Source organism: Ursus americanus, chromosome 4 (assembly GCF_024610735.1).
Source record: "Ursus americanus isolate L20-20 chromosome 4, mUrsAme1.1.p, whole genome shotgun sequence".
Classification (NCBI taxonomy): Eukaryota; Metazoa; Chordata; class Mammalia; order Carnivora; family Ursidae; genus Ursus; species Ursus americanus.
The window spans coordinates 20,136,825-20,713,540 of record NC_142130.1 but is presented as its reverse complement, the minus strand read 5'-3'; the positions used below and the strand labels follow the sequence as shown (position 1 = coordinate 20,713,540).

At 41.1% G+C, this 576,716-nt stretch overlaps 7 protein-coding genes, 1 long non-coding RNA gene, 6 other non-coding genes and 1 pseudogene across 50 annotated transcripts; 6 read left to right on the top strand and 9 right to left on the bottom strand.

Moving 5' to 3' along the window:
- Positions 1 to 26,394: 26,394 nt before the first annotated feature.
- LOC123778979 (small ribosomal subunit protein eS17 pseudogene) lies at positions 26,395 to 26,797 on the bottom strand (annotated as a pseudogene).
- Positions 26,798 to 33,515: 6,718 nt separating this feature from the next.
- On the bottom strand, positions 33,516 to 33,619 carry LOC123778984 (small nucleolar RNA U13). Its single transcript, XR_006776050.1, has one exon. It is a non-coding gene; the product is annotated as a small nucleolar RNA U13 (small nucleolar RNA).
- A 16,010-nt stretch (positions 33,620 to 49,629) lies between these two features.
- Positions 49,630 to 101,429, top strand: KLHL6 (kelch like family member 6). Its single transcript, XM_045776641.2, has 7 exons — positions 49,630 to 49,980; positions 69,987 to 70,152; positions 84,922 to 85,371; positions 92,186 to 92,423; positions 97,139 to 97,341; positions 98,995 to 99,208; positions 100,533 to 101,429. Exons 1-7 carry the CDS (start codon positions 49,688 to 49,690, stop codon positions 100,832 to 100,834), a joined length of 1,866 nt encoding a protein of 621 aa, XP_045632597.2. The 5' UTR covers positions 49,630 to 49,687; the 3' UTR covers positions 100,835 to 101,429.
- Positions 97,923 to 98,026, top strand: LOC123778983 (small nucleolar RNA U13). Its single transcript, XR_006776049.1, has one exon. It is a non-coding gene; the product is annotated as a small nucleolar RNA U13 (small nucleolar RNA).
- A 22,108-nt stretch (positions 101,430 to 123,537) lies between the features above and the next one.
- On the bottom strand, positions 123,538 to 143,566 carry LOC123778955 (uncharacterized). Of its 7 annotated transcripts, none has more exons than XR_015724142.1 (7): positions 143,360 to 143,566; positions 140,115 to 140,302; positions 135,160 to 135,282; positions 134,669 to 134,734; positions 134,321 to 134,402; positions 132,168 to 132,319; positions 123,538 to 123,957 (listed from the first exon to the last, which is right to left on the bottom strand). It is a non-coding gene; the product is annotated as an uncharacterized LOC123778955 (long non-coding RNA). The 7 variants fall into 7 exon arrangements; XR_006776041.2 differs by lacking the exon at positions 123,538 to 123,957 and adding an exon at positions 135,525 to 135,637 and having other exon boundaries at positions 131,396 to 132,319; positions 143,360 to 143,542; XR_006776040.2 differs by lacking the exon at positions 123,538 to 123,957 and having other exon boundaries at positions 131,396 to 132,319.
- LOC123778989 (small nucleolar RNA SNORA4) lies at positions 134,155 to 134,289 on the bottom strand. The gene has a single exon (XR_006776054.1). It is a non-coding gene; the product is annotated as a small nucleolar RNA SNORA4 (small nucleolar RNA).
- LOC123778986 (small nucleolar RNA SNORA63) lies at positions 134,470 to 134,600 on the bottom strand. The gene has a single exon (XR_006776052.2). It is a non-coding gene; the product is annotated as a small nucleolar RNA SNORA63 (small nucleolar RNA).
- LOC123778985 (small nucleolar RNA SNORA81) lies at positions 134,929 to 135,107 on the bottom strand. Its single transcript, XR_006776051.2, has one exon. It is a non-coding gene; the product is annotated as a small nucleolar RNA SNORA81 (small nucleolar RNA).
- LOC123778987 (small nucleolar RNA SNORA63) lies at positions 135,366 to 135,496 on the bottom strand. Its single transcript, XR_006776053.1, has one exon. It is a non-coding gene; the product is annotated as a small nucleolar RNA SNORA63 (small nucleolar RNA).
- An 8,130-nt stretch (positions 143,567 to 151,696) lies between the features above and the next one.
- Positions 151,697 to 400,675, top strand: MCF2L2 (MCF.2 cell line derived transforming sequence-like 2). Of its 8 annotated transcripts, XM_087861432.1 has the most exons (29): positions 151,697 to 152,316; positions 183,123 to 183,206; positions 192,272 to 192,386; positions 225,016 to 225,106; positions 227,447 to 227,566; positions 249,317 to 249,433; positions 253,714 to 253,863; positions 260,866 to 260,990; positions 261,569 to 261,683; positions 262,179 to 262,298; positions 271,192 to 271,383; positions 273,829 to 274,020; positions 281,625 to 281,802; positions 286,838 to 286,917; positions 302,918 to 303,003; positions 340,304 to 340,370; positions 341,311 to 341,426; positions 342,597 to 342,666; positions 346,836 to 346,928; positions 347,572 to 347,664; positions 351,640 to 351,708; positions 353,775 to 353,900; positions 362,846 to 363,061; positions 364,179 to 364,271; positions 364,444 to 364,522; positions 388,383 to 388,480; positions 396,756 to 396,800; positions 399,942 to 400,030; positions 400,421 to 400,545. In XM_087861432.1, exons 1-28 carry the CDS (start codon positions 152,241 to 152,243, stop codon positions 400,026 to 400,028), a joined length of 3,093 nt encoding a protein of 1,030 aa, XP_087717558.1. In that variant the 5' UTR covers positions 151,697 to 152,240; the 3' UTR covers positions 400,029 to 400,030; positions 400,421 to 400,545. The 8 variants fall into 8 exon arrangements, with proteins under 8 accessions (XP_087717558.1, XP_087717556.1, XP_087717561.1 ...); XM_087861430.1 differs by lacking the exon at positions 399,942 to 400,030 and having other exon boundaries at positions 400,421 to 400,675; XM_087861431.1 differs by lacking the exon at positions 388,383 to 388,480 and having other exon boundaries at positions 151,698 to 152,316; positions 400,421 to 400,675.
- Positions 305,257 to 323,096, bottom strand: B3GNT5 (UDP-GlcNAc:betaGal beta-1,3-N-acetylglucosaminyltransferase 5). 12 transcript variants are annotated; one of them, XM_045776668.2, is made up of 4 exons: positions 322,885 to 323,096; positions 318,861 to 318,974; positions 311,652 to 311,778; positions 305,257 to 309,175 (listed from the first exon to the last, which is right to left on the bottom strand). In XM_045776668.2, exon 4 carries the CDS (start codon positions 308,859 to 308,861, stop codon positions 307,716 to 307,718), a length of 1,146 nt encoding a protein of 381 aa, XP_045632624.2. In that variant the 5' UTR covers positions 308,862 to 309,175; positions 311,652 to 311,778; positions 318,861 to 318,974; positions 322,885 to 323,096; the 3' UTR covers positions 305,257 to 307,715. The 12 variants fall into 12 exon arrangements, with proteins under 12 accessions (XP_045632624.2, XP_045632623.2, XP_045632625.2 ...); XM_045776667.2 differs by having other exon boundaries at positions 318,868 to 318,974; XM_045776669.2 differs by having other exon boundaries at positions 305,257 to 309,172; positions 318,868 to 318,974.
- A 12,117-nt stretch (positions 400,676 to 412,792) lies between the features above and the next one.
- On the top strand, positions 412,793 to 446,914 carry LAMP3 (lysosome associated membrane protein 3). 5 transcript variants are annotated; one of them, XM_087861429.1, is made up of 7 exons: positions 412,795 to 413,028; positions 419,491 to 420,236; positions 421,103 to 421,231; positions 431,085 to 431,142; positions 434,376 to 434,546; positions 439,777 to 439,880; positions 446,362 to 446,448. In XM_087861429.1, the coding sequence occupies exons 1-6, from the start codon at positions 412,980 to 412,982 to the stop codon at positions 439,878 to 439,880; spliced, it is 1,257 nt and encodes a 418-aa protein (XP_087717555.1). In that variant the 5' UTR covers positions 412,795 to 412,979; the 3' UTR covers positions 446,362 to 446,448. The 5 variants fall into 5 exon arrangements, with proteins under 5 accessions (XP_087717552.1, XP_087717555.1, XP_087717554.1 ...); XM_087861428.1 differs by lacking the exon at positions 439,777 to 439,880 and adding an exon at positions 436,481 to 436,647 and having other exon boundaries at positions 412,796 to 413,028; XM_087861426.1 differs by lacking the exons at positions 439,777 to 439,880; positions 446,362 to 446,448 and adding an exon at positions 438,095 to 439,131 and having other exon boundaries at positions 412,793 to 413,028.
- A 6,413-nt stretch (positions 446,915 to 453,327) lies between these two features.
- MCCC1 (methylcrotonyl-CoA carboxylase subunit 1) lies at positions 453,328 to 511,916 on the top strand. 2 transcript variants are annotated; one of them, XM_045776603.2, is made up of 19 exons: positions 453,328 to 453,539; positions 457,221 to 457,267; positions 458,506 to 458,642; positions 461,965 to 462,060; positions 470,303 to 470,424; positions 470,851 to 470,998; positions 471,086 to 471,207; positions 472,593 to 472,629; positions 479,146 to 479,227; positions 486,775 to 486,902; positions 490,068 to 490,251; positions 492,564 to 492,673; positions 496,152 to 496,368; positions 498,061 to 498,147; positions 504,636 to 504,685; positions 507,575 to 507,712; positions 509,041 to 509,148; positions 510,744 to 510,815; positions 511,576 to 511,916. In XM_045776603.2, the coding sequence occupies exons 1-19, from the start codon at positions 453,451 to 453,453 to the stop codon at positions 511,702 to 511,704; spliced, it is 2,103 nt and encodes a 700-aa protein (XP_045632559.2). In that variant the 5' UTR covers positions 453,328 to 453,450; the 3' UTR covers positions 511,705 to 511,916. The 2 variants fall into 2 exon arrangements, with proteins under 2 accessions (XP_045632559.2, XP_045632558.2); XM_045776602.2 differs by lacking the exon at positions 472,593 to 472,629 and adding an exon at positions 477,212 to 477,323 and having other exon boundaries at positions 453,329 to 453,539.
- A 24,536-nt stretch (positions 511,917 to 536,452) lies between these two features.
- On the top strand, positions 536,453 to 566,900 carry DCUN1D1 (defective in cullin neddylation 1 domain containing 1). Of its 8 annotated transcripts, none has more exons than XM_045776612.2 (8): positions 537,198 to 538,060; positions 548,034 to 548,149; positions 548,839 to 549,055; positions 550,207 to 550,375; positions 552,602 to 552,732; positions 563,629 to 563,711; positions 563,965 to 564,061; positions 565,383 to 566,900. In XM_045776612.2, exons 3-8 carry the CDS (start codon positions 548,881 to 548,883, stop codon positions 565,460 to 565,462), a joined length of 735 nt encoding a protein of 244 aa, XP_045632568.1. In that variant the 5' UTR covers positions 537,198 to 538,060; positions 548,034 to 548,149; positions 548,839 to 548,880; the 3' UTR covers positions 565,463 to 566,900. The 8 variants fall into 8 exon arrangements, with proteins under 8 accessions (XP_045632567.1, XP_045632562.1, XP_087717550.1 ...); XM_087861425.1 differs by lacking the exon at positions 548,034 to 548,149 and adding an exon at positions 542,377 to 542,483; XM_045776611.2 differs by lacking the exons at positions 537,198 to 538,060; positions 548,034 to 548,149 and adding an exon at positions 536,453 to 536,735.
- On the bottom strand, positions 558,120 to 559,443 carry LOC123778970 (L-lactate dehydrogenase B chain-like). The gene is given in 2 exon segments (XM_087861422.1): positions 558,120 to 558,524; positions 558,526 to 559,443. Coding segments are annotated over 2 exon segments (939 nt in total). The 5' UTR covers positions 559,168 to 559,443; the 3' UTR covers positions 558,120 to 558,227.
- Positions 566,901 to 576,716: the final 9,816 nt, after the last annotated feature.

The following is a 576,716-nucleotide window of genomic DNA, read 5'->3' as shown; positions in this document are numbered from 1 at the left end:
GGCAACACGGGATGCTCGGTAAGACTTCGAGGAGCCGAGGGAGGCAAGGGGACAAGGCTGTGGCAGCACGGGGCTATAGCTTCCACCGCAGACGCTCGCGATGCCCTAGGCTTGCCCATACCGCACCCTCGCCCACTGCCCCGGCGTCTCTAAATGCCTTCCCACTGGTGGGGACAATCGATGGCGGTGACGTGCGCTCTGAGAAAGCCTTCTCCACGGACCTGAGGGCGTGCCCTGGGGTGCCGGACTCCCCAGGGCCTCCCCTCCTCCGCGGAAATGGCCGCCGGCCACTACCTACGCTAGGATGTGGGCCGAGACCCTCCGCTTCCCCGGAGGGGTCCTCCCGTCAGGTGGGGCCCAGCTCTGTTCTTGGCCTGATAAAAGAAAGAAAAGAAAAGGAAAAAAGACCTAACATTTGGACATCGGTCCACTTGTTAGTCAAGAGATCACAAACTGTACCAGCCTAGGTTACAAGACCCTTCCCTCAACCCAATCCCGCAGAAGCCAGGAGAGGTGGATGAGGTAGCCAGAGAAATGGCAGACCACAGGTGCCTTCTTACCCAACGTGGATCCTCCAGCCACAGGTCGGGCCTGAGGGGTGGGGAGAAGTATTGAACTGAATGTGAGTTTTTTTTGTTTACTATGGACTGGATTTTTTTAAAGGGGTGCAGATGAAGCTATTCATATAACCGTTGGAGACCCTGGAAAACTTCAAGATCTTACTTGGATGTTGGTTGTCCGGGGGCTTAAAAAGGCATGTTAAAAGACATTGTTAGGAGACAAAGCCATTTCCTGTTTGTACCTCTGGAGTGTAGTCCATTGTGTGTGTGTGTGTGTGTGTGTGTGTGTGTGTGTGTGTACCCTTTGTTTCAGCTGGGGTGTGACAGGGTGTGAATTTCTCCTCCTCTATAAGGTGCACTTTTCCAGAGATTAGAAGTCACCAAGTCTTGTCTGTCTTCTGTGGACAGTCCTAGGTAAATGCAGGTAGATCCTCTTCTCTTGCATTATCAATCACTGAACTATTCTGTATGTGGAGCTTTTCCTAATGACTCTGTTTAAAAATCTATAGTTCTTCTCCCACCAGTTGCATTTTAAATTCATGCCTTCCACATAGTGAAGGCATCCTGGGTCCCTTTGTAATCTGTGATGCAATTACATTCATCAGCAACACATATACAGGTTAGTGACAGCATGATGGCAATATTGGTATTTCTGTATTTATCTCAGAATTTGTAAAATAAAATAAAACCCATGGAAACCACATACTTATTGTATTTCAGTAGAAAAAATTAAATTTATTATATATCATTCCTCTGATCACTCCTGGTGTGGCTCTTCCCTTGGACTTCAGTCCCCTCTGTCAGGGAAGTGGTCTCCTGGAGTTGTCAGACCCACCCTCTTCCGTATCTTTCTGCTCTGTTTAGCACTCAGGAGTGAGCTTTCTGGACCACTTGTTTCATCAGTTTTGAATTTTCTTTCCCAGCTGGAGGGATGTGCTTGGTCCCTTCCACAGCAGAGAGATTGGCCTCTTTGCAGGAAAGGCATGGGAGATGGGTGGAAGAGATGAGAGAAGGCAGGAGACTGGCAGAAATTGATGGAACAAGAGGAAGGGTTTGTGACAAGGATGTTAAGGAGACAGAAAGAAGGTATGGAGGAAGGGTTTGGAAAGAGGACCAAGGCAGGTGCATGACTGAAAATGATATTACATCAACTAAAATACATGGTACTTAAAGAGTACAGTGTTGAAAATTTGTATTGTAATCACAATTACAAATTTTCCTGAAAAGATCTCTTTAGGTGGCCAGTAATAGAGCATATAATTTTGATTACTGCATCCTGTGTTCTCAAAGGTTTATGTTTCCTGATTTTTTTCTATGAACTTTGGGATTTGCCCTATTTGGATCCTGCAACTCCATGATAAAGTGGAAGGAGTTTGTTTTTTTAAAGATATCATTTTTACGAGAGAGTGAGCGCAAGCATGAGCGGGGTTGGGAGGATGGGGGAGATGGGGTGGGGGGGTACAGTATGGGAAGTGGGGAAAGAGGGAGAAGCCAACTCCCTGCTGAGCAGGGAGGCCAATGTGGGACTCAGTCCCAGGACCCTGGGATCATGACCCGAGCTGAAGGCAGATGCGTAATCAACTAAGCCACCCAGGTGCCCTGGAAGGAGTCTTTGAATGGTTTTAGAGTCAGACAGATCTGAGTTGTCTTCTATTATTAATGGCAAACTTGAGCCTATTACATAATCTCTCTGAGCCTTAATTTCTCCATCTGTAGCTGTCTACCTAAGGTAGAGACTATTAAGCAATTAAATGCAAATACAAAATAGAATACTCAGGACATCCAGCACAGTACCTGGCCCATAGCAAGTGCTCAATAGGTGGTTAAAATTGTTAATATTGTTGTGTATAGTATTCCACTGTGTTAAAATATCTTAGAGCAATTATTTCTGTAGCTGTAGCTTTTGGCATTTCTAAGGTTTTGAAGGTTTCTAAATTTTGTTTGTCTAAACTATTCAAAACCATACTAACATAAAAGCTTTTGCCCAGAATGCAGGTTTCCTTAGTGCTATATTCCTAGAAGTGAAATGATTGGGTCAAAGGTGTAAACAGCTTCGTAGCCTGCCAGTTGGTGCTTACACACATTGGACCAATTTGAAATGCAAATGCAACATCTGGGTGTATTTATTTCCAAGGTCTGGTCAATAACAATATTTTTAAAATATTTAAATTTGTAATGAGTGCTGACACCTTCTCTTTTATATAAGATTCAAATCTTCATACTTTTAATGAGCTTTTTCAGTCATATTTGCCTTACGTATTTTTCTGCAGTCTGTGTTATTTGTGGTAGAGTCCTATTCCATTTCATTGTTTTGAAGTTTTTGTATATATCCTTCTGTAAAATGTATCTATTTTATAACAGAAAATCCATTTTATTTTTTTTAGTAGTCATAAATCTATCATCCATTAAAATAAAAATTTAAAAACATTTGGTTCTCTAATACATCTGCAGCTTTAAATAGTTAACAGTGGTTATTAAAGAGTTATTATTAATCCCCAAGATTTATTACCTAATGTTTCATAGGTGTTACTGATTTTGTGCAGTAGGTGCTTATGGTCTGGTATTTTGAGTCTATTTCTGAGATCTTGATTCAATTTCATTTGTTATTTTTTTCTTTCTTTTTAAAAAAGATTTATTTATTTATTTGAGAGATAGAATCTTTTTTTCTGATTGTAGCCCCGTATCAAACCGATTTCCTAATTATGATGTCTATTTAAATGGTCATTCATATTCTTGCTGGGTTTTTTTAAATTTTATTTATTTATTTGAGAGAGAGAGCACACATGAACACAAGCAGCGGGACAGGCAGAGGGAAAGGGAAAAGCAGACTCCACACTGAGCAGGGAGCTGAAAGCAGGATCCATCCCAGGACCCTAGGATCATGACCTGAGCCAAAGGCAGATAGATGCTTAACCAACTGAGCCACCCAGGTTCCCTCATATTCTTGCTAGTTTTATTTCATTAAAATTCACCAAGGAGTTTTAGTTTTTTTGGTATATGATATTTAAATTGTTATCTCCTGCAATCTGTATGCAAACTTTGGGTGAATGTTCATTCTATTTTTGTTCATCTGTATATTCTAATTTTTTCTATAGTGAATATGTAGAAACAGTATACATTTAAAAATAAGAAAAGTATATAAAGGATCTTTAGTGGTAATGAAATGTAAGAGGGCAGCATGATTGTAACTTCATAACTAACCATTGATTGAAATAGGCAGAGAAGTGTGGGTCATTGTTTCACTGGTTTCTTTACATAGATTTGCCAAGCTCTCCTGTTTGTTGAGGGCTGGAACATTTTATTCCTAGCTGCAACTTTCAAAGAACTACATTGCGCCTTGTAAGACCAGGAATAGTCTTCACACAATATAGGTAGTTTGTTTGAATTTGCTTAATACATAATAATATCACCTTGATATTTTTTCTTTTCTTCTTTTCTGCTAATAACATTTGCCATAAATTAAATAAAAGGGGTGACTCCTGTCTGATTTCTGTTTTTGATTGAAGTGAGCTGACTTTGGGGTGCCTGGGTGGCTCATTTAGTTAAGCATCTGCCTTTGACTGAGGTCATGATCCCAGGATCTTGGGATGGAGCTCCGTATCAGGGAACCTGCTTATCCCTCTCCCTCTGCCCCCCCCCTTTGCACATTCTCTCTCTCTCTCAAATAAATAAATAAAATCTTACAAAAAAAAAAAAACGAAAAAGAAATGAGCAGACTTTGCTTCCATACGTGATAGAGTATAATAGGGACTGGATTTACCCCCCAGCCTTAAACAGCTAGAACTCTGGACGAAATATATAACAGTTTTTGAAGTGTGGACAGCAGGTGGAACAGACTTGTGATCCCTGAGAGAAGAAAAACAAATGAGATGAGTTTTATAATTGACTCAGTCTACTGCCTGGATGGACTCAGTGCAGGGAAAAGGAACCAACTCTCTAGGCTATAAATATAAATTGGAATTCAGAGAGGCCAATGCAGCTAGAACTTATAGGGCTGAGTAAAGGAGAGGAAGAAACTTCACAAAGAGAGAACTGGATATTTACAGAAAGACCCCCTTAAGTCTTTGCTTGAATGATCTGCACATTTCTGAGAGGAAACTACTGAGGCCATGATAAGGATCTCCACAAAGCTGTAAATTAAACAATTCCTGGAGCTTCCATGGAGCTGGGAATAGTTTGTGCTCCAGCAGCTGGAGTAGAAGGATCTTATAATTTCCAAGGCATCAGGGAGACATCTCAGAAAGGTATTTCCTTAGTAGTAAGGCTAAATTAGCCCTAGACTAAATTAAAGGCTGCTCTGGCTTCAAAGGAGGCTTTGAAAAGAATAAACTGATTCTAAGTGATGTGATTACAACAGAACACAATCCAAAACTAATTGAGGAAATTCAACAAAAGCTAGCACCAGAAGGATAAAATTCGCAATGTCAGGCATCCAATAAAAAAAATTACCAGGTATGCAAAGAAGTGGAAAAATATCCATAAACAAGAGAAAAGTCAATCGATAGAACCAGTCTCAAAAATGACAGACATGATAGAATGAGAAGACAAAGATATTAAAACAGCTTTTATAAATAGACTCCATATTTTCAAGAAGGTAGAGGAAAACCTGAGATAGAAATGGAAGATACAAAGTGGATCCAAATGGAACTTCTAGAGATGAAAAATATATGAAATGAAATATATAGTATGTGAGATTAGTTACTGAAGAAGAAAATCAGTGACTGAAATCACAGTAATTCAAATTCAAAGCAAGGCACAGAGAGAAAAAATACTGAAAATATATGAACAAAGTACTATGATCTGTGGAATAATATAAGCAGCCTAGCATACATGTCATTGGAAGCCCAGAAAGAGAAGTAAGGAGGGGTTAAAGGAGGAAACAGGAAAAAGTATTTGCAGAAATAATTTCTAAAATGTTTCCAAATTTGATGGAAACTATAAACCCTTGTATAATGAACCCCAAGCAGAACGAACATCAAGAAAAACCACACCAAGGCATATAATAAGAAAATTGCTGAAAACCAGTATGAAGAGAAAAAATTTTAAAGCAGTCTTAGGGGTGCCAGGGTGGCTTAGTCTGTTAAGCATCTGCCTTCAACTCAAGTTGTGATCCTGGGATCCTGGGATGAAGCCCAGGCTCCCTGCTCAATGGGGAGTCTGCTTCTCCCTCTCCCTCTGCCCCACTGCCAGGTACATGCATGTGCTGTCTCTCTCAAATAAAAATAAGTAAAATCTTAAAAAAAAAAAAAGGGCAGTCTTAAAAACAGAAAAGGGACAATTATACAAGAGGAACAAAGTTAAGATTGAGAGTAGAGTTTTTATCAGAAACTACACAAACGAATATCTGTATAACTACTTACAAATTTTCTGTTTTAAAAAAGATTTTATTATTAATTTGACAGAGAGAGAGAGAGAGAGAGAGAGCGCTCACACAAGCAGGAGAAGTGGCAGGGAGAGGGAGAAGCAGACTCCCCGCTGAGCAGGAAACCCCATGTAGGGCTCCATCCCAGGAAGCCACCTAGCACCCCACCGCTATGTTTTCTTTAGGAGTTTTATGGTATCAGATCTTACATTTAAGTCTTAAGTACATTTTAAGTTGATTTTTGTGAGTGGTGTAAATAGGAATCCAATTCTTTTGCATGTGAATATTCAGTTTTCCTAGTACCATTTATTGAAGAGACTGTTCTTTCCCTATTGAGTATTCTTGGCGCTGTTGTCAAACATTAGTTGATTGCATATGTATAGGTTTACTTCTGGACTTCTGAATTTTTTAAAAAAGATTTTATTTATTTATTTGAGAGAGGGAGACACAGAAGAGAGAGAGCGAGCACGAGCAGGGCAGAGGGAGAGGGACAAGGAGACTCCTGGCTGAGCAGGGAGGCTGACATGAGGCACGATCCCAGGACTCTGGGATCATGACCTGCGCCGAAAGCGGATGCTAAACTGATTGAGCCACCCAGGTGTCCCTTTCTGATTTTTTTTTAAGGTAATCTTTTTTTAATTAAATTTAATTTTTTTAAATGTAAAGTTCGATGATTCATTAGATGCGTATAACACCCAGTGCACCATGCAATACGTGCCCTCCTTACTACCCATCACCAGCCTATCCCATTCCCCCACCACCCTCCCCTCTGAAGCCCTCAGTTTGTTTCTCAGAGTCCATAGTCTCTCATGCTTCATTCCCCCTTCTGATTACCCCCCTTTCTTTATCCCTTTCTTCTCCTACCGATCTTCCTAGTTTTTATGTTCCATAGATGAGAGAAACCATATGATAATTGTCTTTCTCTGCTTGACTTATTTCACTTAGCATTATCTCCTCCAGTCCCGTCCATGTTGCTGCAAATGTTAAGAAATTGTTCTTTTTGATAGCTGAGTAATATTCCGTTGTATATATGGACAACATCTTCTTAATCCAGTCATCTGTTGAGGGGCATCTCGGCTCCTTCCATGATTTAGCTATTGTGGACAATGCTGCTATGAACATTGGGGTGCATATGGCCCTTCCCTTCACTACGTCTGTATCTTTGGGGTAAATACCCAGTAGTGCAATGGCTGGATCATAGGGTAGCTCAATTTTTAACTTTAAGGGACCTCCACACTGTTTTCCAGAGTGGCTGTACCAACTTGCATTCCCAGCAACCGTGTAAGAGGGATCCCCTTTCTCCACATCCTCTCCAACATTTGTTGTTTCTTGTCTTGTCAATTTTTGCCATTCTAACTGGCGTAAGGTGGTATCTTAGTGTGGTTTTGATTTGAATTTCCCTGATGGCTAATGATTTTGAACATTTTTTTCATGTGTCTGTTAGCCATTTGTATGTCTTCATTGGAAAAGTGTCTGTTCATATCTTCTGCCCATTTTATGATTTGTTTATTTGTTTTTCGTGTATTGAGTTTGAGAAGTTCATTGTAGATCTTGGATACCAGTCTTTTATCTGTAGTGTCATTTGCAAATATCTTTTCCCATTCCATGGGCTGCCTCTTAGTTTTTTTGACTGTTTCCTTGTCTGTGCAGAAGCTTTTTATCTTGATGAAGTCCCACAAGTTCATTTTATCTTTTGTTTCTCTTACCTTTACATTTAGAATTTTTACATCCTTTTGATGAATTGACCCTTTTTTTAAAAATACAATGACCTTCTTTGTTTCTTGGTACAGTTTTTGACTTAAAGTCTGTTTTGTGTGTTGTTAAGTATAGCTACGCCTGCTCTCTTTTGGTTTCTGTTTGCATGGAAAACCTTTTTCCATCTTTCACTTTGAGCTTATGTGTGTCCTTAAAGCTTATGCGAGTCTCTTGTGGGCAGCATATTAAGCAGGACCTTGCTGTTTTTGTTTAAATCCATTCAGCCATTCTGTGCCTTTTTTTTCCTTAAAGACTTATTTATTTGAGGGGGGAGGGGGAGAGGGGCGGGGAGAGGGAGAGTGAATCCCAAGCAGACTCCCTGCTGAGTGTGGATTCCCAAGGTGGGGCTCCATCCTATGATCTTGAGACCATGACCTGAGTCAAAATCAAGAGTCGGACACTCAACAGACTGAACCACCCAGGCACTCTGGGTGAAAGAAAAATCGAGCATGTCAGCCGGTTGAGGGGGCAGAGACAGAAGCGGGGGAGAGAGAATCCTAAGCATGCTCCACACTCAACGCAGAGCCCAACTGGGGGCTTCATCTCATGACCCTGAGATGATGACCTGAGCCGAAATCAAAAGTCAGATGCTTAACTAAACCACCCAGGTGCTCCGTGTGCCTTTTGATTGGATAATTTATGCATTTACATTTAAACTAATTATTGATAGGTAAGAACTTACTAATGCCACATTGTTTTCTGGCTGCTTTGTTCCTTTTTTCCTCTTTTGCTGGCTTCTTTTGTGAATTGATGGTTTTCCATAGTGGTATGCTTTGATTCCCTCCTGTTTACTTTTTGTATATCTACTGTAGGTTTTTGCTTTGTGGTTACCATGGGGGTTACATAAAACATCCTATAAATATAACATCTTGTAGATATAACAGTCCACTTCAAGCTGATAACAACTTAACTTTGATTATATATAAAAACTTGATTTTTCGCTCCCCCCATTTTGTATTTTTGATATCACAATTTACAACTTTTTGTATTGTGTATCCTATAACAAATTATTGTAGTTATAGTTTTTTTTAATACTTTTGTCCTTTAACCTTTATACTTAGAGTTTAATGGTTAACACTTAAACATATTATAGTATTAGAGTGTTTGGAATTTGACTATGTATTTACCTTTACCAGTATGTTGTATATTTTCATGTTTCCATGTTACTAATAGTGTCCTTTTATTTCAACCTGAAGAACTCCTTTCAGGATGTATTGTAAGGCTGTTCTAGTGGTGATGAACTTCCTCAGCTTTTGGTTGTCTGGGGAAATCTTTTTCTCTCCTTCATTCCTAAAGGACAGCTTTGATAGGTAAAGTATTATTGGTTGGCAGTTTTCTTTTTTTCTTTCAGCACTTAGAATATATCATCCCACTTTCTCATTGCCTTCACAATTTCTTCTGAGAAATCCACTGGTAGCCTTATGGGAGTTCCCTTGTATGTGAGGATTTTTTTTTTCTCTTGCTGCTTTTAAAATTTTCACTTTGTCTTTGAATTTAAAATGTTTTATTATAATATGTCTTGAATAAAATCTTTTTGAATTGAAATATTTTGGGAACCTATGATTTTCATGAACTTGTATGTCTAAATCTCTCCCCAGATTTGCTAAGTTCTCAGTTATTATTTATTTAAAATAACTTTCTTCCCTTTTCTTCCTCTTTTCTTCTTCTGGGACTCCAACAATGCACAGAATGTTTTTCTTAACACTGTTCCATAGTTCACTTAGGCTTTCTTCATTCTTCTTTATTCTTTTTTCCTTTGTTTTCCTCCAAATAATTTATTTCTTTTCTTTTTTTAAGTTTTTATTTACTTTTTAAGTAATCTCTACACCCAACATGGGGCTCGACTCACAACCCTGAGATCAAGAGTCACATGCTCTGGGGTGCCTGGGTGGCTCAGTCGTTAAGCGGCTGCCTTCGGTTCAGGTCATGATCCCAGTGTTCTGGGATTGAGCCCTGCATCGGGCTCCCTGCTCAGCGGGAAGCCTGCTTCTCCCTCTCCCACTCCCCCTGCTTGTGTTCCCTCTCTTGCTGGCTGACTCTCTCTCTGTCAAATAAATAAATAAAATCTTAAAAAAAAAAAAAAAAGAGTCACATGCTCTTCCAGCTGAGCCAGCCAAGTGCCCCTCCTTTGTATAATTTAAAATGACCTGTCTTCTACTTCACATATTTTTTTGTTTGATTCAGTATGCTATTGATGCTCTCTATTGAGTTTTTCATTTCATTCACTTCATTTCATTCACTGTATTCTTTCATAAGAATTCTTCTTTAATTCTTAGAATTCCTGTTTGTTCTTTTCTGTGATTTCTGTCTCTGTTAAACTTCTCATTTTGTTCATGTATCATTTTCCTGATTTTGTCGAATTGTCTTTCTGTGTTTTCTTGTAGTTCACGAGCTTCCTTAAAACAACTATTTTGAATTCTTTATTGGGCAAATCACAGTTCTCTATTTCTTTGGGGTCAGTTACTGGAAAATTATTGTTTTTCTTTGCTAATATTATGTTTCCTTGATTTTTTAAATGTTTCCTAAAGTCTTCCATTACTGCCTTCACATCTGAAGAAAGTCACCTTTAGCCTTTACTGACTGGCTTTGGGAGAGAAACACCTTTTGTCAGCCCTGTTAAGGATCCCAAGGCTTTCTCAGATCTTTTCTGTGGATATCCCTGTTTCATATTTCTTGTTCTCTCTTGGGAGTGGGAGGGATTCTTAAGATTGTATACAAAGCCAGACTGGGTGCTGACAGCCTCCCCTTTGCTTTCCCTGGAGTGGTACTGAATGCTTAAGTTTGTTTACTTTCACCTAATCCTTCAGGGCTTGGCCAGCTTTCTGTTTGTGCTCACTAGATTTCTGCAAAGGCTCATTCTCATTGCCCTTCAGGACACACACAGGGAGTTCGCCAAAGAGTATGGGTGTATGTGGATGAGGCATGTTGAGCTTTGTTATGGGTCCCTGTGGACAAGTTGGGGGGGTCCTCAGGTCAGGCATCCCCAGGAGCTCATAGTTGGGCTTCTCGATGGAATACATGACACAGTTAATAAAATCTCTGTCCCTTTGATGATCTTCAAGAGCCCTGTCTGCTGGTCTCTAGCCACTCTCTGACCCAACCTCCCCCACTCCCACCCCTGGGTCATGCAGTACTCCTCAGTATTCTGGATGGGTGAGAAAGAAGTGGGTCTCTTGGCGGCATCATGGACATCTAGGGATGCTGAGCACTTACTCACACACTCTCATTTTCCCCTGTGGGAGAAATCATGGGCTGAGTAGGTAACTCTTTGCACTGAGATGTGCTGCCTTGGGGGAGGGGTGACATGGGTAAGGAGAAACTGTTTCCTCTTACTCTCTTCAGTGTGTCCAACATCAGATATTTTTTTGCTCCAACAGTGTGCTAGAACTTCTCCATTGGATTCCTGGACTTCCACAAAGGCACTGTTGTCTATGGGTGATTGTCAGAGTCAGTGTTCTTTAGGGGTAAGATGATAGAAAACTCTTATTTCACCATTTTGATGACTTCACTCTGTGCGTTGTGGTCAGAAACATTTGAAAGCATTATTCAGTCTGTATAGGTGCTTAACACATCAAAGAAAGAAACAGGCCCAAGAACTCAGCAAGCAGAAATTGTGGAAATTTAGTGTTATTGTTGTTGCCAGTTGTTCTCCATAATTTAGTAGGCCCTGAGGTTATTTTAGAGGAGACTTAATTCAGAGTTCCAGAAACTCACTCAAACTTGCACAAGCTAAAAAGAGACACAAGACTACGTGTTTCATAGAACCAAAGGTCTAGAGAGAGCCTCATGAGGCACCAGACTGGATTCCGGAAAGCCACCAGAAACCAAGTTGTTTCTTCCTCTTTACCTCTCTCTGTGAGGCCTCATGGCCTTTTATTTCTGTTGTCCCTGAGAGCGTGCTTCATTCTTTTCTTTCCTTTGCTTTTTTGTCTGCTCAGCCTCTCATCCATTCTCTTCAGTATCCATATAGCCTGACTAGAATGGCTATATCCAATTCCAAATTTCCATAAGAGACAATCTGATCAGCCCAGCTTGCCCAGGTGCCTATCCTTGGAACAATCAAATATGGTCAGGAGAGTGAAATCAACAAGAACATACCTATGGAAATTACCCCCATAGGAAAGGGGAGTTCTCAGAGGAGAATCCCAAAAGAAGTCTCTTGCAACCATATGTCATTGATGTTCATTGCAAGGACTCATCAACAAGAGAGAGATTATTACAAAATAATTAATTAACAACTGCCTTATTCTGAAAAAGGATATGAGACAGCTAATTCTTAAAGTATGGACAGGTGCAGATTTTAATATAATAAGCCTAGAAAATACATAAATTTAGTATTAAAATACTTTACTTCAAAATCATTTAAAATGTCTGGCTTAGTTTAAGTTATTGTTTTAAGCGAAAAGTTTATTCCTAGTGATTACAGGTAAGTGTGGAGATTTTAAAAAGTGAGTATTTGGCTGGTTTGTTTCTTTTACTTAAACACAGTCTGTATTTTAGCCAAAATTAAATTGGTAAGAAAATGTGATAAAACAAGAACTAGCAAATCAATTTGAATTTAAACAACAGAGGGAGCTAGTTTTAGATATTTAAAATATCTTGGTTAATTGTAATGTTTTGGTTAACGAATTGTTAAAATTTCATAAGGAAATGAAACTTAGTTGTCTGGCTTTACCAGGTGTTTCTATATGACTATAGCTAATTGTACCCCCTAGCATGGGTATTAAACGTTTTAGGCTACATATCTTGTCTTACTGCTAACTGAGTAGGGGAAGTAAAATGCGGAACAAATCATTACTCTGGACAGGAAACAATAGAAAGGCAAATCAACGTTCTTGACTTGGTCCTTTGCATTGTTTTTATATTTTTACTGGAAATGCTTTATAGTAATACCCTTTTGGATCACCATTTAGTTGATCAGTAATGGGTGTCTGATATAGCGCAAGCCCCCAGCTGGGACTGAATGTTTCTTTTCCCTTGAGGAAAGGCCCTATAGCCGGAGTTAATTTGCATATGATTCAGGTGGCTAGGAAAGGGAGAGAGTGCTGACTTGGGGACGAGGCTTCCCACAGTTGAGAAGAGGAGCTATATTCTTCAGCAGGCGTGGGTACATGTCCTTTTGTGCAATTACAGTTAGAAAGTAGGAATGTTATGGGGCGCCTGGGTGGCTCAGTCAGTTAAGTGTCTGCCTTTGTCCCAAGTCATGATCCCAGGGTCCTGGGATCAAGCCCTGCATCAGGCTCTCCGCTCAGCAGTGAGTCTGCTTCTCTCTCTGTGATCTTTCTCGCTTTTGCTCTCCCTCAAATAAATAAATAAATTCTTAAAAAAAAAAAAAGGAGGAATGTTAAGGAGGGAGGGGTTAAGTAACAACAAGCTTCATTAAGTTGATCTGCCTGCAGCCCTGGGTAAAGGGGGGCTTACAGGTAGGCTCAGCTTGGGGGATAAACAAATAACTGTAAGCTAGGCTCTTAGGTAGCCTAGCCTCTTGAGTTTCTTTGTGAGGGGAAGTAAAAATTTGGAGGATTGGTCCTTCCTTTGGAATAACCTCAAGAGGATAAAAAGCTGGGCTCTTACTAGCCTCACTTGAGCTCAGAGTTTGTCTTGAAGAGCCCCGCCCTGCAGGGATCAGCCATTGACTTTCCTCCGAAGAAACAGCTCAGAGATGGCTGGAGGGATTCTACCAACAGACCACCAGGGAGGGAGTACGCAAGCAGTTGTAGTCAGACAGTGCAAACAATAGTGTTAGAATTGGTGGCTCTTCCTTGTTGGGGCATCAGCAAGATCAGTGATGGAGACTCCAAGAGTGGCTATGCACAGTAAGTGAGGTGGCAAGAACACGCTTATACCTGCAGCCTGCCCTCTCCCCTTTCTACTGGATCATTCCCATCTACTTACAAATTGGGTATAGTGTCTCCCTTCTTTAAAACAGCCTACACTAGATCCTTCATCCCTCTTCAGCTGTCAGACCATCTCTCTGCCTTTCTTCCCAGAAAAAAATCTCAAAAGAATTACCTACACTCTGCCTTTGATTCTTCAGCTCCCTTAAGACTGTTGTTTATCCTTAGGATGCTTTTGGCATTAAATAACAGCAAACTCTGGGGTGCCTAGGTGGCTCAGTTGGTCAGGGGTCCAGCTCTTGGTTTCAGCTCAAGTCGTGATCTTGGGGATCTTGAGACTGGGCCTGACATGGGGCTCTGCTTGTCCTTCTCCCTCTGCTCCTCCCCCCACATGTTCTGTCTCAAATAAGTAAGTAAGTAAATAGGTAAATATTTTAAGAAAAAAACAGAAAATGCTGATTCAACTGGGGATTTATGAGTTTAACAAAAACGCCACAGGTAGAGTAGGCTTCAAGCATGAGTTCTGGCTCTGCTTTGTGGCAGTTCTCTTGAGTCTGCTCTTCTCTTTGGCACTGGCTTTATCCTCAGGCTGGTATCAAGGTGGTTTCTGCAGAGCTAGGTGTCATATGCAGAAATGACAGTAGCCAATGGAAGAAGAGAAGCTGTCTTTTCTTTATGTTTCTTTTTAAGGAAAAAGAGACCTTTACAAAAATCCTCCAACAAACTTCCCCTCACATTTGTTAGACAGAATTATATCACATGCCCATTCCTAAATATTGTTACAGGAAAGTAGATTATAGTAGTTGGTTTGGACCAATCGGGATTTACATTGGAGCTGGCCATAGGATTCTGTTTGAAGAAAGAAAGGGAGAACAGATTCTGTCACAGTACCTAACATGTCAGTTTAACTTTTGTCCCCACACTACACTGGGATGAAATTGCACGAGGCACCAAATTCCCATGAGCATTTCTTTGTCTTCATCTTATTCCACCTTTTAGCAACATTTGTCTACTTGAGTACACTTTAGCTTCTGCCACATCATGTTCTCTTGGTTTTTCTATTCTCTCTAGTTGTTTTTTCTTGGTTTCCTGTGTACACAGGATTGTAAAACAGGACTCATCCTATTTTGTCTTCAACTTTATCTTCCCAACACAGTCAGATGGTTCCAACATTTCAAAGTAAGGAATGAGATGATTATCCAGGACTTGCAAAGGAGGTGGCAAAGAGTGGGTTTTATGTCCATTAGCTTATAAAAATCCAACCTTTAAAAGAGATTGAAGAGACCAAAGTGCATAAGAAATTAGAGAAAAAATTACTTTAGAGGTCTGCAATATAGTAGCCACAGTAGGGAAGCAGTAGGGGTGCTTGCTCTTCTCTCTCCGTTTAGTGAAAGGGGCTTTACTGGGGAGCCCTTGGAGAGTGGGGGCACAGAGGACTGGAGTCTGACCGTGGCTGGCTAGCTCTTCTGATGGCAGGGTAAAGAGGTAATGCTGTGTTGGAGATGGCTGCTCTCCCAGAGTTTTGGACAAATGGTGCTTCAGAGCTTTCCGTAAACCTCATGTAGTACACGCATAGAGAGCAAGTATGGGGTTTTCTTAGATCCTGCCCGAGAGAGCTGCTTGGGGAAAAACACAAACACTGGAGATGTACAGTTAGATTCTGGGGTAGTGAGGGGAGAATTTTAAGTGACCAGCTGTAGGAGATGCATTTACTTACAACAAGGGAACTGCCATTGTAGGATTTCCTGAGATGATGGAACTCTGAAAAAACCACAAAATAGTCCCATGAAGTAAAGAGTAAGCTCTAAATACCTGCCAAACCTAAGTAACTTTGTTTAGTTCATAAGTCAATTAAAATCTTTCCTGCCGCATACTTTTTCTCCCTCCCCAGTCTGTTTCAACCCTGATGAAGTAGAAACAGAGAAATGGGGCTGAAAGTTTTAGGCGAGAGGCATTAAGAGCCACCTATACCTTTTTCCCACTAGGGGCAGCCAGGTTGGAGTGCACTCAAGCTGGGGGTGGTGGAGAAGCTTCAACTCTTCATCTGTTTGGAAGTTGTTATTACTTTGGACCGCTTGTAATACTTACTGAAATGAAACTGTGTTTGTGTGTGTGTGTCTGACCAGAGGTAACTTGATGGCTTTTTATTACTTAAGAATGTCTAGAAAAGTCACAAAATTGCCTTTGATTTTATTTAAGGAGGAGGGAACAGCCAGTTCCACTGAGGGGATGATTTGAACAGGTAGTGGAGAAAAAGAATAAAATGGTTTTCTGATTATACCAAGTGCATCCCTCTTGCTCAATGCATCATTAAGATTGACTTTTTCCTCTTCTATCCAACCACTAAATGAGGTTGTGCTCAAGACCTGTCCTCGGTCTTCTCCTCGTCTTTGTCTACATTCTTTTTTTTTTTTTTTTAAAGATTTTATTTATTTGACAGAGAGAGCCAGCCAGCGAGAGAGGGAACACAAGCAGGGGGAGTGGGAGAGGAAGAAGCAGGCTCCCAGGAGAGGAGCCTGACGTGGGGCTCGATCCCGGGATTCTGGGATCATGCCCTGAGCCGAAGGCAGACGCTTAACGACTGCGCCACCCAGGCACCCCTGTCTACATTCTTGATACGTTATCCTTTTCCATTTTATGGCTTTGACCCACTTTATGCTGCCTTTCAAATGTGCACCTTTAGCCCAAACATTTTCTCTGAGCCCCAGAATCATGAATCCAATATATTGGCAACTCCACTTCTTGCTTGTCTAATAGACATCTTTACATGCAAATTTCCCTGTCCCATCTCCACCATTTGTTTTTCTCCAGCTCTTTCCCATAAAAATAAAGAGTATCACCTTTCAACCAATTGCTTAACCCCTAAATCTAAAAGTCATTTTGGACTTTCCCCGTTTCTTTATCCCCTACTTCCAGCCCGTATTCCAGTTCTACTTGAAGAATATGTCCCGAGTCCATCCTCTTCTTTCCATCTCTACTGTCATCCCTTCCTCCAAGTTACCATCAGCTTCTCCTGGGCTACTCCAAGCCCTTCTTCCTGGTCTCTCACCTTCCATTCTATCCCTGTTTAGTCTGTTTTCTACATCACCAGAGTCAATTTTAAACATATAAATCCAAACATACCACTAGTCTGCTTAAATCCTCTATTATTTTCCTATTTTGTAAAAATAAAATTCAAACCCCTAAACGTGGCCTACAGAAGCCTTTATGACCTGGTCTTTGTCTTCCTTTTTTTTTTTTTTTTTAATTTTATTTTTTTTTGTCTTCCTTTTTAAGTTCATATTGACCACCCCCTCTTTGTTCACTGGGCTGCAGTCACTCTTCTCTGAATGGTCCAGTCTTCTGTTATCTCAGGGACTTTGTACTTGTTCCTTCTGTCTGGAATGCTCTTTTACTGATTCTGATAAGGCTGAATCCCTCTTAGCCTTCATGTCTCTGCTTCTAATATCATCTCTTTGGGAAGGCTTTTCCTGAGCACTCTGTCTAAAGGAGCTCCTTCTGAGTCCTCTGTTACTCTCTATCTAATCACCTTATTTCTTGTATCCATGGCACTTATCACAAATTTTTTAAAATAGATTTTATTCATTTATTTGGCAGAGAGAGAGAGAGCACAAGCAGGAGGAGTGGCAGGCAGAGGGAGAGGGAGAAGCAGGCTCCCTGCAGAGCAGAGGGAGCCCGATGTGGGACTCAATCCCAGGATCCCGGGATCATGACCTGAGCTGAAGGCAGTCTCTTAACCAACTGAGCCACCCAGACACCCACTTATCACACATTTAAATGATCTTATCTATTTACTTATTTTATTTTCTATTTATTTTACCAAAATGTAAATTTCATGAAGACAGAGACCTTTCCATCTTGTTCACACCAGTATTCTGGCACCTAGAATAGTGCCTAGTAGAGAATGGATGCTCAATAAATACTCAGCAAATAAATGAATGAAAGGGGAACCATCCAACAATGAGTAGGTATCCTCCGAAGGAACCAGGTGGACCTTAGTTAGAGCCTGGAGTGAAATCACAGGGGCCCTAAGTTTGTTCAGAGGGGAGGATGTTGCTTCAAGGTGGGGTTTTATCCAATTGAGTGGGCCACTGCCCCACTCTGCCATGTTACCTGGGAAGAGGGGCATAGTATCCTCATGGTCCGGAGAAGATAGATGTTAGCAGTAGTTAGTTTTCTCTTTTCTGTGGCCAGAAGAGGATAGAGAAAGAAACTTACTTAAGGCTTGCACAGCCTCTCCCCAAGAAAGTCCTGTCAGAATGGCAAAAGGGCAACACTTTAAGCATTCCACTCTGTAACGGCCAGACTGAGTAACAAATCCTTCAGTCAGAGGGCCCGGGTGAAGATCTCCCTTCTCAGGGACAGAGTGCTTACCTCTATTGGAGCCCTCAAGATCTCCTAAAGCTGAAAACTCATTTAGTGTGCACCCAACTAATAGAGGATACAAGGTGACTTGGATAAGGTGCAGTGACTCACAAAAGTGATGAGAAATTCTGGGATACCATCCTATGTTTATAGTTTCCATGCCCTCCTCCATAACCAAATTCAAATTGCAAATGGCAATAGATGACGATGAGTATTTGATCAACATGGTATGGTGGAATACACATGAGCATGTGGCCAGACATCTGGTTTTGAATTCTGCCTCTGTCACTTACTGGCTTAATGATCTTGGGCAAGTTACTTAACCTCTCTGGATCTTAATTTCTCCATTTAAGGAATAATTACCTTTGTTAAGTTGTTCAGGTTTAAGGCTCCAATACTTGGAAAGGACCTGACAAATGATGGTATGATCATTATGGTGGGAGATCTTCTGCTTATATTTCACTGTGCTAAAACACTTCATAGGCATAATAAAATGCAAAGCCTGTCTTATCTTTCTCCTCCCATCTCTGTGCTAAACCTGGGAGGATCTGAGCCTTTTAGAGAAGCTGAATGCTGTAAAGCAAGAAGTTGATTTCAAGTAAATTTGGGTCAAGATTGACATCCAGCATATCATTGGTGTATATTAAGACATAGAGGTGCCTGTGATCCATGCTGGAAACAAAAGGTAATCTAATTCCAAGGGATAGGAGGTTACCAGGAAGTAGCACGGTTACAAGGTGGCAGGCTGAATCATAAGAGATTAAGTCTAAACAGAGGAATGACAGTCTAGGTCAGGTCAGCTTCTCAGTAGACAAATGGAAAACCATTTGTTTTCCAATCCAAAGGCCATGAGACTATGTTAATTCCTTCCCATGTCATTCATTTTCTTCAAAGCCTCTGTTTTCTAGCCCTTTACCAATGACATCTTACATATCCCCTCAAGCACTGGGTAATTGTTTGCCATGAGAGATAAGACAATTGTACATAAGTGTGGATGGTGGTAGCAGTCATATTTTCTGTTGTAAAGATGAAGAAGCTAAAAGAGCCAGTCTGAGAAAAATAGTAAATCAGATGTTAGGAGAAGAGAATGTTTCCTGGTTCATTCTCTGCCCTGGGAGAGTCTGGGAGTATTCCTGGTCATGGGTTCAAAGTGATCTCTGTGTATCTGTAACAGTTTCATTTTTCACACCTCTGTCAATTTGAGTTGGGTTTTGTTACTTGTGACAGCAGGTAACAATTTTTTTCACTGTTTTATTCATCCCATGCAGATACCACTTTTATAACCATTATTATTACATGTGTTTGTAAACACTTCTTGAAATGCATTACAGAAGAGCTATCACATTCATGCTCTGAAATAACACTCTTCTCCTAGTTTTTTGCACAGAACAGGCAAGAGTCCTGTGTAATACAGTGTACAACACAATACTTGGTACATAGCAGCAGCTCCTGACAAAAATGATCGCTATCATTATTACTATTGCTGTTGGTACCACTCCATGAGGATCATACCCTTAGCCTCATTGGGGGCATTCCTGAAAGTCAAATGTCAGTGTGGTTCTCTGAGATAGTTTGGGGAGGGTGGTAAATCCCAGCCTTAAACTGAATCCTTGTAACTGGTTCTGTCTACGGAATACACCTGTTTCTACTCCTCTCTCTCCATCCATCCATCCACCCACCCATCCATCCATCCATCTATCCATTCAGTGTGGCACAAACTAGGGAAATAATTTCCTGTTAGTCAAATCATCTAACAAGAAACAGGGCTTCTTCAACCTTCCGGAAGGAGCCCCCAGTAGAAGCACTTGGGAGTGAGAGAATGGATCTGGTGGTGGTTCTATGAAGGAAGACTTGTCAGATCCTTTCAGTTAGCATTTTCTTGTCTTTGGACAGTGCTTAGATGAGCCATTTCTGTCTGTAGGCCTCTAACAGCAGCTACAGGCCTGAGCTGATCCATGTCCTGCCTGACCTCGCATCAGCTTTGGCAGCCTCTGCGTTTTGCCTGACTTTAATTACCCTGTAACAGCTGCTGCCTCCTTCCCTGGTGCTGCCCCAAACCCGGCCTGGCTTCCAGCTGGCTTCATGAGAGCAGGCATCCAAGGAGCTGTAGAAAATTTCTACATGTCTTCACAGAGGGGCATTTGCCCTGATAGCATGACCTCTCTGAGTTGCAGAGTCTTTCCTCTGTAGTCCTTGCTGTTAGCAGTGGTGTTTTCTGTTCTTGAGTCCACCATTGCCAGAGATAGCTGGAAAAGCAGTACAGATCAAGGAATGTGTCCTTGGATGTGGATCACTTTCATCAGGCAGAGAACCAAAACACCACTCATTCTGTCTCTCTGGAAAGTCACAGTCATGAAAGCACAAACTGCATGGAGAAGCTAAGCAGTTGCATTAATATGCCAGAAAATGCCCCAGCAAAAACATCATGGAAGGAAGTGGCCCTAGGACAGTGCTCAGCCTACAGGGCTGAGGCCTCTTCTCAGGGCTGTGTCACCAACCTTGGGGTATGGAACTGTTAGGAGTTTTAAGGGAGTGGGACAAGGGAACCAGAGAGGAGCAAGTGCTCCTGGGCCTGGGACTGTGGAGTCCTGATGGCCTGATGCCACTCTCAGGACTAGAGGGTCAGTCAGCCATTCCAGGACACAAGGGTCATAGGCCGGTCAGATGGGGGAGAGCTGTTTGCTTGAAGCAGTCTGAGTTCACATGACCAGGGTGGAGCATCAAAATCATCCCCCAAATAAGTAGCATAATCAGAATAGAAGAAAGCATGAGGACTGGGTCAAGAAGACTGGTTCAAGTTTGTGAGGAAGTCTCCTTTCCCTGTGGGGCCTATGTGATTCTGGGGGGTGGATGTGAGGGCTTGAAGTAGCTGTTCAGAGTGTGCAGATGGAACATGGAGCCGGGAACCTGGTGAAAGGGGAATCCTGCAAGTTCCTAGGGCTGTAGAGTGTGGGATTGATGGGATTCCTCATACAGTTGACCATCCTGACTGTAAAACTTTGTCTTATATGGATCTGTGGAATTTTGTTCATTTCCTTTGTCCATAATGTGTACTGTTCTGACAGGAAAGGCACCTATGAAATTTGCAAGCCTATGAACAATCTCCCCTCTTTCAGATGTTCTTCCTCAGATGCAAGATGAAGGCTTTCATGTCTCCCCTAGGCTGAATTCTGATTTGTCACAGGATACAGCCTTGCTAGCTTATAGGCGATGTCTGTCTTCCTATCAACATTAGGTGGCTTCTGCAACCTGGTAATTCACAGCTTAGGTGCCAGCATTTGGTTAAATGTCTTCCATTTTTTCTCTGCAACTGCTCCACCATGTCTTTCTGAAATATTTTTTTTTGTCATGTCATCTAATCATTTTGTCCTCTACTAGCAGAAAAGGAAGCCTCTGAAAGTCTTACTTTTTTTAAAAAACTTGATCCTTAAAAAAATAGAGGCAAGTCAGAGAGAGCTATGATAAACTTGAGAAAGACTATATTACACACATTTTGAGGACTACTTAACTATTGGTTAAATCTGAAAAATACTAATGTAATGAAAATAAAGGAGAAGGAGGAGAGGTCTAGTAGGGTCTCATTTGAGTCTCCAGTTGACAGAATGACACCTTGAAGTCACTGGTCTCTTGGGGCCTCATGATCAAATAAGAGAGAAGCCAGAGCAGGGCTTCTCAAATGGTGGCATGCAGGTAGAGTACTTGGGATCTTACTGAAACGCAGATGCTGATTGAGTAGGTCTGGGTGATGCTGCTCTGCCATTCAGACTTGAATAGCTAGGGCTTAGAACTCTATGGAGTTCTCAATCCTGGCTCTACCTCAGAATCTTCTTGGGAGTTTAAAAAGGACTCATAGAAGCTACAGGTACCCAGGCTCTACTCCCAATGATACAGTTGGTCTGGGATGGGCCAAAGCACAAGACTTTTTTAAAAAGCTCTTGAGGTAGTTCTAATATACTGTCAGGGTTTAGTATTACCATGATGAGTTCTAGGAGTCTATGAAGAAAATGTATATACATAGACGTACATATATATGCATATGCATGTGTATGACTATATGCTCACACAAGGTAAGAGAGTGTTCCTTTTCATTTTTTCAGAGAATGTAGAAAATTAGAATCTGCCCCTTTCTGCTTCTGATGTGTGAGTAGGGATAGCAGAGAAGAATCGGAGGAAAAAGCAAAATGACTCTCAGCCAAAGAAGCCACAAAACTAAGCAAATCCCGTCCTTTGCCTTGAGTAACCCACTGAACGTGCAGGCAGGCATGAGCCACTGTATGGAAACATTGCTGAGACAGGCTGCCTAACACAGAGCTTGTCAACCAAGTGGGCCTGTCAGACCTTGGACCATGGCCGGACTGAGATTTTATACTAAAACTCTTCCTGTCTTTAAGCCTAAGTAGCTAGCTCAATAAACCAGTAGGGCTAAACCACCTGCCAGTTAGTGATTTGGGAACCTTATTCTAAGCTTGGAGAATTTGAATGCATTGACCATAGACCAAACACCTGCAATAAAAGGGAGGGGAAAAAAGGTTTCCACTGTTTATTCAAGCTGAAGAAGGAGGTTCAAGTACCTGATTTCCATTGCATCATTCATTAGAAAAGCAAAAGCAAAGAGAAATGGCTCTTTGAAGTCACAGCTGTCTTCAAGGATGGTGAATATTGTTAAAAAAAACAACTGTAAGTCAAAGCCTCTGTTGAAAGAGTACATGGCCTGTTTGTTCAGCTGAGCCCCTTGAAGGGTTTACTTGAAGTTGGGGCTCGGTGACTTGGGAAGGAGGGGCTGAATGGCTCACCTCAAATTGTGTGGAAAATCTGGACCTAGGGTGTGGTGGTGACAGGAAAGGGGGGGGAGGAGAAGGAGGAAGACGTGTGAGCAAGGCCAGGATGTCCCAGGCTAGGTGTGGGTAGTGAGATATGCCCAGTGCTGAGTGTTTGAGAGACCTTTGAGAACAGGTTGTCTACATGAGTGTCAGCTGATGTAGGGCAGCCCTGTAATGTCTCCCCACAGCAGCCTTATGTTCACGTCTTGGAGTCCCACATGAAAGTGCTGGTCCTGATTGAATCACACCAGGGCCAGGGTAAAGAACAAGCCCAGGGGGACAGAATGGATGGCCAGGGAGCCTGGGAATCAGAGCCGAAGTTTCTGTGAGCACTTCCTTGCTCTGTTTGCCGAAATCTCAGGAGAGCCTGGACTTTCCACAGGGCCCAGGATTGGGATTTGAACCAGTCCTATCTAAATCTCAAAGGGGCATGGCTACCCCAGCTGCCGTGGGGGTCACATTTCAAGTGAGGGTTATTGAATGATGTGATGGAAAAAAATGACTAAGTTTGTGTGTTTTTCTTATGCCTGTGCTTTGAACTGCTACCAGTTTGCAGTTTATTTGGAAGTAGCTGAACCCAAAGGATACAGGGAGTGGGTTATTTTAATATGATACATGGCTAGGATGAGGGGATTTCTTGACTTCCTACTTGAGAAAAATGAGTTATTGAGAATCTAAACTCTGAAAGACTCAAAAACTACTAGACTGCACTTCCTTAGTGATAAGACTTTGGCAAGTTGTGGGAACACTGACCTTGATATTTGTCCAGGGAGGTGCAAGGCTTCAGTCCCAAACCACACAGCTGGAGACTGTGCTCATTTTCCATTTCTGAATTGCTCAGAGCTCAGTTGAAGTCACAGGTTTTGAAGAGTTACAGAGTTATTTGGCAGAAATAAGGTGCATTCTTGGAAAAAGTTTAATGCCTTTGAATCATGTTTAAAGTTCCTGTGGCTGCTGCTGGGTTTTAGGAAAGGATTTCCATATAGTTCAGTAATTTTACAGAACTGTTTTCCTTAGTTATAAGGATAATTTAAAACACATAGAATATAAATGCACTAATGCATTTTGTGCCCAGTGCATTGACCAGGGAGATGGTAGCATGGCCTGGAACTATGCAGAAGGGGCAAGCTGGGATCGAAATCCTGGCTGAGTTCCTCTTATCCAGCTGTACACCTACATCTGCTGGGGAGAAAGGGATGCCTTTTTTTCTAATGCCCCTGCCAAGAGGGTGCACCTTTCTCTAATTTACACAAGAATGCCTCATACACAGGCAACTGAGAGACCTTAGCAGATGATGCTACGTGACACCGTTGTCTCCCTTTGGCTATTCTGAGATGGCAGTCAGGGTGGGATATGCCTGTCCAGGTGCCCACGTTGAAGGCAAACAAAAGGAAACTTGGATGTGCCTCAGAATGGATCCCTTTAGACTGATCAGTTCTCAGTTACCTTGGGAAAATTGAAATACTTTAGCAAGTTATTTAACTCTAGACAGCAAGCCTCCAGATGTTCCTGAATTAGCTTGGGCTTGCCTTATCGGTGTATTACATTTTCAAGAGCTTAAAGATAAAAATGTATTATGCCCCTGTGGCATCCTCAGACTCTTTAGAACTTTGGAGGTGAGTGGTGGACACCAGACTATAAGCTCTATGAAGTCATGGGCCTGGTTCTATCATGTTCGATGCTGCATATCCTGCTTTAAGCACAGTGCTTGACATAGAGTATGCACTGGATAAATATATTTGAATTAAACAATGTACGAATGGTGCCCTGCGGAAGTGGACCAGAGCAGAGGAGAAAAGACAAATTTCATGCAGTGGCTGACTGAAAACAAAACCACATTTATTTGGGGGTACCTTTAAAATAAGTCCTTCTTAAAAATAACTTTTCAGGGAGCTGGGTTTTATGTTAGTAGAAGAGCTAAAGGGTCAATAAGATTTCATAAAATTACATGCTTATTTGTATTTAACTCTAACCACTCAAGTGTCTTTATTGATGATAGAGTTGCCTGAGAAACATGTGTGTAGGGCATTCACTATTTTTTTTTTTTATCAGATTTTACTGAGTATCTGCTGTACCTGACACTAGGGAGATACTATTATCCAAGACATAGTTTCTGTCCACACATTGCACACCAGTGTGTGTAGTATAGAAATGGTCACTGGAACAGATATTTCTCATAGGGGGTGTCAAGTGCCGTGGTAGAAATGCCCAGGGTTCTATGTGAGCAAATTTGGGACACATCTAAACCAGCCTGAGTAGGATGAAGGAAAGCTTTCTAGAGGAACCAGACTTTTTGAATCCCTGTCAATATATATGGTTCCTTTCGATTAGGTAGGCTGTGGCTTTTCTGTTTTCTCAGTCTTCAAAGGTGTAGTCCCACTAGAAGTTCTGTCCTAGGCTTGGTCACCCCTCCTTTCATGGGAAGCAGCTCCCACCTGGGAGAAGCTTACACCTGAAGAAACTTCACTATTTCCTCTCCTGCAGCATTGACCCTTGTGGAGGAGACCAGAACTACACTTACATATCTTCCAACACTGCCAAAATTTGTTGAAAAGAACCTTGTGTGTAGGGATTTCTGAATGAAAAATAACCAATTATTTAAATGTTTTAGCTATAATGTTTTCTTTTTTTTTTAAGATTTTATTTATTTGACAGAGAGAAAGACAGCCAGCGAGAGAGGCAACACAGCAGGGGGAGTGGGAGAGGAAGAAGCAGGCTCCCAGCAGAGGAGCCCGATGCGGGGCTCGATCCCAGGGCTCGATCCCAGAGTCCTGGGATCGAGCCCTGAGCCGAAGGCTCAGCCGAAGGCAGATGCTTAACAACTGAGCCACCCAGGTACCCCATAATGTTTTCTGATTCCAAACTGGCTACATTCTCAGATTAAGAAATCTGATTTGATATTGTAAAGTTTAGGATTTTCTTTTCAAGAATAAAAATTCAAATAACTTGTGTTCCATTCCTTAGTGTTTATTTTTTGTGAAGAATAATATGACAGGATGACTTTACAAAAAATGGACCTTCTATCCTTGTTGGTGGTAGCAAAATAAAGAGCAAAAAATTTGATTTGGGTTTGAAAATTTCTATCAGTTGTATAAGAATGGTCTCATTTTAAACAGCTTTCATAGTATGTATATAATTATCTGTTGGTTACACCCACATCCTGTTCTCACTTAGGATGCATTTTGGAGGGGAAGAAAATTTAAATGTATTGGTTATTAAAACAAGAGGCTAATAATATTCTCCATAGCAGGTGGTACTCAAGGCACTTATTGGTTGGTTCATAGACAGCAATGCTGCTTGGCGAGGCAGGACTGTGGTCAACGGTTGAAATGGAAAAAGATGTGATGGTTTGCTTTGCTATTACCTGCAGATCATCTCCCTCTGGATGACCCTTGTACACTTTAAACTCAACCCTAAACCTAAACCTAAGCCCATCAGCTTCCGCCTTAAACCTCCTCCGCCTTTGTGCTCCCTGTCCTGGTAAAGGGTATCACCAGCCATCTCGTTACCCAAAGAAGAAACTTGGGCATTTTCCTTTATTTCTCTCTTTTCTTCTTTTCTTTTGCCCCTCACTCCTTACTTCTAGTTATCTACCAAATCCTGTTTGCTCTACCTTTTATTTATTTTTTTGTTTTTTATTGACTTATTTTTTGTTGTCCAAGGATTATTGAAGATATTGCACACAGCAGAAAGATTCATACGGCTCCACGTGGTGTTTGAAATTCATCCCACCTGTAGGCCAAGTGACCTGCAGGCTGGACATACTGCCACAGCCCCAAGAATTTCAACATTTCCTTAGTGTCAGGCTCTTACTTCAGTGATGGCCTGATCCAGGCCTGAGACCTCAGGCACACAATTATCTCTGCTTTCTGTCTCCTTCGGCTGCAGCTTGATGGAGACACCTCTCACTGAGCCTCTCTGAATCTGCTTTATCTCACGTGTGACAAAGGCTGCTCTCTTGTAGCAGGGCTTCTTGCTAGGAATAATGGCAGTCTCCTCACACACGTTGGTGTGTGCATCATTGCCCAGGCATGAGTCATACTTCTCAGTGATGACCCAGGCTGTCTTCTTCATGGTTTTGGTGCGAACGTGGCCCATGTTGGCAGTTCTGATAAAAGATGGCTCTACTATGTATGTATGTATTTATATTGGGAATACATTTCATTTATTTGTTTTTCTTTCTTTTTTTTATTACGTTCATTAGCCAGCATATAGTACATCATTAGTTTCTGATGTAGTGTTCAACGATTCATTAGGCTCTACCTTTTATTTTTTTTATTTTTATTTTTTTAAAGATTTTATTTATTTATTTGACAGAAAGAGAGAGACAGCCAGCGAGAGAGGGAACACAAGCAGGGGAGTGGGAGAGGAAGAAGCAGACTTCCTGTGGAGGAGCCTGATGCGGGGCTCGATCCCAGAACTCTGGGATCAGGCCCTGAGCCGAAGGCAGATGCTTAATGACTGAGCCACCCAGGCGCCCCTGGGCTCTACCTTTTAAATGCTACTTGAATCCGTTCGTTTTTCTGTATCCTTAGGAGCACTTCCCTCAAACCTCCATCATCTCTCATCTGGCTTGCTGGCAGGTAGCAACTTTCCGATTTCCCTACCTCTTTTCTTACCTCACTGCAAGCCATTGTCCACGTGGCATTCAAGCTGATCTTCATAAAGTATACATCTACTTGTCCCTCACTTGCTAAAACCCTACAGCGGTCCTATGCTGCTTCCAATTAATGTCCAGGGTCCTATGGCTCACATAGCCCTTCAGGAATAGGTCCTAGGGGTCTTCCCAGCTCTGTCCGTTGCCCGTCCCAATTTCCATGCCACAGTCAGCTTCCTTCAGTTCTTTGAATATTCCTTGCTCCCTCCTGCCTGTGGCTTTTTCTCTTGTTTTCCCTTGTGTTTGAAATGCTTACCAATCTCCTATTTGTTCTTCAGATTTCAGCTTAAATGTGACTCTCCGAAAGCTTTTTCTGACTTCTTCAAGTCTACATCAGGTTTCCCTGTTATAGGCTCCTGTACTGGATGTCGTTGATCCTAGTCCAGATTGTGTGTTGTCATTGCTTGACTAAGTCCTCCAGTAGTTGATGAGACACTTGAAGGTAGGGCTCTCTGTGTCTCAGTGTTGTATCTCCAGTAATTACCCTGTGGCTGGTGCTCAGTAAACATTTGTCTATAGTTTGTGGGAGTCCAAAATGGATGATTGCCCTCAGAAAGATTTGATAGCAAATATATTATAATAAAAATTTTTTAAAGGAATTTTATTCCCAGCCCCATCTCGATTCTTTAAAGTTCTATCCTCCAAATACTGTGAAGTTTTGACGAGTGCATGGGATAGGATAGCCTGGTATGGTAGAAAAAGCCACAGACTTGGCCAACTTTCAAATTTTTTTTATTTTAAAATTTTCATGTATTTATTTTTTTTTAATTTTATTTATTTATTTTAGAGAAAGAGAGAGAGAGAGACAGCACAAGTGGGAGGGGCAGAGGGAGAGAGATAGAGAGAATCCCTACTGGGGATTCAGACACAGGGCTTGATCCTAGGACCGTGAGATCATCACCTAAGCATCCAAGAGTTGGACGCTTAACTGTGTGACCCAGGTGCCCCTTGGCCAACTTTTTTAAAGCTCTTAGTATATGTCAGGCTGTGTCTGTGTTATGCACATTTCATATATTATTTCATCTAATACTCATAACAGCTCTATTGGATAGATGTTATCTTCATTTATTAGATAAAGAAATTGAGGCACGGAGAATCAGAATTCAGTTCAAAACAATACTCTATCACTTATTAGCTGTGTTACCTTGGTCAAACAACTTCACCTTCTGAATGTTCACCTTCTCAGCCATAAGATGGAGAAAACTCTTGCTAACAAGCTGGATTCCAAATTTTTAGTTTACTGATACACCATGCACATTACACCTTGGCCTCCCCTAGGAAGGCCACTGACTCAGTGCCATATGTCAGTGAACAAATGAACATGAGCTGCGGCGTGGTGATGTTCCAGCCCTCCAGCCATCAGGACAACTTCAGCAGAGTAGCCAGTATGTTTGTTCAATTAAATATTTTATTGCAACTTTTCTTATTATATTATAAAAATATATGGAAAATGAAAATAAAAGTTCTGATGCTAGTTATTAATAAGAAAGACTCAGTTATTCAGCACTGTGCCAGTTACTAACCTATTGGCTCTCAGCTTCAAACCCATTCTTTTATATTCTGCTTTGTGATGCAGGGACTGGGACTCTGCCAACCACATTTTTCCTTTGCCAGCTGCTTCCTTTTAGGCTCTATTAATAAGGAACATTAGAGGGAGACTGCATGGCAGGATGAGGAAGAAGGGATTTACTCTTTCCTCTTTGCTTCTGGTTTTTTTCTGGTTGGCTTCCTGTTCCTGTCATCAGCGTCCAGCAATGCTGCTTCTTCACTCTGGTGGAGCCAGTTCATTGCAGGAGCAGTTTGTTACAGGTTCAGCTGTGTCCCCTAAAATTCATATGCTGTAGTTCTAACCCTCAGTACCCCAGAATGTGACGTTATTTAGAGATAGGATCTTTAAAGAGGTAATCAAGGGGCACCTGGGTGGCCCTGTCAGTTGGGCATGTGACTCTTGGTTTCAGCTCGGGTCATGATCACAGGGTCATGGGGTAGAGCCCTGAATCAGGCTCTGTGCTCAGTGTGGAGTCTGCTTGTCCATCTCCCTCTGCTCCTCCCCTGCCCTCAAAATAAATAAATAAATAAATAAATAAATAAATAAATAAATAAATAAAATCTTTAAAAAAGATAAAGAGGTAATCAAGTTAACATGCAGTCGTGGACCCTAATTCACTATGACTAATGTCTCTTTTTTTAAAAAAGATTTTATTTATTTATTTGAGAGAGAGAGAGAGCATGAGAGGGGAGAGTCAGAGGGAGAAGCAGACTCCCTGCTGAGCAGGGAGCCCGATGTGGGACTCAGTCCTGGGACTTGGGATCATGACCTGAGCCAAAGGCAGCTGCCCAACCGACTGAGCCACCCAGGCGCCCGACTGTCTTAATAAGAAGATATGCATTAGAGGGAAGACAATGTGAAGAGACATAGGGGGAAGATGGCTGTCTACAAGCCAAGGATAGAGGGCTGGAACAGATCTTTTCTTCACAGCTTTCAGAAGGAACCCTCCCTGCTAACACCTCGATTTTGGACTTGCAGCTTCTGGACCTGTGAGACAATAGATTTTTGTTAAGTCACCCAGTCTGTGGCACGTTGTTATGGCAGCCCAAGCAAATAACACACAGTTGGATCTAGTTTGAGGTTTTACCAGCTTGCAAAGGCAAACTCATTGTATCCCTGCAGAGACACCAGCTCACCTGACTGGCACCCCTTTTCAGAAGCCTCGGTCCCAATCCATTGGGACTCTCCTTCAAGCTTCTACGTTTTAATTACAACCTCTTCCCTTTGTTCCCGCAGCCCTAGGAACTGCTTCCTGCTGTTGCTACCTGTGAAAGCTTAGTGTTCTTTTTGCCTTTTCAATTACTTAGTTAACAATTCTTTATTACCTAGTTAAACACTGTCTATTTTAAATTCTCTTTGTTAACATAACTGGAGCCTAGGGGGCAGGTTTGCTGCTGGCAGAGCCTTGGCATCACGACCCTGGCCTGGCAGAGCTGCAGGGTGGGGCCACTGCCAAAGTGGGTCTGGAAGGCTAGGCATTGAGCCAAGGAGGATTATTCTCAAGACTGAAGATCTGATGGAATTTAGCATGTTGGGTTTTGTACTTAATTGAAACCTATCATTCCTTCCTTTTTTCCTATTCCTCCCTTTGGAATGGGAATGTCTATCCTATGCCTGACCCACTCTTGTATTTGTGAAGCATATAACATGTTTGATTTCACAAGCTCATAGCTGGAAAGGAATTTTGCCTCAGGATGAATCACAGTTCTAGTCTCACCTATAACCGATTTACATATTTAGATGAAGAGTTTGGATTTAGACTTTAGAGTTGATGCTGGAATGAGTTGAGACTTTGGGGGTTGTTGGGATGAAATAAATGTATTTGGTATGCAATAAGGACATAGATTTGGGGGGGACCAGAGGCACAATGCTATGGACTGAATTATGTCCCCACAAATTTGTATGTTGAAAGTCCTAATCCCCCGTATGACTCTCACAGAGAGTGTAGCAGAGAGATTTTCTGGCATAGCCTTCTCCAGATTGTATTAGATACCCTTCCTCTGATGCTAGGGATAAGAATCATAGAGCTGACAAATTTAGCACAATTGAGACACAGATGGCAACTTTTTTTCATTTTAAGATTTTATTTATTTATTTGAGAGAGAGAGAGACAGAGAGAGCACAAGCAGGGGTGTGAGATCATGACCTGAGCGGGCGATCATGACCCGAGCCGGCGATCATGACCCGAGCCAGAGATCATGACCCGAGCCGAAGATCATGACCTGAGCCGAGGTCAGACGCTTAATCAACCTTATAAGCCACCCAGGCGCCCTAAAGATGGCAACTTTTTAAGCAAACTGAAAGTGGTGAATTTTGTTTTCTCATTTGAATGTGCATTGGACTTAGGCCTATTTTCCGAGTGTTTAATTGTTAAGGAAAACAAAGTGCAGAACGGAATAAAATGTTGAAAATATATAAAGATCGGGTCAAAAGGCTTCATAAAACTTCGGGTGTCTTATTTTCTCACAGTAGCCTGTATGTTCTATATGCTATTCAGTTTTCCTGTTCACCTGTTGGCCTCATTAATCCGGGAGCTCTTTGAGGGCAGACTGGGGGATATTTAGTCACCTCAGTATCTCCTATTTTCCAGCACTGTGGCTGGACCATGCTTGACATTTAATGCAAATTCATTAAGCTTAAACTTAAATTCTGGAAAAGAACCTGTTTCAACTCCCCATTGTCAGTGTCATCTCAGACCTGTCGAAGATCCAGGACAGAGCAGGTTAGAGAAAGGGGCAGCTTGGTGAAAGGGGTGTACTTTGTCCAATTTAGACATAGAAATTACTTTCCGTTATGGTGGGTTATTTTGAGAAGGTTAGACATGATTTACATATTAGTCAGTGCCAGAATGGTTCTCATGTCTGGAGGAAATTTATGTCTCTGCTCTTCTTTGCCTAGGTTTTGAAACTTTCGTTATTTAATAATAGTTGCTATTTATTTAGCGCTACAGCATGTCAGGTGTAGTGTTGGGGGCTTTAAATAATGAGCTCTCCTTCAGTAACACACAACGCTATGAGATGCGTAATCCATTTTATAGATAACGAGTCTGTGGATCTGCAAAGTTAAGCATATTGCCCAAGGCCACACTGTGGGAAATGCAATAACTGGGATTAAAATTCCGGTCTTTCTGACTCTAGAGTTTGGTCCTTTGCAGTAGTCTTCTTTCCTGCTCAAGTAGAACCCCTAGACCCTTAGAATGGGATGATGGATCTCCTGACTCACCACACAGGGATCCTTTCTCCAGGTATAAAAACTCAAAACCCCAGTTACCCCTCTGAGAAAGTGATGGCTAAGTTTTCCAGTCCCCAGTTTGAACTGTCTAATACACCTTCCCTTTCTTACACACCATGCTGAAGGAGGCAGTTTGCAAAGTGGCAATGTGAGATACAGAAATGAACAGGGAACTTTACTTTGTGTGCACCCCCCCAACATCTCTTGTCGTATCTGTACTTGGAAGGGTTGATATGATGTTTAACTATGTTACAGAAGACTGTTGGTTATATAGGGCACATTTTATAATATTTTCTCTTTTCATGTATATATATCCATAGTGCTGAGCAGCTGTGTTGTTAACCCAAATTGGGGATCGTGCAAAAGTCCTTCCTAAATGGCTTTGGAATGTGTTAAAATATGTCTATATATATTTAAAGAATCATAAAAGATAAGAGCTGGGGCACCTGGGTCGCTCAGTCAGTTCAGTTTCTGACTTGTTTCAGCTCAGGTCATGATCTCAGGGTCGTGAGATTGAGCCCCATGGGCATCAGGCTCTGCACTCAGCAAGGAGTCCGCTTGAGATTCTGTCTCTCTCCCTCTGCCCCTCCCTCCACTGCACTCTCTCACACACACTCTCTCTCTTTCTAAAATAAATAAATAAATCTAAAAACAAGATAACAGCTACTAGATCATATTTGTTTTATCAGGTTTCCAGTATGTTAAGGCTAGAAGAACTTAAGTTAATACAGAAACCTCTGGATAACATGGATAATACACCCAGAGGTAGACATGAAAACTTCCCTTGAAATGGAGATGTAGAAAAAGTAGATTTTATTAATACAGTGTTTTTCTTATTTTTCATCTGTCATCTAAAGGTGTTTGAAATTCTGTAGCTTGAAACTTCAGACTTGATCACATTTCTTTACCCTGGAAGAAGTGTCTTAAGGGTGAGAAGGCCACCTGGCTGTTTCAGAATGAGATTGATTGGAAGTCCCCGTCCCCCAGCTCCTCTGCCCCAAGCTATGCCTTGTCTTCTTATTGTCAGCTGATCAGGTCACACTTTAATTTTAATGGTACATCCAGAGGTGACCATATCTGCTGAACTTATTTACTCATTTGGAGGGTGTTGTAAGGCCGCTTCCTTGGGGGAGGCTATGGCGTGGGTGTAATGGTGGCATCCCCATGCCCTGTACCAGCAATATTAGTGCTGAACGCTGCAGCGTCTCATGCTCAGGGGTGAGGAGAGTGCTGTCTTCACCAGGCTGATCCTTCAGAGCAATTTTGAGCCTGTTCTTAACTGCATCTTTCAAGCCTTGTTCTCCTTGTAAGCTGGAGATTTTGTGCTCCCCATACACCCTCCAGACGTTTTTAATTAGTTAATAAATTATATTTTTTCACATCAGACGGATAATGTGTCATGGTCAAAACAAGGTTTGAGGAAGGCACATGTCACACAATGGTGTGAACACCCCATCATCATGCTTCTGAACTACAACAGGATCCAAACATTTCAAATTTAAAATATAAAAGAATATAGGGTGCTTGGCTGGCTCAGTCGGTGGAGTGTGTGACTCTTGATCTTGGCGTTGTGTCTTGAACCCCACGTTGGGTGTGGAGATTGCTTAAAAATGAAACTTTGGGATGCCTGGGTGGCTCAGTCGGTTAAGTGTCTGCCTTCAGCTCAGGTCATGATCCCAGGGTCCTGGGATCTCTCTCTCATCCTCTGTCAAATAAATTAATAAAATCTTTAAAAAAAAACTTAAAGAATAGTATGATGAGCTCCCATATACTCTTCTTTATTTCTCTGTTTCTATACAATATTTTCTTTTGCTGAACCATTTGAAAGTAAGTGGCAGGTATGATGCTTCACTCTAAAAATCACATGTATCTCCTGAATACAAGGATGCTGTCCTACGTAGCCACAGTGCCATTATCATATGCAAGAAACATAACCTTGATATAAAATCACTGAGCATAGTTCATGTTCAGATTTTCCTTAGTCCTTAAAACGTCCTTTATAGCTACATTTTTTGGGCACTGTAATCAAACCTTTAATACCACTTTTGTGCTAGATGAATTCACACATAATTGAAAATATCTCAGATCATCTCAAATATCCCAGGACTCAACTTTGATTAATTTTCTATTTCAAACCCAAGTCCATATTCAATAGTGTTTCATCTAAGGATATTTTGAAACGTGTGACTTTTGATGTTAATACTTTTGGAACTCTGGAATAACCTGTGCCCAATATTCCCAATGTGTTAAAACTAGAAAGAAAACTCCTTTCTTCTAGCTGTTTTTGTTATTCTTGTTGCTGGATTTTGTTTTGTTTTGTTTTTACTGTGTTAACCATTTTTAAGTGTAGTGTCTGGTGTTGTTAAATATATTCACATTGTTGTGCACCAATCTCTTTAACTCTTTTCATCCTGAAAAACTAAAACTCTGTGTCCATTAAACACTAACTCCTCGATCTCCATCTCCCCCCTCCAGCCCCTGGCAACCACCCTCCTACTTTCCATCTCTATGAATTTGACCACTCTACGTACCTCATGTAAGTGGAATCATGCAGCATTTATGTCTTTTCGCAACTGACTTATTTCATTTAGCAGTTTCCTCAAAGTTCATCCATGGTGCAGTGTATGACAGGATTTCCTTCATTTTTCAGGCAGAATAATGTTCCATTCTATGTAAATACCACATCTTGTTTATCCATTCCTCTGTCAATGAACTCTTGGGTTGCTTCCACCTTTTGACTATTGTGAATAATGCTGCTATGAATATGGGTGTTGTTTTTCTTTTTGAATCCAGGATCCAAACAAGAATTATACACCCAATATTGTGCTAATAAATTCAGTTTATGCTAAAAAATAAGCTGGTGTTGACTTAGTGCTAGTCATCAGGGACTCAGACCCTATCCAAATGCATATGGATAGCATCTTGTATATGACTGAGGTTGATTTATAAATCTGATGCTAAATACAGAAACTCATAGTGGGTGTTGGTGAGTGTGACTGCACCTCACTTCTGGGATTAGCCTCACACTCCTGGTTTTTCTCCACCCTTACATCCGTCCTCCCTCTGTCTGCCTCAGGGAAGATGCTGAATGAGGAGATAGAAACTGTGTGTGCATGATCCAGAGTCTTCCTCTCCTCCTTTGGTTGCTGGCTACTCTCAGGTACCTTCTTTTTTGCAATTCTGGGGATAAGGTGGAGTTAGGGGCTGGCTCTGTTTCAGTGTTGCCACAACAGGGTGGGTAATATGTTGATTATATGGTTTGGCTCCCCAGCTCAGCTAGTACACAAATATTTGGCCCTCATCTCCTCTTTGTTTTATTTATCAGTTGGTTCATCCAGGATGAGGGGGGGAAATATTGCTTTTTATTGGACTTCTTAAAACACCTCAATTATCAGGAAGACACCTGAATACCAGACTGGACCATCTACCTGCACAGTGGACCCCTCCTGTTGCATAAGTCTACTCAGGATAACAAGTTACAGTTTGGAAGACGGCAGTTTCTCCGTAGACCCATGTAAAAGAAATCCAGTATTGCCAAAGAGATATTAGCGTTAAACTAATTTGGCTTTCCCCACTCTAGGACCTTCCTGTTGAGGTTATTAATGCTAGTTATGAGAAGTAGAGTATTCTTCTTTGCTATAAGCACAGGGAAAATTTTACTCTTTTTAAAAACTCTATTTAGAAAAAAATTTTTTTCATTGTTGAAAACATGAGAAAAGCAGAAAAGTACATAGAATAAAACAAAAGATACAAGAGCTTATCACCCAGAAATAACTTTTCATGTCTCAGTACATCAGTTTTATCTCCAACACACACTTCTCCTTTGAACTCCAGACCGTGTATCAAACATTTCACTTGATAGTGCATCTCGAATGTCTCAGAGACTCTACACTCAGCATGACCAAGAATAAACTCCTACTCCTCTCCCCCACACCTGCTCCTTTAGCAGTGTTCTCTATATCAGAATGTTGGTATCTCCATTCATCCAGCTGTTCACACTAGAAACCTAGGCCATTCTTGAAAATTCTTTTTCCTTTACATTCCACGTCCAATCCTTCAACAAATTCTATTGATTTTAACTTTACTGGTTTTTTTTTTTTTAGGTGGGCAGCAAAGCTAAGTTTATTGAGCGATAGTAAAGTGACAGTACCCGAAGCTCCCAAAGAGAGAGGGGACCTGAGAGGGTTGCCCTGCTTTTAACTTTTCTATATGCCTCAGATTCATTACTTGTTTCTCTCTCCAACACTACTGCCCTGTCCATGCTGCCATCATAAGCCATCTGGATTATGATTGATTCACACTGGTCCCTTTCTCTTCTAGCTCACACATGCTGGCCCCTAGTAACTTGTTCTCCATACAGAGACAAATATTTTCAAAGTGCAAATCCAATGGTATCTTCCACACCTCACCCTCACTTGCTTCCCCTCATCCCTCAGATGTAATGACTTCTTAACCTGGCCTACAAGGTCCTGCATGATGTGGCCCTGCTTACCCCTCCAGCCCCATCCCACACCGTTCTTTGCCCAGCTGTCTTTACTACAACCACATGGCCTTTTTCTCAGTTCCTTATCCTTGCTGCAGTCCCTTGTACCACTGGGCTCTGTCCACTCTGTAGTCTCTGCTTAGACAACTCTTTGTGTAGGTATTGTACAGTTGTCCATCACAGCTCAGTCAGCAGAGAAGCCTTCAACGACCTCCCTGACCAGGTCACACTGCCCCTGACAAAGGCTCTCCACTAAGTGCATCTCCATCACAGTGCTTAGAATGATTGCTATGCATGTGTGGTTTTTTTTTTAAGCTTTTATTTACATTCCAGTTAGTTAACATCAGTGTAATATTAGTGTCAGGTGTACAATATAGTGATTACACACTCCATGCATGGGTGTTTATTTCTAATGTTGGTCCTCCCTCACTAGACTGTGAGCTTTTGGCGGGGGGCTGTATCACTATTTGCTCAGTATTGTGTCCTGAGCACCTGGAACATACTCATTAAATATTTGATGAATAAGGAAATGCCTTTCCTTCTGGTATTTTATTACACTCATATTTGCGAAAATGAGAGCATAGTGTACCTACTATTTTATAGTTTTTCTCCCCACTTAACAATAAGTGAATATGGGGCTGTTCTTATTGACAAAACCCACTCCCTGGAATTTTTGCTGTGTCCAATTTACTTCTTGAGTCTTCATTTGGAAAGTCTGCTTTGGAGTTGTATATGGATAGCAGATCTGAATTAGCGCTGGCTACAGCTATGACATCTGATCCTTTTTCAGGGCCCATCTCTGCACCTGGTAACTTCCCTGGTCTGTGGAGAAAGGGTAGCACAGTGGTTAGTATGTGGGAATCAGACAGATGAGCTTTATAGAACTGCTCCGCTTCTGTTCCACTGAGGTCCATTTGGATGTAAGAATAGTCTCAATCAAGCTATGTCAAGAAAAGTGGGATCTAGGCAGAAATCTCTCTGAAATCCAAGAGCAGAGCCCTTACTAGAGCTAGAGGGTGGGTTCAGGATCAGAGTGGCCTCAAGACTTCAGCAACAGGAGCCTATGGTTTTTCTACCTAGTCTCAGGGTGACCTTTCCCAACTACTCTCTTTATGTTGGCTTCAGTCTTCTCTTCTTGCCTTCCAGGTCTCTCTGCTTACTTACCTTCCAAGTATCTTCTGCTCTTCAGAAGCTAGCTTGCAAATGGCTTTAGTTTGGTTCTGACTCTATCATCTGGCATCTCTTGATGCTTCCTTTTGCCTCCTATTTTTGCTCTCAAATGGCAAACTCCGTGTTTCTTATTTCAAATTAGAGAGTCTCTAATTGTCCCATAGGATCTTTTTTAAAAAATATTTTATATATCATTTGGGAGGGACAGAGATAGTGACAAAGAGCATGAGCAGGGAAGAGGGGGAGAAGCAGGCTCCCCGCTGAGCAGGGAGCCCAATGTGGGACTCGATCCCAGGACCGTGGGATCATGACCCAAGCCAAAGGCAGATGCCCAACTGACTGAGCCACCCAGGCGCCCCCCCCCCCCATAGGATCTTTTTGAGCCAGCTGTATGTGTCTCTGAAGTAATCTCTGTATACAATTGGTTGTCTTTGGATGGGTGCACCCACTCTAGTACAGTTAACAAAGGGGAGCAGCAGAGTCATGTAGTACCACAAATGGCTTCCTGGCAACAGAAGATGTGGGCTGGGAATTTTCCATTAGAATAGGGCCTGGGCAAATCAGATGCTTTAACGGACATACCTAATACAGCCTGTGTAACTTGGGACAAAGTATCCAACTTCATTTTGGAGCCTCTCTTTCCTCAGTTGTAAAAAGAGGAAAATAATCCATTTTATCAAGGTATCAGGATAAAAGGAAATAGGATGACACAAAGCATACAGAGCACTTAGCCTGATAACATCTCAACAAATGATGCTCTTTTAGTAATAGTGTCATCTATAGCATATTAATATACAATTGACCCTTGAACAACTTGGGTTTGAACTGCATGGGTGCACTTATATGCAGATTTTTTGTAGTGCAGTGCTCTTTTTTATTATTTTCTTAATAACATTTTCTTTTCTCTAGCTTGCCTTATTGTAAGAATATAGTATATAATACATATGATTTGCAAATTACATGTTAATCAAATATATTATTGGTAAGACTTTTGGTCAACAGTAGGCTACTAATTAAGTTTTGGGGGTGAGTCAAAAGTTATATGTGGATTTTCAACTGCACAAGGTTTGGTGTTCCTGACCCCTGTGTTGTTTGAGGGTCAACTGTATTTATAATTAACATATATTGTATATTATATATATTAATATAATTGAAATAATATATTTTTAAATTGCCTCTGATTAGACCGGGTTACTTCTGGGAAGAATTTTCCAGTAGATAAATTCTTCTATGAATTGTTGTGACTCTGGGTAGAATAATATTTTTGATGCACAGGGTAGAGTGATGGGAATGTTTATTTCTCTGGGGAGATGGTGGTCTATGGACCTCTCTATACTGATTATATGGAAATTATCCAAGATAACATGAGGACAATAGATAGCCTGTAGGTACTAACAAAGGCCATTGTGCTGAAGGAGTTTTTGGTCTGAAGCCAGAAGCCAGATTGAGACTGAAATACACATACTTTGTTTTATATAGAAAGGTTTGAATAATAATATCTAATGCTTACGTAGGGCTTCATATATGTCAGACATCATTTTTCAAAAATTTTATTTATTTAATTTTATTAATATTTTTAGAGAGGGCAAGAGAGAGGAATGTGGGGGAGGGGAAGAGGGAGAGAGAATCCCAAGCAGGCTCCATGCCCAGTGTGGAGCCCCACACGGGGCTTGACCTCAAACTCTGAGATCATGACCTGAGCCAAAATCAAGAGTCAGACACTTAACCTACTGAGCCACCCAGGCACCACTGCCAGACATCTTTTTTTTTTTTTTTTAAGATTTTATTTATTTGACAGAGAGAGACACAGTGAGAGAGGGAACACAAGCAGGGGGAGTGGGAGAGGGAGAAGCAGGCTTCCCACTGAGCAGGGAGCCCAATGCGGGGCTCGATCCCAGGACCCTGGGATCATGACGTGAGCCGAAGGCAGACACTTAACGACTGAGCCACCCAGGCGCCCCTGCCAGACATCATTTTAAAGGCTTCACATATATTTATTCATTTCTCCTTCTTCACAAACACATGGAGGTGGAGACTACTATCACCAGTTTATGGAAAAAGATACTGAGACATTGACCTATTTTTTAAATCCTTTCAATAAACCATAATCAACTGACCTTGCTTTAACCTTATGCCTATCTCTAGTCCTTAGTCCTCTAGGTACCATGTTTGGTATTGCTATTCCTTCAGGACTGGAGTTTTGCCTCTCTCCTCCAGCTTATTCCCAGGGCTAACATTCTTTCATAAACCTCAAACCTGAGGGCTGCCACCAGAGCCCTTGATACCTTTTTTTTTTTTAAACAGTCCAGAGATTTCTTTTTTTTAACACCTATTATGCCATAAGGAATGGGTTCTAGAAGTTCAGGCTCCTTTCCATTGATTTTCATAAAGTATACTTCTCTGGTTGGAGCAGGCTAGGATTTCAGTTTGTTGGGGCTCAGGGCAGGCCCCAAGATGGGCCACAGTGGCATATTGATTTTTCTGAACTGAGGTTACTTAAGAAACAGCCAGTGCTAGAGAAACAGTCTGACCTTACTTTGTCTCCAGACAGCAGGAAATATCTTTCATGTGAAAGGTAACTTCCTTGTACCAGGAAGTATAGAGACATCTTTAAAGTCAGAGGTTTGAAATTGAGGTCCAAGAAGACCATGTAAACAAACTCTGCATAGATTCTCCACTAATTAATACCCAAACTAAGTTTGTCTTATCAATTTGTCAGAAATTTATTATTTCTTTGTCTAGAAAGTATAAAGTTGCCTGTTACGTCTTAGGTCCCATGTCTATGAGTCTCCATACATATGAATTAAATTTGTTTTTTTCAAAATATTTTATTTATTTATTTGACAGAGAGAGAGCACAAGCAGGGGGCGTAGCAGGCAGAGGGAGAGGGAGAAACAGGCTCCCCACGGAGCAGGGAGCCTGAATGCGGTTCAATCCCAGGACCCTGGGATCATGAGCCTAGCCTAAGGCAGATGCTTAACCGACTGAGCCACCCAGGCACCCCTAAATTTTTTTTCTCCTGTTGATCTGTCTTATGTCAATTTAATTATTACACAAGCCAAAAGAACCAAGCAGGCTACTGATAAAATTTTCCTCTTCTCCAACAAGTTGACCCCAAGTATTTTTCTCTATGGTTTCCTTCTTTTTCTGATCATTTCCCTTCACATATTTCAGGATGCTATCTTGGCTCTTAGGGTACTTGATACGCTCAAAATATACATTAATTCTCTTGTCAAGAATCTTGCCCTTAACTTGTTTGTTTATAGCAATGCCAGCAACATGCTGGGTAATATTGTAGACTCTTCCAGTTTTGCCATGCAAACATGCCCCTTTTTGAGCATTGCCATTCCTTTAGCCACATACACCCAAATCTAGAAGAAAGGTGATATTGTAGACATAAGGGAATGGCACTGCTTCAAAAAAGAACAAGCCCATGTTTTTTAAAGGCCTAGAGAACATATAGTGGGAGCTGCTCTTCTTTCCTTTTGTGTTAGTCATTTTGGTGAACTATTGGAATACGGCAGTTCTGGTAAAGAAAATAAAAGAAAAAAAAGAAAAAAGCCTCTTAATATCTTGAGCAACCCCGGCTAAGAGGTGAGTTGGGACAGAAAACCACAATGGGACAATGAGTGAGAGGCTACATGAAGTTAAGTGGTTCAAAAATAAGTGTCTGTTGGGAAATTCCCCATATGAGAAAACTGGAATTGCCATCAGGGCAGGTGTAGAAGCTTGAAGGGCTGCAGATGTGATTCTATAGTGAGTGCTTAGAGGTGGGGCCAACATTAGAATCTAGAGGAAGGGTGATATGGTGGTAAGTGTGCGGGTCAGACAGAGGAGCATCCTGGTACTGCTGTTTCTGTTCCAGGGAAGCCCATTTGGGTGTAAGGAGCAGAAGATCAATCAAGCTACCTTGAGAAAAGGGGGATTTAAGTAGAATTTCTCTGAAATCCAGTAGTAGAGCCTTAACTGGAGCTGAAGAGTGTCCATATTCAAAGTAACCTCAGGACCTCCACAGTCTAAAGGGAAAGGTGGTATATCATTCAGGGGCTGGTAAATGTTTAATAACTGGATTTCAAACAAACCAACCAGCAGACAGACAAAAAGGTGCTGATTTATAGCATTTACCAATTTCTGTGGTGTAAATACTCCTATCATGGCCAATTTCAACCAACATAATATCTCTGAATTTGAAGTTGGGAAGAAATACATGCAACTCTATCTCTCTAGTCAGTTTAAGTCTATTTCAACACATCAGATGTTAACTTTGATTTTTTTTCCTGAACTTTCCAAGTTTCAAGAAGGTGGTTTATTATTGTTTTATAATCAGAAAAAAGTAACAGAAGTTATTTAAAAAATAGAAACATATGGGATATGGACTGGCGTATTACAGATAAACTTCTTTGATTTTGCCATTTGTTGAAGGTCAGTCTTAACTTTTGCCATTGGCTCCTGGGTCCACCTAAGGGCTTACAGCAGGTTTGGTTGAGCTCACTTCCAAATTTTGACTCCTATTTTGTGGACATTGTTTCAGAGAGAGGTTGCTCAGAACTACCCCACCAGGTAGATCTTCCTTAAGTTCAGGTCTGCAGAAGACATTCCAGAGTGATGCCCAGGGACCTGGCTAGGTGGCTTTGAATAGAGTTTGGGAAAACTATAACCAATACATGACCAGTCTTTCATTATGTTGACTAAAAACTGTAAAGTTATGCTATGGAAAGTGTTTGCTGTATGTGGCATTTGTAAGAGAAAATAAAACCTTGACAGATCTTTTAAAAATAATCACCTCCAGATTTAAATGATGAAACAGGTGGTGTTAGACTTCACCCTGTATTCAGATTTTGGTTTCTGGACTCCCCACTTAGATCAGCCTTTTGCTCCTTCTCATGCAACTTCCCAGCTTCCTGTTTCGGACTCAGGCAGGCCCCCAGCTCACTGTTCTTTATGAAAGCTTTTATCTTTTGTTATTATTAAGCTGGGGCAAGGTTGTCAAGAGGAGTTGGCCTCAGAGGCCCAGGGCTAGCGTTTGACAGGCAGGAGTCTAGGAGACTTGGGCAGCTTTGAATTAGGCAGGGAAGAGAGACCAGGCCACGGTGTCTGCAGGATGGGAGTGGGAGAGGCTGGGGTGCTCCACCCATGAGCTGGGGATTCACAGGTGAACCTGATCTGAGGTAGAAGCTGCAGGGTCTCTGTCCTCTGGATCCTCAGCCATTAAGTGGAACCAGAAGACGATCACAGGACAGAAGGTAAGGCTACTCTTGTTTGAGGCATGGGTGGATATTCCAGTTACCTCCCACTTACAAGCAAGATACAAAATCTTGATCATCCTACTTGAGCCTGGGGTGGATAAAGCACTGGCTCAGGAGCTGCCAGTCCTGAATTCTTGCCCCATTTCAGCTACTAACTAGCTGTGTGACTTTGGGGAAGTCACTTAATCATCTGGGTTTACTTCATGATCTACAAACTACTTGTTTGAAGTAGTTGTAAGCCAGACGGGGACGACTCTACGGATATGAGAATTCTTCAAGTTGGGCTCCAAGTGGCCTTCCTGTAACTGTTTTTTGTTGGCTCTTATTTGATTCACTGGAGTCATCCTCTAGTTTCTTCCACGCGATGGCCTTCCAAATCCCGTATCAGAGTCCTTCTTTTCTCCTTTATTAAACACCTGCAGAGCCTCCGACAGATTCACATATGACAATGGTTCTCAAAGAATGGACCTGGGACCAGGACCAGCAGCATCTGCATCATCTGGAGTTAGAAATGCAAATTCTCAGATGCCACTCCAGACCCACCAAATTAGAAAGTCTGGGGTTGGGGCCCAGGTTATGCTGATGCCTGCTCCAGTTTCAGTATCACTGCCAGAGAGCATGAGTCCAAATTCCCTCACTAGCTTGCTCTCTCTCTCTCTTTTTAAGGAAGGAGATTTTATTTTATTTATATTATTTTATTATTAAACTATTTATCTTTTTATAAAGCTGTTGCTTCATTGTATAAAAATGGCACCAGCAAGCACAGTATATTGCAAAATTAAGATAGTATTGCTCTTTATCTGATGCTATGCAACTAACAAACCTTTCTCCACTGCCAATTATTTCCAAGGGAAAGATCATTTAAGTATTTTGACCCCAATCCAGGGATAGATGTAAGCAAGTTACAATATTCCCTAAGGTTTAAGATTGCAGTGTTATTCTTGAATTACATAATTTTTATAACGAGTTTTTAACCACACATAATTTCAGGATTCTATTACAACTGGAGCCTGGCCTAAAAATCATAGGGTGTCGCAAAAAGATGCATATTGTGTTTATCTGCAATCATTAGAAAGTCAAGGGGTGTTTTCTTCCATGAACATTGTTGCAAGTAGTTTCTTTTTCCATTGGCAATGCTAGAAGTTGTGATTTTTAAATCCTCCATGCACCACTAATTTAAGACTTCTATGCTAGATTAAGTTTATTTAGGGGTTCCATTTTCACTCAATAGATTTTATGTATTTCTCATATGCTTCTTCACTTATTAATTCATCCAGTTCTGAAAGATTACTGAGTGTATCTTGATCAGCCAACCATCTTCATAACAAGATTTGTTGACATTCCCAGATTTTCTGGAACGGCTTCATTAATTTCAGTTACTTCTCCTCATAGAGGAGAGAGTTCACTAGCAGCTTTCACAGTTTCCAAAGCTCCAAACTCATCTTGTTTGTCCAATTTTGCCCCAACTTCAGGCAGACTACAATAAACAACTTCCTGTACAAAATTGCTGATTCGTACTGTTCCAATACCATTTTCTGTTGCTGTCCATTCATGTTTTCCTGGGAGTTAATGCACAGAGAGCCCAGCGGAGCCCGCATAGTATCAGGCCAACAGCACCTGCCCTCAACCCCCCAGATGGTGGCAGGCAGGCCCTGGGTTGGGGGGAGGTGCCGAGGCGGTGCCCAGGCTGCAAGCCCACAGCCCGCATGCTCCGCACCACCACTCGCTCATTCACAGGGATATGGGGGTCGCACAGCAACGACTCAGGAACCCGGCCCACAAGAGAGGGGCCGGGGAGGCTCCCTCTGGTCTGGTGTCTTACTGTCGTATCTCATTTTCCAACCCTACCCTGCTCACACACTTTGTCTTCCAGTTGTACCTAATGGTTTGTAGTTCTCCAGATACTCCTTGTTCTTTTACACCTTTGGTGTGTTCATTCTTCCTTTTTCCTGGAAAGCCTTTGCCCTCTCCCTTTTCTCTCATAAGTTCTTCTTGTCCTCCCAGGTGAGCTCACACATTATTACCTCAGCCATGCAGGAACTCCTGTAGGAGAGCCACTGGCTATCAAGGCAGAGCTCTTCTTCCAGTTTTTGATTATTCTCTCATCCAACCATGAAATTCGTCTATCCCCCCTCCCCCGTATTTCTTGACTGAAGCATATGTAACTGCACTTGTGGCAGGTTCTGGGATATAAGATGACTTCACCTGAACTCACAGCTTGCTGGGGGAGGCACACGAGTAGCCGGGTAGTGATAATACAGTGCTTTAGTGCATCCATACAAGCATGAGCAGGGCAGGGAGTACACATGCAAGGTTTGCAATAAATGTAGGTATATTGGGGAAACTTTATAAAAGCAGGAAAGACATTTATCCTGAAGGATAAATTTTGCAGGCAGCAGGAAAGTATGAAGTCTAGGTCTCCCTCATAGTATTTAGACCCTGAAGCACTTTGTTCCTTCTGCTGGTTCTACCCTCCCACACCTGTTGTGGCTCATCCTGGAGAAATCAAATTAAAATGAACTGCATGTTGGGGCACCTGGGTGGCTCAGTCGGCTAAACTTCTAACTTTTTTTTTTCTTTTTAGATTTTATTTTTTGAGAGAGAGAGAGAGAGAATCTGAAGCAGATTCTGCACTGAGTGCAGAGCCCCACGCAGGGCTCCATCCGACCACGGTGAGATTGTGACCCGATCCAAAACCAAGAGTCAGACACTCAACCGAGCCATCCAGGCGCCCTTAAGCTTCAACTTTTGATTTTGGCTCAGATCATGACCTTAGGACTGTGAGATGGAGCTCCGTGTCAGGCTCTGCGCTGGGTGTGGAGCCTGTTTAAGATTCTCTCTCTTCCTCTTCCTCTGCCTCTCCCCTCCCCACTCCTAAATAAATAAATAAATAAATAAATAAATAAATAAATAAATAAAATGAGCTGCTTGTTAAATGTGTATGTATGTATATATCTTAATTTTTTTTTCTGACAGGAAATACAAAGTCTCTGAATCAGAGAAAAGATCATTTATTACGCACAGACCATCTTCTTACCAGTTCCCTGCATCCCTGTCTCTATAGATAATGGGACAAAAGCCTGATGTTGCCCTGAGTGTACAATGGGGTTGCACCATAAGAGGTGAATGCTGAAATTATGAGACTCAGAACTTAGATAGGGCAGCAGGCACATGGGTCTGTTTCCTCCTCATATTCTTCCTCCTGAGAGAGAAACCTTTTTTTTTTTTTTTAAAGATTTTATTTATTTATTCGACAGAGATAGAGACAGCCAGCGAGAGAGGAAACACAAGCAGGGGGAGTGGGAGAGGAAGAAGCAGGCTCATAGCGGAGGAGCCTGATTTGGGGCTCAATCCCATAACGCCGGGATCACGCCCTGAGCCGAAGGCAGACGCTTAACCGCTGTGCCACCCAGGCGCCCCTGAGAGAGAAACCTTTATTCTGGAATGTAAACAGAGCCTCTCTGGGGAGGGGGAGCAGTCTTTACTTTTCCTTTCCTTCCCTGGAATTTAAGCAAATGGCATCAGAGGCTTCCTTCCCTTAGAGGGGAATGGGTTACTACTGTGGGCAACTAGAGCTCAAACCTCTGAGAGTCTTCTGATAGGGCAGAACACACTTTAGCATTGTCCCACCAAGAGACAGGACGCTACTGTTTTTATCTACCAACTCCTGGTTCTCAGTTGCAGGTCACTCTTGGGAGCACTTCTCATGAGCCCACATGCTCTTATAGCTGGAGAACGCTCTCAGGCAGAGTGGGGCTTTTGGTGTGCTTATAGGAACTGTCTGTGGGTGACCTCCAGCATGGACTGAGGGGATATGGACATGATACCGATTATGTGATCCTCTCTGTCTTCATGTCTCTAAAATGGAGATCATAACTGCACTGGATTGGTGGCAAGATTAAGTGCATCAGAGTTCATAAAGTTCCTCTCATAGTTCTCGAAATGTAGTCAATACTCAATAAGTGGTTGCTTTAGTAGTAATAAGTTAACATGAGGGACCAGAGGCTCTTCCTTTGTAGCTGACTTAAGACTTGTTTCTATCAATATAAGTTGTGTTAGAGAAGGCAGTTGACTAGGGTCAGAAGGGGCAACCTGTGGTTTTAGGAATAGAGATTTCCCTTGAGTGAAGCTACCCATTTGCATGGGGACAGAACCTATTCCCTTCAAGCACTGTAAAGCCAACCAGCCTAGTAAGTTATAATTAGATTGTTTTCTCAGTATGAAAGCTTTTGCCAGTGGCTTGTACATTTTGTTGCTTCGTAGGGAAAATAAAACTTCCACAGAACAGAGTTATTTTGCTTGTAGCTATAAAGAATATTTATCAGTTCATACTAAATCTCAGAGCATATCCAGGTTGACATGGATGCCAAACTGGTTGTGTTTTTTTCCTTTGCACTAAATCTAATTGTAGACATTATCACACCTATGGTACAAGTCTGTACATGAATCCCTACTAGGAAGATGTAGGGGTGGGGGGGGACAGTAACAGTTATCTGCTTATGTCAAGGGAATGGGGCAGGTGGGTTTGGAGTTATATGAAAAATAATAAGGGAACTTGGTGAACAAGATCCATCGTGAATAGAGAATTGAGTTTTATTCTTATTTTGTTTTAATGGGGGGGGGCGGTTGGAGTGGAGCTGAACATGGTCAGTGTTGTTTATACTTTGAGGTGTTCTGGGTGACGAGATGCCGTGAGAGGGATTGGGTCATGTGTTAGCCTCAGTTCTACCAGAGGTGGCAGTGAGAGTCATGGAGATGGAAGTGCTGAGTTCCTCCCAGTCGAGGCTTGTGGGAAGAGTCAGTGTTGCTCTTGTTCCCTGTGGGGGGCTTAGGAGGCTAAGCACACACCAGCACTTGCCCCTCCTCTGTGCTAACAGGCCCTGATTTTGTTTGGCTATCAGATCCTTGTTCTTGGGGAAAGTGGACTCAAGCCAGTAGATGAATCATGTTTGGTGCAAGGCAATCATGTTATTCCATTTATATTTCCTGGAGCTTGGTCTAAGGTGGTCAGGTGACCTAGGAGAAGTCTGATGGGGATTTTAGGAAATATCCTCTTTCTGGTAAAAACAGCTGAAGGAGAAGAGACCTGCCCTTCTTTCTGCATTTGGACTGGTTGGTACTGTGACAACTATTATGCGATCTTGAGGGGGCATCTCCATCACACTGAGAGTATGACAGAATGGGAAAATGGAAAAATTCTGTGTCCTTGATGACACAGAAGGATGAGCATCTGGATTAACCTGGGACTCCATACCTCTGGCTTCTTATAATGTGAGACTTCTATTGTTTAAACCACTTTTGATGGCCTATTCTGTTCTTGAGGCCAAAGCGTCTTGATTGACAGAGCTCTGGATACAGCACAAGTCTGGCGGAGGGGAGATAACAAAGGTGTTGACATTAGGAGTGAGCATCCATGGAAGAGAAGAAGAGCTGAGACAGAACCAGGACCCCTGGGAGGGCTCAGTCAGTGCTCCCCACTGCTAGACGGTGCATGAGAGCAGGAACGAGACAGCAGAGGCCACTTCGGTGAGGCGCTGTGGACTGGAGCAGCCGTGGCAGGCAAGCCCTGCTGTTCTCTCTGTGGGAGATGCAGGAGTCAGGACCAACATGATGTTACAGCTCTCGTAGCCTGATGGTGGTGGGGAAACGGGCTTTGCAGCCAAACAGATCTAGGTCCCACCACTTGCTTGAGCAGAGCTTTAGTTTCCTTCTCTGTAAAATGAGGAAAATCCTATCTGCTCCATTGAGTTCTTATAAGGATTAAAATACATTAAAATAAGTTAAATTCTCTAATCCGTAATATAGTGGGAGTTTATGAAAAGATAGTTATTATTATTTAACAGAGACCTGCAGAGATAACGAAGATACTTCATGGTGGACCACTAGATATGTGGCCACTAGATGCTGAGTGAGATCAGGCCAATTTGAGTTGAGACTTGCTAGGGTAATCTGGTGTTGACCTACCCTGATTAGTCTACTAAGAGAGAAGCCCCTGGGGATGGAGTTTCTGGAGACCATTTCTCCTCTGTCCCCAGAGACATATCTGAAACAATAGACTTTCTTGGGGGGGAGAACATTAATATTTGCCATGACATTGTTTTCCCCTGCGCGGCAGAGGAAGACAAAGGCAGAAGATGCGCAGTGCTGATATAAACGAGAAGGCCAGCGATAAGTGGGTTTTCCAAAGTTCCCAAGGGACTGGGTGGGGACTTATCGTGGGGTCTCAGACTCCTAAGAAGAGGGAGGGGGAAGATCATAGAATGTTCCCTGCCCATCCTATCATTGACAACTCGGTTATAAAACACCAGAAGTACAAATGTAATAACCAAAATCAGAGGCTTCCTGCTCACGGATATGAGGGGGAGATGGACCAAAATAACCTCACAGCCCTAATTGTAGACTCTGAGAAGCCACCCCTTCTCTCCTGGAGCCCCTTTCTACACACCCGTTCTAAGTAATTTCTAACCTTTTGTTGACTCACAGAAAGAAGAAGAATAGAAGTTACTGGCGTTTGTAGTAACAGGATGAGAAAGTACGAGACTTCCTGTTGTGTGTGTGTGACAGCTGGTGATAAGTGGAGGGCTCTGCACAGGAAATCCGCTCAGCTTCTGCAATGTGACCTGCCTGAAGCTTGGGCACTCCTTCAGTCTGGATGTTGATGGCAGGACAAAGGGGCGCCTGGACCATGGGTGATGTGGTAGAGAAGAGTTTGGAAGGGCCTCTGGCACCTTCTACAGATGAGCCCTCCCAGAAAAGGGGAGACCTGGTAGAAATCTTAAATGGCGATAAGGTAAAATTCGATGACACGGGACTCTCCTTAATTCTGCAGAATGGCCTGGACACCCTTCGCGTGGAAAACGCTCTGACAGATGTCATCTTGTGTGTGGACATTCAGGAATTCTCCTGCCACCGCGTGGTGCTTGCTGCGGCCAGCAACTATTTCAGGTCAGCCCATCTAGGATTACGGTCAAATTGGGTGCAGGTTGTAAGGAAAATCAGTATCGACGTGAGAGCTCAATCTAGCTAGGTTGCCGTTGTCGTATGTATGGTTTGTATATCTATTTAGGTTTGTGTGTCTATTCGAGATACAAGAAAGGAAGCTATTAAACCTTAGATTTTAGGGTTGGAGGCATATTAAAAGAGAGATTGGTATCATTTAAAAAGCAATGTTTATATATTATGGTGAATCTTCTGTATATGTGTCTTTGTTCCAGAGGATGGAAAATTACTGAAGTCATGGGGATTTTTTCCCCCTTGGTCTGACTAGTGTGTTGGAAACATGATGTTGTCTTTGTTCACCAATAGAGGTAGAGAAAAGGTTGTGTCCCCTCTTTTGGAATTATCAAATGACTTGCTGAAAATTAGGGGCTTCTTGTTGTGCACAGGGGGTAGATTGGAAAAGAAAGCAGTAATAAAGGTGCTTTTGCAGCGGGGGGCTCCCAGTTATAACACACTTTGGGACCTGAGCTCCGTCCTATCCTGCCCTTCCTGACACTGGGATTCGAGTCAAGTCACTGCATGCTCTTAGTTTCTGTTTTGTCATCTGTAAGCTGGGAACAATGATTACCTTTCTGGATTGTTGTGATAATTAAATATGAGGGGGAAAAGGCTTATACAGTGCCTAGAGTATAGTAGATGCTCAGTATGTCTTTGTTGAAATTCTTCACCTCATTCTGTTTGGCTCAGCTTAGAACCATTTATTGAGTGTTTACCACGAGCAAATGCCTGAGACAGGAAGGTGGGAGAATCAGAAATGCAGTGAATAGGGCTGGATCCAGAGTTCTCCAGATCACTGTAGATGTGGTGGGAACCAGTCCCCAAGGGAAATGAGGATGAAGAAGGTATTTGGGGAACTTGAAAAAGAAATGCTTTTATAATTCTTTTTAATGAGATTCTTCTTAACTCTTGGCTCAGGCTGAGGAAATTAAAAAACATTTACCTATGTAAATATCATGAAAACTATTTTGTTTTTTCATTTTTCTGAGATGCTTAGAGGGAAATTTTTCCTTGGGTTTTAAAGAGCAGGGTCAATGGGTTGTTGTGAAATTGATTAGGTCTCATATGTAGACAAGACAAGGGGACACCTGGGTCAGCGGGAAGTTGTGCCCGCTATGTGCCAGACAGACGTAGTTATCTGATTTTATTTTTGCAGCAGTGCGGTGAAGGTGGCTGCTGTTCTCTTTTACAGATGAGGAAATGGAAACCCAGCTTTACATATGTAATCATTGCTAGAGCAGGGATTGGGCACATTCTAGAAATCCTTGTTTTTACTGCAATACAAATTGCCCCTAAATTTGGGGCTTCAATCCACAGGAAGTATACAAAAGGTAACGTGTAGGCACAGCCATAAAGATGGGTTGACACAGATAAACACATTACTTACCCACCAGTTTTGGAGCATGGCTTTTACATTCATCACAACCACTTTCAGAAGTGAATGAGAGTCAACTTGGCTTGAGGTCCTGAGTACCCATTTTTAGGTTTATTCATTCTGTTTTGAATCACTGGAAAATGGCTGTCACACAAAGATATACCCGATTAGCAATTTAGTTAGTGGCTCGGCCTGGCTATGGAACACGACCGCTGGCTGTGTGCTCTCAAATACATCGCTGGTTCCTCTGGTCCTTGGGTTTCTCATCCTAAATGGAAGGCGTTTGGCCCCAGGTCCTTCCCGCCGCGCTGATGCGGGATACATAGGGAAAGTGTCTACTGGCCCTCAGAGGAGGTGGTGGCAATGAGATGCTGGAGGCTCCCACATGGTGTGCATGTCCGCCTGGGGATGAAGAGTTGCTTCCAAAATTGCCTGGTCATGGAGGGAAATTCCTTCTATTCTCTTCTTCAGAGCAGTGACTTTTGATTCTTACCTTGGTATTCCCAAGATGACTTTCCTCCTATAATGAACACAGTCCTGGAGACAGGATTTTTTTTCCAGTACTACTATTAATAATAATGTCTGTCATTGAGCACTTACTGGGAGCAGAACTCTGTGCCACCGGTGTCACACACACTGTCCCACAACAGCCCTGCGAGGGAGGGAATTTTATCCCGTTATAGATGAGGAACCAAAGCGCTGAGTGTCTCAGTTAATAAAGTGACCAAGTGGGATTTGGACCTAGGACTGGTATGAAGTCAGACATTGCCTCACCGCCTGTCTTGCTTTGTTTCTAAGGTTTTGAAAGGGGTTGGGAGCCAAGTTCCTTTTATGCACACACTTCGGAAGGGCAGAGAGTCTGCTCTGTCTGAGAGGCTTCCTACACAGCTCCCCGTGCTTGGGAGGGCCTGGGAGCTGGCTGTTAAATTGTGTAAGTTTTCATTGAAAACATAAATATTTTCCATGGAGTGATTGAACCATAGTTTATTTAACCAGTCCCCTGTTGACAGACATTTGGATTGTTTCTTATCTTTTGCTATGTAACAATGTCGTAATGAATAACGTCATTTTATATGCGTGCAGGAGTATCTGGGGGCATTTCTAGAAGAGGGTTTTCTGAGTCAAGGAGAAATGCATCTGCAGTTTAAGTGGATATGCCAGATTCTCCTTGATAGGGGTTCAGTCGTTTTATACTCCCCACAGGCTTGCCAAAAGAGGATGGCTTCCAACTTTTGGACTTTTCCCAATCTGACAGATGAGAAATAGTATCTGTTTTAATTTGCAATTCTCTTATTTTTTTAAAAAATATTTATTTATTTATTTATTTGAGAGAGGGGAGGGGCAGAGGGAGAGACAAGAATCTCAGGCAGACTCCCTATGGAGCTTAGAGCACAACTTGGGGCTCCATCCCACAACCCCGAGATCACGATCTGAGCTGAAACCAAGAGTCAGAAACTTAACCAACTGAACCACCCAAGCAGCCTGTATTTCTCTTATTTTTAATAAGCTCAAACACTTTTCCATATGCTTAAGGATTGTGTGTAGTTCTTTTACTGCAAGCTCTCTCTTCACAGCCTTTCAAATTTTCACATTTTTTAAAAATTAAAATTTATTTTTATCAAAGTACTACATGCAGATAGTTAATAAAGAGTCAAATACTATTTAAAGGCTTATAATGACAAACAAAAGTTCCTCTTCACCTCCTCTACCCTTCGGTTTTGCTAATCAGAAGCCACCATTTTTGACATTTAGCTGTTTCTTCTGGTATTATATTTACATTTCTTCAAAATATGCTTATACTACTCTTTCCCGATTTCTCGATGTTAGACATCGTTTATTGATTTCCTGGTATGTCCGATAAGGACTTAGCACTTACACCTAACTCCCTTACCATACATTTCCCTTCCCTACAATCTCTCAATATAATGTTATCACATTTTTAAAATTTAGTTTGTATCAAGAATTATATTATGTCCATGAAAATATTGTTCCCTGTTAAGCCAAGTTGTGTGATAATGTTACACTCTGTTTCTTGTAGAACTTTTTATCTTTCCTGCAGTTAAAAATTCATTCTTTGGGGCGCCTGGGTGGCACAGCGGTTAAGCATCTGCCTTCGGCTCAGGGCGTGATCCCAGCGTTCTGGGATCGAGCCCCACATCAGGCTCCTCTGCTATGAGCCTGCTTCTTCCTCTCCCACTCCCCCTGCTTGTGTTCCCTCTCTCACTGGCTGTCTCTATCTCTGTCAAATAAATAAATAAAATCTTAAAAAAAAAAAAAAGAAAATATTTAAAAAAAATTCATTCTTTTCTCCATTTGCTTAATTTTGGGACTATCTTTCATTTAAACCTCTCACCGTTATCAGAGAATCTACCAGTTCCATTTTCCCCCCAAAGAATCTTCCTCACTGATATCATTTTATGCATGTTCTTTGGACCTGCTGCCTAGCTATTGCTGAGCCGCATATGTAACCATGGTGGCTGTAAACAGGGACTTTATTAGTAACTCAGACAATATAGTTCCCTTTGGGGGCCTATTTAAAAGTCTTGACTGGAAGGAGGAAGTTGGGAAGATACATAGAGTTGAGGCTGAGAAAAGGGCAAAGGAGAATAAAGCTTTAAAAGTAGCTCATGACATATATTAAATGTCAAACAACCAAATGGCAAGGTGTCCGAATATTCTCATGGCAAGAATATCAAGGGAAGCATGATTTAACATTCATAATAATGTTTTTTAAGTGTTACAAGACTACTAGCATCTTTTATAAGACTACTAAGAGAGCTGCTATTTGTCTTATGCCTTTGGACATGTCCCCAAATCAAAGTCTTTGGAACCGGTTATGCATCCTGCATGCTGAACCCCACCTCCCAAAGGATCTCCATCTAAACCAGTGATTCTTGCCATTTTGGGGGCAGGGAGCAACTCACTGCAACTGTGGGACACCCCATAGGTGATGTTGACCCTGAGGGCAATCATGTTGTGAGTCCCAGTGGTGATGTAGGGAGGGATCCTCAAGTTATTCACAGTCCTATCTCCTGACTGGCCTTCCTACATGAATAAAAAAGCTTGCAGACTGAGGCTGAGTCAACAGCAAGCTCCTTTGTTGCTGCTGATGCCCCAAATCTGCCTGGACCTTGGCTCCTGCCTTGTACTTCTGTACCTCGGTCTCTGGATCTGTTTCCCTGAGGCCCTGATGATGGGACTTTGACCACTGGCTACAAAAATCAAGCCCAGGTCAGGAATGGGAATGGCATTGTGGGCCCAATCGATTAATATCATTATATATTATTATGTACTAACCAATTACTGTATGGTAGAAAGTGGGGTGAGAGGCTACTTTTAAACCATGTGTAGATGTTATAAGTCTTTGCCTCTGCTACATAATAGCATAAGGTGTCTACAAAGGAGTCAGCAAGCAGGGATGATAGAGTAAGTGCAAAAGAAAGCAATGAGTTAAGGCTGTCTGGGTCTGGATTAGATATCTGGCTAATGGTGAAAGCATTGAAAATTGCTGTTGCCACAGTAGTGAATTCAAGCAAACTGGTGATTGTATTTCTAACATCAGTTCCTGCATTTTATGCTTTTAATATTGTTCATTTGGCAGAACCAATGTGGTGGTTAATATTTAAGTACTTTAGGTCTATAATTTCTTATCTGCAATTCTAAAATCCCCAAAGTGCTAGTAATTGAAAAGCTTTTTATAACGTATTTGGTGGACAAATCTGTGTCTTGAACTGCACTTTCTGATGGAGACATCTGTCCTGAGCTGAGGGGAGGCTACTTAAGGTCTGTTTATTCCTCTTAGGACCACTATTCATATATTCACTGCTGAAGTACTAGTGCATTGGATTAAGGAGTGTTGGAGGTGCTATACGGAACTCCCCCAACAATTCTGAATGCCAGAGCTCATCTGATTGCAAGATTCTGGGGTAATGGATTATGGGACTTTCTGATAAAGTTTGTTTTCATTTTGGTGTTATTCTTCTACCTTGTTTCATAGGAATGTTTTACATATTTGTAAACATAGTTTGCATACAGTTTTGCATCTTTCTTGCATTATAATCTTTCCCCCATAGTTTTTATAACTCTTGTTTATTTATTTTGCTACCATTTTTAATAGATGCATAATATGAAAATCATTCTCTCATTGTGGCATGTAGGTTACTTCTAATATTTTGTTTTCATAAATAATGTGGTAATAAGCATCTTCGTATTAAGTATTTTTCTGCAGTTTGGAATCTGGAAGGGCCAACATTTTTTGAGTACTTACTGCATGCCAGGAACTTTGCTGGATTTTCTTTTTCGTTTGGTTTTATCTTCACAATATCAACAATCAGGTAGCAACAAGACGGTAACATTGTCTCCATTTTACCCTCTAAGGAACTCACTTTGATAGGAAGAGTGGCTTCCCCACTGGGATCCAAATTGAAAACAGATCTTTCCATTGGGCAGAAATGTGGCTGTGTAAGACCATTAACTTCCTCTCCCCACCATGCACTGGTATGGTTTATGTAAGCTGAAAACGAGGAGGAAATGTAAAAATAATTGCCTCTATGTGCATACACCCCCACACACAGGCAGGATACTATGGGAACATTCAAGCCAATTTGTATCTGGGCGCTGAGCTGCAAAAACTCAGCATGCCTTAGGACACCAGTCTGGGTCAAAGGATTAAAGAAGAAATAAGGAAGCAGGTCAGGATGTGAGGTGAAGAGACAGTATGCTTTGAAAGTATAGGGCCTCAAGAACCTATAGGTTGGGGCAGGAACCAATGACTACTTGGTATGATGGAAAGAATAGTGTGGAGATCTTATCACTAGCATTTGATTCTATACCCTTCCACTTACTGGCTGTGTAAATCTCGGAGGAATTGCTTGGCCTTTCTGATGTTTGGTGACATCATACAATACAGTGAAGTTAATGATTTGTGTTTATCCCTGTAAGTTTGTGAAATACACATAATAAAATAGATTCATTTGTGAATTTATTTGGCTAAACATTTTATGCATGATAATGACTCAGATATCTTCATTCTAAGGAAGAGAAATCAACTGGATTTATGTAGGTAACTCACAGAATCCCCCAGAAGGCCGAAGTCAGAAAACAGATGGGAGCCAGGGGGGGGCCAGGCAGTGGCCAGCACCACAGCCCAAAGCCACTCAGAAGCCATGTGGGGAGGACTCCCCTGCTGCTGCAGGATCCTGGAGGCCAAGGCTACACAGTTCTGGCCACAGTTGCCCTTGCAGTTCCTGGAAACTAGAGGCTGCCTCTGCTCCTGCTACCCGCCTCCCGCCCCCCCGCGCACCCCGCGCCATACCCCCCCCCCCCCCCCCGCGACGGGGCTGTCTTCTGTCCCTGCTTCTTTGCGTCACCAGCTCCCAGTTCCTAGCCTGGAGTTAATTTATCTGATTGGTCAAGGCTGACCATGCCTTATGGTCATACACATGCTAATGCCTTAGCTGTGAGAGAGGCTGGGAAAGTGTGCCTTGGGCCTTTGCTGCTTCTAGATCAGGAAGTGGCTTCTGCCACACACTACATCTCATTCTGAAGGAGAATTTGCCATACCTAAGAAGGGCCTCAGATGCTGAGCAACCAACAACTGGCAGGAGCCAATTACATGCAGCTACTATGTGCCAGACCTGCATTAGGTGCAGAAGAAGGGTTAAGGAATCATGAAAAATATGCAAGTATTAGAGAATTCCATGACTCTTGTCTCATATGTATCAGAGATAAGGATCCTGAGATCTTACAGGCAAGAGGATAGTTCTTTTGCACTTTTAGTTCTCTTCTCCCTTCAAATCTTGAGTAGCCACCAGTACACCTGCAAGAGTGTGTGGCGTGCAGGCCTCATCCATCATGCAGGGTCTAGAAACTGGCTGAAAGCGCGAGCTATGAGAGGGTCTTTGACACCATTGCAATGGCTGGCATTGCAATGATTTGTGTTTATCCCCATAAGTTTGTGAAATATACATAATAAATAGATTCATTTATGAATTTATTTGGCTAAACATTTTATGCATGATAATGACTCAGATTTCTTCATCCTAAGGAAGAGAAATCAACTGGATTTATGTAGGTAACTCTACATTTACATGTAGACAACATGTAAATATTTAATGTAAATAAAAACTTGATATTCCTCCTGCAGTTTCAGTCACTGATTAGGTAGCATCCTGGTCAGAGTAGGAAGTCCTCACAGAATAGGAAGTTGGGAGGTTATTGCACAACTTTACAAAAGGAAAGGATGAACAAGTGTGGTCACCATAGGAAAAATTAGAAGGAGCAGTTAAAAAATCTAAAATGCTTCAGAATGCTGTGGATTCAATAGGTTATTCACATGACTGCACACAAATGTGCTATGCCTACATAGTGACTCCTGCAGAACTTTTTTTAGGATTGGAAGGTACTGGGCAGGAGTTGCTGCCCCAGGGTAGAAGTACAATTGGGTCCTTTGAATTTTTAATGAAATATCATTTCTGGGGGTGTCTGGATGGCTAAGTCAGTTGAGCATCTGACTCTTGATCTTGGCTTAGAGCTTGATCTCATGGTGGTGAATTCATGCCCCGCGTTGGGCTCTGCACTGAGTGTGGAGCCTACTTAACAACAGCAATAAAAATTCATTTCTGTCATCTCCGCCCCTGGTGTCTAGGGCGTGTGTCTAGGGCATGACCCCTTCAGTCAAGACCAGAAAATCCATTCTTCTCCTGTTTTGAATAATGCTCCACGGAGCTCTCAACTAAAACACAACAGAGAAATACTTTCATCATTCACATCTCAAGTTCGAGCTTTACCCCTCTGTCAGGTACACAGATATGTAACTTTCCACCATGAAAATGCCTTTATAGAGTAGATTCTAATATAGTAAACACCAAACAGTCCATGAGAAGAGCTGCCACCATGGAGAACATCTATGTTTTTGGTAAAACTGTCTTGGAGCTCACCATCCATCACATTGCTCAATGTTCCTATATCCTATATTAGTCAGCATTCTTTTGGTTGCCAGAGATAGAAACTGAGGTCAAATCAGCTTGGACAAAAGAGGAAGGTATTTGGCCACACAGCCAATTCATATGAAGGGCCGGGATGCAGGGGAGCCTGGGGAGAAGCAGAACCAGGGCCTTGAATGCAGTCAGGGTGTTTCTTTCCAACCTCCTTCGGCGGCTTTCTCTGGTGGGATTTCTTAGATGGACTTCTGCCACACGGTTGGGGGTTTGCTTGTTGGCAGCTCTGAAACTCACTTCTCTTTGGTTGGTTCCAGAGAGAAACTGAGGGGCTAGCTTCATTGTGAAAAGCCCTCAGGACAGACTCTAATTGGCCCAGCTCCATTCAATTATGCAATCCTAGACCAATCACTATGTCAGGGAGGTGGGGCACAATGATCAACCCAGTTTAGTTCAGGAGTCCAAAGTTGGTCAAAGAGGGTATGGGGAGAGGGTACTGAAGAAGGGGAGATTGGTAAAAAGGTAGAGAGCTTCTATTTGAGCCAGATGATGTGGGTGGGACTTGGAAGAGCATTTCCCAGAAGGGGAAGGCACTAGGCAAAAGGAACAATAACTGTACGTTAAAGAGGGATAATAAATCCTGGTTTACTTTCTTTTATTAGCTGACTTATTATACTTCTGTCTTTGCTTTGGCTGTCAGGAGGCTCAGTGCATGAGCTTTCCTTAGCCTAGGTTTCAGTGATATATTCTCCTCCTACTTTAAATACTTAGATCTTACCTTCTTACTTTTTATTGTTACTGGTTTGTATTTTATAATACCTCTGAGGCTTTAGTATAAGCCACTTTAAGTTCTTTTGCGGAAGCTTTTTGTTTTTGTTTTTGTTTTTGTTTTTAATAAGCTCTAGGCCCAACATGGGGTTTGAACTTACAACCCTGAGGTCAAGCTAGGTACTGATGGCCAGCTAGGTACCCCTGGAGAGGCCATTTTTGTATAAAGATAAGTCTCCCTTGCTATGAAAAAATATCATTTAGGCCACCCACACATCCTCTACAAGCTGTAAGAGCAGACATTCTTCTATTACATCTAACTTTTTTTGGAAAACTTTAAGGCCACGGTAATTACAGGAGTGCTAATACTGCTATGACTTTAAAACACAATAAAAAAAAAAAACCACAATCAAACCAAAAGTTGAATCATAACCCTTTCTGAGGAGACACTTAAGGATCTATACATTTACCTGCAAGCAGGTTTGCATATGATGTATCAGGTCCAGGGTCAAGTAGAACTTACACTGACATTCACAGGGTGCCTGGGTGGCTCAGTCAGTTAAGTGTCTGCCTTCGGCTCATGTCTGATCCCAGGGGCCTGGGATTGAGCCCTGCATTGGGCTCCCTGCTCTGCAGGGAGCCTACTTCTCCTTCTCCTTCTGCCTGCTGCTTCCCTTGCTTGTACTCTCTTTCTCTCTGACAAATAAATAAATAAAACCTTAAAAAAAAAAAAAGTTCTGTTTGGGAAGACCAGTTAGAAATAGATGTCCTGGGGCGCCTGGGTGGCACAGCGGTTAAGCGTATGCCTTCGGCTCAGGGCGTGATCCTGGCGTTATGGGATCGAGCCCCACATCAGGCTCCTCTGCTATGAGCCTGCTTCTTCCTCTCCCACTCCCCCTGCTTGTGTTCCCTCTCTCGCTGGCTCTCTCTATCTCTGTCACATAAATAAATAAAAAAAAATCTTAAAAAAAAAAAAGAAATAGATGTCCTCTTCACTGGGGACTGTCGCAGTCCACCTTAGGGCACGAGGCTTAGGGGGTGTAGCAGGGGCTGGATTTCAGCCCCAACTCTAGCACCTATCTGAGCAGTCCTGAGTATAGCTCAGTCTGTGGTAGCTCCTTCTTCATCTTTGGCTTTAAAACTTCTCTCCACTCCCACCTGGAGGATCTCCTGTCTTCCTCTCCCGTCCCTCTGGATCTGTATCACAAAAGCCCAAGGACCAGGCCTGGCAGTCCAGAGTCCTCCATGGCAGCTAGTGGAGGGAGAAGTCTGGAACACATAGATGATAACATTTGCTATGTCACAATTGAGATAACCTTTATGACTTGGGAATACCTTGGGGTGAGGATTGGGGCCAGTGCCAGTTCACATGTTTCCAAGTGATCAGAACAAGGGAATGCTCAGAAAAATCTCAAAGAAGAGGCTGATCTATGACTCCTGGATAATGACATGGAATTCATAAGGAAGCCAGCATGGGATCCTGAAGGTTGGGATGGAACATGTTTGGAAAAGGGGGGTGATAAGGAGCGTCTAGGACAACAGCCTGGTCAGGATGTGGCAGTGGGCTGTAAGCACAAATGCTGACCCTGCTCATGGCCTAGTGGGAAGTGAGAATCAGAGCAGACCTCATTGAAGAGGGAAGTGGTGTTTTGTTAGGGGAAACCAGGTTTCATCTCTGGCAAGGAGATGGAAGATTTGCCAAAGCAAATTAAGACAAAAAACAACCACCATGTTTTGTATTGTAAGATCTAAGGCAGGAGGGCTTAGGGTAAACATCGTGGGATGAATCTAGAATAACTAGATAATACAGCTCTCGATACACACACTTTGTACCAGGAGCTCATTGTTATTTATTCTCATGGCAGTTAGAGGAGAAATATGGGTTTGGAGAGTATGGTATAAAATAGGCAAATCCACTTGGCTGGCAGGACCAAGTACAGGATGGCACTGCATGTGTAGCTTCCTTCTCTCCACTTACCTTACCCACCCACCCATCCACCAGTCCTCTCATCCATCCATCCATCCATCCATCCATCCATCCATCCATCCATCCTCTCACCCATCCACCCATCCACCAGTCCTCTCATCCATCTATCCATCCATCCATCCATCCATCCATCCATCCATCCATCCATCCAACAAATATTAAATGTCTACTATGGGCCAGCAAATAATTGAGAGAGAAATAAAATCCAGCCCTTGCCTTTCAGAGCCTTATAAATCTAATAGAGGAGAAGACTCATTAAAAATAGCCCATAGGGGCACCTGACTAGCTCAGTTGGTAGAGCATACGACTCTTGATCTTGGGGTCATGAGTTCAAGCCCCACGTTGGGCTTAGAATTTACTTAAAAATAGGCTTTAAAAAAAAGAGGCTATGTGGAGTATACATAGAGAAGTCTGTCTAGCCCAAGGCTGTTGAGGTAAACAGAGGCACATGCTGGAAACTGTAGTTGTTGGGCATAGCAGCATCAGGGGATGGGGTAGGGGGTGCACAGACCAGACTCTGAGGGGCATTGAATGGCAATATTGAGAGTACATTAACATTTCATTTACTGGGTACTTTTAATACAGTCTTCTTTAGCATTTGGGCCCATTTGTGATTCATTATCCATTTGTCTAATTGTGTCAGTCAGGACTCCTCATTGCAAATGGCAGATACTCAGTTCAAACTGGCTCAAACATATTAAAAATAGAAGTTATTTGCTCACATAATTTAAAAGTTCAAGGGGATTGATTTTAGGTCTCGTTCGATCCTTGTGTTCACATAATGTCATAAGGACTCAGTTTCTTTCTCTGTCTCTTGTCTCTTGTCTCTACTTTTTCTCTGTGTTGGTTTCTCTGTCAGGGAGGGTCTTCACACATGGAGGCAAGAAAATACCCAGTAACTCCAAACTTTTATTTCTCCCAACTCAGCGATTACAGCAGAGAACTTCTCTTTTCCAGTGGTTCTGGAGAAAGTTCTAGAATTGGCTTTGGACTGGCTTCTTCCTGTGCCCACTCATGAACTGCTCCCTGCGGCATAGGAGATTAATATGTGACTTGGACTATGCTCACCCTTGGTCTAGGAGGTGGAGCTGGCTCCCTCCAAACCTCCCGGACTGATATTGGAGGAGAGAGAGTTTCCCAAAGGAAAATCTGGGTATGCCTACTAAAAAGATTAGGAATGATGTTGGACAGGCAAAATAAGAACTGCCTGCTATATTTTGTAGTTGAATCATTGCTGAATCCTGGCCATAAGCATTGCTGTGATTGATGTTCTATCCTGCTTGATCTTGCAGGACAGAACAAGCCCTTCTTTCTGTTATACATTTGGGTGGACTGAGTTACATGGCACACTGAGGCCTCAGCAACGGTCCAGTGTGGCTGGGAGGAACACGGTTCTGTAGAAACATAGCTGGAGTTCTGGTCTTCAGAGGGTCCATGTGCAGTGTCCTTGAGGGGTACTGAACTTAGGGAGTTTGGCAGACGGCAGTTCTTTTCAAGGCTTGATGTTTAGAGTCAGGTAGGGGCAGCTCTAGGATTCTAGCTCCTCTGTTGGTTTAGAGCCAAGACTCAGCCAGCAGCTGGGGGCTCAGGGAGCTGACTCCAGGCCCCAGGTAGAGATGGCAGCATGTGGTTAGTCATGTCTCTAGAGATGGCCATGAACCCCCAAATTCATCTCTGAGGGCTCCCCTCCAGGTGTGTGAGAGTTACATGTGAGCAGCAGATAAGAACAGAGAGTTACACACTATTTATTATTAATAGGGCTTTGGCACCACATCCTGTTTCAGAACTCCTAGCTCTAATGAACTGTGTTACTTGAATATAAGCTGCAGGGGCCCCATCTATACACCTAATCAAGAGAAAGACTTAAAAGGCCAGCGTGAGGCCAGCTTCCATCTGAGGCTGTGTGCCGCCCCCCACCCCCAGTTTGGGAGGCAGTCTTAGGCCTCATGGAATTCTAGGAGGCTGGAGCTCAGAAGGTGAAAGGGAGAATCTACAGGGAGGGAGGATTTTCAAGGGCACGTCTGTCCCAGCGCCACAGTCAGTTATTTCTTTGACCTGGAGCTTTGTGCAATCTCCTCCTCCTCAAGATGAGCCAAAGGGGCTTGTGTTGGGAAGTGAGGGGACCTCTCTCTAGGGTATTGGTTCTTAAACATTGGTTTGCCAAAGAATAGTGGGTGGGGTTCGGGGAGTCTAAGAAAATTCATATTCCCGGCCCCAATGCCAGGGATTTTGATTCAGCAGGTCTGGGGTGGGTGGAGTTCAGGCTTCTGCATTCTTAACAACCACCCCAGGAATTCCAATGCAAGTGTCCAGGGACATACTTTGAGATCCACTGGCTTTAAGGCTGGAGTATCTGTAGGCCAAGGATGTGGGCAGAACTCTAGTGTTGGGGGGCACCTGGGTGGCTCAGTTGGTTAAGTGTCAGACTCTTGATTTCAGCTCAGGTCATGATCTTGGGGTGTGAGACTGAGTCCCTCGTTGGGCTCCACGCTCAGCGTGGAGCCTGCTTGGGATTTTCTCTCTCCTTCTCCCTCTGCCCCTTCCTCCACCAACCCCTTCCTCAAACTGCTCATAGGCTCTTTCTCTCTCTAAAAAGGAAAAAAAAAAAAAAAAAGGAACTCCAGTGTTGGGACATCATAAGGCTTAGGGAGCACCTTGAGGTCAGATGGGGCTGAGCCAAATGTTTATGTCCTTCTCTTGGATAGGAAATGGCAGGTGAAAGGTTTTGGTGCCCTCAGCTTAGAGGTGCTGGGGACAATCAGAAGTGTTGTCATCCCAAGCTAGGTCACCCCTGCATCTTCTGACTCTACTTTTTTTTACAGTAGAGACCCCTTTGACCATCCACATTGGGTTTATATCCAAAAAATCTCTTCTTAATGGTAGTGATCATTGAGCAGCACATGATTACTAATTAAAAAAAATTTAACCAATTGTATACACATCAACATTTATATTCTTTCTTTTTTTGGTGGGGGGAGTAGGGGCAGAGGGAGAGGGGAGAAAGAATCCCAAGCAGGCTCCATGTTCAGCACGGAACGCAACGTGGGGCTCGATCTCACAACCCTGAGATCATGACCTGAGCTGAAATCAAGAGTTAGACACTTAACTGAGCCACCCAGGTGCCCCAACATTCATATTCTTAAATAGAATTTAACTCAGTTAACCAATGTTAGAGCTATTCCAATGCAGAATGTCTCACTGATGCAGAGTTAGTTTCAGGGATAAATGGGATAGTGAGAGGATTAAAGGAAGAACAGAGCAGGGGGCAGCATGGGTGGAACTAATCTAGAAATGAGATAGTGGGGATGGTGGGGTGGGTGTTGGTCTATGGGCCTGTGATTGGGGTTAGAGGTATAGGAGGCAGGGGGTTCAGAGGCAGGTGTGGAGGCCCAGGGAGGGCAATGAACCGTAGTAATGTTGGAGTGGGTGAAAGATTCTGAGTTGGTAACATTTAGGAATTGCAGGGGCATGTCAGCACTCATCAGAGGTCTAAGTGGAATGTTCCAGTGTGGCTGTGTCCTTTCCAAGCTCCAGACCCTGGACTTGGGGGTGTGATGGGAGTTCTGTATGGGGGTGGAGGGCACATAAGGCAGGCCTCCTCAGCCTGATTCTCCCAAGGGTGTTTAATATTTTTGGAGGGGCAGATTCCTGTCAAAGGCAAACACATAGGGGTTAGGAAGGACAAGTTCATTTGTTCATTCATTCACTCATTCATTTTCTCTCCCAAATATTTACTGAGTCCCTTCTAGGCTCCAGGCACTGTTCTAGCCCCAGGGATACAGTGATAAGCACGGCACAATCCATGCCCTCACTCCACTCATGTTGTAGTGGGGAGACCGCTGTTAAACTAGTTAATTTCAGGTTGTGACAGGTTGTAAAGAAAGAGAAAGGAAGTGAAGATATTAGGGAGTGACTAGATTGGGGGCAGAATCAGGGAAGGCCTCTCTGGGAGGTGACTTCTGAGTGGAGACCTGAATGACTGAAAAGTAAGGCTGGCAGAGCTTGGAAAAGAGTGTCGCCCAGGCTGTGTTTGGGGCCACACCCTGACTTCATTCCAGGAGACTCTCGGGCCCATGGAGATTTTTATGGCTATTGTGGGAGAGGAGCTCACTCGCCCAGCCTCTATTTTAGGATTGGCACTGACTCACTGCTGAGTATTGGGCAACTGGCTCCCTGCTTGAGACTATTTCTGTTATAAAATGAGGATCTTAATAGCTCTCTCTGTTTTACAAGAATCTCATGAGAATTGGTCAGTGTCTGTCTAGAAAGTATTTTTTATTATAAAAAAATTTTCTTTATCTTGAGCATAAGCCAAGGGGTAAATATTAGCAAGTAACTCAGCTTTTTTTTCAGAGAGTGAAACTTGGTCCAGTTCACATGGTGCTCTCATTCAGTTGACACCCCCAAAGGTGGCCTTGAACTCCTGCTTATTTTCTTGATTTCAGCATTGTTGAGCTCCAGACTAAGAGCCCAAAGTCCTAGATTCTCATCTCCATTCTATTGCTGACAGCCTGTATGGCCTTGGCCAATTCATTTAACTTCTGCCTCTATAGTCTATCAGCTATAAAATGGGTATAGTAATCAAAGAAGGTATTGTTCTTTGTCCTACAAAGTGTTACAAACATAAATCTAAGAGATTACTGTTATTAAAGTGGAAATCTAGGGTTGACCCATCTTACATAGGTTGTATACCTTTTATGGGGTCCCAGCTTTGCCTAAGTGTTTCCATGGACTGCCCAAGAGAGCAGCAGGAGGCCTGGGAGTTTGGTTTATGAGAAATATGTAGATCTCTTCTAGTTTCACCCTGTTGGTATTGAGCATGATCATGGCCCAGGAGAGTGTATTTAAGTGACAGAAAAGCAGTGACAAAGTCTCAGAGGAGAGCAGAGAAATGTTGGGACTTTAGGAGCCAAAGCAGGCAAAAAGAGCCCTAGAGAGAGGGCTCTGTCTTTAGAGCACTTTTTTTCTCTCTCCCATGAACATTTATTGAGCTCCTACTATGTGACAGGCACCGTGCTAATGTCTCTGGACCAGACTGTGTGTAGCCCGAGCCCTAACTCTATTCTGGAGGGGCAGTGGACAGCAGTGCAGTGACTCTGACACCCACTTACCCGATAGGCACCAGGCCAAATGCTGGCGAGTCAAGAGTTGCAAGGCAGAGTATGATGGGCCTGCCTATTCCAAGTATCTCCCACTAGCCTGCCAAGATTCCTCTGATCTGTTCTAAAATGCCTTCCCTTAGTAAGTGCTGGGTATTGTGCTAACCACTTTGTTTATGTTATCTTACTTATTCTTCCCAACAACTCAGTGGGGTAGGGACTATTATTATATCAGTTTACATACAAGGAAGCTGAGGTTTGCTCACTTGTACAAAGTCATGTAGTGAGGTAGCATCAGAGCCTAGACTAGACCACAGCGCCCTTTGCCTTCCAACAGCCAGCACAGCAGGCTCTTCTTCCTGCCCTCTCCTAGGCTCCTGGAGCCCCTTTGCTTGTGCACACATCCACTACACACACACAGAAAGCCAGAAGTGCCTGAGAATTTACCTACTTCTGGGCGGCCCATAACTAAGACTGTCAGCAGGTGCTGGCGAATCACAGACCAGCTTCTTTGCCTCTTGTGGGGACAACTCTGAAGTGTGTTCTCCAGTGGTCCCACGCAGGATCAGGTGGATGTTACTTTGTATACAACTTTTATCTTGCTTGACCTCCTCCCTTCCCCTGTCCTGCTCTTCCTATATCCCTAACACATCACCATCTCACAAGGGTCAGCTTCTGGGCAATCAAGTCCCACTCAGGTAGGGGCTGAGCTGGAGCAGGATTATTATTCAGTGACTGATTCCAAGAGAGAATTCAGAAGCTGTGTCTAGCAGTGATAGCCTGATCAAGAGTCCAGATGACCCCAGAGATCCCAATAATTGTGTCACATGGGAAATACATAGACTTCAAAAGAGCCTCTCAAAGTGCAAGGCGTTGAATTAGACATTTATATACCTATCTTATTTAATAATAAAACATCTCTCTTTTGGGTTTTTCCAGTTTTCATTGGAACATACAGGTTCAAAAAATTCACTTTTTACTAATCTTAAAATCACATTGTAGGTGAAATAGCATTTCTGTATTTCACTTGGTGGGACTCTGTCGATATGGTACCTCACTCAGTTATGTGAAGCTTCATTCGACCCCATCAGCACTGCCCACACTCTCCTGCCAGATGTCCTGTTTTCCACGTTGATGTACATGACATTCATGTGGGTGGCATTCACTTCACCCCCTAAGATGGTGGCTGGGTGATGCTCTAGAGCTGTGCTATCTGACAGAATAGCCGCTAGCTGCATAAAGCTGTTGAGCATTTGAATTATGACTGGTCTGAATCAAGATGTGTTTTAAGTACAAACATACATGAAGGATTTTGAAGTCTCAGTGTGGAAAAAAGAATGTAAATTATCTCATTAATAATTTTAAAATATTTATTACATGTTGAAATGACATTTGAGGTATATCAGGTTAAATAAAATTAATTTTATTTCCTTTTACCTTTAAAAACATCATTACTAGAAAATCTGAAATTACACATATGGCTTGCATTATATTTCTATTGGGCGGCGCTGCTCTAGGGACTGAAAAAAAGGGAGGTTTAGCAAGTGAAGTTGTCCAGATCCTGGACAGGCTGAGTTGGGATGAAATTGTGTGCTTGCTGTGATGTCCGGGTTCTTTATGGGATCAGGAGGCAGCAAGGTGAGTCCTGTGTGATACCACTTTAAAAGGCACGTGGTTCTGCAGATGGCTCTTTGACTCTCTGGCCAAGAGGATTTATGGCTGACAAAAGTGGTTTGTAAATCAGTCATCTGCCCAAATGACATCACTGCCTCTCTGCTTCCAAGTTGGGATTTAGTAACTTTGCAGAATTCTCATTTGTTCTTTCTTGCTTGCTGTCATATTCTCAAGGAGAAAGAGGCCAGTTGAGGGAAGAGGAGGAGGGAGAGAAGGGTGGGAGGATTACTGTTGATTATAATAAGGATCTGGGAAGGACATAAGGAGACCCTAGGAGAAGATCTCATTCGTTAAAACAAAAGGTTCAAAAGTCAGCTAGTCAAGTGATTTCTCTCTCTTCTTTCTCTCTCTTTTTCTCAATCTCTCTCTTTCTGGGGACTTTTGACTTTTGATGTCTATGATTGTTCCTGGGAAAGCAGAAGCAGTTACCTTTGTTTTGCAGATTAGGAAATGGGGGAAGGAAACTGATGGGGGATCCCCAGAGGTGAAAAGGAGGTGCGGAGAAGGGAGGAAGAGCAGGATTTAGGGGTAAATCCCCCTGTGTTGGCATGGAAGTCCCAGTTTGGGGAAGTGCATTCTATCATCAGGGCTTGACCCTGGGACCTTCCCATTTCAATGACTTGGTTGGGAGATAATGGCTTTCTAAGGGTCCTGTTTACCTGTCAAGTTCAGGAGGTCCAGTTGCCTAGCAGGATGAGGACTGCCTCAATTAGTACGGCTTCTGGGACGAGGGTTTGGCATTGTCGCAAGCCTCCCAGCTCTGTTTGGGTGCAATTAATGCTTTACTCTAAAGGCACCTGTCACCAACAAACTAAAGTGAGAACACACCTGTTTAAAATGTTCTTTTTGAGTCTGCTTCTGCTCCCTTCAATGGCTCCACGTCACCCACTGAATGAAAACCTAACTCCTTAGCCTGCCTCCAGTACCTTCCACAATCAGGACCCAGATTATCTGGCTGCACTGATCTCTCCCCACCCTCTCTCATAGCCCCTGGGCTCCAGCCAAATCCAGCTAGATCCTCTGGATGCCCCACACTCTTGCATCTGCTTCCCGTGTTTATTACCTGGAAGTCCTATCCACAGTTGTCACATAGCTACATTTTCCTTCTCCATGAGCAGCCATCCCTGGCCAGCACAGCACTTTGTAAGTCTTTTGACCCTTGTAAACTATTATTTGTGTGTATGTGTCCCTCCTAGATTCTGTAGTACGAGAGGCTAGGGGAGAGAACGTCTGTATAAGCCAGCCGGAGCTGTCATTAAAAATACCATAGACTGGGTGGCTTCAACAACAGAAATGTATTTTCTCACAATTTTAGAGACTGAAAGTCCAAGATCAGGGTGCCAACATGGTCAGCTTCTGGTGAGGACTCTCCTGGCTTACAGACAGCCACTGTGTGCTCACATGGCAGAGAGAGAGAGAGTTTTGGTATCTCTTCCTCTTCTTTTAAGGACACCAATCCTATTGGATTAGGACCCCTGCCCCCCTGCAACTTCATTTAACCTTAATTATCTCCTAAAAGCGCTATCTATGTTGGTGGGTTAGGGTTTCAATATATGAATTTTAGGGTGACACAACGAAGTCCAGAGACTGCCTGATATTTAAATCCCTTCCAGCATTTGAGCCCCAGCTGGCAGGCCTGGGTGTGGGGCCAGGCCTCCAGGCCAGAAGAAAGCTGGAATGAGAACTGAGAATGAATTCAGAAACCCTGTTTTGGGGTACCTAATCGTTGAGAAAGTACAGATAAGGCCTGGGCAGGGGAGGGACCCCACACTGCTCCCAGAAGAATCTCCAGCACTCTGAGCCATTGCAGGAGTTCTTTGGTGCAGTAAAGTAGTTCTAGATCCCACCAGCTTGGCCAGTATGGCTCCTACTGCCCCTTCAGATCTGGGACTGCTGTAGGGACCACAGCTGGGCATAGCAGGGCAGGACAGTTCAGGAAGTATCGATTGAATGTCTGGTGCGTGCTGGGTGTTGGAGGAACAGAGAGCAATCATCCCAGGCCCTGACCTTGGGAACCTCGCTGTTCCATGGGGGCAGATAGGTGTGAGGGGGATCTGTTTAGACCTAGAACTAACAATCAGGGTAGGACTCACATTCACTCATCTCTCTTCCAGGGCCATGTTCTGCAACGATTTAAAGGAAAAGTACGAGAAGAGGATCATTATCAAAGGTGTTGATGCTGAGACCATGCACACTCTTCTGGATTACACGTACACCAGCAAGGCGCTGATCACCAAGCAGAATGTGCAGCGGGTCCTGGAAGCTGCTAACCTCTTCCAGGTGTGTGAACAGTCTCAGTGTTCTCCTCTGGAGCAGGGGAAAGCAGCAACTCCTCAGAGATCTGCCTGGACTGGCTCCTAAGCTCATACCTGGCCCACATACATACACCACACCCCCTCCACACACACACACATAGCCAGGCCTCTACTTACTTGAAAGTCAGAAGAGGCTTCTTTGGAAATTTTCTGAAGTGGTGAGACGTGGCATTATCTTCTTAATGCCATCAAGCCAGGACAGCATGGTGCTTGGAATCTATACTTGGTTCCTGACTGCAATGACTACAGTTTGCAGAAGCCTAATCGGAACCAGGGGTTCTAGCCATCACTTCATATCTGTAACTTTTTTTTTTTTTTTTAAGATTTTAAAAAATTTATTTGAGACAGCGAGCGAGCAAGAGTGTGAGCAGGGGGAGGAGCAGAGGGAGAGGGAGAGGGAAGGAATCTCCAGCAGGCTCTGCGCTGATTCTGGAGCCCGATGGAAGGCTCGATCTCGCAACCCTGAGAGCACAACCCCAGCTGAAATCAAAAGCCAGATGCTCAACCAACTGAGCCACCCCAGCACCCCTCATATATGTAACTTCAAATCCTTAGCACAACCTGGGGAGATAGTTACTTCTCCCTACTTTACAGGTAGAAAGAATAAGGTGCAGAGTGGGGGTTATTTGAACCCTGGGCTTTCCGAGGCCAGGAGCTACATTTTTGCAGTACACCATGCAGTCTCTCTGGGAGCGGTGTCTAGATTTTGAGGCACACAGGATCTTGCCTGGTCAGCACTTTGTGGTGGGTGTGGAAGAAGAGCTCTTTTCATGAGGGGTCTTACAGAAGATAAAAGAGAGAACCCTCAGGATTAAGTTTTATTGTTTCCATTTGACTATGTTTGTTTCAATCCGATTACAATTATTTAGCTTCATGGAATAATTAGACCCATAGATTCTATCGGTTGCATCTGTAGTTATCATAGGGGCCCCATCCCCGGTTACCGTCTTTGCCTAGGTCTAAAAGTACACCTTGAACTTGGTTTTGCCGGGTTAAGCAGAGTGTGTCTCACTGAGGATGCTGAGATTTATGACAGAGTCCAGGTACAAGCCCGGTCATTCCCAGAGACTAGGACAAACATCAGATCTTGTGCATGGTTTGGGACTTTGGGAGGTGGTATCCTCTTGAATAGGTCAGTAGTGAGGGGAAACAAAACAAAGTCTGGGACGGTGGGGAATAAGGGGCCATGAGTCAAGACCATGGGCGGTGGGATTATCTTTGTTGAAGCTGGAGCCTAGGCAGGATCTGTGGAGTCCAGCAAGGAAGGGAGAGTAGAGGGAGGGAGGAAACTTTATGAAACAGCACCGATGAGTTCTGAATAATTGTTTGCCAATTTTATTGTCTCAGTTTCCTCAGGGCATTTTAAAGATACAGAGCAAGTTACTTCCATCAGGGCCGGTCACGCCTTCTGGTGATGTGTCCAAGTCAGTTACTCCCCCCCAACACACACACACAGCCCTCCCCCTTTCTCTGTCCTGACTGCCTACCCCTTCAGCCTTACTAACCTGCAGAGGAATACTCTGCTTTCTGTGGAAGGAGGGACTGAGCAGCCTCACGCTCAGCAGCCCTGTCTCATCCCGCTTCCCACCCCAACCCCCACTGCTCCAACAATCTGACCTCAGGGAAATCCTTCCCAGATAGGGCCTCAATCTAGTTCAGCTTTTGCCTGGTGGCTATAAGACAGCCGCCTGTATTCTACAGTGGGTGTGTGGGTGTGGGCATATTTGTAAATCTTTACTTAGCCTCCTTATTTTCAGTGTGATGTGCTCATGTGTCTTCCTCAGTTTCTGGCATCCCCAGTCCAGAACCTCTCTGGTCTGGTTTCTCCAGAGGATAAATCTTCTTTTCTAGTGGGAGTGGTGTTGTTAGATCACAAGAGGTGGGGAGGAGTCCCAGAAGGCTTAAATCCTTCTTAAACCTACCCCTAGTACCAGCCCCACCTGTCCTGGCCTTGCTCTTTCCCTGGGACTTTAATATTCCTGCTTTCTGGGGTTCTGAGGGACAGACTCCTTTGTAGGCATTTGGTCTGACCTCTTTCCTCTCAACAAAGCCGTTTGCCAGTCTTCATAGTCTGTGGTTTGGGGTTACTGATAACTCCCAGTTTCATGGAGGAGGGAGTTTGTGTTTCTGTTTCTTGTTCTCCTTTCAGTTTTGGGTGATTTTAATAAAAACTCTTTAGATAGTAAAGAGTTTTGTAATGTTGCAAATATTTTCCATTGGTTATTTGACTCATAATTTTTGGTTATGACTTTTTTAATGTACAAAATTTAAAGTTCGTGTTTCATCAGATCTATTGATCATTTCCTTGATGTTTTTGCCTTTGTTATATGTTTTTAGAAAGACCTACCCCACTGCTTAATTATATACTTATTCACTTATAATTTCTGTTAGTTTTGTTATGTCCGCAGCTTTGATACTTAAATCTTTAATGTATCTGGAAATTATTTTGGCATAAAGTTTCTCCTTGTCCTCGTCCTCTTCCTCCTCCACCTCTTCCTCATTTTCTCTCAAGTGGTGAGCTTCAGTAGAGATTTTGGTTTTAATCAGAGGTGGAAGGAAGAAGAAGACAGACAGGATAGAGATAGAGCATGCTCTGTTTATTATTGATTCCCCTATTCTGGTAATCCCTCACCTCAAAATTTTCCAAATCTCATTCACTTTCTAGGCAAAAAATACCAGGTTTCTCTTTGAGGCTATTTTACTCATTTTCCTATGAGTGTTAATTCTTATGAAAACAAGAGAAGAGTGCTGTGGGAGTCTGGGTATCTATTTAACCCACTTTCTGATTTCTATTGCTTCCGGATGACTTGCTTTGAAGTTTCAGATGTAGAAAACTGGGAATATCTTCATGCTTGAAAGCACCACAAGGGACAGAAGTTTATAGGTTGTTGAAATCACTTTGTGGGTTTAAAGAGTATTTATTCATTTGAATGGATAAAACATATCCATGTTCCAAATTCAGAAAAACAGAAGGGGAGACAGTGGAACATTTTGCCATGTTCACATTTAACCATGTCTTGCTGTCCTTCATATCCTATGCACAGTGTAAATGTGTGTATATCACTCCCACTCATTGTCTACAGTTTTTAAACATGACTGTTGGCACACTATACACCCTATTTTGCATGTTGCTTTTTTTGGCTTCACAATATATTTTGGAGATTGTTACAGATCAATATGCATAGAGACTCTTTCTTTCTTTCTTTCTTTCTTTCTTTCTTTCTTTCTTTCTTTCTTTCTTTCTTTCCTTCCTTCTTTCAGATTTTATTTATTTATTTGAAGGGCGCCTGGGTGGCTCAGTCATTAAGCATCTGCCTTCAGCTCAGGTCATGATCCCAGATGATCCCAGTGCGAGCCCAGCATTGGCCTCCCTGCGCAGCAGGAAGCCTGCATCTCCCTCTCCCACTCCCCCTGCTTGTGTTCCCTCTCTCGCTGCCTCTCTCTGTCAAATAAATAAATAAAATCTTAAAAAAAATAAAAGGTTTTATTTATTTATTTGAGAGAGAGAGAAAGAGAGAGCAAGCACGGGCAGGGAGGAGGGGCAGAGAAAGAGGGAGAGGCAGAGACCCCCAAGCGGATTCCCTGCTGAGCCCGGAGTCCAACCCAGGGCTGATCTCATGACCCTGAGAGCATGACCCCAAGACCACAACCCAAGCTGAAACTGAGTGGGACGCTGAACTGACTGAACCACCCAGGTGCCCCTGCATAGAGCCTTTTTGATGGCTGTATAATGTTGTTGGGGTCTCCTGAGAAGTGAAACATGTCAAGTTATCTTAATAGTCTCTTATAAGGCAGAGTGGTAGAGTGGAAAGAATGTGGGTGCGAGTCAGGCGGAACCTGGGTTTAAATCCCAGTTCAGTCATTTATTTGCTGTGTGGATGTGGACAGGTTACTTAGATTGTCTGAGCCTCAGCTTTCTTATTTGTAAAATTAGGATGATAATAATACCTGCCTTTTAGGGAAAGTTATTATGAGGATTCAATAGGATGCTATTTGTAAAATGCCTGGCACATAATAGATGCTGGATAGAATTTTCTTCCCATCATTTGTGCATTAATTTTAACTTTACTTCGGACAATTTGTGCCTTGAATAAACTGGGCTGACATTGAGCTGTGAGAACATTTTCCTGTGCCATCCCCAAATCTTTGCTTTTTCCTGGATTAGGATTATAAGAAACCATGATTTAAGTTTTGTTTTATCACGTTCATATGACACTTGGTTAGTAGAATGAATTGGACTGGTGCTATATTTAATTAACTCAAAATTATAGATGGAGAAAATTGTGCCAGAGTTGACATTTTATCTTGTTATTTTAGAACATTCACAGAAGCCGATACCACCTTTGTGGGACTGAAATCAATGGGAATCAGAGTATGTTGGTGTTCTCTACCCCATCAGGTGGTAAAGGTTTTTAGTTGTCACATCGTTGCTGATCTTCAGTTGCTCCCTCACTTTCTCCTTCTCTTTTCAGCTCTCTTGCTATTATCCATTGATTGCTTCTGTGCCAGAATTTCCCAGTCCAGAAAGAGATCTTTCGATTGACCCAGCCAGTCACCACGATTGCCGTTTGAAAAGAGCTTTCCATGTGAGGCAACTTCATGAGTTGCTGGCCTCATGAAGACTGCTAACCCAGGGGTCAGTTACCATTACCATTGTCAGTTGTCATTGGTCCAATCAGCTGGGCCCAGGGTGGGACAGTTTTTTTTAGGAGGAAAGTTAGTGTGGGGCAGGTACTGAATGAACTGCCCTAGAGAGGAACTTTGCAGTAATCTAGCCATAATTTATTGGTGAATTATGGGGAGAAACATATTTTCTCCAAGTAGTTTCTAGAAAGGTAAGAGTAAAAGAAGCACCTACAAGGAAAGGCCCGAGTGACCGTTCACATGGGAGGCAGGGTTTTTAAGATGAATGTCATCCAGGGGGGGCCCCAAGAACTTACTTTAGTTGGAACTTCAGGCTCTAGATGAGCGAGGCAGTCAGAAACCAGAGACTGTAGACCTGGGACAATGGCTCTAAGAACTTGGTAAGATTCTTCAGTTTTTGGAGAACTGCTGCATTCATTTGGAGAACTTTGTCGTATTTGTTACTTTCATTTTTATTATTAAAAACTCATGAGAGAATAACGGCTTGTGAGTTTATCAGCAGGGCAGCAAAAGGTGTGAGGTCAGGGAGACCAGCTCAGCCCTCATTTAGTTTTGGGACAAAGGATGCCTAAGATAACAGAGCAGCTGATTAGAAGAAGAGCTTAGAAGCCGAAAAGAGGTCAGGCTGAGTCCTGAGGGCTGACGTGAGGAGGGAAAGGAGGCTGCCAGAGTGAGAGCCTGGCCATTTGGCCTGGGCCTGAGAAGACACAAGCCACAACATGCTCTGAGCTGAGATCTGTATGGACGAGGTAGCCATGTGGTCAATGGCTGACCCTGATGGCCTGGGTTGGCTTCTTGGCTTACTCAGTTTGTGGATCATAGTACATAAATATTTGTTGAATCAATGAAGGCATGCGTTTCTCTTCTTCATTACTAGCTGAATATGAGGACTGCCTCAGAAACTGCTCAAGACCCCATCAAAAATTGCCTGACTTGCTTTAAGAGGACACTAAGAAGCCCACTACTGGCTTAAAGAAACGTGGGCTAGTAGAGGAGGAAGTATTCCACAGGTTAATACTAATAACTGCTTCATTTTTAAGCACCTACTAAGTGCCGGACACCTAGCAAAAGCAGGTCTCATTACTGCAAGTTACAGATGAACTTCTGTTGTCATTGACAGGGACCCACAGATTGTATCGACCCAACATCAGAGTAGTCCGTCGATCCAAGCAAGGAAACCAGCCCAACTATGTCTTTGCTACTAGCTAGATAAAATCCATCTGTTGACTGATGCACCCTCTCCCACATACCCCCTTTGTCAACCAGTATTGCTGTGTGGCCACAGTCAGTGATAAGACATGAGGGTTAATTTCCTGGTCCACATCACGGTGATAGCTGTGCTTTTCAGAACATTCACTGTGTGGCAACTCTTGCCAATACTGTTTCATTTAAAATGAGGTCGGTATTTTTACCCCCAATTTAGAGATGCGAGAACTAAAATTTAGTGATATAAATGTTCAAGGTTTCATGGCTAATGAGAGATGAACCTGAATTTCACTCTTGTCCGCTTATGCTAGCCTGTGTGTTCTCTGCTCCACATGCTGCATCCGTCCCTTGGCGTGAGGCCTGAAACAAGCCATGATCCCGAAGGCAGCTGGGGCCATCAGCAGCCTCAGAGAGGGCTGCCCAGTGGAAAATTCTGGGAACCAGTGGGGCCCTGTAACTGCGTCAGGGGGCGAGACTGGCACAGCTGTCACCCCTCATGCCTAACTCCCTCTGGGGAAACTAGGACACTTGGGGCCACCAGGTGTCCCCATCTCAACAGTGAGCCTGTGGCTGTCCACGCAGCATCTCTTTAGTCTTTACAGTTCTGTGTTTAATCTCAATGGTGACTCTTTTTTATTCTTAGGTATAAGTTACATTTAGTAAAATGCACACATCTTAACTATAGTTTTTTATTTTTTACATGTGCTTACAACCATTAACTGCCACCCAGATCAAGCTCCAGAACATTCTTGGCATCCCAGAATGCTCTCTTTAGAATCTGGGTTGCTTATATGGTTACAAGGGGTGTTTACAGAATGCCAGGTTATAGTAGAAAGAGGCATCTGGCCCAGGCTTACCATGGTTATCTGCATCATTGGTCCATGCTGGCACCTGCTGGAGCATCTGTGTTCCCATCAGTCTCTCTCTGATCATTGACACCCCCGCCCACCACATCAGCTGAAAATCCTTAGGCCCGCCTTGTTCTGGCCCTCAGTCCTTGTGGATCACTTTGCATTCTCTTTGTCCCATTTGCAAAGCCTCCTCAGGTCTGCCAGTCCTCTCTGTGGCTTCTTTGTCCCTCTCAAGGACACACAAGAAACTTCCATTTGCTCTCCTGTGCCAATCTGGAACTATAGGGAACTTGGAGCTACTGCCATAGACCCCCTTCGTCTAGAAACAACACATTCCAGCTTCTCTTCTGTGGCTGCTCTACTGGACTGCTGCTTTTCTGATTTCATTTCGGCAGTCAAGGCACACATTCTTTTGCTCTCAGATCCACAACTCTAAGGAGCCTTTTGCATCTCCCTTACTCTAGAGTTTGACCTGGGTTGGGAGGCAGGACATCATCCCAGGGACCCACACCTGCTTCTCACTCTATTACTAGACTCTTTCTCCTCTTTCTTCCTGGCCTGGGAATCAATGTTGGAAAAGCTGGCTCCTACATTATCATCCATGCTCCTACATGTACTGCTTTGATGCAAACTTTATGCCTAGACTTTTTGGTATTCTGGCTTTTCCAGTTCAAAGGGCCCAGTTATTACCACTAATTGGTAATAACCACTATTATAAATTCTGAAAGTGTATTTAGAAACTCAAAAGCCAGGGCGCCTGGGTGGCTCAGTCATTAAGGCGTCTGCCTTCGGCTCAGGGCATGATCCCAGAGTCCTGGGATCAAGCCCCGCATCGCTGGGAGCCTGCTTCTTCCTCTCCCACTCCCCTTGCTTGTGTTCCCTCTCTTGCTGGCTCTTTCAAATAAATAAATAAAATCTTAAAAAAAAAAAAAAAAGAAACTCAAAAGCCAAAATTGTATTCTTTTGTCTATCCTATCACCCCTTCCCTGGGTATGAAAGCCTGGAATGCTCTAGTTGCTGCCTGTAGGTTGTAGAATATAGGAAGTGAGATATGGGTTTTAGTTGTCATGAAAACCAGTGTTGCTACCAGATTCTGACTTCTACTTCTATCTAATTACCACAAATTACTAACTATTTTCTACATGCAAGGTACTTTATAAGAAACTATCAGGGGAAATAAAGATAAAAGTTATGAATACAGATCACATTTATTTAACCGTTTATTGTATTTTTTCCCCTACACGATCCCATCTGATGTTGACAATATTTCTGTGAGTGGGTTGGCCAGGGAGTACCCTCACAGTGAGACTGCAAGATGGGCTTTATTATTCTCAACATTTTCCAGAAGAGGAAACTGTGGTTCACAGAGAGTTCAGGTCATCAAAGAGCAGGTCATCAAAGAGTGAAGCTATGATCTGGGGCCTAAACCCAGAACTACTTTTTTTTTTTTTTTTTAAGATTTTATTTATTTATTTGACAGAGAGAGACACCGAGAGAGGGAACACAAGCAGGGGGAGTGAGGGGGGAGAAGCAGGCTTCCTGCTGAGCAGGGAGCCCAATGCAGGGCTCGGTCCCAGAACGCTGGGATCATGACCTGAGCCGAAGGCAGATGCTTAACGACTGAGCCACCCAGGCGCCCCTAAACCCAGAACTTCTGACCCCACATACCTGCCACCCACCACTACACCCAAAGCCTCAAAAGCAAGAATTTCCACTGAGCTTTCAAACCACAGAGCAATCCAGCCAGACCCCAGGGCAGAGTGCAGGAGTAGAAAAAAGTTCTGGGTCTGGAGGAGGTGGCATTGAACTGGACTTCATAGAATGAGTAGGATTTTAACAAATGGCAGCTAGGTTGGATGAAACATATTCTAGGCAGATAGAACTTGTAAGCAGAGGGGCGCCTGGGTGGCTCAGTCGTTAAGCGTCTGCCTTCGGCTCAGGGCGTGACCCTGGCGTTCTGGGATCGAGAGGTATCACCTGAGAAAGAGAGAAAGGGGCAGGGTTGGAAGATTACGAATAGTGGTAATTTACAATTTTTAAGTATGAAGACTCCTTTTTTTTTTTTGGTGGGGGGGAAGAGCAGAGAATCCTAAGCAGGCTCCACTCCCAGCGTGGAGCCTGACACAGGGCTTGATCTCATAACCCTGAGTTCATGACCTGAGCTGAAATCAAGTCAGACACTTAACCAACTGAGCCAGCCAGATGCCCCTGAAGACCCCTCTTTAACATCAGTACACACCTCAAAGGAGAACAATTTTACTTTTCATAACTACTGTTTGAGAAGAAATTCACAAACAATTCACAACAATTTCAAATGATTTTGATTTGTTAATCTCATCAACAAAGTATATGCTCTTCACAAACACTGATTTGTTGGGACTTGAAGGTAAGAATACCAATGTCTTTACACACCCTTTGCAATAACTGTAAGGTCACTTGGGGACTCTGGTCAATGGAATTGCTGATTTGGGCCAAAACAGGGCTTCAGTTTTTCTGGAGTGGATTTGAAGGTACCTCTAGGGAGATGTGGAATTACACTGGTTAAGTCTGTTAAGACCCATATTCTGGAGAGCATGAAGGGAAGCAGAGGAAGGGCAGTGGAGATGGGGAACAGGGGGTACATTCTCATTGAGGCAGACACTTCTCATGGGAACTGCAGCCATGTCTCAAGTGGTTTCTTTGATTGTATTTTTAGTCTCCCTATTCGAGAGTCAGGTGCCTGACTGTAACCTTTTGCTCACATGTCCCCTCAAACAGGAAGCTGGCTGGCTGTTGCCATTATCTGTCATAGCTCAGCTTTAATAAACAAGTTCATATGTCATTGGGACAGGCTGAGAAAGAAAATCTATGCTAAAGTCCAAGTAATCTTGAATATGAAGAAGCAAAAAGCATATATATTGTAAAGAAAACAATTTCTTGTTCCCATGACCGCCCTGCACACCAGCAGTTTCCCAGCCACTGGTTAGGATGCTGTCTACACCCCTCATGTTCAGAAGTGTTTCTTGAAGCATATTTTAGGGGGAAATGTAGGCTACTTGGAGATCCCCGCTACCCTTGTCCTCATATGGTCTCTTCAGACTCTCCTGGAAGTTTGTTAGCTCAACAATGTGACAGTTACAAAGGCAGTGTGATGGCCAGTGAGAAGAGTGAGCTAGCCATGACCTTGAGTGTCATCTGTACCACCTAGTGGCTGTGACCTTAGGCAATGCACCTAACTCTTTCAATTCTCTATTTCTTTTTCTGTGCAAATGGTCTGTACTAATACCTACCTTATTATTACTTACTAAATAAAATATATTCATTAAAAAATAAAATTTGATCATTAAATAAAAAAATAGATGGGAAAGTGTCTAGCACAGATGTTGGTACATACGAGGTATCCAAAAACTATTTTCCTTCTCTCTCTTTCCTTCCCTTTTGGCAGAGTTTGTGCTAGGTGCTATTGGAAATAAAAACACAAGTATGACCTAGAATCTGCCCTTGAGATGGTTGACCATAGTACAAGGGAGAAATGTAATCATGCTCCATGGAGGGGCAAGTGAGTTGCCCAGTGGAGCACAGAGGAGGGAGGAGTTGATTCCATGTTGGGCAACTGGAAAAGCCAAGAAGGAGGGGAAGTGGTTCTTGAGAAAGAACCTCATAAATGGGTAGGATTTCTCCATTTCTTTTCCCTTCCCTTTTATTTCATTCTCCTCCTTTCTTCTTAAGCAAGTATTGGCCCAGAATTTAAAATGTCCAGCGGCAGGGAAGGCTTAAAGCACAGTCTGGTTAAGACTCTCTGGTCCTGTCAGCCTGGTTCTCCCTCTTGTGTTGGCTTTGTCCTCAGGTTCACGGATACTAGAGAGCAACTCACAGTGTCTCTTGTAAACTCAATTTCCAGAGAATTGCCACACGTGCAAACAAATGTTTGCACACCATTGTAGGAGTTCACACACTCCGGAACCCATTGTTGGACCCAGATTTAACACTCTGAATGAAGAAAACAGCCCTGTGTAGATAAGGTGATGGTCATGGTACTCTTCCTTCCCCCCCTTTTTAGGTTAACTTGAAAGGGCCTTTTAAGTTGAAATTGGGGTGAGCTATCCTGAGTCCTTTCTTAAAAAGTGGAGCTCTGGAATCCAATTTCCCTGAGCAAGGAGAGCAGGATTTTAACATGCTGTTGAGGGAGAAAGCTGGTCCAGGCTGATGAAACAGCATGAGCACAGAAAGGCACTGTGACAGGCAAGCTTAGGAACATTTGGGGAAGGTGAGCAGACAGGTCTGACTGTGGAGGGGTTCCATCAGGGCAAGTCGTGGTGACAGTGCACAGCAAGGGGTAAGAATAAGGCTATGTCTTCACTTTCAGACAGCGGAATCACTGAACTTTGTTACATAGCATTTGTCACAGTTACAATTTGACAATTGTGTGATTACTCGATTAACGTCTGCCTCCCCCCGTGGTCTGTCAGGTCCAATGAGCACAGGCACTGTGTCTCTTTCTCTTCAGCTCTGTACCCCCAACACTGGTTGATGGCTTACTACATAACAGATGTTCAATACACATTCTGGAAATTAACAGGTGGATGAATGGAGGGATGAATGGTTTCTGGGTGGGGAGGGACACTCTGAATCAATGTTTCTAACAACTGTGAGCTCGAGTTCTTGGTTTGATTCTTTTTCATGGTTTCCTTCTTTGCTCATCAGTAGTCATCAAGCAGGGATAGGAATTAGCACCTTGTCGGCCAAGGCTTCCTTTGGGCAGATCAGATAATTGGAGCTCTCCTTGGTGAAGTGTGCAAATCATGGTTGACCTCTGCCAAGCCCTTGTCCTGTGCATACACTATTTGACCTGAGGTAGCTTGAAATGGTCTAAAAACATGCATTTTTGGAATCAGATAAGACTGGCTCAAATTTTAGTTCTACCTCTTACTAGCTATAAGTTCCTGAGGAAATTGCCTCACTTCTCTGGATCTCCTTTCCTCACCTATAAAACAGGAATGACAATAAATATCTACTCTATAGTGTTGTAAGGATTAAATTATCCAGGTGATATAAAGGGGCTGGCACATAGGAGGTGTTGTTTTATTTTTTACATTTTATTTTATTTTCTCATTGTGTACTTGAAAATTGCAAGGAAGTATTTATTTTATTTTTTCTGATTTTAAATCAACCTCATGTTGGGGCAGTTTGGTGGCTCAGTTGGTTGGGCGTCCAACTCTTGATTTCAGTTCAGGTCATGATCTCAGAATCATGGGATCGTGCCCCACTTTGGGGTCTGCTCTGGGCGTGGAGCCTGCTTGGGATTCTCTCTCTCCCTTTCCCTTTGCTCCTGCACCCTCCCCCTACTCCTGTGCTCTCTCTCTCGCTTTAAAAATAAAAAAAGAAAAAATAATAATAAATAAAATAAAAAAGCAACTTCATGCTCAGTGTAGAACATTTGTTCTGAACAGCAAAGTCTAAAAGACAAATTAATAACTTTATCAATAAAACTGCATTTGAGATAAACGTGGATAGCATTTTGGTGTGTTACCTTCTAGTATTTTCTCCATTCATGAGAAACTTAATTTTACTTATTTATTTTTATCAGAAACTTTATTTTAAATAGAGAATTCTAACACATGGCACACAAAGCAAGGAAGTACTAACAGGTGAACAGTGAAAAGTAAGTCTTCCCCTCCACCCCAACCCCCGCTACCAGTTCCCCTCCCCAGACTCAACCACTGTTACCAGTGGTTCTTAGGCGGCCTCCCAGTGACAGTTTATGTATTTAGAAAATCTATTTAATTTTCATATCATCATCTTCTCACACAAACACTGGAATCATGTACGTGCTGTTTGGACTGGAGGATGCCACAAAAGTGAGTTCCCTTTCAGTGCTCATAGACGTCTGTGGGCAGGGCCACATAGGGCTCTGGTGACAGGTTCTGAGGGCTCAGCAAGGCTTGGTCTCGGTTGTGTATTTTTACTCTTTGAACTGAAAATCTGCAAACAACTAAACAGGTGTTAGAATTCTCAGTCTCAACCGTTTCTACAGTTGCTCATGCGAGCAGTAGATCTGCAGGCAATGGCCAGGGCCGGCAGACAGGGTGGTCTGAGGCCGAATTCAAGCTTCTCCAGCATTTCATTGACCCTCAGTCAATGTTTTCTAAACTGACGACTGGAATGAGTGTTCTGACATAGAAAGATAGTATGTTGCAATTGGGACTGACCCAAAAATCAGAGATGTGTGCCCCCTAGAATGCTCTGGAGTGAAGGCCAGAGCCTAAATCAATATGGTTCACTCTAAGACCAGTTCTACACCAACCCCCACCCTTCAGGCCCCACACCCCTGCTACTCTCAGCTCGTCACTGGGGCATCTCCTCTGTAGTTTGCACCCCATCGGATGCAGGTCTGTCCCATCCATACTCTCACTGGACTATTTCACTGCCTTCAGACCAGCCCTCCCTGCCAGGTCCTCTCCACTCAGCATTTGTCTTTCCCTCCTGTTAAATAATGCATCAACCCAAGAACACTGAGAACTTGACCCTTTACTGGCCCAGTGGACAAGGAAGGCGGGATAGGAAATTGGACTTGTTCAAAGCTAAGCTCCAGAGATCAATGAATAAGAATGAACTGATGCATTTGAATATCGTACACCTGAAACTAATATAACACTGCATGTTAACTATATCGGAATTAAAATAAAAAATAAAAAAAGAACGAACTGATGCATTTGAAACACCTCATCTGTAAAATGAATATCAAACAATATAATGGATATGACAGTGTTTTGTAAATGGTTAACTGCTATATATGCATAAGGGACCCATATTTTTATAAGAATGATGATAACTTAAAACTAAAATATGGAAACCAACAATTTTACAAATGAATTTTTAACTTACAAAAGTGCTACTTATTCATTTTAGAGGATTTTTTAAGTATGTAAAAAAAAGTAAGGGAAATTCTCAGAGTCTTATTAGAAAGTGTGGTTCCTTACATTACATATACAGTATCTTCCCTTTCTCTCCCTATGAGACTGTGTCTATGGGAGGATTATTTTTCCCTTGGCAACAAATTTTGCCACGTGATTTGCCCTGGCCAATTAAGTATGAGTGGAAATGGCACGTACGACTTGTGAGCTGAAGTTTTAAGATCCTTATGAGACTATGCCATCTTTTTTCTCCTCCTGTTACAAGACTGGCATATCTCAGCTAAGGGCTCTTCTGTCATTCTGGGTCTTGGAATGAAGACCCCTGTAGGACATGTAATGTGAGTGAGAAATAATCATTTATTCTTGTCAGCGCCTGAGATTTGGGGGTTTTTACTGCAGCATAAATTGTCCTAAGATACCTGATATACTGAGATATAATAACTGTTAGTATTTTGGTGTATACCCTTCAGTCTTTTTTCTATGCCTATATTCTATATTTTTTATAAAAATAGGATCTTAAGGTACCTATAATTTTGTGAAGTGCTCTTCTCATTTCATCTGCAAATATTTTAGTATATATCTCTAAAAGACAAGGATTCCTCTTGAAACATAATCACACCACCATTATCACACTTAAAATGAATACTAATCCAAATAAGGTCCAGACTTTGCACCAGGTTGATGTGTCTCTTACATCTCTCCTCGTTTCTAGGTTCCTCCTCCCCATCTCTCTCTCCTTTACCCTTGTGATGTATTTGTTGAAGAAATTTGTTTCGTAAAGTTTCTCACAGCCCAGACTTCACTGATTGTATATTCCCAAGGTGCCATTTAACGTGTTCCTCTTTCTGCTACATTTCTCGTAAATTACTGATAAAATAAGAGGCTTGATCGGATTCAGTGAACAGATATTTAAACTCAATACATTGTGAACATTTTCTATATCATTTAATATTCTTTTACATGTCATAGCAATGACTACAGAGTTGTCAAAAAGAAGAATGTACATCATTTCTTTAGCTGGTCCCCTACTATCATTCATTTGGATTGTTCTAATTTTTTGTCACTACACACAACTGCTGATAAGACTCCCTGTGGACTAATGGGTCTCTGGCCTGATTTGCCTCCCTTCTGTTCTCTTAGTTCCTGCGGATGGTGGATGCCTGCGCCAGCTTCCTAACAGAGGCCTTGAACCCCGAAAACTGTGTTGGAATATTGAGGCTGGCGGACACACACTCCTTGGACAGTCTGAAGAAGCAGGTTCAAAACTACATCATTCAAAACTTTGTGCAGATTCTGAACTCTGAGGAGTTCCTCGAACTTCCTGTGGACACTCTGCACCACATCTTGAAGAGTGATGACCTCTATGTGACTGAGGAGGCTCAGGTGTTTGAGACTGTGATGAGTTGGGTCCGGCACAAACAGTCAGAACGACTCTGCTTGCTCCCCTATGTCCTTGAGAATGTGCGCTTGCCACTTCTGGACCCATGGTACTTTGTGGAGACGGTGGAGGCAGATCCTCTTATCAGACAGTGCCCAGAGGTCTTCCCACTGCTTCAGGAAGCCCGGATGTACCACCTTTCAGGCAATGAGGTGAGCTGACGGTGAGCGACCCTGTAGTTAAGCAGCGAAGTAGAGGAGTCAGCGGCCTCACAGAAATATACGTGAGCCTGGCTTACCAACCCTTACGGCATGAAGAAGAAGACACTGCGCTGTTCATGGTTTGAGTCAGGCAGTTCCAGAAGCCCTGGATTTCTGATCTGTAAAATGGGGCTGATCATGAACAGCTACTGGGAGGACTGAGTGAGATAGGAAATCACTCAGCACCCTGCAGGGCACATCCTTCCTCTTCCCAGTGTGTAAGGGTGGAGGTTGGCAGGGGTGACACACACAGGATAGAATGTGCCCTGTCCGGTCACCATCCCATAGGAGTACCGCTTTCCTAGTTTGCCCGCTCTGGAGAACCTCAAGTCTCTTGGATATCCTGTGACGTTACCTTGGTTCGGACTGCATTGTTTCCTCCCTGAATTTCCTCAAAACTCACCTTCCTGCCTTCAGTCTGGCCCCTCTCCAATTCATTCTTCAGCTGGATGATCTAAAACTCATGCCTAATTATTGTGCTCTTGGGCTTACCCTCTTCATGGCTCCCCATGACTCTGAGGCTAAAGCCCACACACTTCCTGCCTGAGCTCCCAGAGCCTCGCCTTACCTACTTCACCTCCCGCTCACTTCTCTAGTGCCGTCTCCAGCCTCTCCCTCCTGCTGGGCTCCTAATGCACTGCTTACAGTTCCCCAAAGTGGATGTGCTTTTTCATCCACTAATGCAGGTAATGCAGGTGCTGTTCAAGTACCTTTTTCCTCTCTCCATCCAGCTGACTTCTACTCCAGCTGCAAAAAGTTAAAGCATCACCTTCTTCAGAGACCTCTCTCACTCTCATAGCACCTGGTGCATTGCTCTGTTGTAGCACCAACCGCCTCATCTGTAAATGTCTCATTCTGGCAGCTTGTTATGGTCAGAAATATGTCTTATTGGACTTTTCATCTCCAGACCTTAGGAGAATCCCTGGTATAGAGTAAGCGATTAGTAAGTGTTTGTTGAATGTATAAGTGGGTACCAAGATGATGAATACACATATCATTTGGATGTACCTGGTTCTCCTTAACAATTTCTGAAGAAATGTTTTATTCAAAACTTCGTAACGACAAAAATAGGCTTAGTGGAGAGGAACAAAACCATCAGAAAATAATAATATAGGGACAGTGTGTTAAGTTTATATGCATGAATACACACACCTATATGCCATTGTACAATAGTTCTGGAAGAGGCTCCCAAACCTTCGTTAGGCCATTGATAGAAATCCTAGCCCCAAGTGGTTTAGAAATTATCTGAGACCCCTAGAGCCTCCTTCTTTTCCTGTGTGTCCTTTTCTAGCTCTGTGTTGTCCTCAGATTTGCTGTCACTGATTCACTCTGCAAATACATCCTTAAATGTTTGGTAGAATTTACCAGTGATACTATCAGAATCAGGAGGGTTTTTTTTTTTTTTTAAGGTTTTATTTATTTATTTTAGAGAGAGAGAGAATGCAAGTCTGGGAGGGAAACGGACAAGCAGATTCCTTACTGAGCGTGAAGCCTGATGTCAATCTCACAACCCTGAGATCATGACCCCAGCTGAAATCAAGTCTGACGCTCAACCGACTGAGCCTCCCAGGCGCCCCAGGAGTTTTCTTTGTGAGGTTTTTAACTACAAATTGTATTTCTTTAACAGATACAGGGTTATCTATTTCTTCTAGAATGCACTTTGGTAGCTTGTGTCTTTCAAGGAATTCCCCCATTTCATAGAAGTTGTGGAAATTACTGGCATAAAGTTGCTCACGGCATTCCTTTATTATCCTTTTAATATCTGTAGAATCTACAGTGATGTCACATCCCTCACTCCAGATTTGGTAGGTTATGTCTCTTCTTTTTTTTCCTGAGTAGTCTGGTTAGAGACTGATTTTTCAATTTTATCAATTTTCTCAAAGAAACAGCTTCTGGTTTCATTTGTTTTTAGGATTTATTTCATTTATTTGTATTCTGATTTTGATTATTTTCTCTTCTGCTTACTCTGGGTTTAATTTTCTCTTATTTTTTTTTAAGCGGAAGCTGAAGTCATTGATTTGAGAACTCCCCTTTTTTTCTAGTATCGTCAGTAATGCTATAAATCTCCCCCTAAGTACTCCTTTGACAGCATCCCATATATTTTAATAAGCTGTACTTTTACGTATGTATATATTTTTTGCAAATAAATTCTGAACACCAACTGTGTGCCAGATATGGCACCAGGCACTACAAAAACAGTCTCTGCCTTATGAAATTTATGGTCTGTCAGAGAAGCCAAGACACTAAGCGAATGAACGGTGATAAGTAGATGGATGGAGGGAGTCCAGGCAACCATATGGGCGCTGCCTTCTGCTGGGTGTGTGGGTCGCTGGCAGATGGCTCAGGACTGGGTATCAAAGCCCTCATAAAACTGCAGACAGTGTCTGTCTCTGCAGCTGCTCTCAGTTCAGCATTCAAAGTACAGAGTCTTGATCAACTACACTTCCGATATTCTAGCTACTTTTATGTCTGCTTCCTGTTTCCTAAGTCCCTGAAATGCAGGTGATAAAGGTTTTCTGCTGATATAAAATATCTCTGCTATGCGTTCTGCAAAACTGCTGCTATGAAGTATGTGCTCTGACTTTGGTATTTGCAGTGTGGGGGAGAGTGGCATTATGAATTTTGGATTTAGAAAAAGAGAGAATTCTGATAGCTGGAAGAGTTTCCAATGGCAGGACTTGGACTTTGCATTTAGGCAGGTCTGGGCTTTAATCTTAACTACACAATTTACCGAGAGAGTGTGACCTTGGGTAAGCTACTTAACTGCTTGAAAGCTCCGTCCTGACCTGTAACATGGAGATAATAATGCCTACCAACTGATACAATTGTTTTGAGAATTAAATAGGATAATGAATGAGATGTGGTCAGCACAGTGTCTGGTGCATGGTAAGGCCCCACAAATGAAGACTGTTCTCATTCTTTCTCAATTCCTTTATGGTGCACCATTTCTCACAACCAAGCATTTTCTTTCTCTGAAGCTAAGATTTCTTTTTTCTTTTCACTCTCTCTCTTTTTTTAAAAAGATTTTATTTATTTGTTTTTCAGAGAGAGTGAGCACAAGCAGGGGGAGCAGCAGGCAGAGGGAGATGTAGGCTCTTCACTGAGCAAGGAGCCCGATGTGGGACTCGATTCCAGTACCCTGGGATCACAACCTGAGCCAAAGGCAGACACTTAACTGACTGAGCCACCCAGTTGTCCCAGATTTTTCTTTTCATTGTGTCCAAGGGTTGCTGCTTTATTGTCCTAAATTCTCCTCAGGGTTACTGAACTAACCGATCACTGTGATCTTCGAATTGGGGTCTCATTTCCAGTTCATTCCCTGAAACTCCCTGTCTGCTCACTGCTTGAATGATCTTAGGTTCCTCCAGATCATAGTGGTCGAAGTCTAGAGGCCACTGTCTGAACATGCTTCTCCCCTTAACCTTCCTTTTCCAAACTTAAACCCTTCTTGTCCTTTCATCATCTCCCTCTTTTAACCTTATTCCTCCTCTAAGCTCGTGGAGGTGGCAACAGTGGGATATCTTAGAACCCTAAAAGCAGGTGTCAATCTACATTTGATTTAGGAGTGGTAGCTAGTACCTTTATTGAGAGAAGTCTTTTGGGGTAGAGATAGTTTCCCCTTTATTTCATTGCCTCCTAAATTTCCAGCAACCACCTTGATTTATACCAAAGGCTGCTCTGACATGTGTGGTGTCGCTCACTCCTGAGCGAGGCAGAGGCTCAACCCTGAGGACAGCTTTGTTGAAGCAACACGATCACTTCTATTGGTCCGCTAGTGTAGGCCCTGTTAATGAATAGTCAGCAAGGTGCAACTGTCTGTTCTATTTTTAACAATCTGAAAAGAAACTGATTAGGACTGATTGTTGCATGTGATTCACTGGCAAACACTCTGTGTGTCTGCAACAAACTTGCACATCTCTGACTTCAAGACTGGCCCTTGTCACACTTTTGGGGTTAATATTTTGTCAAATGTAGCTGAATTTACAGTTTGATAATAGTGCCACCACTTGGGAGTTCTGTGGTGCCAAGTGATAAGGCAGGTCTTAATACCCAGCAAATCCATCAACTAGATGGTTAAGTATTAGTTATCTTTTGCTGTATAACAAATTACCCCCAAACCTTATAGTTTAAGACAACAAACCTTTATATCTCACAGCTCACAGGAATCTAGGCATAGTTTTGTTGGGTGGTTCTGGCTCAGAGTCTCTCAAGAAGCTGTAGTCAAGCTGTTGGCAGGGGCTACAGTCATCTCAAAGCTCAAACAGGGTTGGAGGTTGGATCAGCTTCCAGGCTCACTCACAGGATTGTTGACAGGTGTCAATTCCTTGCTGGCTGATGGCTGGAAGCCACAGTTTCTTGCCATGTGGGCCTCTCCATAGCAGCTGGCTTTTCCAGAGCAAATGGCCCCAGAAAGACAGAGAGCCATCAAGATGAAAGCTGTAGTGCTTTTTATAACCTGATTTCAGCAGTGGTAGACCGTTGCCTCTGCTGTCTTCTGCTGGCATAGAAGCCTACCCTGGAGAAATGTCGGGGGGACAACAGAAGATATGAATACCTTGAGGTGGGGATTGCTGGGAGCCGCTGTGGAAGCTGGTTACAACAGTGATCTAGACTGGGAAAAAGTCTGTATCGGGTACTGGGTTACCCAGCTCATTCATTCATTCACTCACTCACTCACTCACTCACTCACTCACTCACTCATTTGGCAAATGTTTATAGAATCCCACAACCGCCAAGCACTGTTCTTGGTGCTGAGGATCCATTGGAGAATAAGGACTTTTTCTGTCATCAGGGACCTTTTAGTAAATTATAAGGAAGTAGGAAAAGGGCTGTGATGGGGAAATTCAGGACTGTGGGAACATGTGTAGAAAGTCAAGAATGGCTTCTTAAAGGAAAGGACAAAGGGAATAATGCCAATGACTTAAAGGGTAAATGGATGGGGAGGTGGTGTGGGAAATCAAGGACAGATATTATGGGGGGATCCAGATAGCAGATTAGGAATGCAGGGGTTTCAGTCAATGGGAGCAGAGTCTTCCACAGCCCAGGACTCAGAAATGGGGTGCCAGGCTGAGAATCAGGAGTAAGATCCAGTCCCCTACTGGCCAGCAGGCTATTGAGGCAGGAGGGCAGCCACTGTGAAGAAGATGGGGGGCTTCAGAGGAAGGCTGAGGCCTGGCTTTCAGAGCTGGAATAAAGGTCACTCAGGGACCAATTCTAGGAGGCTAGTGCTATCCTCTAAGCATTACTCCACAGTCCCTAACCCTTTTGAAAGGACCCGATTAGTGCTAAAGGTTGCATTTCAACTGTGGAGAGGGGAGATTTAGGGGCATGAAGCAGGGCAGATAATGGGAAAGAAAAACACAGAGTGGCAAAATTTGTCTTAGCTGGCAGTTCATTGCTCAGATCCTGTCCTGCCAGCTTGGTTTCTTATGATGCTTCCAAGTTCCCAGGACCACCCCTCCAACCCTTATCCCAGCTGTCTTCTCCACTGTCAGTGTTCTCAGATTGTGCCCATTGCCCCACACATCCCCCTCTTCTTTCTGCCAACCTCCAAAAGAGAGTCCTGTGACACACTTTATGGCCATGAATTGAGGGTGCAAAATTTACCGTATCTGTCTCTTTGGTACAGAAAACCAAAGTCTCTTAGAGAAAAGTAGGGGTTGGGTGTTGGCTGGTCTGCTTACCTGCGACCATTGATTGGATTCACCACTTGAGGGGGCAGTTTTTGCTACTGTAACTTGTCATATCGGTGGTCAAGATTGAAGTTTCAAAGCCTGTGTGAGGTCAGTCTGACCTTGCAGGATACTTTGGTCATTGGGAAATGGGTGCTGTCTCCCAACAGCCCACCTGCAGAACCTTCCCCACTGAGCCCAGGGGATAGATGGAACCAGGAGGAGGGCAGCTCTCCCTTTTCCCTAATAATGCCAGTATGACATCTCTAGCTGTTCCTACTGCCATGCCTGTCTGTTAAGGGCTGTGCCTATGCCAGGTCCTCTGCTCATCTGTCTACATCACAACCGCATGAATGCTCACAATGACTTGATGACACGGAAGTGATCACAGGAATTTATGGAGATTGTGTTGCTTCTCCAAGGTCACATAGCCACGGGTGGTGAAACCAGGACCAAATTCTAGTGTTTTTGACTTTCAAACCTCTGTTTTTTCAGCTAGGCTCAAATGTTTGTGGTGTGTATTTCTTTGCTTGTTAAGGATCTGAAGGGTCATATCTTTGATGTTGGGACCCAGTCCTCCAACGTCCCTGGCCACACCGTGCCCTAAGTCTCTAAGTGCTCTTGTGTGCCTACTGTCAGGACTTCTCTTTCAGAAGAGGCCTGGTGGTGAGCAAAGTCTGGGATAGCATTAAGAAATTGAAACCATAAGGGGGTGGAAGGTGGCGGGAAATGAAATTCCAGGGTTCAAGCCTTTAGACTGGGCAGGAAGGGTGAAGTGCATTTGATGGTAAATGGACCTGGACTTCTTAGGATAGCAGCGAAAACAACAGTAGGTAAACTTTGTTGAGTATCTATTATACACCGGGCCCCTTGCAGGCCAGACACACTACGTATGTGATACCATTTCATCCTCACCACAGACCTATGAGGTGGTTACCACTAAAGTCCCCGTTACACAGATGATGGAGCTGAGGCTCAAAGTGAGGTCACTTGGTGGCAGAGTTGGGAACTGGGCTCTGCTCTGTCTGGCTCCATAGCCTGGGCTCTGAACCTCTATGTCATCCTGCCTTTATGTACTCCCATTGGTTTTCCAGATCATTTCGGAGCGCACCAAGCCCAGGATGCATGAGTTTCAGTCTGAGGTATTCATGATCATTGGTGGCTGCACGAAGGATGAACGGTTTGTGGCGGAGGTTACCTGCCTGGACCCCCTGCGGCGCAGCCGCCTGGAGGTGGCCAAGCTCCCCATGACGGAGCATGAGCTGGAGAGTGAGAATAAGAAGTGGGTGGAATTTGCATGCGTGACATTAAAAAATGAGGTCTACATCTCAGGTAAGCAGGAGCCACATGATGCCAAAGCAAGTCCCCAGTGGCACTATGTACTTCCTGAGTGAGAGCCAGGCAACCGACTTAGAAGAATTACTGTGAATGGCGATGGTCTAGCCCTGGCAGGGTCAGCACGTGGAAACCAGGAGCTCAGGTGGTCTTATCTTGGAAAGCACATTCTTACTTAATAGACGCTAACCTGTGAGCAGTATTGTACTATGATCTGGGGGAGCAGGCAGACAGGTCCGGTCCTTCATGGAAAAGGAAGAAGGAAAGTGATACTGGAGTTTATTTGATATTTGCTAGAGGTGTAGGACACTGAGCTAGACACTGGGAATACACCCAACCTGAACCCTCATCTCAAATACACTGTCATATTTTTGGACGCTCCAGTAGCACACAGTACTTTGTCATTTCTCACTTCTAAGTTATTTGCGTATTTGCAGTTACACTGCACCTGACTCCCATTAGTCCTTAAATTCCACGGGAGTCAATACTGTATTGCCAGTTCCTAGCACTGTGCCTGGCTAGTAGTAAATGCTTAATAAATATTTATTAAGTGACAAAGTCTCTACCATCTTTACAGCACAGTAGATGAATTTACACTTTGGTGGTATTTAATCATTTGTCTCTCACATTAACTCTTTAAGGTAGGTGATTTTAATCTCCAGGTTACAAATGGAGAAAATGCAGTCTCTGAAGGATTATAGAATGTATCTGAAGATAGGTCACACACTGGTAAATGTCAGGCAGGGTCTCAACCCAAGTTCTCTGAGTCCCATTCTCTCCCCAAGACATCAAAAACCACCTAGCTCTTCTTGGGGCCCCAAGGGAGGAGACAAGCCTCCCTTGTCCTCTCTCGGAGGCTTTTCTAATCTGAACTTGTTTGGGGAAGAGCTTCTTCCCAGAACTGACATCCAAAATCAAGGGCAGGTCAGTTCTTCCCTGGGTATGTTAATACCATAGATTAGGTAATAACTTTCATTTATCTTTAGAAATATTTTTTTATTGTTGTAGAAGATTCAAATATGGAGAGTATGAAGTAAAATATGGCAGTTTCTCTGTGCCATTGCAATCTTATATGTTTTAACTTTTTTACAAAAATAATTTTATATTGGCTTAGAGTAAGTAATGCTAGTTGCTGTAACAAACGCTAAATCTCAATGAATTATTGCAATAGTATGTCGGGGGAGTGGACCTGCTTCACTCAGTCATTCAGAGACCTAGGCTTCTTCCATCTGATGATGCTGCCATTTTCCCCTGGTGGCCTTCAAGGTCGATGCATTTCAGGAAGAAGGAGATACTGGATGAGTTGAGAAGGCACGCCTGCTCATAACAGCCTCAGCGTGGATGGGAGGCATCAATCTGCTCACATTCTATCGGCAAGAACTAGCCACATGCCCCCCGCCCTGCACTGCCAGAGCCCATGCAGGTGGGCTAGGAAATGTAGTTTAGCTGTGTGAGCAGGAGGAAGACAGGTTTGGCAATCATAGTTAGTCTTTGTCACATACACGACACATGTTATTCTATAGCTCGTCCTTCCCCTCATTTCGATTTGTTGTTGTCTATTAAAAAATGATACAAGTAATACATGAAGTCATGCTTGTTACACACAGTTAAATCACAGAAACTTGTACTTCAATTAACAATCCATTTTGGACATAATTACATGTTGATATAATGAATCTATCATATGGATTAAGTCTGTTGAATGAATGAAACACAATTTTTTTTAGCTTTTATTTTCCCGCTGGAAAAAGTGCTGCAATAGGCATTTTATTTTATTTTTTTATTTATTTTATTTTTTTTTAATTTTTTTTTTTATTTATTCGACAGAGATAGAGACAGCCAGTGAGAGAGGGAACATAAGCAGGGGGAGTGGGAGAGGAAGAAGCAGGCTCACAGCGGAGGAGCCTGATGTGGGACTCGATCCCACAACGCCGGGATCACGCCCTGAGCCGAAGGCAGACGCTTAACCGCTGTGCCACCCAGGCGCCCCTATTTTTTTATTTTTAAAAGGATTTTATTTATTTACTTTGTGGGGGGAGGAACAGTGGGGGATGGAGAGGGACAAGCAGATTCCACGCTGAGTGTGGAGCCCCATGCAGGGCTTGAACCCACGATCCTGAGATCATGACCTGAGTCGAAGTCAGAAGTCAGGCGCTCACCCGTCTGAGCCACCCAGGTGCCCCACAATAGGTATTTTAATACACATAGGTTTATGAACTTGTGCTGCTGTTTGGAGAGATTCCTGGAGGTGATCATAAGAGATGTCAATTTAGAATTTTTGTAGATATTGCTAAATTGTCCTCCAGAAAGTTTGTACCAATTTACAGTTCAACCAATGTTGAAGGACAGTGCCCATTTTCTACATCCTGGCTAATGTTTGTTATTATCAATTACATTTTTAATAGCCTAGAATATTTAATTCATTAATTAATTCATTAGTGATGTTAGCATATTTTCATATATTTATTAGGTAACACTTTATTTTAAAAAAATTATCTATTCCTACCCTTTGTTTTTCTATTGGTTGTTTGTCTTTTTATTAATTTTTTGGAGCTTTTATTATATATCCTTTGCTATTTGTTTTGTAAATAATTTCCCTCAGACTATGATTTTCTTTTAACTTTGATTTATATTTATATAGTAACTTTCTTTCCTATGTGATCCTATGTTTCATGTCATGCTTAGAAAGCCCCTCCCCACTCCAGGATCATCAACCTCTTCTCCTATATATTCTCCAGTTACTTTTATATCATTTACTTTTGAATTTTATTTTAACTGTAATGTGAAAGAAGGATCTAACTTAATTTTTCTCCAAATAAATAGCCAGTTGTTCTAATACCATTTATTTAATGATCTTTATATCTTTCAGTCTCTTCTGTATTCTTGTTTTTCATTGGTCAGTTTGTCTCATCTTATGCCAGTACCACGCTGCTTTCATTATCATAGCTTTTTGGTGTATTTTGATATTTGCTGGGAAAGGCTTCTTATTCATTCTTTTTCAAAGTTTCTTAGAAATTTTTTCTGAATTTACTCTTCCAAGTGAAATTTAGGATGATCTCTTCAAGTTCCCTGAAAAGTTCCGAAGGCACTGAGTGTATCTTAATTAACTTGGGGAGGGTTGACATCTTTGCAATAACCTGTCTTCTCATCTAGGCACATGATATGCTTCCCACTTAATCAGGTCTTTCTTTACATCTTGAAGTAAAAATCATAGATTTTTCTTTTTAAGACAGTGTACATATATTTCTTTGAAAGCATATAGTTATTTTATAACTTTTAAAAAAAGATTTTATTTATTTATTTGAGAGGGAGAATGCATGCTTGTGTGTGCGAGGGGGGAGGGGCAGAGGGAGAGAATCTCAAGCAGACTCCCCACTGAATGCAGAGCCCAACATGGGTGGGGCTCAGTCTCATGACCCTGAGATTATGACCTGAGCCAAAATCAAGAGTCGGACACTTAACCAACTGAGCCACCCAGGAGCCCCTATTTTATAACTTTTGACACTGCCTAAATGGGATCAATATCATACACCCTGTTTTGAATAGAGACCTCTAAAAGGTGTACAACCCAAGGGAAAATGGCTAAACTATATGAACAAAAAAATCATGGAAGAGGAAGAAGCTCAGTCTCTCTCTAGCAGCCAGGAAAAACCAAACCATAACATTATTTTTCTCCATCAGCCTGTAAAAAGAAACAAACCCCAAAAACACTCTTAATAATATGCTGTGGGTAGGGCAGGGGAAGGTCAACCAGGACAGCTGTGGAAGGCGCTTTGGCAACACCTATAAAAATTAAAAAGCGTGTGTGCCCTTGACTTAGAGATCTCACTTCTGGGCTCTACCCTGGAGAAACACTTACCCAGGATACAGAGCATTATAAGTGATAGGCATTGCCCTACTAGTCTATAGTTATCAGTCTGAAAAGTACATCTTTTGCTTTAAGTAGTTGGTGGTACTCTGTGCTGATGAGGAATGGAAACACAAGGCTGATAAAATATTTCATTAAAGTCACAAAAAAAATCAGTTCTCCTTTGTCTTATTCTCTCATCCTAACTGAATTATGTATTTTCTGTTTATTAAGAGAGTGGTGTTGAAAAAAATATTTACCAGCTCATTCTCAAATTATCTATTGTGAGCATCTCATTCTTTTTTAATAAAAATTATTTAACAATAAGACAAATCCCACCTAATGTTTTTTGTATATATAGGAGATTTGAACTGAGACCATTTTGTAAGATTTCTTGGTGATTTTTACAGGTTTGTATTTGTCTAAATAAGTAAGCAAACAGAACTTAAGGTGCCTTCTAATTTGGCTGCCGGTCAAGGCCCTATTATCCCCACACGTAATGGTTCAGTCTTACCTGTCCTGCCTTACTTCCTGCCCCTTGGCTGCACAGACACTGAGTCCAGGTGCCTGCTGGCCCCTACCCACTCACATGGACTTGGGTGCCACTTCCCTGAAGACTTCTCTGGACCCAACTCATTCAGCCACCTCTTCTCTGAACTCACAGCACAGAGGTAACACATGACACAGTCTGGTGCACAATTCACCCCAGCCTTACACTGGCTCTCTCTATTCCCCTGTGTTGGCTCTGTCTCCCCATCCAGACCACACACACCTTCATGATCTCTTAAGGACTGTGGGAAATTATGGGAGAAACTGCATTTCTGACACATCTGGTGGTTTCTTAAATGCTCTGTATCTCTTCTAGGTGGCAAAGAAACACAGCACGATGTTTGGAAATATAATTCTTCAATCAACAAATGGATTCAAATTGAGTATTTGAACATAGGCCGCTGGAGGCATAAGATGGTGGTGTTAGGTGGCAAGGTCTATGTGATTGGAGGTTTTGATGGCTTGCAGAGGATCAACAATGTGGAGACCTACGACCCCTTCCATAACTGCTGGTCAGAGGTATATGAGATTTATTTCTATGAGTAACTTTGTATTACTACTTCAAAGCTTGAAAAAAAAGTATATGCCCGTGTAGGCATATGGCTTTCTGATCTCTCTGCTCCCACTGAGAGCATTGTTGGCGGCTCTGAACTTCCCTCCTAAAAGGAGCCATGGCTTCAGCATTGCTGATCAGGTCACAGAAATAACTTCCTTCCAGGTGGGGAAGCTCTGTGTGGGCAAGAACCTCAGGTGTAGAGGGGAGGCTTTGACCTAAATTCAAGTCTGCACATCTTAGCTCAGAGTCTCTGTCTCCTCATATGCCACCTGTTGTCTCCACAGTGGGCATACAGGGATCCCTTTACTACACTGTTTACTGAGTCAGAATCATTTGGTAGTGTTTAGAGGTTAACTCTTACTTACTTGCCTATTGATGATGAACCATTTACATGCTGCTTGCAAGACTGTAGCAATTCAACCTCAGGTGTATATCATTGCTAATCAGTGGGCATAGAGTTTCAATTACACAAGGGGAATAAGCTCTGGAGATCTGTCTACAGATAATAGTACCGCATTTTATGCTTAAAAATATATTAAGAGAGATCCTTTCGTAATTCATAAGCATGATGATTGCGGGTTCACACTGTTGTGTGACAAGTGCCTCCCTCAAACCTTGTTATGACCTTGGCACATTACCCATCTGACGTGGGAAAAAAATTTGCTAAAAAGAGTAGATCTCATGTTAAGTGTCTCAATAATAATAATAATAATAATAATAATAATAATAATAATAATAATAAAGTGATCTCACTTCCTGTATTTTCAGGTTGTGCCCAATTTCAAACTTTCTTCTTATCAGATCATATGTCAGAGTATGTTCCACTTTGGGGACTGTAAAACATGATCATCAGAGGCACAAGCAAAGGTAGCCAGGTTGTCATGGCATCCAGCCAATATCTGTCAACCTGAAAACTGCTATATAGCCCTTAATATTTACGGGGGTGTGCCCCAGATCTGCTCAACTTGTCAGTCCTGTTACAGAGTTGCTCCATGACCCCAGAGGGCCATGTCAATGGATAAGAGGCTCTGGGAAGTCCCCTTGAGTGCCGTGGGGTTCACAGGGTGGGAGCACAAGTCTGGCTTAATCCCCAAATCTTCATTTTGCCCCAGAGTGGAAGTCTGCTTACCTATGGCCACCTGAAACCCTTATACCAGCTTTTCTTCCTAGATAGAAGCAATAAGGACAATGCCTGGCACATAGTAGGCACTCAGTAAATATTTTTCGAATGAAAGAATACATGAGTGAATATAAATATGCACGTTTGAGAAAGCATTTTGCTCCAACATTGGCTGGTTTCATCTGTATAAACACTTATTCCTACGTACACCTTTCCTCCTCTGATAACTGAACTTTGGAAGAAACAGGCTGGAAACATCCATCATTCAGCCTGCTCTAGCCTGTCCTGAGCCTGTACGGATGTTGGGAAATGTGTGCTTTGACCTCTCTGCATCTCAAAGGGAGTCCAGCCCACAGGCCTGGTGACTTCAGGCATAGGATGCCCAGGCTTGTGTCCCCTAGCTCCTTGCCTATGTCCTGTGAGCTTCTCTGGCAATCTGGGAGCAGTCTGCAGCTGTGTGACTGACAGCCACTCCCGGTGCTCTGTGCCTCTGCAGGCAGCGCCCCTTCTTGTCCACGTCAGTTCCTTCGCAGCCACCAGCCATAAGAAGAAGCTCTATGTGATTGGAGGCGGACCCAATGGGAAACTGGCCACAGACAAGACTCAGTGTTATGACCCTTCAACTAATAAATGGAGTTTAAAGTCATCCATGCCAGTGGAGGCTAAATGCATCAACGCAGTCAGTTTCCGGGACCGCATCTATGTTGTTGGTAAGTGAATGAATGGCATCTCATTTATCTGAGGCCCCCCACCCATGCAGCCTTGCAGGTATATCAGATAAGGCCGTCCTGGGAACTCAAGGTTTCCTGTGGGTGAAGTTGAAAAGGAAGAGAAGATGGGATTGGTCCAGGCCTTGGTGGAATTCATCCTGCAGTCCTGGATGCAGAAACAGCCCACGTTTAGGGGACATAGAAAGCAGACTGACAGCGGGGCCCGGTGGAATAGCCAGAAGTTGCTACAGGAACAAAGTGTATTGTAAACATTAGCAAATGTACAGAAATTGAAATGTGCACAGTATATATGGGTAAGTGAACGATAAATGGTAGCTATCATCATTTCTTATTTTGTGTTCATAGGAGTTTTACTCTTTCCACTTGCTTTGGGGGCTCTGAAAAGTTGCATTTAGCCCAAAGGAAAGCTTGGCTGGCCAGACCACAGTTGGCATGTAATTGTTAGGGATGATGGATCTCAATCCTGACTACTCATAAGAATCACCTAGGGAGTTTTTACAGAAACGTGCATAGCTGGAGCTTACCCCAGACCAATGATATCAGAATGAGAAGGAGGACACTGGCCAACAGGGCAAGGTATTTCTAATGTGCAGGTGATTTTCCTGGGCAGCCACGATTGAGAGTCACTGATTTAAGGAGATGCCAAAAATATGTAACTCCAGCAAACAGCTTATCAGAGAAGGCTTCCTGGAGAATAAAATACAGGAAGAGATCAAGGAAAAACCCCTTCTCTACCTTGCTTCAGGTTTCCTGTAGCTGTATGGTCAGTCTCATAACTTCAAAGCTCATCTTAATTAAGATGGTGTCTTGGACTGGTGTCCCAGGTCATGCTCAGTCTACAAAGAGATGCCACTGCCTCTAGTCACTGCCATGTGTTGATAGCTTGTATGCACCAGGCCTTCTGCAGGTGCTTTATGGGCATGCTCCTTCTGATACCTTAAAACCACCTCTGTCTCAGGGCTTATGGTTACAATAAAAACACGGCAGAGCTGGGATGAGCTGAGTGCACCTGATGCACCAGGTGGTATTTCTTCTAGGGAGCAGCCTTAGGGTACATTCTCGCACCATGTGAAGCCAATTGTCCTTTAGCACCTGATCAGGGCCTGGCTGTAGAGTTTCAAGGGCTCTGCGAAGAGTGTGAGACTTACTGCGCCTGTACCATTGGGGCTTTCCGGAGAGCCATGAATCTACCCTTTCTATTGGCAAGGTGGTAGATTTGACCTACCAGAAGTAGGACTTTTGTGGGTAAAGGGGAAGAAAACCAGAACAGTGAGAGGCCCACCGTGTTTCCCTTCCTCTTCAGGAGGGGCCATGAGAGCGCTGTACGCCTACAGCCCCCTGGAGGACAGCTGGTGCCTGGTGACCCAGCTCAGCCACGAGAGGGCCAGCTGCGGCATCGCGCCCTGCAACAACCGGCTCTACATCACCGGGGGGCGGGACGAGAAGAACGAGGTCATCGCCACCGTGCTGTGCTGGGACCCCGAGGCCCAGAAACTGACGGAGGAGTGCGTCCTGCCCCGGGGCGTGTCGCACCACGGCAGCGTCACCATCAGGAAGTCTTACACCCACATCAGGAGGATCGTGCCCGGAGCAGTGTCGGTGTGACTCGCGAGGGCGCAGGGCGGGGCCACCGGGCCGCGGGGGCTCAGGACCAGGTGCCGGGAGACCTACCTCCGCACCTGTTGCCCGGCTTCGTGCCACTAAAGACAGCAGGATGGGCTTGAGCTACAGGCCCTACACCTGGGCTCCCCGCAGCTCTCCGTGGGGGCTCCCTGGAAATCACAGCTTTGGGACACTCGGGACCAGCCAGGAATGTTTGCGTGACCTACCTCAGGAGGAAAGAAGAAGAATATTTAACATTCAGGACACACCTGTCCCATGCCAGGTTCTGTGCCAGGCACTTGTGTCTATCAATTCATTTAACCATCATAACGGCCCGGTGACTGGATATTATCTCTTCAGTTTTACAGGTGAGGAAACTGAGTTTCAGAGAGGCTGAGGGCTTTGCCCCTGCTTACTCTGATTGTAAGAGGCTAAGCCAGGAGTCCAAACCCAGCTCTTTCCATTGCAAGGTCGGTGGCGTTCTGTCATGCTGTCTGTCTCTGAGTAGGAAACAAAAACTGGCTTATTTTTTGTTCTGACAAGTGTGCTAAAGGAGTCACTCAGAAAGGCAAGGAAATAAAGTTATTTCTTTTTTTTTTCTTTTCTTTTCTTTTTCTCTTCTATTAGAGCCTTCGGCTCCTTGCCAAGAGTGTCTCATATGTTGTTCTATCGGACAGGACTTGGAGATGGGTCTGGGAAGACTTATCTGCTTTGAAAGAGACAAAAGACTTTTCTCGCATCAAAACCTCTATTTCTTATATGTACCGCACGGTGGTGCATTCAGACAGACCAGAACTGTCATTGCCAGACAGAATTGTACCTTCAGCACAGGCCGGTGGCCTGGCCTCCACATGTCCAATGCCTGTAATGCAATGTGGAAAGGGTTTTCCAGAGACTCGGAATACTTGTTTTTTTTTTTTTTAATGTAAACATCCCTCCACCGCTGGCCACTGCAGGAATGGCTGACTCTTCTTGAACCGTATACTTCTTGTCTTTTAGACTGTGATTTGAGTCCATGTCCCTGAGGCCCCACCTTCCTGGAACCTTAGTTTTCAGGATCCTTTGAAGCCCTTCTATTTGGTTTTTGGATCAGTCTGGCACAATTTGGACTCAAAGAATGGAGTCTGTCCTTTCACTCTAGGAGATAGAGCTTTCAGAGGAGCTCACTGGAAATTCATTCTAATCCCCAAATTAGGGAGACAGATTAAGAGATTCTGTTTCATGTGCCGTACTTAAAAACCAACAACAATGGTAACAACATAGTAACTGCATTACCCAATGTGTTTTATTTTCATCATATGATTTCAAATCTCTTTACAGAGTTTTATTTCATGTCAGATGCGGCAGATCATGCTTGTACTTCTGAGTAGTTTGGGAAGTTAGAGGTATTAGAGTTGATAGTGAGTTGAATTTTCATAGAAAAGTTATGGTTAGAAGAAGCTGAAGTTCAAGGTGATTTAAAAAAAAGACTTGGAACATTACAAATGAGATTTCTATGTATTCTTAGGTCATTGAGGATAAATATAAACACATGTCGGTGTGTGAAAAGCTCTGTGCCTTGGGGTCAGGTTAGGTTCAGCTCCCTGCTCTGAAAAGCAGGATGGGAAAATACAAACGTATTCCTGAAAATTTAGAACACATTACAGCAAGTGATGTACTTACTCCTGAGACTAATAACCTTAATGAAGCTTTCAACTGAAACAATTTAATCTAGTTCCATTTAGCAAACATTCAAGGAGTTCTGTTTGTCAAGACTTGGGGACACCAATGAATAAGACAAATTCCCCCCAACCAAGAAACACTCAATAAAACAGTAAACAGCCCACTAGTTAACATCATAAGTTTTCTTTTCATCAAGTTAGAGAAAAATGAGATGTACATGAAGTTATGAGGTTACATCCATGTCTTTATTGCCCTCCCAGTGGTCGTTTTGAAAGCTGTGCTCTTGGGTCAATGATGTGGCCATTGCTTATATATTTGACTTTTTTGAGATCGCCTTCAGAAACCATTTATGAGCTATAGGAGAAATCATTTTCCCAAGATCATTGCAGGGAAGAACTTCCAAGAAGGATATGCAATGACAACATCAATGGCATATGCAGAGAGCTCCCCTAGGAAAGAGAGTGTTCCTTGTCATGGCAGTCCTTTGATAAGAGCAATCAGCAAATTTTGTGCCCATCAGTGGATCAGCCCTACTTTGGGAAAGTGAGGATTTAGGATCTCTGTTATAAATCTGGTTCTAACTGCAGGACTCAAGTATCAGGACTAGTTCAGAATACCTAGATGAAGGCAAGGGAAGGATTCTATGTGATTTTTATGTCCCCAGATATGCAGGTGAATTGTAAAATCTCCAGTGCCCGGCCCTCAAGAAATAGGATCTCAGTAACGGCATGGATTGGCAGACAGTTACAGCTGTTAAGATGATACGGAGTTCTGCACTTAAAGCTGCCAGTCATCAGCTTTTAGGGAAAGAAAAGAGTTCAAGTAATTTAGAGAAACTTTATAAGCATATCAGGATTTAAGCTTCTAGGCACTAGCCAGGGATGGAAACTCTTAAAATCTAGTTTCCATTCACAAATAAACAATGAATCGAAAATTTAGTTTGTGTAGCTGTCATAACCCATCCCACCAGCAGGGGGATGAGGCAGATGGGGGCCGGATGAGCCAGAGGCAAAGGGCCGGAGGACTGAGGCAGGGCACAGCTGACTGGATCTGGAGCCCGTTGTGTGACAGAACAGGGCTCCCCTTGTTGGAAGGAAGAGGATGAGCTAGGAGGAGGAAGAGGAGGTCGTTTAAGGAAACAGGTCTAGAAAATGATATCATGGTCCCTAGAGTTTGTGAGCATGACTCCATTCTCAAAAGCAAGGGAGATAAGGAACACGTGGTTCAGGCAAGTGGGTTCCAGGAGAAGAGAGGCACAAGTTTGAAAGGACTGGCAGCCAAACCCACTTGTTGGCGGGGGGGGGGGGGGGGGGGGCTCTGAGCTGCTTGGCTGTGTCTCCTCTATTTTACTGGACCTAAAAAGAATGAGGCCCAGAGGCTCTGATGGGGTGGAAACTGTAGGAGAGGTTGAGGGACCCAGTTGCCAAAGCTAGTCTGCAATGGGCAGGGAGCTAAGCTCACCTGAACATCAACAGATAAATGTTCTCTTCTTAGCCTTCACCACATTCTGCAATCAGTGGCTTCAGGAAACACACACACACACACTGCCCTTGAACTCAAACTGTGATCTCAGGGAAATACAAATACTGTTCGCATATAGCTGTGAACCTATAGCTTTGCTATTTATAAAAGCACTTGAGGTACTGTTGTCACTTACAAATCCTACTTGATTTTGAAAAAGAAAAGTACTCAAGTAGAATTTTCAAAGTGAGTTGATACCACTGTAATTTCTTATCTAAGGTCCTAACTTGGGGTTGCATAATCATTTTTTCCCTTAATATCTGATTTGAGTGTTGTATTAGATCTCATAATCTGAAGAGCTAACCTTCATGGAAATCCACAAATATCTCAGATTTGGCTCTTGCAAAACCAATTTTGACAGGCCAGATTTTCACATTTATAGGTAAAATAGTTGATGCTTAGTTGACCAAATCCTTTAAGCATTTTGGTTATGTGAATTTGTATTTTTAAATTATCAAACTAAGGATATTGTTTATACATAAATATACAAATAAAGTTTGTATTTATTCAGTAACATGTGTGGAATGGATAAGAATGTGTTGACACAATCACTAGGTGATTTTTTTTTTGCTTGTTTCAGTTGATGTGACTAAGCAGTATCTGAATAGAAATTATTGTAGGAGGTGGAAATTTAAAACATTTCAGTTGGTTCAACAGGGTTTTGATAAAATCATAGGATAGAATTGATCAGAGGTGGTCTATAAAATGGCAAAAAAGTAGACAGCTTTTCCCTCCCTGAAGTCTGATTGCCTCTTTGAGCGTGTGTTTACCAGCCCACTTGCAAGCTGTATGACTCTCATCCTGCCTGCCTTACCCCTTCTTGCAGGAGGCCCCCTTCTGGGTTTCTGATTTCTGGTCTGACTCCTAACTGTGCCTTCACCAATGTCGCTGTGTTGTTTCTGAAGCCTTAACCGACCTGTGTTTCTCAAATCAGGGCATGTGGAACTTGGCATGTGAGACAGAGAGCTGTAGTTTTCAGCTACTGGAAAACTTGTCATCAGTTTAGTTTTGGATAACATTACAAAGATCCTATGCCACTGAAAAGGAAAACCTGAGGTTTTAAAGAAATGGGGGATCACATGCATAACTTTAGACATTCCTCCTGGTCTCCCTGGAAATAGAGGTGCTGGCTCCTCTGCTTTGGGGACTCTGGGTGGAAAAGCTTGGGAAGCACAGCCCCATCTCACGGGTGGGAAGTGCTCTGGAGTTAATCCTGGGCAATAGCTCCGACAGCCAGTGCACCAGCTGGGAGTCAAAATGGGGTTTTGACCTTAAATTCACTGCTGAGCCCTCCAGTTTCCCTGCTGGGTCTAAGTGGTAATCTGATGCCTGTGCTGCTAGGCCAGGGCCTGGCATCTGCCCAGCTTTCCTTGGCTCCTTTCCCCACTCTTGGTGCTCTCTGCTGGTGTGTGGCATCCTCTGGACCTGCCTCATTTTCACTGGAGCTGTGGCCTTTATACAGGATCTCAATTCTCCTCTACCTCCTGTGGGCTCATGTCTTACTTTCTGTTCTGTTCTTTTTTTTTTTTTTTAAGATTTTATTTATTTATTTGAGAGAGAGGGAGAACACTAGTGGGGGGAGGAGCAGGGGGGAGGAAGAGAGAGGGGGAAAGAATCTCAAGTAGACTCCCTGCTGAGTGCAGAGTCCGCCGCAGGCATGGGGAGAATTCTCACCCCCCTTAGATCATGACCTGAGCCGAAACCAAGATTGGACGCTTAACCAACTGAGCCACCCAGGTGGCCCTCATTTTCTGTTCTTTTTTCCTTTTTTTAAAAGATTTTATTTATTAATTTGACATAGAGAAACAGCCAGCGAGAGAGGGAACACAAGCAGGGGGAGTGGGAGAGGAAGAAGCAGGCTCATAGCGGAGGAGCCTGATGTGGTTCTCGATCCCGGAACGCTGGGATCACACCCTGAGCCGAAGGCAGATGCTTAACGACTGCACCACCCAGGCGCCCCTCATTTTCTGTTCTTATACGCTGCCACAATTCAAGACCCTTGGTGCTGGGAATGAATTTGGGTCAGGTCCCCCCCCCACTCCCAAGCTGCCCAGTATCTGCCTGCCTAATTACCAACCACTCTGGGTTCACTTCCATGTTTGTTTAACTCCTAGGAATTTTCCTTTTCTTCTTGTGTGCTCAGATAACTCCTTTGTTACTGATTCCTGCATGGCAGGCTACCTGGACACTCATGCCTTCCCCCATCTCTGATCATCAAGTCCCTAAACTACTGCCCTCCCCTGGGGTCTCCAAATATAGAAACCTCATCACCCTTCTTGTGTTGACCTCTAGCTATCCTAGCACCATAGTATCTCTCAGGTCCCCTAATTTCTGAAGTTTGGAGAAAGAGCAAAAGAAGATAGGAGACCTCCTGGCTATGAATTCTTTAAAAAGGTTTGTGTGTAAGGAAACTTTCCTTTTCCCTTAGTAAAACTAACCCAGTTCCTCCAAGTTTGCGGTAGAGGGAGAAACTCCCAGTGGGGACAGAGAGTTGGATCCCGTAGACCCAACTCTTTTCCCTATAAGGAAAGAGCCCTATACATGGCTCTTAATTTCCCAAAGGACATCACAGACCAGGCTGGAACAGTTGAGTAAAACTTTACTAATGACTGAGAGATGCTATAGGGAAATAAGCACAAAAAGGAGCAATGCTCTGGGTGATGAGGATGACAGGATCCAGCTGTCTTGGAGCAGCGCGTTATCCTTAGGAGGGGAGTGTGTGTGCGTGCGTGTGTGTGTGTGTGTGTGTGTGTGTGTGTGCGTGCGCGCATACATGCTGTCAACAATAAACAAAGCTGGACACAATTAAAGCAGAGAAAACAGATTTTATCCGGTAACTACTGACAGTAGAGGAAAGAGCTGAGCCCCGTTCTGCTTCATGCAGAGCTGACTTGGTGCTTTAAAGGGGAAACAGCGGGGGAGAGGGAGCAGGTGGGCACTGAAGTAGAGGCAGGGAAGTGAAAAATGAGAAAGCATCGGTCCGTAAGTGTGATTAGCCCTGCTGTGTCTGCTAGCTGGCAGTGTTGAAGTTAGGGTTCTGTCCTCCCACAGACACTGGCAGACAGAGGCTCTCTACTTCCTGATAGTTAAGATTCAAAGGAATGGATTATCGGGTCCTTGAGAAAGACAGTCCTAGGCTATGGGAGGTACATACATGTATATCTCAAAGGGACAGAGGTTGGATTTACAGTTGTAAGCCCCCTTTAGTAAATGCTTTAAGAAAGGAAGGTCAGGGGCCTATTCTCAGGTGTTGGCTACAGCAAACGGTAAATTCTTTTGACAGTCTTGAGCTTTTCCAGACAGAAACACAAAAGGAGGGCTGGTTCATCCCAGGGATGTCTTCTTAGGCAGCCTTGCTAGGGTTGATCACGTCTGTTAGTGCAAGGGTTTGAATGGAGTGTTCATGCGAAGAACTTTCGCCATTTTCAGTGCCTTGGGTGTATTTGCTTTATGAAACAGATACAACTAAAGGAACAAGTGTGCCCACCACTCATACTGCTGGTGGGGGAATTTTAAAAGGGGACTGCCTGTTTTCTACAACTCAACACAAGCCCACTGTGAGACCAGGAGTGCCAAAACCCCTCCTTGTAGAATATTCTAAAGACAACTACAGAGAAAAATAATGCTGAAACTTCTTTCAACCTAAATAGGCCAGAGTGGTTCTCTCAAACTTTCCGGACTATATCCCACAGTTTCAAAATGGAAACATTTTCAACATTTTCTATTCTAGTTTTTCTTAAAATGCTTTTCACAATTTATTAAGTTAATTTCATCACCTACCAATGGGTCATAAACCACAATCCACATCTGAAAAATACAAGGCTTCTGGGCACAGACCCAGACAAAGACAGGGCAGGAGCGAAGAGAGAGGAGGTTGGGAAAACCCTTTGTTTAACACAGCAGAAACTGGAGGGAAACATCTGGCTGCACGAAGAAACCCATGAGTCTGACCTTAGACAAACAGAATTTTTGCAGGTAATAGTCTATTCTTTTATAACAAAAGTATAGTATTGGGAGTATCTATTGTGTAATTTCCCAGAAACATGGCCCAGAGCCAGAAGTAGTCAAAGAGATTGGGACAGTGACAAAACCAGTCTAGGTAGAAATGCTGGGGTTTTTCTTTATCAAAGTGCATCCCAGAAAAGGTCACCGTAGAAACCTGGAGGAAACATAATACATTAGACTTTCTTCTGACTGAGTCATAAGTAGACATTGGTGGAAGGAATAATGGGGTTAGTCTTTGTGAAACAATGCAGCAAATGTTTATTGAGCACTTACTACATGCCAGGCATGATTCTAGGTTCTAGGGCTCCACGTCCACAAGTAAAACGATGTCACTGCTCTCATGAGCTACCATTCTAGTAAAGAAAGACTGGCAACAACCAAACAAGTGTATAAATAATGCCAAGTAGTGATAAATGCTGGAAAAGCAGGGTAAAGGACACACATGCTACTTTAAACAGAGTGAGCAAATGTGCTTTCTGATAGAGACAATTATATAGAAACTTGAGTGAAGAGAAAGTGTGAGGCCTGTGAATATCTGGAGGAAGCATGTTTCAGGTAGAGGGAACAGGCAGTGCAAAGGCCCTGAGGCAGGAGGCTCAGTTCTTCAAGGAACAGTAAAAAGGTCTGTGTAGTTGAGTGAATTCTGAGGGATGATAGGGAGTCTCAAGGCCATTGTAAGCACTTTGAGTGTGATCAGGGTAAGATGATAAGGCATAAGACAAATTTAGAAATGCTAAAGATTCACAAATGTTACGTACCCATGCCTGTGGCTTTTACACCCAAGTCTGTTGCATTCCCAGTGGCAGTCAGGAGCTAGGATCTGCTGAACGCAAGGTTTCTGTGAATGCAACAAACGTCAAGCTCTTTCTCCAGATCCTTGGTGGTGCCCTGTGCACTCACATCACAGTGGGCTGGGCTGCCTCTCCCAGCTGCCTAGTTACATGAGCCTGGGGCAGGGGAGGGGTTGGGGAAAGCCTCTCGAATAACTAAGATGGATCAGTCATTCTCTGCAGATACAGAGTCAGCAGCACTCAGATACATGGGCATCCTGGTATCAATGAGATCACTAGTGGTGATGTTGGTGGGCGGGGCAGGGGGATGAAAACCGGAACTTTTAAAGTCAATGACAACCCCCCGCCTCCAGGGAGAAGCCTAGAGATATTTGGAAACCTCTCATCAGTAGGCCAAAACACTGTGGCTTGTGGTCAGCACATTAAAAAACAAATAAAAATCCTTAGTGTCCTTAGTGGTTAAGTGCAAACCAAGAAGCTATTTAAAAAATCTCTCTAAAATGTGTGGCAATTCAGACACCAACTAGAAATTAGGCGCGGAAAGCATTATTCCAGATGACTTTAGAGATTGCGTCTTCCCAGGGGGTGGTTGGAATCTTCAGTGGAAACTGAGGCTGGAGATGAGGTGCTTTAGACTAGGTTCCAGCGTTGTCGCAGAACCTCCCTGACTCCCGAGGAGGATGATGATAGGGACTGGGTTTTCGTGGCCTTCGGGACTAGAGCATCTTGCGCAGAAGCTGTTGCCTGGCAGGAAGAATGGGGGGGGGGTGGGAGGAGGGCTCCTGAGAAGTTGCCACCCCAGCAATTGCCACCACGTTATTGATCCCCTCCCGGACCCTGTACACACATTAGAGGTTGAATGATGAAAACCACTATATCTTTTGTTCGGACTGTGCAATATTTTTAAAAATTGGCAACATGGGGGCCATATTTCCACTTAACAACTGGACGGAGCAGAATAGGGAGTGTTCCCTTGAGAAAGGGGCCGTGCCCTCTAGTTTATCAGACTCCACTGACCTGCTTGGCCCCAAAGGCATTTGAGTTTGTAGCATCTGACATATACTATCTTGTGTAATGCACCAACTCTGCGAAGTAAATTGATGCTTTATGGATGCAAAAACTGAGGCTCAGAGATGTTGAATAACTTCTCAGGGTCAGGGCTGGACACAGGTCTGTGTGTCTCCCAAGCTGGCGATGCTTCTGCTGTGCCCACTGCTGCTTGCGAGGAGGGGCTATGTTGGATGCAGTGATGACACGGGACCCATGTAACTCCATGATTGTTTGATGTGAGGATTTAGATCATGCATGTCCCAATTCCAGAGCCACCCTGAAAAATCTAGAAATACATATTGCTAACTCACTATGTGATCTGTGCAAGGCCAGAGACCTTGAACAAAACAACAAGGGGTTGGAGAGGATTCTCAGTTGACTTCCCGCCCTGACAGACTCTCCAGCAGGAGGTAGGACTGCACTTTTACAGGCGTCCACGTGGGGGCAAAAGATGATCATGAGTCCCTTAAAAGTGGTGCTGGGGCAGAGCCAAAGACTCCCGGGGTTTATTGTCTTAAAAGGAAAAGTCTGGTGGGAACTACCAAGCCCTACGTCTCTGTCCTGTCCTTCTAGTTCCCTGTCAGGCCCCCTCCTTAGAGTGAGCTCCTAAGCATCTGCGGCCTGTTCTTTTTTTTTTTTTTAAGATTGATTTATTTGAAAGAGAGGGTGAGCACAAGCAGGGGGAGGGGAAAAGGAAGGGGGAGGGGCAGAGGGAGAGGAAGAAGCAGACTCCCTGCTGAGCAGGGAGCCCAACAAGGGGCTCAATCGCAGGACCCTGAGATCAAGACTGGAGCTGAAGGCAGACACTTAACCCCCAGAGCCACCCAGGCACCGCTGTTGTGTTCTATTCTATTCTATTCTATTCTATTCTATTCTATTCTATTCTATCCTATCCTATCCTATCCTATCCTATCCTATCCTATCCTATCCTATCCTGGGAGACAGAGGAGGAGAGGGGCTGTGGAGGTGGTGGGCTCACCCACAATCACATCATTAGACCCTACAAGGGAGAATTTCTTCTGACACAAACTGGAGCTGCTCTGGGTGAGCCCTCCTATGTCTCCCCCCTGGGTCCCGGGGCTCTTGGCCAGAGAGACTATGTCCTATTCACCCAGTATCCCCCCCGGCTCCTGGAAGAGACGCAGCATTCTCAGAACCAGCAAACCTTGGAGGACGTCCTTCAGTCAAAGCTGGAAGTGCAGGCGACAAAAGCGCAGCTCCCAGTCTGAGTTTTGCTGCATTTTTGTCATCTGCATATTGAAGCCCTTCCTCCAGGATTCACTGGCCATGGGCTCTTAGGGGTCTTAGGGACTAAGTCTTAGGTCCTATAGAGGTGACAGCACTCAGGAGACCCCAGAATCTTGGGCTCAGGGTCTGGCAGATCCTGTGAGTGAATAAATGAAAGGCTCATTGTCCAGTGGTAGGAGCAGAGGCTTCGGAGTTAGTGAGACCTGAGCGTGGTTCTGACTTTGTCGCTCATTCGCTAGCTGTGTGATGCTGGGTAAGCCACTTAGCCTCTCTGAGCACCAGTTTCTTTATCTGTAAGACGGGGGTAATACTGCTTATTTTGCAAGGTTGGTGTGAGGATTATCAAAAATGTGTCTAACTCAGGGTGCTTGGGAACACGTGCGACAGTCATTGTTAATCTTAATTACAACCACACTCACTAGAGGGTCTCAGAAACACTCTGAATACGTCGGGTGTTCTTCTGGGACTGAATTTTGGGGGAAGCTGGGCTACCATTGTTTTCAATTTCCTAGACAGAAAGGAAATACTCATAAACACCTAGGGGAGGAAGCTGGTTGTTTGTCATGAACAAACTTAATAATAAAAGGAGAGGAAACACACACACACACACACCAAACCAAACCAAACCAAGAACACGGGCCCTTGCCAAGCATTCATCCTGGTTACAAAGGATAGTTGCTTTCTTGGAAAATGAACAGAATGACTCTCTGGTCCTGGCCAGTGTCCAGCAGTCTACAGGGAAGACATAACCCTGGTCTCTGGGGGCACTCCCAGTCCACGCGCAGAAGACACACGAAGTGTGTTGATAGGGAAGGACCAGGTGAATAGGAATGGTGGGCCATGAAAATTCATGCTGATAAGACCTGGGGAGCATTCTCTTTCTTAGGTAGAACTTCATCACCGTGTGGCTTAGAAAATTTAGTGTTTGAGTTTAGTGTTTAGATAGCACTGTCGTTTTACTTGAACTCATTGAATAAAATCTTGTAACTAGCGAATATAATAGGGAATTTAAATTATCCCTATTAGAAAACACATTTTCAGTGAATTAAAGACTAAAACAAACGTCATGACTAGGTGAATTACTTTGTTCTAAATTCGGGTTTTCCCTTATTGTCCACTAGATGGCGGGATGGGACCACGCTAGATAGCACGAGCTCCGCGGCCGCTCTCCCACACAGGTTTAAAGTGAGGGAACCTATTTTTGTTTTGGTTCCACCTAAAATTTTTTTTCCTTTCAGAAAATAAAAGTAAACAATTTAAGCACAACTTTTTAAGGACCCTCTCTAACACATACAGGGAGGTATGGCATTTCCCTGTCTGAAGCTCTAAGCCCAGGTGTTTTCCTCTTATCTCTGAGCAACAGTTGACGGTACCAGTTAGTAGCGCCTGAAATCGTACCCTGAGCCACATGCTTTGCCAAGAGCTTCATCTCGTTTATTCTGCACAGAGACTAGAAGATGTTGCTTCCATTTTGTTTAAAACACACTATCATTTTGTTGCATGGACATTTTGTAGTTAAGAGCTCTGGTGTAAGAATTTCAAACGCAACTATATCAGCCAATGGAGAATCTTGCTGAGAGGATGTCTGGTGAAGCCGACCTCCAGAAAGAGACCACTTTTGGGTGCCCAGGTTTTCATTCCTGGCAGTGACAGCAATGTGGCAGAGCTGTATACTTCTTGCACAAAGAAGGAGGAAACATCTGGATAAGTGGATCAGCACAAAGCCAGTCCAGAAACAAAAAGCAGAAACTGTCATTACGATCACTAGAAACAAAAGGGTTCCTTCCTTTCCAATCAGATCAAGTATCCAAATGAGTCAGCCTAGGGCCCTTTACTCAGCATCTCCCAGGTGCCAGACACGGTGCTGGGTGCCTTTGTTATGATTTAATCCTCATTTACTCCTCATAACCACTCTTGATGTAGGTGTCTTGAGTGTGGGAAGATGCACAGGCAATCCCACGGAGTCGTTAAGATTATTTACTCTGCCTTACTCCACAGCCAACATTCTGCTCAGGGAAGTGGAGACTGAATCAGAATTGTTTGGGGGGGCCCCATTGGGCAGAACCCAGCGGCCCAGGTATTGAAGTTTGTTGAATACGCTGCAAGGGATCAGCCCAGCAGGACAGCAGAGGAGAGACCATCTGCAGGAGGCAGTGGTGGGGGGCTATAGTTAAGTGGGGGAGTGAGGCAGTATGGGAACGTATGAATTTTTCCTTTTTTTGGTACCTGTGCCCAGTGTTAAGTAGCCCATTGGTCAGCGGGGGCCTATGGATATTTTGAGGTGGGTCCCTTACTGGGGCTGTGTGCATTCAGCCCGGTGGTCGCTGTGAGCCCTTTGACCCTACTCAGGTTTCCACGGCTCAAGCCTGCTGCCTAAAAGCAGCCTCTACACAATGACGGGTTTTGTATAGAACTTGCAATAAAAATCCTTCCATTGCTGGATCACACAAACTAGTCCTTGAAAAGAAAAATAGTTTTTTCAGCATGGGTAGTCAAACTTCAGAACTTGTTTGTGACCAATCAGGATCTAAATGGAATCCAAATGCATTTCTTGTTTTGTTTTTAAGATTTTTTTTTTTTTTTTTTTTTTATTTAGAGAATGAGCAGGGGAAGGGGCAGAGGGAGAGGGAGCGAGAGAGAGAGAGAAGCTCAAGCAGACTCTGAGCCTAACACGGGGCTGGATTTCAAGACCCTGAGATCATGACCTGAGCCGAAACCAAGAGTTGGAGGCTTAACCAACTGAGCCACCCACATGCCCCAAAGGCTTTTCTATCGTGCATTGGTTTCAATAGAGAAAAGATTTTGACATATGGAGAGAAATCAAATTCATCCCAGTTGAGATCCATAATGACAGTATCTGAAAGTGTTTCCCCGGTGATTCACCTAAGCCATGAACTAATTGAGCACACATATCTGGGAGAGAAATTAAGTATTGGAAGGGAATTTTCCTTAAATCTTTTCTTTGTGAATTTATTTACTCAAGTTCAACTAATTCCTATTACAAATAGGAAGTTGAATAGATTAAATTAAGACTTCATAATTTTAAAACTAAGTCAGATCATGGCATTTTTCTGCTTAAAACCCTTTAACGTCTTGCCACTTCCCTAAAGCCAAGGTTCTCCCAAGGCGGACAGAGCCCTACACACTCTCATTCCTCATGATTTCTCTTGATAACCTCATCTCCCTTCCTTCCTTCCTTCCTTCCTTCCTTCCTTCCTTCCTTCCTTCCTTCCTTCCTTTCTTTCTTTTTTTAAAAAAGGATTTTATTTATTTATTTGAGAGAGAGAGATAGTGACAGAGATAGCAACCTGGGAGGAGAGGAAGAAGCAGGACCCCCGCTGAGCAGGGAGCCCTATATGGGGCTTGATCCCAGGACCCAGACGCTTAACTGACAGAGCCCCACAGGCACCCCTGTATTTCTGTTTCTAAAATATTCTACCATGTGGTTTTTGGTCTACTCACACATGGCTTTTCATTTCCTTCTGCAAGCAATGAAACAAAACTTGGAAGACCTTCTATTCATCACATCCTCAACGAACTAAATAGCTACTGTGTAACTGGAGAGTGCACCCGACAGCAAGGACAGGGGAATCCACGTGGGCTGAAGATGTCCCGGAGAAGGGGAAATCTGAACTCTAGAAGGGGTGAGGGCTTGGCCAGGAAGACAGCAGGGTGTTCCAGGAAGAAGGAAACATGAGCAGGGTCTGGGAGTTCTGGCCACACAGGGGCCTGGCAGGAACCACGGTGCTAGGGAGGGGGCTGGACGGGGAGCCAGGGAGGCAGGGGGACCCCGGATGGAGGATGCTCGTCCTGCCAGGCTACAGTGTAGACTTGATGCAGGAGCCCAGGGGAAGGGGTAGGAGATGCATTTGGCCAGCAGGGCAGGCAACTCGCCAGAAGACTGTTTCATTAAGCACAGAAGAGGCCCTGAGGGCTCGGACTTAGGGAAAGATGTTCTTGGTTCTCCATCCTTCTTCTGTTTCGATTAGGTGTCCCGTAATGACACAATCGATTCTCAGAACTGTAAATGGTAGCAACGTGAACGCTACAGACTCGCACAATGATCCTGTTGAAACCAATGATATTTTAAGCAGTAAGGAAAGGTCTGATGACTAGAAACGTTTCCCTGGTTTTAGGAGGCTCACGGTGAGACTTCTGCTCACTTGCTCCTTCTCTCATTGGCTCCTTCCTTCCTCCTTTGTGTCTCACTTTCTATCATTGTGATGATTGGACTTGGTCTTATATTTCTGACTTTTTTCACATACCAAACTACTTCAAATGCTTTTCTGGAAGTGGGTAGGATATAAATAAAGTATTAAAATTTCTCTAGATCTATTTTCTTCAATATCTCATTATCCTAATAATTACAAAATAGCTCTTCACAGATAGAGCCCTTTTGGACAGAGAACCTGAAGTCCTTAGTAAACTCATGTTATTAAACCTAATTCAAGTTAATTTACATTGTATAGAATTTTCAGGATCAAAAAGGTGGAGTTTTTCCTTGATGTGCATTATTTTATTTGAGTGACAATCTCAACAGTGAGCTCTTCCATCCTGATCCAGTTACATCAGAAATCACTGCGTGAGCAAGAATGTGTTCTAATCATTACTCTGGTCTCGCCGAAGAGGAAGCAGCGGTGTGCTGGAGGACCGGCTCAGGAGAGCCAACGGCACGTATTTCTTCCCAGCTCCACTCGGCAGCTTGGCATGGGCCTTGGTGGGAGTACTTACACCCACAAAATTAGCAAATACTGTAAGTCAGGACCCTTTCCTCATCCCTTGAGAGGCAGTTTGAAAGCATTTACCAGCAGACTACTGAAATTATGACTCATACTAGTGAAAGGACTCAACTGAGGTTAAACCGCAGACTAAGAGGTCGACTCCAGGTTTTAAGAGAAACCATTAGGGAAACTGACGAGAGTCAAGGACAAGAGAGGAGCCAGTTTCTGGCTCTGCAGCAGAGCTCTGGGACAGGGTCTGCGCAGCAAGGACACAGGCCAGCAGGCTGGAGACAGGAGACCGCACCAAGCCCTCACCTGTTTGGGCCTCGGATTTAAGGAACCTGGCCTGGAACCTCAGGGTGGGAGTGTGCAACACACCTACCGTCCATGCACAGCAAGACACTGAGCGAGAGAGGTTCCCCATACACCATGGAGATTCCTGGAATGTGCAGACCGGAACTATTGGCAAAACCGTCGTTGCTTCAACACACAGGAGAGAACTGTGCTGCCAGTAATTCCCAGCAGAGTATCCAAGGAACTAGATAATCTTCAATGAAGAAAAACACGCTGACGTGATCAATGTGCTCTCAGTTGGGTTACATAGAAGCAGAAGTGGATTTAGGACAAAAATTCTCATGGGTGAAAAACATGACTATTTAATATTACAGGAATGTTTAGAAGAGCCTGCTACCTTTTCTATACCCATTGTCATCTTTATGGAACCAGAAGGTAGTCTATTATTCTACTAATCGATCCCTTTACACCGAAGAGAAATGGGGAGGGGCCACGGGCAGGCTGCTCCAAGATGGGTCCCTTTAGTACAAAGATTGTTTCGAGTTAAAAGTAATAAAAACCCAGCAGATGGAGGAAAAGCTCTCTGCCTCCCCCTAAGTGCCTAAATTTAAGTTGGAAAGCAGAGCCTGCAACAGGAAGAGAGCTTTTAACAGAGACTCTCTACCTCAGGACCCTATCTGCATAACAGGGCAACCTTGTTTTTCCAAACATCTCACTTCACCTTCTTGCTAATGAGCTTTACAACTTTTGTGTCCTCAGACCCCCGCCTCCCCTTAGCTCGCAGAAGCTTCCTGTGGCCTCCTTGTCTTTGGAATCTCTTATCTGTGTGGATTCCCCCTACAGATGCGATTAAATTGGATTTTCTCCTGTCAATCAGTCTCCTGTCAAGTTAATTCTAAGTCCAGCAAGAAGGACCATAGGGCGGAGGAGGGTCTTCCTCCCCAAGATGGTACCAAGTCACCATCCCTGGGGCCCTCTGAGCACTGGCAGCATGGAGGCAAAACCCTCGCCAGTCTGCCTCCCACCCCCATAATCCTCTCCCCTCCTCCCCCAGTGAGGCTCACCCTATCAGCTGTGCTGGGCCAAGGAGGGTCCCAGAAAGTAGGGCCTGCCTCCAAGACCGTCCCCACCCCTGTGGGGCCCCCAATGAGGGTTAGATGAGCACATCAGAGAAGCCTTAGCGTGTTGATGTGGAAGGAGCTCACCATTAAGGAGGGGGGAGCTCCCCAGTGCAGAGAAGAGAAAGGAACAAGATGGGTTCTGAGAATGGCCTGCAGGGGAGGGCCACTGTGTGCTTGTCAGTCCCCTTCAGCTTCCAGTTCAGGGCAGACTGACAATGCTTTCACCTGACTGCCGAGCTCCTGGAATTGAGGGAGGATGCCGCCAAAGGCAGCCAAACCACAGGAACAGAGGCGAGAGCTGTAGGAAAGGGGCTAGTGTGCCTCCAGTGTCCGCTCTGGGGCCTTGACGGCTTCAGGGGAGAAGTACACAGGGACCTTTGTACTGTGGGCGAAGCTTCTTGGAAGGAAAGTTTGAACATGTGATGAATGTGGGAAGCGTTCAGCAAAAATTCAACTCGGCTGGCAGTTAATGCTCACTTACTCTGTGCAAGGCATTGTGGGAGTTTCTTCAAGGGAACTGGAGATGTGCAGGATGGGGTCTCCACCCTCAAGAGGTCTCGGGACTCTCAAGAGTAGGGAAAACAGATCCACGGACAATGTCTACAGTGACAAAAGGCCACTGCCTGTTGCTGACACGTCACTTGTTGGGCTGGGTCCACTGGTGAGAAGGAGGAGGACTCTGGCCTTTGGGGCCTCAAGTCCCGTCCACTCACCGGCTCACTAGCATGCGTTTGGGTCTTCCGTTCACATATGCTCAGCTTAACTCTGATGTGACACACTGGAGTGGACACACTCAAGTCTGGAGCCCAGAATCTAGACTAGAAATAGGAATCAGGCACTAAAGGCAATGGATGGGATCATCAAGGAGCAAGGGTAGAGAGAAAAGAAACTCAGAAGGATATGTGTGGGGTGGGAGGGGGCTGGCGGGAGTGAGGCAGGAGGAGGCAGGCAAGGAGATGCTGCATTATCTTAATGAGTGATGCTGTGTTAACAGAAAATATGTTCCAAGATGTGAAAAGAAGCAAGCAGGTCCTTTTAGAGCGATGACGGGTGCAGCATGAAGACCACTTCTGCTGGCTCTTCGTATGAGAGGGGCTTTCTGCAGCCTGGGGTGGGCACAAGGATGATGGTTGGCCATCCGCCAAAAGGACTGTGTCTTTTGTAGAGGAGTCAAACAAACTGAAAGCCCCTAAATTTGAATTACTGAATGATAGAATGACTGAGAGAACACATAATTTTCCACACATAAAGTGTAAGTTCAAACTCCAGGTTGTTCCCTTCTTTCTTAAGAGGTTAGGCTAAGCAATACTATTAAACAGTGAGCATTGATGCCTTTGCGAACCAGTTGCTCAATGGGTTTACTGGGAAAAATCCACAAAGTTGAAATTACAAACTTTCCGGTAAATTCTGGGTGATTTTTTATTTTTTTAACGTGCTCATTTGGTGGGCGCCTGGGTGGCTCAGTTGGTTAAGTGTCTGCCTTCGGCTCAGGTCATGATCTCAGAGTCCTGGGATGGAGCCCCCACATCAGGCTCCCTGCTCAGCGGGGAGTCAGCTTCTCCCTCTGCCTCTCCCCCACTTGTGCTCTCTCTTGCTGGTGCTCTCTTTCTCTCTCTCTCTCAAATAAATAAATTAATATCATTAAAAACATACTCATTTGGCTCCTGGACTGACTTAGCAGGGACAACCTTGTTTAATGAGGAATAGATCACCAGAACAAGCTAGGGGAAAAAATACTTAGAATGTAGGAATTGAGGTAGCATGAAGCATGTAGAGGTGATTTTATCTTTCTTTCTTTCTTTTGCCATCCTTGGACAAGAGCCAAGAATTGTTCTATCTGGCACTTGAAAGATTAAAAAGTAAAAGATACAAGGTAGTAAAACTGATGTTTACTGCGGCTTCCTAGGGGCAACTCATCAGTTTATAACTTTCGAACCTGCCACTTTCATCTTTAATACTGATGATTCTTGAGGCGTTTTGAATAGAATGATTTTTAACGAGAATGATGTAGGAAATACATTAGGGTTCGAAGCTGATGGCCAAGAAAGAATTGTTGAGACATCTTTGGTGCAAAAAGGTGGTTTTATTAAAGCACAGGGACAGGACCCGCGGGCAGAAAGAGCAGCACTGGGGTCATGAGCAGTGGCCCATTATATACTTTCAAGTCGCAAGGGGGTTAGGGATAACATAAGCCTCCCAAGTATTTTGGAAACGAGATTTCCAGGATCCCGAGGGGGCTAGCTATTGTTTAGGAAAAGGTCATTTATTACTGTTTAGTAAGAGCTTAGTCATGGGACTCCTCAGATGTGTATGGGTGGGTCATCGGCTTGGGGGATGACTGAGCCACACAGGCGCCCCTGACTGTTTTTTTTCTGATAGTCATGTAGTATCTCCTAATTCTAGTCCTCTAGTCTTCCCTTTCTCCTTTGTGGAACTTTGGGGTTGGTTTTTGTTTTGGCAAGGATCAGAATGGATGACTAATGATCCCTTTACAGAAGGAGAGAACTTTGGTGCCCTCTACTGGTGGTTCCTTCAAATTGCAGGCCTCCACTCTGGTTCACAGAATCCCTTTAGTGGGTTCCACCAGAATTTATTTTTTTCTAAGTGAAAATGTAGATTGCATATAGTAAGTGTAAATATTTATTGGTGAAACCTTGTTTCCATTGTGTATATATGAATGCAGGATCCAAATGATTTTCCGTTTAGCAACATTTAGCACTAGTGGACTATGGCCAGCAGGATAGGATTAGGGTGAGCAGAGTGAGGCAGGACTGAGTAAGTGCAGGGCTGGATCCTATCTCTATTCAAAGTTTTGAAATTTGGTTCATCATGGATTTTCTGCATTAATTTTGATTTTTTAAAAGTATTGCATTTAAATAGTATTTATTTTGATTACTGTGCCCTTTTGTGCCCCTTAAGTTTTGTGCCTCTCCCTGACAGTCAGTGTACTTTACAGAGGGAATGGAGAGGGTTGGACAGCCTGGGGACCACGTGGGGATGAGAAGGGACAATGTGTGTGATGTCTTCTCCTTTTTCTGTGAGGCAGGAGGTGAAGCCATCAGCTAAGAGTGAGGGGCACAGGCTTTGGAACAGGAGGAAGATTGAGTATGGTTGGTGAGGGAACAGGAGAGAAGGTCCAGGACAAGTGAAGGATGGTCACACAGCATGAGTCCTCTGCCCACAGCTAGATACTGCCATTTGTAGTGATGCCGAATGCCCGGCGCGTTATGCCTCCCCTGCAGCCTGGTACGTGTTGCAGAAGCAGAGAAGGCAGGAGGGACCCGAGGTCTGGGGTTGTTGGGGTTGGAGGGGCAGGAACCAGGGAGGAGAGGGCAAAGGTGCCAGATGATTCTGCCTCTGAGACAGGGAGGTGGGAAGAAGAAAGATCAGGAGATTGCTGGGTGGGGTGCGAGCGTTAGGGAGCAGGCAAGGGGTGGGCAGAGGATTCTGGGTGAATATTTAGAGGTCGTAGTTGAAGAGCCAAGGGACTGGAGAGTGGGCGGACTGGAATTTGACATTTCAGAGGAAATGCAATTGTAGGTGAAGCCACGTAAATGACTTTCTTGCTGGTAAGTTGTCTTGAGTGTGCGGGAGGTTACGTGAACAGAATGGTATACCCGTTATAACATAAGGGCTCCTTAGACTTCTGTGTGTTGCATGTCTGCTAAGTAAGATTGGGAAATATAGTTTCTCTAAGATTAGATGTTGGTGATTTATTACAACAATGGCCAGAAACAATGGTCAAGAAACATACAGTTGGAGACAAAAACAGATACATTTTGAATTCAAACCCAGGGCTTTCTCTAGTTCACATTCCTCAGCCTTCAGGTCTCAGATTCAGTGTTGCTCCTCCTGGAAGATGCGTCCCCTGCTCCAGCCACCCCCATGGCTCCCCCCATGGCTCCCCGCACAGTGCCCACTGTTTGCCCCACGGCTCACCTCCTGCACAGGCCTTGTCTGTCCTGCCCTCCGACTATCACCCTCTACCCATTCCTTACCCCATCTCAATTTTCTATGGACTAGCCCTTTAAAATAGTACTTTTTAGGGGCGTCTGGGTGGCGCAGTCATTAAGCGTCTGCCTTCGGCTCAGGGCGTGATCCCAGAGTCCTGGGATCGAGCCCCACATCAGGCTTCTCCGCTGGGAGCCTGCTTCTTCCTCTCCTGCTTGTGTTCCCTCTCTCCCTGGCTGTCTCTCTCTCTCAAATAAATAAATAAAATCTTTTAAAAAAATAGTACTTTTTAGAAGAAATAACCATCTGAAGTTTTACGGAATTTGTACAGTATTCTCCTTCATTTGTCAAAAGATATTACCTAGTCCTTGGATTCAAACCAGTGCAAAGAAATTGAGATGCCACATAAATATATGCGTGCATGCACACACACGTAAAATAAAATACATGCACGCGTACATGTGCACATACGTAAAATAAGATGCTTCCTTTTTCTTTGCCTCCTCCCCCTCCTCCGTCCCGGAGTTTACTTCCTCGGGGCCTCTCTGCTCCTCTCTGGTCCTGGAGGCTCACTGGCCTCACAGCAGCCCCCTTCCTAATGCTCAGAGTGCTCCCTGCTCCCTGCACCTGCAGTCCGGCTGCCTCCTCCAGTCTCACCTGACCACCTGACTGCTTCACCTGCTGTCTCTCAGGCACCTCCCACTCAACACCAGCCCAACCCCAGACATGCTCCCTCCTCCTCCTAACTCAGGAAACCAGTCTCCCCTCCGCTGTCACTAATGCTAGAAACTAGAACTCCCCGCTCCTCCTTTCCTCCCATCCCAGGCCACTCATGAGGTAACGCTGGGTTTGTTTTTCTCAAAAGGGTTTTCATTACCCCTGACCTCCTTCCTCACTTCCCCCACCCTAGAGTAGGCCCTCCTTGCCTCATTCTGCATCAGCGTGAGGCCCCCATGGAGCCGGGGGCCCTATCTCCAGGCATCCCACATCCATCCTGCGTGCCACCACCAGATTAGTCCCTTTCACGTAGCGCTTAGTACATATTGACAAGGCACTTATCATTAAAAACAAAAAACTGAAACTTCTGTGACTTCTTGCTGCCCTTGGCACACACCAACTCCCCTGCCTCATTTTCAAGGTCCCCCATAAGCAGGCCCTGACCTCCCGGCTTTAAAATACATGCTTGTATCTCACGTACTTGCCGTACTGCAGTTCTTTCCTGGCCTTTCCTGTGAGAACTGCAGAGAACTCTCAGCACACAATGACTCCGTCCAAACCCCCCACACTAAGACTTAACCCTACCATGGCTTCTGGAACCCCAAGGCTGTATCCTTGTGATGAGCCAGCCCTCCTTTGAGTTCCTATCTGAAAAAACTCAAGGAATGTATTGTTTGTTCCAACCAAGACCTGGAGATTGATCCCTGACCCGCCTCTTTCTTGGAGCTTTTACTAAAATAAGCTTACAGTTGTGAATTTTTGCTCTGTTCCTTTGAGATCTATATGTATCTCCTACAACCCGGGAGTGTCTTTCTGAAGGACCTGAAAGACATTCCTCTGAAATGCAGTCATCAGGAAGGACAGGACCTCTGTCTGTGGGTCCCTGTGGGAGAACAGGATCCTAACTCGTGATTGCCAGCCAGCAGATGCAGCTGGACGAATTGCCATTCACTAACCCACAGGTATTCACTTCTTGATTCCCTGCATCTGCTTGGGCCCCCACCCATGTCCCCTCCCTACTCTCTCAGCCTCCCTTTATAGACACCAACCAGTCAAGGGGCCTCTGGGTGGCAGAGTCCATTGAGCAGCTGGCTGTTGGTTTCAGCTCAAGTCATGATCTTGGGGTGGTGGGATGCAGCTCAAGTGGGGCTCTGTCTCAGTGGGGAGTCTCCTTGAGGATTCTCTCTCTCTCTCCCTCTTCCTCTCCCCCCACTCTCACTCTCTCTCTAAAATATATAAATCAAAAAAAATAAAACAAAATGAAAACACTCAGCTCTGCACAAATCGGAATGGGCTCAGCTCTTTTCCCTGCTGACAGTAGGTACTGGATAAAATCTGTTTCCACCACTTTAACTAAGGTCTTATTTTATCTGAGACACCGGAAACAATGATCGCACTTCCTCCTGAGACCACCTGGATCCCAGGGATCCTCAGGCTCTTCTGAAATCCTGTGACTCATCCAAGCAGCGCGGATCTCTGCTCCCAGGCGCTCCCCCACCACACCCATGGGGGCTGCTGTGGGGATGGCCCAGTTCCAGCTGACTGGCTGTCTGAACCTGACTGTGAGGGGCCGCTTTTCTGACATTTTGTTTTGAATCCAACTGGTTGTCTCCAATACTTCGAGATGGAAGACACTATTACTTTATTATTTTCCTTTGTGCCTGGTATAAGTACTTACATAGAAAATACTCAAATACAGGGGGAATTGAAATACTGGAAACTGTGGTGGTTTAATGTCAATTAAAATGCAGACCTCATCACCTTAATTACAATTTCAATGAATACGGTTGGTTCTGCTTGTATTTTAGGATCAAAAAGTAGACTTAACAAAGAAATGAGTTACCAGCAGGGGTGAGGTGGAGTTAATGAGAAGTGACTGTAGTAAACCAGCTTAGTCCAGGAAAAGTTAAAGAACTCTCTCGTGAAGCAGTGTTTTTTGCATAGCTGTGGAGCACAGCTCCCAGACTTGGGGTGGGGCCTGCCAGCTGCTTCTCGATATTCCTTTACTCTCCTCTTCTCTTCTTTATCCCTCTGACCACTATCGCCTATTAAAAAAAAGAAGAAGAAATAAATCTGTCTCCAATGCAAACACAAACATGAAGTTATATTCCAAATATTTGCATATTTCCCTCCAAAATGGTCTTTGTCCTGTTCTCTCCTGTGGTCTTTCCTGTTTCCTACTTCCAGCAGACTCTGAAATCATCTGTAATTTTTACATCCCCGCAGTAACAATACATTGACACTCACCCCCGATCTGCAGATGAAGTCACCAAATCAGAGTGCAGGGAGGGTTGCCCGAGGTTACACAATGAACCTGGCCCCAAACGGGGTAGCCCTGGAGCTCGCAGCCTGTGGCCTGGTCCCTGAACTGCCCATTGTGCACACAAAGGAAGCTGCAGGCACAGCGTTCTGGTGGGGATGGGTACTGAGCTCATGGGCATTATCTGGCTCCTTTGTTTCCTGGCAGGCCCAGCACTTTCTTTCTCCAAGTCGTGCAGGCCTGTGGGTTTCTCTGCAGCCCCCTCCCCTGCACGTTGAAGACAGAAGCTAGATGTGCTTTAGATGAGCGTTAGACTCTGTGTGACCCGGAAGAGCAGGTGTCAGTTGCAAGTACGTGGCACCCATCAGCAAAGCCGGGGCTGGTGGGCAACACGGTTTGGTTGTAATTAACGAGCTTAAACCATGGAGGCGCATTTTGCTTCTGGTTGGGCAATGCTGCCTAGTGACTGGGTTCAATTTGGAGGAGTTCGGGTGTTATTTTGTTATAAAAGCTGTCACCAGCTAGACCCTAATAACTGACCTTAATGTCCATCTAGCTTTTACTCACCAACCTTTGTCCCACATTTATTCTTAAGCTCTTCTTTCTAGCTAATCTCTTAACACCAGGCAAATGGAAAGAGGAACTGCCCTCTAGTGATAGTGACTGCTCAGAGGAGAACCCCCTCTGGTGGGCCCAGACCACCCAGACCAGTTTGAGCTTAACCCTGACTTGTGCCTGTGCAGATGGACGATGGAGTGACCTCTAGAATGACCAACAACTACCTTTATTTCATTATAATATTAAAATCTCCACCCAAGGAGGAGCACAAGCCTTATTTACATAACATACAGTGTATGTGTACACACGTTTCCTTCAGGCTCATGAGTGACCTTATGCCCACCTCTACATAAGATGATAAGGAGTCCCTATGTAAATATCCATCTTAACCCTAAATAAAAGGAACCCATCCACCCTTGCTCGGGGAGGCATGGCTTTGGAAGCTATTTCTCATGATCACCTTATTTGCTGCAAATAATGTTTTCTTTGTACGACAGTGCAGCCTGGTGCCGTTCAGCTCACCAAGGAACGAAGTCACACTGGCCAGTTACAGAGCTGGGTCCAAGAAAGAATAGTTCACCTTTCCTAGTCTTCCCCTCATCAGATCAGTCGTATCAGCAGGGTTTAATTCTAGTTTATGTAAATGTCGGCAAAACTATTCAGGCTGCTGAGGACTTGGGCAGGGGTGAGGGGTGGGTTTTAAACTTCCTAACAACCCCTACTGAGGTGGGTGATCTCAACTGAACTAACGTGAATTGGCTCCTTGGTGAGTTACAGATAGAGACTACACCCCAGGGGGGAGTTGTCACACAAAGGACACTTTATTTCCAGCAAATAAGAGCATGGGGAATAACTTCCAAAGCCATGATTCCCTAAGCAAGGGGGAGTGGATTCCTTTTATTTAGGGTTTAGAATGAATATTTAGAAAGGGGAGCTTTCTCATGGCCTGCAAGGTTGCACAAGTGTATTTAGAAAACATGCCTCTACACGTATGCAATGGTCTGTTACGAAACTTGTGCTCCTCCGCCGGCAGAGACCTTAACATTATGAGGCAGGGGTAAGTGTCAGCTAGGGGAAGGGCTTAAGGCCAAGCTCTGAGAGCTGGTATAAACTGGTGGGGGTCTTGGGCTTTTTATCTTGGGTAAGGAATGCAGGGCCTTGCTTACTTTTGAAGCAGCATTGGAAGTTTTCATCACTGATTTATGGTCTGGTCTCTGATGTGGTTGGGCTATTTCCCGGTGGGGTAAGCTGTTAGCTTTCGCATTCCCTTGGTTTCTTTAAAATCCTTAACTGCTGAGGTTTTTGCATTGCTTTGTAATTCTGACAACTCCTAGGAAGTTCTGCTGGAAGTGTGTTTGGGCCGGCAGGGCACAGAGTGTGGAAAATAGCTGGGGGCCTGAAATGACTTCTCTTGTGTCGGGAAAGCCGTTTTTCCACTTTCTTTTTCTGGGGACCCCTAACGCTTTCTGCTGTTCTTACTTGCACAGGACTGTTGAGTTAACATAAAAAGTCCTGCATTCTAGGAAACTCCTACCCTAGTACATGAAAAATCCCAGCTTTAGACAATGTGTGCTGAAGGTTGGGGAAAATGTGTTAAGTCCAGACGGCAGCCCCCAAGTGGCCCCAAAGCAACACTGTTTTTAGTGTCGAATGGCTGCAGCTTCGATGATCTTCCAGAGCTGGGGGTGCTGATGTTGGCAGTCATGGTCTGCAGTACTCAGTGATCCAACACCTTTCTGTGTAGTCCTCTAAGGGGTGCAACTGAAGTACGCAACCTCAGTGTGTCCTGCGGGTTGGTGCTGACAGTCCATCCTCGACCGCGCCCGTGGCCGGACTGCGCTTGGCGCGGCAGTGGTGCTAGCTTAATGTTAACACTGTAAATATTGTGACAATATTGGCTAAGAGTTCAGATAATAAAATGACAACAACGACCATACCAAAGCCAGCATGACACAGACATTACTTTAAAACAAGGCTAAGCGACTGTTTCTTTTTTTTAAGATTTTTTTAAAATTCATTTGAGAGAGAGAAAGAGAGCACAAACAGAAGGAGGGGGCAGAGGGAGAGGGAGAAGCAGCCTCCCCACTGAGCAGGGAGCCCCACACAGGGCTGGATCCCAGGACCCTGAAATCATGACCTGAGCCGAAGGCAGCCGCTTAACCGATTGAGCCACCCAGGTGTCCCTGACTGTTTTATTTTAATGCAAGATGAAAGTATACATACACCTGGATTGAGAAATTTAATAACCATCAGTGTTTTATAGTTCTCAGAGTACAGGTCTTTCACTTTTTTGGCTAGGTTTATTCCTAAGTATCTTACTATTTTTGGTGTAATTGTAAATGGGATTATTTTATTAATTTCCCTTTCTGATGAAAGAAATCGAAGACGACACAAAGAAGAGACATTCCATGCTCATGGATTGGAAGAACAAATATTGTTAAAATGTCTATACTACCCAAAGCAATCTACACATTTAATGCAATTTCTATCAAAATACCAATAGCATTTTTCACAGAACTAGAACAAACATATTCCTAAAATTTGTAGGGAACTGCAAAAGATCCCAAATAGCCAAAGTAATCTTGAAAAAGAAAAGCAAAGCTGGAGGCATCACAATTCCAGACTTCAAGTTATATTACAAAGCTGTAATGGTACTGGCACAGAAACAGACAAATAGATCAATGGACTGGAATAAAAAACTCAGAAATAAACCCACAACTATATGGTCAATTAATCTTTGACAAAGCAAGAAAGAATATCCAATGGAAAAGGACATTCTCTTCAACAAATGTTGGGAAAACGGGACAGCAACATGCAAAAGAAAGAAACTGGACCGCTTTCTTATGTCATGCACAAAGATAAATTCAAAATGGATGAAAGACCTCAGGTCGGGATCCCAGGGTCCTGGGATGGAGCCCTGCAAAGGCCTCCCTGCTCAGCAGGAAGCTTTGCTTCTCCCTCTCCCACCCCCCCGCTTGTGTTCCCTCTCTCTCTGTCTCTCTCTCTGTCAAATAAATAAATAAATTAAATAAATAAATAAATAAATAAATAAATAAACCAATAAATAAAGTCTTAAAAAAAAAAAAAGACCAAGGCCCATTCATAGCATTATAGAACACTTAAAAAAATCTCATTACTTCTTTTCGATATCATACCGAAAGTCCTAGGTAATCTGTAAGAGAAGAAAAAGAAGTGAAATGTATACAGATTGGGAAGGAAGATATAAAACTGTCTTTGTTCCAAATGACTTAATCATATATGTAGAAAATCTGAAAAAATCAACAACAAAAAAACCCTTGGAACTAATAAGCAATCACGGAGGGTTGTAGTACAGAAGATTCATACACAAAAGGCAATTGCTTTCTCGTACACCAGTGGTGAGTAAGTGGAATTTAAAACTAAAAACACAATACCATTTACGTTAGTGCCCCCAAAATGAAATACTTAGGTATAAATTTAAGAGAATATGTGTAAGATCTACATGAGGAAAACTTCAGAACTCTGATCAAAGAGATCAAAGAAATACATAAACAGGGATATTTCATGTTCGTGAATAGGAAGACTCCATATTGTAAAAGATATTAATTCTTCCCAGTTTGATTTATAAATTTAATGCAATCCCATAAAAATCTCAGCAGGTTACTATGTGGATATAAAGAAAAACTGATTCTAAAGTTTATATAGAGGGGTAAAAGACCCAGAAGAGCCAACACATTAGTGAAGAAGAAAAAGTTGGAGGATAGATGCCACCTGACTTCAAGACATACAGTAAAGCTACAGTAGTTAAGATGGTGTCGTATTGGTGAAAGAATAGATGAATAGATCAATGGAGCAGAATAGAGAGCTGTGATATTATGATTTAATATTTATTTATTTATTTTTGTTTTAGAGAGATTTTGGTCAGGGACCGGGGAGAGGGAGAGAGGGAATCATAAGCAAGCTCCATACCCAGCACAGAGCCCAACTTGGGGCTTGATCTCACGACCCTGGGATCATGACCTAAGCTGAAACCAAGAGTTGGATTCTTAACCGACTGAGCCACCCGGGCGCCCCTGTGACACTGTGATTTGTAATAAGGAATACGTATTTGTCTTCCACTGTTGCTGGTACATAGCTCCTAAAACTCTTGTAATTTCCTACATAACAGCCATAGGGACATCTTTTGTTATAATATTGTTTTGTTCCCAGTTCCTGAAATAACTCCAGAGGATAAAGGTGGAAAAAGTGTCTTCTGTTATTCATAATAAGCCCATTCAACTATACCAGAGTTTATATTCATGAGATGATTTTTAGAAAGCCCCTAAGGCGGGTTGCCAGGGGAACAAACCTTGTGATTACATGGTTAGAACTTTAAGCCCCACCTTCTGACATAGGGGTTGAATTAGTCACCAGTGACCAAGGATTTAATCAACCATGCCTACATAACAGAGCCTGTACGAAAATCCCAAAGGACAGGGTTCAGAGAGCTTCTGGGTTAGTGAACACATGCATGTGCTGGAGGAGTGTCCCTTCCTCACACCTTGCTTCATGCATCACTTCCATATGGCTGTTCCTGACCTATATTGTCTTAACCTGGTAACCTGGTAAGTAAAATGTTTTTCTGAGCTCTGTGAGCCACTCCAGTGCATTAATCAAACCCAAGAAGGGGGGTCATGGGAATCTCCAATTTATAGCCACTTGGTCAGAAGCCTAAATAACCTGGACTTATATTTGGCATCTGAAATGTGTGGGTAGGCGGGGCAGTCTTATGGGATCAAACACTTAACCAGTGGGATCTGATTTTATCGCTAGGTTAGACAGTGTCCGAATTGAGGTAAATTTTAGGGAACCCAGTTGGTGTTGCAGAACTGCTTTGTGGGGGAAAAAAACCATTTGATGACCGGAATTGTCAGAAGTGAAACATTGTGAGAGTAGAGTTTTGGGAGTAGAGGAGAAAAAAAAGAGTTTCCCTTACAAGAGCCTAGAAGTCGACCCACGTAAATACAGTCAACTATACTCATCTGATCTTTAACAAAGGAGCAAAGGCAATACAATAGAGGAAAGATAGGCTTTTCAACAAATGTGCTGAAACAACTGGACATCACATGGAAAAAAATGAACCACATGCAGACCTTAAACCCTTCACTAAAAGGAACTCAAAATGAACCACAGACCTAAATGCAAAACACAGAAGTATAAAACTCCAAGAAGATAACATAGGAGAAAATCTAGATGACCTCAGGTTTGGTGACGACGTTTTAAATATGGCACCCAAAGCAGGGCAGCCTTGTACTTTAAAATTTATCCCGAGGCAAAAGAAAAGCCACTGAATAACATATTTTTATGAGATCATCCTGGGGGCTGAGTGGTAAATGGATTGGATAGAGCAAGACCAAGGGCAGGGAAACAAGTTTGGCAATCGCTGCCAAAGTCTAGATGAGAGAAGGAAGTGAAAGGTATTGGGATAAGTACCTGAAGCAAGATGGAAAGTTTGGTTTTGAACATATGGAAGTTTCAGAGTCATGGTACTGAAAACATTCAGGGAGCAGTGGGTCTGATGCTTGGAAGAGCACACAGGAAGCCAAAAGGCAGTGTGACGAGGACAGCAGAGGGCCAGGTACAGAGGAGGAGGAGTGGGAGAGAGGAGTGTGGAAGAGTTCAAGAAAGTAATCAAAGGTGTCCTTGGATGGAGATAACAGACGACTAGGACCCTGAATAAAATCCACATTATGAGACAGGGAAAGGGAGGCCTGCTAGTAAATTTTGTAGTTATACCTTTTCCAAAGCAAGTTATGTTTGTTTGTTTTTGTCCCATCTTTATGCCATTCCCCCCCCCCCCCAGCCTTCTAGTTTTCACAGGGAGTGAACATCAGGGGAAATGTCATCCTTTGCTTCTCATTATTTAGGATTTCCTTTTACACATTTACTTCCCGAAGACAGTGATGTGACTTTTAACTAATCTGATATTTCCAGGGATTCAAGCATTTGTCTTATTTGTCTCAGCAGCGGTTTTATGAAAGTTTAACAAGCATCAGTACTAGGACTGAGAAAGGATGGGGGCTGTTATTTCATCTAGAAATTCACCACCATAGTCTTTTCTGTCTGACACCAATCAAAACAACTGGTGGAATGTTCACTGCCTGTCAGTGGTTCTTCTGAAAAATTACGAGCTGTGGTCAACATAAAGATTGCTCAGTAGGTAATTCGTGAGTAAGAAGAAACGAGGATCAAACTCAGTGCCAATCCTTCGCTAATAGGACCTATCATAGCGACTCTATGGTATTGCTATGGGAAAAAGAACTTTACTGAGTAATTAGTTTATTAACATAGAAAATCTTGCTGTTAAGTAGCTACTTTGTATATACCAGGAAATGCTTGCCACACCAGAAAGAGAAATCTTACATTCTAATACTTCTTTTTTGTCAATGAAGCAGCTAATGCTTAGCAGATGTTGCTGATGAACATCTGCAATTGACCGACTGACGAGTCTTTGGGCCATGGCCAAACAGCAGCTAACTCGGAACTATTACAACTCTTTATGAAAAGCCACATGGGCTGTATCCTTTGCATGTAATTTTGTCACTAGAATAAAATATTTATCACAGAATGTTGTTTTATCTTCTTCCTTGGAAAATACAGAATTATGGCAAAAAGTATAATTCTTTAAGTAATAAGGACCAAACAACTTTAAAGAAAAATATTCTTTATTATAATGTATCGAATATTCAATATGCAATATGGCAATTTTTCTGGGATTCAGCCCTAGGATATGATTCTTGCTGGTGCTTAGCAAAAGGCTCCAGTGCAGGGCGCCTGGGTGGCTCAGTCTGTTGAGTGTCTGACTTCAGCTCAGGTCATGATCTCGGGGTCCTGGGATCGAGCCCCTCGTCAGGCTCTGTGCTCAGTTGGGAGTCTGCTTCTCCCTCTCCCTCTGCCCCTCCCCCTGCTCATGCTCTCTCTCTCTCTCTCTCTCAAATAAATAAATAAATAAAATCTTTAAAAAAAGTCTCCAGTGCACACTTACCACTAATAAAATGTTTTACTGAATACAAACACAATACCAAACAAAAAGAACTCAAATACTTAAAAAAAAAATCATTTCCAAGTTCTATTCAGTCTAATGACTATACAATAAGCAGATACACTAATTTAATAGAATTGGCTCCCTTTATACAGCACATATTGTCCAGTCCACAAGTATAGTATTAGATGACAAAGAACACTCAATATAACCATTTTTACAGAACTAGGAAATAAACTTCTAAGAATGGTTTTTACAATCCCACCTTTCATATCCAACTTCTAATTCTAAAGAAGATAAAGCCAATGACCTTCCTCATATTAGCTCATGAGTAAGAGTAGCATTGCTATAAAAATCTGTATTTCTGATCCCTTATGAGCTTTGAGACAAGCTTCAAATATTCCTAAAGAAAAAGGCACAATGCACATTGTTATCACCTCATCCACAAGAGCGAGTGCTGTGAGCCACATTCACTGGCATTTCCTCCACTGTGGTGGTGTACAAAGTCTCAATGTCACAAAGAATCTGCTCGTCTTCTTCAATGTTTATGGCCACAGCTTTCCTCCCAAATCGACCTCCACTTCCAATTCTGAACACAAGAAAAATTATTAATCAGAATATTGTTTATCAAAGACGACATGAACTACTAACAATATGAGCTATTTATTAACTATCAGCAGCTGTTTAATTGCCAGGATCGTATGTAAAGTGCTTCTAACTAATGGTAATCGCAATATTTAGAGAAAAAGGAAAGGTTTCTTTTGTAGTTAGTTAGCAAAAGGATTCCTTTGGCTGCAAAATCGGATTCTATCAAGGATCTTAAGTATTATTACTTATAAAGCAGATGGCGATATTGTGTTCATGGCAGTGAAATTAAACCCCGTCCCCAAGAGGGCCATCTAAGAGCAGTTGTTGGCCTGGGACAGATGTAAACACAGGGACTAAACAAAAAAACCAATTACATAATTGATTTTGACACACTTTTGGAACTATCAACTGCAAACATAACCTTCGGAATGTTGGCTATTGTTTGGACTATGTTGTCCAGTATAATAGCCACTATCCACATGTGGATATTGAAATTAAAATAAAAACATAGAAAACGCAGTTAATCAGTTGCATTAACCACATTTCAATAGCCACATGGAGGCCTGCCACTTCTTTGTTGGGCAGGACAGATATAGAACATTTCTTTTTTTTTTTTTTAATAAATATTTAATTTATTTATTTGAGAGAGAGCAAGAGTGAGAGAGATTGCAGAGGGAGAGACAGAAGCAGGTTCCCCGCTGAGTGGAGAGCCCAATGTGGGGCTTGATCCCAGGACCCCGTGATTGTGATCTAAGCCGAAGGCAGGCACTTAACTGACTGAACCACCCAGGTGCCCCAACATACAGAACATTTCTACCACTGAAGAAAGTTCTATTGGACAGACTTGGTCTAGGACTTAAAACTTTTTACAGTGTATATGTGTAAGGAAGCTCCAAAAATCTGTTATGGTAACCCATATTTTTATCACTGCTTTCTGCTCAGTTTACCTCATACACTGTAACACAGATGGCTAGGATATATTTACTACCGTGGCTCTCTACTAAAACAGATAATATGGCCAATCAAAAATGTCTTGGCTGGAGCAATTTAAAAGATCAAATAAGCAGGACAGGAGAAAAACAAATAAGGAAATACTGAATCACTCTTTATCCAAATGATATGCTGTTCCACTCATGAAACCATGTCCTAAATCAGGCCGATGCCATTTCAGAACACTGCCTCGTCATCTACTTGTGTTGACTATTATATTTCTTGAATCAAAGTTCTTTTTACATTAGGAGCAAGACATAATTCAATTTATTTAGTAATAAAACCACTATACCTAGGCCAGGGTCAATGTTAATTTCCACCAGAAAATGCTAACAAAATCCCAATTATGGAAGAATCATCAAGGAAGCATGAGATATGAATAACAGGACAAAAAAAAAAGTCTTGTGTGTAAGCTAAGGTAACCAGGTCTAATAGCATTATTGATTTTTCCTTTGAATATCAGTTGTACAAAATCCAAAGTCTGGGCTACATTTCACATTTGTTTTCCTACTATGTTCTGATCCATCATGAATCTTCCCAAGTAGAATTTAAATACATCTTAACATGTTACTAGGTGATAAGATTATTTTCCTCATTCATACACCTGATTTTAAAGGTTATCTGGCTAACAAAATCACACTTCAACAACAATACATACATTTATCTCACTGGAATAAAAGCAAATACTCAATGAAGAGGACGAATATCAGCTGAGAACATAGTTTTCCCAAGTAGTGGGCAGATCGCAGTTTATAACCATAGATACGAGTTGTTCATAAAAATCACGAGCCCGAGGTTATGATAGTAGACATTCAAATTCTGATTCAAGAAGCAATGGCTGCACATCTTCTGGGCCATAAAATAGTAATGAACCACAGAGAAATCATACAGCTCACTGTGGGGTGTGGTCTTCATTCCCCCACACAGCTAGCGCTGACCAAGACTGCTAAAAATCTTCCCCTCAAAACCAACTTGTGGTAGATAAATACGACTAAATAAGAAATTGAAATACCAGTAAGTTGGTAGTAATCAAAATGTGGTTTGTCTCTTATCTGAATTCCTTCTTGGTAATGTCTCTTTCTTTCTGTCACCACCTGCAAAATATTAATAAGCCTTAATTCTTAAGAGTCATTCATCGAGTCAGAGTTCAACTTGGTAAACATGTCTGAGACCATGCATCCCTGGCTGCTAAGTACCAGGGCAGACAGGGCTAGAAAGGTAACAGTTTTATTTTGAGCAGGGGGCAAAGACAAGGCAGCACTTTGCAGCTACACTGTAACTAGATCCTGCATCACTTTATTAAAGAAATTAGATGTTAACCGTATATTAACTAGCAATACTAGGGAAAAATTACTCTTACCACATCAGATACTGAAATTCCTGGCATGCATTTTCTCAGAAGCCAGTCTACCCTTTGTGCTGTGTTCTGAAAAAGAACAGCATGTGTGGTCTGTCATTTGACACAAGGAGCATACAACTTTCTTCCCTCCAGTATTTCAGAGAGAATAATGATAATTCCTATCAGAGTCGGAATAAAAAACCATTTGATTTCTAACTCTCATCCAACCATTGGAAGGGACCAGTTAGAAATTCATTCTATTAATTCCGCCTAAATACAGATATTATCATCCCAAATCTTAGAACAAAGCACGCTGGACTTAAGAAAGAGGTTCATCTCAGTTTTTCCACTATCTGGTATAGTTATTTTTCTTCTTGTGTTTAGTCTGCTAGCTTTATTACAAATATGAAGACATGATGCTAGTTTCTGCAATTTTAGTACAGAGCTTAAGTGAGAAGGTTAAAAAAAACTATGGCCATAATTTTTATGTATATCAGTAAGAAAAACATTACCCTTTTCAAAAATATTATAAAAGATTGACTTTTCATGGGTCAATTCTTCCTTCTTCATCAGAATCTGAACTTCTTGATAACTTCCAACATATTGATTGTCATTAAGGAAGAAAGCAACCCAACCTTAAAAAAAATACAGATGACTAATTATGTTAGCATATCAATTAAGCAGCTATAACAGTTTTCATAATAATAATAGAGGAATAATGTTTGAGACCAAGCGTCCCTGTCTTACTATAGAATTGAGCTAGACAGAGATTGTAGGAAACAGTTGCTTTCAGCAGGGGGAAGGACAATATAGCACTTCACAGCTATATTGTAACAAGTAACCCAACCCGCCAGGTATAGACGATTCATGTGCATACCTGAATACTTGTATTTACTTTCTGGTAAATCTTGTGGGTTTGACCTTTAATCCCTAGACTCAGCATTTATATCTGCTTCACCCAAAACAAGCATCTTGATCCATTTTGGAAAGCTAAACAAACAAAAGTCTTACTTAAGTGTGGGTTGTGCATGAGACTTCCTTCCGAAGACTATACAGTATGGAAGGGGGTTGTGAGGAGAGTAACTTTACCTGGAGAAACCTAACCAACATAACCTCAGCCAGGGGACCAAGGTCAACATCAACAGTAATAATCTTTAATATGATGAGATGAAATGGCACTTTACCTCTGTGGTCTCCCCCCAAAAAAACCCATAACCCCAGTCTGATCTTGAGAAAAACATCAAATTCCAATACAAGGACATCCTACTAAATATCTGACCAATATCTAACTCCTAAAAACTGTCAAGGTCATCAAAACCAGGGAAAAGTTGAGAAACTGTCACAGCCAAGGGAAGCTTAAGGAGACATGACAATTAAATGTAATGTGATATCCTGGGTGGGATCCTGGAGCAGAAAAAGGACATTAGGTAAAAACTAAGGAAATCAGAGTAAATTCTGGACTTCAGTTCATAATATTGTATCAAGGTCGGTTGGTTCACTAATTCCAACAAATGTACCATATTAATGTAAGATGTTGATAATATGGGAAACTGGTAACAAGGTATATGAGAACTTTCTGAACTACTCAATTTTTCTGTGAACCTAAAACTGTTCTAAAATATAAAGTTTACTAAAGGAAAGTCCTAGTATAGTGTCTAGGTATTCAGGCATGGCAATGGTTTAAACAGTTAGGCTAATTATTTTCCCTCCATACCTCAAATACCTCTAGTCTAAAAATGCCCTCGGGAAAACATGGTGATACTTAGAAAGATATCTTGTATTTAACATATCCTCGAATGTTCTCCCTGAAATATCAACAACTATAAGTGCTGTTTCAGCTTGTATGCTGTGCATTTCATTTTGAACACCATTTCCACAATGCAGGCATGACAAGTTGTTTCCATATAGTAGTCAAGTGCCAGGACTGCCGTTTGGATTTAAGAGTCAAAGCTTAAATTATTATGTTGTAGAAAAACAGGCTCTACCAAGCAATTTCCGAAGCACACGGCTAAATGCTGAACTGCTCATACTTAGTTTCAGATTCTGGTCTGCAAATAGCTTTTAAGCAGGCTAACACCGTATCACTTCAAAGCTTACAACACAGAATTATCAAACTGCTTCATGATAAAATCCCTTTCAGTGTCTCATTTTTAATTAGATTTTTGTGCCTTTACAAACTTGGGATCCTCAGTTTCCCAGAGATACCAGTTAGATAATCAAAGAACCCAGACAAACATTTCCTGTATTACGCTTCTATGTGTAGGACATGTAAGTAGGGAAACATACAAGTAGGCAAATTGTTCTGTTATGTATTCGCTGATTATCACTCACTTTAAAGGAGGATGGGGGGATGGGGTAACTGGGTGATGGACATTGGGGCGGATAAGTGTTGTAATGAGCACTGGGTATTATATAAGACTGATAAATCACAGACCTGTACCCCTAAACAAATAATAATTATATGTTAATTTAAAAAAATTAAAGAAAAACTAAATCTTTCCATAGGAAACTATGACATCCAGCCTTGATCTTCATAAAGGCTACAGCTTTGTTAAGAAAAGCTTTATTCCATGGCTAATAGCAGCAAGCTTTGAAAACAGAAAGCACGCAGCAGATATATCGCAAACTACAAAGATTCCCAATTAACTGCAGATCATTCAGTTTACATGCCACAAAATCGCGTTTAGACTTAACAACAATAACACAAAGGGCATGGATTCTGTCTACCCCCAAAAAAGAAAGCTTTAGTTTCTTAGTCTAGTGAGATAGAGCCCTGCAAACTGTATCTGCAAACCTAGTTCCTGTTTAATTTGAAACAAAAACTCTATGCTTGCAAATGGACAGTAATTAAAAAGACGGTTCTGAATGGACCACTTTACACCAAATCTTAAGCTATTCTTCACTTTTGTAAAATCTGAAGTATCTGAGGTTTTATGTTTCCCTAGCAGACAGCCATTAAGCAAAGACTGTGTACACGTTAGTGCTGGCCTGCTGGTAAGGACAACCCCACAGACTGACTACACTGATCTCAGAGTTCTTGTGTGGGATTGAGCCACTTTCAGGACAACACATGCTTGAGGGTGCAGCTTGACCAGGCTCTTGATATGATGCACTGAGACAAACACAACATCACTTCTGTGGTATTTCTTCCCCAAACGGATAGCCTGAATCTATTTGTGAAGAAGTGTTGGGGGGAAATAAAACCCCACAATGGAGGGATATTCTATTAAAAAACTGGCCTCCATTCTCAATGATTGGCACCATCCTCTACTCATGTATTTTTAGTACACGCAGAGATCTCTATTATGGATACACTCATGAATACCAAAAATCACTTCATTACCTAGCCTATTAAAATCATGAAAGACAAAGACTGAGGAGCTGTTCCAGAATGAAGGAGGCCAAAGAGACATAAAAACTAAATCCAACATCTGATCCTGTATGAGATTCTGGACCAGTAAACATACCATTTTTTTTTCTTTTTTTGGTAAAACGTTCATTAGGTAGACAATTGACGAAATCTGAATAAGGTCTCTAGATTAAACAATATTGCATCTCTGTTATTTTTTTAGTTTGATAATTGTGTTATGATGTAAGACAATGCCCTTATTTCTAGAAACACACACTGAAATGTTAAGGGGTAAAGAGGCATAATGTCAGTAATTTACTGCCAAATGCTTCAGAAAAAAATCATGTGAGTATATGATATGTGGAATTGTATTTATATACAGGGAATAAAATAAACGTGTTATAAATAGTAACACTTGAAAATCTAGGTAAAGAATATTGGAATTTTTTCAAAAAAGATTTTATTTATTTATTTGACAGAGATAGAGACAGCCAGCGAGAGAGGGAACACAAGCAGGGGGAGTGGGAGAGGAAGAAACATGCTTCCAGTGGAGGAGCCCGATGTGGGGCTTGAACCCAGAACGCTGGGATCACGCCCTGAGCCGAAGGCAGACGCTTAACGACTGAGCCACTCAGGCGCCCCAAGAATATTGGAATTTTTGTCCACTTTTGTAACTTTTCTATAAGTCTAAAATAATTTCAAATTAAAAGTTACTAAAAATTCAAAATTTGAATATCAAGCCTACTAATATTTATAATTTACAGAGGAGAAACAACAGAGGTCTTAAACTGGCAGCTTGTTTCTTTGTTTTGCACAGTCTTTTAAATCTGAATTAGATGCTTTCTGAGGAAATTTCAGATGCAAATCCAAATTTCCATCTTCACTTGAAAAAGCAGTAGATTGTAACCCTGTTCCTTATCCTCTGGTGGCAACTAACGAGTGGCTGCCTGCTTTACATGGCCAGATGCATTGCACATCACTGGATCTTTACCTCTCTTTATTTTTCTTACAACGGGCTTTTTTATTCACTCATGTTGCTGGGCTAGCGACCTGCAGACATTTGAGCATGGGGTCTTTGATTTATCCAGGAGCTCGAGCTCCGCTAAATTTAAGTAATTTAATCTGAAGCTCCTATCTGTGCCAATTATTAATTTTAAAAAGAGGAAGGTAAAGTGAAAAGTTTGTTCAAGCCCAAGAATCTCTTGTGAGAAATATGTAGATGTGTTTTCATTTACTAGAAGAAGATGAGAGATGACACAAAAAGCTTTCAATGAGAATTTACTAAATGATTCTGGAAATTAACAATTTTACATATAAAAGGGATGACCAGAAGAGATTTTTTTTCTTGTGGCCCAAAGATCAAAATTAACCTGGGTAAAAATTATGAGGGCTGTTTGGGAAAGCACATATTTTGGCTCCATTTAGAGGGAAGAACTTTCTAATGGGCAGCTGACTGAAATTGTACTAAGCTACTTTCAGGAAGTGATGGATTTCCAGCTTCCTGAAGTGTTAGAAAGAGGCTGGGCAACAATTTCGTGAGGATGCTAAGTGGTGGGGTTGGGGGGTGCAACACATGTATGCAGCAGCCAGGATGAGTATCTGTCATGGTCCTTCCTATGCTCGGATCCATGATTCTATGGGGTGCTTACGTCTCTAGGTAAACCAACACCTCAATCAGAGGATGATAAAGAGAAGAGGAAATAACTCAACAATAAATCGTGGGAACTCAAGGGCATCTGAGTGTCCAGGGTGTGATTTAGAAGGAGAAACCATAAGCCAGCCAGCCAGGGTCCACTGGGGCATAGCTCTATCTCTAGTCCCAGTGTCCAAATAAGCGACTGCAGATATGAAGGACACAGCTAAGTGAACCATGAAGAGGACTGAGCAAAATACATTGGAAAGGATCAGCACAGGGTGCAGGAAGACCTAGTGTGTGGGTGAGAGACCCATTTCTATACCATTAGGGGAATAGTTAAGTTATATTTGGCCTTCATGAGTGCACAGCTCTACTTGATAATAAAACATATCTGCAGAAAATGCTGTCAAAGAAAGAAAAGCAGGTTTAAATGAGGCTTCACAAAAACATGATAACCAAGGAAATAGAAAAGCATTCTATACCTTATGTCATGTCTGACTTTTGAAAGCACTGGTCCCAGCTTTCTCCTTGAGGATGAACTTCCCAGCAGAAAATTTCTCCAGCTGAAGCCCTCAGAGGGAAAACTGATCCTTGTGTTGCTGAATGATGTGTGTGTGATTTCCAGCCTCAAATTCTGGGTGGCCTGACAGGTGGAGTAAGAAGCCACAATCTAGGAAGAGGAAGCACAACACAGTCCCTAATGAATGGAGAATATCATTTTCAGGAAAAATGCTTGAGAGCCTGTGCTCTATTAAACTACCATGGGACTATGGGACTCCAAACTGAACCACGATATGACAAGGATGACATTGGCAGTGGGATGGAAACACTAATGTTTGCTGGCAGGAACCTCAGAGCTCAGGTATTCTATTTCCTCCTTAACACTGAGATCATTTGCTGAGAATGGCTTGTAAGGGATGTCAGAGGTTTGAAAAAAGTGGAGAATCTGATACAGCAATTGCATAAACTGAAAGAATGAGGTGCTGAATGCCCAAGTGCTGAATGCCCAGGTGCCGAGCAGTGCTGAATGCCCAGGTGAAGTTGACTACCACGAATTTCTTTAGTATCAAGTCTTCTCAGTGCACAAGTTTCTCCAGCTCTTCTAGAAGCTTGATGCAGGCACAATGAAGACAAATAGTTGGATTCATCCACGGTTGCAGTTTTCTCTGGTGGACAAATAGCTAGGAATAACTGACAGCATTTATAAACCTTGGGAGTGCAGAACCAAGTTTTTGTGATGATTTTACAAATAATCAAGGATCAGGTATGATAAGTGACTGTTTACAATCACTTGGGTAATAAATAGTAGTTGCTAAGATTAGAACTTCAATCTTCATAATTCCACATTCCCCCATAGGTGGTGGAAAGGTTTTGTTGTTTTTTGAAGAAAAACTCCAAAAAAATTCCCAGGAGGAATTTAAGGGAATAGTCTGCAAGTAAACTCTTTTGTTTTGTCTTGTTTTAGAGAAAGAGCGCGTGTGAGAGAGAACATAGGCACGTCGTCGGGGGGAGCAGAGGCAGAGGGAGAGAGAATTTTATGCAGGCTCCACGCTCAGTAGCAGAGCTTTATGCAGGGCTCGATCTAACAACCCTGAGATTATGACCTGAGCCAAAATCAAGAGTTGGACCTTAACCAACTGAGTCACCCCGGTGCCACTGCAAGTAAGCTATTTTAATACTGTAAACACTAAGGAAATAAAGCAATATGCAAAGAAATATAAAATTCTACAAGGCTTGACCTTCGGTTTTTAAAACATATTAAGTCTACCTTACTATAAACAACCACTGACTGTAAACCCATTATCTAGCTTTACCTTTCCCCCTGTAGTTATTTTCTCTCCCGTGGTGGTTGGTAATATTTCTTCTGTTTGAAACATAATGCAGGGGCACTTGGGTGGCTCAGTCATTAAGCATCTGCCTTCGGCTCAGGGCGTGATCCCGGCGTTCTGGGATGGAGCCCCACATCAGGTTCCTCGGCTGGGAGCCTGCTTCTTCCTCTCCCACTCCCCCTGCTTGTGTTTCCTCTCTCACTGGCTGTCTCTCTCTCTGTCAAATAAATAAATAGAGTCTTAAAAAAATAATAATGCAAATAAAAATAGTATAAAAATTATGCATGGGGAACAATGAATGAGACTGATAAATATTTTATAAGCCCAGCTTACGGATATTTGATTTGGTAAAATTGGTATACTACAATCTAAAATATTGTCTTAACCATTATTGAACAGTACATTTCTTTTCACTGAAACTCAAATATCCAGAGTATTTTTAATTACTTGGCTTTTTAAAACTTAAAATAAAAATTTAAAATTTAAAAATTAATTATAGAGTCATTTGGTATGCCAAAGATTCACACTTATTAAGAGTCGAATGTAATAGCTAATAATAGCTAAAACTAATTACTTTTGATGTTCCAGGCACTTGACAATCCTATGAAGTGTATACAATTATTATCATCTTTATTTTAAAGTAAAGGAAACTGGGACCCAGAGAGATTACGTAATTTGCCTACCGCCATCAGAGTGGTGGCACTAGGCTTTGAATCCAGGTGTGTTTCATTCCAGAATTTGAGCCCTCGGCCTTTATAGGATCTACTGCCTTAACCCCTACCTTCATAGGGATGTATGGATCTCTTGCAATACATACAAATATAACCTTGTCCGCTGACACGAAAGCCAAATGATATGACATTGTTTATTAATTATAAAATATACTTTCATCATCACAGAGCTATAATCCTTGAAAATTTAATACAGTTATTTCTTCCCTAAGATATAAAGTAAATGTTATAGAGGAGAACTAACTCTTCAGCCCTCGCAAAGTTAAGTTTGCTTTTGTTAACCGCATTTATTCCAACAATAAGAAAGAACTCCCCAGGAGTGAAGGACAGCAGAACTGAAATGGGTTGTTAAGGTGTCCTGGCCTCATTACCCACCAGTTGCATAACCCTGGGCAAGTCTCTTTGGGTTGCATCAGAACATGGATTACGACAACACTCCCCACATAGGGACTGCTGTGGGAACATGCTGTAAATAGGAGGTGTACAAGTGTTATTCTAGTCCAGGGTTGCCAGATAAAGAACAACACACCCAGTTCGATTTCAGACCAATAACAATGTTTTACATTTAAATTTATCTTTATATTGGGGACATATTTATACTCAAAGGTTATTTGTTGTTTATCTGAAATTTAAATTTTACTATTATCTTGTATTTTTTTTTAAAAAGATTTCATTATTTATTTGAGAGAGCGAGAGAGCGCGAGAGCGCATGAGTTGGGGGGAGGAGCAGAAGCAAACCCTCGCTGAGCGGGAGCCCCACCCGGGGCTCCATCCCCAGACGGGGGATCATGACCTGAGCAAAAGGCAGAAGCTTAACCGACTGAGCCCCCCAGACCCCCCTCCTCCTTTATTTTTATTGCCAAATCTGCCAACTCTATGGCCAGGGAAGCATGGAGAATGACAAGCCCAGCTCCACTGTCCTCCATCCGCCCCCCCGCATAGAGAAACTGAGGCAGACGGTGGGCTGAAGGGTGAACATAGGGAGGAGGAAGAGAGGGAAGGGCTGGGTGTAAGACGACTCCCTTTCGGGGATGGGACTGAAAGCAGAAACCCGGTCTCGCAGATTCTTTGCTTTGGTCCTCCTCCCTCTCCTCATTTCTCAGCGCCCCCCCCCCGCCCCGCCCAGGCCAAGGCTTCCCCGCCCCGGAGCCGGACCGCAACCCTTACCTCGGCCGCAGCAGCGGGCTCGGGAAGCCCTCCCACCGGTTCCACTCAGTCGCCATCAGCAACATCGAGACCACCGAGGCCGCCGCCACGTCCCGGGAGCCCGGTTGCTTGCAGATGTGCGACTGCGTTTCATAGGTCACCCAAATCATCCCTCCATTCTGTCTGGAAGTCTCTTGTCCTCCTCTGGCCACCGTCCAGGTCAGAAGCAAGAAATAGACCAATCCAAGCAAAGAATTCGGGAGGGGGCGTCACCGCTAAAGCCAATCAAAGAACAGAGCAGGGCTTCTGTGGTGGCGATTGGCCAATTGGTTTCTCTGCCCTTTAGGTTGTCTGCCTGCTGGGAGGTGTGGGCTCTGTCCTCAGCCTCCTTAGGCCCTTGGGTATCAGATGTGCCCTCCTGTGGTCCGTGGGGTTCGTTCTTTCTCGTGGGCTCCAGGGCGAGGAACCCTCCATGATCTTTAATTTTTAGAGGCCCTGAGGGGAAGAAGGGAAGGCAGCTGTCTTAGAATATAAAGGGATGTGGGCTAAGAAGACAAAATTTTATGTTTTCAAGAATGTGAAAAACATATATTAAGAAAGCCCTCCTAATCATCTCAAACCGAAATTACACAATTTTTAAATACACTTGATTTTTTTCTATAATGGTATTTTTAAAAAATTGAAATGTAAATGACCTGTCAAGTTTAATGTGTACAATGTGATTAGATACATTTATATATTGCAGTATGATTACCACCATAGTGTTAGCTAACACCTCTGTCAAGTCACAAAATTCTTTTTTTTGTGCATAGTGAGAACATTTAAAATCTAGTCTCTCAGCAACTTCAAAGTATGTAATAGAGTGTTGTTGACTATAGTCACTATGCTGGCCATTAGATCTCCAGAACGTACTCATTTTCTAGTTGCAAGTCTGTAGACTTTTTTCCAGTGGTTTTAGGTTCATAGTAAAATTGAGCAGAAGACACCGAGGTTTCCCATGTACCCCCGTCCCCACCCATGCACAGCCTTCCCCATTATGAACATCCCCCACCAGAGTGATACATTTGTTACAATAGATGAACCCACACTGACACATCGTTATCCCTGAAAGTCTATAGCTTGTGTCTGAGTTCATTCCTGGTGTTGTACTTTCACGAGTTCAGACGAAGTTTTAACGATATATGTCCACCATTGTAATATCATAAAGAGTAGTTTTACTGCGCTAAAAATCCTCTGTGCTCTGCCTATTCATTCCTCTCTCCAATACAGCCCCTGGCAACCACTGATCTTTTTAAATGTGTCTATAGTTTTGCCTTTTCCAGAATGTCATATAGTTGGAATCGTACAGTAGCAGTTTACTGCTTTAACTAAGTAATCACTTCTTTCAGATTACTTCTTTCACATAGCAATATGCATTTAAGTTTCCTCCATGTCTTTTTGTGGCTTGGTAGTTCATTTCTTTCTAGTGCTGAATAATATTCCATTGTCTGGATGCACCGCAGTTGACCTATTCATTCACCTACTGAAGAGCATCTTGGTTGCTTCTGATTTTGACAATTATAACTGCTATAAACACCCATGTGGTGGGTTGTTGTGTGGAAGGATAAAAGAAGCGATTCATAAATTAGAAAATAGAAATGGGAATACTAATAAATATAGGATATGAAAAATAACAATAGAAAAGACAATTGGCTAGACAGAGGAAGTACAATCAAAATTAAAATAAGAGAAAATAATTATAGAAGCAAAAAATTAATAGAATTATATGGAATCACATTACTCACTTCTGTGTAATACATTTGAAAACCTAGATGAAACAGATGAAATTTCAAGAAAATATAATTTACCAAAACATCCCAGAAAAGATAGAAATTCTAAATAGACTGGTTACCATAGAATAAATAGATGTTGCCAGAGAACTGTATTTTCCCACACCTCCATCCACAAAAGCACCATGACTATATTTCATAGGAAAAAATCTACTGAGAAACTTTAAGGAACAGATGAGTTGGTTGCTATTGATTCTATCCTGAACACAGAAATAAGGAAACCTTCCAAATTCTATTTATGAAGTGAGTATAACACTGATAACAAAATCTAATAAAACACACATATGTCTGATACATACACATACACAGTGACCATAGACAGTCTTTTTTTTTTAAAGATTTTATTTATTTATTTATTTATTTATTTATTTATTTATTTATTTATTTGAGAGGGAGAGCACACTAGAGAGAGAGAGCAAGAAAGCATGAGCAGTGGGGAAGGGCAGAGAGAGAAGGAGAAGCAGACTCCATGCAAGCAGGTAGCCCAACGCAGGGCATGATCCCAGGACTCCAGGATCATGACCAAAGCTAAGGCAGATGCTTAACCAACTGAGCCACCCAGCCATCCCAACCATAGACATTCTTACCCAGTAATCAACACAGCATGATGCTGGTGAAAGAATAGACAAATAGATCAGTTGAACAGAATAAAATGCCCTGACATAGTCCCACACAAGTATAGTCAACTGATCTTTGACAAAGAGCAATGGAAATTCAATGGAAAAAAGATAGTCTTTTCAACAAGTGGTGCTGGAAAAACTAGACATCTATATGCGATATAATGAATCTAGGCACTAACCTTACATTTTTCACAGAAATTGTCCAAAAATGGATATAGACCTAAATGTAAAACACAAAACTATAGAGCTTCTAGAAGAAAACATAGGAGAAAATCCAGGTAACCTTGGGTTTGGTAATGACTTTTAGATATAATATCAAATGCATGATCCGTGAAAGAAAAAATCGATAAATTGTTCTTTATTAAAATTAAAAAGTTCTGCTCTGCAAAAGACATTGTTTTTGTTTTTTAAGATTTTATCTATTTATTTGACAGAAAGAGAGACAGCCAGCAAGAGAGGGAACACAAGCAGGGGGAGTGGGAGAGGAAGAAGCAGGCTCCCAGCAGAGGAGACTGATGTGGGGCTCGATCCCAGAATCCCAGGATCACCCCCTGACCCAAAGGCAGATGCTTAACGACTGAGCCACCCAGGCACCCCTGCAAAAGACATTGTTAAGAGAATGAAAAGGCAAGCCACATACTGGGAGAAAATATCTGTAAAATATATATTTGATAAAGGACTTCTGTCCAAAATATACAAAGATCTCTTAAAACTCAACAATAAGAAAACAACTTAATTAAGAAGTGGGCAGATACCTCACCAAAGAAGATATACAGATAAGCTTACAAAAAGTTGCTTACCATCATATATCATTAGGTAGTTGCAAATGTAAACTGCTATGAGGTAACACAAATACCTATTAGAATGGCCAAAGTCCAAAATGCTGACAACACCAATTCTGGTTAGGATGTGGACCAACAAGGACTCTCATTCACTGTTGGTGGGTGTGTAAATGGTTTTACAAGACAGTTTGTAGTTTCTTACAAAGGTAAACATAGTCTTACCACACAATCAGTCAATTGCATTCATAGGTATTTACCCAAATGACTTAAAAATTTAAGACCACGTAAAAACCTGTGCACAATGTTTATAGCAGTTTTATTCATAAATGCCCCCAACTGAAAACAACCTAGATGCCCTTCCTTAGGTAAATGGATAAACAGATACCTCTATACAACAGAATATAAAGAATATTATTCAGTGATAAAAAGAAACAAGTTAATAAGCCATAAAAAGACATAGAAGAAACTTAAATACATATTGCTAAGTGAGGGCAGTCAGTCTGAGAAGGCTACATACTGTATGATTCCAACTATATGACATTCTGCAAGAGGTGAAACAATGAAGACAGTAAAAAGATTAGCGTTTGCTCCAAATTCGAGGGGAAGGGAGGATGAATCGGTGGCCCATAGAAGACTTCTAAGGCAGTGAAACTATTCTGTATGATAATTGTAATGGTGGATACACACATGACGTTATGCATTAGTCAAAACCCATAGAACAGTACAACACAAAGAGCTAACCTTAATATATAGGCTTTAGTCAATAACGTTATCCATGTTGGTTCATCAGTTGTAACACATGTGCCACACTAATAAAAGATGTTAATAATATGAGAAACTGTTTTGAGAGAGTGGGTTTGTGGGAATTTTTAGTACTTTCTGCTCAATTCTTTTGCAAGCCCAAAACTGCCCTAATAAATAGTCTATTAATAAAAATAATACATCAAGTACTCTTTAAAATTCCAAGTGTTTTTGCCTATCAGTGATGGAATTATGATCAATTCTCCTTTCTCCTACCACTTCTTTTCAGTTTTCTGTTCTTTGTTAATATGTTCTGCAAAAACAAAACAAAACAAAACAAAACAAAACAAAACAAAACATTATTTTGACAACAGATTAAATTTGAGAGAGGACATATATGGGGGAGGAAAGTGAAAGTCCAGAGGTAGAGGCAGGTGTGCCATCCCCTCCAAGCATACACACGTATGTACTCACAAGTACACAAGTACTCCCTTTTGTCCGGGCAGCTGGTTTCGGGAAACACAAGGTGACAGTGGAATGACTGTCAGGATGGTGTGAGCCCAGGTAACTTTTTCACTTTCTTGGGTTCACCTATCCAGTCAGCTGTGCACTAGATGGCACATGGTGACTCCTTAGACAAGAATGTGGTCTTATGTATGAGAACAGCTGGGCTCCCTGCGCAGAGAGGGTTATCCTACCAGGCAGCACTGGGGGAAAGAGGCAACACTGCAATTTTGAGGTAGTTCCAAGACCTCTGTGAAATGAGAAGCTTTGCTGATGGATGGTCTCTAATTCTGGGCTTGGTTCAGGAGCTATGGGGCTTACGGAGGTGAATGAGATATTTTCCTTGCCAAGTAGCCCAGGGTCCAATGTGGAAAGGACAGTGAAGATAGAGTGGGAAGCGGAGGAAGAGGCCCTTTAGAGGGGCATTATCTTGAGGCATTTGTGGAGACCCCTGCTCCCTCCCACAGTGCACTTCTACCTCCCTTATCCTCCATCTCCTGTCACCTTCTCCCCAACCACCTTCCCGTATCTCTACCATCTCTCTTCCTCTTCTGTTTTCCTCTGCTCTGCCTTAGAACAGAGCTTTTCAAACTGCTGGCAGCAACTCCTTATGGGTCATTAAAGCAATTGAGTAGGTCCAAACAATCATTCTAAAAAACCTTTTATTATGAAAAATATTTAAAGATGCATAAAAGTAGAGAGAATAAATAGTAAAACAACCCTTATACTACCTTGACTTAACAATTACAAATATTTCCCAGTATTTATCTTATTCTCCTTGCTAAGGTAGTTTAAATTACAGACAGTGATGTTTCGTCCCTAAAAACTTCAGCATACACTTCTAAAAGAATAAGGACGTTTTCTTACATAACTAAATACCCTACTTTCCAAATGCAAATTTTCCCAATTTGGGCTGTTGTTTTTTAAAAATGAAATTGAATAGAAAATGTTTCAGGAATTTATATGTAGTAAGGGAAAAGAAATTGTTCATATAACTTTTGTTTTAATTGTGTATATGTATGTATACTGTGTCATGATGTAAAATTTATATCGTACTGTGGTTTGCAGTCTAAGAAGTTTGAAGAGCCCTGCTCTAGGCCAGTGGTGCTCAAAGTGTAGTCCCAGGACTAGCAGCATCAGTTTTCCTGGGGACTTGTTAGAAATGCAAATTCTCGGGTTCCATTCCGTACTACTGAGTCAGATCTCTGGAGGTGGGGACCAGGAATCCATATTAAAAACCAACCAACCAACAAACCTGTATTTTAGGTGATTCTGCTAGTTTGAAAACTATGGATCTGGAGTCAACTGGGTGACCCTGCGATGATGCCCAGGCTTCCTTCACCCTCATCTGTTTCACGCAAAGTAGATCCATTCTTTCTCTTCGTTGTGCTGAGAGTTCACTAACAGAGGTGGAATCTACCTTGGCCGTGCTTCGAGGAGGTTTCTCTTTCCAAGCTTAGGCAAATCTTTACTCGGAGGCAGAGAAAGGTCTAGATCCATAAGATTAGTAATACACAGTTTCGTCTTTGTACTAGCAACATCGTAAAATGAGACTAAAGCCCTTAAAGGGTTGTTGTGAGGCTTAAATGGTGTCTGTGAAATGCTACCATTGCACCAGAGTAGTCGCTTATTATATGGTGGTGACAGTTGCTGTACCTGACACTACCTATCACAACCCTGGGCATATGCAGATGTTCAACGGTTGTGACTGATTGCTAACTGATTCACTGGAGAAGGAGGCAGGCTATTCTGGCTTGTTCCTTGATTTTGCCAGATATTGGAGCAATGTGATTTGTCAGAGACAGGAAATAGATCATAATTAGGAAGGAGAAAAGGAGGCACAGAAAGGAGGAGGATAAAGAGGAAGAAGAGAAGACAGTAAGAATGTCCATATTCATAAGAGCAATGGAGACCATGACCTTTTGTTTTCTTGGGGGAGAGGGGAGGTATGGGCTATTGCACACTAAGCAATCATATCTTCTTAGTTACAATGACAGGATTTCAGAACTGGAAAAGGGAACTTGGAGACCACAGACCCACACCCTCATAGCCCAGATAAAGCAGTTGGGGCCCTGGGAGAGCATGTGTTAGAGATGGCGGACAGAATTGGTTTCTGAGGACAGGCACTGCCTGCTACATCTTGCCATAAGTTCAGCCAATTCATCTCCATGGAAACCTTTGAAGGTTGTGAAGGTACAGATGTGGGAAAGGAGAGCAGGACTCTGAGAGTGATTTCTTTTCTATGCCTTTCCTTTTCTCCCTCATTCCTATTTATCAGTTTCTTCTGCCTCCTCTCCCCCTTCCCTCTCTCCCTCCTTTTCATGATTTGCACACAATAAGGACATGTCCAGGATGCTTGAGGTCACCAGGTCTGCAAAGGCCAGAACGCACACATTATCTGCTTCCTTAGCAATGTGCTTGTTTCTAGTGATTGAAACTCGCAGTTGGCTCTGACTGGGCACCAGGGTTCTGACTACTACTATTAAGAAACACTTTGGGGCGCCTGGGTGACTCGCTGGTTACGTGTCTGCCCTCGGCTCAGGGTCCTGGGATCCAGCCCCACGTCGGGTTCCCTGCTCCCCGGAGAGCCTGCTTCTCTGTCCCCGTCTGCTGCTCCCCCTGCTTGCGCTCTCTCTCTGTGAAATAAATAAGATCTTAACCGCCCCCCCCCCCAAACAACCCACTTCATCTGGTTCCTCAAAAATACTTGTGACTCTTGAATAGGCAGAGAAACCACTATGGAAACACAATCCAAAGCTGTTTTACCTCTTTGTGTCTTTAACCCTTTTCTTAACCTTCTTCAAGTGGTTGCTAATGGTTGCTCTGTGCAGGCAGAGTGCCGAGACCGCACCTCACAAGAAAGACTAACCTTCCAGGCGAATCTCAGGTTGCACGTGGAGTAAGTCTCTTAACCACAGCCCACAATAGTTACAGAAAGCATTTAAAAATGTCCTCATCCCCCTAGGCTGACTGGCTACTATGAGAAGTTAGATCCGGAGGGTGTGGAGTCTGGCTTTTTACATGTCACAGACGAAAGCTGAGCTTCCTGGCACTGGCTTAGAGGCCGTGATAGTCCTGGCATTCTTGCAGCCAGATACTCAGGGTCCCCCGTTGTAGAATGGATTGAGGAACAACCCGACCAGCTTCGCGCTTGCTTAGGCTTTGGCTGTGGAGTTCTGCGGCAGGGGGTTAGCCTTTCGCTGCCTGTCAGGCAGTGTCTGGGGCCCTGCGAAGAAGCTGCAGGACGTCGATAGCCGCGGGATAGCGGCCTAGCGAAGACGCTCCTGGAGCTGACAGGGAGGAGGGCCCCGCGCGGGCTTGTGCCAGAGCCTCGTTAGGATGGAGCCTTGGCTCGCCTGACGGTGGCAGACGGAGCGGTGGCGCCCCGGAGTAGTTGCACAAAGGAAAAGGCCCACACGGCGGAGATGTGTGTGCGCACATGCGTGCCCAGCCCTCTCGGCGCACAGCCCGCTCTCGCGGCTCGGAGCGCTGGTGCGTCCAGTGCACGCTGATTACCGCGTGAGACAACCCCCGCGGCGGGGGCGGCGGTGCGAGCAGCAGCCCCCGCGGGATGGCTGCACCTCTCCCAGTCAGCCCCCTTCTCGCCTGGGCAGCTCTGCAGGCACCTGGCGGGCAAGGAGGGGGGCCGAGGCAGGCGTTCAGAACCCCGGTACTAGCAGGAGCGCCTACATCGCTGTCTCCTCTCCCGCAACGCTGCGAGGACACACCGTGAATCGACCCAACAGCACTGCGTCCCCGCAAGGCAAGGAGCGCAGCATCACCTGGCAACAGGCGGCGCTCGGGCGCGTGCGCGCTGCCGGGGGCGGGGAGAGGTGGGCGCGGAGGCGGGCGCCTCGGGCGCGCAGCTGGGCGTGAGGTGGACTGAGCGGAGAAGCCGGGGCCTCAGGCCGCCGGCCGCCTCCGCCCTCCGCTCCTCCGCCCCTCCGCCCCTCCGCCCCCCGTGCGCGCAGGCTCCGCGGTTCCTCCGCGTGCTGGCAGAGCATCCTTCTTCCCGACCCTACCGGAAGGCGGCGCCGAAGACCCGACCTACCCGCACCGCAAATCCAGAGACTCACGCGCTCCCTCTGCCCGGGAAGCCCGACGCGCGGTTACAGCGAGATTTGGGGCGACCTGCTTTTCTTACCTCCACAACTGCCATTTCCCTCGCTCTCAAAGCCAGACATTATGTTGGGAAAGCTGCTGGATTTCAATCTTTAAGACAATCCCCTGAAGGGCGTGGCTGGCCGAGCGGCCCCGGAAAGTTGGCCTGGGCTGGAAGTGACTTGTTTTGTGCCTGAAGAGAGCGAGGAAGAGTGTGAGGGCAGCGCATCCTCGGGAGAGGTCTTTGAAACACCATCCCTAACAGCAGTAGAAACACTTACGTGTTGCTTTGTTTTGTTTACATACTGAGTGGCTTTTCGGTGAAATGCTATTTTCTTTAAAGGAAGAAATGGACCCCCAGGAGCTCAGCCGGCGACTGGCTACAGTGATCACTCATGTCGGTAAATGGAGCTTCCCCGCCCCTTGCGTTTTATTAATGGAGGTGGGGGCGTAGTCTCTGGGGCCGGTCTCCTCACCGCGCTCGCCCGCAGCCCCGGGGCAGCGCCCTGCGTGGGAAGCGGTGGGGTGCGGGCCGGGCGCCTCGGCTTCGCGGCTGCTGGGGGCGGCCAGTGCCAGGCATTCCCCGGGTCCTCCACGCCGGCGGGGCCGGGGCAGGCGGGGGCAGGTGCCCTCACCAGGCAGGTGCGTAGTCCCCTGAGGGCTGCTGGGCTCTTAGGATCCGTTACGCGCGCTGACCCGGCGCGGGTGGGGAGTTGTGTTGCAGTTGACGAGATAAAGAGATAGGAGAGGGAACTGGAACGAGTGCCGGTGCTTTGCAGCAGAAACTACTGCCAGCCGCGGAGGCTTGTCCACAAGGAAGCGTAGTGAACCGCAGGCTACGATAGAGGGTCGCCTCACTGCGTGGCCCCCCGGCGCGTTGGAAGTAGCGCCTGGAGGTGTCAGCACGCTCGTGGTGAACCCCGATGACAAGCCTCTGCAGGCTGCAGGAGACTGAGCAATGTTAATCCTCTTCTGTTGAGTTAAAAGAGGGGAGCAGAACATGCATGCCTTGCTCCTGAAATAAGGATTGTGTGAAAAGACAGGCCCTGTTTAGTAAAGAGGACATTGAGACAGTGGTACGTTGATTCCTTCTTAGCATCTTCTTCCCCCACCCCTTCCCTGGACCTCGCCAAATAAAACCATATTCAGATAGAGATTCTTTGGATGCAGATGACTAGAATTATCGGTGTAATTTTCAGTGTTGGTCACTTAACATTGAGACCCTTCCATAATGCAAATTAGTTTTAAAGTCAGGAAGTGTTTACCCCAGTGTTCTGCCCATTTGCTAAAACTGCCTTCTTAGTATTTATATATTACATATTGCTTCAATTAATGGGTTTCCTAGTCCAATGTATTTAGTGCAATAACGATATACATCTTGAATGATACACAGGTGAGGATATACTTTGTGAAAATGATTTATCTGGAAAAACCCAGTTTTGATGATTCATTTAAAAAAATGTTTCTGGTGCCAGCGTGGCTGCTGAACTGGTTTTTCTTTAAGACAAAGGTCAGTAGAATCCTACCAGGGAAGGCTGAGTGTGAATATTGCTGGAGGCAGGATGAAACAAACAGAATTTGGAGTTTGAAATATATTGAATGCTGAAATGGTTGTGCTTGAAATTGTGCGTATGCATGAATTTGCGGTGTAGGGAAAGAGATGTGTTCTGGGGTAATTACTGTCTGGATTTGAATCCTTCCTGGACGAGTCATTCAACCTCAGGCTAAAAATGGGAATTTTAATAATCCTTTCCCACCTAGCTCGAAGCCTATTTGTAAGCTGATGTGGGTAAAATCACCATCTAAACTGTGAATGTGCTATTGGTCATATCCCCATATGCCACTAAAGATCACTGGGCCTCTCTCAGGGTGAAACTTCCCATCTGTTAAACAAGGAGGTAGACCTGTGTGACTGTGTGGATGGCACCTTGGTGTTCCCTCATGTGGTCTCTCTTTCCATGGTGGCATCTCATCTTCCAGGTCCTCTCCATGTGGCCCTTCTCCAGCGGGGTGGTCTAGACTTCTTACCTCAAAGCTCAGGTCTCTGCTGGGATGAAGCAGAAGCTGCCAGGACTTCTTGATGACTGGGCTTGAAGTCCTGTGAAGTCACTTCCAAGTTCTTTTGGTCAAAGTGATCCCAGGCCCAGCCCAGATTCAAGGGGAGGGGGCACAAGTTTCCACTCTTGATGGGAGGATCAGCATGCCCAACCATGCGGAGTGGAAGTGTTGGTTGCTGTGTCCATGTTCTATGGCTGCTATGATACATCACCCCATACTTAGTGGCTTAAAATGGCACACGTTCCTATAGTTCAAACATTGACGCAGGTTTCACCAGGCTGAAATCAAGGTGTCAGCAGGGCAGCATTCTTCTCTGAAGGTGCTGCGGGAGGATCCTTTTTCTTGCCTTTTCCAGTATGTATGTATGTATGTATGTATGTATTTATTTATTTAAAAAGATTTTATTATTTGACAGAGAGAGAGAGAGAGAGAGAGAGAGCGAGAGAGGGAACACAAGCAGGGGGAGTGAGAGAGGGAGAAGCAGGCTTCCCGCCCAGCAGGGAGCCCAATGTGGGGCTTGATCCCAGGACCCCGGGATCACAACAAGAGCCGAAGGCAGATGCTTAACGACTGAGCCATCCAGGCGCCCCATCCAGTTTTTAGAAGCTGCCTGCCTTCCTAGGCTTATGGCCCCTTTCCTCCATCTTGCTCCAAAGCCAATAACATCTGGCTAGTCATTCTTGTGTTGCTATCTCCATGGTTCTTCCGTCTTCTACTTGTAAGGACTCCTGTGATTACATTGGGCCTTTCTTATTTCAAGGTCAGCTGATTAGCAGCCTTCATTCCACCTGCAACTTTAATTCTTTTTGCCATGTAACCTGACCTACACAGTGTATGGGCATTAGGATGCAGAGATCTTGGAGTGGGGGCACAGTTTGAAGGAGTTTTTCTGTTACCATAGCTGCTGCCTTGGAGACTAGCTACCTCATTGCTTCACCGAGCATTGGTGATATTGTGACTTATGCCTTTGACTTATCCATATTGGGATGGTGAAGGAGGAGAAGTGGAATTTCAGTTTATTGGTAACCTGAGTCAGGCATAGGATTTACTCAGATATACAGTGGTGCTCTAAGACTGAATGGACGCCATTGTGTTTATGATGTGAAATGCCAGCTTTTGTAGCATTTTGTGGCATTAATATGTGGCAGAAAGCACATATTAATCAAAATGTTGTCATGATGATAGCAACTATCCATGTTATAGAAAATGGTCATTTATTAAGGTAGGATTTCTTAGAATCAGTGTCTAAATAATATTGATTCAGGAGTTGATCATCTTCTCTAACATGGAGAATATCAGTGACGATTCCTGCCTTTCCAGATGTGAACTAAGGCTGTGCACAGTCTTTGCCAGCAAACAGCTTCAGCACATCACTTTGCCTCCAAGTCTTGGTTCCCTCATATATAAAATGCAAATAATAATACCCATCTCACAGGATTGGTAGAAGATGAATGTGTAAATAGTGTCTTGTGAATGCCTAGTACCTGTTGGAGGGAGAAACTTGAGAAGCAGGGATAATGAGAATAGCTTTAGATACAAGGACAGCATCATCTACTTTGTCCTTTGCCCTCATACATCGCACCATCAATGTTCTTCTCTTCCTCTTGTACCCACCTTCTTGTGGAAGTCTGTTCTAGTAGGGTAGGCTAATCCTGACATGTTGCTTTAGAGAAGAGTTTATGTTCTCACCACCTGGGGCCACCTCTCTGCTTTCTCCTTTGCAGTGCCAAAAGCAGAACTCAGGAGCAGAATCCAACTGCCTGCATATTGCTGACTCTTGGCACTTGAGACACCCTCAAGGTCTTTCCACTGGTGGTAGCAGGTTATAAAAGCACAGGAGAGGGAAGTATTGCTGCCAGCAAGTGTTCCTCCTCCTAGTCTCGGAGAGGACCTCTCACTGATGGCTTCTATTCTAGAGTGTCTGCAGGATGTGACTGAGCCTGTTAGCCAGGGGGTCTGATCTGCTTTCAACAGTTGCACGACTAAAGCTTTAGTTCTCCAGTTCACTGCTGGCTTCCAGACCAGGATTCTAGATTGTCTGACTTTGAAAAAACCGGTGGAGTTAATAACCTATCCAGAGGTACAGATTTCAAGCAAGAAACTAGAAAGTCCAAAAAGAAGTGTGTTTAAAATTTAACCATTTAGAAATATTGGTCAAGGGGTGCCTGGGTGGCACAGCGGTTAAGCGTCTGCCTTCGGCTCAGGGCGTGATCCCGGTGTTATGGGATCAAGCCCCACATCAGGCTCCTCCACTATGAGCCTGCTTCTTCCTCTCCCACTCCCCCTGCTTGTGTTCCCTCTCTCGCTGGCTGTCTCTATCTCAGTCAAATAAATAAATAAAATCTTTAAAAAAAAAAAGAAATATTGGTCAAATTTATTGAGTGCTAGGCCTTTCCACATATGCCTTTGTATCTTTACAGCTCTGGAAGATAGGGGTTATTACTCTCATTTTGAAAGATGTCAAAACTAAGAATTAAAAAAAACCCAAGTTCAGTAATTTGCTTAAAGCCATAGTGTTACTAAGAGGTAGAGTCAGGATCTGTCAGATCTGATTTCAAAGTCTGTGTTCTATTATATCAACGCAGAAATTCTTACTGCTGCTTGAGAATAATTTTTTAAAAAACTGGGCATTTATGTTAATTTGGTACTGGGGAAGGATTTCTGCCTTGCCACCCCATTGTCTGCTCCCTGAAGGCAGGGAGATGTCTGATTCATCTTTATATCCTTAGGTTTAGTTCAGTACCTGTCACTGTTTATGAAAAAGCTCTTTCTTTTTTGGCTCTATTTAAGTGATTGGAAAGCATCCTGATTTGATCCACCCACCTGCTCGCCTCCCTGGGTCTCACTTTCTTCTGTCTAGGTCCCATTTGTGGTTACTCTCACCAGCAATACTCTGCCTGCCTGTCTGACTCTCCAGGGCTTCCCTCAAGCCTGGCCTCCCCAGGAGCCCTTCGCGGGATGGGCCAGGCCAGGCCCAGCCTCCCTCCCTTTTCTGAACACCTGTAATAGTTGGTATCCGTCTCATAGGTGTGTTTGAGCATTTGATTGCAGTCTAGCTTGGATTTTTCTCTTTGTTCTAAGTAGTATCTATTTTAGCTGTTGGTTGGACATGTTCTAAAGGCTTTTCTAATAACATAGGCATGTCTTACTTAAGGGTAGAAATCCCAATTAAGATTGCTTTATGGCCTTGTAGGCTAAATTAAAACCATTATAGGAGATCAAGAATCACATGTTTAATTGAATGGAAAGAATGTCTTTATTCCCTGAATTTCCTCATCTCTAACATAGGGTGATAATTATACCAGCCCCTCTGTTTATTTTACAACTTGGAATGATCCTATATAGTGAAAGTGGTTAAGCAGAAATCCTTTGAGGACGATAGCAAAAGGGGCTCCATGAATATAGAATGACTTCAATTGTTTGCTTTATGGACTAGCAGGAAAAGCATGAAAAGGAGTGTTTTATTGCCCCTCCAATCTAGTCAAGAGGAATACTCTCCCAGTATTCCCCTAGTACTTACTAGAAACTGCAGCATGAGTGGTGCAAGTTTGCTCTGCAGCGCACAGGTTGAAAAAAGGATGCCTGCAGGATGAAGCAGTGGGGCCAGCATGGCAGAGGAAGTGGGGCAGGGGTGACAGAGGATATGAGAAGGCCTCTGGACTCTGGGCCTTCACTCTGGCAGCGGCAGGAATTGTGAATGGCTGCCTTGAGTGAGTGTGGAATAATCTGTCCTCCTGCTGAGAATCAGCCACTGTCCTTGCTTCTTTCTTTGGAAGGAGCCTGGGCTGTCCAGAGATGCTGGAGAGAAATTTAAAACTCCTGAAGAGCATGCCTCTCACGCAGTGCACTTTGGAGATGGTGAAGCCATCCTGTAGTGAGGGGCTACTGTTCCACATTTTATCATAGAGATGGAATAAATTCACACGATGCACTGGATCTGGGCTGTGTTTGCAAGTGCTTTCAAATAATTTGAACCAGACTTTTTGGCAAATATTCTTTGGAAGAGTTTCCTATGCCCTCCCCCAGAAGTAGGGGTTTTTGTTTTCTTTTAATCTTCTCCGAGCTGCAGTGGGTCCTCACCTGTGCCCTGGAGTCCAGTTAAAGTGCTGGCTGCTTCCCCCCAGCATTTGAAGGCCTTTTCCATAGGGAGAAATGTGTTTTTCCTGGGCATCTCCCCTTCTCCAGGTTTGCCCCCTTGGCAGAGGCTCTCTCCAGACTCCCGCCCTCTACCCCGTCTAGGGAGAAGAGTAGCTGCAAGTAGCTGGGAGCTCCCGTTGCATCCTGGCTCATGTTTGCCCATACTTAAACCTTTCACAATTCATTTAAAACTTTTAGGTGATTTCTTTTTATTTGTTTATATAGGTTCTGGACAAGTTATAATTTTGTAGTTAATCTGGCTGTTTCTTGTTGTTAGGGCGAAAGTGAGCCTCTTTTCCAACATTCTGGGTTCCAGGGGAAAGCAGAATGTCTCCTTGGCTTTTCACCTTGTGTATATTTCACAGGGAAAATGTGCTTCATCCACACAGCCTTCTTTCATCACAGTGTTGTTACAGGCAAGCTACTAGGAACTTTGCAAACTGTATTAGTAAATTGGGTCTCAAAATGTTTTCTTTGTGTTTTCCCAGGTGTTGGGGATCTTGAATGCTAAAAAAACTGCAGTTCATTTTTAAGAGTACTCTGCTAGGTGAAAATGCTTCCTCACATATATTACTCAGGAGCCACCTAAGCACGGGGATCTCTCATGTCAGGGAGTCATGGGTGTTAGGCACGGTTACTGGATGCCGTCCCCCTAACAGGGCCTCCCTTGGCCTGCCTTGGCCAGGGGCCTACATTTAAAAAATGCTTCAAGTAGCCTGAAATCTCTGCTGAATTAATAATTAATGTAGCTAATGTTAAAATCTCTGCCAAAATAGTTGAAATCATCGAGGATCAAAATGGAAATGGTCTTGCTTTTCTTGGCGTTTTCCTGGAGGGTAGGGCTGTTGTCATGTTTCCCTTTAGATGTTAGTGAGTGTGGCCCAGCCAGAGCGCCTCTGTGCCTAGTCTGGCATCCCAAGTGGGTGTAGGTTCTTTCTCTGTTTGAGAGAGAGGAATTGATTGATTTTAATGAATCTAAAAAGGAAGACTGTCTCATTATCATAGACTTATTGAATTCAAGCACTTATTTTTTTTTACTAGTAGGCAATAATGATTATAATAAACTTCAGAGATTTTGGAATTTAACACATTGGTGTTACTAAAGATGTGTATATTTCATTCAAATTAACAGAGGACAAATAGTTTGTTTTGTAGCACCCTACTAGTAGTGGCAAGGCCAGGCTTTGAACGCAGGCAGATTGGGGCTCCAGAATTTGAGCTTCTGAGTACTGTTACTTGAGGGTTCCATACTTCCCAGGCGGTGGAGCATGGGAACCTCAGAGCTGGAAGCTCCATGGGCCTCATCAGCTTTAAAATGTACAGTCGAGAACTGAGGTGAGTGTTCTCTTCCCTGCTGTCACCTGGTCTCTTTCTGGTGTCTGTAACAGTTTTCTGCTCATCTCTGCCAACTAGCCCTCTGATCGTTTATCAGAACTCCACATGGCCACTCCAGCCACATCCCCTTTCAGTTCTAGAGACAATCACTAACTGATTCTCAGTCTCTGGATCTCTCTCTACACATTCTCTCTCTGGAGAGCCGGATTGGCCCAGCTCAGAGGAAACTTAGGCATTTCTGATCGTACCAGCTGTGGGTTCAGAAATCGGTTTGGTCTTGGAATGGAGAGGAAGTCCTCGGAGAAGAGGGCTTTAAACTGTGCAGTCACCTCTCAGAACAAGTGTAGTAACTTGGAAAGCGCTTTCAACCTTTAGAATCAGTAAGAGTACGAAATATTTGGACAGCTATGTTACAAGGCCCACTGCTTTTATGTGGCCACCTAGGTACCAAGGCACCACAACTACATCAAGAAGCCAACTGGTCAATGAACAGATTTTTGGAGAGTGCTGACTATGAGCAAGGCTCTGTGGCAGGCTTACAGCCCATGAGCTGTTTCGAGGCTGAGGTTGTGAACTTCAGCGATTCAAGAGAGCTGTATACTAGATGTATGACTTGAGCTGGGTTTGAAGGAAGGAGAGGATTTAGGTAGGTAGAGAGGGGAAAGCTTTCTAATTGAGTGGGGAAGGGAAAGGCTGCTTTTGTTAACTTAACTGGTCTTCCTGTGCTGGTTGTCCTGTTTATTCCATTGTCTGCATAGACCTCCCTGGTCAACTGAGAAGCTTTAATCTTCACCTTGAAAGAAGGAATGACCTCACGCTGGAAGTTCGATCTATATATGGTATCTCACTTTCTTTCCTTCTTTATATAGATCCTTTTTCTGGGGAAAAGAAGTTGTAGAGGCTAGAGGATATGGAAATAATATTAAAAATGATGTTATCGAACGCCCTAGGTAGCTCAGTCGGCTGAGCATCTGCCTTTGGCTCAGGTCATGACCCACATGGGTCCTGCAGGGAGCCTGCTTCTCCCTTTCCCTGCTGCTCCCCCTGCTTGTGCTCTCCCTCTCTCTCTGTGTCAAATCAATCAATCAATCTTAAAAAAAAATAAAAGTGTTGTTATTATAGCTACCATTTATTTTATATTTGTTTGATGTCACATGTTGTGCTTTATATATGCTATTGATTTAATTAAATTTAGTCAGAAGTACAGTCCTTTTTTTATGGAGGAGAAATTTGAGGGTTAAACAGATTAGGAAGCATGCCCAAGGTCATGCTAAGTGGAATTAAAAGTCAGGTTTGGCTGGCTTCAAGGACTATGAGTTGTCATACTTGGTTTAATTTCTCATTACAGAAGGGCATATAAACCAGTAAATGATAAATGTGTTATTAGTGAGTTTTAAAAATCTTTGGAAAAACCTAATGGAAGCTAAAAGCATTAGTCCTCTGAGTCTAAGTATTTTACCAGCCTCTTGAAATGTTTGTTTATTATTAGTCACTTTCTTCCAAAGAAAGCTATCATTTAAAATGTGAGGATTTACTTTATAATCCTTAAGTAAGCAAAAGTAGTAAATGTGTAACACTTCGCTAGGAATAAGCCTTTGTAAAGGAAGACATTTTTAGGAGTGCTGTCTACTTGTACTTCCTGTGCTAACCACCAGAGTCTTAGGGAAAAAAGTCCAATAAAGTTATGACCCCTAGGTACAATGGCAAGGTAACGTACATGCACTTTTTTTTAATATAGAAGAGTCCCTGTGTTTAGAGGACTTCACTAGGAGGGAGAGTTAAGCATGAAGTATACACAGGTGGACAACCTGCAGGTGTCTCAAGTGTTAGAGGATGTTGGTCTTGCCCGGCCTATAAGAGTTACCTCTAGATTTCTTTGTCCAGTTATCGGAGCCCAGATCACGTTCAGCCCAGGTTTTGGTTTGTGTGTCTTGTTTGTTTGTTTGTTTGCTTTATCTGTTATCAGATCAGTTTAAATTCACTTTAGCCCTTTTCTCTTTCTGTACCCAAGGAAGCTAGAATTAATTCAGTCACTGAGGGGAAAGAGGTCCGTCTGCCAGTGTCTCCTTATGTAAGGCCCAATTTGAGACTAACCACATTTACCGAGGCCTCCAGGGCTTGGGCACGAGGTCAGGTGCTGGGGACGGGTGTAAAGGAGCAAGTATGACCCATGTGAGAGCCAGAACCTGGTCACCTCCACTGCTGCAGCCCCATTGCTGCTCCCCAGGGACTGTAGGAATGAAAGATGGAGTGAAAGGTGTCCTCCTGGACCTTACAGTCTAACGGGAGAGGCAGATGGTAAGCTGTAAGCTCCAGGAGGAAAATTTTAGGCAGAGGCAGCTATCATTCCCCAGTTCCTCCGTCTTCTCATTGGGCTTCTCTTCCTGTGGTCTTCCAGCCTCCCTGCTTCTTTTCTGTCCATGTTAGCTGTTTTGCTTTTGCATCTGGTTGATGTCGTTGTGAAACTCAATTCTTCCTCAATATTTCAAAAGTCATGTACACAGAAGATTAGAGGGTTCAGGAGAATTTGCTGAAGATGAGAGAAGAGACATTTATGGAAACACACTTTGAAATGGAGCTGGAGACATCACTTTTTGAAATGTCCTCTGGCCACCCGGGCTCCTGGGGGTTTCACAGGCCTTTGGAGTCACCATTTCACTCCTTCCCTCCCCCATGGCTCCCTTCTCTTTCCTCTTTTTTCTCCGTCACTGGTGAGAGAGCTCTGATGCAGGACCTAGACTAGAAAGATGGTCCTCCTAAATCGCCCTACCCACATCCCTCTATTTTTCATTCCATTTCGTTTCCATTACAGTATTTATTCCTCCAGCAACCAAAGGAAACTTTGCTTACAAAGGAGGAAAAATCCCTCAGGCTGTAAAATGGGAGTTAGACCTTGACAAATGGTGCAGAGATGAGAAGGAAAATTCCACTACTCACGCTCGGTCTGCCCTTCAGGTGTGGCATGAGCATTTTCTCCCTCAGCGCCTCGGGAACACCAAACCAGATTTTAAAGAGAAAGATCATGTTTATCATTTCCTATGGCTTTGCGGTATAATCTAAAAAAGAAGTAGAAGAAATGAGAGAGGAATGAACATTATGTGGTTTTCATAAGGGCTTTACCAATGGTTTATAAAAATAATACATGGTCTATGTTTAAGGTTTGGAAGAGTCAGTTTTAAGATGTCAGTCCTCCCCAAATTGATCTATAAATTAAACATGACGCCAGCCCTAAGTCTATCAAGTTTGCTTTTGTAGAAATCTACTACAGATTCTAAAATTTATAATCAGTGAAGGGTACTATAGTAGGCAAAAATAATTATAATAGGGGCGCCTGGGTGGCTCAGTCGGTTACGCATCTGCCTTCGGCTCAGGTAATGATCCCAGGGTCCTGGGAATGAGCCCCCCATTGGGCTCCCTGCTCAGCAGGGAGCCTGCTTCTCCCTCTGCCTGCCTCTCCCCCTGCTTGTGCTGTCTCTGTCTCTCTCAAATAAATAAAATCTTTTAAAAAATGATAATTATAATAATAAAAATCTTTTGAAAAAGAACAAAGTTGGAAGACTCACACTACCTAATTTTAAGACTTACTATAAAGCAAGGTAATCAAGATGGTGGGGTATTGGTGAAAGGATAGACAAAATGGAACAGAATAAAGAATCCAGAATATTTCCAAATATGGTCAATTAATTTTAGACAAAGGTATGAAGGCAATTTAGTGGAATAAAGTGTAAAGGTAATTTCAACAAAAGGTGCTGGAACAATTACACATCGATGTACAAAAAAATGAACCTTGAGGGGCGCCTGGGTGGCACAGCGGTTAAGCGTCTGCCTTCGGCTCAGGGCGTGATCCTGGCGTTATGGGATCAAGCCCCACATCAGGCTCCTCCGCTATGAGCCTGCTTCTTCCTCTCCCACTCCCCCTGCTGTGTTCCCTCTCTCGCTGGCTGTCTCTATCTCTGTCAAATAAATAAATACAATCTTTAAAAAAAATGAACCTTGACCTATATCTAACCCCATATACACACAAATTAACTCAAAGTGGATCATGTACCAGGGTGCCCGAGTGGCTCAGTCAATTAAGCATCTGACTCTTGTTTTCAGTTCAGGACATGATCTCAGGGTCACGATATGAAACCTGGCATCTGTTGGGCTCAGTGGGAAGCCTGGTTAGGACTGTCTCTCTCCCTCTCCTTCTGTTCCTCCACTCCGCTAGTGTGCACCTGTGCTCTCACTCTCTCAAAATAAATAATAACATCTTTTTTAAAAAAGTGGATCATGTACCAAAATGTAAAACCTAATTGGACTTCATAAAAAAAATTGTATATCATATATCTGACAAAAGACTTCTATCCGGAATATACAAATTACCCTTAAATTCAACAATAAATGAAAACCAAACAACCCAACTTAAAAATGGATTAAAAAAATTGAATGGCTATTTTCCCAAGGAGGATACACAGATGAAAATAAGCATGTGAAAATATGGCCAACATCAGTAGTCATCAAGGAAGTCGCACACCCATTAGAGTGGTTAAAAAAATGGCAGTACTAAGTCATGGGAGGATGAGAAGGGTCCGGATCTCCCACACAGTATGTTGGTGGGAGTGTAAAATGGTATGGCCACTTAGAAAACAAGAATCTGTATGTAAATGCTTAGAGCAGCTTGATTCTTTTTTTTTTTTTAAAGATTTTATTTATTTATTTGACAGAGAGAGAGACAGCCAGCGAGAGAGGGAACACAAGCAGGGGGAGTGGGAGAGGAAGAAGCAGGCTCCCAGAGGAGGAGCCCGATGTGGGGCTCGATCCCAGAATGCTGGGATCACACCCTGAGCCGAAGGCAGACGCCTAACGACTGAGCCACTCAGGCGCCCCAGAGCAGCTTGATTCTTAATCACTAAAAACTGGAAACAATCCAAATGTCTCTCACCTGGGGAATGGATAAACAATTTGTAACACATCTGTACAGTGGAATATTCAACAATAGAAAGACAAATTATTGATACACACAACAACATGAATAAATCTGAAATACACTGTGCTGAGAGACACCAGACTCAAAAGGTACATACTAAATGCCATATTATATGGCATTCGGAAAAGGTAAAGCTATTAGGATGGAGTGGTTGCCCAGGATTAAGGGGGCGAGGAGGTGGTGTGACTACAAGGGAATGATGGAACTATTCCCTACCTCTTGTGCAAAGGTTAAATGACTCCATACATTTGTCAAAATTCAGAACCGTATGCCAAGAAGAGTGAATTATACTGTATATCAGTTTAAGAACAAATTTTTAAAAACATTACCAGACAGAAAAATACAGAAAAAAATACATGCTCATTTCATAGTATTTGGAAAAGACAAAAAAGTACAAAGAAGGAAGTCCACAATTCCATATCCTAGTTACAATCACAGTTATCCTTTGAGTATATTCTTCTGTTTTTTTTCGTTTGGCATTTTTACATAGTTAAAATGATATGATCTCTCTTTATGTATATCATACATATTATATATGTAATGATATGAATTCTATTCTTTTTAACACTATGCTATAAACTAAATTATATAATAAGCAATTCCTTATTATAAAACATTTCCATGAAGAGTATTTTAATAGATTTATAATTTTTCACTCTATGGTTACACTATATTTTATTTAAATATTACCCTAGTGTCGGTTGGATAGGTTGTTTCCAGTTTGTCAGTGTTATTTTTTCAGAAATTCAAGGAGCATCTTTGTTCAGAAATCTTTGCACACATCTCACAAATTCCAGATTGCTTTTTTTTTTTAAAGACTTTACTTATGTGAGAGAGAGAGTGAGCACGAGTAGGGGGAGTGGGAGAGGGAGAAGCAGGCTCCCCACTGAGCAAGGAGCCCAATGTGGGACTTGATCCCAGGGCTCTGGGATCAGGACCTGAGCCAAACGCAGACGCTTAACTGACTGAGCCACCCAGGTGCCCCCAGATTGTTTTTAAAGGATAAATTTCTAGCAAATGTAACTATTGGATCAAAGAGTATGAATAATTACTTTTAAAATACATTTTGGTCAAATTACCTTCAGGGAAATTTATACCATTTTAGCGACACATCAACAGAGCGTGGGGATTCTTGGTTTTACCAGAGCACTTTATCAGCATTTGTGTTCATCTGTTTCCTCCTGTGGCGAATGGGGTAATGAGAGAACTTGTCTTCTAGGATTTTGAAGTAATGCATGTTAAGTGCATGGCATGATAGCTGCAATCCTGTTAGCCCCTTTTGGTGATACTATTTGAATTTTTGCTTGTTTGATAGATAACAGTGGCATGGTATTCATTTTAACAGAATTTAAAAAATTACCAGTGAACTAGAATAATTTTTATTAAGTTTATTATTTGCTGTTTGAATTTTTGCTCTGTGACTGTGTGTTTTTGGGGGTCAAGCTATTTTTGTGTAGGTTTTTTTCAGCGTTAAACATATTAAGCCTTGGTTAAGTTTGTAGCAGGTATTTTATATTTTCCGGTTTGCTTCTATTTTATAATTTTGTTTTTGATGACTTTCAACATATAATGGGTTTAAAGTTTTATGTGGTCATATCTACAAATCTTTTATTTTATGATTTCTTCTATTTTGTATCCTGCCTCAAATAAAGAATAAGTAAATAATCATGAGTTTTATTTTAATATTTTTAATGGTTTTCTTTATTTTTTACTTTTGTTTTTAAATCTCTAAGTATGTTTCCAATATGAGGTGAAGCTAAATTTTTTCAGTAGCATTTATTAAATATTCCTTCATTAATTCATAATGCCTCCTTCTCTACATAAAAAAAGTTATTTTAGAATTTATAGTCTGTTTCTGGGTCTTCCTGTTTATTCTTCTGTTTATTTTTGTATCAGTTCCACATAGTTTAGATTATTATTGCTACATAATAATCTTTAAATATCTTCTAGGCAAGATTCCCTTTTTCTATCAGTCATTTTTGAAAAGAGATTTATTTATTTTTTATCTTTGTGGGGGAAGGGGCAGAAAGGGAAGGAGAGGGACAAGCAGACTCTGCCCTGAGCATGGAGCCCAACGTGGGACTTGGATCCACAACCCTGAGATCATGACCTGGCCAAAACCAAGAGTCAGACACTTAACCAACTGAGCCACCCAGGCGCCCCTTAATTGCGAAACCTTTAAGACATCACAAAAGGGGCGCCTGGGTGGCTCAGTTGGTTAGGTTAGGTGTCAGACTCTTGATTTCAGCTCAGGTCATGATCTCAGGGTTGTGAGTTCAAGCTCCATGTCAGCTCCGTGCTGCTGAGAGTGGAGCTTGCTTAAGATTCTTTCTCTCCCTCTCCCTCTTCCCTACCCCTCTCACTCTCACACTCTCTTTCTAAATAAATAAATAAATACATAAATAAATAAATACATCACAAAAATAGAATAGTCTTTCAAACCTTACTCATCACCCAGCTGCAATAACCATCAACATTTTGCCATAGTGGTCAGTAAAATTTATAAAGGCTTATAAAGGCAGTGCTCTAAAAATAGTATCAAGGAGCATGTTGGAAAGCTAGTTATATGGAGTAACCCACATAAAATAATTTTTAAAAATCTTTGTTAGTATATTTTAAGTTTACTAATGAAAGTAATCCATGCTTTTCATATAAGTTGCAAATAATACAGAAGGGTGGGAAGTTAAAACTCAAAGTTTCCTTGTCCCCTGTAACTTCAGTCCCACTCCCCAGTGGGAACCACGCATCTGTTCAGCATGCTTTCTCTAGGGTTTTCTCCACGTGTATGTAACTGGATGTGGCAGGCCCCCTTTCCCTGACTCAGAGGGAGCGAGGTGTCCCTACTCCTCTAGAAAAGGGAAAAGTTAGGAAGATGGGATGGTCTGCAGTCCTTGCAGCCCCTTGGTCAACTGATGGGGTGTGGTGGCCCTGAGAGCGCCACCACCGAGAGTCCTGTTATTCCCTTGGCCCCTCAGGCCAACTCTGGGGGAAAGTCAGTTTAATCTCCTTAGCAAATACACCAGAACATTTGAATGTTGACTTTTTTTTTTTTTTTTTAAAGAAAACAAAGTCTAGTTCGTATAAGGAAAAAAATATTCCTCCCTTTAAAATTACTTTGGTCTTATTTCTGGTGAAATAACAACGCTGATGCTCTCGTGGCGTGGATAATTCAGGTCCTTCTGGAGCTTGTTTGTGACTTCTCATTCTCCATTTTTCTCTGATAGGTAAGGGCAAGTGGATGGCTTCGGTTTATTCTGCTCAGATACAAAACATACACAATTTTATTTTAGATAGATGTGAATCTAGAAGTGCTAAAAAGCTTTTTCTTTTTTTTCCTTTCCTTTCTTTTCTTTTCTTTTCTTTTCTTTTCTTTTCTTTTCTTTTCTTTTCTTTTCTTTTCTTTTTTCTTTTCTACCAATAATAGTGGTTTCTTGCAGGGAGGCTGAATGCAATGAATGAATGAAAACATTCATCTTTCATTGTCATTACTATGAAATCATCAGCTCTTTTCTATGGAGAGTTACCTAGTACCCAGTTATTTCAGAATTTGTTGTTCATCATAAAGAAAATGTAATACTTTATTGGATATTTGATCTTGGTCAAATGGTAAAGGTCAGTGCATGGAATATAGGATTTGTAAGGGCTGTACAGTTTGTTCATGTAGTAGAGATTCAAAGGTTATAAAGAAAATTTCTAAAATTTTACAGTCTGCCCTCTCCTTAGAGTTCTGTAAGCTGCAAAAACATAATTATGGTCGTTGCTGGGTGTGTGCAATTGCATGCACACTGCCATTGTGGGTTTATGTGGTTAACAAAGATAGCTCTTATGTTCGTAGGTGTTGTGATGCCAGCCAAGCGTTCATGGCTATTCATATCTAAATGAATGGGTAAAGAAGCTAATGTTTAGTAAGAAAAAGAGCCTCCATATGGGGAATCAGGCGCTTTCCATATTGTTGGTAGAAATGTAAAGTGGCACAACTGTTTTGGAGGGAAATTTGGCAATATATCTCAAACTGTTGTTCAATAATTGCTTTGTTTGCTGCCCTGCATTAGGGCTTTCAGACTTGGCATTTAATTGGAGGTAGCATATTCACAATACCTAATGGTAGAGAAAAAAAGAGCTTTCGTAAGTTTTAGCATCTCAAATTATATTAAATTTCTTCCTCTTAATTCTTAGGTATTTTCTTAAAGTACTTCACATGCAGTTAACACTAATATAGAATTGGCTCTGAGGATTACTAAACAGAGCAGCTTCTAATCTTAAAAGACTTTCCGGTATAAGGGGAAAACATTTGGCAGTTTCTTACAAATTAAATATACACCTTTCCTTTGACTGAGCTATACCACTAGTAGGTATTTATCCAAGAGAAATGCAAACATGTGTCCATACAAAGACCTTTACATGAATGTTCATAGCAACTTTATTCATAACAGCCCAAATTGAAAAAAAAAAAACCCTGAATGTCTATCAGCAAGAGAATGGACAAACTGTGACCGTCCATATGACGGGATACAACTCAGAAATAAAAATAAATGAACTCCGATACATACGGGGTGGATGAATCTGAAAAGCATTATCCTGAGAGAAAGAAGCTAGACACAGGAGTACATACTGTATGATTATAGTATATGAATTTTTTAAAAATTTAAATTCAATTAGCCAACTTATAGTGCATCATTAGTTTCAGATGTAGTGTTCAGTAATTTATCAGTTGCATATAATACCCAGTGCTCATCATATCACATGCCCTCCTTAATGCCCATCACCCAGTTAGCCCATTCCCCGACCCACCTCCTCTCCAGCGACCCTCAGTTTGTTTCCTAGAATTAAAAGTCTCTCATGGTTTTTCTCCCTCTCTGATGACTTCTCATTCTGTTTTCCCTCCCTTCCCCTATAGTCCTCTGCTTGGTTTCTTATGTTCCGCATATGAGTGAAACCATATGATAATTGTCTTTCTCTGGTTGACTTATTTCATTCAGCATAATACCCTCCAGTTCCATCCATGTCTATGTAAATGGTAAGTATTCATCCTTTCTGATGGCTGGGTAATATTCCATTGTACATATATACCACATATTCTTTATCCATTCATCTGCTGATGGACATCTTGACTTTTTTCTGCAGTTTGGCTATTGTGGACATTGCTGCTATGAATGCTGGGGTGCAGGTGCCCCTTCAGATCACTACATTTGTATCTTTGGGGTAAATCCCCAGTAGCGCAATTACTTGGTCATAGGGTAACTCTATTTTTAACTTCTTGAGGAAACTCCCTACCATTTTCCAGAGTGGCTGTACTAGCTTGCATTCCCACCAACAGTGTGAGAGGGTTCCCCTTTTCCACATCCTCACCAACATTTGTTGTTGTCTGTCTTGTATATGAAGTTTAAAAAAAGGCAAAACTAGTCTTTATTGAAAAATTACTTCAGGGCACCTGGGTGGCTCAGTCGGTTAAGCGTCTGCCTTCGGATCAGGTCGAGTCCCTCATCAGGCTCCCTGTTCAGTGGGGAGCCTGCTTCTCCCTCTGTCCCTCCCCCACTTATACTCTCTCTCTAATAAATAAATAAAATATTTAAAAGAAAAAAAAGAAAAATCACTTCAGTGGTTGTCTGGGGGATAGAAACAAGGGTTGGCTGGGAACGGGCATGAAGTTACTTTCTATAGATGGAAACATTCTATATCTTGAAAAGAGTATGGGTTACGTGGATGTATCCATTTGTCAAAACTCATTAAAATATACACTTCAGATTTGAGTATTTCAATATATGTTAATTTTACCTTCTGCTTAAAAATAAACATTTATTTATTTTTTATAAAAGAGGATTTCCAGTTTCTCCTTAGCCAGTTGCAAGCCTTATTCAAATTTCAGCTTGAATCACACAAATAAAAATTAGAAGTTTATATACAAACATTTATTACTTGTTAAGTATTTCATATTGTGCCCTTTCTTTAAATCTTGGAGCATGACATTACTAAATGAAAACATTAAGCTTGAAGAACCAAGATAAAGTGCATTATGAAAAATCAGCCTCTCTCTGGGCACAGCACAGTTCTGAAAGGTGAGCTCACTTTTCCCCAAATGGTAGTAAGGGCGGAGGTCTTCTTCAGGTCATGACAGCAAAGAACATCCTTCATTTTAGAATCGTGATATTTTACTTGTACCTGGTCTTTAGAAGTAGTTCAGGAAACACCCTACATTTCTTCAGGACTTGAACCTAGATAGGGACTTCGACTGGCTGCAGTGTTAACTCTCTGGATTTTATTCCTCCGCAGTCTAGAGAGGCTGGAAGAGAGGGAGGGGAGGATTGTGGCCTGGAATAAATTTTCTTAAGAGCATCCTTTAAAAAATTCATCCCTGTCTATTATTTAATTTTAAATATCCACTGGCATGATGTATGTCTCATGTTGTGATTCCTCTAAAAAAAGAAAAAAAACTCTGATTCTCATGGACTCTAGGATTTCCCTGTCTATCCCACATCTTCATCCCCCAGTTTCTCTTTGCTTCCAAATGAGAAAGTCCAGTAACTATGGGCCTGTAATCCTGTGAGCACTCACCAATCCAAAGGATAAACTCTCTGCAATGAAATGACCTTGAATGAACTTCAGTGAGATTAGTTAGGAGAAAGGATTAAGCACATTTATGCAAATGCAGTGCTGAGAGGAGTGAAGAGAGAGTAAGGTGGCACCATTTGCTGGGATCCGATGGCCTCCTGCTGTAAGAAGTGTGGGCAGCAAGACCCCATATACTTACCTTACACCTCCGTGCGGATCACAGAGGCAGAGATGAGGGCTTACCACCATTTCCTGGAAAGTTGCACCAGGCTAGAATATATGGCAAAACAAGGTATTGTGAGAGCAACAATGCCTTTCTTTTATGTATGTTTTGTTTTTCATCCTCATTCTCAGTGGAATAATGGTTTAATTAACAAATTTTACATTAAGAAAATTTATTTGCAATACTGTTTCAACTTTACTAAGGAGTTTGAAAGGGCTTTTTAAAAAGCATTAATCAGCTATTAACAATATTACAGATGGTAATTTATTGAAAAATTCAAATTAAAAAGATGACCAAATATCTGAAAAAATCAGATTGTAGGATGGAATGTATAAATATGAATCCATTTTAAAAGCATATGTCTATACATAAATATATGTGTATGGACTATTATACACCAATGAGATAACTGTTTCATTTGGGGTGAAGGAGTGATAAGGAATTTTATTTTTCTTATTTTTGTTGTGTGTTTTTATTTTTAAAAATAACCAACATATTGCTTTCGTAAAATGAAAATAAGAATCCAGATAATGAAACTCATGTTCCTGAAGAAAAATGTTAAGTCTGAAAAAAGTGTTAAATCTGAAATGCTAAGACTTCATTTTTAAACATATGAACTAATAACAGACTGGTGGTTTAAGAGTACAAAAAAGAAAAACACTTCCCTTCAGTGGGCTGGATGAGAAGGAAGAGCATTTCTAAGTATGGCTTACATGCATTTGGGAGCCAGTAAGACACATGCTCTAAGAGCTGAAGCCAGCTACTTGTTTCTAAGGCTGCTTCTTTTATGGATTGGTTTTTCGTTATTACCACATCCCCCCCTTTTTTTTTTGCCTTGGAAATGTTTATAATATGTTCATTACCCTTGGATCACAGACTAGAAAAGTGATTGAACAACTGTCTTTGTCTCTCTTTATTGCTCTTTACTTATATTTGGAACCTATTTCTTGAAGAGAGGGGAATTCCTAAATAGAGAAGTGTGCTTTATCGTTGTTACAGTATAGTTTCTGAATTCATGCTTATAGTATGTATCATGTACTTATATAGGATATAATACATATACTATCTTATCAAAGGCAAGGGGTACTATGTATTTGCTATTTAAGAAAGAACAACTTGTTTTTTTTTTTGTTTTGTTTTGTTTTTAAAGATTTTATTTATTTATTTGGCAGAGAGAGAGACAGCCAGTGAGAGAGGGAACACTAGCAGGGGGAGTGGGAGAGGAAGAAGCAGGCTCCCAGCGGAGGAGCCCGATGTGGGACTCGATCCCAGGACCCTGGGATCAGGCCCTGAGCCGAAGGCAGACACTTAACAAATGAGCTGCCCAGGCGCCCCAAGAACAACTTGTTAATCAGATTTTGCTTTCCATTCTTAAAGCACATAGACGCTTGCCTGTGTATGTACACAAATCCTACAGGGCTTGAATTCAGGTGTAAATTATTGCCCTAATTTTATTGAAGTTGAATCATAAGGGCTTTACAGTTTTGTTGGTAGTGAGGAGAGGATGTAATTTGAAAGAAGATTATGAAGAATTTCTGAGTTCTAAACCACAGCATTACATACACGTTGTTGCTCTTCTTTCCCCCGCTCACTATAAAAGGTCGTAAGATGTTTGCCTAGATGCTTTAGCTGTCAGTCGTTTTATTCTGTCTGTGACTCAAGATAACAGTGAAAATTTGAACATCTTAACATAGGTTTTGGGAGCGTCTAAGGGGCCTTTCTGCTATTACTGCAATCTTACATTCATCAACATTGTATTTATTCCGTGACTTGTCTGTTCCTAGCTTTTTGTTTGTTTCATGTGGCTGCTGTAACAAATGACCACAGCCTTGATGGATGAAAACAGCAGAAACTTACTTTCTCATAGATCTAGAGGCCAGAAGTCCAAAATCAAGGTGCAGGTCTCGAGAGGCTCTTGGGGAAATTTATTTTCTCAGCTCTTCAGGATCTGGTGGCTCCAGGCCTGTGTTGGCTTGTGACTGCAGCATGCCAGTGTTGGCCTCCATCTTCACATGGTCTTGTCCTCTGTTTCCCTTTCTCTCTCTCTCTCTTTTAAAATTTATTTTTGGGGGGGGCAGAGACAGAATCTCCAGCAGGCTCCCCAGTGAGTGTGGAGCCCTGTGGGACTCTATCCCACAACCCTGAGATCATGACCTGAGCCAAAATCAAGAGTCGGATACTCAACCGACTGAGCCACCCAGGTGCCCCGTTTCCCTCTTATAAGAATACAGATGATTGCATTCTGGGCCCACCCAGATAATTCAAAATAGGCTCTCCCTCTCAAGAGCCTTAACTTAGTCACATCTGCAAGGACCTTTTTTCCACCTAAGGCAATGTTCACAGGCACTAGGATTAGGACAGGGCCTTATCTTCTGGAAGGGGGGAGGGGCACTCTCCAGCCTGCTCTTCATATTTTAGGAAGCTAAACCCTTTATCAACTATATATGCTGTACATTTTCCAATTTGGTGCTATTTTTTTTTTAGTTTGTTCAAGGTATATTTGCCCTGCCAAAGTGGTTTTTAAATTAACTTTATCAGTCTTTTCTTACTGGTGTTTCTGCCATACTTTGAAAGGCTGTTCTGATTCCAGTATTATAAAAATGTTCTCCTACATTTTCTCCTAGTATTTTTATGGTTTCATTATCTAATCTGGCTGGAGTTTATTCTTTTGGCAAGAAGTGAAAATATGGATACACTTAAACATTTTCACAATAATAAAATAAACTTACATAGCACCTGCCATATACCAGGAATTTTTCTTAAGTTCTCTAGCTGTATTAACTCAATTCTTACAACAATTAGATCAGGTGTGTGTATTATAATTTACCCCATTTTCAGATCAAGAACTTAAGGCACAGGGACATCAAGCAACTTGCTTGAGATTAGTCTGCTGTACGTGGTAGAGCCAAGATTTGAACCTAGGCATTGTGGCATCAGAGGTGATGTTCTTTTTTTTTTTTTTTTTTAAGATTTTATTTATTTATTTGACAGAGAGACAGCCAGTGAGAGAGGGAACACAGCAGGGGGAGTGTGAGAGGAAGAAGCAGGCTCCTAGCTGAGGAGCCTGATGTGCGGCTCCATCCCAGAACGCCGGGATCATGCCCTGAGCCGAAGGCAGACGCTTAACGACTGCACCACCCAGGCGCCCCCAGAGGTGATGTTCTTAATCACCATAATTGATGTCCTTTTGTGACCAGCAGATTGACCCAACACTAACCTGTTGAATAATCTCCCTCTGGCCCCATGTGAAATGCCACTTTTATCATATATTACATGTTTTTTAATATTTTGATCTAATTCTAATCTCTGTTTTACTCCTGAGTCCTTCTGAACTCAACTTCTATCAGACTTATTTCATAGTGAAGGAGAAAGGTCAACTAAGGGGAGTTTATGAGCAGAATATCAATGCAAACCACCAACGCATGCAGTAACCTGGGTGTTTGTGAGAAATCTGTTGTAGTATCCTTGAGATCATAGCTCAAAGGACTGAATGATCAATTTAATTAGCTTCTGTTGAATCTCTTATACACAAACTGCTTTCACATGTTATTTTAATTAAGTTAGGCAGTGTGTGTAAAGCATGTAGCCCAGTGTCCAGTAGGCAGTAATTGTTCAATAAATGATAGTATTTTTTTTTAAAGATTTTATTTATTTATTTGACAGAGAGAGAGAGACAGCCAGTGAGAGAGGGAACACAAGCAGGGGGAGTGGGAGAGGAAGAAGCAGGCTCCCAGCAGAGGAGCCTGATGCGGGGCTCGATCCCAGAACGACAGGATCACGCCCTGAGCCGAAGGCAGACGCTTAAGGATTGAGCCACCCAGGTGCCCCCAATAAATGATAGTATTAATCCTCACAGTGGCTCTCCAAGGAAATAATAATAATTATTATTCATTCCCATTTTACAGAGGGAGACCCCGAAGATAGAGGGGCTGGTTAGTGGCAGAGCTCAGATGCAAGTCCAGTTCTTTTCATTCTGTTTCCATACCTGCATGAATGAATGAATGAATGAGTCAATCAAGAGAGGAAGGAAGGAATGTTTGCCAGATCTTCCAGGACTTTTTCTTAAACAAAAATAAAGTTGTTTATCCATCATATTGCTAAAATGTCTAAAATCCTACCATTTTGATTCCTTTGTGTTAAGATATTTTTTTCTCTAGCGGCTTTAGAAACAAAGTGGTAGACACTTTTGGAAGAATGCTGCGTTAAATGATTATTACCCATATCAGGTCTTCTCATCTTATACCATATTATATTGTTTTGCCCAAGGCACTGCTTCCAGACCCTAAACTTGTACTGAATCCTGGGCTAGAGTGGGCCAAGAATGAGAGGGCCTAGGCATGAAGGAGCCCACGTTGAGCTGCGGGCAGGCTTGAGGTGGAGGTGTGCAGGAAGGAGAGGTAAGCAGGTTCTCAAGCCAGGGCTGGCTTGTTTCCCAGGATGCTGACCTCGCAATCAGCACAGAAGGAAAAGTTTACGCCATCTAGGCCTCCGTTTTTAGAACACTTTGAACACGTAGAGATGATTATTTTTATTGAATAATAAGAGAAGCAGACAGCAAACAACCCGAATAAAACCTTATTTTTTTAAATTTCTTGAGCTGCATTCTCATAAGCAATAGGAAAGGACCAAGAATAATCTCAGGCTTTGTTTTTTTTTCTTTTTAACAATTTTTTTTATTATGTTATGTTAGTCACCATACAGGCTTTGGAATCAACGTTGTGCTTGCTTCTTTGTCAAGTCAAGCAGCATCAGGAGAGCTTGTTAGAAATGCTCCGCCCTAGGCCTACTAAATCAGAATCTGCATTTGAAAACCCATGTGATTTATATATCCATTACAATTTGAGAAGCACTGCTGGGGGCGGGGTATTGATTAAAATGCAGGTGGGGCATTTGAAATCCAGTGTTATAACGGGAGAGCCTTATGGGAAGGAGGGATTAAATAATTTCAGAGATTCTCTCAGTTTTCTGCAGGGTCTTGATTGCTTTTTATTCAGAATATCCCAGGCAGCAGAGCTCAGTTTCACCTGTCCTGGAGTTATGAAGGGCTACAGGGGAATGTCATCTCCAGCTCTTGTTGCTAAGGCAACTCATTGCACAGAAATGTCTACCTCTGCAGTTGTTGGCTCATACAAGGATCCAATGTGAAATGTCAGCAGAAATTAAGGAGCTTTAAAAAAATGTATCAACTACGTCTGTAAAGGAAAGAAGGAGAAAAGGGATTTGGATAAGTATTAACAGAAATGCTATGCTTAGTAATATCTTACCAGTTCTCAAAGCAGTTTTAAATAGGCATTGCAGAGCCTGGGACAAGAGTACAAACCGAGGCCCACATGCCACGGTTAAATAAAATATGTTTTATCTTCCTATCCACCTTACAAACATACTCTCACAAGAACAAAATTAAAATATGTGTAAAGCTCTGGTTTTTATATGAGTAAAAACCAGAAAATAGCAAGGATGACAAAATTGAATTATTGCATGTGTCTGAGTGTTGTGTTGATGGGCCTGTGAAATTTGGGTGTGTAATAAAGATATCTGTAATCTGTAGGTCATTAATCCATAATATATATATTTTTTCTTGCCTTCATGTCAACAAAAGCACTTGTTATAATTGAGATTTTTACATAATTTGAGCTCTGTTGAGAGTGATCTAAAGTCAATGTACTCTAAGTGAAGTGTTGTAATTGCGTTCAAGGAATTCACATTTTGAATATATGTATTTGCATCGTGAATTGGAAGGAAGAAAGAAGGCTGGTGCTTGGTAGTACCCAGCATGAGATCTCATCATATAAGAATCTACAGCATTCATGCCATGTGAGAGGAAGGATTTGACATGATAATTAATTTGCCTCTTCTCTTACCTAAGCACTTCCACTGCTCCCGTCCTCCCAGCGCTCAGAAGCAGTGTCTGTCTCTGATACCAGCAATGGCACAGCCCACAAACCGGCATAGCACTGGATGCAGTCGCCTTTTCTTTTGAGGATAAAGACCAAGAGATGTGGCGAAGTACTTCCCTGGGGCTCCAGGGGTGTTAACAGAGTAGATGTATAGGGCTGCAGTGTGCTCTGCCAGGCCAGAGCACCGGATCACGAGTGACAGAGCCTCCCGGGTGGTCTTTAACATATGTATTTATGGGAGGGAGGGCTGTGATATGTGGAGCTTTTGAAAGTGTGGGGCCTGGACCAGGGGTCACAAGGAAACTTTTGGGGGTGATGGAAATGTCCCATATCTTGATCTGTCTGATGGTTACATGAGTGTATATATTTATCAGAATTCATCAAACATACACTTAAGATCCGTGCATTGTACTGCATGTAAATTATACTTCAATAAAGTCTTATTAGCACGAAAAATAAAGGCTACCAGAGCATAGTTTTCTCTATGTAAGCTAAAGGGGGTAACCACAATATGATTCCATTACTCTAACACAACTATTTCAAGTATTCTTTTCTCATATGCCTGCACACATATGCACAAATACACCACGTGCTTTCTTCTTTCTCTTTTAACTCATCTACAATCCCACCTCACATATGGTTTTTATGTCCTTGATATGATATCTTAAATCTTTTTCTATGGAGATGGTCTTCATAATTATATAATGATTGCTTTCATTTTTTCACTCTTTTTTAAAAAAAGATTTTATTTATTTGAGAGAGAGAGAAAGAGAGCACAGAGAGAGGAGGAAGCAGACTCCCTGCTGAGCAGAGAGCCCAGTGCAGGACTCGATTCCAGGACCCTGAGATCATGACCTGAGCCAAACGCAGATGCTTAACCGACTGAGCCACCCAGGCGCCCCTCATTTTTTCACTCTTATAAATAATACTTCAGTCTACCTTCTTATGTATAAAGTTTTTATTTTACTATTTTATTGGCATAAATTTCCAGGTATAGGATGAATAGGAAAAGGATTATGAAGATTTGAATGACTGTGTATTGAAGCTCTGTATTGTACTGGTTAAGATGTTGGGCTTTGGAGTTCAGAATGAGATGGATTTAAATCCTGGCTCTGCTTAACCTTGGATGAGCTACTGCAGATCTAGTTCAATATTGCTCTTAGTGTTGTTTTGAGGATTACATGAGATGCTGCATATAAGGGGTTTGGTATGTAACTATACAATAATCATTGGATAAAATATTGTGAAACTACTTTCTAGAAGGGTTCTACCAACTTCGCTCCCCAAGGTTACTAGTTTTTCACGTACTAGTTTTTCAACAAAATCCCAGCATTGGATGATAGAATCTCAGTTATTTTATGGATGAATGAGATATTCTCTTACTGTTTTAATTGCATTATTTGACTAATAGGAAGTTGGACATTTTTCAGTGTTCTTGCTTTTAAAATTCTAAATTTCTCTTTTAAAAAAATTCTTCCACCTGCTTTTCAATTGCCTTTTATTCATTGTTAAATTTACGGACGAGACTTTAATGCTGTCTTATGGTTCCGGTCAAGCATTGCTATAGCGCAGGGCCAGGTAAAAGAAGGAAAAATGAGTTTGTGTTATTTCTGACCTGGCCAATAAAGAGGAGTAAAACAGCATGTCTTCATGAGGTGGCTTTTCATACCAGTCCGGCAACTGATTTCTCTGAGCTTCTAGTCCATACGTGTCTTCCTGGCAGTCAAGTCTGGTCTAGTTGAGGGGGTGAGAGGGCGGAGTGGGCCAGAGGAGGGTCATTTTAGTGCAAGGGTGCATTCCTTTACTGTCATTATCCAACTCATTAAATGAGTTAATCTGTGAGGTGTGCGGTCAGGGCTGGCTCACAGCTGGTGCTGGGTAGTGTTAGTAACAGAGAGGCGTACTGCGCAGAGGCTGGGCCAGGGGATCCTGGGCCCATTCCTGGTCCAGCTGGGTGGCAGACTCTTCCATTTTTCCTGTTCTCCAGATTCCCTAGGCAAAGTAGAAATGGGGCAGGGTCTGTCAAACTTGGGGCTGCCTTCCCTCTTCAGTCCAGACCAAACTTTGTTTCCCTAACTTACTTACTTACTTAGCGATTTGGTTCTTTTTTTCTTCAGACCATACTTGAATCTTTTAAATCCCAGTGTGACTGAAATGTCAGAACAGCCAGAGTGGGAGGCTAAGGGTTTCGCTGCCTTTTATTCCTGACCAGTTGTAACAGGCAGACTGCAAATAGCTGTTATCAGCAGTTCCCTGCTTTCAGCTGTGAGGACAGCTGCAATCAGTGGGAAAGGTCCTAAAGCAGAGCCTGCATTGCTCTCTCAGACTGGGTGGGGGACAATGCAGGGGTGTTGCTTGCTGCCTTCCCAAGTTGAGCTTCCATGGGATGTGCTAGGCTGTTATTCCACCTCTGAGGAGGCTGTGTTGTACCCTTTGATGCCTTTTGCGTCTCTGGAAATCTGGGTCCAGGGTAGCATATAATTACTCACCTGTATATGTATCAGGAGTAGAAAAGGGACAAATATTCCCCTGATCTATTTGTAACTTTGCCAAGGGTACAAATTGTGTTGAAATTGAATTATCACTTCCCCTGGCCTGATGTGGGTTGAAAGAGGCAAGTTTCTCCCTAATCCATCACATCAAAAGTAGCAAGCAGAAATCAGGAAGCCGCCACACAGGACCAAGGGGCCAGGCAGAGCGTAGCAGGCACTGCTACTTCGGTGGGTCGTCACTGGTCATGCCCAACTGTTTCTGGAGAAGGAAAAGCCATTTTACAACAGAGGACACTGAGGATCAGAGCATTCTTGCTCTGGTTGTCTAGCTAGGACTTGGCAGAAATGGCCCTTCTCATGCAGGGCTATCTGGGTTCTTTCCCATTGCAGAAAAAGGTGCTCCTTTAGAGCAAAGAGCTCCTGCCCATCTTTCCCTACCCCATCTAGACAGGAGTGGATAGTGAGGCTTACCAGCAGTAGGGCTGGTCTTTGTGTCTCTTTTGGTCAGAGTATGAATGTGGCCTGTTTGGGGCTGAACTGAGCTTGCCCCTCTTCCAGCAGGCCCACAGATACCAGGCGTCACTAAAAACTCGGTGTGTCTGAGGTCATCTCCATGCTCTGGATCAGCACTGAGTCTAAGAAACCCACATGATCTGTTGTAGCTGGCCAGGTGGGGTCATGAGGTTCCTTTGCTGGGATATCTTCAAGGACAACTCTTTCACTCCCTGGCAGGGGGCCAAGCTTTCTCAGCAAAGGCAAACCAGCTCATTGCTATTCTTGAAAAACGAATTATACATCATCATCCTGTTCATTTGGTAACCCCAGGTGGGAAAGGTCTCTGTTGGAAGGCAGGGCAGACCTTCACAGATTCCCATGACGAGAGACGTTAGTTATCCTCTCAGGAGTGGTAGAGACAGTGCTGCTGAAGACCAAGGGTCTGGGAACCTACTGTGGGAGGCCAAGATTTGTCCCTAGAGTCGGGTGATCCCAGGCTGACCCTGCACAGACCCTGGCTGACCCTGGCTCCATGCTTAAATTATATGACCCCAGGCAAGGTCAGAATCTCTCTGGGCCTCCCTTTCTTCACTTAAAAAATGAGGTGGGTCGGGGGATGGTTTGCTTAACTCACTTCTTTTGTCCATTTTCAGATCTTACCTATTTAAAATGTCTAAAGGACACCTCAAATATTGAGGTACAATAATAATAAATTGCATCTCATGATCTTGGTTTTTCTTTGGGGATGTTATCTCTTAAATATGCTCTCTCAGGTATGAAAATATAATAATCCAGCTCTATTTTTGAGTATACCATTTTCTCGGACTAGTGGGAGATTATATTCTGAAAAAGTCTTCAGTTATGTAACTCCTGTTCCTGTTTAAATTCTCTATGTTGGTGTCCATTTATAATTTATATTTTATTATGAAAAATTTGAAACATATACAAAAGAATTATATAATGAAATCCCATGGACCCACCAACCAGCTTTAACAATTATTCATATTTGTCAATCTTATTTCATCCCTTCCTTCCCCTGTCTCATACATTTTTGGCAGGGGAGAGGGAGTCCTTGAGCATTTTTAAGCAGATCTCAGACTTAGTATCATTTTACTGTTAAATACTTTAGTTTGTGTATAAAACCAAGACGGCCCTCCCTTTTTGTCAAATATAACTACAGTGTCATTGTTGTTCCCACTACAGTTAACAACGGTGAAATGAGGTTTAGTGAATTTTTAGTGAATTCAGTGTAGAAAGAGGAAGGAGGGATAAAAGAGCTCTGGCCTGGGTTTACCTGCTTTCTTCCAGAGAAAGTGGTAGAATTCATTGAGAAGGCTCTTAGTGTATATATATATATATATATATATATATATATATATATATATATATATATATTTACCTACTTACTTATTTATTTTTAAAAATTTTATTTATTTATTCATGAGAGACAGACTGAAAGGCAGAGGGAGAAGCAGACTCCCCACTGAGCAATGAGCCAGATGCAGGACTCAATCCCAGGACCCTGGGATCATGACCTGAGCTGGGGGCAGTCTTTGACTGAGCCACCCAGGCACCCGAGAAGGGTCTTAGCATTTAAACCAGCACTTGCCCCAGCCCTGACAAGAGTTTCAGGGAGCACCTGGGTGGCTCAGTCGGTTAAGCGTCCCACTCTTGGTTTTGGCTCAGGTCATGCTCTCAGGGTCCTGAGATTGAGCCCTGGTCAGCTTTGCACTCAGTGAGAGTCTGCTTGAAATTTTTCCTCCTCCCTCTGCTCCTCCCCCTGCTCGTGTGCATGCACTCTTTCTTTCTCTCTCTCAAATAAATACATAAATAAATAAAATCTTTAAAAAAAAAGACTTTCAGAAAACAAATATGGGAAAGGCCTTTTGAGACCAAGGGATATAACTGGTATTTACTGAGTATCTGCTGTGTCCATCCCCATATACATCATCTCCTTTAACCTTCAGACTAAAGCGGAAAAGTAGAAACCTAGGCTCCGGGAGGAGCTCCCAAAACATAACCTTCCGACTGGTTAACGTTACAATCTCATACCATTACCGTGACTTCAGACTGAATTGATGGGAGATTCCTATTGAGCATGAATGTACAAGACTATTTGGCTCGTGCCTTAATCTTACCTGATGTTTAACTGCTATAGAAACAATAACCAGTTCATTTTTTGAGATTCTCTGGGAAATGATTAAATGAGGATAATAATGTATCAGGCAGTGAGAGTGTGAATATGCTTTCCTCTTTCTAGCCCAGGCTAAGGATTTCCATTCAGTTTTCTCCCCTCTCTAATCCCCTTCCCCCAAATGGATAGAATGCAAATCATAGGGCTTACAAATCACTCTCAGAGTAAGAGGACATTTGTAGTTTTGTGCTCAAAAGATTTGAATTTTTGCCTTGGAAGCCTGTAATTTTTTATTCAGTACGGGGTATTTTTAATGAGCAAAATGGAGAAGTGTCTCCTTAAACATGCTTGGCAGTGGGAAGAGGCCCCTTGAAGTATCTGGAAGGAGAAGAAAGGTAATTAAGGAGGGAGGCAAAAAGGAAGGAATGAGGGAGGGAAGGAAACAAAAAGCAAAGAACCTTCATAAATCTCAGATAGATATCATGACCCAGCCTGAGACGAGCTCTGGTCACTTAGATTGTGTTTAAGATGTCCTGCTGACCTAAAGGAGTAGGCGGGTCCCTGAGTACCTGCCTTGGTAATGAGACCATCCCAGCAGCTATACTGTACAGCTACTGAAGCTTAAGCTTCCGGGCCCCTTCCTTGCACTGACCCTCCCTAAAACCTTGGGAGAGGGTCTAGAAACGGGCTCCTGTGCTCATGGGTATAAGCTTCAAACCACACAAAACCCAGATCCATTCCTGCATCTCAGGAATAGAATTCTCAAGAGAATAATGTGCCTATAACCATATCTAGATAAGTCCCAGATTTCCCTAGTAGTGAAGCTTCCCTTTCTTCCTCTCCCCCCCATCCCGCTACCTTTTAAATTCTCTTTGTGATTTACATGAGTTTAACCTAATTTGTATTTCATTTGTGCAGATGAAATTATGCAGCAGGAAATCAGGCCCTTGGTGGCAGTGGATATAATTGAACAGCTTCACAGACAGTTTGCCATTCTCTCAGGTAAGGGGCAATTAATTTGTATTTTAGATTTTGTTGCGAGGATCTTGTTGGGAAGGGCCCAGCCTCTTGAACCTTGATGAACAGTGTACCCAAGTCTTAGTCGTCCCTTCAGCCTCTCCCAGAGCTTCAATGAACAGCTGGAGGAGGGTCAGATCTCATAGATGTCATTCCTATTGCTGTTGGGTACAATTTGATCTTCCTTAAGGGAGTACATTTCTTTGGGGTTGTAAAGAACAGAGCTAAAAAGATTTTGAGGAAGGAAAAGGAAATTACTAATATCAGCTGGCACCATGATGTTCCTCCTCCGTTCATGTTGGAGGTTTTTCCAAGATCTAACCTTAAAAGAGTTTGGTTTTAAGGGTTCATGAGCATTGGTTAGGTTATTTGTTCTCTGAGAGATTTGTCTTTTACTCTTAGCTCTTATGGACCTAATTTTAATGCATTAATTTCCATTCAGTATTTGGGAGTAAAGAGAGGCTAATGTTCATAAAAGGCTAGAAATTTTCTGAGCCTAGGCACAACCTAAGAAGTTGTCATTACCAGAATACTCTTTCTTACTCGCTTAGCGAATGGTGACATGACTTTGATTACTGAAACTGGAGGTACATACTAAACCCTAAATTACAGTTAGACCTGTCTTAGAAGCATGTGTGAGATTAATTGTCCTTAGCACACGTCATAGAGGAATAAGGGGGCAAGTTACCCTCCTCATCTGAAAAAAACAACAAAGCTACCTTAGTTCCATCACAGAGAGACTATGAAGTTGGTATGAATTTAACCCTACAACATGGGATATAAAAAAAGCCGCATTTCTTTCCTTCCTCTAAGTCATATTTAATCTGCTCCCAAGTCCTTATCCTTCTGAGTTTGTGGGAAATGCAATCTGTTATTGGGATACCACTCCCCATCCCAGAGTTGTACCCAGGTCGGGACATCTTACACAATCCAGACATTCTGGAGAATTCTCTGGTCTTTCCTCCACACTGGGCACTGCTCATATAGTCATTGAAGGCTCTCATTTTTCTTATTTCTACCTGTATTTTTTTAAAAATTATTTACTTATTTGAGAGAGAGAGCAGAGCATGAGAGAGAGAGAGAGCATGAAGGGAGGGGCATAAGGAGAGGGAGAAGCAGACTCCCTGCTGAGCAGGGAGCCCTACGTGGGGTTGGATCCCAGGACCCTGGGATCATGACCTGAGCTGAAGGCAGCTCCTTAATCCACTGAGCCACCCAGGCGTCCCTATTTCTACCTGTATTGTTCAGAACAGAAACTGTAGTATAATAGGAGCTCAGCTCAAAATTATCCAAGTCCTGCTGGTCTGTCCTGTGAGGACTGCCCCTCACATGCCCGGCCTAGGCACCTCAGTCTTGGCCCCCATGGGAGTGCCTAACTAGCCTCCTGAACGTGCAGTCTCACAGCTTCTCACGGAGAGGCTGGGACTCTGTACAACGAAAGGCAGGACGGGGACTGCCCTCTGGGTTTCTGGCAACTGCTGCTGAGGCCTTATACCACAGAAGGCTGCAAGGCCTGGAATGGATGATGGGTGAGGTGGAGTTCATTTCTGTATCCTTACACCAAAAGTTGGATGCCCCAGCACAGGATTCTGGCCTATATAATGGCTCATCTGGGGAAGGAGAATTAATTTATGCATTAAGTGATCCAAAGTTATCTCTTTTGAGTATCACTGAGGCGTTTCTCTCTATTCTTATTTCTCAGAGGTGGTAAATAGGTACCACACAGCCCTAGTTATGGATTTAGGTTCTGCTGTTGGCCAGCTGCATCTCCTTGGGCACCTTAGTTCTCTAAGCCTCACTTTCCTCATTTGTGTAATGAATGGGTGTGATCATCCTAATTTTGAGGATCAAAGACGTAGTGTATGAAAAATGCTTAGCTTTGCAACTACCAACCACATGACTTTTTCCCCCGATATATCGTAATCCCATAAAAACGTTTATTTTAGGATTATATTACAAAAAGTACTTTTCAGCGTGATACAGTTTGTATAACGAACCAAAGACATGCTCCCAGTTGAAATGACAACTAAGTCAGTAATAGAGATAATTGCTGCTCTTTAATGGAGAACACAGAACTATAGGAACACACACTGGACCAGAGAGGACACCTCTGCGTTAGGAAAATCACTTTGACCGTGGTAAAGACACTCCTTTCATTTTTGAACTTCTTTTCTCATCTCGTGGCCTCAAGTTTGCCCTTCTTAGGAGAGCGAAGCATGGATTAGCTGTGGTAGTGTTTGCAACACTGCAAGTCTCGAATATCAGTAGCTCTGGGGTTCTCTGAGTCAGCACTTTCTTGGAATTACTAGGCCTTTTCGTCCTTACCTGAAGCGGCAGCAGATGTCAGTAAGGAGACCGTGGTGGGTCCCTGTGTCTCTGTGGTTGTAAAATGGAAATCTCCATGCTTAGGTTTTTTCCCATCATTGTGGCAACCCAGCTATGGCCTCTGGTCTGGGCTACGGCAGTTTTCCGTTTCCTGATTCAGGCAAGCAGGGTGAGGATATCAGGGTGAGGGTATTCCAGCTGCAGACTTTTCTACAGATTCCCCTGAGCTCTGGAAAGAGCCAGAGGCCCTGTCCACCAGGAACGCTGGGAAGGACAGGATGGAGCCTTTTTCTCAGTGAGGCCCCAGTGGCCTGGCCTGCTGTGCTCTGAGTGTGCTCCCATGGCTGGTGGGAGAGATGGCTGACCCAGCTTTGTGGCCAGATGGTTGGGGGTCAATGGATGGTCAAGTCCGTGAGCAGGGGCCACGAGCAGGAACTGGATAGTGACCAGGGCTGGGCCTCTGGTGGCTCTGATGTTGAAAGACAACTGGCATGTTCCCAGTGAACTTGGGATATTTCTAAATTTAGGGCTTAGCTAGGAAACAAGAGAATATAAGTAGGTTAGTGTGGTGGAAACACTCTAGGCTTTGGTCTCAGACGATTCTGTGTTCACATTCCAACACAATTAGTATGTCTCTGTGAGCCTCAGGTTTCTCGTCGATAAAGTGGGTTGTTTTAAGGAAAGTGCTTTGCATAGTATCTGACTATAAAAGCGCTTAGTCCATAGGACCATAGGACTTGTTTGTTTGTTTTCTAAGCCACATAACAAGAAGTCCAAAAGTAGAAATTCCTTGTATTAGATCAGTGGCTCAAAGACATTAAGGGTGCATCTTTGTGATTCTCTTGTTTTTTTGAAGTCTTAATGTTAGTGTGGTTGATAAGAACAGATACCAAGTCTGTGTCCAAAGCAGGAAGAAGGTGAAGGAGCAATACTGGCTGCTTCTGTTCTTCCTGCCTTAAGAACAGAAACTTTCCGAGAAGCTCTTGGTAGACTTCTGCTTATGTGTCCTCCTGGAACAGTGTCATGTAGACATTTCTACCAGCAAGGGAGTCAGAAAAGGCAAATATTTAGCTTTTAAATGGCTATGGTAGGAGGTGGTCAGGAGAGAGGGGGTTGGTTATAAATTAGCATTTATCTGTACCTTTCCTCTAATTAAAAGGAATTATCCTTTTCTTTTTCTTTTAACGGTGATTTCCCCCCTTGGAATAATTGTCTAAAGTTCCCCCCCTCTCTCACACAACACTTTTAGAAGTAATTAATAATGAGGGTGTAAAATACTCAGGCTTGTGGAGTCCACAGTGTTTCCCCTCAGAAAGTGGGAAATTCTCACTGAAACAAAGGAGAATGTCAAATTAAGGAACTGACCAGATTCAAAACTTCTATCTAAATCAGAGATGGGGTTAGTATCCAGGAAATGAGAACCAATACAAGAAGGTGTGGAGAGCTGTATGGTTTAACAGAGATATACTGTGACCCACATTTGTACTTTTAAGTTTTGTAGTAACCATACTAAAGAAACAAGGACGAACACATGAAATTAATTTTAATAGCATTTTTATTTAACCCAATACATCTATAATATTATTCCAACACATCACCAATACTTAAAATTATTGTTGAGATACTTTACATTTTTTTGTGTTAAGCCTTGGAAGTTTAGTTTGTATTTCACATTGATAGCACGTCTCAATTTGGACTGGTTATATTGCAGGTGCTCAACAGCCACATATGTCTAGTAGCTATTGTATTGAGTAGTGTAGACTATGGAAATGGTTTGCAGTCAGGTTGGATTGAAATCCTTTTTTTTTTTTTTTAAATAACAAATGATTTGTATTGCCCTCCACTATCCTGAATTGAAATTTATGGATACCATAACCAGTATTATTTAGGGGGGGCTGAACAGCCGTACCAAATAGACTCCAAAGTGTATAGTAGTTCAAACAAACACAACAGAAATTTAGTTGTTTCTCTTGGGGCATTCTAGCATGTACGTTCATGGTCAGCAGATGACTTTTCTCCATCTTCATCCCACGTGAAGGTTCCTTCCACTTTATGGCTCATGTTACTGTTATCCACTTTGTGGCCATCTTATTACCTCTATACAGAAAGCAGACAGGGAAAAGAGAGCATACCGCTTCTTAAAAGCCTCAGCTCAGCAACAGCATACAGCACATACCATTGACTTGAACCTGGATCACTTATATGGATACACTTAGTATCGTGGGAAGCTAGCAAATGTAGTTTAGTTGTGTGCTCACAGAGGGTGACTAGCTACCCCCTATTTATGCATATGCTGAAAAAAAGAAAATGTAAAGGAGAGCAGTAAAGGAGAAATAAAAGGAAAGTAAGAGTAGTAAAATAGTGTGTATTTCAATATGTATTTCTAGCTATACTAGAAAAAGTAATAAAGTAGTCAGATGCTTGGAGTCACCATGAATGTGATAGCTGCAAATGCGGGGGTGCGGTGTGGGTGATCAGACCCCCTGAGTGGTCTTACTGTAGTGATTTTCTGAAAGAGTAAACAATTCTTGATATAGTTCTGAACAAAGTTGATAAATTCTGAACAAAGTAAAGTATTATCTTCTTTCAATTTATAGGGTAGTTGCATTCCTGAAAAATTCAGTATATATTTAAATCATTTAAAAATAATTTCTGATTTGCGACACCATGGGTGTCGAGGGCATTATGCTAAGTGAAATAAGCCAGACAAGGAAAGGCAAATACTTTACCATTAGTTGTATGGGGAATCTAAAAAAAAAACAAACTCACAGAAACAGAGATAAAGATTGGTGGTTGCCAGAGGCAGGGTGGGTGCGGGAAATGGAAGAAAGTGGTCAAAAGTACAAACTTCCAGTTACAAGATAAATACGTTCTGGGGATGTAATGTACAGTGTGATGACTGTAGTTAACAGTACCACCTTGTGTCTTTGAAAATTGCTAAGAGATTAGATCTAAAGAGTTTGTAAAGTGATTTGTGAGGTGATGTTAATTAAACTTATTGTGATCATTTTACAATATATACATATATCGAATCATTATATATATATATACCTTAAACTAATATCATGTTAAATATCAATTATATCTCAATAAAATGGAAAAATATTTAAAAACCCTTTATTATTATGTATAAAACAGTTAGAATGTGTAGGATCTGATCACTATAAATGGAATTTTCACTTGTATTGAGTTTCTGTTAAGATATTCAAAAACCACACAGGAAGTGGGACAATTCTTTATTATGTAGGATAGATTATTCGTTATCCCAGGCCCTGAGATTTCTAAAGTGCCTCCCAGGAAGTGGTATTACCATTTTCCCAGCTAAAATTAGTTTTTTGGGGGGAGAGAAAAGAAAAATGGATTTTAGAAGACAAATAGCAGTTAGCTGCCTCACTCTCTCTTTCATTGTTGGTCTTCACCCTCTTGCTGTAGGATTTCCTGGTGTTCTAAATTCTCCTCTATAGGACAGGAGTTTGTGCCAGCCAACACCCAGATCCTCATGGATCTTATGTATCCCAAGAACTTACTTCTGTTTTCTGCAGTAAACCTAGTCCTCTTCCATTTAATGAACAGGTAAAAATTATACCAGAGTCCTGAAATTTATTTAAGTCATCATTTTACTTAACTTCGAGGTAGTTTGGTTTTCTTCATTTTCCTTGAATAGGACTTGCTTGGTATACTTTCATCCTTTTGCATTTCCATGTTTTCTCACAAGGTGGCACCAAATGCCTTGCTGTGGGTTGTCAATGCCTGTATGGAGGCTTAGCTTTGTCTCCCTGGGGCTTCTGTCCCTTACAGTTAATGTTCAACAGCAGGTGGTGTCCCCAGTTAACCTTGGGTCTCTCTGGTGTTCAGTACTGGTATTAACCGAGATATAAGAACACTCCACCTATCTTTCTCCACTTAGGTGTGAAGAGCTTTAATTTATAATTAACAATAAAAGGCAAAATCATTAAATAATATAATCCTATCTTAATGAATATTTTAGGGTGTTTTGAGTCCTTGAAATGTTTTAGCCATTTTTTTGGCAAATATTGGTTATGCAATTAGTACAGTGTTATAATGCATCTAATTTTAGCCTTACTAGAGATGTAAATTCTCTTAATTTGCATTTATCTAAGACTTTCTATGGCTATAAAACTGCAAAGAGGAAGAATATGAGGTGAAAGCTGAGAGTATCCCGATTTAAGTTGTTTTCAGTCAATATAATGAGGCGGCTTAATCACCATGTCAAAGTTTGACAGGCATTCTAATCTGCAGGTGACTTTCTTTAAAATTTAAAATAAACATGCAGAGTTAATAAAGAGATACTTCCTGAGAAGAATGACTAGTCATCCAGACAGGTAGCACGGTTTCATTCCATAGTGTTTGGTCTCTGAGAACCTAACCCCACATTAACAGTACCTAGAAGAGACTGGTGTAGAAAACCACAAGGCTGTCTTACTCTTTACGTGATACAAATACTCATGTCTGCCTGACAGCACATTTTTGCTCTGGAAACAAATTTACATGGAAAGTTAGAGTATAAACAGAAGATGCTTATCAGGTGTGGACTTAGAGCAGCAGAGTGGATTGGATGATCTGAATGGTGGTGTCATCAGGTAGACTGTTGACATGGCCTAGATTCTCATGATGGTGGGCCAGGCCCCTCTCTCCTTAGGATAGCATTGAGAGTCATGGCCTGCCTTTGCTTCTCTGAGTCTCCCTTTTCTGTAATTTCTTCATTGATCCCACACCCTCATTAATCACACAATTCTCACTAAACCACACCCTGCCCTACCTCTTTCATTAGATGTGTAACGCATGCAGTCATTTGTAGTTGGCTTCACTTGGGAGCCTTTATTTTTCTTATAGTTTTCCTCCATGGGCATAACCTGGAAGGTGCTCCCAGCAATTCAGCTCTTACCCCATTGGCTAAGGCATAGGTTCCCCAGCTTTCTCAGTTCTTGGTGCCTTAGTTTTTTAGTCTCAGATAGATATCTCAGTCTATCTTAGTATTTCCACAGCCCTTCTTGGCCAAAAGCAATACCTAACAGTTAAAACAATTCAGTAAGTCTCTATATCCTTAGAACTTAGTAGCCATTTGAAAACAACAACAACAAGAACAACATGTAGAAATTGAAAGAAAAAGTCGTGTTTAAATTGCATTCTTAGGTAAGTACAGTAATCTCAAACCTTGGAAGGAGACTGGACATCACCCCCCTCATTTCCTGTTCTACATTATTTTTCATATTGCGCTTGCTTTTTCTCTCAACAGTCACCAAAAACCCAGCTTCACAAAGATGCAATGCCTTTCAAAAGAATATAGTGCAATTTAATGTTGGAATTGTGAACTACCTCAAGCTCGTAGCACACATAGTGTCCTATAGATGCCAACTATTGCTGTTTCCCTCAAAAATTTAAAATATTCATGGTGCTTATGCAAGTTCACCATGGTTCTCTGGGTACCTGGGACACAGTTTGGGAACCTCGGGGCTAGAACTCAGTCCCATAGCTGCATCTAGCTGCAAGGAGATGAGGAAATGGAATCTATTCAATTTAATCTAGTGACTTCTGCTCTGATAAATTAAATATTTAAATATTAATTTTATATTTCCATTTTCACAGTGATGTCTTATATCCCTGTTGGTAAGTTATTGAAGGGCAGATGATTATTTCCTCCTTGTAATAATTATAACCATAATAATGATCACTATTTATTGAACACTTACATGTAATAAGCACTCTACTAAGGTGCTTTTCATGTATGTTCTCAATCCTCACAATACCTTTTGAGGTAGGTGTGGGTATTATTCCTGTGATACATAGATAGATAGATAGATAGATAGATAGATAGATAGATGGATAGATATATGGACACTGCTATTTAGATCAAGTATCTTGCATAAAATCACATAGAAATCAAATGGCAAAGCAGGATTTGAACCAGGATGTCTGATTTTATTTTTTTATTTTTATTTTTAAAAATTTATTTATTTATTTGAGAGCGAGCACAAGCTGGGGGAGTGGTAGAGGGAGAGGGGAAGCAGACTCCTGCTGATCAGGGAGCCTGATGTGGGGCTCAATTCCAGGACTCTGGGATTATAACCTGAGCCGGAGGTAGATGCTTAACCTACTGAGCCACCCAGGCTCTCCTGGGCTGCCTGATTTTAGAATGAACTCTCTTAACCACCATGCTCTTTTACCTTTGATATTTACTGACTATAAAAATGAAGAACAATATTATACATTCGTGTTGACATTATTTTACTGTTCCACCTATGCTAAAATAATTAAATGAATACTACCTTTTATACAGTAACTATCTTCAAAGGATTTAAGAATTGAATTCCCACAACATCACTTGAGCAAACATGAAGGAGAAGAGACTTGTTCAAAATAGTTCTGTTTCGGGGCGCCTGGGTGGCTCAGTCGTTAAGCATCTGCCTTCGGCTCAGGGCGTGATCCAAGGGTCCTGGGAAGAAGCCTGCTTCTTCCTCTCCCACTCCCCCTGCTTGTGTTCCCTCTCTCACTGGCTGTCTCTCTCTCTGTCAAATAAATAAATAAAATCTTTAAAAAAAAATAGTTCTGTGTCTACCTTCCCACATTCTAGTCTGAAATAATACAGGGAGAAAAGGGGGAGGCCAGTATCTATATCCCAACTTGATATTCATTAAAGTCCCTTACCTGCAGGATGCGACACGAAGACATTTTGTTAACATCTTGACCACCCATTTTTGTTGCAGGAGGCCGAGGGAAAGACGGTGCCCCCATCATCACTTTTCCAGAGTTTGTGGGGTTTAAACACCTCCTAGAGGAAGACTTTCTGAATGTCATGACCTACCTGACTAGCATCCCCAGGTGAGCTGAACACAGCATTTGCTGCCTTCCCAGTCACTGGCTTTATTCTGAATTTCCCATGTGGCAGGGCTTGGTTGAGATGGAATCTTCCCTGAGCATGGCTCACGCTAGTATGTAGCTTGGCCAATTTCTCCTATTTATCCATCACAGACAAGGGATGGGGGAAGAGTCTAGAAAATAGTGATAAGTGAGTGTCCATTTTGACCCTGGTGTATACATAGGAGGTACTTAATAAACATTGTTTGAATGAAACATTGAATAGCTAATGCTGACTTTGTGCTTTTCAGGTTCATTGCTCAGGATTCAGGTGATTCTGGCTTCCTGGGGCCTGTCATCTGGGACACATGGCCCTTGTTAAAGGAGGTCAAGCCATTTTAGGAGTTAATTTAGTTTATCTCCCCTAAATAAGCAATTTAGAGGCAGATTTTATACCTGTCCTATTCAGATGGTGAAACTAAGTCAGAGAGCAAGGAAGCAAAGGCCGGGAATAAAAACTGTGCTTACAGCTGAGACCTTGACAGAGATGTTTTTGGCATCTGCTGTTTCTACTCTCCCTAACCCGGGCCTCATACCTAGTAAATATCCAGGCCTCCTAGGGGTAGAGTGTGCGAAACAGAGTTCATATTGGTGACAACCATTTCACAGACAGAGATTGAGCTGGGAGTGGGGTCCAGACCCAACTCTTAATGTGGTGTCCACTCTCCAGCCAGGAAAGGCCCTGCCCTCCATGGGGTTATAGTGCTTAAGACATCCTCTCTGACTTAACTGCCATGAGGTTAGGCCATGTGTGTGCTCCTTAGCTTGCTTTCTGTCTGCCTCATGTGATTTCGAGGTCAATACCAGCTTTGTGATTGAAAGGCCACCTGGTGTTTCATCCCACCTGTGGAGATCAGGCGGTTGAGTTGTTTGCTTTAACCAAACCCACTCTAAAAGATTTTTTTGGTTTTTGTGTTTGCTTGTTACCATTCTTATTTCTTCAGAGAAGGCTATGGATTTTTATTATTATTATTATTATTATTATTATTATTATTTTTAATGTACTCCTTCGAAGTTTAGTGCTTAAATTTGCTTCCTTTCTTCCTTTGGTCCCTAGATATGGCATGTATTACACAGACATGTGAGGATTTGGGGTTTTATTGGTTTGAAGGATGGTTGTTTATGTCTCTGTGCTGAGCTCAAGTGGTTCTCTCTTCTGAGCATCTTTCCCACCCTTCTTGATCTGGCTAACTTCTTCATGTTCATCAGCCCTCAGTCTGATCTCATTTCTTCAAGGGCTCCTTCCCTGACTTCAGTTCTGCTCTCAGAGACTCCTAATTTCCATAGACTCCTGAGCTTACCCCTTATATAACACCATAGTATACGGAAATTATTTCTGCATTTCGCATTAGACTGAACAACTCGAGTAGGGGCCAGTGCTTTTGTTTTGTTTTGTTTTCTTTTATCTCTACCCAAGCACAGTGCCCAGCACATAGTAGGTTCTCAAGAAGTATTATTGGTGGAATTTCCAGTTCTGATATAATTCATTTCCATCGATGAGTATTTGTTACAGAGTGAGGAGGAGGCTGCTGACAGAGTCGAGAGGGGAACTCCAGTCCTCCTGCCTTTACCTCCCTGGTTTATAGGGGTTGAACTTGGTCTCCCTCTTTGGCTCATTTGCGTTCTAAAACAATGACCCATCAGTTTAGCGACTTCTCCTTCCAGGGGAAGCAGCAAAGGAAGGGGGTAAGCGGGCAACAGGTAGACATGGCCCCCCCATTCTCATTATGTTTGTTTTAAACTCACCGTCTAATTTTACTGAATCCCCGGATGCAGTCATGTGCTAAACAAAATAGGTGGTTTTCATCTTGTACTTGCAGCATTTTCTGAGTCACACTGAGGAGCATACATGGAGTGCCATCTGGGCCAGTATAGAGAGAAGCATTGAGGGGTGGGACCCCTATCTCCCACATGTAGAAGAGGAGATAAGACAAAATCAGGGACTAACGTTTTGGCCTGGTGTCTTTTTTCTGCTCTATGTTCCTTATATAATTCCTTGTAAATAACGAGTTTTCCCCTTTCCTAGAATGCTGTTTGTTTCTTGAGAAAGAATAGCTGTCTGACCAGTTAGTCTCCTTTCCTCTTCCTGGCATTTGCTCATACCCTACTTGCTGCCCCACCCCTATTTCTTTCAACATAAAACAGAGACAATGGGTAAGAAGGCCCAAAATGGGAATTTGACCTGAATCTTACTGTCCAGGTTCCATTTCAGGTTCCAAAGAATGTAACTACCCTTGTTTCTTTTATGATTCCTACTTAACCACCATATGCATCTTTCTAAATCTTACAGTGGTTACCAGGCAACAGAGCCCTTCCCAGGTTGCAAAATGTTTTATAGGCAGTTGGCAGAGGACTCATGACACAGAACAAGGAAGAACTGATGCCCTTGAAGAGGAGGATGGCAGGTTACCCAGGGTAGGGCAAGGATACCTCTGTGCCTGAAATTAACAAGGAGCTCTCACTGTGGCTAGGTCGGGTGAGTGCAGAAAGCTTCTCACGGCAGCTCATTCTTCACCAGATCTTTGCTACGTGCCAACAGTGTGGATGGTGCTGTTAGGTGCTATAGAGGACCGATGAGGCCATAACACAGTATCTTCAACTTCAAGAAGCTCGTCACAGGACTCTGTTGTCACGATATTTTGTGAAATATGCAAACAAAGTGCTAAAGAAGATCAGAAAAGAGAAAAGTCACTTCAGACAGGAAAAACAAGGACAGCTTTAGGAGCGAATAGCCTTGAAAGATAGGTAAGATTTCCACGGGTAGATATGGAAGGGTGACATTCCAGAGAGAGAAAAGAGGGTGGTGTTTAACAGCTTTGGACACAGCCCCAGTCTGGAATGAAATCCACATTCTACTGCTCACTAGCTGTGTGATTTTGGGCAAAACATTTGGCTTCTATTTCCAACACCCCCTGAATTTTGAAGTTTTAAATAGAGTATGTTTGAGGAATTATAGACCATGCAGGTTGATCAGAACAGAGTGAGGCTCCTTTTCAGCTAGTAGTGAGAAATGAGAGCTGGAAAGACATCTGGAAACAGACTGGGCAGGCCTTTTCCACCAAGTTAAGGAGTTTAGACATAGTGAGCAGGAAGAGGCTGTTGGAGGTTTTGAGGAGGAGAATGACAACCAGATCAATCTGGTGGTGGTTTGCAGGGTGCATCAGACGGAGCCGGGAAAAGAAGGCAGGGAGACCTGATTAGGGGCTTCTACACTGGGACAGGTGAAAATGAAGAGGAGGGAGCTAGCTTGATAGCAGGAGGACTGGGTAGAAAGGGATGGACAGAAAGGGGCCAGTGAGGGTCAGGGAGGGGGAGAGTGAGAAACTGATGATGGTATTTGGCTTTAGGAATTGTATTCACAGATCTCACTGCTTGTCTGGGCATGTGGAATTGACCCCTCATTTTGGTTTTGATTGTCCCATCTTGTTTTATTTTGTTATTTTGCCTGGCTCTCCCTTACCAAAAGTATGCTAGGACGGTGGTTTCCATCCTAGCCGCACATTACGGGAATTTTTGGGAGTTGGTTTTTAAGATTTTATTTATTTATTTAAAAAAATTTTTTTTAATTTTAAAAAGATTTTGTTTATTTTTTTGAGAGAGAGCGTGCAAGAGAGTGCATGGGGGTTGAGGGGAGGGCCAGAGGGAGATAAAGAGGGACAGATTCTCTGCTGAGTAGGAAGTTCAATTGGTCTCTTTCCCAGGCTCCATCCCAGGACCTGAGAGCATGACCTGAACTGAAGTCAGATGCTTAACTGACCGAGCCACCCAGGTGCCCCTTATTTATTTGAGAGAGAGTGAGAATACGCAAGCACATGCACAAGCGAGGGGAAGGGCAGAGGGAGAGAGAATCTCAAGAGACTCTGCACTGAGCATGGAGACCAGTGCAGGGCTCGATCCCATGACCGACCTGAGCTGAAACCAAGAGTTGGACACCTAACTGACTGAGCCACCCAGGCACTCCAGGATCACTTGGGGAGTTTTAAAAAAATCCTGATGTCCAGACCAAAACTCAGGCTAATTAAATCAGAACTTTTTCAGGGGGGAACCTAGGCTTCTGTAGTGCTGAAAGCTCTACAAGTGATTCCAGCGTTCCGCCGAGGGTGAGACTCACTGCTAGGGCTGACAGGGAGACACTGTGGGGAAAGGGAAGAGGCATTTGAGGTGTGAGGAAGAAAATGTGGAGTCAGGCTTAGCTTTTGGATAAGAGGCAGTAGTGGGGCATGTGGAGAAGTTGAGAGACAGAGGGAAGGCAGTACCCAAATCTTTTACTTGTTTTCACAGTTCTGTATTTCTTCTCCTTAAATGCAACATAAGCCAAAAATTATATTTCCTGAGCTTCCCTGACTCTGCGATTTCTTTGTGAATTAAATGTAGTACAAAACTCTTGAGTTAGAAATCTTCCCACGTGGATCTCATGGTATTAAAATATATATGGTTATATCATTGCCACATCACCGTTATGTTTCCAGTAACAACTGAGGGCCCACTTTAGCCTATCAGGTACCATCTGCTATGTGTCTGTACTACTAAAGGTTTTCAGAATCTGTCTTATAACAAGAGCAGGATAATCCTAGGAGTCAGTTTCTCAGCGGTATTAGGTAAGATATTGTCATTTAAAACATGTGGCTACTGATTGTAGCCAAAGAGTTTGAAAAGGCGTTAGTAAAACATTCTGAGTAACTGAGAAGATGGTCAGCTATTTTTAGATCACAGTTGTTTTTCTCAAAATCAATATTTGTATAACTAAGTATGTATTTTTATTACTGAATTACTCTATTCAGTTTCTTTGTTTTACTTACAGATCTGAGTTCATTATTTGACAGGGATTGGAGAAAGTACTTTTATTAGATTGTATTTCATAACAGTGGTAATTTTATGATTATTTACTGTTTCTAAAGGGTCTTTTCTATAATGAATCTGATGAAAGGCCTGCTTACGTTTGGTGAATTTTCCTATGTCCATTTTCCTCCCATAAAGCCTGATTAATAGTCTTTGAGATGAGTCATATCCTCATTTGTGATATGCTGTCTGGTAGAATGTTATCTTGGCATTTCTACTTTAGGAAAGGAGGGGAGAAGGACACTGTTATTATTTGCCTTGTGAATTATAATGAGAGCTGCTCCTTTGTATTAAAAAGCTGAATTACGTTATAATTATAACAATTTGTTTATATTTCTTTTTTTTTTTTAAAGATTTTTTATTTATTTATTCGACAGAGACAGAAACAGCCAGTGAGAGAGGGAACACAAGCAGGGGGAGTGGGAGAGGAAGAAGCAGGTTCATAGCGGAGGAGCCTGATGTGGGGCTCGATCCCATAACGCCGGGATCACGCCCTGAGCCGAAGGCAGGCGCTTAACCGCTGTGCCACCCAGGCGCCCCTCGTTTATATTTCTTATTATATGTTATATATTATAAAAATTCATCAGCTTTAGAAATCAGCCCTGCCACAGAAGTAAATTCACTCTGGGCCTCTTACTGTTATGAAGGCTATACGAAAACCTCTGTTTTTAAGTGGCCTTGAATGGCATTAATTGGAAAAGTGCTGCTTTGATTGAGTGGCAAGAATGAGGTCCATTATTTCCTGGACTGGCCAAGGAATTGCTGCCCAGAGTCAGGGAGATGGAACTATTCGTTTGACTTCTAAGGCTAGAGGTTGGGGTGGGGAGTTTTGTGGGCCTGCTGCATTGCCCAAGGTGGGTGGATGTGCTTCAGCCCTCAGGAGGGATGCCTTCAGAGGCCAGAACTTCGACACCCAGCTAAGGCTCAAAATTAGAGAGCACCCCATGGATTTGTTATAAATAAGTGGTGACACTGGTAAGGAAGTCTTATATGCCAAGAGAATTTGAATGAACTATTCCGGAGGGCAGAAAAAACAATTTAATATGCTAGAGTCCTGTCCTTCTCTATGTAAGAGGTAGGAGTCTGACAGCACTTCTCACCAGTAGGATGACCTACTGTGTACGTAATGGCTTTTCTTTGTTCATTTGCTTTAGAATATCTTTACTATCCTGCTTTGTGTCACCTGTCCAGTTCAGATAGGAGCCCACTTTGCCTTTTCTGATTATGTTCAATTTAGGTTTATTTAGACATTCAGAGCACAGCCTCTTGCTTGAATTTATGGGTGCTAATGGTTGTAAATATCTGGAATTTGGTCTTATTCAGCAGTATTATTAATTATAAAGAAGATAATTGCCACAAGCTGAAACAAACAGCCCCATCTCCTATTTATTATATAATGTGGGTTGTTTTGGTGATGGGGTGATCTGAAGAATTGAGATGAAAATTGTAGAAGCTATTGGGTGCAGTATTGAGTTTAAAATGTGAATGTTGCTTTTTAAAAATCAACTCATCATGCCTTCCACCAGTCATTATGTGGTCAATAATGTTTCCTAAGAAGCCACAGGGGGTGTTGACTTTTGCTGTTTATTTTATTTTTTATACTACTTATTGATTTACTAATTATTACATGGTTCTTTACTGTGTATTACTTCCTGTTTTAAGGGGTCCTGAGAATGTTGGGGGAGGGGGAATCAGTTGGTCCATAATACCTTATGAAAGGACTCTAGACATTATTAGCACAAATACCTCTCTGATTGAATAATTTCTACAATTTCACCGGGGTAATAAACATTGAATTAAATTTAGTAATGATGTGCAATCAGTATTATCAGTCAGAATATTCTAGGTTGAAGGTTATTAAACATTATCTGGAAAGGACCAGAGAGTAAATATTTTAGGCTTTGCAGGCCATATGATCTCTACCTCAACTATTGAACTCTGCTTTGTTGCTTAATTGCAAATATAGATAATATATAAACCAAAGAGTGTGGCTGTTTTGCAATAAAACTTTATTTACAAAATGGGTGTGGAGTGGATTTGGCACATGGACTGCCATTTGTTGGCCCCTGGTCTAGTATGATTGTTCTCAGACAATAGCATGCATCAGAATCATTTGGGGGACTTGTTAAAACAGATTGCTGGCCCCACTCCAGGCTTTCTGATTCAGTCAGTTTGGGCGAAGCCAAATAATTTTCATTTCTAATAAGTTCCCAGGAGATGCTGCTGCTGCTGGTCTGAGGACCACACTTTGAGAACTATCCACATTTACAAAGATGGATATTAAGACCAGGTAGAAGAAGAAAACGTGTATAAGTATACATAGCTGGTGAAAAGTAAAGCTTAGGGCTTAGATTTCCTGGCTCTTGGCTCTGTGCTATTTCCAGCGCATCATGAAGTTTTCAGATAATGTTATGGTGGTGATCTCCATGGTGCTAATTTACATATTTATGCTTTTATTTTTTGATTTATAAATCTTTAGACAGTATCTTGTGATTCTTTGCTATGAAAAATGAGTTTTGCATACTATGATGCTTCTCAATCCTTGCTCCCTTTCACCCCCTAATTTTTGTTAGTTACATTATTGTTTTTAGATCATGTAGTGTTTACCGTGATAAATTTTAAGAACACAGTTAACCTCTGTCTGGTCCTCCAGCAACCTTAGATAATATCTGTTGATTTCCTACTGTACATTTCCATCTTTCTTTACTCTCTCTCATCCTTCAAGTTCTTCTACCTATGTACCACTTTCTTTCAGTTGGTAAGACTTATAATATATTTTACATCTTTACTATACATGTTTTTTTTCCTTTGACTATAGGTTGATATAGTCAAACACAGAAATCAGTAAAATGCATTTATTTATGTAATATCATTAGACTCTAGAATGAGAAATGTAGTCCTATGTCATTAAACCTGTCTCACTCAAAGGAGTGCTACACGTGTGCAGGTAAAATGGGTTCTCTTTTGTAAAAATCCATCAGTTGCTCAAAATCATGCCACAATTTAATTCATTTCAGACAGGAAATGACTTTTATTTATATACCTTTTCCCTTGACATTTCTCATTGCCTTTCTTTTTTTTCTTATTTACAGAGTAGCATATATCTATATTGCATTATTAATATCTTGCTGATTCTTTATCATAGAATTTATGTAATACATATATTTTTTTCTTGAAGATGTTTTTTGAGGCCCTCTGGCTTACCCTCATAATTCAGGGTGGCTGCTGTCTGAACCTGCTGCCAGATGTCAACCTGGGATTGCTTTTTATTATATCTCTGGGAAGGTGGTTCCTTCTTTTTCTTTAATTTTTTTTTTTTTTTTTTTACTGAAGTATAGCTGACACACAATGCTATATTAGTTTCAGGTGTACAATATAGTGATTTCATTTTCACTGGAAAACTCTTAAGTTGTTTCTTTTCCAGAAAAGGTGTACGGTAAGTGAATCTCACAAGATCTCTGAAGGTCAGGGATGCCTGGGTGGCTCAGTCAGTTCCATATCTGCCTTCTTTTTTTTTTTTTTTTTAAGATTTTATTTATTTATTTGACAGAGAGAGAGACAGCCAGCGAGAGAGGGAACACAAGCAGGGGGAGTGGGAGAGGAAGAAGCAGGCTCCCCGCAGAAGAGCCTAATGGGGGCCTCGATCCCAGAACGCCGGGATCATGCCCTGAGCCGAAGGCAGCCGCTTAAGGACTGCGCTACCCAGGCGCCCCCCATATCTGCCTTCTGCTCAGGTCATGATCTCAGGGTCCTGGGATCGAGCCCCTGTGCTGGGCTCCCTCCTCAGCCTGGAGTAGGCTTCTCCCTCTCCCTCTCCCGCTCCCTCTCCCTCTGCCCTGTTTGTGCTCTCTCTCTCTTGTGCTGGAACCTGGGGCTCCATCCCACAATCCTGAGATCATGACCTGAGCAGAAACCAAGAGTGGGTTGTGCAACTGACTGAGCCACCCAGGCTCCCCTTGATGCATTGATTTCTAGCAGCCAATGTTATTGATAACAAGGTTGTTCTTTCTGACACCTGAGTCTCATTCCTTTATAGGTAAGCTGTTTCTTTCCGTAAGAATTTTTTTTTCTTTATGTTTTGCAGGTTTGATTTCAAACTTTTTCTTTCATTCTACTGGGCCTTTGAACGGGAGATTCAAGTCTGTTTTAGGTTTAGAAGTTTTTTCTGTGTTTTTTTTTTAATTTATTTTTAATTAAAAAAATTTTTTCCTCCAAGTCTGTTTGTGTGCTTCTTCTAGAACTCAAATTAGAGAGGTATTGTATCTTCCAAATCTCTCTTCTGTGTCTTTAACTTTTCTCTCATATTTTCCATCTCTTATCACTTCCCCCCTCCTTTTTTTTTTTTTAAAGTAGTCTCTATGCCCAACGTGAGGCTGGAACCCACAACCCGGAGATCGAGAGCCACCCACTCCACCAACTCAGCCAGCCAGGCACCCCTTCCCCCATTTTAAATATATATATGAATTGTCTGTTCATACCTTTGGTCTTTTTTCCATCAAGGTTGTTTAATCTTTATCTTCCTCTCCATTTTTAAGACTTCTTTATGGGTTAGGGATATTAGCCCTTTATCTGTGATATATGCTGCATATATTTTCTCTCACCTTTTTATTGTCCTTGCACTTAGCTTGGGATTTTTTTGCCATGCAGAATTTTTATATCATCAAATGTATCAGTGTTTCTTTTATTGCATATGGATTTTGAACCATTGTCAGAAAACTTTCCAATACCTAGATTATAGGGGGAATTCACCCAGGCTTTCTTGTAATACAGTACAATTTCATTGTTTATGGGTAGTTCTGATGCACTTGGTGTTTATTTTTGTGTGTGGTATGAGGTGTAGATAGAGGTTTATCTGTTTGCAAATGGCTATTCAGTTACCCTAACACCACTAATTTTAAGAGTTCATCTTTGCCTCAGTGATTTGGAAATTAATTGTTCTGTCTATTCATAAGTGAATAACACACTACTTTGCTTATTGAGGATGTTTAATATCTGATAGGATTAATTCTCTTTCCCCTCCTGGCCCCTTAAACTTTATTTACTTTTTTCATGTTTTTCTAACTGTTCTTTTTTTTTTTCTTTATATGCATCTAGCTCCATAAAAAAAAAAGCTTGGTCTTTTCATTGGGACTTTGTTAAATTTATAAATTAACTTTTGGAAAAGTGACATATTTATGGTGTTGAAATAATCTCATCAAAAAGATGAAAAGTCTTTCTGATTGTTAAAATCACTTTTGTGTCTTTCAGGAGTGTTTAAAATTTTCGTGACAGTTTTGTACCTTTATTGTTAAGTTTATTACTAAGTATTTTATCATTTCTTGCTCTTGTGAATGAGATCTCTCTACCATTGTATCTGTTAACTGGTAATTTTATTTTCTTATTGTTTTTATTAGGTTTAAGTATCAATGTCATTCTTGCTTCATAAATAGTATTTTGAAGTTTTCTTTCAGTTTTTAAGCTCTTTGTGTGTGTGTGTGTGTGTGTGGCATGGGACTTTATGGTCATTGATAATTTGAATTCCCCTCTGAAATTTTCTTGGTGAATCTTAGCCTTGATAACTTTCTCTATCTCCTCTATGGAAATTGGCTTGTTTAAACATATTTCTAATGACATCAATTTTGGTAAATTATATTTTCCTAGGAAATTATTCATGCCTTGGTTTCTGAGTTTATTTGCATAGAAGTATGCAAAATAGTTTCTTGGAAATTTAAGGTTTCCTGTGTTTCAGTGGTTATTTTCCTTTTGCTATTTCTTAGTTTGTATACCTGTGCTTTGTCCTTTTCTCCCCTTGATTAAGTTAGCTAAGAGGTTTCTTTATTTTGTTAATTAAAAAAATAGGATTCTCATTTATTAATTAGAGCTATTGCATTCTTTTTCTCTACTTTATTCATTCTGTTTTTATCTTTTTTTTTCATTCTGCCTTTATCTTTAATATGTTTTTCCTTGTGCTTTCTTTTGGTTTTTCTTTATTTTTTTTCTCATTTTTGAGTTGGAAAGTAAATTTATTTTCATTTTTTCATTTTATTGATATGTGTTTAAGGTTTTGAATTTTCTCTGATTACCACTTTAAATGTATTCCATAGACTCTGATATGTAATATTTTTATTATCATTATATTTTAGAAATTATGTAATTACATTTTACATTTCCCCCTACTGAAGAGTTGTTTAATAGAAGGTTTTAAAATTTTCAGGTTTTTTTCTTTCTTTCTTTTTTTTTTTTTTGTGGTCCTATATCATGACCATTTTTTGTGGATGTTTCATGTGTGCTTTAGAAGGTGATGAATCCTCTAATATCAGGATGTAAAGTTCAACACATATCCATAGTTCTTCCTTATTGATTATGTTGGTTAGGTCTTTTATAACCTTATCGACATGCTGTCTGTTTATTCTGTCTCGTGCTGAAACTGGTGTATTAAAACCTCCTATGTAAAATGTATCCTCGGGGCGCCTGGGTGGCATAGCGGTTAAGCGTCTGCCTTCGGCTCAGGGCGTGATCCTGGTGTTATGGGATCGAGCCCCACGTCAGGCTCCTCCACTATGAGCCTGCTTCTTCCTCTCCCACTCCCCCTGCTTGTGTTCCCTCTCTCGCTGGCTCTCTATCTCTGTCTAATAAATAAATAAATAAATAAAATCTTTAAAAAAAATGTATCCTCATCTTCTTGTATCTCCTATAGTTTCTGCCTTAAAAAGCTGGCTGTTAGGTTATTAGGAGCATACCTATCATATTTTCATTGTGAATTGTGACTTTTAGCATTAAAAAGTGTTCCTGATTATGTTTAATGCTTTTGAATTCTATTTTGAGCTCAAGACTGAAACCCCTTGCTTTTGTTTCCATTTACCTAGTGTACTTTTTAAAAAAAGATTTATTTATTTATCTGAGAGAGAGAGAGAGCAAGAGAGCGAGCACACAAGCAGAAGGGGCAGAGGGAGAGAGAGAATCTCAAGTAGACTCCACCCTGAGTGTGGAGCCCCATGTGAGGCTTAATCTCATGACCCTGAGATCATGACCTGAGCTGAAAGCAAGAGTCGGATGTTTAACCAATTGAGCCACCCTAGTGGCTAGCCATCCCAGCCTAGTATTCTTTTGCCAATTCCTTTATTTTTAGCCTTTCTAACTTTGTTCTAGATCTTTTTCTTAGATACAGTATATCGTTGGGTCTTAACTTTGTGAGTCAAATTGAAAATCTTTTTCTTATATTAGGTGAATTAAGCCCATTTATGTATATTGATATGATTGATATATTCGTTCTTCATTTCATCATTATTTTATAACTACTATAACTAATATAAATGTATTATATTTATTGTATTTTTCTAGTGATAGGTTTTCTTTGCTTTTTTTATTTTTAACTTCTTTTGGTATTTAGGAAGATTTGTGATTTTTGTCCTTGTATTTATGTCTTTTTAAATGTTCTTAGTCTCTGTTTTTAAATATAACCTTTTCCTATCTGGTTTTTCAGTTTTCAGTAATATCCTTTGACTTCCGTCTGCTGCCTACACAACAGTATTTATTCAGTATTTTATTCTTTTTTCTTGCCCTCTCCTTTTTCTTTCCACCTTTTAGCTTGCCTTATTTCTGTGTATTATTCGTATGTTTAACATTAGAACTACTATTAAATATATTAAATTAATCCTTTTCCTGAACTTTCCCCAAGTTATCTCTTGATTCAATGAAAGTCATTCTTTCCTAGTTTCTCCCAGATTTGCCTTTCCAAGACTGCCTCTTTGAGTCCTTCTTTAATTAGTACCCTAATGTACTAGGACTCTCTTTTTAGTATCTTTGTACTTAGGGTGTACTTTTTTCCCCCTGGGAGTTGTTTCATATCAATCTCCTCATCTCTTGACACTCCCTATGTATTAACCAGGGTTCTCCAGAGAAAGAACTAATAGGATATATATATATATAAAATATAATGATTTATATATATATAAATATCACTAATAGGATATGTATATATTTATCTGGTAAATTTTATGTGTCAATTTGACTGGACTGAGGGTTGCCCAGATAGCTAGTAAAACATTATTTCTGAGTGTGTCTGTGAAGGTGTTTCTTGAAGAGAGTAACATTTGGATTCATGAACTAAGTAAAACAGATTGCCCTCCCCAATGTGGATGGGCATCATGCAAACTATTCAGTGCCCAAATTTAACAGAAAGGCAGAGGAAAGGTGAGTTCTCTCTCTGCTTGAGCTGAGACATTCATCTTCTCTTGACCTTGAACATTGGTGCTTCTGGTTCTTGGGCTTTTGGACTTAAATCAGGATTTAGAACATTTGCCCCTGCATTCTCCAGCCTTGGACTTGGACAGAGTGACATCTCCAGCTTTCAATGGTTCTCCAGCTTGCATTTGGCAGATTGTGAAACTTCTTGGTCTTATAAATGCATGAGCCAATTCCTATAATAAATCTCCTCTTTTATATATCTATATATACCTTATTGGTTCTTTTCTCTGGAGATCTCGGATATATACGTAAAGAGATTTATTATAAGAGGTTGACTTATGTGCTTATGGAGACTGGGAAGTCCCACAGGAAAGTTCAGGAAAGCCAGTCATGTAGTTCAGAGGCCTGAAAGCCAGAAAGCCAATGTTGTAGATTACAGTCCAAGTCTGAAGGCCAGGAGCACTGAGTGTAGGAGATCAATGTCCCAGCTCAGCAGTCAGACAAAGAGAGAGTGAATCCTCCCTTCTTCCACATTTTTATTCTATTTAGGCCCTCATAGAGTGGATTGAATCATGTCCACTCACATTGGGGAGTCAGTTGCTTTCCTTTACCAGTTAAAATGCTAATCTCTTCTGGAAACACCCTCACAGGTGCACCTGGAAATAATGTTTAACCAGATATTTGGACATTCTGTGATCCAGTCCAGTTGACACATAAAATCAACTATTATACGCTAGCTCTCTGCATAGGCTTGTAGTAGGAGCTCAAGAAAGAGCTCTGCTGGAAATTGTTGTCTGTTTTTTAAAAAATCTATTTACAAGTAACTTGAAGTTTGTAGTGTTCTCTGTCTTCTAGTTATGCTCAAGGCATTAAATTTGTGTGGCTCTATATATTCTTTTTGTTGATCTGTATGACTTTTAGAAGATGTGTAAAGATTCAGATTTTGCTCAATAATCCAAAAGAAGTTCTTGTCTTTATCATTTTTGATAAATTTTCAACTTCAAGTTACTAATTTTATCATTGGCCATGTCCTTTTTTGTAAACTCTAATGTAAGTTTTTAGATACTAGTGTCATCTTAGTCTAGGATGTTAAAACAAAGTAGTATGGACTGAGTGTTTTATAAACAACAGAAATCTGTTTTTCATAATTCTGGAGGCAAGCAGTCCGGGGTCAGGGTAGCAAAATGGTCAGGTTCTGGTGAGGATCCTCTTCTGGGTTGCAGACTACCAACTTGTATCCTTGCACAGTAGGAAGAGGGCAAAAGAGCTCTGTGGGATCTCTTTTAGAGGAGCCCTAATCCCATTCATTAAGGCTCTGCCCTTATGACTTACCTCCCAAAAGCCCTATTTCCTAATACCATCACATCAAGGGCTAGGATTTCAATAAATGAATTTGGAGGGAGGGGCACACAAACATTCGGGCCATAATTGGCATCACTATTTCTTATCTTTCATTACTTTCTTTTCATAGCTGGCTGTGTTTATATTATGGATGCAGTAGCCTTTCAACTATCTGAGATTACTAATTAGAAAATATAAAAAAGTTCTTTTCTGTTTTTTTAATTATTTCTGTTTCTACATTGGTAGTTCTATTTATTTGCCTCAATCTTTCTCTTCAATGCTTTGGTTTTATTCATTTCAGAAGGCCTTTGGTTGCCTTTCCTTATTTATGAACGGAAATTTATATTATTAATATAATTGTCTGGCTTGTGTTTCTTTTGCATTTGGGTAGGGCCGTTTAACCAAAGTCCCTGTACTTGATGGGAGGAGAGTAAGGCCACAGTGGGCGGGGTGGGGGGGTGCTGGAGGGGGAGGCTATAAACAGATTTCCCTTTAGGATGCTTGGCTAGGTAGCAGGTAGGCTTTATTTATCATAATAAAGAGGATTTGGTCCTGGAGGCAGAGTGTCTTAGTTAATTCACTTCTAGAAAGACCTCCTGGCCATATTCTTCTGAGTCTTGGTTTCTTCAAGCTCTGCTCTGCTTTCTCCCCAGCTTCAAAACTCACAATCTAGGCTCTCAGGCAAATACAACTTGTAAAGGAAGGTGTTCTCAAGGCTGCAGAACAACCCACTGCTCTCTATTCACAACTTCCAAACAACTCCAAGGTTGGCCTATATAAAGGACATCACCTAGAAGCTTGTTGGAAAGCAGAACCTGGGGCATCACCCCAGACTTCTTGAGTCAGAATTGGTATATTAAGAAGATTCTCAGGTGATTGGTGAGGACATTAAAGTTTGAGATACATTGTTATACATGACGCTAATTAATTACTCTGCCTTTCCTGCTATCTGACCCCATCTCCTTCAAGACTGGGACTGTCCTGGCGCCAGATGAAGAAGCTTTTAAGCTTTTTTCCCCCTCTATCTTCAGCATTATTAGGAAGAGGAATTCAATCATATCCACAATCCCAAAAAGATCTCATTCTTTTCTAGCGACATTATCTATCTTTGCTTCCTGCACAGAATATCCTAGTTTTTTCATTTTCAAATGTTTAATGTGTATTCTAGAAATGAATATTATTTAAAGAAAGTTGTGGCCTAGTGTTTCTGTGGAGGAGGTGGAGTCCATAAGACTATCTAGGAGCATTTTATGCAATTTATGCAAATACTTTAAACAATTGCATCATCTTATATCATGATGTACAGTAGACAAACCCAGCAATGTACTTTGTTCATATATTTACTCATTCACGGTGGACTTTCAGGCTTACAGAGACTTTATTATTGATCATTAACATACCTATGTCTTTTCCCATTAAAAAAAGAGTGGTGGCAGGAATGGAGTTTGAAATATGGAAGCTATCTAGGAAAGGGGGTGCCTAGGTGGCTCAGTCCATTTGGCGTCTGACTTTTGGTCTTGGCTCAGGTCATGATCTTGGGGTCTTGAGATCGAGCCCTGTGTCAGGGTCCACACTCAGTGCAAAATCTGCTTGAGATTCTTTCCTCCTCCCCCCTTCCCTCTTCCCCCCTGCTCCCCCGACCCCGCTTGCTCTCTCTTTCTCAAATAAATAAATAAATAAATAAATAAATAAAATCTTAAAAAAAAAAAAAGGAAGCTATATAGGAAGGAATATTTGAATGTAGAGAAAGGCCACCACATTCTATGAGCAGCGTGGCAGAGAATTTGGTTGGCTTAGAGGCAGTGGATGCCCTGTAACTGGATGCATCTGATAGAGCTGGATGGGCATCTTGCGGGGATGTGCAAAGGGATTCCTTCATTGTTAAAGACCTGAATGAAGTCATTGACCATGTTTTTTACTACTATAAAGAGGAAGTGTCCTCTAAGTATTGTCTAGTCTATGAATCAGTAGAGCTGATTCTTAAAGTTTCAGCTTTCTATAATTCTAGATTTTTTTAAATTCAGAAATAACCCAAGAGCTTTTGGGTTTTTAAAATAAATCTTTAAAATTTTTATATAAATTATAGAAAATTGAAATTTCTGTCATTAAGCTGCAATGATTATCAATGCATGAACAGTTGTGTTTCATCCATATCTCTACCCATATTCCCTCCCACCATCATCTTGAAGCAGATATTATATCACTTCATCTGTGTTTCACTATGCTTTTCTTTTTAAATTAAAACAAATTTTTTCTTAATTAAAAAAATGTTATTTTCTTTTTTGGAGAAGGGGACTAGGAAGGGGCAGAGGGTGAGAGAGAGAGAGAGAGAGAATCTTAAGCAGGCTCCATGCCCAGCTCAGAGCCCAACTTGGGGCTCAATCTCACAAACCTGAGATCATGACCTGAGCTGAAATCAAGAGCCAGACACTTAACCTGAGCCACCTAGGCGCGCCTCAGTATGCATTTCTAAAAGACTCTTTAAAACATAATACCACCATCATGTCACATCACATCACATCACATCACATCACATCACATCACATCACATCATGAAATATACCTTAATATCACCAAATAATTTGGTCAGTTTTTATATTTCTCTATCTTTTTTTTCTTTTAACTTTGAATTAAGATCCAAAAGGGAGTCGTGTGAGTACATTGCCATTTGTTGCTCTATAGATTCTCCCACCTTCTCTCACCCAAGAGCCTTTAATGTTCTTCATGCACTGTTGTTTACTGGCTTTCCTGTGCAGCACTAGCGTGTCTGACTGTCTTCATTGATTTGGGTGGGGAATTGGCATTATCGTCAAAGGAGTACTAGCGCGATAGCCTCTAGTCCTTTTTATTTTTATTTTTAATTTATTTACTCATTTATGTAAAAAATTTTGATTCCAGTATATTTTCAGGTGTACAATACAGTAATTTAACAATTCCATACTTTATCAGTGCTCATCATGGTAAGTGTGCTCTTAATCCCCTTGACTTATTTCACCCCTCCACCTACCTTCCCTCTGGTAACCATCAGTTTATTTTCTATAGTTAAGAATCTGTTTTTTGGTTTGTCTCTTTTTTATCTTTGTTTGTTTTGTTTCTTAAATTCTACAAATGAGTGAAATCACATGGTATCTAACTTTATACCCTCCAAGTCCATCCATGTTGTTGCAAGTGGCAAGATTTCATTCTTTTTTATAGCTGGGTAATATTCCATTGTATATAGATACCACCTCCTCTTTATCCATTCATCTGTCAATGGACACTTGGGCTGCTTCCATAATTTGGCTATTGTAAGTAATGCTGCAATAAACATAGGCATGCATATATCTTTTCAAATTAGTATTTTCATATACTTTGGGTAAATACTCAGTAGTGGAATTACTAGGTCACATGGTAATTCTATTTTTAATTTATTGAGAGACCTCCATACTGTTTTCCACAGTGGCTGCACCAGTCTGCCTTCCCACCAACAGTGCACAAGGGTTCCTTTTTCTCCACATCCTCACCAACACTGGTTGTCTCTTGTGTTTTTGGTATTAGCCATTATGACAGGTGTGAGATGCTATCTCATTGTGGTTTTGATTTGCATTTCCCTGCTGATGAGTGATGTGGAACATCTTTTCATATGTCTGTTTGCCATCTGTATGTCTTCTTTGGAGGAGGGTCTGTTCATGTCTTCTGCCTATTTTTTAATTGGATTATTTGTGGGGTTTTTTTTGGTGTTGAGTTGTATAAGTTCTTTATATATTTTGGGTATTAAGCCCTTACTGGCTATATCATTTGCAAATATCTTCTGCCATTCAGTAGGCTGTCTTTTAGTTTTGTTGATAGTGTCCTCTGCTGTGCAGAAGTTTTTTATTTTGAGGTCATCCCAATAGTTTAATTTTGCTTTAGTTTCCTTTGCCTCAGGACACATTTCTAGAAAAACGTTTCTATGGCTGGTGTGAAAGAAATTACTGCCTATGTTTTCTTCCAGGAATTTTATGGGTTCTGATCTCACATTTAGGTCTTTCATCCATTTGGAGTTTATTTTTGTGTATGGTGTAAGACAGTGGCCCAGTTTCATTCTTTTGCGTGTAGCTGTCCAGTTTTCCCAGCACCCTTTGTTGAAAAGACTTTTTTCCCTTTGTATATTCTTGCCTTCTTTGTCATGGTTTAATTGACTGTATCATTGTAGGTTTATTTCTGGACTCTCTGTTCTGTTCTATTGCTCTATGTGTCTGTTTTTGTGTCAGTACCATAGTGTTTTGATTACTATAGCTTTGTAGTATATCTGGAAATCTGGGCTTGTGATACCTCTAGCTTTGTTCTTCTTTCTCAAGATCGCTCTGACTATTCAAGGTGTTTTGTGGTTCCATAAAATTTTAGGGTTATTGTTCTAGTTCTGTGAAAAATGTTATTGGTATTTTGATAGGGACTGCATTAACTGTGTGGATTGCTTTGGGTAGCATGGACATTTTAACAATAATTGGTTTTTCCAATCCATGAGCATGGAATATCTTCCCATTCATTCGTGTCACTTTCAATTTCTTTCATCAGTGTCTTAGTTTTCAGAGTACAGGTCTTTCACCTCCTTGGTTAAGTTTGTTCCTAGGTATTTAATTATTTCTGGTACAATTGTAAATGGGATTGCTTTCTTAGTTTCTTGTTCTGCTACTTCATTAGAAGTATGTAAAAATGCAACAAATTTTGGGTATTGATTCTGTATCCCGTGGCTTTATTGAATCAGTTCTAGTATTTTTGGTGGGGACTTTAGGGTTTTCTATATATAGTATTATGGCATCTGCAAAGTGAAAGTTTTACTTTTTCCTTATGAATTTGGAAGTCTTTTATTTCCTTTTGTTGTCCAGTTTCTGTGGGTAGGACTTCCAGTACTATGTTGAATAAAAGTGGTGAGAGAGGACATCCTTGCCTTGTTCCTAATCTTAAAGGATAATCTGTCAGTTTTTCCCCATTGAGTATGATGTTGGCTATGGGTTTTTCATATATGGCCTTATTTTGTTGAGATACGTTCCCTCAAAACCCATATTGCTAAAAGTTTTTATCATGAATGGATGTTGTACTCTAATGCTTTTTCTGCATCTATTGAAGTGATCATATGGTTTTTATCTTTTCTCTTATTAATGTGATGTATCATGTTGATTGATTTGGAAATATTGAACCATGCTTGCATCCCAGGAATAAATCCCATTTGAATATGGTGAATGATTTTTTTAAATGTATTGTTGGATTTAGTTTGCTAATATTTTGTTTAGGAATTTTGCATCTCTGTTCATTGGAGATATTGGCCTGGAGCTCTCTTTTGTTGTAGAGTCTTTACCTGGTTTTTGTATCATGGTAATGCTGGCCTTACAAAATGAATTTGGAAGCTTTCCTTCCCCCTCTAATTTTTGGAATAGCTATTAGCTCTTCTTTAAATATTTGTAGATATGACCTGTGAAACCATCTGGTCCTGCACTCTTGCTTGGTTTTTTGATTACTGATGCAATTTAATTGCTGGCAATCAGTCTGTTCAAATTTTCTATTTCTTCTTGACTCAGTTGTGGGAGGTTATATGTTTCTAGGAATTTATCCACTTTTTTTAGGTTGTCCAATTTTTTAGCATACAATTTTTCATAATATTGTCTTATAATTCTTTGTATTTCTGTGGTATTGGTTCATATTTCTCTTCTTTTATTTCTAATTTTGTTTATTTGAGTCCTCTCTTCTTTTTTTCTTTTTTAATGAGGCTGGCTAAAGGTTGGTTAATTGTGTTGATCTTTCTTTTTTTTTTAACGGTTTATTTATTTGAGAGAGAGAGAGAACAAGTACAGGAGGGGGAAGAGGCAGTGGGAGAGGGAGAGAGTCTTTTTTAAGCAGACTCCATGTTGAACCCAGAGCCCGACACGGGGCTTGATTTCACAACCCTGAGATCGTGATCTGAGCTGAAACCGAGTTGGAAGCTCAACCCACTGTGCCACCCAGGTGCCCCTATTGTTCTTTTCAAAGAAACGACTCCTGGTTTTATTGATTTGTCCTATTGTTTGTTTGTTTGTTTGTTTTTTTAGTTCCTATTTCATTTATTTCTGCACTCATCTTTATTATCTTCTTTTTTCTTTTGGTTTTGGGTTTTGTTTGTTCTTTTTCTAAATCCTTTAGGTGAAAGGTTACGTTGTTTGAGATTTTTCTTGCTTCTTGAGGTAGGTCTGTATTGCTATAAACTTTCCTCTTGGAACCACTTTTGCTGCATCCCAAAGTTTTTGAACCATTGTATTTTCATTTTCATTTTCATTTGTCTTCACTTATTTTTCAATTTCCTCTTTAATTTCTTGGTTGACCCATTCATTGTTTAGTAGCATGCTATTTAACCTCCATGTATTTGAGTTCTTTCCAGATCCTTTCTTTTTTTTTTTTTTTTAAGATTTTATTTATTAATTTGACATAGAGAGACAGCCAGCAAGAGAGGGAACACAAGCAGGGAGAGTGGGAGAGGACGAAGCAGGCTCCTAGCGGAGGAGCCTGACGCGGGGCTTGATCCCAGAGCGCTGGGATCACGCCCTGAGCCAAAGGCAGACGCTTAATGATGCGCCACTCAGGCGCCCCTTTCCAGATCCTTTCTTGTAGTTGATTTTTAGTTTCATAGCATTGTGGTCAGAAAACATGCATGGTATGACTTCAGTTGTTTTGAATTTGTTGAGACTTGTTTTGTGGCCTATATGTGATCTATTCTGGGAAATGTATCTATTCCGGGAAATGTACCATGTGCACTTGAAAAGGATGTGAATTCAGCTATTTTAGGATAGAATGTCCTGAATTTATCTGTTAAATTCATCTGGTCCTATGTGTCATTCAAAAGCACTGTTTCCTTGTTGATTTTTTGTGTAGACAATCTATCCATTGATGTAAGTGGGATCATTAAAGTCCCCTACTATTATTGTATTCATATCAGTTACTTCCTTTATGTTTGTTATTAGCTGCTTTTTGTATTTGGGTGTTCCCATGTTGAGTGTTTAAATATTTATAATAGTTATGTCTTCTTGTTGGACTATTTCCCTTATGATCATAAAGTGTCCTTCTTTGTCTCTTATTACAGTCTTTGTTTTAAAGTCTATGGTACTCCAGCTTTCTTTTCAATTCTATTTGAATGATAAATACTTTTCCATCTCTTCACTTTTCAATCTACATGTGTCGTTAGGTATAAAATGAATCTCTTATAGGCGGCATATAGATGTGTCTTGCTTTTTTATCCATTCAGTCACCCTATGTCTTTTGACTGGAGCATTTAATCCATTTACGTTCAAAATAATTATCGATAGGTGTGTACTTATTTCCATTTTGTTACTTGTTTTATGGTTGTTTTTGTAGTTCTTCTCCATTCCCTTCTTCTCTTGCTCTCTTACCTCACAGTTTCCTGGCTTTCTTTAGTGATATACACAGATTCCTTTCTCTTTATTTATGATTTTTGATTTGTGGTTACCGTTAGGTTTTATATAACATCTTATGCATGTAACAGTCTATATTAAATTGATGGCCACTTAAATTTGAACCCATTCTTTCCTCCTCCCCTTCCCCCATGTTTTAGGTATAAGGTGTCATACTTTATATTCTTTTATTTTGTGAATCCCTTGACAGATTTTTATAGATATACTTAATTTTAGTACTTTTGTGCTTCCTCCTTATCTTATTCCTACTTACGATCTTTCCTTTCCACTCAAAGGGTCCCTCTTAATATTTATTGTAGGGCCGGTTTAGTGGTGATGAATTCCTTTGACTTTTGTTCATCTGGGAAACTATCTCTCCTTCTATTTTGAATGATAGACTTCCTGGATAAAGTATTCTTGGCTGCAGGTGTTTTTCTTTCAGCACTTTGAATATATCATGCCACTCCCTTCTGGCCTGCCATTTCTGCTGAAAAATCAGTTGATAGTCTTATGGAGTTCTTCTTATATCTAACTGCTGCTCTTAAAATTCTCTCTTCCTCACTACATTTTGCTATTTTAATTACTATATGTCTGTGTATGGATTTCCTTGGGTTGATTTTGTTGGGAGATCTCTGTGCCTCTTAGATCTGGATTTCTGTGTTCTTCCCATATTTGGGAAGTTTTCAGCTATTATTTCTTCAAATAAATTTTCTGTCCCCTTTTTTCTGTCTTCTTCTGGGATCCCTATAACACAGATGTTATTATGCTTGATGATGTCGTCAAGTTCCTTAAGTCTATTTTTATTATTATTTTTTTCTCTCACCTGTCCAGTTTGATTGCTTTCCATTCCTCTGTCCTCCAGGTGGCTGATCCATTCTTCTGCTTCCTCTGGTCTATAATATATTCCATCCAGTGTATTTTTAATTTCAATTATTGAGCTTTTCATCTCTGATTGGTTCTTTTTAATGTTCTTTGTCTCTTTGTTAAGGGTCTCACTGAAGTCTTCCACTCTTAAATCCAGTGAGTAACTTTACAGCCATTACTTTAAATTCTCTATCAGTCTGATGTGGGTGTTGTCTAGTTGTATCTGTGAGACAAGGTGAGATTAGGGTCCTCTTACTCCAGCATCCTCCAGCATCTTCTCTAGTCCATTTTAAAGGAAGACCTTAGTTTTCCTACAGAGAAAATGGGAAGCAAGTTTCTACTCTTGATGAGGCATCAAAGAATATAGCAAAAGATGAGGTAAGGAGAGTTTCCAGGTTTGAGGAGAGAGGGAAGATATGATAAAGATTCTGAGATATTCAAGAGATCAAACTAAAATGTCCCCTATGTGTTCCATTCTTAATTTGAGATTACCTCATAATCTCTTTCAAACTCTAAAAATTATCCACTGAATTTGTACATCCATGGTCCCGGGGACTTGATGTCATTATACAGAATTAGAGTCATAGGATGTTAGAGTTGGATGAAGTACTTGAGATGAGCTTGTGTCAGCCCACCATTTTACAGATGAAGATGCCAAGAGAATGCTGTGAGACTAAAAGCATTATGAATTCTTTACTTCTGAACTCTAATAATATTTTTTAAAAAATAGGTTAATCATTCTACCTCCTATATTAGGAACAACTTTGAGGACTGCCATTCAAAACAGAATTCCTAAAAGTATTAAAGATCACAGAGTAACTATCAACAGATATAAATGATGCTAAAAAGTAGTTTGATTTTCTCCAGTAAGAAGCCCCATAGGCAGTATGCCAGTAGACAATCATATGGTTTGAATTAGGCATTTGAGTTGGGGTTACCAAGTTATCTTGTTTTTTCTGAGACTGTCCATGTTTTAGCACTGAAAGTCCTGTGTCCCAGGAAACTGTTCAGTCCTGGACCAACTGGGATAGTTGGTCACCCTATATTTGACTCAGTTCTTATGGCAATACAGGGAAATTTCAGTTAATTAAAATATTTTTCATAACTAGCTTACTGAAAAAGGCAAATCATAGGAAAATATATAACATCAGAGCCTAATTAAGGAAATAAATACTACATCCACCACAAAACTGCCCCAGTATTTTGGGGTCACACCACATTTACCTTTATCATGTATACTTCTATATTTATACTTAGTCATATTTAAAATGCCATGTTTGACTCATTAAAAATTCAGTTATATTTGTTACAGAGGAGTTACTAAGATTGGAAAATGAAGAACTATAGTGTTTAAACATTTTCCATACCAAGAGGGTATGAATTTTGTGGCATGAGCATTGGTTTCAGAGTCTGAAGACTGAATTTTAACTGTGCACATGATATATGACTTTGGGCAAGTCATGATTACTTTTTAAACATCTTTGAGGATTAATTTCCTCATCTATAAAGTACAACTGTTATCAGCAACCTGGTTTTGAGAGTGGTCATGAGGATTATATTAAATAGCATTTATTTGGGTATCTAGCACATCAGAGGACCTTAGTGTTAAAAAGAGCAATAGGGGTTAAAATAGCCAAGTGTTGCTTAAAGAAATACACTGTCCAGAAACCCCATTTCCTGTGCATTTGATTTAGTTGAGGTTTTCATGCTTTTGTTGAACCGGATAGAGTGGGAAAAAAAAAATAATGCCACAGTAGTTGATATGACTGCATATTGTTTAAAATATTTATCTTTCCATACCAAGATAAACTGTATGATTTTGACTTTATTCAAAATCATTGTCATGATTTATTATCTCTCCTTTCTGAACTGAGGTCTGTACACAGCTGTGTCAGGAGACACAGCCCTTTATGTACACAGGTATTTTCCCAGGAGATCCCACCCTGTTTGACCAGATGCTCTGGCCCTGGGACTTGAGCCTGTTGTGAGGGGCATATGCCCTCAGTTGGCTGGGGAGGCCATCCAGGCATCAGCTGCTTATTTCGTAGATGAAAGAACAGCCTGTGTTTATGTGCTATATGTATTTGTTGAGCCTTTCCCAACTCCACCTGGCTTGAGAGCCCTAGATGTTCTCTTAGAACATTATTACTCAATGATTATTTGGTTTAAAGAAAAAAGAAAAGAAAAACATTAGTGACAGAAAAATATACAAAACAAAACTGCCACAGGATGAAAGCAGATCATCTGTGAGAAAAAATTGAAGGGGGGCAGTGGGATGGGATTAAGAGCATGAACATTGGTATCAGAGAGCTCGGGGTTTGAAATCCATTGTTACTAGTGTGATATCAGGCAAGTTATTTTATTTCCATCAGCCTTTGTTTCCCCTTCTGTAAAGTGGAGATAACAATATTTATTGTATAAGGTTAAGTAAAATTAAAAAATAAATGTGCCTCTATGGAACATAAGAACTAGGATGATCGGTTGGGGAACAAAGGGATAAAGAAAGGGGGGGTAATCAGAAGGGGGAATGAAGCATGAGAGACTATGGACTATGAGAAACAAACTGAGGGCTTCAGAGGGGAGGGGGTGGGGGAATGGGATAGACCGGTGATGGGTAGTAAGGAGGGCACGTATTGCATGGTGCACTGGGTGTTATACGCAACTAATGAATCATCGAACTTTGCATCAGAAACCAGGGATGTACTGTATGGTGACTAACATAATATAATAAAAAATCATTAAAAAAAATAAATGTGCCTGACACATAATAGGAGCTCAATATACAGTGGCTATCATTATCTAAAATTATTATTTTTGTTATTAACATCAGTTTGTTTTTGCTCTACTACAGAGCAGTTTTGGTCATTCTTCTGTCCTCTTTGATCAGTGCTGGACACATGTTGGGAACTTGATAAGGATGGATCTTTGTTCTTAAATTTTGTGATATTTTTCCTTTCTCACACCTTAAATTTATTTAATTCTTTGGTTTTTTTAAACTGAGTTATAATTTACATGTAGTAAAGTACATAAATCTCTACTGTATAGCTCAACGAATATTTGCCTGGTTACATACCATGTAAAAACCAGCAAAATCAGGGTGTAAAATATTCCTATGAAGGGTCTTTTCTGCTTCTTCCCCACCAATATCTGCAGGCTTAGGTCTTCACTTCTTTACCTCCCTCCCCCAAGAAAACCACTATTCTTACTTTTACCACCACTGATTAGAAAGGTTGCACAGTATTTTGAAGCTGAGCAATCATCTCTAAATAATCTATGGACCAAAGAATAAATCACAAAGGAAATAGAACATTTTAAACTGAATAATAACAGTATATCAAAATTTAAGTGATATATATATCACTATAAATACTTTTATTAGAAGAGAGGAAGGTTTAAAATCAATGATCTGATCTTCTACTTTAAGAAGTTCAAAAAAGACACTTGCAATTAAACCCAAAGAATAGAGAAGGATGGAAATTGTGAAAGAAAAAAAAAAGGTAAATGAAACAGAAAACAGAAGAATAATAGAGTTCCATTTTAATTCCACAGTGATCAGAAATACACCCTGAATGATTGCAATCATTTAAAATTTGTTGACATTTGCTTTATGGGCTAGAATAGTGGACTCTTTTGATAAATGTCCTTTGTACATTTGAAAAGAATGGGTGTTCTGCAGTTGTTGAATGTCAGGTTCTTCAAAGTCAAGTCTATGTCCTTACTGGTTTTTAGTTACTAGGAGAGAAGTTTCTAACTTTGTGGATTTATCTATTTTTCTTTTAGTCCTATCCGTTTTTTTTTAAAGGTTTTATTTATTTATTTTTGAGAGAGGGAGAGCACGAGTGGGGGAGGGGGCAGAGACAGAAGAGACGCCCTGCTGAGCAGGGACCATGATGTGATGCGGGACTCGATCCCAGGATGCTGGGATCATGACCTGAGCTGAAGGCAGATGGTTAACTGGCGGAGCTACCCAGGTGCCCTAGTTCTATTAGTTTTTGATTAATGTATTTTGAAGCAGTGTTCCTGCTTATGTAGACCTTTAGGATTGTTGTATCTTCCTGATGAACTGACCCTTTTATCTTTGTGAATCATATGTCTCTGCCAATACTCCTTGTGTTGAATACTACTTTTTCTAATGTTAATATAGCCACACTGGCTTTCTTATGATTGGTAATTGCATAGTATATCTTTCACCATCCTTTTTCTTTCCATCTCTGTACTCATGTTTAAAGCGTAATCACTGTTTCTTGTAATCAGTATTTTCATTTTAACACTATTTGCCTTTTAAATGGAGTAGTATAGACCATTTCCTCCTAATGTGATCATTGAAATTGGTTGGATTTAAATGTACCATCTTGCTGTTTGTACCATTTGTGACTTGTTCTTTATTTCTCCTTTCCTGCCATGTTAGTCTGCTCTGGCTGACATAACAAACCACCATAGACTGGATGACTGAAACAATAAAATTTGTTTTCCCACTAGGTGCCTGGGTGGCACAGTCAGTTAAGTGTCCAACTCTTGATGTCAGCTCAGGTCTTGATCTCAGGGTTGTGAGATCGAGCCCCCACTTGGACACTGCACTCAGTGGGGAGTCCGCTTGGGTTTCTCTCTCTCCCTCTCCCCCTCCCCACCATGTGCTTGCACACTCTCTCTCCCAAATAAATAAATAAATAAATAAATAAATCTTTAGAAAAAAATTTATTTTCTTGGAATTCTGGAGGCTAGAAGTCCAAGATCAGGGTTCTGGCTGATTGTGTTTCTTCTTCTTCTTCTTCTTCTTTTTTTTAAAGATTTTATTTATTTATTTGACAGAGACAGCCAGCGAGAGAGGGAACACAAGCCCAAGCCGGGGGGGGGGGGGTGGGAGAGGAAGAAGCAGGCTCCCGGCAGAGGAGCCTGATGTGAGGCTCGATCCCAGAATGCTGGGATCACGCCCTGAGCCGAAGGCAGACGCTTAACAACTTTGCCACCCAGGCGCCCCTGGCTGATTGTGTTTCTAGTGAAGGCTCTCTTCCTGTCTTCAGATGGCTGTATTCTTCCTGTATTCTCACATGGCAGAGCAAGAGCTCTGCTGTCTTTTCCTCTTCCTAGAAGGGCACTAATCCTATCAAATTAGGACCCCACCCTTATGACCTTATTTAACTTTTATTACCTCTTTGTAGGCCCTTTATGACAGTCACATTTTTTTTTTAAAGATTTTATTTATTTATTTGACAGCCAGCCAGCGAGAGAGGGAACACAAGCAGGGGGAGTGGGAGAGGAAGAAGCAGGCTCACAGCGGAGGAGCCTGACGTGGGGCTCGATCCCATAACGCCGGGATCACGCCCTGAGCCGAAGGCAGATGCCCAACCGCTGTGCCACCCAGGCGCCCCGACAGTCACATTTTTAATTAGAACTTCAACATACAAATTTTGGAAGGATACATTCAGTCTATAGCCCCTGCTCTCCTTTGAATTTTTCAAATATTTTCAGTATTCCATTCAATCTCCTCTATTGGATTTTAAGCAATGGTTTCTCTAGTGTTATAGTATGTAATAACTATATATAATGTATTTACATATATAATGTATTTAATATATACATATATATTTCCACATATAATATATTTATAATACTTATTGTTTTCACTTTTTAAAAAAAGATTTTATTTATTTATCTGACAGAGAGAGAGTGAGCATAAGCAGGGGAAGCAGCAGAGGGAGAGGGTAAAGCAGGCTCTCCACTGAGCAGGGTCCTACTCGGGGCTTGATCCCAGGCACCCCTGTTTTCACTTTTAATAGTCAGTAGTCTTTTCGTGAAATAAAAACACAGTTGATAATATTTATCACATATGTAATGTTTACAGTGCTCTTCATTCCTTTTTCAGATTCAGGTTACTGTGTGGGATTATTTCCTTTCAGGGATGGACATTTATTAACCTATTATCAGAGTAAGCAACCACTACTTCTTTTTTTTTTTTTTTAATTATGTTATGTTAGTCACCATACAGTACATCCTTAGTTTTTGATGTAGTGTTCCATGATTCATTGTTTGCGTATAACACCCAAAGCTCCATGCAATACATGCCCTCCTTAATACCCATCACCGGGCTAGCCCATCCCCCAACCCTCCTCCCCTCTGAAGCCCTCAGTTTGTTTCCTGGAGTCCATAGTCTCTCATGGTTCGTCTCCCCCTCTGATTTCTCCCCCTTCATTTTTCCCTTCCTTCTTCTAATGGTCTCCCTGCTATTCCTTATGTGCCACAAATAAGTGAAACCATACAATAATTGTCTTTCTCTGCCTGACTTATTTCACTTAAGCATAATCTCCTCTAGTTCCATCCATGTTGCTGCAAATGTTGGGTAATCATCCTTTCTGATGGCTGAGTAATATTCCATTGTATATATGGACCACATTTCAAATAAAAGCCTCTTCTAGTAGTTGCTCCCTATGGAAGCAACTCTTAACTCTCTCTGGGATTTGTTTATTTTCTTTATTTTCAGAGTTCCCTAATGTCTTTAAGGACACATGTGGGTTTTAACTTAACCAGTTTGTGGTTGTCATTGTTGCTGCACCAGTGGCTTTATGGACACTTTAATCTCACACTGTATCCCATTAGATGTCAGTAAACCTCACTGTTACAATCAGTGTTTTTGGCAATAAACAAAACTAACTAAACTGAAGAGGGGTCAGCATTCATTGTGCAGCTCCTAACCTCTGCCCAGTCAGTTTCCATGAAGGTGTTTTTTTTTTTTTTTTTAAATTCAAATTTCCGTTAGTTAACATACAGGGTAAAATTAGTTTCAGGTGTACAATATAATGATTCAACATTTCCATACAACCCCTGGTGCTCATCATAAGTGCTTTCCTTAATCCCCATCCTCCCACCCCCCTCCCTTCTGATAACCATTAGTTTGCTCTCGGTAGTTAAGAGTCTGTTTCCTGCTTTGCCTCTCTCTTTCTCTCTCTTTTTCCCCTTTACTCCTTTGTTTTGTTTCTTAAATTCCACATATGAGTGAAATCATATGGTATTTGTCTTTTTCTGACTGACTTATTTCACTTAGCATAATACTCTCTAGTAGTTTTGATTATTTGTTTGTTTTTTAAATATAAGAATGAAAGTGTTCCTAATCAACACTGAATCTCCTTTTCAGGCTTATTTATTTTTCTTCCCCTTTCATGCTTCCAACTTTATTCAGCTTGGAGAACGTCCTTTAATATTTCTTGAAGTGAATGTCTACTGACAATAAATTCTCTCAGCTTAATTGTCTGGAAACACCCTTATTTCACCTTCATTTTTTAAAATGAATTTTCAATTGGTATAGAATGGCTAAATGGGTCCTTTTTTCAGGTTACTAATTGAAACATAGCATTCTATTGGATTGTAGCTTCCATAGTTCCTGTTGAAAAATCAGTGACATTTTTTTTTTTTTAATGTTAATCTTCTGGAGGTAATGTGTCTTTTTTTTTTTTTCCACTGGTTGCTTTTAAGGGTTTCTCCTTATCTTTAATTTTCAGCCACTTGGCTCTGATATGCCTGGATGTTGTTTTCTTTATATTTATCCTGCTTGGTATTAGAAGAGCTGCTTGACTCTATGAGTTGATGTCTTTGATCAGATATGGAAAATTCTTCATTGTTATTTTTAAAAATATTGTTTCAGTAACATACTCTCTCTCCTCTCCTTTTGGGACTCTGTTCATGGCCCATATCTCTTTAACATTGTATCCTTTCCACTTCTCTGTGTTTCAATTTGAATATTTTCAATTCATATGTTTTCAGTTTCACCTCTCCTGTCTTCTGCTGGGTTCAGTCTGCTGTTAAATCCACTGAGTTCTTAATTTCAGATATTGGTGTCTTGTAATTCTAGGAGGTTCATTTGATTCTTTATTATAGTTTCTTATTCTCTGCTGAAATAATGTATCTTTTAATCTATTTTGTCTACCCTTTCTTCTTTTTCTTTTAACATATTGATCATAATTATTTTAAAGTTTTGTCTGTCAAAACCAGGAATATCTTAGAGTCTATAGTTATTGACTATTTCATCTCTTAATTATTGTTTTCTTCTTGCTTTTTTGCATCTCTGTTAATTTTTTATTTTATGCTGGATATTGTAGATGATATGTTGTAGAGGCTTATCTGCTTACAAAAAGTATCGAGTTTGATCTGGTGGGAAGTTAAATTACTGGTAAATCAGCTTGATCTTTTTGAGGCCTGCTTTTTAGGTTTTCTTAGGGCAAGTCCATTTCTGCTTGGTCCTTTTTCCCAGAGTGTAGCTTTAATCCTATGGCAATTCCTATGATGTTTCATTTATCCTAGAGTATTGCCCTTCTAGAGTTTCACCTGAAGGCCCAGCGTGCTCATCAAAGTCTGTCTATTCTGGGTACGCCCAGTGCCAACTGTCTTTCTTTCCCCAGAACTATGCAAACTTTATAACTGTTCATCAGTTTTCACATGTGTAGCTGCTGTTCTCTGTTAGCCTTCTGGACTCTTGCCTGAAATAGTGGGACCCCGGCATTGGCCGCATTGAAGGAGAACTTCCATGAAGATTTCTGGGATTCCCTCTCTGGAGTTCACACTGTTCCTTCTTCACAGTCACACTCCTCAAGTTCTGGTGACTTTTGGTTCCATAATCCCCAGTCTCTGCCTCTTTTACCCAGTGAGTCCAGTCCTCCTTGTACTATGGCCTGGGAAATGTTCCCAGTGAGAGAACCTGGGTCATTGTGGAACTGTGATAATGGCTTGGCCCAATAATGCCTACTTCAGATCAGCTGCTTGTGTTTTCTTAGTGTTTGCTTAGATCTTCTGCCTTATCCACATATAGACACTTGTTAGGGTAAAGCTCATCTTTTATCCAATATTACAGAGTTATTACAGGTTTACTAGAGGCCATCTACTTTTCATGTACTTGATCTCTTTTCATTGCCATGACAAGCACATATGAAATAATCATAATATTAGTATAATTACAGTGTGTATGTACCAAGTGCCAGGCATTGTTTTGAGCCTTTTGTATATCTATGTTATACATACTCATTTAATCCTCACATCAACCATATAAGTAGGTACTATTTTTGTTCCTACTTTACAAATGGGGACTCTTAGAAACTATAGAGATTAAGTAATTCTACCTCCCACCCCCATATACACTATATGAATGGTGGAATTCAGGCTTCAAACCTAGGCAATCTGGCTTCAGAGCTTATGCTTTTAACAATGTCATTATTGGTAGTATTGTTTTCATTTTGTGGGTAAGGAAACTGAGCTTTAGAGAGGGTGGGTGATTTCCCCAGTGTCACAGTGCTAGTGAGTGGCAGCACTAGGATTTGAGCTGTTAGAATCCAGAGCCTTTGCTCTTTCCTGTATATCATAGTTCCTCCCAAAGAGTGACAGAAGAAAGATGTTTTCATTTTTGGGACTTTAGTTTAAAAGACTTTTGTGAGGACTTAGGAGGGGGGTCAAACAGCTTCCTTTCATTCTTAATAAAAAGAATATCTTCTTGTGCATATAATTTGCCGGCTGTTTATAGCAGGGTATTGGAAGGGTTTGTTTTTTCCCATAGACATGTGGTATTTCTGAACACCTCTAGGACTTACTCCTATGGAAGCATATTGATAGCTCCATGAATGTCAGTTTGGGGAGTGAAAAGATGGCAGAGCTCAACCTTGAGTTCCTTTGCGTACACTGGGACATGTGATGCCTAACTGATACGTGCATTTTCCTCTAGGTATGAGCACATGTACTTCTTGTGTGTTTCAGACACTTGCCAGCCATAAACAGAGCCCTTGGAAGGGTTTGAGACACCAAGTATTTCTGTTTTGTTAAGGCTGCCAGGCCGAGATGAGGAGAGGACGTTGGTTCTTTTGTTGGGGAAGTCAGATTTTCCCCTTGTGCCACGCGGCGTGTTTACACATGAGCCCGGAGTGCCAGAGGCTGTAGAATGTCCTGGTGAGGGAACCACCAGAACCCATGTGTCTTACCTGGTCTCTGATACTGACCACCCTTTTTTGCAGTGTGGAGGCTGCCAGCATTGGATTCGTCATTGTTATCGACCGGCGAAGGGACAAGTGGAGCTCCATAAAAGCATCATTGACACGGATAGCTGTAAATATTCATTTTTGTGCTGTTATTATAAAAAGTAATTTAAACTGTTCAACAATTTCCTATCAAAGTCACAGGGAAAAGGCAATTGTTTTATGCCAAATTTTGGGAAGGTCTTTGTAGCAGAGGCTGTTGAGTCACGTCCATATCCCCTCTGCCATGTGCAGATCACTGCAGCAATTCCTGAGCACATCAAAATCTTCCTGAGTCTACCTTATTGACCTCTCTGGTCACCGAAGAGGGGCAGATAGGGAGTGCTGGGAAGTTAATGCCCCAGGAGTGACCAACTATTGAATTATGGGAGTTGATGGATAAATGCCCCAGCCTCCACACCCCTCAGTGGGACAATTCTGAGATATGTGCCACACAGTATCTTAGAGGGTCCCAGCCCTTCTTGCCAACAGCAGTGCCCCCTCTTGATACATTGGCTTTCTTGTTATCACTTTCTCACTCTCCCCCATTCCTTCGCTGTGTTTCCTGGGAACACCTCCTCAATAAACTCGATACCCAGATCCTTGTCTTAGGGTTTGCTTTGGGGGAGGTGGTTACCCAATGTAAGCCAGTCTTCATTTCAGTATTCAAATTAGTTTTTCACATATTGAAAGATACTGGAAAAAGCAGACAAAATATGATATATGTTTGCCTTTGGTATGAGATTGTACAACCTTGGATGAATTTCCTTTTCCATCTAATCAGTCTGATTTTGATCCCTGGTTGTTGCCTTCAGCAAGTAGATGTACCCTTTCTCTCTGTAGGGACCTCAGGCCAGGGAACTCAACCACATGGGCTGGCAGAGACACCTCAGGGCAGCCATGCCTGCATTTCCACCAAAGCACAGGCTCCCTAGGGCAGTTGGAACTGGCTGAAGAGGACGGGGTATAGTAGGGTGATAATGTGCATGTGGAGGCTGGGATGGGAGAGGGGCTTTTGAATCCTCATTTATGCCTATTTACAAAAGTAGTCACACATGCAAACATGCACATATATGGAGTCTTAGATCTAGAGCCTCAGCCAGAAATACAAATAGTGTCTCAGCCCATTTGTCTTATCATGACATAACAAAATGCAGGCTTCTTCTGTTTAGGAGCCTGCATTTCAAGCATTGGGGGAAAGGAAGACTCCCTTCCCTTTGTGTAGGGATTGTTTTGTCCCTTTGGTTTAGTTTTGGCTACAGGATTTATTTTTGGGATAAATACAGTGGTGGTTGATGCGCTGAGGCTTTAGACACTTGACAGTGCCCATGAATGTTTTAGAGGACTGGCCTCAAGAGAGTTCTGGTTTTCCAGGGTCCATTGACAATACTTGAATAATCTAATACTTGAGCCTAATCTGTTCAAGAATTACATGATTACTTTATGGGTAAAAGACACTGTAGCACAGGGATCCCAAAACCTGGCTCCCAATCAGAATCTCTTCAGGGGCTTGTCGAAAATAGATAACGTGAACTTCATCCCAGTTCTAGTGAATCAGAATATTCCAGGCTAAAGGCCAGATTATCTTTTAACAAGCACTTTAGGAAGTTGCTTTTGGGAACCACTAGAAGGAGAGAAAGGCGTGAACAATGGGAGACTTGGAGTCCCAGTTGTGCCGTTAAGTTGTTATATGAATCTGAGTTACCTCATTTCTCAGGAACTTGCCTCAAGATGAATGCAGTGCTTCCTGAAAGCAACTTGGCGGTAACATGCATCAGGAACCATTAAAATACTATCTTTGACTCAGTAATTCTTTTGGGAAACTATCCAAAGAAAGTGTTCCAAAATGTGGATTAAGAGGTTTATTTCAGTGTTATTTATAAGTATAAAAGTATGAAAAAGCCTAAATCATTAGCAGTAAGGGATTGGTTAAGTAAATTGTGTACCCATGAAAGATAATATTTCCAAAGAATTTTTAAATATCAGAAATAAAAGCTCATGGTATAGTATTAAGGGAAAAATCAGGTTACAAAATATTTCTACATGAATTTAACCATGATAAAGATATTTCAGCAGAGAAAATAACCTGTAAGTAATTAGATTGGAATATTAAAAATGGCTATGAGATCATGGGTGGTTTTGGTGGTTTTCTTTTTCTAATGTATACTTTTATTAATTTCCAATTTTTTTCTATAAGGAGTATGAAATACTTTTATAATCAGATTTTTTTTTTGTTTTTTGATTTGTTATGATTTTTAAGGAGGGGTTTGGATTATTCAAACACTATCTCTTTCAGCTCTGAAATCCTGTGATATATACTCTAATTCTTTGGCATCTATGGTGTCTACTTAAACTGTCCTGTCTGTGATCTTGGGCAAGAGGAGACCAAAGGATGTGACATTTGCCCTGACACTTTCCATGATCCTTCCAGGTAGCATTTCCAGGAAACTTGCAGCTCATATTCATCCTTCGTCCATCTCGCTTTATCCAGAGGACATTCACTGACATTGGCATTAAATATTACCGAGATGAATTTAAAATGAAAGTGCCGGTAAGCATGACTTTCATCTTGTCTGCATTTGGTCAGGACCTGTGGAGAAGATGGCATTTGAGCTGAGTTTCTAAGGAAGGTAGGACTCCACAGGCAGAGAGAGGAGGGTATTCTGTGTAGACGGAACAGCATATGTAAGGACATGGAGGCAGGAACGACGTACTTTATGTGCGGTCCACAGGGAAGCCTCATTCTTGTTAGACTATATATAGGATAATTGTTTGGAAGAAAAAAAGGTAGAAAACATGGAATATGTTTTCAGTGTGAGAGTAAGAGGTCTGGATTTTATTCAGTAGGCAGTGGGGATCCAGTGAAGGTTTTTTAGTTGGGATGTGACTTGGGTAAAGTGGTATTGGAGTTATATAATCTAAAGACAGTGTCCAAGACCGTAGAAAGTGATTGAAAGAGGAAGAGGTATTATAATAGTATGGGTAAAAGAAAATAAGGGTCTAAAATAAATATAGGCAACTGTAGAGTAAAAATAAAACCAATATGTGATATTCATAAAATGAAAACAAATTAAAATGACAAGATTATTTTACCGATAACTTTGGCAGAGATGTGGGGGAAACAGGTACTTTCATACTTTGCTGATTGGAATGAAGTTGGTAATGACCGATATGAAGGACTTATTGGTGGCATTTATCAAAAATTAAAGTATATACACTCATTGACCTTCCTATAAAAGTTATTCTACAGATATTCTCACACATGTGCATATACAATGATATTAATTACCAAATTGTTTGTAAGAATAAATGATTAGAAATACCATAATGATGAACAACAAGGGAGTAAATACACAATCAACTAAATACTTTGTAGCCATCAAAAGTGATAAGGCATGATACAACCACAGTGAAAACAGGTGGCAGTTACCATACACCTAACCTGTGACCCAACCAAGAGAAATGAAAACACGTGTCCACAAAAAGATATGTACAAACAAGAATGTCCATCAACATGTGAATGGATAAAGAAATTGTGGCATATTCACATAGTGGAATAACATTAAGCAATAGAAAAGAGTGAAGTATTGATTATTATAACAACATGGACACATCTCCAAAATATTCTCTTGAAAGAAAGAAATTAGACACTAAAGAGCATATGTTCTACGATTCTTTTTGTATAACATTTAAGACGAGGCAAAACTAACCTAGGAAATCACAATGATGGCTGCTGTTAGGGGTGAAGGGGAGGGGAGATTGATTGGAAGAAGGCACAAGGGAATTATCTAGGGAAATGTATATCTTGATTGGATGGTGTTACATGTGTGTATACAGTTGTCAGAACTAATTGAGCTATACTTTTAAAATCTGCATTTTATCGATGTAAATTATATCTCAATTGAAAAAGAAAAACATAAAAAAGGAAAAAATAGGTAAGATGAATGTATAGTGACAGAAAAGTTTCTAATACATATTTTTTGTTTTATTTTTTGTTTAGTTGGAAATAATTTCAAATTCAGAAAAATTTCAAGAATAAGATTAGTACAAAGAACATTCTGTGCCCTTTACCCAGATTCATTCACCTATTGTTGACATTTTATCCCCATTTGCTTTATTATTTACTTATTATTTGCTTCTCTCTATAGATATATATATCTTTCTCTCTCTAATATTATACACATATATAAATATGTTTATTTTTCTATAGTATATATAGACACATTTACATATAAAGATATGTATAAATATACATATTATACATATATGAGATATGTTTATGTGTATTTGTATGTAGAGGGTCTAGATTAGGAGCAGACAGTACATATAGTTGTCACGTCTCTTCAGTTTCCTTTAATCTGAAACATTTCCACAATCTTTCTTTGTCTTTTATGACATGAGCATTTTTGAAGAATACAATCCCTTAAAAAAAAAACAAAACTTACCTCATTTGGGGCTCATGTGATGATTTCTCAGGATTCGATTCAGGTAATGCATTCGTAGCTGGAATACTGCTGAAGTGATGTCATGTCCTTCTTAGGGTATCACATGTGGAGAACATAGTGTTCATGTGCTCCCCCATTGGTAATGTTAATTTTGATCCCCTAGATAAGGTGTTGTCCACTTTCTCAAATATATTATGTTTCCATTGCAACTAAAACAGAATCTTTGGAGAAACATTTTAAGATCATACAAATATCCTGCTCCTCAAAGATTCCTCTCTATATTTAATATCTATTGACAATTCTTGCCTGGAATGATCTTTATTAAATTGATTGCAAAATAATGATTTCCCAACTGTAATACTCTCTGAACATACACTAATCAGAAGTTAGTATTCTTTTTTTTTTTTTTTTTTTAAGATTTTGTTTACTTACCTGTCAGAGAGAGAGCACAAGCAAGGGAGGCAGCAGGCAGAGGGAGGAGCAGCCTCCCTGCTGAGCAGGGTCCATGATGCAGGACTTGATTCCAGGACCCTGGGACCATGACCCGAGCTGAAGGCAGGCGCCTAATGGTGTGAGCCACCCAGGCGTCCTCAGAAGTTAGTATTCTACTGTAAGCTGGAACTTTCCCTTCTCCCTTATTTATTTGTCTATTATCATTGGACATATATGCATGTCTCTCTCTCTATAAATATATTTGTTGACTCTGGAAATTATAGAGTTCACACTCGTACTTTAAATTTTAGGTCATTATCAGTGATCCCGTATGTGGGAAACTTCACACTACTTGCATGTAAAAAAGTAATTTAACCTTTAACATTAACCCAGAAAGCATCCATCATGAATGCAAGATACTTTCAATAAAAAGAAAGTTACAGAGTAGGTGCTAAAAAAAAATTTAGGTCATCTAAGATGTATTTTTAAGTGGGGATAAGAGCAAAGGGAAAATAGTACGGATAGTATACTCCCATTTGAATAAAATAGGAGTGGCATCTATGTGATTGTATATGTGTAGCTCACCTTGGGAAGGCTGTGTAAGACATCAAGAAACTGGTCAAAAACAACTGGGGTGCCTGGTTGGCACAGCGGTTAAGCGTCTGCCTTCGGCTCAGGGCGTGATCCCGGCGTTACGGGATCGAGCCCCACATCAGGCTCCTCTGCTATGAGCCTGCTTCTTCCTCTCCCACTCCCCCTGCTTGTGTTCCCTCTCTCGCTGGCTGTCTCTATCTCTGTCAAATAAATAAATAAAATCTTTAAAAAAAAAAAAAAAGAAACTGGTCGAAGTGGTTGCCTCCGGGTGTAGAACTGGAGGTCTGGGGGTAGGGGTGAGGAGGAAACTATTTTCAATTTAGCCAGACTCTTTCTGCTTGCATTTCTTATCATATACACATGTTATCTGTTCAAAACAAAGGAAAAACTTCACTTTAATTGAAATTGCTCTGAGAAAATATTTAATCCATCTCAATGAAAACTGACTATCTCAGATAAGGGATTTTTCAATTTCCTTTCCCACTCTTATTTTCCCTCTTTTGGTTTCATTTTATATTAATACTCAGATTTCTTAAAATACTTCCTCCCTATATTTTGGGTGTTACCCAGACACAAAATGTATTTCCTATTTTATTTTAAATACCTATTTCAAAATATTTGAGTGTTTAAGAGAAATGTGAGCCATGAGTTTCTTATTCTGTTTTCCTGAACTGAGTAAAAACACTGGGGAAGAGATGACTTACAAGAAATGAATGAACTTTTTGTAATCCTCATAAGCTTCTTCCCCTTCAGAGATAAAGAAAATTGTTTCTTGTCACTCAAAAAGTTTTGGAGTTAGAACTAAGCGTTTGACCAAATGTATACGTGTTCCCTGGTTGTGTATAAAACACACCTCTCCAAGAGATAATATGTATACACATACATATGTGATTTATGCCCTGCTTTTCGTGTAGTGCATCTATATTAAGAGAGAAGGACCAAATACTTTATGTTGATCCTATGTCTTTCGTTACTTCTGTATGTGGTAATGTATGCTGATTCCTTACCCATCATGTTTTCAATTTTTAAACTTAAAATCAACTTTTTAAAAAGCTGTCACCCAAACTAAAGGCTCACTTAGTTTGGCATTTTTAAATGCTAAACATTTACCCTTTCGGCTACCATTTCACCTGTGGAAGATAATCACACTCCCCTCACTGTTCTGATGCACCATAGAGTTCTGGGTAGTGCTACCAAACTTGATGGAACCAGACTTCAAAATACATTTAGCCTTTAAAAAATTTTTTTTTAAAAATTTTTTTAGACTTTAAAAGATTTTATTTTTTTATTTTTTTGAAGATTTTAAAAAATTATTGTGTTCAATCAGCCAGCATATAGTACTGCATTTAGCCTTTTAAATGACAGCGTAAACTGTTGGTTTTTCTTCTTTACTTTTTTTTTAATTAAAAAAAATTTTTTTAAAGATTTTATTTATTTATTTGAGATAGAGACAGCCAGTGAGAGAGGGAACACAAGCAGGGGGAGTGGGAGAGGAAGAAGCAGGCTCATAGCGAAGGAGCCTGATGCGGGGCTCGATCCCATAACGCCGGGATCACGCCCTAGCCGAAGGCAGATGCTTAATAACTGCGCCACCCAGGCGCCCCTAATTTAAAAAATTTTTTAACTTAAATTTTACTTAGTTAACAATATTGGTTTCTGGAGTAGAATTCAGTGATCCATCACTTACATACAACAGCCAGGGCTCATCACAAAAAGTGCCCTCCTTAATACCCTTCACCCATCTATCCCATCCCCCCACCCATGTCCCTCCATCAACCCTCAGTTTGTTCTTTATTGTTAAGTCTCTTATGTTTTATTTTTCTCTCTCCCTTTCCCTGCCCCCTTCCCATATGTTCATCTGTTTTCTTTCTTAAATTCCACATATGAGTGGGATCATATGATATTTGTCTTTCTCTGACTGACTTATTTCACTTAGCATAATGCCGTCTAGCTCCACCCATGTCATTGCAAATGGCAAGATTTCATTCATTCATTATTAAGCTGAATAATATTCTACTGTATATGTATACCACATCTTCTTTATTTATTCATCAGTCGATGGACATTTGGGCTCTCTCCATGGTTTGGCTATTGTTAATAAAGCTGCTATAAACATTGGGGTGCATGTACCCTTCAAATCTGCATTTTTTATCCTTTGAGTGAATACCTAGTAGTGCCATTGCTGGGTTGTAGGGTAGTTCTATTTTTAACTTTCTGAGGAACCTCCATACTGTTCTCCAGAGTGGCTGCACTAGTTTGCATTCCTACCAAATGTGCAAGAGGGTTCCCCTTTTCCCACATCCTTGCCAACACCTCTTTCTTTGTGTTGTTAATTTTAGCCATTCTCACAGGTGTGAGGTGATATTTCATTGTGGTTTTGATTTGTATTTCTCTGATGATGAGTGATGTCGAGCATCATCTCATGGGTCTGTTAGCTACCTGGATGTCTTCTTTGGAAAAGTGTCTATTCACGTCTTCTGCCCATTTCTTAACTGAATTATTTTTTTGGGTGTTGAGTTGATAAGCTCTTTATAAATTTCAGATACTAACCCTTTATCTGACATATCATTTGCAAATATCTTCTTCCATTCCTTAGACTGCCTTTTAGTTTTGTTGACTATTTCCTTCACTGTACAGAAGCTTTTTATCTTGATGAAGTCCCAATAGTTCACTTTTGCCTTTGTTTCCCTTGCCTCCCGTGACGTGTCTAGTAAGAAGTTGCTGTGGCTGAGGTCAAAGAGGTTTCTGCCTGTGTTCTCCTCTAGGATTTTGATGATTTCCTGATTCACATTTAGGTCTTTTATCCATTTTGAATTTATTTTTGTGTGTGGTGTAAGAAAGTGGTCCAGTTTCATTCTTTTACATGTTCCTGTCCAGTTTTCTCAACACCTTTTGTTGAAGAGACTGTCATTTTTTTCCCGTTGGATAGTCTTTCCTGCTTTGTTGAAGATTTGTTGACCGTGTGGTTGTGGTTCCAATTCTAGGTTCTCTATTCGGTTCCATTGATATGTGTGTATTTTTGTGCCAGTACCATATTATCTTGATGACTACAGCTTTTTAATATAGCTTGAAGTCTGGAATCGTGATGCCTCCAGTTTTGTTTTTCTTTTTCAGGATTGCTTTGGCTATTTAGGGTCTTTTGTGGTTCCATAGAAATTTTAGGATTGTTTGTGCTAGCCCTGTGAATAATGCTGATGTTCTTTTGATAGGGATTGCATTACATGTGGAGATTGCTTTGGGTAGTATAGGCATTTTAATGATGCTTGTTCTTCCAATCCATGACCATGGAATGCTTTTCCATTTCTTTGTGTCCTCCTCAATTTCTTTCACACGTGTTCTATAGTTTTCAGATCTTTTATCTCTTTATTTATATATTTTTTAAAGATTTTATTTATTTATTTGACAGAGAGAGACAGCCAGGGAGAGAGGGAACACAAGCAGGGGGCGTGGGAGAGGAAGAAGCAGGCTCCCAGCAGAGGAGCCCGATGCGGGGCTCGATCCCAGGACTCCGGGATCACGGCCTGAGCCGAAGGCAGACGCTTAACGACTGAGCCACCCAGGCGCCCCTCTTTTACCTCTTTAATTAGATTTAGTCCTAGGTATCTTATTGTTGGTGCAATTGCAAATGGGATTGATTCCTTGATTTCTTTCTCTGCTACTTCATTATTGGTGTATAGAAATGCAACAGATTTTTGCACATTAATTTTATATACTGTAACTTTGCTGAACTCATGAATTAGTTCTAGGAATTTTTTGGTGGAGTCTTTTGGGTTTTCTACATACAGTATCATGTCATCTGCAAATAGTGGAAGTGTGATATCTTCCTTGCCAGTTTGGATGCCTTTAATTTCTTTTCGTTATCTGATTGCTGAGGCTAAGACTTCTAGTACTGTATTAAATAGTAATGATGAGAGTGGACATCCCTGCCTTGTTCCTGATCGTAGGGGAAAGACTCTCAGTTCTTGCCCACTGGGCGTGTTATTAGCTATGGGTCTTTCATATATGGCCTTTACGTTCTCTATACTTTGTTGAGGATTTTTATCAAGAAAGGGTGCTGTATTTTGTCAAGTGCTTTTCCTGCATCTATCGAGAGGATCATATGGTTCTTATCCTTTCTTTTATTAATGTGGTGTATCATGTTGATTGATTTGTGGATGTTGAACCACCCCTGCAACCCAGGAATAAATCCCACTTGGTCATGGCGAGTAATCCTTTAATATACGGTTGGATACAATTAGCCAATATCTTGTTGAGAATTTTTGCGTCCGTGTTCATCAGGGATATTGGTCTTACTTTGTTTTTAAAACATGGTTGTGATATTAGCACTTTACTTTGTAGCTCACTGGCCTCTCTTATTACAACATCTCCCTGCTCTTTTCTAGTTAGATGATAGTTATATTTTCACAAGTATATTTTGCATGACTCATAAGAATGAGGTGGCCCAAGGTCCAACGTCACTTAGCCTCACCATACCTTTCCTCAAGGAGAGGGATGCTTTGAAATAGCAAAGGATTTAGAGGACCTATTGCTGGCACTTACCCATTCTGAAATAGCTGTATTAACAGCTACCTCACAAAATTGTTATGTGAAGTGCCTAAGACAGTCTTGCAGAAATCTCTCCAGGAGCTATGGATGTACAAATCAGTTTTTAAAACTGGAGTTTGTGACAAAATACAAAAAAACTCTTCTTTCATAATTCAGAGGCCATGTATCTCCTTTAAAGAACAGCTTAATGCAATGTAAGTAAGAACATAAATGTATACTGAAAAGAAAAAAATGACATTCTTAATTTATAACAGCTATTCTAAGGATGTACTTGTTGGCAATGGTATGGTAAAGTTGGTGCATCCACAGGAGGAAATGAGAGGGAAATGAGATGGGAGTCACTGCATGCCATGGAGGGCCACAGGGGAAACACCAGGTTTTGGCCAGGAAGCAGAAGCAGGAGGAAGGGAAAAGCCTAGGCCAATGCCTTTCTTGGATTTCCACAGGAAAGGCAAGGCCAGGCAAGGTAAACAGCTTAGGATTGGCTAGTTTAAATACTTCCAGTGGGTTTGGGGGTATAGGGGCACTCTCTAGTTGTATGGTATTTGGTCCTGGGATGATTTAGGGCAAGTGAAATATTGGCTTGGTGTGTAAAAGTTAAATAAGGGAGTACTTGGGGATATGGGCTTGGGATCAGTTGGTTTGGACATGGACCACGGGCTCCTTCTGAGTCCTTTTACTTAATCTCTAAGAATTAGCTAGCCCTGGGAGGGACAGTCTCTCCCCATCCCACAAATGCCACAGCATCAAGAATGCAGAAAATAAGAAAATGTAGTTAATATAAGTGGTCCTGTGATGAAATGATGCCAAATAGACAAACACAGTATCTAAGAGAACAGAGAACAACTATTTTAAATGGTTGGTGTTTTGAAAATGTTTATTTTGTTTTTTAAAAATTCTAGTATAATCAACATACAGTGTGATATTAGTTTCAGCTGTACAATATGATGACTGAACAACTCTATACATTTCCCAGTGCTCATTATGATAAGTGTACTCTTAATCCTCTTTTCCTATTTCACCCACCCCTCCACCTACCTACCATCTGCCAACCACCAGTGTGTTCTCTGTATTTAAGAGTCTGGTTTTTGTCTGTTTTTTTCTTTGTTTTGTTTCTTAAATTCCACAGACAAGTAAAATCATGTGGTATTTGTCTTTCTCTGACTGATTTATTTCACTTAGTTTTATGCCCTCTAAGTCCATCCATGTTGTTGCAAATGGCAAGATTTCATTCTTTTTTTATGGGTGAGTAATATTCCGTTGCCTATATACACCACCTCTTTTTTTCCTTTTTTTTTGAGAGAGAGAGAGTGTGTGTGAGAGAGCAGGGGGAGGTGGAGAGGGAGAGAGAGAATCTTAAGTAGGCTCCACACTCAGCCCGGGGCCTGATGCAGGGCTCAGTCTCATAACCCTGAGACCATGATCTGAACCAAAACCAAGAATCGGACGCTTAACTGACTGAGCCACCCAGGTGCCACAACCTCTTCTTTATCCGTTCATTTATTGATGGACACTTGGGCTGCTTCCATAATTTGTCTATTGTAAATAATGCTGCAATAAACATAGGCATGCATATATCTTTTCAAATTAGTATTTTCATATACTTTGGGTAAATACTCAGTAGTGGAATTACTAGGTCACATGGTAATTCTATTTTTAATTTATTGAGAGACCTCCATACTGTTTTCCACAGTGGCTGCACCAGTCTGCCTTCCCACCAACAGTGCACAAGGGTTCCTTTTTCTCCACATCCTCACCAACACTGGTTGTCTCTTGTGTTTTTGGTATTAGCCATTATGACAGGTGTGAGATGCTATCTCATTGTGGTTTTGATTTGCATTTCCCTGCTGATGAGTGATGTGGAATATCTTTTCATATGTCTGTTTGCCATCTGTATGTCTTCTTTGGAGGAGGGTCTGTTCATGTCTTCTGCCTATTTTTTAATTGGATTATTTGTGGGGTTTTTTTTGGTGTTGAGTTGTATAAGTTCTTTATATATTTTGGGTATTAAGCCCTTACTGGCTATATCATTTGCAAATATCTTCTGCCATTCAGTAGGCTGTCTTTTAGTTTTGTTGATAGTGTCCTCTGCTGTGCAGAAGTTTTTTATTTTGAGGTCGTCCCAATAGTTTAATTTTGCTTTAGTTTCCTTTGCCTCAGGACACATTTCTAGAAAAACATATCTATGGCTGGTGTGAAAGAAATTACTGCCTATGTTTTCTTCCAGGAATTTTATGGGTTCTGATCTCAAATTTAGGTCTTTCATCCATTTGGAGTTTATTTTTGTGTATGGTGTAAGACAGTGGCCCAGTTCCATTCTTTTGCATGTAGCTGTCCAGTTTTCCCAGCACCCTTTGTTGAAAAGACTTTTTTCCCTTTGTATATTCTTGCCTTCTTTGTCACGGTTTAATTGACTGTATCATTGTGGGTTTATTTCTGGACTCTCTGTTCTGTTCTATTGCTCTATGTGTCTGTTTTTGTGTCAGTACCATAGTGTTTTGATTACTATAGCTTTGTAGTATACCTGGAAATCTGGGCTTGTGATACCTCTAGCTTTGTTCTTCTTTCTCAAGATTGCTCTGACTATTCAAGGTGTTTTGTGGTTCCATAATTAGGGTTATTGTTCTAGTTCTGTGAAAAATGTTATTGGTATTTTGATAGGGACTGCGTTAACTGTGTGGATTGCTTTGGGTAGCATGGACATTTTAATAATAATTGGTTTTTCCAATCCATGAGCATGGAATATCTTCCCATTCGTTTGTGTCACTTTCTTTCTTTTTTTTTTTTTTAAAGATTTTATTTATTTATTTGACAGAGATAGAGACCGCCAGCGAGAGAGGGAACACAAGCAAGGGGAGTGGGAGAGGAAGAAGCAGGCTCATAGTGGAGGAGCCTGATGTGGGGCTCGACCCCATAACGCCAGGATCACGCCCTGAGCCGAAGGCAGACGCTTAACCGCTGTGCCACCCAGGCGCCCCAACGTTTGTGTCACTTTCAATTTGTTTCATCAGTGTCTTAGTTTTCAGAGTACAGGTCTTTCACCTCCTTGGTTAAGTTTGTTCCTAGGTATTTAATTGTTTCTGGTACAATTGTAAATGGGATTGTTTTCTTAGTTTCTTGTTCTGCTACTTCATTAGTAGTATGTAAAAATGCAACAAATTTTGGGTATTGATTTTGTATCCCGTGGCTTTATTGAATCGTTTATCAGTTCTAGTAGTTTTTTGGTGGTGACTTTAGGGTTTTCTATATGTAGTATTATGGCATCTGCAAAGTGAAAGTTTTACTTTTTCCTTATGAATTTGGATGTCTTTTATTTCTTTTTGTTGTCCAGTTTCTGTGGGTAAGACTTCCAGTACTATGTTGAATAAAGGTGGTGAGAGTGCCTTGTTCCTAATCTTAGAGGAAAAGCTGTCAGTTTTTCCCTATTGAGTATGATGTTAGCTGTGGGTTTTACATATATGGCCTTTATTATGTTGAGGTATGTTCCCTCTGAACCCACATTGCCAAGAGTTTTTATCAAGAATGGATGTTGTACTTTGTCAAATGCTATCTCTGCATCTATTGAAGTGATCATATGGTTTTTTTCTTTTCTCTTATTAATGTGATGTATCATGTTGATTGATTTGTGAATATTGAACTACCCTTGCATCCTCAGAATAAATCCCACTCCATCATGGGTGAATGACTTTTTAAAATATATTGTTGGATTTAATTTGGTAATATTTTGTTGAGGATTTTTACATCTGTGTTCACCAGAGATATAGGTCTGTAGTTTTTCTTTTTTTTTTTAGTGTCTTTATCTGGTTTTCATATCAGGGTAATGCTGGCCTTATAGAATGAATTTGGAAACTTTCCTTCCTCTTTTGTTTTTTGGAATAGTTTGAGAAGCATAGGTATTACCTCTTTTTTAAGCGTTTGGTGGAATTTACCTGTGAAACCTTCTGGTCCTGGACTTTTGTTTGTTGGGATTCAATTCATTGCTAGTAATTCGTCTATTTAAAATTTCTATTTCTTCCTGATTCAGTTTTGGAAGGTTATATGTTTTTAGAAATTTATCTGTTTTTTTTCTAGGTTGTCCAATTTTTTGGCATGTATTTTTTCATAATATTCTCTTATAATATTCAGTATTTCTGTGGTGTTGGTTGCTGTTTATCCTCCTTCATTTCTAATTTTATTTATTTGAATCCTCTCTCTCTCCTTCTCTTTTTGATGAGTCTGGCTGAAAGTTCTTTTTAAAGTTTATTTATTTTTTTTAGTTATCTCTACACCCAATGTGTGGCTCAAACTCATGATCCTGAGATCAAGAGTCATGTGTTCTTCTGACTGAGCCAGCCAGGTACCCTGAGTCTGGTTAAAAATTCAACTATTTGGGGGCACCTGGGTGGCTCAGTCAGTTGAGCATCTATCTACCTTCAGCTCAGGTCATGACCCCAGGGTCCTGGTATTGAGTCCCACATCAGGCTCTCTGCTCATTAGGGAGCCTGCTTCTCTCTCCACCCCCCCCCCCATTCTCTCTCTCTCACAAAAATAAATAAATAAGAATACTTTCTAAAAATTTAACAATTTTGTTTATCTTTTCAAAGAACCACTCCTCATTTCATTATCTCTTTTACTGTTATTTTTTGGTCTCCGTTTCATTTATTTTTTTGATTTTTAATTTTATTTAAATTAAATTAATTGACATATAGTGTATTATTATTTTCATAGGTAGAGTTCAGTGATTCATCAGTTGCATATAACACCCAGTACTCATTACAAGTGCCCTCTTTGATGCCCATCACCCAGTTATCTCATCCCTCCACCCACCTCCCCTCCAGCAACCCTCAATTTGTTGCCTATAGTTAAGAGTCTCTTATGGTTTGTCTCCCTCTCTGATTTCATCTTATTTCATTTTTCCCTCCCTTCCCCTATGATCCTCTGTTTTGTTTCTTAAAATCCACATATGAGTGAAATCATATGATAATTGTCTTTTTCTGTTTGACTTATTTCTCTTAGTATAATGCATTCTGGTTCCATCCACATCATTGCAAATGGCAAGATGGCTGAGTAATATTCCATCATATATATATATATATACACACACACACACACACACATATACACATACATACATATATATATACACACACATGCTGTATACACACACATGGGTATATGTATATACATATACATACATACATATACATATATGTATATATATACCTCATCTTCTTTATCCATTCATCTATTGGTGGACATCTGGGTTCTTTCCATAGTTTTGGCTATTGTGGACATTTCTGCTATAAACATTGGGGTGCAGGTGCCCCTTCAGATCACTATGTTTGTATCCTTTGGATAAATCCCTAGTAATGCAATTGCTGGGTTGTAGGGTAGTTCTATTCTTAACTTTTCGAGGAACCTCCTTACTGTTTTCCAGAGTAGTTACACCAGTTTGCATTTCCACCAGCAGTTGTAAGAGGGTTCCCCTTTCTCTGCATCCTCACTAACATTTGTTACTTCCTGAGTTGTTCATTTTAGCCATTCTGACCAGTGTGAAGTGGTATCTCATTGTGGTTTTGATTTGTATTTCCCTGGTGCTCAGTGATGGTGAGCATTTCTTCATGTGTCTATTGGCCATTTGGGTGTGTTCTTTGGAGAAATGTCTGTTCATGTCTTCTGCCTGTTTCTTGACTGGATTATTTGTTTTTTGGCTGTTGAGTTTGATAAGTTCTTTATAGATCTTAGATGCTAGCCCTTTATCTGATAAGACATTTGCAAATATCTTCTCTCATTCTGTAGGTTGTCTTTTGGTTTTGTTGATGGTTTCCTTTGCTGTGCAAAAGCTTTTTATCTTGATGAAGTCCCAATAGTTCGTTTTTGTTTTTGTTTCCCTTGCCTTTGGAGATGTGTCTAGTAAGAAGTTGCTACAGCCGAGGTCAAAGAGGTTTCTGCCTATGTTCTCCTCTAGGACTTTGATAGATTCCTGTCTCACAATTAGGTCTGTCATCCATTTTGAGTTTGTTTTTGTATATGGCATAAGAAAGTGGTCCAATTTCATTCTTCTGCATGTGGCTGTCCAATTTTCTTAACACCATTTGTTGGAGAGACTGTCTTTTTTTCCATTGGATAGTCTTTCCTGCACTGTCAAAGAGTAGTTGACCATAGAGTTGAGGGTCCATTTCTGGGTTCTCTATTCTGTTCCATTGATCTATGTGTCTGTTTTTGTGCTAGTACCATACTGTCTTGATGATTACAACTTTGTAATATAGCTTGAACATAGTACTAGGAGTCCTATCCTCAGCAATCAGAAAACAAAAAGAAATAAAAGGTATCCAAATTGGCAAAGAAGAAGTCAAAGTCACTCTTTGCAGATGACATGATTCTCCGTGTGGAAAACCAAAAAGACTCCACCCCCAAATTGGTAGATCTCATAGAGGAATTCAGCAAAGTGGCAGAATATAAAATCAATGCACAGAAATCAGTGGCATTTCTATACACTAACAATGAGATAGAAGAAAGAGAAATTAAGGTATCGATCGCATTTACAGTTGCACCAAAAACCATAGAATACTTAGGAATAAACCTAACCAAAGAGGTAAAAGATCTGTACTCTGAAAACTATAGAAGGAAACTTATGAAGGAAATTGAGGAAGACACAAAGAAATGGAAAAACATTTCATGCTCATGGATTGGAAGAACAGATATTGTTAAAATGTCTATGCTACCCAGAGCAATCTACACATTCAATGCACACAAAATGCCATCAACATTTTTCACACAGCTGGAACAAATAATCCTAAAATTTATATGGAACCAGAAAAAGACCCGAGTAGCCAAAGGAATGTTGAGAAAGAAAACCAAACCTGGTAGCATCACAGATCTGGACTTCAAGCTATATTACAAAGCTGTCTCCATTTTATTTCTTTCACTCTAGTCATTATTTCCTTTCTTCTGCTGACTCTGGGCTTTGTTTGTTCTTTTTCTAGCTCCTTTAGTGTAAGGTTACGTTTGTTTGAGACTTTTCTTGCTTTTTGAGGTAGGCCTGTATTATTATAATTTTCTCTCTTGGAACAGCTTTTACTGCATCCCCAAAATCTGGACTGTTGTGTTTTCATTTTCATTTGTCTCCATGTGTATTTTTTGATTTCTTCTTTGGTTTCTTGGTTGACCCATTCATTGTTCAGTAGCATGTTATTTAGCCTGCATGTATTTGTGTTCTTTTCAAATTTTTTCTTGTGGTTGATTTCTAGTTTCATACCATTATGTTCAGAAAAGATGCATGATATGATTTCAGTCTTTTTGAATTTATTGAGACTTGTTTTGTGGCTAACATGTGATCTATTCTGGAGAGCGTTCTATATGCATTTGTAAAGAATGTATTCTGCTGTTTTAGGATGGAATATTCTGAATATATCTGTTAGATCCATCTGGTCCAATGTGTCATTCAAAGCCACTGTTGCCTTGTCAATTTTCTGTCTGGATGACCTATCCATTGATGTAAGTGGGGTGTTAATGTCCCCTACTATTACTGTATTACTATTGATTTCTTCCTTCTTGTCTGTTAATAGTTAATTTATATATTTAGGTGCTTCCATGTTGGGTGCACAAAAATTTACAATTGTTATATCCTCTTGTTAGATTGTACACTTTATCATGTAGTGTCCTTCTTTGTCTCTTGTTACAGTCTGTCTTAAAGTTGATTTTGTATGATATAAATAAATATTGGTATCCTAGCTTTCTTTTTGCTTCCATTTGCATGGTAAATGTTCTTCCATTTTCCATTTTCAATCTGCATATGTTTTTAGGTCTGAAATGAGTATCCTATAGGCAGCATATAGATGGGTTTTGCTCTTTTATCCATTCAATCACTCTATGTCTTTTGATTCAAAGTATATTCAAAGTATTATTGATAAATGCATACTGCCATTATGTGTTTTACAGTTGTTTTTGTAGTTCTTCTCTGTTTCTTTCTTCTTCTCTTGCTGTTGTCCCTTGTGGTTTGATGACTTTCTTTATTGATATGCTTGGATTCCTTTCTCTTTATTTTTTTCTATTACAAGTTTGTGTGTGTGTGTGTGTGTGTGTGTGTGTGTGTGGTTACCATTAGGTTCATATGTAATATCTGATGCATAGAGCCATTTATATTAAGTTGTTCATCATTTAAGTTTGAACCCATTCTAAAAGCACTAAATTTTTACTTCTCTACCCTCCATGTTTTATGTATATGATGTCATACTTAACATCCTTTTATTTTGTGAATCCCTTGACTGATTTCTGTAGATATAATTGATTTTACTGCTTTTGTGCTTTAACCTCCATAATGGTTTTGTAAGTGACTCATCTACTACTTTTTAAAAAAGTTTAAGAATCTCTACACCTAATGTGGGGCTCAAACTCATGACCCCTAGATCAAGAGCTGCATGCTCTTCCAACGAAGCCAGCCAAGTGTCCTTCATCTACTACTTTTATTATGTCTGCATTTACTTATGAAATTTTTTTTATTTCATAATTTTCTTATTCCTTATTATGGCCTTTTCTTTCCAGTCAAAGAATTCCCTTCAATGTTTCTTATAAGGCTGGTTTAGTGGTGATGAATTCCTTTAACTTTTGTTTGTCTGGGAAACTCTTTATCTTTCCTTCTATTCTGAATGCTAATCTTGCTGGATATTGTATTCCTGTTTATAGGTTTTTTTTTTCTTCAACACTTTGAATATATCATGCCACTGTCTTCTGGCCTGCATAGTTTCTGCTGAAAAACCAGCTGATAGCCTTATGGAGTTTCCTTTTTATGTAACTGTTTTCCTTTCTCTTGCTGCTTTTAAAATTCTCGATCATTACTTTTTCCATTTTAATTACTGTGTATTTTGTCGTGGACCTCCTTGGGTTGATTTACTTGGGGGCTCTCTGTGCCTCTTAGATCTGGATTTCTGTTTCCTCCCTGAGATTTGGGGAGTTTTTAGCTATTATTTCTTCAAATAAATTTTCTGCCTCCTTTTCTCTTTTTTCTCCTTCTGGGATCCCTATAATGCTAATATTATTATGCTTGATGATATCACTGAGTTTTCTTAACCCATTTCCAGCTTTTATTATTCTTTTTCCTTTTTGCCATTGAGCTTGGTTGCTTCCGCTCTCCCCTGCCTTGGGCCTGGCTACCCAGAGCAGAGAGCTTGGTTGCTTTCTATTGCTCTGTATTTCAGATCACTGATCTGTTTTTCTGCCTTCTCTAATTTGCTACTGATACCTCTAGTATATTTTTAATTTCAGTTATTGAGTTCTTCATCTCCAATTGGTTCTTTTTAATATTTTCTCTCTCTTTGTTGAAGGTTTCTGTGAGATCCTCCACTCTTTTCTCAACTCCAGTGAGTATCTTTATGACCATTACTTTGAGTTCTCTATTAGGCATATTATTTGTCTCTTTTATTTGACATTTTTAAAAAGATTTATTTATTTATTTTAGAGAGAGAGAGAGCATGCGCACATGCACGTGAGCAGGATAGGGGCAGAGGGAAAGATGAGAGGGAGAGAATCTTCAAACAGACTCCCCATTGAGCATGAAGCCTGATGTGGGGCTTGATCCCAGGACCTTGAGATCATGACCTGAGCTGAAATCAAGACACTTAACTGACTGAGCCCCCAAATCACCCCCCATTTGACTTTTTAAAGGTGGTTTTGTCCTTTTCTTTCATTTGGGACACACTCCTGTCTCCTTATTTTGTCTAACTCTCTGTGTCTGTTTCTATGTGTTAGGAAAGTCAGCTTCGTCTTCTGCTCTTGGAAGTAGTAGCCTTATGAAGAAGAGGTTCTGTAGTGCCCTGTAGCACAATGACCCCTGTTTACCTGAGCCAGGTGCTTTAGGGATGTCTCCTTTGTGGGTTTTGTGTGCCCCACTGTTGTGGCTGAGCCTCGTTGTCTTCAGTCCAGTTGGCTGCAATGGCTGACTTTGCCTCTTGTGGGTGCACCAGGCAGTTTGTTCCCCATGCTGTTAAAGGGCTGATCTGGGGCCACTGTGGGCTTATAGTTAGGTGATGTCAGCAGTCAGACCAGATGCCTACCCTCAGCCCATCTGCCAGGGCTGCAGTGGTACTAAACTGCAGGGTGCTCTCCCATGCTGCCCCCTGAGAGCCTTGTTGGTGGGTGGGGCTGGCAGGTAGATCAGATGTCTGCCCCAGTCCCATCTGTTGGGACTGTAGTCACACTGATGTGTGTGGCTATCTTCCTCTCTCCCCAGGGGAGGAATCACTGGGGGTTGCTTGCAGGATGTGTCTTGGCAGGAGCCACTTTGAAGGGAGGCCTGTGGAGTGGGGTGGGGTGGATGAGGTGGATCTGCAGGAGAATGCAGGAGTGGGGTGTGTGGTATTAGCTATGGCAGGATGTTTGAGCTGGTTTCCACAGGTGTCTGGCTATCTAGGTTGGGGTGGGGTTGGGGGCGTTGGCACCTGTTGGGGCTTTGTTCTAGAAGAAATCACCTAAATATCCTTGCCCCTCCAGTGTAGGTTCTGAGATTAGTAAATAAATCTCCTTCCCATATGCCATAGGCGCTTTCAGACTGATGCTTCTATACCGTACCTTGGCTGGGTTGTTTGTTGTGTTGGCTCTTTAAGGATGGGAACTCAGTTTCCTATCACCCTCTGTCTCTCCCGAGCTAAGCCTGCTGATTTTTAAAGTACCTGGAGTTAAGCCCTACTGATTGTAAAAAGTCACAAAGTTAAGCCCCACTAGTTTTCAAAGCCAAATCTTATGGGACTTGTCTTCCACTGCAGGTTCCCTGTGCCCCGGGTGCCTAGTGTGGGGTCTGCTCCTCACCCTTCTCCGTGCTTGTGGTGTCCCTGCTGTTTTTGGTTAAGTCTCTCTGGAAGTTTGGTTCCCAACTGCATCTCTGCCTCTCCTACCTCTTTCTCTGTGGCCTCCTCTCTATTAACTGTGGAAAGTCTGTTCTGCCAGCCTTTGGGTTTTCTGAGCTGCCCTGATGTGGCTGTTATCTAGGTGTGTCTGTGGGCCAAGGTGAGCTCAGAGTCCTCCTACTCCACTTTCTAGAAGTCCTCTTTGCCTGTTTTTGATTGTATGTTTTTTTTCACTGTTGAGTTTTGAGAGTAAATATGAGTCCATTGTCAGATATGTGATTTGCAAATATTTTCTCCTAGTCTATGGGTTGTCTTTTCATCCTCCTAACCATGTCTTTTGCAAAGCAAATGTTTTTAATTTGGATGAAGTCCAGTTTATCAATTCTTCTTTTATGTGTTGTGTTTTTGGTGTTGTATCTCAGAACTCTTTGCCTAACCCAAAGATTTTCTCCTGATTTTTCCTTTATGTTTTCTTCTCCAAGTTTTATGTTTTAGATTTAGATCTCTGATGCATTTTGAGTTGATTTTTATATGAGATGTAAGATAAGATTCCTTTTTTTGCATATGGATGTCTAGTTGTTTTAGCACCATTTGTTGAATATGGAATTATATCTTCATGGAATTGACTTTTTGCACCTCTTTCAAAAGTCAGGTTCATGTTTGCCAGGGTTCAGGAATGATTGGGGCGGGGGGTGTGTGCCTGTAGAGGATAACACAAGGGAGACTTTTGTAGTGATGAAATAGTTCCGCATCTTGATTGGTGATTACACAAATCTATAGATGTGAGAAAATGATAAAGAACTAAACATACACATTACATCAGTATCAAATTCCTGCCTTTGATTTTGTACTATAATTATGTAAAATGTAACCAGAGAGGGCAGGGACTGGGTGAAAGGTACATGGGACCTCTCTGTACTATCTTTGCAACTTGAATCTGTACTTGTGTAATTATTTCAAAATTACTATAACTACTATAATTATTTTAAAATAAAGAGTTAAAAAAAATCACTTGACCATATTTGTGTGAGTCTATTTCAGGACTCTATTCTGTTCCATTGATCTATTTGGCTGTCCTTTGTTGTTACCAAACTCTTGACTATTGTAGTTTGTAAGTCTTGAAACTTTATTATTTTCAAAATTGTTTTGCCTATTCTATTTTGCATTTCTATATAGATTTTAGAGTTAGCTTGAGACTTTCTACAGAGAGTCTGCTGGGATTTTAATTGGGATTGCTTTGATCAATATTTAACAGTACAAAATCCTCTAATATCTTCCTTTTATTCCTAATTTTCATTTTTAGCTTCCAATTTTAAATTTCCCTTAGTCCTCTACAGCTAAAGATGAGAAGACAGAGTCCCAGCAAGCATGGAACACATGCTTCTCTCTCCTGTTCAGTTAGGTGGAACAGAAGATGTGCAGCCTGGCAGGATATGTTTTTTCTTTTTATTTTTTTTTAAAGATTTTATTTATTTATTTGACAGAGAGAGAGAGAGAGAGAGAGCACAAGCAGGGTGAGCAGCAGAGGGAGAGGGAGAAGCAGGATCTCCACTAAGCAGGGAGTCAATGTGGGGCTCGATCCCTGCACTCTGGGATCATGACTTGAGCCAGAGGCAGATGCTTAACCAAATGAGCCACCCAGGAGCCCCAGGATATGTTTTTGAAAACACAAGGCTGTGTGGCAAAGTTACTTCCACCTAATAAGATGTTCCACATTGGAATTAAAAAAACAAAAACAAAAACAAACTGCCAAGTGTTACCATAGCAATTAATATTTCAAAAAGCAAAATATATTGGCAATTTCTTTTTTTAATATATTATAAGTATCACCATGTTTATTAGCTGAGTATTAGCTCTGTATATAATTGGGATTTAAAATTCATGCAAGTACATTGTGTACAACTTTATGCCAATCGTTTTGAAAATTTAATTTCAGTGGATATCTTGTTTTGAGTCCTATAATTTCTAATTTTAGAAAGACTAAAAATCTTTTTGAAACTCCCAAAAATTTTTAGGAGGGAAAGACATAGATGGATTCAGGTTTAGTTTCTTTCCACTTTTTCTCATGTTATGAATGTAATTTTTAAAATTCCCAAACTCCCGGGGTGCCTGGCTGGCTCAGTTGATGGAGCATGCAACTCTTGATCTCAGGGTTGTGGGTTCGGGCCCCACAATGTAAAGAAAAAATGTAATTAATTAATTAATTTAAAAAAATTCTCAAACTTCTTTTCAGAAGTGAAGGAGAAAGGCAGGGACCTGATAAGGTTAACAGTGATATGTAGTAACCAAATTCCACTAAACCTGAGTTCTTTGAGGTAGGACCTGTTGTGCTGACTATGTTATCCCTCAGATCCTGGCATTTATTAGAAATTCAATACATATTTGTTGAATGAGTACATCAATTTTGTTTTCACCTATAGACTTTGGGCCCTAACTTACATTCTTTCTATTCCAAAGTAGGTTTATCACTTGACTAATACTATGTAATAATAGAAGAAAGCCCCTATTCTTTTTTTTAAGATTTTATTTTTAAGTAATCTCTACACCCAATGTGGGGCTCAAGCTCACAACCCAGAGATCAAGAGTTGCATGTTTCACCAATTGGATCAGACAGGCACCCCAAAAAGCCTATGTTCTTATGTCCTCTGACCAAGAGTCAGTTTTCAAAATAACCAACAAGGAGTGAACAAATATAAAGTCATTAAGTTAAAGCCTTACAGGGGGACATGTTTCAGAAGTTGGAGTGAGGGGTCCTTGTTTCTCTTTAGGAGTGAGTAGGGGCTGTGATATAATACCTGGAACAGAGAGCTAGGACCGTGACCTGATCAGAGCTGCTGCAGAGGAGCAGAAAGGGACAATTTGGAATGTGTCAGCTCCCTCTAGGTGTGTGGGCATTCATTCATCAGCATGGGTTTGTTCATCAACCAGATTGTTAATTCATAAAAACCCACTCCGTATCACCTCCAAATCTCTTCCATGCAGGATAAATTGGGGGCATACCAACATTCCTCATGGGAGTTATCAGTATAGTAGATCTTTTTAATACATACTCCTCAGTATGTCCCTGTATTCTAATTTTATTTTGATATTCACCAGCTTGGGCTTCTCACTGCAGATTTTTAGGTCTCAATATAACACTTGAATTTGGTGGTTGAAGAGTATACTTTAGCTTGGTAACTTTTGACAAAAATCTACCTAAAGTAAGACCCGACTTCTGGGTAGCTTAGAACAGAGTCCCCTGAACCAAGTCACCATTTGGTCACAGGCTGTAGAACCTTTGGTATTCTTTGCTTAAAGGGGGAAAATGTAAAGGGAATATAAAACATTTCTCTGCTGGATATAGTAACTCTTTGTATATGAATTCCTGATCAGGCAAAGTTCAAGTGCTATTTAAATAACAATAGAACCTAGATGAGCTACTATTTAATTATCTGTGAGGAATATATTGATTTTTTTCCTCTATAGATCGTTATGTTAAACTCTGTGTCTGACCTTCATGGCTACATTGACAAAAGCCAACTGACGGAGGACTTAGGGGGAACTTTGGAATACCACCACAGTCAGTGGATAAATCATCGAACTGTGAGTACCAACTTATGTGCCCTTTACATTGTCTCTCCTTGTTTTCCAGAAGACAGAGCAGTTAAAGATCAACTGTTGGGTGGTCATTGCCCATGACCACCTAACAGCAATGACCACCTAACACTGGGAAGGTTGGGTTTTCTAAGCCACAAGTGGGGGAGAAATGGGGTGGAAGGAAAGAGGCTGTGGCTTGTCCTGCTACCCTCCTTTGCCTCGCCTCATCATCTGGCATGGGGTGGGGGAGACTTGATTTACAATGAACCTGGGGAGTTTTCAACATACCAGCACCCTGCTCTACCCCAGAGAAATGAATTTTCTTGATCAGGGTTGGGTCTCAGACATTAGCATTCCACACAACTGCCCAGATGATTCTAATGAACGGAAAGATCAAAACCCGCCGAGTCAGAAAGGGCTGCATTTGAATATTGTCACCATTACTTATTGTCTGACCCTGGGTCAGTTATTAAACCTCTTTCAGCTTGTTATCTCCCCTGTTAAAATGGAACTAACAGTGGCTTCCAGCTGGGGGCAATTTTAGACAGACCTTTTTTTGCAGTCATAACTTGAGAGGAGTGTTACTGGCATCTAGTGTGTAGGAGCCAGGGATGCTGCTAAGCAACTTATACACGAGGCAGCCCCCCACAACAAAGAGTGGTCTGGGCCAAAGGTCAATCGTGCCGATGATAAGAAACCTCAGACTAGCAGAAGCTGCCTGAGAGTGTGATGTGAGACGAAGTGATGTAATGTGCGTGAAAGTCCCTGACATATAGTACTTTACTTGACTCACTCATGGTTCTGGTTGTTTTGCTAAACTAGAAGGGTCAATAATATGGAGGAAAAAGTGGGATTGAAACTCAAATAATAAGTGTTTCTGTATAAAGTTGCCATTCCCCTTTCCCCACTTTCAGAGCCCCTAGGCCCTCAAAATGACTAGGTTTTCTGAGCCGAGTCAGAAGCTCCCTTCACCAACCCAGTGACAAGTTGCAGGGTCAGCCCCCCTCTCTCCGTATTGGGTCACTTTGGAAACATGTTGCCCAACATTTACCAATAAACACCTGAATGGTATTTAATTAGGTAGGATAATTCACTCAGAGTGTGAAGCTTTGTGGTTATTCTTTTTTAAAAGGAAATTTAAGAACTAAACAAAAATAAATTTCTAGCAACACAGTGCATTTATTTCAAAGCTACAGATTCTAATCCTTCCGTCACTTCTTTGTATGCTATGTAATTCTAAGGAAGACAGGACCCTTCCCCAAACCTAGAGGAAGACCCACAAACTGGGCATGAACCCTACAAACTTCTCATCAGTTTTACTGCAATAACAGTGACTCCAAGAGAATTCTTGAGAATGAAAAAAGGAATTATTATTATTATTCTCACTAGGTCTAAATAGAAAAGATACGGAGGGAAGTTTATGTAGGATATCACACACAGATAATGTGGTCAGGGTTGTCCTGGGTTGCAGTTTCATTAGACCATATGAAAAGTGGAACTGGAGTGCTTCCAGGTTCTATTTCTTCACTTACTAGGATTTTATTACATTACTTTAATAATCAAAAGAATTTACTGTCCTGCCAGCCTTATTTGGCCTCGCTAGCTCTCCCTTTTGCTCTGACTTCTCTACCAATCCTTTGTTTTATTATGTTATTAATGTTTTTCAAGTTGCCTCAGATCTTTTTTGAAATAACACAAATTTGCAGCAAATGAGTAAAATAAAAAATGAATGTGCCTTGACGTCAAAGACAAGAGTAGTTCTCTGAGAACTTAGAGAGGTAAAGACTGAAGCCATGAACATAGATTACTTAAAGACATGGCATGAGCAGACATGTGCACACACGTTCCCACCCCAGGCCTAGTTCATATCCATGGTTTCTGTTTATGCATGTGTTAATCATATTATAATGAACTTTAAAAAATACAACTAGTATTAAAACATCAGACGTATTCTTTATATTCATACTTTTGCATGTTTTATATATATATTTTATATACACACATATATAATTAGAACTGTAATAACATACATATACATATCATGTATATATAATAAATATAAATCCTTTTTTGGTCAACAGCATACTTTCTGGATGTCAGATCTTTGAGACTCATTAGAACTGAAAAGAACCTTAAAGATCACTTATTTCAATTACCTTATTTTACAGATAAGGAAACTGACCTTCAAAGTAAAGAAATGACTTATCCAAGGTTATATGGTTGAGTATTAGCAGAGCCAAGACTAAGGCCAAACCCCTTCTCATCACCCTGTCAGCATCAGGTCCTCTGTACCATTTTCAATGTGACTGTTTGCTAGTCCGATACCTGGAATCAAGTTCATTAGTTAATAGGACTCTCCATAGGAAACTCCCGGCTTTCATCTCTCTTCAGGTCAGCATCTGCAAGCCTTGCACCTGACTCTCACAGCTGTTACTGTTACTGTTACTACACTTGTAAGGTACTCTTGCTGTGTCCAAGTCCTTTCACATTCGCTATTCCTTTGATCCTCAAAAAACCCTGCAAAAATGGAGCAGCCATTGTTCCCATTTTTCAAATGAAGACACTAGAACTCAGAGCAATACCTGGCTTACTCAAGATCACACAGTTAGACAGCAGAATCTGGACTCTAATTCCAGTCTTAAACTCTCAAAGCCAAGATCTTTAGTTGATCTAATTTTACATCTAGTTCCGTTCAATCTAGTTTTTATTGCCAAGAGGTGGTATAGCATAGCGCTTAAGAGTGCTGGCCCTGGGTTTATTCCCAATTCTGCCACTTTTTTTTTTTATATGACTTCGGGGAAATTCCTTAACCTTAATATGCCTCAGTTTCCTCATCTATAGAATGTGGTGATAGTAGTAACCTAATTGAGATGTACTACAAGAGGTAGGGCATATAAAGCATAGTACTCAATCTCATATTTTCTTATTATAAGTCCTCTGATAAATTAGATTTTATGTTATTCATTAGAGGCTATTGGTGAATGAAGTTGGAAGAGTATCTTATACAGATATTAGATTATATAAAAGTAAATACACTTTGATATGCTTGAAAGAAAGATTTTCATAAAAGTTAGTGTTTGTCTGACTTTCCAGGCCAAAAGTACTATGATGTTCAAGACTACACAAATACTTGTACTAATAGGGGAGATTCCACCTATAGCAATACTTCAAGTATGAAAAGGGTTGATGGTGGGGGCGCCTAGCTGGCCCAGTCGGTAGAGCATGTGACTCTAGATCTCAGGGTTGGTGAGCCCCACACTGGCAGTAGAGTTTACTTTAAAAAATGATTGATGGAGAAAGATTTGGGTTCAGACAGTAGGGAGAGGTATGCCATGATCTGGAAGCCTCTATCACAGCAACCTCAGCTCTGGCCTCCATTACAGAAAAGGACTGCCCCACATCTGGCTCACTCTTTATGATGTGCATTCGGGTTTTCAGAAATGTTCTCTGATGATGTAAGAGCAGAGGTGATTGTTTCCCAAATGAAAATTAGGTTGGGCCTCTTTGCCACTACCCGTTATCCATCTAGCAGCTGTTTATGGGCCACCTACTGTGTGATAGGCATAGTACCATTTGCTGGTGGAACAGAGATGAATGTGCTCGCCCTTCGAGGGTAAAATTGTCTCAGGAGCAGAGGGAAGTGGGCAAGGTAGAGCCAATATGGCCGACTAGAATGACTTGTGGGATTCTGAAAAGCCACTTGCCTTTAACTAAATCTGCTGACGATGAGCGTCACCTTTTCTAGGTTAGGACATGTGTTTGCTGCTAAAATGCACTCTGCTAAATGCAAATATCTCATCTGGGGTATTAGCTGTGAAGTTACTCATCAGTTAGTAAATATTCATTTAATGGCAGTGTAGACTCCTTAGTGGAAAGTAAATTTTTGCAAAGGAGTGAGAGGCAGAGGTCCCCAACTTCTCATCACATGTGACAAAAGTAACTCTTAGAAAGGTCACTAGTGACCTAATCACTATGTCCATTTTCTCCCTTGGGGTCAAACTTGCTTCCCAAACTTGGTGACATTGGTTGAATCCTGCCTTCTTTCCTTCCTTATTGATCAAGTAATATGATCTGTTGGAGCTTCAGTTCCCTCTGCTGTAAAATGGAAATAAAATACCTTCCACTCTGGATTATTGAGATGATAGACAAATGTATAGCACCAGGTATAATGCATGGCCCTTTGCAGGTACTCAGGAAATGGTAACTAGTTCTACTGTCCTTCTATTCAGACAGCATATCGGTGAATGTTAAGCTCTCCTCATTGTTATGATTGTCTGTCCTTCCAGGCCATTGAAAACTTTGCCATGACATTGAAGACCACTGCCAAGATGCTCCAGATGTTTGGGGACTGCCTAGCCACAACAGACATGCCCAGAGGTGTGCTGTCCACTGAAGACCTCCTCATGTCCCACACAAGGCAGCGGGACAAGCTGCAGGTGAGTAGTCAGTGGCCTCTCACAGGCCAGCCTCTTAGAGAGAGCCAGGAGCAGAATTAAAAGTTAGGCCCTCTTTCTCCCCCTTCTCCAGTGACTTGGCAGTGATCAATCATCTTAAACCTTCTATATAGGCAGTATGTGAAGAGAAAAAAACCTCTTGAGACTGGTCGGTGAATGTAAGAGGATTGTAATTAAGACCTGTGAGAAGCAGCCCCATAAAGGAAGACTCATTCCACCTTTGTGCTCGTAAGAGAGGTGTTTGAGCATCGTTTCAAGGGCAGCACTCCAATGATCTGCTTGGGACAGAACAAGATATAATGGATGGAACTGCAGTGAGGGAAGGAGGGGTGGGAGTTGGCTCTTGAGGCAAAAGTTTTCCTGAGGCTGTTGTGAAGTTTTGGGGTGAACTAATAAGCTGACATATTGCTTCACTTTCTCACGGATATATCTTTTTATTTGGGGAGTAATTTGAGAAAGAAGACATGGAAAGTGCTCTGAACTGGGTTTAAGGAGAGGCACCTATTAACTTCATAAAAGCACGTCAGAACCTGCTAAGAATGGAGGTTGGCAGATTCTTTCAAATCATGCAGTAAAGGGAAGTCTTCCTGGGGCTTACATGATGGGCGTCAGCTCTTTTCTAGATCCAGAAGCACAAACGGACCATATCCATTATTTCACAGACGACCAGAACTCCATAGAGCAGCAAACTGAGGATTAGAAGGTGGATACATCTTCGCATTAGATGTATTCTTGCTGCAAAGAGCTTGGCAAGACCTGACCTCTTTAATCTGTGGCCTCCAATTTACAAAAATGCTCTTCTATGTGGTTGATTTGTTCATTTAGTCAACATTTATTGATGACCTACCACTACATGCCAGGAAAACTAATGGAAAAAAAAAAGTAAACTCAAGGAACACATAGTTGAGTTAGGGGGGTCTTTGGAGTCTAGTAGTTAAGGCAAATTAATTTTTCCATGTGTCAGGGAGCACTGTTAAATTCTCTTTTTAAGGAGCTTGATAGGCAAAAAGAGTTCAAAATGTACTTTCTACATTATTCTGCATAATTAAAAGATCTGGTTTGAAACTGGGAAAACCTGAAAGCATCCTAGAAATTTTCCAGGGAAATGTCTCTGACGAGCTTGACAAAAACATGTACAACTTAGCACACCCATCTTGTTCCTATGTGTGCTTTTTACACATGGATGGAGACTTAGAGCACATCTTCAGAACAGGTGCATGCAGGTGTCCCAGGCTCTTCTGCGTATTGGATTCTTCTCCAAGGACAGCTTCCGTTTCCTGAGGAAAAGTAACTTTGACAGGCTATTGGCCATCTCTCAGTTTACAAACAGTGGCACACATCCTGCTGCCACTAGGACCCCGTCTGCACAAGGAGGAAATTCATGGAAACTCCCATGGACTTCTATAGATTTTCCTAGAAGCTGGTCCCTGAAATCCTCCTGTAGCCTGAGTGCTGACAATAAAATAATGAAATACCCAAAATGATGAAGGGTATTATCTCTTTGTGGGAACAAAAACCTGCTTAAGCTCTGTGGGCCATGTGACAACTGGATAGCCACATGGAAAAGAAGGAAATTGGATGCTTACCTCACATCCTATACAAAAATTAACTCAAAATTGAACAAGGGACTAAATGTAAATCCTAAAACTATAAAACTCTTAGGAGAAAATATGGATGTAAATTTTCATGGCCTTACATCAGGCAGTGGTTTCTTAGATATAATGTCAAAAGCACAAGCACCTAAAGAAAATAAATAAACTGGACATCATCAAAATTAAGAACTTTTGTGCTTCAAAGGACACTTTCAAGGAGGTGAAAAGATGGGGCGCCTGGGTGGCGCAGTCGTTAAGCATCTGCCTTTGGCTCAGGGCGTGATCCCGGCGTTCTGGGATCGAGCCCCACATCAGGCTCCTCCGCTATGAGCCTGCTTCTTCCTCTCCCACTTCCCCTGCTTGTGTTCCTTCTCTCTCTGGCTGTCTATCTCTGCCAAATAAATAAATAAAAATCTTAAAAAAAAAAAAAGAAGGTGAAAAGACAACCTGCAGAACTGGAGAAAACGTCTACACATCATGTATCTGATGAGGGTCTAGTATCCAGAATATATAAACAACTCTTATAACTCAACTTTTGTAAAAAGACAACCCAATTGGCAAAGGATTCAAACATATCTTCATAGAAGATATATAAATGGTTATTAAGCACAGTGAAGAAATGTACAATATCATTAGTCATTAGGGAAATGCAAATCACAACCACAGTGATATACCCACTAAAGTGGCTCCAATTAGAAGGATGGACAATAACAACTGTTGGTGAGGATGTGAGGAAATTGGAACCCTCATACATTGCCTGTGAGAATGTAAACTGTCTGGTAGGTCCTTAAAAAATTAAACATAGAGTTATCGTATGACACGGAAATTCTACACTTATGTGTATGCACAAGAAATTTGAAAACATATGTTTCATATAAAAAGTTACACATAAATGTTTGTAGCAGCCTTATTCATAATATCCAAAAAGTGGAAACAACCCACATGTCCATCAGCTGATGAATGGATAAACAAAATGTGGTATATCCATACAATGGAATGTTACTCAGCCGTGGAAAAGAAGTACTGACTGATACATGCTGTAATATGTATGAACTTTGAAATAATTATGCAGAATGAAAGAAGCAGAATGAAAAACCATATATCGTGTGATTCCACTTACATGAAATGTTTCCAGTGTAGGTAGATCTGGAGAGAAGATAGGTAGATAAGTGGTTGCCAGGGGCTGGGAGGAGGGAGAAATGGAGAGTGATGGATAATAGGTATGGGGTTTCTTTTTGACGGTGATAAAAATATTCTGGAGGAGAAAACCATGAAATTGTGTGCACTAAAAAGGTGAATTTTATGGTACTATATGAACTATATCTCAATTTTTTAAAAAAGAAAAAGACCTTTGGGCCTAACACAACAATAAAATAACCGTGAAGCCTATAGAGATATGTGCTTTTCTTACTGTTCATGATGGCCCTGCAGACTTTCTTTCTTAGCAAAACAGCTTGTCCCATCGTCTAATTCCGAGCTGGTGTTGGGAGCAGTTTACAGAGGCAGGCAGTCTCCCTTTTGAATCCCAAAGGAGGTGATTCTCACCTCTTTGCCACTCTTATTTAGGCCAGAGACCCCAAGGTCTTGGCCTTCAGCTCTCAGATGCTTGAGTCAACTGAGACACTTTACCATGTGTTCATTTAAATAGGGTAAGATTCTCATATTTTGTTGTTGTTAAAATAAGAAATCTAACAGAGCCAAAGGCCTTTCTCTCATTATGCAGGAGGAAAGTGCCAGTGGGTCCTTTGATTATGTGATAAAGCACTCTTCTACAAATAGGAATACTGTTTAGTATTCAGTATTTGTTCTACTCAGTATTTATTCAATTTTGTATTCAGAGATGACAGTTCTATCAGTATTTCCAGGGTTACAAATAATCAAGAAGATAATTGGTATTGCAAGTTATTTTTTTGTAGGCCATAGAAATAATTTTATAGTCCTAGGAGTTTTTAGAGACCCCTTTGTTTGAACCTACTTGCGGGGAATATAAGTTAGGAATGGATAGACACAGAGGTCTTGATTTTGCACAGGAAGACAAACTTGATATCCTTATGAATGCTTTCAGTGTTAATACCTTAACAAATTAGCATTTTGTACTAATTTAATACCACAGGAAGCTTTCTCTCAAGAGCTGTCAAGGAAAGGGGTGTCTCTTCTCTTTTGGGAACTTCTTTTTTCTCAGTTATGAAGACTTACATTTTAAAGGCTAGATTCTAGAATCCATTAGTCAGCATTATACACAAAAGCAGGCAGAGCTAACTTGTAGTGGTAGAAATAGAGTTAAATAATAAAAATGAAGCGAGGAGTCTAAAACATTGTCATTCATATAGTCTCTGGGCTCTGATTCATCCTTTAACTACCTACTCCACCTCCACCCCCGGCCTATGACACAGGTGAACACAGTACCTGGCATGGAGAGTCATGCTTTATAAATGTATTTTCAGTGAATGAATGAATGAATGAATGAATGTCTAGATTCATGCTTACCCTACCGTTGTCATAGGAAAGAATTCCCCCCAGAAAATTTAAATTCTTTTGAGCCTAAAGCAATCTGCTTGCCCTATTAAGTGGGTCTTCCGAACCAATGGCTTGTTTCCATAATAATGGACCTGTAATGATGAGTACACACTGGGACAACCATACTAGTTGTTAAATATTGATGTTCCTTGAGTGTCCGACTTTACCTCCCTGGCCCATTTCCTAAGACCCATGAGACCTCCTCAGGATTCTGGCCACTAAAGGGGTTAACACATGGACTGCAGTTGGCCTCAGGACCGCTTCAGCATTGCTTCTGACATCTGTGCTGATTGGTCAGTGCCTGCTCTAAACAGTTCTTAAATATTCTGAATTGTTACTACTATGCACAAGGGTAAACTCCACTTTTGGCCTGTGCAACTTATCTTTTCACTTTCCAGGTACTATAGTTCCTCAATCTTTCCCCGTGTATCTATGGCAGATTTTTGTAACCCTGCTGAAGCTGACCACATATGGACTAGTCCCAAAGCAGTACCCAGTCATGATTTTTCCTTGTGTTTTTTTGGTAGTGTGAAGGGGACACACAGTGAATGACACCACTTACTCAGATCTACCTTCCCTCTCTCACACATCTCCTCACACTCTGCAGTTCTTTGGGTATATCTCTCTCCCAAGCTTTCCCTTCTAAAAGTCTTCTTCTGCCCTAGCAATACTCATCTGCCTCTCTGGCCCCTCTACTCTTCCTCCCAACTCTACATCATACACGCACTAAGTATGTATAAAATCTAATAATGGTAATGCCAGAGTCCTGCTGGAATGCTGGAATCTCAAGGACATCTAAGAAATTTAGTAAGAAAAGCCAAGACCCTTTTTTAGAAGGTAGGAAGAGTGCAAGGTAAGAGTACTTACTAATGAGTGCTTCGCCCCTTCCCCTATCGTATCCTATTTGTCCTTATTCATCTGCAGCCTAATTTCTTTTAGACTATTATTAATTCATCCAACCTACAAATATTTAATGAGCATTGGTGAGATAAGAAGAAATGAGGGTTGATACCTGAGAGTGGAAAAAAAGGGATGTGTTCAGTTCCCAGGCAGGAGTACCAGCCAAGGGGTTGACTTCGGGGCATTTCCTGGAGTGGACAGAGCCACAGGGGATGTCCAAAAACTTGGGCCAGATCAGAGAAGTCAAATTTATCATCAACCAAATCCAGGGACAAATTTGAGTTTGGGCGTGGACAGTGGAAGCCTACAAGGAGCTGAATACTGGAGTGAGATGGGAGATAAGGAGCAAAGGCGTGAGGGTGAGCAGGCCAGGACTTGTGTGTGAACAGGGTGGAGAGACCTGAAACTCCTCCCACAGGGAATGAGCTTCATACTGTGTGAAGGCTGGAGGTGGCCAGGCCTAGAGGAGAGATTCAGGGTTCGTGTGCATAGACATTATTGTTTTGTAACTATGGGCCTATTCTAATGCTCAGAGCATACTAACCAGCATTCTGTGTGACCCATGCACCAAACCCCCAGCTCCTAGGAGCAGAATTCCCTGCCAGGCTCCACCCCTTTGGCTTGTTTTGTGGTTCTCAGGGCATTGAGAGAGATGACTTGTGCTGTGTGATTAGAGGATTTGAGCTGTTGGATTTGGCAGGAGATAACCTGACATCTCCATTTGCAAATCCCCACATCCCATGTAAAGGGAGCAGGATAGCATTGCCTTGGAAATATGACTCTTTCCATGTCAAACCGAAGTTGCTGACCATCTCCACCAAATTTCAATAATTGAATGAGGCCACACTTGGCAGGCAGATAGAAGGAGAGGCAGGTGTCAACTGAGACCAGATGAAGTTTTTTTCCTGCTCAACTAGCAACTATTACATTATTATTACATGCCAGTTTCTAGCACTAATTATTCAGTATCTGTCATTTTCTTGTTTCTGGTCACTGCCTTGAATTAGAGCCAGATTTTATTAATTTGTTAATAAATTTGAAATTATTATTAAGTGATTAATATAAGTAATTTATAATTAAAATTATTGATTTATTACTTTTGCTTTAAATATATAACAGCAGCTTGAGATACACAGAAAATTTAATAGTTGTTGCTTTGGAGAGGAAAAGTGGATGGGCAGGGAACAAAAGACTTATCTTTTCCAATATATACCCTTTTGTATGTTTTGGATTTTGTATCATGTATATGTATTACCTGTTAGAAATAACTTAATAATCATATGATCCAGTAATACCAGTTCTGGCATTTACCCAAAGAAGACAAAAACACTAATTTGAAAAAATATATGCACCTCTATGTTTATTGCAGCATTATTTACAATAGCCAAATTATGGAAGTAGCCCAAGTGTCCATTGACAGATGAATGGATAAAGAAGATGTGGTGTATATATACAATGGAATATTACTCAGCCATAAAAAGGAATAACATGGATGGATCTAGAGGGTATACTGCTCAGGGAAATAACTCAGAGAAAGATAAATATCATATGATTTCACTTAGGTGTGGAATTTAAGAAACGAAACAAAGAAAAAAGACAAACCAAAAAACAGATCTTAACTACAGAGAACAAACAGACGGTTGCCTGAGGGGAGGTGGGTGAGGGGATGGGAGAAATAGGCGATGGGGATCAAGAGTACACTTATCATGCACACTGAGTAATATTTTAGAACTGCTGAATCACTGGATTGTACACCTGAAACTAATGTAACACTTTATGTTAACTACACTGGAATTAAAATGAAAAAACAAAAATAAATGAGTTAATTTTTAAAAGCTGCAGCTTGACTTCTTTAAGCGTTTAATTTCCTAAATGAAAGATACACCTGATCTGCCATTCTCCTCACCACAAATCTACCAAGAATTTGCTAGATTGTTCATTTCTTCTGAGACAAACTGTATTTTCCTTTCTCTAGGATGAGCTGAAATTACTTGGAAAGCAAGGGACCACATTACTGTCATGTATTCAAGAACCAGCAACCAAAAGCTCCACGAGCAAACTCAATCCCAATGAACTAGAGAATGTAGCTACCATGGAAAGGTGAGTGAGAAAGGAGGAAATATGTAGAACTCGATGATCTGAAACAACTGAGAACAGTTGGTACAGCTAGTACTGGGTCTTATTGGAGTCAAGAAAGAATAGTATTTGAGACAAAAAAGGTGCAAAGATTGTATCCTCCGACAGAGATGTTTTTATGAGAATGCTATTCCCTCCTTTTGTGCTATGTTCTCATCCCAGGATTTCAAGGGAGATGGGAGTATGTATTTATCTTTATTTCTAAATAACAGTTTGATTGGATGCTGTGCTTTACACACCTGTCATCTCAGGTAGAAAACAAAAGGCACAAGGGTAAGGTTACTGGAGGCACATTTCAAAGCTCAGCAGCTGCATCTGAAGTGAAGTTTCTGCCTAGTTCTGAGGGTGTCCTGATTGAAAAATGGAAAAATTTTCCATTTCTAGCTGAACTGTGAGAAAGTCAGAGGTGACAAACTAGCATAAAAAGGAGATTCCCACAGTTTGTAACACTGACGGGAAACATCGGGGTTACCTACATAAGCCTGCATGGACTCCTGTGGAAACGAATGCTAACCACAATGTCACTTTCTGCTTCTTGACAGGTTATTACTTCAGTTGGATGAGACAGGAAGAGCCTTTAATCAGTTTTGGTCTGAGCATCACCTGAAGCTTAACCAGTGCCTACAACTACAACACTTTGAGCACAATTTTTATGAGGTGTTACTTTCTTGTTGCATAAAGTTTCCTTTCATGGTTTGGTGACTTCTAGTTCTCTCTTCCCCCTTGGACTCCGGACACTGAGTGTCCCTCTTCTCCCTAATCCACCCCCCTTCTTACATTCTTGCTTCCTCATTGATCATCCTCTTCTCCCTTTTTCAGTGGGGCAGCAATGTTCTAGAATCCCATTTTCCTGTTGGCATACATGATATTTCATGTCTGGTTTATCTTCCTTTTTGATTGATAATCTGTGAATGTAGCTTTACTCTTTCATCTCTATGTGTCTCAGCACCATACTTCTCTCTCCACCCTTGCCCCAAGTTTAATCTAAAAGGTTATGAGCTGTAAAAAAAAAAAAAAAAAAAAAAAGGTATATATAGATACACAAAAGTCCTGAATCCTTTTTGGATTTTCAAGTTTCCTTAGCATATACAAATCTATACCTCCAGAGGGGTGCTCAGGGCTAATTTCTGGATGTTCTAATGTGTCTTACAGGTTAAGCTTGCCCTGGACAATTTGTTGGCAGAGCAAGCAGAGTTTACAGACATTGGAGACAGTGTGATACGCGTGGAGCAACTTCTTAAGGAACACAAAAATCTGGAAGGAAAAGGCCAGGTTTGGTTTTTTTTTTTTTTTTTTTTTTTTTTTTTTTGTTGTTGTTGTTTTTATGGACTGGGAAGGAAGTCACTGTGTACAATGACAGATCATGTCCACTCATTTTTGTTGGAAGGTTGCCGAAGGACACAGGAATGCCCAAATCCTGCCTTTTCAGTCCCCACTGCCACCCCAAGTGGACTGAAGGTTCCGGTTGACTTGCCTGCCCATACAAAAGCAGCAAGAGGAAAGGTCACAATGGGCACATTATTACTAGCAGGATGTGGGGGTGGGAGTTGGTGGTAAGGAGGGGAAACGTGAAAAGGGGAAACCAGAAAAAAATACCAGCTGGGTTTATAACAAGCAGAATGGTGCAGAGGGGGAAATGGGTCCACGTTAATTCTGTTGCTACACAGAGTTGGCAAAGCTTTCTCCTTTCTCATGCTCCAAGAGTGGTCAATATCAAACTTGTAAAAGACTACATGTTTCACAATTCTCATTGAGAATTAGTTTCCCAGATCTGCACGCAAGTCAGCAGGTAGTAGTGGTTCTATTTTAAGTCCTTATAAATTTGGGTTATTATGAATTAAGAAAGCCAAGTCCTCTCTTTTTAGAGAAGTTCCTTTTTGCTATTCTCAAATTAGATTCCTTATGTTTTGTCTTTTGGGCACTGAGTCCTTGAAGATTAGCACTTCCTCTCTGAGCTTATCTAAATGCATGTTTCCCACATGGTAATTTCATAGTAAGAGAGATTTGCTTCTCAAAGTGTGATCCTCTGACTGGTGCATAGATGTCACCTGAGTGAGAATTTGTTAGAAATGTGGAATCTCAGGCACCCCCCTCAGAATTAGAATCTGCATTTTAATAAGATCTCCAGGTGATTGACATGTACATTATAGTTAGAGACATACCTTCCTCTCCCCAAAGAACAAGGAACAAATGTAAACCAGGCTCACTCTGACCCTAAGAGGTATCAGTTGTAGATTCTGAACTGCAGGTGCTTCTACACGTGTGTGAACACACGAACCTATCTGTGCACCCAGACGCTCACTCAAGAATCCCATCCTTCCTCTGAGCACCCCTCTGTTCCAGTGATCACTTGACAACTAAACATTTTCGTACTGTAGCCATGAGTAATCAGAAACATTTATTAAACAATGAAAAAAAATCGAATTTCATGTATCTGATGACTGTGTCCCAGATTCTCTAAGATAGTCCCAATTTTACGTAATTTTAGTTTTTTTTTTAAAAAATACTACATATTTTCACTTGCATACATTCATATATTAGGAAAAAAAGCCTCATCAAGCCCATTCCTTATATTTTGGGTTTGACAAATATGGTCATGGCATATATATGAATGAAAGTAGCTACTCACCTGTAAGGAAGGCATTCATTCATCATCACGTATTCCTTGTCCTAGGTTCTGTGGATATGGTGGCAAACCAGACAGTCAAGACCCTGCTTTCATAGAGTTTACATTCTACTGGAGAAAGAGTGTTGAGTAAAAAGTAATCAAATAAGTGATAGTATCAGATAGTGACAAGTGTTATGAAAAAATAACAGGATATGAGAGAGAGTGACTGGGGGTGCTGCTTCAGCTCAGGTAGTCAGGAGAGGTCTTTCTGAGAAGGTGCCCTTTGATCTGTGCTCTGGATAACCATGCAATGATTTGGGGAATAGCATACAGAGCAGAGAAGCCTCAAGTGCGAAACTCTTGAGGCAAGAATGAGGTTGGTGAGTTCAAGGAATGTGTCTGGAACATAGTGAGCCAGGAAGGAACAAGGTGGTGAAGACTGAATTTTATTTTCAGTGGAACCTATTGGAGGGTAGTCTGGGTTGGATTTTAAGTAGTGTGGCTGAGGGATACCTGGGTGACTCAGTCAGTTAAGCATCCACCTCTTGATTTCAGCTTGGGTCATGATCTCAAGGTCATGGGATCGAGCCCCGTATTGGGCTCCATACTCAGTGCAGAGTCTGCTTGAGATTCTCTCTCTTCCTCTCCCTCTGCCCCTCCCCCCTTTCATGTGTGCTATCTCTCTCTCTCAAATAAATGAATAAATCTTTAAAAAAATAATAAGTAGTGTGGCTGATCTACATCCATTTTCTCTTTTCTGACCCCCTTCTGGGACTTGAGATCTTTGCTACATACTTTAAAGATTGCTGACCAGAGCTAGGGGAGAAACCTATGGTCATGGAACATAAGATTGCTTTGTGAACCCATGATTGATCTTTCACAGGCAAAGTACCAGAACCAGGTAGACTGACTCACAGCAGATGACCTGCAGAGCCTAGGCATATTAGTTTTACCCGTTCTGTGCCTTACTTACCCTGTTTTTTTACTTATTTTCTAAAGGATGCAGTAGACCTATTTCTCTGCCTTTAGATGAACCAAACAAAACTATCCTATCATAACCAGGACCTTTTTAACATGTCTTCCCTCAGCTTTCTAAAAGGCAGTGTTTCTTCAGATGATTTTTAAGGCTTCGCTAATCTTTCCATTTGTCCCGTAAAGTGTTAAAGGAACAAGGTGATGTCTATCTAGAGTCCACAAAAACCTGCTTGGGTTTGTCCTACACTCAGCATTCAGGGGTCAGCTTTCCTCCCGGCATAGCCACTCACTGATATCTGGGTTGTTGCCAACTTCCTTATTCTGTATGATTATATCATCCTCATGGGTAACCTCTGAACCAACTCACTAATCAGACTTCTACTGCATGCTAATTGAGCCTGTTCTTTTATCTTTTTCTGGTTTGATAGTTTAGCAATCTCTATTTTTTTAGAGAGGGAGAGAGTATCTCAAGCAGGCTCCACTCCCAGTGTGGAGCCCCACCCAGGGTTTGATCCCACAACCCCGAGATCATGACCTGAGCTGAAATCAAGAGTCAGCCACTCAACCAACTGAGCACCCGGACACCCCTGGTTTAACAATCTTTTGAATGTTCATTTCTAATTCTGATAAACAAGAGTGGTTTCAGCTCCCACTCTTACGTCTTCTAAGGCAGAAATTTCTTTTTCTTTTTTTAAAGATTTTTTTCATTTATTAGAGAGAGAGAGCAAGAGAGAGAGAGCACGAGTGGGGGTAGTGGCAGAGGGAGAGGGAGAGGGAGAAGCAGACTCCCTGCTGAGCAGGGACCCTGGGATCATGACCTGAGCCAAAGGCAGACATTTAACCAACTGAGCCACCCAGGCAACCCAGGGCAGAATTTTCTGTAGGGTTTTGGCTCTAAGGCATGCGGGGGCCCTTGGTGATGGGTCAGCAGAGAGCAGACATGGACCAGGCAGGGGAACCAACCTGATTTTAGTCTTGACCTCTCCCCACAAGGCCAGGGGCCAGCAGTTACAGTGCATGTCCAGGAAGGCTTGGAACCCAGATCATTAACCTCCTAGGGATGTAATCTAGCTGGAGGGGCATGACTTTTTTTTTTTTAATGGAAATTTTCAGACACACGCAAAAATAGATCAACTAGTACAATTAACTCCCATGTGTATGCTCAGTTTCCACAACCATTAACTTTCTGCCTTTCTTGTTTCATCTGGCCCCACGTCCCCACATGTATATTTCATTCCAGTGCCATTATCTGTGGGTTATTCTGGGTTCCTTGACATAGAGCATCACCCTTTCTCATCATTTTCTTTCACAGTAGACACTTTCATCTTTCATCTGTCATAGCAGTAGATTCTGGGGAAAAATAAGCTGTTATTACACTAAGGATTTCTGAATTACGTGTTGCAACTTGACTATCCAGCCTTCTAGAATTTTCAGCATCTGAAAGATGCCAGGCCAGCTTGTGATCAGAGCAACAGATTTCAGCCATTTCTTTCTCATTATTTCTCTTTGACTTTGGTGGTTTTGTCACTTGATTTTCTTCCACAGATGCTATATAGACTAAGAAATAAGCTGATATTTGGAGGTTTTACAGTCAAGTTCTTTGTAGGCGCCTGAAGGATTTGATAGTCATGGCTGTGCAGCCATCATTTATAGCACATGTGAAGAGGCCAAGAGGGCTGGAAGGTGACAAAGCACTGGCTTTGCAGCCAGACAGAACTGGATTCAAATTTCTGCTCTAACAACTGCCAGCCGTGTGCCCTTAGTCAAGTCTCTTAGCCTTTCTGAACACATCTCCCCAGCCATAAAATTGATAGTAATCATTCCCTATTCCCTGTGAAGATGAAATGAGGTAAAGGCTTCATAAGGACTGGAGCATAGTAGGTGGTCAGAATCTGGAAGCTATTTTAGTACCCAGTCATTTCATTTGAGTGATCTTCCAGCCATCCAGTGTGGCTCCTAAGTTATTGCTCCTCTCTCCTCCAACATCTCAGTGTTTTAAGAAGTTCTGAAGGGGGAGATACTGCATGACAAGCAAAGGGCAGGCTGTCATCGCCAGAAAGCACTTGGAAAATATTCTGTGGTGAAGTTCCCTGGGCCCAGAAAACTTGTGCTGTTCTTAGTAAATTCGCAGCTGGACTTAAAAAAAAAAAAAAAAGTCAACAGACTTCCTTGCCAAGTTTTCATGCTTCTATATTTGACTAGAATCAGACAGGTTTGATCCAACCAAATGAGGTCTCTAAGCTTAGGCAGAGCAAATGCAGCCATTTTTCTCTGTGTGTGTTGGTCAGAACCAGATTCTGGAGCCAGACTGCCTGACTTTGAAGCCTGGCTCTTCTCTTTCCTACCTGGGTCACTTTGGGCCATTTTTGCCTCTACTTCTCATTTGTTAAACGGGGCCTATGTCAGAGGGTTTGTTGCAGGGAGTAAAACAGTCAGTTTAAGCATTCAGAGCAGTGCCTGGCATGGAGAAAGCTCTCAGTGAATATTAGCTGTTGTCATTAACATCACAGAGGTAGTGGGGGTGAATTCTGTGCTATGGAATGTTTCTTAGGTTCAACCTCTAGTGGCCGAGCAGTTCTAGTAAGAGCGTCTCATCCATTCTTCATTCACTTTGTAAATATTTGTTGATCTCCTACTATGCCAAGTCCTGTTCTAAGTTGTGAGGACACAGCAGTGAGGAAAACAGTTAATATCACTGCCTGAGGAATTAGCATTCTAGCCTTTTCTCGGGGATGGCAACCGGTGCATTGCTGAGCAGTCCGAATGCACTGGGTGTTTATCCTTGAGTCCTTTTAAAATAGCCACTGCTTAATTTGTGTCACTTTATTCCTATATTATTACTCAGTTTTGTTTTACACAACAATCATTTATTCTTAAGTACCTAATTTGTACCATAGGCGTCTTAAGTTGAATAAGAGCTGGTGCATGCTCACAAGGGTCCGAAGCATAGTGTGGGCAATAGATCAGTGATCACGATACAGCGAAGTACTTGCTCTGATCCAGAAAGGGCACAGAGTGTTATGGGAGCAGAGGAGGGGCATCAAAATAAAATGGTGGAGTTAGAGAAAGCTTCCTGGAGAGGATGCACTCTGGAAGGTGATGTTAGAGTTGGCTCCAGAGGAGTGTAGGTGCATCAGGAGGTGGGGCTGGAGATGTGGGAGTGGGGGTGGTGAGGGGAAGGATGGGGGTTTCTAGGCAGAGGGAGCAAGTAGAGAAGCCATGGAGGCCTCAAGCTGCCTGAATATTTGGAGAGCTATGAGCAGGTCATTAGTTGGGTTATAGCAGAGGATGGGGGCAAGGAAAGGGGAGGAGGGAGAGGCACAGGTATGAGCCAGTAATGAAAGGCCCTCTGTGCATTGCTCAGGAGTTTGAACTTTTCTCCTGAAGACTATGGGGAGCTGGGGAAGGGTTTGAGGCTGGGGAGTGCTGTAGACACGGTGGGACACTGCAATGGAGGTGCTGCTTCATCAGCAGTATGGAGCATGATTTGAAGGAGACCCTGAAGGAAAGCGAAGAGACCAGCTGTCCTGGTCAGAAAACATGAAAGCCGGAACAGACAATCTCAGGAGTTGGTGGAGGAGGGTTCAGAATTTGAAAGTTGTTAAGAAGGATGTGGGCTCTGCAGGGCTTGGTGAATGACTGGCCCAGTAGGGGGGCAGCATCTTAGAGTTTGTTGAAACCATAAACCCCTGCAAATCAAGAGAGGGGCAGGATGTTATCACCTGGAATCATCATTACTCCTTGTGTTACTATAAGAAGTTAAACTAGGGCAAATGTGTCTCACTGGGATGCTCAACATGGTCATTAAGGGTGCACGTGGCCTCTCAGCGCCTGGAGACCTTTGGAAACATGGAAGTCATCTGTGCTCACTCACTGGTCAATGTTGTTTCACACAATTCCAGCCAGGTATATCACGGCATCTTCTAGTTCCCTGGTTAATTCATTTGATTGATCAAATATTTATGAGATATTTCTAAGTGATTTCATGGAGCTTGTGTGTTGGTAGGGGTGGGTGGAGGAGGAAAGAATCATAAGTGAAAGTAAACAAAGAAGATAAGTTCAGGTAGAGGTTAAGTGCTGTTAAAAAAAAAAAAAAGAAGAAGAAACTGAAGGGAAAGGGAGGGCCTGGGTGGGTGGGTTGCGAGGAGTGACTTAGATATAGTAGTCAGGGAAGGCCCTGTGAAGAGGTGAGCCAAGAATTTACCTCAGTGACCTTAGGTGAAGCATCCCAGGGAAGGGCCCTGAGGCAGGAGCTAGTTTGGTTGCCATCTTTGTTTAAACCATACCTCCTACCTGGATTACTGTGGTAGCCACCAGCTGGTCTCCCTGATTTGCTTCTTCTCTGTTATTCTCAACAGTATAGAAAGAGCAATTCTTTTAAAAATATGAATGAGACCCCCTTCTCAGAGCCCTCTAGGGCTTCCTACAGCACACTGTGCAAAAGCTGAAGTGCTCAGAACAGCATCGGGGCCCTCCCCAACCCAGTCCCCCTTGCTCCTGATTACTTCTCCTCTTTTCCTGCTTGCATCCTCTGTTCCATCCACAGTGGTCTCCCCCTGCTACCTGAACATGGCAAACATGCTGCCACCTCTCAGTCAAGTACTGCACAGTTTGTCCTTCACTTTAGGCCTTGGCTTCTGTGTCAAGGGTTTCCAGGCCCACACTCAGATTTGAAGATTTGCTAGGGGGACTTATAGGACTCAGCATGTAATTAGACTCACATGGTTATGATTTATTACAGTGAAAAGATACCAAGCAAAATCAGCACGGGAAAGTGCATAGGGCAAAGTCTGTTGGGAACCAGATACAAGATTCTAAGATTCCTCTCCCAGTGGAGTCCCATGGGATCCTGATCCCCGCCCCGGATTCTGTCCTCCCACCCCACAAACAGTTGTGACACCATTGTGAAATATCTATCAGGGAAGTTCATTAGGGGCTCAATGCCCAGTTTTTATTGGGGACCGGTCATGTGGGTAGCCTCTGCCTGCCATATACCAGAATTTCATACTCCCAGAAAGAAAGTAGGGATTTAATATAAAGCATATTGTTTGCACAAGAGTTAAGGTATGGTGAACCATTCTTATCAGGGGATGATAGGTACCCTTCTGACATTCCTAGATGGCACCCAAGGGCTAACCTTGCAAGCAGAGCTTGCAAGGACAGCAGTCTCAGCCTGTTATGTTAACATTTCTGCACTGCTTGGCACTTTCTTTCTTTCTTAATTTTTAAATAAATATTCAATTTGTTGAAGTAACTGTAAAGTCTAGTTTTTCCTTAAGCTTTCAAGTTCAACTACAAATCTTTTTTTTTCCCTTAAATTTAAATTCAGTTAATTAACATATAATGTATTATTTGTTTCAGGGGTACAGGACTGTGAATCATCAGTCTTATACCCAGGACTCATTACAACACATACCCTCCCCAATGGACATTGTAGATGGCACCTTCGCAGTGAGCCCTTCTTACACCCATCCTACTTAAAATAGCAACTCCTCCACCAGCACTCCCTACCCTCCTTTCCCTGTTTGACCTTTCTCCATAGCACGCATCCATCACTAAGATATTATATAATCTACACATCTAATTGTTTATTGCCTGTGTCTCCTATTAACATGTAAGCTTCCTGAGGGCAGGAATTTTTGCTTCCTTGATTACCACCAAACCCCTAGCGTCTAGGGCAGTGTTTGGCACATAGCAGCTCCTCAGTAGTATGTGATGAATGAATTAAAAACAGATAAACATGGGAGCACTTGGGTGGCTCTGTTGGTTAAGTGTCCAACTCTTGATTTTGGCTCAGGTCATGATCTCAGGTTCGTGTGATTGAGCCCCACCTCAGGCTCTGCACTGGGCATGGAACCTGCTTAGGATTCTCTCTCCCTCTCTTAAAAAGAAAACAAAACAAATAAACATGGCACATGGGGTTAGAACAAAGCAAGCCATGCAGAGAGAGGTAGGAGGTGTGGTTGCTGGATCCTGGAGTCAGAGCAGACTGAAATCCTGGAGCCTGTAAGTTGCAAGAAGGGGTTAGGTAAACATATTTCTTAAGTCTCATCATGCTCCCACAGAGTTGTCCAAACCAGATCTTTACTAGTTGCCCAAATTCAGCCGATTCTTCTCTCCCCTCAGGGCCCCATGTCTGATCCTTTTACTTTCCCATTTAGTTGGCAGGGGAATTCAGAGTCTCCAGTTCTGGTCAGTATAACACTTAATGCTCTTTTGCCAAAAACTTATCACACTTGTAATAGTTGAATTACTGGTATTATTTATTTAGTAATCTGAGTTCTCCATTAGATTGAAAATCATAGCTTGTTAACCCTATATCCTCAGTGCCTAGCCCAAAACTGAACAGACATTTGAATGAGTGGCTTGCTCTTCTTCAGAGTGCAGGTGACCTTGGACTAGGCTAGACTTCCTGGAGAACTTGAACTGCCACAGAGCTTTCCCAGGTTCTGTAGCCACAACTCTCAGCCTAAGAGCTGACATCTCCCTAGGCAGCCTCCAGGTTTGGAGCACACGGTAGGCAAATACCAGCCTCACCATGACCTGGCTTCTGATGCTTGGCTGCGGATGTTCCCTTCACAGGAGCCCTTGGAAAAGGCCCGGCTGCTTGCAATAATTGGGGACCAGCTCATCCAAAGCCACCACTACGCAGTGGATTCCATCAGACCCAGATGTGTAGAGCTCAGGCACCTCTGTGATGACTTCATCAATGAAAACAAGAAAAAATATGACATTTTAGGAAAGTCCTTGGAGTTGCATAGACAGCTGGACAAGGTGAGCACAACAAAGCCAGGACCATGATGTCTGCTAAATTTTCTGTAAAACAGTCTTAATCATACTCATCCTCCCTGCCCCACAAAATTGCTGAGAGGATAACATACTTCATGTGAAACAGTGCTTGAGAGGCATTAAAAACGGTGCCGATACTAGGTCATAGAAGTACTGGAAGTCAAAAATGACCCCACCATCCCACCATATCCCATTAGAATGAACAAATGTTCATTTCCTCTATGTGGAAGTAGACTTAGAGAGTGTTTTGGCCTGGCCCCATGATTCCCCTTCAGGCAGAGAACCAAACACTATATTTGCAAAGTGCTTCTCCTTATATATATATATGCATCAATCCTTTTGAAGAAGCTTAAGTAATAATGACCATTACACACTCCTGCCATTTATTGAGCACCTACTATGTTCCTGTCAGAAACATAATTATGTCATCTATTCAATCCTCAAGACAACCTATGAGGAAGGTATTAATGACATTATTTTATAGAGGCAGAAACTGATACTCAGCGTGGTTAGATCAGTGGTTCACAACATTTAATACGTGAGAACCAGTTTGCTAGAATTGCAGATTCTATAATGTGCCATTCCAGAGACTCAGATTCAGTAAAGTCTAGGATGATGCCCAGGAATCAGTATTTTCACCAAGTTTCCAGGTGATTCTGGTGTAGGTGGTACAGGGATGACACTGAGAAACTGCAGGATAAGTGATTGCTCACAACCACACCTGAAGTTAAAATAGGGGATTGCAGATTTGAAGTCAGGACTGCCATATTCCAAACCCCAGGCTCCTTAGACTAGACAGCAACACTGTGTGCAGAGGGCTCACAGGGAAGGGGCACAGCCCCTGGTGTCCTTCAGTAGTGATCCCTGGGACAGGTGCCTGGTCAGCAGGGGCAGTGACTTCTGGAGCCTTCCCTGTCAGCTGTTTGCAGGCAGCATGTGACTCATGGCCATGAGTCAGCATACTCCGTTCCCATAGCTGTTTCTCTCTGATGGCTGGGGGCACACACCCAGGCTGTTTACGCCATCCCAATGCCAAAGGGATTGTAATGTTAATGAAATACAACTGTTACAGAAGCAAGTGGCTCAGAAGGGCCTGGTCCACAGCCTGCTCTGTGTGCTGAACTCTGCAGGATCAGCTGCTGTTTTCCTCACTCCATTTCTGCTCCAGAGATAATAGCCTAATGCTGATGTGTGGAGTGTGTGTGTGTGTGTGTGTGTGTGTGTGTGTGTGTGTGTCTGGGAGAGTTAGTATCTGCTATGACTCTGTGGAAGAACCCAACTTATTGTTTTCTACACATCTGGGCATGATGTTCAAGAGAAATAGATCAAAGCATGTATGTATCATGCATATAGAGTATATATGTAAAATTATAGAGTATGTGTCAAAGCATGATTTACGTTATTTTGAAAATCCAAAAGTGTAGGAAGGAGGAGGAAAAAAGTTACTATGGACATCTACACATCCCATTCACTTCCTCATCACTACATGATGGTAATCATTAATTTTTAAATATCTTTATTATGTTTTGTTATTCTAAAAGTAGTACACATTCAGTGTAAGTAATTTAAGGAAAAAAATAAAGACAAATATAAGTTGCCTGTAATTTTTCCAGTTAGAGCTAACTACTTTGGAGTGCTCTCTTTTGCTCTTTTTCCCCCTGTATAGTTATTTTATGTAGGTCTTCAGGTCACACGGTAAATGGAAATGCAGACGTACTCGCACTGGCAGCTTTTTTCCACATAAATATTCAGGCAGCACAAGGGCCCCTGTCTTTCTGTTTAAGTCTTTTAAAAATTAAATTGTTAGAGTTCATCACCTATCTGATTTCATCCCAGCATTCTGGAAAGTTTGAGTATTGCTGTCCTGAGTTACAAAGCTTTGCATTCTTGGATGCTTCCCTAGGACCAACAAATGCCAGTAAAAGCAAATGTGGACAGAGGAAAGGAGTGTTTTTGTTAGGAGGGATGTTCCCTTGCCTAGGAAGACATGTAGGGGCCAGGTCTAATGCCTCATTTGTCACCCTATGCGCTTATAACCAATTTGGATGCCAGATGAATGGCCTAGAAAGCAAACCCGAAAAGTCATTGGTTACATTCCTCAATGGTTAGACCAAACTTAGGAATACCTAACTCTTTTCTTTTGGAGATGTAGCAATTATTGTCAGTGGAAAAGAGAAGAATGTTTATGCAAGTCTTTTTACTGACTGGATGACTTCCCTGAGAAGTGGACAGATGTAAAATTAGTTTGGGTTTGTCCATCTTAGAGTTGTGTTAACAGTGGTTAGACCTATGAACTTTATGCTGTCCCACAACAGTTTTCCATTGTCTCAGAATTCTTCTAGACCACAGGTAAGCTCAGGCCTCCTGAGGGTTGTGGTGGCTGAGTTGTGCTCAGGTTAATGGCATAGAGCACTGTGTTTCTTTTGAAAGGTCAGCCAGTGGTGTGAAGCAGGAATCTACCTTTTGGCTTCCCAAGCTGTAGACAAGTGCCAGTCACGAGAGGGGGTTGACGTTGCCTTGAACGACATTGAGGCATTCCTGAGTACAGCAAAGGAGTACCAGTTGCCCAGCCACATGGAGTTTTACAGCCAGTTCGAGTTGATACTCACCATTGACGTCAAGGTAATGTTTCTGGGTTATTTTAATTCTGTGGTTGGAAAGGAAGCACCAAAGGGCCTTTCACCTGTTGCTTAAGAAAGTCCAGGTACAATGTACTGAGCAGGCTCACGAGTTCCTGAGTTCTCAGGTGGTATCTTAGACTCTGTGCTTCCTGGCATTGTGATCCTTCATGGTCTGACCCAAATATCACCTTTAGTCATTTGTTTCTCTCCAGCTACTCATGAGCGTCCTGATGTATCATGCACTGTGCTGACGATACAGCAATGAGAAGAAATAGACATGGTTCCATTCCTAATGGAGCTTAGTGGGAGAGGCTGACATTAATAAATGTCAAATACAAAACATAAGAATGTGGCACAAGCTGAGATAAGTGCTCTGGAGGAGAGATTTAGGGTCCTGCTGGACATGTGATAGAAGAACTTGACCTTGACTGGGGATCACTGGAGCCAAGGCCTGGAGACTGAGTTGAGATAATGGGGGAGCCTTTCCAGACCAGAAGTAACAGCATGTGCAGAGGACACAGGACTGGAGGGAAGTTTGCACAAGTGCAGAACCCAAAGGCCAGGGTGGCTGGAGTACAGAGAGCAAAGGAAGGATGTTTGGGGTGAGATAAGAGAGGGGCAGATGAGGCAGAGCGTTATGGGCCATATTAAGGAGTTTGGTCTTATTCTAAGAGCAGTGGGAAGCCACTGAAGGATTTAAGCAGGGGAATAACTTGATTGGATTTGCATTTTGAGAGGAGCACTCTTCTATGAAGTCAGCAGAATTATGGATAGCATACCTTCCTCTGAGATTTACATCACCTTGTATGTATCTCTCCCGTAGGACCTTCTTTACTTCCTTTGAGTCACAGATCTCTTTTGAATCACAGAATCTGACTCACATACTTTCAGGTTTCTGCATACTCAAAGTAATTAAAGGGAATTTGAGGTAGGCACTTTTATCAAGATATGGGCAGGATTTAGGGAACCCCGTAGGGATGGTGAAGGTCCTTGGGGCTAGCAAGAAACAGGAAGAATTTACCATCCATAAGCATAAAGGGCAAAGAAGAACCCAGGAAGTACTGTAGCTGTGACAGTGAGAGGCGCTAGTAAGGGCTGTGGCCTTGGGCAGAGGGATGGAACCACTGATGGGGGAATATATATCTCGACTCTCCTCGCTCCCTCTTTTGGATTTCCTGGTGGTACTTCCCATTGGCCAAGCCAATTAAAAGCCCATGGGCAAGTGAACCTCTTCAACAGACCCTGTAGAGGTCAGCTTCCTGGGACACAGAGCTGGGAAAAGAAGATGTAGTAGGGTGACAAATAGGGAATATCCAGCATATATAACTTTTATAATTAATTTTATGGGATACCCTAAAGTCCATCCATGGATTCAGGCTAAGAGCCTTTGCTATAATATGTTACATACCATAATGTATTCTACTTGTGTACTTTAAATGTCTGTCTTGCTCATTACACTGGGAGCTTCTGAAGGGAAGGAGCTTTATTCATCTCTGTACCCCTGTGCCAAGCCTTTGCCTGGTGTCCAATCCATATTTGTTGAGCTAGTGGGCAGGCAGGTGGCAGAGTGGGCCAAGTACAGTGGGGGCAGCTCAATGTGGGGTTGTACCTTAATGATGTTCTTTCCCTGAAACCTTTTGGTGGTAAGGTGTGATCTTGGTAAGGGGTGGGGTATAGTTAAGCAGACACCTTCCCCCAACACAAGGACCCTTCTTCTTCCTTGCAGAGGGAACAAAGGGAAGGCCCTCTGGTGTAGGTTCTATACTGCAGACCTGGTGTTGGTAGCTCCAGGTCAGATTCCTAAGACAAGATAGTCTCACCCAAGTCCAACTCCATTAGCTGCTTAAGTCAACCAGGGAGATTTGTGGCTACAGCTGCTATTCTGGCCAACTTCAGCAAACTTCCTGGCCATACTACCTACCAGGAAATGAATAAAACTTAATAAGCCATCTCTGGAAAGTAGGCAGAAACATGGAGAAAGGAGAGGATTATAAGAGAAATATTTTTTTTAATCCTGTACGTCAAATGGATCAAAATATCCCCAAACCCATCTTTTCTTCTTTTGTTTTGGAATAAAATTTTAGGTTATAGGACTTAAATATCCTGTTGAGTCAGAGAAAGTTTTGTCCACTGAGAAGTAATGACTTTGTTGCCAAAACTGGTATTCTATACATACAGAAATATTCCTAGATATATGTATATGTAGATATTGTACAGACACATGTATCTTTTTACTTTGACAATTGAGATAGCATAGAAGCAATGAGACCCCCAGTGTCAATGAGCATACCTAGCACTGAGATCTTGGTTTCTAATACCATTCTTCAATAAAAGACTCCTGAGCTCCTTGGAGAAATGGCTGATTCTAGGGCCAGGGCAGGGAATATACAAGGTGATCCTTAGAGCATCTTGTAGTGCTAGAAGGACCTACTAAAAACAAAACAACAAACCACAGTGATGGCACATAGGTGGCAACTGAAAAGAACTCCCCATGGCTAATGCTAGAACAATTTGAGCAATAAAAGTAATAAAGTAGTATTGGATTACAACCCAAAGTATAAAATACATATCCATGAATCCATTCTGATATAAATAAATGATGGAATAAATAAATAAATGGGGCAGAAGAAACTAATCTCCCATGCAGAAGAATTCTAAATGATTTATGTAGATACTTTGCCCTCAAGGAAGTAAAGCATAATTTCCCAATCCTTAAATGTGGTCTGTACATAGTGACTTCCTTTCCAAGAATACAGTATGGGTCGAATCTCCAAGGAACTGTTGAAAAGGAAGAAGAAAGCTGGGGGCATCACAATGCTGGATTTCGAGCTGTACTACAAAGCTGTGATCACAAAGACAGCATGGTACTGGCACAAAAACAGACACATAGACAAATGGAACAGAATAGAGAACCCAGAAATGGACCCTCGGCTCTTTGGGTAACTAATCTTTGATAAAGCAGGAAAAAACATCCGGTGGAAAAAAAGGCAGTCTCTTCAATAAATGGTGCTGGGAAAATTGGACAGCTACATGCAAAAGAATGAAACTTGACCAATCTCACACCATACACAAAAATAAACTCCAAATGTATGAAAGACCTCGATGTGAGACAGGAGTCCACCAAAATTCTAGAGGAGAACATAGACAGCAACCTCTACGACATCGGCCAAAGCAACCTTTTTCATGACACATCTCCAAAGGCAAGAGAAACAAAAGATAAAATGAACTTATGGGACTTCATCAAGATAAAAAGCTTCTGCACAGCCAAGGAAACAGTCAAAAAAACTAAGAGGCAGCCCACGGAATGGGAGAAGATATTTGCAAATGACACTACAGATAAAAGACTGGTATCCAAGATCTACAATGAACTTCTCAAACTCAATACACGAGAAACAAATAATCAAATCAAAAAATGGGCAGAAGATATGAACAGACACTTTCCCAGTGAAGACATACAAATGGCTAACAGACACATGAAAAAATGTTCAAAATCATTAGCCATCAGGGAAATTCAAATCAAAACCACACTGAGATACCACCTTATGCCAGTTAGAATGGCAAAAATTGACAAGGCAAGAAACAACAATTGTTGGAGAGGATGTGGAGAAAGGGGATCCCTCCTACATTGTTGGTGGGAATGCAAGTTGGTACAGCCACTCTGGAAAACACTGTGGAGGTCCCTTAAAAAGTTAAAAATTGAGCTACCCTATGACCCAGCCATTGCGCTACTGGGTGTTTACCCCAAAGATGTAGACGTAGTGAAGAGAAGGGCCATATACACCCCAATGTTCATAGCAGCAATGTCCACAATAGCTAAATTGTGGAAGGAGCCGAGATGCCCTTCAACTGATGACTGGATTAAGAAGTTGTGGTCCATATATACAATGGAATATTACTCAGCTATCAGAAAGAACGAATTCTCAACATTTGCTGCAACATGGACGGCACTGGAGGAGATAATGCTAAGTGAAATAAGTCAAGCAGAGAAAGACAATTATCATATGATTTCTCTCATCTATGGAACATAAGAACTAGGATGATTGGTAGGGAAAGAAAGGGATAGAGAAAGGGGAGGTAATCAGAAGGGGGAATGAAACATGAGAGACTATGGACTATGAGAAACAAACTGAGGGCCTCAGAGGGGAGGGGGGTGGGGGAATGGGATAGACCAGTGATGGGTAGTAAGGAGGGCACGTATTGCATGGTGCACAGGGTGTTATACGCAACTAATGAATCATTAAACTTTATATCGGAAACCGGGGGTGTACTGTATGGTGACTAACATAATATAATAAAAAATCATTAAAAAAAAAAAAGAATACAGTATGGGAAGGGAGAAAAAATAAAGTGACTTTATGGTGAAGTGTTTTTCTTTTTTTTTTTTACACCACACAACCTTAGCTAGGTGACCTAGGTCAACATCAACAATGTTGTCAAGCAGATATGATGTACCTTTGATATGATGTGATGAACATGACACTTTACTTCCATGGTCTTACCCCCACAACCCATAGCTCTGGTCTAATCACAAGAAAAACATCACCTAAATCCCAACTGAGGGACATGCTACAAAATATCAGACCAATACTCCTCAAAATAGTCAGTCAAGGTTATCAAAAACCGGGAAAACTGAGAAACTGCCACAGCCAAGAGGGGTCTAAAGTCATGACAACTACATGTAATATGGTATCCTGGATGGGAACCTAGGGGGAGAAAGTACATTAGGTAAAACTAAGGAAATCTAATACATGGACTTTATTTAATAATAATAATAATAATTTATTTTAATAATAAAAATAGCAGTCAATATTATTTTATTAATTGTAAGAAATGTACCACACTAATGGAAACTTAGGGGAAACTGGGTGGTCTATATGGGAACTGTCTGTACTATTTTGTACTTTTTTCTGTAATTCTAGAACTATTTGAAAAAATAAAATTTATTTCTAAAACACTGGTACTACTCCATGTCTAAACAATTGAATCTGTTACATTTAAGACATAGTGATTATCAAAGCTACATCAACAATTAAACTATTGTTCTTGTAACAGCCAGCCTGTCTGTCTGAGGCTCTTCAAGTGCTTTTCTGCAATATATTGCTACTCCACCACCCCCTTAGTGCTGCTGTTTTGACTTTTCTCCCTTGTTCACTTTCACCATCCAGTCTAGAAAATGAAACAACCGAAGTAACAAATAACAAAATTCAATTCTTTAAATATTCACTGGGAAGCCAGTTTGTACTTTGTCATGGGACTACAATAATGAAATTCATAATCCCTGTAATGAAGCTGGTGGCCATTTAGTGGAAGACAAACATGTCCCCAGTAAGTGCCTGTTGGTCCAAGAGCATATGGAATGGAAGGAACAGTGGGGCATGTAGGGGAGGCAAAGGTCAGCTCAGCCTGGGGAGGTCAGGGTGTTCATAGGAGAAGATGCCTACATTTGGTCTGGAAGATTGGGTAGGAGTTTTCAAGGGAGACGAAACAAAGGGAGGGAACCTCAGCAGAAGGAAGAGGAGGTGCAAAGGCAAAGAGACTGGAAACAAGAACATTCCCGTAACTGCCATAGCTGGAGGCTAGAGTGAGGGGTGGGGACTAGTGGAGATTAGACTGGAGGGAAATCAGTGTAGTTAATGAAGGGTCCACTGTTTCATGAGGAGTCTGGACTTTATCCCAGCAGGACATTTAAACAAGGAAGTTATTCTTTTGGGATCTGAACTCATAGCTGTGTTGTCGGAACCTTGAGTCCACTGTACAACTGAGCTTCTTGAAGCTAGAGGCACATTCTCTGAAGAGACCTTTTATTTTTTATTTATTTTTTTTTGAAAATGACAAACCAATGATTTTAAAGGACTTTTCTCAGATAATAGTCACTTATCATGTATAGTAAAATAATAATAACAATATAATAGCCAAAAAAAAAGATGTCATTCACAAAATCATAGTTAGACATCCCATGAGTTTGGATTCTACAAAGCACATTCCTAAATAATGTCAAGTTACAGAATCAATAGAAATTAAATTTACAAAGCATGTATAACTAAACTTCAACAAAAATACATATAAAAATGTGTGGCTTGCAACAGTACTTAAATGGAGTTTATAGATTTAAATGCATCTATCAAGAATTAAGGGTGGTTGGAAGAACACAGACTAAGCATTCAAGTTATGTAGTTAAGGAAAGAACAACAAAATAACCCAAAGAAAATAGAATAAAGGAAATAATAAAGTGAAGAGAACTTTTAAACACAAGCCCCACTTTAATCTAGATTAGGGGTCTGTAAACTATAGCTTATTCTCCAAAACTGCTTGCCACCTACTTTTATAAAGTTTTATCAAACCACAGCCACACTTATTCATTTATGTAGTATATATTATCTATGACTGCTTTTATGCTACAACATCAGAGGTGAGTAGCTGTAACAGAGACCACATGGTCTGCAAAGCCTGAAATTTTTACTGTTTGATCCTTTACAGAAAAATTTTGCTGACCCCTAGTCCAGACCAACACTGCACAATAGAAAGATAATACAAGCTGTATATGTGACTTAAGATTTTCTAGTAGCCACGTTTAAAAAAGTGAAAAGAAACACAGGAAATCAATTTTAATAGTGTTTTATTTAACCTATATCCAAAATACTGTTTCAATATATAATCAATATCAAAAGTTATTAATGAGATACTTTACATTCTTTTTTTTTTATTTCTAAGTCTTCAAAATCCAGTGTGTGTTTTACGCTGATGGCACCGCTCAATTCAGACCAGCTGCATTTTCAGTGCTCAGTAGCCTCATGTGGCTTGTGGTTACTGTATCAGACTATGACAAAGAAGACTACCCACTTCCCTTGACCCGCCAGGGTAGAGAGATGTCATGCTGCAAGCAAGGCCAGAAGAAACATATTCAGCTGAGTTTAGGCTTTGTTGAAACTCAAAGACTTCCAGGCTTTATTTCTTATTCTCTTGAATCTCTGCCTTAGAACATACAGTCAGTTATGAGCATGTCTGTGAGTTTCATCTTTCCCTTGGTATTTTTTCAGTTTACTTCTTTACTACTTATGTATAGAGAAGGGGTCCCACCGAATAAAATTCAAATGTTTCTTCTTGGGTATTTGGGGTTCCTTTGATACTGTCTCAGTATGTAGCCAATTCTTTCCCCCAGAACGCTTTTCCCCCAGAACTCTTCTGCATCAGGGCCTTTATTCAGGGTACACCTCTTACTTTGAAACCCTCCTGCTTTGTAAAGTGGCCTAATGTCCTTCATTCATAGTCTGTGGCATCCTCTTCTACTACTAATGGACATGGCTTCATGAACATTTATCCACTCAATATGTATTTACTGAGCGCTACTCTGTGCTAGGCATTGTTCTAGGCATGGAGATACAGTAGTGAAAAGGATATGATCATTGTCTATCAGGTGAGAGATGCAGACTTTCAGAATCACAATTCTGGTGGAGGGCGAGTTGTGCCATGACTTGCATATGGATGGAAGGGTCACCTGAAGGAAGTGAGGTTGGGGGAAGAGGGGAAGATGGGAGAAAGGGAAAGCTTCATGTCCTCAGGCTCAGTGCAGAGTAACCTGGTCATGATTTGCTTTTGTTCCTGCAGGCCAGAGCCCAGGAAGTCCTGCAGAAGCTGGGCGATGTGCAGGAAATATTTCACAAGAGGCAAATGAGTCTGATGAAACTGGCAGCCAGACAGACTCGCCCGGTGCAACCTGTGGCCCCCCATCCTGAGTCTTCCCCAAAATGGGTGTCACCGAAAACCAGCCAGCCCTCCACCTTGGGTAGGTTATTTGGGGCGAGGAAGATTTGTGCCCTTATGTTTAATCAGTGCTCATGAGTGTTGAGATTGTGGTTGTTTAAGATGCATAATGGTGGTTGTTTTGGCAAATATTATTTAAAATAAACTACAGATATGGAATAGTACAGGCATTGAAGACTTTATAGAGTTAGATAAAACTGAGTGCCTGTGTACAAGGAGATGCTCACAGTCTAGAAGGGGAATAATATAAATGTGCAAATAACATCAGCATAAAATAGACTCCATTAAGGACCTTTAAAATGCTCAAAAAATTCTATTATCGATCCAGTGGTAAATTTAGTTCTTTATAGAGATAAAAACAATAGGTAAGTCCTTACACCATTCCTGCATGGTCTTGATTATGAGAGCTTATTAGTAAGCCTTGAGATCAGGTAGTATAAGTCTTCCAACTTTGTTCCTTTTCAAGATTATTTTGGCTATTTTAGATCTTTTTCATTTCCATATAAATTTTAGAATCACTTTTCAATTTCTGTTGAGATTATGCTTGAGGTTGCAGTGAATCTGTAGATCAATCTGGGGAGAACTGTTATCATACCAATATTGGGTCTTCCAATTTATAAATGTTATAACTCTCCATTTATTTAGGTCTTCTTTAATTTCTCATGGCAATATAGTAGTTTTTCAGTTTGGTTTGCTCTTTTTTAAAGTTTTTATTTAAGTTCCAGTTAGTTAACATACAGTATAATATTAGTTTCAGGTGTGCAATACAGTGATTCAGCACTTCCATACATCCCCAGTGCTTATCAGGACGAGTGCACTCCTTAATCCCCATCACCTGATTAACACATCCCCTGCCCACCTCCCCTCCGGTAACCGTCAGTTTGTTTTCTATAGTTTGAGTCTGTTTCTTGATTTGCCTCTCTCTCTCTCTCTCTCTCTCTTTTTTCCCCTTTGCTCATTTGTTTTGTTTCTTAAATTTCACATACGTGTGAAATCACATGGTATTTGGCAGTATAGTAGGTTTGAGTGTAGAGGTCTTAGGCATTTCATGTTTTTTTTTAAACCGTATAGTAAATGGAATTTATCATATCTAACTATTAATAGTAATATATTTCTGTATAAAATGTAATCAGGTCATCTGTGAATAGGGACATTTTACTTCTTCTGTTTCGATCTTTATGCTTTTCCCCCTTGCATTATTCTAATGGCCGAGACCTCCAGTACGATGTTGAATAGGTGTGGTGAGAGCAGACATCCCTGTCTTTTCCCAACGTTAAGGCAAAGAGTTCCTTTTTTACCTTAAAGTATGATGTTAAGAGTAAGTTTTTCACAGAGGCCTTTCATCAGATTGAGGAAGTTCCCTTCTCTTCCTAGTTTGATGAGAGTTTTCATCATGAATGATTGTTGACTTTTTCAGATGCTCTTTTTGGTGCATCTATTGAAATGATTATATAGTTTTTCTCCTTTATTTGTTAATATGGTGGATTACAATGATTTATTTTCAAATGTTAAAACAATTGTACATTCCTGGGATAAACTACTCTTGGATATGTTATATATGTTATTTGTTACTCTGTTATTTGAAACTCTGTTATTAAGCACATACATGTTCATAATTGTTATGTCTTCCAGATATTCTGGCCCTCTTCTAATTAGGAAACATCTCTCCTTTCCTCCTTATCTTTAGTAATACTCCTTGTCCTGACGTCTATATGTCTGATATTAATATAGCATAGCCAGCTTTCTTATGTTTAGTATCTGCATAATATATTTTTTCCATTCTTCTATTTCTTTGTTTTTAAAGTGTATCTCTTGTAAGCAACATATAATTGGGTCTTGACTTTTTTAAAAAAAAAAAGATTTGATTTATTTAAGAGATAGTGTGCACGAAAGAGCGCATGAGGTGGGGGGCAGAGGGAGAGGGAGAAGCAGGCTCCTCGCTGAGCAGGGAGCCCCATGTAGGGCTCAGGGCTCGATCCCAGGACCCTGGGATCATGACCCAAGTGGAAAGCAGATGCTTAACCGACTGAGCCACCCAAGCGCCCCAGTTGGGTCTTGACTTTTTAATACATTCTGTTAACCTCTGCCTTCTAATTGGAGTATTTAGTCCATTTACATACAATGTAATTATTGATATAGTTGGATTTAGAGCTATAATTTTGTTATTTTCTCATTTTTTCCCTCTATTCCTCCTTTCCTGCCTTCTTTTAGGTTAGCAATTTTTTTTAGTCTTCTGTTTTAATTCTTTTATTGGCTTTTAGCATACCTCTTTGCATTGTTTTTTTCAGATATATGTTTATATATAGTCTTATATTTTATATATAATCTTTTACATCTACTCTCTTATTCAGTCATTTCCAATGTTCTTTTTATTCCTTATTGTAGATCTGAATCATCACTTGTGTCATTCTCTTCAGGCTGAAGAACTTCCTATGCCTTTCTTGTGCAAGTCTGTTGACAACAAATTCTTTTGTTTTGTAATATATCTGAAAATTATGGGATCTTGGTAATTCTCCATTTCGTTTGGTATACAATCCCGTCTCCCGTCGCATATTGCACTTTTTAGAAGCAAGACTTGATAACAGTTTAGCGCATTTCTTTCTTGAATTTTCTGTGTGCACACACACACACACATACACACACATTCAACACACACAAACACGCGCACTTAATACACTTATGCACACATCCTGCTCACACATACAAACAGATACTCACACACATAGAGACATATTTTTGGATGCCTGAAATTAGGCCATGGTTCTCCTTAATTCTCATTTAGGGCTCTTTCCCAAAACTAAATTATGTTCACTTCTGTGATTTTCCTCTGTCATTGTTCTAAGGGATATATGTTTGTTGCAAGTAAATAAAGCAGGAATGATAGCTTGTTTCTCTCTCTCTCTCTCTCTCTCTCTTTTTTTTTTCAAACACAAGATCTTGTAATGGACAATGACCCTTCTAGTCTAAATAGATCTTCATCATATCTGAATGGCTATCATTGACTTTGGCCCGACATTTTGCCCATTTTGCAGAACAATTCTGCACTTTTGGTTTGGATAGTAACCGCTGAGTATGGATTCAGGCAAGTTACTAACAGGATTTTCAAACATATTTATCCGATTCCTTAGTAACCGAGTCTGTTCCAAGATAAACCATTATATTTCACAGTGTAAGGAACATGAGGGAGCTGGAATCTTGGTTCTAACTCTCGTTAGCTGGGTGCCTTGGGTACAACATTTAACCTCTCTAAAGTTTATAAGGAATGTGAAAAAGTTCTTTTGTGGCTATAATAATCGTTAAAATGTACTGTTTACCATGATCTAAATACTTTGCATGTATTAACTCATTAAGCCTCATAACAGCCCTCTACTGTAGGCTTTCTCATTATTCCACACTTTACAGATGAAGAAGCTAAGGCACAGAGATTACTTTGATAATATGTGTCTTGTACATGTAAGAGCAAGACTCGAATGCTGGTAGTGTATCTCCTCGCCCCAGCCTTGAACTTCATCACTGTACTTACAGTGGGCAGGGTGGTGCTTCTCAGTCATGGGTGTTGCCAGTTATAATGTATGCACTCCTAGCATGTAGTTATTATGCCTGGAATCACTCAGCTTACAGGGATCCTGCAGAGAGAGAGGAGCCCAAAGCGTTGTTCATTGTTATGAAGTAGCTTCAGCGGTCGTATAACCAGGGACAGCAAATAGTCACTTCACTGCAGATTTCAGTAATATCTATAAAAAAATCCATAGAAAGCCCAAGCAGATTCCAGTCGACTCACAGAACCTGAGGGTTGGAAGGAATCTCTGGAGGCCACCGTTCACCACAGATAAAAATCAGGATGATATGTTGGGGGCATTAGGTGGATGGCATTTTGGCCATGGGACCCAGAAACACTCAAATTCTTAGGTTGTTCCCAGGGATCCTGTGAGTTTTCCAAGGGAATTATATATACAAGGGTGTTGACAGTAACAAGAACTCAAAGTACCACTTACTTAGTAGCCTTGGAGCCATCATCCCCAATGCAGCCCTCTGGTAATGCTGGGTTAGAAGGCCTCAAGGCCTAACCAGGGCTTCTCCTCCCCAAGTGCCATTCTTACTGCCAAATTTCCTTGGAGGCCTGAAGAAAAGATATCTCCCAGGTGTCCCAAGAGCTCTGTGGAACGGAGGGGTGGGTGACAAAGTGACAGAGAGAAGAGAGCAAGAGCAAGACAGCCCATTTCCATCCTGACTCAGCCAATTGATTCTTCACATAGTTGTCTCATCCACTAATAATGTGGTTCCATCAGTTCTGGAATCCAACTGTTAGATTAGCAACAATTTCTGGCTGGGGCAGGCATAGATATCCTCTTATATAATCATAGTATAATTATGTGAGGGGGGGGTTTTGCATGTGTGTGTGTGTGTGTGTGTGTGTGTGTGTAGAGACAGAGAACACTTTGAAGAAGACTGTAAGGAAATGATTGTGTTTAAGTGGTAAGATTTTAGTATTTTTAAAATTGTCTATAATAAGCACAAATTAACTACCTGTATAATGAAAAAATATGTTCAATAAATGTGGTATCTAGAATTGAATCTTGTCTTCTAATCCAAGAGCAACATCCGCTGCAGCATTATACAGTACAAAGATAAATGCTAAAGCAGCAGAGCATAAAAGAATCCATGAAGTTTGAATGTCAAGGAAGACTTCCTGAAGAAAGTGACCTTTTCCCTGAGCCTTAAAAATGGGAATGATGGAAATTCTCTCGTTTTTACTGCTTTACGCTTACTGATTTGTTGTAGTTTGATGTTTCATGTGGTGTTGTGTGTGATCTTTGTCTCTTTGGATCAAATGTTAAATGCCTGGGGTTGAGGGCTATTTCTTTTCTGCATCTCTCCTTCACCTCCAATTTCATCTCCCACCTCGGAAGTCACCGCAGCAGCTCAATTAAGCTTTGTTATTCAGCTGGGCCAACCCAGTCCAGCTGCTCGTCCAAGCCAGGAGATACGCTCTGGGTTATTTATAAGCTAAGTTGCCAAATTAATGGCATGGGTTTTTTTTTTTTTTGTCTCTCTAGCTCCTCTTCAGAGGACATCTGAGGAAATTTTTACAGGGACTTTGGAAAAGGAGGATGACGAGACGAAATTTGAAGTCAAGGTAAGATCACCTTTCTCCTTTATGGATAGAAATTTCTGACATAAGAGAATGTTGCTGCCATAATTACCAATAAATGAAGTTCCCCTGTCCCATACCTGTCACCTCCAGACGATGTGGCCATAAAGACACATAGCACAGACCAGTGCTCTCAAGAGCTGAGGTTTGTAGGATTTCTTCCTTTTTTTCCTTCTTAATTGAAACTAGAAAAACTGTTTGGTCATGGATGTAATTGTTGGTAGATACTATGTTATTGAGGGAACAGTCATTTTGTGCATTCCTGTACTCTGACTTCATATTTAAATTTGGTAGAACAGTGTGCAGTTCATGTACAAAAACCATGGCTGAATTACATGGAGCTACACACACTTGCGTGCATGTACCCCCAGTGAGTTCTGAATAAACGCTGTAGATTGTGTGAACATCATTTTCTTGCTTTTAATACTATGCTCTAGTTGTGTAAGATATTAATATTAGAGGAAGTTGGGGGAGGGGTACACGAGACTTCCCTGTATGTTTCTTTGCAACCTTATGTGAATCCATAATTATTTCAAAATAAAAGTTAAAAAAAAAAGAGCATAAGCTTTGGAATCAGGCAGACCTGCATGGAAGCCACAGAAGCCACTCTAAGCCTCCGTTTCTCGTCTATAAAAACGGGGATAACAACAGCTATCACCTGAAACTAATTTTTGGCAGCAAATGGAAATTTGAAAAGTGCCAAGCACTGTATAATTGTAAGGTAACATATTTAAATGCCCAAATTAAAAATATGTTGCCGCAAAAGCAACCCTAGAAGGGTCCCTTTCCTCCTGCCTCACTAAATGATGAGTATCTGGCTGATGGAATGATGCTGAAAGCAGAAGCCGGTAGACCCTGGGTCACACGCACTTTAGCAACAGTTTGGATCTACCATCTGTGCCTAATGGGTCTGAATAGAGGACCCCACAGGTATTCCACCGACCATGAGGGGGTCAGGCAGAAAGCGGGTCTCAGACTTTTCTTCCTCGAGGCAGAAACAATGTGGGAAGTGGAGTTGCCAGCAGACTTAGAGAGAGAAACCTGCATTCTTCTGTTTAGTCATCCTTTCATAGTTTAGACAGATGAGGACATTGCTATAGCTGTTTCAGAATCCCCTGTGGTGGGAGAAATTGCTTTACCATGTCTTCCAGAGTTAAGAAACAGTCTGCAGTTTCACACAGTCGTGATCAGCCATTTTAAAGAGTAAAGAGCAATTTTTTGAAGTGGGCCGATGTAATGAAACTTCGCCCGACTTGACATCCATGAAGTCTGTGGAATTATGGAGTGATATAAAAAGGGCTGAACTGTGATCATCTTCAAAACTGCGCATCACCCTACCCATCTCTGTACCCTGGGCTTCAGAGAATCTCATCTCTGAGGGTGAGAGCCGTGTCAAGTGCACCAAAGCCCAGATCCAGCCCCTGAACTCACATGCTGTTGCTATTAACCCGCAATGCGATTCTAACTACTTCGGCTCTGTGATCTCCTTTGCCCATCTTTAGACAACATATTTATGGCCTACACACTTTATAAAGATGCCATAGGAGTTGTGCGTACATGACGGTTCTTACAGAAAGGAATCCAAATTTGAGTGAATTATTTCAGTAAGTGTGAACAATAAAAGTGAGTGCTGCTGTTTTATTTGTTGGGGGGGGGGAAGGAAATATAGTTAGTAATCGTAAAGCACCTTTTCTCAGGGAAGACCTCAAGGTATTTATGGTGAAATGTTTCCATAAACTGCATTTATTTACTTTGATTTTATTTTTGGTAAAAATAGACAATGCAGAAACTAGGTCAGGGGAAGAATCAGAGGCCTATAGGGTTGGAAAATGTTAAGTAGAATCCAAGAAGCTCTGACCACTAGATTTTTGGTTTCTTCTTTTTTGGTTGTGCTGTTTATTTAATTCAGACTCCAAGCCCGTCCTGCTAGGATGCTGGCTCCCTCGTATTTAGGCAGTCACCAACAGCATAGGTACGGGTAAGCTGGCACAAGCCCATGTGACAATTGTCCTGGGCTTTGTTGTCGTATTTCCTTATTGTCACCTTGTTTGTGTATTTAATGAAGGGCTTTTCCTGCAACAACATGTATGTTAACAGTCAAGGCAGTGGAGGAAGCAGGGTAGGAACGGTCTGCCAGACTTCCTCAATTTGGCAAACAGGCTGGTCAGACTTCTTTTTTTGCGTGTGTGTGTGTTTATAAAAGTAATGTTTATTGCATAATTTTTTAAACATTCAGGTATAAAGAAAATAAAATGATCCAATTTTCTAAAAGAAAATCGACATTGCTATTTTAGTGCATCTATGTCATGACTTTGGCCTGCTACTTAATAATACCTAAAAAAATAAGCATATGTGTACATGTGAAGTTATAGTTGAATTCTTGGGAACCTGGGCTCTGATACCAGATTGCCTGTGTTTGCCTCCTGGCTCTCTATGGGCATTTACTGTAATTTTTAAAAAAAATTTTTATTATGTTATGTTAGTCTGCATACAGTACATCATTAGTTTTTGATGTAGTGTTCCATGATTCGTTGTTTGCATATAACACCCAGTGCTCCATGCAATACGTGCCCTTCTTAATACCCATCACCGGGCTAGCCCATCTCCCCACCCCCATCCCCTCTGAAATCCTAAGTTTGTTTGCCAGAGTCATAGTCTCTTGTGGTTCATTCCCCCTTCTGTTTACCCCCCCTTCATTCTTCCCTTCCTTCGTCTACCAATCTCCCTGCTATTCCTTATGTTCCGCAAATGAGTGAAACCATATAATAATTGTCTTTCTCTGCTTGACTTATTTCACTTAGCATAATCTCCTCCAGTCCCGTCCATGTTGCTGTAAATGTTGGGTAATCGTTCTTTCTGATGGCCGAGTAATATTCCATTGAATATATGGACCACACCTTCTTTATCCATTCATCTGTTGAAGGGCATCTCAGCTCCTTCCAGAGTTTAGCTATTATGGACAATGCTGCTATGAACATTGGAGTGCATATGGCCCTTCTCTTCATTACGTCTGTATCTTTGGGGTAAATACCCAGTAGTACAATTGCTGGGTCATAGGGTAGCTCTATTTTTAACTTTTTGAGGGACCTCTACACTGTTTTCCAAAGTGACTGTACCAACTTGCATTCCCACCAACAGTGTAAGAGGGTTCCCCTTTCTCCACATCCTCTCCAACGTTTGTTTTTTCTTGCCTTGTCAATTTTTGCCATTCTAACTGGCATAAGGTGGTATCTCAATGTGGTTTTGATTTGAATTTCCCTGATGGCTAATGATTTTGAACATTTTTTCATGTGTCCGTTAGCCATTTGTATGTCTTCATTGGAAAAGTGTCTGTTCATATCTTCTGCCCATTTTTTGATTTGTTTATTTGTTTCTCGTGTATTGAGTTTGAGAAGTTCTTTATAGATCTTGGATACCAGCCTTTTATCTGTAGTTTCATTTGCAAATATCTTCTCCCATTTCGTGGGTTGCCTCTTTGTTTTGATGACTGTTTCCTTTGCTGTGCAAAAACTTTTTATCTTGATGAAGTCCCAAAAGTTCATTTTTTCTTTTGCTTCTCTTGCCTTTGGAGATGTGTCATGAAAGAAGTTGCTGTGGCCGGTGTCGAAGAGGTTACAGCCTATGTTCTCCTCTATGATTTTGATGGATTCCTGTCTCACATCAAGGTCTTTCATCCATTTGGAATTTTCTTTGTGTATGGTGCTAGAGAGTGGTCAAGTTTCATTCTTTTGTATATAGCTGTCCAATTTTCTCAGCACCATTTATTGAAGAAACTGTCTTTTTTCCACTGGATGTTTTTTCCTGCTTTGTCAAAGATTAGTTGCCAAAGAGCCGAGGGTCCATTTCTGGGTTCTCTATTCTGTTCCATTGGTCTATGTGTCTGTTTTTGTGCCAGTACCATGCTGTCTTTGTGATCACAGCTTTGTAGTATAGCTCGAAATCTGGCAACCCGATGCCCCCAGCTTTGTTTTTCCTCTTCAACAATTCCTTGGCAATTCAGGGCCTTTTCTGGTTCCACACAAATTTTAGGATTGTTTGTTCCAGCTCTTTGAAAAACGTCGTTGCTATTTTGATCAGGATGGCATTGAAAGTGTAGATTGCTCTGGGTAGCATAGACATTTTTACTATGTTTATTCTTCCAATCCATGAGCATGGAATGTTTTTCTATCTTTTTGTGTCTTCTTCAGTGTCTTTCATCAGTGTTCTGTAGTTTCTAGAGTATACATCCTTTACCTCTCTGGTTAAGTTTATTCTGAGATATCTTATGGTTTTTGGTGCTATTGTAAATGGAACCGATTCCCTAATTTCTCTTTCTTCAGTCTCATTGTTCCTGTATAGAAATGCAGCTGATTTCTGAGCATTGATTTTGTATCCTGCCACATTACTGAATTGTATGAATTCTAGTAATTTGGGGGTGGAGTCTTTTGGGTTTTCCATATAAAGTATCTTGTTATCTGCAAAGAGAGAGAGTTTGACTTCTTCTTTGCCAATTTGAATACCTTTTATTCTTTTTTGTTGTCTGATTGCTGTTGCTAGGACTTCTAGTACTATGTTGAACAATAATGGCGAGAGTGGGCATCCTTGTCGTGTTCCTGATCTTAAGGGAAAGTCTCAGCTTTCCCCATTGAGAATGATATTTGCTGTAGGCTTTTCATAGATGGTTTTTATGAAATTGAGGAATGTACCCTCTATCCCTACACTCTGAAGGGTTTTAATCAGGAAAGAATGCTGTATTTTGTCAAGTGCTTTTTCTGCATCAATTGAGAGGATCATATGGTTCTTGATGCTTTTCTTGTTGATATGCTCTATCACACTGATCGATTTGCGAATGTTGAACCACCCTTGCATCCCAGGGATGAATCCCACTTGGTCGTGATGGATAATCCTTTTAATGTACTGTTGGATCCTATTAGCTAGGATCTTGTTGAGAATTTTGGCATCCATATTCATCAGGGATATTGGTCTGTAATTCTCCTTTTCGATGGGGTCTTTGCCTGGTTTTGGGATCAAGGTAATACTGGTCTCATAGAATGAGTTTGGTAGTTTTCCTTCAGTTTCTATTTTTTGAAACAGCTTCAGGAGAATAGGTATTATTTCTTCTTTGAATGTTTGGTAGAATTCCCCAGGGAATCCAACAGGCCCTGGACTCTTGTTTTTTGGGAGGTTTTTGATCACTAATTCAATCTCTTCATGATTAATTGGTCTGTCAGACTTCTAAACATCAAGACTATAAGAAGTGTGAGCAGAGGGGCGCCTGTGTGGCTCAGTCCTTAGGCGTCTGCCTTCAGCTTGGGTCATGATCCCAGGGTCTTGGGATCGAGCCCCGCATCGGGCTCCTTGCTCAGCGGGAAGCCTGCTTCTCCCTCTCCCACTCCCCCTACTTGTGTTCCCTCTCTTGCTGTCTCACTCTCTGTTAAATAAATAAATAAAATCTTAAAAAAAAAAAAAAAGAAGTATGAGCAGAGCCCATATAGTTGTGAATGACCATGAGTAGGAAGGAAGAGGATCTATGAACTAAATCCCAAAATCCTAGACTTAAAAATCAATTCAGGACCAGTAAATGCCATTAGCATTTGACAAGGTAGGTAGTATAACCAGGGAAATTGTCATTCCAAAATATGTAAGAAAACTAGTAAAAGAAAATAGTTGGTTAGAAAAAAAGGTTTAGACTCATGTCTGTATGATTCATGGCTTATTAAAAGGGGGACAAGGAGGTTGACTAACATGAAATGCAATCATTGCTGCTTTTGTTTTGTGGCTACTGTCCAGGACAGATGACCAGAATGCATCACATCTAACCCTGGTGACAATCCTGACAATCCTAGCTCGCAAAGACAAAATGAAACCACAGCACAAATCATAACATTGTGATAAATGACCCACCTTGCCTTCCTCAGGTAAATGCTCAGAGAAAGAAAGAAAGAAAGAAAGAAAGAAAGAAAGAAAGAAAGAAAGAAAGAAGCCAAAACCATTAGATTGCCACTAGACTCACTGATACTCACTACAACAAAATCATGCAACAAAATCATGATGTGAATTTATCATCATCAGAGAACTCATTTCCAAAAAAGGCGTTCCGTCTTCTCAGGTGGGGTAATCCTTGCTTTACTTGTTGGAAGGAATGCAAACTAAACTTGACAAGCTGGCTGAGGCTCTCGGGGCCATCTGGCAGCTGTGTGGCCATGCGCTAGACTCACTGACGTGGTCTGGGAAAGCCCAGCCGTGGAGGAGATTCGCTGTGGTTGCTGGCAGTGGTGATGTTTCTAGTTCGGGTCCTTTACGTCACCAGCTGGAAGCTGAAAGCATGACTCATGGGGGCTGCTTTCCCAGGCTGCTCGCTTCACAGCCTCTTCAGAGCTGGAAAGAGGCCAGAGGCTGATGAAAATTCCTTTTTCATGAATGTGAACCCTCAGGATAAAGACCAAGCTACTGGATATGGGCACCAACAAACTGTTCCTGGGCACCTGTTAATGTGGCTTAGATAGTAGAGGCCTTTTTAGGCTTGCAAGCAAATAGTCTCCTTTATAAAAATTAAAGAGAGAGGGGGAAAAAAAATCTGTAACTTACAGCCAAGGCTGTAAGTTACAGAATGGGGAGGTGAGGGAAAGGTTGCTAACACTGATGAGGCCCAGACATTGTGCTGTGTGCTCTATGTACCTGATTTCATCACAAATCCTCAATACCTTGAGGAAGAAGATGAGGAAGATAGTGTTTCCCTTGTTTTATCCGTGATGCTGTTGAGACTCTGAGAAGTTAAGCGAGTTTCCCTAAGGGTCACACAACTACTAAATGGTGGAACTGGGATCTGAAACTTGTAGTTTATTTAATCTAATAGTTTACTCATCTGACTTGATCTATTTACCTATAACCTATCAGTGACTTAATCTACCTAACTACCAGTTTACTTAATCTCTCATACTCTAAATTTCCTCTTCTGCAAAATGGGGATAAAGCAACCTCACAGGTAGTTGGTTAAATGAAAACTATATGACTTCAATAATAATGATAATGTTAACAAATCAAAATAAAAATATTTTAAAAACAAGAAACATACGGAAAGTACCTAGCATGATGCCTCACATATAGCAGGTTCTTACTAATTTTAGTTTCCCATTTAATCCCATGTTTATAAATAGAATGTTCTGTGTAAAAGATGAAAAGTAGCTGAAGGAAGGTCAGATTCAGATCTTAAATTGAATAGCTTCTCCTAATCTTGAATGTGTACTGTTTTGCCAAATGATAGCAGATCAGGCCAAACTCAGTTCCTTGCTTTCTCACTCCTTTGAACCCCCAAAGCTTTCATTTACCTTTCTGATTCTCAACAGGAGAACTACATAAACTATAAGCACATTTCAGTGTTCACCCTCTGTGATGCTTGAAGTCTGGTCATTCAGTGAATCCACCAAATCTTAAAGCAACCCCAACTAAGCTTTCTGAAGAATTTCTAGAACCAAGATTTTCAAGGTTCCCTATGTATTGCAGCCCTGAGAAGCTTATTAATAATGCAGATAAGAAGTAGGAAGATCAGTAGGAGAAGAAAGGGAAGAAGAAAGGGAGGGTAAACAGAAGGGGGAATGAACTGTGAGAGACTATGGACTCTGGGAAACAAACTGAGTGCTTTGGGGCGGGGGAGGGATTGGGATAGGCTGGTGATGGGTATTAAGGAGAGCACGTATTGCATGGTGACTGGGTGTTATTCTCAAGTAATGAATCATGGAAGTTTACATCAAAAACTAGGGATGTACTGTATGGTGACTAACATAATGTAATAAAAAATTATTATAAAAAATGCAGATTCTCAAGCTCTACCCTCAGAGATTGTGATTCAGGAGGGCTAGAAGAACATGGTTCAAGAATCTGAATTTTTAACTTTGAAATTTAAAATTTTTAATTTGGTGACTAGAACGCAGGTGGTATAAGGATTGCATTTTTGGTCACACTGGCCTAGAGGCTATATTCACTGGTCATAAAGACTTGGGACAAAGGAGAGCTCATTAAGGTGGATATGGATCTCTTAGGCTAATACAGAGTTTAGAACTTAGTGAAGTAAGGGTGTGATTATATTAAACTATGAGAACGGACTTTCATTGAGGGAGCTATACGAAAAAGGAGAGAATAGCATTTAAGACCACTGTTGACTTTGCTCTTTGACCAATAAAAAACTGAGATGACTAAAATATTTCATTGGTCCAAACTGGGTGTCTTATTCAGCTCCGTTTAATATGCATTAAAGCAATTGCTATGGGTCATATGGAAACAATTCTAACATGGGGACTGAACTCAGTAATCTTACACGTTTCATGAGGGAAACTACATATTTCAAATAATTTGTAATGTAGGAGAGAGTGACATACCTCCAGTAAAAGGAATATAACATGTTAGAAGGCAGAAGAGGGAACAGTTCATAACAACAATATTGGGAATATTTTTAGAAAGGAGATGGCATTTGAACTTAACTTTGAAAAATAAATACAACTTTGAAAGGTGGATAAGACAGAGAAAGTCAGTCAAGATGGGGAAGGATATAAAGTCTCAAAAGTCTGAAGGGGCATAGGCCATTCTGGGAATGGTTCGAGAAAGCCAGAGAGGTAGACCAGAACAGGTTGCTGAAGGCTTTGGTTAGGAGTTGTTGCCAGGAAGGGTACCTGTGTATTAGAAAGATGACTCTGGTACAACAACAATGAAGGGTAGACTAGAAGAAGGCAGGCAGGAGGACCAGGTGCCAGCAGGTGTCATGGTCTGGGTGTGCCTCCTGTGTTAAGAGCCTTCTAATGACAGAAAAAAGGGAGATAGGCAAAGCTCATACCAATTAATCCAGATGTCTTCCCCAGTGCCTAGAATACACTAGACTGTCTCAGAAAGTGTGATGAATGAGGTGTAGATTAAGGCAGAGAAGAAAGGGAAGAGATTTAATAGAGAGGGAAAGAAGATATTGAAGATACTTTGAGGTTTCCATCTCGGATTTTTCATTAGATGAATTTGTTGGCTAATATAGAGCACTCAGGAGAAACAGTAGAAAGTGAGGACTTATGAAGGCTGAGTCCAAACTTTGTAGGGTTTTGTGGATCTGTAACAACAACCCACACCCTCTCTTTCTATGAGCTGTAGCTCCCCCCCCCCGCCCCAACACACACACCAATGAGAGCCAGCCAATTGACCTTAAGGTTATGTGGAAATTATTTGTGAAATAGGTTAGGGACCAAAGATCGGTCTAAAAAAGTACTTTTCAAACTTGTGATTTTATTTACGAATTAAGATTTACAGACATACAAAAATAAGTTTACATTGACATTTATGCATTGAGGTTAAAATCACATGAAATCAAACAGCTTGAGAAAATTCTGGGTACGTAGGCAACTTCTTTTCAATGTCCTTGGCATGCTTGTTTCCTTCACATTTCTTGGTTTGGGAATGGGAGAAAGGTATCTTGCAACATGTTTCTCAATTTCTGGTATTTTGAACAGAACTACAGACTTGTAAATCATTGTTAAAACAATGTTACAGTTTTTTAAGAAGACACTTTTCTCATAAACAAAATATTATAAACATTGTTTAGAGTATTAGTCCAGCCTTTAAAAACCAATTTAACCAATGAGGTCATTGAACTAATTACTAATAATTCTGGCTGGGAAATTCAAGATCTTAGATAAAAGAGACCCTGGAAAAATTTTGAAATAGGAAAAGTTTGCATTTGGGACCCATTCCCCTATCTTCCGCTATTCATTTCCCATTCGCACAAAGCTTCAGGACTACTCATGCCTGTCTTCTTAAGCCTGCCCTTCTCCTCCAAAGGGCTTTAGTCCATAACATGTACTAAAACCTTCTTCTCCTCTCCCCTCCCTCTTGGAAGCCCCTACCCAATGTAGCTGACTTGGTCTAGAGGTAGGAGAATATCTGAATGAGCTAGCTCATAGCAATGCATGGATGACAGCTCCTTAACCCTTCTGGAAATACTTGCCATTAAAAAAAAAAAAAAAAAGACTGCTCTATTATCCAAAGCCAGTGGCTTCTTCAGGCAGTGGCAATGAAGAGTAAGAAAAGATGTGCTGGGAAGGGCCGGTGAGATGGAGCAAACAGGACAGACTAGCCAGCTAGCGATCTGTTCCCAGGGTAGATTCTCTAAGTGGTTCCTGTTTTTCAAAAGTTCTTCCTATTCTCCACATCAGAAACCCCTGAATCTTAACCAAAAAAAAAAAAAAAAGTAAATAAAGAAAGAAAAAGAAATAGAAATGGGTTTCCCCCTTTTCCCCAGCAATTCCAGCAATGGGGAGGAAAAGGCAGAGCCATCCCTTCCAAGGCTGGTGCTGTTCAGTCTGGGACTGTGTCTCTAAGACCACCCTGGGCTGAGGCTGGAAGTTGAATGGCCTTTGGAGAGTTTTCCTTTTCCTTTTTTTCCCCCACTGTCCTCCCTACACCCCACCATTGTGTAATTTTTCAATAATTCTTACTTGTCCTACCTCTTCATTTATTTTCTCTGGTTTTCATAATTAATTTACAATTTTGTAAAGTGCTTAACCATAAATACTTCTTGCAATGATCACTTTTTATATGTAAATGAAGAGGGTGGTTCAGCCCTTTATCTACCTTTTTCTCACAATGAGGTCTAGTAGCTTCTCTTTTTAAAGAAATGTGATAATATAATAAATAATATTTTCACCTTGAATTACCAGATACCATTGCTTTAAAAGAGTTGAAACTGAAATTGCTTTCCACGCATACCTAAAGTCATAAAGTGAAATAATTTAACTGCAGGGAAAAGCTAATTTGATTCAGTTCAAATGTGGCCATATCTCTCCTTTGGGGAAGAAAAAAAAATTAATAATCAATTGAAAACCAGTTAGTGATACTTTTTTTTTTTAAGATTTATTCATTTATTTTAGTGAGAGAGAGAGAGTGAGTGGTGGGAAGAGCAGAGGGAGAGAATATCAAGTAGACTCCCCACTTAATGCAGAGTCCAACCAGGGCTCGATTCCACCAGCCATGAGATCATGACCTGAACCCAAGCCAAGAGTTGGACACGACTGACTGAGCCACCCAGGTGCCCCCAGCTATTGATACTTTAAAAAATGTAGGTACTTTTAAAAAATTGATGGATACTTTTAAAAAGATATTCTCTGGAGAGAGAGAGAGAGAGAGCATGCACGGGAGCAGAGGCAGGGGCAGAGGGAGAGGGAGAGAGAATCTCAAGCAGACTCCCCACTGAGCAAGGAGCCCAGTGGGGGGCTTGATCTCACAACCCTGAGATCATGACCTAAGCTGAAATCAAGAGTCAGTTGCTCAGCTGACTAAGCCACACTGTGACCCTGAAATAAAATTTTTAAACAAAATTCCTTTCAAGCTAGGCACTTAGCCTGTTCTCTCAATTTTGAAATACATCTTTCTTCAAATATGGGGGAGACAAAACAATTAGATTACATGTTTGTTGAGAAGACCTAGGAAGTCATCATTCAAGGTGCTCTTAGAGAACCTGTATATGGGTTGGTGTCACTTTGAAACTCAGGAGAGGCTGGGTTAGAAATGGGGGTACAGGGAGTGATGCTGGGCCCAGAGCCGTTGGCAGCTGCCTGCCTTCACAGCCACCCTTTTTCTTCAGAATAAAGTGAACATAAATGGGGAGGGGCTTTTCTACCTGATTGCCTCTCCAGTAGGGTGGTTTATGGGTCAGTTCCCTTTTATATCACCAGCTGGCTGAGAAAATCTACTCTTTGAGATACCCTAGGGGCAACTCTAAGTCAGGGTTGACAGAGGGAAATATAGGATATGATTCCACAGGAACTTGTTGCTCTGCTTTTAGGGGCACCTGGGTGGCTCAGTCGGTTAAGCATCCGACTCTTGGTTTCAGCTCAGGTCATGATCTCAAGGTCGTGGGATCAAACCCCACATCAGGCTCCGTGCTGAAGGTGGAGTCTGCTTGTCCCTCTCCCACCCCCTCTACCTCTCCCCTCCCCACACTCACGCTCTTTCTCTCTCTCTCTCTAAAATAAATAAGTAAAATCTTAAAGAAAAATTAAAAAGCATCATTTTATAATTCAGTGAGTCTCCTAAGGAATCTGTAACCAAAATATAGCAGCAACTGGTTGGTTGGTCTGTGGTCAATTTTCTTAGTTAATTATTTAAAATAAAAGGAACAAAAGACCCAATATTTGAAAAAGCAAGCATTTATTTAAATATGTGGTCTTCCTTCTAGAGAGCTTTGAGGAAGCTTAATTTAAATTTCTTCCCCAAAGTAATCTGACTGCAATTTATTTAGCTTTCATCTCAAAATTGGAAGCAATAGCACTTATGTTGGTATTTGATATTATAAGCAGAAGAATGTTTCATCGCCAATTCACACATCTCACTCATTTTATACAGAAGAAAATAGATGCCCAGGGAGCCTACGTGACTTGGCCAACACCTCCCAGGTAGTGAGAAATACGGGGTCTCTATTACACATGAGTAGGTAGGAACTGTCCAACAATTACTGCAGGTCAGTGTGCCTCGTTGCTTTACATATATTACCTATTTTAATCCCCACAAAGTAGATATTAAAGGGCCAAACATAGGTACCATTTATCAAGTCTTCTTTGTACTAAGTACTTTAATTCCTTATCTTAAATCACCACAATAACCCTCTGATACAGATACAATGAGTCCTCTTTTACAGAGAGAGACCTCAGGTGCAAAGAAGTCTTGCCCAAGGCCACTTCTAAACAAAAAATAAGCCAGGGATTGCCACCCAGATGTACCTCTCACATGAAGAATCTGTGTTCTTTTCACTCTCTAAGTGGTTTTCAAAGTTCTGGTCACAGTGGTGACAGTGAACTCAATTTGGTGGGTTCACAAGCATCGAAAAATAAGGAAAAAGAACAGAATGCAACAGGGATAGCCTAATTTAAAAATAGAGTATATAACATCAGCTATACGTATGTCTGTTTTGTGTGTGTGTGTGTGTGTGTGTGTGTGTGTGTGTTTCCAACACAACCAAGCAATTAGCTACATTCTGCCACTGTCTACCTAGAGATAGAATCATGTCCCACAAGTTAAAGGCTCAGTCTTGTAAGATAGCTCCCCGACCCCCTTCAGACACTGTTTGAAAAGTCCAGGTTGTCACTGGTGCTTCTGACCACTTGCTATAGATCAGTTTCCCATGACTCCCTCCTTAGGTTCGATTGATGTACTAGAGTGGCTCACAGAACTCAGAGAAACATTGTACTTTCTAGATTTCCAGTTTATCTTAAAAGGATGTAATTCAGGAATAGCCAGATGAAGAGATGCGTAGGTCAAGGTATAGGGACATGGAGCTTCCGTGTTCTCTGAGCAAGCCACCCACCCCCCATCTCCATGTGTTCTCCAACCCAGAGGCTCTCTTTTTGGATGTTTTAGGAAGCTCCATCACAAAGGCATGACAGGTTCAACCACTGGCCATTAGTAATTGAACTCAATCTCTGCCCCCCTCCCCTCCCTGGAAGCGGTGGTGGTCAGGGGAATTGAAAGTTCCAACCCTCTAATTACGTGGTTGGTTCCCCTGACAATCAGCCCCCCTCCTTTGGTGCTTTCCAAAAGTTACCTTATTAACATAAACTCTGGTGGGGTTGAAAGTAGTTTGTTATGAATAACAAAAGAAAACTTCATGGCTCTTATCACTTAGGAAATTACAAGTTTTAGGAGATCTGTACCAGAAATAGGACAAGGTCAAATATATATTTATTATAAATCACAATATGTGTGTATGTATGTTTTGATGTTTTTCTTGCGGGGCATGGTCAGACTTTGGAAGCTACTGCACTAGAACACAACTAATCTGTCTAAACCTTAGCAAAACCTTGGTATACAGTATAGTTAACTACCTCCCTGCAGGTTATTAAAGCAGTACCCAGACCTGCTGTGGATCCTTCCCATCACATTCTCAATGGCAGCAGTGCTGTATTCCATCAAACTTGATCGACAGAGGATTCTTTCTCTACCCTGACACCAACTGTCTGACACATGGTCCTAGGCATGTGGGTTGACACAACCAAGTCCGTGCCCAGGCATTTCAGCCAGCCCATGTCTCATGCGTGACAAAGTCCATAAATTAGGACATCATCATTCAGTGTAAAAGATGACAGTCCATACCTATACACCTTGAGTCATTGTTATTTGTCTGCCCTTAGGTTGTCATGAAATAAAAGACTCTACAATACACCACACTTAAAATAGACCAACAGAAGATCTGGAAAGAGCACAATTCATTTTATAAGCCGTAGCAAGTTTTACAGTGAGACGAATTTTGGTTAGAAATAGTGGTTACTCTTTACAAAGGTCCCATATTACATGTTGGGGATCCAAAGACAAATAAGGCTAGAGCTCAAAGTCCAGCAGGTGTTTCTGGCATAGTAATGTCACCGGGGAGGAACTAGAAAGGGATGTGATGTAACATTAACTGCCGTGGTAATTAGTTCAACGTTATAGAGAAAATGTGAAGAAAGAGCTTTGGTAATGTGGTGAAAATAACTAGATTGGTTGGAATCCAGGAACTGGTATTTACTTCTGTATATTGACTGAAATGAGAAATATCTACTAGGATCTGGTCAAATATATGTAATAGTGGGCACTAAAAATTTAGATTCTTAGTGAAATGATATCCTGTTTTAAAAGAAACAAATATGAACTTGGAATTTAAGTTTGCCTTTGTATTTGAGAGCTGAATGCAAAACTGGTATCCCAAACAGTCCTTTATTTGTTTGTCTGCTTTCTGGATATGCCAGATTTGGGAGGACATCAGTGAAAAAGATCAAAGATCCATGATTTTCTTTCATTTGTTGAGCATTTTTGTATTGCTGTTTGTGTGGTTGGCATTGTGAATAATAAACACCACCTTACCTTGACTGCTTTCTGTTAATCCAGTGAGAGGCCTCTCTTGCATTTTCCACAACCAGCGGAGAGCCTATCACTCTCACCTGTTTTATAAGGAGACTTCTCATCTGTTCTCAGTCTGGGGGAAGCTCATCCTTCACCTTCCAGCTCTAATTTACATAAACATATACTCATTACATTTCCTTAAACGATACTTTTGCAAGAGGGCCCTTTCAAAATCTATACTCCTTTTTGTGACAGTATAAAATAACTCATTTAAACAGAACATGGCAGGCAGGAAGAATTGAAATGCTGGCTAATTATCTCCTTGTTCATTATTAGTCAATATCTTTAAGATACTCTGCGTGCTATCAATGTTATACAAATTCACTCCCTTGTTAAAACTGTATTTTCTTGAAAGTAAAATGAGTAGTTTTGCCTCTTTTTGAGAATTAAATGCCTACTATTCTGAAAAAGAGCCTGGCCCTATGTGGTAGATAGTACCTTGGGGTCCATGTGCTAGGGGAGGAAACTGAGGCAGAGAGAGGTTCAGTGAACTCGCCCAAGGTCTCAGAGTTGGCAGGTAGTGAGTGGGGCTTCCGACCACTAGCTGGCTTCAAGCCTGTACCAGTCTGTACAGCCTAAGGGACCAGCTGCTCCAGGACGCAGTACGCTAGAATGGATTTGTGATTAGCAGCCTGTGAAAGTGGACTCTGGGTTTATCTCATCTCTGTCTTTAGCTCTTTGGCCTTGGGTAGGTCGCAACTTCTCCAGATCCTCATTTCTTACCCCCAGTGGGGGAAAAAAAAAGGAGATATCGAGTCAAATGATCTCTTCACTGTTTCCCCTTAGCTCAAACTCTGAATCTTTATTGTGAGTCAACCAGGAAGGAAGATTACCATATTAATAGCCGTTCACTATTAAGGAAAAAAAACGATCCCTGCTTTTGAGAAAGTTTTTGATGTTTCAAAAGGAAGCCTGAAGGGCAAACTGTAACGGATTTGCGGATTTGCGGAGAGGTTGGGAAAAACTCAAGAAAGAGAAAGAAGAGGGACTGGACCTGGTGCTTATCTAGAACATTGAAAACAAAACAAATAAATTGAGGGAAAGAAAAATATACAGCCCCCAAATAAAATAGACAGTCTTACCAAAATTTCTGTCACTTCAGAATGAAGAAATACTGGAAAGCAGTCATGATGGAGAGAGCCCTGAGCCAGAGAAGCTCGGCAGTCCTGAAAATCTTTCCCCCACAAGGTAAGATTGCAGATCCCCGGCAGGAGTCGTTTTAACTCCTTGGAGTAGCGGGGAAAGGGGAGGGTGTCCTCTGTTTTATATCTCATCACTCATTTTTCCCCGATAAAAGCACATTTTTATACTAACCTTCACTTACGTACCTGAGAATAAACTCCTTGATCTCATAAAAGCAACAAGCAAGAGATGCACATGACTTATAAAGCAAGCATTTTAAAAAATGAATTATCAAGAAAATAGAAAATAGTAAATGTAAACTAATGGTGATAGATGGAATTATTGGTTTGAAAGCATTTAAAGGGAATAGGTTCCCCAAAGACACAGTTTATACAAATTAAATGCTATTTTTGGACTACAGGAAGGTATTTGCATGCATGTGACTACTCTGCCGTTCAGAAAGCCTAAATTAGGGTTTAAACACCAAAAGCATAGGGGAAATGCATAAAAAAAACAAAACTTTATACTCAGAATCTCCATCATTAGCTCTGTTCTAGCAATCATCACATTATTTAGATCCGCACCATTTTACTTACTGACTTATGAGCTACTCTTGTGCCCAGGGACTATGATAATACTTAGCTCTTAGCAGGCCTCCAAAATATGCCTGGAGAATAAATGAACCAATGTCTTTAGGAACTTGCCTGCTTGATTAAAGCCCGTATTAGTTTAGTTAGTCTACTTTATACTCTTTCACTTTAAGGTGTACTCAAGGAAACATGTGGCCTCTTACCCACTGAAATGTTATCTCCCCCGGTTATAGTAAATGGCCCACATCAGCATAACTGAAAATGTCTTTAGTTGGGTTGTCTCAGAAAAGCACCACTTGGATAGACTGGTGGTGGGTAGTAAGGAGGGCATGTATTGCGTGGTGCACTGGGTGTTGTACGCAACTAATGAATCATTGAACTTTACATCAGAAACCAGGGATGTACTGTATGGTGACTAACATAATATAATAAAAAAACATTAAAAAAAATTTTAGGACTGTAAAAAAAATAAATAAATAAAATAAAATAAAAAAGAAAAAGAAAAAGAAAAGCACCACTTGGCAATGTGTTCTGTTGTTGCCTTTAAGTGACAGCGTACCTTTTTTTTTTTTTTTTTTTTTTTTTTTAAGAGAGAGAGTATGAGCAGGGAAGAGGGAGAGGGAGAATCCTAAGCAAGCTCCACGTGAAGCACGGAGCGCGACTCGGGGCTTGGATCTCATGACCCTGAGATCATGACCTGAGCTGAAATCAAGAGTCAGATGCTTAACCAACTGCGCCACCCAGGCACCCCAGGGGGAAAAAAAATGATTTTAAGCACTATGTGATAGCACTGTGCACAGTCCCTATCTTCAGAACTTCTATTTTAGCTAGGAAAAAACACATGAAACAATTAGTAGGTAGCACAGTAATATATGTGATTAAGTATATATTTTGGGAGGAGGGCAGGAAGAGATGCTTAACGGAAGAGCACAGTTAGGGCTGGATTTTCAAGACTTCAGTAGGTCCAGGAGAAATGATGTTCCATTGGTTAACTTACACAAGGTGTGGTCATGAATGAGATTTGTGACGGATGATAGTGGTGGTGGGAAAAATAACCCTACGGGGAATAAAGAAGGGAAGGAAGATTCCATAAAGCCTTGGGAACCAGGTCGAAGATTAGATTTGATGCTCAAGACAGTAAGGAGCCTTTGAGGTCTGGTGCAAAAGAATATCTACAACCAAAAAAATCACATGCTTCCAAATTTTAAAAACATATACAGATTGAATCACACCATATCTTAGACTAAGAACTGAGCAGGAATTGGGTGAAAAGCAGAGGAGAACATACTATGTACAAATATACTGACGCAGCACTCAGACGGAAGCAGGCCTAAGAACGTTCCTGACTTTCAAAGACTTGAGCAATTTTTGAACCTACCTTCCGACACCTAATGATATCAAATAAAAGGAAAATATGACCCTTTCCAATGGTATCTGATGGCTCCATGGCTATGGGTTTTCATCTCTTTCCTGAACAATCGATTAGAAAAGAGAATTCCCCCAACCTAGACATTCCAGCATAAGTCATTTAACAAACCAAAGAAGCATTTTAGGTGGCTCCACCGCAGAGGACACGATAATCCTCTATCCCAGGCATAGCAGCAAGTCTGAACAGCAGCAGAATTAAGATTGTGTGGTACAGACCTCCCTGACATTAAACAGAACAAGTTGATTATATAAACAAACGGTGTTCGCACACGAGTTTGAAAAGTTTGTGAAAATACACATCTGCTGACAATTTTCAAGTTGTTTATTGGAAATCACAGATTTATTTTTAAAAACTCACTAATTATTTTGCCGTACAAGAGCAAAATTCAAATAATATAAATATTTAACATACTGGTATAAAATTAATAATATGGAAAAAAGATGCAAACCAACCAAGAGGTAAAAGTTTTTAGCAATAACACTGTGTACAACCATCGTCTACTCAAGTGACCATCCAGGCTGATAGTTTATTTTCCCTTTGTTGACGATTTTTGAGACAGCCCTGCATTAGAGCACCAAAAAGTTTTTCCTTCTTTTTTAAAAGGCTGGAATCCTTTTATTTACAAATATTCTTCTCAGTACTTTAAATCTAATGAAGGAAGCATCTAGCAATTTCCTTCTTATTAAAAAGGGAAGTGCCTTCATATTTCCTTTAAATTTAAAGCTGTTCCATTCTATTCTAAGCAAAAATAAAAACATGAACAAAGTTGAGGAGAGCTCTTTTGCAAATAAATAATTGTTTCACAAAATTACTGCTGTAAACAAGATCATTTCAATGGCCAGAGAGACACTTATGTTTTCAACCAATGGAAAATTTAAACAGGTACAAGTACAGATACACAGGGTATGTATGGCCAAAAGGCAAATGGTTATTAAAGAATCAACTAATAAAAATTAATTATAAACCAGCTTTGTCAAAATGTGATTTTGTTATCTACAGGTTTTAAAATTGGTCAGAAAATTTAAAGTGTCATGATCTAAAAACGCTGAACCTACTCTGAAAGTAACTACAAACCCAGAATGGTTGACACTGTAGTTTTGGACATTAGTTAAAAATTCTAAATTATCTGAGCAATCAATGTAAACAAGCCTCAATTTTCAAAATAGAAAAAAAATTAACAAAAAATTCCTATAAACATTAAAAAGCTATCTGCAAAAAATTACAATATATATCATCCTCCAGTTGTGTTTACCAAGAATTCTTTTAGTTCTCTTTTCTTCTGCATGTTTCAGGCCTCATCTAATGAGATGAGACTTCTTGGTTTTCCCTAACAGGCACCTCTGTGGAGAGACAGGTTTCATATAGTCAGTTCAGCTGCTGTTGCTGAAGTCACCATTTTGGATGTCATATAATCCTTGGGACAATAGACATCACCTAGTTCTTTCTGTAGTGAGGGGAGGTTGTTGCATCACGACCACATTTCTATCCTGCTCTGTAAGATAAATGCAACTTACACTTTTAGAGCTCAGCCGTAGCTCTTTGAATAGGAAGCTTCACAAATATTTTAAACCTCATTCTGGTGACATTTCTACCACTTCATTCTACTTTCAAGTGTGAAGTATTTCAAAGTTGATGACACCTCCAATAGTCATTTTGATGAAAGAACTGATTTTTTTAAAGATAGGATAGCTTTGATTTGATGTTGAATGCTCTCAGTTTTAAAATCTGATAAAGTACTGTGGTTTACGAGACCTTGTTGGGGAGGGGTAGGCTAATTTTAGTCGTTGTTACAATAATTTACACACTAAGAATTTTATTTTATGAATTATAGAAAAGGAGAAAAGAGGCTTTTAATGTTCTTTCTTTTCGAAGTCCTCTCCATTATTATATTCCTCTGAGCAAACTATATTCAAATAACTACCTTAAAAACAGACTGATATTGAATATTTAAAAACCAGCTGAAAAATTCATTAAAATTGGCTGATTTGAATTAATAATGATTTCTCCCTAGAGAAAGATCCTGTGAGTAACAAACTGCCCATGTTTTGTGTCATTTCTAATAATTAAAAAATTCACATGAGTACCAGTTAGGGCAGAGTGAATGACAGCTCAAATTTCACATTACACTTTGAAAAAAAGACATAAATATATTTTAAATGACTCTAATACTATCTAGGTAAATTATCTACGTGGATGTGACAAAAAGTGATTTGGCTGTTTATAAAGAAATCGTGTACATTTTTCTAAGTCTCCTCTGAAGAATAGGAACCTTCTTCTACCAGGTTCGAGTACTTTCTCCTATGCTAATCCTCCCCTGCCCACATCTCTCCCAGTCAAGTGCTCTCTAATAAAAACTAATTTGTAAACCTGGTCCGACAATATATTCATTTCTTTGAAATGTTGTGCTATACATTCACTTGGTATTTTCCAAAAGCAGTTGCTCTAACACCAAGGCACCTTAATTAACTTCTCTATGCCTCAAATATTCACATGGCATCGAGTGAGAACTTGAATTTCCCTTTAGTTTTGTCTTCATAAACCTTTTCTAAGTATAAATACCTTGAAATGAATTTAGGCAATGAAGTAGATAAGTTACACTGAATAGCTTCTAGAATCAAAGAAACATTCTGATAGACTGGGTTTTCAAAATATTTCTTTGTTTTTTCATATTCATTTCACTTAAGGTATCGACAAACATCTAAAGTTTTTCATCCCGGTTTGGCTCAGTGACAGTGAAAACATACAACATTCAAGTACTGTTAGACAAAGGCGGCCCTACAAGGGTATGTGTCCATATAGGTCAATTTGCAGAGGAGAACTATCTTAATTATCCTGCAGTATATTTTACCAAAAAACCCTTTTGAAATCGTTTTGACTTTAGGGTCTGTGGCATCCCTCCAGAGGTCCTGAAGGTCTTGTACATGTCCATGAGATGTCATCATTTTATTGTAGATGCAGGGATGATAAGGAGTTTTACCTTCCCCGGAGAAAAACACATGGTTCTGTGGTACGACCCCCATTTTATTGGCACAGAGGCCCATGAACACATCATCTATGTAAAGACTGGAGTTAAGTGTCTGTGACGCCTCGTGGACTTTGGCGGCTACATCACTGGAGATCACGTAGGCAGCTCCAGCAGTATAGTCGGGGTAAGCCGGCCACTGGTACATGTCATAGGGGACGTAGTATTTGCTACGTTTGTCTCTAACAGGAGGAGCACCACGATGAACCCGACCAATCCAAAAATCCTGAACACCAATTTTTTCTAAACTTTGAAGGTATTCAATAAGATTTGGCATATGAATAAATATGTCATCATCAGCAGTCATAAGGAATTTGGCATGAGGACAAAAGCTGTTTGCCCAACTGAACTGCAGAAGTAATTTAAGAGTAAGGTTATAGAAAGAATCAGCAAAGTCTTGCTGGATTAGATCACTGTACACTTGATCTTCCCAGACCAGTTTTCTTTGCAGTTCTTCTCTTGTCAGTGGGTTAGAAGGTGTTCCTAAAGCAAACAGAGTTTTGATGTTGGCATTAAGTTGAGACTGGACATACTTCTCATTGCCCCACGTTTTTCTAATTGCGGAACGTCGATCGTAGTTTTCGGGAGCGGTTTTTACAAACAGTAACAGGAGGATGTCTTGTGCTTGACACTTCTCCTCGTGGTTAATCAAGTACTGGTAGTGGGTAGCCCCATCCACACTATGCTTAAGAGACAGGCTATCATTCACAAAGTCATAGCTATTGATGAGGTATCTGTAAGAGTAGGACTTCATATGGCTCACAATGTGATTATCGATGGGTCCCCAAAAAACCATGAGGCTTAGTATAAAACAAGTGGCAAATAAATGAACAAACTGCCATTTTTTAACTCTCCTGCCACTCACAAACATTCTGACATCCATGCAGCTCTGTTTTTACTTAGGATTGGTTTTAAATGGGCGCTTGCTCCTTCGAGACCATAGAACTTGGTATTGTGGAGAACAGATGTCCATCTTAATACATGTTCGTCATTAAAAAAGTAGGAGCTTCTTGGTTCACAAAATATTTTCTTTTCATACCATTTTTTCTGAGATTGCGAAAGAGTGGAACGCCCAGTAGGAGGAGAACACGGGCAGGTCACAGTGTTTCCACACCGGCATCCTTCGTTGAGTTAGGTGACTGGCCTCAGGTCCATCTAGTCCATATGCTTCTTTCTGTGAGAGTCAAGTGCCACCTGCTAGAGTCAGGAAGAGAAAAGACAAGTGAACAGGGGAGAGTGACCAAAAAGAAACTATTTTTCGTTCCTTAAAAACGAAATGTAACTTGCCCAATGTGGACAGAAGGTGATAAGGCTGCTAGTATTTCGCAGAGACACACAGGTATTTATTTTTTGGTGGGTGTGGGGGAAAGGATAGGGAAAGGGAAAGAACCACTCACTCTCTACTGTCTTCCCCTTCAGAATACAGAGGCCTTTTCCTTGTCTCAACCTTAAAAAATAAAAAGCCTCCCAAATGGCTATCAGCCTATACACTTAAAGTTCACAATCTCACATGGGTGTGTCCAGCAATATGCTGATCTGCAACACAGCCAGGATGAAAGGAGCGGGGGCGCCTTGTTTTACGGCACTTGGCAAATACTGCCTTTTTTACAAGCTGAAGGTTTGTGGCAACCCTGCATCAAGCAAGGGGTTGCCATTTTTCCAACAGCATTTGCTCTCCTCATGTCTCTGTGTCCCATTTCAGTAATTCTCATAATATTTCAAATGTTTTCATTATTTTATTTGTAATGGTGATCTGTGATCAGGTGACTGTGACTCGGTAAAAGCCTGGATGATGGTTAGCATTTTTTAGTAATAAAGTATTTTTAATATGTATATTTTTTTAGACATAATGCCATTGCACTACTTCATAGATTACCATATAGTCTGAACATAATTTTTATATGCACCGGGAGATCAAAAAATTCATTTGACTCGCGTTACCATGATATTTGCCTTATTACGGTTGGTCTAGAACCAAACCTACAGTATCTCCAAGGTTATGCCTGTGTATACTTCAAGGCAAAATAGATGAATGATGAAAAGTTCATAACAGTTAAAATTCATTAAAGCTTGCCCCAAAAGAGACAGGAATAACAGTAAGATTTTGTTTTAAAAAAATCAAGGTTTGTAAATCAAGGAGTCAAGATACATTTTCAAAAGCATCGCTCAAACTCTCTCCAACCAAAATGACTTTGTGAGCCCCACATCTATATAGTCATCTTTTTCCTGTTCTTTTTCATTTGGAAACTCAACAGGTCCCACAAGTTTAGCACATTCAAACCAGGAAGCCCCAGGGTTATAGCCCGGCAATGTGAACACCTGTGAGGGCTCTTCCCCTGCTCAGTAGCATCCATCTAACCCAGAAATCTGAAATGCCAGGATAACCCCAATTAACTCGAAGGCTTTATGCAAAGTAAATGGGAATGTACATAGGTATACAGATAGAGGGAGGCACATAGATAATTACCTTGTACACAGGGACACTCAAATGCCATTTCTAGCCCGTTCTGTCTTCTCCCCTAAAACCTGCTGTTGCCATTTCTTTCTTTGTGTCTGACTGCACTTCACGCATCTGTGCCACAAATCTGAAAGTCCTCCTTTTCCTCCATTCCATATCCAGTTACTTAATCCTGTGAATTGCTTCTTCTAAATCTCTCTTCCTGTTAATGTCACTTCTCACCCATACCAGTGCAGCAGCCAAAATGATCCCTGACCAACACATCCTCTACCCTACAGAGTGATTTTTCTAAAGCTCAGATCTAACCATGAGACTAACTGAGCTCCTTCACCCCCTTCAGATGCCCCCTACTAGTTGTCAGTACCAAACTGTTGGCTGGAAACTCGGCCCTGCTTGCTATTTCATACACGGCAGCCTTTGTACCAGCAGTCCTGTGGCCTGGTGAGCCCTGCTCCCCATGCGAATAAGAAGTATACTAATCTTCAGTAAATTCCACTGGCATCCTTTTCTGGGAAGTCAGAATTGAGGCCACCCTCCAGCACTACCAGCAAAGATTATTCTTATCTGTATTACCACAGCACATTCTTGCACCCATCTTCCTGGACTTACTTTTTAATTTAACTGCCTCCCGCAATTATACTGGGAACTCCGTGAGGTCAGGCACGATGTCGTAGACACCCTACCCTCAGCATCTAGGTCAGTGCCTGACACCAGGTAGGCATTCTCTGAATGTTGGTGCAAAGAACCATGGAGGTGTGGAGCCACCTTTCAAACAGCTGCTCACTTGGGAAGAACTAGGGTCGGGAGGCCCAGTCAGTCACATGTCCTCTCCTTTCTTCCATGATTAGGAGACAGCACCTCCCGTCCTCAAGGACTCTGTCCCCAGTGCTTATCCAAAGTAAGATACATACTTTTGCCTGGAGTAGTCTCTCCCCTCAGGGTTAACATATCAGTCTCCTGAGCTTTCAACAGATTGACAGGGAAAAGACCATGCAAGCTCCACTCATTCCAGGCTGGCTAGGTAGCTGAGCCCACATCACAAGCCCCAGGGAAAAGGCCCTGCTTTTGTGCCCAAAGATCTCAACCTTAAGTCCCCTGTCCTTGGGCCCTGCTATGAAACCAACTGCATACACTGAGAGCACCCTGCTCTACGGGCCTAACCTTGGCTGGGGGACCTCTTCCCAACTTCTGGCCCTTTAAATACAGCCGTATTACCTGTCTGCCGAAGTTACTCCTTGTTGGGCTGATAACAGCAAAGACCAGGCGTGCAAAAGTGCAAGGAGTGCAGGAGATCGGAGCCAACCCTCACGGAGACTTTGTCCAGAGATAATCGTCTTATCCCCTAGGGTACAGATTTTAAAACTTGCTAGTGCCTCTCAGGAAGTCACAACCAGTATTTAAAAAAGAAAAAGAACAAAATAGAGAATGGCATAGTGCCCTGAAAGTCATTTAAGTATCATTTTGTGAAACTTTCAGTTTTATGGATATGTGCTTTCAGTTTGGGGTGTAGAATGTATTTTTTTATGTGCTTTACCATCAAAAAAGCAAGAAATACTACTGTAAGGGATAGATCAGTATCAGAAATTTCCCCTCTTGGTTTGGCTGGTCATGGTGGACCGAATCCTCTAGAGTAGAATGGAAAAGACAGCGGAAAATATCAGTTTCTGATGGTGGCATCTGCCTAAACTTTGCAGAATCACTTTCAGTGGGTGGAGGGGGCACTTCCTCTCAGACTTAACAGTGCTCGCTTAGATAAGGGTCCCCCTGTGAGAGCGGATATCCCCTTCTGCCTCTAGACTTGGAGGCTTAAGGCAAAGCAGCAGAGAATTCTTAAGGGCAGATTTTAAGATCCCGTAACTATTTAAGAATTGTAAGAAAATTATCAATTAAAACTAATCTGCAGTATCTATTCCAACAGACCCTGGGAAAGAGACAAAGAGGAGAGTAACCTGTGGAACTACAGGCAAAACTAGCTTCTCGTTTCTGAGCAGCTGTGCTCATAATGTTGCAACGTTAGCTTGTTTTGCACCTATTCCCAGTTGTTTACAAGTCTGAGCTTCTTGCTAGACAATCAGCCCACAGGCCTCACTCCTCCAACACCCACATAAAGACTTGACTCACAGAGGCCCCAGTATCTCTCCATGAATGGGGCCTATTACTCCTCTGATTGGTGTGTTCTGCTGCTAACGTGCATTTTAGCAGCCAGCCCAGAACAAGGATTTATCCCCCTGCTTCCACCCCTACCACATATGTATTTACCTTATTTCCCTATATTTCTTCACCTGTTCCCCACTGACCTCAAAGAGTCAAACAGTTTCTGAAAAATGACAAAGAACCTGTCACAAAGCCAACAACCCACACTACTTATATAGGTTCAGAACAGCATGTGAAATTCTAAAACAAGATTTCTCCAATCTCAGCAGCTTGAATTGTTTAGCTATCATGTATACCAATCATAACCAAACCCCACTGATAGGACTGATATGATGAGGGGAAGATTAGGAAAGGTGAACTACTCTTTCGCAGTACCCAGCTTTTCTTTTATAACAAAAGAACACCGGAACTCCTCCAAATTGAACACAGTCACTAGGCGGCATTGCCCAACCAGAAGCAAAATGCACCTCCATGGTCTAAACTCGTTAATTACAACCAAACCGTGTTGCCCACCAGCCCCGGCTTTGCTGATGGGTGCCACGTACTTGCAACTGACACCTGCTCTTCCGGGTCACACAGAGTCTAACGCTCATCTAAAGCACATCTAGCTTCTGTCTTCAACGTGCAGGGGAGGGGGCTGCAGAGAAACCCACAGGCCTGCACGACCTGGAGAAAGAAAGTGCTGGGCCTGCCAGGAAACAAAGGAGCCAGATAATGCCCGAGAGCTCGGTACCCATCCCCACCAGAACGCTGTGCCTGCAGCTTCCTTTGTGTGCACAATGGGCAGTTCAGGGACCAGGCCACAGGCTGCGAGCTCCAGGGCTACCCCGTTTGGGGCCAGGTTCGTTGTGTAACCTCGGGCAACCCTCCCTGCACTCTGATTTGGTGACTTCATCTGCAGATTGGGGGTGAATGTCAATGTATTGTTACTGCGGGGATGTAAAAATTACAGATGATTTCAGAGTCTGCTGGAAGTAGGAAACAGGAAAGACCACAAGAGAGAACAGGACAAAGACATGCTCAGAGGCAAATAGAGACAGTCCCCGATGTATGATTTCTTTATTTTATGATGGTGTGAGAGCAATATGCACTCAGTAGAAACCATACTTCAAATTTGGAATTTTGATCTTTTCCCAGGCTAGTGATATGCTGTACGATACTCTCTGGCGATGCTGGGCAGCGGCCAGCTGTAGTTCCCAGTCAGCAAGGCAATCATGAGGGTAAACAACCGCTACACTTACAAGCGTTTTCTTTCTCACTTTCAGCACAGTATTCGATTACATAAGCTAGTCAACATTTTAGTATCTAATACACTTGGTGTTAGGTGCTTCGCCCCACTGTAGGCTAATATAAATGCTCCGAGCACATTTAAGGTAGGCTAGGCTAAGCTATGATGTTTGGTACGTTAGGTGTATAAACGCTTTTTTGACTTCCAATATTTTCAATTTACAGTGGGTTTATTGGGATGTAACCCCATCCTTTGTTGAGCAAGACCTGTATGCAAACAGTTGGACTATAACTTGGGTTTGCTTCTATTTGGATTGAAAAGAGGGAGCAGATACTCTCAGTATTCTCTTTCCTAATAGAGAGAAGTAGCCAGCAGAATAAAAACTAGATGTAGAATAGGAACATCAGAAAAGAAGGAGGCTGAGCCTGCCCCAAATGCTTTTCAGTTTGGGAGCCGGGCCCCACAGTTACTCAAGAATATTTCTTCATAAGAGAACTCTTTTAAACTCTTCCGGAAAAAACTAGGTACTACAAGTTACCGTGAATGACCTCTGATTTTTTTTCTACTTTGCTCTTACTGGTAACCCATTTCTTTCTTGGGTCTACTTTAGTAATCCTAAAATATTATACAGAACCTGATAAAAATTTTGAAGTTTTAATCAAGATAGCGAGGCCTGCACTTTAAGTTCAAGTCAAACAACCTCACTGTTCAAAGTTTCAACAAATCCTACAAGTATGTGAGTATTTGCTATGGAATCATTATGCCAATTGGGCGCGATGGAGTCATGTCATAGTATTTTATAGTCTCCTCTCTGAAAGCATCTGCCATCTAGTTGAGACAAGACTCATGATGCCCGTGTTCCCATGGACAATAATCAGCAGATCACAATAAAGTACAGACAGTGTCACAGCACTAATTTAGACGATACCAACTCTAGGCAAAAAAGGTGAGTCCCTGGTAATAGAGATCAGTGACAGCAGGATAGGAGGGCCTGAGGATGAACAGTTTTAGGTGGTTACATGAAGAGAAGCAATCTGTTTCAGGTAGGAAAGGAAAAAATAACAACACGGCAAATACTTGAGATACAAGCATGTATTTGAAAGCCGGGAGGTCGGCGCCTGCTTATGGGGGACCTTGAAAATGAGGCAGGGGAGTCGGTGTGTGCCAAGGGCAGCAAGAAGTCACAGAAGTTTCGGTTTTTTGTTTTTAATGATAAGTGCCTTGTCAATATGTACTAAGCGCTACGTGAAAGGGACTAATCTGGTGGTGGCACGCAGGATGGATGTGGGATGCCTGGAGATAGGGCCCCCGGCTCCATGGGGGCCTCCCGCTGATGCAGAATGAGGCAAGGAGGGCCTACTCTAGGGTGGGGGAAGTGAGGAAGGAGGTCAGGGGTAATGAAAACCCTTTTGAGAAAAACAAACCCAGTGCTACCTGATGAGTGGCCTGGGATGGGAGGAAAGGAGGAGCGGGGAGTTCTAGTTTCTAGCATTAGCGACAGCGGAGGGGAGACTGGTTTCCTGAGTTAGGAGGAGGAGGGAGCATGTCTGGGGTTGGGCTGGTGTTGAGCGGGAGGTGCCTGAGAGACAGCAGGTGAAGCAGTCAGGGGGTCAGGTGAGACTGGAGGAGGCAGCGGGACTGCAGATGCAGGGAGCAGGGAGCACTCTGAGCATTAGGAAGGGGGCTGCTGTGAGGCCAGTGAGCCTCCAGGACCAGAGAGGAGCAGAGAGGCCCCGAGGAAGTAAACTCCGGGACGGAGGAGGGGGAGGAGGCAAAGAAAAAGGAAGCATCTTATTTTACGTATGTGCCCATGTACGCGTGCATGTATTTTGTTTTACGTGCGTGTGCATGCATGCGTATATTTATGTGGCATCTCAATTTCTTTGCACTGGTTTGAATTCAAGGACTAGGTAATATCTTTTGACAAATGAAGGAGAATACTGTACAAATTCCGTAAAACTTCAGATGGTTATTTCTTCTAAAAAGTACTATTTTTTTAAAAGATTTTATTTATTTATTTGAGAGAGAGAGAGAGACAGCCAGGGAGAGAGGGAACACAAGCAGGGGGAGTGGGAGAGGAAGAAGAGGCTCCCAGCGGAGAAGCCTGATGTGGGGCTCGATCCCAGGACTCTGGGATCACGCCCTGAGCCCCTGAGCCGAAGGCAGACGCTTAATGACTGCGCCACCCAGGCGCCCCTAAAAAGTACTATTTTAAAGGGCTAGTCCATAGAAAATTGAGATGGGGTAAGGAATGGGTAGAGGGTGATAGTCGGAGGGCAGGACAGACAAGGCCAGTGCGGGAGGTGAGCCGTGGGGCAAACAGTGGGCGCTGTGCGGGGAGCCATGGGGGGAGCCATGGGGGTGGCTGGAGCAGGGGACGCATCTTCCAGGAGGAGCAACACTGAATCTGAGACCTGAAGGCTGAGGAATGTGAACTAGAGAAAGCCCTGGGTTTGAATTCAAAATGTATCTGTTTTTGTCTCCAACTGTATGTTTCTTGACCATTGTTTCTGGCCATTGTTGTAATAAATCACCAACATCTAATCTTAGAGAAACTATATTTCCCAATCTTACTTAGCAGACATGCAACACACAGAAGTACTTCAACCTTCTATATTTAAAGCTGTATTACTTATAGTGTAATTCCATATGAGGTAGTTTTTGGTTCCTGTCCAGGCATAACTCAAAGGGAAGAAATACGCCATTTTCTGTCCATCTTCAGATAGCATTTTGTTCTATACTCTAAGTATTGTTTTCCTGGCTTGTTCTAATCATCTATTCCCTGTTAAAGAGACCTAAGACCAATCCTCAAGAGACAAGTTGCCATGTTAAAGGAAATCAGGTTGAGCCCTAAATTTACAAGAAAGGCTATAGTTTGATTGCCTACATTTTTCTCAGTTAAATTCGTTACAGTCATTGGTGATGAGTAACACAAGTGGGTACTATTTAGTAAAAATTGCCTAATCTCTTTGCTCAAAAAGGAAGGAAACAACGGAAAATTTGCATTTACAACTCACATTTTTAAGTGAGAAAAATTAAATATTCCCTCAATTGATATTTTTATTCTTTACTTCATATTTGAGTGTTTCCAATACAAGGCCTGTAAAAAAGGGAAAAATTCTACCCAATAGCTGTCTTTAGATGTTTTTGTGGCTGTGACTTGAGCTATGAAAATGTAGCTCAAGCTATTGGCAGATGCATCCACAAACAATACATTTATAGAGTTAGCTCTTGATTCAGTGGTAGCCAAAGACTAAATTCCAACTTCTAGCATGGATGTGGGGCAGAGGGAAAAATTAGTTATAAAACCTACAGTGTGAATCCAGTAACAAGTTCCCCCCTATATAAACAAAATTATATGTTTCTTTATAAATTAAACATGGGTGTAGATTTCTGTTTGCCGGTTATAGGGGAAGAAAAGACAAGGAAATACTAAATGAACAAACAAGTAAAGACAGGCCCTAAGACAAGCACTAAGGAAACTGGTGGCGAGGGACTATAGAGTATTATTATATTTTAGAGGAGTTATATTAAAAGTCACTGAAAATTCCCAGCAACAGAATTTGAAACAAAAAAGCAGAAATAAAAGTAGGTCTCAGAGTGGTCAAACATGTGCTTTTCTGAGCTTGGCCTTCTGTATTCATTCCTGAGGCATAGTTGTTTGTGTTGACAGGGCTGCTTGCTCTTTTAAATACAATTCTTGTCAGTTTTATTCTTGCCTAGTTAAGAAACAAACTTCTCCTTTTGCCCGCTCTAGCAACAGTTGCTAACATGGGAGTGTTTACAGTGCTCTGGGCTCTGTTCTGACTGCTTTAGGTCTATGGAAACTCTTTAATTCTCACAACAAAACCTATGAGGGCGAAGGCTTTCCCTGTGTTGCTGGAGAAACTGAGGCACCCACACATGGGGCTGACCAAGTAACCTCCAAAATTCCAGAATCCGTGGAAGCTCTGAAGCAGCTGATGGATTCCAGGTTCTGTCCCTGAGCTCCACACCTGCCTTCCTCCCTGGCACTGGCCAGCCGCTTTTCCTGGAGCTTCCATCAGGATGGGAGGGCAGGGAAGTGAGCGCGACAGGGCCAGGAGAAACACCCAAGAAGGCAACTTGAATCTGCTTCCTTGAAGTCTGGAGTCATTTACATTTTACTATCACTTGCATTTTGTAATCCACCCTTTCTTTGTAACCCACCTTTTCTTTAACCTTCCATCTCAATTTTCTCTCCTTCCTTTTCTTGGTCCAAGTAGCATAAGAGAATAGGCAAAAGTGACCTCATGAGTTTGTGTCCTTTGGGTACATAACGTCTTCCTTCCACAAAGAAGACTGGAGGATTTAAGGACAGAAGGGGGTCAAAAAGAGGTGAGAAGGAAGGAAGGAGAGGAGAGTAAAGAGTATAGGACTCAGGATGTTTCAAGCAAATATTTGATGAATAAGTATTGGATGAATTGAAAGGTACAGCTGAGATAAAATTACAATATGAAAAATAGTGATTTAAAAATACGGTCACAGGGGTGCCTGGATGGCTTTGTCAGTTAAGTGTCTGACTCTTGATTTCGGCTCAGGTCACGATCTCAGGGTCAGGAGATCGAGCCCTGCAGCGGGCTTAATACTCAGCATGGAGTCTGCTTGAGATTCTCCCTCTCCCTCTGCTCCTCCCCCACCCCCACCACTCACCGCACATGTGCTCTCTCTCTAAATAAAAATAAATAAAATCTTTAAAAAAATAAAATAAAAATAGGGTGACACTATAACCTGATATAAACCTATTATGTGAGCTAGATATACAAGCTTCTTGTCCAATGGCAGTTCATATGTCCCATTCTAAATATTACATTTGGAAATAACATTTGATTGAGGGTTTACAGAGTACAAAAAATAATGGTATAAAATGTAAGAGGTATATATAACATTTCTGTCTCAATCAACATTTATTATAACAAGTTAACTATCATTTATTAAACATCGACCTATTCCAGGGATTATATTGAGCAGCCCTGAAAGTAGGTAATGCCTACATTTAATTAATTCAACAAATATGAATTTACCACATACTGTGTAGTAGGCCATAGGCAGGATGCAGGGAAAGCTTCAGAGATGTTTCCAGTGTAGAACCCCCTAACGGAGTAAGCAAGTGTTCTGGTGCAATCTGGAATCTGGACCTGATCAAGGCACATGGGTAGAAAAACCAGAGTTTTAGAACATGAACAAAAGTAGACTTATATTCTGTTGCTTCCATTTACTGGTCACATGAACTTGACTTCTCTCTAAACCATGTGCCACAGTCTCTTCTGAGGATCATTTGAGACCATTTATTTGACAAAGGGTGGTCCAAATCAGGTGTTCAATCTATGCTAATTTCCTTTCTCTAGAAATTGTTCATGCATCTGTAACATGATGCTGTAGTTAGTAACTGGTATTCTTTAGGGGTTAGTTACCTTTCAAAATGGTAAGCTATACACTAATATTCTTCTTCTCAAAAAATATTCATTAGATATAAGTTTTTAAAATACTGATCTGATTGCTAAGGGGCACTTCACACATCCCCAATACTGGTGAGACTGAGAACAGAAGTATCATTACTAATTGGCTGAACATGCCTTTCCATTATCTTTGACAGCAAAGAACAATATGGTTCCCACAAGCACTTAAAAAAAAATTTCTACCAAGATGACACAGCCAGAAGATTATAAGGCCCTGTAAATTATGGAGAAGGAAACCTAAGCTGAGTCAGCTTTTTAACTTGCTTTGCTAGAGCACTATAAAGAGTTGCAGAAAAAATTGTAGGAAAAGGAATAAAGAGATAAACTATGAAATCTTAGGTGGATCTTAAGCTATGCAGTAGTATTTTGAACTTGGACTTTTAGGGGCTTATTCCCTGCAGACGTGGTAGAACATTCCTTTCTGTAGAAAACTGGCTTCTAGGATCAAAGCCTTCACTATAGAAAATAAATAAATCTTAAAAAATAAGTTACAGATGAAAGCCAGTCTCTGAATTTCCAGCACAGAAATGTAAAAAATCGCTTTTATTTATTCTAAGTTTACTTCTCACCTGATCAAGTTTCTTATCTTTCAGTACAAAGATTCTTATACCTCCTATATATATGCATATTAGAAGAAAACTATCCTGGATTTGCATTGTTCTGGCTAAATGTTTGCTGGCAAATGGAAGAGCTCTTATAATAATTTGCTGTGCCTTAATTTCTGGAACATAGACACAATATATGCAGCTCCTAACAAGATTATTCTAACAATGGAATAAAATAATGGCTATGGAAATATTCCAAAAAAGGTATAATGTGCTATAAAATGCAAAGCTTAGAGCAATTCAGTTGAGCACGCACAAAATTCCAAAAAGATAGGCTACATTGTTACACTGAGAAGAGACCACTTCTGAATTTCTCCCAGTTTCTTTCTACAACATCCTAATGTTCTGTTACGTAGATTATGGAGCAGTTGGTCCTCAGAACTCTACCTACAATTTGAAAGTCACCAAGTGCAATGATTCCAGCCAAAGTGACCCATTTTAAAAGATGACCCATTTCAAAACCCAAGAGTTATTATTCAAGCTGTTCTATATTTAAGAATTAGCAAGTTATTTCACTTTCCTACAATCTCCTTATTTGAGTCAATCTTCTATAAAAGGGGAATTTGATCTCCATTTTAATGAAATATAATGTGACGTTTTTACTTGCTAGAGCCTGCATTTTATTTTAAAAATTATTCTCTACCTTCTGAGGTTTTGGGGGGGCTTTTTTTGTTTGGGCAAGGCATTTATGTGTAATACACTTATGCCTCCTAATCACCCCTCATTCCTCAGAAACAGCTTCTCTGAGTTTTAGCTTGAACTTTCCTGTGTCGTCACTCTCATCTCCATCAGAGGGTGTCAGGGTGAGCCCCAGGGTAACTGAAGTGAGTTAGAGGGAGCCAGCCTCAGCTTTAGCCTCCCAGCGCTCAATAAATGGAGGGTGCCTGTAGGAGCAGGGGAAGGGAGGCAGAGAAGGAGCGGAAGAGAGAAGGGTCATATGAAGTATATAATGTAAACATTCAGGTATCAAATTTATCTTGCTTTACAATAATAATTTAAAAAGAGTTGACCAAAAAGCAGTTCCCCCTCCCCTGTGACAAGATACAAAATCTACCATTAAGTTTCTTTTGAGAAAGTTGAAACCTCAGAGGCTAATCACCACTCTCCCCTTCAGAAAGTTCAAGAGGGGATGTTTTCAGTGCTACCACTGAACACAACTACCTTTGAGCATCCTTTCTGGGTCAATTTCAGTTTCTCACGTCCCTCTCCCTTCCCCCATAGGGACCGGGCAAAGTTCCCAAAATAAAGGCACAGAGGAACAAATCCAGTTCTAACGGATGTACTTCCATCAGAGAATTACCCTAAATATGAGCTACAAGCCACCAGCAGCCACTGTGCCGTTACAACATCGGTGACCCTTTAACATGACCCATAACCTATGAAAACCAACACTGCATAAGAAAAAATATAGGCTGTGTAGTTAGAATCGGATGAAAAGTTACTACTTTGACCTATATTGTATCTGAGTAAGCAACCGGCTGCCACTTCAGGTTACAAAATAAAATTCGGCAGTCAAAAAAAGAGTGGCCAAGACCTACCGGTAACAAGAGGTCTCCTTTTCCAGTTTCCCCTGCCTGCCCACTTCCTTGTCTCCATTTCCCTAGTCAGTAACTCGTCGAAAGTTTCCCCAGTCTGGCGGCTTCCTAATTTCCAGCCCGATGCAGACTCTCTACGCGAATTCACCCCTGCAGCCCAGGGATGGTAGCACGGTTGGGAAACCGCATCCGAAATCCGGGGACCGCAGGGCGCGGCGTTCGCCCGCGGGCTCCCGCGCTCCGGCCCGCCTCGGTATCCCCGCGCGGCGACCGCCTCCGCTCGCCTTGCGGGAGCTCCCCGGGGAAGGAGGAACCCGCCGGGCCCCGGGAAACTTAACCCCAACTGGAGCTCCGGGGTCCTCAACCTACCTGCCGCACCCGGGCGGCGCTCGGGCCGGGGTGTCGGCTGCCGGGCGCCCGCGCCCGCCAGCCCGAGCGAACAAAGACGCTCCGGAGAGGGAACGCGCCCTCCCCTTCCCCGCCGCGCTGGCGGACGGCGGGCAACCCTGCCCCGTGGCGGTTAGGGCCTCCCGAGGCTGGGCCGCTCGTGGTCCAGGCCAGAGCAGAGGGCCGAGGCCCGGGAGTCTGCTCCAGCCGTGCGCTCTGGCCCCGGCGCGCATTCCAACCTTAAGTCCTGGAGCCACCCATGCGAACGGGCGTGCTTTCACCTCCTCGCGGGTCTCTTCCCCTTTCTTTCCCTCTCGGCCCCTCAGAGACCTCTCCTGGTCCAAAGAAAGCAAAGGAGAGTCCGAGTCTCCTTCCCCGTAGCCTGAGAGCTGCTCCGGTGAGGAGGCGCGGCGCAGTGGGGCTGCCGTGCCGGGCAGGGGCGGGGCAGAGGCTAGGCGTCCCGGAGCACTCTTTGCGGACCTCGGGAGCCCGGCTGCAGTCCCCGGCACAAAGAACCAACCAGCCGCGGAGCTGAGATTTATCGCTCCAAGTGTGCCAGAAATTCCCCCATTTAGTGATCCGGAAGGGAAGACAACAGTTCCACCCACGAGGGCCCTCGGTTAGGGTGCGGTGGGCTGCACAGCATTTTTTAAAATCGTACGATTGATCGCACATATGAATTCCATATGAAACAACTGGTCTCAATACACTTTTCATTAGGAAGTAGGATTTGTTATACTAATGATCCGTTCGTTCAGAACATGCAACAGTTATGCATATACGGTGGGTAAGTTGTGCCTGAGTTGTAATTCTCTGATCATGTCCTTTCAAGAGTTCTACGGGCAGGCTAGTCCTTTTAAAAGATCACTTGTCACGCCACTTATGCCTTGAGCTTCTGGGGCCTAGGTCACAACAGAAGAAAACTCTGATTTACATCAAACTCAGTAAGCTTCGCTACAGCAGTTCTTTTTAAAAATTCAATTGGGGAGGGATCTCCCGCGTCCCAGTGATTTTACCTTCAAGGCCAGCTCAAATTCAAAGAGAGCTTAAAGCAAAACTCACCAAGTCCAAGCCCAGCTCCTTAAACTCCTAAGTCGGAGGTCGGCTCTCTTCCTGGCATCGGAGCGAAAGTCGGTGGTCTCAAGAACAAAACTTGCCCGCTTTAAATAATTGGGCCAGGACTGGGCAGCCAGTGCTGAACTCGGCTACCTTCCCCGGGCGGGGGCAGGCTGGAGCCGGCCGAAGGGGAGGACCCAATCAGGGGCTCCCGGCGGAGGGTGGGGGTGCGGCCTCCGGGAGCCTCCCCTGCGGCGCGGCCAGGGCACGTTTCCTGCGCCTTTTGGTGCTCACTGCCAAAGACGAGCGTGACCTGCGCCTCCACCGCCAACTCGGCTGGTTGCTGAAGGTGATGGGTCCCGCCCAGTCAGTTCTTGTTAGTGCTTGACGACTCCAGGAAGTACCCACCCTACCGCCTCTTCGGTTAATTGAGATCATTTACTCAGATGATCGACTGAGCAAGAATCCGCAGGAATGGCCCCTTTGAGTTGTTTCCCCCCTTTCAAAATACTTCATGCACGTAACTGGACAAAATCAGGAGAATATAAATTTCTAATAAGGAAAGAGATTATAAATAAATCCTTTATGGTTTTGGTTTCTTGTCCGCGAAATGTTCTAGCCTTCTCCTAATAGAAAAAACATTATCATTTAACAGGTAATATTTTGAATGATTTTGTAATTGTGCATATTTCCGAACGTGACAGAAAACAAAACATTAACCCAAATACTTCAGGAAAATAAAAGCTTTGGTTTTCTTATTGTAAAGGCAGTAAGACAGGTAATGGGTTAAAAGTAGTTTACTGGATGTGGAGAAAGGGGATCCCTCCTACATTGTTGGTGGGAATGCAAGTTGGTACAGCCACTCTGGAAAACAATGTGGAGGTCCCTTAAAAAGTTAAAAATTGAGCTACCCTATGATCCAGGCATTGCACTACTGGGTGTTTACCCCAAAGATACAGACGTAGTGAAGAGAAGGGCCATATGCACCCCAATGTTCATAGCAGCAATGTCCACAATAGCTAAATCGTGGAAGGAGCTGAGATGCCCTTCAACTGATGACTGGATTAAGAAGTTGTGGTCCATATATACAATGGAATGTTACTCAGCTATCAGAAAGAACTAGTTCTCAACATTTGCTACAACATGGACGGCACTGGAGGAGATAATGCTAAGTGAAATAAGTCAAGCAGAGAAAGACAACTATCATGATTTCTCTCATCTATGGAACATAAGAACTAGGATGATCGGTAGGGGAAGAAAGGGATAAAGAAAGGGGGGTAATCAGAAGGGGGAATGAAACATGAGAGACTATGGACTATGAGAAACAAACTGAGGGCCTCAGAGGGGAGGGGGGTGGGGGAATGGGATAGGCTGGTGATGGGTAGTAAGGAGGGTACGTATGGCATGGTGCACTGGGTGTTATACACAACTAATGAATCATCGAGCCTTACATCGGAAACCGGGGATGTACTGTATGGTGACTAACATAATATAATAAAAAATCATTAAAAAAATAAAGAAGAGAAATAAGAGGACTTAATTTTATAATAAAATATGCATTCCAATATGTAAAAAAAAAAAAAAAGTAGTTTACTGAACCAGAGTTTGAAACTGTAAACAACGTTGTATTTGTTATTTCAAACTAGAGTTTTAGGAAGTTTTGTAATTGCTTTCTTTAAGCTCTTCACCGTATTTTCAACCATACAGTTCTTTTCATATATTATCAATAGAAAGCATGACTTAGCATTGCTAAGAGATCATAGTGCCATATGCATGTCGGACCACATACAGAAATAGTAATATAATGTGATTTGTAAGGGTCACCGACAGTGACCCATACATAAGCTGATTCACTGTTTGTACAGTGCAAATCACCTCCCTTCTTTATCTATGGGAAATAAAACCCCGACTGTGGTTCCACATACAACCCCCCCCAGCTGTCATATGTATTTGTTCCATTTATGTGCAAATGTTCGTTTACCATTATATTCCTTTCAGGTCATTTGGAACCAAGTCCATATACACAGGTGTCCTCCCCTGTTTTCCATCTGTGTGAACACATAGGGCTGTACCTGCAAGAAATACAAACTGACTCCAACATTGAAAAACGCATCTAAAAATCACATATTTACATCATTCTATTTACACATAGACACCACAGACAGATAAACGATTTCAAAAGTGAGTCAGGAGGTCTGTAAGAGGATGTAGGGCTTGTGGTTGGGGGAGGGGAGAGGATGTGGATGGGAGAGGGGGCCCAGCAGAGTGAACCAGAACACACACCACGCAGTGAAGGGGGCAGCAGCCTCCTTTGCCCATCTGGGAGCATTTCCTGCGGCAGGCTGGTTCCCTATCCCACCCCACAGGGAGAGGAAGAGGATAATAGACTTGATGGTATAGAACAAAGTACTCATGTTTCTTTTTATTGGGAGGGATTGTACGAAAATTCTGAAACTCGTTGGAAATAAAAATAGGTGGGTGATAATGGCGATGCTGATTTGAACAGCATGGAGGACTGTATTGTGCCCACGTCCTCAGCGTCCACAGTAGCTGCTTGCGAACAAAGACCGCTACAGTTAGATTTATAAACGACTTGAAATCTCTCTCTCTCAGAAATGTGCTTCACAGAACACTAGAAAGTACTATGGAAAGTACTGGAAAAAGTACTGTACCATGAAAATGGTAAACTTGAAAAATGAGAAGCATTGCAATTGGCATGTTAGATTGAGAAGGGACAAGATAGGTCAGAGAGAGAGCAGAAGGGAAGCAGATGTAGGAGAGAGGGCCAGAGGGTGGGTGTCAGGGCACTATCATGAGTTATGGGCAGAGGAGAGAGCCACCTACGTTCCAGAGAACCTGGGAGGTGATAGAAGCAAAAAAGACCTGAAGAAGAGATAAATGTTGACTGAGATCATGAAAGCAGTGATGGATTTGATAACTGACTGGCTTAATGTTAACACAGCTGAAGGATACCGATACAGTGCCAGGCTTGACTTATTTAGCTTAAATTTGTACCTTCTGGACGCTGTTAGATAAGAAATTTCCTCACAGGGGCCCCTGGGTGGCTCAGTCGTTAGACATCTGCCTTCAGCTCAGGGCGTGATCCCAGGGTCCTGGGTTTGAGCCCTGCATTGGGCTCCCTGCTCTACTGGGAGCCTGCTTCTCCCTCTCCCACTCCCCCTGCTTGTGTTCCCTCTCTCTCTGGCTCTCTCTCTCTGTCAAATAAATAAATAAAATCTTAAAAAAAAAAAAAAGAAAAAGAAATTTCCTCACAGAACTTGTACAGATACTGTTCTGTGAATTCAGACACCCCACAGGCCGTGTGTTCCAAAACTAGCCAGGTTCCTGCAAGGCCTGGGCTGCTAGAGACATGGCGTGGTACCGACCTCACTCCCTGTCCACCCTGGTATCTGGGCAAGTGACCTGACTTCTCTGTGCCTCACAGTAATCCCTGCCTGGATAGGTCCAGTGAGGACTGAATATAAAAGCAATCATGTGTGTGGAGTACTGAGCATAGGTCCGGCCAGCTGCACGGGCTGCATGGCTGGCCATCATCCTTGTGCCCACCCCAGGCTGCAGAAAGCCCCTCTCATACGAAGAGCCAGCAGAGGTGGTCTTCATGCTGCACCCGTCATCGCTCTAAAAGGACCTGCTTGCTTCTTTTCACATCTTGGAACATATTTTCTGTTCATACAGCATCACTCATTAAGATAATGCAGTATCTCCTTGCCTGCCTCCTCCTGCCTCACTCCCGCCAGCCCCCTCCCACCCCACACATATCCTTCTGAGTTTCTTTTCTCTCTACCCTTGCTCCTTGATGATCCCATCCGTTGCCTTTAGTGCCTGGTTCCTATTTCTAGTCTAGATTCTGGGCTCCAGACTTGAGTGTGTCCACTCCAGTGTGTCACATCAGAGTTAAGCTGAGCATATGTGAACGGAAGACCCAAACGCATGCTAGTGAGCCGGTGAGTGGACGGGACTTGAGGTCCCAAAGGCCAGAGTCCTCCTCCTTCTCACCAGTGGACCCAGCCCAACAAGTGACGTGTCAGCAACAGGCAGTGGCCTTTTGTCACTGTAGACATTGTCCGTGGATCTGTTTTCCCTACTCTTGAGAGTCCCGACACCTCTTGAGGGTGGAGACCCCATCCTGCACATCTCCAGTTCCCTTGAAGAAACTCCCACAATGCCTTGCACAGAGTAAGTGAGCATTAACTGCCAGCCGAGTTGAATTTTTGCTGAACGCTTCCCACATTCATCAAATGTTCAAACTTTCCTTCCAAGAAGCTTCGCCCACAGTACAAAGGTCCCTGTGTACTTCTCCCTTGAAGCCGTCAAGGCCCCAGAGCGGACACTGGAGGCACACTAGCCCCTTTCCTACAGCTCTCGCCTCTGTTCCTGTGGTTTGGCTGCCTTTGGCGGCATCCTCCCTCAATTCCAGGAGCTCGGCAGTCAGGTGAAAGCATTGTCAGTCTGCCCTGAACTGGAAGCTGAAGGGGACTGACAAGCACACAGTGGCCCTCCCCTGCAGGCCATTCTCAGAACCCATCTTGTTCCTTTCTCTTCTCTGCACTGGGGAGCTCCCCCCTCCTTAATGGTGAGCTCCTTCCAGATCAACACGCTAAGGCTTCTCTGATGTGCTCATCTAACCCTCATTGGAGGCCCCACAGGGGTGGGGACGGTCTTGGAGGCAGGCCCTACTTTCTGGGACCCTCCTTGGCCCAGCACAGCTGATAGGGTGAGCCTCACTGGGGGAGGGGTGGGGGAGAGGATCAAGGTGTGTGTGGGGCTGACTCGGATTTCCCCTCCATGTTGCAAGTGCTCAGACGGCCCCAGTGACTGTGACTCGGTGACTCGGTACCACTCCCTGACGAGGGATTGCTCAGCATTTCTTCCCTCCCCATCTGCAGATCTGACATAGGCTTCAGCCCCCAAGGCTCTTGAGGTTCTGTTTAAGTTCCAAGGGGCTTGGGGCGCCTGGGTGGCACAGCGGTTAAGCGTCTGCCTTCGGCTCAGGGCGTGATCCCGGCGTTATGGGATCGAGCCCCACATCAGGCTCCTCCGCTATGAACCTGCTTCTTCCTCTCCCACTCCCCCTGCTGTGTTCCCTCTCTCACTGGATGTCTCTATCTCTGTTAAATAAATAAATAAAAATCTGTAAAAAAAAAAAAAAAGTTCCAAGGGGCTGCCTCTTACTCCACCTCCTTCCACTCAGGACGGCATATCCAATGGAGTGAATGAGTGACATTTGTGTAGGGACAATCTGGAGTGTTGTCTGGTTATTGCTTATGGTTTAAAAGACAGCTGGCACCAGCCTTGCCAGAGCTGTCTAAACCAAGCACAGTGACTTGGGTCCTGGGGTAGGGTGGTACAGAGGAGAAGGCAATTATGGAGCATGGAAATGTTCAGAAAATAGTTATTGGCTATGGTACGGGCGCTACATGCCTGGCCCAGACGCTGTCATTTGTGTTAAAAATTTTGTACTTAGTTAAGTTTGGTTGTGCTGGTAGAATATCATCCTCTGTGTCCCTTTTCTTAATAGTTAATAATTACTAAGTGCTCATTACCTGCTTTATGGAGCATATGGGGTTCAAATCTCACTCAAACCATTTCTAAAAGATAGTTATAAGCCTGCTTGGGATTTTTACTGAGTATTACTTAAAATAAGTGGACCATTAACTAAGAGTTAGAAATAGTTTTGTTATACTGAGATTTTTTTCTTATAACAGCACTTCCAAAAGGCCAGGTCTAAAGTCCTTGGTAAATCAGGTGATCTGAAACAACATACATTTCATGAATCAGTCTTGGTTGATCTGACGGTATAAAGTCATAAAGCCCAACATCAACACCTGTTTGACCCCACAGGTATAGGGCTAAGGAATACTGGAAAGAGAGAGGAATATCTCTGAGAGATACATTTTTATCATACCAGATAAATAAACAAATAAATAAACCCTCTTGGGAGGAAAGGGCTTAATAGAATAATGTGATATCTGCTGAGTAGATACAGAGAAGATTGGGTCTGCGAAAGGGGTACGAAAGGTGGAGAAAGCAGTGTGTCCTCAATGTTTTTTTTATCTTTTTTATTTATTTTATACATGTGTATTTTACCTTTGGGAATCTCTTTTTTTGCAATACATTTCTCTTTGTTTTCATGAAGTAGAAGCCTATTCGCAGTCTCAATTTTTTTTTTCTTTGCGGAAAATTATTGAGTTACTTGGATATTGCTGTTGGAGTTAGTACCAGTACAGCCCTTTCCCATGAATTGAAGTAATAAAGGTTTTCCTGTCAGCAGTATTCCAGGAATCTCCTTGGAGTACCAGAAGTCTCCCACAGGTTGTGTTATGTTGGACTGCAGATGTGCATCATGGCTCTGAGATTTGAGGCAGATCCCTTGAATCCTACACATACACAGATGATGGTCTGAACCAGCCCTTTTTCTCTAACCTGTGTCCTCACTGTGTAGGCCCTGTCATTTATGGAGCCATGCTACAGAGTCAGAATACTGGGTCCTATTGCAGTGGACTGACCTTCACCCTTGGCACATCAGTTCCCCTGTCATTGGTTTTAGAGCTAAAGGGCCTGGACGTGACCTCGGGGGCAGCGCCTCACCAGCAGTTTGACCTCAATCAAGTCACTTAATGCTCTGAGTCCCAGTTTCCTCTTCTGCGAAATAAGAATAACAATTAGTACCTACTCTTGCTCACAGAATTGGTATCTGTTCCTTAACTCTACCATTCATCCATTCGATAAACATTTATTGAGAATTTCCTACTTATAAGGCAGGTGGACAAGGGTAAATAAAACAGAACAGATACCCTGGAGGAGCTCTTTGTCAGGTGTTGAATGCATCAGGGAAGATAATACACACGTTAAGAAAAAAACTCTACTTCATACCCACTAGGCTGGCTATCATTTTTAAAAAAGGAAAAATGGCAAGTGTTGACAACGATGCGTAGAAATTGGAACCCTGGTGCATTGCTGGTGGGAATGGCAAGTGGTGTGGTCACTGTGGAAAACAGTGCGGTGGTTTTCCAAAAGGTTAAAGATAGAAGTATCATATAACCCAGTATTTCTACTTCTGGGTATATACCTCAAAGAATTGAAAGCAGAGACTCAGACAGAGACTTGCACAGCAATGTTCGTAGCAGCATTCTTCATAAGAGTCAAAGGTGAAAGCAACCTAGCAACCTAAGTATGTATCCACAGACGGCAGGGTAAGCCAAATGTAGTCTATGCAAACAACTGAAGATATGCAGCCTGAAACAGGAATGAAATTCTGACACACGCTACAACATGGATGAACTTTGAAACACTGTGCTAAGTAAAAAAAACACAAAAGGACAGACACAAAAGGACGGACGTTATATGATCCCACGTAAACGAGGCACTTAGAACAGGCTAACTCTTAGAGACAGAAAGTGGAATAGAGGTGACGGTGGAGTGGGGGGAGTGGGAGAGGAATGGAGAGCTAGTGTGTTTAATGGATACAGAGTTTCAGTTTGGGATGACCAGAAAGTTCTTGTGATGGCTGCACAACATTGTGAATGTACTTATTGTTACCAAATTGTACACTTAAAACTGGTTTAAATGGTAAGTAAATTTGATGTTATATGTATTTTACAATTAAAAAAAAACTTTATAATCCCTAAAATGCTGTGCAAATGCAGGATGGTTAACTTGAGTTAGGATTCATGCGTTTGGGTTTATAATCAATCCCTCTTTTAAAAAAGTTCAGTATGTGTGAAATTACTTGGTCACTATTTATCACGTGATCTTGAAGCGTCCATCCAGATAAACTTTAATAATAATTTATTTATGCCCTGTCCTCTTCCAAAAAGAATTTGAGGTAGTTTACTCTAAACACTTCAGAGTAATGAATGAGGTCAGATCCAAATGACATAAGACAAAATATAGAACCTGAGACACAAAAGAAGAGAAGGAGCAACAGAGCAGAAGTCTCACCGTGAGCCTCCTAAAACCAGGGAAGTGTTTCTAGTCATCAGACCTTTCCTTGCTGCTTAAAATATCATTGGTTTCAACGGATCATTGTGCGAGTCTGTAGCGTTCACGTTGCTACCATTTACAGTTCTGAGAATCGATTGTGTCATTACGGAACACCTAATCGAAACAGAAGAAGGATGGAGAACCAAGAACATCTTTCCCTAAGTCCGAGCCCTCAGGGCCTCTTCTGTGCTTAATGAAACAGTCTTCTGGCGAGTTGCCTGCCCTGCTGGCCAAATGCATCTCCTACCCCTTCCCCTGGGCTCCTGCATCAAGTCTACACTGTAGCCTGGCAGGACGAGCATCTCCTCCATCCGGGGTCTCCCTGCCTCCCTGGCTCCCCGTCCAGCCCCCTCCCTAGCACCGTGGTTCCTGCCAGGCCCCTGTGTGGCCAGAACTCCCAGACCCTGCTCATGTTTCCTTCTTCCTGGAACACCCTGCTGTCTTCCTGACCAAGCCCTCACCCCTTCTAGAGTTCAGATTTCCCCTTCTCCGGGACATCTCCAGCCCACGTGGATTCCCCTGTCCTTGCTGTCGGGTGCACTCTCCAGTTACACAGTAGCTATTTAGTTCGTTGAGGATGTGATGAATAGAAGGTCTTCCAAGTTTTGTTTCATTGCTTGCAGAAGGAAATGAAAAGCCAGGTGCGAGTAGACCAAAGACCACAGCATCATTGGGAGCCAGCACGGATGCTCAGGCTTATCTAATTTGGCCTTTTGACACATAAGGAAATGAGCACCCTGGGAAAGAAAGTGACTTGCTCAAGGTCACCCTGTATATTGGAGGCAGAAATAGACTTGAAAACCTAATGCCCTGAAACCCGGTATTTTTCCAATATCATATTAGTTTCATTTTAATTTGTGTTTTATTTAGTAATCAGGAAACAGGACTTTGGATGCATTCCAAACACAGGCAGAGAGGGGCAACGTAACAGCACAAAGAACATTGGCTTTGCCAAAGGCAAGGATCTTTAGCAAGTCACTTTGAGGCTCTGGACCTCTTATTTTTTTCATCTGCAAAACAAGGATGAATTGAATGGTCTTTAAGGTCGTATTTGCTTCTGGCATTTTATGAACCCTCTAGACTGTTGGCCCAGCCCCCCCGAAGAATTTACGAGTACTGGTAGAGCATGCGTGTCTTGCTTCTGTTTCTCCTCTACACTGTTCCCCTCAGCCGGGGATATACTTCTTTCAAATGTTTCCCCTTGCTCCCTTTCTTTTTTAAACTCAGCTTAAACTTTGCTCAACTTAAAACTGGCAGTGTCTCCTGCTACCCTTAGCCTTATTTCAGCCCCTCCTCTGCACCTAACTCTGACTACCTGGTACCTTATCACACTGTATTGGAGTCATTGATCTTCTTCTTTTTTTAATGTTTTTTTTTATTATATTATGTTAGTTACCATACAGTACATCCCTGGTTTTTGATGTAAAGTTCGATGTTTCATTAGTTGCGTATAACACCCAGTGCACCATGCAATACATGCCCTCCTTACCACCCATCACCAGCCTATCCCATTCCCCCACCCCCCTCACCTCTGAGACCGTGGACTCTGAGAAACAAACTGGAGTCATTGATCTTCTTGTCTCTGCCGCTAGACTATGAGCTAAGGCCTAGGATTATGGGGCGTTTCTTGAGCCCAAATGGCTATAATGGTGCCTATAACCAATAAATGTTTGGTAAATGGATCTAATGGTCTTTGCCTGGGAAGTAAGGACAAGACTATGGTACCAATTTCATTCAAAGCTGTTAGAAAAAGTTTTCATGGAAAAGGGAGACTTGGAACTGAGTTTTCAAGAATGATTAGAATTTGAAAGGGAGTGTAAACTAATAACGCTGGTCTAAGAACGTAAACGCGGGGAGAGGGAAGGAGGTGGCTAAAAGGTATGGGTCAGATTCCTTGTTTGAACAGCAGAACACCTGCACTAGGTTGTCTGGGGTGCTTGTACAAATTATAGATTCCACCTGTAATTCCCACCCATTACTCCCCATTCTGGATCTGTCAGTCCGGATTTACCTTTAGAACAAGCTCCCCAAGTAGATTCTTATCACATGAATGGAGAGTCTTGAAATCCTGGAAGGAATGTTGGCAACTGTGGGCAATTGGAAGCTGTTTTAAGTTTCTGAAGAGGGAGAATGATGGCATGATGGAAATGGAGCTTTAGGAAGGGCATAGACTAGTGGTCTGCAAAATAGATTGGTGGGAGGAAGACCTTAGAGGCCAGGGGAGCTGCCAGGAGTGCACCAAAGTATTCAAGATGAGAGGAGGGAAGAGCTTGCTTTCTCCTGGCTGCACCAGAAATGGGGACTAAACAGTGACTCCAAGAGGCCTGTAGAGAGAGGAAATAAAGAGGCTTGGCTACAGATTGGTTGTATAAGCAATAATGGTAAGCAGGACTTTGAAATGACAGTTGTGCTTTAGGGACCCAGGAAATGGCAGTTAAACTGATACACGTGCTCCTTCTGTCTAATGAGTTCTGTTCCAACCTGAGGTGACTGAGACGTCTGGGAGGCATCCGGCTGACAAGTGTGTCACTATTGGCAACATGGGCTTGACTATAATAAAGGTCTGGGAGGAAGACAATGATGTGGGAGGGTCAACAGCATGAGAAAAGAGGAAAGAATGAAGCTGAAAACCTGAGCTCAGAGCTGTGGGATCAATAACATTGGACAGGAGGAGGAAGATGAAGCAAGGAGGAAATAGGGAAGAAACAGAGAGGTGGGTGGTGAATGAAGGTTGAATAATAAAGAGAAACCAAAGGGAGACAAAGGTTTAAGGTGAGTACCCATTATGTCAGATGTGCTAGAGTTTGAGAAGGATAAAAACAGTCTTTTCAACTTGGCAAAAAGGGTTTTAGATGAAAACTAACTGTTAAAAAGTGAAAATCTATAATACTTTGTGATGTGTGTGTTGTGATCTGTCATACCAGGAGTAAATAAAAACTCTTGATGGCAAATTGTGTTGACAATTAATGAGCAAAAATAAAAATATACTCCAGAAAGACTGGTTTCCAAAAGGGTACTCTTCTATTAGAGAGCTAGGAAATGGGGAGGGGAGAAGGAAGGGACTAGGATGCATGGACAAACAAGAAACATCAGGAAATACTAACATGTATGTACATTAATGATCTTGCTTACAAAATAGGGTTGCATTCAGTTTTTATTTTTTATTTAAAAAAAAATTTTTTTTAATTTATTTGAGAGAGAGAGAGCATGAGCAGGGGGTGAGGGGCAGAGGGAGAGGGAGAAGCAGACTCCCTGCTGAGCAGGGATCATGACCTGAACTGAAGGCAGAGGCTTAACTGACTAAGCCAACCAGGCATCCTGCATTCAGTTTTTAAAAGAGGTTCCATTCTTGCCCCTTGGTTATGGTGTCATCTGAAAAAACATGAAATGTCATATCGAATGCAACCAAAACTCTGTTTTTATGCTACCTTGAAATATGGCTTCAGAGAAGAAACAGTTCCTTCAAACGCTTTACCCCTCCATTTCCTCCTTAATGACCTCAGGGTCAGGAGGTGGGGGAAGATCCACTTTTCAGTGTAAAACAAAGTGACAGAATGTACACTAGTGTAGAATTCATTTCTGCAGGCTGACCTAGCATGGTCAACTCCGTTCGGTGCCCTAATTACAGTGCTCTGCCTCTGGATAGATATCCGTCAGGACATCAATTGCTCTAGGTGTTCAAATGTTTTCACATTACTTGAGTACTTTCTATATTTTCTGTTCTTCATCTGCATTATATGTACTTGATGACTTGAGATGTTAAATCCTTGATAGCCTTTTCTACAAACAAAGTTATAGGCTTTGGAATAATAAAGCAGGCGGTCATCAGAGAAAGAGTCATAAATGTTCTCCCATTTAATGTTATTTAAAAAAAAAAAAACTAAGGAGAGAAAGGAAAAAGAATGGCTTAACTGTGGTGTGAAGGCTATTTAAAAAAAGAATCTGAACTGAAATCTAGGTGGATGGTGTACAAGGGACTTCCTATCATTGGAGTTGTACCCATTGCACTTAAACAAGTAAAATGAAGCAGTTAGACAAGAGCTCTAGACTGTTTCCAAACTATAAACTGGGACATGACATGACAAGTGATTTCTTTTTCCTTCTGAGTTGTAAATACTTTCTTTCTTTCTTTTTTTCTTAAAGAGATTTCATTTATTTATTTGACAGAGAGAGAAACAGCCAGCGAGAGAGGGAACACAAGCAGGGAAGGTGGGAGAGGAAGAAGCAGGCTCCCAGCAGAGTAGGGAGCCTGATGCGGGGCTCCATCCCAGGACTCTGGGATCACGCCCTGAGCTGAAGGCAGAAGCTTAACAACTGAGACACCCAGGCACCCCTGTGAATGCTTTCTTGTGTCAGATTCCTAAAAACTGCTGAGTCTCTAAGTTCTTCCATAACTGTTGGGTAATAAAATAGATTTCTACCCACCATGTAGTTATCTCTGTCTTCTGACTTCATGTAATTGTCAATACGTTCTTAAACAGATTCGCCAAGTTGCTTAAGCCCACCGCTTCATAAGGGCTTAAGAGGCTGGCTGTACTCTGGTTTTTATGAATACTTAACTGTGGCTGTTGTTGATGCCACGGCTCATAGAAATAGATTGGCATTCCCCTATTTCCTTCTGACATAGCAACTGTCGTCATTTCAGGATGATTATAAAAAGTAGAACCTCTTAGTGACTTTGTAGCCAAATGTGATCCTAAAGTAACTTTTTGTTAGTCTGTATACTTCTTGAAATTGTATCCTTTGTCAGTGACTATCCTTTACCAGTCTTGTCTTATAATAAGGGTTTATAAATAGATGCAAAGAAGATATACAAATGGCATCAGGGAAATACAAACCAAAACCACAATGAGGTACCACTTCACACCCATCAGAATGGCTAAAATGAACAACTCAGGAAACAACAGATGTTGGTGAGGTTGCAGAGGAAGGCGAACCCTTCTACACTGTTGGTGGGAATGCAAGCTGGTGCAGCCACTCTGGAAAACAGTATGGAGGTTCCTCAAAAAGTTAAAATTAGAGCCACGCTAGGACCCAGCAATTGCACTACTAGGTATTTACCCAAAGGATACAATCATAGTGATTCAAAGGGGCACCTGCACCCCAGTGTTTATAGCAGCAATATCCACAGTAGCCAAAATATGGAAAGAACCCAGATGTCCATCAACAGATGAATGGATAAAAAAGATGTGGTATATATATATGATGGAATATTACTTAGCCATCAATAAGAATGGAATCTTGCCATTTGCAATGATGTGGATGGAACTAGAGGGTATTATGCTAAGTGAAATAAGTCAACCAGAGAAAGACAATTATCATATGATCTCACTCATATGTGGAATTTAAGAAACAAAACAGATGAATATAGCGGAAGGGAAGGAAAAAGAAAATAAGATGAAAATAGAGAGGGAGGCAAACCATAAGAGATGCTGAACTCTAGGAAACAAGCTGAGGGTTGCTGAAGGGGAGGTGGGTGGCGGGAAGGGATAGTTGGGTGATGGGCATTAAGGAGGGCACATGATGTAATAACCACTGGGTGTTATATGCAACTGATGAATCACCAAATTCTACCTCTGAAACTAATTTAAAAAAAAGAAAAAATAGATACAAAATTGTTATTTTAAGAAAAGATAACTGTTGAGCTATAAAATATGTAAGTTGTAGGTTTTATTTTTATCTCTAAAATGGGGTTTATATGTCTTACCTGCAGTAACATTCATTTTAAAATGTCATGTAAACCATTTTTTAAATTATAAAACTGGTAAAAGTTTTTTTAATCAAAGATTGTAGAAGCGCATAAAATAAAATGTAAAAATTCTCCTTCCTTGTTTTCTAGCCTTCAGTACAACTCTCCAAAAGCAATCACTGTTAACAGTGTCTTAAGTTTCTTTGAATGAATTTTCTAAGTGTACACAATTGTATGTATATATGTACACAAACTCAGTTTTACAGTCATATTATGTAAACTGTTCTTCATGGGTTTTTTAAAGATTTATTTATTTTGGAGAGAGAGAGGGAGGGGGAGAGAGAGAGAGAGAGAACAAGCTGGGTGGAGGGGCAGAGGGAGAGAGAAAAGCAGGCTGATCTCAGAACCCTGGGATCATGACCTGAGCCAAAGGCAGACACTTAACTGACTGAGCCACCCAGGCACCCCATCTTGCTTTTTGTTTTTGTTTCTTAATTCACTTAAAATACCAGGACTGTGTCATACTAGCATGACTCAGCTTCATTCTTTTTTTAAAACTGCATGGCATTTCAATATATATATATATTGATTTATTGATGAGCAAATAAGTAATTTCTGATTTATATCTGGTTGTTGTTGAAGTGCAAATAATTACAGATAATGAACATCCTTGGAAATGAAATTACTGAACCAAGGGGCACATGTTTTAAATTTTTTTTTTTAAAGATTTTATTTATTTATCTGACAGAGAGAGAGACATCCAGCAAGAGAGGGAGCACAAGCAGGGTGAGTGGGAGAGGAAGAAGCAGGCTCCCAGCGGGGGAGCCTGATGCGGGGCTCAATCCCAGAACACTGGGATCACACCCCTAGCCGAAGGCAGACGCTTAATGACTGCGCCACCCAGGCGCCCCCACATGTTTTAAATTTTGATGAGCTATTTCCAAGTAATGTTGTATGCAGTTACACTTCTATCAATATTATCCGAGAGTGTTTCCACATTCTTATCTATTAGTCTTCCTTTGAGATTTGAAATTCCTGCCATTCTAGTAGTTGAACATTACTTCTTTTTATTATGTCTTTATTGGATTAGCATGAATTGAGCATTTTTTCATAAGACAAAGTCATTTTTATATATATGTGAATTTCCTGTATTATATCCTTTGATTATTTGTCCCTTGCCATATCCGTTTTATGAGAGAAAAAGAAACCCTTTACTAGGATAGACTACCATATATTATGTATTTTTTTTAGTTCAGCTTTTTAATTTTTATTTAATTATTTTTATTTTATTTCCAGCGTAGTTAACATACAGTGTTATATTAGTTTCAGGTGTACAATCTAGTGTATCAACAATTCTATGCATTACTCAGTGCTCATCATAAGTGTACTCTTAATCCCTTTCCTCTATTTCACCCATCCCCCCACCTACCTCCCCTCTAGTAACCATCTGTTTGTTCTCTATAGTTAAGAGTCTGTTTTTGGTTTCTCTTTTTTTCTTTTCCTTTGTTCATTTGTTTTGTTTCTTAAATTCCACCTGTGAGTGAAATCACATGGTATTTGTCTTTCTGTGACTGACTTATTTCACTTAGCTTTATACTCTCTAGATCCGTCCATGTTGCAAATGGCAAGATTTCGTTTTATGACTGAGTGATATTCCACTGTAGATCTATACCACCTTTTCTTTATCCATTCATCTATTGATGGGTACTTGGGCTGCTTCCATAATTTGGCCATTGTAAATAATGCTGCAATAAACATAGGTGTGCATATATCTTTTTGAATTAGTGTTTTTGTATTCTTTGGGTAAATACCTAGTAGTGGAATTACTAGAATTCTGCTTTGAATTTTTTTGGGGGGAACCTCCACACTGTTTCTCACAGTGGCTGCACTGGTTTGCATTCTCACAAACAGCACACAAGGATTCTTTTTTCTTCATATCTTCACCAACACTTGTTGTTTCTTGTCTTATCAATTTTAGCCATTCTGACAGGTGTGAGGTGATACCTCATTGTAGTTTTGATTTGTATTTTCCTGATGATGAGTGATGTTGAGCATCTTTTCATGCATCTGTTGGTCATCTGTATGTCTTCTTTGGAGAAATGTCTATTTATGTCTTCTGCCCAATTTTAATTGGCTTATTTGGGATTCTTTTGGTATGGAGTTGTATAAGTTCTTTATGTATTTTGGATACTAACCCTTTATCAGATATGCCATTTACAAATATCTTATCCCATTCCATAGGTTGTCTTTTAGTTTTGTTGATTGTTCCCTTTGCTGTGCAGAAGTTTTTATTTTGATGTAGTCCCAATAGTTTATTTTTGCTTTTATTTCCCTTGTTTCAGGAGACATATTTAGAAAAATGTTGCTATGGAGAATGTCAGAGAAATTACTGGGATAAGCTACCTTTTAATAGATAATCTACTAACAGTTCATAGGAAACCATAAATGTATGTATTCCATACATGATCACCAGTATAAACACTAACTCACTTAGAGACCTAAAAGAAAGCCCAAAAGAAAAAGTGTCTGAGCAGAGAAAGGAAACAGTCTATCTGGAGATAGATGTGGAGACTGGTCTTACTCTATTGGTTTTCTATTGCTGCAAAAATATGACCACTAATTTAACAGCTCACAGTTTCCTGTGATGAGAGTCCAGGCACAGCATGACTGGCTTTAGGTCAGGTCCCACAGAGCTAAAATAAAGTTGGTCAGCTGTGCTCAGTATTGTCTTCTAAGTTGATGTGGTTGTGGCAGAATTCAGTTCCTTGCAACTGTAGGACTAAAGTCCCAGTTTCCTTGCTGGTTATTAGCTGGGGGCCACTCTCAGCATCTAGAGGCAGCCCGTGTTCCTTGCCACACAGCCTCTTCCATCTCCAGAGCCAGCCGAGGACAGTTTCCTTTGTGTTAAATCTTTCTCATGCTTCCAGTCTTTCTGACTTCCAGACCCAGGTCTGATGAGTTCATGAGACTAGGAAAGCCCAACCAGGTAAACTACCTATCTTAAGGTCAACTGATTTGGAACAAAACAGAATGGCAAAGTCCCTCCTCAGCAGCACCTAAATTAGTGTTCAGTTAATTAACTGGGAGGAGGTGTATGTACACAGGGTGTCAGGAATCCGGGGGGTCATCATAGCATTCTGCCCACCATGACTCCCACCTGCCTTTCTCAGGGGAAGCAGACAGAGGTCATGTCTGTTGGCTGAGGAAACCAATCCTACTGGAACATTCGATGCCAGAGAAAGGGAGCATGACCAGAATCCATCTAACCTCATGCACAACAAAGTCCACCCATGTGGGTCAAAGATCTTGATATGAGCAATGAAAGAGCAGAAAGCTGCAGAGAAAAATCTCAGAAACCATACATACAATGTAGGGGTCAGGCAGGTCTTCCTGACCAAGGATCCAAACCTGGCATTTCCGACTCCACAATCTCTGCCTTCTTGACCTCTACACTGTGACCCACCAGAGGACAGATCATTCATTGGCTGTACAAATAGGTTCTGAGTCCTCGAACGTTACGGTTTCTTCTTATGCCAGTGTGATCGGAGTGTGCTTGAGTGAGGTGTTGGCCTTGGCTGTTCAGTAGAACAGAATGCACTGACCGCAAGCTAAGTAGGTAAGCCGCTAAGGGAAACTGTATTGATGTGCATTATCCTAAAAGAATTCTAAAAACCTTCTCTCCCTTCCCTCATCTCTTTCTCTTTCATATTCCCACCTGCTGCTGTGATTCAGGCGCATGATACATGACTTGCTTGAGACGGAAGAGATTTATATAAAAGAGATTAAGAGCATAATTGATGTAAGTAGACTGGGGTAGAGGACATTAAGCATGTATTCAAATTAGAGAAGTTCTTTTGCACAAAGAGACTTAAAATAGTTGCCATATGTCTCTAGAATTTCCACCAAGAGTTCAGGTCTTATCACAAGTATCTTTCCAATAGGAATAAGAACATTCTTATGACTATTGATCCATGTAACCAAATAACTTGCAAAAGACTGTATCAATTCATACTGATTTTAGCAGAGCCCAAGAGGTTTACCCTATGGTTGCCAACAATGGACATAATCATTGAATGCTTTTGATCATTTAATAAGGGAGAATTGTTTCAAGTAGGATATTTTGCTGAGAGTGAAAATTTGATTTTTTGCTCTTTTCCTAAGGAAATAATCTTGAGAAATAAATGATCTATACAAAATTATAATAGAATTTTTATAATAAAATATCAGAAGAAAATAAAATCTCCAATAAAAAGGGGGATGTTAATAAAGTCTGATATTTATGCTGAATGAAATATTATTCAACTGTTACAAAATAATTATTTTGAATAATATGCAGCAACATTGAGAAATGCTTATAAAATTAAATTAAAAACAGTATAAGATAAGCTTTTAAAAAGTCATGAAGGAAACATAATAAAACAGACTAATTGCATTTGGTTGTAAAATGATGGATAAATTTTTTGCTTTCACACTTGGCTTGTATAACAAACATTTAAAAATATACGTGTTCTTTCTATAAAATGCTGTTTTATTATCATCACCGTTTAAATTTAACCATCTTCTTCTGAAGATGGACACATGAAGGGAATAATATCAAAGAAAGCATTTGGTGGAATGGCTTTCAGGAAATAAGTGTGCCATATTTCCCAATTATTAAAGTTTTGGTCCCTGGAGTACTAATTCAGATCATCTCTTAAATGTTCCTATCTGTAAAACCTACCTTGTTTCCACCTTTGCAGGGATATATCACTCCAATGGATTTTATTTGGCTGAAACATCTGATTCCAGATGTTCTTCAGAATAACAAAGAATTTCTCTTTGGGAATATTAGAGAACTTTATGAATTTCACAACAGGTATATAATAATTCAAATTATCAGGAAAAATGGAAAGTAAGAGAAAAACAGAAATCAGACTGATGGGATTTGGAGATGAACATTTGTAGACATTGCTCGGTTTAAGCAAGTAGTCCAGAGTCAGCGGACGTGGTTGGGATGGGATGGGATGGGATAAGAAGGAGGGAAGAAGTGCCACAGATCTCTGAGGGAGAAGGGAAAAAGCAGCAATGGAACATGTACCAGGGGTCAGGCATTAATGTTATATTTTTTGTGTGTTTCTTTGCTTATTTATCTATTCCTGCATCTGCCTTTATTGAGGACCTATTCTGTGTCAGGCACTGTGTTCTGCGTTGGGAATACAAAGATGACCAAGACACACGTCCACATACCTACTATCATTGAGTAGTGCTGGGAGCTAGTGTTGGAAAATGCTAACTGGTCAGACAAGTTGTCGTTTTAGCCCAGGGGTGCTTGCGTGTTGAGTTCTAGAGAATTAGAGGACGAAGGGACTTTGGAGATCATCTTCCAAGCCTTTCATTTCACAGATGAACCTGCAGCTAGTTTCCTCTCTACCCAATATGATAACCCTGAATCACACAGGTAATCGATGGGAAAGAAGATACTGCTTGGTGAATTGACCCACAGTTTTTCCCCAACCCCATCTCTTGCCCATTGGTCAGACACACAACTGAAATGAAAATCCCATTTCTGCTACCCTCCCTGGAGAAGTTAGTCAACCTCTTTTACACCTCGGGTTTCACATTTATGAAACCCTACCTTACTAGGTTTGGTGGGGGATTGAATGAGATATTGTTTATGAAGTACTTAGCTTATGCCTGGCTTGCCTCAAGTCCTCAGTGATATTAGCAGTAGAAGCAGCAACAGCCGTTCATATTCACGTGATTCTCATGTAGCAGGGAGCATCGTGCATCTTGTCTGTCTGCAGCTAGTGCCTAGAATTATCAGGATAGCTGTGGTTGGCTTCAAGGAATCCTAGTAATGTCACAGAATGTTTTTTTCTTCCAAATCAATATGTTGAAGATGAGTCACGAGCAATAAAGCCTAGGAAACAGAATTTTTCTGAGCACCTCTTAAAATCTTATGTGATTTTGGTTAAGAAAAAACCTTATGTGTTTTAACCTCATACATGTAAAAAATTAAAACGTTATTATACTTTTCCTTCCCTAGGACTTTTCTAAAAGAATTGAAAAAGTGCACTGAAAACCCTGAACTTCTGGCACGTTGCTTTCTCAAGAGAGTAAGTCTGAGCTCCCAGTAAGTCAAAATAACCATATGATTAAAGTTAGCCCTTAATTTTCTGTGTTAAGAGGCAAGGGCAAATGGAAACATCAATGTTCTGAAACGTTACACATACCTTTTGAGTGAAAAGCAGGAGTGCTTTGTAGTATGTCACCCAGTGTGAGAAGAGTCCAGTTTGACTAGGCTCATATGACAGATGGCAGCAACTTACAAGCTTGGCCTCCTGCAAAGCCAGGTGACATGGAGGACTGGCCCCCCCAAAACCAGATGACCCTCCTCTGAATGACTAAGCTGTTTTTGAACAAGAATCACACAGCAGGCTTAAATTCCTCACTAAAGCTGTATTAACACTCTCAAGAGAAGAAGTACTGATGCTAAACTAAAAGTCTCAGAAAATGTATTTTCTTCCATTTTATCGTTATACAGTGTAGAGGATGGTTAGAATATGTTAAATCTGTGGCCTCTCTTTTTTTTTCAGTTTGGAATTTATTTATTTTTTATTCTTAATGAAAAAATAACTTTGGAGCATATTCCAAAGTTTATTTTTAAAATTTTATTTTATTTAAATTCAATTAATTAACATATTATGCATTATTAGTTCCAGAGGTAGAGTTCAGTGTCTATGGTCTCTCTTATGCTTAGTACCTAATTTATGATTTCCTGCCCTTCACCACCATCTCTGACTACATCCCCTTCCCCATGCGCAGACCTCTTCCCTCTTGCCCTCTCCACACCCCTGCTTTGGGCAGTGAATAAGGTGTTAGGGCCCGCGGTGCTCCGTCAGAGCTGGCACAGAGGCATGTATTACCTAGCACCACTCCCCACCAAGCGCGTTCTTCCCTTGGGAGGACAATGCAGATGATCCTGGTGCCCTGGACTTTCTAAGTCTTTTGCATTTCTCCTCTTTCTCTCAAATAGCTCTTCTTTTATTCTCTTCCTTCTTTTTCTTTTTGTGAGCCTGAGACAACAGATCAAACAACTTAAAAATTTTAAACAACCCAAATTATGGCTGATAAGTCTAAAAGCAGTACATGTGATACACTGAGAGCAAGCAAACAGAAATCCTCGGGTTTCAAGGCATTTGACATAATGGAGAAACAGAGCCTTCAACCCTCAGAGCTCTTGCCAGCTTAGAAAGCCCTTTCCACCACCCCGTATGGGCTTTCCACAACAGCCTCATCATAGATTTTTTTGTCAAGTGCCAGAATTCAAGGTACACTAAAAACTATGTTGTACTTAATCTGATTAATTTCTTTTTTGAATTACTTTTATAGCATTATTCATATTTTGCACTATTCTGTAATTTTGCACTCATCAAACCATCAATGTGAAATCTAGTTTCAGAGCTTAGAAATATTTTATAATTGCTTATGTCATTATTGCAAAGACTTATTTAAATTATTGGATGAGAAAATGACCAAATTTCTGTGGGGAAAAACAGATATGATAAAAAAAAATTGAACAAATATGAGGCAATGGTCAGGGAATTGCTGACAAAACATCTTTTCCTAGAAGAATTCCTCACCTAAAGTTTTACAAAGCCTTCTATAGTCCCCCGTGTTGGAAGAAACCCGAGAAATCAGTAATCCAGACCTGCATGTAAACTCTGCATATAATCCTATGTGATTTATGATGTTAGAGACATAGCACAGGTAATAAATTCTTCTCAATCATAAAGTTATTAGTCTGGGACTGATGGAGTAATTAATAACCATGATTAGCTAATCTTTGAGGCTCCTTAAGGGAATTGGCTGCTGCCGTGTATTTGTTAGCCAACGAGGTGGGCCCCTCACCCACTAGTTACTACAACCATTGACCTTTTCTCAATAATATTTGCGGAATTCCATTAATCATGAAAATGAGTTTTGAAATATTGCTCTGGCCAAATGTTTTAATCAGGCTCTATAGTCTGCAGAATCCAAGAAGATTCTGCCCCAGAGACCAAGCTCTACATAGAATAATATTTGTCAATCATCTACTTTGAGTTCCATTAGCTCTGAGATGGGACAAGGCAAAATGGAAAGAGCACTGGGGTGGGACTCAGGAAATGTAACTTCTTGTCTAAATTGAGCCACTTGCTATCTGCATGACCTCATGTTAAGTCACTTAAACCTCCAGAGTCTCACTTCCCTCCTCCATACAATAGGTTTAATAATACCAATATGTAAAGTCGTTGTGGAAATCTAATAAATCAGTGTATGCAGAAGGGTTCTACAAAGTAAAAAGTGGTTTGTCAATCGCTACCATTATTGGGTGCTCCGTATGTATGGGGCATTTGTTGAGAAATTTCCATATATCATCTCATTTAATCTCGCAGTAGTCATAGTTGACTGCTGCTGTGAACCACTTAATAGATGAAAAAACTGAAGTGTAGGGAGGTTAAGTAACTGCACTTGGGCCATTTGGTTTGGAGCTGACAAAGCCAAGAACTGAACCTGGACCATCCACCACCAGAGCCCACCATCCTAATGCTGCCTAAATGAGTGTGTGTGAATATGAGTTTTTGGTAGCAATTTTTTTAGCCTCCTGATTTATTCTATAAGCAGGTGAGGATAGTTGGGTACTTTCATATGCTGCTGGTTAGTGTATATCCTTTCTTTAAGGAATTTTGGATTGAAGAGCAAATGTAGGTCAACAGTCGTGTTTTGGTGCTTGAAGGCCTGTGGTGTTCTGCATTGCTCTAAGTGTAGGCATAGTACCAAGGGGTGAGGGTTTCAAGAGCACACGTTTCAGCTCAGCATCCACTGAGAGAACCAGGTGACTCTATTGCTGGGAAAGTTTGGGGAAATGTGGCTGACTGTCGAGGATGTTTCGCTGGGTGGGAAGCTGGAGCTCCAAAGTCTCCTCCAGCTTTTATATAATCTTCTGGTGGTTAGTGTTGAAAGCAGTGAAACCTTGAATTCCTTTAGGAGCTAAAGGCCAGGGTTCTTGTGCTCTGACAGACCCAATGTGGGTGAGATGCCTTAATCAATTTGTAGTATTTTATAAGCCTGGCCTTCGGTATGGCAGGAGTGTTCCCTACGTGTAGGCTACTCTGCTGTTGAAGCCACTGAGTTTCACAAATGTACTTAGCACATCGGCACATCAAAGGCACACAGGGGATAGTTCTTGAATGAATGAACATATTGTTAAGCTCTGAGTTAGTATTCTAGTTCCTTAACCTGTCAGAATAACATTTCTCCAGAGTCATCTCCCTTCCTTCCACATGCAGAAATGGAAAGAAATAGACATAGTTGAAGTTGTGAGGAAAACAATAACCTATGTCCACATGAAGGACATCAAATTTGGCCTGAGAAATGTAGGGACACAGAAATCCACCAGGATGTAGCCCCGTGGGCTTCTCAGACTCTGTGGCCAGCAGAGCTGCTGTGGTCCAGGGGCGAGTGGTGGAGTGCGTGAAGCTGGCAAGCTGACTCCATAGGCTGGGAGTAGCCTTTCCGGGGTGTTGGTGGGAATGTGCCTACCTCGCATGGTCTCCGATGCAATGAGAAATAGGTCACACAGAACTTGGAATCTGTCTTGATCTCAAGCCCTGAGATAGTCATACAATGTTTCCTGTCTTGGAATCCAGTGCTGTAGGTGGAAAGTGATGTCTGAGGCGAGTCTGCTGCTTTGGGGGTTGTCCAAGGGACTTAGAGCTGTGTTGTTTTCTCCAAGCTGCCACATTTTCACTTTGGGTGTTTCTATCTTTTGGCTGTCTCTTGTTTTTTTTTTCCTCCCCCTGGGGTTGGCATCACAATGATCAAAATAGGAAGATAGGGAGAGAGAAAGGAGGGGCCCTCAGCTACCAGCACCTTTTCTGTCAATTTCGTCTCTCACTGCAGAGCTATTCTGGGGAGACAGTGATGTCCTGGATAAAGAGCAGAGGAGGAAGGATGAAGATTAAAACCTGCTCCTGTTTATGAATTTACCGATTTACTAGAATCCTGTAGTTGTTCCCACAGCACTCTGTTCATATCTGTGTTTAGTACTTACGGTTGTTTAGAACCCTCAGTTTACCTTGCCCTCACACAGTCACCCCAACATGAAGTTATCGTGCATCCCCAGTTCCTCACACCATGAAAATACTCAGGCTTATTGAATATTTGAATGAATAAACGGTATCATCCTCTCCACTTACTGAAAAATGTTACCTGATTAATTTGTCCCAATTCTTTTCCCACTCAGAAAGAAGATCTTCAAATATATTTTAAATACCATAAGAATCTGCCTCGAGCTAGGGCAATCTGGCAAGAATGTCAAGACTGCACCTTCTTTGGGGTAACGTTAAGATCACAAAGTCTCCCACAAATGGTTTTCCCTGGGCAATGCTTATGTGTGCCGAGTCTTTAAAGAAATCAGAAGTATGAACAAGGCAGGGGAATCTGGCATTTGAATTCATGCTTATTAAAAGTCTCTCCTATTTTGAAATTACACATTGGAAGTTTTGAGGTGGCCCTGGGTCTCTGGTGAGCAAACCAGAGTCCTCATCTAGGATGGGGAATTCTAAGAGGAATTAAATCCAAAAGGCCACACTCTGGGTCTCCTTGGAATGATATTAGTAAGTCATCGTGTAACTTCTAGACTCAAAGTGACCTGACTAGACACCACCACCCCCAACTCAAAGACAGGCTGCCTCTTTTTTAGTAGACTTGCTTTCTAAAAGAAATAAATGGTCCTGCTTCCGTAGCTGCATCTAGAATTACTAGCCAAGCCATCCTCTTTCCCGTTTCTTTCATTTGACACACTCTTCCTAAGGCACCCAACATACAAGGCTCAGTAACATCACCAGGCTGATCAACACAGCTGCATCTCTCCCCCCTCCCCAAGAGCAAGTTTCATTTCTTGTATTCAAATCCTGCCTCTTTTTTCTCTCTGTGTGTTGTTGGTTTTGTTTTACATTGTTTTTCTTTGGCTTTTAAAGGTATGCCAGCGCCAACTGGATCACAATCTCCCTCTTTTTAAGTATCTCAGAGGACCAAGCCAGAGACTTATAAAATATCAGATGCTGTTGAAGGTAAAGTCGATAAGACAGTGCTTTCCTGTGCTGGGAAAACATGCATGTGCTGTGGTGCTCTTTTCCTTAGACATGTAGAGTTATAACTTCGTCTTCCAAAGGGGAAGATATGTCTCTCCTTCAGGTTTTTTCTGTCCTCCAAGTCTAAAGCAGTGTACCTCAGTGAGGAGAAAGACCAAAGAATCAGAGAGTTGAAAGGGATCTGGGAGCCTGGCTAGTCCAACATGCAGCCTGAGGCATGAATCTCCAAGGAGGCTGGTTTGGGGCAGGAGCACTCCTGGGGAGCAAAAGGAGAAAGGGGAACACCACCACACTGCTGGCAGCCCAGAGGGCGGGGAGGCAGCCAAAGCCCCTGCTCTCATCTATAAGGTATCTACAGGTCAGATATCATCTGCTCCATTTTACAGATGAGGCAAGGAGCTTCCAAAGTCACAATTTTTCTGTGCATTCAAACATGGAAGGGAGAAGGCAAAACCGGAGTCTTTTCTCCTTTTGCAGCACCTACCTCCGCCCCTCCATTAAGGATCTTTCTCAAGAGCAACATCATAGAATGAATTTTGCTCTGCTGAACCCCTGGGTGGTTCTTGCCAACAGCACACCTGCAGGAGAGCACTCCCAGACACCCCAAACAGGAGAGAAGTCTCTGTCAGGCTGCCTCCCCCCCTGTGAGCTGAGGGAAAGTTTTGGGCCACTACTCCAACTTGTGTTTTGAATTAACATTTATAAGGAGCTCTTGCCCAGTGGCTACTATCTCTCAAAAAACAAAAACAAAAAACCCACAAGCACCTGCTGTTTACCGGATACCTTCCCATATGTATTTTTTAATTTATTCCCCACAATCGGATGCACCCGAAAGGCTCTGGAGTGTGAGGAAACTGAGGCTCGGGGAGGTTAAGCTCATAGCCTAACCCTCTGCCCTCAGAAAAAGTTGCCCCTTTCAGCTCTGCCTCCGCTGGACCGGCCCTGCCGTCACCAGGTGTGGCACTGCCCGACCTCTCGGGCCTTGGCTTTGTCCTGTGTGAGGTGGGGATACTAGAACCTCCTCCAAAGGATTGCTGTGAGGAGCCAGTGAGTAATGCGCGCAGAGAGCTGCTCGGTGCTGGCCCCCAGGAAGCTTCCTGGAAGGCGTAGCCGTCGCCGTTGTTTTCCACGTAGAGATGCCACAGCAGTGTGGGAATGGGGATGACGGCGGCTGCTTCCGTCCATGAGCGGCAGCTGTGAGTGTGGTTGTGGCAACTCGGCGTTCACGGAGAGCCTCACCCTCCTCTGAGCAGCCCAACTTCACCGAGCTGTCCCAGCCCTGGGCCCAGGGAGGAAGGAGCAGGACGAGTGTGGGTCTTCACCGCCCCGGTCTGGGTCCGCGCGTGGGAAGAGCCCGAGCTTTCCCACAGAAGCGATGTGGCCGCAAGAGCGAGTTCTGTACCACGCACGGAGGGCTCCAGGGCGCGGTAATTAGAAACCGGGACTGGGGAGCTGGGCGTCCCGGGCGTGATCCCGCTCTGACGCGCCCGGAGCGCAGCTCGGGCAAATCGCGTCAGCTCTCCCCGCCTCCGGTTCCTCAGCGGTGAAGAGGAGGTAGTACTAGTCCTTTCCTGGTATGCTCTTTGGGAGCATGAACGACGGAATGCACGTTAAAGGTAATGAGAGAATTTTGTTAGTTTCATTTCACCGAGGAAACGAGACAGAATCACTGTAAAAAATTCCTTGGGGTCTGTGGGAAACCTTGGGAGGCTATGCAAGGCAAACCAGTTTTCCCCATTGCTAAGCTTGCTGCGTGCTGGAAAAACAAGTCCAAACCACTGGCACGCCTGTGAAGAAAGGAAGTAGTGTTCTCCGCCCTGAGGGACAGGGCTCATTCTGCAGCGCCTGCCATCAGCGCGTTTGGGAGCACGGGTGTCGACGGACGGCCTCATGGCTTAGAAGGGTCGTGGGATCCTGGTGTGAGAAGGCTTTTTCCACGTACAAAAGAAAGGGAGGGGAATGATAGATTATACCATTAAAAACAGACACATGAAAAATTGGGTGAAATAGAATATTAGCAAGATACGGGACAGACGGTCAGCGTGCTTAATAATGAGCTCATAGAAGTTAATAATTAAAAAAAAACAAAACCAAGAAATAATACCTATGAAATGCTTAATATCTTTTCTGAGATATTATGAAAATTAACAGTTGTGACAGAGTTTTTTGGATACATAATGCACATGTCTAATGAGTCATGGCAAGCCGATTAAATAATACATTATTTATTAGCATCTGTTAGAAATAGATGCATTTAGGGACAACAAGAATTCACTTTTATTGAGGTCATGATTTATGTCAAAGAAGCTAAGGGATGTATGGAAACTATCAGATTTATTTATTTATTTTTTAAGATTTTATTTATCTGTTTGGGAGAGAGTGAGAGAGAGAGCAAACACAAGCAGGGAGAGCAGCAGGCAGAGGGAGAGAGAGAAGCAGGCTCCCCACTGAGCAGGGAGCCGGATGCCAGGCTTGATCCCAGGACCTTGGGTTCATGACCTGAGCTAAAGGCAGACACTTAACATTACCTGAGCCGAAGGTGCCCTGAAACAATCAAATTTAATGTAGAGAATTTTTCTTACCTGGATTTTAAGATGTGATTTGGAAAATGGTGCATTATTTGTTTACAATAAATGTTACTTATTATAAGAAGGATATTCTAGAAGAGGTGGTTATACTGATTTCCTGTGTAATGCGACTAATGTCCTAGAAGTGATATGCATTTTTCTTCTTTTGAAAGAATTAAATAGACTACTATTAGAAAAAAAGAACTGATAGGGAGAGGTTGGTAAAAGGATATAAACTTAGTTTATAAAATGAATAAGGTGTGAGGATCTAATGTAAAACATGGTGACTGTTGATAACAGTGTATTATACAATTTAAATTTGCTAAGAGTAGGACTTAAATGTTCTTGCTAAAAAAAAAGATAAATATGTGAGGTAATGATGTGTTAATTAACTAGATAGAAGAAATCCTTTTACAATATATACATATATCAAATCATCACCATATACACTTTGAATACCTAACAATTTTATATGCCAATTATACCTCAAAGCTGAAACAAAAAAGAAAATAATAAAAAAATGAACTGAGGACATAAGGGAGTTTACAGAAGAATAAATGTTAATAGCAAACATTTTTTTGAAAGTTCTACCTCACCAGTTATTTGAGAAATTCAAATTAAAACAGTGAGGTAGGATTTCTCTGTTGATTGAATTAGCAAAGGTTTTTGATTAAATGTTAATACTCCATGTAGGGTTGGGGCTGATGAAACAGGCTTCCATATATGACTGGTAGGAACATAGTCCTTCTGTAAAGAACTTGGAAGTATGCACCAGAACTTTTAACAGTGGGGTGCCTGTGTGGCTCAGTTGGTTAAGTGTCCAACTCCTGATTTTGGCTCAGGTCATAATCTCAGGGTCATAAGATCGAGCGCCCATTGGGCTCCATGTTCAGCACAGAGTCTATTTATCCTTCTCCCTCTGCTTCTCCCCACTTCCAATTAAATAAATAAAATCTTAAAAAAAAAAAAAGAACTTTTAACATTGACAGTTTCACTTCTAGGAATTTATCCTTAGGAGAAAAGCACAAAGATCATTATTATTATAGTAAAAAATTATTGAACGTAAGTGTTTAACAGTGGGGGGAAATTAATGAATTATGATTTATCTACAGGATGCAACACTGCAACAATTAAAAAACATGTTTTAAAACATAATGTCATGGAAAAATGTTCAGGATATGCTGTTGAGTGAGAAAAAACAGGCTACAAAACAGTGTGTCCAATATGATTCTGTTTGTGGAAAGAACTCCGGGCAATTCTTTCCCTCTTACTTACGACAGAGAAATTTACCTACCTCCTGTTAATTTAGCATTGGCTGGAGCTTGTGCAGTAGATTTAGTTGGTATTCTACTTTTTGATGTCCAATAAGGCTTTTGGGTTAATGCAGGGTCTGCTGGATTTTGAGTCTCCTGAGGATTTGGGGATAGACCCAGGTGACGAAGGAGTTTTGGCTAAGGTACTGTATATTAAATTTTGTTTTATATAACTGACTGTTAATGGTGTTTGTCTATGGCTGGGCAGATTTATGGCAATTTTGTTTTTCTTGTTTATGATCTTTATGATTTAAATTTTTGCAAATAGCATATATCCTATAATTTATAGTCACAGAAAAAGAAAAAAAATGAAAGGCAATTTCAAAGTGAGGTTTTGTAACAGGATAATTAGTAATATGTTTTCTTTCCTCCACATAAAAATGTTTTAACAGGAATACAAAATTAAGTCAATGTGTAAAATGCATACGTAAAAGACTAGAAGTAAATATGATAAAATCTCTGCTGTGGTTTTCCTTCAGGGTAGGATTATGTATGATTTATATTTACTTGTTTGTGCTTCTTCGTATATCTGATTTGCATACATTATGCCCTGTTCACCTAAGTGTGTTTGTGGGTGTGAATTCTAAGACAGCCAAGGTTCCCTCAGAAGAAATGGTGACCATACCGTACTGGGAAGAAATCTGTGACTTAAGAGTGGGATTTCTTTTAAAATTTCTACAGAATATTCTGGGTTTAACAAGAAAAACATGAGAAGCAATCATTTGCATGCCTTCTCCACTCAGTATATATGGTAGGGACTCCTCATAATTAAGAGACACTCAAGACACAGGTAATAATTTAATAGCCTGGAGCAAGGGGAGCTAGGCTGAGTTAGTTTAATAACGTTTGTAAGGATGTTTCTAAGCCCTGCATTACACAATGTAAAAGTAGCTACCTGCTATGTTTGTGGGAGGAGGGTTAGTGGGAAGGAGAGAGAATAGGAACAGTTGAGTCTCTAAAAGGAAGTTGAGTTTTAACTGTTGGGTAAAGAGGAAGAGCCCTGATGTAGGAACGAAATCCTTTATTGATGATGTTTCAAAAAACTCAGGTGAGACTCTGTTGTCTATCCCAGCACCTGGAGCGTATTGATATGAGTGAGAAGGTAAGAATCCATGGCAGACTGTTGAACGATGGCAGCGTGTTCTGTCCCATTCATCAGCCCTGTCACTCATATCTCTGATCCAAAAAAGCGAATCCTCCGTGCTTCAGCAGAGATTAGGAGAATACATAAACCTTTGCTTACATCACACGGTAGAGGACAAAAAAAGGTGGGACTATACAGGGAGTGGGGAGCCAACAAAGAGCTGTCTGTTCTTTGTTATAGAAATCGATGTGTTAAAAAGAAAAAAAAAGAAACCAAAATTTCTTGTTGGTATTTACCATAGAACAGATAAATGTGCTATGTAGGTAGCTGGAGAATAAAATACTGGAACTGTAAGCGAAAGACTTTCACACTGGAACAATCATCTCTGTTATGTCCTAAGTGTCTCAGTAGTAATATTGGTCTCTTGAATTAGCAGTTAGAGAGTTTGCACTCAATGCTGAGTCTTCCCGTTTGGGAGGTGCCGACCATGTTGGCTTATCTCTTTGGTGTCTTTAACAGTGATAGAATGTGAGAAAGACAGGGGAAGGAGAAGAGGGAGAAAGGGCAGAGGGAGGTGGTGGGGATTCAATGTGTCAAATGCAACAGTTATGCCATTTACACGTGCATCATTAGTAAACCTCCACAGGGCAGCTCATTCTCCCTGGGATGGTTTTAAGTATAATTTTACCCATAGGAATAGGACTTTCACATTATGTACAGGAATACGATACTCAGATTTTACTTTTCAATAGGCCCCAGGGCTAGGGGTGTAAAAAGGGAGAGCAGCCTATTTAAAGGATCTGGGTTTTCCATGCTTTAAAGAAGGTCAGTATGTTTCTTATGCTGCAGGAATATAATGTCCATGATTTTATGAACTCCATTCTTCATGAGTGCCATGTACAGAAGGTCTAGTCGATGATTTTGCTTGTGTGTATATTGTATATGTAAACCAGCAAGTATCTTTAGCCACCATTCTTTGGGAGCAGAGCAAGAGATCCATGTATCCTCCTTCCCCATCTCTGTGGTGGCAGGGTCCATGGGTCCTTAACCAGGGTTCTGTTTCCCTGGTTCACTTGGTTAAATGGTTTACATTTTGATTTCCAACAAGGCATTTGGTTTCCACAGAATGGGCCAAAGAAGACCAAGGATTCAGCATTCTCAGCCGAACTACAGCAAGCTTTGGCCATGATAGAGGATTTGATCAAGTCCTGTGAGTTGGCCGTGGACCTGGCAGCAGTCACTGGATGTCCGGTATGGGCCATAGCAAGTGTGGGAACAGTTCAGCAAAAGGCAGGCACAATATTACGAAGGTAGGAGATGTTGTGGCAAAGGTAAAGAGGTGACCTGTGGTAAAAGAATCTGACTCTGAGGAAAGCAGATGAAATTGTGCAGCAAATCTGTGCTGTGGGAATCCAAGCAGCCCCTCAGCATTTTCAGGACTCTTGGGTTGGATTCCTTGGGGTCCTGAATGTTGAGACTGACCCACCCTCGGGAACACACAAGAACTCAGAGGCCAGAACATAGATGGACAGGACAAGGTGCTGAAGGAGTAATTTATTCTCTGACTCATGGCACTATTAAAAGATTAAAAGATTTTCCTTCTTGCCTCAGATTTTCTCTGGCAAAGTCCTTTGACAATGGGTCCTAAGTGGAAGTCTAACTCCATTTTTACATCACAGATTTTAGAAGAGGACCGACAAGCATATATTATACATTCTGTAATCCAAATGGTTGAGGAAAAATACCAGAAGAGGCAGTGCTGGGGAGTTGAGCCGCCTCGACCCAGGCATGAGGGTAAACCCTGAGCAGGGCAGTCCCAGGAATTCCAGGCAGGCCATCCTCTGTAACCATATGAGCTCCTCAGGACTGGGACATCATTACTTTTCAGCAGCTTTCACGGGGAGGTGCTCTAGATATTGCCTCAGGTCAATTCGTTTTTCATCATTGTCATAACAGGTTACTGCAAGCTTGGTGGCATAGAGCAGCGCAAATGTATTATATTATAGTTCCACAGGTCAGAAACACAACACAGTCTCCCTGGGCTAAAATCGAGGTGTCCGCTTTCCCTTTGGGAGGCTCTAGGAGAGAATCTGTTTCCTTGCCTTGTCCAGCTTACCAAGGCCACACACACTCCCTGGCTCATGGTACCTTCTTCCATTGTCAAAGTTCTTCTTGACTCACATCATTCTGACCTTCTCTTCTGCTTCTCTACCACTTTTGAGGACTCTGCGATTACATTGGACCCACCCATTCATCCACAGTATCGCCCTGTCTCAAAGTCAGCTGATGAATAACCCTAATGCCATCTGCAACCTTAATTCCCATTTGTCATGTAACCTGACATATCCTCTCAGATTCCAGGGGTTAGGATGTGGACCTCTTTGGAAGGCTATTCTGTCTACCACCCACGGATGAAACATTTTGAGGGTTACATTTCAAACATATACTTTCCCTTCTCTCTTTTTCCATTTCATTTTTTACCTGGTTTTAACATACTGTTCATTGAGGTCTGAGCAAAAGAAATGACCCTTCTTTTATTTCCTGGTCATCAGTCAAACCATGCAAATTAGTGACAAAAAACCCCCCACTATCTTTTTATTTCCCTCCCTCCTGGTATTTCTCTGGCCAGCATCTCAGAAGCAGCCCCACTGGGCCCACAGTGATCCAGGTAGTGATGCTGTTACTGTCCCCTGGGACTTGAGTGCTCTCGGCTTACTACTGATGCATGATTCAGGAGGGTATTCATGAACCACAGGGTATGCGTGGGAGAGGATCATTTTCTTGGTAATAATTTTTTCCTTCTTCATTTAAGGAAACTCAAGGGAGTCATTTGTTTAATCATTTTGGGACATCTTTCTGCTCTTTTTATCTTTGAACACACGTCAGCTACCCCTCTTAGATATCCATTTCCCTGAATCAAATGAATGTCCCGGAAACCATTCACAAGGCAGGAAACTCCCAGTTATTATTCTGAGTCTAAGTATAAGAGGAGGAGGAAGTTATGAGAAAATAATTAGTAAAACGTGAGTAAATAACAATCTACTCTAATTTCGTTCCAAGCCAGCTTGCATGCAAATAAGATGAACCAGCTTGGAGAATTGTAGAGATTCGTTACATCAAATGCAAAGAAATTTTTTCTCCCATATGTCCTCAGAATTGTGCCTTTGACATAAACTCTATTGTTGTTTTTTTTTTTTCACTAGGATTTCAACTTGCTTTACATCTAGTACGTCAGCTACTTTACCCTGACAGGATTGTATGATCCTATTGAATTACGGAAGAGCAGGCAGTGAAATTTCCCTTTCTGATTCATGAGTAGATCCACAGAAAGAAGAGTTAACTCACCCAAGATCACATTGTACAACAGTTTGGACCACTTCTTGGACCTCTTCACTCCCTATCCAGAGTGCCATTCATTCTCTTAATGCATTCTTCATCTGATTTTGTTTAGAGTCTACTAACAGCCCAGCTACTCCTAACTCGCATCTAATGATTCTAAGAGTCTTTGAGTCAGCTTTGTAGAAGCTTGCCACAGGGAGCTGAAAATCACATGCTGAGTGTGTGGATGAACCCAGAACCTAACCTGTTAGTTTCTCTACTTGACATCCAATATTGACCTGGTTTTGAAAAGGAAAGACATTGAACCTGAGTGGGTGAATGCATAATTAAAACAACTAGAAAAGAAAAAATCCCTCCTGATATCTACATCTTATTCCTGTTGTGTACACTCCGTTAGTTCTCGATTTAATTCAATCACAGGAACTTTTAAGTTTTTTTGTTTTAAGAAAGTTTGTTTTTGTGGAATACTGAGATATCATTTACTTCTCTCCATTTGAAAAAAGAAAAAAAGAAAGAAAAGAAAAATAAGTTTCGCCTCTATTCAATCTAACACATAAAATAGAGATGTGTATAGAGTGCTTTTAAATCCTGGCTTATCAGGAACAAGTTCCAAAGTTGAAAGTAAAGCTTGAATGAAACATTTTTATTTTCTGTCATTTAATAAAGGAAGTTTTTTTTTTTTAAGATTTTATTTATTTGTTTGACAGAGAGAGAGACAGCCAGCCAGAGAGGGAACACAGGCAGGGGCAGTGGGAGAGGAAGAAGCAGGCTCCCAGTGGAGGAGCCCGATGCGGGGCTCGATCCCAGGGACCTGGGATCACGCCCTGAGCCGAAGGCAGACGCTTAACGACTGCGCCACCCAGGCGCCCCAATAAAGGAAGTATTTTTATTGCAAAGGCCAGGTATCTTATTTCTGATTCAGTCTCCACTTCCCCGAGCAGAATGTTGGCTGCGGAGTAAGGCTGAGTAAATAATCTTAACGACTCCGTGGGATTGCCTGTGCATCTTCCCACACTCAAGACACCTACATCAAGAGTGGTTATGAGGAGTAAATGAGGATTAAATCATAACAAAGGCACCCAGCACCGTGTCTGGCACCTGGGAGATGCTGAGTAAAGGGCCCTAGGCTGACTCATTTGGATACTTGATCTGATTGGAAAGGAAGGAACCCTTTTGCTTCTAGTGATTGTAATTACAGTTTCTGCTTTTTGTTTCTGGACTGGCTTTGTGCTGATTCACTTATCCAGATGTTTCCTCCTTCTTTGTGCAAGAAGTATACAGCTCTGCCACATTGCTGTCACTGCCAGGAATGAAAACCTGGGCACCCAAAAGTGGTCTCTTTCTGGAGGTTGGCTTCACCAGACATCCTCTCAGCAAGATTCTCCATTGGCTGATATAGTTGCGTTTGAAATTCTTACACCAGAGCTCTTAACTACAAAATCCCACCCACGAAAAGTGGTAACATTTACTAGTTTATTTTGCCATCATTTCCCATATAGAGGAAGCCATCTGACCTTTCACTTGTTTGTTTAGGGTAGCCGATACCAAATGGTGTTGTATATCCGAGTTCATATCCATTAGATTCAACATACACAAGTGATGGCCATCACTAGTAGAAAAACTGATTGCAGACATATTCATTTCCTAGAGCTGCCATCACAAAGCTCCACAGTTCTGGAGGCTAAAAGTCCAAAATCAAGGTGTTATCAGGCCTTTGCTCCCTCTGAAGGCTCTAGGAAAGAATCCAGCCTTGCTTCTCTCCTGGCTTCTACTCGTTGCCAGCAATGCTTGGCATTCTTTGGCTTGCAGCTACATGACTCCAACTTCTGCCTGTCTTTGTGACCAGCTTCTCTATGTGTGTGTCTGTATCTGTTTTTTCTTCTCATGAGGACACCAGTGCTCGCCCTAATCCAGTAGGACTTCACTCTGGCTCATTAAATCTGCAAAGAACTTATTTCCAGATAAGATCATATTCTGAGGTCCCAGGTAGACATGAGTTTTTTGGGAGACACTGTTCAACCTAGTACTGGGGCATCGCTGAATTAGTTTGCTCACGGTGCTGAGCATTTAGCCTCATGTCACCCCAGGCACTTGAGCCACTAAATGAATAAATATTACGTGTCTGGGGGACATACATCTGCAAGAATCATGCATGTGGTCTCTGGCCTTGGGACCAACTGCAGTCTGATTGGAAAGAAAAGATCCGTATGGTTGAAAGATGCCAAAGTTCATCTTCGGTCTTGCTCAGAGGAACTCCCCCGGTCCTTTCCCTTGGGAGGTGGGGGTGCCTCCATGCAGGCATGCATCCTGGCTGGTGGTATGGTAATATGCACGTACCTGCCCTTCATCAACAATGCATGGGGCACACACCCTCAACCACTGCAAGGTGGGCCTTGAGTATTGAGACGTCCAATCCGACACATGCAACCCTTCTGTTTTAGCTGGACTCAAAAGACCCAGCAATTCCCTCCACTGACCTTCAGTGATGATGGCTTACTGGAGCCTTGGAAAGAGCCAGCACAATGACAGTGCCAGGCTCACGGAGGTGGGAATGGGACAACTCCAGGACCCATTACAATTCTGGGGCCTTGGCTTGGGAGAGAGTGGGGGTTCTTATGTGTGTGCTCTGCCTGTATATGCCAGGTACATCCACACACCTGCTGTCTTCTCCTCTTACCACCTGCTGTCTGGTTCTCTCCCTCCATTGGTGTCTTTCCCTCTTCCTCATAGTTTCTGGTTTTCCGGTGACTCAGTTTCTTTATTGCTTTGTTACTTTATTGTTTATTCCAGCTCCTGCCCTCTTATAAAGCATCTCACAGCTACAACTCCTGCTACTTACTGCCTCAGTTCAGACAGGGGTCAGATTGGCCTCTATGGTCAGGTGCTCACCCCTCTCTGGATTCGTATCCATTGGTCAATTGCCTACTGAGGTGCAAACAGCTACGGCTGCTGGAGGGCTGAGGAGGAGAGAGCAGAGGTGTTAAAGGCAACGTCACTGCCTAAGGTCGCCTCTTGTGCAGGGCTATAGATAGGGCAGTTTCCTCTGCAGCCCATAACCTTGGCAGACACCTTAACTAACCTCACCCAGCCCTCTACAGGTCATTAGAGAGTGCACACTGGGACTTGTTCCCCATTTCCCCATCATTCTGGCTTCTTTTATTTATTTATTTTAATTTTAATTTATTTTTTTTTATTTTTAGACAACCTTCATTAATAAAATGTAGTGAGATGCCTCTATTTTATGTCTCCACTAATTTTATTTTTAATTCTACTTATTCATTTAAGCAGTCCTATATTTTTTTAAATTTAAATTCAATTAATTAACATATAGTGTATTATTAGTTTCAGAGGTAGAGGTCAGTGATTCATCAGTCTTCTATAACACCCAGTGCTCATTACATCACATACCCTCCTAAAGGTCCATCACCAGTGATTCCATCCCCTCATCCTCCTCCCCTCCAGCAACCCTCAGTTTGTTTCCTGTGGTTAAGAGTCTCTTGTGGTTTGTCTCCCTCTCTGATTTTGTCTTGTTTTATTTTTCCCTACCTTCCCCTATGCTCCTCTGTTTTGTTTCTTAAATTCCACATATGAGTGAAATCATATAATTGTCTTCCTCTGTTTGACTTATTTCTCTTAGCATAATACCCTGTAGTTCCATCCACATCATTGCAAATAGCAAGATTTCATTTTTTATGGCTAAGTAGTATTCCATTGTGTATATATATCACATCTTCTTTATTCATTCATCTGTCAGTGGACGTCTGGGCTCCTTCCATAGTTTGGCTAGAGTGGACATTGCTGCTATAAACATTGGGGTGCAGGTGCCCCTTCTTTGAGGTAAATACCTAGTAGTGCAATTGTTGGGTCATAGGGTAGCTCTATTTTCAGCTGTTTGAGGAACCTCCACACTGTTTTCCAGAGTGTCTGCATCAGTTTGCATTCCTACCCACAGTGTAAGAAGGTTCCCCTTTCTCTACATCCCCGCCAACACCTGTTTTTTCCTGACTTGTTAATTTTAGCCATTCTGACCAGTGTAAAGTGGTATCTCATTGTGGTTTGGATTTATATTTCCCTGATGACAAGCAATGTTGAGCATTTTTTCATGTGTTTGTTGGCCATTTGGATGTCTTCTTTGGAGAAATGTCTGTTCATGGTTTCTGCCTATTTCTTGACTGGATTATTTGTTTTCTGGGTGTGGAATTTGATAAGTTTTTTTATAGATTTTGGATACTAGGCCTTTATCAGATAAGACATTTGCAAATATCTTCTCCCATTCTGTAGGTTGTCTTTTGGTTTTGTTGACTATTTCTTTCGCTGTGCAGAAGCTTTTTATCTTGATGAAATCCTAATAGTTCATTTTTGCCTTTGTTTCCCTTGACTTTGGAGACGTGTCTAGCAAGAAGTTGCTGCAGCCAAAGTCACAGAGGTTGCTGCCTGTGTTCTCCTCTAGGATTTTGATGGATTCCTGTCTCACATTTAGGTCTTTCATCCATCTTGAGTCTATTTTTGTGTATGGTGTAAGGAAATGGTCCAATTTCATTCTTCTGCATGTGGCTGTCCAATTTTCCCAACACCATTTGTTGAAGAGACTGTCTTTTTCTCATTGGATATTCTTCCCTGCTTTGTTGAAGATTAGTTGACCATAGAATTGAGGGTCCATTTCTCAGTTCTCTATTCTGGCTTCTTTTAGAATTGCTTTTAACAGTTGTGCTTTGAAGTGATGCCTCCATATTCACCAAATGTGTTGTCAGAAACAGCTTTACCTAAAATCCATTTGTCTATCTATTCTGGGATGTGGCTGAGGATGTGCTTAGTATTTGACTCAGTGACTCTTTATGAGGACCAGGACCCATGGGAGAAATTTCTCTCATGTCTTATTAATAGGAATTGCTGTGCATTTTCTGAACAATTGGTTTAAGTATGTCTTTGTACATAATGTATCATACAACTCCCTGTGTTTCCCTCTGCAGTGCACACTAGAAGGTCCTAGCCTAGCCTACAGTAGGTTTACATGGCTTTATTATATGGGTTTTATGTACAACCTCTTCATTTTATTTTTTTAAATCTTTTTTCACCCTAAGAACATTAACCAATGTTTTTGTCTGCCTATAATGTATATATTTTTTATAAGATAGATCGAATTTTTGAAATGAGGTGGAGTATAAGTACATTTTAAAATAGAAACTATGCAGTCAGTGAAGTTTCAGACTCTTGGTTTTGGCTCAGGTCATGACCTCAGGGTTGTGGGATCGAGCCCCGCATAGGGCTCTGTGCTCAGAACAGAGTCTGCTTGATGGTCTCTCTCCCTCTGCCCCTCCCACTTGTTCTCTCGCTCTCAAATAAATAAATAAATCTTTAAAAAAATAAAATAGAAACTACTGATTGCAGTTCATGTGGCAAATATTAAGCACCAACTTTTGCCAGTCACTTTGACAAAAACATATTTCCTGCATAATTTCTGTCTATATAGTAGAAATGGAATGGGTTTAAAAGAGAATGCAATCACTGAGGGCTGGAGTGGCTCCTGGAAGAATGTGGATAAAGTGAAAAAGTTCTCAAGGGTCCTCATGAGCCCATCACCCATCTGTCTCAGAGCATGGTCAAGCCGTGCCCACACAACCACAGCAGAAGCATCGTGCCTGTAGGAGAGCAGTCCTCATGGCTGGGGGCTCTTTAGTCCTCACTGAGTGGTTTGCTCACCACAGCTGACACATGTAAATTTTACCAAGCATAGAGAAAAATAGCACAGAAAATATGCCGCAAGCACCATAGAAATGAGTAGAGTTTATGCTCTTGAAGTTTTTATTTTAGAATTTCAGAAGTGCAGTAAATTATTTTTAAAACAATATTCACAGTTTGTTCAACATAAGCAATAAATTATAAAAATGCCCAATTAGAAATAATGTACATATTTCTAGTATTCACTCAGAAATTGTAGGGATTTATTAGCTAGATATAACTCAGGGAAATTTCTCTGTCCTGGTCCTGTTCAAATAATTTTCTCCTTTTGGCATTTCCCTTCAGGGAAATAAATTCTTGATTATCTGCTTCAAGTGATCTAATTTTTTAAAAATACCAGATAAAACACAACGTCCTTAGCTCGTCTTACCCCACTACTTTCTGGAGAGAGCTCAGAGAAGGCAGGGTCACTCATTTGGACTTTTAACCAGACATACGAGAAAGATGGGTTTGCTGGTGGAAAAAAGGCATAAAAATGTGCCCTGAAGCCAAACAGACTTTCTAAAAGATTTTGTCATTTGGGATTATCCTTGCCCTGTCCACTTACTCTGAGAAATGCAAAATTGAATGTCATTACTATTTTCATTACAGTGTTATGAAGATTAGGTTATATGAAGCCTTTTGCTTTCAGAACAAATCCCGTGTTCTTAGGTGCTCATACCCGAAGCAGCTGTTGGGTGCGGTTGGAGCACAGGGATGATTATGGCATAGGTCCATAATGCAGCAAAAATTCTGTCTCTCCTGAACATACTTAAATGTTAATTTCTTGCCCTTTTAGACTGTCATGTATCAAAAACCAAGATGAGGAAATAGAATTCTACTAGTTAAAATTAATTACAAAGACAAAAAGATCAGAGTACCAGTATCTTTACTTCAAGTATTTCTAACCTGCTGTATGTTTATTACCTCGCACAGACCTATGTAACTGAATGGGGCCATGCTCAGTGAAGCTCACAGAAGAATAGTTTTGATTTAGTGGCAGATGAGCCTGTTTGGCACTTTCTAAATTGTCAGCTTCAAATAGGCGTACTTTATAATTTGAAAACAGACCCTTAAGAGTACTTTCCCTATCAAGCAATGTAACAGCTTCTTTTCATGTATATCTGTCTTCCCCAAAGGATGATATCAGGAAACTGGGCAAGCTCTTGATGCATGGCTCTTTCAACGTCTGGACAGTTCACAAGGATCGTTATAAAATGAAGGATTTTATCCGATTCAAACCCAGCCAGAGGCAAATCTATCTGTTTGAAAGAGGAATCATGTTCTGTAAGATTCGAATGGAGCCCAGTGACGAGGGCCTCGCTCCTCATTACAGCTTTAAGAAATCTATGAAGGTAAAGGGGTCCTGTTGCACTTGAGAAACAGCATGGTCCTATGGAGAGAAAAATCGTTATCCTTATCTTACAGATAAGGAAACTGAAGCCTAGAGAGGAGAGGTTAACTTGCCAAATGCCACACAACAGAACTAGGTTCCACACCCAGGTCTTTCTGACTCCGAAGTCCGGGCTTATAATCAGTCAGTGGATAGGGCCAGGGCTGGCGTAGAGGTGCCTTTGTGCTGGGTAGAGAACAGGGACCACATGGCAGCCTGTCCTGACAAACGAATTAGGAAAGTACCCTCCATGCAGATGGGGGAAAGATTTGCTGATTAGAGCATGGGCTGGATTTCATCTCCGACTTGTCCTTCTCAACCACACATCTTTGCATACAAGTGTTGGCAAAAACTCTGGAGATCTAGGAACCCATGTCCACACCAAGTGTCATCTCTAGCCTGCATACGAAATACTTCATAGCTGGTGATGAGACCACTCCCACCCCTCCACACACACCACACACATTTGTGCTCTTGTGGTTAAAGTTGTTAATTATTCATGGTAGCTTTTGTTATTTATGTTTCTTAATGGTACTAATTCAGTGACTATTATGTACAGATTTGTGAAATACTTAGGTGTTCTCTGGGAAACAAACTGAGGGTTTCAGAGCGGAGGGGGATGGGGGATGGGCTAGCCCGGTGATGGGTATTAAGGAGGGCACGTATTGCACAGAGCACTGGGTGTTATACGCAGACAATGAATCGTGGAACACTACATCAAAAACTAATGATGTACTGTATGGTGACTAACATAACATAATAAAAATTTTTTTAAAAAAAGAAATACTTAGGTGTTAATGGAGAAGTGATCTCTTTGCTTAAAGACTGAGGGCTGCAGCCCTACATATGGAAAGATGCAGTCTGTGTTGTCCCCTGAAACACAGAGGACAGAGGACACTGTGCCACACAATGCTTGTGTTTTATGCTCCCTGGGGCCATTAACAGAGGGCAACAAAACGCGCGGAAGGAAGATGGAAGAAGAGAGCTATCAAGGGTAGAAAGAACAAGAGTAGCTGACAGGGACAATTTTAAAATCAGAATATGGTAGCACAGGAATTTTTCTTCTTTCTTTACAATAGTTGATGACACTTTCAATTCGCCAGCTTGGAAGGGGGAGCAGCCGAAAGTTTGAAATTGCCAACCAAAACGGACTCGAAAAATACATCATGCAGGTAAAGCTCGTGTCTTCCCCATAGGTGTCTGCTACTCTTTCCTGTGTTCCCATGGCTTGGCGAGTGTTTTCTATCTCATTATTCTAGAGGTCACCCAGAGAATAAAAACCCTGTCCAGTTAATGCTCCAAGTGACCTGGTACTCATAGTATTTTCTTATCTGCAATTTGCAGGCACCTTCAAAAGAAATCAGAGATTGTTGGTTTTCAGAAATAAGTAAATTACTGATGGAACAACAAAACAATATTAAAGGTAAGGTTACCTTGCTAACTTTAGTAGGGAGAGTTGTACTGATTCCAACTTTGTGGTGGGTGTGCACAGTGTTGGTGAAGGATATTGTTGAAGGAAATGGTTGGCCAGGAAAATAACTGTGGGCCACATTTTCATGGTACCTGGAAGCACCTGTGCCTGCTTTAAGTTGTGTGGGGGTTTTTTGTGGTTGTGTGTGGCAGTGTCCCTTTCGACTGTGTTCCCCCCACATACCTAATTGCCAAGATCAACTTACTCAACCCCAAATCTGAAAGCCACCCAAGATTATGTTAATGGGGATTTAAATGGCCAATACTACTTTCAGAAGCTGTACTGCTTTTTTTTCAAAGCTGAGATATAATTAACATACCATAAAATGCACTCTCTTAAAGTGTGCAATTCCATGAGTGTTAGTCTATTCACAAGGTTGTACAGCCATTACCAGAACATTTTCATCACCCTCCCCAACAAAAAACCCTGTACCCATGAGCAGTCATTCCCCATCTTCTCCCTGCTCCCCTCTGCCCCTGGCAAACACTAATCTACTTTCTATCTCTATGGATTTTCTTATTCTGGACATTTTACATAAATGGAATCATATAAAATCTGGCACTTTCTGTCTAGTTTCTTTCACTTGGCATAATTTTTTCAGTGTTCATCCATGTTGTGGCATGTCTCAGTACTTCGTTCCTTTCCATGGCTGAAATATAGTGCATTGTATGGATATAGCATATTTGTTTATCCATTCGGAAGTTGATGGATATTGGGTGCTCTCCATTTTTTGGATATTGTAAATAATGCTGCTATGGGAACTTGTGTACACATTTTTGTGTGAACCTCTGAAAGAATATGTATGTATATAAATAATTGTTGGGCCATATGGTAAACCTATGTTAATTTTCTGAGGAACTTCCAAATTGTTTTCTGAAGTACTAGCACCGTTTCTTGTTTGCACCAGCAGTGTATAAGGGTTCCTTTGCACCAGCAGTGTATAAGGGTTCCATCTTCTCCCCTCCCTAATACTTGTGATTGTCATCCTTATTGTCATTGTCGTTCTCTCCTCCTCCTCCTCCTCCTCTTCTTCTTTCCCCCCTAGTAGGTGCGAAGTGGTAGCTCATTGTGGTTTTGATTTGCATTTCCCTAATGACTAATAATTTTCAGCATCTTTTCATGTGCTTATTGGCCATTTGTATATTTCCTTTGAAGAGATGTCTAGAGAACTTCTTTGCCCGTTTTTTAATTACTTTATTTGTCTTTTTGTGCTTGTTGTAAAAATTATTTATATATTCTGGGTACTAGACTCTTATCAAATATATGATTTACAAGTATTTTTTCCCATTCTGTGGGCTGTCTTTTCATTTTCTTGATGATGTCTTTTGAGGCACAAAAGTTTTTAATTTTGATGAAGTCTAATTTATATATTTTTTCTTTGGTTGCTTGTGTTTTGGTGTCATATCTAAGAAACCATTACCTAATCCAAGATTTACACTTGTGCTCTCTCCTAAAAATTTAGTTTTAACTCCTTGATCTGTTTTGAGTTAATTTTTATATAAGGTGTGAATTAGGGATCTAAGTTTATTTTTCCACATGTGTATATATATCCTGCTGTCCCTGAACCATTTGTTAGAAAGACTATTCTATTCTCTACTGAATGGTCTTGGCAATCGTTATGGACTCAAGTACCATAACAATGTTTGTGTTCCCCAAAATTCATGTGTTAGAACTTTACCTAATGGTAATACCCAGTGCTATGAGAAAGAGAAGACTTTGGGAGGTAATTAAGAGTAGATGAGGTTATAAGAGTTGAGCCATTATGAATAGGATTAATGCCCTTATAAGTGCCATGAGAGAACTTGCTTCCTCTGTCTGCTCTCTGCTGTGTGAGGATATAATGAGAAGTCACCAATCTACAACCCAGAATTGGATCCTCACCAGAACTCAACCACACTGGTTCTGTAATCTCAGACTTCTAAGCCTCCAGAACTGTGAGAAATAAATTTTTGTTGTATACAAGCTGCCCAGTCTGTGGTCCTTTGTTATAGCAGCCTGAACTAAGATAGCACCCTTGTTGAAAATCAGTTGGCCATAGATATAGAATTCTTGGTTGACAGTTGCTTTCTTTAAGCATTTTGAATATGTCATATCATGTACTGTTTTGTGGCCTCCATAGTTTTTGATAAGAAATCAGTTATTAATCTTATTGAAAATATTTTGGGGCACCTGGGTGGCTCAGTTGGTTAAGTGTCCGACTCTTGATTTTGGCTCAGGTAGTGATCTTACAACCCTGCATTGGGCTCTGTGCTGGGCATGGAGCCTGCTTGGGCTTCACTCTCTCCCTCTGCCCCTCCCCTGAGCACATGTGTACACCATCTCTCTAAAAATATGTGTGTGTGTGTGTGTGTGTATGAGAGGTAACATTATATATATATATATATATATATATATATATATATATATATATATATATATGAGAGGTAACATTTTTAAAAAATGTCTTGCATGCGACAAGTTGCTTTTCTCTTGCTGCTTTCAGATTCCTTATGTTTTGACAGTTTGATGTGTCTAGGTGTAGACCTCTTTGAATTTATATTTGTTGGAGTTTGTAGATAGATCATTTGGATGTGGAGATTAGTGTTTTTCATCAAATCTGGGAAGTCTTCAGCCATTATTTCATTAAGTATTCTTTCAGCCCCTTTGTTTCTGTCTTCTTCTGGATTTCCCATTCTGTCTATGTTGGTACACTCGATGGAGTCCTACAGGTCTTTATGGCTCTGTAAATTCTTTTTCACTCTTTTTCTTTCTCTTCCTCAAACTGGATAGTTTCAATTGACCTATATCTAAGTTCCCTGACTCTTTCTTCTGCCTGCTCAAATTTACTTTTGAGCCACTCTAGTGGATTTTTCATTTCAGTTATTTCAGAATTTCTATGGGCCCTTTCAAATATAATTTCTATTTTCTCAGTTTGATGAGAGTTTTTTCTCATACTTTCTTTTTTTTATGGTTTCCTTCAATTTTTTGAACAGTTTTAAATAGTTGATTTAAAGTCTTGGTCTAAGATGGACCTCATAGATACATATAGAACACTACACCCCAGAACAAAAGAATACTCATTCTTTTCGAATGCACATGGAACGTTCTCCAGAATAGATCATATGCTGGGTCACAAAACAGGTCTCAACCGATACCAAAAGACTAAAATTATTCCCTGCATATTCTCAGACCACAATGCTTTGAAATTGGAACTCAATCTCAAGGAAAAATTTGGAAGAAACTCAAACACTTGGAAACTAAGAACCATCCTGCTCAAGAATGATTTGATAAACCAGGAAATCAAAAATCAATTTAAGCAATTTATGGAGACCAACGAGAATGAAAACATAATGGTCCAAAACCTTTGGGACACAGCAAAGGCAGTCCTAAGGGGAAAATACATAGCCATTCAAGCCTCACTCAAAAGAATAGAAAAATCTAAAATGCAGTTTTTATATTCTCACCTCAAGAAGCTGGAGCTGGAACAGAAGAACAGGCCTAATGCATGCACGAGAAGGCAGGTGATCAAGATTAGAGTAGAGATCAATGAATTAGAAACCAGGAGCACAGTAGAGCAGATCAACAGAACTAGAAGCTGGTTCTCTGAAAGAGTAAATAAGATCGATAAGCCACTGGCAAGACTTATTCAAAAGAATAAGGAAAGGAGCCAAATTAATAAAATCATGAATGAAAAGGGAGGTGTCACAACAAACACCAATGAAATAGGAAGGATCATTAAAAACTTTTATCAACAGCTTTATGCCAATAAATTAAACAACCTGGAAGAAATGGATGCCTTCCTGGAAACCTATAAACTACCAAGACTGAAACAGGAAGAAATTGATTTTTTAAACAGACCAATTAATTATGAAGCGATTGAAGCAGTGATCAAAAACCTACCAAAAAAAAAAAAAAAGACTCCAGGGCCTGATGGATTTCCCGGGGAATTCTACCAAACATTCAAAGAAGACATAATACCTATTCTCTTGAAGCTGTTTCAAAAAACAGAAACAGAAGGAAAACTACCAAACTCATTCTATGAGGCCAGTATTACCTTGATCCCCAAACCAGGCAAAGACCCCATCAAAAAGGAGAATTACAGACCAATATCCCTGATGAATATGGATGCCAAAATTCTCAACAAGATCCTAGCTAATAGGATCCAACAGTACATTAAAAGGATTATCCATCACGACCAAGTGGGATTCATCCCTGGGATGCAAGGGTGCTTCAACATTCGCAAATTGATCAGTGTGATAGATCACATTAATAAGAGAAGAGACAAGAACCATATGATCCTCTCAATTGATGCAGAAAAAGCACTTGACAAAATACAGCATCCTTTCCTGATTAAAACACTTCGGAGTGTAGGGATAGAGGGTACATTCCTCAATTTCATAAAAACCCTCTATGAAAAGCCTACAGCAAATATCATTCTCAATGGGGAAAAGCTGAGAGACTTTCCCTTAAGATCAGGAACACGACAAGGATGCCCACTCTCGCCATTATTATTCAACATAGTGCTAGAAGTCCTTGCAACAGTAATCAGACAACAAAAAGGGATAAAAGGTATCCAAATCAGCAAAGAAGTCAAACTGTCTCTCTTCACAGATGACATGATACTCTATATGGAAAACCCAAAAGACTCCACCCCCAAACTACTAGAAGTTATACAGCAATTCAGTAATGTGGCGGGATACAAAATCAATGCTGAGAAATCAGTTGCATTTCTATACACGAAAAATGAGACTGAAGAAAGAGAAATTAGGGAATCCATCCCATTTACAATAGCACCAAAAATCATACGTTATCTCGGAATTAACGTAACCAGAGACATAAAGGATCTATATTCTAGAAACTACAAATCACTCTTGAAAGACATTGAAGAAGACACAAAAAGATGGAAAAATATTCCATGCTCATGGATTGGAAGAATTAACGTAGTTAAAATGTCTATGCTACCCAGAGCAATCTACACTTTCAATGCCATCCCGATCAAAATACCAATGACATTTTTCAAAGAACTGGAACAAACAGCCCTTAAATTTGTGTGGAACCAGAAAAGGCCCCGAATCGCCAAGGAATTGTTGAAGAGGAAAAACAAAGCTGGGGGCATCACAATGCCGGATTTCAAGCTGTACTACAAAGCTGTGATCACAAACACAGCATGGTACTGGCACAAAAACAGACACATAGACCAATGGAACAGAATAGAGAACCCAGAAATGGACCCTTGGCTCTTTGGGCAACTAATCTTTGACAAAGCAGGAAAAAACATTCAGTGGAAAAAAGACAGTCCCTTCAATAAATGGTGCTGGGAAAATTGGACAGCTACATGCAAAAGAATGAAACTTGACCACTCTCTCACACCATACACAAAGATAAACTCCAAATGGATGAAAGACCTCAATGTGAGACAGGAATCCATCAAAATCCTAGAGGAGAACATAGACAGCAACCTCTACGACATTGGCCACAGCAACTTTTTTCATGACACATCTCCAAAGGCAAGAGAAACAAAAGAAAAAATGAACTTATGGGACTTCATCAAGATAAAAAGCTTCTGCACAGCCAAGGAAACAGTCAAAAACACTAAGAGGCAGCCCACGGAATGGGAGAAGATATTTGCAAATGACACTACAGATAAAAGGCTGGTATCCAAGATCTGCAAAGAACTTCTCAAACTCAATACACAAGAAACAAATAAACAAATCATAAAATGGGCAGAAGATATGAACAGACACTTTTCCAATGAAGACATGCAAATGTCTAACAGACATATGAAAAAATGTTTAAAATCATTAGCCATCAGGGAAATTCAAATCAAAACCACACTGAGATACCACCTTACGCCAGTTAGAATGGCAAAAATTGACAAGACAAGAAACAACAATTGTTGGAGAGGATGTGGAGAAAGGGAAACCCTCTTACATTGTTGGTGGGAATGCAAGTTGGTACAGCCACTGTGGAAAACAGTGTGGAGGTCCCTTAAAAAGTTAAAAATTGAGCTACCCTATGACCCAGCAATTGTACTACTGGGTATTTACCCCAAAGATACAGATGTAGTGAAGAGAAGGGCCATATGCACCCCAATGTTCATAGCAGCATTGTCCACAATAGCTAAATCGTGGAAGGAACCGAGATGCCCTTCAACAGATGACTGGATTAAAAAGATGTGGTCCATATATACAATGGAATATTACTCAGCCATCAAAAAGAACGAATTCTCAACATTTGCTGCAACATGGACGGCACTGGAGGAGATAATGCTAAGCGAAATAAGTCAAGCAGAGAAAGACAGTTATCATATGGTTTCACTCATTTATGGAACATAAGAAGTAGGAAGATAGGTAGGAGAAGATAAGGGAAGAAGAAAGGGGGGGTAAACAGAAGGGGGAATGAACCATGAGAGACTGTGGACTCTGGAAACAAACTGAGGGCTTCAGAGGGGAGGGGGTGGGGTACTGAGATAGGTGACGGGTATTAAGGAGGGCACATATTGCATGGTGCACTGGGTGTTATACACAGGTAATGAATCATGGAACTTTACATCAAAAACTAGGGATGTACTGTATGGTGACTAACATAATATAATACAAAATATTATTAAAAAAATAAAGTCTTGGTCTAGGAAGTCTAATTATCTTAGAGTCAGGGACAGTTTCTCTTGATTGCTTTTTTTTTAATGTATGGGTCATGCTTTTTTGTTTCTTTACATGGCTTACAATGTTTCTGTTGAAAACTGGACATTTAATAACATAATGTGGCAATTTTAGAAATCGGAGTCTCCACCTCCAGTGGTTTTTGTTGGTATTGTTTGTTGTTTTGTTATTATTTGTTTATTTAGTAACTTTTCCAGTCTTTGCCATGAGCCCTGTGTGGATATTGGGGTGCACTTTCAGCACACCTTCAACAGACAGCCAAGCAGGTGACAATTCCACCTTAGCCTTCACTTGCTGTTTGTGCAGATTCCCCGGATTTCTCCCCACCAGATATGAGAGCATAAGGCCTTCTTAGATTTGTCCTGAACATGCACACATACTTGGGCATTTGTACATGGTCTTCTAGATTCTCAGGAAAATTTGGGAGCTTTTCAAAGCCACTATGGACCTCTCATTCCCAAGCTTTTCCTTTTAAACATTCAGTTAGCCTATTTTTGCCCCAGCTGTTATCCAGTGCTTCTAGTAGGCAGCCAAGAAGTTAAACAATTGCCTCTAGTAATTTTCAATAAATGCCCCTGGGAAAAATGTTTTTCACACTGTTCTAGCTATGAATAGGTCTAATAAAGATAGCCTTGTAAGTAGGGTATCCCAAGGAACCTCCAAACAAGTCAAATAATGACAGTTCTCTGGGAATGAGATTTTAAATGAACTCTAACCCTGTTCTGCCCCTTCCTATGGTTGCTAGATTGCTAATTTTCACCGTGATTGTAGGCTCTTGATTTCTAAGGCTACCATCAAGAAGGGGTAGGTTGGGAACAGAGCAGCCAAAACACCACAAACTCACTGTTCATATTAAGATTTAGCCATTTTTCTTGAATAAATGTTCTCCTGGTGCTCTAAGCCTTTGTTTAATTTCTAGTGTTCTGAAAATATTGTTTCTGACTATTTTTGCCAGTTTTTTCTATGTTTTCATGGAGAAGAGAATTTTTGAAGTTTTTTTTTTCCTGTACCATTTTCACAGGTATCACTTGCTTACTCCTTTAAGTAATTAACAATCATCTTTGAGTAGGCTTTGCCCTTTCACATTTGTTTTTTCAGTTGATCCTCATAGCAGCAGGGATATTTGGTAGGAAAATCTACAAGCATCAATTGAGTTCAGATATTTCCTTCAGGTAATGTTGTGAGGGCAAAGAAATGCTAGTCGCATGTGGAAAATCGATCTCTTATCATTTATACTGACAATGATTTGTGTGTTTGGTAAGGAAAGTTATGTAAATATGAAAAGATAAACTTTGTCCTCAGAGACTTATCAGGAATGCAACCATTTCACATTCTTTCTGTGTCTTCTCTGACCATTAGTTGGACAGGAAGATGCAAGGGTGGGTATGCGTGACGAGATGAGGAAAAAGATAAACTAGGAACTGTGACTGGAAAACCACCACATCAGTTTTCTGTCACAACAACCGAGTGATGTAAGTTCCTTATTTAAACTTTATTGGCCTTTGCCAAGAAATAATAACTACATTGTATAGTTTATTTTAATTTATATAAAGGTAATATGGGGAAAAACTATGATTTACTCTTAAACTATTAATCCTGTGCTAAATATATGTTAAGGTAATTGACTATGAATGCTCTGGAGGCATATGACAGGAAGATGTAACAACCCCAGTAGAAAAAATTACTTGTTTTCCCCAGAAGCAACATTCTAGTCACAAGATTGTTCTAGAAATCCTTACCATAGTTTCGCAGAGGATGTTTTAGGGATAGCCTGCATTAGAATTACTTGAAGGGCTTGTTACAAATGTAGATAGCTGGGTCCTACCCTAGAACGGTGGAATTAGGGCAGCTAGGGTTAATGGCTTGGAATATGCATTTTAGCTTATTAAAGTTTCTGGGAAGAGGCCTTAAACTACTTTTCTAAAAGATTTTATTTATTTATGTGACAGAGAGACAGCCAGCGAGAGAAGGAACACAGCAGGGGGAGTGGGAGAGGAAGAAGCAGGCTCCCAGTGGAAGAGCCCGATGTGGGGCTCGATCCCGGAACGCCAGGATCACGCCCTGAGCCGAAGGCAGCCGCCTAACAACTGCGCCACCCAGGTGCCCCCTTAAACTATTTTTTAAAAGATTTTATTTATTCATTTGAGAGAGAGAAAGAGAGCAGGAGGAGGAGCAGAAGGAAAGGGATGAGCAGACTCTGTGCTGGGCGTGGAACCCGACGCAGGGCTCAGTCCCAGGACCCTGAGATAGTTGACCCGAGCTGAAACCAAGAGTCAGATGCCTAACCAACTAAGCCACCCAGGTACCCCAAACTATTATTTTTAGAACAACTTTATAATTAACATAGTAAAGTGCACATATTTAAAGTATGCAATTTGATAAGTTTTGACACATGTATATACCTGTGAAAGCATCACCACAAGCAAGATAATGAACACCAAAAGTTTCCAAATGCACTTTTGTATTACCTTCCTCCTGCCCTTCCCTTATCTCCCACTGCTTCCCAGGTGGTCACTGATCTTCTTTCTGTCACTATAGATTAGTTTGAATTTTCTGTCATTCCATAAAGAGAATCATACAGCATGTCCTTTGTTTGGTCTGGTTTCTCTCACTCAGCATAATTATTTTGAGATTCATTGATGTTGCATTGTATAACAATAGTACATCCCTTTTAAGTGAGGTGTAGTATTCCATTGTTTGGCTATAACCCAATTTCTTTATCCATTTATCTGTCAATGAATATTTACACTTTCTTGGGCTGTTTTGAATAATGCGGCTATTAATGTTCAAGTATAAGTGTTCTTGTGGACATGTGTTTTTGTTTCTCTTGGGTAATCACCTAAGAGTGTAATGGTTAGGCCATATGGCAGGTACATGTTTACCTTTTTAAGAAATTGCTATCTTCCCAGTTGGTAATACCATCTTTATTCCCACAGTAGCGCATGAGAGTTTCACTGGTTCCACATTCCTCACCAAAACTTGATGTGGTCAGTCTTTTAATTTTAAGCCAGACTTATAATAGGTGTAGAATAGTAGGTTATTGAGGTTTTAATTTGCTTTTTCCTAGTGACTGATGGTCAAGCATCTTTTCATGTGCTTCTTTGCTCTCCATATATCTTTTTTCGGTGAAGTGTCCATTCAAAACTTCTGCTCATTGTTTTCTTATTATTAAGTTTGAGAGGTTCATTTTTATATACCCTAGATACAAATCCTTTATTAGACTTATGCTTTGCTAATATTTTCTTTAAGTGTGGAGCTTATCTTTTCATACTCTTAAGAGTATCTATTGGGGGTGCCTGGCTGGCTCAGTCTCAGGGTCTTTCAGGATTGGTGAGTTCAAGCCCCATGTTGGGCATGGAGTATACTTAATTTTTTTTTAAGAGTATCTTTTGAAGAAGAAGATTTTAATTGTGATGAAATCCAAGTTTTAAAAAATTTATGGATCATATTTTTGGTATGTGCCTAAGAAATCTTTGTCTAAGGTCACAGAGATTATCTCTGTAATTTTACAGTTAGGTTTCTAATCCATTTTGAGATTTTTGTTTGTTTGTTTTGGTATATGGTGTGAAACATGGATCAAAGTTCAGTTTTTTTGTTTATTGGTGTCCAGTTAGTCCATTACCATACCATTTCTCCAGTTGACTAGTTATATAAGTGCATCCATTTCTGGATGCTCTATTCTGGTCCGTTGATCTATTTCTCTATCCTCACATCAATACTTTACTATCTTGATTACTGTAGCTTTATAATAAGCCTTAAAATCAAATCCTTCAACATTGCTTTTCCTTTAAAAAAAATTCTATTTAAATTCCAGTTACTTAACATACAGTGTAATATTAGTTTCAGGTGTACAGTCAAGCAATTCAACACTTACATGCAACAGCTGATGCTCATCACAAGTACACTCCTTAACTCCATCACCTATTTCACCCATTTTCCCCCACTGCCCCTCTGGTAACCATCACTTTATTCTCTGTAGTTAAAGTCTGTTTCTTGGTTTGTTCCCCCCTCCTTTTTTCCCCCTGCGCTTATTTGTTTTGTTTCTTAATTCCACATATGAGTGAAATTCCATATATGAGTGAAATTATATCACAAATTATATTTGTCTTTCTCTGATTGACTTATTTCCCTTAGCATTATACTCTCTAGCTCCATCTATGTCCTTGCAAATGGCAAGATCTTGTTCTTTTTTATAGCTGAGTAATATTCCATTGTGTATATATACTACCTCCTCTTTATCCATTCATCAGTCAGTGGACATTTGGGCTCTCTCCATAGTTTGGCTATTGTTGATAATGCTGCTTTAAACATCGGGTTGCATATACCCCTTCCAATCTGTATTTTTGTATCCTCTGGGTAAATACCTAGTAGTGTAATTTCTGAGTCATAGGGTAGTTCTATTTTTAATTTTCTGAGGAACCTCCATACTGTTTTCCAGAATGACTGCACCAGTTTGCATTCCCATCAACAGTGTAAGAGGGTTCCCCTTTCTCCACATCCTTCCCAACACCTGCTGTTTCTTGTGTTGTTGATTTTAGCCATTCTGCCAGCTGTGAGATGATATCTCACTGTAGTTTTGATTTGCATTGTCCTGATAATGTGTGATGTTGAGCAACTTTTCATGTGTCTGTTGGTCATCTGTATGTCTTCTTTGAAAAAATGTCCATTCATGTCTTCTGCCCATTTTTTAATTGGATTGTGTTTTGGGTATTTAGTTTTATAAGTTCTTTATGTATTTTGGATACTAACCCTTTATCAGATATGTCATTTACAAATATTTCTCCCATTCCTTAGGTTTCCTTTTAGTTTTGTTGGTTGTTTACTTTGCTGTGCAGAAGCTTTTTATTTTGATGTAGTTATAATAGTTTATTTTTGCTTTTGTTTCCCTTGCCTCAGGGAACATATGTAGAAAGAATTTGCTGTGGCTGATGTCAAAGAAGTTACTGCCTGTGTCCTCTTGTAGGATTTTTATGGTTTCAGGTCTCACATTTAAGTGCTTAATCCATTTTGAATTTATTTTTGTGTATGGTATAAGAAAGTGGTCCAGTCTCATTCTTTTGTATGTTGCTGTCCAGTTTTGCCAATACCATTTGTTGAAGTGACAGTCTTTCTCATTGGATATTCTCACCTGCTTTGTCAAAGATTAATTAACAATATATTTGTGTGTTCATTCCTGGGCTTCTGTTTTGTTCTATTGATCTATGTGTTTATTTTTGTGCCAGGACCATATTGTTTTGATTACTACAGCTTTGTAATATAACTTGAAGTCTGGAATTGTGATATCTCCAGTTTTGCTTTTCTTTTTCAAGATTGCTTTGGCTATTCAGGGTCTTTTGTGGTTCCATACAAATTTTAGAATTGTTTGTTCTAGCTCTGAAAAATGCTGGTGGTATTTTGACAGGGATTGCATTAACTGTGTAGATTGCTTTGGGTAGTATGGACATTTTAACCACATTTGTGCTTCCAATCTATGAGCATGGAATGTCTTCCCATTTCTTTGTGTCATCTTCTATTTCTTTCATCAGTGTTTTGTAGTTTTCAAAGTGTAGGTCATTCACCTCTTTGGATAGGTTTATTCCTAGGTATCTTATTGGTTTTGGTGCAATTGTAAGTAGTATTGATTCCTTGATTTCCCTTTCTGCTGCTTCATTATTGATGTATAGAAATGCCATGCAGCAACTTCTTGCTAGACAGTCTTCAAAGCAAAGGAAACAAAAGCAAAAATGAACTATTGGGACTTCATCAAGATAAAAAGCTTCTGCACAGCAAAGGAAACAGTCAATAAAACTAAAAGGCAACCTATGAAATGAGAGAATGTCTTATCAGGTAAAGGGCTAGTATCCAAGATACATAAAGAACTTACCAAGCTCAACACCCAAAAAACAAATAATCCAGTCAAGAAACAGGCAGAAGACATGAACAGGTGTTTCTCCAAAGAAGATATACAAATGCCCAACAGACACTGAAAAAATGCTCCACATCACTTCTCATCAGGGAAATACAAACCAAAAAACCACAATGAGATACCACCTTATACCAGTCAGAATGGCTAAAATTAAGGAGACAGAAAACAACAAATGTTGGTGAGGATGTAGAGAAAGGGGAACCCTCTTATACTGTTGATGGGAATGCAAGCTGGTACAGCCACTCTGGAAAACAGTATGAGGTTCCTCAAGAAGTTAAAAATAGAGCTACCCTACAATCCAGCAACTGCACTACTAGGTATTTACCCCAAATATACAGATGTGGTGAAACAAAGGGGCACCTGAACCCCAATGTTTATAGCAGCAATGTCCACAATAGCCAAACTGTGGAAGGAGCCAAGATGTCCTTTGACAGATGAATGGATAAAGAAGATGTGATATATATATATATATATATATATATATATATATATATATATATATATATATATATAAAATTTATAATATATAATATATGGTAATATTATATATATAATTATATAATATATAATATATTATATATATATACACACACATATAATGGAATATTACTCAGCCATCAGAAAGGATGAATATTTGGCATTTGCATCGACGTGGATGGATCTGGAGGGTATTATGCTAAATGAAATAAGTCAATTGGAGAAAGACAATTATCATATGGTTTCACTCATATGTGGAATATAAGAAACAGTGCAGAGGACCATAAGGGAAGGGAGGGAAAACTGAGTGGGAAGAAATCAGAGAGGGAGACAAACCATGAGAGGCTCTTAACTATGGGAAACAAACTGAGGGTTGATGAAGGGGAGGTGGGTCGGGGGATGGGGTAACTGGGTGATGGGCATTGAGGGCATGTGATGAGATGAGCACTGGGTGTTATATGCAACTGATGAATTGTTGAACACTACATCTGAAACTAAATGATGAACTATGTGTTGGCTAATTGAATTTAAATTTTAAAAAAAAGAGAGAAAAAAGAAGAAAAAAAAAGAAATGCAACAGATTCCTGTACACTGATTTTGTATTTGCTGACTTCACTGAATTCATTTATTAGTTTCTAGCATTTTTTGGTGGAGTCTTTAGATTTTCTATATACAGTATCTTGTCATCTGTAAATAGTGAAAGTTTGACTTCTTCCTTGCCTGTTTGGATGCCTTTTATTTCTTTTTGTTGTCTGACTGCTGTGGCTAGGACTTCCAGTACTAGTTTGAATAAAAGTGGTGAGAGCGGACATCCCTGTCTTTTTCCTGGCTGTAGAAGAAAAGCTCTCAGTTTCCCTCTATTTGGGATGATATTAGCTGTGGGTTTTCCATATATGGCCTTTATTATGTTGAGGTATGTTCCCTCTATCCTGCTTTGTTGAGGGTTTTTATCATGAATGGATGTGTACTCCGTCAAATGTTTTTCTGCATCTGTTGGAATGATCATATGGTTCTTATCCTTTCTTTTATTAAGGTGATGTATCATGTTGATTGATTTGTGAATACTGAACCACCCTTGCCACCCAGGACTGAATCCCACTTTATCATGGTGAATGATTCTTTTAATGTATTGTTATATTTGGTTTGCTAATATTTGTTGAGGATTTTTGCATCTATGTTCATCAGAGATATTAGTTTTAGTTCTTTTTTTTTTTTTTTTTTGTGGTGTCTTTGTCTGGTTTTGGTATTAGGGTAATGCTGGCCTCAGAATGAATTGGGAAGCTTTCCTTCCTCTTTGGTTTTTTGGAATAGTTTGAGAAGAATTTGTATTAATTCTTCTTTAAATGTTTGGAGAATTCTACAGATAGTTGTAAAGCTATCTGGTCCTGGACTTTTCTTTGTTAGGAGTTTTTGATTACTGATTCAATTTCTTTGCTGGTTATTGGTCTGTTCAAGTTTTCTATTTCTTCCTGTTTCAGTTTTGGTAATTTATATGTTTTTAGAAACTTTTCCATTTCTTGTAGGTAATCCAATTTGTTGGCATACAGTTTTTCATAATATCCTCTTATAATTGTTTGTATTCTGTGGTATTGGTTGTTATTTTTCCTCTTTAATTTGTGATTTTATTTATTTGGGTCCTTTCTCTTTTCTTTTTGATAAGTCTGTCTAGAGGTTTATCACTTTTATTAATTTTTCGAAGAACCAGCTCCTGGTTTCATTGATCTGTTTTTTTTTTTTAAGTTTCTATACCATTTATTTCTGCTCTAATATTTATTATTTCCTACTGCTGGCTGTAGTCTTCATTTGTTGTTCTTTTTCTAGCTCTGTTAGATGTAAGATTAGGTTTTTTACTTCCTTCTTGAGGTAGGCCTGTATTGCTATGTACTTCCCTCTTAGGACTGCTTTTGCTGTATCCCAAAGGTGTTGGACACTCGGTGGACTCATTCATTCTTTAGTAGTATGTTGCTTAACCTGCGTGTATTTGTGGTCTTTCCAGATTTTTTCATGGGGTTGACTTCTAGGTTCACAGCATTGTGGTCAGAAAAGTTTGTATAGTATGACTTCAATCTTTTTGCATTTGTTGAGGCCTGTTTATGACCTAATATGTGACCTATTCTGGAGAATGTTCTGTGTGCACTTGGAAAGAATGTATAGTCTGCTGTTTTAGGATGGAATGTTCTGAATGTATCTGTTAAGTCCACCTGGTCCAGTGTGTCATTCAAAGACATTGTTTACTTGTCAATTTTGTGTTTAGATGATCTGTCCATTGATGTAAGAGGGGTGTTAATGTCTCCTACTGTTGTTGTATTATTATTGATTATTTCCTTTATGTTTGTTAGTAATTGTTTTATATATTTGGGTGCTCTCATGTTGGGTGCATAAATATTTATAATTGTTTTATCTTCTTGTTGGATTGTCCCCTTTATTATTATATAGTGCCCCTCTTTGTCTCTTGTTACAGTCTTTGTTTTAAAGTCCAGTTTGTCCAGTCGATTAAGCATCTGAGTCTTGATCTCAGTTCAGGTCTTGATCTCAGGGTTGTGAGTTCAAGCCCTGCATTGGACTTCACACTGGGCTTGGAGCCTACTTAAAAAAACAAATAAAGTACAGTTTGTCCAATAATTATTGTTACTCCAGATTTCTTTTGACATCCATTTGCATGATACATGTTTTTCCAACCCCTCACTTTCATCTACATGTATCTTTAGTCCATTTACATTCACAGTAATTATTGATAGATATGTATTTATTGCCATTTTATTACTTGTTTTGTGGTTGTTTCTGGAGATTTTCTCTGATCCTTGCATACCTTTCTCTCTTTCACATTTTGCTGATTTTCTTTAGTGACATATTTGGATTTATTTCTCTTTATTCTTTGAATGTTTATCAGTGTTTTTTGATATATGGTGACCATTAGGTTTGTATATAATGTCTTCTGCAAATAACAGTCTATATTAAGTTGATGGTTGTTCAAGTTTGAACCCATTCTTTTCTCCTCTCCTCCCCATGTTTTAAGCATATGTTATTATATTATATCCTTTTTTTGTGTGTGAGTTCCTTGACTGATTTTTACAGAAATATTCATTTTTACTGGTTTTGTGTTTCCTGGTTTTATATTGTCACTTTTTGGTCTCTCCTTTCCACTTAAAGATCCCCTTTAATTTGTTGCAGGGCTGGTTTAGTGGTCACAAGCTCCTTTAGTTTTTGTTTGTCTGGGAAACTCTTTTTCTCTCCTTCTATTATGAATGATAGCCTTGCTGGATGAATATTCTTGGCTGCAGATTTTTCCTGTTTAGCGCTTTGAATATATCATACCACTCTCTTCTGGCTTGCCAAGTTTCTGTTGAAAAATCTTCAGCTAGCCTTATGGGCTTTCCCTTATAAATTAATGACTTCTTTTGCTGCTTTTAAGATTTTTCCTTTATCAGTATATTTTACAAATTTAATTACCATATGTCTTGGTGTTGGCCTGCTTTTGTTGATTTTAATGGGAGTTCTCTGTGTCTCCTCAATCTGGATGTCTGTTTCCTTCCCCAGATGAGGTTAAGTTTTCAGCCATTATTTCTTCAAATAAATTTTCTGCCCCCTTTCTTCTCTCTTCTTCTCCTGGGACTCCTATAATATGAGTGTTATTACATTTGATGGAGTCACTAAGTTCCCTAAGTCTATTCTCACTTTGCATAAGTTTTTTCCTCTCATTTTGTTCATCTTCCTTGCTTTCCATTAGTTTGTCTTCTAGGTCATTAGTTCATTTCTCTGCTTCTTTCAGCCTGCTTTCATTGCATCAAGCATGTTTCTAATCTCACTTATTGCACTCTTCATTTCTGATTGATTCTTTCTTAGCTCTTTTATGTCTGTGGTAAGTGTCTCACTGATGTCTTTTATTCTTTTCTCAAGCCCAATGAGTATCCTTATGATCAGTTCTTTAAATTTTCTATCAGGCAAGTTACTTATATCTGTTTCACTTAGATCTCTGGCCATGGCCTCATCTTGTTCTTTCATTTGGGATGAATTCCTCTATCTTGGCATCTTGTCTAGGTCTCGTCTTCTTCTCTATGCTAGAAAAACCAGTTATATCTTCTGCTTCCGAAAATAATGGTCTTATAAAGAAGAAGTCATGTAGTGCCCTGGGCCTGGTGCTTCAGGTATTATCTTCAGTGTGTGCTGCATGCACTCTGCTATTGTGTTCTGGCTGCTCTATCCTTCAGGCCAGTCATCTGCAGAGGCTCTTCTTGACTGCTGTGAGCAGTGTTTGGTCCCTGGCCTGAATGTGGCAAGTGTTAACTAAGTGTGCTCTGGTCTGCTTGTGAAATGAGACCTCTCACCACCTCCACCAGAACTGAGGCCTTGCAAAAGTGTCTGACTGGGAGACGTGGTGTGGGCAAGACTTTGTACTGGTCTTCTGGGAGAGGGGCCCACCAAGCTGGGACTGAGGCAAGTGTGCCTGAGAAGAGTAGTTCCACTGGAGTGCATGGGTTGGGGCTTGGTGTAAGCAAGTTAGGCAGCCAGTGTTGGAACTGCTTCCTGCAGGTGGTTCTATATTATGCTGAGTGGTGGGGGAGGGAAATGACACCAACTATCTCCTTTGTTTCCAGAGAGGCATCTCCATGAATGCCGCCTCTCAGGAACACACTCTAAGAAGAGCAAATAGTCTCTCCACTGTGTGCCTCAGGCATTCTTCAGATCACTATTGCCATGCTGTATGGTCCAGGGTTGTTTGCCTGCCTTCTCTCCAGGAGCAGCTTGGTGTCCTCCAGGCTCTATCCCAGCCAAGCCCACTGATCTTTAAGATTCCAGGCTTTCAGCCCTGCTGGTTGCAAGAACTCATGAAAATTCAGCCCCTCTCATTTTCCAAGCCAGTGGCTATGGGGAAACGTTCTCCTTGTGCATTCCCCTGTGTGCTCCTCTCTCTGTCACCCTTCTCTGCGATCACGACTCCCTTCCCTCTGCAGCAGCTGTGATCTCTTTCTCCCCTAAACCACATCTCTGCACTTGCTACCTTCCTCAGTATGGCCTTTTCTCTCCCTTTAGTTGTGGAGTTTGTTCTGTCAGTCTTTAAGTCAATTTCTGGAGTATTTAGGATGATTTGACAGTTATCTAGTTGTATTTGTGGGATGAGGTGAACCTAGAGTTCTCCTATTCCACCTCCATATTCTGTTCTTCCTTTTTAAAGTTGTTTTGGCTGTTCTACATTGTTTACATTTCTGTGTGTATTTTAGAATCAGCTTTTCAATTTCTACAAAACTTGCTGAAATTTTGCTTGGTATTGTGTAAAATCTGTACATCAACTTAGTAAGAAAGGACATCTTAACAAAATTGTTCTTGATTGACAATTTAGATTTTAACTGAATCACCCTGCCCTGCTCTGCCCCACACAAAAAAGACACGTGTTTGTTATGAGGACATGACATTTATTCAGTTAACAATTCAGAAATACATTCTCAAGCCCTTCTCAAGTCCTAGCACTATGCTTCCTAGGTTGTGACAGTAATGTAAAATCTAAATAAGAAGCAGAACCCCACATGGAATATTCTCCAGAACAGATCACATGATAGGCCAAAAAACAAGTCTCAATAAATTTAAGAAGATTGAAATTATATCAAGCATCCTTTCCAACCACAGCAATATGAAATTAAAATCAAGGGGTGTCTGGGTGGCTCAGTCAGTTAAGCATGCAACTTTTGATCTCAGCTCAGGTCATGAGCTCAGGGTTATAAGATTGAGCCCTGCGTTGGACTCCAAGCTGGGTGTGGAGCCTGCTTGGGATTCTCTCTCTCCTCTCCCTCTGCCCCTCCCCCCAAAAAAATCAGTTACAGGAGGGACACCTGGCTAGCTAGTCAGTAGAGCATGCAACTCTTGATCTCAGGGCTGTAAGTGAGCCCCATGTGGTGTGTAGAGATTACTTAAAAATGAAAAAAATTGGGTGCCTGGGTGGCTCAGTTGGTTAAGCGTCCAACTCTTGGTTTCATCTCAGGGCATGATCTTAGGGTCATGAGATCAAGCCCCACATTGGGCTCTATGATGGGTGTGGACCCTGCTTGAGAGTCTCGCTCTGTCCCTCCCCCATCTCCCAGCTCTCTCTCAAAAAAATGAAAAACAAACAAATAAATAAATAAATAAATAAATAAATAAATAAAAATCTTTAAAAATCAGTTACAGGAAAAAACTAGAAGAAACACAAAAACATGGAAGCTAAATAACATGTTTCTAAACAACCAATGGGTCAATGAAGAAATCAAAGTAAAAACAAAAGAATACTTGCAGACAAATGAAAATGGAAACACTACAGTTCAAAATCTTTGCAACACAGCTAAAGCTCTTTTAAGAGGGAAGTTTATAGTGATACAGACATACCTCAAGAAAGAAGAAAAATCTCAAATAAACACTTTAACCTCACATATAAAGGAACTGGAGGGCACCTGGGTGGCTCAGTCAGTTAAGCAACTCTTGGTTTCAGCTCAGGTCATGATCTCAGGGTTGTGAGATTGAGCCCTGCATGGGGCTTCATGCTCAACAGAGTCGGCTTGTCCCTCTCCCTCCCCCTCTGCTTCTGCCCCCACTTGTGTGTGCATGTGCTCTCTCTAAATGAATAAATAAAATCTTTTTTTAAAAAAAGGAACTAGAAAAATAAAACAAACCCTAAAGTTAGTAGAAGGAAGGAGGTAGTATAGATCAGAGTGGAAATAAGTAAAATATAGATGAAAAAATAGAAAGGATCAATGAAACTAAGAGTTGGCTCTTTGAAAATTAAACAAAACTGATAAACCTTTAACTAGGCTCATCAAGAGAAAAAGAGAGAGGACTCCAATAAAAGCAGAAATGAAAGAGAAGTTACAACTGACACTAGAGAAATACAAAGGATTATAAGAGATGACTACAAAAAATTATATGCCAACAAATTGGACAACCTAGAAGACATGGATAAATTCCTAGAAACATACCATCTTCTAAGACTGAATCAGAAAGAAATAGAAAATCTGAACAGACAATTACTAGTAACAAAATTAAATCAGTAATTAAAAAACAAAAACAACTCCCAACAAACAAAAGTCCAGGTCCAAATGGCTTCACAGGTGAATTCTACCAAACATTTAAAAAAGAGTTAAACCTTTTTTCTCAAACTATTCCAAAAAATAGAAGAGGAAGGAATGCTTCCAAATTCATGCTATGAGGCCAGCATTACCCTGACACCAAAACTAAAGATACTATTAAAAAAGAAAATTACAAACCAATATTAGGGGATGTTCATCAGGGGATGAACATAGATGCAAAAATCCTCAACAAAATATTAGTAAACTGAATTCAAAAATACATTAAAAGAGTCATTCACCACAATCAGGGAATTTATTCCAGTGATACAAAGATGGTTTAATATATGCAAATCAATGTGATACATCATATTAACAAAATGAAGGATAAACATCATACAGTCATCTCAATAGATGCAGAAAAAGCATTTGACAATATTCAACATCCATTTACTATAAAAATCTCTCACCAAAGTAGATTTAGAAGAAACATACTTCAACATAATAAAGTCCATATATGAAAAACTCACAGTTAACCTCATACTGAACAGTGAAAAACTGAGATCTTTTCCTCTAAGATCAGGAAAAAGACAAGGATGTCCACTCTCATCACTTTTAACCAAAATAATACTGGCGGTCCTAGCCATCAGGCAAGAAAAAGAAATAAAAGGCATTCAATTTGGCAAGCAAGAAGTAAAATTTTCACTATTTGCAGATGACATGATACTATATAGGAACTCTAAAGACTCCACCCCCCCAAAAAACTATTAGAACTAATAAATGAATTCAGTAAAGTTTCAGGATACAAAATCAACATACAGAAATCTGTTGTGTTTCTATACACTACTAATAAAATAGCAGAAAGAGCAATTAAGAACACAATCCCATTTACAATTGCATCAAAAACATTACAATATCTAAGAATAAATTTAACCAGAGATGGAAGACCTATACTTTGAAACCTATAAGACATTGATGAAAGAAATCAGAGATGACACAAATAAATGGAAAAATATATGAAGCTCATGGATTGGAAGAAAAAATATTGTTAAAATGTCCATACTACCCAAAGGAATCTATAGATTCAATGCATTCCCTATCAAAATACCAATAGCATTTTTCACAGAACTAGAACAAATAATCCTAAAATTTATATGGAACCACAAAAGCCAAAGCAATATTGAGAAAGAAGAACAAAGCTGGAGCTATCACAATCCCATTCAAGATTTAATACAAAGCTATAGTAGTCAAAACAGTATGGTATTGGCACAAAATAGACACGGATCAATGGAACACAATTGACAGCCCAGAAATAAACCCATGCTTATATGGTTAGTTAATCTATAACAAAGGAGGCAAGAACACATAATGGGGAAACAACAGTATCTTCCATAAATGTTGGGAAAACTGGACAGCTATATGCAAAAGAATGAAACTGAACCACTTTCTTATACCATACACAATAATAAATTCAAAGTGGATTAAAGACCTAAGTGTAAGACCCCAGACCACAAAATTCCTAAAAGAAAACATAGGCAATAATCTCTTGGAAATCAGCCTTAGCAATATTTTTCTAGGTTAGTCTCCCCAGGCAAAGGAAGTAAGAGCAAAAATATAAACTATTGGGACTACATAAAACTAAAAAGCTTTTACACAGCAAAGGAAGCCATCAGCAAACCAAAAAAGGCAACCTACTGAATGGGAGAAAACATTTGCAAATGATATATCCAATAAGGCATATATAAAGAAGTCATACAACTCAATGCCAAAAAGTCCAATCTAGTTAAAAAATGAGAGGACCCAAATAGACATTTTTCCAAAGAAGACATCAGGGAAATGTAAGTCAATACCACAATGAGATACCACCTCACACCAGTCAGAATGGCTAGTATCAAAAAGACAAGAGATAACAAATGTTGCTGAGAACAGGGAGAAAAGGGACCCTCAAGCATAGCAGGGATATTAATTGGTGCAGCCATTATGGAAAACAGTATGGAGATTCCTCAAAAAACTAAAAATAAGAGTGCCATACTATCTAGTAATTCCACTTCTGGTTATTTACCCAAAGGAAATGAAAACACTAATTCAAAAAGATATATGCACTCTTATGTTTAATGTAGCATTATTTACAATAGCCAAGATACGAAAGCAACCTAAGTGTCCATAGATAGATGAGTGAATAAAGAAGAAGTGGTATATATACACAATGGAATATTACTTGGCCATAAAAAAGAATGAAGTCTGGCCATTTGCAACAACATGGGATGGACCTAGAGGGTATTATGCTGAGTGAAATAAGTCAAAGAAAGACAAGTATTTTATGTCACTTACATGTGGAATCTAAAAAACCAACCAATCAAGCAACAATAACAAAAAAGAAATAACTGATAAATATAGAGAACATAAACTAGTGGTTACCAGGGTGTGGTGGGTGGGGAATAGGGAAAATAGGTGAAGGGGATTAAGAGGTACATACTTCCAGTTAGAAAATAAATAAGTCACTGGAATGAAAAGTACAAAAAAAAAAAAAAAAAAAAAGCAGAACCAGACCTAACATGAGATAAAAAGAAAAGCCCTACTGAACTCAAAGACAGGCCCAGAAGCATTGTCCAGCACCTTCCTTTTACAGACTGGCAAGCAGAGCATCAGTTTCACACAACTTTCCGGCAGCAGACCAGAGCAGAGCCTTGGGCCTGTCCTTGAGAGAAGAGACTTCCTGGACAGAACATAGACTCAGAAGCATCAGGCAATGGGGAAGGGAGGCTTCAGGATCAGGAATATCAGGACCTTATGTCTGTCTAGCATTTTACAAAGCTCTGACACATAACTGATTATCATCCCAGTTCATTCTTATACCATCTTTAACCCTTGGGATTGCTGAGCATAATAACCTTGTACGCTCTGGGCAAGGCATCCACACTCACAGAGTTACACTATCACAGCATCTAACAGCCTATATTATAATTTTATGATGTGTTTAAGTTTTTCTCCCCACTAGACCATGAATTCCTCTAGAGCATGAAGGTTGTCTTAGTAGTTTTAGCTTCCCTTGGGCCTCATATTATACAAGGGCCTGGCACTCATAGGTGCTCAGTAAATGTTTAGTGAATAAACAAATAAAAGAACTCATTGAATAATCACATCAGACTGGCAGACTACTCTGCAAGCAGAGTCAGGGGTGATGTGGTTTAGCTCAGGACACATCTCATTCATCTCAGTCCTCCAGCACCTAGCAAGTGTTTATTTGTTGAGCTAGTCTAACCCAAAAGAGTTACTATTAATAGTTGGCATTTTAGGACAGAAAAGAGGGAAGGAGGGAGCTATAGTGAGCCAGTGAAACAGCTTATGAGAGGATGAAAGGGGATTCTTCCTCCTCACCTCTCCCACTTTAAGACTTGTAGCCAGGGACACCTGGCTGGCTCAGTTGGTAAACATGCAACTTTGACCTCAGGGCTGTGAGTTCAAGCCCCACGTTGGTGTATAGATTACTTAAGAATAAAATCTTAAAAAAAAAAAAAAGACTTGCAGCCAGTTAGAAGTTAACTCTATAATCCAGCAAGTGGTGTCCATTGAGCATTCCATTGTTGAATGTCATGCACAGAGCTGGGCCAAGTCTTAGACTGAAGAGAAGGAGGAGGATAAAGCAGGTCCTTGAGACTTTAGGAGAACCTGGGTGAGCCAGCACCACTCCAGCTGGTATAGGGAGGAATGCATGTGCCGTTCTTTCCTATGGTTCAATGTTCATGTATATTTCTCTAAAGCAAAGGCATTGGAGTGGAACTTGTACCCTGGATTGAAAATATGGAAAGAGCTACCAGCCATAAGGAAGAGCCAGTCCCCAGCATACATGGGATTAAAGGTAGGATCCAGTGGGAGAGTGGGGCAGCAATGGATGATAACCAGCTGTTTAGAAGCTGAGCAAGGTATTGCCTGAGTCTCAGCCCTTCCTTAATTATGTGAGCGAGAAGAAAGATATAATATCAGTTTTATGCTATTCATATATGTATCTAATTAGGCTCCAATTAAAATGAAGGGCAAATGTTTCACATTGAAAGTGACTCCCTCTTTGGAAAAGCTGTCCTCTTAAGGAAATGGTTTTAGGGATAAGAGTATTGCCCTAATGTCTCTGCTTGGGAATAAAGACACTGGCTCATGGCAACTTTATTTCTTGCCCTATCCAAGATTTATGGATTTCACTTCTTCTCCAAACTTTCCATGGAAAGGTTAGGAGCACTTGATCTAGGTGCTTCCCCATGAGACTTCATCCCTGACTTCTTTGTAGGTCAGTTTTCTGTATGGGATCACAAAGAAAAACAAGTGTGGAAGCTTTTTATACTTTATATTTTAATGACATACTAGGTTATGTTTTATGGGGCTCCAAATGTGCTGCTCTTGTCGTCATCTTGTCTTTCCCTACCTGTTTAAATTGGAGATAACCTTTTCCAAAAGACCTTCTACTTTATGCTTTTACCAGTATCCATAGTCAAAGTCTTGGGAATTTAGCATTTGAGATTTTGGTTCTGGACTATTATATAATTAATTTGATGGGATATGAGGTATGTATTCAGACCTATGATTTATTTAGAAAAGGCCTCTGGAAGGAATTTTAGTTCAAAACACATTTATAGAGTGTCTGCAAAGTACAAAAGTCATTGAAGAAATATACACAGATCCCACACCCCCACTCAGGGGCAAAGCTAACTAATATTATGTTTCTTGGTCAGATTTCTTTCTTTTAAAAAAAAAAAGTTTTTTATTTATTTATTTGACAGACAGAGACAGCCGGCGAGAGAGGGAACACAAGCAGGGGGAGTGGGAGAGGAAGAAGCAGGCTCCCAGCAGAGGAGCCTGACGTGGGGCTCGATCCCAGAATGCCAGGATCACGCCCTGGGCCGAAGGAAGACGCGTAATGACTGAGTTACCCAGGCGCCCCTCTTGGTCAGATTTCTAGACCCTTGGATGCTAATGAGCATGAAATGGCAAATTAACAGGAAGATGGTCACATAATAAGTAATTGGATGTGCAGTCTTGGTCAACAAATATTAATGGCAATGCCAATTAATAAAGCAGTGATTGTCAGGGCACCTGGGTGGCTCAGTTGATTAAGTTTCTGACTCTTGATTTTGGCTCAGGTCATGATCTCAAGGTTATGAGATCCACCCCTGCATTGGGCTCCATGCTGGGCATGGAGTCTGCTTTGGGATTCTCTCTCTCCCTCTGCCCCTCCCCTCCCTAAAATAAATAAATAAAAATAAAGCAGTGATTTTCAATTAGAGTATGTATGTGTGTCCTAAAATTTTGTATTTGGAAAATACAGACCAGGAAAAGTAAGGCTTGAGAAAAATCTTGGCTGGTGAAAGGTCATAGAATATAATACAGTCTCTAAATTTGCTTTGCATGATAAGGCCTATCCCTCTATGGGATATAGCAGAATCTCTGGGAGGTGTGAAATTTTTACGTTTTGTTTTCCATGGGTATTTTGTAATGGCTTGTAAAAAAAAAAAACTTTTTAAAGAAAAGATAAAATCAGATTTTTATGTCCTAATTAATTGGTTTTATCCCCCAATACTGTCTCTACTCAAGTCACATCCTGACTTCCTTTTCTATTTTGAAAAGCTCAGAATGAAGGAAGACCCCTGGTATTGGACTCTCCTTTCAGCTAGAGCCCTACAGATGAGAAAATGTGTGTTGAGAATTCTATTCCAGGTTATTTATTTAACAGGCAACTCTTCAGATTTTCCAGAAAATTGAGCCTATCAACCTTATCTGGTCCTAAAGTATATTTTGTTCTTGAAGACTTTAAGTCCTTTTTTCGTGTGCCAAGAATACTTTAAAGAGATTTGTTTGAAGACATTGGCATACGTTGGCCAACACAGTGGCATAATCTATAGATTTACAGGCACAAGCCATTTGATAGAGTTGTAACTCCTTCATCCAAAGCATAAGGGTGTGGACTGTCCAGGTGCCTATTTTTCCTTCTGTCTATCCTGCTAATTCAAAGTGATCAGACTCAAAGGTGTGAGATGAGCAGAAGAATGGATGTGTGTCTTAGTCTGGACTTGGCTGTAGACTGTTTATGTTTATGTGCGTCTGTGTGTTATCTGGTACATGTATGCACACACATCAGTGCTAGGAATGCAGGCTGGTTTCAGAAGTCAGAAAGATACAAGGGAATGACTATGATGTCCATGTGAACTTGGATGACTTTTTCACGAGTTCGTTTCACAAAAAGTGGTCAGGTCTTCAGAAGATTGGCTGACACCTCAAAATAAAACAAAACAAAGCAAAAAGAAGCAAAACTGAAGAGTTACTTTGTGAAAAGTAGTATATAGTACACTGACAACACCAAGTGCTGGTGATGATACAAAGCAACAGGGACTCTCATTCACTGCTGGAGGCCGTGCAGAATGGTATATTTTGACAGCTTCTTACAAAAGCTAAAAATAGTTTTACCATACAGACCAGAGTTCATATTCTTTGGTATTTACCCAAATGAATTGCAAACCATGATACATCCATACAATGGGATATTATTTAGGAATAAAAAGAAATGAGCCATCAAGGCACAAAAAGACATGAGGAAACCGAAGTGGCAATTGCTAAGCAAAAGAATCCCATCTGAAAATACATACTGCATGATTCCAACTATTTGACACTCTGGAGAAGACAAAACTATAGTGACAGTAAAAAGATCAGTGGTTACCAGGGATATGGGGGAGAGGAGATGAGCGGGCTGCACAGAAGAGATTTTTAGGGTGGTGAAACTATTCTGTATGATATCATAATGGGGGATCCATGACATTGTGCATTTGTCAAAACCCACAGAACTGTACCACACAAAGAGTAAACCCTGCTGTAAACGATGGACTTTAGTTAATGGTAACCCATCAGTACTGGTTCACTAACTGTGATGAACGCACCACACTAATGCAAGATGTTAATAATAGGAGATACTGTATGGGGAGCCAGTGAGAGGGGGAGAGGGATTGTATGGGAACTCTCTGTATTTTCTGCTCGATTTTTCTGTAAACCTAAAACTGCCTTAAAAATAAAATCTGTTCATTTTTTTAAATTAAAAAAATCACATACAGTAGTGTCATAGGGGCTGTAGATACCTCACCCACATCCTTTTTATCAGGTACATGCACCCACTGCCCAGCTGCTGTGAGGTCAGCCGCTAGCAGCTCTCAGTTGTGCCCTTCGGAGGATTGCCCTCAGCTGACCAGAGCTGTGTAGCCAGGAAATGCCTGAGAAGTTATGGCCTCCCTCAAGGGCAGCTTATGGCCAGCCAGCCATTGGCTGACTGATTCAGGTTACAAAAGCCAGCCCTTCTGCCTCAAATAGGATACCTGTGGTGCCATCTATGGTCCAGGATTTCCCAGGAGATCAGGCTGGAGCTAGACTTGAAAGGAGCCCACTTCTTCCCTGCCCTGTCTTCTGTCCTCAGTGCTCTTACAGGTTTTTCTGAAAGCCCTTTCTCCATCACTCGCTTGTGCAACCTGCTCCTGGGAAACCTGACCTAAGACAGGAAATGTCCTAGAAAGGATGGGATTCTGGCATTATTAGGTCACTTGCTGGCCAGGTGGCAATGAGGACTCCATTGCTGCTGGTTAGATGGAGTGTGGAAAGCCCTGGGTCCTGGTCTGTGGTAGCAGTTCAGTTGCTAAGATCTTCACCTGTGATGACACATGGGGTCAGGTACAGGGCGACAGGGATGTCCCAGTTGGTGCGATGTCTCTAGCATTTGAGAAGTCTGGGGAAAATATTAAGTATCAGGACCACAGAATTGGGGTTATTGGTAAGCACCATGGATGCGCTGAAGAGAGTGAAGAAATTGACGGCCTCAGATTAACCACCAATTTAAAGCCCCGTGTGAGAATCAGAGGGCCTCCTTCCAGAGTTCAGCCCCTCATCTTCTACAGCACGGCAGTATGTGAGAGGAGGATGAATTCTCAGCCTAGGCAAATCTGCTGCCTGATCATTTTGGACTCCTAGTGCTTGTAGAAGAGCAGGGAGGACATGCCCTGATAGGGAAGATGTGGGACTGTAAAGCCTGAAATGAGGACATCTGGGTCTAGGCCCTTAATCCCCCTGGGCTGGCATAAGTGGCCCACCCCCCCTTATTGGGAGAGAGACTTCTCCCCCAAAGATTATGCAGAAGCCTCAAATGAGACATACAGGACAATGGTTGCCCTTCTCAAGATGCGTCCCCACCTTTCTTCCAGAATAATAATTAGCATCTAAATATAACAATGATCTGACTGGGGAAGAGGCACAGAGACCTATAGACTTAAGCTCAAAATGTGAGGATCTCTACCGTGTTCGTGCCCATCAGAGAACAGAGGGCTCATAGAGACGCTTTCACAGCCGAGCGGGAGGCTATGCATGGGCCCAGCAGCATGGGCTTCCTCTCGTCAAGACCGACATAGCTACCGCCACTGCTGACTGTCCGATTGGCCAGCACAGATGGATGCTGAGCTCCCAGTTGGATACTATCCCTTGAGGAGAACGGTCGATGTCATCAGACCCCTTCCAGGCTGGGAAGTCCAGTAATTCACTCTGAGCAGGATTGGCATATGTGCCTTTCCTGCTCACAGTGCCTCCATCAGCGTCACTGTTCGAGGACTCATGCGGCATCTGATCAACTATACAACATTGCTTTAATGGAGACTCAGCCGTAGGCATATGACCACAGGACTGACCTACAGTCTGACCACACACCACTCCATTTAGAAGCTGCCAGCCTGATAGAGCCATGGAACAGCCTCTTGAAAGCGAGGATGTGCAACAGTTTAGACATGACACTGTGGGGTTGGGGTGCTAACCTTCAGGATGCAGTATATACCTTAAGCCAATGGCCATGGTATGGTGCTCTGCCCTCAGTAAGCAGAATATATGAATCTGGGAGGCGAGAGGTTGAATGAGTTGTGACCTTACTCATTATCACCCTCTAGTGACTTGCACGGGGCATTGTCTTCCCCATCCCTGCAACGTTAGTCTCAGTGAGTCCAGAGCTCTTGGTTCCCAAGAGGGGAGTTTCCACCAGGGGACATGGTAAGAATCCTACTTAACTTGAATCTATGCCACCTGCTGCTGCAATTGGTCTTTAGGTTGTACCGTTGTTATTGTCTCCCTCCCACTCATTCGAGATACCCCTCCTTCTCACCTTCTGCTGGTGGTGTGCACAGTGGGTGTCCCAGACTCTTCTCAGGCTATTGTTCTTTCACTTGCCCATTTACAGTTACAGCTGGGTGTGGCGGTATTGGGGGATGTCCCAGTAGGTCACCTGAGCATTAAGCACGTTCCTCTCAGATGCTGTTAGGTAACAGCCTGACCTCGTCACGATGATTACGATCAATTGCTTCCTCCAGTGTGGCCACTGCTTTCTTTGCCTGCATGTCTGCTGTCATGAGGATGGAGTGGTTGTGGGGCTCCTCAGGCTGGTAGTGGTAAGGCCTGAATGGGGGAAGGCAGTGAGGTGGGAACTCTCCTAAGAGCCTCAGCAGTTTCAAGATGAGACAGTCACGGAACAGATGAGTATGCTTTTTCTGGTGCTACTGGTTAACATAAAGGAGTTAAGCTAATAGTATTTTCCTAGCCAGATTGCACTGAAAGCTTTGAATTCTGAATTTAGTTTTATCCCTAATTTTCAAAACCCTGGCCGTTGAAAGGTATGTAAAATGAGAAAAACCACTGTGCCAAAAGGTAACAGGAGAGCCTGTCTGCTAATCCTTAGCCACAGGTCTAACTGTGGTTCCCTTGACTGGTCCCTCAGGGTCTTGGGAGTGGGGGGAGTCTGCTTTAGTATCTGTGAGCCATTTACTATCATACGTAAAGATTGTTTGCTGATTTGGGGGGAATTTCCTTTTAAGTCTAGATTTGGTTACTTTCATTATTTTATTATTTTATTGTTATTCAGAATGACTTGATGTACTCTTATGATAAAGAAAATAAGGTCTGGCAAACAGTCTTCTCTTGTGAGATTGTGGGTTATTTTAGATATCTGACCAATTGGTTTTCAGTATTTTAAGCTTCATTTTCGGATTATAAAAAATACATATGCAGCTTATAAAAAATTTAGCGTGTAATGAAGCAAAGGACAAATAAAAATGCAAATCAGACATAACTGGAAATAACCACTGTAAATATTTTACCTCAAACGTTTTGTCTATAGAAATGCATATTTTTAAAAAAATTAGAGCCATCCTACACAAACAGGTTAGGGGTCTTTATATCTTAGTCTTCTTGAAAAATTCCTATTAAATTTCTGGTGAAATGGACAAGCTCTGACTGACCCCAACTAGATACCTCAGCTTGTCCTACCACCCACCCCCGTGGGTCTCTTACAACTCAAAACATGTGATGGCTGCTGACTGCTGAGCTTGGAGGTGGTTTCCCAGTTCTCAAGTTTCCTGACCTCAGCTCCTAGCAGCTCTGAACATCCAAGACAACAGGCTCAGACTGCCCCAGAAGCTGGCAAAGATTTTGACAAGAGAAAACACACTTAAAAAATAAATAAATAAAAGGTGCTATGAGAATGTGTGCAATATGAAAGTTATTAACTGAATGCTTAGGAGTGATTCCCTTCCTCTTGGCCAAAGGCAGGTTTGCAAAGGAAATGGACACTTTAGATACAGACCAGCCCTGATGTCCACATTTACACTCTGGGACACCAAACAAATGATCCTAATCCAGCCTAGTACCTGTGGAAACAACCTGGAGATCTCTCCTGTCGTGTGAGCTCTGGAGAGCTACTGGGAGGGATTAGGCATAACGTGACCCCATGAGTTAACTCCTGGAAGGCAGAGAAGGAGCTTCGTTAGCCCCATAGCACAGTGGTTAAGAGCTCACAACTCCAACCCAGCTCTGTGTTTTTGGATGAATTACATCACTTCCTTGTGCTTAAGTTCTTGTCATCATTTATTTTATAAAATGCAGGTAATACTGTATAGTCTTACTGTGGGAATTAAATGAGATGAACCTTTCAGACTAGTGCCTAGATGGCTGTTTACATATTATCATTAGCAACTAGTTACCCACATTTGTTCCTCCAGGGAAGGAAAGGAAAGGCTTACCTGTAATCTTAAGACATGTTTCCACCCCACTGACCCCAAGTGAAAATGATGTACTTTACTTTAGTTCATGTGATAGAGGTGGTCCTTAAAAATTTTTGCATAATTGGGGCGCCTGGATGGCTCCGTTGGTTAAGCGTCAGACTCACGATTTCGTCTCAGATAAGGATATCAGGGTCTTGAGATCAAGCCCTGGTTAGGGCTCCATGCTCAGCGTGGAGTCCTCTTGAGATTCTCTTCCTCTCTCTCTGTGCCCCCTCCCCCAACCCCCGCGCTTGCGCACGTGACCTCGTGCAGGCATTTGCTCTCTCTCTCAAAAAATAATAAATCTTTTAAAAAGTTTTGCATAATTGTAAGGAATAGAGAAAAATAGTTTGAAAGAAAAAAATAGTTTGCCCGTTTGAAATTCATGGGGTAAGGAGCGGCCTCTGAACAAGTGAGATCTACAGTGGTCCTATTATGCCATCTAGTGGACAGCAAGGGAAAGGTATGGTCTTACCTTCAAAGGTGGTAATTTACCCAAAACATGTTATATTGATGAGGATAAAAACTCACTAATGGGTTCACTTGTTAATAAATTTCATTCAATTTTTAAACCAAAATAAAAGATCAGAATTCTAAACAATAAGTGCTAAAACTAAATTCCCGAAACCATTTAGGATTTATGTGATGTATGCTAGAAAAATCATCCACTGAAGGAAAAGAGAATATACACCAGTCCTTACTAGCATGAATTTTCACCGCCCACCTTTCCCATTCTTCTTATCCTTCTTCACCAACAGTTTTATGCTTATTCTGGTACATGGACAGACACTCAAAGTATACCTTCCCAACACACCACTGGACCTTGACTGTAGGTACCAGAGCCATTCTGCTCATTTTCCAAGAATGCAACCACCATTTAAAATTTTGCTGTAATCAAATTGAATATTTCTCAAGAATCTATGTGTTTGGTTTTGTTTTCAGTGTGTGTGTGTGTGTGTGTGTGTGTGTGTGTGTGTGTCTATGCTCTGTTTCCTTTTAAAGGCATTTATTACCTTTGTAATTTGTTTCCTCCTCCAGATACTTATGAGGATGAAGACAATGGCAAACGAATCTCCCCCAAAGGTGAGTAATAATAGCATACCTGTAGTACCCACAGTTGTTCTGAAACCTTCTCTTTAATATTATTGTAATGACTATTAACAATAACAACAGGTGTTATTTATTAAATTCCTAAGATGTACCAGACATTTTACTTTATAAGCCCTTTTGCTAATCTTTATATCAAAACTACAATAGATATTATTATCCCCATTGTTATAGACAAGAAAACTGATGCTCAGAGAGGCTAAGTGGCTTACCCAGGATCACACAGCTAGAGAATGAGCGACAAAGTCAGAACCACGCTCAGGTCTCACTAACTCCGAAGCCTCTGCTCCTCCCACTGGACAATGAGCTTTCATTTATTCCCTCACGGGATCTGCCAGACCCTGAGCCCAAGATTCTGGGGTCTCCTGAGTGCTGTCACCTCTAAAGGACCTAAGACTTAGTCCCTAAGACCCCTAAGAGCCCATGGCCAGTGAATCCTGGAGGAAGGGCTTCAATATGCAGATGACAAAAACGCAGCAAAACTCAGACTGGGAGCTGCGCTTTTGTCGCCTGCACTTCCAGCTTTGACTGAAGGACGTCCTCCAAGGTTTGCTGGTTCTGAGAATGCTGAGTCTCTTCCAGGAGCCAGGGGGGGATACTGGGTGAATAGGACATAGTCTCTCTGGCCAAGAGCCCCGGGACCCAGGGGGGAGACATAGGAGGGCTCACCCAGAGCAGCTGCAGTTTGTGTCAGAAGAAATTCTCCCTTGTAGGGTCTAATGATGTGATTGTGGGTGAGCCCACCACCTCCACAGCCCCTCTCCTTCTCTGTCTCCCAGGATAGGATAGGATAGGATAGGATAGAACACAATAGAGGTGCCTGGATGGCTCCATGGTTTAAGTGTCTGCCTTCAGCTCAGGCCATGATCTCAGGGTCCTAGGATTGAGCCCCTGGTTGGGCTCCCTGCTCAGCAGGGAGTCTGCTTCTTCCTTTCCCTCTGCCCCTCCCCCTCCCTCTGCCTCTTCCCCTCCTTTTAACTCTCTCCCTCCCTCTGCCCCTCCCCCTGCTTGTGCTCTCTCTCTCTCAAATAAAATCTTTTAAAAAAAAGAATAGAACACAATAGAATAAAGTAGAATAGAATAATAGAATAGAATAGATCAGATGAGGACATCATACTTGTAAGGGGAATGCTGTTCCATAAACTTGTTTTCACTTCAGAGATGTATTATGTGTGTACACTATGTTGGATGTAAAGTTGGCATCTCTCTGTGGCTGCACTCAAAGAAGTATGGAAAACTCTGGTCTAGACTAAACTGGGGGCATCCTCCACCCCCACCTGTGGTACCAGGAATGAAGGAAGCCATGTGTGCTGACAGTCCCCAGCAGGGAGGTGGCATCTGCCTATTGTCAGCGCTGGGGAGATCATTTCTCTTTCCAGGCTCAGGCAGATCCTTCCTGAAGGCAGGGAATGGCCTCGGTGACCTTGAAATAATGGTCAACCTGTGGCCAAGTGTGTGAGAGATCCTCTGTCCCAGCCCTGTGCCTGGCTGAGGGTCCCCTTCCCCTCCGGCTAGGCCTGCAGGAGAGGGGAAAGCCACCACCAGGGCCTGGTCATTATTTTACCTCAGGTGCCAGTTACCTGCGGGGTGGCCGGAACTGGCTGTCAGGTCTCTCAGTTGCAGCGTTGCCCTCCCCCTCAGCCCTGCGGGCCCCAGACCCTGAGTGCTCCATGACTGCCAGAGGCCTCAGAGCTGGACCCACCCCTGGTCTCCCAGGGGGTAGCTCTGGGCTCTTTGCACCCCTCCGCCCTTGTCTGGGGCAAAAGGAGGAGCAGCCCTTCTCTTCACACAGTGGGGTGGGGAGGGGGAAATGTGGTCAAGGGCAAGGTCTCTGTTTCATCCCTTATAGCCTTTCAGCAAGACTGCCCTTCCTCATCCTCACTGTCTGCTCCCCGGTGTAAGGGGGTCTGGGTTGGATGACTGCCCTACAGAGGAGACTCTGGGTGTTATTGCGGATGTCCCCGAGTTCCTTCTGGAGGAAGGCAGTGAGAGGCACCTCTGTGAGCCCTCCATCCCTCACCCTACCATGTCCTGGGACTGGAAATTAAACCAGGTTTGCTGCAATCTGAGAGCACTCTGTCCAGCTGCCTTACAACTCTCCAGCATCAGGCGGGGTCCCTGGAGGTCTGCTCCCCGTTTTGCTGGCACAGCCCCCACTGATCTGCTCTGGGGAGAGCTCTTGGCCCCAGAACGCAGCTTGGGAGGCCTCTGGGCAGCAGGTCAGGGAGTTCCCACATGTGCACTTACTGCTCACTGATCTGTAACTGTGCCACCACCCCCAACCCTAGGCTCCTCTAGGATTCCTGTGTCCAGAAAGCGCTCGCTCCCCATGCCCTGCTTATGCCCTTCCAGGCCTCACCCCAATCCCTGCCCTTGCATTGTCACCTGAACAGAAACTTGGTCCTGCACTCAGATTCCTGTGGGAATCTGCTGCTCAGCCAGTCAGCCAACAGAACTTGGCCAGATGATTATTCCTCTCTCATCTGTTTCTCATCTGTAAAATGGAGCTAAAGCTCTTTGCAAGGTTATGTGAAGCTTAACTTTTGACAAACCGGCATTCCAACAGGCACGAAGCAGGGCTCAGTGTTTGGTGGAGGTTGCTGTTCTCCTCAGTGTCTAGCAGCCCCAGCACATGACAGGTGCACAGTGGCATGACTGGTCAGTTAATGAATCAGTTCATTGGAGAGAGAGGCAGGATGTGCTTGTTCCTCTAATTTCCCATGGGGAGAGCAGTGACAGAGGCTACCAAGGGAATGGGAAATGGGCAGTAATCAGAGGAGAGAAAAGGGGCAAGGGGAAAAGAATGGAGAGAAGAAGGATGGAGGCCAAGAAGGTTGTCAAGCACAAAAAGACGACCATTTTCTTGGGGGACAAGGAGTAGGGCTATGAACACCATGTAGACATGTCTTCTCAGTCACGCTTACAGAATTTTGAGCTGGAAAGGGAACCTGAAAAACACAAACACCCCCCCCCCCCCCAGGTGAGGCACTCCAGATCCTGGGAGAGTAGGAGTTAGAGATGGGGGAGAATGGGTTCTTGGGGACAGGCACTGCCTGGGACATCTGGCCATCCCCTCTCCTGTACAGCAGGCCAAATTCTTCCCTTTCTTTCTCCAAGGCTGCTCCAGCAGGGAGTTTATCTCAATGGAAACCTTTGAGGAGCCTGAAGGTGCAGAAGAAATGGAAAAGGAGAGCAGCGCTCTGAGTGTAATTTATTTTCTTCTTTCCTCTTTCATTTTTCTCCTTCATTCCTATTCATCAGCTTCTCTTGCCTCTTCCTCTCCCCCTTTCCTCTCTCTCCCCTTCCTCTCTTCCCTGTTTTTCCTGATTCTCACCCAGAAGGACCAGACCTAACCCAGGAAGCTGAGGTCACTGGATCTTCAAAGTGCCTCAGACCCTCCCAGCCTAGCACGGCCCCGTCTCCTTAGCAATGCACTAGTTTCTGGTCATAAATATGGGGCTCCTGCTGGGATCCCGAGTGGCCCCCGTGGGAGAGCTAGGGTGGGCCTCAACCTGCCAGCGGGAATCATCAATTGCGCCTGGGCACTCCTCTGCACTGCCAATTCTGAGGGTGCACCACTGTCCCCTCCCTTACAGCTATCCGGACTTTTCCAGTTGGACGACAGTTATGAAACGTGTTCCTCCAAACCTGTCCTGGAAACAGGAGAAAGTATCCAGGGGAAAGAAGAAGTTGGCGATGAGGACATGTGAGTGTGAAAGAGGAAAGAACGGGAAGCGGATCTGTTAGCCATCGCTCCTCTGACTCTTCTTGGAATTTCAGGACAACAAACAAAACTAAGCCAGTGTCCACTGGCTTGCTCGCCCCTGCGGGGGAGACAACTAGTTTGCGGGCAAAAGCAGTGCGGGCGAGGGAAGGATGCCTGAGGACCCTCTCCCCAGAGAACAGACACCGGTTCCAGACCACCGCGGCTCCCGGCTCCGCCGAGCGACCCCAGGCGGCCTTCGTTCTGGGCACAGGCTGCGGCGGGCGCCGGGGGACGGGCCCACCCTTAAATAGGAAGCAGCCAAGGGGCCTCGGACCCTCCGCATCTGCCACCCTGGCGGGGGGGGGGGGGCCAGGACCGCCTTCCAGGAGCCTGAGGAAGGGTCCACTGCCTGCCCGCGGAGCCCACCCTCCGGGTGCGGGCCGCGGAGAACCTGAGAGCTGCTCTCCATGCGCCTGCGCGAGCTCGGGGCACTGGGCACAGACTGCCGCAAACTCCGGGGCTGCTCCGCACGCGCCTGCGCGAGCGCCGGGATTCAGCGCAGACTCCCGCGAACCTCGGAGCTGTTCACACGCCTGCGCGAGCGCGGGGACTGGGCGCAGACACACACGAACCGCGGAGCTGCTGTACACGCGTCTGCGGAGGTTAGTGGAGCCCAGCCCTGGAGGGCTCCGCCCAAGGTTTCTCAACGGTGGCACTCTGACTTTGGGGGCTGGATAATTCTTTGTTGGGGAGGGGAGGGCTGTCTTGTGCATTGTAGGATATTTGGCAGCATCCCAGGCCTCTTCCCACAAGATGCCAGCAACATTCCTCTCCCACCCGCTCACCCAAATTATGACAATCTTTCTAAAAAATGCCTTCAGACATTGCCAAATTTTTCCTGGGGTGGGTGTGGGGAGATCTGTTGAGAATCTCCTGTCCGAGCCTTGGAAGAGCCGAAAGTCTACAGGGGTAGCCCTGTGCTGTTCTGAATCTCCACAAGAATGTTCCTGTGGTGTTTGTGTTACTTTGTTCCAGAATTGATCCTTTCAGAGAGGGTTGGTTCCAAGTTAATGTCTGAGGTATTTCTTTTTAGATTTTTTTAGTTTTAAAACTAGTTTCAGTTATTTTCAGTTATTTTTAATTTTTCATTTTATTAGTTAATTTTTAGTTAATTTCTATTTTTAGTTTTCTAGTTATTTTATAGCTTTAAAGTTACTTGTTTATAAATAGTTTGTTTTCAAGGTTATTTAGTTTTTAAGTTATTCATTTTCAGTTTCTTATTACAGTTATCTTATGTGATACATTTCCAAACTAGCTTTAGAATTATTTTAAATTATCGTTATAATTATTAATATCTGAGTTATTTACTTTTATAGTTATTCTGTTTTTTAGTTATTCGAGTTTTTGAGTTATTTATTTTTACAGTTATTTAACTACTAAAAATTCACTGAGTTTTAAAATTATTTTAGAATTATTTTCAGAAGAAAGTGTTTTTAGTTATTTTAGAGTTTTTTTTCCTTTGTTAGAGTTGCTTATTGTCGTAGTTATTTATTTTTAGTTATTTTAGATTGGGGGTTATTAATTTTACATTATTTATTATTATCTTTTAGTTATTTGGTTTTAAATTATTTTCAATTGTTGCATTTTTGAGCATTTACTGAATTTTTTATATTCAGAGTTTTTGAGATATTTCATTTTGAGTTATTTTCGGTTATTTATTCTCAATTATTACTTTTCAGTTACATCTTTGCCACTTAAAAATTTTTTATGTTCTGTATTTTTACTTATTTCATTTTGAGATTTATTTTCAGAATTATTTAATATTGGAATTAGTCTGGGGGATCCAAACAAGAGACATGACATCAGTTATTTTAACAGAGAGAATTTAGTATAAATTTGTTATCCAGCTATTGAAGATTTTAAGAGGGGAAAAAAAGTGATAATGTGATATCATGGAGATGTTAACTGCAAGAAGCAGCCACCAGCCCAAGGGCTGAGGGAGCAAAGGGAAGAGATTGGAGGTGGCCCTCCATAGCTGGGTTTGACTCTCTGAGGAAGAAGTGCTGCCCCCCAGGACAGGTGTCCCAGGAGCTGGAAGTTGGTTTGGGAGCTGGATGCAGAACTCTTGGTGCAGTCAGCTAGTGCTGGAGTCTCTGAAGAGCAGGGGGAGGGATGATGAGGCTGGTTATGGAAGTACTGGGAAAATGGCATACTGTAGCCACTGGAACCAGCTGTTGTTCTCACGGTGCAGACTAGTTGCTGGGGGGATGCTGACAGGAACTCAGGCGCACAGAGGTCCCTCTCCCCTCTTCCATCCTCTGGTCAGTCTGCTTTATTGGCCAAGCCTGACAGGGAGCAGCTGGCAATGGAAGTGAGTGGCTCCAGGCCACAAAGCAGAGATTAGAAGGGTGGGCTGAAAGCCGAGAAATCATGGTGAATAACCAGCACACTGACCTCTGGAGCTGTTTACTTGAGTTAGTTTTGGATTTAGTTAGTTTTGAAATTGTTAGCGTGATTTAATTTCAACTTTTCACTGAATGTGGGATCTGGTTAAGTTTTTGGTTTCTGGATTTGTTTCTGGAATGGAGTGGGAACTTTTTAAACACCTGAGGACTGTCTCCCATGTGACTCAAGAAAATCGCTTCAGAATTCAAGAAAACAAGAAAACAAAAATAAGTATCTCACCTTGTTCATAAAGAAGCCCTTTGACTTTGTGGCCAAAAAAGGGCAGAGACTAAGGGACAGACCATCAGGGAGAGGCTTTTCAGCAAAATTGTCCAACAGAGTGTTATTTGAAATTTTTCAGAAAGTTGTGTTGTGGAGCTACCCTCTTGTGCCGCTTTCCTAACAACAAAGTATCTTTCTCGACGATGGAGTGTGTTTCATATTTGTAGACTACAATATTGATTGTTTAAACACTAAAATAAAGTTCTTTCCAAACCCATAGGAAATCTTATTTCCTTCTACTTACATTATTTCCAACATACATTATTTCATTTTGGCCATAGAACATTTATTTATTTGTTTGTTCATTCTACTCAATACCTATTTCCTGAGCACCTCTGTCCTCAGGAAAGTGCTGGCATCAGGAGAGACCAGAAAGGCATGAAGATGAATGAGAAGCTCTCAGTACAGTTGAGGGAGACAGATGTGGAAACATCATCACAACACAGTGTGACACATTCTTTGGGGGCACAGAACCCTGCCACTGACTTCCTGATGTAGTCAGTGATGACGTGATATCTGGGCTGGGTCTCCTGGAGCAGGCGATTTCTCCAGGTGGAAAAGGAGAAGGACATCCTGGTTGTGCACAGGCACAGAGGCGTGGAGGAGCAATGCATGGCAGGGAGGATGCGTTGACAGAGGCCACTGGGCCACAGGGTTCAGAAAAGCACTAACGTTAGGGTTGGCCCTGGTGCTTGACAAATAGGACCTCAGTTGGTCCTCACAGCCAGTCTGCAAGAGAGTTGGAAGCAATCTCAAGAGTCAATGCTCTTCCTGGCCTTCCTGTTCCAATCACAGCCTAGAAGGTCCTCTGACTTGTCATTCCTGGAATTCTTCAACTCATTTCTGGCTTTATCCTTGGTCCATTCACTTCTCCCCACTTACCTTTGGAGGTGAGTCCCTCCCTCCTTTATCTTTTGATTCCTGCCTCTTAAACATCCGTGGGGAAGGAGGAGGGTTGAGACCAGCTGTGAGGTGCAGGTGCGGCCAGCTGCAGAAGAGGCAGACAAGAGCAGAGGGGAGCCGCTGTGGGGTCTCCTAGGGGAGTTCTGCAGACGAGCATGGTGGCAACTGAGCTCCTGGTGAACCAATCATAACCTGCAACTGCAAACAACACCCCTTGAAAGTTTGTGGGGGTGCCTTCCCAAAGTGGGGAGCCTGCCTTACAACCAGCCAAAGCTTGTGAATCAACAGATTGAGATTTTTAAAAGCACACAGAGCCCTTTGCTGCATTAACAGCACTGGACATGTCTACCCAGTCAAAAGAAAGTATAGTCTTTCACAATCTATGATGGCCTATTTTCATACTTTTCTATAGAACACATTCATTCAGTCTTGAATATGTCTCTCAGCATACTTCTCTGCTTTGGCTCTCTGGTCGTCTTATCAATCACCATATACATGTCTCAATAAGAATATGTAAGAACTGGAGCTGGACAGAAAAATCTTCTAGATTCTATTAGAATTGTCAGAAAACCCATCACTTGGATCCTCTTAAACACTTTGATCATTGACTAGCCATGTGCCCACTACAGAAACAGCCCCAAACTTTCCCAATCCTTTGGACATCAGTCATTTTCTGAATCTGCAGAACCAGCCACACTTGGTGCTGGTAAGGTACGAAGTGCCCACCCCCCCCCCCCAGGCCTCACATGAGGAGCGTCTCCAGAAATCCTGCATCACAGATGGACGGCCAGAAGAACCATTTCAGGACCAGTCATCATTGCTGATGCTGCCCCCAGCTGCTCTATGGTAGCCTACTGTGACCTTCCACTCTGGCTCCTTTGGTAAGCGCCACACTGCTGCTCTGCTTATAGGTGTCCTCTGAGAGAAACAAGAAAAAAAATAAAGGGTGGCTTTTTATGTGAGTGAAACTTATGTCATCTTTCTGTTTGAGTAAATGGAAAAGAATTCAAAACCATCAGATAAAATCTTCCAGTCTGTTATTCAAGTCGTCCACAGCTTTATAGAGTTGCCCGTTGCCCACTAGAGGGACTCATTTCAACGTGTGCTGAGGACTGGGCATGCTGCGGCCTGACAGGAAGGTGCCCAGGCTGGAACCAGCCCTGGATCTTGGAAAGCGGCCTGGAGTCTGAGTCCACACTCGAACACTAGCCATGCCTTCTGAAATAATTAGACAAGTTAGAGATCCTCTAAATCAGCATTTCCCAGAGCATATTTTGCAAAATAGAAGAGTGTAAGAGTTTCATGAGTTAATCCCACCTTGAAAAAATTTTTTAATATATTTTTAAAATACTATGTATTCTATTTCTCATTTGGTTGATCCCAGTTAGTGAATTAAAAGATCTGAGAACTCTCATGAGGTAAGTCTGTATATTTTTGTTAAACATGATTTCCCAAACCTGTTTGACCACAGAATCCTTCTCTTTGTGGAATATAACATTCCTTGTATATTAGTAAGGGAAAAGCTGCTGCAACAGAGATCCATCCGTATAGTGCCTTAAAGAATATGTATGTCTCACAGAACAGCCTGGATTGTGTATGCAGCCTGCTCTGCTCCACACAGTCATTGGGTGTCCCAGGTTCTGGTTTTTCCACCATCCTCTAGAACTTAGTCCTTGTCTATGTTGTCAAAAGCTTGTCTCAGGAATGCCCAATTTCCAGCTTGCCGGTAGAAGAAAGAACTTGGAAGATTGCAATGTTTTAAGGCCTAGCCTACAAAATGTCACACAGTGTATTTTCTTATATTCCTTTAGTAAAAGCCTTCTTCCATGGCCACACCAAGCTATAAGAGGGGTTGGAAACCTAGCCAGGAGGCTGTTGCTCAATTGCAGCTTTGACAACTATGTGTCACTGTCACCCAATGAGCCTGAGGCAAAGCAGGGACTAGAATCCAGGTCTTCTAACTCCTAGGCCAGGATTACTACACTATCATCTGCTTCCTCAGACATGTTTCAAGTGCCTCTAGAGTCCCAGGGTTACTGTCAGATGAGGATAGAAAACATAGCTTCACCAATTCTCTATAAAATATTTGTCAGTTGCATCTGTAATCTGGTATTTTTTATGTATGGATTAACTTTCGAATATGGCTATTTTTTTTAAAAGATTTTATTCATTTGAGAGAGAGAAACAGAGCACAGGGGAAAAGGCAGAGGGAGAAGGGGAAGCAGGCTCCCCGCTGAGCAGGGAGCCCAACAAGGGGCTCAATCCCAGGACCCTGAGGTCATGACCTGAGCTGAAGGCAGATGCTTAGCCATCTAAGCCACCCAGGTGCCCCTCAAATATGGCTATTAAAGTAGAAAAAATTGTAAGTTTATATTATATTTTAATGTACCAGAGAACACATATTGTGGGAATGAACAAACATAAGAGGAACAGAGTAGAGAATCTTGAAATGGACCCAAATTCCTCTCAGAATTTAAAGCATGAAAAAAGACATTTCAAATTAGTTTTGAACAGAAAAGATGAATTATGTGTGAAAGTGGTGCTGGGACCACTGAATAGCAATATGGGGGGTGGGGAAGAAGGATAAGTTTTACACCAGCCCTTAAAATGATTCATATTGTTCAACTATGTGACTTAAAGAAATCATGAAAATCAAAACATTTAAAAATAATTTTGAATAGAGTAAAGCTTTTCTCAACAAAAATGAAAACAAGAAGCTATGAAAGAAAAATCTTGACAATACAGGCTATGTAAGAGGCAAAAACTTATATATAGAAAAAAGGAACAGTTAAAAACTCAAAACATACATTTCAAAACATATGGTAAAAGACTAATTTTCCTTGATATAGAAGGAGATTTACAAATCAATAGCAACAATAGAAAAATTGGGCAAAGGACATGAATATACACGAATTGAAAATAAATTCAAAATTCAACAAATATATGAAAAGAAGCAAAACAATGATACTCTTTTCATTACCAGACTGTCCAACATTTAAAACTTTGATAATACTTAGTGTTGGAGAAGATACAAGAAAATCAGCACTCTCATAGACTGATGGTAAAAGTATAAATTAGTACTAGCTTTTTAGAAGACAATTTATAATAGCTTTCAACAGTTTAAAATATGTATATGATTTGATCTAGCAATTCCACTTCTAGGAATTTATTTGAAGGATATATCCATACAAATGAACAAGGGATACAGATGTTCATTTTAACATTATTCTTTTTTTAAGATTTATTTTATTTATTTTACAGAGAGCATGCAGTGAAGAGGGGCATAGTGAGGGAGAGAGAGAAACACAAGCAGACTCCGTGCTGAGCACAGAGCCCAATGTGGGGCTCGATCTCATGACCCTGAGATCAGACCTGAGCCAAAATCAAGAGTTGGACCTTCAACGGACTGTGTCACCCAAGTGCCCCTTAACGTCACTTCAGGAAAACAAGTAGTGTGAGATGGGGAGCACCCTAAATGTCCATGATAGTGTTAAAATTTATTCCCAAATTGATACTTCTCTCTTCAAAGGGCAGAGTCAAATTATCCTTCCTTTGAGTGTAGGCTGTACTTGTGACCCTAATAAAGAGAATGTGGTATAAGTGATGGTAATTGACTTCCAAGACTGGGTTATCAAAGCATTTTGGCTTCTTCCTCATTCTCTCTCTTGGATTACTCCCTGTGGAAGAAGCAAGCTACCATATTGAGAGGACAGTGAAGCAACTCTATGGAGAGACCCATGTAGCAGGAACTGAAGCCTCCAGCCAACAGCCGGGTAAATGAGCCACCTTGGAATTAAGAGTTTCCAGCCCTAGTCAAACCTTCCGATAGTATTAGCTCCTGCTCATGTCTTGACTAAAACTTCATGAGAGACTCGGAGCCAGAAGAATCCAGCTAAGGTGTTCTGGAATTCATTACCAGAAGACCATGAGATAATAGATGTTGTTTTAAACTGCTAAGTTTTAGGGTAGTTTGCTAAACAACAATGGATAATAAGTATATTACATAATAAAAAGCTGGTTAATAAAGTATTGTACTGGTGTACAATCGAACCCTATGCGGTTGTTTAAAATAGTCTTCCGCCTGAGATGTACGAAACTAGAAAGAGCACTGTCCTCATACTTACAAGATCAAAAAATCTGGAAAATACGCAAATTCACTTTTCTTGGACCTGTGAAAGAGCTCAGCTCCTGGGACAACCATGTAACCTGAAATCTAAGAAAAGGCATCTACAGAGAGATGGGACTCCAGCACTTCCTTACCTGAAGCAGGCACTGCTATACACTAGCAAGGAGAATTTACTTTAATGGTCTAATATGAGCTTGCAAGAGAAAATGGAAACCCTGGGGGCCACAGATACCATGGAAATTTGCATCCACTTGCAGACTTTTCTCCAATAACCCCACTGGACACTCACAAAAAAGATTAGCAGGAGTCCTAAGAAAGCAACCTTCTTGTCACAGACTAGGAGAGGGGAACATCAGTTGCTGCAGGAAAAGCATGAAACCATGCTCAGATCCTTTTGCCCGTCCTTCCTACAGAACAATAACAGAACCAAGTGCTGGAGAAGGGGCAATAAACACTTACACCCTTAGGGGGCTGGTAAATGCAATTGCAGCTGAGGAAAGACAACAGAATAAAAACCAAATCTCTCATCCTCGGGGGAGGCAGGAATATGTGCCAGGCCCAGAGCTGCTGGGGGAGGAGGTACTTTGAAGACCACGAACAAATTCCCACCCCAAGACCTGGGGGCATAATGCCTGCCTGACTGAGGAGCACTCACCCTTCAGCCCCAGGCCAACTGACAACCATTGGCCAACAAGCAATAGTAGACTACGGTGGGGAGAGCCACAGTGTATGCTGAGAGGTTGTCTGACAGACACCAGGAAGACCTAACCTGAGGCTGGAGCAGACACTGAGGAAAACATTTGGGCAAACAAGTTCATACCCTAAACACAAGTAAAACTTGAGGAGTCAGAAGTGTGTGGTGTACCTAAGGGTAACTATAGCAACAAGAAACCAAGGATCTACACCGAAGAATGAAGACTTCTCTGACAAGAAATCATAATCACATGAGTAGGTGCAAAACTTTTCCCCCCTATTATTTATACCTCTAAAAAGATAATTGACTGCTTAAGTAAAAAATAATAACAATATGTTGTGGAATGTATAATAAATACAGAATTAAAATGTATGACAACAATAGAACTGAAGCTACGAGGGAAGAAATTGAAGTATACTGTTGCAAAAGTTTCCTTATTATGTGTGAAGTGTTATTGAATCATTTGAAGGTACATTGTGATACCTTAAAGTTATATACTATAAATTCTAAAGCAAACACTAAAATAATACAGTTATAACAAATAAGCCAAAGAATGGGATAAAATGGAATTTTAAAAATGCAGCTAATCCAGAAGTTGGTAGAGAAAGAAGAGAAACAAAACCAAGAAGAGATAGGAAAAGTAGAAAACAATTGCCAAGATGGTAGATAGAAACATAACCAATCTTATGGTCTAAACACTTCAATTAAAAAGGAGCGATTATCAAATGGATATTAAAAAAAAAAAAAGACCATCCTTGTGTCCTGCTTTAAGAAACCCAATTTAAGTATTGTTAGATTAATTAAACAAGGAGGCCATTAGACTGAGGTGGCTTTAATGCCTTAGTAGTTTAGGCAAGCAAACCAAAATCTTTGCCTATAATGCCTCAAGGTTAGGAAACTGATACCTAAGTACAGCCAATCACAGACAGCCAGCTCGATTTTCTCAAAGAATGCAACCATTTCGGCTACAGCCAATCAAATAATTTCCTTGCTTTGCTTCCACCTCTTCTCTATAAAAGTCTTTCCACTAACTCCTGACAGTGGAGTGTTCCTAATCACTCCTGGTTTGGCACTGCCCTATTTGAATTGATTTTTGCTCAAATAAACAAAATTTTTAATATGCCTCAGTTCATCTGTTAACAGTATAAAGACACAAATAGATTAAAAGCAAAAGAATGGAAAAAGATATACCATGCTAACACTAATCCCGCCCCAAAAAAGCCAGAATGACTATGTTAATATAAAACAAAGTGGGTCTCAGAACAAAAAATATGACCAAAATAAAGAAGATCATTAATAAATTATAAAGTAGCTAATCCATCAAAAGGATATAGCAATCCTGTTTATACATCAATAACAGAACCTCAGAATACACAAAGCAAAAACAGAACTGCAAAGAGAATAAACAAATCCATAATTATAGTTCAATATTTCAACTCCTCTCTTGTAAGAATTGATAAAACAATAGAAAAATGGAAGAATATAGAATACTTGAATAACATTATCAACCAACTTAACCTAATTAACATTTACGGAACACTGAATCCAACAACAAAAGAATACACACATTGTTCTTAAGTGCACACAGATCGTTTATCAAGACAGATAAACATAACACTTTGTTATGGGCTGAATTGTGTCATCTCCTCTCTGCCCCCCTCCCCCCCCCCCCGTGTTGTGTTGACCTTAGCCTATTGATAGTGATGCTATGGGCTAGAAATGTCTGAGGCACTCACCTGGGCCATATTACTCATAGAGAGCCCCCACAGACATTTCTCCCCATAGGGGTCAGTGTTGTGACTGGACAGGCCCTTGTGGTTCTTACTATAAGAAGTACTTCAGCAAGAAACCATCAGGGAACTTTGAGGAACAAGATTTATTACTCACAAGTCCTAGAGGGTATATGGCATATCTGATGCTGGGTAGTTCAGTTTCCACATCAATAAAATTGGAATTTAAAAAATCTACTTTGAGGGGTGCCTGGGTGGTTCAGTTGGTTAAGTGTCCAACTCTTTTTTTTTTTTTAAAAGATTTTATTTATTTATTAGACAGAGATAGAGACAGCCAGTGAGAGAGGGAACACAAGCAGGGGGAGTGGGAGAGGAAGAAGCAGGCTCATAGCGGAGGAGCCTGACGTGGGGCTCGATCCCATAACGCCTGGATCACGCCCTGAGCCGAAGGCAGACGCTTAACCGCTGTGCCACCCAGGCGCCCCCTAAGTGTCCAACTCTTGATCTCAGCTCAGGTCTTGATCTCAGGGTTGTGAATTCAAGCCCCACGTTGGAGCCTACTTTTAAAAAAAGCGAAATCTACCTTGAAGAGTGCCATATGTGTTGCACAGTGCCAGGCACATAGTAGAGATTCCTTATATGGAAATAATAATAATAATGATAGCAGCAATAATACTATTGCTATTCTCCAATTATCCACATCCTCTACAACCTTCAAAGTCTCTCCAAGGTCCAACAACCACCAGGTCATCTCTGACTATTCCTTTCCTCATCTAGTATAGCTCTAAGCAAAAAACAATTGATCAGTCACTCTGGCTATTATTGTATATTAATAAATATTGTTTCTCATCTAGGCATCAAGCAACTTGAAAATTTATATAATATTCTAGTTTAGAACACCTCTTCAGCAATAGTACAGCGTAGTGCTTAAAATCCTAGACTCTCAAGCCAAACTGGATTCACAACCCAATTTCTTTATTTATGACCTAAGTGATTAGGCAGGTCATCTAACCTCTCAGTGCTCAGTTTCCCCATCTGTCAAATGAGACGGCAACGATAACAGTGCCCAGATAGGGTGGCTGTAGGACTTAGATGGAGTAAGAAGAGTGTCTGGCATATACTCTCTGCTTAATTATTGTCTGTAGAATAAATTGGCCAGAATATTATGCAGGTAGTTGCTAAAATTAGATCAACTGACACACATTAATCTTCACCTTCCACCATAAAAATCCAATTTGGAAACACACTACTCACTTTGGTAAATTTGCTTGATTGGAGTGTTTAGAGGAACATAGTAAGATCAAATCATTGTAGCTAGCCTAAGTTGTTTTTCAGGAAATTGAGACTAAGCTGAAAGCCCTAAACCTAGGAATCAGGAGAGTATCCTAATATACTTCCTAAATGTGTATTCTTCACTGGGACTCACAGTCCTAAGAGATAGACCATCATTATTCTGTCTGATTAGTAGAGGAAGGAGATAGGACATGGAAAGGTTGCTTTTCCAAGATATTGAGGGTTTTTTTGTGTGTTCCAGGTAAGCTACCCAGGAGTAGGCAATATCATCCCTATTAAACAGCAGAAGAAACCGAGGCTCCAAAACATTACCCAAGGTCATACAACTGGTGACCAGATTCAAACCCGGCTCTCCCTGACTCCTAAGCTCGGACTCCTTATGGTCTCCACAAGGTGAGGTGGCCATGGGCATAAAGCAGGGTTACCTCAGACTTTTTGTGGCTACACACGGAGACAGTGTTCTTGCCACTGAGTTTTCAGACTCCTGCTCACCTTCATGACTGAGGGGTTGGTTTTCTCCTGGCTGAGAGAAAGGTACTCAAGATCTTAAAGAAAAATGGAGACCCAGCTTCTGAGAGAAGGAAGCTGGCACCGCCACAGATCCTCCATCTCTTGTGGGGAAATGGTCTCAGATGCCCTTCACCTCGGCTGGAGTAGGGGGAGGGGTGTTCCCCACCCCTCGCAAACACTGAAGGCAGAGGTGAGAGTGGCTGCTTTCACACAAGGGCCACTTCTGGTTTCCCTCCCCACTCAGCCTACACCTCAGGAGGGCATTTCAGCTACTTGTCATAATGAAAGTGACGTTGGTTTCTCTGCCACAAATGAATAAGGGGCAAAGAGAGGTATCTTTGTTCCTGGAGCCTGCCCTGGAATTCACCTCGTGCTACTGAGAAGACCGAGAGGGGCTGAGCGTGGCCGCTGAGCAGCAGCAGAGCCAGCTCCTGGTGAGGCAGCGGTGGTCTCTGGCTCCCCAGTCATGCCCTGGCGGCTCTCTGCAATGGTGGTGCTCTTCCTGTCCCTGGCTGGTGAGTGACACCCGTGGCTTTCCGTGGTGACCCTGCTACCTCTGGTCCTATTCAATTCAAATGCATTCTAGTGCCACGGTCCAAGGGGAGACAGGACAGACCGGAGAGATCGCTGTACGGTTTCAGCTACTGTGGGTATTTGGCTTGGGATACCCCCTCATTACCTTAAATGCATGGGGCATACTTTCATTTTTTTCCCAAGGGCTTTCACAGTTTGGACTTGTTTTCCATGAGGCAGAGTAGATGTCAACTCCAGAAGATAGTGACACGGTACCTGGTTCCCGAATGGGTTCTGGGCACCTTATCAGCGAGAGTTTTGGAAATCACTTAGATTTAAGAGATGGAAACCTGAGCCAGACTTCAGAAACGGGGCTCTTGCTAAGCACATTATGCCTTGCTTTTCCTGTTTTTCTCAAACAGAAGGGCTATGTTTACATTATAGAAACAGTGAACTGTGAAGATGAATGGGATGTAGTCTGGCAAATTGTGCCATTTCAGGGAGGGGTAAGCCAAGGAGTCAAGATTTTTTTTAAAAAAAAATTACTATTATACTTGAGGTCAGAGAAGCTGTCTGGGAAACTGGGCTTTTAATGATTATTTTTTGTGCCCACCCCCTGCTTTCACAAGCATTTTCTCTCTAGGATATTGAGTCCTCTTGTGCTGTTACCTAGTTGCTGGTTAATTCACAATCCCTTCTAGAGGCACTGAGTTGAATATGTGAGGCACCCACGTGGCCCCGCTTACACGCTCAATGGGGGGATGCAGAGGCACTTGATTGTGACATGAATTGTCAGGAAAGTTGGGTGAGGGTCAGGCCAGCCTAATCCTGGCTGTTTTAATTCTGCCACATTTTCAGAAATAGAGTTCCACATTCTTCTGGAGGCAAAAGGCGAAATCTAAGCTAATAAAAAAGCAAAAGATCTCAGTCTAGCAGTCACCCTCAGTGACCTATGAGCAGATGACTGGCAGATTCAGAAATGCAGTGAGCGCTCAATAAATTCCCGGGAAGGTGGAGAAGAAATACCTCCACTGACCTCTCCTCCCTGAGCTGCGGATTCTCCAGGGTGGACCGAGTGAACGAAGTGTGTGAAGGGTCCCTCATTTTCCAGAGGAGGGTACTGAGGCAGGTTAACAAATTGCTCGTGGTCACTCAGCTAGCGAGTGGCAGCCCTGAGTTTTGCATCCAGGAAGCCTGGTTTCAGGGCCTTGCACACAGAGGTTCAAGACATACTTGTGGAATTGGAGATGAGCAGAAACCATCGGACATGTTGGTAGGAGAGACATAGCTTCTAGGTAAACTAGCTCTGTAATCTTTATCCACTCACTCTGCTGCCCTGGTCTCAAATTCCTCCCCCACAAAATGAGGGGATTTAAATTTGTATCAGTTACGTTTAGATTCAACTGCTCCTAATACACAAATAAGAGCAAAATAAACAAGATAAATGTGTGTTTCTCTTTCATGTGAAAACGAGTCCAAAAGAATCCGTAATAGGTCCGGTGTGGGAGCTCATTATTGTGGACTCTCCATCCTATGTGTGACTCCCACCTGCAAGGTCTTTTCATGGTTCTAAATGTCTGCTGGAGCTCCAGCCATCACATACAAGTTGCAGGCTGGTTTGAAAAGGAAAGCAGAAAGGCAATAGAGAGGTCACGTAGGTGATGGAGCCCCCTTCAAGCAGCATTCCGGGAAGGCCCACATAACCCTAACACTTCTACTGTTCTGGCTCAAATGCAGTCGCACATTCCCACCCAGCTGGAAAGGAGTCTTGGAGGTAGGGTTCTTTATTCCAGGCAGCAAGAGCTCAGCTTAAATTTGTGGTTCTGTTACTAAGGAAAAAGGGGAGGCTGGATTTGGGAGTAGTTAGCCAGCAGTCTGTGCCACGGGGCTGGAGCCACTTCTGTATGAGGGTTCTCTTTGAATCTCAAGTCCCACAGAAAGTAACAGAGGTAAGATTTATATTTTTTTCCTAAAAGATTGAGGTTGAATTGTGAAACTGTAAACATCTTACTAAGGGCCCACCCCTGCTGCCTCACACATCCAGAAACAGTCTTCCTGCTGCACCTAGCTGGGGCTGCTTCAGCTCCTTAGAGAGGTGTCAGAGAAAGTATTTGAGGGCTAAAATTCATTTCCCTGCCCCTGGGTGTGGCCAGGGGGCTCCATTTACTTAGCACCTGTGTTCCCAACTGCAGACAAAGTGCAGCCTCCAAGACCTGTCAGGCCTGTTCCCAGCTGGCCCCTCACCTCACCTCCCTCCTCCTTATGTTCCCATCATGCTTACCCCCTTGCTGTTCTCCAGACCTACCAGGCTCTGAACACCTTGTATCCCTACCTGGGATACCACTTACTTTCTTGTCTGCCTAAAGAATTTGTCTTGGTGTTGGATGCCCCACTCCACCTTGTGTACTCAGGGCCCCCTTCTATAATAACGCTTGTCACACGGGGGAATGTGGTCCACTTATGTGTCTGCCTCACAAGGCTTTGAGCCCCTGAAAACAAAGACCCAGTGCCAGGCATGGAGCCTGGCTCAGAAGAAGCTCCTACATATCTGTTGAATTGGGTGTGGCAGGGAAACCAAACAAAGGCTATTTGGGAAGGACCAGCCATCCGGAAAGTACCTAGAGAAAAAGCCCTTGCATGGTCTCTGACTTTCCCAGGGCTGGGCTGGTGAGTCATCTCTCAGCTCCTTCTGTGGGTTGTAGGGGAATCCAAACCTTCTCCAACCTCTTCCTGCAGCTCATCATCTAGAGGAGTCCAAGCAATGGGTCTAGGTTCTGGGGTACTTGTTTACGGAGTCTTCTGAATCCTGGAGAGAAGACAACAGGGGATTTGGGGTGTAGGCTTGACAAATCAGCAGGTGAACCCCTGGGCTGTGTTGAGTAGAGGAAGGGTTGAGACGGATTCTGAGCTAGCCCTGCCCTTGCTTCTGCCCACTGCTCTCTTTGTGGGTCTCAGACAGACTGGTGAACTTAAACTAAACCTTTACAGAGTCAAAGGTCCTGTTTAAGAACTGTGACCCAATTTTGACAAAGATTGGTCATATATGTGTGGTCATATACATAGACTTTATAAAATATTTTTCAGAGCATTATTTCTATGAACTACCTATCATATGAACTTTCTAGAATGTATTATAATGCACGGCATACCTACTCCTGTCAGTTTTCCATCTAATTATCTGCCCATCTTTTATACCCCACACTTCTACAGGGAGATGGGAAGGGGAGGAGAGAAGCCGCAGAGGGGAAGGAAAAGACTATTAGAACAATATTTCCCAGTTCTATCTGGGAACACACTCTGGTCCAATCTGTAATACAATCTGACAATTTTGGTCCAGCCTCCTGCTGGCCCAGCTTTCTGCCTACCACAAAGCCACACACTATATCAAGACACCATGACTGCCCTCACCTCCAGCCACCCCACAAATACTTCCTGTACCCCAAGTATATCTTGATGGGTACCAGGAGTCATCTTGTCTTGTTTGGGAGGCTGTGCATTCATGAACGCAACGTGCTTTTCCTCCCTTGTTTGAGTTCATTTATCACTACTAAGAGAGGACTTTTCATTACATTATGAGAAAACGCCCCCTTTTAGAGGGTGTGTTACTCAGTTGAGGATATTCTACTCAGTTGAGAAAGGTTTGCTTTAGCTCATAAGCATAAACCGTGCACAGTGAGATTTTATGAAGGATCTAATGATCCTTTTGATCTGAATGGAACAAAAGGAAAGTGGTTTCCAGTCTCCTAGAGTTCTCTACAGCAATCTTTGCTTACCACTACAAGATATTCCTGGAGAGTACATCTGCGAGTGAATTCTCTTTCTTCATAGTAATAGTATAAACCTAATGGAGTTTTTGTTGGGGTCATGATGGAGGAACCAGCAAGTCAGGTTTAGGCCAAATGAATTGTGAAAATAAATATTCCACAACTGTCAACCTTCATAACAATCTTGAAAGGAAAAATCTTGCTCCGTGTTCTACAGTGTAGGCATGAAGTTTCCACATACAGTGATTTTATGAAGGTTTACAAAGGAAACTTAACAGCCCATAAAATCCACAATTCTCAAGTATCATACATTTTGAATTATCCAAATGAACATTTTAGATACAAAAAAAGACCATTTAGTAATAGTCTCACATAACTTAATGTCATTAATAAGCCTTTCTTAAAGGTTATTCAAAGCAATTTGAACTGGTGCTTTGTCTTTCTCATTTTTCAAGCCAGCTATGCAGAAATAATTCATAAGCATTACTACTGAGCTTGAAGTTAGAACTTTTCTTCTGGAAAATAATCACTATTTTATCATATAAGCTTTTGAAAGCCTCACCAAAGACCAGCATTATGAGGATCTGGCAATTTGGCATCCCTGGAGAGGCACCCTGCTATTCTCTTCTCTGCTTTTGTCTCTTCTCTCACCATTCTTCCCAGTGATGTGTAACCACCTCCATCCACCCCAAATCAAAGGGCAGGCTTTGGTTCAGACAGGGGCTCAAGTTTCACCTCCAAAATTTACTAGGTGTCTCACCTCCAGAATATACTAGCTGTGGGATTATGGTCAAGTTGATGGGGTTTTTCTAAACCTGAGTTTCCTCATCTGAAAGGTTGATAAAGATAGAACCCATCAGAGGGTCTCTAAGAAGAGGGGGTGAAAGATGACCCTTGACCTGAGGCCTGCCATGTAGTAAGTGTCCAATAATTTAGACATTTCATTGCTATTATTATAGGAAAAGTAACCACTTAGAAATGTAATGAATGAAAGAGGGAGACAGTAAAGGAGTTTATGGATGATTTTGATTAGATGTGAAATTCAGGACTCTAAACACCAGCATAGAGTGATCTGCTTTCCCTTTTACTCATGTTTTCCCAAGTCACTGGCCAGCACTGGGGAGCTCCAGCTCAGTAAGTGTAAATACAATGGGCAAATACAGTGAAACCACAACATTGAAGAGACAGAGCCATCTCTCAGTGTGCCTGATCATAAACTCTCAAGGAACATCATTTGCATTTTCTTAGTTTTCCAATTTTCTACGTGCTTGGGAAGAGGCAAGAACAGAACTTTTCTGGTTGAAAAAGAGTCAGAGGCCTTCCACCCTTAAGAAATGTCCCAGGAGAGAACCTGTGACAATAACACACACTATAGGTATGCTTGATGGTCTAGGAAGACTTCACTTAAACCAACTTGTTTGAGCCTTACAATAATCCTAGAAGGTCTACAATGCTATCATCCTCATTTACCCATCCAGTTATCTATTCATCCAATTCAGATGCACTGAACACTTTCTATGCATAAGTAGTGGTGGTGAAAAAAATACACGCCATCTCCACCTTGAGGTTCCTTTTAATCTAGTGGGAGAGATGCACAATCCATAAATAAGCCAATAAATAAACATATAATCAGGGCTATCATTCTGCTGGTACACACTGTGTGGCCTGGCTTACTATTAAATATGTTAATATCATCCCCTTATATAATTACAAGTTGTGATTTGTGCAGTGCAAGCAATGAGTATAACACTGTGATGGGGAATTGTGGGGTGGGGAGCTAGTTTATATAAGGATGTCAGGGAAGACTCTTTGAAGAGCTGGCTTTTAAGCGAACTACGAAGGACAGCCCACCAGATTCATCAGAGCAATTATGGCTTAATTTTCTTTCCTACGTGAGAAAGCCTGGGCCGTTCAAAAGGTGAAGTGAAGAAATGACAGGAACTGGTCTAGCTTTACAAAAACCGACTGCAAAATAAAAGAAACGAATCTCCCATCATTGGAGGTAATTATGCATCAATTGGATGAACACGTGGCAAATATTCGTAGGTACAATTCACACATCAGATTAGGGTTTGGACTAGATGATCATTAAGACCCCTTTCAAACCCAGGATTGTATGATTGTATGCAAACTACACAACTCTGTGTAAGTCTTTGTTATCCGGAACTGTCTGGATTCTCATGGGAAGATGGAGAATGAAGGGGCATCCACACTTAGATATCTAGCTAAGCACGACCACTTTGCCGTGTTAGTGTCACACCCCGTACAGACAAGGGGGCTGGACACAGGAGAATATCTGCAGTATGATCACAACCCTGTAAAAAACATGGGAGCAACCCAAACTTTTAAATTGTGGTCTTGTGGTAGAATCTTTGGTCATCTTCATTGTTACAGCCTTGTGAATTTCACCCAACTCTAACTATATGCATATTCCTCATTAAAAGTAAATAGGCATGTTTGGAAATAATAAAATAAATCCTATTTATCTTCAAAAGAATTAAAAGGAACTACCATGTGATCCAGCAATCACATTTCTGAGTGTATATATATATGAAGGCAATAAAGTAACTATCTCAAAGAGAAAAGTAAATACAGAAATGCATGTTAATTTGTAGTGAAGAGACATTAAAATGGAGGTAGGGGAAGGACTCACCAATGTGAATTCTTAGTGTGGTAACACTTTTGTTTCTTAATTTGCAGTGATTTTGCATTATGGCAGTCAAATGAGAGCCAATGTGTTTCCAGAAACAAGGGACTACCCACCTACAACAGCAGCAACAGTAGAGGCCCCAGCAAAACCTTTCCTGCAACTAACTCACCAAGTCCCTAGCCAAACTTTAGCAGCAGGATCAATGGATGGTCACATCACGTCTCAAAGAGCTGCCCCGACCTCCAGCTCTGAGCCCCCAACCACACACACAACAGCAAAAACTGTAGGAACAACTTCTTTGATAACTACAAACAGCACACCAACTACCAACCCAACAGCCCACAGCCTAATCACAACCTTGGCCACACCCAATAACTCACACACAGCTGCGCCAGTCACTGAGGCTACAGTCGGCCCCAGTGCAGCCCCAGGTTCACCGCCAACCACCATCCCTCCAGTGACCCATATGACAGGAACCAGCCCATCCACTATCAGCCCCACAACTAGGAAAACCACCCAACCCAGTAACCAGACCGCCCTTCCAGCAACTTTGTCCACCCCACCACATAACAGCACAACCAGTCACAAGTCTGCTCAACCCAGTCATGCCCCCAGCCCAACCACAGCTGTACACAATACCACCCAAACGGCCTCGCCTGCCACCACAGCTTCCAGACCCACTCTTGCACCTCGGCCTTCGTCAGCCAAGACTGGAATTTATCAAGTTCTAAATGGAAGCAGGCTCTGTGTCAAAGCAGAGATGGGGATAGAGCTAATGGTTCAAGAGACAGAGTCGGTAAGTTGGGGCCATAGGACTGTAACACTGCCTTAAAGAAGTGTGAGTGCAGTGTGTCTTGCTAAGAATAGACATTCCCCTGCATCTTGTGTCTTTTAATGAAATAAACAGCTGCAAGCTCCTCTTTCTTCAAGGTGCTTCATTAAAAGATGAATCTGTTTTAGAATACATATAAAAATAGAAACTGATAGTGACTAGTTAGCAGAAGGCATGCACCAAAATTGTCACTTTGCACACCTCTCACTTTTAGCCAACATGGGCAGAACGTTGGGGTGTGTTCCATGTTGCCTCCAGCCCGGCCCCACCCCTCCTGATGACTTTGAGCCCCAGCAACTGTCCTGTGAAGTGAGGGGTTTGGCTTCTATGGTCTCCATGGTTCCAGCCGGCTGTGACATTAGTATCAAAAATCCAGGTTAACAAGAAGATTAGAAGGGGTAGGGGTGGGGTTAAGATTATTTGATTTACTAAAGGAATCATCACAAAAATAATACGTTCTTTTGTGGAAGTTTTATGAAACTTCCACATTCAGGTTTTCATTTGAAACAGAAGTACATTAGGCAGCAAGATCTTTCCTGTAGTACCTTGTAACACGTTTAATAAAAATTAAATTCCATGCAGGGTATCAGGAATAGACTGGCTACAAATGTTCTATTGAGGAATTCTTTCTGTGGAAGAACTCCTTCTTTAAAAAAATCTTTTGAACATAGCAGTTTGGAAGTGAGAAGTGTTTTCTGGGGACTTGGAAATTTTCAAGTGAACACGCACTAGACTTGAGTTTCAGGATCACTTACTAGCCTGTGCTCCTGGTTCCCTAGCTAGAGTTTTCTTCCATATCTCATTGATCTGATCTATTTTATTTGGTTTAGGTTTTTTCACCTCAGAGATACTTCAACATTGATCCCAACGCAACCCAAGCCTCTGGGAACTGTGGCTTCCGAAAATCCAACCTTCTCTTGAACTTCCAGGGCGGATTTGTGAATTTCACATTTACGAAGGTGAGGGCTGAGCTCCTTCATACAAACTGGCTCTAGCATCGCTTTCCCTTCCCTCACCCTGGGGCCCAGTGGTGCAACCCCACACTTCACTTTAAGTTCCAAAGGAAACAGATCTCAGAGGTTTTTGAGATATTCCCTGATAAGAATGAAGGGCATGGAGATGGAGAGGAGGGAAGTGTCGACATCTTATGTTTGCCTCCTAACCCCTTCAGCCTCCTCCATGCAGCCTAAGAAGGGCTTCAGTGCCTCTTAGGGGAGACTTGGCCTTGGGGAACCCAGCCACAGGTGCCCTTTGCAAACCACCCAAAGGAGGAAGTTATACAGATCAACAGACCCATTGAAATTCCCGGTGGTCACACAGAAACAGGATTATTCTCAGACCAAAACCAAATGTCACAATGGGTTCTTTCCAACTGTGGCAGGCAGGATTCAGGGCCTAACCGGGCACTGGGTTCTCCAGACCATATCACAAAAGGGATGGACAACAGAGTGGAGTGGAAAGACTATGGACATGAGGTCAGAGAGTGTTGGCTGAAATTTGACTCTGTCACTTGTTCTTCTTGTGACATCAGGCAAGCAACTTAACCTGTCTGAGCTTTATTTGAACACTTGAGAAATGGGAGAAGGAAATTAAAGATCACCTCTGTAAAGAGCATTGTCCAGTACTTGGAAAGTAGATGTTCAAGAGCCAGTAGCTATGATTACAGTGACTCAAGTGGGTATATGTCTTGGGGATACAACGTTGGTCATCCCACTCTCAAAGGAGAGACTTGTCCCTGCTTCTCCCAAAGTGTGGTTCAAATAGGCCAAGTAAGATCTGGGGAGCAGGTTCTGAGATGACCCTTGCAGCTGGGACTTGGTATGGGCCTTCTTCCTACTTGTTGAATGTGACCCCTGAAGTTAAAGGGGTTTTGGGTAGCAGAACTTGGAGAGTAATGAGCGTAGACATTGGCGTGAAACAAGTCAAGACTGGCTCTCAGCCATAACACTGATTAGCTACATGATCTTGGACTAATTGGGGCATGTTTTCTTGCCTATAAAATGGAAATAATTACTTGGGAGGATCAGAAGTGGTATATGTAAACTGTCTTGCACCATGCTTGGTACATAACAATGTTCAATAAAGGGTGTTGATGTTCTTAACTTAGTGTCGAAGGCTTTATCCTCCTGTGCATACGGTTCTCCTTAAGGTAGAGATGCTCTTGAGAAGTCAGGGGTTTTCTTTCAGTATCAAATGGGAAAAACATATTCTCTCACCCCAGAAGAACATTCTGGAAAGAATATGTGCTCTACTTCTGGACAACTGAGGTTAACCTACAGTGGGGTCAGGAATTCTTTTAAAGTCATGTCAGCAAAAGAGCAGAGGGTACAGGCATAAGTATCTATGCTTTAGTTCAGGGCTTGATCCCACCCAGACTACTGCCTGTGTGAGTAACTGTTGGAAGGAAGGCATTCAACTCCAGGGTTTGTCTGTAGCACACAGTGGTCATTGCCTTAGGCAGGCCCACAAGCAGGAGTTTCTTTGGCACCTTTCAACGTCTCTTTTTGCTCATTTCCTCTGTCTCCTTTCCAATGCCTTCAGACTGGATTCTGTTTGATCAAACTCCACCCAAGGGTTGAACCCCTGCCTTTTTAGAAATCTCTGTACCTCCAGAGGTATGGGCAGGAAATGAGTACTGAGATAGAACTAGAAGGACCAGCAAGGCCTTTCTCCCTTCACCCACCTTCTGGAAGGAGCAAGGAGAGTCACTCTCCGTGGCCCCAAGTTTGCAATAGCTGCTTTGCCTGAGCCCTGCCAACCAAAGTCACCGTACTCATTTCATTCCCCACCACCAATTCCTCAAGCACCTACCTTAGCTCTACAACAAGAGGGAAGCAAAGAACCTTACAGAGAGTAAAAGTTCCCATCAGCCTTAGTTCTTCAGAAGTTCCACATTTTAAAAGAGAACTTGTGTAAGCTGAAATAGTGACCACAAATTCAAAGATTACAGGGGTTAAGTATAAAACTTAAGGAGAGAAGTAGGCCAGGAAAAATTTTTTCCCTTGAAACAGGTGGTCTTTCTTTTTTATTTTCCCACTTTTGATGAAGACTTCATCTTCCCATTAAGTCTGCGTAAGAAAAACTTTGGAGAATGAGATGACAGAGGCAAGCGTCAGAAGAGAAGAGACACGAGGCAGGGGTGGGGAGTGCCTGTCCTCCCTAGAGGGGGCAGCCACTCCTCAGCTCTGGCTGGTGGTGCCAGTGGCTGGGCTGGCATCCCTCCCTGGGGACTGTCACTGTCTTTTATGGTGGACATTCATTCTGGGTGACTGGGTGTACATTCTGAGTGGCTGCTGCCCTACTATGTCCGTTGTTGAATATTTTACATATCACCTCTCTCAGGTGGTCACAAGAAACCAGTGTTGTCAGATCTTCTGACCATTCAAGACAAGGCAGAAATCCAGATCTTTTTATTTTTAAATGTTGGCAACACATTTTTTTTGAAAACTTGAACAAAGCTGGCCAAACAGAACACAGTTGTAAGCCAGATTTGGTCTGTGGATGCTCTGCCCTAACAGGTGGTCTGTGTGAAATGCATTTAGGCAGGAAAGCCATCCAGTTTCTTCTACAGGAGAAAGGCTTCGCAATTCTGTCAGCCACTTTTCAAAATGTTGCTACTCTCTAGACCAGTGCTTCTCAACAGCAACAGTATTCATATTTGGGGCCAAATAAGTCTGTGATGGGGGCTATCTTGTGCCTTGTGGGATACTGAACAGTATCCCTGGCTTCTACCTACTGGATGTCAGTAAGAACACCCAGCCCCATTGGTGACAACCCCAAATGTCTCCAGACATTGCCAGATGTCCCCTGGGGGAAAAATCACTCCTGGTCAAGAAGCACCATTCTAGAGAAAAAGAGAGTCTTGGAAAATAGTTTTTGTTAGTTATGACCTCATAAATATTACAAATGAGAACCAGGTTGGAGAATGGTAAGTGGATGCTGGTGAGCAAGCCTGAATTAACAATTTATTAGTAGGAACTTCCTGAGCATCTACCGTGTCCTGAACACTGAGCTGGACATTATGGGAGAAAATAAAGGAAATATAGGCTATAGTTCCAGGTTTCAAATCATGGACAATAATATGTAATTTTTAAAATTGAAATACTGCCAATGACAGAAATGTAAAGAAAAGTCTGCCTCCCAAATTGTCCCTTGACGTTGTTCAATGGAGACCTAAATTATCCATGTCATTTCTATGTGACCATGGACAAGTCTCTAGCTCTTTCTGAGCCTGTTCGCTCCTCTGTAAGATGGGGCCAACCACCACCTATTTTGTTGGGCTGCTGTCAAGGTGAATCAGGCTAGTGGACATGGCAATCCTGAGTGTGACGTCTGGCCCATAGTGGCTTTAGGAGAGGTGGGTTTCTTGTCTCATTTCTCTTATTTCGTTTTTTAAAGAACTGAACACCTTTCCATGTCAGCGTCTCATTTGATTAAGGTGACAAACCGAAAGTTGTTAATGCTCTCCAGGTGCGGGACGAATAGACCTCCCTCCCCCCACCCCCACAACTCCCTCCCTGCTAGGGTAGTTGGTCGTAGAACATCGTTCAGTAACTTTGTGTAGTTTAGTTTTCCAGCGCAACACTACCCCTGGCTGTCAGGGCAGCTCAAGGCTTCCACCCCTGACTCAAGGATGGGACAAGGGAGAGATCATTGGTTGGGGGGACACTGGGCCAGGCAGCGTTCTGGCCAGCCAAGGTCTGGAAAGCGAATGCTGCCCACCGCCCTGGGGTTTACCCAGAGCCTTGCAGGGGTATTTGGAGCGCTTTTAACTTAGAGACTTCAGAGAACTGTCATCAGTGTTCAAACGCGAATACCCTCAGAGTGCACTATTTAGAGCTTCCCCGGTATGCTGTATTATTTCATGCCCTGTTTTCCCCTATGCTTTCCCCTCGGCCTGGAATGCCCCTCCCACCCCTCAGCCCCTTTTGCATTCATGCTTTAAGATGGCTCGATTATCTTCAGCCTGTGAGGTCTCCCCACTGCCCCAGCCCCCACCTCCATCCCAGGTAAAACTGGGAGACTTTCTTCTTTTGGTTTCCTGGCCCTCCATTGGTTGTTCCCGACCTCCATTAAGGCACTTATTGCACATTTTGCTGTCTTGAAGGCGTGTCTGTGATTTACTCACAGCGCCCAGTCCTGACTTTGTACATAGTGTATCTTTAGCAAATTGTTTGATGAGGAAATGAATGAATAAAGGAATAAATCTAAATTTCACAGAGACTCTTGGCCAAGCCGCCAAAAAGTAGACCAGCAGCTCTAAAGAAACAGTCTCTTTGGCTTCCCTTTGCTATATACAGAGCAAAGGTTTCTTGACATAGTCACAACAATGCTGAGCAAAAAACGCCTGATTAATGTTGAAGACCAAATCTACATCCTGAACATCTGTGACTATGAAACTCCCACAATGCATTTTGCTGAAGTTAGGACGAGGACCCTGCGCCTCAAGGTCGTTGATATGCCTTCCGGGGCAGGTTGATTGGCTGGTTTGCTCTGGACCTGGGCCTTTGCTAAGGAGGGTGTTTAGGTCCCTTGGGGAATTAGGGCCCCTTTGATGAGCTATTGCCAAGCTCTTAGATACTGGCGATGAGGAGCCACTGTGTCAGCATCCCATCTGTTGAAGGGTGGGATGGGACTGGTGCAAGTGGTCCGTTCCCATGGACACACTGTAAGAGCTGAAGTACCACAGTTAGCTGTTAGGGGTCCTCAGCCCCTTTTGGCAATGCTGATGGGAACACAAAGGATTTTCACTTTGTTTTCAAGAATCTGGCATGGTAGATCTTTGTCACTTGCCAACCCGAACCCCAAGAAAAACATCTGGCAGAGACTCACTTTGTGGGCATCAAAGGAGAAAGCAGAGACTATAAACTGCATAGTAGGTAATGTTAGTTTCAGAGGTAGAATTTAGTGATTCATCAGTTGCATATAACACCCAGTGTTCATTACATCAAGTGCCCTCCTTGATGCCTGTCACCCAATTACCCCATCCCTTGCCCCCCCCCAGCAATCCTGTTTGTTTCCAAGAGTTCAGCATCTTTTACAGTTTGCCTCCCTCTCTGTTTTCCTCTTATTTTATTTTTCCTTCCCTTCCCCTATGTTCATGTGTTTTGTTTCCACATATGAGTGAAATCATATGGTATTTGTCTTTTTTGCTTAGCATGATATCCTCTAGTTCCATCCACATCATTGCAAATGGCAAGATTTCATTTTTTGATGGCTGAGTAATATTCCATTGTATGCATATACCCCATCTTCTTTATCCATTCATCTGTCAATGGACATCTGGGCTCTTTCCATAGTTTGGCTATTGTGGACATTGCTGCTATAAACATTGGTGTGCAGGTGCCCCTTCAGATCACTACATTTGTATCCTTTGGGGTAAATACCCAATAGTGCAATAGCTGGGTCATAGGGTAATTCTATTTTTAACTTTTTGAGGAAATTCCATACTGTTTCCAGAGGGGCTACAGCAGCTTACATTCCCATCAGCAGTGTAAGAAGGTTCCCCTTTCTCCACATCCTCGCCAACATCTGTTGTTTCTTGACTTGTTAATTTTAGCCTTTCTCACCGGTGTGAGGTGGTATCTCATTGTGGTTTTGATTTGTATTTCCCTGATGAGAAGTGATGTTGAGCATTTTTTCATGTGTCTGTTGGCCATTTGTATGTCTTCTTTGGAGAAATGTCTGTTCATGTCTTCTGCCCATTTCTTGACTGGATTTTTTGTTATTTTGGGTGTTGAGTTTGAGAAGTTCTTTATAGATTTTAGATACTAGCCCTTTATCAGATATGTCATTTGCAAATATCTTCTCCCAGTCTGTAGGTTGCCTTTTAGTCTTGTTGACTATGTCCTTTGCTGTGCAAAATCTTTTTATCTTGATGAAGTCCTGATAGTTCATTTTTGCTTTTGTTTTAACCAACTGATTTGCTCTGCGACTTTGTTTTTCATTGATGCTGGGAACTGGGAGTTGACAAGCTGTGGCCCCAAACCAAACTCAGGCTGCCAGCAAAAAATGTACAGTCTGCAGCCTAAGAAGGATTTTTACATTTTTAAATGGCTGGTGGTGGTGGAGAAGATTGCATGGCACATGAAAATCATATGAAATTCAAATTTCAGTGTCCATTAATGACTTTTTTTGGAACGTGGCCACACTCGCTTGTGTACATCTTGGTCTATGGCTGCCTCTGTGCTACAATGGCAGAATTGAGTGTCAGCTACACAGAGCCATGAAGCCTAAAATATTTATCATCTGGCTCTTTACATAAACAAACTTGTCAACCCCTTTTATAGAATAAACTTCAGTCCTACTACCATTCAAATTATGCAAATTCTGAACTTCTGAGTCAAAAAATAAATGCTTTGTTCTAATTTAAATAAAAGACAATTTCAGAGTGCCTGGCTGGCTCATTCAGTGGAGTGTGTGACTCTTGATCTCAGGGTTGTGTGTTCGAGCCCCACATTGGGTGTAGAGATTACTTAAAAAGAAAAAGACAATTTTATTTCTATTCTATTATTTCTATTTCTATTCCAAAACTCTACAGAAAAAGTGGGCACAATTGTCTAGATAAGACTCATTTGGTATCAGTAACATAAAGTATACAAAATTTAGAATCTCAAGGAAACTAAACATCTGCCTGCACTTCTGTTTGCGCGAGTTCACCTAACAAATGCTTTTCCTTTATCCTAACCATGGACGTAAGCTCAGGCCTGGGGAACATTTGGCTAATAGAAGGAAACCTGGGTGTGGGCTCTGGACTCTGTCCTGTTGCGTCATTAAGGTGAACGCACAGTGGGGCGCCCGGTTGGCTCAGTCAGTTAAGCATCTGCCTTTGGCTCGGGTCATGATCTCAGGGTCCTGGGATCCAGCCCCACTCCAACTCCCTGCTCAGTGAGGAGTCTGCTTCTCCCTCTCCCTCTGCCTCTCTACCTGCTCATGCTCTCCCCCCACCCCCAAATAAATAAAATTTTAAAATCTTACAAAAGGTGACCTCACAGTGAGTGTGAGCACTCTGTCATCCACTTTGGGAGGGCTCACTTTTGGCATTAACCCTATACAGCCCTGGTTCTTGAGGAACAGGAACGGCTCTTCCTATCAGGACCTTCATGAGCATGTGACTTGTGCAGTCAGCTGGGCCCAGGCTTGGTTTAAGCTTTGTTGTCACCTCTTGAAATTCTTCAATGATTTTTGAACAAGAAATCCTACATTTTGGTTTTACAGCAGGCCCCACAAATTTTGTAGCTGGCCCTGTTTCCGATAGATGGTTAAATACGGACAACTGCATTTCATGAAATGTGAAAGAAAGCTCTTGCACAATGAATTTTTTTGTCCATACTCACATATCCCATGGAGGAAAATGTAGGGCAGGATCCTGTAGACCAGATTTTGCTTTGTGTCATCAACAAACAATGTGAATTAGAGGTAGATGCTTAACTCCTCTGAGCCTCTTTGTTCTCAGCTACAGATTGGGCTGATAATATTTATTCTGTCTCAGGGGCTGTTGTGAGGATCAAAGGGGGCAATGTAGGTGAAAGCATGCACTTAGTAAACTGTGAAGCCTTTGTAGCAATACAAAGCCTTTCCTTATGTGAAGATAGATCAAGGAGATGCCACAGGAAGGGGAAGATTCTAGGAGGTCCCCTATGGAGCTCGGAGCTGGCCTTACCACTGTTCTCCTGCTGCTCCTTAAAGCTATCTCACACTGCAACCCATGCAATTTCAAAAAACAAAGTCATGCTCATGTCACTATCCTGCTTAAATCTCATCAGTGGATCCTCTCTGCTCTTAGAATAGGGCAGGGGTCTTGTATCAGTGACTTTGGGCCCTGAGGTACAGGTCTCTTACATGCTAAAAAGGACCCCAAATAAAGAATAATCTGAATAAATGGTTTGTGAAAGTGACCGAAGAAGGGCCTGGGTCACAGATGTTCTCTCTAAAACAAATGGATGGTCCAAGCACATTGTTCACCTTGCCTTTGAGACCCAAGACTGAGCACCATGAAGGAAGGATCCACGTCTTATTGTTCGTCCAGGACCTAGAGCAATGTTCGGTCTAGAGTGAATATAAGAGGTTAAATTCTAGATGTGGAGACAAGAAGCTGGGGGGGGGGGTCATACCTTCCCCTGTCACCTATTAGGGCTAGGACCTTGGGCAAGTCAGTGAGCCTCTATTTCTTCTCAGAGTGGCTGTGAGGATTACATAAGGCATGGCAGAGAAGTGTCTGCTCCAGTGCCTGGCACAAGGTAAGAAGCCAGTGTGTGGTAGGTGCTGTTCAGTGAGTTATAGGATCTAGAGTTGAGTGTATCAGTAGCAGTTACCTTACTAAAACAGTTTGTATTTTTAGAACCCTTACATTGTGTAGGGAATCATTTCATATACAAATAATACACAAATGGACTTAAATGTAGTCAAGATTATTATTGTTAAATTTCTTTATGACTTGACTTGGAGCTTCTAAAGGTAATTCTATTTCGGATTCTGATTTTCGTTGCTCTTCCGTTTTTTGCACCTCTTACTTGTGGATAGTTCTCTCTTTCTTTTTTTTAAGATTTATTTATTTGAGAGAGAGAGAGAGAGCATGAGAGGGGGAAGGGTCAGAGGGAGAAGCAGACTCCTGCTGAGCAGGGAGCCGGATGCAGGACTCGATGCCAGGACTGCAGGATCATGACCTGAGCCAAAGGCAGATGCTTAACCTACTGAGCCACCCAGGTGCCCTTGTGGATAGTTTTCTAATGAATGTTTACAAATAACTAAATCGCCTACTTTAAAAAACCCCAAAACCTCCTTTTTCAACTTACCCTTCCATATCTCAATTCAATTCCCTTTAGTGTTTTACACCCTTAGTCTCTCAGGAGGTTATAGAGCTGTTTTGTAATGGTTTGTTTGTTTTGTTTTTCCAAAAGGACAATCCCTGAATAAAATGTGGGACACTGCTTAATATTTCTGAACACAACCTCCTGGGGTCCTCTTCTAGAGAACACCCAGCGATCTCAGAGTAAACCATTTGTTTCCAGAATTCCTCATGGTGGCCCCATCTAACCATTTTGGAGACATGAACCCTTTAATCTATTAAAGCAACTGATACCCTCCCCAGGAAAATGCATGAAAAATTTTGCACGCGGTTTTTCCCAGAGAGCTGCTGAGCCCCATGAAGTCCACCCATGGTAGCCTTAAAGATCAGTGGCTCAGGGTACTTGGGTGGCTCAGCTGGTCAAGCAACCGACTCTTGGTTTCAACTCAGGTTGATCTCACGGTCATGAGATCAATCTTAACATGGAGTCGCTCCACACTCTCTCTCCCTCTGCCCTTCCCCTCTGCTCTTTTTCTCTAAAATCAATCAATCAATCAATCAATCAATCAATCTTTAAATGCCGAAGCTCTTCCTGACTGTAAAGAAAAAAAAAAAAGATGAGTGGTCTCAGTTTGAATCTCTACCCTAAGATATACATTACTAGTAAAAGCATAATGTATACCCCTCCAATCTCTCCACCTTCCAGATGTACATGCATTTTAACAGGAAGAAACTTGGCCCAACTGAAGGGACTTTGGACTGGTGGAATATGAATTTTAGGCTCTAGCAACAAATATGCAATAGAGAAATTTGGGACCAGGAGTAAGCCATTACTTATTTATTTATTGCGTGGTGTATTTATTTTTTTGAAGTTTTCAGACACAATTATGGTTCCATACCAACATATCCCCAAATCCCCATATCAAGGATTGAATAGCTGGAATCCTGCCTAAACAAACTTTGTAAAGCAGGATCATAAGCACAAAAACTGATGGCTCAAAGGTTAACACACTGCTGTTTTGCAGGATGAAAACTCGTATTATATCAATGAAGTGAGAGCCTATTTGACAGTCTCAAATCCAGGTAAGTAGTTAGAGAAGGCCACTCCAGCAGCAACGATGCTGTGCCTCTGGTTAGCTCATTTTTCAGCCCATTGAATTTGCTAATCTTTGATGCAGCTTTGGAGAAACAGACTGAGAGAGTAACCAGGAGAATGCACTCCATCTTGGCATGCTTCCATTCGCTCATCTGCTCATGAAGGAGGCTGGACTACATTATGTCAGAGATCATCATCAGCAACTCTGAAGAGTTTAGTGACTTTGGGAAAGATTTGCTAGTGATGGTGCAGTTTCTTCTGTACTCTTGGAATCATGCCTTCATTCTACAAAAATGGGGTCAGTGCCAGCGAGGTGCCAAGCCCTGTAAGAGGCAGTAGAAATCCATATTAGCCAAACATATGATCCCTGCTGTCCTGGAGCTTACGTTCTAGAAGTGGGGAGAGGACCGTAAACAGACACATTAAATTATAGTAGACAGTTAAGTAGTATTAAGTTCTATGAGCAAAGCGGGAATGGGGGTGGGAGAGGACTGGAAAGATATTTTTAGGTAGGGCCTTTGGGAAGCCCTTAGGGTCTCTCTGAAGGTGTGAGACTCAAGCAGAGAGATATCCCCATTTGGAGGCATCTGGGCCTGGGGAAGCTTTTTTCAGGTGGCAGGTAGAACAGATACGCAAGTCCTTAGAAGTGAACATGTGCGTGTGTTCAGGGAGTGGCGAGCGCCACTTGTGCCTGAGAGAGAGAGCAGAGCAACAGATCAGGTCTGACGCATGTCCAGCCAGAGCATGTAGGGCTTCCGGGTAAGGCAAGGTGAGGACTTTGGATTTGAGTTTAAAGCGTAAAAGGATGCCATTGGAAGGGTTATGTAGGGAAATGGTAGATCAGATTTACACTGATAAAGATTCAGTTTGGTTGCTATATAGAGAATGGCCCACAGTGGGGCCAGTCGAGAGAACTGCCGTAAGGTTCCCATCTAGAAAAGGAATGCTCCCAGTCAAGTCGGTGGGAATTGCTCAGAGGGCTCAAACATTTCTCTGGAAAGCCCAGACTTCGATAACAAACCATTGCTGGGCACCCCCTCTGTGCCGGGTACTGTACCGAGAGTTTTCATGTCTATTTTCCCCTTTTTAAAATTCTATCTTTTGACGGGCTTAAGCTTATCTTATTAAGGAACCTATACTAAAGAAATTTGACAAGAAATGAAAATGTGGAGAAATGTCTATCTAAAACATGAGATATATTTTATTGATATTGTTCAAGAGGATGTTGACCATGATTATTGGCTGAAAGTAAGTAAGATGTCATAGTTGACAACTCATTTTCATACATAGTACCTCACTTAGATATGTGTACTCTAGAGGCTGGGGAATAAATATTGAGAATGCTAACACAAATTAGCTGATGTTATCACGAGGCATGGACTACATTTGAGCTAGGAGAAAGGTAGTAATGTCTCAAGAGGCAGGGGAAGGCAAAGTCAGACCAGAAGCTAAGTTAGAGGCTGAGAAAGGGGATAAAACAATTCTAGGTCCCAAAAATCCAGGCTCAGCCGTGGCAGGAGGAGCTGTAGGAGCCACGGTGGTGGTCATTTGCACGTCAGTGGTGGCAGTGGCAGTATTAGTGACAGTAGTTAGTTGTAATTATAGTGGTAATGACCATTGTAACGTTAGTGGGAGTGACTGTAGTGGACTACCCTGGGATATAACACGTGCTGTAGTGGTCTACATGGATAATTCAGTGCATGATGTAGGACATTTGTATGTACATATGCAAGAGTCTACAGTAAATTGTACAGTGATGGGCAGGAAACACAATAGTGTCGTGGTTAGGATAGCAGGCTCTGGAGTGAGATTGCTTGAGTTCAAATACCACTTACTAGCTGCAGGCTTTAGGCAAATGTTTTCAATTCTCTGACTCTCCATTTCCTTGTCTGTAAAATGGAAACAGCAGAACCAATCTTAAAAGATTGTATGAAAATTAAACAGGACAGGGGCGCCTGGGTGGCTCAGTCGGTTAAGCGGCTGCCTTCAGCTCAGGTCACGATCCCAGGGTCCTGGGATCAAGGCCCACATCGGGCTCCCTGGGGAGTCTGCTTCTCCCTCCGACCCTCCCCCCTCTTATGCTCTCTCTCTGTCTCAAATAAATAAAATTAAGAAAAAAAGAATTAAACAGGACAGTGCATGCAGAGTACTTGCGTGGCTACTGGCACATAGCAAGCTGACCCTTAATGTGAAAGGCTACCTTAGACACAGGCAAACACACCCACAGAGGCAGGAAAGGAGGGAGACTTTCAAGCTCCCCCATTAACAGCCCATGGGTATTCCTTTCAGGCACAACTTTGGTGAATTCACAAAGGTCCATAGTCTGGTCCTCAATCGTGGGAGCTGTCAGCACCCCCTTTGTATTCTGTCTCTTCAAGGAGACACTTAAACCAAGGTCATGAAACTGATGTATAAAATCCAAATGCAAACGTGTGCGTTTATCGGGCAACTATTTCTTACAGTAATTGCCAAGGGGACTAGACAGCAGCGTCCCCTGGCCAGTGAACTTTCTCCCATTCAATAAGCCAAAGTATAATCAGAAGGGTGTTGCGTGAATGTAGAATTAGAGCAAATGGAGTTAATTATACGATGAAAATGTTTAACCCCATCTGCCTTGAAGCGTATGCTTCCCTAAAAAGGCTATACCTCTCATAAAACAGTGCCAGTCCTTGAGCAGGTCTCTCTCTCCCCAATGGCACTCAGGTGGGCAGAGATGAGCCTCTCCCTTCTCTGGGTTCCCATGGATTAACTTGTCCTTCTGCTATCTTAACACAGTCTGGTACCATGCAGATGTTCTACGTGGTGACTGCGTATGTCTGTTCTGATTGATTAAGGGTTCATGTGACTGTCACAGAGAGCAACCCTACTTCTCTCTTTTCTGAGGTTCTTGTGGGCATTTCTCTGTAGTTCCCAAGCCCTGAAGATAGTCCCCACCCACTCTGCTCCAAATGAAACAAGACAGCTGAAGAAAAAGTTCCTAAAAGTTCTCATTTCAATGTTATCACATTCTCACTTAGGTGAGTTTGCCCCCATCTACTTTATAATACCAGAAAAAAGTCCCCGGGGAGCACCGAGAGTGGGTCTTCATGAAGAGAAGGCAGACCTCGTTAAAGCCACATCTAAAGGAAGGCCATTCAACTGCACATGGGCCACCCAGTAACAGCTGATCCTCAATGGATATATGCCAACAAGTGTCTATATTTCATCCTTCTGTTCTCAGAGACAGTTTACCAAGGAACGAAAAGTTCTGTGGTGATGTTTGAGACTGTGGTTGGGCATTCCTTCAAATGTGTGAGTGAACAGAGCATCCAGCTGTCAACCCGGCTTCAGCTGAAAACAATGAATGTCCAATATCAAGCCTTTGATTTCGAGGATGACCACTTTGGAAATGGTAAGTCAAGCCTTGATCATGTCGCAAACATAAACTTCAGAGACCCAAGGGTAGTTTCAAGTTGTTTTCTGTGTGTGCAACTGTCAAAAGGGACAAGAATCCCATGAGCTTCCTACAACAGTGTGATTCCCCAAAGCGTTTAGGGCCAAATTTCTCTGGCCAACTTTCCCTCCTGCCTTTCCTTTGAGTCAATACCAACCTCAAAATTTGGACACTTTAATCCGTTCAAGTCCACCACTCTCCCACAGCAGGATACATTCTCCTTGTATGACCACAATACATAGTCTGACTCCTCAAATACACACACACATACTCAATCAAAAAGTCAGAACATACCACCTGCAATGTTCCCTTTCCAAGCTGTTGAGTACTGGGAAACTCAGGTATAGTTGGAGACTTTAAAGATCCCGAGTAGTAGTAATATCTGAAATTCAAGATTTCAGAATAGATTCTTTCCCACTTATAGAGGGAAAAGAGAAAATTGCAATAATTCAAGATAGAAATATATTCTGTTGGGCCCCCTCTTCTCAAATTTGAGCTCAATTCCCCTGACTAGAGCTTCCTTGCAGCTGGTGTTAGTTTCTATGCAACTTCTGCTTTGAGTTCTAGCCACGACAGAGGGAAGCAGGTCCTAGGCAGAAGGCCAGGGACAGACCAGGGTGACTTTCTGAGAAAGCCCTTTCTTCTCTTCTGGGAAAGTGGGATATAAAGATTCCTACCTATGTCCAGGAATTGAGTTTCAGTTTCTAAAACATTCCTCTCATAATAACTAGGAACATTATGAGTACCTCTCAATTTTCATAAATAGTTTTAGCTAGAAGTTTAGCTGTAAATTAAATTTCTGTGATGTGAATCCAACTTCTCTTTGAGTTCCATTATAAAGTTGAAGATGTGCCTACACAAAACTTTTGATATACTTGCTGGGAAGCACTGAGTAGAGGAAGGATTAAAGTGTTGCTGGCCTCGGCCTCAGATTTCTGTAGGTTTTGTCTGAGTCTTCAAATCTCTGCCTCCGTTTTGGACCTTTACCACAGTGCTAAGATAAAAATATTAAAATGTCTTAGTAAGCGTGGGCCCCACTTTGTCATCTGGTCTCAAAACTTCCAATTTGGGGAAACTTAAAAATTCATGATGAAGGTTTGAAAAGCCTCTGTAATTCATCATGTGATCTTAAAAAATAAGGTACACACTCACTCTTCCTCCTCCTCTGAACTTCTGTGAAGCAGGAAGTGAGCAGGTAGGAAACCTAGTAGTGGCAGAGGTGAGAAATAAAACCTTTCAGCAACATACACCTGGCCTCTCAGCAGCACCCACAGGAGATGTAGACAATTTATCTTTTCATTTTTTTCCCTCCCTTCCTCCCCCTTTCATATAACTCTCAACCTCCCACATTCTCAATCCATTTGAGGGAGTGAAAATCCCAGAGCCTGTAGAAGGTTTCTCTGGTACCTGGAGCCCGAGGCTGTCCAGCAGTAACCTCTAAGAAGCAGAGTCTGGCGAGAAAACTTCGGCCATGCAATTTGGCGCAGATGTCTGTTGCCAGAGTTGGGAAAGCATGGCCCCAGAACTTACCCAGGCTTACAGTTCTGATCCTGACTCTCTAGACCAAATCGATGTTTCCCAAAGTTGGATCTGTCTTCCAGCTGCAACAGAATCATCTGGGCCCCACCTCCAACCCACTGAATCATAAGTTCCTGGGTGTGGGGACAGGGTATCTGCAATTTAAGAGAGCACTGCACACTTCAGATTATCGCATTGACTTTCCCTCCTCGTTTTCACCTATCGGTGTGTCTGAGGCAGCAGGTGGGAAGCCCAGCAGCTCCCCCCCCTCCCCCCGGGTTTCCTTCTCTGCATGGCTGAGGCAGGTAGAGGCAGTATCACTTCCCAGTGTTGTGGCCAGCCTGTAACACCTGTTACTCTGACTTCAATTGCAGCGGATGAATGCTTCACTGACAGAAACAGGAGAGAAAACCCTGTGGCCGTGGGCCTGAGTATCGCAGTACTGCTTATCGTTTTGCTAACAGCGTGTCTGGTGGCCAGCAAGAGGCCCAGTAGAGGATATGAACGCATGTAAAGCCCCACCTTCTTCAAAATGTGCAAGGTTAAGGCCTTGGGAATTCTGGCTTCATATTCAGCCTGAAGTGAAGGGATCCATTTTTCTAGTTGCCTATCCCACCCTCCCGATCTGATTAGAAAACCTGGCTTTCCGCCGCTAGGCCTTCGGAAGACTAACAAAAACGTAGCCCCATCTACTTTCTCCTATTGGCACAGGGAGGCTGTGCCATAGGGGCTTGAATTCCACCCTCCACACCTGGTAGTACAGGTCTGGCTTTGAGAATTAGGGACATGAAGCAGGGACAGGGGGAAGGTGCTTGGGAGAAGGAGAAAGCAAATACCTAAAGGGAGAATTATAAGAAAGACATTTTCAAAGTGCACTGATTTTTTTTACACATTTTTAAGAGTCTCAATATCCAGTTTTTCTAAAATTTTAGTTTTAAAAAAACAATCCATTTCAAAATTGATTCTAAAGTGATTTTAAATTCCCGGTTTTTGCCCAATTCCTGATTTACTTGAATTACAGAATGGTGTTAGCAGACTATTATTTTTAATAACTAGATAACTAGATAACATCCCAACATTTCATTTTTTTTTTAATGTAAAGCACACACCAGAGATCTTGGCAAACAAGAGGCCCCATAAATATTAGTTCTCCAATTTCTTCACCTTCATCTGTTGTCTGTCTCCTTAACATTTTTTTTTTCCTGCTTTGTCTCTGTTTTTCTTTGATCCTTAGTTTATCCTTGTAAATTTGTTAATCTGGGCTATTGTGGGGAGGGGATGTAAGCAAAGCATCAAAACAACCAGGGACTGCAAACAGGGCAGGTAGATCTACCCCAGATTATTACCCACTTTCCTCTTAAGCAAACATTTACCAAAAAAAAAAAAATCATAAGCCAGGAGATTCCTGATTGAGAGAGATTAATATATGGAGGAAAAATTCTATCAAATATGGCTTAGAATGTTATTCATTCATGGTTTTTTATTATGTTGTTTAAAGAGGAGTATTGAGGAGGCAGCTGGCTGAGCCTGTGACTCTAGATCTCACCTCGGATCTTGAACTCAGGGTCCTGAGTTCAAGCCTGACCTTGGGCTCCCTGCTGGGTGCAGAGCCTACATTAAAAAAAAAAAAAGTAGGAGAATTGAGGGGTTTTTTGTTTTGTTTTGTTTTGTTTTGTGTTTTTTGGAGAAAAGGGACAGTATGGGCTTCTGGATGTTTCTAACTGCTTTTACGAGCAGAAGTGTTCTTGTTCTTCTATAGTCGCCAGAGGTGCCATCCCTTGTTTTTTAACAGGGAGTTTATGACACTTGGCAACGGCTCTATAACCACTGCTTATCTAGGGCATGTTCTGGCTGTCTCTGCAAGGATTTTAGCTCTCTCCACTTTCTCAGAACTGAGGGGGTGGGGAGGGCACACAGCAGCTTCAAGAGAGTTTCAAGAGCCCCTAAGACGTTTGGAGTGTTAGGACATTCCTGTTTCCTCCTTACAGCAGGAAATGTTGAAGAAAATCTGGGCTGTGAGGACCCGGTGTTCCCCAGAGTGACTCAGGTTTACCAGCGAGGGCTTGCTTTTGGAGAGATGCCATCTCTCTCCAACTCCAGCAGGCCCTCCAGCAGGTCCCTCCAGCAGGTCCCTCCAGGAGGCATCAACAAATACTCGGCTCCCCACTGCCGTTTCCAGCTCCGCCTCAAGCGTACTGGAGGGCTTCTATACCGCAGAGCACGAGCTCCTTATTCACCGTGCCACTGACCACCCTGTAGGATGACTAAAGGAAGCTTCCTCTTGTAGTGTGTGGGAATTTCCATGGGAAAAGCCGTGGAGTTAAAATCAAGAAGAGAGGGGTAAGGCAGTTCATATAAGTGCAATTCTCCTTTCTACCGTCTTCAGTGAGTTCTTTGGAGTGGTACCTGCAGCAGTCTTGTTATCTACACCCCCCCCCCCCCGCTAATTATCTTTTAAATTGCCGTGAATTAACATTCTAGTAAGCGCAAAGGGCAAAGGTTTCGTTTGGAAGATTAGTAAATAAAGCCCGGATGTGTTCCTGCCCCGCAGCTCTGCCCACTTTGTGCAGGGACTTCCGGGGAGGGTCCCGGATTGCGACTGCGACGCGCTGCTGGTCGGAAGTGGCCTCCTCCGGCCCGGATTGTTCTGGTGCTACTTTCAGGGCTGCAGTTCCAGGGGTCCGAGGCTTACTGCAGTGCGCTGCTGGTCGCATTCTGGCCCCCCTCCGAAGGCCTGCGGGGGGCGTCTGCGAGCCTCTCCGGCCTTTAGTGCACCTGCTGCTTGCGGGTCCCGCGGGTTTCAACTCCATTTTTCTCTTCCGACGAGGGTAGAGCATCCTGAATTCACCCCTCCCTCTACAGCCCGCCTAGAGACCGCCCACCTGGAGATAACCTACATCATTTTGATGTATTTCCTTCGCATAAATATTGTTTTACAAACCGAGCATGCGGAGTACACAATTTGGAATCCTGTTACCTGTACATCATAAGCATTTCTCTATGCTATTAAAGGTGCAAACTGTCATTATTGTGGCTGCTCTGAATACGCTATCAACATTATATAAAAATTTACTAATTATTGTGTTGAGAATTTTTATTGTTTTAGGTTTTTACAAATATATTGTGATTAAAGAATTACATATGAATTACAAAACAGATAAGACATTGATTAACCAATGTGTATAAATGTGTGCCTGAATTTTGGTTTTGCCTCGTAAACTGTTTAAAATGGTTATAATTTATTCTGCAGTACTGATTCTTAATTTTTAAGAAAAAAATTGAAACGAAATACACGTAGATGGTTTAAAATTTGTTTTAAATATTACAGAAATATATGAAATGAAAAAGTAGATTTAAAATAGTGACTAGAATTTTCCTCACAGAATTTTCCTTCCTCATGATCTAATAGATTGGGGGGCAGTGTTTAAAATCACGAGTAGCAGTCAAGATACAATCTAATGCAATAAACTGTTTAAACTGGTGAACAAAAAAGAAACAAGATTCAGAAGAACAGTTGAGAGGACAGCAGAGCTAGGCTCTGGGCACCTGCTTCCCCCAACACACTCACCAGGAAGCCATATGATGAGAGAGAAAAAAATCTCGTGAACACTTACTACCATTCCTAAAACTGGAGAGAAAAAGACTGGTCATTTCCTCTCTTCTCATCTAGGAGTAGTGAAAATGGCCACTGGGAAGAGTAGGCAGAGTAAACAGAGACTGAGGGAGGTGAACTGGGGAGCCAAACCCAAATCACTGGATACCCCCAGACTGTAGGTAAGTCCCAAGATACAGAAAAGAAGATAGAATCCAAACAGGTAGTTCAATGGGAAACATTAACTGATCTCAGACACGGGGGAAAGAAAGACCCTAATTTACCCAAATGATATTAAAGGAAACGCAATGTCATGGATGAGATGCTCAAGAACGAGCAAGATGAGGGTCCCGCCTGGCTGGCTCAGTCGGTGGAGCGTGCGACTCTTGATCTTGGGTTTGTAAGTTTGAGTCCCACATTGGGTGTAGAGATTACTTAAAAAAAAAAAAAATCTTAAAAAAAAAAAAAAGAATACGCAAGATGAAAACAAGCTCTATGACCACTATGCAAAAGTACTGCAGCAAAATAACAGAAGAATAATATTAGATCAAAATATGGCTATTGAGTTTTAGCTTTGCCAGATGAAAAATGTTCTGGAAATGGATAGTGGTGACGGTTGCACAAAAATGTGAATGTACTTAATGTCACTGAAGTGGACACTTAAAAATAGTTAAGATGGTAAAGTTTGTGTTATGTATCTTTTACCTCAATTAAAGGAGGGAGAGTTAGAAAGGAATATAGTTGACAAAATACAAAGAAAACATAACTTCAGGAACAGAGAGAAATCCCTGACAATTGGTTTTTGCTGAGAATCATTTAATAAGAGCGTGAATTCCATATAACCAGAGCTCATGGATGAAATGTTATAATGAAAGAGTGAGGTGAAAGGGAGATTTCACTCCTTCAGGTGAACAAATTGAGTATCAAAGTAACACCCAATAATAAATAGAAATAGTAAGAGGCAGAATTGATAGAGCTGAAAAGTGAATTATCTTCACAGAATAACGGAAATAAGCAGTTAATGCAGCTAAAAATTAAGATTATGACATTATAGGGCAGCTGCTAGGTATGGAAGATATTCAGATCAGCTAAAGCAAGGATAATTGGTGCCTCTGACGTAGCAAGTTCAAAAACAGAAGGAAGATAAATTTGATGGTTTCCGAGATTTTCTTTAAGATAAATAATTGACGTTGCAGATTGAAAGAGCATAGTGTGTCCCAGGAAAAAAACTGACACAGAAGGCTTAGCATTAAGATACATCCAAATTAACTATAGAACTTTAAAGATACAGAAAGAATTCTTTAGACATATGAATTCTCCCTCCCCTCCCAAAAGAGCAAATCACCTATAAAGGGGAAAGTTAAATTTGGCCTCAGATTTCTTTACAGTAACATTTAAACTCAGCAAATAATAAACCAATGTCTACAAAATCCTAAGGGATAGAAAGTGTGACCCCAAATTATTATTATTAAGACAGCAGACTGATATCCTCAAACATGAAATAATTCAAAGGATATAACACCAATGAGTTCTTCTTCAAGATAGTGCTTGACAATGAAATTTGATAAGAGCAGAGAGAAGCCACATTATAAACAAGGATATAAACAAATATCTCCCAGAAATAGAGAAGCCACATTTTAAAAAAGGCATTTTATCTATTTAAGTAGTTAAATATAAAAAGCATTAAACGACCATGGGTCTGTAAATCTATCATAGAGTTACACCTTCTTGTATATGAAATGATATATAGACATGGTTATTCATGACAGCATTATTTATAATAGCAAAAGATTGAAAACAAATGAAGTGTCCATCAGTCTGGGACAAATACACCCCACAACAGAATAGAGTTATAAGAAAGAATGAGAACATACATATTTGTGTATGTATAGGAAACTTACCCAAAATATATTGTTCGGGCACCTGGGTGGCTCAGTTGGTTAAGCATCAGACTCTTGGTTTCAGCCCAGGTCATGATCTCAGAGTGGTAACTGAGCCCTGCCTCTGACTCTGTGCTCAGTGCAGAGTCTGCTCAAGATTCTCTCTTCCTCTCCCTCTTCCTCTCCCTCTGCCCCTCCCTCCACTTGCTCTCTCTCTCTCTCAAATAAATACATAAAATCTTCAAAATATATTGGTAAGTGAAAAAAACATAATGCATGATAATAGTGAGAAAAGGAGGAAAAATATTTTTTTTCATTTTTGCTTGTATGTGAAACATTGGAAATATATATAAAAAGCCAAGTAGTTACAACAGGGGTGGGGGAACTAAGATGGGGCAAGGATGAAAGTGGAACTTCTCAATGTACAGCTATTTGTAGTATTTTGACTTTGAATTGTGAATGTGTTATATACTTGAAACAAATTTTTTCTTAAAGATTTTATTTATTTATTTGACAGAGAGAGAGACAGCCAGTGAGAGAGGGAACACAAGCAGGGGGAGTGGGAGAGGAAGAAGCAGGCTCATAGCGGAGGAGCCTGATGTGGGGCTCGATCCCAGAACGTTGGGATCACGCTCTGAGCCGAAGGCAGACGCTTAACGACTGCGCCACCCAGGCGCCCCTGAAACAAAATTTTTTAACCATAGGAATGACAGTTATCAAATAGAATTGAAATAATGTAAACCCAAACAATGATTTAAAAAAATGACATATCTATTCAAAATTTGAATTGGGAAGAAGAGAGATAGAAGGGAATCTGCTTGAGCTCATCTTTCAAAACACTTCAATAGATAATGTCTAAATTGGAAACACAGAGTTTAGAAAACACATAATGTCTGTCATTTACTTCATAACCCTCTTAATGCATTTCATAATCCCTTAGTGTGTATTTATAATCTCTTTTTTAACCTTAAAGGGATCTTTTATGAAACAATATCTCCTGTGACAAAGATACATTTATTCGAAGTTCGGTAATTGTCCCAGTTTTGTTTTAGCTTTTTTTCTTCAATGAAATCAAGTTAAACGAAATACAGCAATTTTGGTAAAATAGCCCTTGCGTGATCCTATATTAATACAAGTACTTGTATTTATTTTTCTGCCCATCTGTGCTTGTAGTTGTATAGAAAGATGCCTGAAGTTATATTGGTCCATGTTTTAGCAAGAATAATTTCTGGGCGGGTAGTTTTAGGTGATTGGTTTTGTGAGGGGGCCCAGGGAAGGGCGGTCCAAAATGTCCCACAACGGCATATTGATTATTTTGAATTGGGAAACAAGGACACTCATAGATCTTCCTCTGTCACCATGAAAGCAAGAAATAAATCTCCCCTATGAAAGCTACCCTCCCTGTGCCAAGAAGTAAAAATACCTCCTTATCACCAGAGAAAGGAACTTTAAAGCCAAGAAGGCTATAGAAACAAACCCTGCTATTTTTTACTAATCTGCCATCTCAGCCCAAATTCTACTTAGAATTCCTTACAAATTAAACCTCCCAAACATCTGTTTTCTTTATCCTGTCAAATCTTCACAAATGTATTATCTCTTTGTCTAAAATGTGTCAAAACTGCCTGCCTTAGTCATCTTTGGGTGTCAATTTCATTATTGGCTCTCTGTGCATACATAATAAAATTTAGGTTTTTTTTCCTCCTATTAAACTGTAATTCTTAAACCAGTTGGCAGAATCTTGGAGGAAAGAAGAATTTTCTTCCTCTCCTACAGTTTTTAGTTTTTTGTGAGCTTTTGTAAATCATGTTAATTATTTATAATGAGAAAATACAATTTTTTAAAAAATAGGATGATGTTTAAGCATTCATGTGAGTGCATGCGTGCAAACACACACACACACACACACACACACACACACAAGAAGCAAATGCCTTCAAGGTTTGCAGTGATTCATTCAAGTGGAAGGACTGTGGTGATTAGAAAATTATTTTCTTTGTGTACTTTTCTGCATTTTAAAAACATTTAAACAATGTGACATTAAATAGTATAAACCTGTATGGAGGGTAAAAGTTGCTCTCTTCTCCCATCCCACCCCTTCCCCAGCATCTTGCCTATCTTTTTATTTTAGGCACACACCCACATTTGTTTGAGTTCATGCAACCCTCCGCAGACCGTAGGGAACTTCCCTGCTAGCACACTGAGATCTACCATATTCTTTGTAGTGGCGGCACGATATTCTATGGTACGGATATGCCATTTTAAATTTTTGATAGATATTTAGATTGTCCGTTTTGTTTTCATAAAATGAGATTATTGTAACATACCTTTGTGTACTTACATGAATTATCGTGAGTATAAATTCCTAGTGGTGGAATTATTTTAGGGTATGTGTTTTACATTTTAACATTTTTGCATTTCTTTCCAAGTCATTTAAATCAAATTAACTTCTTAATTTGTTGATGTTCTTTTTTATATAAGAAATAGATATTAATATATATATATAAAACAGGGGTGCCTGGGTGGCTCAGTCGGTTAAGTGTCGGACTTTGGATTTCAGCTCAGGTCATGATCTCGGGGTCATGGAATGGAGCCCTGTGTGGGGCTCTGTGCTCAGCGGGAAGTCTGCTTGAGATTCTCACTGCCTCTGCGCCTCCCCCTCTTACGTGTGCGTGCTCTTTCTCTTTCCTTCTAAAATAAATAAATAAATATTTTAAAATATGTATATATACGTAACAAAATTGTTTACTCCAAAAGGGCTTATCATGAAAAGCAACATTTCTCTGTCCTTCCTTTAAGAAACAAAGTACTTTTAACTAATTTTAATAATTTCTTATGGTAACTATCTCAATAATTCTTTTTAAAAATGTTAAAAAGCTTTCTTATTTTTTAATTTATTAGCTTTAAACTACTTATTATGGCAGATAAAGACTTCATACTCTCACACCATTCCTTGTATGGTTATAGCATTGTTTTTTGCTAAGTTAATAAGGTATATATTATCATAATTATGTAAATATTGTCCACTCCCATGTCAAATAGTGCAGGACAAGCACGGTTCTTGTCTTAGACAGATTTGTTGTTTCCTGGAGTCTCTATCATTCGCTCGCCCCTGGTCCCTCCCGATTCTTTTTTCTCTGACCTCAAGTGAGAATTGATCCTTGATTCATTTTTATATTGTTTCATGCAAGAATCTCATGGATATATTCTCTTATCTGTCCTTTTTCTTATGTTATCCAAATATTTGAAATTTTGATTAAAATTTTTCTTTGCATGCTGTTTAAAACTGAGATGATATGATGTTTTACCTTATAAATCCTTGCCCTCACCTTGTTCTTCTTCCATCCCATTCTCCCCTTAGCCACCTATAGGCAATTACTTTTAGTGGTTTATCATGCATTCTTATCCTTCCAGGTTTTAAGTAAATGCAAGCACATATATCTTCATTTCTTCTTTATTTACACAAAACATTGTAGTACTATATGCATTTTTCTTTGCATTGCTTTTTCCCCCCTTAACATATACTGGAGATTTTTCCTTTTCTTTTTTTTTTTTAATTCAAGTTGATGCACAGTGTTACAGTAATTTCAGGTATACAGCATAATGATTCAACTTCTCTATAGGTTATGTTATGCTCACCACAAATGTAGCTACCGTCTGTCACCGTACATGCTATTATAATATCAGTGACTCTATTCCCTATGCTGTGCCTTTCATCCCTGTGACTTATTCATTCCACAACTAGAAGCCTGTATCTCCCAGTCCCCTTCACCTATTTTGCCCATCCCCTCAACTCCTTTCCCTCTGGCAACCAATAGCTTGTTCTCCATATTTATAGGTCTGATTCTGCTTTTTGTTTGTTTGTTTATTCATTTGTGTTGTTTTTTTAGATTCCTGATATGAATGGAAATAATATGGTACTTGTCTTTCTCAGTCTGACTTCTTTCACTGAGCATAATACCCTCTAGGTCCATCCACGTTGCTGCAAATGGCCAGATCTCACCCTTTTATGGCTGCATAGTATTCCATTGTGTGTGTAATACCACATCATCTTTATCCATTCATCTATTGGCTCTTATCTAATCTTGAATAAGATATAGATATAGTTTTCTACTTATTTGTATTCAATCACATTCCTCTTTTCCTCAGGGCTCTTCATCTTTCTCCAGTTGAGACTGATTACATTTTAAATGAACTGAATGAGCACTCTCTAATGAAATAAAGAAAAAAGTTTTGACGAATTTACAAACTTTCATTTTTCAGCTCTCATGAATATTTAGGTCTGTTTTCTAGTATTTTTAGCTCATTAAAAGCAATTCAAAAGAACGTTAAGTATAGCAAAAATGTTTTACATTTTTGAAAACATGGATAAACATCACATGTTTTCAAGGGATCGTGTGTAATCTAACAACAGTCTCTTTTACGTAAACACATTCTACTTTGCAGAGAGCACACCTGGAAGAAAGCAAGTCTAACAATTATTAAATATCTAATAATTGCCAAAAGGATAAGGTTATCTTATTTAATCCTTCAACAATTTTATATATTACTTGCTTACTTTATGAATGAGGAAATGGCAAGGTTCAGTAACTCATCCCAGTTCACACAGTTAGTGGTGGAATTAAAAGTCAAGGTGGGTTGTGTGTCAGCTATACTCCAATTAAAAAAAAAAAGTCAGGCTTGGGTTTGACTCCAAAGTTCATATACTTCCCCCTCTAACCTGCTTTCTGGTCTGTCCTCACCAAACCTTACCCGCTATGTTGTATTTTTTTCCTCTCTCTCTCAGTGGATGAGTGTTCGTCTGACTACACAATTGTGCTTCCTGTGATTGGGGCCATTGTGCTTGGTCTCTGTGCTGTGGGTTTGACTGTCTATGGAATCCGCCTAAGACGTGAATCATCTGGATACCAGAGAATCTAATTGGTGCCCTGGGGAAAAGAAAACAATGGAGTCTAGTGAATTCTTTCATCGGTTCCAGGATGTTGGGGACGTCCCTTAGAATTAGTCCTTCCAGAGATGTAAACCACCATCTTTCACAAAACCCAAGTCATCCCTGATTGAAGTTCAAGCAGCAAATCAATTTCTGCATATTTTTGTTCATTTTATGAAAGATCTAGTGAGCTGTTTCAGAGTATTTTCCAATTTTCTTCAAAATATTTTAACCATTCTAAGTCAGTCTTTGAGATAGATTAAATTAGCATAATGTATGCAAAGTGGTATATGCTTCCAAGTTATAAACTAAAATGTCAATTGTAATTAATGCTCCCTGTGCATATTGGGGATTTTATTTTATCCTCCATCTTTCCCATTAAAAAAATGCCTCTGCTTTGTCTATAAAATGGACTTCTAGTGCATTTACTATCCATGTTTTATATGATATACCTATGTCTGATGACCTACTTGCTTCCTTTTCCATTTAAAAAAAAATCATCAAAAAACCCACCATATCACAGGTTGTCTAGGTTTGATGTGACACCAACAAGAGGAGCAAATCAACTTATAATCTTGAGGCCTCCTCCTGCAGAATCACTAGAGACTAGGAGTTCGGTGGCTATGGACAACAGAACTCACTAATAGGCAAGAAACAATAGCCCTTAATTTTTGAACACATCTATGCCAGACACTAGGCTAAGTTTAGATACAAGCCATAAAATTCTCACAACTTATAGTTGAGTAAACTCAGGCTTAAGGAAATTAATCACTTCCATGTCGCCCAGCTCACAAGTGGCAGAGCCAGAATTTGACGGCCAGTTGGTCTGGTGGCAAGCTCTCTGGACTTTTCACTACACCAGTGACACTGAGCGCTGCCTGAAGCCTCACCAACACATGCTCCTTTTTCACAGAGAAAATGAATTTCTCCAGGATCATGAGAGATTAGAAGACACGAAAGGAGGACTTGATAGGTAATGAAATAGCCAATCTTTAATAAAGGTCTCTACCGTCTTGAAGGAGACTGAGGGGCTCTGAAAAACAAGGGTTTCTCGTTTGTATGGGATTGTGCGGCTGTGGCTCAAAAGATAAAGGAATGCAGGAAACTTCTCAAGTCATTGGAAATAGAGAAATCTTCTAACCGCCAACCAACTTTTCTTCCTTGAATGTAGATCCCCCCCTTGTGGTAACTTGCTTCTTCTGCACTTTTACAGCCACATCTATTCTAATTCACTTTATTCTGTAGAGCAACCCGCCAAGAATTGTACTCCTGCTTGTTCTTCCAACTAAAGGAAGGAGCTAAGTCTGCTAACACAAAAGACCACATACCCCTAGCATTCTTTAGGAAAGGAATAATTCAGGTCACCCTGGAGGACATGTTGACTTTCCTGACTTGTTCTCTTATGAGTGAATAGGGTTGGCAAGATCCTCGGTTTAGTCTTAATAGAGTATTGGATTGTATTAAAAGTTTTTATAATAAAAAACTTTATTTTGGGGATGAATTTATGTCATTCGTGTCTTATGATTTGATTTTCCTGCTATAAAAATTTTTGTTTACCATCGTAGTTGTGGTTGTTGCTTGAATAGATAAGTTAAATCATCTTTCTATAATTATTTTGTTCTATTCTCTACTGTCACTTTACTACTAACTTGGAAGACCTATTTGAGAGAATCTGAATTTTTGAGAGGAAAACCACATCCAAGTTGTAAATTAAATCTCTCAACTCTTAGACCAGACTGACTAGATTACTAGTTTACTTAAGTGCTGCCACAGTTTATCCATCCATTTATTCAATCAATGAACCAACATCAATTAAGGACTTACGAAATATCAGACACTCTGGTAGGGGCTGAGATAAATGAGAAGTCCTGTATTAGCTGTATTAGTCCTGGATAGCTAGGTAACAAGTTAACCCAAAACTTAGCAGGTTAAAACAACACACATTTATTATCTCACACAGCTTCGGATGCTCAGAATTCCTGGAGCAGCTTAGCTGGGTGGTTCTGGTTCAGGTTCTCTCACTAGGAGGCAGTTAAGCTGTCATCTGAAAGTTTAATGACGGCTGAAGGATCTGCTTGCAAGTTCACATTCTGCGGCATATCTATAGGAATGCTCACAACATGACAGCTGACTTTCTCCAGGTGAGTGATTCAAGAGAGAGAGACTGACCACCTATTCACAAAAGTTACATACCATCACTTGTATTGAATTCTATTGGCCACACCAACCATCTCTGGTATAATGTAGGAGTGAAGACCAGGAGAGGTGGAAATCAAGGGGGGCCATCTTGGATACTGGCTACTCCAGGTCCATTGTCAAGGTTGAATTACTGGTTTACTTTTTTCTTTTCTTTTCTTTCTTTTTTTTTTTAATTTTTATTTTGTTATATTAGTCACCATACAGTACATCTTCAGTTTACTGGTTTACTTTTTGGGAGCAATTCAGGTAAATAAATTCCAGTATGTACACTAAGAGAAGTGGCTTACTATGGAAACTATACAAAGGGTAATGAGGGCAGGGCCCTTTCCAGCCTGCTACCAACTCTGCCCCAAGTATGGCACCTCCCCAGGGGAGCAGCCTCTCACAACCTCTGGTGCTGACAGTTCATTGACCAGTCGAGGCTCAGGCATACTTGCCTTTTCACCAGCGCTGGCTGTGGGCCCATTGCTCTACAATGTTAACTGATAGCTTTGCCTCAAGGATTTGTTAACTCTTTACCATAATATAATCCAAAGAGATCTGGACCACACAGATATCCCACAGGACATCACTCTGAACCATTACTTTGATGACATTATGCTAATTAGACAGGACAAGCACAGAGTGATTATTCTGTTGGAAGCCTTGGTAAGACATATGTATTCCAGGAAGTAGGAGACAAACCCGATGAAGCTCTAGGGACTGACTAGTTCACTGGAGTGTTTAGAGACCCAGGGGGTCAGAGGCATGCCAGATATCCCCTCCAAAAAACCATACAGCTATTTTGCATCTTGCATCCATCCCACAAAGAAGAAACCATAGAACCAGGTAGGCCTTTTTAGGGTCTAGAGGCAACATTCCACAGCTTGGAATATTCCTCTGGCCCATGAGCAGGAGAGGGCAGTACAGCAACTCCAGGCCGTGATGCAATCCGCTCTGCTGCTTGAGCTATACAATCAGGCAAACCTCATGTTGGAGGTATCAGTGGTGGGTAAGGGTACATGGCATTTTTGGCAAACTCCCGTGGGAGAATCGTAACACAGGCCCTGAGTATTCTGGAGGCCATGCCATTTGCTGGAGAGAAATAGATGCCCTTTAAGATACAGCTCTTGGCATGTTACTGGGTCCTGGAACACTTGACTTTGGGACACTGTTACCACATATCCAGAATTGCCCATGTTGAGCTGAATTCTGTCAAATCCACTAAGTAATGAAGTCAGTTGTAGAATGGGTAATAGGACAGAGGTCAAGAAACTATGGCTCTTGGTTTGGTCACCCATTTTTGTAAATAAAGTTTTGTGGAGTATAGCCATACCCATTTGTTTATGTATTGTTTATGGCTGCTTTACAACAGCAGAGTTGAATAGTTGTAATAGAAACTGGTCCACAAAACTTAAAATATTTACCATCTTCCCATTTATAGAAAATTTGCCAAGCCTTGGGGTAGTTATATGTTTAAATTTATGAGAAACTGCTGAAAAGTTTTTCCAAAATGGTGTTTGTCTTTCTCTAACTGGCTAATTTCACTTAGCATAATGTCTCTCCGGGTTCCTCCATGTTGTCACAAATGGCAGGATTTCTTTCTCATGGCTGAATATTATTTCATTGAGCACATTTATCCTGCATCTTCTTGGTTCATCCAGTCGATGGACACCTTGGTGGTTTTCAGATCCTGGCTATTGTGAATAAGCCTGCAATGAAGATGGAAGTGCAGATATCTCTACAAGGTACTGATTTCCTTTCTTTCAGATACATACCCAGATGTGGGATTGCTGGATCATGTGGTAGTTCTATTTTTAATTTTCTAGGGCACCTCCATACCGTTTTCCAGCATGGCTGCCATTTTACATTTCCACCACCAGTGTGCAAGTGCTCCCTTCTGTCTACATCCCCACCAACATTTGTTATCTTTTGTCTTTTTGATGATAGCCACCCCAACTGGTGTGAAGTGACATCTCATTGTGGTTTTGATTTGTATTTCCCTGATGAGTATTGATGTTGAGCACTTTTCACATGGCTGTTTGCTATTTGTATGTCTTCTTTGGAAAAATGTCTATTCTGGTCCTTTGATCATTTCAAGTTGGGTTGTTTTGTTTTTGCTATTTTTTATAATTAATAAACAGCATGCATCACTTTGTTTTATTTTTTTTTTAAGATTTCATTTATTTATTTGTCAGAGAGAAGGAGAGAGAGAGCACAAACAGGGAGAACAGCAGGGAGAAGGAGAAGCAGGCTCCCTGCTGAGCAAGCAGCCTGATGTGGGACTCGATCTGAGGATCCTGGGATCATGACCCTAGCTGACAGCAAACACTTAACCGACAGAGCCACCCAGGTGTCCCTATTTTTTGCTATTGAGTTGTATGAATTCTTTGTATATTTTATATATCAACCTGTTGGCTTGTAACCCTCCTGGAAGCTTCCCAGGTGCCATCTAAAATCAGCCCACAATGTTCTCTTGCATTACGGTTCTTTTTTTCTTATTGGTTTGTGGGAGTTACTTATATAATAAGGAAAGTAGCCCTTCATCTGTGATAAGAGTTATAAAATTATTCTCAGTTTACTGTTTCCTTTTTCCTATGTATGTTTTGCTGGATGTGAGGGCCATCTGGCTGCGACATCTGTCACCCCATTGATCGCCAGGGTTGGTTCCGCTGATCTGGCTGGCTAGGCGGGTGTCCCCTTCCTCCTCACCGCTCCACGTGCGTCCCTCCCGAAGCTGCGCGCTGGGTGGAAGAGGATGACCTTCCCGGATAGAGGTGGACTGTTCTTCCGTCAAGGGTATAAGAGTAGCTGCGCTCCCCTGCTAGAACCTCCAAACAAGCTCTCAGGGTCCTATGTATGTTTTGCTGTGCAGATTTAAAAACAAAACAAAACAAAACTGAATTTGATTAATTTTCTTTTATAGTTTGAGTATTATGTTACACTTAGAAAAACCTTCCCTCTTTTAAGATCTCTCATGATGTTTTCTAGCCTCTTTTATGCTTCCATCTTTTACATTAATCTCTTATTCTTTTAGGACTTATTTTGATTTTAGGTGTGAAAAGTAAGGATTAAACTTTATTCCCCAGAGAGCTAGCCACTTGTCCCAATACCACTTCTTGAATTATTGAGTCTTAAAATCTAGAATGTATGTTGAATTTTACTAATGACCTGTTAAGCATCTATGAATGTAAGATTTTTTCTTTTAAACTATTAATAAGTTTAATTAATTAACTATATGAATATTGAATCATTTCTTGTAACATCATCCATTTCATCCAAGTTTTCAAATTTATTTGCTTAAAGTTGAGCAAAATTAGTCTCCTACAAATCTATAATTTGTTTTCTGTATCTGTGACTTTTTCCCACTTATTTTTTTTAATCATGGCAAGTGTGCATTTTCCCCCATTTACTTTGATTAAATTAGTTAACTACATTATTGATTTCTTTTCTAAACATCTGGATTTATTAGTTCTTTAATACTGGTTTTCTTAATTCATTATTTTCTTTTATTGTTACTAATTTCTTTTTTTAAATGATTTTTTATTATATTATGTTAGTCACCATACAGTACATCCCCGGTTTCCGATGTAAGGCTCGATGATTCATTAGTTGTGTATAACACCCAGTGCACCATGCAATACGTGCCCTCCTTACTACCCATCACCAGCCTATCCCATTCCCCCACCCCCCTCCCCTCTGAGGCCCTCAGTTTGTTTCTCATAGTCCATAGTCTCTCATGTTTCATTCCCCTTTCTGTTACTAATTTCTTTATTCTGCTTTCCTTATGTTTATTTTTGTGTATTTTAGCCCTTAAATTGGATGATTATTTTACTTCCACTATGAATTTGCTTATGAGCCCTGCTTTAACTATGTCCAAATAAGCGTCTCTATGCAATGTTTTCATTTTCTAGTTATTCTGTAATTTCGGTTTTGACTTCCTCTACTTCCCAATAGTGCACTAAAACACTTATTTATTTTTATTTATTATTATTTTAATTTTTTTAGAGAGAAAGAGAGCGCTCCCTAAGGACAGGAGGGGGTGGGTGGGGGAAAAGGAAGAAAGAGAATCTCAAGCCGATTTCGGGCTCAGCAAAGGGCCCCACCCTGAGCTCCGTCTCTGGAGCCTGAGATGAAGCATGATCTGAACCAAAACCAAGAGCTGGAAGCCTAACCCCCTGAGCCACCTAGGCTCCCCTCAACTAAAACACTTTTTTAAAAACTCGGGTATTTTTAACTTTTTAAATTTTATTTTAGTTATTTTTTTTCCTTTCTTGAGAACACTAGAAAATTGTGTGTTTTGCTCTTCATCCCATTTGACTTTTCCCCCAGGACTCCGCCTCCACCACTTTCTCACGGCTTTAATGATAAAGGTCAAGAGGCGGGTTCTCCTTAAAGCGCGAGGAGAACGAAGGAACCCTGCGGGCCAATAGAAGAAACGGCAACCCAGGACCCTTGGGTGCTAAGGAACGTGAGGGCGGACCCTGCGTTCCCGTAGGCGCCACACCCGAGGGGCAGGAGAAGCAGGGACCACACCCCCGCGGGTTCATGGCCGATTGACCAATCGTCGCCCCCGACGCCCTGCTCTGTTCTTTGATTGGTTTTGAGAGAGACGCCCCCTCCACGCTAGAGAGGCCTAGCGCCTGACTCAGACCTGGACGGTGGCCCGTGGAGGACAATAGGCTTGCGAACCAGAGGAAAGGTGGAGCAGCGAGTGGGAAGCCGCTGGTGTACCCAGGAGTCGGAGAGCAACCGGGCTGTGGGGACATGGCCGCAGCCTCTGCGATGTCGGTGCTGCTAGTAGCGGCGGAGAGAAACCGGTGGCTGCGAGTCCCGAGCCTGCTGCTGCCGCCTAGGTAACGTGAGGTGGAGGGGTGATGGATCTCTGTCTGGGGCGGGGGGCAGGAGTGGTGGTAAATGGACTCCTGCATGCCGCGAGAGGCGCTCAGGGACCGAGGGTGGAGGGGGTGGACGGGACCAAGAGAGCACGGAAGGAAAACCCCGGCCCCTTTCGGGGTGTTCTGCTTTCAGTCTGGACATCGGGAGGGGGACATCTTCACACCCGGTGCTTGCTTTTCCTCCCCTTTTCCCATATCCGCCCCGCAGCCCTCTGCCTCTCTATTTCCATTTTTGAGGCGCGGGGGAGGGGTTGAGCTGGGTCGGCCACATCCACACTCCGCTCACTACGGCGGCAGGAGCGACGTCCGCACAGCTGCTACCGTTAACCTGGTGCGTTCTCGGCGTTCCCTCTCTGGAAGTGGTGATAATCCCGGTTCTGGTGAAGCCCAAAGGGGTCAACGACCTGCCCAAGTTTACCAAGTAGTAAGAAATGGAGCCAGGACGCCCTCAAGCCCCTTCTGGTTCAGCTATCCCCGGTCAGGTGTGTCCAGTTCAGAGACTCTTGGAGTTCTTTCTCATTGTTGGAATGGATCAAGTTAACAACTTCTGTCAAAAGTTCTTGGAGGCAAGTTAACTAACCTGACTCCGGATCAGTTTCAGATTTTGAGCTATAAGCCTTATAGACAATAACTTTGACGGTGAAGACACTCTCAGGTTCCCAGGTAGCAGGCTTCTCTAGCTTGCTTTGCCTCTTCATCCTCCTCCTTCTCACCTTCTCCTCCATTCTGGAAACACGGCAGAGCTAAGTGCCGAAGGGCGCTCAGACTGCAGTCAGAAGCCAGGGATCTCAGCTTTGCTACTCGCTAGCTGTGTGAGCAACCTTGGGCGAGTTACTTAATGTCTCCGTGCTTCAATTTACTTACCTAGGAGGAGATGATACTATTCCTAGAGGAGATATTAGTATCTAGGATTGTGTGAATTCAATGCATTAATAATACATGGAAAGAGGCTCAAACAACCTGGTGCCTATGAATCAATCCATGAATGCAGCCTTTGCAGACTTCCATTGGGGTCAAGTTTTTTACTTGCTTTTGTTTTCTACAAGTTACTGTAGAGGTATTTAGATTTCAGTTACTTAATTGTAGGACTAGCCCCAGAGTAAAATAAGATAGTTGGTGAAAGCAGCATTAGTGCTCTTCTCTTTCTCCTCATTTTTCTTTTCTTAGGTTTCCAGGGCTCTTCAAGATATTACACAGACCCATTTTCTCTCTCTTCCCTCTCCCTCTCAGATCTTCCGTACTGTGTACAGAACTGTTCTCAAGTAGCTGTCATCCTGGAAAATGTTAGAGTTGTTAATGGCGTAAGGAATTACAAGTCTTACCGTTATAGACGGTGGTTACATGTCTTGTAATGATTCTCTAGTAACTCAGAGAAAAGAAATCTGGTGGTGGAATTCTAGAAATGAGAATAAACTGATAAAGAAGTTACGTTGAATTAGGGTGGAATTATCTCATGGAAGGAACTTCTTAATTTTGTTTTTTAAGCCATTGTTCTAAGTTGTAGCTTAGATAATGGTGAAAAATGGAATAGGTCAATCAAAACATTGTTGGGATAGAGGATTATGTTAAGTGGTGTGTATGTATGTGATTGTCGTGACTAGAATGGCAAAGAAAACTTTAGTTCAGCAGTGGCCTTGAAACTTAATCAGAGTCTTAAGCTGGATTTACCAAGAAGCAGCCATTTTATAGATACATCTGTGCAGGACAGGCCTTAAAATACATATGTGTGTATATATATATATATATATATATATATATATATATATATATATAAATACACACACACACACACACACACACACCCTATCTGAAGAATGTGATGGGAAGATGCTATGAACTAGAAGATACCTTTAAAGATAAGGAAAAATGATATTTCTCCTAAAAGCTCAAGAGAATGAGGTCAGTGGAATTGGAAAGATGTGGGAAAGCAGTAGCCTCCTGAGGAAGCCGTCTTGTGGAACTCAAGTGCCATAGCTGTGGGTCTTCCCAGCAGCCCTGGATGGATGTCAGTGTCTGACTGAGTGTGCCTCAGAGGCCAATGACTGTGGGACCCACTAATCCCACCTCCTGCACCTCCACCCCAGTGAAATGCTAGTCCTATTCAGTTACCTAGTTATATAAACAGTATATACAAGCTACGTATACATAGTTGCATAGTATCTAAGCTACATTATGCTTTTTATCACCTGCTTTGTAAATATCTAAAATGGGAAGTTCTGTATAACCAGAGTTTTGCCAGATCTTCCAGATACGGATGGGAAAGACGAAGGTGGAATTCCTTCTGCAATTTGTTGTTTTCCCAATGTATTCTTTTTAGCTGACACCTGATAGGCATTATACTTTTTTGTCCCCAAAGTGAATGTGGCCTGCGTTCTGTCAGATCTTGCTTAAAGTTTTGTAACCTACTCTATCAATAGATATCATGGAACTTAAAAATTGTTTTAGACCTTAATGAACTTCCTCCTAGATAAGACATCTCAAACAAGTCATTTAGCCTCCTGGTTCTCCATTTCTTATTAATATAAGGACTCAGCTTATTGTGTACTTTGAAAACTGAGAAGTATCTTCAAGAGCACCTGTTGGAGTCTCCTGTCTTCCATGAAGACACTGAAGTTTGAGTTGGAAAGTGAAAATTGGATCTTGAGAGAGGGAAAAAATCTTAGATGTTATGGTTACCATACCCTCCAAGGCTCAACCCCTCTTACAAAATCTTAGTATTCATGTTTTTGCATTAGGGGGCCATAATGAAAAAAGACTGGAGAAACACTGATGTAAAGAGACTTGCCTGGGGTCACCAACATTTGGTCGGAGGGGGGCTCTCCCGGCCCCATCGCCAGCATTCTTTCTGCTACCCTTTTTTTTTTTTTTTAAAGATCCTGTTTATTTATTTGACAGAGAGAGAGACAGCCAGCGAGGGAACACAAGCAGGGGGAGTGGGAGAGGAAGAAGCAGGCTCCCAGCGGAGCAGGGAGCCTGATTCGGGGCTCGATCCCAGGACTCTAAGCTGAAGGCAGACGCTTAACAACTGAGCCACCCAGGCGCCCTTCTTTCTGCTACCCTTGATCAACTCCTTCTCTTTACTTCTCTGGGCTTAATTGTTCAAACCTGTCTTATCAGGGTTAAATTAGATTGGTATTTTTCAAGCTGTAGTTTGACCAGTGTATTTTATTTAATAAACTGGAATAGACCAGAGAGTATCAAAACGCAGGGAAAATCTTTTGTCATGAAACTTCTGTTTTGTGTGTGTACCAGCATGTGACGTCAAATACAGTTTTTACTTTGGGTTCTAGTCAAAAGAGTTTGAAAAAGCTGAACTGGATGTTCTTGAAGTACCTTGACTTTCTAATTGTTGGTGACTCTGTGGCCAGATGCCAGGCTCTGGACAAGCAGGTTAGGTGATCTATTCAAGGACACGCGGTGCCAGGGAGAACAGCCAGAACTGTAACTTCCGGTTTCTAGAGGAATTTTCTTCCCACTTTCCCTAGAGGAAAGTGTTACTAAGTCACTGCGTAGGCTTCAGGCTTAACCAAGGTCATATCTGGACTTGGTTTCAAGTTTTTAAAATTTTGGTTCTTTTGAAACAACAACTGATCTTGTGTATCCTGTTTAATTATAATTCCATTTGGATTCACTTGATAGGAGATGCACTTGGAAGCAGAGATCCATGAAGTATGCGACAACCACAGGTACTGTCTCTGCTCTCCTTGGCTTCGCTTCAGATTGCGAAATGTCAGATTCCTTAATTTGTGTATGTAGAATCAGTTCTCCTAGACTTTTGAAGTTTGGGATTTTCATGATCATTTTCTTAGTAAGTATTGAGTCATGGTTTCCACCTCTTTTTATGTCAAATCTTTCTTGTTGTTGAGTCTAAACTATATACAGAAATAATTGAGAACATTTAAATATATTTTTGTTATTTCTGCCTCTTTGATCATCTTTAGTGCAGTGAATTGCAAAGGCATAACTGTGATGGTCTAAATCAGTGTTTTACAACAGTTCTGTTAAGTAGCAGAATGTTTTTTCAAATAAAATGTTACATGGAATTCCCAACTCTGAAACACATATAAGCGTAACTGCTGGTTGATTGGATGCAGCTTCCTCCCCGCGACACACTCATGCATACATCATCTCGGTAGCTCCTGTGACAACTCAGGCTCTAGAGATCCCTATAGAAAAACCTTGTTTTAAATTATATAACCTTCTTTTTTGAGAACAATAACTACGATAAACTGCCAGGGAACATTTATTTCATGTGTGATGATGGAAGTACATTTGTTCATCGTGATGGCTCTGGTGCCAGTGAACTGGCACGGTCCTCACTTATATGGCAAGAGAACCACACGTCCCTGTGTACGTGTACAGGGGCTAGAGGCAGTGGGGCGGAGTGACTGAAAGAGTTCCGATTCTGGAGTGAAGCTGACGTGGGTTCAAATCCTGGATCCACTATTTCTTTTAGCTGTATTATTTCAGGAAAGTAGTATCTCCTTGAGTTATAATTTCTTTACCTTTAAGATTGGTATAATATTAATAGTATCTACTTCATGGGATTACTGTGAGGATTTAAGTCCAGAGTGAGTCTTCAGCACAGGTTCCGAGGCATAAGTACTTACGAAAGATTAATTACTATTAACTATGATGGGGGCTTGGGGCTATTGACCTTTGGCATTTCAAAGCATCTTTTCATTTTAAAGTTGAAAAAGCTTGATAATTTAAGAGTTGATGTTAATAGGGGCATCTTGAATTTCAGTGAAGAGAAAAAAAAAGGCATTAATATTAGTTAAAATGGTTATTTGAGGCCCTGCTATGTTGATTTTACCAAAACAAACGTTTATCGGCTGGTTAATGTCATGGAATGTTTATTTTGCTTTCTCATTCTTTGCTCTCCAGTAACGTTTACGTATGATTTTCACGGTGTTTTAAACAGGACGAAACATTGCCAAGCTCCTCATTGCAAACCGCGGAGAAATTGCCTGCAGGGTGATACGAACAGCCAAAAAAATGGGTATACAGTCCGTGGCTGTGTATAGTGAGGCCGACAGGAATTCCATGCATGTTGACATGGTACGTTGTTAAAAACTGAAAGTCAAATTTTGTAAGTGATTGGATTTTTTTATTGTGTTGGTATTTTACTTCTTTATGTGGACAGTTTATGTTTGCTGTGTTAACAGGGCATAAGTGGGTAAGTTCAGTCATCCCCATGGGGAATGTTTTCCAAACATAACATCCGTTGAACTAAACAGTGTGTTTGGTTGTGTAGTTGACTTACGGGCAAAGTCCTGTCTCATCAAGGGTTGGTTAAGACAGTTCAGAGACAGATCATACTTTGAGTAGCGCATATCTGGGTCCCCAATGTACTAGAAGGATCCAGGTTCCAGTCTTAGCAATTACTACTTACTGGCCAAGGGATCTTTGACAAGTCACTTAATGTTTCTGAGCCTGGGCTTAACTATGAGATTATAACTAAAAGGATCCCACTCCCCTGAGTGTTACCACTTGTTACTAGCTATCATTCACCAGCCAGAAACAGCCATGGATGAATTCAACTCTTGGTCTTCCCTATGCCTGCAGCAAGGCTGAGCAGCGACAGAAATTCGTGGCTTTCAGCACTGCATGGCAGGCCCGTGGGCTCCCTGGCCACTTTTCTCTCTCATTCTGTGTAGTGACCGACTCAAACCTGCTTTGCTCCATTCCAGCCTCCGACTCTCCCTTTACCCACCTATTCTCAAGCCATGATCCTGATTCACAGAGGAGGAGGTGCCCTTCTTCTGTTTGCTGCGCCTGCATCTGGCCTTGTTCCGTCCAAGGCTAGTTGTCTTCCTGGGCTCTGCAGTCCTCCTCTTACCTTTTTTTAAGCATCTTCCAGCTTCTGCTTTTCTCGCTGGATACTCTCACTCTGGATCATTTCGTCTCCTCCTAGGGCTTCGCTAAACACTTCCAAATTTCTATTTCTATTTCTATCTCAGACTCTCTTTTGAATGTGATACAGGTCCTTCCAACTGCCCACTCGACATCTCCGCGTGGATGTGTCACAGCTACCAAGCTAACATGCCTGAAGTTGAACTCATGACTTTGATTGGAGTGAAGCTGCTTTTCCTTCAGACTTCCCTAACCCAGCAGATGGCAACACTGTTGACCAAAAAAGCCATAATGCCAGAGATCTGGGAGTCTTAGAACATCTTCTGTCTTCCCACCACTCTGCATCTTTCCCTTCCCCAGTTAGGCAGTCACCTGGCACTGTTTATTATTATTTTTTTAAAAGGTTTTATTTATTTGACAGAGAGAGCAAGCATGAGCAGGGGAGCAGCAGGCAGAGGGAGAAGCAGGCTCCCCGCTAAGCAGGGAGCCCGATGCAGGGCTCGATTCCAGGACCCCAGAACCATGACCTGAGCCAGGTCAGACGCTTAATGACTGAGCCACCCAGGCGCCCCTAGTGCTGTTTATTCTGTTACCCAAACACTTCTTTCCACTTCTTTCTGCTCTACCACGGCACCGGTAGTCAGAGCCGCCATCACCTTTGCCGGTCCGGGGCCACAGCCTCCTCCAGGTAGTCCCCCTGCGTGCATCTTGACCACCTCCATGGTATGTTCCACACTGCAGCCAGGCCAGTAGCCGAAAACCAGGTTTTTCTCATGGTGCTTCTCTGCTTAAATGCCTTAGACCTTTTTATCGTCTACTGGATTAGCGAGAATTTAACAGATGGATAGTATCGTTGGTCATAGCGTGGTTAATAGTCAATATGTTGATGGAAAGGTATGTTGGTGATACCATTTCAGGGGTTGATTAATGAGGAGCTATTAAAATGTCATATCCTTCGTCCAACCCTGTACACATTCCTCTAGATCTCAGTCCAGAGACACGCTCGCACTTATGTGCAAATGAGGCGTGTATGGGAATGCTGCCAGCATCCGGCTTTTTGCCATTATGACCTAAACGTCTGTTCAGAGAACTGTGGGACCGCCATCCTGCGGAACATTATGCGATTGTTATAAAAACTGAGGTAAACGTATGTGCACTAGCAAGAAGAGAGCTCCCAAGACATCCTGTTAATGAAAAAAGCGATTACAGAAGTTTGATCCTGTTTGCATAAAAACTAAAACTAAAACTGTATGTGTTTGTGTAAATATATACAAATAAATAGGAATATGGATGTGGAAAAATATGTCCCAAATCGATCATAGTAGTTCTGTGTGGAAGAGGTTTGAAGTGAGGGAGGGGGCGATGCCTTTGTGTCATTGTTCACATTCTTTAAAATAAGAAGGGATTTGTGTTTTTGTGAAATTAAAAGTTTAAGAACAAAAAAACAATACCCAGAAAACCTCATTATGTGTTCCCTTGGGAGAAAATCCAAAGCTTTCACCTCCCAGGAGGCCCCCTGAAACCTGTGCTCCCTGGTCTGTTCAGCCATGTCTCTGGACCCTGACCCCTGGCTCACTGGGCTCCAGCCGCACAAGCCTCTGTCCCTCAGATGGACCAAGTTTCTTGCCAGCTCTGGACCTCCATATATGTTGCTCTCTTTGCGTGGGAGGCTGGCCCTCCCCTCCATTCCTGTTCCCAACTCCACATCCTCCCTGCATTTGCCTGGCCAAGTCCTGGTCGTCCTGGAGGAGCCCCTGCCCTTCCCTCCCAGCCTTTCCCTGCGCACCCTCAGGCCTGATCAGTCCCCCTCTTCACCTGCATTGTGTCCTTTGTGTTTCCTTCATGGCCTTTATCACAGTTGTCATTAAGTGTGTAGATGTATATCGATGTCTGTCTCTTCCCTCCAGGCAGGGACATTTGTTTACCGTAGTGCAGGCAGCTCCCAGCTCAAAGCACAGCACGGAGCAGGCACTCAATAAGTCTTTGAGTGAATGAGTGATGTTTTCTATCCCGTCTGCTTTGAGGGCTGCTGTGATTATGTGAAAGTTTTAAAGGACAGTATGAAGTAGTTCACAAATGTATAGAAAGAGCATTATCATTATATCAGGATAATTATAAACTTTAGTAAACTTCATAATTTTATTTCTTGCTGTATACAACAGTCATATATTTTGTCTCTTGTCAAATTGTACACTTTTGGCATTAGGTGCATTTAAGATTGTTATTGTTACCAATGATGATACTATGATTAATGCCTGTTGCTTTCTATCCTAAAGACATTTTATTTCACTCTAGTGTTTGGTTTATACATAAAAATCACGTTTGGGCATCCTCTTCATGCGAAAGATTCCAAACTGGCTTATTTTGATAGCAGACGTGAGCTGGTCCTTCTGTTCCTTAATTCTTGCATTGTTCTTGGGGAGCCAGTCTTTATTTATGATAATCAAATGACCCTGAAGCAGTTCTATCGTTTTTTTAGTGTGTGCTAGCTGTGAGATCTTTTAAGCTTGTAATATTCCTTAAACAGGCAGATGAAGCGTATTCCATCGGCCCCGCTCCCTCGCAGCAGAGCTACCTTTCTATGGAGAAGATCATTCAAGTGGCCAAGATCTCCGCTGCCCAGGTAAGAGTCATGAAGAGATTTACAATGCAAAAGGAAGAAGTTTTGTACAGTTTACACAAAAGCACTTACCATTTTCAGAACTCATTCTCCATTTTTAGCCATTCCCAAGATGTTTACGTTTGATCACTCATTGTTGTATACTAGATATGTCCCTTATTCCTCAGTCGCTTCACCTTCGCACTGAATCCTTTGCACTTTAGATCTTTTGGAAAACAGGTAGAGGAAGGGTTTAAATTATAAATTCAAATTAAGAGGGAATTCCGTCCTTCTACCGTCAAAACCAGAGCCTAGGAATATCGTCGGATCCTTTGTGGGAAATAGATGGTGCTATAAATTCCAAGAAAAAATATAATCAAGCAAGAAATCTGTGTACCTTTTGACTTTCCAGTCCCATTCTACTCCCAAGTCCCAGTCCACTCCCAAGTTTTCCAGTCTCCCAGGTTCAAAACTCCAGTATTATTACATCAAAATAAAATAGGAACCGACTTGTGTGGAGTCTTCATTTGAAATTTCTTCAGAAGTAGTTCTTTTTTTGGAAGATTTTATCTATCTATCTATCTATCTATCTATCTATCTATCTATCTATCAGAGAGAGTGTGTGCACAAGCAGGGGAAGCAGCAGGCAGAAGGAGAAGCAGGCTCCCCCACTGAGCAAGGAGCCCAATGCGGGACTTGATCCCAGGATCCTGGGATCAGGACCTGAGCCAAAGGCAGACGCTTAATTGACTGAGCCACCCAGGCGTCCCAGAAGTAGTTCTTTTTAATCACACAACCAGACCTTATGATTTCTCATCTAGATTTCTGATTCTCAGCTGGTTTCCCTCCTTCTAAGTCCATTACCTATCCAGTGAGTTCTCCATACTATTTAGACAAGTGTTTCTTAAACACTAATTTCATTATTCCCTGCTCTTTTTTTTTATAACCTCACCCTTTCTCATTCTATCCCCTAGTGAGTAAATCTTCAGTGGTTACAGGTTAGAGTTCAAACTTGTTAGCCTAGCATTTAAGAGTGTCCATAAAGAAATATTACAGTTAAGAATGTTGTAAGTGGTGGAGAAAAATAAAGCAGGATAAGGGGATAAAGACAGGTTAGGAGATACTTTAAAATAGGGTGGTCAGTAGAGGCCTTTCCGAAGAGGTGACAGTTGAACAGAGACCTTGACTGATGAGGAGTCGGCCATATGAAGAATTTGAAGAGCGAGATTCAGGCAAATGCAATTGCCAAGACGCTGAGATGAAAACAAGCTTGGTGTTCACGGGTCAGTTGTATTCAGTGTGGATGGAGTAAAGGCAGTGAGGCGCTGTCATTCAAGATCCATTCAGGAATACTGAGATTCCATTACATATTTCTTTTTTTTGTTGTTTTTAGGAGAGAGTATTACCACCTTCATTTTACAGATGTAAAATCTAATGCACAGAAGGTTACATGATACCCCAGATCATCTAGTCTCGCTAATCAGAAAGCATGGTCCATGGCATTGATTGGGAGCTTAGTAGAAATACAGACTCTTAAACCTCATCTCAAACCACTGTAATTTACATTTCTATGCATAATTTGCATTTTTATTAAGATCCCCAGGTACCTTGAAAGCAAAACTTATTATTGAAAGAGAGGATTAAACAAGAGTCTCCTGACTTCCAGCCCTATGTTAGACCAGGCTGACCAGAACTTTGTTGCCCTGCATTTTGGTAAAAGGGAAGATATTATTTAATCAGAAATTTCAATTAATTAAAAATAGTTTCTTGTAGAGGCATCTGGGTAGCTCAGTTGGTTAGGTGGCTGCCTTCGGCTCAGGTCATGATCCCAGGGTCCTGGAATCGAGTACCATGTCTGGCTCCATGCTCAGCAGGGAGTCTCTTTCCCTCTGTCCCTACCCCTGCTCAAGTTCTCTCTCTCTTTCTCAAAAAATTAAATCTTTAAAAAAAAGTTTCTTGTAGGCCAGCCGGCTTCGTTATTTTATCATTGTTTTATAATCAGATATTTCTAATCAGTTATTTCCTCAGAGGTGAAACCCCCCCCCTTTTTTTTTGAGAGGGAGATAAAGCAGGGGAGGGGGGTGGAGGGCAGGGATTGGCAGAGATGGAGGGAGAGAGAATCTTAAGCAGACTCCGCACTGAGTACAAGCCCGACCAGGGCTCAATCTCATGACCCTGAGATCACAACTTGAGCTGAAAGCAAGAGTCAGATGCTTAACTGACTGTGTCACCCACGTGCCCCTAAAATCTTCTCCCTTTTTAATGATTGCTGAGACCATTTTTCAGTTTAAATAACAACCCTGTAGCAAGTGAATGATATGTTAATTCTGGGGAATTTATTAACTCTGTGTCTATCTCGATTAGTCTTATGTTACATGCTATACTAACAAACGATGAAGAAAGAATAAATAATTTTCACACACTTTGCCTGGATATTCACGATTTGAGATGGCTTGTAAACATGACCTGTAATGTTTGTAAAACAAAGAATAGCATCAGAAAAAATTAGTAGTATGGGACTATTATTGGGGATAGGGGCTGGAATTAAGTCAGAAAACTTAGGCCAAAGAAGCCTACTTCAGTTCTTCCTGGAATCCTGATCAAAAAGGAAATTTGGTGGGTTATGATTGACGAGGCTCTCTAATGAAAGGATACTTGTCAGTTCGGGGAGCAAACCTTGCTTTAACTTTAAAGAAGAAACTTACTGATCTTTCTGATATAGGACTTTGAGTAACATTAGTCTAGTGGTTTTGAAAGAAGGTTGCCCAAAATGTAGAACTGTCAATGTAGCCGTTTTGACTTAGGCATTTTTACACATGCTAGAGTAACATTTGCACATGAGCCGAATCTCTCGTGGTTTGCCTGCTGACATGGCTAACTGGAGAGACTCTAGAAAATGTAATGGTTCTCTAGTTCTCTTGATTGTCATTTGTCTCAGACCTTCTCTGCTTGGGAAAGATGGAGTAGTGAGTGCTGGCTGGAGATTAGAATCGCCTGAGGAGCCTTTAAGAGACTGTTGCCACAGTGCCTTGGGGGAGGGCGCTGTGGTTACTGGAAGAGAGCATATAGGGGTCTCGTGGAATACTAGTGATATTTTGTTTCTTGAGCTGCCTCCTGGTTACACAGGTGTATTCAGTTCATGAAAACTGTTTATAAAAGCTGTATACTTACGACAGGCACTTTTCTGTATGTGAATTATTCTTTAGTGAAAGGTTTAAAAACACTTTTATCCCCTCAGTTGACAGCATTAGTTCCTGAGCATTAATGTTTTGTGAAGTGCTCCAGTTTCTTTTAACCTACCACAAGCAATGAATAACTTTATTACAGGCATTTCAAAATCACTGATAGGTAACTTTAATGAATATTGCAAGTTATTTAAATGCTGGTCATCTGTGTAATTGACCAAAAGGAAATCCATATGTTTAAGTATCGGAGATGTGGACAGGAAATTCTGGGTAATAAGAATTTAAAGAGTATGGCTTGTTCTCTCCACCAAGGAAAGGGCACCTCTCATTTCTGCTTGGGAGCAGAGCCGACAACAACTTTGGATCTGTACCTGTGCTTGAAAAGTACAGCAGAAAGGTTACAAACTAAAAGCATGGAATAAATTATTTTGGCAGAGATTTAAGGATAGGAGATGACGGTTTCTGTCTTTATTGTTAATGGCATGTTAGTACTATGGAATGAAGGATCTAAACAGGCTTGCCATCCTGGGACCTACCAGGGTGAACTGGTGGCTAAATACCTGCCCGATGGCTAGAGAAATTAGCCCCTGGTAACAGTAGTAGTATTGAGTTTTCCTTTATTATATATTCAAATGCTCAAGTATTTGGATTTGGCTTGGATATATTAAATTGTTCTTCCTAAGATAAACTAGTTAAAACTTCTTGAGGTCGTTACCATAATGTGTGGTTGGATTTTTTTTTTTTTCAAGAAGGTAGGTGCTTTTCTTTTTAGTTATGAAGGGAGAATATCTAGTTCATCAGAGTTCTATTGAATTAACCATCTGTTCAAAAGAAGGGAAGCTAGCAACACTTTGAAAATGAAATTAAGGAAACTGTTATATTCACAATAACATCACAAATACTTAGCACTAAAGTTAGCAAAATCGGTTTAAGATCTATGCATGAAAACTGTAACACATTGCTGAGAGGAATTAAAGAAGTTCTAAATAAGTGGATAGATATATCATTGGAAGAATCAGTAGTGTTAAGATGACAATTCTTTCCAAATTGATCGGTAGATTTAAGGCAATCTTGATCAAAATCCCAATTGGGTTTTTTTTGGTGAATATTGACAAGCTGGTCCTAAAATAGTCCAAAGGTCTAGTATATAGTGAAAACAATTTTGAGGGGTGCCTGGCTGGCTCAGTCAGTAGAGTATGCAACTCTAGATCTCGGGGTTGTGAGTTCAAGCCCAATGTTGGGTACAGAGATTACTTAAAAGAAAATCTTTAAAAAAAACAATTTTGAAAAGACAATGAATTTGTAGGGCTTAGACTCTCGGATTTCAAAACTCATTATAAACCTGCAGTAACCACAACAGTATGGTATCAGAAGGAAAAGTACATATATCAGTGCAACAGAATGGAAAGTCCCAAAATAAACTCACACATATATGGTCAATTAATTTTTGAACAAAAGAGCTAAAGTAATTCAGTGGGAAAGATAGTCTTTTCAACAAATTGTGCTGGAACACAAATTGGATATTTATATACAAAAAGATAAACCTAAAATCAGCAATAAAAAGGAAAGAGGTGCAGATACATGGTAAAAAATGGATGAATTTTGAAAATATTGTGTTCAGTGGAAGAAGGAAGCCAGTCACTGAAGACTGTATGTATTGTATAATTCAGTTTATATGGAGTGTCCAAAATAGGCATATCTATGGAAACAGAGTAAATCAGTGGTTGCCTAGAGCTGGAGATATGTAGGGAATGGAAAATAACTGCTAAGAGGCATGGAGTTTGTTTCGGGGGTAATGACAAGTTACGTTATTAGATCTTACTCAGTGTCTTAGATTACGGTAATGTTTGCCAACTCTGTGAATAATACTATAAGTCATTGGGTTGGCTAAGGTTATGGTATATCAGTTGTATGCCAATGAAGATGTTTTAAGAATGCAGTATCACTATGTACACACTAGAAAGGCTAAAGTCAAAAAGACCGATAAAAACTGAGGGCTTCAGAGGGGAGGAGGGTGGGGGAATGGGATAGGCTGGTGATGGGTATTAAGGAGGGCACGTATTGCATGGTGCATTGGGTGTTATACGCAAGTAATGAATCGTGGAACTTTACATAAAAAACTAGGGGTGTACTGTATGGTGACTAACATAATTAATAAAAATTATTATATAAAAAAAAAGACCGATAAAACCACATGTTGGCAGGGATATAGAGAAACTTAGAACCATCATGCATTGCTGATGGAAATGCAAAATAGTACAGCCACTTTAGAAAATGGCTGGTTTTAAAAAGTTAAATATATACTTACCATATTTGACCTAACAATTGCACTCCTGGGTATTTACCAAGAGAAATGAAAAATGCGTTTACATATGTTACTTGTATATGAGTGTTCATGACAGCATTATTCAGAAAGTCCAAAATTGGAAAAAAAAATCCAAATGAATGGATAAATAAAACGTGTGCTATCCATTCAGTGCATTAACAAATATAAAAAGGTCTATAAAAAATGAACTACTGAGGCACCCGACAAGGGTGAGCCAGAAAATGTTATGCTAAGTTAAAGAAGCCAGACACATAAGACTGTGGACTATGTGGTTCCGTTTATATGAGATTTCTAAAAATGGCAATTATAAGAGACCAAAAGCAGGTCAGTAGTTGCCTAGTTCTGGGAGCAAGGATTAATCAATTATGCGTAGGGCACAGAGGAACTTATTCAAGTGACGGAAGTATTCTACAACTGGATTATAGTAACAGTTGCATAGTTGTATAAATTTGCTGAATAAATCAAACTGTAAATGAGTGAATGTTATGTACTATAAACCATAAAAGAAAAAAGCTGTTCAGACGTTGGAAAGACTGGGATGTAGACCTGTCTCGCTCTGCCTCGCATAAATAATATTTGACATTTCATGTAAAATTACTAAAATTGAACTTAGGTTTAAAAAACATCAGACTGATCAAACTGACATCTTAATGTGATTATCTAGCGTTTTGCTGTTTGCTGTCACTAAGACGTGGGTGTTCTATTCATATGAGTTTCCCAGATGTCTGAAGCGTACCCCTTTAATTTTGAAGCATAACTATTCTTTGGGGTTTTCTAAAAAGATTTTATTTATTTATTTATGTATGTATGTATGTATGTATGTTTGTATTTATTTAGTTATTTTAAAGAGAAAGAGAGGGCACGCACACAAGCCAGGGGAGGGGTGAAGGGAGAGGAGAGAGAGAATCTCAAGCAGACTCCACACCAAGCATGGAGCCCCATGGGACTCCATCTTACAGCCCCGAGATCATGACCTTAGCCGAAATCAAGAGGTGGTTGCTCAACCAGCTGAGCTACCCAGGCGCCCCTAAAACATAATTATTCTTTGAATATGTATGTTTTGAAATAGTATTGGCTAAACTTTTTCCTTTTTCCATTGTCTTGGTTATAATTATTTTATATTCTTACTATTTTAGAAGAACAAAAATACCATCAGGGCTGTTGAGGTTGGAGAGAAAGTTGCTTTATCCCTCACTAAATCATGTAAGACTGTTCTGCTTTTTGCTTTCCACTGTATCCTTCCTTTTTGCTGTGAGTATGTTTACTCTTAGGAATCTTACTGTCCTTCAGGTATTGATTTTCCTCTTCTGTGGGCTAGAAAGCCAGACAAATACATTTCTTAAAACTCTGAGTAAGTTGCAAGTGACTAGGTTAACATGTGGGGGGGGGGGGTCCTCTTTCACTAAGTATATGTGGACTCTAATATATGGTTTTTTGTTTGCTTCTTAGCTTTTTTTCTGGAAAGGTGATATTGGCAGATAGTGACCTGAAGATAAACGGGGTATTACTGTGCTAGTGTGTTCTTTCCAGTTTTGGGTACCATGGTTTCAGTTCTAGGCCAGCTTTATATGGAGACAGAGTCAACAACCCACCCCACTGCTACTCTGGAGCCCTTTATTCCTGCTTGCAAATATTCATTGACACTCTACCCTAACAGCAGTATTATTTTTAATTAAAATAATAGATTCTTCTATATGATCCAGCAATTTCACTTATAGATATATACCTAAAAGAATTTAAAGCAGAGACTCAAACAGGTACTTGTACACTGATGTTCATAGCAGTGTATTCACAAAAGCAAAAGGTAGAAACAATCCAAACATCCATCAACAGATGAATGGATAAGCAAAAAACCAAAATGTACAATATACACAGTATTCTCTTATTCAGCCATGAAAAGGAGTGAAATTCTGATACATGCTACAACATGGAAGAACCTCGAAAACATAATACTAAATGAAATAAACTAGACACAAAAGGACAGATATTGTACAATTCCATTTATATTAGGTTCCTAGATTGGGTATTCATAGAGACACAAAGTAAGAAGTTGTCAGGGAATGTGGAATTGACATTTAATGTGTACAGAGTCTCTGTTGGGGATGATGACAACATTCTGGACATGGATGGTGGTAATAGTTGCACAACATTGAGAATGTACTTTAATGCCACTGAACTGTACACTTAAAAGTGGTAAAAATGGTAAACTCTATGTCGTATATATATTACCACATAGATTTTTCTGGTTCAGGTCAGGCTTTGGTACTTTGGTATGAATGTTTCAGATACCTCTTTGGAAACAGATTTTTTTCTTTTAGTAATAATTTTTATTATGTTATGTTAGTCACCATACAGTATATCCTTAGTTTTTGATGTAAAGTTCCATGATTCATTATTTGCGTATAGTGCCCAGTGCACCATGCAGTATGTGCCCTCCTTACTGCCCATCACCGGCCTATCCCAGTCCCTGCCCCTGAAGCCCTCAGTTTGTTTCCCAGAGCCCATAGTCTCTCGTGGTTCATTCCCCCTTCCGCTTAACCCCCCCTTCATTCTTCCCTTCCTTCTCCTACCGATCTTCCTATTTCTTATGTTCCATAAATGAGTGAAACCATATGATAAACAGATTTTGATAGAGCCCATAGTGTACTTACCACCAGCGTAGGGAGAGGCTTCCCCAGAGGAAGAGGACGTCTCCTGCCTCCAACAGCGTGCCAGTGGAGTACTAGTAAGTTTGTCCTTTCATTTTCACTTCTAGGCTATCCATCCAGGATACGGTTTTCTTTCAGAAAACACGGAATTTGCCGAACTGTGTAAACAAGAAGGAATTCTTTTTATAGGTCCTCCTTCATCTGCAATTAAAGACATGGGTATAAAGAGGTATTAATTTCTATCTTTTAAATATAACCGTAAGAAGGTCAATTGAAATGGTTTGTTTAACCTATAAGAGACAGGGTAATTAGAATCTTCGCTTGTCCTAAGTGTAAGTTATTCAACTGCCACTCCCCTGAGTTACAGAAAATGTTCATCTAACTAGCGTTTCTAATCAATATATGAATTAGTTTTAGGGATTAAAAACAAGGTGGGATAAGCTATCACATGAAAAACTGGATTCCTGGTTATCATAGAAAAACTAATATTTTAATATTTACGTTAATATTTGTTGTCTCAGACTAGTCTTTTCTTCACCAGTGGGACGTTTTATTTTAAAAAGTTCCATTGTATTTGTAGATGGGGCTGTTTTTGTGTTTCTCTTGTATGAAATAATTCTTGGAATTGGGGCATCTCACCTTTTTTATTCGAAAGCACGTCCAAATCCATAATGGCTGCCGCCGGAGTGCCGGTGGTGGAAGGTTATCACGGCGAGGACCAGTCGGACCAGTGCCTGAGGGAGCAGGCGGGGAGGATCGGTTATCCTGTCATGATTAAAGCCGTCCGTGGTGGAGGAGGAAAAGTAAGATTGTGTGCGCTCCTGTTTTCACTTCCGGCTAGTCTTCTCAGTTTTATTTAGGTTGTGGTCATAACTGTCTTGCCCTGTTAGGGTATGAGGATCGTCAGATCTGAAGAAGAATTTCAAGAGCAGTTAGAATCGGCACGGAGAGAAGCTAAGAAGTCTTTCAATGATGATGCGATGCTGATCGAGAAGTTTGTAGACACGCCAAGGTGGGTTCAGCTATTTTTCTGACTCAGCTTTTTAAAACCAAATTATAAAAGAAATGCATGCAAATTATATAAAATATAAAGTTCTAATAGTGCATGAGTACATTAAGTTCCCCAGTCCCACCCCCTGACGTAACCACTTAGTATATATGGTATGCACTCCTCCCAGCATTTTCTACATGGATAGAAATATTTATATACATACCACAGAATACAAAATACACACACAAATACAGTGAGTACAATCTTACATAGTATCGTATGCTAATATGACATCATAGCCATCTTTCCATGTCAGTAAATACAGGTCTGCCTTATTCTTTTTATTGGGCTTAATGGTTCCGTGATATTGATGTACCATTAATTTATTCAATCCATTTCTTATTGTTTTTTTTTTTTAAGATTTTATTTATTTATTTGACAGAGACAGAGAGCAAGCATAAGCAGGGGCAGTGGGAGAGAGAGAAGCAGGCTCCCTGCTTGGCAGGGAGCCTGATGCGGGGCTCGATCCTGAGCCGAAGGCAGATGCTTAATCGACTAAGCCACCCAGACACCCCTAATCCATTTCTCGTTGACAGAACTTAGGGATTTTTTCAGAATAAAAAAAATCCTTGTAAGAAATTTAGTTTTATCTTACAGACTCTATAAACATCAGTTGAGATGCTCAGAGAATGGGAATAGATACCTAAATTGAGTTGGTAGTGGTATGTTAACAAATAATAATACTAACATCTCACCCATATATCACAATTACCATTTGCCACATTCTAAGCATTTTACATATACTAAATAATTTTGCCATCCTACTTCTAATCTAATTCCTGCGACAGTCCCGTAGGTAGGCCCTATTCCCATTTTGCAGGTGAGGACCCTGAGGAACAGAGTGGTCGTATGACTTGCTTGGGGTCTCCCAGCTGGGAAGTGATGAAGCTGAATGTGGATTCAGAATTCACACTCTAATCATTGTACTAAACTGCTTCTCTTGGCACTGCTCTAACAGATGCCGTGTGAATTTCTAACTTTTTTATTTTCTGGAATTTTACTTTCATATGTATTGCTTAAAATAAGATACTGACTATAAAAGCTTCTTGTTTCAAAGATTTTGTGGTAATTATATATAAATACACACACATACTATATATATATATATATACACACACACACACACACACACACACACACACACACATATATATATATATATATATGCTATAAGTCAAGTAGCTTGATAAAGAATAAATCACTTGGGAACCATGAGCAGAGAGGACTCACCTTGAAGGTAATATACTAAAGCTTCAGGCCTTTCCCTTGTGTGAGCCTCTTCTAAAATCCTATACCTAATTTTGTATTCTCCTTAAAGACGGCCCCCAAATTGCTTTTGTTTCAAGTGCTGCAAAACTTGGAACTGTCCCTGAACATGGCATGGTAAGTTAAATTCATTTAGATTTGATAGTTTAAAAGTCTGCCATGTATTAGTGGGAAGTAAGGCCAAAATGGCGGCCGTCCTCTGTGGAGGGCTCCCTTTCACAATATGTTTCAAAAAAGAATAGGCTGATTGTCCAAATTGGCATGTTCTTGTTATCGTGGAGATGTCAGCTAGCTATTTCAGTGACCGTAACTCAATGCCTACAACATTTTCTGAAGATGTAAATTCTTTACATGTGAAGTGTTAGCTGTATATTACCTCATGTTGTAATTTGTTCACCCAGTAGCTGGGAAGCTCCTGGGAATCAAGGACCTGATAGTACATTTCTTTTTATTTTCCCCTCTGTATCACCTGGCATGCTACTTTCTTCATGACGGGCATCAATAATAATAGTTTTTGAAATATAGAAGTAATATAAATACATTGTAAACATGAAAAATATAGAAGATGGAAAACAAAGTCACTCATAATCTCTTTCTCCTAATATAAGTAATAGTATTTCTGTATCTGTTTATTCTGCATTTTTTAGTAATATCATGATAATTATACTGTTTTGTATGTGGCTATGTAATCAGCTGTTGAGTGAATGGAATGCCGGAAGATTGTCAAGGTGGTGCTTATAACTCAGAAAAGTACACATCAAGATGTTTTATAAATCTACTTAGAACTATTGAGCTTCCCTGAAAGGCTGAGATAGACACAGTCTTCAAAGCGTACTATTTTGGAGGATAAAAAAGGAAATCAGGTTCCTTTTGCAGTTCACATTCAATATGTATTCTAGATGGATTAAAAATGTAAATAGGAAAATAAAAACTGTAGAACTCTTAGAAAATATTATCAAGGCATTCTTAGACTCAGCTGCACCTGTCTGTCTGGCCAGGTCCCAGCAGTGGCTGAACTGGAGCTGCTGGGATCGGGTGCGTCTCCTGGTTCTCAAACAGCCTGCTGCAGAATCTCTAAGTTAGAGAAGGCAGCACAGAAAAAGGATCCGTCAGAAAAAGGAAAACAGCAGAAGCCCTATGATCACTGCAGAAATCATAACAGAACACAGATCCGCAAAAAGTTTCCCTTGTAAGCCGCCAAAGGAACAACTGTTTCCAATTTCTGAGAACTCAGAAAAGAGCTGTGTTGTGCCCCTGTTATGTGTTCCGTTCAGAACCTGGAGTCCGTGCTCTACTGTCTCCTTCCCTGGAGCAGCTAACAGATAAGTGGAAGTGGAAGTGGCGACATTTTACAATTGGAATTTGAAAAATCATTTCGTTCCAACTTGTAAAGAGCTTAGAAGTTATCACTCACATCCAAGAAGCAAGTAAAAATCTGAACAAAATGAGTCAGTGAATTTTAGACCTATCAGAGAATGGGGGCCACAGGGCATACCACCACCCGGAAGTCTGGACTGCAGGTGAATACAGTGAATCATAGCCAAGATCCGCTCGGCCAGAGCAGAAGCCGCTGGAGCCGGAAACTGATAGGAACACTTCTACGGGGATTTTGATAAATTACCGGAGTCTGGATGTGGACTAGCTTGATAGTGAGAAACTCCTCAAGGTCCAGTGTTAGGGGAACCCCAAATTTTCATGAGTTTTTCCTTTAAGAACACCACCAGTTGCTCACAGTGAAAATCCAGGAAAAATTCCATCCCATTTTGGGGCAGAGGGAGGAGAAAAATAACCATCTGAAAGAGGCCCAGAGTGGTCTATTCTCCCTAACAAAAGCCAGCTCTCCAAGGGAAACTTTGCCAGCACCTCTTCTGTCTTGTGGGAAGGGCAGTTAGCCAACTCTAACCCCCTCTAGCTTTCCTGTCTCATATAACGCGAGAAAAAATGCTAAGAAACACTTCTGCGTGCACCTCGCTGGCTCAATCAGGGGAGCAGGTGACTCTTGATCTCAGGGTTGTGAGTTCAAGCTCCACGCTGGTCATACAGCTTACTTTAAAAATAAATATCTCCCTTTCCCGCTCGCCCTGCTTGTGCTCTCTTTCTCTGTCAGATAAATAAATAAAATCTTTAAAAATAAACACACACATACACACACATACATACATACAAACGGATGGTGCTCAGGAACATAGAAGCCTGAAGCACACAGGAATACAGGCTCACTGGAAGACTGAGATTTCATCATTAGATCACAGGATGTTTTCTCTCTCCTGCACCCTTCCACCACATCACCAGGGCCCCAGTATAATAACAGGGTTTCAACTGAAAGAACTGCAAGACATAGACTCTATTTAAGAAGAGTTCTTAGTCAAAGGCAACAGGAAAAACAAAACAAGGACACTAGAGGAAACAAGCCCCTGGTACCAACAGCTACTGTAGACGTTAAACCCAGCATCCTAGCCAGATTCACGTTAAACGTTGCAGTAAAGGTCTGTGTTTATCTTAGTTACTGTAAAGTGATACCTCATGTCTGGCTTTTAACAAAAAAAAATTACAAGGCATGCGAAAATTTAGGCAAGAAAAAGCACGGTGTAAGGAGACAAACGTCAGAACCACAGATTGTGGAATTAACAGATATAGGGTTGTTTCAAGTAACTGATTAATATGTTAAGGGCTCTAATGGAGTGAGTAGACAACATGCAAGAACATTTGGGAAATGTAAGCAGAGAGATGGACACTATGAGAGAAAAGTCAAAAGGAAATGCTAGGAATCAAGAACAATGTAACAGAAATGAAGAATGCATTTGATGGGCTCTTCAGTAGACTGGACGCCGCTGAGGAAAGAATCTGTGACCTAGAACATACGTCAGTGGAAACTTCCCAAACTGAAATGCAAAGAGAAAGAAGAATGAAAACCAACATAATATCCAAGGTCTGTGGGACAATTTTAAAAAGTGAACCATATGTGTTATTTGAATACTACAAGAAGAAAGAAAGGAGCAGGAGAAATATTTGAAGTAATAGTGGCTGAAAATGTTCCAGAGTTAATGACAAACACCAAACCACAGAACTAGTACGCTCAGAGGACACCGGGCAGGATAAATATCAAAACATTTTTTGAATCATATTCAAACTGCAGGAAACCAAAGACCAATAGAAAATCTTAGAAAAAACATGAGGGATAAGAACATCTTACCTATAGAGAAACGAGGTAAGAAATATATCAGGCTTAAGAAAGAATAGGGGGAAATGAAATATTTATAAAGCATCGAAAGAGAAAAAGATAACGTCGAACTCTGTGTCCAGTGAAATTATCCTTCAAACCAGAGGGAGAAATAGACTTCCTCAGACAAACAAAGTTGAGGGACATTGTCTTCAGAGACTTGACTTGCAAGAAATGATAACAGAAATTTTTCAGAGAGAAGGAAAGTGATACAGGTCAGAAATTTGGATCTCCATAAAGAAAGGAAGAGCATTAAAGAAGGAATAAATAAGGCTAAATTTTTCTCTTCTCAATTGATCTCACAGACAACGGTTTGTCCAGAGTAATAATAGCAAAAAAGTGTTTGGTATTAATAGCTTAAAGATAAATGAAAAAAGGAGGAAAACTCAGGCAGATCCAAAAGGAAAAAATCAGCTTCTATTATTTTGTCAAGAGAATGTGTCAGACAGGTTGGAAAATGCTAAAATTGAACATTGAGTAGAAATGGTATATCAAGAAACTAAAATCTTCCAAGTGGTTTAATGAAGTGGCTTCGTGAGGTGAATAAAAGGAACAGAAATGAGCTGTTGTGCTAACAGTACATTTACAAGACCCTTCCTGGTTTTTCTTTTATCATTATTTCTTCTTTTTGACAATTTTTATTTTAAAAAGTCAACAGAAAAAACATTTGCTGGTCACTCGTTTCTACATCCTGGTGGTGAAAATGTGAGGTGAGCTACAGAGCGAACGTATCAAAATAAACCTACTGAGAAGAATGCTTTCATGTTCACCAAGTGGTCTGTTACCCTAATTTTCCCAAGTGTTCTGTGCATTTACTTTTAATATGGTTTCTCATAATTTTACTCTTTTAGATTCAACATTAAAGTGCCATTTTTGTTTTTATGATGTAATATTAGTAATATTTTTAAAAAATTAATGATTTATATTAATTATGGGTGAGCCATTGTCATTTTTAGTCTGCTTGAGTTTATAAAATCTGACCATAAGAGTTGATTTTTAAAAATCTCCTGATCATGGGGCTCCTGGATGGCTCAGTCGGTTAAGCAGCCGACTCTTGATTTTGGTTCAGGTCACGATCTCAGGGTCTAGGGATCAAGCCCTGTGTCCAGCTCCGTGCTCAGTGGGGAGTCTGCTTCAGAATTCTCTCTCTCCCTCTGCCTCTCCCTCCGCTTGCTCTCTCTCTCTATAAATGAATAAATCTTTTAAAAAGTAATTAAAAAATAAAATAAAAATCCCCTGATCATAAAAAAGTTTTCATTGGCTTTTTGAGAATACATGAAATGTGACTATAATTTGTAATTTTGATGTGAGATAGTCAGTGTTTTCCTTGCCAGTTTGTACTTGTGACTTGCCCCTACTCTGAGGTCATAAATATAGTCTCCTGTGTTTTCTTAATTCCTAGTCACTTCATGTATGTAATTTTTTCCCCTAGAATGTTTATTCTACAAATGGAAACTTTCTGATTGGGTTTTTAAATAGGCATGTAGAAGTCCAGGTGTTTGGTGACTACCATGGCAATGCTGTGTACTTGTTTGAAAGAGACTGTAGTGTACAGAGGAGACATCAGAAGATCATTGAGGAAGCCCCAGGGGTAAGGACCTAGTAAAGAAATTTGCAAGCTTCTCTATAACACAAACCTCAGTCACTCTGATTTTCACATCAGAAATCTGTGAAGGTAGTGTCTCCTCCAAAGTCCTGCTGAATACCAGCTTCCCAGTGGTAGTATAATAATAAGGCCCCACTGGTGCTTTGGGGGTGAGAAGGGGGTTGATATCCTCAGGCTACCATACTGAGGGCACAATAGGGCCATGATCCTTCTGGATGGGATCTAGGAAAATCTACTCTGATCCAAGTAGAGACTGTCCCTGACTTCATGATGGTTCAACTTAGAATTTTTTGGCTTTACGGTGGTGCAAAAGTGAGAATGTATTTAGTAGAAATACTTTGTTTTGAATTTTGATCTTTTCCCGGGCTCTGTATATGGTATGATACTCTCCTGGGCAGCAGCAGTGAGCCACTCAGCCACACAGTCAGGAGGGCAAACAATTGATAGGCTTAAAATCATTCTTACCCATACCCATTCTTACACTCTCTACTCAGTATTCAACAAATTACATGAGATATTCAGCCCTTTATTATAGAAGAGGTGTTGTGTTAGATGATTCTGCCCAACTGTAGGCTAATGTAAGTGTTCTGAACACATTTAAGGTAGACTAAGCTAAGTTAGGATGTTTGGTAGGTGACATGTATTTAAATGCATTTTCAGCTTCGATATTTTCAACTTATGATGGGTTTATCTGGACATAACCCACTGTAAGTTGAGGAAGATCTGTATCTGATTTATAATGAGCAATTGTATAATATTTTCATGTAGATTTTAAATTGTAATGGGAATGTTTGAGGAACGGATTAGCCTAGTTCATTGAATATATTTTTTATGAAGATTCTTTTATTTTAACTGCTGTTTCAGGTGTCCCTAAAATACATTAGTATCTTCCTGCCATATAGGTTTATTGTAAAGGAGAGAGATTTGCTCTTATTTGGCAGCTTTTGCCCCCTCGGAATTGTTTACATCTCTTTGGGTCTATCTCTTGATTGGTTTAGGTTGTCCTCTGGGTCAAGGCCTACTGCTAGAATTACCTCTTTTTGGACTTACATTTCTTTTGAGTCTACCACTACCATAGGCTTCTTTCTTGTCCAAGCTTTTATACTTTTTTTTTTTTTTTTTTTTTTTTTTTTACTGTAGGTACTTCTAAAAAGTTAGGGATCTGAGGTTTCTGGTTAATCAGTTTGTTGTTCTCATACTGTATTCAAATTTTTTCTGTTGCAGAGTATATGATATCGTTCAAAGTAAATGTCAACAACAATTTCAGTAAAGCCTTATTTTCAAGCAGTGTTTGCTTAAATATATGTCTGTAGAGCACTGTTCTAAAATGTTACAACCTTTGCCTACTTTTTGATCTACATTTTTTTTTAATGAACCTTTCTTATTAACTTGGAATCTTAAGGTTAACCATTATTCCAAGATAATTCTTGGGCACATGGCACAGGTTGCTCTACCATCTTTAAATAAAATCGTTATGAACTATCATTCATAGTTTTTGTATTGGTACATGTAATTAGACATATAGTCATGAAAGTTCTTATGTAGGTACAAAGGAGATGGATACATCATTATGCTGAATAATATCTGCAGTTCATAGAAATTACTAACAGAACCATTAAACTTGGGTATGGGGCTGTTGACTGTGGTGTAGGGTGTGTTTCTTGATGAAATGTATAGCATTCGCTATTTATCCTTATTATGTCTTTAATGTAATATTTGATACCTAGAAATGCAATGTTGGATCTTAATGGAAATTTCCAGTAGGGCAAAGAACTAATGGAAATGTATTTTAAATATTTTTTCATAGCCTGGTATTAAACCTGAAATAAGAAAAAAGCTTGGAGAAGCTGCAGTCAGAGCTGCTAAAGCTGTAAATTATGTTGGAGCAGGTATGCTAAGATTTACTTTATTTTTTTTTAAAGATTTTATTTATTTATTCGATAGAGATAGAGACAGCCAGCGAGAGAGGGAACACAAGCAGGGGGAGTGGGAGAGGAAGAAGCAGGCTCATAGCGGAGGAGCCTGATGTGGGGCTCGATCCCATAACGCTGGGATCACGCCCTGAGCTGAAGGCAGACACTTAACCGATGTGCCACCCAGGCGCCCCTAAGATTTACTTTAAATAGAGGGGAAGAAGTAATCATTTGTTTATGTTCAGAAGGCAAAAGAAACTTACAACTTGTAAATCATTGTCTTTCAAGCAAATTATATCCACATTCAGAAATATATTTTACATTGAGACCCAGTATATACGCATAAGTATTTATGTCTATATATATGTATGTTTGGAAAAAAAAATTCACTAAACAGTACTTACCCTAATTATGTGTAATGCTATTTGATATTTTCTATCCCATTTTAAAATGGAATCACTAAAATAATTTCTTTTGCCTCTTTTAAAATTAGTAAACTTTAATTTTTTAGGTTCATAAGGAAATTGAGCAGAAAGTACAGAGTTCCCATCCCCACACTTGCACAGCCTCTCCAACTATCAGCATCCCACACCAGAGTGGTTCATTTGTTACAATCAACAAACCTACAGTGACACATCATTATCACCCAGAATCCATAGTTTACATTAGGGTTCACTCTTGGTATTGTACTTTCTATGACATTGGTGTGTAGTATACATTTGGAAAAATGTATAAGGACATGTATCCACCATTGTAGTATCATGCAGAGTACTTTCAATGCCTTAAATGGCTTCTGTGCTCTGCTCTTTATCCCTTTCTGTCTTTAACTCCTGACAATCTCTGATCTTTCTGTTGCCTCCATAGTTCTGCCTTTTCCAGAAGATCATATAGTTGGAATCATACAGTTTGTAACCTTTTAAGATTGGCTTCTTTCACTTAATAATATGCATTTAGGTTTCCTCCATGTCTTTTCATGGGTTGATCATTTCTGTTAGTGTTGAATAATATTCCATTGTCTGGATGTACCACAACTTATCCTGTCACCTATTGAAGGACACTTTGATTGCTTTCTAAGTTTGGCAGTTGTAAATAAAACTATTACAAAAATCTACGTGCAGAGTTCTGTGTGGACGTAGTTTGGTTTATTTAGGTAAACACCAAGAAGTTTAATTGCTGGATCATATGGTAAAAGTATGTTTAGTTTTGTAAGAAACTGCCAAGCTTTCTTCCAGAGTGGCTGTACCATGATGCGTCCTCACCAGCAGTGTATGAGAGTTCCTGTTGCTCCACGTCTTCACTAGCATTTGGTATTATCAGTGTTCCATTCTATAGGTGTGTAGTGGTATCTCATTTTAATTTGCATTTCCCTAATTGCATGATTGGAGTATCTTCTCATATGCTTACTTGCCATCTGTGTTTCTTCGTTAGTGAGGTCTGTTCAGGTGTTTTGCCCATTTTTTAAATTGGTTTGTTTGTTTTCTTATTATTGGGTTGTAAGACTCCTTAGTACATTTTGGATAGTAGTCCTTTATCTGAGGTGTCTTTTGTAAATATTTTCTCCCAGTCTGTGGTTTGTCTTCTCATTCTCTTGACATTATCTTTCGCAGAGCCTAAGTTTTTAATTTTAATGAAGCTTGGCTTATCAATTATTTCTTTAACAAATCGTGCCTTTGCTGTTGTACCTGAAAAGGCATCACCATACCCAAGATCATCTAGGTTTTCTCCTGCTGTCTTCTAGGAATTTTATGGTTTTGTGTTCTAGATTTAGGTCTATGGTCCATTTTAAGTTAATTTTTCTGAGAATGCAAGATCTCTGTCTAGATTGATTTTTTTTTTTTTTTGATGTAGACATGCACCATACACCATTCCAGCACCATTTTTTTAAAAGACTGTCTTTGCTCCATTGTGTTGCCTTTGCTCCTTTGTCAAAGATCAATTGACTGTATTTATACAGGTCTATTTCTGGGCTGCCTATTTGCTCCCCTGATCTATTTGTTCTTTCCCCAGTACTTCATTATTTTGAATACTATAGCTTTATAATAAATCTTGAACTCAGTGTCAGTCCTCCAACTTTGTTATTCTCCTTCAAATAGCGAATATTGAATTGGCTGTTCTGAGTCTTTTGCCTCTCCCTTTAAAAGACCAGAATCAGTTTTTTGATATCCACAAAATATCTTGCTGGAATTTTAATTGGGATCGTGTTGTCTCTATACATCTTGGGAGTTGGGAGAACTGACATCTTAACAACGTTGAGTCTTCCTATCCATGCACATGGAATATCTCTCCATTTCGTTCTTCCTTGACTTCTTTCATCAGAGTTTTATAATTTTCTCATATAGATCTTATAATACATATTTTGTTAGATTTATGCCTATTTCGTTTTGGGGGTACTTGTGTAGATGGTATTGTGTTTTTAATATCAAATTCTATTTGTTCATCATTGGTATTTGGAAAACAGTTGACTTTTATATATTAACGTTGTTAATATGTTATCACTTTTTAGTTCCAGGAAGTTTGTTTTTATTTTTTTGTCAGTGCTTTTGTATTTTTTTGTATTTTGTATTTTTCTACATAGACAAGTCATCTTTTTCATTTCTTCCTTCTCAAAGGTATACACCTTTTATTTCCTTTTCTTCTCTTACTGCATTACTAGGACTTTCAGTATGATGTTGAAAAGGAGTGGTGAGAGTGGACATCCTTCCCTTATTTCTTAGTGGGAAAGCTTTTAGTTTCTCACCATTAAATATAATATAATATAATATAATATAATATAATATAATATAATATAATATAATGTAATATATAGTACAATATAATATAATAATATAATATATAATATAGTAATATAATATAATGTGGGTTCTTGTAAATCTTCTTTATCAAATTAGGAAGTTCCTCTCTATTCGTAGTTTGTTGAGAGTTTTTATTATAGTGAGGTATTAGATTTCATCCAATGCTTTTTCTGCATCTAATGATACAGTCATATGATTCTTCTTTAGCTTGTTGATGTGATGGATTACATTAATTGTTTTTCAAATGTTGGACCAGCCTTCATACCTGGGATAAATCCCACTTGGTCATGGTGTATGCTTATTTTTATACATTGTTGGATTTGATTTGCTAATATTTTGTTGAGGACTGTCGCATCCATGTTCATAAGAGATATTGATTTGTAGGTTTTTTTTGTATGATCTTTCTCTGGTTTTGGTATTAAGGTAATGCTGGTCTCATAAAATGAGTAAGGAAGTATTCTGTCTTCTATGTTGTGGGAGATATTATAGAGAATTGGTATAAATTCTACCTTCAGCGTTCAGTAGAACTCACCAGTGAACCAATCTGGGATATTTTGGAGGTTTTGGAAGTTATTAATGATCATTTCAACTTCCTTAGTAGATATAGGCCTATTCAGATTGTTTCAGAGTGATTTTTTCTTGTGTGACTCTTGGCAGATTGTGTCTTTCAAAGAATTGGACTGTTTCATCTAGGTTATCAAATTTATGGGCGTAGAGTTGTTCATAACATACTTTTTTTTTTTTCATAACATACTTTTAATATCCTGTTAACGACTGTAAGACCAGTAGTAATTTCCCTTCTTTCATTTCTTATATGAATAATTTGTCTCTTTTTTTTTCTTAAACAACTTGGCTAGAAGCTTATGTATGTTATTGATCTTTTCAAAGAATTGACTTCTGGTTTTATTGGTTTTCTCCATAGATATTCTGTTTTCAATTTCATAGATTTCTACTCTATTATTTCTTTTCTCTTTCTTATTTTGGAATTAATTTGCTGTTCTTTTTCTAGTTTCCTAAAATGGAAGCTTAATTTTAGATGTTTCTTCTCTTCATATATATGGATTCAGTGCTATAAATTTCCCTCTAAGCTACTGCTTTCAATGCATCTCCTAAATTTTAAAAAGTTGTATTTCTGTTTTCATTTAGTTTAAAATATTTTAAAAACTCACTTGGGATTTCTTCTTTGACCCATGTGTTACTTAGTACTGTGTTATTTAATCTGCAAGTATTTGGGATTTTTCCCCAGCTATCTTTCTATTCCTGATTTCTAGTTTAATTGATTTTTAATTTAATTGTGGTCTTCAGAGCAAACATTGTGTATCTATTCTTTTAAATTTGTTAAGGTTTTTTCTGTGACCCTGAATGTGGTCTGTCTTGGTGAATGTTGCATGTGAGTTTGAGAATATGTAATCTGCTATTGTTGGATAAAGTAGTTTATAGACCTCAATTATATCCAGTTTATTGATGGTGCTGTTGAGTTCAACTATGTCTTTACTTTTGTGCCTGCTAGATCTGTCCATTTCTGACAGAGGGGTGTTAAAATCTCCAGCTGTATTTGTGGATTCATCTGTCTGCATTTCTCAGTTTTTATCCCATGTGTTTTGACACTGTCTGCTCAGGTGCATACACGTTAAGGTTCGTATGTCTTTTTGGAGTATTGACCTTTGTCATTTTCCTTTTCTCTAAAGAACTTCCTTTAACATTTCTTGCAGGTAGATCTACTGCCAATACATTTTCTCAATTTTTGTTTATTTGAAGCAGTTCTTATTTCTCTTTAATTTGGAAGGATAACAAGATAACAGATACCAAGTTGATGATTTTTTCTTCACTCAGGACTTGAAGTAGCACTCCGCTCCTCTTGTTTGTATGGTTTCTGAAGAGAAGTCATATGTGATTCTTATCTTTTCTCCTTTATAGGTAAGGTGTTTCCCCTCCACCCCAGATTCTTTCAGGATTCATTCATTCATTCCCTTTTATTTTCTGTACTTTGAAAACAATATGCCTAGGTTTAGGGTTTTTTGGCATTTATCCTGCTTGGTGCCATCTGACCTTCCAGAGGTGTGGTTCAGTGTCTTGACGTTAATTTGGGAAAATTCTTAGTCATTATTGCTTCAAATATTGTTTATGGAACTTTCTCTTGTATTCTTCTGGTATTCCTATTATGTGTATATGTTACACCTTGTCTAGTTGTCCACAGTTCTTGGATATTCTGGTTTGTTTGTTTTTTTTTTTTTTTCAGTCTTTTTTGTCTTTGCTTTTAGTTTTGGAAGTTTCTGTTGTCATATTTTCAAGGTCAGAGATTCTTTCCTTAGCTGTGTCCAATCTACCAATGAGCCCACCAAAGGCATTCTTCATTTCTATTACAGTGTTTTGATTTCTAGCATTTCTTTTTGATTCGTTCTTTGAATTTCCATGTTTCTGCTTCTGTTATCCATATGGGCTCTTGCATCTGTCTTCTTTTTCCATTAAAGCTCTTAGTGTACTAATCAAAACGTTTTTAAGTTCTTTGTCTGATTATTCCAATATTTCTGTCATATCTGAGTCAGGTTCTGATGCTTTTTCAGTCTCCTTAAACTATGTTTTTTGCCTCGTCGTATGCCTTGTGATTTTTTTTCTTGATAGCCAGAACTGAGGTGCCAGGTAAAAAGAAATGTGGTGAAGAGGTCTTTAGTCGTGTGGTGGTTGGCGTGGGGAAGGGGAGGTGTTCTGTGGTCCTAGGATTACATCTAAGTTTTTTGGTGAGCTTGTGCCCTGAACTGTGAATTTCCCCAGTGCATCTCAGTTTGTTTTTTGCTTGTTTTGATTTATTCACTTATGGGGGACAGGATGGCTGGAGTTGTATATTTTCCTTCTTCCAGTTATGTTAATTAGGCTCTGAGGAAACCCCCATAGTTTAGGCTCTAGTAAAATAGTTCCCTTGTGGACAAATCGTGTTCAGAACAGAACAGAACCCTGGCATACTTCACATGATTCCTTTTCCCCTTCCGCTGCTAGAGGCTCAAGGGGATTTTTCTCCAGTATTCACAGTGAGGACCTGATAGAGCTTCTGGAAGTAAAACGCAAAAGTATGGGGGGCTGTCCTTGGAGTTTGCAGCTCAGAGTTGTCCACACTGAGCGTCCAGCAACTCGTCAGTTACAGCCCAGTTTTTCCTCCTCTGGTACTTGTTCCCTTAGAAGTTTAGTTCATGGGTTTCTGTTCCAGTAAGTTGTGAATCTCTGTATTTGCCTGTCTGTCTCTGATTAAGGGGCAGCAGTTTGCCCTGTGACCTCATATCTCTGATGGATCCTGAGAAAAATTGTTGATTTTTCAGTTTATTTGGCTTTTTACTCTTGTCAGGTTAGAATGCTGACTTCTTAGCTTCTTATGGACCAGAAACTGGAAATCGTCCCTAAATTTTTACAAGGCACTCATGACCTACAGTTTGAAATATAGTCTAAATTATATGGAACTAACTTTCAACTAAGTGAAAAAAACTCAAACACGAAACACTACGTAGTATATGATTTCATTTATGTGACATTCTAGAAAAAACTATGATTTCCTGGAGCCAATGACCTGGGGAAGAGACCGACTACAAAGGGGAACAAGGGAACATTTTGGATGATGGAAATGTTTTGCATTTTCATGGTAGTGGTGATGGTTCTATGACTGTATTCAATTGCAGTTGAAACTCAACATGCTTCCCTCCTTAAAATGGATAAATTTTATTATATGAAATTATATCTTAATAAAGTTGGGAAAGCTATAGCTTTAGTTGCTAAGCAATCTTCCAGTGGATCACCGGCAAAAGGACTTTTAAAGGAGACCTCCAAAGCCCACAGTCTGGAGGAAAAAATGTTATTATATTTTTTCTGCTGGGTTAGAGTGAGATAGAATGTCCCAGTGTGAGGTTCCAGGGCTCTTGGTGCACCGAAGCCGTGACACATCGTCCAGCCATGTTCTCCTCGCTGCAGCAGTTGAGACTGCTCATAACTTGGGCTTACCATTTGCTCAAAACAAACATACTTTTCTATTACCAGATTTCATGTGGCTCTCTATTTTTTATTAAGAATCATTTGCTACTACAGGGGCGCCTGGGTGGCACAGCGGTTAAGCGTCTGCCTTCGGCTCAGGGCGTGATCCCGGCGTTATGGGATCGAGCCCCACATCAGGCTCCTCCGCTATGAGCCTGCTTCTTCCTCTCCCACTCCCCCTGCTTGTGTTCCCTCTCTGGCTGGCTGTCTCTATCTCTGTCAAATAAATAAATAAAATCTTTAAAAAAAAAAAAAGAATCATTTGCTACTACAAAATGTGAGATATTTTCTTCACAAAATGCAAAATGTTTACCACTGAATGGAGGTAACATTAAAAGTTGATGTGATTTGTTTCTCTCACTGGTTTCGGGAGACAAGCCATAAGAGACTCTTAACTATAGGAAACTGAGGGCTGTTGGAGGGGAGGTGGGTGGGGGGATGGGGTAACTGGGTGATGGACTTTAAGGGGTGCACGTGTTGGAATGAGTTGTATATACCTTATATACAACTGATGAATCACTGAACTCTACCTCTGAAACTAATAATACACTATATGTTAATTAATTGAATTAAAATAAAATATTTAAATTTATATATTATAATATTTTAAATATTTAAAAATGTATTAATAAAAAGTTGATGTGATACATCATAGGAAATTTGGATTTCTACTGATTATATACTACTGAAATGTGACTGTTGTATTTTATCTTTTAGGAACTGTGGAGTTTATTATGGACTCAAAGCACAATTTCTTCTTCATGGAAATGAACACAAGGCTGCAAGTGGAACATCCTGTTACTGAGATGATCACAGGAACTGACTTGGTGGAGTGGCAACTTCGGGTAGGAATATTTTTTTCTGTTAAAGATCAGTCTTGGGAATATATTGCCTGCTAGCCTCCTCACTTTGGACAAGGGTTCAATTCTTGGTGGTTGTCATGAGGACAGGAAAATGGGAAGTTAAAGATGATATTTCATTTGTTGCTGTGACATTATTGTCACTTTATGGACTCAGATTTCTAACCAGTCACTTACCATCATTTCTCTTCGGCATGGGGCAGCCTCAGGCGAGGGGCAGGTAAGCTGCTGCCACTTAGGCTTTCTTGTGACCACATTATCTCAACATCAAAGCCTCGTGCTGTACCTGAGGCCACATTATTCTGGGCTGGGCCATCATTTGATTTTAGAGGCAGGACAGATGCTAGCTCCAGTGAAATGATCTAAGGAAGAGCTGGTAATGGTCTAGACCAATTGAGTGAACCACATGAAAAGTGCTGACTTACACACTGTTGCTGGCCTGTGGTAGGATAAGTATAGCCCATTCAGAATAAGTGTTTAGAAATTTTTATAGCATTTTTGACATTGCTATGATATGTCAATGTAACTGTATGTTACAAAAGTGTAAGTCTATAATTGTTCCTTTGTTATAAATAGTTTGAGAAGCACTGGCCTGAACTAGAGTTCCACAAAGCATATTCCTTCAAATAAGAATAATATCTTAGTCTGTTTTACTCTCATTATTGAAAACAATTGATTTTATAGCCTTTTTTAATATGAAGAACATGTTTAAGTACTATAAATACTTTTGATTCCTGTAGAATTCTTGGTTCTCTATATATTCTGAATCTAAATATTTTTGTGTGTTGTGATGCTAAAGTCTTGATTTTGATAATTCTGTCTTTTCAGAACGTCTGTGGACAATAATATGATGTTCCCTTTGCTGGTTCCTTGGGGATGATTGGTGGTTTTAATTGAACCATAAGATTCTTTGAGGCCTCTGTAGCCTTGGGAGCTAATGAAAACCAAGCACATCAGGCTAGTAAGTGTTAGTAAGTGATGGGAAAATTGTAGCAGATTTAGAAAGTTTTGGAAAGAGTGCTTCTGTTTCCAGAATTCAAGGAAAGGGGGGACATTTTTCTTTTCTGAAGCAGTAGCTGAGAGAGTCCAGAATTTTTTTTGATTGATTGATTGATTTTTAGAGGTGGTGGGAGGGGCAGAGGGAGAGGGAGAGTCTCAAGCAGACTCCACAGTGAGTGCAGAGCCCAGTCGGTGCAGGGCTCAATCTCACGACCCAGAGATCTCGACTTGAGCTGAAACCAAGAGTTGGATGCTTAACTGACTATGCCCTCCTGCGCCCCAGGAGTCCAGAATTTTGGAAATCATGATGGATAAAAGGTTTCTAGGGAAGGAAAGAGAAAGCTTTGGACATAAGGGGAACCAGTAGACTTTTATTTCTTCATCTCAAGAAATTGCAAGAGCTTTGAAGGCCCTTTAAAAAGAGAAGTAGGCTTTTCTTATCTGGGGAGGAATTCTAGAACTGATGGATACCACTGGACCTCATTTACAATGTTCAAGACATTTTGGAGTCTGGCTTCCAGGCAGAGGTAAAACAAGGGGCCTCGCCATTTGGTGAGTTAAGAGTTCAAGCTCCAGGACCAGCCTCTGGAGTCGAGGGCTCCCTAGAATGAGGCTGCAGTAATGTCAGCATCTCGGCTGCAGACGCACATGGGGAGCCATGTCCGGGGGAAGCTGGGGAAACATCCAGGGTCCAGGAGTTCCAAAGAGTCAGTGTCTAAGCCTGGGCGAACTCACGTGGCACAAAATTCCAAGGCATGGTTGGGGCCTGTCTTTCCTGAACCCAGATAGAAGCCAACCTGAGAGGAAAATAGGCAAAGATAAGCCAGGTTGAAATGGGGCTATACAGTCAGAAGTAAGGTCACATCTTGAAATACGGACACATGGTCCTTCTTTTCCTTGTTTCTATCAAGACAAATAGAATTCTTTATTAGAACATTAAAAAGTATTTCATTATAAAGGATAAGAATGTAATGACAATAGCTGCACTTGTGTAGTGCTTACTGTATGCACTTTTCTCTGAAGCATCAAGAGGTTAAGAAACATGCCCAGAACAGAGTAAGTATAGACAGAATTTGAACCTGGGCAGTAGGGCTGCAGAGTCTGTGGTTTGAAACACCACATCATAAAGGCATTCAGTGTAGTCCATTTTCCTTTCACTCTTAATTGCTATGGTTCCTGATTTTTCTTATCTACAGATTTTTAAAGAGATGACGCCTTTACCTCTGTTTCGTGCTTACCTGCTTAGTTCCAAGTGGTGCTCAATTACGTAGTTTCTTCCCCTGTATCTTTTCCTTTCTCAGTTTGTCCTTTTCTCATCTTGGAGGAAAACTTAAGGAGAGAGTAGAGAGAGAGAGTGACAGCGTGTCCTCCAAGAGCCTTTTCCAAATTATACTAGTCGGAGAGAGAGCTTCGTATTGGTACACAGTACTCAGCATAACTGTAGTAATGGTAAACAATGATGGTCATCCTGTTTGTAACCTGGCGTCACGCGATAGGAGTTAACATAACAAAATTGGAAAACCATCATGTTCCTCTTCTTGTATTGCTTTATCACTCACTTGTGATGCAGGTGACAAAGATGGGGGCGCCTGGTTGGCTCAGTCGATAGAGCGTGTGACTTTTAATGTCAGGGTAGTGAGTTTGAGCCCCACATTGGGTGTAGAAATTAACTTAAATAAACTTAAAAAAAAAAAAGGGTTAACAAAGATGACGAATGCCACACTTTAGCCATAGCTCTGAGTGTAGTCCGAAACACCAGCTAATAACTATAAAAAAAAAGATTGGTTTGGTAACTGAGCACTGATGTTTTAAATGAAAACAGATTATCTTGCCAGTAAGAAATTTTAATTGTAATTACATTGAAAAAACACTGATCTTTATAAGTTAGTCATCAGTTCACCTGCTTTTTCTACTTAAAAACTCTAGAAACCCATTGTAATTAATACATTAATTCCAAGCTGCATTTGTTTTTTAACCTATTTTTGTTTTTGCCTCAAACTCAGGGAGGTGGATAAAATAATAGTTTTTATTTGGCTTCGTTATAAAGCCCAAATGTACATTTTCCATGGAAAAAAGGCAAGACCATCAACTTCCCAAGTCTCACAGGTTCTATAAGGGGGATTTTCATAGAAGCACATCTTCTTTTACCAGATTGCAGCAGGAGAGAAGATTCCCTTGAGCCAGGAAGAAATAAGTCTGCAGGGCCATGCCTTTGAGGCGAGAATATATGCAGAAGATCCTGACAATAACTTCATGCCCGGGGCCGGGCCGTTGGTGCATCTCTCCACCCCTCAGGCAGACCTTTGCACTAGGATTGAAACTGGAGTGAGACAAGGTGAAGTGAAATAAAATGAAAAGTCTTGGTCTTTTTGAACTTTCCGTGATTATTTCCAGATGGTGTCTTTTCCCTGTGTCTTGTGGAAATGTTGAGGATGTTTTAGAGTAAAGGACTTAATTGATTTCTCATTAATCTTTATTTTTCTTTCTGGAGTAGTTATTTAAAAAAAATAGCTAGTATTTTTAAACAACACGCCCTTTGTTGAACTGTAGCAGTACTTGTTCAAACCTAAATAACAAACATTTTGTGCGTGCTGTTTTATATTTCTACTCTGCCTAGTTCTGAAAGTGATTTAAGTCACTGATCCCCACTATGCCCAATGCCCTCTGCCTTCAAGGGACTTAAAGTCAAGCTGGAGAATTAATATATAAATTCAGTGCAAGCTAAACAATAATAAAAGAGATAAAGAGAAATAAAAAAATAACAGCGCAAGAGCTCTCATAGCGTATGATTAACAACAATGGTCATAACAATTATTTAGCATTTACTCTATACTGTATACCTTGTTCCAGGTGACTTTTTTATATGGGCTGCTTTAACCGTGAGAACTGCGAGTAGGTGTTACTATCACTGCCCAGATGAGGAAACCAGGGCACAGAGAAGTTAGGTGACTTGCCCAAGGTCACCCTTAGAGCCAAGATTCAGACCCAGTCTCTCTGGCTCCAGAGTCCATGCTGTGAGCTTTCCTAACACCTTGACTTTAGTTGCCAGAGAAGTTATCCTGATGGTGAGTGATGAAAAGCAGTTCTCAGGATTAGAGGTTATGTTAGGCCCGTATAGCCGGGACACATTTCGAAGAGGAAGTGTGGAGTGCATTTGAGTAGGCAGACTGAACAGCACACAGAACAGTGAAGAAAGGAGAGCCTAACTCCAGGTGTGTTGGAGGAACTCTAGGAAAACGTGGGGCTGGAGAAAAGGGGTCAGGATGGTGAATAGTTGGAGGGGCAGCTGGAGGTACAGGTTGAGAGCAGATCACAGTGTCTTGAAAGCCAAATGAGGGGTCAGGACCTCTGGAGGACAAATCGGAAGACTTTTGAGAGCTCTGGCTAAACCACAGCAAGATTTAATAGTCAGTAAATTTTTTGAACTTAACAGCAGGACACTTTAGACGGAGAATAGAGAACACTCGCAATGGAAAAGAAAGACTGTTCAGGGCAAGCAAAACTTTGCGTAACTTATTACTGAAGGTGCTCAGGATAGCAGAGGTGTAATTCCGAGAAGGCTTCCCAGATTCATATCTCGGCATTCTTATCTACTCCAAGAAGCTTCCCCAACCCTCCTCTTCTGTGTTCCCTGAGCCCCTTGTGTATTCCTTGGTCACTTTCCTTATTATATTGTTTTTACAGTAACCTTTTACTCCTTGTCTAGTTTTCCCATTATATTATAAGTTTCTTCCATGTTATATTTGCAGCGCCTTGCTCAGGCCTGGGCCTAGAAATGTTCAGTATGTGTTGGTGAGTGATGGGGTGGATAGGTGGGTGGTTGATGGATAAGGGAGTGTAATCTAACCCCTTGATTTTATAGATGAAGATCCTGGGGTTCAGAGGGGTCAAGTGACCCGCCAGAAATCACACAAAGGTCCTAGCACAGTATTCTTTATAACATACCACATCCTTTTGACTTGAACCATTTTTAACCTTGAACCATGAGACGTATGTGGTTCTGTTTGTTTGTTTGTTTTAACTACTCCAGCCAGAAGCTCGGGTAGAACGGGCAGGCTTACAACTGGGTCTTCATGCCCATGGCCCTGAACTGACGGGCTGTGTGGTTCAGATTCTTGTCTCTAAGACTCCGTCTTAGTAGTGATGGCTGCTAGTTGTTTATTGGTTCTGCTGGGTATGGCACGTGGCCTTCCATTGTCTATCCTCCCAAGAACCCACCAGGATCGTAGGATTATTATCCGTATTTTTCTGATGAGGAGACTGAGGGGTGGAGGGAAGGGAATGCTAAGGGCAAAAGTGATTGTGACAAGAGAGGGTAGAGGCAGTTTGACTTGACTTCCAAAATGAGAAGGGAAAAGCGGGTTCAGAAGAAGATAGGATGGGGAAAGCTGGCCTGTGTGTCATTGGATCAGTTTTCGGGCCTGGTGCCCTTGGATGGCCATACTCTCCTCAGACTTGTGGTAGTTTTTAAACCTCTGCGAGCCTCAGTTCCTCATGAATAAAACAGTAGTAATGATGTCTATCATCCAAGGGCTCCTGAAGATTAAGTGTGAAATGAGCATAAAGCCCCAGCAGAATGTCTTGCGTGCCATACTTTATCACTTTGAGTTTTGACTTGGAGCGGTTACTGTGGTTTTTCAATTTCAGGAGATGAGGTTTCGGTGCATTATGACCCCATGATTGCGAAGCTGGTCGTATGGGCTGCAGATCGCCAGGCGGCCTTGACGAAACTGAGGTACAGCCTTCGTCAGTACAATGTGAGTGCCCTGGGGCCATGCTGGGGACCCTGATGATCTGTGTATCTCCTCAGCCAAGTATGTCTGTCATGCCTGATCAGCCTTGGTCAGCTTATTTCCACCAATTACCCAGATGTCAGGAACAAACTGATTTCACATTCCCATGGGTCAAAATAGAGTTTAATGACTTCTTGATTCAGCTAGAAAAGAAAAATTGCAGGGCTAAAACTGTTAATGTCAGTGTTATACTTCAGTGAAATCTGATATTAAATTCATATTCATCCTCTTAGATAAGGCCAGCTACACAAGTGTGGTCTACAGTCTGGTTTTATTTTCTCCAGAGGAAAATAATTATATTCAGTTTTATCCATTTAACAGAGTTTGTTGCTTTTTTGTAGCACATTAATTTCCTTGGTACAGTAAGCCCCAGACCACACTGATGTCACTTCATAGAAGAATTTCTTATTAACCTGTGACATCCGAAGTGTTATATGTCACTAATTTGACCAAACTTCTCATCCCCCACCTACACTGGTCTCCTTGCCATTCCTTAGACACACCCAGCGTGGAGCCATGTGTTCCTATTCTCTCTTCCAGAATGTTCTTTCCCCACATGATCACAGGACTCCCTCCTCACCATCCTCAACTCCTGCTCACTTCAGAATCCTTCCCAGGCTGCTCCTTTTTTTTTTTAAGATTTTATTTATTGAGAAAGAGAGAAAAAAGAGTGCACACAAGCACAAGTGAGGGGGAGGGGCAGAGGGAGATAGAGAGAAAGAATCCCCAGTAGACTCTGCCCCCGACACAGGGCTTGATCTCATGACCCTGAGATCATGACCTGAGCTGAAACCAAGAATCAGACGTTTAACGGACTGAGCCACCCAGGCGCCCGTCCATTTTTTTTTTTTAATTAAAGTATAGTTGATGTACAATGTTATATTAGTTTAGGTGGACAACAGAGTGATTCAGTTCTATACCTTACACAGGACTCACCACGATAAGTGTAACTACCATCTGTCACCAAAGTTATTACAGTATTATTGACTATATTCCATATGCTGTAGTTTTTATCCCTGTGACGGGTTTATTTTGTAACTGGAAAGTTGTACTTCTTGATCCCATTCATCTGTTTACCTTATCCCCTCACCACCTTCCCCTCTGGCAGCCACCGGTTCTCTATTTCTGAGTCTGTTTCTGTTGTGTGTTTGCTTTGTGTTTTAGATTGCACATGTAAGTGAAATCAAATGATACTCATCTTTGACTTATTTCACTTAGTATAATATCCTCTGGGTCCATCCATGTTGTTACAAATGGCAACATTTCATTCTTTGTTAGGGCTGAGTAGTAGTCCGTTATGTGTATGTACCACATCTTTATCCTTCATCTATGGATGGACACTGAGGTTGCTTCCATATCTTGACGATCATAAAACATGTTGCAATAAACATAGGGTGCATATATCTTTTCTAATTCGTGTTTTCATTTCATTTGGGCAAGTAGCCAGCAGTGGAATTACTGGATCATATGATATTTCTGTTTTTAATTTTGGGGGGAACCTCCATACTATTTTCCACAGTGGCTGTACCCATTTACCTTCCTACCAACGGGGCATAAGGATTCCCTTTTCTCCACGTCCTTACCAACACTTATTATTTCTTGTCTTTTTTATACCAGCCATTCTGACTGGTATGAGATGATATCTCATTGTGGTTTTGATTTGCATTTTCCTCATGATGAGTGATGGTGAGCATCTTTTCATGTGTCTGTTAGCCATTTCTGTGTCTTTTTTGGAAAAAAGTCTGTTCAGGTCCTCTGCCCACTTTTTAATTGGATTATTAGGGTTTTTGGCGTTGAGTTGTAGGAGTTCTTTATATATTTTGGATATTAGCCCCTTACCAGGACATATCATTTGCAACTATCTTTTCCCATTCTTCTGCCATTACCTTTTCATTTTGTTGATGGTTTCCTTCCCTGTGTAAAAGCTTTTTAGTGTGGTATAGTCCCAGTAGTTTATTTTTGTTTTTGTTTCCCTTGTCTGAGGAGACATATCTATAAATATGTTGCTAAAGCTGACATCTAAGAGATTACTGCCTATGTTTTCTTTTAGGAGTTTTATTGTTTCAGGTCTCACATTTAGGTCTGTCATCCATTTTGAGTTTATTTTTGTGTATGGTGTGAGAAAGTGGTCCAGTGTCGTTCTTTTGCCTGTAACTGTCCTGTTTTCCCAAAACCAGTTATTGAAAAGATGGTCCTTTCCCATTGTATATTCTTGAGCCTCCTTTGTCATAGATTAATTGACCATATAAGCATGAGTTTGTTCTGGGCTGTCAGTTCTGTTCCATTGATCTTTGTATCTATTTTTGTGCCAGTACCATAATGTTTTTATTACTACAGCTTTGTAGTGAGCTTAAAACCAGGTCACCCCATTTAAAATAGGGCCCTTTACTCTTTTCTATCCCCTTAACCAGCCTTATTTTTCTTCATAGGGCCTGACATCATATTAGATATTTGTTTATAGATATTGTCTGTTATCTGTCCTTAGAATGTAAGCTCAGTGAGGTTTTGTTCCTCATCGTGTCCCCAGTACCTGGATCAGGGCCTGGCACCTAACAGTGCTCAGTAAATGGCTATTAAATGAATGACTGGATGAATTAATTAATGAACCCAAGCCTCGGATAGCTGGTTTTACCCTTGGTCCCATTTATTGGGCATATGTGGGTTCATTTTATACCTTTTCATTTTTTTTTTAAAGATTTTATTTATTTATTTGACAGAGAGACAGCCAGAGAGAGAGGGAACACAAGCAGGGGGAGTGGGAGAGGAAGAAGCAGGCTCCCAGCGGAGCATGGAGCCCAATGTGGGACTCGATCCCAGAACTCTGGGATCACGCCCTGAGCCGAAGGCAGACACTTAAGGACTGAGCCACCCAGGCACCCCACCTTTTCATTTTTATATCAGTGTGTAAAGTTCGGATTTTAGTGTCAGAAGGAAGTTCCTTTTAGGTCATTTGATCCTCTCCCCTCTCAGTGTAACAATCCTATTCTCTGTTTGCAGTCTTCCTATTTTGTGGGAGTATTCTGAGCAGCAAGCCTTCAATATCTTGCAAATAAATCTCATTTAAGTTTCTTAACATTTATCACTTTCCTAGCCCGAGTCAATTAGATGTCTCCATACTACCTACCAGAACATCATTTCCTATGTCCTCTGTATCATAAAGAGTCAAATGTAGCTACTACATTTTAAAGTGTATCATAAAATGCAGTTGTAAGTGTCCAGTCCACATAGATAGTGATGGGGAAGTGGGTTTTTCTGTTTTGTTTTGTTTTTCCTACAAGTGGTCCTATTGCCACCAGGTGGTACCTTAGTGGGTTTTTTATTTTCCTTGAGAGTTGTCCGTAGTAGGAAATACTTCGTACATAGAGCAGATGCCATAGAAACGATTTTCTGAACATGTCGTTTTCCCCACTCACTGGGGACGTGGGCTTTATTCTCTTCCCAGATTGTCGGACTGCACACCAACATTGACTTCCTCCTCAGCCTGTCCGGCCACCCAGAGTTTGAGGCTGGGAACGTGCACACTGATTTCATCGCTCAGCACCACAAAGAACTGTTTCCCAGTAGGAAGGCCACAGCCAAGGAGTTTTTATGCCAGGCAGCTCTGGGTCTCATCCTCAAGGAGAAAGCCGTGTCTGACGTTTTCAACATTCAGTCACAAGGTATGGAATGCTTTTCTCTTTGCTCTGCTTGTTCAGAGTCTGTGACTAAGCATTGGAGGTGCTTTGCTTTCTTGATGCCGCTCTCGCGTCCCTTTTCCTCCTCGGTGATTGACACCGCCCTCTGCTAATGTGGTTTTTAGGGTGAAGTAGATTCGAATAGCATGGATGTGCCCGTAAACACTTCCCAACCCGTTGAATGTAACTGAACTAATTGCCTAGCAGCGTTGAGATGGATCTTTTTTCAACCAAACACTAGTTCTTCCTACACCCTGTGCTGACTCCTTCCGAAGCTTTTTCAATTCGCTGCTCCTCGGGGGCCTACGTTATTGTACGTTCTAGACCTGTGGCCACTTCCTTGGTCCGAGGGATGAAGCAGCACTGGAGACTCTCAGATTCTCTTGGGTTACCTGAGATTTATCGTTGCGTTATTTCCTCCTTTTCCATTCTGTGATCAAATTTCTGACGAACTAGAGACCGAGGTACTTCCTCAAATCAGAGAATCTGAGCACGGGAGGGACTAGGGCAGAGATTCGTCACGGTTGCCACACGCGCATACCCCGCTACGTTGTTGCTCAACCTCTTCTTAGCACCTCAGGAAGCTAGAAATTCGCAAGGAGAACTCATTAGCCTGTTATGGTTTCAGTCAGTTCTTCCTGTAAAAGTTCTTCCCTCTAAATTGAGCAAAATCTGAGCTCTCCCAAACTTGCTCCAGAATATTTACTGCAGGCTAACTCTGACCTTTGAAGCAAACAAGAAAAAAAAAAATTAATCCACTTATCTCTTCATTATTTTTAGGATTATTATATTATAGGATTTTATTGTTAGGATCTTTAATTTCTAGATTCATTCAAGAAAGTTATATTGAAAGCTTAAAATATGTAACTACAGCTTTAGGAGATGTGTGCTCTATTCTCATTTTGTCCTTTTACACGACAGGAGATGCCTCTAAATACGCCACATGGCGTTCCTAAGCCTGAACACAGCATGGTTAGAATCAAGTAGCCTCTTTTTTCTTTTTTAAAGATTTTATGTATTTATTTGAGAGAGAGAGAGAGAGCACGAGGCGGGGAAGGTCAGAGGGAGAAGCAGACACCCCGCTGAGCAGGGAGCCTGACGTGGGGCTCCATCCGGGACTCCAGGATCACGACCTGAGCCGAAGGCGGACGCTCAACCAACTGAGCCACCCAGGCGCCCTAGAATCGAGCGTCCTCTTACTCTTTCCTTCCTTTTTACACTTTGTAACCGGCACACGTATGAGCTTCAGAAGAAATGGCTTCAGCTCAGCTCTGCTCTGACTCCTGGATATCGTCCAACAGAGGATGAGCGCACAAGCCTGTGGGCGGGACGGGTGACGCAGAGGGAGGCGAGGCGGGAGGAAAGTAGTGAGTGGTGGACATTTTGGTGACCTGGAATGCATTTGCCCAAGAAGGGGAGACCACTGTGCCACTTACACCCCCAGAGGAAGTGCGCTTAGGCTGCAAATACTCTTGATTTTTCAGAGAAGCTGGAATTTTTCATATGACATTTCCTGAGATGTAAATGAAAGTATCTAATTTAAATTTAAAGCTGTAGGGACAAAGAAGACACATTTGGGCTGCCAGCACAGGGCCAGTGTTTTACGTTTTTTTTGGTAGGGTATGAAGTCAGGCTTGATGTTTGTAAATGTGTTGCTGAATTTTAATTTTTTTCTAGATCGGTACTCGCCTTTTGCATCCAGCAGTGGAAGAAGACTGAATATCTGTTACACCAGAAACATAACTCTGAGGGATGGTAAAAACAGTAAGTAATGTTTTATTAAAAGAGGAGTGTGCTTCATGGAAGTAGGTCACATTCACCTGAAATAAAAGGATCCACCAGTCACGGATCAGTCAGTTACATTTTTTAACTCCCTAGCTTAACCACTGGTAGGAACACCAGGATTGATTGGCTTGGGTGGTACAATGAGTGGTATTTTTCTTCTTTTTCCTTTTTCTATATTTTGTAAAAATTTGAAAAACGTGTCATAAAATATACATAGCAAAATGACTAAATGAAATATGCCAAGATGTTAGGTGACCGTTGGGTAGTGGGACCTGAGGTGATTTGTGTCCTCTCCCCCCAACCCCACAACCCACTTCTTTGTACTTTCTTTGCCTTGCAGTTTTTCTTCAGCAAGAATGTACTACTTTTAAATAAGAAAAACAATATCCAAAACTACTCTAGGGGGTAAGATTACCCACCACTCAGGCAGTGTTTCGGGTATTGAGGGGTTATTGAAGGGGGTTATTGAGGAGCTATGATATATTAAGTGCCCAATTGGGCACATGTAACTTTTTATCTTCACCAAAATAGGGGCACCTGGGTGGCTCAGTTGATTAAACGTCTGCTTCAGCTCTGATCATGATCCCAGGATCCTGGGCTCGAGCCCGGTGTCTGTTGGGCTCATTGCTCAACAGGGGGTCTGCTTCTCCCTCTCCCTCTGCCCCTCCCCACCACTTGTGCTCTCTCTCTGTCTCTCCCTCAAATAAATAAATCAAATCTTAAAAAAAGGGGCACCTGGGTGGCTCAGTCGTTAAGTGTCTGCCTTCAGCTCAGGGCGTGATCCCAGGGTCCTGGGATCGAGCCGCGCATTGGGCTCCCTGCTTCGTTGGGAGCCTGCTTCTTCCTCTCTCACTCCCCCTGCTTGTGTTCTCTCTCTCGCTGGCTGTCTCTCTCTCTCTGTCAAATAAATAAATAAAATATTTTAAAAAAATTGAAAAAAATCTTTAAAAAAAATTATCTTCACTATAATTGAATGAGGGGGAGTCCCTGCCATACCTGTGTATGGCCAATGAAACTGAGGCAGAGAAGGTGAAGTAACTTACTGAAGGTTAGTGACATTGACATCCAGCCTTTCTGACCTTGACTCCTGTGCTATTTTTACTTTTCCAGTGGAAAATTGATTTTTAATGGCAAACTAATTTGAGTAGGCTGAGGGTGGGACTGATTTATTGTAATTGAAGCCAGGAGAGACTGACATCAAAAATTTTAAATTTTTTATAAATTTGTGGCTGGAACAATGTACCAGAGGGATCAGAATCCCTTGATAGCAGTATCCCTCCTGCTGCAGGACAGTTTGCATGGGAAGCCAGATGGGGGCAGAGTCAGAGCTGGGAGGGCTGCATAACCTTGAATGTGAGGTGTCATTGAACTGTGAAAGCTCCATCATAGAAACGTGCCTACCAGGTAGAACAGAATCCTCCTGCTGGTTCACGGCAGTACCCTCCTCCCCAGACAGAGTAAGATCTTCTTTATCTCAACTCTGTGTAGACATCTGTTCAGTTTTTAGCAAATTCCTTTTTCACAGAAGTTGATTGGGTTACAGCTCTTGAGATATTTTTTCATCCTGAGCCTGGATGGTCATTACCTTCAATGTATCGAGTACATGGGGAAAAAAAAGTTTGCAAACATCCCTTACAGAGTAGCACTCTACAAATGGTTAGCCTGTCCATTTTATGCTACTGTGTTTAATCATGTCATTCTAAAAACAGCCCCTCCAAAATCAGGGCTTATCTTACTTTAGACTCCTATATACTGAATATAAGTATCAGTAGCAGTAAAGTTTCAGTGGCCTTTTCAACCTAAATTAAACAGAAAAATCGCACATGTGATTAAGATTCTGATGAGCCAACTGTGTTATTTGGTATGGAGAGCTTCACCAAGGCACTTAGCAGTGTTTTGAACTACAGTGCATTTCTTGGAAATTTTTAAAATTTTTAATTAAAAATGAATACATTATTGAAAACCAGCATGATTGCTGTTCACTACGTCCTTCTGGTAGTCTTTCCAACGATAACCCAGGCCCGAATGTAACAGCGTTCAGAAATGTTCTGGTGGGTCTCTGATAAATGCTAACTGACAGTAGCTATGGCTTAGTGAGTACACCAAACAGGAAGTTTAAGGGCCCAGAAGCAGTTATGGACCTAAAGTAGAACCAGCTCTTAACGATCTCAGTGAGAATGATCAAGTATTTTAAATACTTAAGGCTTGAAAAATATTCCTACTTTGCTGCTAGTGGCCATGCCTCACAAAACCCTGCCCTACCCTCAATAATAAGAATAAGAATAATAGCTAAGATTTATTGAGTGTTTTATATATGCCAGATACTAAGTGCTTTCCATGGGTTATTTAATTATCGTTTTCAGACCAGGCCAATGAAATTGATGTTATTATTAGTGTCAGCTTTATAAATGGGGAACCAAAGCTTAGAGAGATTAATAATTTTCTTAAAGTCATTCCAAAAGTAATTGGTGGAGCCGGAATTCGAAACCACACTCTGGGGTATATGCACTTACCTAACACTGCACCATGCTACACACTTCCATACCTTATTAAATATATAAGAGGATGGGGCGCCTGGCTGGTTCAGTCTGTTGAGCATGCAACTTGATCATGGGGTCGTGAGTTCAAGACCCACGTTGGGCTTAGAGCTTACTTAAAATTAATTAATTAATTTTACAAATAGAGAAATAAGAGTATGTTTAACGTTCTCTTGTGGAGATCTAGAGATAACTAGGGGAGGGAGGAGCAAGTTCAGTTACCCTGTAACATATGAGAGAATTTATTCTCTTTGGTGCAATTGTAAATGGAATTTTCTTTATTTCCCTTTCTGCTATTTCATTATTAGTGAATAGAAATGCAGCAGATTTTTGTGTGTTGATTTTCGTATCCTGCAATTTTACTGAATTCATTTATTAGATCTAATAGTTTTTTGGTAGAGTCTTTAGGATTTTCTATGTATAGTAACATACTATCTGCAAATAGTGACAGTTTTACTTCTTCTTTATCAATTGAATGCCTTTTATTTATTTATTTTCTTGTCTGATTGCTCTGGCTAGGACTTCCAGTACTATGTTGAGTAAAAGTGGTGAGAGCGAACATCCTTGTCTTGTTCCTGACCTTAGTGAGAAAACTTTCAGCTTTTTATCATTGAGTATGATGTTAGCTGTGGGTTATCGATAGATGAATGGATAAAGAAGATGTGGCATATATACACGATGGGATATTACTTAGCCTTAAGAAAGAATGAAATCTTGCCTTTTGTGACAACACAGATGAACCTAGACAGTATTATGCTAAGTGAAATAAGCCAGAGAAAGACAAATATCATATGATTTCACTTGTATGTGGAATCTAAAAAATAAAACAAGTGAATTAACAAGAAAGAGAGAAACAGACTCGTAGAGAACAAGCTAGTGGTTGCCGAAGGAGTGGGGGGCAAGTGGATGAAATGGTGAAGGGGATTAAGAGGTACACACTTCCAGTTATAAAACAAGTCAGTCACAGGAATGAAAAGTACAACATAGGGAATATAGTCAATAATATTGGAATACACTTATGGTAAGCATTTCATAGTGTATGTAATTGCTGAATTAACTATGTTGTATACCTGAAACTAATTTAATGTATGTCAACTATAATTCAAATTTTTAAGAAAAATTTTTAAAAGAATTTATAGGGTTTTCCTGGCAATGTGTTTACTATGATTCTATTGGCATTCATGTCAGCTAAATACTTTTCATATTTCATAAATAGAAAAAAATCCTAATCTGGTATAATTGGATGCATTTTCTCTTAAGAAGGGTTAAAATAATATTGGCAAGATGTAGGTTGGAGAAGTTTCATTTACTCATATGTTCATTACAAAGTTTTCAAAAAAACAGATGTCTGAGTAATTTGAAGAGGAAACAAATGATGTCTTTGTCCCTACTTTTCCCTCTTAAGGAATTTACCATCTAGCAGAGGAGAAGTGGGTATGTTGGGAAGATAGATGGTGTGGTGGTTAATAATGCAGACCCTGCCTGGGGGGCACAGTTGGTTAGGCGTCCAACTCTTGGTTTGGGCTGAGGCCCTGAGGCACCTAAGGGTCGTGGGATCGAGCCCCGCATCAGGCTCCACAGTCAGCACAGAGTCTGCTTGGGACTCTCTCTCTCCCTCACCTCTGCTCGTCCCCACTGTGTTCTCTCTGTCTGTCTCTGCTCTCTTTCTAATATAAATAGAAAAATCTTTAAAAAACTAAAATAAGCTAAAAATAATGCAGACCCTGGAGTTAGGCTCTTATGGGTTTGATTCTGGTTCCTCTGTTGTCTGTGACCCTTGGGCAAGACACACACTCTCTGTAAGCATCAAGTGTCCTCAGCTATGAATGGGAATGATAGTGATAATTACTTCCTTGAGTTGTTGTGGATACTAAATGAGAAGACACATAGAAAGCTCATTGTGCGGCGTATAGCAAGCAGTCAGTAGACATTAGCTGTCGTCATCATCATCATCATTATTATTATTAAACTACCCCCTCCCTACTATTGAAACACAAAGTGGATATATGTGTCACATGTTAATTTAAAAAAGTTGGGAAAAATAAAAAAAAAATTTGTTAAGTTGGTTGCAGAACAATATGTATAAGAATATACTATTTTTATTAAAAAATATAAGTTTGTGTGTTCTGAAAGGACTCACATTAAAGAGTTTAATAATTGTTACACTGGGCAATAGAGAGGACTTCCCTTTTTAGTTTATATACTTCAGTATTTGACTTTTGTGAACAGTTTTATTTTTGCACTTTTTTTTAAAACTGCTGATAAAGAGAAAAATCACTCTATGATAAAACTGGATGAGGAAAGAATCATAATGGTGTTTTATATGCAAACGTCTATCTAGTTCAGAGAAGAGTAAATTCATTCCAGCTAGACAGACTTTTCCCAGGGACCATGAGTGAGCGTGACGTGAACACAGGGCGAGGTTTCAGTTGGTGTGACTGGGGACTGGCAACATAGTGAAGGAGGGGCATGAGCAAAGAGGCCCAGTACGGGGAAGACTGGAGGCGCATATGGAGAACATCAACTGGCCCATTTTCCCATTTGGTTGTAATATAGGACCATGTAGAAGAATGGTGGGAAATAAAACTGAGAGTTACAGGGCCTTCAATACCAGGCCAAGTATTTTGAATATCGTGGACACACGCTAGGAAGCATTAGCTGGAAGGGCTGAGACAGGAAGCAGGAAGTCCCAGGAAGACCTCAGCGTTACCCAGGCCTGCGGCCTTCCCCCTGAATCAGGTTTGAGTGATGGGAATGAGAGGAAGAAATGAATACAACAGATGGGGAAGAATTTGGCAACTTTGTAGTGACTGTCGCATGTGGAAAGCAAAGGAGAAGGTAAGGATGACAGGTTTTCAACCTGGATGACAAGGAAAATAGTAGTGCCAGTCATGGAGCTCCCAGGGCGGGAGGGAATCCAGGCAGAGCGGGGAGATGATTTATTGGACCCACCATGTTCACTTTAAGGTGCCGATAGAGCATCCAGCTGGGAATGACTAATCAGAGTTCTGGAGAAGGAAGGTCAGGGCTGGAAATAGATTTGAGCTGGCAGCATCAAAATGGTGGTTAAAGTATCAGGAGTCGATGAAATGACTTTGGTCTGCATTCTCTGTACCACAGAACTTTTGATTTCCATTTCCTAGGAAGGTCTTTTTTTTTTTTTTCCTCTCCCATCTCCTAGGAGAGTCTTTAACCAATTCTGTGTTCACATAATACTATGAAATATATTGTATATTATTTTTGTATGGTCTGTTACCGTTTATAAAGCACTTTCACATTTATTAAATCATTGTTACATTCTCATGCCCATTTAATGGGTCAGAATGGACCAGGAAATCAGGACTCTGAGATCTGAAGTGACTTAGTCAAGATCACAGAGGGGATCATGGCACAGATGGCAGATTTGGGTCTTAAACCAGAATTTCTCTCTCCCAATCCATTGCATTTCCTGCTTTAACACTGCAACTTTTCTTGTTGAAGGAAAAATATCTAAAATATCCTACAACATTTAAAGAGCTAAAATTCTATTTTTAAAAATTCCAATGTATATTAATTTCAAGTGTACCATGTAGTGATTCAGCAATTCTATACGTTACTCAGTGCTTATCAAGATAAGTGTACTCTTAATCCCCATCACCTGTTTCATCCATCCCCCCACCCACCTCCCCTCTGGTGACCATCAGTTTCTTCTCTGTAAGAGTTAAGAGACTGCTAAAACTCCATTTTTTAAAAAAGAAAACTTTGAAATTCACCTTTATTGGAATCTACCTATAGATTTTTTTTTAAATCTTTATTGTCAGGGAGTTAAAAGATGTTGATATCCCTAACAGCTGGTTATCTTTTAGGTTGAAAGAGATTTGTAGAATATCAGTTACTGAATAAATGAATGTCTTCTAATTTTTCTTCAATTTTCCCCCCTTTTCCATAAAGATGTAACCATAGCTGTAACATATAACCATGATGGGTCGTATGGCATGCGGGTAAGTCTTACTGGTTTTGTTCTACAGTTTAGAACTAAAGCTGATCTCTCTCATACCGAGGAGGTTCTTTTTTTTGCACTCTGGTTTCTCCTAAGCCAGTGACCAGTATGACTATAGTTAAGAGGATGTCATGTGCTTTTATTTCAGACCAATTTGGGGAAATTACCCCCTTTACAGTTTCTGATTGTCTCCTCAATTTGGCTGTGGTTCTCTTAAGAATGAAAACTTCGTAAAAAAAAAAAAAAAAAGTAATGATAGCTTTGAATCAGATGCCTGACAAGTCTCTAAAGTATGTGCATGTATTTACATCTAAAGCAGCTGTTCTCAAACTTTTTGGTCTCCAAATCCACATACACCCTTAAAAATTATTAAGACTCCCCGAAGAGCTTTTGTTTGTGTTAATTACATATATTAATATTTACCATTTAGAAAGTTAAACCGAGCATACTTTTATTTCTTACTGTTCTTTTTAATGTCTATTTTTAAAATTATATGTAAAATTTACCATATTAAACATTTTGGAGTGTAAAGACATTAAGTACATTCACATTGTTTTACAAGCATCACCACCATCCATCTCCTCTTTTCTCCACTTGCCCCCTTCCACTCCCCGCTCCCCCAGCCCCTGGCAACCACGGTCCTACTTTTCTATGTCTATGAATTTGACCACTTTAAGTACCTCATATAAATGAACTCATTCAACATTTGTCCTTTTGTGATTGGCTATTTCACTTAGCATGTCTTTAAGGTTCTTCTGCGTTGTAGCATGTGTCCGAGTTTCCTTCCTTTTTGAAGCAGAATGATATTCCATTGCCTCTGAATATACCACACTCCGTTTATTCATTCGTCTCTTGATGGAGACTTGGGTTGCTTCCACCTTTTGCCTATTGTGGATAATGCTGTTATGTACATGGGGCACAAATACCTCTTTGAGACCCTGTTTTTAATCCGTTTGGGCATATACCCATAAATAGAATTGCTGGATCATATGTTCATATTCTATTTTAAGTTTTTGAGGAACTATCATACTCTTTTCCAAAGTGGCTGCACCATTTTACGTTCCTACCGACAGTGCACGAGGGTTCCCTTTTCTCTGCATCCTCGCCAACATTGATTTTCTGTTTCTTTTTTTTTCTTTTTTATAATAGCCATCCTAATGGGTATGAAGTGTTATCTCACTGTGGTTTTGATTTGCATTTCCATAATGAATAATGATGTTGAGCATCTTTTCATATGCTAATTGGCTATTTGTATATCTTCTTTGGAGAAATGTCTATTCAAGTCCTTTGCCTCTCTTTTAAATCAGGTTGGTTTTTTTGGTTGTTGTTGAGTTGTAGGATAAACTGAGAAAATTTAAAACCTAAGATTATACAAGCATACGTTCCATTAGCTGTCGGGGTAACATTATCACATATCCTGCAGTCTCTAGAAAATCCCACTGTATATTCATGAGAGAATGAGGTAAAAAAGGCAAGTAACATTAGTATTATTATGAAGCAATTTGACTTTGTGGACCCCGAAAAGGGTCTTGGGGACCCCAAGGGATCGGCAGGTCATACTTGGAGAATCTCTAGTCAAAATGTTCGTGATAATCTTCAATTAAAAGCAGTCCATTACTCTGGCGAAATGAAATGTGGAAATGGATTTTTTAAAAAACCAACAATGTGAGAACTCAACCAAATTCCTATATAATAAGGTACAAATTCAGAGAGCAGAATAAATCATTTTTAATGTGAGCCAAGAGACTTTAAGTCCTTCAAAAAGGACTGATGGGGGGTATGCAGTGGATCTGCCAATGCCGTGAGATACCATCTTGTTTCACTGAGATTCAGAAAAACTGGGAAGTCTACCTATTTTAGTGTATGAGAGTTGTAATTCACATTGGCACCTCTGGTTTGGGGACCCCTTCTTATTCCCTTGGTAAAGTCAACTACAGGTTTGTTCTAATCTGCTCTTTGAACTACATCCACAAATTTAGAACGCGCTTGTGTAAATCTTTAAACAAAACTGTTCCCGATCTAACCTTTATGTCCTGAGAATTTCACAAACATTCAAATGGCTGTTTTAGTAGGTTACAGAGCCCAGTAAATGTCATATTTAACTTAGGATAGATGAGAACCAGCATATAAATACTGCAGAGTAACCTGGTTCACCTTCGCCTCTGTAATATATTTGAAAAGAATAGCCACAGGACTTTGACAATAACCTCACGGGAATTGAAATGAAAAATAGAGAAGATTTAAATGGATTTCCTGTGTGTAAAGGAATTTTTTTTCTTGAGTGTATATGTGAGAAGACATTTTTTAAAACAGAAATGTTTCATGTCCCTTTGTCAGCTTCCTTGAAAGATCAAGTGTGAAATCTGTGCTTTGGCATTCTCTCTTACAGTAAGAGAACTGTGGCCAGTCTCCAGCTAATTTATCTTCTTAAACTCAAAACGGAAACCCATAAATTTGATCTGCATGTTGGGGAGATAAAAGATATACCGTTTAATTACGTGGTTCTGGCTTTTTTCTTTACTAACATTGGCATAGTAAAACCAAATTTGACTTCAAGTACTCAGAAATGAATACTAACGTGTAATATAGTCAATTGAATTTTAATGGTCTTGCTTAATTTGATTTGTATTTCATGTTTTTATGGTTATTCTTAAATGAACATTTATCTGTAGAGCACTACCTGTTTTTTTTCTTTTAATTATCTTATATTGTTTCTATCTAGAGTACTTTGTTTATGAATCTTAGGGGAAAGTTCCTACATGGCTTTCAAAAAAATATAGTTCACCTGTTACCTTTTGAAATTATTAATAGAAAAGAATTGAGTCTGATTTTATTAATTCTGTAGGGCTGTTTATTTATTTTAAGGATCTTATTTTTCTGTGTTTTTCAGATTGAAGATAAAACTTTCCAAGTCCTTGGTGTTCTTTGTACTGAGGGAGACTGCACTTACCTGAAATGTTCTGTAAATGGAGCTGCTAGTAAAACTAAGCTAATTATCCTGGAAAATACTATTTACCTGTTTTCCATGGTAATGTCTCTTTTTTATAATAACACTGTTGAGGTTTGGGAGAACATTACTTGACCAGAGGCATCACACTGAAACATTAGAAAGACCCTGCTTCCTTCCGTCACTGCTATGACCTTTTCCTCTCTGTCCCCCTCTCCACTCTGTTTCTTTGCCACAGTCCTGCCTTCCCTAGTTCTTTTGTTCACACAGCTCCTCACTGATAGACACATATCCATTTTCTCCCTTTAATTCTGAAGCACATCCTTACACTCTTCTTGTCAGAGAGTATCTCAGTGCCCAGTGTGCGGTATTTTCTCAGGGATTTGGTGCCAACCCCGTCCTCCTGGCACTTGGAATTCTGGGGATTTGGGAGGAGGTGACCACTGAGAGAAGAGTCTGTGGACCCCATATTCCTTGTGGAGAAGGGGGGCAGTAGGCAGGTTAATGGTGGTATCTTGGCAGTCAAAGGATGGTTGATGGTTGAGGCAGGCATGGCATAGATTTGGGTAGGAGCATGTCTCCTGGCTCGTTGCTCCCAGTTAGGAGCCTGCCGCCTGATGAGCCAGTAGTTTCTGCACGGGCAGGGAAAGAAAAAAAAAAAACGGGTTGTCAAATACACTGTGGCCTCTTCAGGGTCTTCTCACATTTGAGATCCGTCTTACAGATCACACTCCTTTGTGATGAAATGCCTTTAGTATTCCGGTAATTAAACTGCTTACTGTATACAGAGTCAAGGGTCATCTCACTTGGGCAGGCTCTCCTTTCCAGTTACTCTGTCCTAACAATATGGTGGTGGAGGCAGAATGAAGGAGTGGTGACGAGTAGGAGTTCTGGAATGTGAAGCCGCTTTGGTTCAAATCCCGGCTCTACCTCTGAGCAGCTGTGTGAGCTCGGGCAAGTTAAACTCCCTGGCTTCAGTTCCCCCTTCTCTAAACAGGAAAAATAACAGTACCTACCTACCTCATAAGCTTGCTGTGATGATTAATGACTGTACACACACACACACACACACACACACACACACACAGTTCCTGGCTTAGACCAAGCACTTGATAGTGGGATGCTGCTCAGTATGGCTTTCAGACAGTGGCTGTCTTTTATCAACAGTTACATACATTAATTCCTTTAATGCCCTGTGAGGCCTGATGCCATTACTCCTGTATAATGGGAAACCGAGACTGAGAGGGGGTTAGTAATTTGCTTAAGGTCACAAAGCTAGATTAGAAGTCTGGTATTAAAGATGACTAATAATTAACAAATAGCTTGAAAATAGTCACTACCTTAGGTATATAAATAAAACTACAGTGATTTGATCTTGATTTCATTTCCCGTTTGTTTTCTGTTTATAGGACGGAAGTACTCAGATTGGCATCCCAGTCCCCAAATACTTGTCTTCAATGAGCTCAGGTGAAACGCAGGAAGGTACCAGAGCTCCTATGACGGGTACCATTGAAAAGGTAATGACGTGAATATATGTAGAAGGGTGCTCAGTAAGGCTCAGTAAATGGCATATACGTCATTTTTCCGTCTCCAAATCTTTCTCATTGGAAATATCCTGTTCAAGAAAACAAGAGACTGGGGCACCTGGCTGGCTCAGTTGATAGAGCATGTGTCTTGGAGTTGTAAGTTCAAGCCCCATGGTGTGTGTAGAGATTACTTAGAAATAAAATCTTAGAAAAAGAAAGAAAACAAGAGACCGTGTGATAGATTCAAGTTCTGTGTTCAGTCTTCAGTGAAAATACCCATTTTATGATACTGTTATTTCTGAAAGTGGGAATTTCCATCAAAGTACAAATCATCTAAATTTGTCTTTTGGTGATTAAAATGGAGCATTCACCAAGCATTATCCAAAAGGGCTGTTTTTTAATGTTAAATTTAACAGCAGACAATTTATCACGAAATAACATTTTTTCTAATGTACGTAATTGCATGTATGTTAAAATAAAATTGGAAAGACTGGTACTGGTGAAGAACTATGAGGTTTGGTGTTGAATGCTGGAGGTATTCAGAGTTAAGATCCATACTGAAATAACTTCACATCGTGGTGGATCAGTAGTCTCCTTTTTATACACTTGAATATAGTAAAGTCCCTTTAAATGCATCTAAGTAATAAAAATTCAGCTCTGTATTCTTGGTACCCAAAAAGAAGAAGAAAATAACCATTTAAGTAGTGGAAGGGATTGCACCCACCATTCCCCTCCCCAGATATTTGCCCCAGAGGGAGTATGAGCTCAGAGACTTGGATCACTCGGTCTCCATTCCCATGGACATTCCATAATGTGGGCGTCCCTGCACATCTGTGGGTAGAAGATGCACATTTTCCCCACAGCTGCCCCCGAGACCATGGATTTCATCAAGCACCATCATAGCATCACCCAGCATTGGGTGATTTGGGGGCTTTCAGAGGTGTTTCTCATTTTTCACACTTTGGGCTCTACACATTGACTTTAGAATCTAACTCCACTGTGTGATATTTCCAAAAACTGCTTCATCACCATGTTAACCAAGAAGACAGTGAGACATGGGATATATGAGTTCATTTATACATGTAAAAAGGAAAATAGAGATTTTATGCAGGTTTGCCAATAAGTTTAATTCTTTCGCATGAAGATAGTCTACGCATCTACTACACAGGGGCCTCCAAGCTTGGAGCACTATCCTAGACTACCTATAAAATCTAGAAAACCAGGCATGACCCTTCACCCTGCCTATGACATTGAAGTATATTGGTTCTTCCTTGCTGGTGGTATGGTTTGTCTGTACATGTGTGAAGACACAAAAGGATCTCAAGATATATGAAGCATATTCATCAATTGAAGGAAAACTAGATGGTTTAGGGATGGAGGTGAGGAGCTAAGCAGTGCTCCCCACTGACAAGAGGGCCAGCAACACAGATTGACTTGTAGGTCTCTGATTTGCCCCCGCGCACCTGTCTGTGGCAGATAAGACAACCACATAGATCCGTACCTCTGCTGTGTACATTCATATGCCAGTCTGAGCCACGAGGGACCTCCGTGTTTTTAAATATTAACCTGTCACTCTTAATTCGTAGATATTTGTGAAAGTCGGAGACAAAGTAAGAGCTGGAGATTCTCTAATGGTTATGATTGCCATGAAAATGGAGGTAATGAAATCACAAGTTCACTTGCCAATTAAACTTGGAAACTCTCAGATCAATTTTTTTTTTTTTTGCCTTATTTCATAAGTTCATGCCATTTTAAATATTAAGAGCCACGGGTTGATGAAGCATCAACTGTGGGACATAAAACCAAACACCCTTCTTTTAAATACGTTTTCATTTTAATTTTGTGAAACTCAATTCTGATACTGAAATTAAAGAAATTATCGGTAGCTTAAATTCAGGCTGTCGCCCAGCTGATTGTTAACTGTCGCTGTTCTGGATGCCAAGCGTCAATACCAGGGTGGAAACGTCTGTCAAACTAGATGAGCTGCTGAGGCTTTTAAATGGTTGGAAATTGTAGGCCAGTAGTTCTTAGCCTGGCCACATATTACAGTCACCTGATGGGGAGAGCTTTTCAAAAGTCCTTCCCCAGACTGCCTGAACTGGGGTCTCCTCGGGGGGGCCAGGGATCGGTAGTTTTTAACAGTTGCTCAAGTGAGACTCTGCAGTCGGGCTTGTTGCGAATTACCAGTGAGGCCAGAGCTTCCCGGTCAGTGACCTGGGCGTGTTACAGGTATGTCAGCACAGTGACTCCTCACAACCCAAAGCACACCATGAAAATGTTCTTTTCTCTGCACGCTGTGGTATAAAAAAAGCTCGAGAAACATCAAAACAATGGCTTTATTTTTCACTTTTCATCTCTCTTGCCTTGCCGCGTGCTCAGTCTTCATCGGCGTTGCATTGTCGTGTCTTGTCCCTGCAGCACACCATCAAGTCTCCAAAGGACGGCACGATCAAGAAGGTGTTCTACAAAGAAGGTTCTCAGGCCAAAAGACACGCTCCTTTAATCGAGTTTGAGGAGGAGGAATCTGACAAAAGAAAAGCAGAATAAACTCCGTCGAAGAAATGTCCCCTTCAGCAGTATCTTCAATATAGCATCTCTACACCGAAAAGAGAAAGTGCCTTTCTGCTTTCCTCGGAGTCTAAAAAACAGCAGTTTTACTAAGATTGTATGATTATGCTAAAACTCATTTTTATCTTTGAGAATCATGTACTGGGGTCACCAATACAATAAATTATCTCAAAATATTTCATACTAATAAATTGAGTTACACTTTTTTATTGGAAGCTAATATAGTTTGTTTCTGCCTCAGATTTTATACACTAGAGTGTCTTTTAGGAAGGCGGGTAGCAACTTGATCAAAAGAGAAGGACTGGAAGAGAAAAGGTTGTTTAAATTATTTCCCACTTAAAATCATGATGAAAACACGCGTATTTCAGAGACAGAAGCAAATCTGAAAACATGATTGAGTTGAACGTGATTTTCCTGGGGTGCCTGGGTGACTCAGTCGGTTAAGTGTCCGACTCTTGATTTCTGCTGAAGTCATGATCTCAGGATTGTGAGATCAAGCCCTGTGTCTCACTCCACGCTGGGTGTGGAGCCTGCTTAAGATTCTCCTGGGATGCCTGGGTGGCTCAGTCAGTTAAGTGTCCAGCTCTTGATTTCAGCTCAGGTCATGATCTCAGGGTCCTGGGATCAGACTCTGCATCAGGCTCATGCTCAGCTTAGAGTCGGCTCTCTCTAAATAAATAAAATCTTTTAAAAAAAGAAAAGAAAATGAGTAAGGTGTGTTCTACATCCAAAAACACATCTGCCCAACTGAAGTAGGGGGTACTTGGGGGCTGTAAGAGAATTGTGTGAAATTTAGGTTGGGGCCAGACTAGCTGGCAAGAGCCCTTTTGGATTTTATCTTGCAAGTAGCAGTTACACTGAATTATTTTTTAGCAGGGAAAACTGATTTGTAGAAAATTTGTCTGGCTAGTAGAGCCCCTTTAAGAAACTTTGACATTATTTCACAAGGCTGAACATTTGCATACCCTATGACCCAACTTCTAGAAGTGCACTTGTGCACTAAGAATGTTCATAGCCACATTACCCATAACATTGGAAACAATCCCAGTTGGTTGGCAGGAGAAGGGGTAAATAACTCGGGTATGGCACACAGCGGAATACTATGTAACAACAAAATAGACTAGAAACATCAAGGCGTGTGTTTTGGAATCAGAATTAAAGACAGGGATTAGCTTCAGGTATTAATTAGGCCAATGGTTGAGACAGGTGAGGTATATAGAGATAGACTGCTGCTAATGTTCTCCTCGGGCTGAATGGTTAGGTTGGTTATGTTTATCATGCAATTATGTTTCATAGCTAACATGTTCCGTAGAACGTTTTCATAATTCAATAATATTTTTAAAAATTTCATCTGGCAGCAATATGCATGTGGATGGAGGAGGAAAAGACTAGAGCCTGGAAAACCAGTTAGGAAGTTCTTACAGATATTTAGGCGTGGGGTAATAAAGGACAAGGCCATCTCAACCAGAACTTTTAAAAACTCTACTTTTAGCAACAGAGGCTTTGCCCCTATCCAAGCAAAACCCTCTACAAGAGGGAAAAGCAAAGGTGCTCTGGTGGAAATTTGGAGTTGCGATTTTCTCCCTTTCATCTCTTTCACGGAACAAGATCAAGCTCTCAATTTCCTTGTTACTTGACCGTGTTGGGCATAGGTAGTAACGTGCATAGAAGGAATTTAAAGGCCGCTAGCCCAATTACCCACATATTGATGGGATTCTTCGAGAGCATTGCCCACCGTGGTGCTGTGTGAGCCGAGTTCCCTCGCAGGTGACTGCATCTGTTCCTTCTAAGAGCATTTGCTATATACCGGGGCCTCTGGAAACCAAGATGGTAAGAAATGGTTGTTGCTCCTGCCCTAATTAATGGGAAACAGGATTCAGCTGTGTAGAAGAATGTACTCTAATTGATAGTATGACACACCTGTGCCCTAGGTGCCATGGCGGGGCCAGGTGGGTGGTGTTATCAAGTCTACTTTGGGCTGGGAGGCTGAGGGAGAGGTGGTGACATCTGACCTGGGCTTTGGAGTACAGCCACTCGCAGGCAGAGAAGGAGGGTAAGATAAGGCCGTCGCAGGGAGAGGGACTAGCAAGGGCTAATAATAACAGTAAGGCGTGAAAGAACACACGGTATTCGGTATTTGGGGCACGGAGCCATCCAGCTCAGGCTGGATCACCAGGGGCGAAGCAGAGAGGGGCTCCTTTCCAAGCCCAGCAGGGAAAGGACTTGATTCTGGTCTGGAGGCAGTTGGGAGCCCTGGAGATTTTCAGACAAACACGTTTTTCAAAGTTGTTTCTGTCCCCAGTCTGGAGTACGGACTGGAAAGTGGAGAGAGACCTGAGACAGTGAGTCCAGAAGAGGCACCAAATACGGCTGGCCGAGCTGGATGGGCCGGGTGGGAGCACAGGGCTCGGTACACACGTCCACGCCTCAAGAGTAGCCTTTGTTTGGGATAACCTCGGTTTGCAAGCACGGGTCAAAACCTGAGCTGTATGATTGGAAGAGCGCAGTTTGCTCCCTTCTCTCTGACAATGGCGTTCTGGATGCATTGTGTTCAAGTCTAGAATAATGAAGAAAACAACAAAAGAAGAGCCCTGACGCTTGCTTTTTAATCTTCTGCGAGGCCACATAGCATTGTAGTCAAAACAGCCTTGGGAGTTAAAATTCTGGCATTCAGACCCTCGCCTTGCCACTTACTAGAATGTCTTGGGGAAAGTCACAGTCCCAGTGTCCTCGTAAGTGGGGGTGGTGACACTACCTCACAGGGTTCTAGAGATTAAACGAGAAAATGTACAGGTTGCCTTTAGCACTGTGCCTAGAACATCATTTATTCGCAACTGATAGTTATTAATTTTTCACTGTCGTCGTTGCTCCAGAGCAATTAAGGAACTGCTCTAAATTCAGCTCGGCTGCTTATCCTTGCCGGCAAAACCCCCAGGTGCTGGGGTGGTGGAAAACCCCACCTGGACATGCATCACTCTGTCCCCTCTCTGCACTCGCTCCCCCAGCTCTAGCCCGCTTCAGGGTGGCCCAGGCGCTGGTCAACCACAGGCAGATTGTGGCGCCATCTGGGGAAGGCTCTGTGGTCCCCTCCTTCTGCGACAGTGGGCTGCCAGCCTGGCATGTCCTAGAGGCTGCGTGCTGATGGGACAGCAGCACGCCCAGAAGCAGCTTGCTTCCTGCACAAAGGTTGGGCTAGACTTGCTCCATCTCCCAGTTGTCACACGTGTGGATGGCGCTGGAGGGGGGACCTTCCTTGTCCGGCTTCAGTCTCTGTGTGAGTGGACGTCACCCCTCCCGCGGGGGCAGCCGAGTAGGGAGGTCTCTTACTTGGACTGAACTCATTCTGTTTTTTTCCTCCACGACTGGCTTCTCTTCTCACCCTTGCACTTCACCATTCTTTAACCCTCAAATAGTTCTCCGAGGAATATGAGAAGTTGAAACGTGCATCTAGGTTCTGCCTACACATGGCACTTCTGCTGTGGTTAAGATATTTTACGGTGTTGATAGTAAGACCTCGCACTTCTGTCGCACCTTTCGTCAGGGGATTTCTAAAAGCACTCCTAGAAATTCACACCAAGCTTCAAGATACCCAGGAAGAGGAAAACGTGATTTAAACTGTGCGGCGAGAGGGAAGGAGATGGACGTCCCCAAATGCTTTGCTCCTTGCGCAGAGCAGGGAGCTTTGGGTCATTAGTGCCTTCCCGCTAATGACACACTGCTCCCTGAAGGCGGGCCCCAGGGAGCTCCTGCCTTGGGGGAGGGATTCTACCCCAGCAGACTCTAAGGATAGGGCGTCCCAGGAGGCTCGGCCCATGCTGCACGGCTCTGAGAGTCGCAGGCTGGGTGGGAGCAGTCTTGCCCATCCGCCCCCAGCCCCTGTGAATAACCCTGGGGACACCATTCCTTCTGGACCAGGGGGTGCCTGGATTGTTAGCAGATCATAGCCAATACCAAAGATTACCCTGTCACTCTGACATTTGTCTCGCATATGCTGGATCATGGGAATCAGAAGGCCCTGGTGCCTCTCACTGGCTCAGTCTCCTGCAGTGAATGGCAGGTACCAGGAGCACCCGGCCCTTAAACCTCCAAGTCAAAGCCCTGACCTAACTCCCTCCCTCCTAAGATGGCTAACGTCATTCTCTGTACAGACCACTCCTCGTTAGCTTGGTGCTAAACCCTTTGTTTAGATTAGAAATAAATCCTCATTCCAAATCCATCACCCCCACCAAAAAAAAAAAAAAAAAAAAAAAAAACCCAAAACAAAAAAAGCAAAACAAATAAAAAACCCCACTAACAACAACAACAAAAGATAACTTGGGGCTTCTCTGTCTCCTCAGTTATTCTTACTCCTTTATCATTACCACCTATGTCATAAAAGCATTGTGGTTTTGTTCCCATTCCTGAAGGCAGGTGTCACGTTAGTCATAATTCAGACTGGCATCCCATCTAAGTTCGTTCTCCTATTGCCCGTCGGGCCCCACTGAGACCTTCCATTTCTGATGTGCCATTCTAAGCAGGCTGCCTCATCCACAACGGGCAACATTTGCCCTCAACCTTCCTTCCTCCTGTCTAGGGACCCATCACACACCTTAACCCAGTCATTCCACAGTGATACACTATGTCGAACTACTGAAGATCCATGTGCAAGATAAGTCCCAGGTTATTTTTTGTGTGTAGACTTCCAGTGTTTATGTGCTCAAAACCAAATACAACTCTATTATCTAATTTCCTACCTTCTACCATAAAGGTCAAGTTCTGCACTTTGCTTTTTTTAATTTAACCGCGTGTCTTGAGAGATCCTTCCATAACCATCTATGGGGAGTTTCCTTATTCGGTTTCACAGCTGCATGGTATTATTCCATTTGTTCCACTGAATGGACTTCACTTATTCAACCAGACACTTAATTGGTGGACATGTAGGTTATTTTCAAAGCCTTGCTATGACAAAAAAAAAAAAAAATACAGTGAAGAAGCTGACAATATTTCATTTTGCACATACACAATTCTGTTATGACAAATTCCTAGAAGTAAATTCCTTGGTCAGAAAATAATAATTATTAAAAAATTAAGCAAAAACACCTACATTTGAGGGTAGTGTTACCGTGCCCGCAGTACCAACTCACGTTTATAAAGCATTTTATGATGTATTGATATTTTATCACCAAGGGAGGAATCACCAATATTGTCCTAGAAATTTGAGGGAATGGAGATTATGAGAGTGACTTCCACATAATACTACTTTTCATAGTCGTTGGAACCAAAACTGAAACCAGGACTTTTCATTCCAAAATTCCCTGCTTTCTATGTATGATGCCGCCTCCGAAAGTAGGAAGGCCGGGTGAAAGGCAATTTTACTCCTTCAGAAATGCCCATTTTCTGAAAGCATTCCCTCCTTGGCTGAGTATCTCGTCACTCTTTTAGCTCTCCACCTGGAGAACTTACTGGTACCATGGCCCCCATGCTTGCTTGGCCAGAGAATCACAGTTAAGCTACTTGACAGGCTGCCCTACTTTAAAAAGTCAGTGCAACTTAAGGTGGAATTGGAACTGGGAATCAGAATTGGAAATTAAAACCATTTTGTTCAGAATGGGAGTTAACATTAACCCCTCCAGGGGCACCTGGGTGGCTCAGTTGTTTGGGCATCTGACTCGATCTTGGCTCAGGTCTTGATCTCAGGGTTGTGAGTTTGGGCCCAGCGTGGAGTCTACTTAAAAAAAGAAAAGAAAACAAAACAAAACAAAAAAAACAACACCCTCCAGACAGACTGATCTTTTGGTGGCCTTATGTCCAGAATAAAATCATTCTCTTGAAACCTTAAGAGAAATACCATGTTTCACCATCGACGAGAAACTTGTTAATTTCCCAGATGAAAATTGTGGGATTGGGGGAGGGTAGATAGTAGAGCAGGCAATGTGGTCTAACTTTCAGAGATTTTTACTTCATTAAAGGACTTTGGAAATATCTAATATTTGGGAAAACTTAGATTCAATGATGGTTTAGTTTTCTTGAGTAGAAGGGTAAAATTTTGCCCTTCTTGTGGAAAATTGTGGAGACAGATTAAGAGAAAAAGATATGACCCATGAAGGCGAATATCTCACTATAAAAACTGAAAGGAGTTGTTAATTTAAAGACAACTTCCAGGGACGCCTGGGTGGCTCAGTCAGTTGGGCGGCCGACTCTTGATCTCAGCTCAGGTCTGGATCGCAGGGTCCTCAGCTCAAACCCCACATGGAGCTCCACACTGGGCATGGAGCCTACTTAAAAAATAAAAATAAGGACAACTTCCACAGAGAGCAAACTGGTGGTTGCAGGAGTGAGGGGGTAGAGGGAGGGGCAAAATGAGTGAAGGGGAGTAGGAGATCTAGTCTTCCGGTTATAGGATGAATGAGTCACAGGAATGAAAGGTACACCGTAAGGAATAGAGTCAGTGATGTTGTAACCGTGTTATATGGTGACAGACGGTAGCAACACTTGCAGTGAGCATAACATAACATATGAAAGTGTCCAATCACTAGGCCTGAAACTAATACATGTCAACTAGACGAAAATTTTTTTAAAAAGGTAATTTCCTCATCAACTCTTCTTTAAATACTTTATTTCTTATATATTTTGCAGACTTTTATTATTTGCCAATGCAATTCTCCTTTCAAAAAAAATCTGACTTACTTAAATGAATGTATGAAAAGGTTAAAAACTACACAGTGGAATCCATATAAGACAACTTTGTGGGCAAAAGAATTTGTCCCTTCCTCAATTCACAGAACATACACACATGCCCTGAAATTTGATTTTGTTATTAAAACAAAAGTGGTTTGATCTCTCAGAGACACTAATAGAACCCAGAGAAAAATACATCAACACCTTACTGGTGAGTTCTTGATTCACAGTGAGAGACGCACCTGTCACTCTGATCCCGGCACTTCTATTCATTCGACTGGTGTGTTTCTCCTGGTATGAAAAGTACAGGGAAGCCAACTTGTAATGACAGGGGTTCTTGATGGGCAGCGACCCAGACAAAAGGAGTTTGGTGCCTGGGACAGGATCTAACAATTTGCTGCATCTCTCCCCACAAAAGGAACGCATACCGATGGCTAAAGAGCCCCAAATGGCTGAAATCATCCTACCAGTGTGCTCTCCTGGGATTTCCTACGTCCCTGTGTGTCGTCTGCTCGCCCCCAATTTGTTAACATCGTCTTCCTTTAGACTTATTAACACCACCATTACCCTATTTTCCCTAAACTTTCTGCATGATAAGGAGTCACCTGGAGTGCTTGACAAAAATAGATTTCTGAATAGAATTTCTAACAGAAAGGCCTGGCATTCTGTATATTTAATAAACACCCAGGTTATTTTTACCGGGGGGGGGGGGTTGGAAACAATTAGTTCAATGTATCTCAGAACGTAATGTTCCTACAAAGTGCCCGCTCCTGACTCCATTGGTCTAGGGAGGGTCCTAGATGCACCGTTCCTAACAAGCTCCCCCAGCCTCTGGCCAGGGCACCGACCTCATTTTGAGTAAGAAGTGGCAGTGGTTTTCAAAAGGCGCTCCTGGGCCAGCGGCCAGGCAATACCACAGAACCTCCTAGAAGTGCAAATTCCCAGCCTGCACGTAATGAATCAGAAACGCTGGGGTGCAACCCAGCAATGTTTTAACAAGGTCTCCAGGTGAGATTTTAATGCATTGGAAAATTCAAGAACCACAGACCTATAGTTATGCTTGGCCCCTTCTTACTGCTTCTGATCGGAAAGTTATTTCCTTTGAGATGAACCATTGCGCATTTCTGATGTGATTCACGTTGTCTGCCTTTAGACAAGTTAACTGCATTTGGGGTGATACCTTACGAGCTCCTTTGTCAAGTGTTTGGGAAATGTTGGCAAGAAACTCCTCTTCTACTATTTGGGGGGAACTTAGTCCTTGTTATCTTTAATTTGTATTAATACAAGCTAATTGGTCAGAGCAGCGCTCACAAATGCTTTAAAGGACCAAACACTCCGAGAAGTCCTTGAAGTGAAGTGGCAGGGTTTCGGCCAGGAGGTCTGGCTTCAGAAAGCAGCCGGGCCTCGCCTCTACCCAGCAGGCGCCAGGCCAGGCGGGAATGTGGGTCCAAAGGAGTCACATCTTCCAATTGCTTACAAGAAGCCAGAAAGCCAACTTTTCACAGGAGATCTCATGATTTTTAAATGTTGGCAAACTCCTTGGATTTGTTGTAAATATTCTGCGCGCCTAACAAGCGAGGCTTCTGTTAGCAACTCCACATTGTAGGGACTAGTTCGGGAGGTCATCGATTCACCGGCCTGGCTCATAAAGAAGAGAAAGCTGGCTCTGGAGGTCCACTGCTGGGAGACCCAAACCCAAGCCATTTACTATCCTCGGGGGAGAGGCCAGTCAATTCTTCTAAGTAGCTCCTGGAGCAGACACAGGTTTGAGCTCCTAGAAACCTGTGGAATATTTTGGAATGTTTGTCATTGGAAAATGGACAGTGTCACATTGTGTGATCCATCTGGAAGCAAAGAATATCTAATAGTCAGGATGGCTCTGCCTAGGGACAGATCCAGATTTCATGAGTCCTGAGGCTTATACGATTTGGTGGGACCCTATTTAAGAAAAATATGTGAAGTTCTGAATACAAAGTTATTTACGAAAGTACAGAGAAATCTTAACCAAGTGTGGGAAATGTTTACTTTTACAAATTTTACAAAGAGCAAATGCCCACTCCCTTGGAAGGGCCCACACAAACAAGGGCCCTGGAGCGTCCTGGGTGTCCCCACATGCCTGCGCTGTCCTGATGACCCCTGGGATGCAGGCAGGGCTTGGGATGGGACTGGAGGGGCTGGCATTCTGGGTGCTGGTGATGTTCCACTTCTTGACCTGGGTGGGAAGGTGGATACCAGGGGTTTATTTTATAGCAATTTGTTAAGCTGTTCCCTTACATTTTTTATTGTTTTATGTGTATTTCACAATTTGAAAAGACATTTGGTCCTTTTCTAAGTCAGCAAAAATACACATTTCATTGGGTACAGTAGTTCTTCAATAAACATTTCTTGAATGAATGCACAAATAAATGAATGATTTCAAATCTATTCAGCCCCTATATATCAAGGGCCTAAACGTGTAAGGATCTTTGCTAGGTATCGCATTATTAAATACATTATAATATTTACTATTTAAGTAGAAGAAGTTAAATTTTTTTTTTTTTTTTTTTAAGGAGAGAGAGAGAGAAAGCTTGTGCATGCACCAGGGTTGGGATGGGGGGTTGGGGGGAGAGGAAGAGAGAATCCTGAGCAGGCTCCGTGCCCAGAGACTCAATCTCATGACCCCGAAATCATGACTTGAGCCAAAGTCAAGAGTCGGATGCTTAACTGAGCCACCCAGGTCCCCCTAAGTAAAATTTAATGAAAGAAATTAAATAGGGGCACCTGGTTGAGTCAGTCAGTAGACCATGTGACTCTTGATCTCAGGGTGGTGGGTTCAAGACCCCTTTGGGTGTAGATCTTACTTAAAAAAAAAAGAATTTTATTTTATTTCAACATTTTTGAAAGTTCATCTTATTTTTTTACTATTGTTTTATATGTAAAACTAAAAATATGAAACTATAAATATTGTTTTATATATAAGCTGGGTTCAGGCTTATATATAAATTTAAACATTTAAATTTTATGCCATTAACCAAAGTTCTATTATTTTTAGCTTTAAAATTTTTTAATCTCCAGTCATACAATTTTTTAAAATATTAGGTAGAGGGAACATAAAAACAAAAGAAATTCATTTTTATTTAACATATTCTGAAGGCCAGAGGAATAATATCTTAAAAATCATGTGTAATTCCACACACTAACATAACCACTATTATTATTTTATTTCCTTCAGTTTTTTACTTATAGGTACACTTTTTACATAGTTAGAGTCATAGTGTCCAAGGGCGCTTAGGGTGGCTCCGTCGGTTAAGTGTCCAACTTTTGAATTCGGCTCAGGTCACGATCTCAAGATTGTGAGAGCCCTGCATCGGGCTGTGCTTAGTATGGAGTCTGCCTGAGATTCTCTCTCTCTCTTCCCCCTGCAACTCCCAGATCCAGTGCTCACTCTCTCTCAAATAAGTAAATAAATAAATAAATAAATAAATAAATAAATAAATAAATCATAGTGTCCATAATATTTCAGTCCTGATTGTTTGGACCTAACACATCATTTTCTATGTTGGTACATTGTCTTCATAATTCTAATTTTAAAAACTGCATAATTATTCCTTAGTTACTTCCAGGAAATGGATAGAATATAATTTATATAACCATGCTTCTAATCTTAGACATTCAGATTATTTTTAATTTTTGCTATTATAAAATAACGCAGCACTTAATAATTTGATGTGCATAGCTTTCTTTTCTCATATTATGGTCATATGCCTCAGGATACTTTTTTTTGCATTAAAATTTATAGAACACATTTTTCTCCTATCAGGGATGTTCTTCGACATTTCATTGGTCACCGTGGATACTCTGCCCAAACTGACAGAGTAGGTCACTGTCTGGAGAATCCATTTCTTAGGTTGTCAGAAATTATGATAGCTCTCAGGAGAGATCTTTAGTAGCCAAATGTTGCAGATTTGCAATTGCCTAATTATGCTCTAGATGACATTTCGTTTCCATTTAATTGAGGAAATTGAGCATCTATATTGTTTCTATTTTCTGTATCAAAAATCTGGACAAGTAGTGTGGTGATTTTTTTTCTGATTTGTGAATGTAATTGCGTGAAGAGTCATAAAAAGCTTTTATTATACATTTACTTAATTACCTTTTCTGTGAAATCTGGGCATAAGCATGGGCAAAACACTCAAAGGCAGGCATAAACAAAACACAATCCCTCTGCTCAAGCAGTTTACATTTTATTAGGAAATCAGGGACATAAACCTGAGTCAATTAACCTTCTAAGTAAAGTTTATGTTCTTAAAATATGTATAAGACACCAAGGGAAATGAAAACACAAGCTGGACACTTGAAGATCTTAAGGAATTGTGGTTACTTTTTCAGGTGAGGTAATGGTATTGTATCTTGTTTGTTTGTTTGTTTGTTTTTCTAAAATCCGCTTCTTATAGTGATATGGAAATACATACAAATAAAATGTATCTGAGATTTGCATCAAAATTGTGCAGGCCGTGGGAATGGATGGTGTATAGACGAGACGAGGCTGGCCTTGAGTTGATAATTGTCGAAGTTGGGTGCTGGATACATTTGGTCTACTTTTGCATATATTTGAAAACTTTTACAAATTATTACACCATGTTTAGCTTTCCTTGGACTGTGAAATCAAAGCGCTGAGTATGACTGGAGCCTCAGTGATCCGCCACGCAGCCCATTAGACTCTCAACGTTCATATCCTACCCAGCCAGCCTGCCGGGCCTCTCTTCCTGGGCCTCCCCCCTCTCTGACGGTCTGCTCGGTGGGCTCGCAGGCTCTGCCCTGCATGACTTAGAGGTCCCTACCTGGAAGGGAGATGCTGACAAAAAAGCTTGGTTAGTGAGAAATCGTGCTTACTTTGACCCCTGCTTGAACTTTAAAATCTATGTTTATTTGGGAATAAAACAGAAATGATTCATCTTATGAATTTCCTCAGGATCGGTGGGATCCTGAACTCTCTTAGATGAGTTTATTCATTCTAAGCTCTAATTGAAAGCACAATGTGGAAACCGGTTGGCTCTTCTCTTATACATTCTATCTGTTAGAAGCGGCAACGTCTGCCAGCACCTCAATTCCTGCCTCCTTGGCACTGGGTTGAATTAATCAATAGAGAATATAACTAACACACACACAAAAAGCCAAATAAAAAATCTTCCAGTAAAGCAAATGGAAAATTACAAAATAAAAGCTTAATTTTCTGCAGTTTTTCAAGTAAGGTAAAAGAGATTCATTTTTCTATTGATTTGAATTGTTTTGAGTTAAAATTGAAACTGATAGTATAAACCTGGGATACTCTCAGGAACGATTTCTTTTGTTGTATTCCCTCTTTGTTGAAGCTGTTCCCCCTTAATTCATTGAATTATATCATGTAATTACCCAAGTCACTGTTATTAAATAGAAAATCTGATGCCACCATTTTTTGATTTTAGATACATAGTAGAGAAGATGATCCCATCAATGAGAAGGGAGTAAATTTTTAATATCTTGAAGCCTCAGTTTCTAACATCTATTCTAATTTAAATATCCAGTTTACAGTTAATCAACCTCTTTACCTTTTAGATTCTTCTTAATTATTTCTATCAACAGGGGCTTCTGGCATTAAAACAATTTTTTCCCTAACAAGCTACATGTATTTATTAGCAAGTCATCAAGCAACTTCTCCATTTTTTTTTAAGGTAATCAAAGGACACATGTAGTTCATAATGAGCTTGGAATAATATGCATTATCACCCTGGACTAAAATAGCCCCAGCTAAAAGGGAAGCATTTCAATTTGTTAGCAGGTGAAGCTTTTATTTTTTCTGTAGCTAAGCCATTTCCGTTAGACTTTTTTACATAGTGAAAATGGTCTGTGATCTATATTACTACCTTTGCAAACTGTAGTTGGGGTAATAGCTCTACTCATTAAATTATATCATTCAGAGCTCCTATAAAAGAGCCTTGGTAGCAAAAAAAAATAATAGGTTTTCTTAAAGATGATTTTTCCCCTTCTCATTGGTAGACATTATTACACATAAAATTGCATGAACTAGTAAATAATCTTTTGGGTATATGCTTCCTTACATTCTTTTCCTTCTGTGTTTTCTTGCTATAAAACCGATGTCCCTGGCTATTGCTGGAGAGGAAAGGCATCCTGAGGCTGACATGTGGACATGGGCTCAGCAGGCAGGCAGGCGGTGAAACAAGTGGTTTATTTGGAAGCCTTTTATCTCCCTATCAACCATCTCTTCTCCCCCTTGAGTGTTCAGCCTGGTTCAATTCAGTTCACTGGGTGGAGTGCTAGGCCAGTAGAAAATACTTTAGGAGACCTACAAATGTATGACGCATGGTCCCTGCCTTGGAGGACATACAGTCTAGTCACCAGTAGAGCAAATGTGACGTGGGCAGAAATACCTAAGACGAAAGGCCAAGTGAGCCAAGTGCTCTGGGGACTGAAAGAAGAGGAAGCCTGTGGAAGGTAAAGATAGGGTGATGGGGACAAAGGTGTTCCTGACAGAGAAGCAGAACCACCAGGAGATCCGTCTTGCCTGTCTGTCTATCTACGGTTCTATGGAATTGGTCTTACACGATTGTGTGAGCTGGTTAAGCAGTCGCTCTGAGCCCTTGTCTCCATGTCTAATGTTGGAGCTTGAAGACCACCATACAGGCAGTTAGGAAGGGACGATGGATGTGAAGTAGGGGAGATCAAGAGAAGGCTAGAAGGCATAAGCATGAGATGGAATTCCACGAGGATGGACCGAAAGCTCTGTCCATTCTTGTGACCTCTGACCTTGGGGTTAAGGTTATTCTGCAGAAGTGAGGACCCTATGTCACAGAGCCGAACACAAACACCTGGCTCAGGAGTTGGAGAAGCGGAAGGGAGAACCCAGGGCAAAGAAGAGAAGCTGCAGGCTTAGTTGCTGCTTCATGCCAATGAGGTGAATCAGCACGTCAGCCAAACTGTGTGTGAGCCACAAAATGGCTGCTTCCCTTCTGCCCTCCAAATCTCCAAGAATCTTCCTTATGGCCCACCCTAATAGAAAACATACAAGAAAGAGAATTCAGGGAAATACAGATCAGATGCATTCCACGCCATCACAAGTTGTATGCAGAGTATGGAGCTTCCGAAAATTAAGCTAAAGAGTTAAGATGATATCCACATAAATGGCCATTGGAATTTTTTGAGCCAGAGGAACAGCGTGAAGCTGACCTTAAGGACAATGAGGTGGGGAGCAGGACAGATTGGAGGGCCTAACTCGGGAGCTCGGAATGTTGGTGAGTGGTAGTGAGGCAATTCAGGAGGTTGGAGTAGAAGGGGAAGTGGCATGGGGCCCCTGGGTGGCTCAGTCATTGGGCGTCTGCCTTCGGCTCAGGGCGTGATCCCAGCGTTCTGGGATCGAGCCCCACGTCGGGCTCCTCCGCTGGGAGCCTGCTTCTTCCTCTCCCACTCCCCCTGCTTGTGCTCCCTCTCGCTGGCTATATCTCTCTGTCTGTCGAATGAATAAATAAAGTCTTTAAAAAAAAAAAAAAAAGAAAGAAAGAAAAGGAAGTGGCAGAGCCATGCCTAGAAAGTTTGCTGCTGCGGCCAGTGCACAAGGCTTGCTTCTGTGTGTTTGGGAAAGAGAGCAGATCTACATACAAAGCATTGCCTGCTCTTGACGTTGGTGCACTTGTCCCATCCATTTTTTTGAGCCTTAAACATTTCAGTGCCCTGGGGCAAAGTCCCAAGTTTGTGACTCTAGAAGTCTGTGGTCCTAAAGAGAGATCTGTGGATACTTGTCATGTTTTATGACACCCAACGATAGCAATTGAAAATCTTTTTGTGTTTGGGGAATTTTCCACATTAAGGATTCTGCTGGAAGCCAGTACATCACTCTCTTAGCTTACTTTTACCCTAGGGAGACACCAATTCGTAAGAGAACAGGAAGAAGCAGGCGTCAAACAGAATCACTTTTTTATTACCGAATAGTATTCTATTATATGGATATACCACATTTTCTTTATCCATTCACTAACTGATAAACATTGAAATATTTTCTAGTTTTTGTCTATTATGTACAATGCTGCTCTAAACATTGTTGTACATGTCTTCTGGGTAAACACCTAATAGTGTAATTGCTGGGTCATATGGTAACTTTAAGTTGTAACAAATCACCAAACTATTGTCCAAGTTTCCGTTTTACATCAGCAGTACATGAGAATCCGTTTTCTCTACACACTCGCCCAAGTTTGGGAAGGTCCATCTTTTTAATTACAGCCATTCTGTGGATGTGTAGTGTTAGCCTGTGGTTTTATTTTGCATTTCCCCAATGAGCAATGATGTTGAATTTCCACATAAATTTTGGGATCAGCTCATCAACTTCTACAAAGCCTACTGGGATTTTGATAGGGATTGCAGTGAATCTATATAACAATTTGGGGGAGATTTGCCATCCTACCAATATTGAGTCTTTGAATCCATGAACATGGGATAGTTCTCCACTTATTTAGATCTTTAATTTCTCTCAGCAATGTTTTATCATTTTCAGTGTACAAAGCTTTCACTTCTTTTGTTAAATTTATTCCCAAGTATTATTTTTTGATTCTATTGTGAGTGAAATTGTTTTCTTAATTTTAGATTGTTTGTTGCTAGTATATAGAAACACAACTGATTTTTAAAATATTGATCTTATATCCAACGGCCTTGCTGAACTCATTTTTTTGTTCTGGCTGCTTTGGGCAGGGGCAGGGGACTCCTTAGAGTTTTCTATGTAGAAAACAATATCATCTGAGAATAAAGACGGTTTTACTTCTTTTTTCTAATCTGGATGCCTTAAAAATTTTTTTCTTATTGAACTGGCTAGACCTCAGTTCAAGGTTGATTAGAGGTGGAAAGAGCAAATGTCTTTGCCTTGTTCCCATTATAGGGAGAAGCATTCGGTCTTTCATAATTAAGTATGATAATAACACTAGGTTTGTTTTGTTTGTTTTGGGTTTTTTTGTAGATGTCCTTTATCAGGTAAGGAGCTTCCCTTATATTCCTGGTTTATTGAGAATTTTCAACATAAATGGATGTTAGGTTTTGTTAAATGCTGTTTCTGCATCTATTGAGATGATTGTATTGCTTTTTTAAAAAATCCTCTTTTTCTCCTCCATCACTTTTCTTTTTTCTTTTTAAAGATTTTATTTATTTGTCAGAGAGAGAGAGAGAGAGAGCACAAGCAGGCAGAGCAGGCAGAGGGAGAAGCAGGCTCCCCACTGAGCAAGGAGCCTGATATGGGGCTTGATCCCAGCACCCTGGGATTATGACCTGAGCCAAAGGCAGATGCTTAACAGACTGAGCCACCCAGGTGTCCCTGATAGTATTGTTTTTTTCTTTATCCTATTAATATGGTACGTTACATTAACTGATTTTCAACTATTAAACCAACCTTGCATTCCTGGGTACATGGTCATGGTATATAAACCTTTCATACATTATTGAATTTGGTTTGCTAATATTTTTAAAGGGTTTTTGCATTTATGTATTAGCCTGTAGTTTTGTTTTCTTTGATATCTGTTTTTGGTTTCACATCAGGAAAATACTGGCCTCATGGAATTGACATCTGCCTTCTATAGACAGGTAAACAGAATTTGCATTACAGTAATTTTCGCAATTATTTGTTTCTTTTTCCTTTTGAGAAACAAGTTTCGTAAGTTATTTTTATTTTTATTTATTTTTATTTTTATTTTTTTAAAGATTTTTATTTATTTATTCGACAGAGAGAGAGACAGCCAGCGAGAGAGGGAATACAAGCAGGGGGAGTGGGAGAGGAAGAAGCAGGCTCATAGCAGAAGAGCCTGACGTGGGGCTCGATCCCAGAACTCTGGGATCACGCCCTGAGCCGAAGGCAGAGGCTTAACCGCTGTGCCACCCAGGCGCCCCATGTAAGTTATTTTTAAAACAGAAACTAGATCTTATCTACTGGTTTGACCACCAAAATTTAATAGATGTTTCATCTGAGAGCCCATTCAGGGTCCTCTATTCACACTATCTGTCTGTAGACTGCAGACAAGGGCAGAGACAGATGGTATGACAGAACCTAAGTACCTCAAAGTCAAACTTCCCAACTGATCACAGACAGAAGAGAAAGTTGCCATCTTCATTTTCTCTTCTGTAGCATAGAGGGATAGAAAAACGTCTCCTGAGTAGTCATTGAACATTGTTGTAACTTCTTATTGTAGCCCCTTGGTATTGGGGAAGAAATGTGATAATTATATATATATATAATCAGTCAAGCTCACTCTACTGATTAAAGTGTTTCTATTTTTTTTTTAAGATTTTATTTATTTGAGAAAGAGACAGAGAGAGCCTGAGCAGGAGAAGGAGCAAAGGGAGAGGGAGAAGAAGGACAAGAAGACTCCCTGCTGAGTGGGAAACCCAACACAGGGCTCGATCCCGGGACCCTGAGATCATGACCTGAGCTGAAGGGAGACGCTTAACTGAATGAACCCCCCAGGCACCCTCAGAGTGTTTCTAGATGCCAAAACCATATCAAGTATCAGAAGAATCTGTGTGTTGATATAGTGTTTGGAAGGAATTGACTATCTAGCCAGCATTTGCCTCATCATATAACCTTAATATTTGTTATGATCATGGCTGATTTGGGTTATTTTTCACAATCACAATACTCTACTTGAGGGCGCCTTTTGATTAAAGAGGCATCTAAATGTAACAGGAAAGAACTGCTTTTTTTCCAAACATCACTTTAAGCGACTTTCTTTTTCTGAAAATAAGTCACCTCAGACTGAGGCTCACTGGTGTTCATTCTTTAGAAGGCCGCTCAAATGTAACCTCTTCTAGATTGCACAGCGCCCGCCACAGCATTACATATGCTGTCCCATTTACTCTCCACACGAGCCTCTGAGCTGTAGGTATTTTATATATGAAGAAACTGGGGCTCATATTAAGAAATATGCCAGCATCACCTTTTTTTTTTTAAAGATTTTATTTATTTATTTATTTATTTATTTGGGAAAGAGAGACAGAGATAGTGACAGCACAAGCAGGGAGGAGAGGGAGAAGCAGGCTCCCGCAGGGAGTCCAATGTGGGGCTGGATCCCAGGACCCTGGGATCATAACCCTAGCCGAAGGTAGATGCTTAACCGACTGAGCCCCCCAGATACCCCACCAACATCACCTTTATAATAAAATGGTAGAGTCTGGTTCCCGGACAGTTCTAGGTAGCTTGAAGCCCACCCTCTCCTGCTACACGTAGCCGCCCGCCGCCCACATTCCTGCTGGGCTTCTCGGCTGCAGTACTGTGCACAGCCGTCTCAGACCCCTTTCCCCAACCCCCAGAGTTTCCCCATCATCTGATCTTGAGTTCCTGGGGTGGGGGGGGGGCAGGGATGCCAGGACTGTTGGTTCTGTCTTTGTATTTCTAGTACCTCATACTGTGGCTGACGTGCAGGCATTCAACAAATGTCGAAATACGTGACGGAGTGAGAACAATTATACCTCCTAGACTTTTGAGGAAAGCTCAGATTTGAAGCTGGAAGGAAATCAGGAAGTTATCTAATCCAGACTTGCACTCAGTGGAGTTGAGGCTCCAAGAAGACAGGTGCGATTTGCCCAGTCATCCGGTTAGTCCGCGGCTCTTTCGCGGAACCCCTAGGCCAGTTTCCGATGTTTCAAAGCTGATGCCGCCCCTCAGTTTGTAAGGCATATAAAGGTAATACACATGTGAAAATAAAAACAAGGGATCTGAACTTTAATTCATGTAAAAGATAACATTGCAGGAAAAAAAATTTCTAACTACAGTGACTTCATGAGGGACTTAACACTATTCATTACTTCTTTGGAGAAATCATCCATCTGAAGGATTAGAATCAAATCTTAAGACTCTTTTCAGCCGAAACATCAGCCAAACACCTGGCTCTGGGGTGATGGACTAAGAACCTGGGCTCTGAGTCAGACACTTCACCCGAGGTGTGTGGCCCTGTCTTATGTGCCCAGCCTGAGCGAGGTGCTCTCTTAGGCATTTCACAACTCTGTTGTTACTCAGCGGGCTGGAGCCTATTGATCAGGAATGAAAATAATCCCTTCCTCTCTCCTGCCCCTCCCACTGGCTGTTCCTTCCAGCCAGACCTGGTCTGCCAATTGTGCTGTCACCAGCGCTCACCCACCAGGCCTCACCCTGGGCCATCATGCTTCCGCCCCACTCAACCCCCCTCCCCCGCACTCCTCTTTCAGGTCAGGCTGTCAAAATCAGGGGACCTCTTCAAATTCTCTAAAATTCATTGTTTTGTTTCCAAGTGGTGATATGCAGCCACAACATTTTCCTTACGTTCGGGTGAGAGTGGCCTCATCACATTTTCTTCGGAAGAACTCTGCCCAATTGTCTCCTTTCCCAAATGTCCTAAAGGGTCCTCACAACACATTAACCCATTTGGGCTTCACTTGCAGATTCCTTCATTGACTTCCTCTTTCTGTAGATTTATTTTCAAAATGATAATCTTACAATAGGAGCTTCCTTGTGATTTTTATCATTTTTTCTCTTTCATAGGGCTGTAGGCTAATCTGACCCCGATATTAATTTGTTTTAAATTGTACAATATTTGCACAGAAATCTTCTCTTTCACCAGCGCTTCTCTCTCCACCCATCCCAAATAATGCCTTTGCAAAGGGTAACCTATCTGAACAGAAATGGAGAAAATGGCACTTACTTGTTTACTGGGTACCATATTACTGGATAGCCCTGAAAAAAAATCCCTCAAAACTCTAAAGCCGCTGTGAGGTGTGTTTCAGTGTTTCATATGTCTTACTTTGATAGAAAAATCCTTATACAAAAATCACATTTAAGAGGATGACGTGGTCAGGGCCAGGGCAATTATTGGTGTGTGGTAGACATTTATAAATTTGTACGGGTGATTTTCCTAGTTTGCTCTATGTACTGAAAACATTTACTTCATGTCTGTAAACATATATACTTGTTATTAATAATTCATCGATTACTTGTATATTTATTATTTTTATATAATATAAAGAATTCACATTGCCCTCTTGTCAATTTTTTTTCTAGTTGAACTACAATTTTTTTTCTAGTTGAACTATTTCTAGTTGAAATATTTTTGTACTACTGTTGGTTATATACAGATATAACAAATTTATTGGGTTTTCATTTATTTCCTGGAAGTAAGAGTACTTATTTCTCCCGCTTGTCGAGAATCTATTTCCAGGACAGACACTGTCTGGACCTGTGCTGGCCAATGAAGTAGCCATCACCATATGTGGCGACCAGACACTTGAAATATGACTAGTCCAAATTAAGATGTACTTTAAGTATAAAATACAGATCAGATTTTAAAGACTTGCTCTGAAAGAAAGAATGTAAGCTATCTCAATATCTTAGATCGAGTACATGTTGATACGTTGATATGTTGCCTATCTTAGGTTAAATATTAAAAACAAAACAAGGGAAGCCTGTTTCTCTTCACTCTTTTAAATGTCACTACTAGAAATTTTAAAATTTCACAAGTGCCTCACATTTGTAGCATGCATTATATTTGCCATACAGTGCTAGTTCAGGTAGTTCATACACTTAGAAATGAATGAATGAGTGAACGGATGAGACAAGTTATACTTTCCTGATCTTTGAGGACAGCTCATGATGGTCTACCAGGAAGGAATCAAACAAACTCAGGGTTTGATTGAAACTACTATAATTCAACCCAATCTTCTCATTTTGTAATTGAGAATACCCAGTCCCAGAGAAATATGTATGCTTTCCGCACCACCCACTGACTAAAGACAGGAACGCAAGGTGTTGATTCAATACCAGCATTTCCTCTGTCGTCATCAGTGGCGAATGCCTTAGTGAAGATACCCAAAGTACCCAGGGACGAACACTCTGGATTCTAGAGGACTATCAACTGTACCACCTGCAGAACTACTTCAGCCTTTAAGATTTCCATGAATTTACTCTCTGCAACTGACCAGAGCTAAGACAGACACGCGGGCTGGGCTGCAGTCTCATGTGGGAGGGACCATGCTGGGCGGGGCGGGGAGGTCCAGGATGGACACCTTAGGACAGTGGGACATTGTGACATCATCAGTGACGGTCTCAGATGGTTTCCCAGTGCTGGCCCTCCAGTCTCAGCTGTTACTGCAAGTCCATTCCTCTACCATGAGTGTGGAGCAGCTAAAATCAACAGATCCACATGTACCTTGAGGCGACAGACTGGCTCTGGTGAATACTCCCTTCTTCTCTTTAGAGGTGACCCTTCTGTTGGCTCTCTTGTGTGAAGAGGCCAGTGGTGCTCCTTTTTCGAAGGACAGTCGTTAAGGTTTATCCTTTTGTCCGGATTAAGGATTCATATTCCAATAGTTCAGAATGTGGGGGAAGGAGTCCCAGGCAATCATTCATTTCTTCAGCCGCACTGAACACGCTTACTAGGGAAAGGAGAGCCAAAGCCTTCCATTTCTTCCCCTACCCTGGCGAGCTAGGCATTAATTTGGGGCTATGGCTCTCATGTTAGGTTCCTTGCAGCTACGCTAGGGCCCATCCCTGCCCCTGAGGCCTAGTCCTGTCTGCTTCACCCTTTAAAATATTACCATTCTGGATCAATAAGACTGAAATGCCACGTTTTACTCAAACAAAAATAAGATGCATTGGTCAGTCTCATTTACTCCTCTGTATTTATAAATAGGCGGGCTTGAATTCAATAAGCACATTTATGTAAATGTTGGGCAAAATTGAGTCCACCCAAGTGCAGTGTGGGAGGGCGGCGGCTGTGCGTCCCAGACTAGTGCTTTTGAACTGTAACTATGTATACATGGGTACCCTGCAGGCTTAATTTTAGCTAGATGAACTACCAGAAATGTTAGCAATCTGTCTCTTCAGATTACTTTTGCTCTTTCTCTTTGCTAAAAGACAGATTTTAAAAGTATGGAATCCTTGGTTTCACATGTTTCTTTAAACGGAACTGTAACAATTTTATCAGCAATTATATTTATCTTAACATGAATTTTTAAGCATCTGAGGCAACATTCATTTTCAAATAGTTGCATGTTTTACCTTGAAAAGTTATACTATCTATAAATACTCTATGTTAATTTGTCTATGTAGCTATAGCTGTACAGGGAATATATATGTACACATGAACTTTCTCGCTGCGTGTGTATATATACACACATACATATGTGTTATATATAGAGATGTGTGTGTGTATATATATACACACACACACACAGAGGGAATGAGGATAGTGGATTTCAGCTGGATGGTTCCATCTTATTTCTTATTTTATATTGAGATTGTCACTCAGGAAATAATCTTACAAATTCTGCTCTTAAAAAAACCTCCAAGTCTTAACTTAAATATCTGAAACCTCATGACAAAAAAGTAACATGAACATGTTAATGAATATTCCTTAGTTGATCGAATATTGTAATTTATGCTTTATCTTCAGGACTTTTCCATTTCAAAAATAATCAGGACAATTTTAACAAACATGTTTCTCTCAATAATGATGATTGAGTAATAATCCTCCATTTCACATTCAGTTCTGTAGCTTGTAAGTGCAGTAATGGGTACAGTTGCTACTACATTTACCATCTGACCATATGGTGTAACATGTATTTGCCAAAGAGGACAGACATTTCATTACAATAACAAACAACATAGACATAGTCTTAAGGCAAATGGACAGACATCGAATAACTTTTTTTTAATTTATCCAACTATTATCACATAACACATATGTCATATATGTCAGATACTTGTTTTGACACTGAAAACTCAAAGATGTGTGCAGCTGGGTCTCTGACCTGGAGGAGTACACAGTCTGGCAGGGGGGGTGGTCATGTAGGCAAATGATTATCCTATGATGTCACGATGTCCTAAGTGTAATAGAAGCATATACAAGGTGTCACAAGTGAAGAAAGAAAAACATGCCTAACTGCTGGAATCCGGGAATGAATGAGGTCAGGAGATAATCACAGAGAAGACGGTCTTTGAATTGAGTATGAGGTCTTGGTAGGAAATACAGTGTGGTGGTTTCAAGAATCATCTGTAGCCAGACTATATGGGTTTAAATCCCAGCTCTACCGCTTACCAGCCAAGGAAACTTAGGCATGTGATTTAACCTTTCTGTGCTTCAGTTTCCTCCTCTGTAGAATGGGCATAATCACTGGGCATGGTTCATAGGGCCGAAGGGAGGATTATGTGAGTTAGTGTGGGCCATGGCCTCAGGACAGTGCATGACACATGGAAAGCCCTCACTCAGTCATAGCTCCAATGCCAGGGATAGCAGAATGAGAGAAAGCAAGGAGACACAAAGGAGTATGGCAGGCTTGGCTTGTCAAAACTGAAATTTGAGGTGTATTTCTGTGGAAGGTGGTGGGAAATGGTCAGATTATGGCGAGAGAGCCTCCTATGCCACACCCAGGAGGCTTATGCTTATGGATCCTGTAGAGAATTTTAAGGAACAAATTCAGGTTTGTATTATAGAAAAGTAACTCTGGAGCAATGGGGAATGACTAGAGGCTAGATTAGTTAAGCGGTTACTGATGAGAAGAGATATGGTCAAGGCTTGGCTGGGGGATGGAGGGTAGAATGGAGATTCAAAGTTAAAATTGATAAGACTTAGTGAACGATTAGATTAAGGGGTTGAGGTAGAAGGAGTTGTGGATGAATCCTGGACTTCCAGTTTGGGTGATTTGGTAAAAAGACTGGAGGAAAAGCAGGCTTGGGGATAAGGTTTGGGATTTGTCAAAGTTGATGGGCCTGTGATGTGACCAAAATTAGAATTTAGGCCTGCCACTCAGGTGCTGGAAGTCAAGATTCAGTACTCCTCAAGATCGAGGTAGCAGCTGACATTGTGGGAATGTGAGGGAGAACATGATACAGATTGTATACAGGAAGAGATTCAGGGATGGTTCAGGAACATTTCAGAGCCAAAGAAAGCTGAGCCAGCAAAGGAGAGTGTTCATAGAAGAAGGAGGGAAATGTAGAAGAAAGTGGAATCACAGAAAATGATGGAGAGGAAATTCAAGGAGGAAGTGTTCAAATGGAGGAGAGAGGTCAAGTAGAATGAGAACTGAGAATTGTCCTTTGGACTGGGCAATTAGAAAAAGAGCTTAAGAAAACCTGTGAGCTATTACCTCAGTTAAGTATAACAGTGTGGAGAAAGAGATACAGTGAATCCTTTTCCTTAAGACCCTAGGTGTTAGTTAGTATTTCAGGTCAAATGGAGGGGAATTCCCGGAGAACATCCAGGGGTGTGGGCCAGCTTCAGGCTGGCTGCATGAAGCAGATCTGGCCTGTCCTCACAGAGCTGTTTATCCAGAACCTAGCAAGGGGCTGTGGTGGCCAGAGTCTTAGTAGAGGTCTGGGAGCTCCTGATAAAGGGCTGGCTCCAGAAAGTGTTAAGCGGCCCTGGGGAGTTGCCAAAGAAATTCTGTGGCTTTGATAAGAAGTTCAAAGTCATAGGGTTGATCTGGTAGCTTATGCTGGCGTTGGGGGGAAAAGGGTGTTAGTGAGGATGGTGGTAACAGGTTGATTCAAGTTGGTTCTGTCCTGGAACACATCCAAACTCTTGGCTCAGTCTTAGATGTGATTTTTCTGACTAGGTTTGCTTCATTACCTGTTTTCTTATTTCCTTTGTGTATGTAAGTGTCCCATCTCTCCAATCGGATAGTCAATTTCTTAAGGGCAGGGGCACACTCCAGCGTTTTGAACTCCCTGTGAGCACATTCCTGTCCAATTGAACCCCCCTCAGAATCCTGGTATCCTCAGCCTCACCGGACTTAGAACCGAGAATAGGTGAAGCCCGTACAGTGCACCTGGAATGACGTCAACCATCAGGAAAAACAAAACAAAACAAAACACAAAACGTTCTACAGTTACTTCCCAAAACTTATCCTGGTAAGGTTGAACTGAGGGGATATTTAGAGCAAGCAGGTGTTGATACTGCCACTCGTTGGATGTGTTGGGCCTTGACTCCTCCGGTCTCCTGGCCAAGAACTCCAAGGCCAGCACACTGGTCTCCCAGCGGACACTTAGGTCTGGGAAGAACCTGTGCCATGCTAAAGGGCATTACGGCTCCCACGCGGCTAGACTAAGGTCTCCTCTGGTATGACCACACAGGGGACCTGATGCAGTCCGGATATTGCAACCGAGGGGCAAAAAAGAAAACACGGGGTGGAGGTGTTTTCACTTTTTTTTTTTTTTGTATTGATGGGGAGGGGTGGTTTGGGATGGATCTAGCGCCTCAGCCCTATCCCTTCCAGTCTCCCTCGGCTGCTCAAGTTATTGGCCACCGCTCGTCCCCTCCTCGAGACGGTGTAGACACGGCCGGCACCTTCCCGACGGCGGAAGGAGCGCATAGGAAGCGGAGGTGGGTGTCCCCGGCCCCCCACCCCGCCGGAGACCGCCAGGCGCGGCGGGAGGATGTCGGCGCGCGGAGGGCGTCCGTCGCCCCCCTTCCCCCGCCCGCGCCCCCCGCCCTGGGGGACCCCGCGCCCAGGGGAAGCCCCGCGCGGGGTGCCGGACGCCCGCCCCAGTCCCTCCGCCTCCCCGAGGCCCGGGGCTGCCTCCTCGGGCCGCGCCGGGGCCGCCCCGCACTGCGCATGAGCGGGAGCCCGGCAAGCCCGTGAGAGGAGCCGCCGCCGCCGCCGCCGTCCATTCGCTGCGGAGCCGGAGGAGGAGGGGAGAGGCCTGGAGGACACCAACATGGTGAGGCACTGCGGCCGCCCGCCCGCCCGCCCCGCCGGCTGGGGGCCGGCGCAGCTGCGCACCCCCCGCCCCGCCGCCCTCCGCCCCGTGGCGACCCCGCCGCCCCGAGCCTCGGCCCGCGGCCTCCGTCCGCTCCCCAGCGGGGCTCTCCTCCCCTCCTCTCCCTTCCTCCTTCGCCCCTTCCCGCCCGGGCGCCGCCGCTACGCGAGAGCCGAGGAGGCGGAGCGGAGCTGGGCCTAGTCAGGAGCCCCGGGGAGTTTGGGGCGCGGGGCGCGGCCTCCGGTGCCCCTCGCCGGGCCCGGCGCGGGTGGGGGAGGCGTTGGGGCGGGGGGAGGGGATGGGGCAACGGCCCTGCCCCTGCCGGGCCCCCTCGCCGGCTCCATTGTGTCTGGCCGGGGACCGGGGTCCGGGGTTCCGGGTGAGAAGCCTCCCCCCGCCCGGGAGCCGGGGCTTCCCCCTCCGCCCCGCCGGCGAGAAGGAAAGACTTTCCCGGCGCTCCTCTCCCTCCTCCGCTCCCGGCTCCAACACCCCTCAAGTCTCCAGGCAGTTTCGCTTGGGGCGGGGTTTTAGCCCTTCTCCTTTCTCCCATCACCTCTAGATGCGTCCCATGCTTTTGGAAAATGAGAGTTTAACTGGCCAGTTGGTGGAGGTTATAGTCGCCTCTCCGCTGAGAACTGAGAATATGGGAAACCGCTGAGCTTGGGGGACTGGGGGGGGGCGGGGAGTACGGAAGTGCAACCTGTTCTCATTTCGTAAAATTAGGAGAAACAGACTTGCTACCTTTTGAGCACATGTTTAATTTGCTTGGGGTGGGAGGAGTAATTGCTTTATTATGTCAGTTAAAGACCATTTGTGATTTTTAAAAAACAGTTTGTTATGTTGTTCCCCTCTTCTTTTTTATTTGGAAAAAAAGAGCAACAGAAACAACAAAAACAGTCGTCTTACCAGCTTGAAGAAGTGGTAGTCAAGTTAACTGTTTACATTTTGGTAATCTTGCACCTGACTCTTTTGGGTTCTCTTTTCTAGAAGTGATGTTTGGCATTATAGTTTGAGCATGAGTTGAATTCCATGCAGGTTACCGTATGAATAGACAGTAAAAATGATATTGTTGTCCTTTTGCTCATGAGGAACATAAAGGCCTCTTTGAGGAGGGTGTGTGTGTGTGTGTGTGTGTGTGTGTGTGTGTCTGTGTCTGTGTTAAAAGGAATGCCCCAGTATCTTTGTTTTTAGTTGGGTTTATTTCTGCTGAATAACACTTATCTAGCTCCAGCCTCTAACTTGGCAGAATTTTGGTGTCATGTATGGATATGTGGTTTGGTTTGTCATATATTCCATGGTAAGTTTCATGAAAATGTGCCATTTGTATTTGTAAGAAAACTTTGCCATAAAATATGGGTTAATATTTGGATTGACATTGCAGTGTTCAAAGATCTAGGGCGTCTAAACATTTTCTAAATTTTTAAAAGTATTTTGAGGGTCATAGACACTACTCCTGAAGTTTTCAGACTCTTGGCATGTAGATGAATAGTAAGTTTGAAGTAATGAAATGTGATTCCCTGGTAAACACTCTGTGAGAGCACTGAAATGTGCACTGTTCATAATAGTCTGTAAATCTGCAGCATCCTCCAGAAACCAGGCTCTCGACAGTGCTCATCACCTGCTCAGGAATTCAGGATTCATGTGGTTCATGCAAGAGTTCAGCTTGGATTGGAGGCTGTATAAGCTTCTGTCCTTTTGTTAATATTAAATTAGCTAGTTTTGGAACTTAGCCATAACTCATCTAATGATACTAGTAGTGGCAACATTTCACTAATTTAAAACACTTTCTGTGGCTGAACTCAGATCATGTCACTAGAATTGTCTTGGTATGCTCTCGTTAGTTTAGAAACTAAATCACCATGCACTCTAATAGAAGGTAGGCCATATGATTTTTTTTAGTTAAGTTTTTCATCATAAGTTTAATTGTTCCTTGACATAATTTTGGGGCTAATATTTCTCAGGATGTGTAGCTCAGCCTATTTCTAGAAGACATGTTGTTAATTCTAGGGTAGGCTTAAATGATGGGATATCTGAAATATTTTGTATAAAGAAAAGTTCAGTTAACCTACCTGACACATACATGGACCAGAGATAACTCCAAAACTAGACAATATTCTGTTATTCCTGAAAATCTTTTAAAAAGTATTCAAAATTCCTGGGTTGTTTTCTTACTTGTAAGATGACAGGATTAACTTGATGATTTCTAAAGTTCTATTCAGATAAAAATTTTGACTCTCTAATTTCATCTAATAGATGTGTGAGGCGTGTGTACCAGGTAAGCTACTAAATTTTTATAGGTTCATGGCATAGGATTTTTTGACCAGAAATGGTTTCAGAGAACATCTGTTTTACTCCTCTTCCCTTTTACAGAAGAAGAAATTGAGGATCAAGGAGGTTTTGAGGTTCAAATTTGCAAAATTGTTTGTTGCAGAACTGAAACTTTTTCTCCTGGTTTACTATTTCCGCCAGTATTTGTGGTACATGTTATCTCTTAACTCACATGGAATCTAGAGAAATTGTTGAAAATTGGATTTGATGTTAAATTACATTATTCCTTTAAGTAGAGGAAAACCCATGTGTTATTAATGAATATGTTAAATAAATTTCAAATGGATGACTAATGATGTTAATTACAATGCATTTAATGGCTTTTTAAAAAAAGTGTGTGGACTTTGAAATTTAAGTTGTTCTTTCAACAAATACAGAGCTTATAAGTCCAAATGAATGTAGTCCCGTTTGTCTCTTTAGAACTTATTTCAGTCTTTTGCATATCCACAAGTAAATTAAAGGAGGGCCGTAATTCATTTCAGTAATTATTTATTAAACACTTTGTGCCAAGCACTGTTCTGGGCACTGGAAATGTGTGTGTGTGTGTGTGTATTTTTTGTGTTTCACTGAAAAAATGAAAATCCCTCCTCTTGTGAGGGCTACATTTTAGTAGGGAGACGCAAATAATAAACATAGTATATGTTTTTCTTCTACTTTGTTAGAAGGTGTTAAGTGCTATGGGAGAAAACAGTGTTAAGGAGGGGTACGGGGAGAGGGGTGGGGGCACAGTGGTAGTGGGTTTGCAAAATGGTGTCTGTGCCACTGATGAGATGAATTTTGAGCAGACTAGGCGATGAAGGATTAAGCCATGCAGAAATGTGGTAAGACCAGTGTGGCTGGAGCAGTGTAGGTGGGGACGAAGGGTATTTGGGCATTAGAGCTGATGAGGTCTGAGTGGTAAGGAGTAGAGATGGATGGGTGTGGGTGGGCATTGTAAGGATATTGAGTTTTTACTCCTAGAGAAATGGGAAGCCACTGAAAGATTCTGAGTGGTATGATAGACTCTGTTTCTGTTCACCTGCAGTGTCCAGTTACAATATTATAGGCAATTATTTTTTAAAGCAGTTTTTAAAAACAACAAAACCCTTGCTATAGTTTTCTTTACCTTGCAGCTTCTGTGTATAGGGCTTTCAATTCTGGTTAAAATGACTGTCTAGTATTCAGTAAAAACTAGTTGACCGTTGAGTTTACCGTTAACCATGCTAGTTAATAAAAACAACAAAACCTCTTCCATAGATTGCTTTTGAATATGTTCTAGTAGTTTGTACATAGTTTAATAGCTATATGCAGGAAGTTGGGCCTTTGGGGAGAAAGAAGGACCTTAACGTTTATTGAGAAGATACTGTCTGCTAGTCAGACAATTTACAACTATTATTAATCTTCAGTCTTGAGATGGGTATTGCTATGTCCTTTTAATGTTTCTGGAAATGGAGATTTAGTGGTTCTAAATGATTTGACCAAGGTTAAAGAGCTAGTATGTGGCAGAGCATGGCTTAGAAGCCTGGTCTCTGATTAACACACTTTACTCCCCCCCCCCCCCCCCGTTTTTAAATACCCAGCGAGTGCTCTTTCAGTAGGTGTGGAATTTTTGATTAGTTTCACTCTTGTTTCTTCCTTATCATATTTCCTAGTGACCTAGTTGTTTTTGTATCAAATGAAATGATCTGATGTAAACATTTAAGTAACTGAAAAAATAAAACTCTTTTGGTACATATAGTAAAAAAGTTGAAAGTAAAATTAACTCTCCTGGTGGTGGTGTTTTGTTTTGTTTTGTTTTAAGCTTTAAAAAAGCTGAGCTCATTTGAGTCAAGTTGCTGTTTCCATTATGGTCTTATAGGTTGGGTCAAGCATAATGAAAATCTGTGAGAAAGCGCCTTTTTAAATTTCAGCGTGTGTTGTTCAAGTTGTGATAGTATTAGCCATGACATTTGATGAAGAGAAATAGTTCCAAATAGGATTCGGTTGCTTTGTGGACACAAATAAGCTCTTGAATAACCTGCTGACTATCTAGTTTACCTAGTCATTTTAGGTATACACACACCACCTAAGAAAAAGCAAAAACAGAAGAGAAGAATGCTACTAAAGGATTTTTCATCACTTTGTTGAATCCCTTTTATATAATTAGCACCTAATCACTAACGGTGATTAGGCTGCTTGTTTGCATTGTAAAATTTTAAGAGGGATTTACTTTTAAATAAGAATTCTTTTCTAAAGAATTCTGTTGCATTACACTTTTGAATCCTTCAACACTGAACATGGTGTTCAGCAACAGAGATAAATTGGTGAAGTTCATGGCCCATATTTTTGTTATATTAGGATATTTTCATTTCGGTAAACATTTAGAGTGCTTATTTATTATTCATAAGATTCTAATATTTTTGGATTTAGGATTTGAATAGATACCAGATCTTAGAATTAGGAGATTTCATTTTTCAAGGATCATTTATTCTCTTTATGAAACAAAGATCACATGACTTTTGAATGCTAGTCATTACTATAAGTTATTTAACTATGAAACTTCAAAATCTCATTAAATTCTTTGGTTTTTTGTTTTGTTTTTGCCTGAGTAATCTCTTTGTTAATTCTAGATTTCTTTAGAGAAGATGTTTATGGAGGGGAGAAGCAAGTTTAAATTAGTTACCTTGACTGCTTGTTAAAAGTTCAAAATTAGTTTGGGGGAATCAATTGAAATATGATGGCTAACACAAGTGTTTTCAGGAGGTTATTTCTATCCTATTATAGAAATCAGGATTTAGCAAAAATAACTTTTTAATAGAACAGTCTTGCTGAAATCAAACCATTTATTCCATTTACAGTGGGAGTCATCTTTTGAATAATCTAATAATTCTTAGGGTGAGGAGAAGAAAATCCATTAAATTTCTGTCAACAATACTTCTTTTAATATATTAAAAATTTTTCTTTTTTTTAATTTTAAGTAGGCTCCATACCCACTGTGGGGCTTGAACACACAAGCCTGAGATCAACAGTTGCGTGCTCTGCTGACTGAGCCAACCAGGCACCCCGGGATACTTCTTTAAAACATGTGAGGAAAACCATACCGAACCAAACAAAATTGAGAAACATACGAAACCAGTTTGAATCTTACAAGTATACTTTCTGTAATATTTTTTTCAGGTGAATTGTTGTTATATAAAACATCATTGACTACAATAATTGCATAGTGTAGTATGGTATAATTCCACATTCAATTTAGTATTGATACAACACCTCTTAAAGAAGAGTTTGTCATTGAAAGTACAGGAAGTTTATGGAAGAATGATAAGAGGCACTGGCCTAACCATAAAAAATTATTCTAAACTGCAGATTATAATTTAAAATAATACTGAGTGTTTTTTGTTTTGCTTAATATTTGAAATTGTACACATTTGCTTATATTTTGGGGGCATAACCTACAGATGTGTTTGTATTTTCTCTGGGTTTCAGGCCTTCTCATTGGAAAAGGAAATCCTGACTTTAAATATCCCCCAGTTTTCCATCTTTACATTTAAAGCTATAGATTGTGGACAGCTCTAAAAATAGACTATGACACGACAATAAACACATTTTTCTTCCTGTTGAATTACTTTTCTTAAAATATAACCTATCTCCCTTTTCTCCCCTTCTCTTCCTCCCAAAAACCCTAAAAGGGAAGTTCCATCCCTAAATTAGCCTTTTAGTTAGGTTGTGAGGGAATGCTTAATGGGCAATTTTTAGTCAGAGTACAGATTGTTTACATGAGATTGGGGAAGGGTCAGTTGATCACTTAACTTTTCCATAAAAGTAGGTGAAGAAATATTGCTCACAATTCCCCCCTCCTCCCAGTTCACACATAATTAGTCAGTGGTTGCACTTTTGCCCTTTCTGTTTTCTCATTCACTTGATGAAAATATAGAATAAATGGAAAGACTGAGTGCCCTAAAGCCAGGCATCAGTGTTTCATTCCTAGCCCTGCTACTTTTTGTCTGTCTTTAGATAAATGGAGCTCTGAGGCTTGGTTTTCTCATTGGTAAAGTGGAATCAATGATAACCACCTTTCAGGATTGTTAATAATTAAGTACCTAGCACAGTATTGGCACACAGTAGGAGCTCAAATGTTAGCTGCTAGTTTTCTGATTATGATTATTTATTTTACTATTTGCATAAAATTATTTTTTTCTTCTGGAATATTCTTTCCTTCACGGACTTGAAAGGAGGCCTTACTATGTGCTAGGTACAGTTCTAAGAGTTTAACCTGAATTAATTCCTGTAACCTTCACATCCTGTTTACAGATGAGGAAATTGAAGCACACAGAGATTAAGTAATTCTCCCAAAGTCACACAGCAATTAAGAGGCACAGGTGGGATTAGAATCCTGCCAGTCTGGTTTGAGAGTCACACTAATCATGTATTACCTCTCTGTGCAGGTAGAAGGGAAGAGGATTTTCAACTTCTCTTACCTAGATTCTTAGTCTGGCTTTCCCGAAGAGCTTTGCCGCTAGGTGAAAGTCTTCTCTAGGAGTGGGTAGTCTCATTAGTTGAATTGACTTTTCTTCCCACTTTTGACTTCAAACCTGTTATCTTATGGGACTCTTTTATAGATGAGTGGTTTGGGATATTGGTAACGTTTGGTTGTATCTGCTGAATACTGTGTATCATATATGGACAGTATGATTTCTCTGGACTTAAACTAGCTCTTCGAAGTTTCAGGTAAAGTTAAACTGTTAATCATGTGGTAAATACATGAGAATCAATATACAGAGATTTTAGTGAGAATTATGGGTGATCATTACAGTGTTTTGATTTTTTAAATATGGCCTTTTGTGAGCTAGAGTCATCAAATCCTGAGAGAACTAGAATTGAGTTAGAAGATTAATTCCTGGGACGCCTGGGTGGCGCAGTCGTTAAGCGTCTGCCTTTGTCTCAGGGCGTGATCCCGGCGTTCTGGGATCGAGTCCCGCATCAGGCTCCTGGGCTGGAAGCCTGCTTCTTCCTCTCCCACTCCCCCTGCTTGTGTTCCCTCTCTCGCTGGCTGTCTCTCTCTGTCAAATAAATAAATAAAATCTTAAAAAAAAAAAAAAAGAAAATTCCTTTAAAAGTGTATCTTTTTTTTTTTTTTAGTTCAGACTGAATTTGAAACTTAAGGGTGAGAAGGTGAACATTCAGAAAAATAGAAATAATAAAATGTATCCTTAATTTTTTTGCTTTAAAAATATTGTCCATTGAAACTATTTCCATTTTGGAATTAATAGTACTTAGTTGACTAGAAAATAATTTTCCATGTTCATTATTTTTCTTGAGGGAAATATGTAGTAAGAGGAATTTCATACCATTATGATCATTATTTTTATTGTAGAGCCTAAGTCCCCATTCTTTTTGTTTTGTTTTGTTTTAAGATTTTACTTATTTGTCAGAGCACAAGCAGGGGGAGCAGCAGGCAGAGGGAGAGGGAGAAACAGGCTTCCCGCTGAGCAAGGAGCCCGAGGCAGGACTGGATCCTAGGATCTCAGGATCATGACCCAAGCCCAAGGCAGACACCCAACCAACTGAGCCACGCAGGCTTCGCAAGCCTTTCTAAGTCCCCATTCTTCTATCACAATAGGCTATAGGTTCAGTGGTAAAATGTACTTGACTGTATGTATGATACTTGGCTACATCCAAAGTATTTTGTTTTTTTCCAGATAAGATATTTTACTTTTTTAATAATTTTTAGAAAGATGTTATTTGGGAGAGAGAAAGTGACTGAGAGAGAAAGCACGAGTGGGGGGAGGGGCAGAGAGAGAAGCAGACCTTCCACTGAGCTGAGCAGGGTGCCAGATGCTGGGCTCCAGTGATGCTGGGAGCCCATCCCAGGATGCTGATCATGAACTGAGTGAAAGGTAGACGCTTAACTGACTGAGGCATGCAGGAGCCCCATAAACTATTATTTTAAGTGTGATTCATAAATTTCTTGAGTGAAAAAAATTGCAGACATGATAGATACAAGTATTAAACAATATGTGTTGATAACCGGATTTTTTATTTTGGAAAGATGAATAAGTAAGTGTTTTTTACTGTCCAGATTATAATAGTATCTCTAACTTTGGTGACCATACACAATCGTAATTAGCTTTCTGTTACAAAAGACAACACTTCTCTCCTTTTTTCCCTTCCTCTCACTGTCCTACTCTTCCTCTCTCCCCCTTCTTCTGGTTCCCCCCCTTTTTTGCTAGAATTAAAAATAATCAGAATATATTCTGTATTTTATACATTTTACATATTTCAATACTGAATTTCCTTGAAAATTTGATAACATATTTGAGTACTAAAGATTGTATTATATAATCTTATTTAATGATTGATTTAGTTTAAATAAATACGATTTATCTAAAAGGAACAAACTAAAAAAATCTGAAAGTGAATGACATATACTTATTTGAGTGCTGAATCATTGTAGTTGTCACATGTTTTTGCTCTTAGGAAGATCCCCACTGTGTTTGTAGTAGAAATAGAGAAAATCCATCTGTTTTTGTCTTCTACTTCAGTTTTCTATCCACCCTCTCATCCCCTGTAAATAATTTTTTGCTAGCTGGATACCCTTTTTCTCTTCCTTAAGTTGATAGAAATTTAAACCTTTGATGCTATACTCTTAAAATCAGAAAACCTTGCCTGATGTCCCTATGTAGCCTGGGAAAAGAGGGTGGGAGTGTTAGAGGTCTCCTAGAGACTTGGGGAAGGGACAACTCTATGTAGTACTCTCCAGCTTTATTGTAGGACAGCCTTTGAGATTACAGAATTGAGTACATCCTCCCTAGTAGGGGAGCACATGGTTAAGATTGATTCTAGGCACAGATTGCTGACAGAAAAATGGTAAGAGTGCATTATCAGTACAAGAAGGGGAGGGTTCTTACTAGCCTTTGCAGGAATGGAATTGCTTGTTACTTCTTGGCCTAGCTGAAACCCATCCTGTCAGTTCTCTGCTAGGTTTCACTCATTAGCCTTTATGGTGTTGGAAGTGGGAGCTACAGCCCTTTTCCTTAAAATATATTGATATTGCCCCATATACTGGAAACTTAACCAGTTAAAATAGTTTAATTTATATATACATAGACATTACTTATTACATACATTTTTTCAAGTAAGATAATAGAGTTAAATTATTCATTTGTATAATTTTGATACTGATTTGTGTGGGTAAGATGATTTTTTATCTTTGTTCCCCAGTTTTCTCATCTGGCACTGTGACAAGAAGTCCTTATAGACTGAACAGTTCTTTTGGCTTGCATAAGTGACTTAAGCTATATTTTTCCTTCCTCTTTACAATAAAAATGATTAAAGTTTCAGGGAATAGAGCACTGAATTTAGTATCGTATGGTGAAACCCCAAATAATTCTGATTGTTTTTCTGTCTCCAAGTTTTAGGGGAATGGGAAAAAGTTAATACAAAGAAGTTAATTCAGGCTTAATTAAAAAGTAATTTCCAGGATGTAGCCTGTAGTTGGTATACTTCAGATTAATCTCCCAACATCTTTTATAACCTTATACAGGGGTCACTGGTGATCATAGTGACCATCAGATACTTCTCTGTTCTTCAAAGAAAGATTAAAATGTATGTCTGTGTACTATCGCTCTCAAGGGAAAAGGTATATGAATTTTAAAAATAGTATTTAATAATACAAGTTGAAATCAAAGTGGGTTTCTTTCAGTTAAACAGTGTATTAAAATAAGATTGGTATCTTCCTTGGCATTTGATTTCATTGTGGGTTTGTTGCAATTGAATAATAAATCTTGAGGAGATATTTTTCAAAAGGGAAGAATCCTAGATCTCTGAGAGATGTGTTGTATAATGTGGTATGGGTTATCTGCTATCCAGAGGTGGTAGAGTTATTAGTGAGGTAACACGAGGTTAGTGAATTTGTAGTTTCTCAATTTTAATGGAGAACAGAGGTTGAAATTTTAATCCATAATCCTAAACAATAACATATTTACAGAGAGTGAAGAGTGTGGCTGACGAATCAGACTCCAAGGCATAAACATTTTTCATAGTTCAAGAGATAGGGTTGGTTTTCATATTTGATTTTGCATATTCTTGTTTTTATTCTGAAATAGGTAGAAATATTTATATCTTTGGTAGTCTATTTCTTGAAAATCTCAAAAGGCTTATAACTATGTACTGCACGCAGTGTGGTTTGTGGAAAGATTACTAAGACTCAGATTCATGAGATCTTTTTGTTCTTGTCCCATTTCTACTAATAATAACCTGGGTGATTTTTGAACAAATTCCTTAACTTTCTGTGTGTCTTCTCTCATCTGTACAATCAGGAGATTGAAGTTTATGATCTGTCCGTTTGGGCTAGATCAAAGATGCTGGGGTTCAGAAGTGTTGCTTAATCCACAGAACGGTTTCTGTCTATTAAATGTGTGCCCTACTCACGTGCTTTTTTCCCCCCTTGCAGTAGTAGCTCAGCAAGAACCCAAGTACTTTGCTGAGAGATGGTGTTAGGACCTGGTAGGGGGAAGACTAATAGGGGGGAGGCTAAAATTGCAGAGGAGACCAGGTTGGGTGGGAAGAGAGGGAGAACACGGTCCTTGATCCTGGGAGAGTAGAGGGCCTAATTGCCCTGCTTTGTTTTGCACAGGGTTCAGGTCAGATGAGAAATGAATCTGTGTCAACATAAGGCAAGTAAGAAGAGGTTATTACAGCAGAGAGCCTGTTTGGGGAGAGCCTCTGTTAGGCTCGGGCCAAGGGAAAGAGGTGATGCTTTCAGGGGAAAAAAAGAATTAATATTAAGAATTTCCTTCGTTGGAAGGATCCAGGGTACTTGTTCGTATTGCACTGCTTTCTGTTTGAAAGCAAATATGGGGAAATTCTGTTGATAATTATCTTGGTTCCTGAACACCATCGGGAGAAATGTAGGGTACTCATTTTATTTCTTTTTCACATTTGGTAAAAATAGCAAGAAAACAAGGGGTGGGGGTGGGAGAATTGTACCCTATATCCTTTAGAATGGGTTTTAAGACTGCACTTAACACCTGTTAACCTCATTGTTCCCCTGGGTCATTGACTGTTCTGGCTGGCTAGATAATGTCACTTCTTCACCACCACTCCTTATGCATCTCTTTAGAGTTTCGTGCTTGATCAAGGTTTTGAGAGTAGCTGTACTTCCCTTTCTAGAGCCTTTATATATGTGCTCAGGACCCACTTTTAGGAGAAATGCGGGGTGGTCGAAACTCCTTTACCTTTTAATTTCTTCTGTAAAATACTAAATTTTGTGTTTTACATTAAAAACTTTTGTCTTTCTGAATAATAGATAAAAAATTAGTCTTGACTTAAAATATTTTAGTATTTTATGAGGAAAAAATATTGCTAAGAATGATTAGTTGGCCATATAGATATAGTCATCTGATTTTACGTAGTTTCAATTTATTTTCTGGTTTCAATAGAACAAGTTGAAATCATCGCAGAAGGATAAAGTTCGTCAGTTTATGATCTTCACACAATCTAGTGAAAAAACAGCAGTAAGTTGTCTGTCTCAAAATGACTGGAAGTTAGATGTTGCAACAGACAATTTTTTCCAAAATCCTGAACTTTATATACGAGAGAGTGTAAAAGGATCATTGGACAGGAAGAAGTTAGAACAACTATACAATAGATACAAAGGTGAGTGCTTGTGACTTTAAATATTTTGAGCTAGGTTTTCCACAGTTACATGCTTATGAGAAATCAGGCATACATAGAACAAAAATTGGGTGAATGTGTCCAGCAGAGCTCTGTAGATCTTAGTATTATTTCAAGAGATGTGAGAGAAATTCCTTCCCTCTTTTCACTAAAATTTCTTCTTAGCCTCTTTATTTCTTCCTCCCTTATCTTTTCCCTTTTTTCTTCCCTCAAGCTCCAGTTTTTTAATAGTGACTGGGGGCCTGGATTTCCCCCCCCCATTTTCATAAAATTCAGCTGAACCAATTTTAAGAAAACCTGCATAATAATTTTAACAACCTTTAAAGAACTATGAAGTAATACTTTAAAAATGTTAAACAACATATAATAGATGAATAAAGAAGAAGTTAATAGCTTCTCCCTCTTAATTCTCCTGAGGGAACCTATATTTAATAGCCTGGTGTGGATCCTTCCGTATCTTTTATGTTTATGCAGAAATAGATAACACAGTTTCTTTCAAAATTTTTCCTAAAGTGGGATTACATTTTATGCTTAACTCATGCCCAGAAGCCAAAAGATGGGCACATTTTTTATTTCTAGAGAATCACCCACAACAGTGCACAGTATGAGTGCCTCTTTCTCCTTGTATTTGTCATTACTTTAAATTTTTGCCATCTAATGAGTGAATATATCGATAGTTGGGTTTTTTCTTTAATTTGAACAACAGATGTTTATGTTGTTGAGATTGGGATTGAATTGCAGAGTTTTAGTTTTTCTGATATTAAGAAATGATTGCCATTATAAAATGAACTTTGCTGTAAGAAAACAAATTCTGTACATATGTTCAGAAAAAAAATCCTTCTTTTCTATGTAGGAATGTCTGATTTTCTGAGTATATGGGCATGGCACATTTTTCCCATGAATAAATAAAACTTAAAAATCAAGTGCCCCCCCCTTTCATCTCAAGAATGCCATTTCAGGGACAAAGTGGCTTAAATATTATAGTGGGAAAATATGTTAGAGTATTACCATTTCATATCTCTGATCTTTTGTGAACATTTTTTTTAATGGAATATAGAGCATTACTTTCCTAGTTTCAGGCATAGCATAATAAAGTGCAGCACTAATTTAATATTGTACTGTTATTTTTAAAGATCCTCAAGATGAAAATAAAATTGGAATAGATGGTATACAGCAGTTCTGTGATGACCTGGCACTCGATCCCGCCAGCATTAGTGTGTTGATCATTGCGTGGAAGTTCAGAGCAGCGACGCAGTGCGAGTTCTCCAAACAAGAGTTCATGGATGGTATGACAGAGTTAGGGTGAGTATCTAATTACCGCAGGAAATTAGGTACATTACTATGAGATTTAACTGTGGAACTGAATTGTGTTATGTATTTGTAAATGTCAGTTTTTAAATTTACCAGCCTACAAACATTGGTATAAATAGAAATGAGCTAGTATGCTAGCTCCTTCCCATGTTACATAGTTTTCTGGGTTTGTCAAGGTTTCTGTGTAGTTTAGCCTATTCCATTTGCATTATGCTTTTATCATTTGTTTCTAAGGGAGGTTCATTAGTATTAAAATAAATTACTATGCTTTAATATTTAACATGGATAAGTGAAATGAGCAAGCTTTAATTTATTTCTCACTGTGAGGCTGTGAACTCTGAATTTATAAACAAACTCCTAGAATGTAAAATCTTAGAAGTTACTAATCACTTTTTGTTCCACTTAAACCTTGAACAGCTGATTAGCTAAATGACTTGGGATAAATAAGTTAAAAAGTCATGGGTAGAGATTTTACCTATGGCGTCTAGTTGTCTGTAGTTAATGAGAATATGAAAAAGTATTCAGTCTGTGGATAGGTGTTGGGTTGCTACCCTTTCTGTTTTTAGTGGGTGACCAGTAATAATAGCTAACATTTGTTGAACATTCATTTTTATTTCAGGAACTGTGCTAAGTAAGTAAGTATTTCACCTACACAACAACTTTGTGAGAGAAGTAGTGTTTACTCATTTTAGAGGTGAGAAAAGTAAGATACAGAGAAATTATGGAATTAGGTAGGATTAGAGCCAGAATTTGAACCCAGGCATTCTGATTCTCAAGCCTGAGGGACATTGTAATCAGTCGGTCCAGAAAAGACACAAAAACCATGTCAGTGATTTGAACGGGGAAAATTAAAAAAGTTGTATTGTGTAAAAAGAGGTAAAAGAAAATTCTGAGGTATAACAGAAGTGGGAGATGCAGGAAGCTGCCATCACCCTTGCAGCTGCAGGAAGTGAGCAAGGAAGAAACCTGGAAACGAAAGAAATCCCTGCAAGGCTGAGATTCAGGAGTTCAGAGGAGGGGTGTAGCTGCTGCAGAAACACTGGGCCTGTGGTGCTTGCTTTGCCTGCCGCTCTGTTGGAGAAGAAACTGGCTGGAGGCCGCTTGCGGCCGGGCCTGTGAGTTGCCACCAGTTGTGAACACTGCTCGCTGCTGAAAACAAGCTAGGATAGAAGTTCCTTCTTCCTCTTCCAGCCTCTTGTCGCCCTCTATTGGTAGAACCTAACAGTGAGTCAGCTGGTAAGAAAAACAAAGCCTCTTGGTAGTTGACTGCAGATAGTCACAAAGTAGGGCAAAGAATGGTAGGTTTAAAGCAGAGGAGCAATAAATTAATAACTGGCCTGGACACTGTATTCTGCCTCCCAAGCCAGCTGTATGCTGAACTTGCTGGAATTTACTGTACTAGGATAGGTTCCACTAGAACTTAACTTTTTTTTTCATTTGAAACTGAATTCATATAAAATGTAATGAACTTCCAAATCAAAATTTTAGTCTACAAACTAATGAGCTAGAAGGTGTTATGAAGAATATAGAAGGGAAATAAAATCAGAAACGATTAGAAGAAAAATGGAATGATGGTTTGTGGAATCTATAAAAAAAAAAAAAGAGGATTTCTGCCTTCAGGCTGTTATGTGGAAAGTAAGATGGGAACATAGACCCTTTCAATTCCTTGGAAGTTGAATGCTTTGCAAATGTAGAAAAAGCTTAATACTGATTTGAGATAAGCAGTTGGAGATGGTAGGGGGCTCAGGTGATATTTCTTATTATACTTTGTATAACAACACCTTTTCAAGGGGAATGGTTCCTCACCTAAGCAAGAGACCATGCTTTGAGTTAGTTTGAGAGCTAGACATGTGACTTCTTACCAGGTAAGGAGTATCTACTACTGTTTAAACTGGTGATTGTTATGGTGATTACTATACATTCTATTCACTGTAGCTGACTTCTACAGTTTGGGTGTGTTGATAGTCCAATGAATTACATAATTAAAAGTAATACTCCATTTCCTTTAAAAATGGTAATTCTGACGTTTAATCACTCCAGACTATTACTTCCTCCAGCTAACCCTATACTTGCTTATGTAATGTAAAAAGATAAAATTTCAACTAACTGATTTTTTAAAAGGTTCTATGAAATAAATATAAGCTATCATAGGAATAAGTAAGTCTTTAATTTATAGTGAAAAAGTTATCTTTTATAAATTTTAATTTTACAATATAGATGTGACAGCATAGAAAAACTAAAGGCCCAGATACCCAAGATGGAACAAGAATTGAAAGAACCAGGACGATTTAAGGATTTTTACCAGTTTACATTTAATTTTGCAAAGAATCCAGGACAAAAAGGATTAGGTAAGAATTTTTTAAATTATATTTGATGTTTCAAATATATTAAAATACATTGACTGTCACTTTTGTAATAGAAAGTTTTGCGTTTTGAGCGTAAAGTCATCATGAAAATACCAGTTACTGAAAAACAATGAGAAACAATGAGCTTTCAGTTAATCAGAAAATACCATGCACCTTGAATAATAAGGTTATCCTGGATACCATATCTGAATCACTGATTTTTTTTAAGAGTTATAATATAGAAAATATAGAAATATAAATATAAAAATATAGAAAATATAGAAATAAAATATAAATATATAAATTATATAAATATAAAATATAGAAAATAAGTAGTTGTTTCACTGGCATACATATGTACCTTTATTTACTTGTGTATATTTATGTATATATATTTGTATATATTTATTTATTATTTAGAAGATATTGTAGGACCATAGGACCATAAGTTATTTCACTATGGATCTGTAGCAATAGCATTGTAAGATTTCTGAGTCATAGAATGACAAAGAAATCTATTCTTTTTGGTTATGTTTGTTTGGAAGCTGTAAGAAAGAATAAAAATGAAGATTATCAAGTATATTCTTATCCAGAAATCCTATCCATGATCATCCACTCTTAATGGTTTAGCTCAGTTTGTGCCGTATGTAATATCCATACACTTGCTTTGGGGATGGTTAGAGGATATGGAAGTAAAAGCTACAGTGTAATTTACAGTTTACCTAGAAAGATCGGGTGATAGCAGGTAATACACAATAATAAACGTGTGTGAGGGTTTTAGATCAAAGGAGAAATGAGTAAAAGCAGGAATGGTTGGGAAATGTTTCCTGGGCAAGATGGGATGTGAACTAAAGGATATGGTACTTGACTGTACAAGGGAAGATAAAAGATAAAAGGTGCTGGAGAGAATAGTTATGAATGAATATCTGAAACTTCAGAAATAAGCTTGGCTTCTTTGTAGAAGAGAGAAAACATTGATAGGATTTTAGTGGGAATGCTTATTTGGAGATTAAGTTGGTGAGACATTGTCAGGCTTGACAACCAGAGGCTTCCTTTAAAAACAGGGCAGAAAAGGTTTAAATTAGGATTTGTGGGCAGTAGGGATGCACTGAAGATTTTGGTGATGGCAATATCTTCCATTTACTATGTGCCTGGCAGTGTGCTAAGTACACGAACTGCTTCATTTCATGTTTAACAGTTTTATGAGTTACTCATTTTTTCGTTCAATAACTCATCACCTGCCTTGTGCCAGATATGTAGTAATAGAGTGCTGGCCATTTTTCTATCCTGATTTTGCAGATGAGGAAACCTTCATGTGCCTACAGGAAAGTTAAGTAACTTACCAATGATGGAAGTGAGTTTGTTTTTGATTTTGAAGATATAGCAGTTGGAGAGGCTAATAGGGGCCTCTTGAGCTAATCCTTCTTTATATTTTAAATTAGAGGGGAAAACACATTGAGAAAAGGATTATGTGACTAGGGATTAAACCAAGGAAGTGGTTGAAAGCTAGTGAGGAAGGGATAAGTGTACATTTGTATTGGAGATTTGGCCTAAGAAGTGACTGAATGTGGTTGAAGAATTGATTGAAGATATACAAGATACCTGTAAAGCAGAATTACAAATAATGAAACCTCTTTTCCAACTGATTGTTCAGTTTAGTTTGGATTTTCTTCTTGCAGTAAAATTCCTCATTTTGCAGGCAAAGTAAGCTGGGATGGATGATACGTTGGGTTAGTTTCTCTACTATCTGTGGCCATCAGTTAACTGGGCTACTTTTTTCTGGTTTCCTCCTTCATTCCCACAAATAAAAACTGATTAACATTTTTGAATTTATATGTATACACTACAATAACTATTTTTGTTGTGTTTAGAAATGTAGCACAATATTTTGATAAGATTAAACAAAATGTTACGAATATAAAATGTTGATTTAAATGGGCTGAATCTATTTCCTTAGTTCTATCCCTATCCCATATCGGAGCATACTACTAAGGATATTTTGGGGTGAATATATAGTTTTGATATTGAATCTTAGTTTTTATTATATGTGGTGAAAATAAAGCAAAATTAAATTTTTATTAGATGTTGGATATATTAACATGATAATAAATTGGAATTTTGGATTATAGGGAAAATTGCAAAAAAGATTTTATAGAATTAGATTTAAAAAATTTATTATCTAATGTAGAGTACTGAACTTAAGAAAATTGTAATATTGTTTAATGGGTATAGAGTTTCTGTTTTGCAGGATGAAAAAAGTGTTCTGGAAATTGGTTGCACAACAGTGTGAATGTACCTAATACTAACTGAACTGTACAATCAAAAATGGTTTAGATGATACATTTTGTTGTGTGTATTTAACCACAATTTTAAAATTGTTTTAAAAAAACCCCATAGAATGTACAGCCCAGAGTGAGCCCTAATGTAAAATATGGACTTGAGTTAATAATAGTATATCCATATTGGCTCATCAGTTGTAAGAAATACACCACACTAAAGGAAGATATTAAAAATAGTGGAAACGGGGGGTGGGGAGGTAAATGGGAACTGTCTGTACTTTCTGCTCAATTTTTCTGTAAGACTAAAACTAAAAAATTCTTAATTAAAAAAAAACATAATAGGAAAACAAATCCTAGTTTCTCCTTCTGTTTTGCATTGGTGTTGGGTGTCAGGAAATGTAATGACTTGCTTAGTTGAAGAACTTAATTAAAAGGAAAACCATTTTCTTGACAGCCTTTCTAAGGGCTTACAGGGCTCTTAAATTACAGTATTTGGCAGAGAAGAATTAGAAGATCATAGGAGAGGAGGTGAGGCCCAAAACAAACTGGCAGAGTGACAGTGACAGCACTGTGGTTTATTTATAAATAGCTCTGCTAGTTATAATGAGAGCTGGTGTTTTCCATATTTTCTCATTTTCTGTGACTTGATTTCCTTTGACACCAGGATAGGGTGCTTCCACTATCACCGTCTGCTTCCGTCACCTGGCATTTCTGATAGTCTTCTGAATCTTAAATTTGAGAGGGATTTCATAAGTTGTCTAACCTGTCCAAAGTAGCATCTGTAGCTGATGCTCGTTTAGTTTTTACTTTGGAACATCCAGGGATTGGACACACATTGTTTTAGGAAGTGGTCTGTTCTCGTCACAGAATACTCCTACTTCTTATCACACAGTTCTTCCTTATGAAGAAGTGAGCATCTTTGCCGTGCTCACTGCTGCCACTGCTCGTATTTGTCCTCCTGACAGCACGGAGGAAGTCTGACCAGTCCAAAGACTGCTGTCACGTACCCTCTTCTTTTTTTTTTTTTTTCCAGGTCAGCATTCCAATTATTTTAACTGTTCTTCATTTGAGAAGACCTTTGTTATTGCTATACTGTCCCCTACCAGGCACATTTCCAATTTCTCATATTCTCTCACAATAGGGCTCTTAAAGCTGAACATAATACTCCAGAAGGAGGTTGTTTAATGTAGAACGCCATGAGTCCGTTATTTTTTGTGAGCCTGTTCATTCTGTTTGGTCAAAAATTACGTTTGTTCTTTAGCAACCATGCCATTTTTAGGACCATCCTGAACTTTTAGTATTCTAAAGATCGTAGGTTATTTTCTTGTGAACTGTGGTTCAGCTATAATCTTACACCTGTGCAATTGATTTAAAAAAATTTAAGATTATTTATTAGACATTTACTTTAATAAATAATTTTATAGAGTGTTTTTAAGGTGTATTTTCATCTATGTAATCCCATTTGGTTCTTCTAACAACCCTTTGAGCTAAGTAAAAAACCTATTATCCTCTTTGTCATAAAGATGGAGAAATTTGTGGGTAGACATGTTGACTTACTAAGGTCATGTAACTTTAGAGTTGGTAGAACTGGGACTCAGTCTCAGATCTTCTGGCCCCACATTCTGTATTTTTTTTTTTTATACTATGTTGTGCTAACTGTGGATATTTCTAAGTAAATGAAGACATTGTGAATAGGATTGTTAATCACCATTCCATCCTCCCTAGTGAGTTGGCAACATTTTGTTTTCTTTAGGGACAGTATTTGGATCCAGTCTCAGTTCATTTCCATGTTCATTCTGCACTCGGTTCATTGCTTTTTATGAAATCCCAAGTTGCCTTGTTGATTTTGTGTGACACTGGGATTACCTCACATCTTTAATTTTACTATAAGGGCTTAAGAATTCATTCTGCAAATATCAGTTTTAGGAGATTCTGTTATTTGCTTGTCTCTTTTTCTCTGTATTTTCCTTCTATTTATTGTTGCCACTTGTTACCTTCTTGTTGAATTTACTCTTTTCCAATACTGCTTCAGAATCTATAATAATACTTTTAAAAATTATTAAAAATAAATAACGATAGTAAGGACTCCTATATTATTTACCAGTCACTGTTCTAAATGTTTTATGTGTATTAACTTGTTTGATCCTTACAGCAAGTTGAGAGTAGGTACTGTTATATTTATTTTAAACCCTGTGTGAGTAGGTACTGTTATATTTATTTTAAACTGAATTAGGGAGAGGTGAATTCACTTACCCAGATTTCCTTAACTAGTAGTAGGGTTGGGAGGCTAAACTACTGTTTTATTTATTTATTTATTTATTTTTATTTTATTTTTTATAATTTTTGTTTTATTAGTCACCATACAGTACATCCCCAGTTTTTGATGCAGTGTTCCATGATTCACTATTTGCGTATAACACCCAGTGCACCATGCAATATGTGCCCTCCTTAAAACCATGAGAGACTGTGGACTCTGGGAAATAAACTACTATTTTAAACCACTTCTGTCTAGCTAGGCTCTTCTCTTTGTCACCCAGACATTTCTATCTAAAGGGCAGTTTTTCATATATGTGTGGCAATTGCCGTTTTATCCCTGTACAGTCTTATGCATTTCAACTTTTTTTTTTTTTTAAGATTTTATTTATTTATTTGGGAGGGGAGGGAGAGAGGGAGGGCATGCATATGCACACAAGCGAGCCAGGGTGGGGTGCATGAAAAGGGGAAGAGGGAGAGAATCTCAAGCAGACTCCTCACTAGGTGCAGAGCCCGACGTGGAACTCAATCTCAGGACCCTGAGATCATGACCTGAGCTGAAACCAAGAGTCGGACACTAAACAGCTGAGTCACCCAGGCGCCCCTGCGTTTCAACTCTTAATTATTACTCATTTTTTTGAGTATTCCTTTTTCATTCAAAAAATATTTATTGACTCCTTACTCTGTGAGCATGGAGCCACGAATGTCTTAAGTCTGTCTGGGTGAGTTTGCAGAGTCTTCACAAAGATGATCAATTTTTTTCCCACGCTACAGTAGTTAATTTTATTTGTTCAAGGGCTCATATGGCAAGCATTAAACCAAGCATGGGCTTTGATTCTGTGAGACCAGATTCACGTATTTAGGAAGATAAAAGCAAATTGTGATCCATGTATATGGATGAAAAACTTAAAGGCTCACAGTTAATCACATTGTAGTTTTAAATTTCTACCGCCTAGAAGCCAGAAGTCACAGATCTTTTAGGTCTTTCTGGATGTCCCTCAAGGTATCTACACTTTTCTTGAGCTGGGCAACCTCATCATCCTTCAGCTTCTGGTTGATCATACTGGTTAAGCCCCGAGTGTTCGGGATACACGGAAGGCTCAGGAAGTCTTCGTTCTCAGTGCCATAAATCCCCTTCACCATTGTTGACACTGGATGAATCTTGGATAGATTTTTCAACATGGATTCAGTGAGATCAGCCACACTTAATTCAGTAGCCCAGTTGGTATATCCTTTTAGCTTGATGACTTTTTAGGCACTTTGTAACCACCACCTTATGCACTTCCTTCCAATTTTCACTGTTGTTGTCTATTCCCATTTCTGGATTCAGTTCCTGAAGAGAAACACTCGTAACATTCACTCCGCTCCACACGGCCACACTTGAGTCGCCATATTCTCCCAAAATCCATCCATGGCAGCTGCTGGGATGACTGCCAAGTGTTTTAGCCATAAGATAGGAAAACCTAGCGGAATTCAGATTACACCTACTTCCAATCATACGGTGCTTGCGTAGTCCACTCAGTTTCCAGGTAACATATGTGAGAATATCCACTGGGTTGGAAACCACGATTAGGATACAATCAGGACTGTACTTGACTACCTGCGGAATAATGAATTTGAAGACATTAACATTCTTCTGCACCAGATTGAGCCAGCTGTCTCCCTGTTGCTGGCATAGTCCTGCAGTCACCACCACAATCTTAGAATTGGCAGTCACAGAGTAATCTTTATCTGCCACAATTTTAGGTGTCTGAGGAAATAAGCTCCCATTTTGCAGATCCATCATTTCTCCTTTGAGTTTATCTTCCAAAACATCCACACGGGCAAGTTCATGAGCTAGAGACTTTGCCAGAATGCTGATGGCACATGCCATTCCAACTTGTCCAACACCCACTAGAGTGATCATATTGTTTGGGATGGTTGCCTTCTGCAGCTGGTTCTGCAGCTGGTGCAATCAGTTTTTTCCTTAAGAGTTGCCGCTGTGCCCAGAGAGAACCGGCTGTAAGAGTCGAGTGAGGAAGACAGGGTTAGCTGCGTGCACCTCCTCCAGTGCAGGATCTTCAAGCAAAGATATGAATTTTTGAGCCTTGAAGAATGAGTATATGTATTCAAGGCCAAAAAAAATAGAAGCCATCTCTTGTGGGGAGATTAGCAAGTTCAGTTGCTCAGAGGTGAGAGACACAGCACCTTTAAGGAACTGTAAGTAAGTTCATTTAACTAGAAGTGTAGATTTTATCTGAAGGCAATAGGAAAATCATTGCAGATTTAAAAAAAAATTTTTTTTTTAAAGATTTTATTTATTTATTTGACAGAGATAGAGACAGCCAGCGAGAGAGGGAACACAAGCAGGGGGAGTGGGAGAGGAAGAAGCAGGCTCCCAGCAGAGGAGCCTGATGTGGGGCTCGATCCCATAACACCGGGATCACGCCCTGAGCCGAAGGCAGACGCTTAACGACTGCACCACCCAGGCGCCCCTAAAAAATTTTTAATAAACTTTATTTTTTAAGCTGTTTTAGGTTTACAGCAAAATTGAGAGGAAGGTACAAAGATTTTCCATGTACCCTCTGCTACCACACATACATAGCTCCTTCCCCATCAACATTCCTCACCAGAGTGGTACATTTCTTACAGTTATACCTATATTGATGCATCATTATCACCCAGAGTTCAAGTTTACATTAGGGTTCACTCTTGATGTTGTACATTCCGTGGGTTTGGACAAACGTAACAATAACATGTATCCATCATTATAGCATCATACAGAGAATTTTCACTACCCTAAAAGTCCTCTGCTTTGCCTATTCATCCTTTCCTTCCTCCTAACCCCTGGCAACTGCTGATCTTTTTACTGTCTCCACAGTTTTCCTTTTTCAGAATTAGCCTTTGCAGACTGGCTTCTTTCACTTAGTAATATTAATATGCATTTGTTTTCCTGCATGTCTTTTCATGGCTTCATAGCTCATTTTGTTTTAGCACTGAATAATATTCCTTTGTCTGGATGTACCACAGTTTATATAATCTCTCTATCTACTAAAGGACATCTTGGTTGCTTCCAAGTTTTGGCCATTATGAATAAAGCTGCTGTAAACATTCATGTGCAGGTTTTTGTGTGGACCTAAGTTTTGAGTTCATTTGGGTAAATACCAAGGAGTGCGATTGCTGAATCATATGGTAAGAGTATATTTAGTTTTGTAAGAAACTGCCAAACTGTCTTCCAAAGTAGCTGTACTATTTTGCATTCCCACCAGCAATGAATGAGAGTTCCTGTTGCTCCACATCCTCGCCAGCATTTGGTGTTGTCAGTGTTTTGGATTTTGGCCATTTCAAAAGGTGTGTAGTGGTATCTCATTGTTGTTTTAATTATTGAAGAATTTTAACATGGAAGTGACACCAAATTTATATGCCTGAAAGGTCCATGTGAAAGCATTGTGGTTCTTTAAAAGGAGTGTAGTCAGAACTAAAGGAAGAGTGATTGGTTATGAAGCTGTTGCAGTGATTTAGCTGGACTGGAAGAGGACCCTAGGATTGGTCCTGCCAGTAGGGATGGAGAAGAGAGAGATTTAAAAAGTGCTTAGAAGCCAAAATGAAAGTGCTTCGACTGAAAGTGCGTGATGAGGAAGAAAGGAGTTTCTCTATCAATTCTGAATACCTTTAGGGGACATTTGGAAATGCATGCAGGCGTTTTTTGGTTGTCATAATGACTGAGGGTTTCTTCTGGCATTAGGAAGGTGTTACATACCCTGCAGTGCATAGGGCAGTTCTTCACAATGTGAAATTGTGTTTCATTGAAAAACACTGTAGGGTGAGGACATTGAGAGAACGAATAGTGGGTCTGTGCAGAAAATGAGGTCAGTTTGAGCTCTGTTGAATTTGAGCTGCTTATGGATATCCAGTTGAAGATGTCCTAGGCAATTTGATATATGAATCTAGAACATAGAGCTAAAGGGTTCAGGTTTAGGAGTTGTTGAGGACAGTTGAGCGTATGACGTGGAAAAAGTTAAGGTTTGAAAAATCTGCAGGGAGTAGAAATGGTTATTGCTGACATAGAGTATTACAGAACACCAACATCGAATGGATGAATGGAGGAAGGGAAGCCAATAAAAGAGAAAGAGAAAGCCAGAGAGGACAGAGAAAAATAATAGAGCGCTATCAGTTAAAGCTAAAGGAAGTGACAGTTCCATCTAGGAGGTGTATTCAGTTTTGTCCAATATGGCAGAGAGCCAGGTAAATTAAGGACATAAAAAGTGTTTATTTGGCAGAGATTACTTTCAGTAGAGTGACAGAGGTACACGCTAGTTTATAGAATTAAAGAGTGTGTGGGAGGTGAGGAAATGGGGCAATGAATGTAGATTACAAAGAAATTATCTTCTTTTACAACCTAAACCTTCAGACGAGATCGGGCGTGTTCAGGGTGGTATGGCCGTAGACTACAGCCTAAACCTTCAAACATCATGCACATACGCTTCCACCCTTGTCAGATTCTTTAGTGTATCGGCTGACAAATGGGTATTTATAGGTGTCTCCTGGTTTGTAGTTATTTGAATATCTCTGTTGTTTCTTATCCTTATTTTGTGAAAATTAGTTGAAAAGGAAAAAAATGCTAGCACTAGTAATAAGCTTAGTTATAAATTTCATGCATTTGAAGGGAAGGAGATCATTAAGCATGCTAATAGCAGCCGTCGTACTGCACTAGAGCCAGGCAATTAACATGTGTCGTCGTTTAAAAAAAAAAAAAAAACAAAAAAACCACAAAATTAACCTGGAAGGAATATGGGCTATAGAGCCTTAAAGGCTGCAAAGATTAAAAAGGTATTATGATTAGGAGTTGGTGTCATATTTCCAGTTTTCTTAAAACCTGGGGCTCTGAATTTGACTTTCATACTTGCTTTAGGCGCACATTACAGATAAAAGTAGAAGACTCCATCTAGTGTTTCAAGATTATTCGTGAAGGGAAAGAGAAAGAGGATAGCTAGTTAAGGGGATGAGAGATCCAAGAAAGGTTTTTTGTTTTTTTTTTAAGGTAAGTGCTATAACTTGAGCATATTTCTTCGTGAGGGGGGAAAAGCCGGAAGACGACAAAGTTGAAGATGTAGGGAGAGAGGAAGGCTAAGCAGTAGATGAGATTCCTGAAGAGGCAGGGTGGTATTGGCCTGAGAACACTGGTGTTAGGGGCTTATCTTTAGATAGAAGAAAAGTGACACTTTTTCCTCTGAGTTTGAAGGAAGACATAATGATGGATTCGAAGGTAAGTAGTGCATTTGCACATGGAACTGTAGGAAGCTCATTCATTCAGCAGTTTCGGAATGCATACCGTGTGTTTCAGTCTGCTCATTTGGGGGTGTGCAGTCCCTGTCCTTGAAGAGGTGAAGGTCCAGTGCGGCAGAGGGATTTTTTGCCTTATGGCCTATATATTGTTCTTTGAGGTAGGATGTGAGCCTCTTTGGAGTCTTCCCCAGTCTCAGGATTCTTCAGATTATCAGGAGTGGTTTAGAGATCATATCTGAAAGGACTTTTAAGTTACTTGGGATGTAATTTTTCCTGACCTAGAGATGTAAATTTACTCATAAAAGCTTGATACCTTCTTAACAGGTTTAGTTCCTTGAAAGAGATAGCTCTTTCTCTCTGTCATGACAGGCATTGTACTGTGTCATGTAACAGTATGGCTTCACTCTGCTCCAAACCCAATTAAATAGTCATTTATATCGTCTTCATCAAACTTTTCCAAAAGCAAATCTTAGTTGATGAATTTTTTCAATCAGTAGTTTTCGTGGTCTCCGAAGTCAGGGTCAGCCATTGTGGAGGGCAGTCGTTTGCGTTACAGCCTGTAGTTGTACATCGGTGGTTCTCAGCTCGGGGCAGCTTTGCCCCCCGCCCCCCCCCCCCCCCCAGCTTTGGCACTGTCTGGGGACAGTTTTGGTTGTCACCACTGGGGGTAGAATGGAGCTGTGGGTGGAGGCCAGGGATGCTGCTGTTATAAAATAGAGGACAGTCCCCCACAACGAAAAATTATTTAGCCCCAAATGTCAAAAGTGCTGAGGTTGAGAAACACTGACTTACATTAACATTTTAATACTTTTCTAGTCAAGTGTGCTTCTTTGCATTAACCAATTTAGGCCTCAGAAACCCACTGTGAGGTAAGTGATATTCTTCTTGCCCTAAGGGGCTGTTCATTAGTGAGGGAGGCAGGATGCAAACCTTGGTCTTATCTGTTTGTGAAAATTTTACGACATAAGTAGTCAGGAAAAAACCTTTTTTTTTTTTTTAGGACTATCTTTGGTCTTACCTGTGTTTTTTTTGTTTTGTTTTTTTTTTGCGGGGATAAATATTCATGGAATTTGAAGTACATAATTTATTTTTAATATTACAGATCTAGAAATGGCCATTGCCTACTGGAATTTAGTGCTTAATGGAAGATTTAAATTCTTAGACTTATGGAATAAATTTTTGTTGGTAAGTTCATGTTTTCTGCAGCTCCATCTTTTCTCTATATTTTTACTTTGAAGATAAATTAACATTTTTTAAAGCATGACTGACTCATCTCAGAGTGTGTAGTGGACATAGAATGAGAAATTTGATTACCAGAATTTCATTGCACAATTTATTTTGCATTCTTGAATTTAGCATCATTTGGGTGATATTTGGGCTGATATTTTGAAACTCTCTTTGGTGATTTGGATGTTTTTTACTTATTTTTTAAAAATAGGAACATCATAAACGATCAATACCAAAAGATACTTGGAATCTTCTTTTAGACTTCAGTACAATGATTGCAGATGACATGTCTAATTATGATGAAGAAGGTAATGAACGTTTTTGCCTAATTTTGGTTTTGCTTTCGTTTTACTTTATCACATACTCTTGAACTTCTTATCTACTTCTGTTTTTCTTGGAGTTGGATTTCTGTCCTCTGACCTATTTGTGTCGTTCTGAATGTATAAAATGCCTTTGTCCTCTTTACTAGTCTATATTGTTCTGTTTCTTTAAATACCAACTCAGTAATCCTGTCTTCCAGAAAGGCATGAATAGTTTTCATCCATGTTTTAGATTTTTAGTTTACTCAGTACTCTCTTAATGTACTTTATATTTGTGTTTTTATTGTTATCTGTCTTGTCTGTGAACTTGACTGTAAACTCAAGTTTAGTGACTTTGTTAAATTTGAAATGTACTTCAGCTGCCTACTGTAGTACTGTTGGCATTCAGTAAATGATCATCAGTTGATATCTTTTTGATATTTTTTCATGTATGTAAAAAGGTGATATTACTGTCCACTACGAGGATATGTGCTTTTATTTTTTGAGAAGTGGTGGTGGTTTATATTGACTTCCTCACACATCCTTACCTGGCCTCCCTTGAGAGTTATTAGCAGGATGCATTTTTGACATTGTCGAATAGACAGAGGTACTCTTTGAAAAATCTCCAATGACCTTGGCCTCCTTAAAAGTGTCCTGGAACTATTAATCTAACCAGAGATGATGTTATTTTTTTCTCTTTGTTTTCATTATAATGTACAGCCTTCACTAACAAGTGAGAAATGTCTAATCCTGCATATGACTGATAATAATTGTGCTTTCTGTTATGCCTTACACAAAAGGAGAACTTCCTGATTTGGAGGTTGGCATGTGGGTGTGTAGAGGCATGCATATATGCAATTTAAAATCGTTTAGTAATTTATTATCATGAAATAGGATGGAATTTGATACTTGCTGTTGATTTCCCTTGTGAGTTTGCCACAAAATGCCTGGAAACTTTTTTTCCTCCTACCTAACTATGCTCTCAGTGCTGGCAGCGTGCCATTAGAGCATGGCCATTTCTTGGGCTGCCAGTTCAGTGGTCTTCAGAAAACCATGGTATTATTGATTGATTGCCAGAAGAGTTATTATTTATTATTCAGGGGATAATAAAGTTTTAGAATAATAGCACAGGGAGAATACAAGGAATATTTTAGGTTGAAACTCTGAAAAGTCAGAATTTTGGAAGTCTTATCAGTGGGAATATTTGTAATGATATGCTTTAGCTGTTGTGGGGAAGGTATTTTAAAGAGTAAAGGATTCTCTTTAAAATGTTTTATTTCTGCTTTTCTTCCTTTCTTTGTTCCCATACTGTTCCCCCCCCTCCCCCCAGGAGCATGGCCTGTTCTTATTGATGACTTTGTGGAATTTGCACGCCCTCAAATTGCTGGGACAAAAAGTACAACAGTGTAGCACTAAAGGAACCTTCTAGAATGTACATAGTCTGTACAATAAATACAACGGAAAATTGCACAGTCAATTTCTGCTGGCTGGACTGAACTGAAGATCAATCCTCACAATTCAGACTGAGGGTTGTGTCAAAACTTTAAGGATACATCTTGGACCATATCGTATTTCATTCTTCTAATGGTGGTTTGGGCTTGTCTTCTAGTCTGGGCCGCTCTAAACATTTATAATTCCAACATTGTGGATTTCATCTTATATCTGTGGACCATCCTAGTTTATTCTCCCATAAGTCTTAGAAGCTTTATGGTGATTATTTTGAGGTTTCCATTCATGCATAAAGCACAATGCTGTCTTCATCAGAAAACAGTTTGGCATAAGAATTAAACATATGAACATCACAAACAATTTATAAAAACTTCTTAAATATATGCTTTGGGCTAGTTGCAAAGACTATGCTGATAGCACTTCCAATGAGAGTGATATATTTAAGTGTACCAGATCTGGAATGGTGTTTTGGTTTGGGGGGATTTTTTTTTTTTCCTGGCAAATCACATGTATTGTTGATGTGAGTAGAGTAACTGATGTCAAAATAACCAACGTGAAAAATTTTTAGGATAACTTGGTGTGCCTACCTGAAAAATTTATTGTGTTTCAGACCCTCGATTTCAAAAGGTTCCACAGAACTAGTCTGCACTTACCTTGCCCCTGTTTATATATAGTTGTCTTACAGGGAACTTTTATTTAGGAAATGTCTGCATAATGTTAGATTCTACTCCTGTCTACATTATGCACTATGTAATTGGATTTCATTATGATTTTGAAATGCTTATATGCCTGTCGAATAAGTTAAACTATTTAATTTGTTTTGAATGTTTTAGATTGCTACACAATACAATATTCTAAATTTTAGGCATGAGGGTTTATTTTTGTTTTTTTTTGTTTTTTTTTGTTTTTTTTTTTGTCAGCACACTATGGAACACAAATGAAATTCTCTTAATTTATAAGAAGATAGTAGGAATTAAATTTCGAAAATGGTCATGATGAGCCATGAAGTTCAATCCTTATAGGTACTGCTTTCAGACAAATAGTCCATTTTTGATGACTTCTTATTTTGTTGAAATTGCTTTAACTGCTAATCACTGTGGTTGCCAAATACTTCAGGAGCAAAAATTTTCAAGCAAGCATGTACTTGATGCAAAATACAAATCTGGCTTTTATTTTTGTAAATTATTTAGTTTCTTCACCTTTTTTGTTTCGTTCAAATTAGCTCAGTTTTCACATCAAAGCAGAATTCTATCTTTTATGTATTTTTTTCATTTACAAGACCCATGACCTGCTTTCATGCGGAAGATGCCTCATTTCTCTGTTCACTTCCTGACATGTGAAGGTTTTCTTGCTTTCTTAAACATTTCTGTAAGGCAAGTAAAAAAAAAAAAAAGGAAAACTTCATATATTGGATGACTTTGGTCTTTAGCAGGAATAGATTTTGCTTGGTATATCCAGGCAACTCTCTAAGGTCCAATGTTAAAATTATCAAAGGAATGTACTTCAGAACAGCAGTACGTTTTATGTAGATGTGGAAATGATTTTAAGAAACGACGACATCTTACAACTACTTTTTATTTACACAGTTCCTGAAATTGAGCTTTTCCCATAGGTATTATATTAATATTCCAATCATAACTTCAACTCAAGAATATAATTCTACCAAAAGAATATTTTGAAAACTTCTATTCAGGTTACTGGAATTGGTTATTTAAAAAAAAAAAAGAGAAAAAAAGAATCCTGCTGCTTTCAGTATTTCCTGATTTCATATTTGTAAATATAAAGAGGAACTTCAATTATGAAAAATTTAAAAAGATATATATATATATGTACTATTTTGTTTTTTGTCTTGAAGATTTTGAGTTATGGTATTGTTTTCGGATTGATTAATTCGAGTATGCTGTGTTTTAAAATGAGATCCCGTTAGCTTTTTTTTTTTTTTTTCTTCAATATTAATGGTTTTTCTTAGAAGTCTGATACTGGTTCATGGCTTAGTGCCTTGGGTTTACAGACTTTTCCTTTTAAATGCAAGACCTTTTTCAACAAAATAGTGTTTGTCATCATTTTGGTACTAAACATTTATAATTACTGTGTAATTATAAACAAAAAATACATAAAGCTTTGAATATAATTATGTAGCATAAAAGTTAAGGTTGTTCACTCTATGATGGCATCTTAGAATTAAACAATACTATTACTAGGGCTGAAAAGAGAAGACTGGTTTAATGTGGTGTGATTATTTTGAGGATATATGTCTGGTTATAGGGAATATTTTGTACTAAAAAAATGCTTATACATATGGCCATGTATGTGTGTGAGTATGTCTGTGAGAGAGATTGACAGAGGTTGAAAGAGACACACATGCTCTCACACGCACACACGCGTGCACACACACACACACACACACACAACTTGAAATGCTTTAATTCATTAGTGTTTCAGTCTTCATTTTGGTAAACTCCCCAGGCTGATTTTTTGTTTTAAATTGAACCACAGGTACAGTTTCCTTTTTGCCAAATGTCAAAACAGGTACACATTTTAAAATGTAATGCTTTTTAAATAGTAAAGTGTATAAAATTAGAAGTGCCCACATATAAAAATACTTGAGATCAAGATTATCTTTAGTGACTATCATCTGCATATCTCTGTAAGTTCAATTGTGCTTCTTACAATCCCTGTCATATTACCAACAGAGGCAATAAAAGCTTCAGTGAAATTGCCATGACTAAATCTTTTCACATATTATTTCAGTGTAATATTTTTAAAGACTAAAATATACCTTAAACTTTTCCAGGAAGAATAATTATTCATGGAAAGAGCATTGTAATGGCAAGTTTTGGGAAGAAAAGACATGCCACGTCTTGTTTACTACATTTTTAAAATGTTTACAACTATACTGGGCTGCTTTATTTAACAGTACTGTAGTTGTGTAATATGGCATTATAAGTGTGTGTTCTTCATTAGACTTTTAAAAAGTTTTAATGAGAGAAAGTAAATAAAATAACATGGGAAATCTTTTATATAATATCCTTACTGGGGAATTATTATTTAAGCAAGGTTATACTATTTTTTTTTCTTCCTCAGAAAGATTTAAGTGAATGAAGTGTTCATCTATTTTTATTTGATGATAATCAAGGAATTTGAGTAGTTGTAGCTAGTGTAATGTGCACTTTGCTTAGATTTTTTAAAAACATGTTACTATTAAGACTACGTATTGTAAACCTTCTGTAACTTTTACGTATGAATGACAGAAGAAAGTTAAACCTAATGAAAGAATTTTGGAATGGAAAAGGAAGGTGGTGCTGGGGAAATTTATTATAGTTCACAAAGTATGCCTTTGTAAACCTGATCAACTTTTAGCAAGAATTAATTTATGAGTTCTAAATGTTAAGTTGTATATTTAATAGAAAATAATTATTTGGCACCTCAGCAGTTTTCTTTAAATGTTACTTTATAAAACTTTTAACAATATGATTTATATTGAATACATAGATGTTTTGATAAAATTTTATCAAATTTGATTATGTAATGATAAAATGTTTTTAAAATGTGAACTATTTAACATATATCTTAATAACTGAGGACACAATACCTGAATTGTGATTTCTACATAATGTGATAATTAGGGTTCAAATTATGGCTCATCATTTAATTGATTATAAACGAGTATATTTCTAAACTCTTTACTTGCCTCCATTTTTACAGTCATAGCAATAATTTATTTTCTAGAAATGTGGTGAAGTTACATATCATGATACCTTTACCTTTGATTTCTGAGGGGAAGGGGTTTATACTTTGTAGTTAATATAAACTTGAAATTCTTAATAGTACAAGTCCCCTTTTCCAGGTTTATCCTTCCTTACTATTTGTTGCCATTTTGGTTGAATTATTTGCTTGATTTGTATCTGATTCTGGAGGCATAGTGCTTTTTTTTAAAAAATTCATAATTACAGATACATAAACGGTTTTACCAGAGCATTCTTGCCATCTTATTTTTCCTTTACTGCCTGTTGGGTAATTGGCATTTCCTGCTGACCAATTTATTTATTTAACCACTTTCCACTAGGCTCAATGTTCTGTGTTACTGTGGCTTTTGGCTTTTCTTTGGTTGATCTTTTTTAAAAATCTGTCATGAATAAGGAAATTATGGTAAAAGGTACACAGTCTTTGTAGTAGATGGAATTCCTAAAAAGTAATGTCTTTATGGAGTTTTAAAGACATTATTTTGGGAATTATTTTATAATTACCCATTTTTAAAATTGAGGTCCCAAAAAGTCTATTTTTTATTTAAGTATATACAAGTTTTTCTTATGAGTATTAAGTATTTTCAGTTCAATTTTTTTGTATTTGTGCTGTGCTGAAATGTGACTTGTAACGTAGAGCATTGGTTTTTAAGCCAAACCTCGAGGCTGCTATATTCCATGACGTTGGGTCATGGAGGCAAGGTGCCTCTTCTTCCACTTTATCCATAGCTTCCTACTTTATCTCTTGTAGGTTAATGGCATTTCATATGAAATTTGGTTTGGGGAAAATGTTTGGTTAAAAGAATTTTTTTTTAAATGCCTGGCTTAAGCCAGAACATTACCACTTTGGCAGATTCTTCAGTGGCATGGAAAGAGATGGAGTTAGACCAGAATTAAAGCAGGTCTGATCATAGAAGACAGCAACTGCTTTGAAAGGAGAATCCATCAAATAATTTTAAAGCAAAGAAGAATTTTGAACCAAAGTAGTGAAAGCAAAGCTTGATTTGAAACAGTGAAGTTCGAAACTTGTCAGGGGCAGTATGTGAATGACGTAATGATGAAACAAAACAAAAAAGGATAATATTTTATATTTAAAATGTATATATTTAGAAGCATGTTCAATATAAATATTTAAAATTCTAGTTCAAGTGATGAAATATGCTGAGAAAACTTTGTTTTTAATGGAAAACTGGGGCAATACCAAACAAGATTTTTACAAAAAGTAATAGTGTTGGGCATACGTTTAGGGGGGAAAATGGCTAAGAGAAAATGCTAGTGTAGGCTGTAGACAATGATTTGTCTTATAGTTAACATGGCACATAGCTAAAAGAGTAATACTTGATCGGTAAAGTTTAAAGATGTATGTACTTGGAATCCTTTAAAAATAGGTTTCAAGCAAATGCTAATGCTATTTTTAATCCTGGGAGTATGTTAGAACTCATTCTATTGAAATTATATGAAATGAATAGGCTGTCAGCCAGAGCTTTAAAATAGTCGTTCCTTAGACTTTGGTGTAATGGTACTTAAGAAAAAAAAAAGCTTTATTGAGATATAACTTACACATGATAGAATTCACTCATTGTAAATATAGTTTGATGGTTTTATAGAGTTGTGCAACCATCTCACAATCCAGTTTTAGAACATTTCCATCAGCCCATAAAAGTTCCCCTCATGGTCCTTTGCAGTTGATTCCCTCTCCTGCCCCCCAGCCCCAGGCAGCCGCTTTCATCTGTTTCATGAATTTTCCCTTTCTGGAAATTACACATAAATAGAATCATACAATTTGAAGTCTTTTGCTTTCAGGTTCTCGGCATGATGTTTTTGGGGTTCTCTCATGTTGTAGCCTGTGTCTGTACTTTGTTCATTTAATTGCTACGTAATCTCCCAGTGTATGGCTAGACTACATTTTGTTTATTCACCAGTTGATGGACATTTGGATTGTTCATATTTTTGGAGTATTATGAATAACGATGCTATGAACATTCTACATATTTGCCTTTGTGTGGACATACGTTTTCATTTCTCTTAGGTAGATTCCTAGGAGTGTAATTGTTGGGTTGGTTGGGAAATTTTTGTTGAATTTTCTAAAAAAATTGCCAAACTCTTTTCCAGAGTGGCTGTACTATTTAAAAATATTCCTGCCACAATGCATAAGCATTGCAGTTTCTTCACATCCTTGTGAATACTTGTCTTTTTATTATAGTCATTCTGGTGAGTATTTTAAGTGTGCAAATTATACCTCACAATCCTAACTCATGTGTGCGTAGATTGGATATGCAGTTTGGGTGAGTATAAGGTGGCCTGAGGGATCACTGTAAAATTACTATAGACATATACTTAGTTGAAGGTAGTATTTTCTGTAGCCAGTGAGAAAAGTGACTGTAGCCTTCCAGGGGGAGTGCTCTGGTCGCTTAGAGCTCTGCTGAGGAGATCAAGTGTGTGGGTGAGTAGTGCTCGTGGCTGGTGCTTGGTGCTATCGTGTGGATCATAGTTGATAAAGCTGCTTAGTTAGCCTGTGACTGGTGGTAATACTTAGAACATTGTACAGACATTGCACTGCACAGATATGCCACAGTCTCTTTAAGTTTCCCAGAACTCTTTTGCTTTAAGATAACTGGGAATTTTTTAAATTTGTAAAAATTTAGTTGGTATCATTTAGTTGCAGCCAGCTACTGTGCTCTTATACATAGTGGACATTGGAGTAGAAAATTTCAGATATACACAAAAGTACAATAGTATAATGAACCTGCTTCAACATGATCAATTTATGACCAATCTTGATCTATCTATATGCCACCCATCTTTGCAACCCTGATTTATTTTGAAAGCAAGTACCACATAGCAAATAATTCCATTTATGTTTCAGTATTTATATCAAAGAGATAGGACGCTTAAATATAACTACAATACTATTATCACTCTTGAATGTTAACAATTTCTTAGTAATTATCCAGTCAGTATTTTAAATTATCTCATAATTCTTTTTCCAGTTCAAATCAGAATTCAAATAAGGTCCATACATTTCATTAATCTCTGTAAGTCTTTCCACCTGCGGGTTCCGGTATACCTCCCCCCCGCCCCCACTCCTTGGCTTGGAATACATATGTTTGAAAATGTTGTGCTTGCTTTAAATTTTTAAGTATCTATGCAATTTAAGGTGACATTTAATGTGCTTAAAGAATGTGTTCTAACTTGAAAATATTTTTGAAAGTTAATGAAGTGTGATATAAAAAGCTATAATAAATCAACAGATGTTTCCTTAATTTAAAAACATAATGGGTCTTGTATCCAGAATATATAAAAACCTCTTACAATTTAACAATAAAAAGACAACCATTTTACAAATGAGCAAAGAATCTGAATAGACATTTCTCCAAAAAAGATAGACAAATGGCCATTATGCACATGAAAAGATGCTGAACATTATTAGTCATTAGGGAAATGCAAATCAAAACCACAGTGACTTCACAGCCGCTAGGATTGCTTTACTCAAAATGATAGACAATAGCAAGTGTTGATGAAGATGTGGACAAACTGGAACCCTTGTATATTGGTGGTAATGTAAAGTGGAGCAGCTGGTTTGGAACACAGCTTGGCTGTTACTCAAAAAGTTAAACAGCATATGATCCAGCAATTCCACTTCTACCAATATAAGAGAATTAAAATATATATTCACACTCCAGCCCCTGGAAAGCACCTACTTTGTCTGAATTTGTTTACTTCAGATACCTCATGTAAGGGAATCACGTAATTTGTCTTGTGATCGTCTTTTATTTCACTTAGCATAATGTCTTCAAGTGTCATCCATGTTGTAGCATGTGACAGGAATTCTTTTGTTTATCACTGAATAATATTGTAGGTATATACAACATTTTTTGTCAGTGGACATTTGGCTGTTGTGAATAATGCTGCTATGAACTTAAGTGCACACATATCTCTTCGAGACCCTACTTTCAGTTCTTTAGGATAAATACACAGAAGTGGGATTGCTGGATCATATGGTAGTTTTGTGTTTAACTTTTTGCAGACCCCCCCATACTGTTTTCCATAGCAATTATACCATTTTACAACCCTACCGACAATGCACAAGGGTTCCAATTTCTCCACAGCCTCACTTTTTTCTGTACAGTGGCCATCCTAGTGGGTGCAAGGCAATATCTATGGTTTTGTTTTGCATGTCTCTAATCAGTGGTGTTGAACATCTCTTTATATACTTGCTGGCCATTTGTAAATCTTTGGAGAAATGTCTATTCAAGTTCTTTGCCCATTTTTGAATTGGGTTATTTGATTTTTTTGTTGTTGAGTTGTAGTTCTTTTGATATTCAAGATATTAACCATCTGGTCTAACATGTTAAGTCCATTGTTTCCTTATTGATTTCCTGCCTGGATGATTTACCCATTGATGAAAGGGGGATATTGAAATTCCCTACTATTATTGTATTGCTGTCCATTTCTCCCTCTAAGTCTGTTAATATTTGCTTTTTAAAAAACTGTGGGCATCCTTGTGTTGTTTCTTTTCTTAGAGGAAAAGTTTTACATCTGTCACCATTGAATATAATGTTAGCTCTGGGTTTTTCAAATATGGTGTTTATTATGTTGAGATAGTTTCCTTCTATTTCTAGTGTGTTGAAGTTTTTTGTTTGTTTTAAATCAAGAAAGGGTGTTGAGTCCTGTCAACTGCTTTTCTGCATCAATTAGGATGATCATGTGTATCGTGTAACTTCGTTCAGTTAATGTGTATTAGAATGATTGAGTCTCATGTGTTGAACCATCCTTGCATTCCAGGAATAACTCCCACTTGTGGTGTATAATTCCTTGATGTGCTGTTGAATTTGCTTTGCTAATATTTTATTGAGGACTTCTGTATCAATATTCTTCAGGGATATTGGTCTGTAGACAGTCTTGCATTTCCTTGTTTGGCTTTAGTGTCAGCATTGCTAGCCTCACAGAATGAGTTTGGAAGGATTCCTTTTCTTCAATTTTTGGGAAGAGTTTGAGGAGGAGGATTATTGTTCTTTAAATGTTTAGTAGAGTTCTCCAGTGAAGCCATCTGGTATTGGGTTTTCTTTGTTAGGATGTTTTGATTACAGATTCAGTTTTCTTACCAGTTATTGGTCTGCTGAATTCAATTTTGGTTATGGTCGTATGCCCATTTTTATATTGAGTTCATATTATTGACGTGTAAGTGTTCTCTATATATTCAAACTGCTAGATCTTTACCAGATATATGATCTACAAATATTTTCCCTTTTTTTTTTTTAAAAGATTTTATTTATTTTTGGGGGAGAGAGAGCATGCAAGTGAGCACACAAGCAGGGGGAGAGGCAGAGGCAGAGGAAGAGGGAGAAGCAGACTCCCAGGTAAGCAGGAAGCCCGATGTGGGGCTTGATCCTGGGACCCTGAGATCATGACCTGAGCCAAAGGCAGATGCTTAAACTGACTGAGCCACCCAGGCGCCCCGCTGCAAATATTTTCTATTCTGTGGGTTGTCTTCACTTTTACAGTGCCTTGTGGCACAAAAGTTTAATAAGGTCCAGTTTATTTTTTTCTTTGCTTGAACTTTAGATATCAAATCTAAGAAACCATTGCCTAATCCAATGTCAGAAAATTTACATTTATGTTTTCTTGTAAGAGTTTTATGGTTTTAGTTCTTATCTTTATGTCTTTGACCTGTTTTGAGTTAATTTTTGTATGTTGTATGAGGTAGGGGGGCAGATTAATTCTTTTGCCTGTGAATATCCAGCTGTCTGCTTACCACTTGTTGAGAAGACTTTTCTTTATTTCCCCATTGAATGGTCTTGGCACCCTTTGTTGGAAACCAATTGCCCATAAATGTATGGGTGTGTTTCTGGATTCTTAATTCCCATCAGTCTGTATGTCCGTCCTTATGACAGAACCACATAGTCTTGATTCCTGTAACTTTGTAGTTAAGTTTTGGAATCAGGAAGTAGGACCCCTCCAAATTGTTTTTCAAAAAATATTTGGCTATTTTGGCCCCCTTTCATTTCCATACAAATATTAATATCAACTTGTCAATTTCTGCAAGAAAATGCAGCTGGGATTTGGATGGTTGTGTAGAATTTGTAGATCAATTTTGGAGCATTTATAAGTTTTGTGTCCATGTGATGTTCTTGATTCCCAGTGTCACTGTCTTTAAGTTTTCATCAGGGGATTGCCTAAGTTCCTGTGGCTTCCTATATACTTTTAGTCTGTTTTTCTTCCAATCACTTATTCTTGCTGTTATCAGGATGACTTACCTGAAAGGCTTAAGTTAAGCTCCTTTGGTGACTCCTCAGAGCTTTCAGAATTTATTCATTCATTCAAATAAATGTCTGTAATCCCTTAATGTGTCAGGCATTATCCTAAGAATACAGCAGTGAACAAAAGAAAAACAATTGCCCTCATGGAGCTTACATTCTAGTATAAAATATATATTGTGATATATAGTGAGAAGTGCTATGGAGGGGGAAAAAGGAGAGGACAGTGGAATGTGCCATTTTAAATAGGGCAGTCAAGGAGAGCTTCATTGAGATAGCTGAATACCTACAGAAATGAAGTCCTAAGCCATGCATAGATCTAGTGAAAGCCTGCAGTCATTGCAAGTATCAGCTATAAAGACTGAGCTGGCAGCACATTTGAGGAACATCGAGGAGGCTAGCCGGCTGGAGAGGAGGGTGTGAGGAGAATAATAGGAAATAAGATCAAAGATAACAGTAGTGTGGTGCCCGACTGGCTGAGTCAGTAGATCATGTAGTTCTTATTGCGGGGTTGTAAGTTTGAGCCCCATGTTGGGTGTAGAGATTATGTAAAAACTAAAAAAAAAAATTTTTTTTTAAAGATTTTATTTATTTGACAGAGTACAAGCAGGGGGGCACCAGGCAGAGGGGGATAGAGAAGCAGGCTCCCTGCTGAGCAAGGAGCCTGATATGGGACTCGATCCCAGAACCTTGGGATTATGACCTGAGCTGAAAGCAACTGAGCCACCCAGGAACCCCAAAAAATAAAATCTTAAGAAAAAAAGATAACAGGTAGCAAATCTAGTGTGGCCGTGTGGGCCGTTGTTAGTGCTGTAGCTTTTACAGGGAGGTGGGAAGTCATTGGAGAGTCTGAGCTGAGTAATATCAGGCCAGTACTTGAGATTTAACAAAAGTGCCTTAGCTGGTGTGTTGGGAAAAGACTGTGTGTGGGGAGGGGGGGGGTGAGTGAAATCAGGAGACCAGTTGTGGTAGGCAGCCTCTAAAACATCCCCAATGATCCCCTGCCTCATGAGCTTCACACCCTTCCACTTGAGTGTGGGCTGGACCTAGTGATTTCCTTCTAATGAATAGAGTATGGCAAAGTGATGGGATATTATTTCTGAGATTAGGTTATAGTCTCCATTTTGCATGTTCTCTCTTGCTCTCTCACTTGCTCGCTGTTGGAAGCCAGCTGCCATTTTGTGACCTTTTAGATAGACCCATGTGGCAAGAAAC

What these genes read in the sequence shown, in the direction of transcription:
- KLHL6 (XM_045776641.2), top strand. Translation starts at nt 49,688, where the DNA reads ATGTTGATGGCAGGACAAAGGGGCGCCTGGACCATGGGTGATGTGGTA. An exon ending in GCGGCCAGCAACTATTTCAG is followed by an intron (nt 49,981 to 69,986) that starts GTCAGCCCATCT and finishes TCTCTCTTCCAG; the next exon opens with GGCCATGTTCTGCAACGATT. An exon ending in ACCACCTTTCAGGCAATGAG is followed by an intron (nt 85,372 to 92,185) that starts GTGAGCTGACGG and finishes TTGGTTTTCCAG; the next exon opens with ATCATTTCGGAGCGCACCAA.
- MCF2L2 (XM_087861430.1), top strand. Translation starts at nt 152,241, where the DNA reads ATGCTATTTTCTTTAAAGGAAGAAATGGACCCCCAGGAGCTCAGCCGG. An exon ending in TGCATAGACAGCTGGACAAG is followed by an intron (nt 271,384 to 273,828) that starts GTGAGCACAACA and finishes TTCTTTTGAAAG; the next exon opens with GTCAGCCAGTGGTGTGAAGC. An exon ending in TCGAAAAATACATCATGCAG is followed by an intron (nt 364,272 to 364,443) that starts GTAAAGCTCGTG and finishes TGCAATTTGCAG; the next exon opens with GCACCTTCAAAAGAAATCAG.
- B3GNT5 (XM_045776668.2), bottom strand. Translation starts at nt 308,861, where the DNA reads ATGGATGTCAGAATGTTTGTGAGTGGCAGGAGAGTTAAAAAATGGCAG.
- LAMP3 (XM_087861426.1), top strand. Translation starts at nt 412,980, where the DNA reads ATGCCCTGGCGGCTCTCTGCAATGGTGGTGCTCTTCCTGTCCCTGGCT. An exon ending in TGGTTCAAGAGACAGAGTCG is followed by an intron (nt 420,237 to 421,102) that starts GTAAGTTGGGGC and finishes TATTTGGTTTAG; the next exon opens with GTTTTTTCACCTCAGAGATA. An exon ending in TTTGACAGTCTCAAATCCAG is followed by an intron (nt 431,143 to 434,375) that starts GTAAGTAGTTAG and finishes TTCTGTTCTCAG; the next exon opens with AGACAGTTTACCAAGGAACG.
- MCCC1 (XM_045776602.2), top strand. Translation starts at nt 453,451, where the DNA reads ATGGCCGCAGCCTCTGCGATGTCGGTGCTGCTAGTAGCGGCGGAGAGA. An exon ending in AAAGACATGGGTATAAAGAG is followed by an intron (nt 470,425 to 470,850) that starts GTATTAATTTCT and finishes TTTATTCGAAAG; the next exon opens with CACGTCCAAATCCATAATGG. An exon ending in AAGTTTGTAGACACGCCAAG is followed by an intron (nt 471,208 to 477,211) that starts GTGGGTTCAGCT and finishes GTTTTTAAATAG; the next exon opens with GCATGTAGAAGTCCAGGTGT.
- DCUN1D1 (XM_087861423.1), top strand. Translation starts at nt 538,371, where the DNA reads ATGTATGGATATGTGGTTTGGTTTGTCATATATTCCATG. An exon ending in GGTTTGTCATATATTCCATG is followed by an intron (nt 538,410 to 548,838) that starts GTAAGTTTCATG and finishes TGGTTTCAATAG; the next exon opens with AACAAGTTGAAATCATCGCA. An exon ending in ACTATACAATAGATACAAAG is followed by an intron (nt 549,056 to 550,206) that starts GTGAGTGCTTGT and finishes TTATTTTTAAAG; the next exon opens with ATCCTCAAGATGAAAATAAA.